This window comes from Caenorhabditis remanei, chromosome V (genome assembly GCF_010183535.1).
Source record: "Caenorhabditis remanei strain PX506 chromosome V, whole genome shotgun sequence".
Classification (NCBI taxonomy): Eukaryota; Metazoa; Nematoda; class Chromadorea; order Rhabditida; family Rhabditidae; genus Caenorhabditis; species Caenorhabditis remanei.
In genome coordinates this window covers 12941633-13425904 of record NC_071332.1, presented here as the reverse complement: position 1 = coordinate 13425904, position 484272 = coordinate 12941633, and the positions used below count along the sequence as shown (strand labels likewise).

At 36.7% G+C, this 484272-nt stretch overlaps 166 protein-coding genes and 1 pseudogene across 167 annotated transcripts; 89 read left to right on the top strand and 78 right to left on the bottom strand.

Annotated features, from left to right (window-relative positions):
• Nucleotides 1-8155: 8155 nt before the first annotated feature.
• On the bottom strand, nt 8156-9352 carry GCK72_019644 (uncharacterized protein; the record flags this gene model as incomplete). Its single annotated transcript, XM_003115840.2, has 5 exons — nt 8156-8448; nt 8519-8690; nt 8746-8931; nt 8980-9180; nt 9242-9352. 5 exons carry the CDS (start codon nt 9350-9352, stop codon nt 8156-8158), a joined length of 963 nt encoding a protein of 320 aa, XP_003115888.2.
• A 342-nt stretch (nt 9353-9694) lies between these two features.
• On the top strand, nt 9695-14906 carry GCK72_019643 (uncharacterized protein; the record flags this gene model as incomplete). Its single annotated transcript, XM_053733137.1, has 12 exons — nt 9695-9765; nt 9809-9988; nt 10052-10428; nt 10486-10597; nt 10649-10781; nt 10857-11339; nt 12259-12354; nt 12545-12658; nt 12703-12777; nt 13277-13399; nt 14473-14646; nt 14793-14906. 12 exons carry the CDS (start codon nt 9695-9697, stop codon nt 14904-14906), a joined length of 2052 nt encoding a protein of 683 aa, XP_053582050.1.
• Nucleotides 14907-19982: 5076 nt separating this feature from the next.
• On the top strand, nt 19983-22569 carry GCK72_019641 (uncharacterized protein; the record flags this gene model as incomplete). Its single annotated transcript, XM_053733135.1, has 3 exons — nt 19983-20399; nt 20560-20736; nt 22432-22569. 3 exons carry the CDS (start codon nt 19983-19985, stop codon nt 22567-22569), a joined length of 732 nt encoding a protein of 243 aa, XP_053582048.1.
• On the bottom strand, nt 20912-21478 carry GCK72_019642 (uncharacterized protein; the record flags this gene model as incomplete). The annotated part of the gene is made up of 2 exons (XM_053733136.1): nt 20912-21362; nt 21405-21478. The coding sequence occupies 2 exons, from the start codon at nt 21476-21478 to the stop codon at nt 20912-20914; spliced, it is 525 nt and encodes a 174-aa protein (XP_053582049.1).
• Nucleotides 22570-25622: 3053 nt separating the features above from the next.
• GCK72_019640 (uncharacterized protein) lies at nt 25623-28053 on the bottom strand (the record flags this gene model as incomplete). Its single annotated transcript, XM_053733134.1, has 7 exons — nt 25623-25644; nt 25689-25781; nt 25852-25922; nt 26299-26472; nt 27254-27394; nt 27663-27776; nt 27967-28053. The coding sequence occupies 7 exons, from the start codon at nt 28051-28053 to the stop codon at nt 25623-25625; spliced, it is 702 nt and encodes a 233-aa protein (XP_053582047.1).
• Nucleotides 28054-36079: 8026 nt separating this feature from the next.
• On the top strand, nt 36080-39395 carry GCK72_019639 (uncharacterized protein; the record flags this gene model as incomplete). Its single annotated transcript, XM_053733133.1, has 6 exons — nt 36080-36254; nt 36539-36705; nt 36832-37008; nt 38323-38421; nt 38530-38655; nt 38910-39395. The coding sequence occupies 6 exons, from the start codon at nt 36080-36082 to the stop codon at nt 39393-39395; spliced, it is 1230 nt and encodes a 409-aa protein (XP_053582046.1).
• Nucleotides 39396-39739: 344 nt separating this feature from the next.
• Nucleotides 39740-40758, top strand: GCK72_019638 (uncharacterized protein; the record flags this gene model as incomplete). Its single annotated transcript, XM_053733132.1, has 2 exons — nt 39740-39808; nt 40465-40758. 2 exons carry the CDS (start codon nt 39740-39742, stop codon nt 40756-40758), a joined length of 363 nt encoding a protein of 120 aa, XP_053582045.1.
• A 1231-nt stretch (nt 40759-41989) lies between these two features.
• GCK72_019637 (uncharacterized protein) lies at nt 41990-43101 on the bottom strand (the record flags this gene model as incomplete). Its single annotated transcript, XM_053733131.1, has 3 exons — nt 41990-42247; nt 42307-42979; nt 43028-43101. 3 exons carry the CDS (start codon nt 43099-43101, stop codon nt 41990-41992), a joined length of 1005 nt encoding a protein of 334 aa, XP_053582044.1.
• A 209-nt stretch (nt 43102-43310) lies between these two features.
• Nucleotides 43311-44414, top strand: GCK72_019636 (uncharacterized protein; the record flags this gene model as incomplete). Its single annotated transcript, XM_003115704.2, has 3 exons — nt 43311-43390; nt 43444-44101; nt 44154-44414. The coding sequence occupies 3 exons, from the start codon at nt 43311-43313 to the stop codon at nt 44412-44414; spliced, it is 999 nt and encodes a 332-aa protein (XP_003115752.2).
• An 88-nt stretch (nt 44415-44502) lies between these two features.
• GCK72_019635 (uncharacterized protein) lies at nt 44503-45639 on the bottom strand (the record flags this gene model as incomplete). The annotated part of the gene is made up of 3 exons (XM_003115159.2): nt 44503-44766; nt 44816-45512; nt 45560-45639. The coding sequence occupies 3 exons, from the start codon at nt 45637-45639 to the stop codon at nt 44503-44505; spliced, it is 1041 nt and encodes a 346-aa protein (XP_003115207.2).
• A 2389-nt stretch (nt 45640-48028) lies between these two features.
• Nucleotides 48029-49174, bottom strand: GCK72_019634 (uncharacterized protein; the record flags this gene model as incomplete). Its single annotated transcript, XM_053733130.1, has 3 exons — nt 48029-48283; nt 48333-49026; nt 49104-49174. The coding sequence occupies 3 exons, from the start codon at nt 49172-49174 to the stop codon at nt 48029-48031; spliced, it is 1020 nt and encodes a 339-aa protein (XP_053582043.1).
• A 305-nt stretch (nt 49175-49479) lies between these two features.
• On the top strand, nt 49480-50076 carry GCK72_019633 (uncharacterized protein; the record flags this gene model as incomplete). The annotated part of the gene is made up of 2 exons (XM_003115620.2): nt 49480-49532; nt 49614-50076. The coding sequence occupies 2 exons, from the start codon at nt 49480-49482 to the stop codon at nt 50074-50076; spliced, it is 516 nt and encodes a 171-aa protein (XP_003115668.2).
• Nucleotides 50077-50203: 127 nt separating this feature from the next.
• GCK72_019632 (uncharacterized protein) lies at nt 50204-53464 on the bottom strand (the record flags this gene model as incomplete). Its single annotated transcript, XM_053733129.1, has 6 exons — nt 50204-50482; nt 50734-51244; nt 51316-51387; nt 52713-52927; nt 52977-53301; nt 53394-53464. The coding sequence occupies 6 exons, from the start codon at nt 53462-53464 to the stop codon at nt 50204-50206; spliced, it is 1473 nt and encodes a 490-aa protein (XP_053582042.1).
• Nucleotides 53465-54547: 1083 nt separating this feature from the next.
• GCK72_019631 (uncharacterized protein) lies at nt 54548-55688 on the bottom strand (the record flags this gene model as incomplete). Its single annotated transcript, XM_003115364.2, has 3 exons — nt 54548-54763; nt 54815-55457; nt 55507-55688. The coding sequence occupies 3 exons, from the start codon at nt 55686-55688 to the stop codon at nt 54548-54550; spliced, it is 1041 nt and encodes a 346-aa protein (XP_003115412.2).
• Nucleotides 55689-56393: 705 nt separating this feature from the next.
• On the bottom strand, nt 56394-57815 carry GCK72_019630 (uncharacterized protein; the record flags this gene model as incomplete). The annotated part of the gene is made up of 5 exons (XM_003115300.2): nt 56394-56621; nt 56671-56990; nt 57046-57404; nt 57453-57536; nt 57619-57815. The coding sequence occupies 5 exons, from the start codon at nt 57813-57815 to the stop codon at nt 56394-56396; spliced, it is 1188 nt and encodes a 395-aa protein (XP_003115348.2).
• Nucleotides 57816-58101: 286 nt separating this feature from the next.
• GCK72_019629 (uncharacterized protein) lies at nt 58102-59186 on the bottom strand (the record flags this gene model as incomplete). The annotated part of the gene is made up of 3 exons (XM_053733128.1): nt 58102-58311; nt 58360-59020; nt 59101-59186. 3 exons carry the CDS (start codon nt 59184-59186, stop codon nt 58102-58104), a joined length of 957 nt encoding a protein of 318 aa, XP_053582041.1.
• Nucleotides 59187-59554: 368 nt separating this feature from the next.
• GCK72_019628 (uncharacterized protein) lies at nt 59555-61051 on the bottom strand (the record flags this gene model as incomplete). The annotated part of the gene is made up of 5 exons (XM_003115508.2): nt 59555-59800; nt 59845-60187; nt 60284-60646; nt 60728-60811; nt 60861-61051. 5 exons carry the CDS (start codon nt 61049-61051, stop codon nt 59555-59557), a joined length of 1227 nt encoding a protein of 408 aa, XP_003115556.2.
• A 4279-nt stretch (nt 61052-65330) lies between these two features.
• On the bottom strand, nt 65331-66803 carry GCK72_019627 (uncharacterized protein; the record flags this gene model as incomplete). The annotated part of the gene is made up of 5 exons (XM_003115481.2): nt 65331-65393; nt 65442-65657; nt 65706-65862; nt 65933-66418; nt 66523-66803. The coding sequence occupies 5 exons, from the start codon at nt 66801-66803 to the stop codon at nt 65331-65333; spliced, it is 1203 nt and encodes a 400-aa protein (XP_003115529.2).
• An 812-nt stretch (nt 66804-67615) lies between these two features.
• GCK72_019626 (uncharacterized protein) lies at nt 67616-70379 on the bottom strand (the record flags this gene model as incomplete). The annotated part of the gene is made up of 6 exons (XM_003115708.2): nt 67616-67723; nt 67767-67976; nt 68084-69764; nt 69911-70075; nt 70126-70215; nt 70285-70379. 6 exons carry the CDS (start codon nt 70377-70379, stop codon nt 67616-67618), a joined length of 2349 nt encoding a protein of 782 aa, XP_003115756.2.
• Nucleotides 70380-71051: 672 nt separating this feature from the next.
• GCK72_019625 (uncharacterized protein) lies at nt 71052-72437 on the bottom strand (the record flags this gene model as incomplete). The annotated part of the gene is made up of 7 exons (XM_053733127.1): nt 71052-71153; nt 71200-71345; nt 71392-71689; nt 71734-71949; nt 71998-72101; nt 72149-72214; nt 72275-72437. 7 exons carry the CDS (start codon nt 72435-72437, stop codon nt 71052-71054), a joined length of 1095 nt encoding a protein of 364 aa, XP_053582040.1.
• Nucleotides 72438-73153: 716 nt separating this feature from the next.
• GCK72_019624 (uncharacterized protein) lies at nt 73154-74405 on the bottom strand (the record flags this gene model as incomplete). Its single annotated transcript, XM_053733126.1, has 5 exons — nt 73154-73255; nt 73308-73453; nt 73503-74019; nt 74068-74153; nt 74198-74405. The coding sequence occupies 5 exons, from the start codon at nt 74403-74405 to the stop codon at nt 73154-73156; spliced, it is 1059 nt and encodes a 352-aa protein (XP_053582039.1).
• A 292-nt stretch (nt 74406-74697) lies between these two features.
• On the bottom strand, nt 74698-75858 carry GCK72_019623 (uncharacterized protein; the record flags this gene model as incomplete). The annotated part of the gene is made up of 6 exons (XM_053733125.1): nt 74698-74799; nt 74847-74998; nt 75046-75328; nt 75371-75592; nt 75669-75778; nt 75822-75858. The coding sequence occupies 6 exons, from the start codon at nt 75856-75858 to the stop codon at nt 74698-74700; spliced, it is 906 nt and encodes a 301-aa protein (XP_053582038.1).
• A 571-nt stretch (nt 75859-76429) lies between these two features.
• Nucleotides 76430-77823, bottom strand: GCK72_019622 (uncharacterized protein; the record flags this gene model as incomplete). Its single annotated transcript, XM_003115438.2, has 8 exons — nt 76430-76531; nt 76576-76721; nt 76766-76881; nt 76933-77120; nt 77168-77380; nt 77429-77517; nt 77562-77627; nt 77673-77823. 8 exons carry the CDS (start codon nt 77821-77823, stop codon nt 76430-76432), a joined length of 1071 nt encoding a protein of 356 aa, XP_003115486.2.
• Nucleotides 77824-83783: 5960 nt separating this feature from the next.
• GCK72_019621 (uncharacterized protein) lies at nt 83784-85221 on the top strand (the record flags this gene model as incomplete). The annotated part of the gene is made up of 4 exons (XM_053733124.1): nt 83784-84463; nt 84515-84862; nt 84961-85102; nt 85147-85221. The coding sequence occupies 4 exons, from the start codon at nt 83784-83786 to the stop codon at nt 85219-85221; spliced, it is 1245 nt and encodes a 414-aa protein (XP_053582037.1).
• Nucleotides 85222-85351: 130 nt separating this feature from the next.
• GCK72_019620 (uncharacterized protein) lies at nt 85352-85708 on the bottom strand (the record flags this gene model as incomplete). The annotated part of the gene is made up of 3 exons (XM_053733123.1): nt 85352-85495; nt 85560-85641; nt 85698-85708. The coding sequence occupies 3 exons, from the start codon at nt 85706-85708 to the stop codon at nt 85352-85354; spliced, it is 237 nt and encodes a 78-aa protein (XP_053582036.1).
• Nucleotides 85709-85773: 65 nt separating this feature from the next.
• Nucleotides 85774-86119, bottom strand: GCK72_019619 (uncharacterized protein; the record flags this gene model as incomplete). Its single annotated transcript, XM_053733122.1, has 2 exons — nt 85774-86028; nt 86072-86119. The coding sequence occupies 2 exons, from the start codon at nt 86117-86119 to the stop codon at nt 85774-85776; spliced, it is 303 nt and encodes a 100-aa protein (XP_053582035.1).
• A 1313-nt stretch (nt 86120-87432) lies between these two features.
• On the top strand, nt 87433-87833 carry GCK72_019618 (uncharacterized protein; the record flags this gene model as incomplete). The annotated part of the gene is made up of 2 exons (XM_003115308.2): nt 87433-87707; nt 87761-87833. The coding sequence occupies 2 exons, from the start codon at nt 87433-87435 to the stop codon at nt 87831-87833; spliced, it is 348 nt and encodes a 115-aa protein (XP_003115356.2).
• Nucleotides 87834-87893: 60 nt separating this feature from the next.
• On the bottom strand, nt 87894-89637 carry GCK72_019617 (uncharacterized protein; the record flags this gene model as incomplete). Its single annotated transcript, XM_053733121.1, has 8 exons — nt 87894-88085; nt 88175-88264; nt 88340-88537; nt 88582-88689; nt 88738-88852; nt 88903-89089; nt 89137-89250; nt 89361-89637. 8 exons carry the CDS (start codon nt 89635-89637, stop codon nt 87894-87896), a joined length of 1281 nt encoding a protein of 426 aa, XP_053582034.1.
• A 704-nt stretch (nt 89638-90341) lies between these two features.
• On the top strand, nt 90342-91263 carry GCK72_019616 (uncharacterized protein; the record flags this gene model as incomplete). The annotated part of the gene is made up of 4 exons (XM_003115207.2): nt 90342-90398; nt 90443-90673; nt 90754-90906; nt 90964-91263. 4 exons carry the CDS (start codon nt 90342-90344, stop codon nt 91261-91263), a joined length of 741 nt encoding a protein of 246 aa, XP_003115255.2.
• Nucleotides 91264-91703: 440 nt separating this feature from the next.
• GCK72_019615 (uncharacterized protein) lies at nt 91704-93493 on the top strand (the record flags this gene model as incomplete). Its single annotated transcript, XM_003115521.2, has 6 exons — nt 91704-91892; nt 91942-92319; nt 92421-92746; nt 92791-92914; nt 92982-93098; nt 93146-93493. 6 exons carry the CDS (start codon nt 91704-91706, stop codon nt 93491-93493), a joined length of 1482 nt encoding a protein of 493 aa, XP_003115569.2.
• A 363-nt stretch (nt 93494-93856) lies between these two features.
• Nucleotides 93857-95506, bottom strand: GCK72_019614 (uncharacterized protein; the record flags this gene model as incomplete). The annotated part of the gene is made up of 5 exons (XM_003115752.2): nt 93857-94000; nt 94082-94217; nt 94268-94357; nt 94404-94521; nt 95287-95506. The coding sequence occupies 5 exons, from the start codon at nt 95504-95506 to the stop codon at nt 93857-93859; spliced, it is 708 nt and encodes a 235-aa protein (XP_003115800.2).
• Nucleotides 95507-95629: 123 nt separating this feature from the next.
• On the top strand, nt 95630-96131 carry GCK72_019613 (uncharacterized protein; the record flags this gene model as incomplete). Its single annotated transcript, XM_053733120.1, has 2 exons — nt 95630-95660; nt 95860-96131. The coding sequence occupies 2 exons, from the start codon at nt 95630-95632 to the stop codon at nt 96129-96131; spliced, it is 303 nt and encodes a 100-aa protein (XP_053582033.1).
• Nucleotides 96132-99932: 3801 nt separating this feature from the next.
• Nucleotides 99933-105181, bottom strand: GCK72_019612 (uncharacterized protein; the record flags this gene model as incomplete). The annotated part of the gene is made up of 10 exons (XM_003115751.2): nt 99933-100108; nt 100555-100780; nt 103283-103399; nt 103449-103600; nt 103649-103779; nt 103966-104067; nt 104134-104258; nt 104310-104448; nt 104693-104979; nt 105101-105181. 10 exons carry the CDS (start codon nt 105179-105181, stop codon nt 99933-99935), a joined length of 1536 nt encoding a protein of 511 aa, XP_003115799.2.
• An 8420-nt stretch (nt 105182-113601) lies between these two features.
• Nucleotides 113602-115748, top strand: GCK72_019611 (uncharacterized protein; the record flags this gene model as incomplete). The annotated part of the gene is made up of 6 exons (XM_003115775.2): nt 113602-113886; nt 113939-114190; nt 114237-114898; nt 114951-115326; nt 115420-115536; nt 115584-115748. 6 exons carry the CDS (start codon nt 113602-113604, stop codon nt 115746-115748), a joined length of 1857 nt encoding a protein of 618 aa, XP_003115823.1.
• Nucleotides 115749-116453: 705 nt separating this feature from the next.
• GCK72_019610 (uncharacterized protein) lies at nt 116454-118383 on the top strand (the record flags this gene model as incomplete). Its single annotated transcript, XM_053733119.1, has 6 exons — nt 116454-116598; nt 116903-117033; nt 117108-117217; nt 117267-117561; nt 117703-117976; nt 118265-118383. The coding sequence occupies 6 exons, from the start codon at nt 116454-116456 to the stop codon at nt 118381-118383; spliced, it is 1074 nt and encodes a 357-aa protein (XP_053582032.1).
• Nucleotides 118384-119054: 671 nt separating this feature from the next.
• GCK72_019609 (uncharacterized protein) lies at nt 119055-119698 on the top strand (the record flags this gene model as incomplete). The annotated part of the gene is made up of 4 exons (XM_003115656.2): nt 119055-119204; nt 119252-119327; nt 119385-119506; nt 119561-119698. 4 exons carry the CDS (start codon nt 119055-119057, stop codon nt 119696-119698), a joined length of 486 nt encoding a protein of 161 aa, XP_003115704.2.
• An 840-nt stretch (nt 119699-120538) lies between these two features.
• GCK72_019608 (uncharacterized protein) lies at nt 120539-121675 on the top strand (the record flags this gene model as incomplete). The annotated part of the gene is made up of 4 exons (XM_003115313.2): nt 120539-120706; nt 120758-120903; nt 120949-121103; nt 121155-121675. The coding sequence occupies 4 exons, from the start codon at nt 120539-120541 to the stop codon at nt 121673-121675; spliced, it is 990 nt and encodes a 329-aa protein (XP_003115361.2).
• A 651-nt stretch (nt 121676-122326) lies between these two features.
• GCK72_019607 (uncharacterized protein) lies at nt 122327-122602 on the bottom strand (the record flags this gene model as incomplete). The annotated part of the gene is made up of 1 exon (XM_003115829.2): nt 122327-122602. One exon carries the CDS (start codon nt 122600-122602, stop codon nt 122327-122329), a length of 276 nt encoding a protein of 91 aa, XP_003115877.1.
• Nucleotides 122603-125443: 2841 nt separating this feature from the next.
• On the bottom strand, nt 125444-126191 carry GCK72_019606 (uncharacterized protein; the record flags this gene model as incomplete). Its single annotated transcript, XM_003115658.2, has 4 exons — nt 125444-125522; nt 125574-125764; nt 125809-126087; nt 126141-126191. The coding sequence occupies 4 exons, from the start codon at nt 126189-126191 to the stop codon at nt 125444-125446; spliced, it is 600 nt and encodes a 199-aa protein (XP_003115706.2).
• Nucleotides 126192-127062: 871 nt separating this feature from the next.
• Nucleotides 127063-128874, bottom strand: GCK72_019605 (uncharacterized protein; the record flags this gene model as incomplete). Its single annotated transcript, XM_053733118.1, has 6 exons — nt 127063-127242; nt 127790-127916; nt 127961-128157; nt 128218-128555; nt 128684-128755; nt 128814-128874. 6 exons carry the CDS (start codon nt 128872-128874, stop codon nt 127063-127065), a joined length of 975 nt encoding a protein of 324 aa, XP_053582031.1.
• Nucleotides 128875-131932: 3058 nt separating this feature from the next.
• On the bottom strand, nt 131933-133882 carry GCK72_019604 (uncharacterized protein; the record flags this gene model as incomplete). Its single annotated transcript, XM_003115645.2, has 7 exons — nt 131933-132174; nt 132468-132650; nt 132726-132882; nt 132974-133402; nt 133446-133592; nt 133672-133728; nt 133808-133882. The coding sequence occupies 7 exons, from the start codon at nt 133880-133882 to the stop codon at nt 131933-131935; spliced, it is 1290 nt and encodes a 429-aa protein (XP_003115693.2).
• Nucleotides 133883-134371: 489 nt separating this feature from the next.
• On the bottom strand, nt 134372-137434 carry GCK72_019603 (uncharacterized protein; the record flags this gene model as incomplete). The annotated part of the gene is made up of 5 exons (XM_003115200.2): nt 134372-134626; nt 134671-135080; nt 135658-135844; nt 136836-137245; nt 137335-137434. 5 exons carry the CDS (start codon nt 137432-137434, stop codon nt 134372-134374), a joined length of 1362 nt encoding a protein of 453 aa, XP_003115248.2.
• Nucleotides 137435-138140: 706 nt separating this feature from the next.
• GCK72_019602 (uncharacterized protein) lies at nt 138141-139417 on the bottom strand (the record flags this gene model as incomplete). Its single annotated transcript, XM_053733117.1, has 2 exons — nt 138141-138344; nt 139091-139417. The coding sequence occupies 2 exons, from the start codon at nt 139415-139417 to the stop codon at nt 138141-138143; spliced, it is 531 nt and encodes a 176-aa protein (XP_053582030.1).
• Nucleotides 139418-141403: 1986 nt separating this feature from the next.
• GCK72_019601 (uncharacterized protein) lies at nt 141404-143244 on the top strand (the record flags this gene model as incomplete). Its single annotated transcript, XM_053733116.1, has 6 exons — nt 141404-141457; nt 141508-141617; nt 142010-142132; nt 142200-142512; nt 142562-142842; nt 142971-143244. 6 exons carry the CDS (start codon nt 141404-141406, stop codon nt 143242-143244), a joined length of 1155 nt encoding a protein of 384 aa, XP_053582029.1.
• A 2228-nt stretch (nt 143245-145472) lies between these two features.
• On the bottom strand, nt 145473-148236 carry GCK72_019600 (uncharacterized protein; the record flags this gene model as incomplete). Its single annotated transcript, XM_053733115.1, has 4 exons — nt 145473-145676; nt 146428-147082; nt 147198-147269; nt 148205-148236. 4 exons carry the CDS (start codon nt 148234-148236, stop codon nt 145473-145475), a joined length of 963 nt encoding a protein of 320 aa, XP_053582028.1.
• A 90-nt stretch (nt 148237-148326) lies between these two features.
• On the top strand, nt 148327-148815 carry GCK72_019599 (uncharacterized protein; the record flags this gene model as incomplete). Its single annotated transcript, XM_003115737.2, has 2 exons — nt 148327-148470; nt 148747-148815. The coding sequence occupies 2 exons, from the start codon at nt 148327-148329 to the stop codon at nt 148813-148815; spliced, it is 213 nt and encodes a 70-aa protein (XP_003115785.1).
• A 209-nt stretch (nt 148816-149024) lies between these two features.
• Nucleotides 149025-152397, bottom strand: GCK72_019598 (uncharacterized protein; the record flags this gene model as incomplete). Its single annotated transcript, XM_053733114.1, has 10 exons — nt 149025-149130; nt 149209-149349; nt 149392-149540; nt 149643-149816; nt 150019-150064; nt 150209-150502; nt 150556-150640; nt 150689-150924; nt 151116-151253; nt 152219-152397. The coding sequence occupies 10 exons, from the start codon at nt 152395-152397 to the stop codon at nt 149025-149027; spliced, it is 1548 nt and encodes a 515-aa protein (XP_053582027.1).
• A 902-nt stretch (nt 152398-153299) lies between these two features.
• On the top strand, nt 153300-155121 carry GCK72_019597 (uncharacterized protein; the record flags this gene model as incomplete). Its single annotated transcript, XM_003115835.2, has 8 exons — nt 153300-153375; nt 153431-153550; nt 153990-154124; nt 154168-154252; nt 154299-154391; nt 154567-154718; nt 154800-154998; nt 155046-155121. The coding sequence occupies 8 exons, from the start codon at nt 153300-153302 to the stop codon at nt 155119-155121; spliced, it is 936 nt and encodes a 311-aa protein (XP_003115883.2).
• A 10-nt stretch (nt 155122-155131) lies between these two features.
• GCK72_019596 (uncharacterized protein) lies at nt 155132-156851 on the bottom strand (the record flags this gene model as incomplete). The annotated part of the gene is made up of 4 exons (XM_053733113.1): nt 155132-155188; nt 155283-155364; nt 156354-156648; nt 156695-156851. The coding sequence occupies 4 exons, from the start codon at nt 156849-156851 to the stop codon at nt 155132-155134; spliced, it is 591 nt and encodes a 196-aa protein (XP_053582026.1).
• Nucleotides 156852-162486: 5635 nt separating this feature from the next.
• Nucleotides 162487-173865, bottom strand: GCK72_019595 (uncharacterized protein; the record flags this gene model as incomplete). Its single annotated transcript, XM_053733112.1, has 29 exons — nt 162487-162607; nt 162657-163043; nt 163091-163234; nt 163302-163409; nt 163461-163981; nt 164037-164387; nt 164438-164761; nt 164812-164979; nt 165027-165223; nt 165275-165599; nt 165646-165929; nt 165977-166707; nt 166755-167215; nt 167517-167939; nt 167985-168421; nt 168469-168562; nt 168614-168792; nt 168838-169066; nt 169113-169244; nt 169293-169489; nt 169536-170445; nt 170518-170628; nt 170681-171453; nt 171505-171811; nt 171859-172199; nt 172249-172361; nt 172514-172906; nt 173069-173232; nt 173560-173865. 29 exons carry the CDS (start codon nt 173863-173865, stop codon nt 162487-162489), a joined length of 9231 nt encoding a protein of 3076 aa, XP_053582025.1.
• Nucleotides 173866-175680: 1815 nt separating this feature from the next.
• On the top strand, nt 175681-176835 carry GCK72_019594 (uncharacterized protein; the record flags this gene model as incomplete). The annotated part of the gene is made up of 4 exons (XM_003115174.2): nt 175681-176023; nt 176067-176254; nt 176307-176501; nt 176545-176835. The coding sequence occupies 4 exons, from the start codon at nt 175681-175683 to the stop codon at nt 176833-176835; spliced, it is 1017 nt and encodes a 338-aa protein (XP_003115222.2).
• Nucleotides 176836-177577: 742 nt separating this feature from the next.
• On the top strand, nt 177578-178663 carry GCK72_019593 (uncharacterized protein; the record flags this gene model as incomplete). Its single annotated transcript, XM_053733111.1, has 3 exons — nt 177578-178096; nt 178218-178495; nt 178624-178663. The coding sequence occupies 3 exons, from the start codon at nt 177578-177580 to the stop codon at nt 178661-178663; spliced, it is 837 nt and encodes a 278-aa protein (XP_053582024.1).
• A 4174-nt stretch (nt 178664-182837) lies between these two features.
• GCK72_019592 (uncharacterized protein) lies at nt 182838-184874 on the top strand (the record flags this gene model as incomplete). Its single annotated transcript, XM_003115277.2, has 5 exons — nt 182838-183383; nt 183443-183622; nt 183675-183766; nt 183843-184593; nt 184650-184874. 5 exons carry the CDS (start codon nt 182838-182840, stop codon nt 184872-184874), a joined length of 1794 nt encoding a protein of 597 aa, XP_003115325.2.
• A 1982-nt stretch (nt 184875-186856) lies between these two features.
• GCK72_019591 (uncharacterized protein) lies at nt 186857-187504 on the bottom strand (the record flags this gene model as incomplete). The annotated part of the gene is made up of 3 exons (XM_003115409.2): nt 186857-187051; nt 187134-187385; nt 187436-187504. 3 exons carry the CDS (start codon nt 187502-187504, stop codon nt 186857-186859), a joined length of 516 nt encoding a protein of 171 aa, XP_003115457.1.
• A 1424-nt stretch (nt 187505-188928) lies between these two features.
• GCK72_019590 (uncharacterized protein) lies at nt 188929-191180 on the top strand (the record flags this gene model as incomplete). Its single annotated transcript, XM_053733110.1, has 5 exons — nt 188929-188997; nt 189071-189322; nt 189481-189619; nt 190766-190985; nt 191054-191180. 5 exons carry the CDS (start codon nt 188929-188931, stop codon nt 191178-191180), a joined length of 807 nt encoding a protein of 268 aa, XP_053582023.1.
• Nucleotides 191181-191373: 193 nt separating this feature from the next.
• On the bottom strand, nt 191374-192278 carry GCK72_019589 (uncharacterized protein; the record flags this gene model as incomplete). The annotated part of the gene is made up of 3 exons (XM_053733109.1): nt 191374-191647; nt 191761-192041; nt 192090-192278. The coding sequence occupies 3 exons, from the start codon at nt 192276-192278 to the stop codon at nt 191374-191376; spliced, it is 744 nt and encodes a 247-aa protein (XP_053582022.1).
• A 923-nt stretch (nt 192279-193201) lies between these two features.
• Nucleotides 193202-196677, top strand: GCK72_019588 (uncharacterized protein; the record flags this gene model as incomplete). Its single annotated transcript, XM_053733108.1, has 17 exons — nt 193202-193261; nt 193309-193407; nt 193482-193664; nt 193711-193853; nt 193903-193981; nt 194040-194143; nt 194189-194337; nt 194394-194549; nt 194594-194811; nt 194856-195125; nt 195169-195453; nt 195497-195675; nt 195729-195825; nt 195873-196197; nt 196242-196346; nt 196393-196493; nt 196540-196677. 17 exons carry the CDS (start codon nt 193202-193204, stop codon nt 196675-196677), a joined length of 2691 nt encoding a protein of 896 aa, XP_053582021.1.
• On the bottom strand, nt 195157-197921 carry GCK72_019587 (uncharacterized protein; the record flags this gene model as incomplete). The annotated part of the gene is made up of 6 exons (XM_053733107.1): nt 195157-195187; nt 195231-195292; nt 195560-195700; nt 196909-197049; nt 197136-197554; nt 197609-197921. 6 exons carry the CDS (start codon nt 197919-197921, stop codon nt 195157-195159), a joined length of 1107 nt encoding a protein of 368 aa, XP_053582020.1.
• A 2615-nt stretch (nt 197922-200536) lies between these two features.
• GCK72_019586 (uncharacterized protein) lies at nt 200537-201183 on the top strand (the record flags this gene model as incomplete). The annotated part of the gene is made up of 3 exons (XM_003115421.2): nt 200537-200588; nt 200640-201011; nt 201062-201183. The coding sequence occupies 3 exons, from the start codon at nt 200537-200539 to the stop codon at nt 201181-201183; spliced, it is 546 nt and encodes a 181-aa protein (XP_003115469.2).
• A 124-nt stretch (nt 201184-201307) lies between these two features.
• GCK72_019585 (uncharacterized protein) lies at nt 201308-202236 on the bottom strand (the record flags this gene model as incomplete). Its single annotated transcript, XM_053733106.1, has 4 exons — nt 201308-201619; nt 201663-201896; nt 201962-202146; nt 202191-202236. The coding sequence occupies 4 exons, from the start codon at nt 202234-202236 to the stop codon at nt 201308-201310; spliced, it is 777 nt and encodes a 258-aa protein (XP_053582019.1).
• A 739-nt stretch (nt 202237-202975) lies between these two features.
• GCK72_019584 (uncharacterized protein) lies at nt 202976-204149 on the bottom strand (the record flags this gene model as incomplete). Its single annotated transcript, XM_003115479.2, has 4 exons — nt 202976-203287; nt 203336-203569; nt 203613-203797; nt 203840-204149. 4 exons carry the CDS (start codon nt 204147-204149, stop codon nt 202976-202978), a joined length of 1041 nt encoding a protein of 346 aa, XP_003115527.2.
• Nucleotides 204150-204501: 352 nt separating this feature from the next.
• Nucleotides 204502-204747, bottom strand: GCK72_019583 (uncharacterized protein; the record flags this gene model as incomplete). The annotated part of the gene is made up of 1 exon (XM_053733105.1): nt 204502-204747. One exon carries the CDS (start codon nt 204745-204747, stop codon nt 204502-204504), a length of 246 nt encoding a protein of 81 aa, XP_053582018.1.
• Nucleotides 204748-205746: 999 nt separating this feature from the next.
• On the top strand, nt 205747-206650 carry GCK72_019582 (uncharacterized protein; the record flags this gene model as incomplete). The annotated part of the gene is made up of 4 exons (XM_053733104.1): nt 205747-205810; nt 205856-206040; nt 206102-206332; nt 206375-206650. 4 exons carry the CDS (start codon nt 205747-205749, stop codon nt 206648-206650), a joined length of 756 nt encoding a protein of 251 aa, XP_053582017.1.
• A 683-nt stretch (nt 206651-207333) lies between these two features.
• Nucleotides 207334-211523, top strand: GCK72_019580 (uncharacterized protein; the record flags this gene model as incomplete). The annotated part of the gene is made up of 9 exons (XM_053733102.1): nt 207334-207652; nt 207700-207884; nt 207933-208163; nt 208213-208527; nt 209869-210079; nt 210412-210506; nt 210565-210816; nt 210864-211000; nt 211361-211523. The coding sequence occupies 9 exons, from the start codon at nt 207334-207336 to the stop codon at nt 211521-211523; spliced, it is 1908 nt and encodes a 635-aa protein (XP_053582015.1).
• GCK72_019581 (uncharacterized protein) lies at nt 207420-209621 on the bottom strand (the record flags this gene model as incomplete). Its single annotated transcript, XM_053733103.1, has 4 exons — nt 207420-207613; nt 207949-208072; nt 208428-208509; nt 209530-209621. The coding sequence occupies 4 exons, from the start codon at nt 209619-209621 to the stop codon at nt 207420-207422; spliced, it is 492 nt and encodes a 163-aa protein (XP_053582016.1).
• A 2372-nt stretch (nt 211524-213895) lies between the features above and the next one.
• GCK72_019579 (uncharacterized protein) lies at nt 213896-215457 on the top strand (the record flags this gene model as incomplete). Its single annotated transcript, XM_053733101.1, has 9 exons — nt 213896-213950; nt 213997-214221; nt 214271-214434; nt 214480-214712; nt 214756-214859; nt 214906-214980; nt 215025-215180; nt 215231-215322; nt 215365-215457. The coding sequence occupies 9 exons, from the start codon at nt 213896-213898 to the stop codon at nt 215455-215457; spliced, it is 1197 nt and encodes a 398-aa protein (XP_053582014.1).
• A 341-nt stretch (nt 215458-215798) lies between these two features.
• GCK72_019578 (uncharacterized protein) lies at nt 215799-217011 on the top strand (the record flags this gene model as incomplete). The annotated part of the gene is made up of 3 exons (XM_003115609.2): nt 215799-215859; nt 216265-216926; nt 216976-217011. The coding sequence occupies 3 exons, from the start codon at nt 215799-215801 to the stop codon at nt 217009-217011; spliced, it is 759 nt and encodes a 252-aa protein (XP_003115657.2).
• Nucleotides 216261-218242, bottom strand: GCK72_019577 (uncharacterized protein; the record flags this gene model as incomplete). The annotated part of the gene is made up of 5 exons (XM_003115689.2): nt 216261-216380; nt 217449-217550; nt 217598-217825; nt 217873-218057; nt 218107-218242. The coding sequence occupies 5 exons, from the start codon at nt 218240-218242 to the stop codon at nt 216261-216263; spliced, it is 771 nt and encodes a 256-aa protein (XP_003115737.2).
• A 1211-nt stretch (nt 218243-219453) lies between these two features.
• On the top strand, nt 219454-222740 carry GCK72_019576 (uncharacterized protein; the record flags this gene model as incomplete). The annotated part of the gene is made up of 10 exons (XM_053733100.1): nt 219454-219484; nt 219532-220254; nt 220304-220371; nt 220418-220463; nt 221333-221521; nt 221565-221863; nt 221910-222282; nt 222331-222398; nt 222443-222578; nt 222631-222740. The coding sequence occupies 10 exons, from the start codon at nt 219454-219456 to the stop codon at nt 222738-222740; spliced, it is 2043 nt and encodes a 680-aa protein (XP_053582013.1).
• A 1055-nt stretch (nt 222741-223795) lies between these two features.
• Nucleotides 223796-225024, top strand: GCK72_019575 (uncharacterized protein; the record flags this gene model as incomplete). The annotated part of the gene is made up of 5 exons (XM_053733099.1): nt 223796-223981; nt 224029-224401; nt 224456-224523; nt 224580-224718; nt 224771-225024. 5 exons carry the CDS (start codon nt 223796-223798, stop codon nt 225022-225024), a joined length of 1020 nt encoding a protein of 339 aa, XP_053582012.1.
• Nucleotides 225025-225289: 265 nt separating this feature from the next.
• On the top strand, nt 225290-228372 carry GCK72_019574 (uncharacterized protein; the record flags this gene model as incomplete). The annotated part of the gene is made up of 10 exons (XM_053733098.1): nt 225290-225382; nt 225459-225708; nt 225756-225892; nt 226088-226472; nt 226521-226588; nt 226633-226777; nt 227419-227658; nt 227703-227942; nt 227992-228128; nt 228184-228372. 10 exons carry the CDS (start codon nt 225290-225292, stop codon nt 228370-228372), a joined length of 1884 nt encoding a protein of 627 aa, XP_053582011.1.
• Nucleotides 228373-228399: 27 nt separating this feature from the next.
• On the top strand, nt 228400-229122 carry GCK72_019573 (uncharacterized protein; the record flags this gene model as incomplete). Its single annotated transcript, XM_003115789.2, has 4 exons — nt 228400-228574; nt 228626-228693; nt 228740-228884; nt 229007-229122. 4 exons carry the CDS (start codon nt 228400-228402, stop codon nt 229120-229122), a joined length of 504 nt encoding a protein of 167 aa, XP_003115837.2.
• Nucleotides 229123-230074: 952 nt separating this feature from the next.
• Nucleotides 230075-230687, top strand: GCK72_019572 (uncharacterized protein; the record flags this gene model as incomplete). Its single annotated transcript, XM_053733097.1, has 3 exons — nt 230075-230171; nt 230214-230453; nt 230500-230687. The coding sequence occupies 3 exons, from the start codon at nt 230075-230077 to the stop codon at nt 230685-230687; spliced, it is 525 nt and encodes a 174-aa protein (XP_053582010.1).
• A 33-nt stretch (nt 230688-230720) lies between these two features.
• On the top strand, nt 230721-231497 carry GCK72_019571 (uncharacterized protein; the record flags this gene model as incomplete). Its single annotated transcript, XM_003115257.2, has 4 exons — nt 230721-231030; nt 231076-231143; nt 231190-231334; nt 231382-231497. The coding sequence occupies 4 exons, from the start codon at nt 230721-230723 to the stop codon at nt 231495-231497; spliced, it is 639 nt and encodes a 212-aa protein (XP_003115305.2).
• A 568-nt stretch (nt 231498-232065) lies between these two features.
• Nucleotides 232066-233206, top strand: GCK72_019570 (uncharacterized protein; the record flags this gene model as incomplete). Its single annotated transcript, XM_053733096.1, has 4 exons — nt 232066-232147; nt 232196-232429; nt 232476-232612; nt 232688-233206. The coding sequence occupies 4 exons, from the start codon at nt 232066-232068 to the stop codon at nt 233204-233206; spliced, it is 972 nt and encodes a 323-aa protein (XP_053582009.1).
• A 1782-nt stretch (nt 233207-234988) lies between these two features.
• Nucleotides 234989-235319, bottom strand: GCK72_019569 (uncharacterized protein; the record flags this gene model as incomplete). The annotated part of the gene is made up of 2 exons (XM_003115790.2): nt 234989-235165; nt 235212-235319. The coding sequence occupies 2 exons, from the start codon at nt 235317-235319 to the stop codon at nt 234989-234991; spliced, it is 285 nt and encodes a 94-aa protein (XP_003115838.2).
• A 611-nt stretch (nt 235320-235930) lies between these two features.
• GCK72_019568 (uncharacterized protein) lies at nt 235931-236361 on the bottom strand (the record flags this gene model as incomplete). The annotated part of the gene is made up of 3 exons (XM_003115160.2): nt 235931-236047; nt 236103-236170; nt 236223-236361. The coding sequence occupies 3 exons, from the start codon at nt 236359-236361 to the stop codon at nt 235931-235933; spliced, it is 324 nt and encodes a 107-aa protein (XP_003115208.2).
• A 1076-nt stretch (nt 236362-237437) lies between these two features.
• On the bottom strand, nt 237438-240583 carry GCK72_019567 (uncharacterized protein; the record flags this gene model as incomplete). The annotated part of the gene is made up of 4 exons (XM_053733095.1): nt 237438-237550; nt 237596-237740; nt 240287-240459; nt 240505-240583. 4 exons carry the CDS (start codon nt 240581-240583, stop codon nt 237438-237440), a joined length of 510 nt encoding a protein of 169 aa, XP_053582008.1.
• A 509-nt stretch (nt 240584-241092) lies between these two features.
• Nucleotides 241093-242034, bottom strand: GCK72_019566 (uncharacterized protein; the record flags this gene model as incomplete). The annotated part of the gene is made up of 5 exons (XM_053733094.1): nt 241093-241210; nt 241253-241356; nt 241406-241529; nt 241576-241854; nt 241910-242034. 5 exons carry the CDS (start codon nt 242032-242034, stop codon nt 241093-241095), a joined length of 750 nt encoding a protein of 249 aa, XP_053582007.1.
• Nucleotides 242035-243090: 1056 nt separating this feature from the next.
• GCK72_019565 (uncharacterized protein) lies at nt 243091-244191 on the bottom strand (the record flags this gene model as incomplete). The annotated part of the gene is made up of 3 exons (XM_053733093.1): nt 243091-243312; nt 243367-243490; nt 243878-244191. 3 exons carry the CDS (start codon nt 244189-244191, stop codon nt 243091-243093), a joined length of 660 nt encoding a protein of 219 aa, XP_053582006.1.
• Nucleotides 244192-244733: 542 nt separating this feature from the next.
• Nucleotides 244734-249272, bottom strand: GCK72_019564 (annotated as a pseudogene). The gene is made up of 11 exons: nt 249190-249272; nt 247672-247770; nt 247409-247621; nt 247080-247364; nt 246801-247031; nt 246642-246755; nt 246527-246591; nt 245755-245968; nt 244987-245100; nt 244814-244943; nt 244734-244766 (listed from the first exon to the last, which is right to left on the bottom strand). Coding segments are annotated over exons 1-11 (1581 nt in total).
• Nucleotides 249273-251275: 2003 nt separating this feature from the next.
• On the bottom strand, nt 251276-251931 carry GCK72_019563 (uncharacterized protein; the record flags this gene model as incomplete). The annotated part of the gene is made up of 2 exons (XM_053733092.1): nt 251276-251699; nt 251750-251931. The coding sequence occupies 2 exons, from the start codon at nt 251929-251931 to the stop codon at nt 251276-251278; spliced, it is 606 nt and encodes a 201-aa protein (XP_053582005.1).
• Nucleotides 251932-253271: 1340 nt separating this feature from the next.
• On the bottom strand, nt 253272-256095 carry GCK72_019562 (uncharacterized protein; the record flags this gene model as incomplete). Its single annotated transcript, XM_003115168.2, has 6 exons — nt 253272-253774; nt 253836-254036; nt 254082-254279; nt 255354-255542; nt 255590-255832; nt 256020-256095. The coding sequence occupies 6 exons, from the start codon at nt 256093-256095 to the stop codon at nt 253272-253274; spliced, it is 1410 nt and encodes a 469-aa protein (XP_003115216.2).
• A 1325-nt stretch (nt 256096-257420) lies between these two features.
• GCK72_019561 (uncharacterized protein) lies at nt 257421-263168 on the bottom strand (the record flags this gene model as incomplete). Its single annotated transcript, XM_053733091.1, has 15 exons — nt 257421-257567; nt 257614-257753; nt 257808-258123; nt 258170-258495; nt 258544-258658; nt 258705-259069; nt 259129-259543; nt 259592-259712; nt 259758-261396; nt 261573-261636; nt 262017-262146; nt 262192-262305; nt 262377-262455; nt 262521-262924; nt 263080-263168. 15 exons carry the CDS (start codon nt 263166-263168, stop codon nt 257421-257423), a joined length of 4464 nt encoding a protein of 1487 aa, XP_053582004.1.
• A 1777-nt stretch (nt 263169-264945) lies between these two features.
• Nucleotides 264946-267489, top strand: GCK72_019560 (uncharacterized protein; the record flags this gene model as incomplete). Its single annotated transcript, XM_003115739.2, has 7 exons — nt 264946-265218; nt 265301-265534; nt 266292-266476; nt 266523-266862; nt 266909-267142; nt 267187-267265; nt 267308-267489. 7 exons carry the CDS (start codon nt 264946-264948, stop codon nt 267487-267489), a joined length of 1527 nt encoding a protein of 508 aa, XP_003115787.2.
• A 3784-nt stretch (nt 267490-271273) lies between these two features.
• On the top strand, nt 271274-272189 carry GCK72_019559 (uncharacterized protein; the record flags this gene model as incomplete). The annotated part of the gene is made up of 4 exons (XM_053733090.1): nt 271274-271389; nt 271436-271829; nt 271879-271988; nt 272036-272189. The coding sequence occupies 4 exons, from the start codon at nt 271274-271276 to the stop codon at nt 272187-272189; spliced, it is 774 nt and encodes a 257-aa protein (XP_053582003.1).
• Nucleotides 272190-273122: 933 nt separating this feature from the next.
• GCK72_019558 (uncharacterized protein) lies at nt 273123-274066 on the top strand (the record flags this gene model as incomplete). Its single annotated transcript, XM_003115841.2, has 4 exons — nt 273123-273497; nt 273541-273782; nt 273831-273978; nt 274028-274066. The coding sequence occupies 4 exons, from the start codon at nt 273123-273125 to the stop codon at nt 274064-274066; spliced, it is 804 nt and encodes a 267-aa protein (XP_003115889.2).
• Nucleotides 274067-274512: 446 nt separating this feature from the next.
• On the top strand, nt 274513-276171 carry GCK72_019557 (uncharacterized protein; the record flags this gene model as incomplete). The annotated part of the gene is made up of 6 exons (XM_003115616.2): nt 274513-274574; nt 274653-275009; nt 275056-275190; nt 275234-275357; nt 275690-275922; nt 275970-276171. The coding sequence occupies 6 exons, from the start codon at nt 274513-274515 to the stop codon at nt 276169-276171; spliced, it is 1113 nt and encodes a 370-aa protein (XP_003115664.2).
• Nucleotides 276172-276482: 311 nt separating this feature from the next.
• On the top strand, nt 276483-278075 carry GCK72_019556 (uncharacterized protein; the record flags this gene model as incomplete). Its single annotated transcript, XM_003115807.2, has 7 exons — nt 276483-276535; nt 276750-276962; nt 277014-277157; nt 277229-277363; nt 277406-277529; nt 277594-277829; nt 277874-278075. The coding sequence occupies 7 exons, from the start codon at nt 276483-276485 to the stop codon at nt 278073-278075; spliced, it is 1107 nt and encodes a 368-aa protein (XP_003115855.2).
• A 243-nt stretch (nt 278076-278318) lies between these two features.
• On the top strand, nt 278319-279446 carry GCK72_019555 (uncharacterized protein; the record flags this gene model as incomplete). Its single annotated transcript, XM_053733089.1, has 6 exons — nt 278319-278356; nt 278404-278616; nt 278663-278806; nt 278944-278985; nt 279037-279160; nt 279210-279446. 6 exons carry the CDS (start codon nt 278319-278321, stop codon nt 279444-279446), a joined length of 798 nt encoding a protein of 265 aa, XP_053582002.1.
• A 7995-nt stretch (nt 279447-287441) lies between these two features.
• GCK72_019554 (uncharacterized protein) lies at nt 287442-289722 on the top strand (the record flags this gene model as incomplete). Its single annotated transcript, XM_053733088.1, has 8 exons — nt 287442-287516; nt 288170-288320; nt 288372-288458; nt 288507-288829; nt 288882-289078; nt 289128-289253; nt 289310-289425; nt 289472-289722. The coding sequence occupies 8 exons, from the start codon at nt 287442-287444 to the stop codon at nt 289720-289722; spliced, it is 1326 nt and encodes a 441-aa protein (XP_053582001.1).
• Nucleotides 289723-292704: 2982 nt separating this feature from the next.
• Nucleotides 292705-293793, bottom strand: GCK72_019553 (uncharacterized protein; the record flags this gene model as incomplete). The annotated part of the gene is made up of 3 exons (XM_003115661.2): nt 292705-293181; nt 293235-293498; nt 293551-293793. 3 exons carry the CDS (start codon nt 293791-293793, stop codon nt 292705-292707), a joined length of 984 nt encoding a protein of 327 aa, XP_003115709.2.
• A 1464-nt stretch (nt 293794-295257) lies between these two features.
• Nucleotides 295258-295528, top strand: GCK72_019552 (uncharacterized protein; the record flags this gene model as incomplete). The annotated part of the gene is made up of 2 exons (XM_053733087.1): nt 295258-295302; nt 295349-295528. The coding sequence occupies 2 exons, from the start codon at nt 295258-295260 to the stop codon at nt 295526-295528; spliced, it is 225 nt and encodes a 74-aa protein (XP_053582000.1).
• A 396-nt stretch (nt 295529-295924) lies between these two features.
• On the top strand, nt 295925-297052 carry GCK72_019551 (uncharacterized protein; the record flags this gene model as incomplete). The annotated part of the gene is made up of 3 exons (XM_003115173.2): nt 295925-296182; nt 296235-296498; nt 296552-297052. The coding sequence occupies 3 exons, from the start codon at nt 295925-295927 to the stop codon at nt 297050-297052; spliced, it is 1023 nt and encodes a 340-aa protein (XP_003115221.2).
• A 1712-nt stretch (nt 297053-298764) lies between these two features.
• Nucleotides 298765-300010, top strand: GCK72_019550 (uncharacterized protein; the record flags this gene model as incomplete). The annotated part of the gene is made up of 5 exons (XM_053733086.1): nt 298765-298848; nt 299282-299431; nt 299508-299611; nt 299655-299757; nt 299825-300010. 5 exons carry the CDS (start codon nt 298765-298767, stop codon nt 300008-300010), a joined length of 627 nt encoding a protein of 208 aa, XP_053581999.1.
• Nucleotides 300011-301477: 1467 nt separating this feature from the next.
• Nucleotides 301478-302193, top strand: GCK72_019549 (uncharacterized protein; the record flags this gene model as incomplete). The annotated part of the gene is made up of 2 exons (XM_003115429.2): nt 301478-301933; nt 302014-302193. The coding sequence occupies 2 exons, from the start codon at nt 301478-301480 to the stop codon at nt 302191-302193; spliced, it is 636 nt and encodes a 211-aa protein (XP_003115477.2).
• A 1495-nt stretch (nt 302194-303688) lies between these two features.
• Nucleotides 303689-304822, top strand: GCK72_019548 (uncharacterized protein; the record flags this gene model as incomplete). The annotated part of the gene is made up of 4 exons (XM_003115287.2): nt 303689-304141; nt 304188-304337; nt 304391-304594; nt 304646-304822. The coding sequence occupies 4 exons, from the start codon at nt 303689-303691 to the stop codon at nt 304820-304822; spliced, it is 984 nt and encodes a 327-aa protein (XP_003115335.2).
• Nucleotides 304823-304943: 121 nt separating this feature from the next.
• On the bottom strand, nt 304944-306091 carry GCK72_019547 (uncharacterized protein; the record flags this gene model as incomplete). Its single annotated transcript, XM_053733085.1, has 4 exons — nt 304944-305097; nt 305147-305271; nt 305355-305952; nt 306006-306091. 4 exons carry the CDS (start codon nt 306089-306091, stop codon nt 304944-304946), a joined length of 963 nt encoding a protein of 320 aa, XP_053581998.1.
• An 804-nt stretch (nt 306092-306895) lies between these two features.
• On the bottom strand, nt 306896-307169 carry GCK72_019546 (uncharacterized protein; the record flags this gene model as incomplete). The annotated part of the gene is made up of 2 exons (XM_003115486.1): nt 306896-307108; nt 307155-307169. 2 exons carry the CDS (start codon nt 307167-307169, stop codon nt 306896-306898), a joined length of 228 nt encoding a protein of 75 aa, XP_003115534.1.
• Nucleotides 307170-307504: 335 nt separating this feature from the next.
• GCK72_019545 (uncharacterized protein) lies at nt 307505-308876 on the bottom strand (the record flags this gene model as incomplete). Its single annotated transcript, XM_053733084.1, has 6 exons — nt 307505-307609; nt 307654-307900; nt 307953-308350; nt 308399-308550; nt 308599-308744; nt 308791-308876. The coding sequence occupies 6 exons, from the start codon at nt 308874-308876 to the stop codon at nt 307505-307507; spliced, it is 1134 nt and encodes a 377-aa protein (XP_053581997.1).
• Nucleotides 308877-309178: 302 nt separating this feature from the next.
• Nucleotides 309179-311023, bottom strand: GCK72_019544 (uncharacterized protein; the record flags this gene model as incomplete). The annotated part of the gene is made up of 7 exons (XM_053733083.1): nt 309179-309280; nt 309326-309602; nt 309652-309842; nt 309891-310229; nt 310275-310369; nt 310413-310546; nt 310803-311023. The coding sequence occupies 7 exons, from the start codon at nt 311021-311023 to the stop codon at nt 309179-309181; spliced, it is 1359 nt and encodes a 452-aa protein (XP_053581996.1).
• Nucleotides 311024-312131: 1108 nt separating this feature from the next.
• GCK72_019543 (uncharacterized protein) lies at nt 312132-313702 on the bottom strand (the record flags this gene model as incomplete). Its single annotated transcript, XM_053733082.1, has 6 exons — nt 312132-312501; nt 312547-312737; nt 312856-313206; nt 313251-313339; nt 313392-313525; nt 313575-313702. 6 exons carry the CDS (start codon nt 313700-313702, stop codon nt 312132-312134), a joined length of 1263 nt encoding a protein of 420 aa, XP_053581995.1.
• A 655-nt stretch (nt 313703-314357) lies between these two features.
• On the top strand, nt 314358-315839 carry GCK72_019542 (uncharacterized protein; the record flags this gene model as incomplete). Its single annotated transcript, XM_003115613.2, has 7 exons — nt 314358-314461; nt 314505-314567; nt 314624-314682; nt 314729-315009; nt 315057-315173; nt 315220-315413; nt 315461-315839. 7 exons carry the CDS (start codon nt 314358-314360, stop codon nt 315837-315839), a joined length of 1197 nt encoding a protein of 398 aa, XP_003115661.2.
• A 60-nt stretch (nt 315840-315899) lies between these two features.
• On the bottom strand, nt 315900-317348 carry GCK72_019541 (uncharacterized protein; the record flags this gene model as incomplete). The annotated part of the gene is made up of 6 exons (XM_003115352.2): nt 315900-316001; nt 316053-316320; nt 316366-316556; nt 316604-317016; nt 317064-317122; nt 317167-317348. 6 exons carry the CDS (start codon nt 317346-317348, stop codon nt 315900-315902), a joined length of 1215 nt encoding a protein of 404 aa, XP_003115400.2.
• An 820-nt stretch (nt 317349-318168) lies between these two features.
• On the top strand, nt 318169-320957 carry GCK72_019540 (uncharacterized protein; the record flags this gene model as incomplete). Its single annotated transcript, XM_053733081.1, has 10 exons — nt 318169-318193; nt 318238-318593; nt 318638-318831; nt 318879-319158; nt 319490-319641; nt 319689-319825; nt 319896-320242; nt 320293-320472; nt 320592-320804; nt 320850-320957. 10 exons carry the CDS (start codon nt 318169-318171, stop codon nt 320955-320957), a joined length of 1992 nt encoding a protein of 663 aa, XP_053581994.1.
• A 911-nt stretch (nt 320958-321868) lies between these two features.
• On the top strand, nt 321869-323590 carry GCK72_019539 (uncharacterized protein; the record flags this gene model as incomplete). The annotated part of the gene is made up of 6 exons (XM_053733080.1): nt 321869-321975; nt 322021-322083; nt 322355-322413; nt 322525-322931; nt 322974-323167; nt 323212-323590. 6 exons carry the CDS (start codon nt 321869-321871, stop codon nt 323588-323590), a joined length of 1209 nt encoding a protein of 402 aa, XP_053581993.1.
• Nucleotides 323591-323890: 300 nt separating this feature from the next.
• On the bottom strand, nt 323891-324431 carry GCK72_019538 (uncharacterized protein; the record flags this gene model as incomplete). The annotated part of the gene is made up of 3 exons (XM_003115238.2): nt 323891-324053; nt 324102-324226; nt 324273-324431. 3 exons carry the CDS (start codon nt 324429-324431, stop codon nt 323891-323893), a joined length of 447 nt encoding a protein of 148 aa, XP_003115286.2.
• An 892-nt stretch (nt 324432-325323) lies between these two features.
• GCK72_019537 (uncharacterized protein) lies at nt 325324-327761 on the bottom strand (the record flags this gene model as incomplete). The annotated part of the gene is made up of 9 exons (XM_053733079.1): nt 325324-325693; nt 325741-325934; nt 325984-326396; nt 326453-326529; nt 326656-326734; nt 327088-327182; nt 327229-327350; nt 327399-327695; nt 327738-327761. 9 exons carry the CDS (start codon nt 327759-327761, stop codon nt 325324-325326), a joined length of 1671 nt encoding a protein of 556 aa, XP_053581992.1.
• Nucleotides 327762-328742: 981 nt separating this feature from the next.
• GCK72_019536 (uncharacterized protein) lies at nt 328743-332044 on the top strand (the record flags this gene model as incomplete). The annotated part of the gene is made up of 11 exons (XM_053733078.1): nt 328743-328846; nt 328897-329018; nt 329069-329442; nt 329490-329683; nt 329734-330004; nt 330050-330132; nt 330531-330640; nt 331083-331408; nt 331456-331649; nt 331697-331841; nt 331928-332044. 11 exons carry the CDS (start codon nt 328743-328745, stop codon nt 332042-332044), a joined length of 2040 nt encoding a protein of 679 aa, XP_053581991.1.
• A 408-nt stretch (nt 332045-332452) lies between these two features.
• Nucleotides 332453-333303, top strand: GCK72_019535 (uncharacterized protein; the record flags this gene model as incomplete). Its single annotated transcript, XM_003115489.2, has 3 exons — nt 332453-332959; nt 333013-333137; nt 333186-333303. 3 exons carry the CDS (start codon nt 332453-332455, stop codon nt 333301-333303), a joined length of 750 nt encoding a protein of 249 aa, XP_003115537.2.
• A 4202-nt stretch (nt 333304-337505) lies between these two features.
• GCK72_019534 (uncharacterized protein) lies at nt 337506-339053 on the top strand (the record flags this gene model as incomplete). Its single annotated transcript, XM_003115630.2, has 5 exons — nt 337506-337644; nt 337693-337819; nt 338017-338683; nt 338733-338860; nt 338912-339053. The coding sequence occupies 5 exons, from the start codon at nt 337506-337508 to the stop codon at nt 339051-339053; spliced, it is 1203 nt and encodes a 400-aa protein (XP_003115678.2).
• Nucleotides 339054-341674: 2621 nt separating this feature from the next.
• GCK72_019533 (uncharacterized protein) lies at nt 341675-342549 on the top strand (the record flags this gene model as incomplete). The annotated part of the gene is made up of 2 exons (XM_053733077.1): nt 341675-341884; nt 342181-342549. The coding sequence occupies 2 exons, from the start codon at nt 341675-341677 to the stop codon at nt 342547-342549; spliced, it is 579 nt and encodes a 192-aa protein (XP_053581990.1).
• Nucleotides 342550-343631: 1082 nt separating this feature from the next.
• Nucleotides 343632-344830, top strand: GCK72_019532 (uncharacterized protein; the record flags this gene model as incomplete). The annotated part of the gene is made up of 3 exons (XM_053733076.1): nt 343632-344005; nt 344055-344308; nt 344541-344830. The coding sequence occupies 3 exons, from the start codon at nt 343632-343634 to the stop codon at nt 344828-344830; spliced, it is 918 nt and encodes a 305-aa protein (XP_053581989.1).
• Nucleotides 344831-344971: 141 nt separating this feature from the next.
• Nucleotides 344972-346237, top strand: GCK72_019531 (uncharacterized protein; the record flags this gene model as incomplete). The annotated part of the gene is made up of 3 exons (XM_053733075.1): nt 344972-345140; nt 345871-346009; nt 346111-346237. The coding sequence occupies 3 exons, from the start codon at nt 344972-344974 to the stop codon at nt 346235-346237; spliced, it is 435 nt and encodes a 144-aa protein (XP_053581988.1).
• A 1195-nt stretch (nt 346238-347432) lies between these two features.
• GCK72_019530 (uncharacterized protein) lies at nt 347433-348324 on the bottom strand (the record flags this gene model as incomplete). Its single annotated transcript, XM_053733074.1, has 2 exons — nt 347433-348150; nt 348245-348324. The coding sequence occupies 2 exons, from the start codon at nt 348322-348324 to the stop codon at nt 347433-347435; spliced, it is 798 nt and encodes a 265-aa protein (XP_053581987.1).
• Nucleotides 348325-348955: 631 nt separating this feature from the next.
• On the bottom strand, nt 348956-350085 carry GCK72_019529 (uncharacterized protein; the record flags this gene model as incomplete). Its single annotated transcript, XM_053733073.1, has 3 exons — nt 348956-349142; nt 349711-349911; nt 350006-350085. 3 exons carry the CDS (start codon nt 350083-350085, stop codon nt 348956-348958), a joined length of 468 nt encoding a protein of 155 aa, XP_053581986.1.
• A 219-nt stretch (nt 350086-350304) lies between these two features.
• On the top strand, nt 350305-351395 carry GCK72_019528 (uncharacterized protein; the record flags this gene model as incomplete). The annotated part of the gene is made up of 4 exons (XM_003115717.2): nt 350305-350387; nt 350436-351027; nt 351073-351206; nt 351251-351395. 4 exons carry the CDS (start codon nt 350305-350307, stop codon nt 351393-351395), a joined length of 954 nt encoding a protein of 317 aa, XP_003115765.2.
• An 86-nt stretch (nt 351396-351481) lies between these two features.
• On the bottom strand, nt 351482-352017 carry GCK72_019527 (uncharacterized protein; the record flags this gene model as incomplete). The annotated part of the gene is made up of 2 exons (XM_003115629.2): nt 351482-351813; nt 351861-352017. The coding sequence occupies 2 exons, from the start codon at nt 352015-352017 to the stop codon at nt 351482-351484; spliced, it is 489 nt and encodes a 162-aa protein (XP_003115677.2).
• Nucleotides 352018-353208: 1191 nt separating this feature from the next.
• GCK72_019526 (uncharacterized protein) lies at nt 353209-354058 on the top strand (the record flags this gene model as incomplete). The annotated part of the gene is made up of 3 exons (XM_053733072.1): nt 353209-353304; nt 353354-353612; nt 353670-354058. 3 exons carry the CDS (start codon nt 353209-353211, stop codon nt 354056-354058), a joined length of 744 nt encoding a protein of 247 aa, XP_053581985.1.
• A 4214-nt stretch (nt 354059-358272) lies between these two features.
• Nucleotides 358273-359396, bottom strand: GCK72_019525 (uncharacterized protein; the record flags this gene model as incomplete). The annotated part of the gene is made up of 5 exons (XM_053733071.1): nt 358273-358447; nt 358522-358757; nt 358822-359026; nt 359076-359242; nt 359289-359396. The coding sequence occupies 5 exons, from the start codon at nt 359394-359396 to the stop codon at nt 358273-358275; spliced, it is 891 nt and encodes a 296-aa protein (XP_053581984.1).
• A 550-nt stretch (nt 359397-359946) lies between these two features.
• GCK72_019524 (uncharacterized protein) lies at nt 359947-361484 on the bottom strand (the record flags this gene model as incomplete). Its single annotated transcript, XM_003115723.2, has 9 exons — nt 359947-360045; nt 360094-360188; nt 360233-360314; nt 360359-360465; nt 360515-360615; nt 360727-360836; nt 360887-361003; nt 361056-361299; nt 361342-361484. 9 exons carry the CDS (start codon nt 361482-361484, stop codon nt 359947-359949), a joined length of 1098 nt encoding a protein of 365 aa, XP_003115771.2.
• A 1273-nt stretch (nt 361485-362757) lies between these two features.
• Nucleotides 362758-363853, bottom strand: GCK72_019523 (uncharacterized protein; the record flags this gene model as incomplete). Its single annotated transcript, XM_003115725.2, has 3 exons — nt 362758-363006; nt 363050-363468; nt 363532-363853. 3 exons carry the CDS (start codon nt 363851-363853, stop codon nt 362758-362760), a joined length of 990 nt encoding a protein of 329 aa, XP_003115773.2.
• A 347-nt stretch (nt 363854-364200) lies between these two features.
• Nucleotides 364201-365003, bottom strand: GCK72_019522 (uncharacterized protein; the record flags this gene model as incomplete). Its single annotated transcript, XM_053733070.1, has 4 exons — nt 364201-364392; nt 364444-364709; nt 364775-364948; nt 364991-365003. 4 exons carry the CDS (start codon nt 365001-365003, stop codon nt 364201-364203), a joined length of 645 nt encoding a protein of 214 aa, XP_053581983.1.
• A 280-nt stretch (nt 365004-365283) lies between these two features.
• On the top strand, nt 365284-366050 carry GCK72_019521 (uncharacterized protein; the record flags this gene model as incomplete). Its single annotated transcript, XM_053733069.1, has 4 exons — nt 365284-365296; nt 365339-365500; nt 365547-365803; nt 365847-366050. The coding sequence occupies 4 exons, from the start codon at nt 365284-365286 to the stop codon at nt 366048-366050; spliced, it is 636 nt and encodes a 211-aa protein (XP_053581982.1).
• A 404-nt stretch (nt 366051-366454) lies between these two features.
• On the top strand, nt 366455-367603 carry GCK72_019520 (uncharacterized protein; the record flags this gene model as incomplete). The annotated part of the gene is made up of 5 exons (XM_053733068.1): nt 366455-366493; nt 366541-366701; nt 366760-367353; nt 367435-367494; nt 367540-367603. The coding sequence occupies 5 exons, from the start codon at nt 366455-366457 to the stop codon at nt 367601-367603; spliced, it is 918 nt and encodes a 305-aa protein (XP_053581981.1).
• A 1126-nt stretch (nt 367604-368729) lies between these two features.
• GCK72_019519 (uncharacterized protein) lies at nt 368730-369692 on the top strand (the record flags this gene model as incomplete). Its single annotated transcript, XM_053733067.1, has 4 exons — nt 368730-368994; nt 369040-369107; nt 369153-369439; nt 369485-369692. The coding sequence occupies 4 exons, from the start codon at nt 368730-368732 to the stop codon at nt 369690-369692; spliced, it is 828 nt and encodes a 275-aa protein (XP_053581980.1).
• Nucleotides 369693-372672: 2980 nt separating this feature from the next.
• Nucleotides 372673-374379, top strand: GCK72_019518 (uncharacterized protein; the record flags this gene model as incomplete). The annotated part of the gene is made up of 5 exons (XM_003115551.2): nt 372673-372803; nt 373098-373245; nt 373505-373690; nt 373739-373902; nt 373950-374379. 5 exons carry the CDS (start codon nt 372673-372675, stop codon nt 374377-374379), a joined length of 1059 nt encoding a protein of 352 aa, XP_003115599.2.
• A 527-nt stretch (nt 374380-374906) lies between these two features.
• GCK72_019517 (uncharacterized protein) lies at nt 374907-375744 on the bottom strand (the record flags this gene model as incomplete). The annotated part of the gene is made up of 4 exons (XM_003115166.2): nt 374907-375103; nt 375208-375350; nt 375398-375520; nt 375569-375744. 4 exons carry the CDS (start codon nt 375742-375744, stop codon nt 374907-374909), a joined length of 639 nt encoding a protein of 212 aa, XP_003115214.2.
• A 444-nt stretch (nt 375745-376188) lies between these two features.
• GCK72_019516 (uncharacterized protein) lies at nt 376189-377128 on the bottom strand (the record flags this gene model as incomplete). The annotated part of the gene is made up of 4 exons (XM_003115274.2): nt 376189-376376; nt 376524-376666; nt 376761-376883; nt 376932-377128. The coding sequence occupies 4 exons, from the start codon at nt 377126-377128 to the stop codon at nt 376189-376191; spliced, it is 651 nt and encodes a 216-aa protein (XP_003115322.2).
• An 865-nt stretch (nt 377129-377993) lies between these two features.
• On the top strand, nt 377994-379828 carry GCK72_019515 (uncharacterized protein; the record flags this gene model as incomplete). Its single annotated transcript, XM_003115639.2, has 7 exons — nt 377994-378091; nt 378143-378273; nt 378318-378612; nt 378692-378959; nt 379006-379093; nt 379142-379379; nt 379435-379828. 7 exons carry the CDS (start codon nt 377994-377996, stop codon nt 379826-379828), a joined length of 1512 nt encoding a protein of 503 aa, XP_003115687.2.
• A 114-nt stretch (nt 379829-379942) lies between these two features.
• Nucleotides 379943-380254, top strand: GCK72_019514 (uncharacterized protein; the record flags this gene model as incomplete). The annotated part of the gene is made up of 1 exon (XM_053733066.1): nt 379943-380254. The coding sequence occupies one exon, from the start codon at nt 379943-379945 to the stop codon at nt 380252-380254; it is 312 nt and encodes a 103-aa protein (XP_053581979.1).
• On the bottom strand, nt 379973-380783 carry GCK72_019513 (uncharacterized protein; the record flags this gene model as incomplete). The annotated part of the gene is made up of 2 exons (XM_003115359.1): nt 379973-380485; nt 380541-380783. 2 exons carry the CDS (start codon nt 380781-380783, stop codon nt 379973-379975), a joined length of 756 nt encoding a protein of 251 aa, XP_003115407.1.
• A 516-nt stretch (nt 380784-381299) lies between these two features.
• Nucleotides 381300-382588, top strand: GCK72_019512 (uncharacterized protein; the record flags this gene model as incomplete). The annotated part of the gene is made up of 3 exons (XM_053733065.1): nt 381300-381473; nt 381634-382281; nt 382457-382588. The coding sequence occupies 3 exons, from the start codon at nt 381300-381302 to the stop codon at nt 382586-382588; spliced, it is 954 nt and encodes a 317-aa protein (XP_053581978.1).
• Nucleotides 382589-386033: 3445 nt separating this feature from the next.
• GCK72_019511 (uncharacterized protein) lies at nt 386034-386825 on the bottom strand (the record flags this gene model as incomplete). The annotated part of the gene is made up of 1 exon (XM_003115466.2): nt 386034-386825. The coding sequence occupies one exon, from the start codon at nt 386823-386825 to the stop codon at nt 386034-386036; it is 792 nt and encodes a 263-aa protein (XP_003115514.2).
• A 303-nt stretch (nt 386826-387128) lies between these two features.
• GCK72_019510 (uncharacterized protein) lies at nt 387129-388344 on the top strand (the record flags this gene model as incomplete). The annotated part of the gene is made up of 3 exons (XM_053733064.1): nt 387129-387430; nt 387484-387979; nt 388027-388344. The coding sequence occupies 3 exons, from the start codon at nt 387129-387131 to the stop codon at nt 388342-388344; spliced, it is 1116 nt and encodes a 371-aa protein (XP_053581977.1).
• Nucleotides 388345-388926: 582 nt separating this feature from the next.
• On the top strand, nt 388927-390240 carry GCK72_019509 (uncharacterized protein; the record flags this gene model as incomplete). Its single annotated transcript, XM_003115248.2, has 4 exons — nt 388927-389207; nt 389257-389749; nt 389793-389948; nt 389998-390240. 4 exons carry the CDS (start codon nt 388927-388929, stop codon nt 390238-390240), a joined length of 1173 nt encoding a protein of 390 aa, XP_003115296.2.
• Nucleotides 390241-391240: 1000 nt separating this feature from the next.
• Nucleotides 391241-392468, top strand: GCK72_019508 (uncharacterized protein; the record flags this gene model as incomplete). Its single annotated transcript, XM_003115356.2, has 4 exons — nt 391241-391515; nt 391565-392060; nt 392104-392259; nt 392307-392468. 4 exons carry the CDS (start codon nt 391241-391243, stop codon nt 392466-392468), a joined length of 1089 nt encoding a protein of 362 aa, XP_003115404.2.
• Nucleotides 392469-392542: 74 nt separating this feature from the next.
• Nucleotides 392543-394915, bottom strand: GCK72_019507 (uncharacterized protein; the record flags this gene model as incomplete). The annotated part of the gene is made up of 12 exons (XM_053733063.1): nt 392543-392659; nt 392727-393005; nt 393051-393195; nt 393239-393565; nt 393617-393687; nt 393735-393916; nt 393960-394182; nt 394228-394331; nt 394378-394493; nt 394545-394636; nt 394689-394795; nt 394852-394915. 12 exons carry the CDS (start codon nt 394913-394915, stop codon nt 392543-392545), a joined length of 1827 nt encoding a protein of 608 aa, XP_053581976.1.
• A 1075-nt stretch (nt 394916-395990) lies between these two features.
• GCK72_019506 (uncharacterized protein) lies at nt 395991-396529 on the top strand (the record flags this gene model as incomplete). The annotated part of the gene is made up of 4 exons (XM_053733062.1): nt 395991-396097; nt 396175-396244; nt 396289-396362; nt 396412-396529. 4 exons carry the CDS (start codon nt 395991-395993, stop codon nt 396527-396529), a joined length of 369 nt encoding a protein of 122 aa, XP_053581975.1.
• Nucleotides 396530-400902: 4373 nt separating this feature from the next.
• GCK72_019505 (uncharacterized protein) lies at nt 400903-402519 on the bottom strand (the record flags this gene model as incomplete). The annotated part of the gene is made up of 5 exons (XM_053733061.1): nt 400903-401004; nt 401049-401191; nt 401246-401733; nt 401778-402276; nt 402354-402519. The coding sequence occupies 5 exons, from the start codon at nt 402517-402519 to the stop codon at nt 400903-400905; spliced, it is 1398 nt and encodes a 465-aa protein (XP_053581974.1).
• Nucleotides 402520-402899: 380 nt separating this feature from the next.
• GCK72_019504 (uncharacterized protein) lies at nt 402900-403897 on the bottom strand (the record flags this gene model as incomplete). Its single annotated transcript, XM_003115803.2, has 4 exons — nt 402900-403172; nt 403215-403301; nt 403346-403552; nt 403859-403897. 4 exons carry the CDS (start codon nt 403895-403897, stop codon nt 402900-402902), a joined length of 606 nt encoding a protein of 201 aa, XP_003115851.2.
• Nucleotides 403898-405008: 1111 nt separating this feature from the next.
• GCK72_019503 (uncharacterized protein) lies at nt 405009-405353 on the bottom strand (the record flags this gene model as incomplete). Its single annotated transcript, XM_053733060.1, has 1 exon — nt 405009-405353. One exon carries the CDS (start codon nt 405351-405353, stop codon nt 405009-405011), a length of 345 nt encoding a protein of 114 aa, XP_053581973.1.
• A 22-nt stretch (nt 405354-405375) lies between these two features.
• On the bottom strand, nt 405376-405996 carry GCK72_019502 (uncharacterized protein; the record flags this gene model as incomplete). The annotated part of the gene is made up of 1 exon (XM_053733059.1): nt 405376-405996. The coding sequence occupies one exon, from the start codon at nt 405994-405996 to the stop codon at nt 405376-405378; it is 621 nt and encodes a 206-aa protein (XP_053581972.1).
• On the top strand, nt 405756-406882 carry GCK72_019501 (uncharacterized protein; the record flags this gene model as incomplete). Its single annotated transcript, XM_053733058.1, has 5 exons — nt 405756-405854; nt 406216-406388; nt 406436-406508; nt 406555-406674; nt 406718-406882. The coding sequence occupies 5 exons, from the start codon at nt 405756-405758 to the stop codon at nt 406880-406882; spliced, it is 630 nt and encodes a 209-aa protein (XP_053581971.1).
• Nucleotides 406883-407658: 776 nt separating this feature from the next.
• Nucleotides 407659-408898, bottom strand: GCK72_019500 (uncharacterized protein; the record flags this gene model as incomplete). The annotated part of the gene is made up of 5 exons (XM_053733057.1): nt 407659-407839; nt 407920-408191; nt 408237-408548; nt 408601-408660; nt 408710-408898. 5 exons carry the CDS (start codon nt 408896-408898, stop codon nt 407659-407661), a joined length of 1014 nt encoding a protein of 337 aa, XP_053581970.1.
• Nucleotides 408899-409522: 624 nt separating this feature from the next.
• Nucleotides 409523-409895, top strand: GCK72_019499 (uncharacterized protein; the record flags this gene model as incomplete). Its single annotated transcript, XM_053733056.1, has 2 exons — nt 409523-409540; nt 409587-409895. 2 exons carry the CDS (start codon nt 409523-409525, stop codon nt 409893-409895), a joined length of 327 nt encoding a protein of 108 aa, XP_053581969.1.
• GCK72_019498 (uncharacterized protein) lies at nt 409566-413381 on the bottom strand (the record flags this gene model as incomplete). The annotated part of the gene is made up of 6 exons (XM_003115691.2): nt 409566-409891; nt 409945-411193; nt 411251-412078; nt 412734-412847; nt 412897-413256; nt 413346-413381. The coding sequence occupies 6 exons, from the start codon at nt 413379-413381 to the stop codon at nt 409566-409568; spliced, it is 2913 nt and encodes a 970-aa protein (XP_003115739.2).
• A 3855-nt stretch (nt 413382-417236) lies between these two features.
• Nucleotides 417237-418465, top strand: GCK72_019497 (uncharacterized protein; the record flags this gene model as incomplete). Its single annotated transcript, XM_003115651.2, has 6 exons — nt 417237-417311; nt 417356-417451; nt 417497-417625; nt 417678-417914; nt 418117-418198; nt 418248-418465. 6 exons carry the CDS (start codon nt 417237-417239, stop codon nt 418463-418465), a joined length of 837 nt encoding a protein of 278 aa, XP_003115699.2.
• Nucleotides 418466-418763: 298 nt separating this feature from the next.
• On the top strand, nt 418764-420113 carry GCK72_019496 (uncharacterized protein; the record flags this gene model as incomplete). Its single annotated transcript, XM_003115597.2, has 5 exons — nt 418764-419059; nt 419111-419286; nt 419333-419499; nt 419545-419847; nt 419955-420113. 5 exons carry the CDS (start codon nt 418764-418766, stop codon nt 420111-420113), a joined length of 1101 nt encoding a protein of 366 aa, XP_003115645.2.
• Nucleotides 420114-421262: 1149 nt separating this feature from the next.
• On the top strand, nt 421263-422598 carry GCK72_019495 (uncharacterized protein; the record flags this gene model as incomplete). Its single annotated transcript, XM_053733055.1, has 5 exons — nt 421263-421522; nt 421627-421729; nt 421774-421938; nt 422003-422149; nt 422218-422598. 5 exons carry the CDS (start codon nt 421263-421265, stop codon nt 422596-422598), a joined length of 1056 nt encoding a protein of 351 aa, XP_053581968.1.
• A 558-nt stretch (nt 422599-423156) lies between these two features.
• On the top strand, nt 423157-424201 carry GCK72_019494 (uncharacterized protein; the record flags this gene model as incomplete). The annotated part of the gene is made up of 3 exons (XM_003115404.2): nt 423157-423223; nt 423462-423928; nt 423974-424201. The coding sequence occupies 3 exons, from the start codon at nt 423157-423159 to the stop codon at nt 424199-424201; spliced, it is 762 nt and encodes a 253-aa protein (XP_003115452.2).
• A 761-nt stretch (nt 424202-424962) lies between these two features.
• Nucleotides 424963-427348, top strand: GCK72_019493 (uncharacterized protein; the record flags this gene model as incomplete). Its single annotated transcript, XM_053733054.1, has 7 exons — nt 424963-425172; nt 425242-425476; nt 425528-425690; nt 425740-426026; nt 426143-426267; nt 426318-426895; nt 426946-427348. The coding sequence occupies 7 exons, from the start codon at nt 424963-424965 to the stop codon at nt 427346-427348; spliced, it is 2001 nt and encodes a 666-aa protein (XP_053581967.1).
• A 3675-nt stretch (nt 427349-431023) lies between these two features.
• GCK72_019492 (uncharacterized protein) lies at nt 431024-431401 on the top strand (the record flags this gene model as incomplete). Its single annotated transcript, XM_053733053.1, has 1 exon — nt 431024-431401. The coding sequence occupies one exon, from the start codon at nt 431024-431026 to the stop codon at nt 431399-431401; it is 378 nt and encodes a 125-aa protein (XP_053581966.1).
• A 1445-nt stretch (nt 431402-432846) lies between these two features.
• GCK72_019491 (uncharacterized protein) lies at nt 432847-433224 on the top strand (the record flags this gene model as incomplete). The annotated part of the gene is made up of 1 exon (XM_053733052.1): nt 432847-433224. The coding sequence occupies one exon, from the start codon at nt 432847-432849 to the stop codon at nt 433222-433224; it is 378 nt and encodes a 125-aa protein (XP_053581965.1).
• A 2268-nt stretch (nt 433225-435492) lies between these two features.
• On the top strand, nt 435493-436416 carry GCK72_019490 (uncharacterized protein; the record flags this gene model as incomplete). Its single annotated transcript, XM_053733051.1, has 5 exons — nt 435493-435636; nt 435683-435823; nt 435905-435994; nt 436046-436237; nt 436288-436416. 5 exons carry the CDS (start codon nt 435493-435495, stop codon nt 436414-436416), a joined length of 696 nt encoding a protein of 231 aa, XP_053581964.1.
• A 128-nt stretch (nt 436417-436544) lies between these two features.
• On the top strand, nt 436545-437719 carry GCK72_019489 (uncharacterized protein; the record flags this gene model as incomplete). Its single annotated transcript, XM_053733050.1, has 6 exons — nt 436545-436604; nt 436654-436758; nt 436953-437150; nt 437197-437318; nt 437363-437534; nt 437588-437719. 6 exons carry the CDS (start codon nt 436545-436547, stop codon nt 437717-437719), a joined length of 789 nt encoding a protein of 262 aa, XP_053581963.1.
• Nucleotides 437720-457415: 19696 nt separating this feature from the next.
• Nucleotides 457416-458208, top strand: GCK72_019488 (uncharacterized protein; the record flags this gene model as incomplete). Its single annotated transcript, XM_003115381.2, has 3 exons — nt 457416-457667; nt 457841-457942; nt 457990-458208. The coding sequence occupies 3 exons, from the start codon at nt 457416-457418 to the stop codon at nt 458206-458208; spliced, it is 573 nt and encodes a 190-aa protein (XP_003115429.2).
• Nucleotides 458209-459272: 1064 nt separating this feature from the next.
• Nucleotides 459273-459763, top strand: GCK72_019487 (uncharacterized protein; the record flags this gene model as incomplete). Its single annotated transcript, XM_053733049.1, has 3 exons — nt 459273-459314; nt 459359-459460; nt 459503-459763. 3 exons carry the CDS (start codon nt 459273-459275, stop codon nt 459761-459763), a joined length of 405 nt encoding a protein of 134 aa, XP_053581962.1.
• A 749-nt stretch (nt 459764-460512) lies between these two features.
• On the top strand, nt 460513-463530 carry GCK72_019486 (uncharacterized protein; the record flags this gene model as incomplete). Its single annotated transcript, XM_053733048.1, has 8 exons — nt 460513-460566; nt 460613-460714; nt 460758-461001; nt 461546-461901; nt 462019-462130; nt 462685-463040; nt 463090-463191; nt 463297-463530. The coding sequence occupies 8 exons, from the start codon at nt 460513-460515 to the stop codon at nt 463528-463530; spliced, it is 1560 nt and encodes a 519-aa protein (XP_053581961.1).
• A 1612-nt stretch (nt 463531-465142) lies between these two features.
• On the top strand, nt 465143-466061 carry GCK72_019485 (uncharacterized protein; the record flags this gene model as incomplete). Its single annotated transcript, XM_053733047.1, has 4 exons — nt 465143-465194; nt 465583-465632; nt 465681-465785; nt 465831-466061. The coding sequence occupies 4 exons, from the start codon at nt 465143-465145 to the stop codon at nt 466059-466061; spliced, it is 438 nt and encodes a 145-aa protein (XP_053581960.1).
• Nucleotides 466062-467305: 1244 nt separating this feature from the next.
• On the top strand, nt 467306-467778 carry GCK72_019484 (uncharacterized protein; the record flags this gene model as incomplete). Its single annotated transcript, XM_053733046.1, has 3 exons — nt 467306-467374; nt 467424-467531; nt 467575-467778. The coding sequence occupies 3 exons, from the start codon at nt 467306-467308 to the stop codon at nt 467776-467778; spliced, it is 381 nt and encodes a 126-aa protein (XP_053581959.1).
• A 2859-nt stretch (nt 467779-470637) lies between these two features.
• On the top strand, nt 470638-471738 carry GCK72_019483 (uncharacterized protein; the record flags this gene model as incomplete). Its single annotated transcript, XM_003115614.2, has 7 exons — nt 470638-470687; nt 470740-470817; nt 470861-471014; nt 471059-471235; nt 471282-471477; nt 471524-471588; nt 471640-471738. The coding sequence occupies 7 exons, from the start codon at nt 470638-470640 to the stop codon at nt 471736-471738; spliced, it is 819 nt and encodes a 272-aa protein (XP_003115662.2).
• Nucleotides 471739-472914: 1176 nt separating this feature from the next.
• Nucleotides 472915-474410, bottom strand: GCK72_019482 (uncharacterized protein; the record flags this gene model as incomplete). The annotated part of the gene is made up of 4 exons (XM_053733045.1): nt 472915-473171; nt 473217-473329; nt 473373-473862; nt 474191-474410. 4 exons carry the CDS (start codon nt 474408-474410, stop codon nt 472915-472917), a joined length of 1080 nt encoding a protein of 359 aa, XP_053581958.1.
• A 2427-nt stretch (nt 474411-476837) lies between these two features.
• Nucleotides 476838-477446, top strand: GCK72_019481 (uncharacterized protein; the record flags this gene model as incomplete). Its single annotated transcript, XM_003115638.1, has 2 exons — nt 476838-477039; nt 477124-477446. The coding sequence occupies 2 exons, from the start codon at nt 476838-476840 to the stop codon at nt 477444-477446; spliced, it is 525 nt and encodes a 174-aa protein (XP_003115686.1).
• Nucleotides 477447-477600: 154 nt separating this feature from the next.
• Nucleotides 477601-477963, bottom strand: GCK72_019480 (uncharacterized protein; the record flags this gene model as incomplete). Its single annotated transcript, XM_003115280.2, has 2 exons — nt 477601-477757; nt 477824-477963. 2 exons carry the CDS (start codon nt 477961-477963, stop codon nt 477601-477603), a joined length of 297 nt encoding a protein of 98 aa, XP_003115328.2.
• Nucleotides 477964-478454: 491 nt separating this feature from the next.
• Nucleotides 478455-479170, top strand: GCK72_019479 (uncharacterized protein; the record flags this gene model as incomplete). The annotated part of the gene is made up of 3 exons (XM_053733044.1): nt 478455-478462; nt 478565-478730; nt 479063-479170. The coding sequence occupies 3 exons, from the start codon at nt 478455-478457 to the stop codon at nt 479168-479170; spliced, it is 282 nt and encodes a 93-aa protein (XP_053581957.1).
• A 1018-nt stretch (nt 479171-480188) lies between these two features.
• Nucleotides 480189-481342, top strand: GCK72_019478 (uncharacterized protein; the record flags this gene model as incomplete). Its single annotated transcript, XM_003115529.1, has 5 exons — nt 480189-480313; nt 480372-480603; nt 480650-480850; nt 480900-481158; nt 481206-481342. The coding sequence occupies 5 exons, from the start codon at nt 480189-480191 to the stop codon at nt 481340-481342; spliced, it is 954 nt and encodes a 317-aa protein (XP_003115577.1).
• Between the last annotated feature and the right edge of the window lie 2930 nt (nt 481343-484272).

Genomic DNA, 484272 nt, shown 5'->3' with positions numbered 1-484272 from the left:
ATCTGTGTCGGAACCGGTTAGACACACTTCGACCAGAGGGTGAAGGAGTCTATAATAAACGGGCTGAGGTTTTCTTCAGTAGACGCGGGTTTGAATCCTCCCGGGTTAGAAATCAACGAAATTATAATCGAAATTCCTAAAAACAGGACTTTTTTAAACCTAGAAATCAACGAAATTATAATCGAAATTCCTAAAAACAGGACTTTTTTAAACCTAGAAATCATTAAAATTATGATTGAAATTATTAAAAACAGGGTACTTTTTATGAAATTAACTTCCCCCACCATTCTTATCTGTGTCGGAACCGGTTAGACACACTTCGACCAGAGGGTGAAGGAGTCTATAATAAACGGGCTGAGGTTTTCTTCAGTAGACGCGGGTTTGAATCCTCCCGGGTTAGAAATCAATAAAATTATGAATGAAATTCCTAAAAACAGGACTTTTTTAAACCTAGAAATCATTAAAATTATGATTGAAATTATTAAAAACAGGGTACTTTTTATGAAATTAACTTCCCCCACCATTCTAATCTGTGTCGGAACCGGTTAGACACACTTCGACCAGAGGGTGAAGGAGTCTATAATAAACGGGCTGAAGTTTTCTTCAGTAGACGCGGGTTTGAATCCTCCCGGGTTAGAAATCAACGAAATTATAATCGAAATTCCTAAAAACAGGACTTTTTTAAACCTAGAAATCATTAAAATTATGATTGAAATTATTAAAAACAGGGTACTTTTTATGAAATTAACTTCCCCCACCATTCTTATCTGTGTCGGAACCGGTTAGACACACTTCGACCAGAGGGTGAAGGAGTCTATAATAAACGGGCTGAGGTTTTCTTCAGTAGACGCGGGTTTGAATCCTCCCGGGTTAGAAATCAATAAAATTATGAATGAAATTCCTAAAAACAGGACTTTTTTAAACCTAGAAATCATTAAAATTATGATTGAAATTATTAAAAACAGGGTACTTTTTATGAAATTAACTTCCCCCACCATTCTTATCTGTGTCGGAACCGGTTAGACACACTTCGACCAGAGGGTGAAGGAGTCTATAATAAACGGGCTGAAGTTTTCTTCAGTAGACGCGGGTTTGAATCCTCCCGGGTTAGAAATCAACGAAATTATAATCGAAATTCCTAAAAACAGGACTTTTTTAAACCTAGAAATCATTAAAATTATGATTGAAATTATTAAAAACAGGGTACTTTTTATGAAATTAACTTCCCCCACCATTCTTATCTGTGTCGGAACCGGTTAGACACACTTCGACCAGAGGGTGAAGGAGTCTATAATAAACGGGCTGAGGTTTTCTTCAGTAGACGCGGGTTTGAATCCTCCCGGGTTAGAAATCAACGAAATTATAATCGAAATTCCTAAAAACAGGACTTTTTTAAACCTAGAAATCATTAAAATTATGATTGAAATTATTAAAAACAGGGTACTTTTTATGAAATTAACTTCCCCCACCATTCTTATCTGTGTCGGAACCGGTTAGACACACTTCGACCAGAGGGTGAAGGAGTCTATAATAAACGGGCTGAGGTTTTCTTCAGTAGACGCGGGTTTGAATCCTCCCGGGTTAGAAATCAACGAAATTATAATCGAAATTCCTAAAAACAGGACTTTTTTAAACCTAGAAATCATTAAAATTATGATTGAAATTATTAAAAACAGGGTACTTTTTATGAAATTAACTTCCCCCACCATTCTTATCTGTGTCGGAACCGGTTAGACACACTTCGACCAGAGGGTGAAGGAGTCTATAATAAATGGGCTGAAGTTTTCTTCAGTAGACGCGGGTTTGAATCCTCCCGGGTTAGAAATCAACGAAATTATAATCGAAATTCCTAAAAACAGGACTTTTTTAAACCTAGAAATCATTAAAATTATGATTGAAATTATTAAAAACAGGGTACTTTTTATGAAATTAACTTCCCCCACCATTCTTATCTGTGTCGGAACCGGTTAGACACACTTCGACCAGAGGGTGAAGGAGTCTATAATAAACGGGCTGAGGTTTTCTTCAGTAGACGCGGGTTTGAATCCTCCCGGGTTAGAAATCAATAAAATTATGAATGAAATTCCTAAAAACAGGACTTTTTTAAACCTAGAAATCATTAAAATTATGATTGAAATTATTAAAAACAGGGTACTTTTTATGAAATTAACTTCCCCCACCATTCTTATCTGTGTCGGAACCGGTTAGACACACTTCGACCAGAGGGTGAAGGAGTCTATAATAAACGGGCTGAGGTTTTCTTCAGTAGACGCGGGTTTGAATCCTCCCGGGTTAGAAATCAATAAAATTATGAATGAAATTCCTAAAAACAGGACTTTTTTAAACCTAGAAATCATTAAAATTATGATTGAAATTATTAAAAACAGGGTACTTTTTATGAAATTAACTTCCCCCACCATTCTTATCTGTGTCGGAACCGGTTAGACACACTTCGACCAGAGGGTGAAGGAGTCTATAATAAACGGGCTGAGGTTTTCTTCAGTAGACGCGGGTTTGAATCCTCCCGGGTTAGAAATCAATAAAATTATGAATGAAATTCCTAAAAACAGGACTTTTTTAAACCTAGAAATCATTAAAATTATGATTGAAATTATTAAAAACAGGGTACTTTTTATGAAATTAACTTCCCCCACCATTCTTATCTGTGTCGGAACCGGTTAGACACACTTCGACCAGAGGGTGAAGGAGTCTATAATAAACGGGCTGAAGTTTTCTTCAGTAGACGCGGGTTTGAATCCTCCCGGGTTAGAAATCAACGAAATTATAATCGAAATTCCTAAAAACAGGACTTTTTTAAACCTAGAAATCATTAAAATTATGATTGAAATTATTAAAAACAGGGTACTTTTTATGAAATTAACTTCCCCCACCATTCTTATCTGTGTCGGAACCGGTTAGACACATTTCGACCAGAGGGTGAAGGAGTCTATAATAAACGGGCTGAAGTTTTCTTCAGTAGACGCGGGTTTGAATCCTCCCGGGTTAGAAATCAACGAAATTATAATCGAAATTCCTAAAAACAGGACTTTTTTAAACCTAGAAATCATTAAAATTATGATTGAAATTATTAAAAACAGGGTACTTTTTATGAAATTAACTTCCCCCACCATTCTTATCTGTGTCGGAACCGGTTAGACACACTTCGACCAGAGGGTGAAGGAGTCTATAATAAACGGGCTGAGGTTTTCTTCAGTAGACGCGGGTTTGAATCCTCCCGGGTTAGAAATCAACGAAATTATAATCGAAATTCCTAAAAACAGGACTTTTTTAAACCTAGAAATCATTAAAATTATGATTGAAATTATTAAAAACAGGGTACTTTTTATGAAATTAACTTCCCCCACCATTCTTATCTGTGTCGGAACCGGTTAGACACATTTCGACCAGAGGGTGAAGGAGTCTATAATAAACGGGCTGAAGTTTTCTTCAGTAGACGCGGGTTTGAATCCTCCCGGGTTAGAAATCAACGAAATTATAATCGAAATTCCTAAAAACAGGACTTTTTTAAACCTAGAAATCATTAAAATTATGATTGAAATTATTAAAAACAGGGTACTTTTTATGAAATTAACTTCCCCCACCATTCTTATCTGTGTCGGAACCGGTTAGACACACTTCGACCAGAGGGTGAAGGAGTCTATAATAAACGGGCTGAGGTTTTCTTCAGTAGACGCGGGTTTGAATCCTCCCGGGTTAGAAATCAACGAAATTATAATCGAAATTCCTAAAAACAGGACTTTTTTAAACCTAGAAATCATTAAAATTATGATTGAAATTATTAAAAACAGGGTACTTTTTATGAAATTAACTTCCCCCACCATTCTTATCTGTGTCGGAACCGGTTAGACACATTTCGACCAGAGGGTGAAGGAGTCTATAATAAACGGGCTGAAGTTTTCTTCAGTAGACGCGGGTTTGAATCCTCCCGGGTTAGAAATCAATAAAATTATGAATGAAATTCCTAAAAACAGGACTTTTTTAAACCTAGAAATCATTAAAATTATGATTGAAATTATTAAAAACAGGGTACTTTTTATGAAATTAACTTCCCCCACCATTCTTATCTGTGTCGGAACCGGTTAGACACACTTCGACCAGAGGGTGAAGGAGTCTATAATAAACGGGCTGAGGTTTTCTTCAGTAGACGCGGGTTTGAATCCTCCCGGGTTAGAAATCAACGAAATTATAATCGAAATTCCTAAAAACAGGACTTTTTTAAACCTAGAAATCATTAAAATTATGATTGAAATTATTAAAAACAGGGTACTTTTTATGAAATTAACTTCCCCCACCATTCTTATCTGTGTCGGAACCGGTTAGACACATTTCGACCAGAGGGTGAAGGAGTCTATAATAAACGGGCTGAAGTTTTCTTCAGTAGACGCGGGTTTGAATCCTCCCGGGTTAGAAATCAATAAAATTATGAATGAAATTCCTAAAAACAGGACTTTTTTAAACCTAGAAATCATTAAAATTATGATTGAAATTATTAAAAACAGGGTACTTTTTATGAAATTAACTTCCCCCACCATTCTTATCTGTGTCGGAACCGGTTAGACACATTTCGACCAGAGGGTGAAGGAGTCTATAATAAACGGGCTGAAGTTTTCTTCAGTAGACGCGGGTTTGAATCCTCCCGGGTTAGAAATCAACGAAATTATAATCGAAATTCCTAAAAACAGGACTTTTTTAAACCTAGAAATCATTAAAATTATGATTGAAATTATTAAAAACAGGGTACTTTTTATGAAATTAACTTCCCCCACCATTCTTATCTGTGTCGGAACCGGTTAGACACACTTCGACCAGAGGGTGAAGGAGTCTATAATAAACGGGCTGAAGTTTTCTTCAGTAGACGCGGGTTTGAATCCTCCCGGGTTAGAAATCAATAAAATTATGAATGAAATTCCTAAAAACAGGACTTTTTTAAACCTAGAAATCATTAAAATTATGATTGAAATTATTAAAAACAGGGTACTTTTTATGAAATTAACTTCCCCCACCATTCTTATCTGTGTCGGAACCGGTTAGACACATTTCGACCAGAGGGTGAAGGAGTCTATAATAAACGGGCTGAAGTTTTCTTCAGTAGACGCGGGTTTGAATCCTCCCGGGTTAGAAATCAACGAAATTATAATCGAAATTCCTAAAAACAGGACTTTTTTAAACCTAGAAATCATTAAAATTATGATTGAAATTATTAAAAACAGGGTACTTTTTATGAAATTAACTTCCCCCACCATTCTTATCTGTGTCGGAACCGGTTAGACACACTTCGACCAGAGGGTGAAGGAGTCTATAATAAACGGGCTGAGGTTTTCTTCAGTAGACGCGGGTTTGAATCCTCCCGGGTTAGAAATCAATAAAATTATGAATGAAATTCCTAAAAACAGGACTTTTTTAAACCTAGAAATCATTAAAATTATGATTGAAATTATTAAAAACAGGGTACTTTTTATGAAATTAACTTCCCCCACCATTCTTATCTGTGTCGGAACCGGTTAGACACATTTCGACCAGAGGGTGAAGGAGTCTATAATAAACGGGCTGAAGTTTTCTTCAGTAGACGCGGGTTTGAATCCTCCCGGGTTAGAAATCAATAAAATTATGAATGAAATTCCTAAAAACAGGACTTTTTTAAACCTAGAAATCATTAAAATTATGATTGAAATTATTAAAAACAGGGTACTTTTTATGAAATTAACTTCCCCTACCATTCTTATCTGTGTCGGAACCGGTTAGACACATTTCGACCAGAGGGTGAAGGAGTCTATAATAAACGGGCTGAAGTTTTCTTCAGTAGACGCGGGTTTGAATCCTCCCGGGTTAGAAATCAACGAAATTATAATCGAAATTCCTAAAAACAGGACTTTTTTAAACCTAGAAATCATTAAAATTATGATTGAAATTATTAAAAACAGGGTACTTTTAATGAAATTAACTTCCCCCACCATTCTTATCTGTGTCGGAACCGGTTAGACACACTTCGACCAGAGGGTGAAGGAGTCTATAATAAACGGGCTGAGGTTTTCTTCAGTAGACGCGGGTTTGAATCCTCCCGGGTTAGAAATCAATAAAATTATGAATGAAATTCCTAAAAACAGGACTTTTTTAAACCTAGAAATCATTAAAATTATGATTGAAATTATTAAAAACAGGGTACTTTTAATGAAATTAACTTCCCCCACCATTCTTATCTGTGTCGGAACCGGTTAGACACACTTCGACCAGAGGGTGAAGGAGTCTATAATAAACGGGCTGAAGTTTTCTTCAGTAGACGCGGGTTTGAATCCTCCCGGGTTAGAAATCAATAAAATTATGAATGAAATTCCTAAAAACAGGACTTTTTTAAACCTAGAAATCATTAAAATTATGATTGAAATTATTAAAAACAGGGTACTTTTAATGAAATTAACTTCCCCCACCATTCTTATCTGTGTCGGAACCGGTTAGACACACTTCGACCAGAGGGTGAAGGAGTCTATAATAAACGGGCTGAGGTTTTCTTCAGTAGACGCGGGTTTGAATCCTCCCGGGTTAGAAATCAACGAAATTATAATCGAAATTCCTAAAAACAGGACTTTTCTAAACCTAGAAATCATTAAAATTATGATTGAAATTCCTAAAAACAGGACTTTTTTAAACCTAGAAATCAATAAAATTATGATTGAAATTATTAAAAACAGGGTACTTTTTATGGAATTAACTTCCCCCACCATTCTTATCTGAACTATTTAGGAAAAAAAAACTGCTTAACCACGTGATACGTCAAAAACATTGTTGTGTCATGTAAACATAGTGTGGTAAAAAGGTATTACCTACTTGTTTCATTAAAATTACAGTTTTTTCCAAAATTTCCGAAAAAAAGGACTGATTTTGTTATTGGTCAAAAATCATTTTCATGTTTTAAAATTTTGCAAAAAAAATACACTGACGTAATTCATTTCAAGCCAAAAATTACAGCGTTCTACGTTCAAAAACAATACAAATTTTTTTGCTCTTTGAGCACCTACAGTACTACAGTAACCCGGAGCCCAAGCGCAGAAATTTTTGTATTGGTTACTAATGACCAATAGTATCTGTTTTTTTTTAAATCTTGCCCTAGGGCACACGCTGATCGAGTCTTACTGAGAACGTATAACCGAATGGTGTGATGAATGGAAATTGGAAGTGGCACCTGAGAAATGGATAAGTGATAAGATTCCATTGCTCTAAAAGGAAGAGCCATATTGAACAAATATTTTGAAGTAATAGGTTTCGAATCATACTAATATTGTTTTAGGCCGTTTTAAGAAGGGGGAAGTACAAAGCTACGCTCAGACTGACTCTACCATTGTTCTTTATGGTTTATACACAATTTACTTTTCTACAATTGCGAAACATATCTTTGACGATCGATAACTCTAGTTTGTATTTGTAAAAAAACGTTGTCAACTACAAAAATACGGCTCTACTCGTGATCGATCCAGTAACAGCCGATATTGTGAGGCAATCAAGGGGCCGTCTCACAAAGTTGACCATTTTAACTAAAAACTGCAAGTGTCACATTCAATGGTGAATAGGATTTTGATAAGTTTTAAAAACTTGATAAATGTCCCAATTTCTGGTTGATTCTGGAACTTTCTCTGTTTCTACGCTTTCGTGTATCTCAACTATTATGCATTATTAACTGTCTTTGATAAATTGTAATAAGATTGGAATGGATACTCTCCCGGCACAACTAACAATGTGTGCAAATACTGTACGTGTTACTTCGACCATCGAAAAGTTCCATTTTTAAAGTTGTGAGCTCATGTGTGTCAATAGAAGTAATCCTTGTGAACTTCTTCTATCTATCGGTTGAACAATTTAAGTAGTTGTAGTATTAGATAGAAAGCGGAATAAAAAACTCTTCATGTAAGAGTTGTCCGTCATGAAAAAAATGGCGTTCACAGAAGAGAAGCGTCACGGGAAAAGTAGAATGCTATCAGAATTACAGAATTTTTACAACAGAGGGTGTTCGTAGTTGGTTTTGATGTTTGTCATTTGTCTGACAGCAAGAAGAAAAGCCATGGCCAAAAACTTTCTTGCCAATTTAGCTAGATATTGTTGGTGGGAAATGACAGAAATGAGCAAGTTACTTGGTCTAAGATCTTTATTCATTGAAATGATTTCCAATCGGAATACCATAAATTCCATAGACTATGCATTTAGAAGCAATGACAAGCCAGACATGAACATTTTCCGCCAAGATCTCGGCGTAGCTTCGTTCCTTTTCAATGTTTTTCATATTGTAGATATCCAATTGAAAGAAGCACCATAAAGAGAAAGTGTAAAGACCAGTGAGGATTTGATAAGGTCGGGAAGAGAGAGAACCCATCATAGCTCCAATTAAACAATGTGCAAGAAGGGAAATGCTGGTGCAGTAGAAAAGATTGACCCGATGATCTGAAAAATGTTAGATACATATGATTTACCGTGTTTACTTTGATAGGTTGACCCTCTCTAAATAACTCACGCGCATAAGCTAACATATAAAAAAGGGAGAGTGTGGTAACCAATGGAGTGAGACCCATAAAGGGCTCAGCTTCAATTTTCAAGTGAGCCAATCCTGCTCCAACGAACAACCCTTGAATCACGGAAGAACCGAAATAAGCTAGTAGAGAGATAAGTTCGCTTCTGAAGGGCGCCTTAAGAAGTTTGAAGGATTATATATCAAACTTAAAATCGAAAAAATTGAAATACCGGGTAGAAGTAGAAAAAGTAAGCTGGAACTCCAAATGCACCAATCAAAGCAAGAACATATGGAACGGCTAATGACGCTGCCAGATTTCTCAGAAAGTATCCACCAATATGAGAAATTAGAGAGATAGTTAAAATACGGATTGTGGTCAAGGGCAAGAAAATTGTTGATTTATGTATTGCTGGACTCTGAAATGAAATAGGGCTTATCGTCCGTCGTCTACATTACAAGCCTACCGAATCAAACAGCGCTCTCAAAATTTCTTCGAAAGTGTACCCCTCATGTGACTTGGCAGATCGACGACTTCTACTTGAAGTGGTAGTTTCGACTTCTAATTGATCGACAGATCGACGACTTCTACTTGAAGTGGTCGCTTCAGGAGTTGCCGAATTATGATTCATGAACATCTCCAATATGCTATAAGCTTTAGCCTTCCACTGAAAACGATGATTGTATCGAAAAACTTGAAACTTCTGGACCCTCGGAAAGAAAGCTCACAACTGCTTTTAGCTCTTCATTCGAAAAGTCCTTGGTCCAAACCGAAGACTCAACACTGGTCGAACCAGCAAGTGGACCATGTTGATTTGAAGTCAAAACTGGCTCTGACATTTTCGAGTATCGTCTGATTGGAATACAGAACTAATGATAGAGAGAAGATCTTGAGTGTTGATAAGATCATGCGTTTTTCTGCTGCTGCGATAACCATCTGAACTTTTTCCAATAAAAAAGAGGTTTAATAATAAAAAATAACTGGGCGTCGTAATTTTCAAAAAGACCGCGCGAAAAGATTTGTTTAATTCTTCAGTAAACGTGAGAAATAAAATAATTATCCTCGTGAACTGACCCTCTTCATTTGTTTTCATTTCTCTCAGATCCACGCCATCACCACGTGGATTTTGTTTACTCCTCATCCTTTTTCTTCATAAAATTCCAATTTTTCCTCGTTTCAAAATGGTCTCTTGGTCACAAATTCCACCGGAAATCAAACGACATGTCGTTCAGAAATTGGACTTTATGAGCAGGTATGATTTCTGAGAAATCATCAGAAATTACACTCGTTTTCAGAATCTCATTGAAAAATACTTCTCATTTGGATCGGCAGATTGTGGAGTCTACAAAATTATACATTCCACGAGCAAGATTTGGATACAAAGATGGAAAGAGTTTGGTTGTGATCTATACGGGAATCGAAAAGTTTCTGAGATTGGAAATGGAGAAATGCGGAAACGGAGTTGTGATTCAGAAGTGAGCAACGGCGAAAAATAATATAATTAATTTTAAAAACTTCTTCATATTTTTCCAATCCAGATCCGAAAACAGCTATGATCATTCTAAATTTGCGAGAAAGTTCATGCCATCAATTGACACTTTCTCATTGGGTCTCTTCGTTCTCAAGTCTCTTCTCATCGATATCAATATTGAAGTGATTGAATGGGATCTACCTGAAGAGTCAGAAGAAGGAATGGTCGAAAGAATAGTTAAGTTCTTGAGTCCAGCCCGGTTCCAAGTTAAAGAAATGGCATGTCTCTGGAATTCAACTGAATCTTTTCAATCATTTTGCTTTCAAATCGTTGTCTGGGAGCATCTGAAATCGATCCGTCGTATTGGAGTTTTCCCGACTTCTGGCTCTCTTGAGCCAATTTTTATTCATGAGGATGAGTCCGAGTTTAATGGAAGGCCGTATTGTGAGTGAAATAAATGAGATTTGTATGTTATTGAAATTCCATTAACATAAATTTTAGACAAAACGTCCATAACAATGTCATATTTGGCGGAATTGTTCGGTATGGCATTCGATTTCTCGTTCTATCATCAGAACCCAATATGCGCCAATTATAGATTGAAAAATGGAACGTGAGTTTAGAAGAAATGTTTATTTGTACAAAAAAAAATTGATTTTTTAAGAACACCGGAAAAAGAAAAATTCCGAAGGAAGGAGGAAGACGACACAGTCACTCGTTGTTACGCATCGGAATGTGGTACTTGGGAGCATAAAATGTTGAAGGAGAATGAGGATCGATTGAAACAGCGTCTTGATGTAAGTTTGGTTAATGAAAAACGTTCAGTCTTATTCTTTTCAATCGAATTCAAATACAAAGTTCAATGTTTTCAGTCTCAAAAATGTGGAACCAGTTGGTTGTGTGAAAATCATGCAGACCCATTCGACTATTGGTATCATCACAATTTCCCACTTCGTCTCGCTCAGGAACCTGATTGGAATGCTGTCATTTGTATCGGATCTGAGTTTTTGTTGGGATTAGATGATTTGTTTGATCCCATGATAAAGGCAGCTGAAGAAGCTGAGGAGAAACGATTGGAGAATGTGATTCTGGATACATCAACGTCGTCGTGGGGATTCAGAAGACTAGATGAAGGAGAGGTTCAGAGGATTCCTCATGTCATGGGACATAAGTCAGATAACGTAAAAAAGACTTGCGGTTCAAAAGCTGGAAAACCAAAAGGTGACCTTAATGGGTTGAATATGAGAGACATCATGAAATGCTTGGAAGAAGTTGGAATAGTTGAGGATATACAATGGAATTCTGAAGATTCAGAAGAAAATTCCGAAGAAGGGGAAGATCCAGATGTCCCCAAGGTTTCAAAAGATTCGGAAGACTCGAAAAATCCAGAAGAAATTATCGCCTACTCGGAAAGCAGCAAACAAAGTCTTCTTCAAAAATTCCAATTGTTCTCTTTTATTTTCCTCACTCCTATTGTTGTTTCTTTTGTATTCTACTTTGTGTCTCAACTGATCTCGTTTTGTCTGTGAAGTATTGATAGTAGAGTACATCTTCCAAATTATTTGAAGAATGGATAATAGTAACTTGTTAAAACTCAAGATTGAATCAAATAAAGTATATTTGAAATATAAATTATTGTCATTGAAAAACAACTCGTGATTCCACTGGTCGTTTCGACCTGAAACTTCCCACAGCTTCTTGCGGAGACATTCGAAGAAACGTTGGAAAAATCTGAATGAAGAAGTGCATTCCTGGAAAAAATTATAAAAATGTGAAGCACACAGAAATCTCTCACTGTTAATTTTTTGTTTGATCGTTACCAGTTAATTAACAAAGAAAAATACATTGTTCTTGCGCGAAATCAAATTTCAAGTCCAATTTCACTTTTTACTTCCACGTATACACACCGTTAACATTGGATAGGACCGTCTTCTTGAATTTTATCAGTGTTTCTATTTTGATGGAGTAAAATGTTTTTTAAAAAACTTAAAATACGCAACGAAACTCCGGTAAAGTCTCACGCGGCTACCGTAACCTCAGCGCGTCGCTTCACGTGGACTCGTATACACCACGTGGTAACAAGTTGTTTTACTGGAACCGGTTGGTTTTCAGAGTTAGTTCTGGTTTTAGCTTTTGTGCTTTTGATTTGTTTTGTGTTTTATCGCTTTTTTATACTTCTTTCTTGAAATAAATTGTATTTATTGTAAGAAGCTGTGTTATTGTCGTCTCATTTTATCAGAACCCGATCATCCCGAATTATTATTTATTATTTAGATATTTGCCATGGGAGGATACTTGTCGAGCCCGACTGAAACGAGCACAACGGAGGAGCAGAGAGCAAGAGCAGGGAAAGAAAAAGAATCTCAAGAAGTGAGTTAGACGCTAAAAACGTCACGACGTTCTTCTTTGATTGAACAATTTAAGTTTTTAGCTGAAAAAGAATTATAAAGCATGGTATAAAATAAGAAAATACTGTTATCAGTAATTCAGTTTTAAGGAATCACAGAAAAATGTCCCAAACTTGATTATTTGCCCAACAAAATAATTTTAATAATTACAGGAGAAAAAGAACACCGAGGGTTCTGACTGTGGAATCCACATGAATCCACATGGAACGTTCAACGGCTGCCACTTCACAATCAACAATGGTTCTGAAGACATTACAAATCAAGAGGTAATTTTTGAGTTAATGTGCTTAATTGTAAATAAATGGTTCAGAACGGTTCAAGAGGAGAAACCGTAAACCATCGAAAACGTCGGTGGAGGCAAAGAAGATTGATGCAAAATTCCACGGTAAGTAAGGTGGTTCTTTCGCTCTTTCGGATCTTCTATTCGCTATTCGTTTCAATGAGTTCGCGTGAGAACAATGATTTTTTTTGTTAAAGGAGGACTGAAGTAATACTTTTTTATATCAGATTCTGATACTTCAGAAAATTCTGAGCAACTTCCATCATTGGAGCATATGCTAAAAATCGCTCTAAACACTCTAAATTCACGTTTTCCCGGCTCAAAAGGAGCCTTCGTGGAAGAGTTTTCCCAGGCCGAGTTCTTCCTCCGTGTAGTCCTCTCGGACAAAATTATTTATTTTTATTTCTCGATTTTTCGTTTTCTTGCTTTTTAAAAAGCTTTTTACAACTAATTTTCGTGTTTTTTCTTCTTTTTTCACGATATAAATTTTAAAAAACAGGAAATTTTGTTGAAAAATGCAAGAAAACGAAAAATCGAGAAATAAAAAGAATCAAATAAAAATTTTAACTGAAATATTTTTTCACATTTTTATAATTGTTTCCAGGGATCACCCAATCGGCAAAGAACCCGATTGGACGTTCCAGTAAATCCCGACTTGGATTACGACTCGTTCAGAAATGTTAACGACTCGTCCAGAAATGAGATTCAAATAGAGGAAATTATTCAGGTATGTTTCTGAGATACCTCTCTTTTGCTTCAAGACCACTAGACCGAACTTTTTGCTGCCCAGATGGATACCCTTACTTTAACTTTTGATTTAACTGCTTTCTCCTATTAGAATATTAATTTTTTGTTGAATCTCAAAACATTTGATCAACCAAGATTTCTGATATCTTCCTGTTCCAAAATTTTTCTAACGAACCGAAAATGCTTTGCCCATATTGTAAGACATTGTGGAAGTTTCATTTGCATCTATCCCCTTTGGGAGTTTAATTTACGCTTTTGCATCCCCAACCCATCCGATCCTTTCTTTTCATAAAACTATATCTACATTTTTTCCAGCATGGGATAGTAAAACATGACTATCATAAACAAGTGGCCATAATATGAAAATTTTTGCTTTTTGTTCCTATGAATGGTCCATTTTCGTGCATCACTAGGTTTGACCTGTGACTTCTACGAAAGTTGATTTTACGAGACAACCAATAATATTGTTACACTCTCTGAGTTCATTATTTTCCACGAAAATAGCAGAAGTCTCTCAACTTTTGAGCGGTGGCAAATTATTACCTGTGCGCTCATCGACTTTTCTAAAGTTTAAAAAAGAATTATTTTGTTATACAGCAGTGACCATAAAGAATGCGGCGCTTGCAGTTTTTAGTTGAAAATGATCAACTTTGTGAGTGTGATACGGGCTCCCTAATGGTATCATTGTATCGATTGTTCATGTAGTGTATTGATCACAAGTAGAGCTTCATTTTTGTAGTTGACAACTTTTCTGTACGAACACATTCTCAGAAGTTATCAATCGTAGGAAAGATTTTTCACTTTGACGATTGATAACTTCTTGGGATGTGTCCGTACAGAAAAGTTGTCAACAGCAAAAATGAAGGTCTACTTGTGATCAATACACTCCGTAAACAATTAATGTTATTATACCATCAGGGAGCCATCAGCTGTATCACACTAACAAAAGCGACCATTTTCAACTAAAAACTGCAAGTGCCGCATTCTTTATGGCCAGTACTGTAATTATATGATTTTTTTCTATATATTTCCTACTCTTATTAAATGTTTCAGAATACTACAAGTAATCGTCCACTTGATGTAGATTTGGAATCTATGAGGATGGATTCAAGTTTGATTTTGGAAACGAATCATTTCGATGGAATTGAACAAGCGAGAGGACTGGAATCAAGAGCGAGCATCGTTCGAAATCCAACTGGTGATGGATTAGGACTGGAGATGGATGAGGTATTTTCTTTGATGTAATTATTGGTCTAGTTCAATATGGGGCTACATGTTTTTGTCATCTTTTGAAAAAAAAAAGTGAGATAGAAATTTCCACGTACTCAAAAAATAGACAGAAGTTGCGGAAAAAAGAATGCTGATATTTGCAGTTGACAAATGTAACAAATTCGGATTGCACATTCTATCAAGATGAAATGGCTCATGACTACGATTGCTGGACCATCATCGGAGTGGAGTCGCATGCGCCGATGAATCCTGGCTAAAACGGTTGTCAGGATCGATACGGTGAGTAATACGTTTTAGCAGACTGCCTCAATTTTCTAAACTTTATATAGACATAAAGTGATACTATTATAGAGTTTCAGTTACAGTCTTTACAGGGTTGGTAAAAATCACTTCACTCCGCTTCCACTACTCTCACTCCAGCGCGTGAAGATTGATTTCCACATCGAGAAGAAGAAAGACCCCAGAAAATCACAGCAGTATCTATCGAGACGCAATTGGATCACAGATTTTAATTTGAATAGCCAGGTAAACGTGAATTATGTAGGCTCAAATATAGTTTCATGGGGCTTTATTCACTTAACTGGTGTTTTTAATTGGAGAAATTCTTTTTACTTCCAGAATCTGGAAGGCTTCCTCGTTGAGCGAATGTCATTGGACCAGATTCCACTGTTGGTCATGTTGGCAACTCGGTGAGTTCATGTTCTTTTTTTGTAATCAGAGAGGGTATTCTGGAATTTCAGGAGCTTCTTTCACTATGAAGAAATATCCGACGTCATGGAAAGATGCTCTGCAAGACAAAGATCTGGTATGTGAAGCTAGCGAATGCGGAACCACTCGGAAAATTCTCAAAAAGGTAATATCCCAGTTTTTTTCCATTATACTCTTTCGTTTTTTTCAGAAACTTAACGCCGACGCCGTAAACCAATTGGATGAAATTGTTGCAAAAATGAGAAGTTCCCAGCGAAGTTGTTCCCCGCGGCCAACAACTCAACCAGTCGCTTCACTCATATGAAATTTTCTTTCATTCATATTAAATTTTATTGTCGTCTACAATAAAAATTCTAGTTCTGATAACACATGAAATAAACAACTGAATACTAAAGGGTATTGTTTGCAGCTAAATATAAGAACTGAAACTTCAGTGGGGCACTCACAATGACCAGCATGGTCTCAATTGTTTTTCGAAAAAGATCCCCTAAAACACTAAATAGCAAACTCTCTTTTAAGTTAAGAAGGAATAATAGAGATTTTTGGAGGTTTTTTTAAATTTAATGACAGTTGATTTACTTTGAAGCAGTTGATTTACTCATTATGCTTTCCTTCAACTCCAAGATTTCGATGAAACATGGATATGACTGTTCCATCAATGATACCATGCGTTTTAATGTCAATTTATTCGAGCTTGGTAATTTAATTGAAAAATATTCAACATTTTAATTCCAAAAGAGATTTTACCGAAAAGATATGTAGGTTTTCCAAAAACTGATTCTCAGATTTCGGTGTAGCAAAAAAAGTAATTTGTTAAATCTCTAGATTGAATCAATTAAATTACATATAAAATATAAATTGCTGTCATTGAAAAACAACTCGTGATTTCACTAATTGTTCCCAACGGAAAATTCACACAGCTTCTTGCGAAGACATTTGAAGAAATGCTGGAAAAAATCTGAAAGAAGAAGTGAGTAGTTATTACTTCTTTTTAATCAATAGAGCTCAACTGCTTACCAAAAATGGCTAATCGATATGTTTTGACAATAAAAATGGTTGGAAAGGGGTCCAATGCTGGAAATAGTGCAATCGTGGTGGCCACAGAAAATGGATTGAAAACTATGTTGAGTAGAGAAAAACTGTATAAAATAGTAACTGGAATATGCATGAGAACAAGAGGGACCAGAGCCTGAAACTTTATTTCGGATAAGCTATTCCACCTTCTATCAAAATCATTTTCCTGCCATACCTGAAATACCAATGCAAAAAATAGTTGTTTCTGAAGATTTTTCATTTTTATCGAAATTGAATCTTGAATATAAGCAAATTTCATTATATAAAAATAGCATTTGATTCCAAACAATAGAACCAAGATGAGAGATGAAACCTGAAAGATTTACAACTATTCTTACTGTCGGTATAAATGTAACCGCGCTCTAATGCAAACAAGAACTCACAACTAAAAACAGCTGTAGAAGACTAACAATCAGAGTATCATATCTGATAGAGTCATTCGCGGGATAATAGTATAATGGTCCCGTATAAGCAACTTCATCAAGAGTCATATTGAGTCGTTCAATTAGAGAAACGCTGAAAAAAAAGTTTCTGTAGCTACGCAACAATTTAACCTGATGAATTCATCCATTTCGGGCGAAGGAGAATATGGAAACCAAGCCACTGTTCCAAAAACTAACAGATAAAACATTGGATAACCAAACCACAAAAGTATTTTTGCACCTTGAAATTTTTTCAACAAGCTATTTTCAGTTGCTACAAGTAACCGATATGCAAAAATAACAACAAACATGCCCATTGAAAAACCAAAAAATCCACAATAAAGACCTGAAAGAACGAGGAAAGCAGTGAACAGATTTGGAGTGAATCGATACAGTTAAAAATTCTCGCCACTTCTTTCCCAAAAAATCTATCTTTATAAGGAACTATCACCACAAATGAGGGACCAATGGAAAGGACGGTCTGAAAAAAAGCTACTGTAGAATCTAGATGTTTCTTTTACCGCTTCCGTCACGATATCCAATGATCCATATAATATTTCAAATATGGATACTCCAATCAAAAGATATTTGTAGTTTCCCATTTGCGGCGGAGACTTGAAAATAATGAGAAAGATCAAAAATGTATTTGCAATCACTGAAATGGGTGCGGTGTAGTACGGAATGGCTGATTGGATTGAATCCATTTTTCAGGTTCTTTGATAACGGGAAAAGTATTTTTGTTCTCTGTTTGTTAGAACACAAGATAAAAAACTGGTAGTTTGATAATAGAGAAACAATACAAAAGACCCATGGGATCAGCTATTCGAAGAAGAATACAAATACCGAAAATAAAAACAAGTCTGGGACACCGAACGTAATCGAGAAAGCTCCAATTCGGAAGCACAAAAACCATGGTCACCTACGGTCAATTTGACTTTGAGGTAGATAGCAGAGACGCCGCAGGAATCAGATGTGAGGAGGGTCAAGTAAACAATGAGAAGTGTTTGATGATAATTGTGAAAATACGAATTTGTCATTACACATTACTTTATGTTCATTTTTATTATCACACCTTATTTAAAATTCAAGCCTTAGAATTGTGTGATTCATTCGGTAAAACCAGCCTTCAGTTCCAAGTTCGACAAAGGACGGAGCATTTTGATGAGATCCCGATAAGCCAGAAAGCTGGATGCAGTCATCGAAATCATAGAAATCCATGTTGAATTGAAAGTTGTGAAACATATGACATTTCATTTCTGTAAAACTCGAAATCAGACAACAAACGGAGTGTCTTCTTCCTCATTTTTTCTTATCAGTTCTGTTATCATACTTCACATTTTGGAATTCAATTCCTTTTCAGTTTTTCTCTATTTGTTGAAACATGCCTGCGCGCATTTCATTATGTGAAATACCAGAAGTAGCGATGAAGGAACTCATGAATAAAGTGGATTTTCGATCAATGTGAGTTTTTGAAGTATTTGAACTGCTTTTCTGAGAAACGTCTCAAGTTTGTAGTATTTCTGTTTTGTTTTCAATGACCCAGAAATCTTATTTTCTCGTTGGTATTTTTTATGTTTTTTTTTTTTTATTTCAATCATTCTCTTCGGAGAGTGTGTCGTTCAATCCGCTACTTCATCAATCAACACAAACCCACTATTGAAATTGCCAAATTATGCATCACACAGTACCCTGCACGAGGAACGAGCTCGCAAAAAACGCGAAACGCGCACAGCTTTCAAAATTCCTCCCTCTGTCTGCGTATCTCTCGTTCGCATACTCTCTCGCTTAGTGATTATAGAAATCAGGATAGTTTTGCGATTTTCTGACATTTTCAGTATTATTCGACATCAGAAAGTCTTTTTTTATTTTTTATTTTATTTTGAATACGCACGCAAGGTACGTGAAAATTAAGAGTTGAGAGTTCAATATGTCCGTGTCCGTTATCCTTAAAAACGTGAACTTCCTTCATTTACTGTATTTCCTTTTCTTGTTTCTTGCTTTAAAAGAAGTTTCGAAAGTAACAAGCAAGGACCTTACACGATTGATACCAGGTGAAACACACAAGATTGGCGGCCGCATTATTACTCGAGGACAAAACACGAACTTGTACTTCAATTCCCGAAACTTTAGCCAATGTCGATCTTTTGCTTTCTTCATCTTTCTTCTATATAACTTCCTGGTTTTTCTTTGACTTCTCATCTTACGTTTCCTAGCAATTTGAAGCTCCTCTTGCACCATCTCCCATTTTTTCTTCTGTGACCTAATACGACGTTTGATCTCCTGCCTTTCTTTCCTAACAGCTCTTCTAGCAGCTCTTCTGTCGGATTCCCGTTGTTCTCTTAACTCCGCTACCAGCTCACGGATACACCCACTTTCTTTTAAATGTTGAAAGATATCCTCCACATCCATGTTGACGATTCCTATTCTCTTTTTAACTTGATTCCCTCTTGCCAACCAATCATTGATGAAAAAAATTTGGGAAGTCATAAAAATCGAAAAACAATTCCTCTTGAGAATCGGCTATTAGCAAAAATCAGATTTTTAGAATTTTCGAAAAATTGAAAAATTTGCAAAATCAGAGGTTTTACACTATTTTTTCTTTATTTTATGGTTTGTTTCTGTTCAGAAACCAATTTTCGACTTCGAAAATTGAAAATCCAGCAGAAATAATACTGAAAAACTCGGTTTCTTCGGCGCCGCTGGAATTCTGATTTTGCATGAAACTGGGAATAGCACCACGAATACACAATATTAAAGTATGAAAATTCACAAAATTATACAAAAAAGTCTTACTTTACACGAAATGGATATGCATTCTGAGAACAAATTTCGGGAAATCGAGATATTCAAGCTTTTATGTGCCCGACTCAGTAAAATTTTGCCTTTTCTGTTGAGTATTACTGTAGACAATGCGAACGTGCCCTACGGCCAACTTTCGTTTTTTTGTTTGCGCGTTCCCCGTGCAGGGTGCTGTGCATCACCATTCACCCTGAACATATTTGTTTTTTCTATTCATCCGATGGCAAAAGGATGGAAACAGTGGACTACTGGAACACTAATTTCGGCTGTTTAGTGACGATAAACCGAAAACGAAAAAATATTCCAAATATGAATTGTTTTCAAACTTTTATGAATGATCTGGAATTGATAATACGTCATATGAGTTGTGTAACCGAAGAATTGAGAGTCAATGTCCATTCATCCAGTGATGATTTTTTCGATTTGTTCAAAAAGATCCTAAAATCCAAAAAATCTCAATTGAGAGTCAATCGATTTTCGATATTTGCGAAAGATCAAGATCAAATTGTGTCAATTCTGTCATCTTTATATCCGGTTTTTTTGAAAACCATCAGAATTTGTTATCATGTTGGAACACAGCTAGAAACTGAAAAATTGGAAACATTGGATCAGTGGAAAGGCGCCGAGGAACTGGATATCAACGATACTCATGCTATCACTGGGGACATCAATAATTTCACACATTTCTCATGCTCTAAATTTCGCATTCAAATCATTTCAGCATCAGATTTGAATGTTCTGAAAGAGGTAAGACGGGGGGCTCATTTGAAGATTTTTCAAGGTCTTTTTTGATGTTTTTAACATGATTTTTTCCATAAAACAATTGCATTATGAAAACGAAAAAACACATTTCTACATCAGTATTAAAGCATCAAAACATATACATATTTTACCAGTATTGTTTCAGGCATTCTTCAAATCTGCATCCTTCGAATACTGCTCCATTACTTATAAAGATTTTAACAATGCCCACGAAATACCAAATTTTTTTGGACACCCACATCACGTCGATCCAAACAACACCACTGTTCAACGTTGGTCATTCAAGTACCCGAATTCACGCAATGATAATCTGCTTATCGTGGTTCGGCCGAATTCTCAAAAATTCACTTTTCTCGAACTGAAGAAAAACAATCCTAATTTGGGGAATGAATAGTTTATTTTCACTAATAAATATTGTTTTAACTTCATACGTTTCTGTTGAAAATAAAATAAAACAATTTCCAAACTGGTGTTTTAGAGAATTTGCAATAGGTGTCTCAACAAACATTTAGTTTCATAACATCACATGCTAAAACTTTCTGATACGGCTCCAAAATCTTCTTCAGTTTCTCAATAAGATTTTGACATTTTTCCTTTTCCTCCTCCTCGTGAGACATCCATTTCAATTCAAAATTCTTCAAAACTGTTTTCTGTAACTTCAAAATCATCTCAAAGTCTCTCAGAAAAGTCTCAACGTAGTTTTCGTTATTGAGAATCTTCCCATCATTCGAATAGTCATAATTTATAAAAATAAGACCTTTTCCACGTGTCACAACGCGTTGATATGTACGGTTGAGGTACTCGATAGCATACATTCCTTGATCTGGTCTATAGATAACAGATATCTTATCCGGATGAATTGAAATAGAGATTGATTTTAATCGAATTTCTGGTTTCACTTCATCAACAAAATTCAAGAGTTTTCTGCATATTCTTCGGAGAAGGAGTCTGAAATTACTTGATGTGCCGTTGTCAGCGACAATCACTTACATCGTTTTGACATCTAAACTTTGCATAATTTGGATCAAGATATCATCAGGTAGATTCAGAATATTTATTGGCATTTTTTGAAGCCACTGCGAAGCGGAAATAAATTATTTCAGTCGAAACAAGTGAAAATAGTGGAGAGTTAGAAGAAATAGAGATACATCGGTCATGTGCAGTGTCACAAACAAACCAGTTTCCCTACGAAGAGAGACAACAAAAGAACGAGAATTAGACAGATGAACAAAACTTTTCGACAAACATCACAGATGCATTTTCTTAGTTTCAAAAGTCAGTTAGTCATGTACAGTCGCTTCCCACCAGACTCTTTCAGCTCGAATTTTCTTGAATCTGAATATATTTTTTCTTGAGAAATGGCTGATTTCCAACACATCCGAAGCATTTGGAACCCGTATAAACCATTTTAAACAGTCACCATACGGGTCTTGATCTCCAATCCATGGAGGACCGAATTCTATCAAAAATTGGCGTTTATCGTTGAACTGACAGTAGTGGAAGAATTGAAAATTCGTGTTTCATTGAGTAGTTACAGAGAGGAAGATGGGAAAAACGAGAAGGAATTGAGAGTTCAACACTTTCAGAGTATTGAAGGTAACTGGGAATGAAAGTCTAAAATTCGTTTAAATACTTTTATTCCATCTTTCAGATACTCTCTTCCCTCAACAAGCCGACAATTAACGTGTCAAAACTCGAAATGCACGTGAAAAATCATGAAGAAGTGCTCTCTGTTCTACCTTATCTGACACCTGGAATCCTATCAGAAATCGATTTTGTTGTGCAAATACGGCGAAAATCCGTCTGCAAATGGCTCAAATCATCAAATTAGATCAATAGAAACAGGCAGAAAAATTGAAAATCGACCGATTTTTCACACAATTTGATCTGAAAAACTTGGCACACTTCAAAAAGTTCGAAGTTTTGTTAGCGAAGATATCGATAAAGAGTTTGGCTGAACTGAAAGATGTTAGTGAGAATCTAAAATCATAACTAAAACGAAAAACGATTATTCCAGATCCTCATCCACTGTCCAGAGTTCGATCGATGCACTCTTGAAACATCGAAACCAATTAATGTTAAATCGATTGATTCGAATTTCGGACAAGAGATTCCACAAGATCCACCAACCGAAATGTATCATTATCTTTACTAATAATATTCAACAGATTCCGTCTGTGTATTTGTTTGTCGCCAGCCATAACTCCCTCCATATTGGGCCGATTTTTTTGAGACCTGGATGTATAGATAGGAAATTTGACTTAGTTGATGCCCGAACTTTTCTTTTTTCAAAAAAACCAAATTTGACGTCTTCTGGAGACAATACTGATTTCAACGGTAAACAGCATTGAGAATAGGTGTGTCCCGACAGGGTGGTGGAAAGCTCAAAATCAACCTAACCCTACTGACTCGGTGTTCCTTGAACACAGGTGAACCGCGATGGATCCTATATGTGAAAGTGTGCATATAGCGTCCTATATGTGTCCCTAAATGAAACGTGGACCGCGCGTGTGGCGTATATGTGCGGTCGTCTTTTCCTTGTACTGGCCGCGCGTGCATCCATATAGCATCCATATACGTTCCATATATGGTCCATATTTGAGCCTAGCGGCCGGCCGCCGCAACGACACTCCGGAATTACACGTGGGCGTGTTGTTTACCGTAAATCGACGCGACATTTTTTTCTATAAGTCCGGGCCCATTTTCTTCGTTTCTCGAAGTTTTTCAGCGAATTTCTTCATTCTTTTTGCTGAAAACAGATAATGGCAAACTTTAAAAGTAAAAATAAAGATATTTAAATTTGCGGAAATTTCTTTTTTCAATAGAAAACTTGTCGTTTTCTCAAGAAACTTTGGGATATACTTTTTGTTGAGAAGTTCGGTTCTTGTGTTTTTCTTTACTTCGGTATGATAAGAAATTATATTTTTCAGATGGAATTAAAGGTAAGAAAGTAAGTATTTGCCATACCGAAGTAAAGTCAAAATATCGGACTTCGAATGTCATCGACGGGTATAGCTTCTTTCAAAGTTCAAAAAAAGCTCGAAAATCGTTTTACAACCGTCAAACTAACATCATTTTTTATATAAATCGTGTGGAGTTTTAAATTTTTCACGAAGTATTGCCATTATCTGCTATAAAAAGAACGAACTTCGAGAAAAATGGAGAAAATGTACAAGTCCGAGAAATGGAAAGTGAACAAGTTGAAAAAGGAAAAGTAAAACAACATTATAGCATTATATAACAATCACAACAATGAATTAGGCCTTTCTAGTGTTTCATACACGATAATCAACCAAATACGGTTGGTAGAATTAATCCTGATATGCGATCCATATACGATCCATATGCGGCACACGTTTTCGGCCGACCGCGCGTGGATCCATATGGACACATATAGGACACAACGCTGATTCTTTCTAGCTGCATATACGCCACCGCGCGATCACATATAGGATCCACAGCGGTTCACCTGTGCATGGGGTGGCGAGTTCGTTCCCGTCAAATTGGAATTTTTTTGTTGCTTTTTTGTTATGGGAAAGTAATTTATTGAGGAGCTTTTGAATTTGAATGGAGGGAAAAGCAGTGACTATGATAAAAAATTTGTCAATAAGTCTGCTCCGCATCTTGCATTTGAGAGAAAATTGAATGAAAATTTGGTCAAGAGCCCGAAAACTCCCGTTGGCCATGGGTCAGAAAACTACAGTAATCTTAAAATTGATATTTCATCATGAACGCTCCAGACCGATAGCATTCGGTATTTTCGGATTCGAAAGTTCGATTTGAGATTTGAATACCGCTCATCAGAGCTGTAAAATTTTCGAAAAAGGAAGTCGGAAGAAGGAAAAATTAGTTAAAAGTTCAAAAGGGAAGCCGGAAGAAGGAAGAGGGGAGTAAATTTTGAAAAAGGAAGACGGAAGAAGGAAGTCAGTCGAAAATTCTAAAATGTTTGTAAACTTTTTTGAAAGTCGGGAGTGGCAAAAAATTTTCAACGGAAGACTGAAGCGGGAGTCGGAAGTAAATTTTCTAAAAAGGGAAGTCGGAAGAGAGAAGAAGGAAGTGAAAAAAAGCCCGGAAAAAGAAAGAAGGTAGTCGGAAGTCGGAATTCCGCACAACTCTGCCGCTCACATGCATAATGGGAATTAAAAGAACCGGGAGAGCATGTTTTCTGATAGCGAAGTCTAAAATAAATGGAAGACCACTACTCAAGAAGCTGATATGTGAATAAGAACCCGTCGTAGCTCGGTTGCCAACAAAAAATATGAATTCTTGGATGAGCATTTGTTAAAACACCGTCTTAGTCTGCCATATTCCGAGAAGGAAGGCGGCGTTGCCGCCGATCAGTCAAAAATATAAAATATATCGGCATGATCACTCGCCTATTGAGAAGGAAAGAAAGAAGAGTTATCAAGTTCACGTTCTTCTGTGAGATTGTTTTGAAAGGAGGAAAACATAGGAAGAAAGTTCAAATTGGTAAATTCTAAAATAGCTCATTCTAAATTCCATATTCTATCAGGATAGAAAAGTCATTGAGAAAGTTTGTAGAGTTTGAGTCTGAAAAGGAGAGATTTTACAATTGTGCTTTATCGGAACGAACTGCTCGGCTAAGAAGCGCCGCAGGCGCTGTAAAACTGAGAAGGGTGGTGTAGGGAAGGAGGTTTAGTCGCCGTTAGGCGACGTAAACCGACTGGTTATGCATATCCAGATTCTGAGGAAATTGTTTTGGAAATGTGTGTAGAGCCGAAACAAATTCAATTCAAGAAGACAACCAAGAAAAGTATGATACGATAAATATATTTTCTGTAGTTCTTTTAGACCGTGCCAAAATCGAAACTACTTTATCCGGGCCCGTTTTGTAAATAACATAAAAAATCTTTTTAATCTATTTTTGTTGGCTTTTTTTTGAAGAATCCTAGTTTTCAATTGAAGTTTTAGAATTCAAAGCTGATAATGTATTATTAATTTTGAGATCTGTGGAGAACCTGCTGGTCATTGTGAGTGCCCACTAAAGTTTCAGCTCTCATGTTTAGCTACAAACAGTAACCTTTCCTGTTCAGTTGTTTATTTCATGTGTTTTCAGAACTACAATATTTTATTTTCAACTACGTAATTTAAATGAAAAAATTCAATCTACGGAAGTAACTGGCTGTGTTGACTGTGGAGAACGGCTTCGCTGGGATCTTATTTTTGCTACAATTTCATCCAATTGGTTTACGGCGTCGGCGTTAAATTTCTGAAAAAAACGAAAGAGTATAATGGAAAAAAATGGGATATTACCTTTTTGAGAATTTTCCGAGTGGTTCCGCATTCGCTAGCTTCACATACCAGATCTTTGTCTTGCAGAGCATCTTTCCATTATGTCGGATATTTCTTCATAGTGAAAGAAGCACTAGAAATTCCAGAATACCCTCTCTGATTACAAAAAAGAACATGTACTCACCGAGTAGCTAACACCACCAGTAATAGAACCTCGTCCAACGTAATTCGCTCGACGACGAAACTTTGCAGATTCTGGAAGTTAAAAGTTTTTCTCCAATTAAATACACCTGTTAAGTGAATCAAGCCCCATGAAACTATATTCGAGCCTACATAATTCACGTTTACCTGGCTATTCGATCCTGACAACCGTTTTAGCCAAGATTCATCGGCGCATGCGACTCCACTCCGATGATGGTCCAAAAATCGTAGTCATGAGCCATTTCCTCTTGATAGAAAGTGCAATCCGAATTTTTTACATTTGTCAACTGCAAATATCAGCATTCTTTTTTCCGCAACTTCTGTCTATTTTTTGAGTACGTGGAAATTTCTATCTCACTTTTTTTCAAAAGATGACAAAAACATGTAGCCCCATATTGAACTAGACCAATAATTACATCAAAGAAAATACCTCATCCATCTCAAGTCCTAATCCATCACCAGTTGGATTTCGAACGATGCTCGCTCTTGATTCCAGTCCTCTCGCTTGTTCAATTCCATCGAAATGATTCGCTTCCAACATCATACTCGAATCCAACCTCATAGATTCCAAATCTACATCAAGCGGACGATTAATTAGAGTATTCTGAAAAATTTAATAAGAGTAGGAGCTATATAGAAAAAAATCATATAATTACAGTACTGGCCATAAAGTATACGGCACTTTCAGTCGCACTTGCAGTCAAAAAATCCCTCCTACGATTGATAACTTCTGAGAATGTGTTCGTACAGAAAAGTTGTCAACTACAAAAATGAAGCTCTGCTTGTGATCTACACACTCCATGAACAATCGATATAATGATACCATCAGGGAGCCCGTATCACACTCCCAAAGTTTACCATTTTCAGCTTAAAACTGCAAGTGCCGCATTCTTTATGGTCACTGCTGTATAACCAAATGATTATTTTTCAAATATTGGACAAGTCGATGAGCGCACAGGTAATAATTTGCCACCGCTCAAAAGTTGAGAGACTTCTGCTATTTTCGTGGAAAATAATGAACTCAGAGAGTGTAACAATATTATTGGTTGTCTCGTAAAATCAACTTTCGTAGAAGTCCTAGATCAAACCTAGTGATGCACGAAAATGGACGATTCATAGGAACAAAATACAAAATTTTTGAAATAATGGCCACTTGTCAATATGGGCAAAGCATTTTCGGTCCATTAGAAAAACTTTGGAACAGAAAGATATCAGAAATCTTGGCTGATCAAATGTTTGAGATTCAACAAAAAATTAATATTCTAATAGGAGAAAGCAGTTAAATCAAAAGTTAAAGTAAGGGTATCCATCTGGGAAGCAAAAAGTTCGGTCTAGTGGTCTTGAAGCAAAGGAGAGGTATCAGATTATGGTCCTCAGAAACATACCTGAATAATTTCATCTATGTTCTCTTGTGCCGTCATCATTTCTTCTCCTATTTGAATCTCATTTCTGAACGAGTCGTAATCCCAGTTGTTGACAGGATTTACTGGAACGTCAAATCGGTTTCTTCGCCGATTGGGTGATTCCTGGAAAACAATTATAAAAATGTGAAAAAATACTTCAGTTTAAATTTTTATTTGATCGTTAGCAGTTTATTAAAAAAGAAAAATTACGCTGTTCTCACGCGAACTCATTGAAACGCATAGCGAATAGAAGATCCGAAAGAGCGAAAGAACCGTTTTACTTACCGTAGCTAATCTATATGCCTGGCACGTTTTCGAGGTGGTCGGTTGTCATTTTTGATCTCGTTCTGAACCATTAATTTACAATTAAGCACAATTACTCAAAAATTACCTCCTGATTTGTAATGTCTTTAGAACCATTGTTGATTGTAAAATGGCAGCCGTTGAACGTTCCATGTGGATTCATGTGGAGTCCACAGTCAGAACCCTCGGTGTTCTTTTTCTCCTGTAATTACAAAAATTGTTTTGTTGGGCAAATAATCAAGTTTGGGACATTTTTCTGTGATTAATTAAAACTGAATTATTGATAACAGTATTTTGTTATTTTATATCATGCTATTGAATTTTTTTTCAGCCCAAAACTTTAATTGTCCAATCAAGGAAGAATGTCGTGACGTTTTTAGCGTTTAACTCACTTCTTGAGATACTTTTTCTTTTTTTGCGCTTTCTCTCTGCTCCGTTGAACTTGTATCCAATTCTTGTCTCGAATAAAAGCCTCCCATGTCTGTACTCAGAATAATAAATGGTGTTGTATTGTAATTGTCGTGGATATTGTTTTAATGTATTGTCGAAATAAAAAAAGTGATACCCGGGTGTTTGCGGACTCAATGCAAAATTATTAAAAATTAGCATTGAGTCCGCAAACACCGGGTATCACTTTTTTATTTCGACAATAGTAGATGTCACGTAAATTTCCACTTGCATTTCCAATAAACTTTTCAAAAAACATTCAAGTTTTTAAAACTATTTTCTCAATCAAAATAGAAAAGCGCGGTCAAAACAATTTTTACATGATTCCATATTTCACGCTGAATACTGTCTCCACGACCTCCAGCGAAGGCCCTCTCAAAAAAATAGCGAACCAACTGCGCCCCGTCGCACTTTGGCGCAAAGCAGAAGAATTTTTTTTTTAAATTTTCTGTATAAATCACGGTGATTTTTTCGCTACATTTCCCATTGACAATTTTTCGCCCCATGGTGCGCAGAAAAATGGGCGGGGCTAAGGATGTAACCCCGCGGCACAGAAAAATGAGGTTAATAAATTGCAGTGAAGTGCAGAGAAAGTTTAATGAAAAGTGTTCGTTTGGAAACAAAAACATGGTAGATAAGTCAAAAATTGCTCGAAAAACGTATTTATGTTATCAAACCAGAAAGTTTCAAGTGAAAAACATCTCAAATTTGACGTTTCAACTGTATTCATCCGTTTTTCGGCGAAGAGAAGCGTAAAAAGTGCAATCCAGTGATCAATCTCCCTCGTTTCTAACTTTTTCAAGGCATCTAGGAGAAAATCTGATAAATGAAATGTTGTAAACTCCTATTTGAAAGATTTACAATCGCACAAGAGACACCGTACAAATCGGAAAGAATGTTGGATCGGGAAGAAGCAAATTGGGAAGTGACGAATCGCGAATAACACTTTTTCGCAAGTTCCAGTGTTTGAAAGGAACAAAACGTTGATAATTTTTTGTGTAGTTTAGTTATATAGCTTACAAATGGTGTGTTTTCATGTTATTGAACTGATTTTATGAAAATTTGCTTCGCGACGATGATATTTCGAGTGAAGTTCAAAGTTGTCATCAAAGACAGGTAAAAACACGATTAAAAGTGACAATAAATACACAATACACTTTCAAATGACAGTTTTTTTCATTTCCGACACTGAAATTTAGAAAAAAAACGTTATTCTCGACTCGTCACTTCCCGATTTTCTTCTTCCAGATCTCGTTTCTTGCCGATTGAAAATCTCCTTAATTCTCTATAAAACGACTGGAAATGCTCACCGTCGTTTGAAACATACTATGGTTCATTTCAATATCGCTGAATCCACTCTCTGGACGACTTACATGACTTCAAAGTTTCCATTTTTAGTACTGAAATCTCACTAAAATCTGAATAACTTTTTTCACAGAATCGTTCTGCAAAATTCGAATAAAATTTTGAAATCAGTACGAAATTTCCATTCTTGTGATACATGTCTTGACCCATAACTCCATCTCGATTCGTGATATTTCCCTAATTAAATTAGAAGATGTGCTTCTTCGTGAGCTTTCTCAAATCTAGGCCATCATCATTTTAAAAACTAGGCCATCAGGAATTTTTAATTTTAACAAACTCCCGTTTTCTATAAGAAAACGAATCGGAAACTATCCCAATTTTTTTCTACAAAAACTAGATCGAAAAAAAAAATTTTCATGAAAGCGTTTTTTGCAATTTATGGATTCAGTTTTTTTTAAAACCTCGTCAAAGTTTGTGGAAGAGAAAATAACACTGACGAAAATCACTTCAACAAACTCCCGTTTTCTATACGAAGGAGGCCTTAAAACGGCAGGAATTTTTTTCTACAAAAACTAGATCGAAAAAAATTAATCTCATGAGGCCGTTTTTTTTTCAATTTCGATTTTGTGGTGTCTGACATCCGGAGAGAGTGGGATGATAAGGACAACAATGAATAATAGAAAAGTCTTTATTCAGTAAAGACTTGAATAAAAGGGGAAACTACAAACTAGAGGGAATGGATAGACGAGGGTGAATAATCAGCTAGAAACAATGGGAATGAATTAGAAACGGGAGTAGACTATCAGAACGGAAAAGAAGAGAGAAAGGAGCGCGCGGTGCCGCGCACCCTTTATAGATCAAAGAAGGGGGGACCCGGTAGATCAAATATATATAAAACACTAGATTGTACGCTGGAGGCAAGTTAATATGAATTATGTAATCTAGGGGATTACAACACCTCCCCTTGTAAGCTTAAACATATATAAAGGAAACAAACTAGCTACTTAACCTAAACGAAAGGGGGGCCTAATCATTTATACGACTTCTTCTTTGGGTTAACATCCAGATTCCGCGTTGGTTGACGAAGACGGGTAGATTTCCGCGCCGGTGGTGGCGACGGAGTATTCTTCGTAGATGATGGTGCGGGAGCAGGAGTTGGAGTAGATTTGTCCGAAGGTTGCTCGTAGAATGTGTCCATGTCCAGAAGTTCAGCGATTGATGTAATCTGGGGAACGGCTTCTCTGCTTCGGAGTTGGTTGGCGTGACGAATCCAACTGTTGTCGTTGACTTGCACCTTGTAGAGGGTGTGACCGATTCGTCGAGTTATGATACCTGCAATCCAGGTAGGACTTTGGGGATTACGGTAATTTCTAACGTAAACCTTGTCATGTTCCCGGAAAATCTTCTTCTTGGCACCGTGCTGATTTTTGAACTGTAACTCCATGGACTCATTTCGGGTGATTGGAGTGTCTTCAGACGGCAGTAGAAGGTCGAGTGTGGTACGAATCCTTCTTCCGATGAAGTTCTCAGCTGGTGACAGATGTTTTGGACTGGATGCACACGGTGTTGAGCGGTAGTTCTGGAGGAAAACTTGGATGGCAGAATCATTATTTCCCTCCCCCTTCAACTTGCATAGTGCCCTTTTCAGGGTGTCCACAAATCGCTCAGCTTGCCCATTTGACTGCGGATGGAATGGCGGTGACCGGATGTGTTGGATCCCGTTTTCCTTGCAGAAGTCCTTGAATGGAGCTGAGGTGAACTGAGTGCCATTGTCCGTGACCAAAACTTTCGGATTCCCGAATTGCGCAAAAACTTTGCGGAAGATGTTGATTGTAGATGACGAAGATATCGAAGTAGTGGCGATAACTTCCGGCCATTTTGAGAAAGCATCTACAATCACGAGATAGTATATACCTTGAATTGGTCCGGCGTAGTCTGCATGAACCCTTGTCCACGGTTCTGTAGGAGTGGACCAGGAACATAGGGTGTTCTTGATGGGGTTCTTTGCAGCGGAGGCGCATTGGTCGCAGCTTTTGACGATCGTTTCGATGTCCTTGTCTAGAGTGATCCAGTAGACAAAGCTGCGGGCAAGTTGTTTCATCCGAACGATTCCCGGGTGTGCTCGGTGGAGCATTTTGAGAACTCGCTGGCGCAGGGATGAAGGGATGACGACACGATCTCCGAGCATGAGGCAATCCTTGACAATTGAGAGTTGTTCATGTCGATTTGCGAATTTCCCGAGCTCTGAGAGTTTGTCTATTTGTTTTGGCCATGAATTAGATTTGACATGTTCCATGACTTGGGAAATGATCGGATCCTTTTGTGATGAGGAGATGATTGCTTCGACCGTGACGGGCAGGTTGTTACACGTGGAAATGAAATTTGCAAGCACATCAACTTCGACTTGGGCAATCACTTGATCCTCAACTTCTTTAGATTGGCTTTGCTCGGCTATGAGCCTGGAGAGAGCATCAGCTTGACCAAAGTCGTTGGTGTTTATGTATTCTATGGAGAAGTTGTAATTGAGCAGGATCGTGGCCCATCTCTGCAATCTATTAGCGCTATAAACTGGAATACCCTTTTTGTCTCCGAAAATGGAGAGCAGTGGCTTGTGGTCCGTTCGGAGAGTGAAGTGACGTCCGTGGATGAATCGGTGATATTTGGTGACGGCAGTGATCAACCCAAAAGCTTCTTTCTCAATTTGACTGTAGTTCCTTTGAGGTGCGGTGAGGGAATGGCTACTGTGGAAGATAGCCTTTTCGGAACCATCTGGAAATCGGTGTGAAATGACAGTACCAATTCCATATTGAGAAGCATCCGCAGCCACGATGATGGGTAACTTTGGATTAAAATGTGTGAGGAGAAGATCCGATTTGAGGATTTCCTTGACTCTTGTGAATGCGGCCTGACATTCTTTGGACCATATGAACTCTGTGTCCTTTTTGGTGAGCTCATTTAGTGGTGGACGCAGCTCGAAAAGTTCTTTGACGAAATTTCCATAGAATTGAATCATGCCCAGGAAGGAACGAAGCTGGGAAACGTTGGCAGGTGGAGGCATCTTGTCAATTGCTGCAATCTTTTCTGGATCTGGTCTTCTGCCGTGCTCATCGATAATGAAACCCAGGAAGACGATTTGATTCATGAGAAATTTACATTTCTCGATTCGGACCCGGAGACCATAATCAGCAATCCGAATCATCACGGCTTTGACTCGCTCGTTGTGCTCGTCGATGGTTGATCCCGTGATGATGATGTCGTCAAGATACGCCGCGGTACCTTCCAAACCAGTGATCATTGAGTCGATAACTTGTTGAAAGATGGCGGTTGCCGGCTTGACGCCAAATGGGAGTCGGTTGAATTGATATAGACCCCGGTGGGTGTTGATGCACAGTAGATTTTTGGAGTCTTCGTCGAGCTCAATCTGTAAGTAAGCTTCGGCAAGATCAATCTGACTGAAATACTTCCCACCGTTCAAGTTTGAAAAGATATCCTCGGCTGTTGGAAGAGGATGTTGGTGATCCTGGATTGCATCGTTTAAACCAGTGGAGAAATCAGCACACATGCGGAGGGAGCCATTTTTCTTCCGGACTGTAACGATTGGAGCAGCCCATTGAGCGTGATCAATGGGTGTGATGACGTCGGCGTGGATTAAACGGTTCAATTCTTCTGTGATAGTTGAGAGTGCAGCATACGGAACGGGTCTGGCTTTTCGGAATACGGGTTGAGCTCCTGGTTTGAGCAGGATGGAGGCTTTGGTTTTTGTGCATTTACCTAATCCGGGCTGGAAAATTTCGGAGCATTGGTTCATCAGGTCATCTTTCAACTTCGCACGCTTGTCGTCCAGGTAGTCGCATGCTGATCCGACAGTGGCGACAGTCGAGCTGACTTGACGAGATCCAAGTAGAAGTTTCCAGAGTTCTGGATCTTTTGAAATCCAATCGATTCCGAGGAGGGTCCCGGTTTCTGCGACGTGGGCGGAGCCAGATGCAGAGTTTCCGTTGATGATGAAGTCGCAGGTGAAAGATCCTTTGACTGTTATTGGTTGATGGTTCGCCGATTTTATTGTGATGGAAGGCTTGTCAAGTGCTGGTTTCCCGAGCTTCTTCCAGTCTTCGATGCTGATCAGGGTGACATCGGCGCCAGTGTCCAATTGCATTTTCACCATTTTGTCGTTGATCATGATGTTTCTATAGAGTCGGTTTGAGCCAGGAGTTGCTGCTGAACCGATGATAACTGATCTGACTTGCTTTTTATCAAAACCTCTGTGCTTCTCGTTCTGTTTAGTACGACAGTATTTCTGAATATGGGTGGTCTTACCGCATTTAGAACACTTTACGTCTTTGACTTTGCAGTCTTTTGCCCAGTGAGAACCTCCACATCTGTAGCATGCGGATGGTGGTGACTTCTCGTTTTTCGTGTCCCTTTTGTATTTGTTGTGAATGGCATTGATCTCGGTGGTTTTTGCTGGGGTGGAGCCAGCGGCACATTTTGAGTCTGCGCGGATGTCGAGAAGACGTTTGATCTCGATTTCCAATTGTAGCAGGGTGATGTCTGGTTTGGATTCCATGACTTGGAGAGCACGGGTCCTGATATCGCTGAATGAGGGATCTCGAAGACCGTTTATCCAGATCATACAACATAACTGATCATCTGTCATGGACTGGAACTGTGATGTTGCAAATCGACGAAGAACGATTCCAGTGTATTCTTCTAGATTTGATCCGGTGTACTCAGTCCTGAGGAACTCTTGACGACGCTGGTATATGGAAGAGGTGGCTTTGAAGGTGTCTTCTAGCTTCTAGATCGTCTCGTCGAACTTCAGATCACTCGGTGTCTTGGGTAGAAGACGGTTTGAGTAGTGTGTATACTCTTTTGAGCTTAGCTTAGAAAGAACTAACCTTGTGCGGACATCGTCCGAAAGTGTGGCACCATCTATGACGATTGTGTCCTTGTGCCTCGAATACCATTGCTCGAACGTCTGGTCGTTGTCGGGATCGTATGTGAACGTCGGGATCCGTGACGTAATGGAATCCGCCAACTTCGAGTCGATGTTGTTGGCTTCTTGGGACGATCCAGATACGATTGGTCCCTTTTGAGCAAGAGCTGAGAATGTAGAAATCAGCGTGGCCAGTTGTTTTGTGAGATCAGCCATGGCCTTTGCCTGATCGCCAGTTGTGGTGTCTGACATCCGGAGAGAGTGGGATGATAAGGACAACAATGAATAATAGAAAAGTCTTTATTCAGTAAAGACTTGAATAAAAGGGGAAACTACAAACTAGAGGGAATGGATAGACGAGGGTGAATAATCAGCTAGAAACAATGGGAATGAATTAGAAACGGGAGTAGACTTTCAGAACGGAAAAGAAGAGAGAAAGGAGCGCGCGGTGCCGCGCACCCTTTATAGATCAAAGAAGGGGGGACCCGGTAGATCAAAGATATATAAAACACTAGATTGTACGCTGGAGGCAAGTTAATATGAATTATGTAATCTAGGGGATTACAACAGATTTCTATTTTTTTATATAGCTGATTGAAAATTATGGCAGAGAAAATTACACTGCGTTGTCTGGCGGAGCGCACTTCCCTCACGGGGTCGTGACCTAGCGAGAAGCAGAAATATGGTAGAGAAACCCAAATTTAATGTACAGAAAAAATCACCGTGTATATAAACTTTTTTACTAAACTTGAAAAAATTTTTTTTTAATTAGATTTTGTACTTGAAAAAAAATGAAAAAAGTGATGAAAAAGTGAAATTATAATAACAATTTCGGCATTCATAAATTTAGGGAAATATTTTTTAGTAAAAAATCGAAAAAAAAATCTGGTTTTTGTTGAATTCGAGAAAGAAAACGATATTATCTGCTCAAAAAGAATGCTCACATGCAAATCTCAACCGATCCGCAGTTGGTCCACCAATGTTATGTTCTCTGGGAAAGGGAGAAGTGTACAACCACTGGAAACAAAGGAAAGTAAGGAAATTGAAGTTTTATTGCAGAAAAAAGGAAAAAGTAATTAAATTAGAGTTGAGGTATGTCTTCAACATTATGTCGTCGGTGTTTCTTCGAAGTCCTTGTGTCAGCTAGTCGATTTTGAAAGAGACGAGTTCCGATAATCGTTCCTGAAAGTGATCAATCTCAAGTACGATATTAAAAACAACGGAAAGACACATAAAGGAAAAATGGACCTCAAAAAAACCGAAGAGGGAGAGCAGAAGGAGAAGAATTCGACGACATCCAGAGGCTCGCAAGATGTTCCACATCGTTATCTGAAATAGAAAATTTGTATTGAATAAAATTGAAAACATATAGATTTCTTATTATTTGCACTAATCTGAAAGGGAACCTTGCTCCTTCACCCATCTTTAACCGATTAAATAGAAATGCAGGCAAAAAATACATCACTTGTAGCTCAATACATGGATATTGATAATATTGGGGATGATGATCCTGCTGAAACCATTCGCATTCTTCGTCAAAAATGCGATCTCCTAAAGCAAGAAAATAGGACAAAGTTGATTGCGAAAACTGATGAATTTCAGAAGGAGATGAAAACTTTGAATGAAAAGTTGCAAAAGGCAGAGAATGAGATAAAGGTGATTGTAAAGAGACAAATTTTTAACGGGATTAGAATTCAGAGACATTTCGAGAAAACCGAAATATTGACTAAACGAAATGAGGTTTTGCAGTTTTGGAGCAAGAGAAGAAAACACTGATTGAACAATGTGAAAGAACGAAAAGAGCACGGATCTTCTCAATGCAACAAAAGTTAGTGGGAGAAGGTCGGATTAATGAATTGATGGAGACAGTGGAACACCTGAAAGCTGAAAACAAAACGAAAGAATTGTTGATTCTTCAACAAAAAGAAGAAATTGTTCTTTTGAAACGAAAACCAAGAGAAGTCAAATTGATGGACTACGATGAGTTAAAAAGTAACATAGCAAGAAGGGAAAGAATCCAGAAGGCTTTTGACTACCTAAAAAACTTATCAGGTTAAAAAAAACTAGTCATTTTAAACTTGAATTTTCAAATATTAAGGTCTCGAATCAAAACTGTTCTATACTGACTTGCTCAATAAACTAGAGAGAGCTGGAGTTGCTAAACTAAAACTTTCGCCAGAAGAAGGATTGCAATTGTGATTTTGATCGGGGATTGTGGTTGACTATCATGGGTACGTCGACCTTATTCGAGGTTCTGAAAAACTATTTTGGTTTAGGAGATAAAGGTGGAAATGAGATGAAAATTTGTCTTGCAATTGGAAACGTGGAGTCAACAAACAGCTCCCACAATCTCATTCCGCTAGGCATCTTCAATGACGAAGAATCTTCACATGCGTTGCTGAAACACATTCCCACCGTCATCGACCAGCTCAACAATCTGAAGGTCTTTTCTGATGTTTTTAGCATGATTTTTTCCATAAAACAATTTCATTATGAAAACGAAAAAGCACATTTCTACATCTGTATTAAAACATCAAAACATATACATATTTTACCAGTATTGTTTCAGGCATTCCTCAAGTCTGCATCCTTCGAATACTGCTTCATTACTTATAAAGATTTTAACAATGCCCACGAAATACCGAATTTTTTTGGACACCCACATCACGTCGATCCAAATAACACTACTGTTCAACGTTGGTCATTCAAGTACCCGAATTCATGCAAAGATAATCTGCTTATCGTGGTTCGGCCGAGTTCTCAAAACATTCACTTTTTCCGAAATGAAGAAAAAATCAATCCTAATTTGGGGAATGAATAGTTTATTTTCATCAATAAATATTGTTTTAACTTCATTGGTTTCAGTTGTTGTATGTTGTATTACCAGTCGGTTAACGCAGCCTAACGGCTGCTCAACCTCCTTTTCTACACCACCCTTCTAGGTGTTGAAAATTTGAAGAAATGAATTTATTTGAAGAAAGAAAATGTTATATAATTATTTCCCCCGTGAACTCCTACTTCCCTATTTCGAACACGAAAGCCACTGTAAGGCTTGAAAACCACGTTTTTTCACCTAGTGACCTAGTCGAGACCTATTCTAACTAAAAAAAAATAGACGGGTATCATTAAGAGAAAATTTCTGATCTTTTGGTCCAAATTTGAAGATAATCGGTTCAGTACGAAGTGCGGTAGGATCGGCGACAGACACACAAACATACAGCCGTTTGCGTTTGTTAAAAGTAAAGATTTTGACTGAGAAAATATAAGGCAAATACTCATTTACTACCTGCTCATTTACTACCAATTCCTCATTTACTACCTTACTCATTTACTACCATTACTCTTTTACTACCATTTACTCATTTACTACCGTTTGCTCATTTACTACTATTACTCATTTACTACTTTTTACTCATTTACTACTTTAGAGCGATATGCTGGGATTCACTTCTAACCATTCTCTTAGGCTTAGGTTTCTTAGAAATTTGGAAAAAGTTGACGAAAACGGTTATTCATCGTATTTGTCAATTGTTTTCCGAATTTCTAAGAAACCTAAGCCTAAGAGAATGGTGAAAAGTGAAGTAGTAAATGAGCAGTACGGTAGTAAATGAGTAAAAGTAGTAAATGAGCAAACGGCAGTAAATGAGTAAATGGTAGTAAATGAGTTGAAGTAGTAAATGGGTAAGGTAGTAAATGAGGAATTGGTAGTAAATGAGTAGGTAGTAAATGAGTATTTGCCAAAATATAATAGTCTTTTACGCAACGAAACTTCGCTAAAGTCTCACGCGCCTACCGTAACCTCAGCGTGTCGATTCATGTGGACACGTGTAATCCATGTGGTAACAAGTAGTTTTTCTAAAGCCGGTCGGTTTTCAGAGTTAGTTCTGATTTTACCTTTTGTGATGTTGACTTGTTTTGTGTTTTATCGTTTTTTTCTTCTTTCTTGCAATGAGTTATATTTATTGTAAGAAGCTGTGTTATTGCAGTCTTGTTTTATCAGAACCAGATCACCCCGTATTTATACGTGGGCAGCTTCAAGACAAAATCATTTATTATTCAGATATTCGTCATGGGAGGCTACTTGTCGAGTCAACAAATCGAAACAAGCCCGACGGAAAATGGAGAATTGGCTGGAAAAGAAGAAAAAAAAGAAGCAAAAGTGAGTTAGACGCTAAATACGCCAGGGCTGTCTTCAGTTTCGAGGAATCACAGAATAATGTCCCAAACTTGATTATTTGCCCAACAAAACAATTTTTCCTAATTTCAGGAAATGACTAAGCAAAATGACGAATCAAATCTGATAACATTCAATCCGAGCGGCAATTTCACAAATTGCCAATTCGTTGTGAACATCAGACCGGAAGCATCAGTTCCGGCTCCGAGTTGTCAACAGGTAATTTTTGAGTAATAGTTATTTTCCTGTGAGGAAGAGAGAACCGGGTTTTTGAGAGAGACGCAGAGTGTGCGATTTAAAGGCGCTCACAATTATGGGCGAGGGTCTCGCCGCGAACGAATGTCAACAGGGCGGCAAACAGAGAAATTTGAATCATTCTACGTTGCGTTTCGTTACCCACCCTAGAGTCCCCACCCACGAAACGCACTTCGAAAAGAGACAGATAGGCGAGGAATAAGCAGAGTTATTTTCAGAAGGATCGAGACTCCAAGTTGCCGATTGTCTTCACGAGAAAATTCCATCAGAAGCCGATTTCAACGCTCAAGACGACAGTTCGACCGGCGAAGAACGAGCAACAAGCCTTGGGGAAGGACATCGTCGTAGATGATCAGCCAGGAAGTACTCCGAAACGGCTGATGTCAAGATGGAGAGGAAAACAACAAAAACGAGCTCGTCGTCTTCTAATCATCATCAAGCATGCCGATCACTCGTCAAGTCAATCTCTTCGTCAATCGCGAGGAGGTTGCCGCTACGTTTCAGGACAGCAAGGGACACACGATGACGTCAGGAGAGCAGCAGCGACAACGGATTCCAGAAGAAGTCAACACGAGAAGATGGAAGGTGGAGAAACAACCGAGACCCGGAACGATATCTCCACGAAACCCAAAGACTCAGGGAACAAGAGGAGAGCTGAGAAGACGTCCGCGATCCCCATCCTCATGAAGAATATAAATCCGTAGCTTAAGATCTCTTTCGTTTTTTTGTTCGATTTCCTCTCATCCCAATGATCCCAATTCTCAATCACTGTGTCATTCATACCCCCATCAACGTGTCATCACTCCCAAATGTGCCTTCAATTTACTTGCCCGTTTTTCGTTTTGCTGTTCACTAATCCCCCGCTGTATCATCTGTACGTGTGGTCCTCGCCTCCCTACCAAAAACAACGCCACTAAAGCCTAAAAACAAGTAATAAACCTGTAAAATTAATTGTTTTCTCCTCTGTTCTATTCGATCGATACCGAAACAGGAAAATGTATTATGCCGACCCGAATGGGGAGGAATAATTGGGCTTAATTGTAAATTAATGGTTCAGAACGGTGCAAGAGGAGTCCACCGAAACCCCCGTTCGTGGAGACACCGACCTCTAACCACAGTAAGATGGCTCAGATTTCTTCAACTCTTTAGATATATAATGTATTTTCAGTTCACACCAATTTGTTCTGGGTCGCCACCACACTTTTGTTTGAGTGAAGCCAGCACTATTGATGACAATCAGAACAGCAGAACGTATATTATTGATAGATGAATATATAATCTGAAAGAATAATGATAATTGAGTAAATGTTATTAATTTTAATTGTCTGAAAGTGACCATGTAAAACAATGGAAGTTTATTAGTACTCTAGGTTTTGCAGTGACAGGACTTTTTTCGAGAAACTGGATATCAACGATACTAAATCTATCACGTTGGACATCAATAATTTCACACATTTCTCATGCTCTATATTTCGCATTCAAATCATTTCAGCATCAGATTTGAATGTTCTGAAAGAGGTAAAACTATACGGGGGCTCATTTAAATATGTTTTAAGGTCTGTTTTTTTGAACTTCAAGGTATGCATTTCCGTAACTTCATTTTCATTTTGAAATGAATTTTTGATTGGAAACTTCTGGTGTCAAATAATTTGAACATTTTCAGCTTAAAGCCAATTTTTAGTGCTTTATTCCAAAAAAAAAACATTAGAAAAACGAGAAAGCTTACATCAGTATTACAACATAAAAATAAATTCTACCAGTCTATTGATTCAGGCATTCCTCAAATCTGCATTCTTCGAATACTGCTTCATTACTTATAAAGATTTTAACAATGCCCACGAAATACCAACATTTTTTGGACTCCCGTATTTCGTCGATCCAAATAACACAACTGTTCAACGTTGGTCATTCAAGTACCCGAATTCATGCAAAGATAATCTGCTTATCGTGGTTCGACCGAATTCTCAAAACATCCACTTCTGGTTTCACTTCATCAACCAAGTTCATGAGTTTTTTGCATATTCTTCGGAGAAGGAGTCTGAAATTACTTGGTGTGCCGCTGTGTAATCACTTACATTGTTTTGACATCTAAACTTTGCATAATTTGGATCAAGACATCATCAGGTAGATTCAGAATATTTATTGGCATTTTTTGAAGCCACTGCAAAGCGGAAATAAATAATTTCAGTCGAAACAAGAAAAGTGAAAATAGTGGAAAGTTAGAAAAAACTGCGACGGAAATCTACAAACCAAACTGCTCCTCGGAGGAGCGCACTTTCACACCACTCTGAAATTTGAAAATTTCAGCATTTTTTCCCAAGTTATTTTTTTAAGCATTTTTGGAATGATCTCAGAGGTTCAAAAAATATATTATACAAAAAAAGTTCGAAAAAAAACCCGACTTTTTTCGAAAAATTTTTTCACTTTTTTTTCTTTTTTTTTGAATAGCAAAAAAATTATGAGGTACATTCATTTGATTAAAAACGTAATTCAAAAGAGAATTTTCTAAATTTTTGCCAAGGTGTCTTCTGTAATCTTCACCGGCAGTTGTCAGTTTTTCGTCTGACATGACTTGTGAAGTAATTGTAGAATTTTGGCAAAATATGTGTTGGAAAAACTACTCAAACTTCTCAGCCGTTTGTCCAAGTCCACATTTCTTAAATTACTATACATACTCACATTTTAATTGAATTTTGCGTTTTTAACTAGACTTTTTCAAATTAAAAAAGCAAAAAACTGTTACTGTTTTACTGCTACCTCTCAACAGAAAGTATGTTTTTCAAGAGAAACCGTATTTCCGGCTTTTGATAACTTTTATTCGTAATATTAAGTGCCGCATCTTTCTGCATGCCCCCAGCCTTTCAAACATCTACTAATATATCACGACTCCAATTCATAAATCCCCGAATGAAATTTTCAGTTTTGTATCTCAAGTTTCGAAAAATTGTGAAAAAAATTTTCGAAAAAAGTCGGGTTTTTTTTCGAACTTTTTTTGTACAATATCTTTTATTGAACCTCTGAGATCATGCCAAAAATGCTTTAAAAAAAGAACTTGGGAAAAAATGCTGAAATTTTCAAATTTCAGAGTGGTGTGAAAGTGCGCTCCTCCGAGGAGCAGTTTGGTTTGTAGATTTCCGTCGCAGTTTAGAAAAAAGATATGTAGATACATCGGTCATGTGCAGTGTCACAAACAAACCAGTTTCCCTTCGAAGATAGACAACAAAAGAACGAGAATTAGACAAATGAACACAATTTTTCACAAATATCACCAATTCATATTCTTAGTTTCAAAAATTAGTTAGTCCTGTACAGTCGCTTCCCACCAGACTCTTTCAGCTCGAATTTTCTTGAATCTGAATATATTTTTTCTTGAGAAATGGCTGATTTCCAACACATCCAAAGCATTTGGAATCCGTATAAACCATTTTAAACAGTTTACATACGGGTCTTGATCTCCAATCCATGGAGGACCGAATTCTATCGAAAATTGACGCTGGTCGTTGAACTGACAGTAGTGGAAATTAAGGATTTCGAAGTTGGGAGAGGTTGATAATGTCTAAAAAAAAATGATTCGACAGATAAAATTATGTAAATCAAGTCGAAACACAGACTTACCTTTTTGACATTCATCAAATCCACAAATGTTATCAATTGGACATTCACAAAGACTCTAGAATAACCACTGAAATCTTGAATTGTTCTCTCTACCACGTATTTTCCAATTATGATTTCCTTTAAATTTTTCCAGTGCTCCAGTGTTTCCAACTTGTCGATTTTCAAGACTTCAGGGGGATCAGAAAATGGATCCGTAGCACAAATTTCAATTGTTTTCAACGATTCACAATCCGAAAGTAATAGAACTTTCAAAAGATTCGATTCATCGAATGAGTCGAAATTCAATTCTTGAATTTTCAGTTTGTTTTTCCGAGACTTCAACATTTCAGAAAGATTATTCACAACTTCCCCCTTGATTTCCTCTCCAATATCATCCAATCGCAGACAAAACTTCTTCAATTTAGTGCTTTGAAATTTTAAAATCAAAGTCAAATCATTCAAAAATACATCAATAAAACGTTCCTTTTCGAAGAATTTCTCCTTGTCATCCTGAATAACCCAACATCCTTTCTCATGTTTCTGATACTCAATAGTCTCAATATCTTTGCCGAATTCATAAAAAATGTAAATTTTCTCTGGCTGTCCATAGATTTCCAGAGTATTCAAATCGGCTTCTGGTATGATGTAATCAATGCAGTTTCGAAGATAATAACATACTTTTCGTAGGGAGTGACTGCAATAATCATACTTCAGTTTTGTCTTTTTGGGAATAAAAACTCACACAGATCGAAAATCAGAATCTCTAAGAATCACTCTGATGACGTCTTCAGGCATATCAGTCAGTGTTGAAAGCATTTTAGAATAATAATTTCACTTTTTTTGCAATTCAAAACTGATCAATTTTTTGTTTGGAAAAGAAAACACTATTTCGCAATGATCGTTTCAAAAGTTTGACTGATAAGAATACCGCGCGTGGAAGTCATTTTGTTGACATAGACCCTTCGTACAAAGAATATTATTGGCATTCACAAGTCCTTTCTCATCCAGAAATCATTTTCAGAAAAATGGTCTCTTCGTCATCTCTCGTTGAAATGCCGGATAATATACTGAATGAGATTCTGGCTTATTGTGATTTCAAAGACATGTGAGTTGCATTTATAAACAGTTTTTTCGAATTCTGAGGATGCCCTTTTACAGATTATCAATCCGGAAAGTCTGTCGATCTCTCCAACATTTTATCGATGACGTGTTTCCTGAATCCACACTGAAAGACTTGAATATATCAATTCATCCCAAGAAAGTCTGTCTAGACTATTTCTCTGTTCATAACACCCCGTACATCATTGAATACCACAAAACATTCGGAAATCATTGCATGGTGAAGTGCCAGACGACTATCAAAGTTATAGAGAATTCGAATTTTTTGGACGTTTTTCTAAGAGATCTGGAAATAGTTCTGATGCATCAGAAATCTCTAATAAGGCTAATACGAATTGTGAGATATGAAGATAACAGCTTCGAATATTTTCTGGAAAACTTCAAAAAACTGCTTCATCGTCCTCTGAAAATCGAGGAATTTCACATGTATGTGAAAGATAATCAGAATGAAATATTGGCAGTGTTACCACATCTGGATCCTCAATCTATCATTGGGATATCACTATATCAGTATGGAGAAGATCCGAAAAATCTGGAAATCGGAGAAATTGTGAAATTGGAACATTGGAAAAGGTCAGAGCAGTTGCATGTGGATAAATGTATTCTGAAAATGAATGTGAGACATTTGGCAAATTTCTCGTTGGTCGACATAAGCATGGCCAGTGTTTCTGCAGAAGAGATGATGGTTTTGAAAGAGGTAACTAATGTTTGGATCCCCTTCACCTAAAAATGTTGGAATTACTTTTCAGAAACTCTTGTATCATCCTTTACTAGCTGAAATCTATATAAGATGTACTCGATTTGACGACAAACAACAATTTTTGGAGTCTTTGGGAATCAAAGAGGTTTCGAGTGAACTCTACGGAATTGCGAGAAGAATTTGGCACCTCGAAATCCCGAACTCGGACGACGTTCTACGGATTTCCTATCGATCACAGAATAACTCATTCGCATTTAACAGAGTACAAAGAAGTGAGGTTACTGATCATGCGGAAGTGCTGAATTTATGATTTTTATTATTTGTGTGTCTGTATCTTATTCAACATCTCTATGCATTTATTAGAAACAAAAGTTTATGTTCGATTCTATGAAAACAGTTCATGACCTCTCCTGAGCCATTCTTTTCACTTTGTCTTCCAATGACTCGATATTCGTGATTTTGAATTGCCGATGGGTTTGGAAATGAGTAATTTCTACTTTCTGACAGTTCACTGGACTGTCGATGATCCATTTGAAGTCCTGACGCCCGAATATGTCAGTGGTTATTATTGGTTCTCCGAGAACGGATGAGATTTCTGATTCATCTTCTAATTGGGTGTACGTCAAAGAAAACTCCTTGAATATGGAAGACTGGAGAATGTTCTGAAAATTTGAGAGTAAAATAAAAATTAATTGAATCAACAGTACAAACCTCCTTTGAAACCATTAGATCTTTTGTAGAAATCGTTTTGAGGACTGCTCGAACGAATGAAAATTGAATTAAACATTCTACGGGAACATCCAATATGAAATCTTCTACCATTAAAAATTTAGCTTGTTTCCAGTGATCCATTTGTATTATCTCATTAATTTCTAGTTCTTCCTCTTCTTTCAAATTAGAGTAAATCGATAAATTCTTTAGAACCTTTGCATCAATAGACTTCAGAATCGATAAGACTTGTTCTTGATCTTCCACCGCCAGATGAATCTCATTTGTCTGTAGTGGGCGGGGCCTCTTCTTCAGAACATTTTCCAAGGCTTTCAGAATCCTGTTGAATAATGACAAGTTCACATCTTTCACCGTTTGAAAGGGATCAGCGTTGCCACGTGTCACACGAAATTGTCTCATTACGGAGTTTTGTAGGGAAATAAAGATCTCCAAGTCAAGAAGAAATGCGTCGACGAAATTCATATCTCGCAGAACTTTTTCTTTATTCTCATGAAGAAACACACAGTTGTTCTCTTGATTTCTCCCTCGATAGTGAACGACGTGTAACCCATTACGTGTATAGTACCATGCTTCAATTTCATTTGGTTTGATGTAGATATTCAGGTCAATCAGGTTTGGACCAGAATCGTGTGTGTCTACGAATGTACGCAAACTGTGACATACTTTTCGTAAGATCAATCTGGAAATTTTAGGAAATTCGTGTAAAGAAATAGTAAGGAAACTCACATTGATTTTAAATCAGATTCGTTCATAATCTTATTCAGCACCACTTCTGGCATTTTGATTAGAGTAATAGAAGAAGCCATCCTACTGAGTTCGAAAATTCGAAACTGATAATATCTCGAAATCAGTCAAGTTTCGTTGAGTTTCTGGAGAATTTATAAAAAGGAAAGAGAAATCGAGGCAACATAAACGTTATCATGTCGCCCAGTGAAACTTTACGTCATTGAATAAATATTAAGACGCACTCTCCGAGTCGATCGAGCATGGATCAACAGACCATAGGCACACGAAAAAAGTTGACCATCTCCGATTTGCCTATAATTTTGATCAAAGATAGTATCAAGTGTTCTCAGCAAATAAGGGTACTTTTTGGCCGGGTCCATCAACTGGGTACCTAGGAAAATCAAAAAATCGATATTTTTCGAAAATTTTTCCTGAAGAAGTTAGGAATGAAATCTCAACGGGAAATTATTGTAGACACTATTTTAAGCATTTTTTGTGTTCAGAAGAAAATTCCAGCTCAACACCTTCATTGTGAAAATTTTCAAAATATATGAAATTTTTGGGTTTTTTTCATGAAATCGTTTTTATCTCGTCAGTGACACGAGAAGACGGGATTTTTTATTTTAAATTCGAAATCTACATAAAATTTGGTATTGGAAACATGCTGTCCCTACTCGTAACTCTAGACCCAAAGAAAGATTTTTGGGGAAAAATGAGAAAAACTGCGATTTCAATTTTCAAGTCCTTCCAGTAATTTATTTTTGATGTTTCAAAATAATGGTTTTTTGAAGTTTTTCATTCAATCATGCCATTTTTATTCAGTTCCGGTACAATTTTCGATCATACCACAAAAAAATTTTCGAAAAAAATGAATTTTTTGATTTTTGAAAATTTTCTCCTGCATTGAACCATTCCGACTGAAATGTTAAGGATAGCATTATAAAATCAGGAGAATATAACTGGAATATTCTTAAGGTTTATAAAAAACTTGATTCCCACTGTCGGCTCACCTTCTACTTACGCGTTCATGATGAAATTCAGCGAAATTTTCAACTTGGGAAGTTGGTGCAACGGTACTTCATACTTGCAACGTTATTTGACAGGGAATTGCGATGAATATGACAGAAATAGTGAGAAAACTGCAAAAATTGATAGATTCAGCAAGATTTACAAAAAAAGCTTTAAAAAACTAGGACTCATAAATGTTCAATGGTCAGACCTTTTTATGGATATCAGGAAAAAACGTTTCAAGTTTTTTTTTCGTAAATCTTGCTGAATCTATCAATTTTTGCAGTTTTCTCACTATTTCTGTCATATTCATCGCAATTCCCTGTCAAATAACGTTGCAAGTATGAAGTACCGTTGCACCAACTTCCCAAGTTGAAAATTTCGCTGAATTTCATCATGAACGCGTAAGTAGAAGGTGAGCCGACAGTGGGAATCAAGTTTTTTATAAACCTTAAGAATATTCCAGTTATATTCTCCTGATTTTATAATGCTATCCTTAACATTTCAGTCGGAATGGTTCAATGCAGGAGAAAATTTTCAAAAATCAAAAAATTCATTTTTTTCGAAAATTTTTTTGTGGTATGATCGAAAATTGTACCGGAACTGAATAAAAATGGCATGATTGAATGAAAAACTTCAAAAAACCATTATTTTGAAACATCAAAAATAAATTACTGGAAGGACTTGAAAATTGAAATCGCAGTTTTTCTCATTTTTCCCCAAAAATCTTTCTTTGGGTCTAGAGTTACGAGTAGGGACAGCATGTTTCCAATACCAAATTTTATGTAGATTTCGAATTTAAAATAAAAAATCCCGTCTTCTCGTGTCACTGACGAGATAAAAACGATTTCATGAAAAAAACCCAAAAATTTCATATATTTTGAAAATTTTCACAATGAAGGTGTTGAGCTGGAATTTTGTTCTGAACACAAAAAATGATTAAAATAGTGTCTACAATAATTTCCCGTTGAGATTTCATACCTAACTTCTTCAGGAAAAATTTTCGAAAAATATCGATTTTTTGATTTTCCTAGGTACCCAGGTGACGGACCCGGCTAAAAAGTACCCCAGTTTGCTGAGAACACTTGATACTATCATTGATAAAAATTATAGGCAAATCGGAGATGGTCAACTTTTTTCGTGTGCCTATGGGTGATCGAACGAGTCAGAGAGTGCGTCTTAAGTTCTCACCCGTTTTCTCCACACTGACCATGTTTAGTCAATATGTGATATTTCCTTTTTTGTCAATGAAGAACACTGAATACCTCCTTTTCTTGGTTTTTTTTAAATTCCTGTGAAAATTTTAAATATCGAAACTTATATTCGTTTCAGAATTCCTACATTTGGAATATCTGAAGTATCGGTGGGTAACGTTGTCGTGTGTTCAGACTGTGAACATTGAGAAAAACGTTCAAAAAAACAGTTATAATCAAATACATTCTAAAAACAAGACGAAAGCAATCATTGAATAATAGCTTCACTCGGAATGCGTCGTTTATTAAAAATCACAAATTTGACATGCCACACTCCATCATTGTAATGATGAATTTGAAGAATTTGATCGGGATGCTCAGTTTTGAAGAACCACTGCTTGCTGTCTGGATTCTCTTGATATTCTAGATATGGGACTCCAAATGGTTCGAAAAATTGATCTTGTTCATCGAAACTGGCATATTCCATGTCGTATTCTCCGAGTGTTCTGGAGAGTAGGAACTGCTGAAAATGATGTACGGATGGATATAAGGACAGTTCGACAGAATCTCACCTCTTTCAATTCGATCAAATCTTCCAACTTAATTGAATCCAAAGTGACAAAAACACATCTAGCATTTTCCAAGTTCTTCATATCCGGTAGCTCAACTTGTCTTGCTATCAAAATCTCGTTAGCATCCTTCCATTGTTCTAATTCAACTACTTCATCTAACTTCAATGGATTATTTTTGTAAACGGAATAATCGGGAAGACATGCTTCCGAAATATCGATTTGATAGAGGGGTTTAGGATCTAAGTACGGTAGAATCGACATCACGTGACTTTGTTCGAATGCCTCGATGGTCACTTTCTTCACTTTCAGTTTATACGGTTTCAGAATCGATTCCATCTTTTTCGAAACTTCATCAAAAACCTCGTGGTGTGCGTATCGCCAATTCAAATCGAACTTTTCCAATTTCATTTTTGATTCAAAAACTGTCAAAACGACTTCCAAATCTTTAGCGAATGTGCTGATATAATTTTCATTTTCCAGAAGTTTCTCTCGTTTCTCGTAGACAACTGAACATCCCTTTGTGTCTTCTTTCTTGTATTTTATTTCATGGTTTATCAATTTTAAATGGTGAATTCTCATGATCAGAGTGATACTGGAGTACTTCACAGTAATCTCAATCTCAGTCAAATGAGGATCAGGTTTGCCGTCGTCAATGAAATTACGGAGGTCATGACATACTTTTCGAAGACTTAGTCTGAAAATATAAGTTGAACTGATTGTCAGAAAAAACCTCATTACAAAATCAGGAAATAATTGATAAAGCAAACTCACATTGATCTCAAATCCAATTTTTCCAGAATGTTGTTCATGACCAATTCTGGCATTTCCGTCAGAGAAACCATTTTCGGATGATTCTCCGATGAGAACGTATGAAAAACTTTTCCTGAAAATGGAGCAACTAAATAAAAAAGACAGAAACGGGAAAAACTGATAAAAACTGGACAGAGCAATTTCATTTTACTGCGGTTGAAGATCACTTTTTTCTTTGTTCAAACATCTTTTCTAGTCTGGCGTATCGTTGACGCTTCGATAAACGTAGAGTGTATTGGCGTACATTTTTATCAGCTGAACACTGACACTGTGACTGACTCGCTTTCTGAAACAAACGTTGACCTGATTTTGTATTAAAATGACGAATTTCGAAAATATGCCACAGTTGGTGATGAACAAGATTCTAGAGAAATTGGATCTTCCGTCAATGTAAGTATTTCTTTGTCAATTGGATTCCACCATCTTCAATTGAATTCATAACATCACCGCGTTTACTCTTAATGTTTTCAGATTGACCCTCCGGAACGTTTGTCATGACTTTCGAAATTTCATAGATTCAATCCATCTAGATTGTGATCTTACTCGTTTGGAAATATCCCTGGGACCTGATAAGATATACATCACATACAATACACCATACAAGCAGTGGGTAGTCAGTTACACTAATTTGTATTCAAAAGGATGTCTTGTGGCAAGAGAAGAAATAAGAAATCGTTCAGTGAAGAGATTCAAAGATAACAATTTTATTGAGATGTTCTCGAAAGATTTCGAAATAATTTTGAACATTTTCGGAACGAAATTGAATTTGAATCGGTTTGAGTTACGAAAGAAGTATGCTTATGAGGAAGATGGTAAGAGAGTTCTGGAACGATTGGAGACCATTTTGAAAACGTATAAGTTAAAAGTGAAAGATGAAACCATTGTTGTGACGTCATTTTTATCATGTCTTCATTCTGAATCGTCTCAGCAATAGAGTACGTATCTTCGCAATATGTTTTATTGTAATGGTCCCGTTTCTAAGTTTGAAGTATTCGTTCTGTAAATTACAACATTCATTCAAATAAAATCAAATAAAAATTATTAAATATTGTTATATTTGTTCATTGTTCAAGTTCAGCATTCTCATTCCTATCTCCTTCGACTACAACCACATCGTCTGGTATTATCCATTCACCGCGTATAAATTGAATTTGTCTGTACGGTTCAGTATAGGCGATAAGAATGACGTCACTTGAATTTGGGATTCCAAAGTACCACTTGCTTACAAATGAACCTTCTTCAAGAATCGGTTCTCCCAATGTTTGAATGAATTGGTGACCATCGGTGAAATGTTTGTAGTGAAGATCGAATTGGTTACACGTGGAAGTGGTCAAGAATGCCTGAAAATTTGTTTTTTTCAATAACTTAAACTCAAACGATAATTCACGGTAAGACTCACCTCTTTCAATAAATTCAAATCCCTCGCTGATATTGATTCAAACCGCACCACAACACTTTCGAAATGAAAAAAATCATCAATTTTGCCGAAATTACTTCGGATAGTGAAGACAGGGGATTCCCAAACTTTGGAATTTTTGAAATGATCCAACCCAATTATTCGATCTATTTCCAGAAACTTGTCCGTTCTTACATATGAATTAATAATTGTCTCAACGATCTGGATATTCGAAATATGACTTGGATCCAACAGTGGCAACATTTGCATTACTTCATCCTGTTCCAACGCGGACATTCGGAATGAAACAGCTCGTAATGGAGTATTTCTGGTCTCCAATATATTTTTGATGAATTCCAACAGTTGATTGTACTCCGGAATGTATCTCATATACTGCACTGTAATACTCAGAAATGATAAACTTGACTTCTGATGAGTCAGAATTCTTCCAACGTCTTCAAGGAACAGTTCCATCGGATTTTCGCTCTTGAGCAGATATTCATTCTCTACTGGTTCTCGTGGTGGACCCAAATAAATTAGTCGACTGTCCATATATCGAATTTTCAAGTGATTGAATGTATTGGATCCCATTTCACACGAAAATCCATTGGAAGTTACATGAAAACAAATTGAAGTGAGAGCAATATCCGGTTTCTTTGAATCAATATATTCACGGAATCCATGACAAACTCTTCGAAGAGTGAATCTGAAAAATTATGAATTTTGAAAATTTATACGAACTGCAGGTTTTGATTATTTTCAAGAAAAGAAACTCACATTGTTTTAATATCGGAAAAGTTTAAAATACGTTTCATAACAACATCCGGCATTTCGAGAAGAGTCATTATTCTGAAAAATTAAAATTTGTACAAATATTTTTCTAGTTTTTTGGAAAAAGGAACGAACAATTACGAAACAAAAAGTTATAATTTGAAAAAAGGTTAGCTTCGAGTCATTGGAGAAAGAAAATTTGTCAGAAAGTTAATAAAAAATTCGTGAAATGTTCTGATTTCTCATTTATAAAAACATGAAAACACAGTTGGGAAAAAAGTTCAGAGGTTTCGTCCAGCGAAGCGCGCTTGCAAGTTATAATACAATGCAAATTTCGAACGTTTGTCATGTATTCATTGGAATATTTCGAAAAAATGAAGTGAAAGGCGAAAAACAAAATAATTCGAAAAAGAAAGAATGAGGAAGGTCGGTGAAGAAACGCCATCGAAACATGGTGAGAGAAGAGACGAAAACTGTGAGACAGCTAAATTTATGTTTATGTTTGTGAGTGTAAATAGCAGACTAGAGTTTAAATAGTGTCAGAAAAAGTGTTTGGCAAGATAATGAATAAATGTTTAAATGTTTCAGGGAACAGTTATGAATACAATTCCATACACTTGTGCTGTCTTCGATTGGAGGATTAAGCAAACAGTTTAGTAGACTGCGTTTTGAAAAAAACAAAGTCAGAGATACGATCCCAAAACTCATTTTTTATTCAATCAAAACACTTTTAATAATAAGATTAAGAAATAAATAAATATGGGAAGAATATATTGGAGAGTGGACAATAAATATGGGAAATAAATAAATAAATAAGTCATTCTGTAGAAATTCAGATCTCAATTAATATTTCGAGTTCAAATATTTACCTGAACAAATAACTTACTGTTAAACTCAATCTTATCTATGTCTAATTTCCTTCATCAAAAACAGTCACTCATTCGTAAAAAAGAGGAAATCGAGCAAGTCGATTGGGCGGTCCCTTTATTCTCCGATTTAAAACAAAATAATTAGATTCAACACAATGGTTGATTGCTAAAATTTGTTGATCAGCATTCGGTAAATTGATAATCCAAATATCCTGTCGGTCATTACTTTCCGTTGGTTGACCCAATGATACAGTCAATTCATCAATGTCTTCGAATTCATGGTAACGTATCTCATAACGGAAATTTATTGAAAGATCTATCAGTTTCTGAAAATAATTTATAGAATAAAAATTCCAGAAATCAGTTTCTAAGCGCTCAAGTGTACGTGGATGTTATTTGTACAATAGAAATCAACAACCAACCTCTTTGGCATGTATAACCCCAGATGTTGAAAACGATTTGAGTGATACGGTTAAGTCATTGAAATGGGACATTTGAAAAATAGATGCATTTGTGTCGCATCCTAATATATACAACCCTTTGGCTTTCTGGTATTGTTCCGTTTGTACGATTTCATCAATCTCCATATCTCCTCCACGAGTATCGAATACCATTGAATTTTCAATTGAAATACTGACCAAGTCTTTTGGATCCAAGTATGGAAGGACTCGAAGAACTTGAGTTTGATTCATTGCATGCATTTTGAGATTTGATACTCGAAGTTGAGTCTCATTGGTGGATAGAATTGTCTGCAAACATATAATTGTTCTGAAGTATTCCTTCTTCATTTTCACTAACCATGAAAAACTCCAAAAACTTGTCATATCCATCCATGTTCTCTTCAAGACTGCACATCAATTTCAGAAACTTCAAACTAGATTTTTGATATCTCAAAATCATCGCCAAATCTTGCCACTGTTTCATGTCGGTATCAACCAAAACGAAGGAAGCGGTTCTTTGTTTGTCATACTTTTTATTTTTATAATCGTCCACATTCGTCCCCATATAGCAAGACATTCCATTTGTGATGGCTGACAATTGAATCCATTCGAGTTGGATATCTGGTTGAAGAGTGAGGTCGAGGAAGGTGCGAAGCGGACTACACACTTTTCGGAGACGGAAACTGAAAAATGCAGTTGTTTTATTTCGGATATGTTGTGTTGTTTCGGTAACTAAACTCCAGTTAAAATCCATTACACTTTATGACAAACTCACATTTGTTTGAAATCAGCGTCTTTCAAAATACGTCTCATAACCAAGTCCGGTATATCCAAGAGTGTTGGCATCTTCTGAATTATTAAGAATTAGAGACAAAAAATAAAAGACATTTCGATTTGAAACTGATAACCCGATTAGGCTGGAGTCAAGTAAATAATTCAACTTAGTGATGAGCCTATAACGGGATTAAACTTAAAATCTTTCGACTGATTAGAATGTAGTTCAACTTCCAACGATTCAACTTTTTCTTGTGAAATCAAAAGAAGAACTTCTCGAAAACTCATCTTTGACGATTTAAAAGAACAAAAGAGAACGGGGAGAAACATAACGTTCCCCTCGGAGAAAAAGAAGCCACAAATCGAAGTGTTGGAGAGATGGAAAGACGAAGAGACAGAAAAGAGAAAAAGAAAAGAGAAGTGAACAGAGAAAAGAAGAGAAGCAGAGAAGTTGGACCACGGAGGGAAGATGAATGAGAGGAAGAAGTGAAACCCATCGTTCTTTTTTGTACACCGCGTAAGGAAGAAATATTTCATTTTAATGGTAGAGTGATGTGTTCATGGGATTCATCACGTGTTGTAATGGGGGAAAAAAAGTTCCGTTCTGAACTATTATTCTCCGAGACTTCGCGGAATATCTTTGCAAACGGAATACTCATTTCAATCTAATGTGTGTGAAAAAAGACAAAGCGATTTTTGAAAGAAACGCAGCCACTCACTCATTCGAAAAGTTCAAAAATGCAGAGAGTTTTCTCTGTGGTAGAACTTGGTTCAGTGTTCTATTCCAACTCGTCCGTTTGTCGAGTCAACAACAGAAAGGTACATTTCTAACTGGCTAATTCTCTCTTGAATGAGAAGCGAAACTCTTTTTTTGGTACCCGTCTTTCCCAAATTCATTACTATGAAACTACTTTTCTTTCTTCAAGAAATGTCAGATGTGTCCCTTATGTTGTTGATATTAATTTCATCTACACAAACTACCGTATCTGTACTAAAAGAGAAGATCAGCCATCGTGTCGGATATTTGATGGGAGACTTACTATGAATAAACACGAAAATAATTCTTTTCGAGCTTTTCTTTGACCAAAATTTTAAAATTACTTTGCGATTACCTGAATATTAAGACTGCCCAGTAATAGTCTCTTTATTGGTGTTTCAGAATTCAATAATTTTATCTTTCGGAACTTCAGAAATTTTCAATCGATTGAAATTGATAATCTTGTTCGTTGGAATATGTCGAACATTCAGAACATCTGAATCTGAGTTCTTCATTCGAAAATATCGATTCTTCTTGTGAAGAAAGTTTTGATCATCGTGTAGATCAAGGTATGGGAAGAGGAATTGTTGGAGAGTCGACGAGTTGAGGAACATCTGAAAAAAAAACATTTTTGTGAACATCCGAATATAGACTCATGGGCAGACCTCTTTTAGTTCTATCAATTCTTCAGAATTGATCTTATACGTCGAGAGTAAAACCTCCTTCAAATGCCCAAAATCAACAAAATGTTTTCTATGAATCCATCTTTCGAGTGTCACTTTTTCAGCCATTTTCCACTGATCTAATTCTACGATTCTATTAATTTCCATCATTTCATTTCTCCCACTCGAAGCATAAATTCGAATATTTTTGAGCTTCTTGTACTCCAAATATGGCAAAACATCCATAACTTCCGATTGCTTTCCCACTTCTATTTGGAGAGTTTCTACTGAAAGTGGGCGGGGCATCGATTCTAGGAACGTCTTCCAAAATGGAAGGAACGGAGTTGATGGTTCCCTCAAGTAGATTCCCAACATCTTCAGCAGAGTTTTTTGAGCTCCCAAAATCAGATTTAAGTCTCCCAAAAGCATTTCAAAACATGTCTCCTTCCTGAATAATTTTGCTCTTCTCTGGTGCTCCACTAGACATCCAACTTCTTGTTTTCGGTAGATTACTTCATATTTTCCATCATAGACTACATTAATCGAGTTAGGATTCGAAATGAGTTTTATACTAGAGATTTCTCCATTTCTTCGCGTATCATCGATGAAAATTCGTAGACTGTGGCACACTTTCCTCAGGATTTGTCTGAAAATCTGATGTTTGAGGGAGGGATAGATACAAGTTTCAGACTCACACTGAACGGATATCCAACTTTCCTAAAATTTCACTCATCACGACATCTGGCATATTGGTCAGAGACAAAGGTGATACTGACTTTTCGAGATACAACTCATCGACTCTTTGCTCTAATTCGAAGTTTTTGATCTCAAAATTCATCTGTGGCTCAATGGATCCAATAGACAACGAGCTACCCATTGTAAGAAGGTTCGGACTGAAAATGAGAACTGTAGAGTGGGGAAATGTGCTAGAAAAGCTTCATTTTGTTTCAGGTCGAATAAAAAAGAAAACACTTTAAAAATCAATTTTGAAATTTCATTCAACTCAGTCAACTAGCCATCTGATAAGCAAAACGTGCTTGTTTGTTGATAAAATTGTTTGCACTGAAAGGCTCCAGTCGTCATTACACTTGTAATGAGTCACACTGAAATTTCATTCATTTGATTTCTAAGTGATACTTTTATTCTTCCAATTTTCTACAATCAATGGTATCAGAAAAGCACATTGTCTCTTTTTTGCCTTCTTCCAACTCTTTTTCTAGTGGGTTCAGTGAAACTATTGTAACAACAAGTTCATTTCGAAGAAGAACAACAAGAACAACAACAAAACAATGGACAAAGATAATGGAGAGTGGGCGGTAACGGGAAAGAACAGGCGACGGATGTTGTAGGTATAAGGAAATAGGAAATAGTGTGCAAAAAAGTGAAAATGGTAAACATATAGCAACAGTCAGAAACATAAGAAGTTGAGAACATTTCAGAAATAATAATCGGATGAGAATATTAGAGAAACTTGAACAAAATTGGGTGGAAACCTCAGATGAGTTGGGTGAAACAGGTTGATTGAGAAGGGAGAGAATGGATAAAAATGTTAACAAATATACCGTTTCGAATGAAAATATATTCATCGTGTCATACTTTTCCTGGTTGTCTTCTTGAATCGAATTCGTTTCGGCTCTACACACATTTCCAAAACAATCTCCTCAGAATCTGGAACTGCATAATAATGATACATTTCGGTTGGTGGATCTTGTGGAATCTCTTGTCCGAAATTCGAATCAATCGATTTAACATTAATTGGTTTCGATGTTTCAAGAGTGCATCGATCGAACTCTGGACAGTGGATGAGGGTCTGGAATAATCGTTTTTCGTTTTAGTTATGATTTTAGATTCTCACTCACATCTTTCAGTTCAGCCAAACTCTTTATCGATATCTTTGCTAACGAAACTTCGAACTTTTTGAAGTGTGCCAAGTGTTTCAGATCAAATTGTGTGAAAAATCGGTCGATTTTCAATTTTTCTGCCTGTTTCCATTGATCTAATTTGATGATTTGAGCCATTTGCAGACGGATTTTCGCCGTATTTGCACAATGAAAATCGATTTCTGATAGGATTCCAGGTGTCAAATAAGGTAGAACAGAGAGCACTTCTTCATGATTTTTCACGTGCATTTCGAGTTTTGACACGTTAATTGTCGGCTTGTTGAGGGAAGAGAGAGTATCTGAAAGATGGAATAAAAGTATTTGAACGAAATTAAGACTTCCATTCCCAGTTACCTTTAATACTCTGAAAGTGTTGAACTCTCAATTCCTTCTCGTTTTTCCCATCTTCCTCTCTGTAACTACTCAATAAAACACGAATTTTCAATTCTTCCAACATCATTTTCGGATGACTCAATGCATATTTCAAATCAATCATTGCTTGTTTAACTGGATCAATTCCAGGAAGGAATCGAGATCCTCTATATAAATATCTGACCCAGCATCCCTCTCGACTCCTGTTATATAAAACTTCATGCTGATCGAAATACAGCATTGCACCATAATCTTCGATGAACAGAGTGATTGATTTGTATGATGGAACTCGTTTTTCGACGATATGACGAAGGTCTGTCGATACTTTTCGAAGAACCAATCTGTAAATGAACTTGAAGTCGCGAGTGAAAAATAAGGAGAGTTCTCACTGTGTTCTGAAATCAAGTTCATCGACGATTTGTTCGATAATTTCTACCGGTATTTCAAACAATGTCGGTTTTTTCGACTCCAGACTGAAAAAATTTTGGATATTAAACAGAAACAAACTTAATAGTGTTTCATTCTTTGTTATAAAACAAGTTTCTCACGATTTACCTGGTGTCGTATGTCAGATCAGTTTCTCCATGATAAAATCGATAGAACCAGAACTCAAATTCACGATAATCAATCGAATTCGTATCAAGAGATCGTGAGAAGTGAAGAAACGACTGAAAAACCGGTCTTCCTTGAGTGAATTCGTAGAGAATGCATCCGCGGAGTACTTGCTCGTTATTTAGAATTTCTTCGGCCATTTTTTGTTAGATTTGCCTAAAATTATTAATAGAGAACTTAATAATCAGTTTAATGAGATGCTATTAGTAAAGAGACAACTAAATTCATTATTTCGGAGTAGAAACCAGAAAGACAATACGGCAAAAAATTGATTAATTTTAAAAAAGTAGTTTTGCAGATAAATAAACTAACTCCGAGAAAGGAATTCTCAACGCCCGCGATAAAATTCATTAGACAACTTAATTTGTTAGGTAAACAACAAAAACAACGATTAATTGCAGAAGGAACGTGCCGAGTAAAAGTAAATTATGCCTTTTCAATATAAACATAATGATTATCAACATAAATTTCTAGAATAGCATCCGAGTTGGGAATCGAATAAAGGAGCATCGATTGCGGTTTCTCACTGCTCGGTTGTTTGAGGCCTAAGATCTTCTGAACTTCGACGATGTCAAAGGCACTCCCAGAATAGGAACGAATTGAGCAACTTTCGAAAATTGGAGAGATAATGAGATTCTGAAATGAAAAACAATTATTCATATGTTCTCAAACTTCACCACTAACATCTCTCAATTTTAGCAAATCCTGCACTTCAATACTCTCAATCCATACATCGAATCTCCTCAAATGAACCAAACATTCAATCGGAATGGGCGTTTCAATCGCATACATTTCCACGTCTTGTGCTTTTTTCCATTGCTGCGAATCGATCAAAGAGTCTATGTTTTCGGCTAAATCAACGTTGTGTTCGATTTCGATTGACTTCAAAATTCCAGGTTGAAGGTGAGGAAGAATAGATAAAAGTTGTGGTCCTTCGACGACTCTTGCACAAAACCGTGTCACGTGTATCTTACGGTCACCCAACGGTTTCAGAATGTTCTCTAGTTTTTTATAGACTGTTTTTCCAGCATCATCATCAAAAGAGTGGATACGAATCATTTGGAATCGATTTTTCGGATTTTTCAAAGCCAACTCCAGATCAGCAAAAGCCGTCTGAATCCAATCTCCTCCAGGCGGCATTCTGATAATTGTTGTATACTTGTAAATACTGCTCATTTGGGAAATATCGATATCGAGCTTTTGATGATCCAAATATGCGACGAAATGTTCATTGAACTGAACAAAAATGTGATCGGGACGAGCATCCACAATGATTTGTTTATAGTCTAACTTCTGAGTATCGATGAGATCTCTCAATGAACGAGACACTTTCCGGAGAATTAATCTGCAAATATTATAAATTTAGTAGTAAAAACAGAAAATAGGGGCAAATAGGTTGTTTTGTAACGTTTTCCTACTACTTACTGTTCTTTCAACTCCGAATGTTCCACGATTACTTCGATAACATCAGTTGGCATATCGGAGAATGACTTGACGGAATTATCAGTCATATTTGAGAGTTTCTCTGGAAATATGACACGTCACATTGTTTTTGACTACTAAAGTTGCAAAATTTTTCTTTAGGTGCAACATTGCTCACCAAACTCACAACAAAACAGGAGCTAAAAAACAATGAGATAATATTTCCGGATACACTTCTTTCGAAGAGCGACCGCATATTTTCAAACCAATGTTTTGACAAATAATTCTGATTTCAATGAAATAAATTAATGAACTGGACAAATGACAACAGAAAAGGGAGAACAAAGCAATCTCCGCAAAAAATAAACATAAGAGCATCACAGTTGGGAGCAAAATTTCAGAAATGGAGAAATAAAAAGCAATTTAAGCAGTGACTGACAAATAAAATAAACTAAAATCAATGAACATTTTGTTGTCTGCGTTGAACTCTGTTAATTTCAAATGAGACATCTCGAAGAGTGACAGCCAATTGGAAAATTGTGAAAGGAATAGAACAACGATATGTATATGGACAATTATCAGCAGGATGTCTGTATCCGTTCAACAAGACTCCCATGTTTCGAAATGGAATTATCTCATCAAAATTAAATTCTGTTCGTGTCATTACTTTGCATCTTCTAAACCTCGGTCTCTCCAATAGTGTCTGAAAAATTAATTTTTTTTTAAAAATTTTCAGTTCAAACCAACATTTTTTAGCCGAATAATCTCTTCAATCGTGACCGATTCCACAGCGATTTCAAATTCAATGCAGTAGACGAAGTTATGCAAAGGAATATTGATGGGAGTGTGGATTATCTGTATATAACTCAAAGAGGTCCATTGTGGCGTTTCAACCATTTGTTCCATTATTTGTTCTGCATCTCCGATAACACCGAGTCTCCACGAGCCATAATTCACATCACTGATTTCAAATTTTCTGATTGTTTCAGGTGATAGATGCTGTAGAATAGCGAGAACTCTCGGAAGATTCGTATCTTGAATCGAGAAGTCCCTGACGGCGAATTGAAATGGTTGGTTGACAAGGAGTAACCTGAAAAAACACCGGTTTAGACGATACGGGTAGAAATTCGACTGGGAAGAAACATGCTTTCAAGACAGCCGTGCAAGTTTTCAAAGCCCTCATTACCTCACTCTCTCATAGAAAAACTCCACATTTTCAGCAGTTTGTTCTCTATTTGTCTGCTTTGCTCTCGGATGCCAACTCAATCGAAATGTTCTCAATATATTCTGCTGATTTCTCAATGCTACAGCGACAGCATCGAATGCTTTTGTCAAATAACCTTCTCCTTCAATGAACGTCTTATTCTCATCATGATATTTGTGTCCGTACTTGTATTCTCTTACTTCCTTATGTGAATAGAGACTTCTCATGTCGTTGAACTTCACGTAAACGTAATCATGACCAATAGCAACATGAATATCGGTGAAGGGCGTGTAATTTGAATCGATAACGTCGCGAAAACGTCGGCAAATCTGGCGAAGGGGGAGTCTAAAAATACAGACAGTAAGCAGTTTCATTATTGGACAAGCTGCAGAGCTTGCTAACATAGAAACTCTAGATTTAACTTACAGCTGTCTTAATTGATAATACGAAGAAAGCATTCTGATGAATAAATCATAATTTTGATTGATTTCTATGGCTTGCGGAGCTACTCTGAAATCGAGAAAATTAGTTGAAGGTAAGAGATAGAATTGAAACGAACTCTACATCCATTTCATCATTGTCATCAAGAAATCGACAATACCAGTAATCAAAATCGTTCTTGGTGATTGAATTTTCTCCATATAATCTCAAAACGTTTCCGTACGCTTGTAGTTCTGGAGTTCTCAATCCTACTTCGTGCAGAATGTGATCCCGAATGACGTCGGGAATGTCGGGCGGTTGAAAGTCCATTTTTATGATTTTTACTGGAAATATGACACCAGGATTAAAGTTTTTTCCGAAAATTTCAATCATTGATGAATTCGCAAAGAGAAACACATTATTACATCACAAAAAAGTTTTCAAAGCAGGAGCAAAGTGCTGAAGGGCGCCGTATAAAAACCTGTTCGGCAAATAAAATGCCGAGTACGCAACTACAGTAATCCCGACATGTTCAAATCATGATTTCCAGATTTATCTCAAATAATAGCTTCTCAGAGACATTCATAAATAGAACAAGCATATTTTAAAGTATCTAATAAGGTTTTTCTTTTATAAAGTTTTAAAAAATTGGTGAAAGCCTTACTTTTCTGCTTTGTCTTAAATTGCGTACTCGGCATTTTATTTTACGAGCATAGGTATGACCGCCAGTTTCAAAGTTGAAGTGCAAAGTTTCAAGGATTATTTGTTTAAATTTATTCGTCATTTATGATGCACAAGGCGATAATCTGTATTTCTTCTTGCAGGAGTCCTTTATTAAATACACAAGGAAGATGACTGAAATCCTCAAAACCAACCGCACCGCCCGTCGCGCATGCATTCTTTACGAATTTATGGGTGGGAAACCAGTGTTCGAAGCTTATCGGGATTTGTGTCATCGTATTGGAGATGACGTAATTGAGTATCGGGAGTTCGATTATTGCTTCTATCAATTTGCAAAAGGAAATAAAGTTTTGGATCAAGACATCAGGTTCGAGTTGTTCCAATGGGCATTTAGTCTTCAAAGTTTGTCTTTTACAGTTCAGAGCTCACTAATTCACCATCACTGTACGACATGCCTATGGAAGTTGCGGAGAGAATTGTCGAGAATTTGGATTCGATGGATAGGTTAGTCACACTAAAATAGTTAGACTTCTGTCACGTGACTTCATGTTGTCGAAAATTCTTGCCTTGTTTTGATTTCAAATCCATACTTTCCAATTACAGAATGGTTCTCCGCAAAGTATCCGAATCTCTTCGTTTCCACATCGATCAAACTGCTCCGTCCATCTCTGCAATTACAGTTGAATTTTTGATTAATTATGCATCAATCCTTTATGACCAAAATATTGTTCACTACAACAATCAAAAATGGTACAATAATGAAATGTCAGAAGGAGATTGTCTAGTGGAGTTCTGTGATTGGCAGAAGATAATCCACGACAAATTTCACTACCTAGCCGCTCTGGATGATCTATCAATTATAATGAGTAATCCAAAACTTCGATTGAAATATTTTCAAGTGTCAAATGTATCCAAGAAGTTCTTCGCCGCATTCGTTTCTTTTTTCGAGAGATTACCAGCGAAAATTCACGTGGAAAATCTGAAAATATTTTGCCAAGATGGTGAGGAAGAATTTCTGATTTTGCCTTATGTGGAGCGGGAAGGATTAGATCGAATTCATTTGGATATAGGAAATGATGAAACATTTATTGGTAAATTACAGTTTTGAATGCAAAAACCGTATGAATGTTATAATTTTCAGATGTTGAAATCGAAAAAATTAGTAAGCGAATCGAGAAAATTCTGAAATTGGAACAAACGAAAGGACTGGAGATGTTGAAGATCGGACTTTATTTTTCGAATTTGGAAGAGTTTCCATTGCAAACGTTTGTCGATGGACGATGTCAGAACTTTGCATTACATTTCAAGCATAAAAGGGTCCAGATGCAAGTTGTCTTGTTATACATTGAGGTGAGTTGTGACAAGTCCAAATGTATTCATAATATCTTTTCCAGATTCTTCTCAAATCTCCGGATCTCCAACTCTTCCATTTGTCCGCCGACTATGGCGTTGACACCATGAATATCGACTTCGAACTCCTCAACAACTTCAATTTCACTCGATTATCTCCTGATGAATACTCGAATATTTTCCATTTTTCCATTCCAAACTCGAAAGAATTCTTCTATGTCGATGTTGATAGGGAGGAGATTCATATGCAACGTGTCGAATTCTGAAGAAATCTATAATTTTTTGCATTCGATTCTTTTTATTCGTATATTCTCACATTTATACTCCACTGATGATTTGTTATTGTTTCCAGTTTTTCAATTCGAAAAAAGTTTTATCAGCCTTCTAAGAAATTTTGTTTGTTTTCATTTGTTTTTTCATTAAGAAATATCTGAAACAACTAATGTTCAAAAATAACATTCGTTCCAGATGAATTCTCAAATCTCGGAACTTCTAAAAGGTAATCCACAAGCTCTTCGATCGATTATTCTCTATGAGTATTCTCTATGAAGTCAGTATTCGAAGGATTCAAAAATCTATGTGATAACATTGGTGATGATGTTATCGAATTCAATGATTTCGATTTCTGGTATCACCAATTTGCCACTGGAAATTTGGATTTGAATTACGACAGAAGGTGAAATTTTTTACAGTTCTCTTCAGTTAAATCTCTATAATTTCAGCCTTGCTAGTCATGAAACAGAGAAGAAAGCTAAACAACTGTCTGATATTCCGGTTGATATTGTTGAGAAGATTATCAAAAAAGCTTCATGGAAGGATGTGTAAGTCACTGAACATCGTCTTTTTTTATTCAATAATCAATTGTTTTTCAGAATGTCTCTTCGTCAAGTTTCACGAGATCTTCGATCCACCGTTGACGGAATAAATTTCGTCTTCAAAAAAGTGTCGATTATCGTTGAGAAATTTAAAGCAACTATGACTATCGATGGACATTCTCAAGTATATGAACGACAATCAACGATTGATTGGGATCACGATTTGACTAGAAACTATCATTCCAACATCAAAAGAATGTTCACTGACTTAAAAGTGTTGTCTCATCTGCCGAAACTTCTCATCGATCATCTCCATATTACTAATAATCAACCAGGAATCTACGAATATTTTGAGAGTATTTATATTGATGATGGGAACGAGGATTGGCTTCATTTCGAACGTTTCTTCGACAATCTCAAACAATTTCTTCCTGTTAAAGGCGTTCACATCCACTTGTCAATCTTTCTTGACAACTACATTCTTCATAGTCTGAAACCGGAGATTCTTGAAGAAATAGAGCTCAGCGGTGATGGAAACGACAACTTCGATATCACTCCCTTTGAACAATACAAACAGGCTAAAGTCTACAAAAGCAGTGGAATCAATTATTTTTACCGAGAAAATAATTTGAACCATTTGGTCCAGTTCGATGTTCAAGCTATGTATCATCATCCGAAGGACATCATAAATCTCAAAAACGTAAGATCATAATACTCTTTGATCTCCCCACTTTAGCGCTCTAGTAGTGTTAAGCTTCGAAAATCAGAAAGCCCGTTTGGAACAGAAAATACTAATGAATCGAGAAATCTAATTTGGGGAACAATTTTTCATTTCTCTATTCAAATGAGCTTTCCTATCTTCGTGGTGCCTTGAAACCCACTGTACAGTTTTTTCTTTTTTCAGGAGATTCTGGAATCGGAAAAGTTCCAGTTGGGTCGCGTTTTCTGGAAAGCAAACACATGGTACAAAAACGGATTCGACAACTTGGAAAAGCAACTCGTTGAGTTTACTAGAAAAGAATCGAGTGAACCGAATTGCCGAATTTATGTTATTGAGGAAAGATCAAAGAAGCTCCAAATTAAAGTAACCTTTAATTCTATGGAGATTCAAAGATTACTCTAATAATCAATAGTTATGCAATCATGTCTCTTGAAACCAATCGTGTCTCTTGAAACCAATGTATCGCGATCCCGCTAAATGTTTTTACTGTATGTCAATTTGCACCTGTTTTATTCGCACATGTTTACTATTCAATTGTTTCTTCTTTCCAACAAAGTTTTATAAGGTTTTATATAATTGTTTCTTATTCAACGATCTATTCGAACCATTCAAAATGGCAAAAGTCTACAAGCCCTGTAGAATCAGCTATTATTATTATTGAAAAAGGAGTTGAATCATTTGGTTCAGTTCAACCCTTAACCTTGATTTCATTGTCAGATTAATGTGAATGATAACAATGTACATATCTCCGTTGTCTTATCTCCCTTTTCGTCGCTCAATTTCATCGACTGACTAATTTATCAAAGTTATTTATATAGATACAGAGATATGACACATCTCTACAACTTTTATCGTAAATATAAGACGAACCGCGTCGGCGTGTTTTCAAACTTCGAAGTTTACAGAACAGCGGCATCCTGAATGTAACAAATCACACTGTACTCGACTGTAAAGACGGTTTATTATTTAAAACAGGGAATGCGCAGAGAAGGGAAAAATCTAGTAAAAAAAAATACTTTAAAAGCTAAAAATACTTTAGTCGTTATGGAAGAATGTATTCGATGGCGAAATCTAATCCACTGTGCACTTTCTCCAACGAGATTCTCTGAAAAACCACAAAAATAAGCTGATCCCACAATCAAATCACTAGTACCTGTTCGGCTGGTACGATTCCAAAAGCAATTTCCAGATGTTTTTCGAAATTATCGAGTTCCGAAGAGTTCAAACTAATCGAAGCGGTTTGAATTGTATGTAGAAAATCTCGAAGGTTCGTGGAATTGCTCTCGATCGAATCCTCTTGAAAGTCGCGTTTTGTAACTATGCGAATTGTTAGTAACAGTGTGTGGAGAACTTCTTTTATTGGAATTCTCTGTAAACTAGAACAATTAAAATATGAAAATGAGTGCAAGGTACTCACTAATTCCTTCTCTTTGAACGCTTCTATGTAGACATTAATTTTATTGTAAAGTCGGGAGAATATTGATGAATTCATTTCTTCGACCACATATCTCATCATCATTAGGAATTCTTGAACACTTGTCGTGTTGGAGTTTGATTGTCCCGCCGCTTTAAAACTGGAAAAAATGGTTATTTCAATTTGATTATTTCAATTTTCCGCTTATTTCATGTTTTCAAGAAACTAACATTGAAGAATACGAAGCAGGCAACTGAGTTTCTTCAATTATATCTTCTAATGAATCTCCGAAGAACACATTTCTTGGTGCCCGTTCTTCATAAACCCTCTTTTTCGGTGGAGCTGAATCTTCTCTCTCCGGTGTCAATTTCCTTTTAATCGATTCAGAAGAACATGCAATATCTTTATCTTCTTCGATTTCTTCTTCAATCACATTCTCCTCCCTCTCCTCTTCTTCTTCCTCCTCATTCGGTGGTTCTTCTTTGATAACACCATTCTCATTAGTGACTCCACATAAGTTAACGAGATGTCCCAACATTTCTGACATCATACCTTTCGAAGGAGTCTCTTCTCCTCTTTTCCTTATTGCTTCTTTTCCTAATCTTATTTTCGCAGCTCTACTTTGATCTCCTTCGAATTCTAGTGTTCCAGTCAATGATTTATAATGTGTGATGCGACGTTGTTCATCGATTTCAACGGTTGCATCTTTTCGAAGTCTGAAATTTAAAAATAATTCTATAAGCTGGAAAATCGCTGGAAGCAGAAAAAACTTGTAATATAGAAAAGTGGTCAGAGAGAATCAAAACTTTATTTCACTCACTCATTCAAATAGTTTTCATCAATTTCTCCACTCAACACAAACATCATTTTCGCTTTCGTCTCTTTATCGAATGATTCTAACTTTGGGATTCTTGGGCGAAGACGTCCAATTTTAAATTTCATCGAATTCAGTGAGAGAGTTGTCGTATTTTTTGCTACAAATACTCGACTTAATTCGGAAATGCTCAAGGGATTATTCGATTGGATGGATTGTTCCGCGAGAAAATCCATTAATTCCTTGTTTCGTTCGTACCATTTCTGTATTGGCAGAGATGATTCCATTATCTGAGAAAAAAGAACTGGATTAGCGATGAATAATGACAAAAATGTTGATTTCAGATGTAATCAAAGTGAGTGAAACTGTTTCAAACATTAAAGCTTTAAACGCCGAAAACGAGATATTGCCAGCGTGTTTCTACATTTCCACGTTCTTCATGTATTAGCGTCACTCACTTTGTCAACAGAGCATGCATGTTTGGATGTGCTACTTACTTGAGAGATTTAAAAAGGAAATATTCTATCAGAATTGAAAACACTGAAAATTAGCTTGAATCAATCTACCTATGCGTTTACTTTTAACTTTAATTAAACAAATTTATTAACAACAACAACGAAACAACAAAACACAAGGCAACAAAAGTATTCAATCAAGCGACGGTATAACAAATCCAACAGTGACGTATTGAACCTGAAAGAAATTCGTGTTTAGCGAGCATTTCGTGAAAGTATTCAATTAGAATTTAAGCAGCCCCTCGTTTCGTTTTCAAGATGGCTTCGAGATTTCGATCGGCTTGAAGAACCAAGAAGCAATATGAAATTTCGCCGCGCTTATCATGTTTCACCAAAACATTCTGCAAGGATTACACGACGGTGAAAAGTATAACGAAGCAATGTAACTTTCGGTTCGCAAAACGGGAGAAAAGCAGTTACCAATTTATTTTCAACTTTAGAGCAAATTTAGAAGGAATGAAATAGAAAAACATGTTACAAGACACTTGAAGATACAGTAAAATGAAGCAGTGAATACAAAAATAACTTTTCGCATGATAATATGGGTTGCTGTGACAAGAAATACGACGAGTGGATTTGGCCAATTATGAAGATTGAATTGAGTTGAGATTCGGATTCTTGAGGGTGGAATGTCGAATGACGTAATTTAAGCATCTTCCAAATGCAATATGCATCTTCTCATATGAAAGTCTCTGAAAAATTTGAATAGAAGTAAATTCAAACTACAATTGACACCTTTTTCTTGTTCTCTTCATTCTCTATTGCTTTTTTCAACTCATTTTGAAAGCGGTCATAACGACTGAGATGTCTTGTTTCAGCTCGAAATACGATGAGAAAGTCATGAAGTCTCATTGAAACTCGTTCTCCAATTGTTTCTGATGAATCTCGAACTGCATTATCGACGAAGAAGGCAAGAGAAACATCACTCATGTCGAATGGAATTGTCTGAAAAAGATAATACGTTCTACGAAAACCCTGGGTAGTATCAAACGTCAAAATGATAACTTTTTATACTAAAGGTTCCCAACGTGTAACATTTCCCCCAAACTTACAATCGTCTTTGTCGCACAATCTCGAATATTATTATTGACCAATGCTAAAAATTTATCCAACACACGCGAAGCCAGAGCTTCAGCAAAGCTCCGAAGTGTATTCAAGAAAAGGTCAATCTTCTCTCTAGGAATGGGCTGGTCATTCCGAGGCATTGAAACAAAAGAAGTTGAACCAGGTGATGGATAGGTGTTAGTAGATGGCTGGTTGTTTCGGAGCACTGAGGCGTTCTGTATGTTTGATAGAGATCGGGATTCAACCGTAGTAGAGCTGGTTGATGCTGATGTATATGGCTGTTCCTTTGAAATGTTTATAGTCTGCTGCTGATTATTCACTTCTTCTCTGCCAGTCGAAATCTGTATACGATGTTTCCCCAAGAGTGCTTGATTACATAGGGCCAATAGATCTATCTGCATATTTTTCCCAGACTGAGGTACAATGATCCCTGGCTGCATTGTTGAGGTTCGTAAGTTTATTTTTTGAATTAGAGAAGAACCATTAATTGGAACTTTGGGAGGAGGACCTCTCTCGACAAGCATCGGAATATATCCTGATTCCGATAATCGCTGGATGGGTTTGCCAGTATTAGGTACAGAAGAGTGAGATTTTGATGTCGAAGGAGACTCGAACTTGATAGGTACTTTGATGTTTTGTTTCAATGGGTTCACTTGTTCACCAACTGAATTGGTTGAAGTTGATCGATGATGCCTCTCCGAAGACGTCTGATTGTCATGAGACGCTGAGACTTTCTGCATGTTCAATGCACTCCGGGATATATCTATTTTGGAGCCGTCCGAAGCAGAAGCTTGTGATATATTGAATTCCAGTTCACAAGATTTTCCTGATGGGCCATTAAAAGACACACGATTATGTTCATCCAATGGGAGTCTCTGCTGATTTTGCTGCGGGATGGATGAAGGAGGGTTTGAATTATACTTAATTGCTGTTGATGTAGATGGTTGCATTATTGAAACTGGATTCCCTTCTATGGCATTCATATCAGTCCGAATCTTCGGGTGCTGGCTCGCGAAATTCTCGAGCAGTTTCACAACTGCCGGAGAACTCATAACAGAAGCGAAATCAGGGACAATATTACAGAGATGGGTCAGAAATTCCTCGTTCGACATACTATTGAAAATCTGGTAGAACACCTTCGTATCAAATCCAGGTTGAGTGTGTAGAGCTTCCATAAACAATCGTCTATTATCCGGAACGCTGAGGTCGTGTTCTTTCAGTAGTAGGAAGAATTGAGCCATTACTTGAGCCTGACGTTTGTTAAGTGTTGGAATCTTTTGGAATAGCATGTTCACGGCTTCTATACTTATTCCAAGTGGAGACAGAATACTTTGAATCAATGGATATTTGGTACACAGGGGCGCAACGTCTTGAGCCGGCGGTTTCTTCGACAACCGTTTCTTTTTTGGTTTCGGAGCAGCAAGCGCAGATATCGAGAAATCAAATTCGTCAGTTTCATCAATACCTTCTTCATCAATTGTTTTCCGCTTTGACGGCGTTCCTCTGTTTTCTGGATGAATATATTTGACAGCCGGTGCATCTCTAATTCGAACTCTTTTGGGAAACATCGAGCTCGGAACCGAATTCGAAGATGACTGCGAGTACAAGTGATTGTTGGTAGTGGATGAATTCATCTTTTTCTCCAGTAATTGATCAAGCTTGAAGGAGCTGAAAATGTTTTCTTTTCAATGAACAAAAAAACAGTGGAAAAAGTCAACTAAAAACGGAGTTTCTCAGCCAGCTAAGACACACAAGCTTTTTCCACAGACTAATGATGCATACTGTTTGCTAGTATATCTTTCAAAGAGACAAACCTTTTTTTGTCTTGACCAACAGGAAATGTGACCATATCATTCGATATGGGTTTAGAGAGTTCCATTGAATTTGTACTGCTACTAGAAGGAACTGCAGTGCTTCGACCATTAAGGAGGGCACCATTAAGGATAGCCATTATTCGCTCGCTCTCACTCAAACTTGGTCTGAAAAATTGAACAAAATACATCTCTTGATGATCATTTTTTAAACCAACTCTGTATCATGTCGATCTTCAAGTTTTTCTTTCTCAACAGTGTCGCTAGTTTCAATGCCGGGGACGTTGTTCAATTCGAGTAATTTCAACCTTAATATTTAAAGCGTCATGTGTTTCAGTGAAAACATAATAAAAGGATAACTCCTTTACTAAACTTACAGCATATCTTCGCCATACAGCGGTTTCTGATTCTCATTCCCTTCTTCCTCTAGATTATTCGGATCATGTGCATTCATCATTCCTTTGTTCTTCATTTCCACCGCGCGACAAATGCTGAAAATGTGACATTTTCTTGTACATTGCGCATGAAACAAATTTAAAAATAACAAGAAACAAATACAATGGAAGGTTTATATTTTCGCTTCGAAACGAAAGTATCCGATCAGTCAAATGTGGTTTAATCAACTAAAGTTTAAATTTCAGCGTAAGGGAAAGCGGAAAAGTGAGTATGAGCAAAAACAAGACACATACTTTGCGAGGCAACAAAATGAGAAGCGGATAGTTTGTAGAAACAATCATCTGGTTTTTTGAAAACGAGCTGAAACAGGGAACAAAGTTCCGACAAACCGGCGCGCGGTAAAGACTACCGTAACTTTGAAGACGCACGGTGTGTTTTTCTACGATGGGTCTCGCCACGCCCGTTTTTATATCTGTAATTTTAAGAGAGAAACTCGCCAATTGATTTCAAAGAAATGGAAAATATTAATATTTTTCCTTGCTTTCAAATTAAAAGTTTAAACTTTTTAACGAGGGGATTATAATGCTGACAAAGTGTTGTGAATTCCAAAAACTTTTCATCAGAATGAACTGAATACAATTTTCATGTGTGATCTATCTACTGATGTTGTTATCTCTCAGCTTTATATATGATTAAATCAAAAAATATTTCATTTATTATGGAAATTACACTCGATACATTACAATTATTAGTATTTATCCCACATGACAATATTTCTCATATCCTCATCCACTTCGAAATTGTAAACTCCGCACAATTCAATCTCTTCTTGACACTTGTGCTCGGCTCTCTGAAAGAGTCAACATTATTTTTATTACACGTTTTGAAATACTAACCTCGATTAATCTCAATACATCTAAAGTCTCGAAAAATCTGAAAGCATCTGCCTGATTGTCTTCAAAGTAAACAGTCAATTCTCGCAAGATAATCTTCCGCATTGCTTGACATACTTCTGACAGTTCCTCGTTGATATTGGTATATGCTGAAGTCATTCTTTCAGTACAGAAATCATTTAAAATCAAACAAACCAGGGTCCCACAACATAATTCCAAACAATGCCATATTTTCCATCTCTCCAAACTTTAATGCCAACAACGGATTGGTAACATTTTGAATATAATAACTCCAAATCGGACCGAATATTTGTTTTATTCCATTTCCATCCAAAACCTCCTTCTCTTTCACAGTTGTTCCATAAAAATCAGTTATTGGTTTAGCAGATGAACCCAATGGAGTGTAGAAATTATAGGGGTCATTGAATTTGACCGCAAGCATTGCTATCTCCAGAACACTCCATTTCGTGTAAAAATTGTAGAATATTATTTTCTGAAATACTAATTAAATTTTCACCAGAAGACTTTTGTACTCACTTTATCTTGTGGACACAATCTATCGAATTCTGGGAAAGTAGTCTCACACAATTTCCAAATAAACTTTGTATCTGTTTTCAATTCTAATGAAAACTCATAAACATTCACTTCTCTTTTGACATCTCTGCTGAATATCGAGGCTCGAGTGTCTTCCAGATTACGGTAGTGTCTTGCGATCAAGTTGATTACGTCCATATTTCGAGACCTGATTCCGTACTGAAAAACAATGTATGAAGTTGGATTAAGCTTTCCAATATTATGTACCTCAATTCTAGAAAACGTTTCAGGTGAAGAGGAGGAGGTTGATTGTCTATCCTCGATCATTCTGTTATTGAACTGAAAGTTCGAATCTCGTGGGGCTTGAACTTCTAAAATAGCTATAACTGTATGTTATACAACTTGTAAAGATACCAACTTGATTTTTGCATTCCGGCAGCAATACATTTCTCAAGTCGACAAAGCCTGCAGGGATACCGACTATCTGGAAATTAACATGAATACTTTGAGTTAATTTTGTATTCAGCCTTTTCATATGACCTACCTTTCTCTTTATCACAACTACACACTACCATCATCTTCTTCCTGTTCACATATCTCCTGAAAAAGGCAGCACAAGCCCTGCAGACGATTGCACCAAAATGAAAGCTAGCTGATGGGCAGTTGCATACGGAACAGCTGACAGTCGACTTTGACATGACCTGCATACTTTGTATTATCAGTATAAATGACAACCATAAGAATATTATATCAAAAATGTGAAGCTATGGAAAGACAGGAAGGATTAAAGGAATTGCATCATGAGAACAAAAACAATGATTATCAATTTCAACCAGACCCACAATTTGAACGAATTGAAAAACACGAAGTTCGAGAGTTCAAAAAGAAAAAACATGAGAGAAAAGAGACCCAGACTGGTAAATAAATACGAAGAAATATGGCTTGTGACATGACCGACTGGTTGGTTTAATCATGTCTAACTCGTGTACTCACAAGTGAGAGAAAAAGAGAATTCGGAAAAGAGAATCAGAGAAAAAATAAGTGTTTTAATGGTCAAAAAATGACAAATTTTTTGATAAAAGTAGACAATAAAGTTTTAGTTTTTATTCAGATGATAACGTTTCTTGAGAGAATTTTATGGCTTCATAAGCTACAAAAAACGCTTATTGCGTTCCAGGAATGTATGAAGGATCTGTTTGATCTTTCAGATAATGTCTGAAAATTCAAGGAAATCGTGCATCGAGTTTATTTGATTAAAAAAAGTATTTGAGAAATAGGAAAGTCAATAAAATACAGTTCAAAAACACATGTTCTCTGAGTCCAAGTTGTCAAAAAATTGAGTTGATTGGCTGCAAACAATCGCCACTTTCCTTACTTTTCCCGTAAAATTTAACTAGTCGCCTGTTGTGTTATTTGAACTTTTTTAGTACTTCTCCCATAAGATCATATTCCGTCTCTCTTGGTCAATTTCAATGTTGTACACTCCGCACAGTTCAATCTCTCGACGACATCTTTCTTCGGATTTCTGGAAATATGAAAATTTAGAATCGCTGAATGTAATTGCGTCCGAAGCTTACTTCAATCAAATTCAAAGAATCCAATGTCTCAAAATATCTTCCTGGATTTGTATCATGCTCTTCATAATAGACTTTCAACTCTCTCAAAATCATCTTCCGCAGCGCATGGCATCTCTCGGCTAACTCAACACTCAGATTGGCGTAACCTAAAACATAACTGATCCCTAATATTCATGGCTCATTGAAACAACTTACCTGGATCCCAAAGCAACAATCCGAACAATGCCATATTCTCCACTTCGTCTAATTTCAATTCAACCAATGGACCTATCACTTTTTCAAAATGAAACCTCCAAATAGGACCGAAAACTTCTGTGATTTCTTCTCCACTCAACTTCACCCTCGGATCACTTTTATAAAATTCTCGAACTGGTTTAGTGACAGCACCGGAAGGAGAGTAAAACTGGGTAGTGTTGTTGTATTTAGTAGAGTATATTGACAGCTCGAATATATTCCATCGAATACAACAGTTATAAAATATGACTTTCTTATCTTGTGGAGTTAGATTGTGGAATTCTCGGAATGCAAGCTCACAGAATTTGTATTGTAATTTCACATCAAGCATAATTTCCGAAGCGAAATCGCGAAGGTCTAATTCAACATTGATTCTATTTTCACTTCTATTGAATATTGTATTTCTTGAAAGCTCCAGGTTACGGTAGTTGTTGCAGGCTCGGCTGATCAGTTCTAAATTCTTGAGCTTGATTCCGTGCTGAACGTTACAAAAGTCAACATTCAAAATTGAAATTTCAAAACCTACTTCTATCGAGAGGCCCTCACAGCTTAAGGGATTTTCCATCATCTTTCTTTTCAGCTGATTATTTGGATCCCGTGGTCCTTGTACTTCTAAAGGAATGATGTTCAAAAGAAGAAATTGTAAAACACCTTACGAGAAATCTGCATTCCAACTGCAATACACTTTTCCATCCGACAGAATCTACATGAGTATGTGTCTACTTTTCTCATGAAACAGTTGCAGTATATCAATGACTTTTTTGTGTTCACATATCTTCGAAAGAATGCGGCACATGCTCGACAAGTGATTGCTCCAAAGTGATAGCTGGCTGGTGGAGAGTTGCATACTTGACAGCTAGACATTCTCTGAAAGAAAAATGGATGGAAAATCTGGAGCATATTAGGCTGAAAAGGACAGAAGAAGAGGAGAAAACGAGACACAGACAAGAAAGAAAAATAACTGACTTACTTGCATCACTGAAATATTCGCCTGACCGGTTTGTTTAACTTTTGAAGATAGTAAGGAACAGATAGAGACGCAGCACGTGTAATAATTTAGTTGAGGGTGTACATAGATCAAGTTTGATTGATTTCCAATGAATTACAGAGAGATACTTTGAAATGTTTATGTACATCAATTAACAATTAAAAATAATTAGTTCTTGTCCCACAATATCATATTTTTCCTTTCTTGATCAAACTCAATCTTATGGACTCCGCACAGATGGATTTCCTCTCGACATTTCTGCTCGGCTCGCTGAAAAAATCTATTTCAAAGTGCCGTCCTTCTGAAAACTTACTCACCTCTATCAAACTCAATGAATCCAAAATGGTGAAGAAATTTCTGGAAGTTGTCTCATCTTCTGAACTTTCATAACAAGAATTCAACTCTCTGAATATTATTTTCCGCATTGCATGACACGTTTCAGCCAGACTCTCATTTATATTAGTGTATCCTGAAATAAATATAGAAATATAGGAATTCCACGATGTGATCACCAACCAGGATCCCATAACAATATCCCCAACAAAGCCATATTCTCAGTCTCATCAAACCCCATCGCAACCAATGGATTATTCACATTTTCATATCGATATGCCCAATATGGTCCGAATATTTGATTGATCTCGTTTTTACTCAATTTCCCATTCTCATAAAATCGATCAGCAGGTTTAGCAACTGCCCCAGAAGGAGAGTAGAATTTAGTAGGATCATTGTATTTTCTCGAATAAATCGATAGCTCCAGTATGTTCCATTTGATAATAAAGTTGTAAAATAACGTTTTCTGAAAGTCAAGTATTGGATCTTTTTGGCGTTTGAAACATACCTTATCCTGTTGACATAAAGCATTAAATTCCGGGAAAGTTGTCTCACAAAGTCTCCAAATCAATTTGATATCTGTCATGATTTCAATAGAGAACTCGTGCACATCGAGTTCCTTGGAGGCATTCGGATGTTTGTTGAATACAGAGAGTCTTGTGTTTTCCAGGTTACGGTAGTTTTCAGTGGTACAGTGGATACGATCGAGGTGGCGATAACAAATTCCTGGCTGAAACATTAAACTAGTGGAGCTACTTTTTGGATATCCGGACAAACAAGGTCACAGACAGAGCCGGGAGACTCACTTCAATTCTCAATTTATAACTGTTTTCAGAAGGCGCGAAAGACGAATTTCGCCCTCCTATCATTTTCATCTTCTTTGGATTCTCAATAACATCTCGAGGTCCTTGTATTTCTGAAATCTTCGAGGTTTAAAGAAAAACAATTAGAAAACTCACGATCTCTTTGCATTCCAACTGCTAGACACTTTTCCATCCGACAGCTTCTGCATTGATTCGGACCCTTTGAATACTCGAGTCAGTTTTTCTGTGTGTCTGTTTGTCTGTTACTCACCTCTCTCCAAAAAACAAGTACAGTATACGTTGACTCTTTTCCTATTCACAAACCGTCTGAAAAATATTGCACAAGCTCGACAAATGATTGCTCCAAAATGATAGCTGGCTGATGGGGAGTTACACACAGAGCAGTTTCGCATTGAATTACTCGAATATCTGGAAATTTCAGATGACAAAGAATCAAGCCAAAAATATTGACACGAGAAACGCAGACACGCAAATGTTTCAAAGAGTAGAAAACCTCTGACATTGATTCGAATCGACCAGTTTATTTGCTTTGGTCGCGAGGTAAGGTGCGCAGAGAAATAACATGAAATACCAAGAGACATTTGAGTTGATTGGTAACCAACGAAATTGAGATTGAGTAGATTGTCCTTTATGTTTTTTGACAGGTGGAATCGATGTTTTGAATAAAGAAAGAAGATCAGTAAATTTTTATAGAAACTAAAATAATTTAATCCACTGAACATGAGATCGAAATTAATTAAGAATCAATATTTCTCCGACATCGCCATATTCTTCATTTCCTCATCTACTGCTACATTATACATTCCACATAACTCTAACTCCTGTTGACACTTTTCTTCAGCACGCTGAAAATGCCCACTGTTGGCTGATTAGATTTTTAATAGCGAACCTCAAGTATCCTCAAAGCGTCCATTGTCTCAAAGAATCTGTTTTCGTCCGTTTCGTTCTCCTTAAAATAACAACTCAACTCATTCAAGATGATCTTTCGCATTGCGTAACATTTCTCTGCTAAATCATCAGAAACATTCGTGTAACCTGAAACATTAATCAGTGTATATGTATATTCACTGAAAGCTTACCCGGGTCCCAGAGCAATATTCCAAACAATGCCATATTTTCCATCGGTTCAAATTTCAAGGCTGCCAATGGACTCAACACATTTTGAGTTCGAAACCTCCAGATTGGCTCGAATAGCCTGGAAAAGGTGCACCTCAAAAAGATACTTTTGACGCGAAAAATTATTTACCACCTCTTCTTGTCATCATCACTTAATCGTTCTTTTTCATTCGTTTTTGTACTTGTATAAAAATCTTTGATTGGCTTAGCTCGGGCTCCAGAAGGAGAGTAATTATTATATGGATCCTTATTCTTGGCAGATTTCATACCCATCTCAAGCACATTCCATTTTGTGTGGAAGTTGGAAAATAAAGTTTTCTGAAATCATGTAGCGTGAGAATCATTGAATGTTTGCAAAATCTCACTTTGTCCTGCTTGTTCAACTTGTCAAATTCCAGAAAAGATGTCTCACATAGCTTCCACACTAGCTTCGATTCAATTTTGATTTCTAAAGAAAACTCGTGGAGAGTCACATTCTGTTTAGCATTGGAAAATATGATAGACCTAATGGTTTCCAGGTTACTGTAGTTTCTTGTAGTTTGGGTGATCAATTCCACGGATCGAAGTTTGATTCCACACTACAAACTTGAGATGTTGTGATTTTTGAGGTCTAAATAATATTTTACCTGGACTCGAGGTCCAACAAATTCGGTTGATTTTCCCTCTTTCATATCCTCATTGACTTGGTTATTGACATCCCGTGAACCACGTATCACTGAAAACCAATACCTCGTCCAGACACTGGAAGATTAAACTCACGAGATTCCTGCATCCCTGCAGCAACACATTTCTCCATCCGACACAGTCTACAGGGGTATTGAGTGTCTGAAATTAGGAAATTTAAATTATTTAATATAGTCAAAAGCATACCTCTTCTAGTCAAGCAGTTGCAGAAAATCAGAAACTTTTTAGTGGTCGCACATCTTCTGAAGAATGCGGCACACGCTCGGCAGGAAATAGCTCCGAAATGGTATTTGGCGTATGGGGAGTTACAGATAAGGCAACTTTTTCTATCAGGCATTCTGAAATTATTCTAAATTTATTGAAATGTAATTATACAATAGTTTCTTACTATATACATACAGAGCAATAGAAACTTGGCAATGAATCAAAAAGTGCAAAAAGTTAACGAATCGCCACAAGGCAAGTTGGGTTGTAAAGATGAAAAGAACAAGAGAAACAGACGACAAAAGATAAGACGCACTCTCCGAGTCGATCGAGCATGGATCAACTGACCATAGGCACACGAAAAAAGTTGACCATCTCCGATTTGCCTATAATTTTGATCAAAGATAGTATCAAGTGTTCTTAGCAAATTGGGGTACTTTTTGGCCAGGTCCGTCACCTGGGTACCTAGGAAAATCAAAAAATCGATATTTTTCGAAAATTTTTCCTGAAGGAGTTAGGAATGAAATCTAAACGGGAAATTAATGTAGACACTATTTTAAGCATTTTTTGTGTTCAAAACGAAATTCCAGCTCAACACCTTCATAGTGAAAATTTTGAAAATTTATGAAATTTTCGGGTTTTTTTCATGAAATCGTTTTTATCTCGGCAGGGACACGAGAAGACGGGCTTTTTTATTTTAAATTCGGAATCTACATAAAATTTGGTATTGGAAACATGCTGTCCCTACTCGTATCTCTAGACCTAAAAAAAGATTTTTTGGGAAGAATGAGAAAAACTGCCATTTCAATTTTCAAGTCCTTCCAGTAAATTATTTTTGATGTTTTAAAATAATGGTTTTTTGAAGTTTTTCATTTAATCATGCCATTTTTATTCAGTTCCGGTACAATTTTCGATCAAACTAACAAAAAAAATTTCGAAAAAATTGAATTTTTTGATTTCTGAAAATTTTCTCCCGAATTGAATCATTCCGACTGAAATGTTAAGGATAGCATTATAAAATCAGGAGAATATAACTGGAATATTCTTTAGGTTCATAAAAAACTAGATTCCCACTATCGGGTCACCTGCTACTTACGCGTTCATGGTGAAATTCAGCGAAATTTTCAACTTGGGAAGTTGGTGCAACGGTACTTCATACTTGCAACGTTATTTGACAGGGAATTGCGATGAATATAACAGGAATAGTGAAAAAACTGCAAAAATTGATAGATTCAGCAAGATTTACGAAAAAAAGCTTGAAAAGATTTTCCTGATATCCATAAAAAGGTCAGACCATTGAACATTTATGAGTCCTAATTTTTTAAAACTTTTTTTCGTAAATCTTGCTGAATCTATCAATTTTTGCAGTTTTTTCACTATTCCTGTTATATTCATCGCAATTCCCTGTCAAATAACGTTGCAAGTATGAAGTACCGTTGCACCAACTTCCCAAGATGAAAATTTCGCTGAATTTCACCATGAACGCGTAGGTAGCAGGTGACCCGACAGTGGGAATCAAGTTTTTTATGAACCTAAAGAATATTTCAGTTATATTCTCCTGATTTTATAATGCTATCCTTAACTTTTCAGTCGGAATGATTCAATTCGGGAGAAAATTTTCAGAAATCAAAAAATTCAATTTTTTTGAAATTTTTTTTGTTAGTTTGATCGAAAATTGTACCGGAACTGAATAAAAATGGCATGATTAAATGAAAAATTTTAAAAAACCATTATTTTAAAACATCAAAAATAATTTACTGGAAGGACTTGAAAATTGAAATGGCAGTTTTTCTCATTCTTCCCAAAAAATCTTTTTTTAGGTCTAGAGATACGAGTAGGGACAGCATGTTTCCAATACCAAATTTTATGTAGATTCCGAATTTAAAATAAAAAAGCCCGTCTTCTCGTGTCCCTGCCGAGATAAAAACGATTTCATGAAAAAAACCCGAAAATTTCATAAATTTTCAAAATTTTCACTATGAAGGCGTTGAGCTGGAATTTCGTTCTGAACACAAAAAGTGCTTAAAATAGTGTCTACATTAATTTCCCGTTTAGATTTCATTCCTAACTCCTTCAGGAAAAATTTTCGAAAAATATCGATTTTTTGATTTTTCTAGGTACCCAGGTGACGGACCTGGCCAAAAAGTACCCCAATTTGCTAAGAACACTTGATACTATCTTTGATCAAAATTATAGGCAAATCGGAGATGGTCAACTTTTTTCGTGTGCCTACGGGTGATCGAACGAGTCAGAGAGTGCGTCATAAAGTGTAACAAAGGAGGTGACACGGCCGACCGGTTGAAGTGAGAGTTTTGATCATTGCCGATAGGGAAATTGTACTATTTATACAAGTGCAAGAGGCAGGGGAAGAAAGAAAATAAATATTTATATTCAATTAGTGAAAGCAAGACATTTTTGGTATCCACAATGAACTATTATATATGTAAAGTGTATCCTTCAATGACAAGAACAAGTAATTTTTGAATTTTCAAAGTATTTTACAACAATATTTTATGAATACGATTAATATATTTCGAGAACTCAAGTTCGATAAAATTTGATTTATTTCTCAGATCATGTACTCCAAACACCTCTGACCACCTCATATTATCAATTGCGCAATAATGTCAACGTGTTGTGCAATCGTTTTCCTGCAGGGTTGGGAAATTCCGGGCCGGGCCGACTGAAGAATTTTCCTCGGCCCGGCCCGACCTGCCCAGGGTCGGCCCGATCGGCCAGGCTCTGTAGAAATTTGAAATATTTTCAAAAAAAATTGAATTTTTTTTCCAAAAAAGTCGAATTTTCGACTTTTTTTTGAACATCGATAAAAATTGAAGCGTACGAGAATATTGGAGAATTTGGATCATTTTTTGATGAAAATTTCAAAAAGTTTCAAAAAAATTGTGCACATTTTTGAATCCGGGCTGGCCCGGAATTTCCCAACCCTGTTTTCCTGTCTTTCTCTGGTCAAGTTTTTTTTTGAAATATGTCGGCTACTGAGGTTTTGAACACAATCGTATTAAAAATTCAGAAAGCCCTCCATCCTTTAAGAATCACGTAGACATCCCGGATCCACCTGCCAGTTTTTGCAACTTCAAACAACTATTCATTAACCTCAGTAATGTTTTCGATCCCTGAAAAATGTGAAAACCCTGTGAAAGTCAAGAAGAACGATGGAGAGTGTTGAACGAGGTTTTTCTGTTTGTGTATTCAAGGATCCAGATGTCATGATGTCCCGAACTTTCACAAATATCCCACTGCTTTATTTCAGCTTTACCCTCTCGACGCTTCACAATTTCGTCTCATCTACGGGTACAGTTTTAGGCAGACTTGCAAAATTCCGGGCCGGCCCGGTCGGCCCGGATTTGAATTTTTGAACTTTTTTCACTACAATTTTTTGTCCAAAAATTTATTTTCTGAAAATTTTTCATATTTTTCCTCAAGTATATTTTTCAAAAACCTTCGAAGCCTACAAAAAATTGTTTTTTAAAAAAAATTTCAAAAAAAATCGGGAAATTTTCGAAAAAAAAATTTGAATTTTTTTCAGTACTGAACTTCCGGGCCCACCGGGCCGGGCCCTAGAAATTTTCATTCCGGCCCGGCCCGTTGCAAGTCTGGTTTTAGGTCAATATCTTCGTCATGATAATTTTTTATATTTTTAACATTTTTAACATTTTTAATTAAGCTTAAGACGCACTCTCTGACTCGTTCGATCACCCATGTTCACCCGAAAAAAGTCGACCATCTCCGATTTGCTAATCCTTTTGATCAAAGATAGTACCAAGTGTTCTCAGCAAATTGGGGTACTTTTTGGCCAGGTCCGTCACCTGGGTATCTAGAAAAATCAAAAAATCGATATTTTTCGAAAATTTTTCCTGAAGGAGTTAGCAATGAAATCTCAACGGGAAATTAATGTAGACACTATTTTAAGCATTTTTTGTGTTCAGAAGAAAAATCCAGCTCAACACCTTCATAGTGAAAATTTTGAAAATTTATGAAATTTTCGGGTTTTTTTCATGAAATCGTTTTTATCTCGGCAGTGACACGAGAAGACGGGCTTTTTTATTTTAAATTCGAAATCTACATAAAATTTGGTATTGGAGACATGCTGTCCCTACTCGTATCTCTAGACCCAAAAAAAGATTTTTTGGAAAGAATGAGAAAAACTGCGATTTTAACTTTCAAGTCCTTCCAGTAAATTTATTTTGATGTTTCAAAATAATGGTTTTTTAAAGTTTTTCATTCAATCATGCTATTTTTATTCAGTTCCGGTACAATTTTCAATCATACCACAAAAAAAAATTTTCGAAAAAATTGAATTTTTTGATTTCTGAAAATGTTCTCCCGAATTGAATCATTCCGACTGAAATGTTAAGGATAGCATTATAAAATCAGGAGAATATAACTGGAATATTCTTTAGGTTCATAAAAAACTAGATTCCCACTATCGGGTCACCTGCTACTTACGCGTTCATGGTGAAATTCAGCGAAATTTTCAACTTGGGAAGTTGGTGCAACGGTACTTCATACTTGCAACGTTATTTGACAGGGAATTGCGATGAATATAACAGGAATAGTGAAAAAACGGCAAAAATTGATAGATTCTGCAAGATTTTCAAAGAAAACCTTAATAGTTTTTTCCTGATATCCATAAAAAGGTCAGACCATTGAACATTTATGAGTCCTAATTTTTTAAAGTTTTTTATGAACCTAAAGAATATTCCAGTTATATTCTTCTGATTTTATAATGCTATCCTTAACATTTCAGTCGGAATGATTCAATTCGGGAGAACATTTTCAGAAATCAAAAAATTCAATTTGTTCGAAATTTTAAATAACAAGCCACGTTTAAAAACTTCCTTTGTTTTTTTAAAGTTACACGTCATTTGTTTTGATGATTCGTTGTATTCCCATTGTTCTTGATTGGAAATTTGCAAGATGTGATATGAATTATAGCTCTACACATTGATATACGCCTATTCCCAAGAAAAGTATTGAATCCAGGTAAGGAATAAATAAAATTGCAGATTTTACATATAATTTTCAATTCCCAAGTTCTATTACTTGGTTTTTTTTAATGCTAATTGGACTACTCAATAGTGCTTAGGAGGTAACTTAACAATTACGGTTTCAAGAATAATCCTTTCAGATTTACAGATATATTATATTGTGTGTGGAGTCACTTTTTATTTTTATCAATCTATCGTTATTCTTGGTTTGTGTTGATATCTAAATGCGCTCTTTTTAGTCAGAATGAGGTTTGTTGTTTTTTTATATGTCAATAGGTTCAATTCGTTTAATTTCAGGTAGCTCTCTGAAACTCATACACATCGATTCGTGGATAATTCCCAGAGTTGTAACAGTCACGATTTTGAGAAGGCCCGAGTTCATCACGTGAAATCGGAATTTTTCTAATTTTCACGCGATTTTTTTTCTGTTTTTCACAAAAGTGTAACTGTAATGTTTCTGTTTTTGTCTTTTTCAATAAAAATGTTCGATTTTTTACGTAACTCTTTTTGAAATTGTTTCAAAAAACCAATTTGACAGCTGACTTGAATCAGTTTCTGCAACCAGTTGAGGAAAAGTTGTAATTTCCGTGAAATTTTCTTGAATTTCTCAGAAACTCTACAATTTTTCAGTTTTCTAACTATTTTGGGAGATTCATTCAGTTTCCACATCAATTCTTGAAATTTCGCACCTCTCAATTTTTTGTGTGAAAACTCACAGGAAAGTTGAAAATTTGCGGAAAAACTGTCGAGGAAAAAAAATTTTCAAATTTGGCCTGTCTTATATCTTTTCAGAAATCCCCAATTCGTTTAGAAAAGAATCACGATTTCCAGTCAAATTGCTGGAATTGAAACATAGCAATTACTTCTGTCTAGTCTGCTCCAATTATCGATGTTGGAGTTCGTACGTATTCATTAAATATTTCAGTTAACACGTGCATACACTCAGAAGTGGCGACAACCTATAATTAGGTTCAGGTTTCTGTCAAGACTAAAGTTTCGGTCGCGAGGGAAAACAAAAATTCAGTTGGAGAGCTGAAAACACTTCCTTCTCCATTTTTTAATATTACCTGGCTCGCAATTTCAAATGGTTGTTCCCCCAATTCCTGTCGATGACGATTATAATTATGATCTGACGTCAGCGGAATTAGACGATCTTTACAATTTCGATGACTCAAATTATGATCCATCAGATTACTCAATACTGGATGACTATCCAGAACTTGATTATAGTACTATAAATATACTTGAAGATTCGGTAACTGTCAATGTAAATCTTCAAGCTTTGGCACTTCTCTTCAATATTTTTCATTTCATAATTCTCACTCGGAAGCCACTACGTTCCAATGCAATCTTTATGTATATGATTGCTATTTGTTTATCTGATATTCTGAATTTCTCTCTTTGTAACTATGATCCGTATTTACCGTATACCTTAACCGCGATTCCCCGAAAGACAGTTATAGATGACGAAACATACTACTGTTTGAAAACTAAATGGGAAGCAATTAATGCGGAAGGACAGATTTTATCAACATTATTTGAGATCACAAAACGGTTATCCATTTGGCTTTCCATTATAATGTCATTTATCAGAACCATTGCCGTGATATTTCCAATGAGTGACCGGGTACAAAACGTGGCAACTGTCAAGTGGACCTTAATAATTATTCTGATAGTTATGGTGATTTGGATAATTTTTCACACGTGGTTTATATTTTGGTTTTTACGAATTCATTGGTTGCCGGATGTTATGCCAAAGAACGTGTGAGTTTCGAAAGCTATTAATTGTCCATAAAGCTTTAAATTTATTTCAAGGTGTCCACCTCAACCGAAAAATGAAATCGATCGATACGTTGTCGTTGCACCATTGGCATTGGATGAGAAACTTTCGAAATATCTCAACATTCCTGAAATAATTTTGAAATTCCTTCCTTTTATAATCTATCCCATTCTCACAATTGCTCTTCTCATTCAAATTCATTCTTATAAAAAGAAGAGACAAAAAAGTGTTTCAACGGAGAAAAAGTCAGATAACACAAGCAAATTGGTTTTATTCATGACAATTACTTTTATGTTATCCGAAGGACTTGGAGGAGTTGATGCCATCATTCAATATACTCTCCTTTTTTGGATGAAATTGAACATGAAAAATAATAATTTGTTGTGAGTTTTGCTCTCTTAAAATGTTTTCAAGTGCAAAGAGTAAAACTCGAAATGTTATGCACTCCCAAATAGTCGTCACCCTATTCGAATATTTTCAGGGCATATATTGAGATATGTCGAAATCAATATCCTCTCCTTCGAACTATAAATATATTATCTCATTGTATTGTTTGTCTTTTAATGTCTGCTCAGTATAGAGATGCTACCAAGTCTTTATTCTGTTGTTGCAAGAAAGAAGAAGTGAGTTTTCCAGTCGAGACCTAAACTAACTTTTAAGTTTTCAGCCCTGGAAATCTGCGGGTACTGTAGTCCGAAAGAGTACTTCTGTTTCGAAAACATCACTCGGTGCGGTTGGATAATTTCAGAAATCTTTATTCATTGGTCTTCAAATGTCTCAACTCTTCCTCAAGTTTTCAAAGCCGCCATCCGAATCTTCGTCTTCTGTATTACGTTCCATCTGAATCTCATCATAAACAGATCCTTGATATGTCATTGTGGCCTCACAGTGACCTCATACACATCCAACAATTGGATAAAGTGTTTTCCTTGAAATCCTTTGAAAGCAACACCCAAATATTCGGAATCGGCAGCAAATGATAGAGTTCCTTCGTCCATATCAAGAAGACAATAGATCTGAAAATGTTAGAACTTTTGAAGAATCTAGAGAACCTGAAAACTAATGGAACCCGATGCGTACTTTACTTGGAGCCAACCAGTCGTTGAAATCATTTGGATATTTCCAAGTTTCATAGTGATTTGAGTCATGATGGCAGAAGTTGCTTACTGTAAATATAATTGAATCTGTGATAAAACATTGAAATTAAATGAAACTTACCCATATCCCATCCGTAACTATTTTCATATTTTCCAATCAGTGAACGATATCCCCCATATGTAAATCAGCCTCCCAATCATTGCAGTTGTTCCCCTTTGGTTCCTTGGCCAATCGATTTGCCATACGTGGAATTCACTACTGATCCCTGTTTTCCACGTATTCCATGAGTACTTTCAGCAATTGGATTACGGTGAAAAGTGAGAGGATTATCTGTTTTGACTGATATATCTTTAGGACAGTCATTTGGATTCCAGGCATGTTTCAGCTGAACTTCCAACGAAGGCGCCCCATTTTGAAGAATTCTTGTGAGTTTATCAGGATAAACGGGCTCCTGGAACAAACAGTTTTCTGATATCGTCAATCCCACTACTTACCTTTTCTGATTGATAGGTGAAATGCAGGTGAAATTGGTTTCTCAGCATTCAATGGTAACATGCTGAAACTTCTGAAATTAGGTAAACTAGAAGGAAAAAAGAAAATTAGAACAGTCGAATAATAATAAATAAATGTGAAAGTTGTTTGAAAACTGAATTCTTTATCAGTTACACCTCTTTCCTTCATTTTTCTAAAATTATGAATTTTACATGTAAACACATTTGCGAATGTAGACTAACTCTAGCAACCAGGTTCCTGCTTACACTTACAGTTTTTTTCGTTTCAATTCCAAAACATTTTTAAAAGATCCAGTAAAGACAGACATCCGGATGCACAGACAGACATGGAGAGGCCAAAAATCGAAGCAAAATTGAAAAACAAGAAAAAAGATTTCACCTGTCTCTTTTAATATCAGCAATGTATGTAGTTCACTGATTCAGCTAGATTTCTGCCGGCTTTCTTCAAATTCACCCTTGTTTTACAACGTCACTAAATATATTTGACCAAATGGTTTCTATGAACTTTTCGGTGCCAACATGGCTGATCACTTACTACCATTTAATCGGTGTAACATCTGTATGTTTGAATTCCTTTGGTATATATTTACTGATATTTCAATGCAAAAAACTAGGAAGTTTTCGATTTTATCTTCTTTTCTATCAGTCTGTCTGTTTTTTGACTGATATCCATATGACTTTTTTGATGCAAGGGGTTCCGTTGGTTCCATATTTAGCAGGGTATTCTGTGGGTTTCCTGGCAAATTGGTTCGGTGTTCCCACACATTATTTATTGGTAAGTGGGAACAATAAGTAGTTGAACTGGTTAATTGTTTAGAAACTGATTTTGTAGAGATCTATAAGTAACTTATGGAATAGTATAAGTGAGCTGATCGACTTCTTTTTGTTTTACAGCTCATCGCCGGATGTCTTGGAGTGTTTCAGTTCGAATTATTGATAATTTGTTTTGTCAAAAAACATCAAGCAATTGCAGTCATTTTGAAAACTCATGTCATTCCCAAGTTTCTAGAATTTTCTGGATATTTTATATGTTTTATAAGTCTGCCAATTGGCGGAATAAGCTTCAATTCTGTTAGGATTACCGAGGAAGAAAAATGGGATTATGTGAGGAAGGTTCGGTTTGTAGGCCTGTCTATCCGGATGTCCTAGTTTATTTGTTTCTATCAGGCTGTTTATTGATTTTTTTTCAGAACCTCACTCAGTATTACAGGAACTTTGAAGAATTACACGAATTTGAAATTTATATCAGAACTGAAAAGTTTCAATACTTATTTCTGTGTACTGCTTTATGCGGAGTTGCAATTATCCTATCCATATCATTGATCGTATCTGATATATTCCATATGATGCGAAAACTGAAACTTCGTATATCTACAGTAACCTATCAAAAACATCAGGAAGCGATTCGTAGTCTACTCGTTCAAAGTCTCACTTCTGTGTTATGTATAGTTCCAGTTGGATTACTCGGAGTATTTGTTCGTATTGAAGTTACAAATAATGGCGAATTATTAGTTGGAATGTGCATTGTTTGGTTCTTGGCACACTCTTCAATCAATATGATTTTCTTGTTGATTTTCTTCCCGCCATTCCGAAATTTTGTTTCGAAAATTTATAAAATGTAAGTAATCGTTTACTCTTTGGAGTGTGCTCAGTCATATCATGATTTTCCAGGAAACCACAACGTCTAAAATTAATCGGAGGACCGCCGTCATCAAGAATGTTTCCATCGATTGTAAAGTTATAACAATTAAAAATGCTCAAATTTATTCAAATGTACATAAAAATGTCTCATGAAACAGAAAAATCATTCATCTCTTTTCTGGTGTCTTCGTGTTCTTTTCTTTCTTGTCTCATCACAATGTGATTTATGATGACAGTGATGTTTCGGTACGTGTGTTCCATAAGTCCGAAGCCTTTTCAAATCTCGGTGTTTGAATGGTCGATGATGTTTTGGAGACGATTTGATCACCCAGAAATCATCGTCTTCCGTTCCACCCTGGAATTGAAAATTTGGTGTTTTCATATCCACTAATTTACCTGTGCAACATTGATTTGTTTAAAATTCAAATGTGTCGAATTATATACTCTCATGACTCCGAAACCGTAATCCGTCGATCTGATAGCACTCCATGGCGGTGGATGCTCAATGAAGACATCTGTGTTTTCTCGGCATCCCTAAAACAAAAAATTCACATTCGACTGCAAAATTCAAATTGAATGATAAAAAAATTAATGTTTATGAAAACTCACCGCTGATCCCGTGATAATATGAACAGGAGCCGGTGGATCCACGTATGGTTGTTGTGTTCCATTGAATACTGTCCGGTTATACACTGGCCACAGTCTCTCATAACTATGTTCATGGGCCCATAGTTCAACATCAACACCATACTCATAGAAGAGTTTCTCCAAAGCGTATCCATGAGTCAATGGAAGTCCAGTACGGATCTAGAAACTTGATTAAGTTGAGTGAAAAAAGAGGCGCAACTTACAATGGATTCATACTTGGTACAATCGTCTCCATCGAAATCAGAACAATACATCGGTCGATGTCCTTGAGTGATAATCCAGGGCACTTCCTTTCGATTCGCGTTGGCTTTCTAGAGAAGATTGTAAAACTAAAATTAGTTTATACAAGCCATTCATACCTTCAAATCATTCGTCAACCAATTGAATTGATTCTCCATCTGATGGTATCCCAAGTGAAGATTGAAGTAGAATTCGGTTGAGAAGACAATAAAATGAACGGGACCAAGATCGTAACTGAAGATTAAAAAAAAAAATTTTCGATTATGATTAGGTCATTTGCTAACCTATAAAACAAATTATGCTCCGAGTTCGGCATGGTGAACCGATTGACATAATGAGTGAAGTTATTGTAGTATTCGTGATTTCCAACTGCCGCCATGTATGGAATATATCCAGCTATTGGCTCGATTTGCCGGAAGAACTCATCCCCAGTCTCGCCATTCGATTCGTCCATATTATAGGCAAAGTCTCCTACAAAGAGTATAATAATAAAACATCTTTATTAAGGTGATACTCACCAACATGCAATACCATATCCAGTTCTCCCTTTTGTGCCATTTTCTGAATTGTTCCCAGAGAACGCCCATTTTCCACACCCAAGTCTCCATAGACTGCATAAATGAACCCTCCGCCTTCACGTTCTTTGAGAGCAGTGAAGAAGAATATCGGACTCCAACCGTGTTCCGAGCCCACATGGTAATCTAAATTAATTCGTTATTTCAAAAAGAAGTTTCAGACTTACAGTATCTTGTCCCAGGCTCCAATCCAGTCAGATTGACTCTATGAATATATCTCCATACGCTATGCTTCTGTCCATCCAAAAATACAGCACATCTTCCTTCCACCGAGTTCTTCAAATCAGAAATGTCTTTTCCGTACTCCACAATTGATTTCAATGTGTCATCATAGGTTTGCCACGTCACAGAATACGTGGATTGGTCACCTCCATAGGCAAGACGAATTTGTTCCGGTTGTCCGAATGCTGGTCCAATGTTCGGGTCATTTTTAGATTTCCACATAGGAATACGGTCGATTGGAAGATATTTATGAGGAGATACAGAGGTGAAAAATAGAAGAAAAGTAAAGAAAATAGACATTTATATAGTGAATAAAATAGAGTGAATTTCGAAAAGGCGAAGTCAATCAAAAGTTGAAAATGGGTTGGTTTAGAAAAAGTTAGACAAGTTTAGACGGGAGAAAGAGGGGGTCAGCTGATAATAATAACTGATAAGATAATGGTTTTCATATGTGGTATTTATATACGTAGAAGGGGACAACGTGTTTTTAGGTAAATATTAGAAAAAATGAAATGTTTGGTGCTCTTTTTTTTTAGGAACATAAAATTCCGGTTATTGGACAATTAGATAAACTACTGTGGTTTCGATCGTTTCGTGATTAGAAAAGTAATAAATTTTTTCAGAACCAACATCACAAAACGGTCCAACCGACTACAAACACCACTTGATCGAAAAAAAACTACTGATTCTATAATAAAATCACAAAACACTAGAATATAGCGTTGTTTCAGCCAAATATTTTTCTTATCAAAATGTGAAAAATTCGAAGAAAATATTGAATTTTCCGCGTGACCTACCCTACTGGTTCGGTTACCTTTCACAGTACTGCCACGTCTCACCAACGTATCGGAAGTTTGAATAATGTTTTCCCAATTATTTATCAAAAAAGACTTGTTCGAATCGAACTAAAAAAGTTCAATCGATAAATGGATATCAAAGAAATTCGAGAAAAACTGACGATTGTCAATGTCACTTCGATAACGGTTTGAATCTCCCGAGTCTCAAAAGAAAAGCCTCTTGATTCCAGAGTGAATCGGTTGCAGAGTACGAGCACGACGTCGATGAATGTCTTCGTCTTTTGGAGATCAAAATGGAAGTGGAAATGGGGAAAAAAATAGAATTGAGTAATCGTATTGGCGTTGTTCAATCACAAGTCACTGAATTATGGGATCGAGTTGATAAGGCGAGACGCAGAGAATCTGAAATCTCGTATCGAGTCACAGCTTGGGCACAACATTTGTCCGAGTTGATGAATGAGGTATTTTGAACATTTTTAGCAGGAAAAATGGGAAAAAGTCTTCCTTAGAAGAGTACTGTATTGATAGTTTTGGCTTCCAGGTGAAACTAAAACGAGCTCAAATGGGAATGACAATGGATTCGTCTGCATCACTCAATGCTGAAATTCAACAAAGTCTTGATTTGTTGGCAGAAAAGAAAGATTTAGTGGAGAGAATGAGAAAGGAGATTGATCATAGACGTCATTTGCATAAGGTAGGCGCTCGAGAAACCGCTAAATTTAGGCCATCGTACTCATGGTCAAATTTTCAGTTGCAACTGAAAAGTCTGAAACTGGACTGTGATTATGAAGAAGAGAAATGTAACGAATGGAATCAGAAATCGGCTGAAATAGAAAAAGTGATTGAAGTGTTGAAAGAACAGAGAAAACTACTCGGTGAACGACTTGAAGAGGAGAAACGAATGGAGCAGGAACAGAAGAAAATGCTGGAAGACTTAGAGACATTGATGAAGAAATCTGGAGTGGCTGCAAGAAAACAGAGACAAATTCATAATGAAAACGCCAATTTGGTTGCTTCGTATTCTGCTCTCACTGGCGAGGAAAGCTCATAAAAGTCTATGTCATTGCATTTCCTTTATGTTTATAGATAAAAGTCGTACTTCTTGTGGCAATAATTTTCATAACAATTTTCAAAAGGTTAACAAAATTTGAACGCCCGCCCGAATATCGCCGGTTGCGTCAGTCGTGTCGCTTGCGTGCTATGCGGGAACTGGCGTGTTTCCCGTTTTTTGAAAAAGTTTTAATCAAAGTTTTTGTCGATTTTCTTCGAGGTTTTTATGATTTTCAGTGCGTTCAAGTTGTTTTCGGAACTTTTACAAACATTCATTCTGTTAACTACAAATAGTTTCAACTCTGAAAAGAGCTTCTTTATAGTTAAAAGTGTCGAGTTAGAGTAAAATTTGCTGTTTTCTCTTTATTTTCTTTATTTTTCTCAATTACAATTCATTCGGTATCTATTTCTTTCAATTTCCGTAATTTCAGCTTCTCAAAAATGAGCCGACAATATCGAAATCGTAAAGGACATGATCTGGAAAAAGTGGTTCATCGTTTCACTGATGATGATTTATCTGAATTAAAACCAAAAAAAGTTTTCGCCAAAAAATGGATCATTATCAAGAAGTTGGACAAGCGAGGAGCGGCGCATTGTTATCAAGTCTGCGATACAAGTTTCAAGATATTCGTACGTAATAAACGGGTAGATTTCATGTTATCAATGCTTTTGTTTTCAGGGTGTTCTGTATCTGGAAACGGGAAATGACAATGTGACATCGATTGCGAGCCAAGTCGAATTCTCACTTCAGCAGTTCTCGCTTGGATATTCTCATCGTTTTACAAATGTCATTGACTCGAATATTATTAATAATCATTTATTCTACATGGTTCAACGTACTCGCCCAGGTCCAACTCTTGAAACATTATTGAAATGTATTCGATCAGATGATGATCGTCTGAAAGTATCATCAATTACTGCATCATTCATTGCGATTGATATCATTTCAATTCTCGAATTGCTCAATTCATCTGGTCATGTTTTGAGAAATTTCGATACGAAACAATGGAAATTGGATGTGAAAACGAGAATGTTTTACTTGGATGATATAACTGATGTTAGTAATCGATAAACTCGAAAAAACAAGCCGTTTTACTCATCACTTATCAGAAAATCCGATTTTTACTATTTTCTAATCGAAAAACTTTAACTTTGCAGGTCCAAGTGTCATCAGACAAACGTCATCGTTCAATCGACGAAATTCATATAATCAATGCGGAGACATTGGATTTGGCATGGACTTCAAATGATATTTTATATGCACCAATTGAATTTATAGTGAACGGAGAAATGCATCGCATGTCCGAATTAGATCAACTAGAAATGCTGATTTATATTCTTTTTGATTGGACACGTGGCAAGTTACCATGGAAAAATTCGAAATGTCAACAGAGAACACTCGAAATGAAAAGAGATTTCTTGGAGAATTTTCCAGATCCGCTCGAAAAGTTCGAGGAACCTGTTGACCATTGGTTCAGTACTGCGTAAGTGTGCTAAAAGTTTTTCCAAAATATAGAATGATTTTCAGGCTCCATAATCTCGCCGATCATCTGAAAGTAGCTAAAATAGCTCAAGCGAAATTGGAGAAACAAGCGGTTCGAGGAGGAGCATGGTGTCCGAAAGGACCACGTGCTGGTGCGCTTTTGTCAATTGTAAGTCGAATTTTCGAAGGTTTTTTCTCGAAAAAGTGAAAAGAGTTTTAAATTAAACTTTTTTCAGATAAACTATCGTCGAATCGTTGAAGATTTTCAAAAGATAGTGTGCAGTGGCCGTCCCGAATGGAGCGTTTATTGGAGAGATATCAAGTTGGATTGGGATAAAGAAGTTGAATTGACTGTAGGTTGATACGCGCATTTTCTTCACATATAATCTTTATTTTTTAGCCAGAGCAGTCATCCTTCTTGCAAAAATACGAGAAACGCCAAAAGTGCCTTGAAGTTGTCGATGAGAGAGCACGTTTGGATGCGATACGCGTTCATTATAGTGTTATGGAGGAACATGGAAAATTCGAACGAGAAAAGAATCAAATTTCTATAGAACAATATTTGAGAGGAGGAGATCCGAATGATCCTGATGAGAAAGAAGAAATCGAACGACAAATTGCTGAGTTAAGGCAGAAGAGAATGCAGAAAATTCAAGATGAAATTATAGAAGAAGATGAAGAAATGGATATGAAGATTGATATTAAAGATGAAATCGATGATTATGATGACTATTATCAAGGTACGTGAATACCGAACAAATACCTTCCCCGCGCCAGAACTGATTGAAGTCACTATCAGTGATGTCGGGTTTCAGTTATATTTTTCATCAAAATGTCTGCGTCTCTCACTGTCGGCCGCGAGCAACATCCCATCTCGCTTCTCTGTTCTCGCCCGCCGTCGCATTAGGGAACGTTTTAGTCAATAGCTCCACAGTGATGCTTCTTCATTCCTGTCAATAAATAAACTACGAATCAAGAAATTTATTAATACGAAATTGAAAGAGTACACTTTCAAATGATCATACAAAAAAAACGCTGTAACAGCATACGGGTGTTGTCAGTTTTCATGGAAAACTTTTGAACAAAAAAACCAAAAAAAAATATCGACAAATTATTCATTCAACGCACGACACCGGAAGACTTCGATGAGATTTGCTATGACTTGATAAAGAACTGTCCATGCTTGACGAGTCTCTTCATCTAATTGATATCCATTGCATTCCTTGACAACTTCCAATACCGGCTCAATCATGTGCTGAAATTTTTTTTAATTGCAAAAATGCTTTTGTTAATTTTACACTTCTTCTAACTCTCACTAGGAATTCTGTTCACTCACAATGACATGATTTCTCTGAACATTCCATTTGATATGTGCCAATGCGATTCTTGACATTGATTTTCTCAATTCCTCTTCATCTCTCATCGATTCGATGATTCTTCCGAGACCTTTCAAATACACAGAAGCGTGTCTTCTGAAAATATTTTGAATGTCAAATGTCTGAACGTTCACACTGAAACGCACCTCAGTTCAACTGCATTCATCAAACTTGAGTCTGGAATTGCTCTGAATTGTGGCCATATCAATTTGTAGCGTGGGTATTCGGCAAAAAGTCTGAAAATGGGAACGTTAAAGCTGAAAATTACTGCTTATCACTTACCTGACAAAGATTTTGAGCCCATTTCTCACGCAGTCCTGCTCGATTGTTGTGAATGTCTTCTGGAGAATATCCCTCTGACGATCCGATAAACGAGATGTTTCATCGATGATTTTTTGAGCTGTAATTACCAAAAATATTTTTCTTGAATTATGAGAGAAATCGTGTTAGTCAATGAGCTGCTACGTTTGTTTTTGTTGACTTAAACACTTGCTTCAAACTGTTATTTGTTTCTGGGAGACCTCAGAAATCTGGAAATTTCTTGATTTGTGGTTTATTTTCTACCAGAATCTGCTGTGAAGTCTTATTGAACACGCGATTTTGAAAAACATATTCAACTCTTTTCTCGGTCGGAACCACTTTGAGTCATTTTAATCAGAAATCCAAAAGTGTACCTAAAAGATAATCCGGTACCGGTCCATTGTCTATCTCTGCAGATGAACTATTCGAGACAAAAAGACTTCTTCTCGGATCAAAGAATCTTCTGACCGGTGACGGCGAAGCGAAATCAATACGAATTTGGATAGAAGAAGAGCTCATTGTAGAGCTCTTTGTATTCAGAGAGTACACAAAAATAAGAAATTTATCAGATTTTTCTCACATTGGACTTCTCTTTTATACCAAAGGATTAGCAATGATCAGAGACTAACTGAGACACTCCTATGGAAAAGAAGCCTTTTTTGTAGTATATTTTGCTCAGAGTCGACAAATACTATTGAATGAAACTAATAGATTCAAAATTTGAACGTTTTGAAAATTATTTTTTAAAAAGGATGAAGCTAGTGATTTTTGGATTGTTGCTCAACTAAAGCGTTCTTCGAGGTTTACGATCGAAATTTGATCAGAATGGCTTCATTTTGTTTTATTTTGACCTTGAAAAACTAACCAATTGGATCTGAAGGCGACGCGTTTTCTTTTTCAGATGACGTACTCTTCTTATCAGAGATCTTCCCTGGCTTCTCGACGACTGTATGTTTCTCCATCTGCGCTTTTACTTGCTCTTTCTCGGATATGGGAACTGATTTTTCGGGTTCTTTCAACTCCTGAACTGCTGGTTCACGCTGAGCATTAACTTCGATGTGTTGTTCGAGTAATTGACGATACATTGTTGCTCTGAATTCTGGAGATTCTGAAAACGTCGAAATGAAAGAAAAATTCAATAATTTTCAGTCAAATGACCTACATAAGAAGACGTTGGTAGAATTCTCAGTAATTCTGAGACATAAAAAATGAGTTCTGGTAAAAGAAAAGAAGTGATAGGTACTGAGTAAGGAAAGAAGAGGATTAGTGGAGAATGAGGTAATGTTAAATGATTGAATGATAAGGAGATGAAGACACTGACTATGAGAATAAGCGACATGGCATAAACTGGGGCGTCGTTGGCGTATTATTTAGATTTATGAATGAAACATACTTTTTTGCAAAGCACCATACGATTTTTCACTAATATATTTTTCAGAAGGCCCCTCGCACACTTCTCCCATCGAAAAACTCGATTCCTTAGCAGCTTCTCCTACTTTCGGTGTTTCTTCTGTTCGTTCCACCCGTCTGGCGCGCCGCCGACGCATCCAGGAGGATCATGAAAGGAAAATGGAAGGAGAGCCGGATATAAAGAAAGAGGAACCAAGTGATACTTATTATGATGAAACAGAACTGAGAAGTGAAGAGCAGGTGGATTCATCAGAGTTCGAAGTGAAAACGGAGGAGCCAGATGATTATAATTTCGATTAGAAAGGTATGAAAGACCTAGATTTTCCAACTTATCTAATATTTTCAGAAGCATTCTGCTCACAGTTTCTACAGTCAACAACTTTCTCATCATCATCTCAAATTCAAATAAACTAGAAAATTGTTTTGTTTTAACCCCCATCATGTTCAATTTATCTTTTTAGATACATTCCTCTCATTGTTGTAGTTTTCCTAGCATCTTGTTGTTACTTATAGTTCTTTTAATTGTACGGTTGTTAAAATAATTAGAGCATGCTAAAAGATTCGAGTAAGGACTGAAACAAAGAAAATCGAATTAAAAAAATTAAAAACTAAGTATCTTCACGAAAAAAAAAAACTGAAAATGATCTCAAAAACTATGAATAATTAAGATAAAACTGACTCAAAAATTAAAAATTCCAATATATATTTTTTAGAGAATCTCTTTGAAAACCAAAACATCCTTTTAGCTTTTTTGACACGAAGTTTTCAGAATCAGTGATGAATCTAAGACATGGATCATTTACACAAATAGGAGGAGTCTAGGTGGGTTGGATGAATAATGAGTAATCTCTTCTCCTTTCTACTTTTTGATCAGATTGGTGGTAGAAAAATAATTTATTTTTTCAGAGATTATCCTTTTTCTATTCTGGATTTGGTGGACATGCATACATCATTCGATGGAGTCTGCATGCATACAAATGGATTAAAAATAGAAAAAAAACGAATGAATGAATAAAAGAAGTGATGTGATTTTATAACTTTTTGGAAAGAAGGTATTGTGCTGGAAATCTGAAAAATGGCACGTTTCGAGGAGAATAATATCAATGAAATGTTTGGAAAATCAAATAGAAATCAAAGATTTCTGGCAAAAAATCGGTCAGAACTGAACAATTGACTTTTTTAATAACCTGGAAAACTGATTCACCACGAGAAGAAATCTGCGTCAGAAAAGAGAAAACAGTGCGAACTTATTCCAAGGAAGCCAAGCGTTTTGTCATTATTCAATCTGTCTGGGAGGTTGGAAATGACAATGGAATACTTCAGAGAACTAGAAATATTCAGATCTTTGGCACAAAACTATTCAGTTTTTCAGGATATAGAGGAAATTTCAGAACTTTCTAGAAGAAAATCTCTGGGGAAAGAGCGATACTCTCAACTTTGCTCCCATTTTATAGGTGCTTTCTGAGAGAGAGACTCAACTTCCGAATATTTCTTGTTAATCGGGAAATGGGCGGAGTCTCTCACTCCACCAAGAGTACTTCCGGTCACAAAAAGAAGAAGTTTTCACTTTTATTATTTTGGAGAAGCACGTCTTCTGCTGAGAGTGGAGGAGTCGACTTCTGGAAAGAAAAGAAGAAAGGTTTCTGCAAAAAAAAAACTTCTGAAGGAGAAAAGAGTAAAAGTGCATGGTCCCTCCAAAGAATTCTCAGCAGGCGACTTCCGGATAAAGGACAAAACAATTGGGGAGAGAGTTCATCAGGTGGGTACTAGATGGATTCTGATGGCTAGGACGAGGGAAAATAATGTCAAGAGGGACAGAAAGGGTCCAGAAAATCAAGCAAAAAACTGTTCACAAATAAAAGTCAGATTGATAAATTTCATAGTTTTCCTGGACGCTCTCCTAGAAAGTACTCGCCGAAACGGCAAAAAAAGCAGGATGAATTTTCGAGCCCAAGATCTCACAGTAGCTCATTTTCAAGATAAGAGAATACCCATTGTATCAATATGACCTCTCCGAGAACCCAATCAATCTGAACATATCCAACGAATGACGAAATGAGTGAAAATGGTTCTCTGTTCCAAGCATCCAAATGAAATAGGATTACCAACTCCCACTTTCTTCCAGTTGTTAGTCATTTGCCCTTCTCGATGATACGTGTTGAAAATCGAATTCATAAGTCATGGGCCAGATAGATTGAGAGAGAATAAACTCGATAATGATATAAGTTCGAAATATGGTAAGTGCCTGATGGTAGGCATACATCTTCTCTCCTTCCGATATTCAAAATGTTCTTCGATCAGTTATAACTCTTACCAAGATCACTTCTAACACCTTCGTACTATCGCCGTTCAGGAACATGAACTTATTTGAGTAACTCGTTTTTCATCAAATCACTCAGCCTTGTCAATAAAAAGAAAAGTCCGTATTTTGACGAAATGACCAGAATCTTTCTGTGCCAAAATATCTTCACAGAAAACCTCTAGATCTAACATCATCTTCTTTTCAGTTTCCTTATGACCAAATTAATTCATAAACCTTTAGACATAGATTGCAGCGGAAACTATCCATTAGGCGAAGTTTCTAGACAAAAATGGCATGTGGCCCTCCCGGAATCAGATGAAAGTGTTAATGATCAAGAGTCTGGCGGGAGTGTTTTTGAGATGAAAAGATCAGATAAAAGCACAGTATCGGAATGGGGGGTTAGTAATAGGGCAACTGGAACTGTTGTTCCAGATGAGAAACTCTTTGGTTTTCAAAAACCATACGACAAACCCGTAAAAAAATAAATCTTGAAGTGATAGATAAACTATACGTGTCGATTATATGAGCCGTGAAAGGAGCTCTGACCAGAAATCGGAAAAGTGCAGTAATGAAGAAAAATCGCATTTGGAGGAGATATTTCTTCGCATTCCGGAATGAGATGGAATCATAGGACATTCTGTTATAAGGAAGCAAGGATCTCGATTATTGATATCAGAGCACATACCTCAACTTAGAATTGGAAAGGAGTCCCGCTGTCGAGCCGTTTTCAGAAAGAAGCGTTTTCAAAATTTTACCCAGCTTTGTCATCTAGAGAAAAAGTCTTTTTTTCAATTGTCGATTGTATATAGCTCGATGAGATCTTGTCATCATTCCTTCCTCCTGACTCCATCCTTCTTCCTCTTTCGTAAGATAAAGTGTCCTAACTCAGTAACATAACGCTTGTACTCCATTACATATCTTATCCTATTTCCCACTAAAACATCCTGATTTATTCTCAACTTTGCACACATTTTTCCATCCTATTCTAGTCGATTGCACGTTCTTCAGAGTGTCACTTCCTTTCCCCTTTCCATCTCCGTTTTCCTGTTCGACCTCTAACCGATTTGAAGCAAAGTGAAAGAGTATTTCCATTTACAAGACATATTTTTGCAATCCACATTTTTCCACGTGAATTCCCTTCTTCTCCAGAATCGCGCCTACACCGGATTCGATGGGCCGAGAAATTGCAAACTTTGACTCTGAGAAAAGGGATTTCCGGTGAAATTGAGTAGACGTGGATTCAGGGGAATTCTTGGAAATTCAGTTTTTGGGAGGAAGAGGAAGGGCATTCTGGAGAAGCAGAAGTTGGGGAGAGGTTGGTGGGTCCTAAAGTGACTTCAGGATTGATCAATCTACAGTAACCCGATTTCTCACCAATACCTGTTGTCATAAATAGATACATACATACACTTCTCTGAAAACGTGTATTTATTTATTTTCAGATATTTTTTCTGCATCATGAGACTCTCAATCCTATCATCAATTGCTTACACTCTAACCTACACTAATTCAGATTTCCGGGACATTTTTCTTGTCAGTTTTCGTCAGGATTCCGAAATCAAACATTCAAGTTTTACTACAAAGATTTTTGTCATAAAGGAAATGTGGAAGTGCAAAACTATCAGACTGAGGAAGTTCTGAAAGTGAAACATTTATTTGAAAATCGAAATGGACATGCAAACAGACAGACTCGAAAATATTCATTTATGTACAAATTGGTTAACCGGTAGTTTCTTTTAAACTGAGCAGTGAATTGTTTTCTCGAAATATTAAAAAAAGATCATTAGGGCGTACTTCCATCATGTACTTTTGACTGAATCCATAATAATATCATTCAATACGATCGGAGGTTCTCTCGATGCCAACATGACCAAAGCGAATGCAATTGTTATCAGAATATAGCCAAACATGATACATCGATCAATCAGACGAGTCACTTGTTGCCATTCAAATTTTATTCGTTTCAATTCTCGTTCTGAAATTCGGAAATGAATAGATTTCTGTTTAGTGTACGGTAGAAATGAAGATGAGCAGAGAAAAGTCTATCCTTCAAAATTAGTTCAGTAAAACCAGGGGTTTGTTACAAAAATATTTTTTGTTTTCAAGTATTTTTATTCGTAGATCACGATTTCCACTTCGTGATATTGGCTATAATTTTTTTTCAGTTTCCTGGTTCAAAGTGTTCTCCACTTCCTTAAATTCTCATTGGTCACTAATGGGAAGATCTTTGCTCAAACAACTCTTCATTTCTTTTCTCATAACTACAGTAATCCCGGAGAAACCGGAACTATAGTTTCAAAAAATGACAAATTTCAGCTATTTTCAGATATATCAAAAATCTGAAATATCCATATCAAATGTATTTCCTTCCTGAAGGTTTTTGATTCTCTAGTGCTTTTTTTTCTACTAAAAACCATTTACCAGCGTGAATCGAGGCTTTCATATCATCTAGAACCACTTTAATCTTCAGAAGAGATGACGTCAATAATGTAGACGTCGCCTGAGATTCAGCAGACATCACAAAACTTTTGACACTTCCTCCACCGGTTATTTCTTCCATTTTCACTATATGAGCTGGTGGGGTATGGGGTTGAAGTTCCCCTTTTGAATATCCATTCACATGGTTTCCATTTGCAAAGAAGAAGCTCTGGAAATTACAATTTTTGAGAAAAGATTCTCCCCGGCCGGGAATTGAACCCGGGTCTCGCATGTGACAGACGCGGATACTCACCACTATACTACACAGGTAAACCGCTAAGTCCCAAAAACGGGCCGGCGGCGGCGCGCAAGTTGCCCAACGGCGAACATACGGTGGTTGAAGTTGCGAGCCGCCGACGGACCAACGTTTAGCAGCCGACGGACCAACGTTTAGCCGCCACCGGACCAACTTTCAACCGGCGCACTTTCCCAATAGGCCCCTTTCCCCGGTAGTTTCGGAACACATGGTTGAATAATTATTATTTATTATAAGAAAAAACAAAAATACAATTAAAAAGGAAGAAAGAAGAAAAATAGAAATTAAAATATTCTTGGCTTTTGACTCCATTTGACTTGTTTCCTTTCATTTCTCGTTCCAAGTGTAAAATTGTGTGATCGGTGTTTTGATTTCCAATAGAGAGAGTCCTTTTTCGTTGAAGATTGTTCATTAAATCTGAAATAAAATAGATAAAATTTGGTCGAAGTCCGATAGTTACTCACATATATTTCTCCTTTAGCTTATTGAATTCCGCTGAGTAGTGTAACAAATCCTTTGAGACAGACGTTCGATCCCGATTTTGAGCTCGCTTTAATGGTGCTTTTGACGATGTTTTGTCCTAAATAACTACGCTTATTTTCTTTAATAGAGAATCAAAATAACCTTTCTTTCATGTGAAAAACGTCGTCGTTGTCTCTGAATTTCCCATTGACAACGTTTGGTGGTCCTGACGGGCTTCTGTTGCATTTCTCAGGCGCTAAGACGTCAGATTCTGTAAAAGAATAGTTAAACTACATAGAATTATAATCAGATTCATGCGATAACAAACTCTTTCTGTCCGCCGATAGCGGAGACATCCTCCATGTTGCGTTGAGACGCCCGACGCCATCACAAGTTGTATCGATTAGCCTAGAAACGAATAATGGAGTTATTATTCAACGGGTAGTAAGCTGATAGTAATTAAGATTGATCAATTAACTAAACGAAATGTAAAAAACTAATAAATTATCAAGAAATACATGAAAATCGAAGAAAAATGAAAGTTTTTACTGAAAAATAATTCGAGCGACGCCGGTGAAGATTTACTGCGAACACCGGAATAGCGGAGTGTCGTTGCGGCTTTTCGCTGAAAGCGGCGACTTGGATTGAAACTTGAATGTTGAAGGCATGTCGAAAAAGGGAAGATAGTTGAGAAAAGTAGTGAGCGTCAAAAAGTTTTAAATAGACTAAAACCGAGAGTTGCAAAAGAGACACATTTCAGTAACTTTGAACATGAATTTGAACTACCGTATACTCTGTGATAGAGACGCATCCAGATGTACAAGTTCAACGTAGCATAACTTGGTTCTAAGAAGAGATACTAAAAAGTTCCCAATTGACAAAATATAGCTTGATACAAATGAAATATTTCATCAGTTGAAAAAAAGTTCGTAACTGACATTCCATTCGAGATATGTATCTTGCTTCAAACTCTTCATAATAAGTGCTCCTTTATTACAGGTTTCACGGTTATAGCACCTTATTTGTATGATGAATTAGTCACTGGGGAACAATCTAGAAAGAAGAAAGTAAAGAAATTAGATTCAAAATTTATCCATCAGTGTGCTAGTTTCTTGAAATTCCAACTCAAACTCTTTCTCGGAACAGTGTCGTTCACCGGTCATTAAGCCGCCGTTTAGCCGTCAGCGGTTCACTCACCGGTTATTAGCCCGTTCCTGGCCAGTGATTTAGCCGCCAGCGGCTGTTCAGCCGCTATTAAGCCGTTTTTAAGCCGCCAAAAATAAAATCCATTTTTATGAAAAAAACGAAATAAAGAATGAATCATCTATCTAATAGGACCCACCTCCTAAAATATTTTCTCAAAATTCCATCTCTAACACAACTTCTGTAATGTTCCGCAACATTGTCACTCATCGGTTATTAAGCCGCCATTGGGACTTTGGCGGTCGCTCACCGGTTATTAGGCCGTTATTAAGCCGCTAGCGCGTTTTCAGCCGCCAACAACGCGCTTTTGGGACTTAGCGGTTTACCTGTGTACCGAGGACACGGAAAACTAAAGGAATGGAGGTCTTTCACAACAATAGGGGCCAGGGGCTAGAGAAGACAGAGAAAGAGTGTGTTATTTGTGAAATGGGGTGAGGGAGGTCTAGTTGTTATGAGGAGGAAAAAGAAACAAAAGTTGTGAAGAATTTCATAAAAAAATGTAGTTGCTTCTAGTTTGCAAACACATGTTTTACAAGCTACTTCACTAGTTTCTACCAAAAATTTCTAACCTGAGAACCCAAGTTCGATGGGATTTTTAAAGATCCAAATGTCTGAAATTCTCGGAAGATTTCAGAGAGTTTTTAGAAGTTTTCAATCAAATCTGACCGCCTCGAAGTGAGTTCAGTGCCGAATTGGTCCGATTTGAATAAATTTTTCAGAAATCACTTGTCATGATCCACTGAGTCTTACCTGTTTCCTATTATCCGATCGCAACAATTTTTTCGGAAGTTGGAATGAAAATGCCCATGAGATACAAGGATTTGCAGCAATTTGATAGAAGAAGAAGTCACGGATTCGAGGATCAACCTGAAAATAAATCATTATTTTTTATTTTTCTAATAATAAAAAGTCGAACCTCTTGTCCACTGTTTCCACGCATCTGATATGACAGAGTGAGAGTAGTTGTGAATGCAGCCATAAATATCAGAAAAATCAGTCCTATGTAGTATTTTCCGATGAGAGGGATCACTTCGGACGTGGCGGGGACTTCGTCAGATACCATCATCACTGCAAAACAATAATTATCAATAGAGCGCACTTTCATTTTCAACTCACTGATGATAGCCATAGAAAGCAATGCAGTAACTCCCAATGAAACTTTTTCCGTATTCTCTCCAGTCGTTGAATGAGGTGTAAAGAAACCAACAATAGTGACAACTGTGATGAACGCTGATGGTATTACCAAACTGAAAATTTTATAAGGGGATTACTGTAGTTATATAGGCTTCACACAGTTCTTACAACTGCGCTCCACCGAAATCCCCTTGAAAAATGTCTCTTTTTCTCGAAGTCTCTCAATTTCGCATTCAATTTTCTTGGATTTCGGTAGAGCGCGGTTGTAAGAAGCTTGCCGTGCTTATAGTATCAATTACCTGAATATATAATAACTCGGAGATCTTCTCAAAACCATGAAATACGTGACATCGGGAAACGGGTGTGGGCAGCAATCGTAGATTTTTTGATAGATTTTTACTCTGAAATAGTGAGAATTTATATATAGAAAGGAGGGAAAAATTTGTATTTCTTAAAACGAGACAAACCTGAAATCTGTCAATCCCCATTCAGTATTTCTGATATACAACTCCAAATTGTCTGTTTTTGGTGTAGCTGATAGATCTAGTTTACTGCCATCCATACTCCAAGAGGCAAATGTTACAAAGCAGATCTGTAAATACGATCTATTGAGAGTTTAAAATGTAGAAAATCTCTAAATAACCTGTTGATCGAAAGGAAACTGCTGAAGATTCAAATTACAACTGATATCTGTAATCATTGACCTAAAAAGCATCACTCTTCCAGTATAATCCACAATTGCATTCGTCTCCATTTCGTTCTCTTCTACATTCATATTTGCACTGAAAAATGAGCACAAGTTTACAGTTTTTGTAAGTTTCCCCAAAGATTCCTCCCTGCCACAGTCAAGACACCCGCTCCCTATCTCTTTCTCTGTGACCTCCGTCTTTGTAAACTCCTCTTGCATCCTACACTTTCGGCCTGCTTAGTATAGTGGTTAGTACTCCACGTTGTGGCCGTGGCGACGCTGGTTCGATTCCAGCAGCAGGCAACTCCTTTTGCAGTATTTCTAAGACAAAAACTCACTTATTGTAAACCAACACATCGGGCTTCCATATTTTATGAGCTGGCACGTGGATTCTTGTTAGATTTCCAAACTTTTTCGGGTCCCATGTGAGTGTTTCATCTTGCCAGTAGAGTTCCAGCCAACAATATATATTGACAATCTGGTCTCGCTCGTCCACTTTTAGAATTTGTTTCAGCCAAAATTTGATTTCAACTTTCAGAGTTTCTGATTCATTTCGAACTGGACGGATTTCTTTGACATAGTCCAGAAATAAGTGTTCATAGAGATTTCGCATAGGTGTTCGTGCCTGTAACTGATCAAATTTCTGCAAGAGAGAATATGCAAATGCGCTTTAATGCACATGACGATTCTCGTTTTCGCAAATACGCCCCACCGCAATTATTGTTGACTAGAGCGCAGTTACTTACCGGATGTGACGTGGCAGTGACGTGTGCTCGGTTAGGTGATAAAATATGCCATAAAATAAGGAAGCAGGGATAAAGAAGCATCTGAAAATTTGTGTTGAGTGAGTTGTTTTTTCAGAAAAAAAAATTAAAATCGGAAAACAAAAAAGAGGAAATAATTTTTGCGGAGGATAATGAAAGTGAGATGAGGGGGGTCATTAAAATTTAATAAAATGGAAGTGATGGTTCTTGGAACACTGAATTATTGGAAAACGTTAAAACTAGAAACTTTTTGAAAAATCAAACATTATAAATTGTCTGTCTGTGTGTCTGTACATCCAAATAAAGTTCCAGAATCAGATCCCAAAAGTACAAACGAAATGAACAAATTCGAATAAACTCGGCCCAAAAAATATTTGGTTGAACCAATTAAAAGTATAAAATGATCGAAAATCACACATTCGTTTTTCCGATTTCCAAAAAAGGAAGAATAGAAGGAAGGGGGGGATAGACGAGGGGGAGGAGAGGAGGGCAATTGTAAATTTAATTGGCTCACGGAGCACAGAAAAACGGATAGTAGTGGTCAGTTAGAAGGAGAGAAAACACGGAGAGAATGACTACGTGTAGATAAGGAATCAGGTTTTTGGTCTGGATAAGAATGAGGTGAAGAGAAGACACACACGTGGTTAGAAGAAACAACAACAACACAATATCAGAAATTACTGTAGTTCCTAAAAACCACTTTTTCGATAATTTAAAAAAAAAGCATTGAAACCAAAAAAATCTTTGAAACCGAACGGAGTAAATTTCTTTAAGCAAACTTTTTTTTGAATTTTTTTGCATGCTTGTCATTTTTTTGCTCTGAACCGCATTCATAACAATTCTCTTGGGATGTTCAATCAAGTGTCTGGAAGTTGTTCAAGATCACAAAGATAACACATTTTCTGAAAAATATTGGTTCTTTGGAAACAAAAAAACTTATGGATTCTTTCTGGATAATCTGGAAACCAAAAACTTTTCAGACTTTCGACCGTTTCTCTGTGGCTCTCTTCACTCAAGTTCAGTCTACTTTAGTTCTTTTTTTTTTGTTTTTCCTTTTCGCACCCAGACTAATATTGTTCACGAGAACACTGTAATTTATCAACTGAATACCTATTTTCGGTCTTCTTTTTCTATTTTCGATTCAAAACCTTTTTATTCTTTCGCATTCACACCTACTTCTTTTTCGAACGTCACTTCCCCCCCCCCCCACATAGTAAAAAACTAAATTAAGTGAAAAAATAAATTATTTTCAATTTAAAATAAGAGATAGTAAACAAACCAATTTCGAAAAGCCTCCATCCCTACATCATAAAAGTGCGGTGTCAGGAAAATTTGTTTTTTTTTCTCTTTGTTTTATTTTTATTTGGAAAGAATTAAAGCGAGAAAAAATGGAAAAAGGAGGCAATCTAATTACAGAAAACGGGAAAAGGTTAAATGGATATGGGATAAATGACGTGGCTATAGGGGTTCCCTCGTCAGAAGAATACAAAAAAAATAATTTATAGTTATCTGAAAAATGATTTTTTGAATGAATAGAATCTATGAACTCCGGAACCACAGTGTCGACAGACTCCAAATTCCAGACTTTAGTTTATTTTCAAAAGTCTTCACAGAAAAAAAAACCTAAAAATAAAAAAAGTCTACATCTTCCAACTTCAACCTTTACTCTTCCTTTTGTTCCTTCCTAACCCAGAAAATAAAAAAAATTAAAAATTCCAAAAAAGTCAAACTTTTATTCTACAAATTTTCTTTTTTCTTCAAAGTTCTTGAGCCGAAGAACAAGTCATGTGAGAAGAAATGAAGACAAAAAAAAACCAGAAATATTCAGAAAAAGACAAAAAACGGAATGAGGAGAAAATGTCCTGAAAGTGACACTTTGTCAAGTTTTGTCACGAACATTCCGGAGAAAAAAGTGGGAGTGACGAACGGAAAGTCTGAAGATTTCATTGAGACGGACACACAGACAGACATCGAGTCATTACTCGAGTTTTCAGAAGTTCAGACGGATTTCAAAAAATATGTTTTTTCCTTCTCATTTTCTCTCTCCCATTCTGCAAAAAGTAAGTGGTCCTAGACGAGAAATGATGATGAGTACTAAAAAACTTGGGGGGAAGTGAATAGTGAAAAAAAGAGAGAAGATAAATTGAGTGAAATTGAGATGAGTCGTTTAGTACTTCTTGGTTTAGAATGGAGGGATAGAGACAAAAAATGATGATGAGGAAATGAAAAAAATGGGCTAGATTTCTAGATTTGGGGAGAAGATATGTGTGGATATTCACATAGATCATATGGAAAGGAAATGAGCATTTTAGTCAGCAATCAGTCTTTTCTGCGATGGAGACTGAAGCAGTGATTATGGCTTATGGGGTAAGATGAATTTGATTTTTCATGGCTCGATTAACAAAATCAAGAAGGTTTTTGAACCACTTTAAAAGGGTTTTACTACGATTTCGGTTGAATGAAGAAACTGAAAAAGTCATGAGGAACCACACTTTCAAAAAACGGAACACCCTTTGACCATAAAACTTTTTCGGTGAGTTTTTGGTTTTTGAAGAAGTCTTTTTTTCTAGAATCTATAAAAAGTATATACTTGAATCAGAAGAAGCGCAGATGTCAACCACTAACCAACACATTTTGAATCTATAAAATATGGAAAGAGAAGAAGAAATTTGAATATCTTTTTTAGTATGCAGCTGTTTTCGAACAACATTCAAATACTTGGTCCTTCTTTTTTCTGTTGAGGGGCGATGTGATGAGATCAAATATTTCAGAGAAATGCTGAAGATAAGACTGAAAGATGTGGAATTGTTTGGGGCTGGGGAGTGTCGTTAATAAAAAATCATCCAAATTCTATAACGATTTTTGACGATTGGTTCTGACTTCCTGGTTGAATACCGTAGTTCCGAAAACTAAGCCGATCCTTGAAAGTCTCAAAAAACCGGAACATTTCCTATTTTCACAGCTTTGGACCTCAGACAAGACAAGAAAAAAATAGTGATGGAAGAGAATCATAATCCCTTCTTATGAATACTTCATATTCTTTTGTGTGTGAACGGACCACTCCTTCCGATTTTTGAAGTGTGTTTAGTTGGGATTCATTGATGGACGAGATGAACAAACTATACTAATGATCACTGTTTTCAGAAAACTTGAACATGGTAGTTTTCTTGATAAACGTAAGAGAAGAACCTATAAATTTTCAAGACTATGTGAACCAGTTCTAGCAGAAAAAGAGGATTTCAAACTTTTTCGAAGATGAAATATTCGAGCAAACCTCATCAAATTGGTTCACCTTACTCTTTGCTATAATCTGTTTGTCTGGATTCCTTTTCTATTTGCAAGTGGAAGAAAAAAAATTGGGTTAAGTTTTTTCAGATTCAGATGTATCAAAATTGCAAATATCATCTCTAATTGAGATCACCAAGAAAAATACGACTAAAAATCTGAGAAAACGGACAATCTGGACATCTGGTAATTCTACAACACAGACAGAGATCCAAAAAATAGACGACGAGATGTTTTGTTTAACTCCAAACGTTTCCAGACGCTTTCAGCCAAATATTTCTGCTCAGCAGCAGAAAAAAACGTTCCTATCCGTTTTTCTCTCGATTTTTCGTCACTTTTTCAAACAAAATTAGATTTTTTTTTTCTCTCTTCGAATGGAACAGAAAAAAAGAAAAGCTTAAAAAACGGGCGGTGCTGAAGAAGGAGAAAAGAGGATAAACTTCCGGAAAAATGGGAGAAATAAGGAGAAGAAAATGGATTGGAATGGAAGGTCCCTCACACTCCTACCCACTTGATTTGCATATAATTATTTTTAATTTATTTAAAGATTTGGAAACATTTTGAGACTTTCTGGCTAGTTTGGGAGACACATAGACAGACAGGGCTGAAAATAGAGAGGGGGTTTCAGCCACGCCTTCAGAAGGCTTTTTAGAAGACGTGAATAAGAGGGAACGAGGAAAGAAACTTCTTAAATAATTTATTTCTAGAGAATTGAGAAGTCGAAAATAGGAATGAATCTTTTAATCTTTAGTAACCTAGAATTGTGAAGAAAAACAAGTTTATTTATAGGATTTTTAAAGTCATTAAAATGAGATGACTGTGGAAAAGTTAGACTACTGATTGGCTCCAAACAACTCACAACAGACTACATACTTCCCTTCTGCTCCAGAAGAAATTCTGAATAGTATCTTCTGAATACGCGAAGTGATTCTATTTTTCGTCATGAGTCTCTCTCGAAGTCTCCGGGCGGAGACGTCAAAATTGAAACAATAGAATTTTGGTCGGGAGCGCTCTTCCTTTTTTGCTTCTTCAGTTTTTTCTCCGTCGGAGAAATCCGGAAATTGTGTTTTTTGAATGAAAAAGGACAAGCGATTTTTGAGATTTCGAAAAGAAAAAGTTGAGAAGTAAAAAGATAACTCAGGATTCCATCATTATCAGGGGCCAAGATCACCGAAATCGAGCGAAAACTGAAAACAGTCATAAGTTAATTCTAAAAATAGAATGAAAATCCAATGTTTTCTACTTCCTACCACTAATCCCATGTCAACTCGAAAATATTTCACAAATCGAAATTTAAGAGTCATGGGAAAAATTGAAGGAAGAGCATGGACACGTAGCGGCCAATTGGTTCCTGATTTCTTTGGTTTCGAATTTTTTCAAGGATTTTGGCTATTGATTTCCGTAAACCAAAAGTCTTTCAGTCTTATTTATGAATTTTTTCAGCCAGATGATCCTCGAAGAGAAGAATAATGTGACCATCCTCTTGTTGCATAAACAGAACTGAGCTTAGGGTTTTCCAGTTCAAAACATAATTTTTCATACGCAATCTCTGTAATTTTTCAGAAAAAGTTGATCCAACATGTCCTGTGATACCAAAAAGCATCCCACATATATCACTAATCACTGTTCATTCCGATTCTCCAATTATCAGAGTCCGTTTTCTCTCTTTTTCCCATCAAAGAACCCTCCAACACTTTCTGTTTGTCTCCCTTCAACATCTTGATTGTTCTCTGAAGTGATACGAATCAGTTTTCGATCAAAAAGACGAAAGGGGAGAAGAAAACAGCTGTTATCATTAGTAGTATTTTCGGATTGCAAACAATCGGAGCACGAGAAACGAATGGATGATAGGGAGAGACTCGGAGGGTACTCTGGTCATTCTCAGGAGTTCTGTTGGACTAGGAAACCAATTTTGGGATTCTAGGCCGTGAAAGTGAATGCCTAATTGTAAACAGGGCAATAAATTTCAGAGTTTCTGTGGTTCAAGAATAATAGAACAACAATATTCAAAAATGATTGATTACTTTTGAGAAACTATTGAGGAACCTCCTGGAACATTGAATTGAATTGAATTGATTTATTGAGATGAAGGGCCAAAAGCCACTAACACAATCACAGTAGAGAACAAACGAAAGCGATAAGGAAATTAGATTAGTAGGTAGACATGTTAAGAGTGAGATAATTAGAGAAGTCAAGAAGTTTAACATTATTTCTGAAACAACGGGAGGAAGTTTTAACCGGGAAAACATTAACAGGAAGGGAATTCCAACAGGATAATAAACGATTAGGTAAGTATTGAGCACCGAATTTAGAGTTGTTAGACAGGAGAGATCTAATATGGAAAGGGTGGCGTCTTAAAGAATTTTTTTATTAAACTGTCATGCATAACAAATATTGGCCATTCTTTGACATTCCGAGGAAATGATAAGAAGTTGTATTGTAGAGATACTAACAGGCTATAGAGATTTTTTCTGAATTTCACTTTGAAACATGCTGAATAATAGAATCACGTTGTAAAGTGCAAATATTTTTATAAATTTACAAAATATTCACTTTGCATTGACTAATGGGCCTATTCTGGAGGTAGCAAAAAAGCAAAAAAAGTAGAAAAATCTTTTTTTTGTTGCTTTTTTTGCTACCTCCAGAATAGGTCCATAATTCAAATCGAAAGAAAGCCCCTAAATGAACTCTGAAGTCTTATCAGCTGTTCTTCATTTAATGACCGACCATACCGATCGCTTTGTTTCCTTTTCCTATCATCTTCTTTTTTTGTAAAAGAATAGTAATTTCCAACGCCAATAACACGTGGTTCTGTGATCAGTACACGGAAAGGTAGTTGTCGGTGCAAAACCAGGTCAACTGTGTTGGAGTCAAAAAGCTTGAGAATATTAGAGGTTTCTTGCTCCCAGTTTTTCTCCGACTTTCCGACAGAGAAAATTTTGACCATAGCATTCTGATGAGGAGACTTTTTTCGAAATTTTCATTTTCAGTTTGTTGCTGATTTCAGTCTTTTGAATTCTCTAACTGAAAAACCCTCTCTTTTATTTCCCGTATTTTGAACACAAAGAAATCATATTGTGTTCTTGCTCTCTGCTCCTTATTGTCAATCGTTCAAAGTCATCGGTCCTCGATCTCCTGCTTCATTTGCATGTCTGTGAGAATTTTCTTTTGTATTGAGTCTATGATGGTTGTTGGTTAGGTATGAATGAAGAGTAAAGACTAGCTTTCCAACAGACAACACTTCGTATTCAGATATCATTATAATGATCTGCGATTTGTGATCGTTATCGAATCTCTGATTGAAGAGAAATGGAAGGATAGAATGTGCATGAGTATAGAGAATGAAGATCACAGAGCACAATTCATGGATCTGGAATCTTGAAAAGAGGCGCTAGCTTACGAGAAAAGCATCAAAGTCTCCAGATTTCTTTACAGAACACGAAAAATGTTTCTGATTTTTAGACTTTTATCTTTATCTGTTATTGTGAATGACGTATTTTTCATCATGTTTTATTTCAGTCTGAAACTTGAGACACAAAAAACAGAGACCTGATAACGGGTTGGAACACATGTGGCTCTAACGGGATTTCTGAAAATCTGGATGTCACAAATTGAGGAAAAAACAATAATAAGGAATCATGGATCACAAAGTTGAATGTTTTTCTTCACCATACAGTTTAAAGTTTGAATAAAAGGTATATTGTAGCGACAGGCTCTCGTGGAACAAGCCGGTTTACTAGATCTTCGTCAGGTTCGTGGTATTCTCAGTGAACTCAAAGCTTTGAAACCCGAAAAGATAGAAGATTTGAGCATCTTGACTATTTGAAATCCCATATAAAGCAGTTCTAGTCATACAATGTTTCTCAGTCTCTGATTCTAAAACATCGATGGGCTCCGACAGCAGCACTGTCACATGAGTTTTCAGATTAGTACATATTATAGAAAGCAAACTTCGAAAAGTAAAAGTTGTTTTAGAAATTTAGAATTACAGAATATCGAAAACAAAAAATACTAAAAACTCAAGTACCTTCAAGTTCAGAAAAATGAAACCTCTAACCTTCCAAATCCAGTGCACCCATACGGTCCGAATGAGTATGCCAATTCAAACTGAAACTACAAAGATTATCTATTTTGATGATTCCAAAGAATCACTGCAACATTTCTTGGCAAAAATCTATTTACTCATTTTATTATTTTCTTATCCGAATCACCTCCAAAGCACACTCAATCAAAAGCAACCTTCCAAACACATTTTCCTATTTCTACAAACATACAAACACACATGTGACATTGACCAGAGAGGAGAAGGGATCAAGGTGTTCTCTGCTCACTCTCCTTCTTCCAATCGCTTTGATTTCTCCCTCTTCCCCCATTCCATACTCACATGTTAAACGTTCTTTGAATCCTAGTTGTCCTTTGTTTTAGAATTCGAAAGAGAGACTTCTGCGAAATCATGAAGAGTTTTGGAACATCTAAACAACGCTTTCTCTAAAAAAACGAGTATCACGATATCGCTCTTATCTTACAGATAAAATTTCAGGTTTACTTGACGTCTTCTAAAATTGGGAATTCAGGAAACATTTAAAACATTCAGAATCTTCATATTCGAATTTCAAACTAGGCGATGTCTTCTCACCCAACTTCTGAAGCCCCTCTCAGTTGTCGTCGACGTCTTCTAAACATTCTGAATTCAACAATTTGGTCGTTCTTTGCTTCCATTCCCCCCCCCCCTTATTCCATCAGTTCAGTTGTTTGTCTCCGCCTCTGGGAGGAGGGGACACGTGAGTGAAAGAGAGAGAGAAAGAAGCATTGAACGATGAATTCAAACGGGGAGGAGAAGGGGGTGGAGCTTAGAGTTTTGGAAGGGATGAATAATGAGATGGAATCGGGTATAAAAGAGGTAACAATGGGTCAGTTAGAACTCTCAACAAACCGTTTTCAAAGGATTTCTGAGGGTTCCAGATGAGCTTGAAGAAGCTGCAGATTTTGGAACGTTTTTTGAGCTTCCTTAGTCTTCTGATGCTTTTTGTCAGTTACGAAAATTTTCTCCGATTATTTATGTCCGCTGAGTTTTCTCACCGTTCTCAAAAGTTCATATTTTCTGATGAGGTTACCAGTATCTTTTCCAATTTCTTTCCACTCCTTCTAATATTTTCTCTCATTTCCGTATTCCAGACACTACGTTCTCAACCTTAAAAATGCGTTCAATCACCATTTCCCGCCGTCTTGCACACGTGCTCACCAGCGCTCATCCAGCTCCATCCACATCATCGATTCCATCAACTGACTCTCATCATTTGACTCATCCATCGGTTCATCATCAACACAAGAATTCATATATTCATGGAACTTCGAACATCCCATTGAGAAACGAGACATTGGGACAGACACTTCGCAACACTACTGAACGAGTTCCAGACAAGGAATTCTGTGCTTTTTTGAAATATCCATTGAGAAAGACTTACGAGGAGTTCTATCATGATGTGAGTTAAATGGAAATTTCTATATTCGAACTTAATTTTTTTCCATCTTCAGGTCCGCCAAATGGCTGCCTCCCTCTACACCCTCGGACTGGAAAAGGGAGATCGTGTCGGAGTTTGGGGACCAAATTACTATGAATGGGTCGTCTTACAGTACGCTTGTGCATTCGCTGGAGTTATTCAAGTCAATGTGAATCCACATTATCTTCACGAAGAACTTCGTTTTGTTATGAGAAAGACTGGAATGAAGGTGTTGTTTGCCCCAAAGAGACATAAGCACAGCAACTATGTTCACACTCTAATTGAGGTTAGTTTGAAATGAGAAGACCAAATAAGTTTTAATATTATTCCAGGCAATGCCAGAAATGCGTCGTGGAAAGCCAGGAGTCGGTCACATCAAGTCTCATGACATCCCAGAACTCCGTCACATTGTTCTTTTCGGAGATGATGTTCCAGTTCATGGAGCATGGGTTTACTCGGATTTGATGAAAGCAGCTGGAACTGATGAGAGAGCAAAACTAGAGGATATGGATAGAAAGCTGAGGCCAGATGAGCCAGTGAACATGCAATTCACAAGTGGAACAACTGGACATCCAAAAGGAGCAACTCTTACTCATTTTGGATTGAATAACAATGCTTATTTCGCTGGAATCCGTCTTGGGTGGGATCGGGAGGATCATCGTATCTGTATCCCCAACCCACTCTATCATTGTTTCGGATGTGCTGTTGGTGTGATCAATGCAGTCAATCACGGACAAACAGTCATCTTCCCATCCAAATCATATCACGTTCCTGATATTTTCGAAGCAATTCAAAACGAGAGATGCACCACAATGTTTGGAACTCCAACAATGTTCATCGATGTACTGAAGAGTCCATTGATGAAACAATACGATACTTCATCACTTCGTGGAGGAGTTATCGGTGGAGCTCCATGTCCATTGGCTCTCTGTGAGAAAATGGTAAAGGAGATGAGAATGACTGATTTTGCAGTGATTTATGGATCTACTGAAACGTAAGTTCCTCTGAAATCAAGAGACAATTAACATAATCATTTTTAATTCCAGAAGTCCCTTGGTCACCATGTCCGAGCTCCACGTGGATCCATTCGAGAGAATCAAGTCTGTCGGATCTGTGATGCCACATCAAGAAATCGCCATTGTTGATGAGTACGGAGTTCCAGTTCCAACTGGAGCCAAAGGAGAACTCTGGTCGCGTGGATACTCGACAATGTTGGGATATTGGGCTGATCAAGACAAGACAAATCTGGCAATCACTAGGGATCGTTGGTATAAATCTGGAGATACAGCAGTGATGAATGAAGATGGAACCATCAATATTGTGGGAAGAACTCGTGATATGATTGTGAAGGGAGGAGAGAATGTCTATCCGACTGAAGTGGAACAGTTCTTGCACAAATTGGATTATGTTGCTGATGCACATGTAAGTGAGATCATAAATTAGGGAAATGTTGAGAACAAAATAAGGAAATATTGTTGGAATTCTTCTGACAGCCCCTCAAACATATTATTCCAGGTTGTCGGTGTCCCAGATGACCGCTACGGAGAGAATATCTGTGCCTGGGTACGTCTTCGTGTTGAGGATGAAGGAAAGATCACTCCGGAGAAGATTATCAAGGATTGCAAGATTGGAGTGAGTTGTCTCATTCACAGAGCATCAAAATCAATAAATAATTTCAGATGGCTCACTACAAAGTTCCAAAATATGTACTGATCAAGAAGGAGTCAGAATTCCCGTTGACAATTTCTGGAAAAGTGAAGAAATTCGAAATTCAGAAGATTTCAAAGGAGCTGTTGGGTCTCGGAACAGTCAAATCTCACTTCACAGAAGTCGTCGACAATTGAACTGGCGCGAGTTCAAATTCTCTTAAATTCTAACGGTTCAACCGTTTGTATGTATTGATTCATTTTTCTTGACTTTCAGAAATGTTCTGAGAAAAAAAAACATTGGGAAAAAACAAAAGTATTTTGTAGAAAACATTTAATTTCACTAGTTCGGGTTCCTGTATTATATTTGTTCTTGAATTGTACATAACATTGGATATTTTCTCTTAATAAATGGCTTTAAATTTCGCTCTCGTTTATTTTGATCACAGAGTCAAAAGTGCCAGTTTTCAATCATTTTCCAGCAAAATTCAGCAGTTTCGGAAGTAAATCCACAAAATATCATTCAACTTTACCCATTTTCTGAGATCTTTTAAGATTTCTTGTTGCTTGTTTACTTTTTACTCAACTTTCCTCAGTTCTTCCATACTGATCAGGTGTTTTTCGTATAAAAATCAATAAATATGCCAATCTATTTGTACTTTTCATTAAAAATCCAAATTCAAACTACCTCCAAAAGATTATGCAAACGCGCTGCACTACACATCGCGGGCGTCTGCGTCTCCTCAATTCCCGAACTCTCTCATCTTGGCGTTTCCCGGTCATTATTAGTATTTTGGAGCGTAATTCAAATCGATTTATGCTGTTTTTTCATTGTTTTTAACTAATTTATCATTATTTATAAATTGATTCAGATTATTTTTAATCTTCAACAAGTTTTCAGTCATGGACGACTACGACCAGATGGGTGACGATGATTATCAACAGTTGACCAGCTTGGAACTGGAAAAGGCGTTACAAATGACAAAAGAACATGTGATTAAACAAAATTTGATGCTCGGCATTGAAAATGATATGGATTTCGATTTTGGTAAGCAGTTGAGGAAGATTTGGTTAAGGGAAAAACATACAGTTCTGCCATGAAGGTTTTCAGTCGGAATGATTGATCGTTAAATAAAAACAATGAACATCAAGCGAGTAAGAGTAGAAAATTGATTCTTCTTAAGGCATAGTGAGCTCAGATAGCTTCAAAGCCTTTTCCAAAACACCACGTTCAGCTGGTTTTTATCAGTTAAAAAAACGGGGTTTCCGTTTGAAATCGTAGTACACAGAAGCAGAATCACGTTGAAAAACTACTCATAATCGTCCACCACTGATCCCATAACTAGTTGCAGATTTCGATGAAGATGAAGATTTGGATCAGCCACAAATGGGAACACGAGCTGATAAATCATTGGGTTTATTAGCAAAACGCTTCATCAAAATGATTCAATATTCACCGTACGGCAGGTGTGATTTGAATACGGTAAGTTTGGGACAGAGCAAGGAATCGTAGATTTATGCAGCAAGAAATCTCATTCGGAGAATTATCATTTTCAGGCTGCGGAAGCATTGAATGTGCGGCAAAAACGACGAATCTACGATATCACGAATGTATTGGAAGGAATTGGATTGATTGAGAAGCGAAGCAAAAATATGATTCAATGGAAGTAAGGAATTTCAGAGAAGTAGATGCATACTAAAATAAATTATTTGCAGAGGCGGTGATTTCATGATGAATGTGAAAGACGGTAAGCGAGCAACAGCAACAAGTGAAGAAGAAGAGCGCATGGAACAATTGAAAATGGAAATTGAACAATTGAATAAAGAAGAGGAAACATTAGAACAACATCAGAGATATTTACAGCAATCACTCAGAAATATGGTTGAATCTGTTGACAATAACAAACTGAGTTATGTTCCTCGTTCTGAGTTAGCTGAAATTTATGGAACTGATTTGACAATTGGAATTCAATCACGGATTGGTACACAAGTCAAAATGAGTGATCCAGAGGTAAGACAGACGTCTCTTGTGGTTATTCCGAATCACAAACTGTCAAAAAGAACTGTTTTGAACAGGGATGTGAATTCTGATTATTTTCTGATTCTCCCTTCCTACCTTCCGATGTTCAAATCTCAATTTTCATAATTTTAGGACATTGATATGAACGGTGGTCCATCGTGGTGTTATCTGAAAGACGCTAGTGGTCCGTTACGTGCTGCTATTGTTTCGAATCACGAATTACACGATTTTGTTCAACGAGAAAAGGCGAAACAGCCAGGAGAAGAACATGTTGATGAGGATGATTCAATGAGTGAAATGCAACAATCCACGTCATCTGGATCAGGACTGTTTCAACCGAAACGACGGACTCTTGCCGATGAAATTTATGATGATATGGGAATCATGGATGGTGATAGTCATAATAGTAAGGAATTTCCAGAAAATATTAAAAAGATATAAAGAATCTTTGTCAGTTAGACAGAAAGTAGAAAATTAGGCACATTTTGTTTTGAAACTGGGATATGAAAAGCTCAGAATACATGTACTGGCAATATTTACACACATACACACTGATTGTTAGAATAAGTTGACAGAAATGGTCTTCATTCTCAACTCTTTTGACGTGGACGGTTGAACATGATAGTCCTTTGTACAAATTACTCATAACTTCATAAAAGTTTGTATATTCTCACACTAAAAGTCCTTTTTGCAGGAACAAACATGCCATCATTGAAACATTTGAATCCACCACCATCAAGCGAAGACTATATTTATACATCAATCGGTGACGAATATCGAGGCGATTCGATTATCGACTTGTTCGGAGACTAATATACTTGAAAATTTTTTCCATGTTTTATGTTTTTACTCGTCTTCTGGTTTTCTGTTTTTCAAACTCACACACTTTTTCCGAATCTTTAGTATGATTCGACGGCCGTTTCTATGATCAAGAAAGTAATTTTAAAGTTAATATTCACAAAAAATTTTCAATAACAACAGAATATCCCAAAAAATTTTGAACCGTCCCGTATTCCTTCCTTCTACTGTTCTATCGCACACCTGGAACTGTCTTTTATTTCCATGTCTTCAATCATTTCATTTCATTCTAAAATTCTGTATCTTCGTGGTGTAATGTATTCCTGCTGAAAATTTAGTCATTTTCCCCCAAATTTCCCACTTTTTGAGTACTTTCACAAATGTTTTATATCTTTTCATCCATTGAATTTTGCACGTATTCGCAATTTACCATGCAAAATAAATCCTCATATGCCATTTGACCCTTCCCTCAAAAATTTTTATTTTCCCCTAAATTTTTATATACATGCTTTTTGATTTGTGCTATTTTTCAAGTATTCTGGCTCCTTTTTATATGAATTCGATACGTTTTACTGTCTTGTTGTGGCAATTTTGTATGGAAAGGAAGGTACGATACTCCCAAATCATCAGATTTTTCGATTCTGACTTGAGTGCAACAACTTTTCAATATTTCCCATAAAACAGAGATGTCCCGTGACCTTCTTAAATCCACAATGTATATTGAACAAATTGCATCGAAAAGCGAGGACACGTGGACATCAAATGAACAGGAGCAAGTAGAGAAACTGCTAAAAAATCCGAAAAATTCTCCAAAAGAAGAACCAAAAGCTAAAAAAGTATGATTTTCTCTTTAAAAGTTCAACTGTACAAACAATTTTTTCAGCAAAAGCTTGCCGATCGACTTGACGAAGAAATCGAAACGGGTATTCGATTGCTGCTGGAGTTTGTTGGATTTGAAGGTGAGAATAACAGAGATCGCTCACTCATTTTAATGCATATTCTATTTATACTTGCAGATATTTCTGAAACAACACTACTAAAACTGAAAAATGTGTACTACCAACGATTAATAACTTCATCGAGGCAACTGTCAGCAGCAGAAAGAAGGAAAAAAGATGGATTAGAGATACCTTATAAAGTGAGTGAGTCTTTTTCAATTAAAGCTGATCAGTAATTATAATTTGAATTACAGAGCCCTCTTGAATGGACACTGAAACTAAATGGAGTTCAAAGAGTGTTGGAAATCAAAGAATGGTATGATGTAATTTATTGGAGAAGATATCGAGAATTAAAAGAAACGTTTGGAGAAAAAGTGATCAAATCAGAATGATTTTACTAATTTAACTTTAAACTTATGTAACTAACAGTGTAATCTTGTGAATAAAACCATATGTACATACTGGGTTTTCCGAATGATTTCATTTTTTGTCGAATAATTTCATAATATATCTCTTCCAATGATCTTTTAGGGTACAAGTCATTATGAATGTAATATATTAATTAATGACGCTGCCTATCGGAAAAACTTGTACCAATTTAACGTCGTTGATGTTATTTTCTCATAGCCTTCTTACTTTTTGTCGATTTTCCACAGCGAGACCAGGTTTGAAGATCTGATGTTTGTAGAACTTCAGTTTAAAGACGACTCAAATTTGGTTGGAAGGAACTCCGAATTAACTAAAACATCTTTTTCTCGTAGTGAACAGTTTCTACTATCAAAAAAGGATGGCCCTCGCTCCGAAAAATAGTCAAACACGATTGAAACTTTTAACGTTAAACTTTTTCACAGTCAGTTTAAAACTGCAGTTTTCGCGGTTTTTGAGTTTTCCTAGTTTCCAACACGTAATAACTAGTTTTCTATATTAAAAGGTACGTGAAAGGTTTTTTTTTGTCTTATTTCAATACCAAAACATCTTGTTTTCTACATTTTTGATAGTAAAATCAGATGAAAACATGTGAATTCACATGAAAACTTCGAAGAAGATGCAACGCGGAATTTCGGAGCGTCGTTGTCATCAAATTAATTTTATTTTAATCTAATTTCGTCAAATCGGATTTGTTTTCAGGAGCGCAAACTCGTGAAAATCGTTCCTCTTTTCTATCCGATGCTTGTTGTTTTTTGCAAATTTCAATTTATTCTTCTTTTCAGCATATCTCATTCTCCAGAAAGATGTCGGGTGATGATCCAATCCGCTCCATTATTTTCGAACGTCAAGAAGCAGCTCTTTGTGCTCAGCACGCACTGAATATGCTAATCCAGGATCACGTTTTCAATTACGAGTCTTTGACAATGGTAGCTACACAAATGGATCTACTGGAACGTAGCCTTCTCGGAGAAGTAAGTCATTTTTGTGTTATTTAATCAAGATTTTCACTTATCAATTTCCAGAATGCAATTGCAGCAAGACCAAGTGAAAATATGAATGCCAGTGGATTCTTCTCAATTCAAGTAATCCAAAAAGCACTCGAAGCGTACTCTCTTCAGCTGGTTAACATCGAACATCCATCGATGGCAGAATATAAAGCGAATCCAATGTGAGATTTGGTTTTTTTAAATTAATAAACCTTTTTAAACTTCAGAATTGGCCGAGCCTACATTTGTAATCTCCGTGAACATTGGTTCGTCATTCGGAGATTCGGAAATCAATGGTTTGAATTGAATTCAGTGAAAACGGGACCACGGCTTCTGACCAATACGTATGTCCATGAATATCTTCACCAACTGTCTGCCGAAGGTAAAAATAGAAAAAATATATAGTGACGAATACCGATCAATTTCTCTCCAGGTTACTCGACTTTCGTTGTTCAAGGAGAACTCCCTGCTTCAGAAGCTGATCAATTTATCACTCTCTGCCCGGTTGTACTCAAACCATCTCCGAAAAAAGAGCTTGGACCGGTGGAAAAATTTGTGAAATCAGTCGGGAGACGACTTGGTGGCTCATCTGATTCTAGAGATTCACCGGAAGAACGAGAATTAGCTATTGCAATGGCAATGTCAATGGAAACAAATTCTGGATCAGTTGTAAATTCGGAAGAAAGTGAAGATGCAATGCTCAAGAAAGCCATTGAAATGAGTCTCGAAAAGGTTTCGGAAGCTCATACTGCTCCAGATGCTGCAAATGGTCAGGAACTCGCCACGTCATCTGAGGCTACTGAAATGATGGAAACTCCTATTCTCAGTGAACCGACACCATCCGACACCTCGTCATCTGAGAGCAGTACTCCAAGAGATCTCAATGAAGAAGTGAGAAGAAAGCGAGAAAAGTTGATGCAACAAGCCGAGAAGAAAAAAGAAGAAACGGAGTAGAAGTAAACTCGTTTTTCATTTTCAAAAGTCATATTTTTATTGTATATTTGATGGTTTTTCACCAATATCTCCCATATGTATTCCGGTATTCGCTTATTGCCGCTTGTCAGGTTTTTGTTTCTGGTGTTTGCAGCTTCATATTCGGTTTTTTCAGCAAAATTCATCGTCTCTTATTCGCATTTTGCCATATTTGATGTGTTTTTAATTATAAATTTTTATATCCAAATTACTTGAGAATTTTCCAATTTACTTCCGTTGTCGGCAGATTTGCATGAAATGATCGATGCTACCGAAAACGAAAAGGTGATTTTTATCAGCAAACATTGCCAAAATTCAACAAAATAAATACGAGAAAGTAAGGAAACAATATATTATAGAAATTATGGGGAAGTTTTGAGGAGTTTTGATCACAATTAACCGAAATCGTTCAGTTTGGAAAAACCCCCAAAAGGAACGAATCGATTAACAAGAGCATATAGGGGTAGAATCGGGGTAGAAGCATATGGGAAATTGGAGAATTTGAAAGAATTCAAGGGATTTTTAGAGAAAACAGAGAATTGATTGAGATTCAATGTAAACCTCAGGAGGGAATCCGTGAAAACGCAACAAAATCTGTGAACATACAACCGAATACGGACTGATTCAATCTGATTAGATTTCTGGTCCCTCTCCTCCCGGTACGAGCATTGTGATATGATTTCCATTGAGTAGAATAGTATCCAATTTCGTCATTCTCTTTCCTTCGGCTGTATTCTCGTATTCGACGACATCCTCCAATACCATATTCACGTAATCATCGAATCCAGTGAGTGTGCCAACGATTTCCTTATCATTCTTCATGATCACCCAGATCTTTGAACCGATGCACTTGTCGATTAATTCCAGTGGCAAGAGAGTGTTTGGGTTGGTCGAAGTTGATGTTGACATTTTTGTCTGCAATAAAAATGAGATGAAGAGTAAGGAACAATAGTAAAAGAAGCTGAAAATGGAGAGCAAGAAAACAAGAATCAATACATCAAACAAGCTGAATTTGATACAGAAAAACTAACTTTGGATGTTTCAGTTCTACCTCAGTAGACGACGGAATTTTCAGTAGTCCTCTGAACGTTTTAACAAAAAATGAACATGCAAATGAAGGAAAATCCCCGGAGAAACAATCATAAATGGATTCATATTCAAAAAATCAACGTCTTCGATTTCTGCTAAACAACAAGCGGAGGCGGAATACCGGAGTGTCGTTGCAGTGAGGATGGCGTTAAAGGGAGCATTCCATGACAAATTGAATAAGTCTCTGGGAGGAATACAGATATGAAACCAATTCAAGGCCATCGATTTTAATGAGTTAAATGAAACTCGGGGTTTGACAAACATTTCAAGAAAACTACAGTACCTCATGATTCGAAACATGTATCATTCTTAAATACAAAAAGACAGTAACAATATATTTCGTGAAAGAAACAAATTTATTTGTCACAAACTTCGGAATGAACATCAAACCAATACTTCATATTCTTGTTCACCGGGAAAGTATTTACATTTGAATTTATAGATTGGCTTTGAGACAAAAAGAAGAATAATCGAGAGAATGAGCAGAACGAACAGGAATAAAATACAGTAGATCAGAAACTGATTCATCTCGTGCGGACGCATCTGAAAATATAGAATATTATGAGTTGTTCATCCTTTCGTAGAGAATTCTATTTAGCAATTTTGAAAACTCACTTTTTGGGCTTTTCTGAATACTGTTTGGTAGAAAATTTTGGAAAAAGTAATGGTTTCTAATGCTCCAAGCTCTGAGCAGAAGTGAATTTCTCACAAAAATATAGAAAAATGAATAAAATTTTAATGCAAAATGAGTAGGAAAATATGTGGGAAATCTTACTAAAATCTGATCATCTAGATCAGATTTTTCCAGATTACATGTATAATTTTTATATCGCCTTATAAAGAGTTTTATCAGAAAAAGAGAAAAACTGATAAACACTATTAAAATCTGCAAAGGATTTTCAGATTACTCCTGACACAACAGCATCCGGCTAACTAGTTTCGTGGCAAGACCCTAATAGTTATCTCAGAAATGTTTCATTCTTCCAAATCAGAAGCTCTAGTACCTCGACACCGTCGTGTTTCTGTTCTTGTATTTGTTCTGAATCCAATCCAAGTAGCGACAGAATTTTGGTTGTGGAATGGGAAAAATAGTGAATAGTTGGAATTGGGGGAAGGACACGACGATGGTGTGGAGTGGTAATTCTGGAAATGATATTTGGAGAGGAGGTGGAATAGCGAGAGTGAGAAAGGAGATTGTCATGTAAAAATTAGATGGGATTCAAGGGGAAGAACTTCAAATAAAACTTGAAAAAAGATCAAATAATGTGAGACAATAAAATATAGTCTATGGTCCGTGTTTCCTAGAACTATAATCACACTTCTGACCTACCGAAACGAGGAATCACTGCAATTTTTTCAATTAAATTTTATGTAAATCCAACGGAAACTAGATCCAAAATCTTTTTTTTTCCAAATAATTTTAAATTTATTCACCGTTCGTTTACTCGAATACCTTTGTGTTTTTTACTAAAAATCTTGTCTGAACATTTCTTCGTCGTAATACACAAATGAGACTCTTTTTCTCTAAAACCTCCAGAAATTCTTTTGGCACCTGAGATTTGGTTGCCAGGGATTCAATAGAAAGAAGCCACAAATAGTAAATGAGTATGAGAGAGTTCTAGAGAAGTTGTAGTAAAAGGGAAAAGAGGAACGAAAAATTCGACGCCTTCAAACATTAAGAAGGAAGAGAAGAAGATGATGTTGGTTACTACATATTCAGAAGACGTAAGAGAAGAGAAGGAGGTGACTGAGATTTGATAATGTAAGGTGTCAGTTTTCTATTTCTCAGAGAGAGAGGGGGAGAGGAATTTATAGGAAAAGAGCAAATTAGAGAAAAGTAAGAAGAGGAAATGAACATGAAAATCAGGAAGTAAGTCTGTCAAGCCGAACCGATCGACTGGAAAGGGAACGCGGAACTCTGAAACCAAAAAATCTTAAAGGAAAACATCCGAAAGTTCAATTTTTTCTATTTGAGGAAACCTCGCACGTAAAGCTATGTCACTTTTTGACACGTACTTGCTCCTCTCCTTTCTCTTTTCAGTACGTGACATAGAAAAAGCATCAGATTTCATTCATTTCATATGTCATGTTTTCTCATTTTTGACTCGAAGCTATTAGTAAAGAAGAACCATAAATGAGCATAATGTTTGGTGCCAGTTCACACATTTGGCCTGAGAAATCGAAAACAAAAAGACTATGAGCCAGAAATTGATCAAACGGAATAAAGTAGCAAATGTAAAATGAGGATATACATATCCATTTCAATATGAATGAAGAGTAGAAAAGGGGAAAAGGAAGCAGACTGCTTAATGACGTGGCACTAATCCGGGATGACACACGATTTATTTGTGAAAAATGAGATGTATCGAAGAAGAAGTTCTAGGAAAAAAGCAGTTGATCCAACTGGAGGAATCGACCTCTAGAACTACAGTAATCTCTTGGGAGACATATTCTGGAAACGAATGGAGGACAGTTAGTTCCGTTGGCACCTATCATTGTTCCAGGAGTTTCTGATTCAATTCCTCCGCGAAAATGATTATACTTTTAGTTCTGAAAAGAAAAATAAGCCATTCATCAGAATCACTAAAGTCTAATCGAAAGAATGTATTCATCTCAAAATAGTGCTTATGGCAGTCTTACAAAAAATTAGTTTAATTAACATTAAATTCCAACAGATCTCGCAGTTGAGTAATATGCACTTGAATCAGAGTTCAATGTTCTTCGTTGCAGGTGAAAAAGTCTGGAAAATTGTTTTAGATCTGATACAGAACCCTCTGAAACTATGCCTCACTTCATACAAAATGTCCGATATGGGCGAATGAAGACCAAATAAGTGAATGGAGATAACATTGGCATTGTGCAAATTGAAGCAAAAATAAGGTATTCAATGAATGGATGAGTGACTAAACCGAGTTGAGATACGATATAACAGACGACTCCGATCATTAGAAGAGATGGAATGAATGCTTGGATTATTAGACACTGAAAGGAAATTAGTCAGAACTGAAATTATGGAAAAATGGTACCTTTAAAATCTGATTGTGACTAGCTTTCGCGTCATTCGACAACATTTCTGCCTTCTCCATCAACTTTTGCACTATTTTATATCTTAATACAAACATACAGACATAAATTGGAAATATTGGAACTGCCATGTGAATTATGACATAAATGGATGCAAACTCGTTGATAGTCGTGATGCCGCCAAGAGTTCCTTTCTCCTGGGATAAATTGTATTCTGGGAAAAACTTATTGGCAAGTGGGAGGATTTCCTCACGACCAACGACAGTGGGCCAGTAGATAATCTGAAAAAACATACTCAAGATACTGAAAAACTCAATTCAGGAATCAAAACTACCGCCTGGAAAAGCGAGGGTGTGTAAATGATGAAAATAATCAACAACAGCATCTTCCGAGACAATGGAGAACGGTGGAGAAGATAGTATCGATATGAGAAAGACAACAGAAGGGACCATGTTGTGTGAGGGAAACAATGGTAGAACAAGGAGATTCTGAAATTAAGAAGCGCGTCTTGAGCTTATGCAATTACCATAATTTTTTATTTTGATTTTTGAGAAATGCACTTTCCTCGGAATGTCAATCTTTTAAATTGTATTTCTAGACTGTCATTTATTAACAAAACTTACCCGATTTTACAAGAAAGTGGCCCCGTGTATTGGCACAGTCCATGGTAGACATAAATGAGGGTCACATTGAATGGAGTTATTACGAATCTGGAAAATGTTCTAATTAAACATCAAACTAGCCGATCACTCCACCTCAACATGATAAAAAGGTCCAAAAAGCATTCTGCGAAATCTGTCACAGCGAAATTGATAATCAATGTCGCATATGATCTTGTAGTCGGCGGAGTTTTGAAAAGCGCCACGTAGCAGAGGAGGAGGTTAGTAAAACAGCCAATACACCCGATGATAATATGCCAAGTGTGGAAGATTTCGAAGAGCATTTATCAGAAATGAAGAAAAGTGAGGCTGAACATAAAATACTGGTTTCAGTGTATACTGAAGATAGAATATCAACTTTTCTATCGAAATTGCACCTGGAGTTTCTATTGAAATTGCACCCGGTAAAACATCATTTTCTGCCTATTTCTGTTTAGATGAGAGATCAGAAGCAGTTGAGAGCCCACCCTCTTTTGTTGATGCCTAGAATCGGACAGACAATGTACGATTTTATTTCCAGGGGGATAATAAAAAACTTTGAAACTAATAACAAGAAATTATAAAAACATGAACGAAAAACAAGCAGACTGTTCACGATCATCGTTGTTTTCTCAGAATTTGCTCATATTTCTCCAAGTATTTACTACCATCCAACTTAGTATGCCATGCCAAAACAGGACCATGAGCCACGTCAGGGAACATGTGAAGGTTCGGAAGTTGAGTTCTCCTGACACCGACATCAGAAGCGAGGAGACCTGTGACAAGGACGTCTTCCGACTGAAAACTATAGAGGTTACTGGGTGTCAGTCTAGATATCGAGGGGTCGGTTTTGTGAGACGCCGGGTCAAAATGGAATACTTTATACTCAAAGTTTCAAAACGATGAACCTTTTTGGTTTATTCTTTACGACTGTTCACACAGCCATCAATTCCTTGAAACCATACAAGAAGAACACATTGCGCAATGGCCACCAACAACTTATCTAGATCTAGTGACTTTCAAAAAGTGAATTGGAGATTGAATTAGCTAGATAATTCGTTATGCAACATCGTTTTGGTCATGATCATTGGAGAACATCTGGATACACATACACCACCCCCGCATCTACAGAGAACTTAAGTGTAGGCTCCTAGGACACCTGTTCAAGAAATCAACACTTTTTGAAAAAGTAGTAATTTGTACTTGATGTTTCATACTTTTGAAAATATTACACCTGCTGTGAGAAACGGTAATCTCACCGGCCAAACTAGAAACCTTTTAGAAAACATATCCGCTAAAAAGCATTTTGCAAAATTCATCTTTTGATACTCGAAAGTCTACTCACAATCAGAAATCTTCTATGTTTCGACGCCTTCAGGACATTCTGAGCTGCCACGCTTGTGACCAAATAAAATGGTCCAGCCAAGTATTCTGGATACTTTGGACAACTATACGAAGTTCGAGGAGCTTTTCTGGAATCATACTCGTGGACATCTGGACACACAGACTGACTTACAGAACTGCACATTCCGATAGGACAGGTGCCCCCGCTTCTACTATGTAGCCATACATATTAGAACCCTTCATATCAATGAATCCATTATCTATCAGTTCAATCAATTGATCGGGAAAAAACATGATGTCTTCATCAATTTTCCCTATTAGTTGGGAGGAAGGGGACTTGGAAAAAGAGAAGAGAAGGAGGGAGAGCGTCTGGAAATTCGATTCTGAGTGTTGACCCTCTAGTAGAAGAATGTGTGAATAATAACCAACCTTATACGATAATCCCAAGTAGTTATCATCCATATCTGTAATCACAATATCCTCATATAATTCGGCTTCTTTTTTCACAATTGCATTGGTTTTCTGATCAATTTCTCCTCCTAAACCAATGAAAAACAAGTATTTCATTCGTTTATCCAAGTCTTTCCAACTGTTTCTCAGAATATTTCTTCTCGATAAATTATCAGGTCTCGATGTGACAATAATCAGAATTTCAGGTCCAGGAACAGGTAAAACTGGCAGATGAATCCATTTGAACAAGTGATGAGTATCAGCAAAAGAAATACGGAAATCGGCTCCGAAGTCTTGAGTTCCGTCGATTAGAGAACCTGAAAATGAGACCAAAGCTCTAAATATTGTCCGAGTTTCCTAAGCTTGATTTTGTGAAAATTACGAGTTTATTTAGAAAATTATAGTAAAACCACCGGAATAAAATGTACATGATGCGATTACTCACTTTTCTGCCACTCATTTCTTATACATTCTCGATCATCATCGCTGAAACTGACAGAGGTAAAAACTTGAAAATCTGAAAGAGAAAGTTTCAGAATCCTAGTATTCCATATGATTGCTTTTGTGAAACTCACAAATCAACAAAGCACTAGAAGCTATCGAGAACAGAAACAGCATACATTTGAGAATATGCATTCTAGAGGTGTCTATTTGAAAACCAATACAAGCCGCGATTTCCGGAATACGAAGCCTTCTCCTTTGTTCTCTTTAAATACTGTGGTTTGAACGTACTCATTGACTTTGATGTGGGGTGATTGGAGATTCCAGATTTCAGAACGTTTAGCCATTATGCAATTACTTAGAGGCGGTGACTTTTGTTGGAAAAGAGGAATATCTGGAACTTTCTTTTTTCTCTCGTCTTTCGAAGATTGCATCATGCAATCTTTGAGAAACGTTAAAAACGATCGGGAGAGAAGATCCCGAAGGAACACTAAGATTAGAATCTCGCCTGCTTCTGAAAGTGTTCATGCAGCATCGAGTTTGATGGGACCGAAATCGAGTGATTTTTTTCTTTAATTTATAAAGTTAATTCACTTTGAGTTCTTTCAACCTCTCTGAGAATTGACACAAAAATTGCTATTCATGTAGAGATAAAACTGGAAAAAGAGAGGTAACCTATTTTAAATCATACAAAAAACAGAATCGGACGTTGTGTGTAATACGAGAGCCGCTTCCCATCCTCTGTCTTACTGACCCCTACTATCCTATTCACTGTAGAATATTATTGATTCTTCATCTATTATCATGGACGATCATGTGATTATACCTAATTCTGTGGATACATTGAATACGAATACTGATAATACTATGAATCAAAACTTCCTTTTCGGTGGGCCTAGAAAATCTACTATAACAGAGCCGTCTTGCCAATTTATCAATAAATGATACGAATGTTATGTCTGTCTTGGAACTGAAGAATTTGATCATATCTATGTCCAATACTATCGATTCTATTCGTAACCAAAATCTCACACTCATTTCGCAAAACAAAATTCTTGTTGAAAATGTTGGAATCTCGCATAGATAACTTTCAAGTTACAACATCTAATTATATTTCTCATGATAAGAAAACATTTGCGGACATTGTGACCGAATCACTGAAATCTTCATCGACCAAAATTTCTATATTGCGTGCCAATGAGTACGCGCTTAAAGGAGATGAGCGTAAAAATTCAGTTATCTTGAAGAATTACCTGAGAACTCGGAAAGAAATTTGGAACTTTGTACTGAGCTATCTGGAAATTGCCGCCTTGAAGTCCCCGTGTCGGAAAAATGTTGAGATCTTTCGAAAGTGTGGAAGACACGGACTGCATTTTGCAAGGACTCTTCTATCAAACCACACTTGTCCAAACCGGAATTATTGAAATATCGGGATCCTTTTAAAGATGCAATCAAGAAAAACAAACAGAAAGAGGCGTGAATCTATAAGGTACGGAACTTGGAATGAGTGAAAATCGTTTACAAGGAGGGACAAAAGCTATGGCATCGAGCAATGAAAACAACAAACTCTTCCCACCATTCACAATAAGCTACTTATGCCAATTGCTTCTTTATCAAGAACAAATTACATAAACTCAATTTTCGATCCTCTTTCTACTACATTGATTCCGATTGCCTTACTGAAACCCAAATTGACGAATCCTTTACGGGTGTACTATTATCATGTGATAACTCTTACAATGCAACTAGAAAATACCGTAATCGTCATGGCGACGGAGTTCCAGTTTTACCGTCCAAAAAGTTTAATTTCAGTACTGTTGCAATTCCTGACAAATATTACTCTGTTGAAATGGGTGGAGTTGACATTTATTCACGTGTTGCTACCATTCGTCTTATTACCTGTTATCATCCAAATCACAACTGTTGCAATACGAATAATGCATTTTCTCTCCGGTTGCAAAAGCCCAAGTTCGAAGATTGAAGTCTATACAAAAATCGTTCTTTACAAATGTTTCAAGACTTTTTGTCTTTAACAGCAATTAGTGATGGAGTTATTCACAGGGTAGTAAAAGAAGCTAAAAACTATTTTTCGTATTTATATTCACACAGTACCCTGCACGAGGAATGCGCAACACTAAAACCTGTTCCTGTGGAAATGAAGGCGCATTTGGCGTGCGTGTCTGCGTCTCTCACTTTCGCGTTATCTCTCGCCTAGTTTTCAAGAACGCCCACTCATTTTGAGAATTTGAAAAGTTTGTGACTTTTTTCGACTCAGGGACATATCAGAAACTTAGAATACATCAATATGAACAAAAAAACTCATTTTTGCCAAAAAATTTTTTTCACCTTTTTTGACCGATTTCTCGAGTTTTGAAGAAAATATCTCATTTTTTCCATTATATATCTTGATAATCATGCTTGAAAAATAGTTTTTCAACGGAAAATCTGAAATTTCACTTCAGAAAACTAGTTTTTGTCGTTTCGAAAAAGGTACCTTCAGGAAAACGAGCTGATCTCACTAAATACGCAATGGTCGGCGATAAATGTTATCAATTTTCGTAGAGAAAGACTGTCTCTACAATCTGATGGTGTGCAAATCTTGCAAAAATCGCCTAATTTTGAGTAAAACGCTGCAAACGGCGACGTTTTTTGTCTCTCAGTTGTAAAATTTCCGTATGATGCAAACGCGCACCACGGCTAACTTCACTGAAAATAGTTTACGCATTCCTCGTGCAGGGTACTGTGTATTCAAAAATGGTTGTTGCTTTTCTTTTTTGCTACCTTGTCAATAGGCCCATAACTATCCTACCCCTCTCTTTCTGTTTTACCTTCCGTTGAATCTCATTCCAGGTTGCCGTACAAAAGGCTTTCCCTTCGCCAAATAAATAATTCACAATCCTATCGAGAAAAAATAAAAAACGGGAGCAATTTATTGAAAAAGAAACTGGTATAAAAGCTAGGGAGAAATTTTAAAAACATCAAGATTCTCAGAGAAAACAATTTTGAGGAGATTTCTGTTTGAGGCTTACGAGAGTACACCGAGAAAGACACTTCGAAAACTCTGTCAAAAATTGCGTTCTCGAGTACTTTCAAATCATTAAAGGGGGAAATGGAAGGAAACACGACAAAATTGAAGAAAAATGGCCAAACACATGGCTCAGATTTCAGCTCATTCTACTTCGATTTTATTAGAGGAAACATTGAAGAAATTTACGTAAACCCATCAGAAACCCGTGACAAAAATACTGAATATTTAGTGAATCTCATCCGAATATGGAATTCTGAAATAGTTTCCATATGCGGAAATGGCGAGACGTTGGAATGCACCGTCGGCGAATTTTTCCACATCTTTCACATCGACTTTCTGAATTTCCGAAATGAGATCATTCGATGAATCTGGTCCCTTGTAGAGAGCATTTGTTGCATGCTCATAAGCCGAAAGAACCGAATTTTCAGATGAGAAGAGGATTTCAGCGATTGCACGACGTTTGCATCCTGCAAAGAAACACGTTAAGTAAAGTGACCCAACACCGAATTTGAGTTATTGGAAAAACTAAGTTCCAGAACAAAACTGATTTTTATGTAGTTTTGTAATGAGTTTCAGCATATTCTCGTGGTGTTCTGATATATAACGGCTGATGACACTTTTGAGGCGCTTTTATGGCCACTCATCACCATATAAATTCTAATTCTGTGTGATATTTGAGTGTGTTGTATGATCCTCAGCGCTTTTATAGCCTTGTATCACAAAATTCGACTGCGCCTTTCAAATTCATGAAAATAAGTACCTTCGATGTCTTGAACTTTTGGCTTTCTCAATGCCCCAACTGCAGCACGTACAGCTGCATCGGAGTTAGCAGCAGGGGAGATGAGGTATACGCCAGCAAGTCCACTTCCATCATAAGCAGCTTGGAACGAGCTTCCGGTGACTCCTCCTGGGAGATTTGCAAGCCCCAATCCTGATTGCGTTCCTGAAAGTTATGGTTTCAGGCGAAAAGGGAAAGCACAACAAAATTTCATCCTTTCGATTGACTTCTGAAGTTTACCTGGGAGAGTGGCGAATTTAAGTGGAGAGCTTCGTCCGACATGAGCGAGGAAGACTGATTGAACGGCTCGTTGTTTGACGTCATTGATTGGGGCACCTGCGCCAGCAATCACGATGTGCACATTGTCTCCGCGAGCGAACCGACGATAATCGCCACCCTGCAAAAAAACAAGATTTTTTCAAGAACGTATTCAGTGACGATTTCAGAAACTTAAAATGAGATCTAGGTAATTACAATACAACACCTACTCTAAATGGTGCCATATGATTCATAACTATTGATCCCTCGGAAATTGTTCCAGACTCTTCTGCATAGTTTTTAAGAATGTTGTGATCAACATTGATTCCAACAAGAACTCCATTTCCGCTCACAAAATGCTTGGCAGCGAACTTCGACATTTCGTCACTTTTGAATGCTCCAATTTGATTTTTCGAAGAAAGAAGCGAGTATGAGAGTGAATCATTACGGAAAGCGGCGCGATGAAGATCTTCGAACACACGAGAATATGGTGTTTTTTGAGAGAGATCTGCACGAATCGTTGGGAGAACATCCTCAGTTTCCCATGGCTTGAAGGCTGGTTTCGATGCAACATGTCCAAGAATTGAGAGAGCATAGGCTGCGTCATCACGGGCAACACTGATTTGGACTCCGAAAATATCACGAGAAGCAAATGAATTCTGGAAATAACTTGATAATATTCGCAAATAATGTTTTCTGTACCATTTGAGCTCCCGATGCTGCGGATGACCAGACCAGTTGAAGTCCTGGGTAAGACTGAGCATCTCGTCCGACAAAATTCCGAATATGATGGACGAGCCCTTGTTGGGTGACCGATTGATAACGGGCTCCTGCACGGAATGCCAAAATCTGAAAAATTATTGAATGATCAGTAATATTTATGAACAAAACTGGTTCTCAAACACCAGTTATTTCAGTATTGGCCTACCAACTGACTGACAGCTCCATTGTTGTCTTGTGCGACGACGGTAAGTCCGTTTTTAAGCTGTAAATGAAAATGCAGTGAGTTTATGAAGCGGAAACCAGAGAAAAGGAACCCATTACATATTCTTAAAATTTCTTACCTTCTCTTTAATTGGAGCCGTTTGACTATTGGCTTTGAGAGCAGCGGCACTCTTCGACACAAGCGACGATCTCATCTTACCTGAAAACAGCAAATGTTGGGTGTTTAATATGAACAATTGTGAAGTTCAAGAAGAAGGTAATGGTTTTAATAGAACATTCGGTTGAATGGAAATGAACGTATTGAAAATGAAGGAAATATAGCTCAAAACCTAATGAAAATGCTTTTAAAAAACTGAAAAGAACATTTTAGTCATTACATATTTGCTGACCATCACAAAAATGCTACGAATTCACTCTGAAAACACTTTGAAAATGAAGAGAAATCGAGAAAAATCATTGAAAAAATCTGAAAAAATTATAGGCGGTATGCGTACAATGCGTTGCATTTGACGACAAAGTGCACAGAGAAAGTTGTATACCGTAGTCAGTTCTATTTTTTATTCTTCCCGATTGCTTTTTGATCGAATTTTGTTCTCTACTTATGAATAGAGTTTCGGTGGATTTTTTCCTCGACTAATCCCGTCTTAACTGTTTTAATTGCGATGTGATAATAATTCTTTTACTCAAAAATGCTTCATTTGAATAGATTTTGTGAAAATCGCCGTATCATCAACCAGAAATTTTTGAGGACAGAAGGAATAATGTATTGCTTCCCAATATGATTTGTGCAGATAAATCATAGAAATAGATGATACTAAGCCGTGTGTTGTCATAATACATATCGATATATTATTCAGTCCTTGATTATAATATGAGTTGTACGTGGCAATGGTGTTATAGATTTGAGGTAGGATTACGGTAACAACCGGTATTGTAACCTGAAACAATAGAAAGGTTTATCAGATTGGGTGAGAATTCCTACCTGTAAAACTAACGATCTCATGAATCTTCTATGCAAATCAACAGTTTTCTTTGACATTTTCAGTCCACTCATCGACTTTTTCATGTTCCAATAAATCAATAAAATAAATATAAGTGTCTGCTGAGGAGTTGTATTCAATAATGAGTTATAACCAACTCCAGTACTCCACGTAGTGAGAAGGAACACTTTATCTTCATATACTTCATTTGGTAGGCATGGGTATCGACCAAATTGATATTCTTTTCCGGTTTTTTGATCAGGAACTGCTAAATATGTGGGTACAAAGTACACTAAGCAGATAAGGTAGTTCAGTACAAGCCATGGACGACGGAGATGTTTCCAGAAGGTTTCACGGGCATACAGTATAAAGAAACGAGTCTCGAAAAGGATCGTGACAGCTACCATCACACCTGCAATTAGTTTTCTTTCCATTGACACAGTCCAGGAACTAACTTTTTGTTGAATGTCTCATTTAAATATACATCCAAATTTCTCTTATTTACTTCCTTCACTACGAAATACTACGAGGTTGAGTAACACCTCCCGGAACTAACGGTGACTCATTTTGAAAGTAAATTGAATTTCGTCAATATTATTAAAAATGCTTCTTTTATTCAACTTTGACCGAAATGCTATCTTTGAACTTGAATTCTGGGAAAATAGTTTTTGAAAAGAGTGAGCAGGTGAATCTTATTAACTTGAGAATATTTGACATCTGAGTTTTAGTATTTGGCCTTTGGATTCTGAATTCTAAATTCTGACTTCAATATCACAACATCTCGGTAATGAATTCTGACTTAGGCCTGACAAAAATCAGATCTTTGGGGTCAGTTAACATTAACAGAACAAGCGGTTCTTTAAAAGCCTGAATTTTCCAGAAAAAAAAAGTCATCTGGAGAAATGGACGTCAGAATATATCAAGGTTAGCTGTTGTATTATTATCAGAAAATTCTAAGAACATAGCGTTTTTCGAATGGAAAAACTCACCACCTATCTGAACCACAGCCAAATAGAACATGTCCTTCATTGGTACTCCGAATTCATTGAGTATTCCAAGAGAATATCCAGCCAACACAGGTTGATACATGAATGGAACAATCAAAACACCGAAGGAGAAATCTAACGAAGCACTCCATAAATGTAGGTTGAGCATTGGCCATTTCATTGAATTCATCTGACTTGGAGTCTTGAAAATTATACAAATTGCACCAATGACGTGGATTGGTAGACCAATTAGGCAGATAATGCACATTGTTATGGAGAGAAACTGTGGTGTATCCAGGAAATGAAAGAAGCTCACATTTTGACACATTTCAGTATTATTTTGAAATCTAAAAGAGGATGAAAATTATGAAAAATAAAAGCTAATTGAAGTTTTTTGTTCAGATGCAAAAAGAGTTTCATTACCTCAGAAACCTTATGACAATTCCAAACACTTATTTTCCTAATTAGATGAAAAGACTAGGCATCTGAAACATTTTGACATTTGTACGAATCTACACGACGCCTAGATTGACTCACATTCTGACTCATTTCCGAATATTTTGAGAAGAGAGGGTCAGAAATGAAATAAAAGAAGGCGAATAGAATCAGTTAGTCTAGGCACGAGTTGATTGAAAAGGTGACAGGTGATACATGGATGATGAAAGATTGAGGGAAGGGTGGCTTCTGATTAATAATTAATGAGATTATATTATTTTTGTGTTCAGTTCTTTCGAAATATATTCTGCAAAATGATCATTGAATAATCACAAAATAAGTCAACACCTTTAAAACATTTAATAGTTTTATCTTTGCTCCGAACAACAATGAAAGGAGAACTTTACATATTTGATCATGTGCTATGTGCTAATTTTCATGCCAATTACGTAAATTCATTATGCATATTAACCAGTGTAAATATTTTCCGTTCCTCTACAGTAAACCATTTCGGAAATAAAATTTGAAGAATGAAGACCCAATAAGATTTGTGAAGGTAGATCATTGCCAGCGAAGAAACCAGTCCATGAGTAGCCATCAGACAGATTGAGATATTGTTGGCTCCTTGGTTGTAATATGAGTTATAAATTAGGAATATGTTCATAATGAGAGGTCCCATGACAGTAATCAAAGGAATAGTGACCTAGACTGGTCTCGATTATCGAAGACTCCAAATTAGAACTCACCTGTAAAGTTAATGTTTTGAAAAACATCCGATGCATACTCATTGTCCTTTTCGACCATTTCGCTTCCCCCATTGACTTTTTCATATTCCAAAATATCAAACCAACAAAGAGTAAAGTCTGCTGTCCTGCAGTATTTACACACATGTTATAAGCAACTCCTGAACTCCACGTGGACAATAGAAACACTTTATCCTCATAAACTTCATTTGGTAGGCATGGATACCTTCCAAATTGATATTCTTTTCCTGTTTTCTGATCTGGAACTGCTAAATATGTGGGTATCATATAAGTGAATGCAATAATATAATTGATAAGGATCCATGGACGACGAAGATACTTCCAGAAGGTCTCCTGGGCATAGAGTATGAAGAACCGGGTCTCGAATAAATACGCGACGGAGACTATTACTCCTGGAAGGGCACACAGTTTTAAGTGATCATTCAAACAATTTCCGTCTAATCAAGGAATGACCAAACTTCTGAAATAAAACTCTTCTCACCTGCGATTTGCACAACAGCTAAATAATACATATCCTTTGCAGGAACCCCAATTTCATTGAGTATTCCAAGAGAATATCCAGCCAACACAGGTTGATACATGAATGGAACAATAAAAAAACTGAAAGAGAAATCTAATAAAGCACTCCATAAGTGTAGGTTGAGCATTGGCCATTTCATTGATTTCATCTGGTTGGGAGTCTTGAAAATGATACAAATTGCACCAATGACGTGGATTGGTAGACTAATTAGACAGATTATGTACATTGTTGTTGAGAGAAATTGTGGTGTATCCAGGAAATGAAAGAAGTTCACATTTTGACACATTTCTATTCAACTTTAATTTCTGGAAAAGGTGAAAACAAGAATGAAGAGATATCAATGTTCGATTCATATCAGTAACAAATCTCTTGACACGCAAATAAATTAACCATAACAAAACTATGATAGTTGTGATGTTCCAAAAAGGATGAACGATAAATGAGAAATGCGATAGATTGAATAAGGGATTAACTTGATAGTAAAAGAAAAATAAAAGAATGAACAGGTGAAATAATTTCTTCTTGTCTTTTTGATTTCCGGGCATTTCCCTCTATGAAGAAAAATAATAAACCAAAATGACTGGTCACAAGATATGGGAAAAAGATTCGTGGTGTCACATTTTTTTGAAAAAATTCTGTCATACCATCGTTGATAGTCCAGCTCTTCAACAATCCTTCCACAAATTCATTGGAAGAAGGAAATAATGTGATTTATTTTAATTTAATTTTCTGAAAGAAACATTTTATTTTTCAAATTACAACAAAAATCAAGATCTTGGCATTCTTCTTATAAAAATCTCCTTCTTGATAAAATGTAATTCGATGCATTCTTGCGGATTGGAGGAAGGATACTGATAGTAATACTCGGAAACGTTCTCATCGGGTGGCAAATACTTCAACAATTCATGATGGGACGTCTGACTGCTCATTTTCAAAGTGCAGGTTTCAGAAAAGGAATTCTTTGAGACCACCTGAAAACATGTTTTCAACTATAATATATGAAAGAAAATCGCCAAAATACAATTTGGGGAAAAGTTGAACAAGTTCCCCTTTGAATCCTGACACCGAGCCACATTTTTCGTCCGAAATGGAGAAAACACGCGTGTCCGGCACATTGAGGAATTGAAAACATTCGACAAAAATAAGGAATCTACATACACGCCTAAACACTGGAAGTTCACCACCAGAATCAGAAAAAACGTCAGTTTTCGAGCGATATAATTTTCATTCCAAAACGTCACCTTGAATTCAGAAGACTTCGTAGTAACTCTGTAACTAGTTGTTTTTGAACAAATTAGATCCCTTTTTGGGAATTAAACCAATTTTTAATGATTTAAATCAAATGTTCTATGACTGAATTCAAAAAGCCATATCGAAAAGAGAGAGGGTGAATATGCATCCGTGAATACAACCAGAAAATTGCCTAAATTTATTTGATGGCTAGAAATATAGATAAACATCTTCGAATTGCACCAAGTTACGACTACCTGCAATAAGCCGATCAATCTTTCGGTCAGAAGCACAAAAGTTATTTTTTGATATAAAACATTCTTGAGTGCGTCGCTGATATGTTAAAATAGTCACACTTGTTAGAGCGTCATTATTCCAAAATAACTTTGAAATCTTGAAGAAACACTTGAGAACATTCCCTTGTCAGTGCTGTGTATAAAAGCAACCAGAACTTTTGAAAACATCTTCTAGGTTGCTCCCAACTCACATCAAATAGGCCTTGAATCTCTTTTCCACTGAGCGAAGCCAAATTGACTAGAAATACTTTGAGATGATAAAACCATTTTAAGTCAGCTGCACGAATAGGTTGAAACGCAATAAGATTGATGTATGTAGCCAATTTCCATTGATCCGTATTAGATAAATGCTCAATTAATTTCGTAGACTGTGCAATGTATTCCGATCCGCTCCGAAGATAAAGAGAATGAAGAGTTCCTGATTCGAATCGAGAAACAACGTCTACTGATGTATCTAAATCACGGACGAGAAGCACCAAACGTTCGGCATGAATTTTGAATTCCGGAAAACTGTCCATTATTCGAAACATCAGATGTTCATCAATGATGCTCTCACGGCCACAATCGAAATAAAATTGTTCAAAAATAAGTTTCGGTTGGATGATGATTGATCGTAAGTCATTCGCCACAATATTGATCGGTTTCCCAGTTAAAGTTCGGATACATTTCCGATTTTGTAAATGAAATATCTTGCACTTGTTTCCAGCCTTCACGTATTGAAACTTGCAGTTATTAATACGCAATTCTAGAGAACTTTTAAAGAACTCTATTCCAATGAAGTGGCAACGAGACGTTTCATGATCAACGTTAGATCGTAGACATGATGACACTTTTCGGATAGACAATCTGAACAAACTTCAATTTATAACAAACAACTGAAATCATTCAGTAATGTTTATGAACCAATAAATTTTTCCAATGTTAAATCGGAAATTGTTTGAGTCACCCAAAACCTAATGTACCTATTGAATAGATTCAACTCTCCAATGACTTTGGTCAGTGTTTCAATTGGCAAATCAGAGAATGTTGCAGTTCTAAAAAGTTTCAAATTTCAATTGATACTGGTTGCTCTCTTAAAAACACTTGCCTTTTCACAATGTCTTCTGAATTTTCAATAGAGCTCATTTCAATTGAAAAAAATAGATATTCGAAATAAAACAGTAATATGAAAAGAAATGATGGTGCTTGTGGCAGTAATTAGGAGACAGATAGATCAGGGCGGATGCTTTTTGTTCAGTCCTTCGCCATCTGCTCGATTCTGATCCTTTAATTAGATAGTGTGCAAAAGAGCTTTCAGATATTATTATAATTGGAGAGCTTGCTTGTTGTATACCGGTTTCAAGTAAATAATCTGTATTGTACAGGAGACTCGAACACGTTTAAATTAAGATTTCTCTAGAAACCATACAATAAAAACTAATTAGGCAATGGCAACACAATTATCTCATCGATTAAACTATAATATTACCAGATAGTAGGTTTTTTCAACATTGGTCGGTTCAGATTAGACACATGGTCAGAGATAAACTTTTTCAGACAAGGACGATACGCTTCATCTTTTCACCTCATTTCTATTTTTACAGGTTCCTTTATCTATTTCGATTTTCCCGAACACCAATGTATTCAACAATCCTTCCACAAGTTCAAGGAAGAAGGAAGAATGCCGTTTCTCTTATTCAAATTTTCTGAAAACATCATTTTATTTTTCAAATTACAGCAAAAATCAAAGTCCTTTTCATTCCACTTATCTGAATCTTCTTCCTGATAAAATGGAATTGGATGCATTCTTGCGGATTGGAGGAAGGATACTGATAGTAATACTCGGAAACGTTCTCATCGGGTGGCAAATATTTCAACGATTCATGATGAAATGTCAGAAGACTGCTCATTTTCAAAAGGCAGGTTTTAAAAGATGAATTCATTGAGACCACTTGAAAGGATGTTTTTTTCATCTACATGCAAAACAAATCGCCAAAAATTCACATTTTGGGGAGAAATTGAATAAGTTCTCCTTCGATTCCTGACATCGAACCACATTTTTTGTTTGAAATGGGGTAAATACACGTGTCCGGCAGGAATTGAAAAACATTTAAGAAAAAAAAAATGAATCGACACTTTTTAACACCGGAAGTTTGCCACCAGAATCAGAAAGCTATCAGTTGTCCAGTCATATAATATTCCTAGTTCAGAATTTTCCCTAGTAAACTAGTTGCTTTTGAACTAATTCGTCCTGCTTTACTCCGTTTTTTTGAATAAAATCAATGTTGAATGATTTTCTTTTAAGTTGCTTCGCGTGTGCACGTTGCGTAAAATTCACTACACCCTAAACGGTACGAGAATGTAACGAAGGCAGTTTCCCAGAACAATGACGTCTACCTAGTACCCAAGATTAACAAATAGTCCAGTGTACAAGATCGATAACCGTTCTCCCCCTTATACCAAACCTTCTCATTCCAATCTCTTTAAAACCTCTTCTTCTTCTTTTCAGCCAATTATAGAATTCAATGTGTTTCTGGAACATCGGTACTCCCACTCCGAGTTATCCATGTACTCTCTGTGTAAGTTTGAATGTGCCAAAGACAATTATTGATTTTCCGCTACAATTTAGATCATCAAATCGGTATTGTTCCCTCCGAAAAAGAAGAAACCATTTCCGCTAATCTATCTTCCAACAGTCGCATTGCAGAATGTGATAAAAATGATGAATCCACATGAACTGTGAGTTTATCAAAATCTTTCTGAGCGGGAGTTTCTCAAAGCTCCGGAGCTCCGGTAGATAAATATTATATATATATATATATTAGAATACAAAAAAGTTTGGGTTGATACACAATACCTAGAAACCGTAGGTCAAGGTTAAACCTCAAAAAAGAAAGAAACTTTTGACTCGAATGTTTAATCGAGTGTTAGACCCGATAATTCAAATCAGGAAAGTTCGGAATCTGTGAAGATAACAGTTATAATAGCCAAAAATATGCAGATTTCATGCGTAACAAGTAATATTATCCAACACCTGTTTTCAGTGCAAAACTGTCAATGTGCTCATACCGACTGGAATTACACCTAAGAACTTTTAAACGAAAGATCGAACGTCTTCGTATTCATTTCAGTCCTAATGGTTATATACTTGAATTATTTGATGCTAATGATCGACAGTTCGTCGTCGACTTTGGGGATGAGCATATAGTTGAACCAATGGATACAGTAACAAAAATGAAACAGTTTAGTGGAAGGTAGGTTTTTGTGATGTTTGAAATTTCAAAAGTTAATTTTCTAACCACCTCAACGTTTTCTTTGCAGCTATAAAATAGAATACGACACATCAATTTTTTTATTTCAACCATTCCCGCTTTCTTGGTTTTTTGAAGTCTCCAATCTTCTTCTGTCTCTATATACAAGCCCTTCTATCGAATGGGTTTTTTACATGGATCAGCTGGAAATCGAAACTACCCGTCAGTTTCTGGATACAATTCTGTCAGGAAGATGTGAAATGTTAACATTTTACGGTATCGAGATCAGTTGTGAGTTTTTGACAGAGTTGATGGATAAAATACCATTGGCTAAGAGAATAATAATCGATGCTCATATTCCTTCGGATTTTAGACATCCTAATGTGAGTGTTTTATCTCTAATCTCCCATAACACTGTTCGAGTTTTTTCAGGCTCTCAAATTCTCTGGCTCACAATATAAAAACGGGCGGTGGATTACATTGGATGACCTGAAATCTGTTAGAAACGTCCACTATGTTTATTTAAATAGCACTATTTTCAACTGTAATGATATCAACCAATTCCTTCACTATTGGACGAACTGTGATGATAATATGTTTGAAGACATGGAATTACAGTTGGATGATAGTGTGGAAATTGATGTGGATGTTCTGAAGAATGAGTTGATTACATTGCAAATTGTTGATGAAACTGTTGAAACGTGTTTCTATTTGTAAGCTGCAGTTTTTCCCGTTCCACATGCACTCGTAACGTTTCTAGTCAATGAAATGACAAACAAATTTAATTGCATCCTAGGAGACCGTACCGTAGTCAAAAATATTAATTTTTCAATTATTTCAGAAAAGTCAAAAACCATCACAATCGCCGCTTTGTTTTATGTCGCTTGCAGATCTGTAAAAGCAAGAAAGCCAAATTCACAGTTCAAGAAGTGGATGATCAGCAAACAAATAAATTCGAAATACTGGAATTACTTGAGAAGAAGAAGAATCTCGAAGAGAAAAACGAAGATTCAGAGGTTTCGGAGGAGAGTAGAAGAAAGATTGCAATGGAAATCGAGGAATTGATGTGTCTTATAATCAAGAAAAACAAAAACAGATACATTTTCGAGTTTTGACTGTAACTTTGTTCATTTTGAAGGTTTTTCAATGAAATTTAATGTGTTACGTAAAGGCGAAGATGTGGGCTACAAAAAAGCTGACTGGAGCTTTTTACCAAAACTGAAACCTGGAAAGATACAAATTAAAACGTACAAATTGACAGTACTTATGAAATCAGATGTTGCCATTTTCGAAAAAAAGGTCTCGAAGGACCATCTTTACTCTTTACTAATAATATTCAACAGATTCCGTTTGTCTGTTTGTTTGTCGCCGATCATAACTCCGTCTGTACTGGACCGATTTTAATGAAACCTAGATAGATAGATAGGAAATTGCGCTTAATTGATGCCCGAACTTTTCTTTTTTCGAAAACACCCAATTTGACGTCTTCTGGAGATGATGACGTTTTTAGTGATAAATTGCTTTGAGAGAAGGAGAAAAGGTGTGTCCCGACAGGGTGGTAGAAATCCCAAAATATCAACCTAACACTACTGACTCGGTGTTTCTTTACTGCACTCTCGAGAGCGCCCGGGCCCGCATATTTGGTGTAGCGGTCTACGCAAATGACTCTTAAGCATGGGGCTGTGAGTTCGTTCCTCCCCGTGGTAAATGTTTTTTTTTTCCTTTTTGGCTATAGGAAAGTAATTTATTGAGGAACTTTTGGATTCAAATGGAATGAATGAAAAATTGGTCAATAATTTTGTTATCGTTGGAGATGTTGCAAAATTAACCTTTATTATAAGGTCGGCGGATATGCCATCGATTTGAAATTGTTTTTCGGAGGAGGACTCGAAAGTTCGATGTGAATTTTGAACCCATCTCAGATACATGATGGGAGAGAGGGAAACCGGGGAAATATGTTTTTTTTGTTAGCGAAGCCAACTAGGAAGCTAAATAAATGGAAGAACACTACTCAGGAAGAGATGGTGATTTGTGAATAAGGAACTTCGTCGTAGCTCGGTTAAACACTAAAAAAGAAATTAATTCTAGGATGCGGGTTTGTTAAAGCATGGTCTAAGTCTGCCATTCTGTTTTTTGGGAGAGGGAGGCGGCATCGCCGCCGATCAGTAAAAAACTTTCTAATAAAAATTTAAGTGAATTTTTTGTAGATGTGACATGGAAGTCTCCAGATTTCTAATTTTCAGTTTTGTGAAACGGTTTCTGATACAAACGTGAACGATTGAAATGGAAAAAAGACTGAATAACGGTTGTGTTTAACTTTCAAACCGAGAAATGTATAAACTATGTAGTTCTGAAGTAGCTCAGAGAAGAGAGGCTGCATCGCCGCCGAACAATCAAAAAAATAAGGAAGAAGGACTTTTTGGATCAAACCGGATTAAAAGATTTCCGTGTGTAAGATTTTGAGCTTGAACCTTGAAAGATTTTGAGGGAGGGAGGCGGCATCGCCGCCGATCAGTAAAAAACTTAAAAATAATACTCTAATCCTACCATGTGTATAATGAATAAAATAATGCTACTCACGCAGTGATGGTTATTTTTGAATAAGGAACTTTGCCGCAGCTCGATTGCCTTCAAAAAAGTAATAAATTCTAGCATGAGGATCTGTTAGAACATCGTCTTAATTTGCCATACTTATTTACCTTGAAGAGGGAGGGGCATCGCCGCCGATCAGTAGGGAAAAAAGAAAGAGTATAAGGAAAAACAAGAGTTATTATGCTCCAGTTCTTTGGCAAGATTATTTTTAAATAAGGAAAACATAGGAAAGTTCATATTTGTAAAAAGAAAAACCACTCATTCTAAAAGACATATTCCATCGGAATAGAAAAAATCATTGAGTGAATTCCTATCAAGCGCCGTAGGCGCTGTAAAACAGAGAAGGGTGGTGTAGAGAAGGAGGTTGAGCAGCCGTAGGCTGCGTCAACCGACTGGTGTCTATTCGATTTTTCGTGTTGAGTGAGGTACACATACATGTTCAAATATATGGCTCACCTTTAACTTTAGAGAGTTATTTTTAATTTTTCTAGTATTAATGTCATTTCCAAGTACCCTATACATTCGAGTTTTTTACTGAAAACTCAAAAACATTGATCCTGGCGGAATGTTGTTAAAACATGCGAAAACATAGTTTTTGAAAACCAATATAATATTTTGAAAACTCTATGATAGCTGATGAAACGAATGCGACAATAGATTTTTTAACGATTTTCAAGTATGTGGTTCCTCTTACTCTTGTTGATCAAATTTTCTGAAAACATCTTTTTTATTTTTCAAATTACTGCAAAAATCAAGATCTTGGCATTCTTCTTATAAAAATCTTCTTCTTGATAAAATGTAATTCGATGCATTCTTGTGGATTCGAGGAAGGATACTGATAGTAATACTCGGAAACGTTCTCATCGGGTGGCAAATACTTCAACAATTCATGTTGGGACGTCTGACTGCTCATTTTCAAAGTGCAGGTTTCAAAAGAGGAATTCTTTGAGACCACCTGAAAACATGTTTTCAACTATAATATATGAAAGAAAATCGCCAAAATACACAATTTGGGGAGAAATTGAACAAGTTCCTCTTCGATACCTGACATAGGACCACATTTTTCGTCCGAAATGGAGAAAATACCCGTTTCCGGCAGAAATTAAGGAATTGAGAAAACTTCGACAAAAATAAGGAATCTACACGTTAAACACTGGAAGTTCGCCACCAGAATCAGAAAAGAAGTCAGTTTTCCAGTGATAAAAGTTTTATTCCTAAACGCTACCTTGATTTCAGAAGGTTCCCTAGTAACTGTAACTAGTTGTTTTTGAACAAAGCAGCTCTGTTATTGCCATTTTTGGGAATAAAACCTGTTTTTATGATTAAAAAATGTTGGATTACTGATTTCAAAAAGCCACTTCGAAAAGACAGAGGGTAAATATGTATCCGTGAATACAACCAGAAATTCGTCAACATTGGTTTCCTGGTTAGAAATATAGATAAACATCTTCGGAATGGACCGAGTTAAGACTATCTGCGGTATAAGCCAATCAATATTTTGGTAAGAATCTCAAAAGTTATTTATTCATCTAAAAAATTCTTGAGTGCGTCGCTGATATGTTAAAATAGTCACACTTGTTAGAGCGTCATTATTCCAAAATAACTTTGAAATCTTGAAGAAACACTTGGGAACTTTCCCTTGTCAGTGCTGTGTATAAAAGCAACCAGAACTTTTGAAAACATCTTCTAGGTTGCTCCCAACTCACATCAAATAGGCCTTGAATCTCTTTTCCACTGAGCGAAGCCAAATTGACTAGAAATACTTTGAGATGATAAAACCATTTTAAGTCAGCTGCACGAATAGGTTGAAACGTAATAAGATTGATGTATGTAGCCAATTTCCATTGATCCGTATTAGATAAATGCTCAATTAATTTCGTAGACTGTGCAATGTATTCCGATCCGCTCTGAAGATAAAGAGAATGAAGAGTTCCTGATTCGAATCGAGAAACAACGTCTAATGATGTATCTAAATCACGGACGAGAAGCACCAAACGTTCGGCATGAATTTTGAATACCGGAAAACTGTCCATTATTCGAAACATCAGATGTTCATCAATGATGCTCTCACGGACACAATCGAAATAGAATTTTTCAAAAATAAGTTTCGGTTGGATGATGATTGATCGTAAGTCATTCGCCACGATATTGATCGGTTTCCCAGTTAAAGTTCGGATACATTTCCGATTTTGTAATTGAGATATCTTGCACTTGTTTCCAGCCTTCACGTATTGAAACTTGCAGTTATTAATACGCAATTCTAGAGAACTTTTAAAGAACTCTATTCCAATGAAGTGGCAACGAGACGTTTGATGATCAACGATAGATCGTAGACATGATGACACTTTTCGGATAGACAATCTGAACAAACTTCAATTTATAACAAACAACTGAAATCATCCAGTAAAGTTTGTGAACCAATAATTTTTTCCAATGTTAAATCGGAAATTGGTTGAGTCACCCAAACCTAACGTACCTATTGAATAGATTCAACTCTCCAATGACTTTGGTCAGTGTTTCAATTGGCAAATCAGAGAATGTTGCAGTTCTAAAAAGTTTCAAATTTCAATTGATACTGGTTTCTCTATTAAAAACACTTTCCTTTTCTCAATGTCATCTGAATTTTCAATGAAGCTCATTTCAATAAAAACGTATAGATATTCGAAAGAAAACAGTAATATGAATAGAAATGATGGTGCTTGTACGAGTAATTAGGAGACAGATAGACCAGGGCGGATGGTTTCTGCTCAGCCCTTCACCATCTGCTCGATTCTGATCCTTTAATTAGATAGTGTGCAAAAAAAGCCGCCAGATATTATTATAATTGGAGAGCTTGTTTGTTGTTTACCGGTTTCAAGTAATTAATCTCAATTGTACAGGAGGCCAACTCGAACACGTTTCAATTAAGATTTCTTTAGAAACCGTACAGACACACGTATATACGAAGTTTATTGCGGAGATACGAAGTTTATTGTAATTTATAAGTAGAATTTCCGCAGAAAGAATTTTTTGCAGAAATTTTATTTTCACACAAATTTTATTTAGATTTTTTAAAATTATTTCTTTGAACTTCTTTTCTTCACAAAACAGCGACTGCGATGTCTATTCATTGCCTCTAGGTTAAAGGCGCATGGACTTATGCCGATGGGTCTCGCGGCGACGACACAGAGGAAACGAGTTACACCGTAGGCAGTCCAACACTTGCCGTTGTAATTTTCTTTTTTTTCGGTTTTGGCTTGTATTTTCTCGTTTTTGGCCTAAATTTTAGATAATTTTGATTGAAAAAAATAGAAGAAGAGGATATTGTTCGGTTGGACCGAAATTTATCAATGACTGTTATGAAATTTCTGTTGATTTCCACCTCAGAACATTTTATTTTTTTATTTTTGGCCTAAACTCAACTTTTTTAATTTTCTCCCGAATTTTTCAAACGATTCTCACAAAATTAAAGTAACTAAATATGTTTTTTCTTTAAACTATTACGATAAAGTTTGGAGCTTCCCAAATTTTAGCATTAACATTTTTTGTCTTCTATTGCCTGCTTTCTGTTTCTTTTTCTGTGATAGAGTTTTTGAAATAATTTATTTTCAGGTAACACCATAACGATGCCAAAGGAAATCAAGGAGATCAAGGACTTCTTGGTCAAGGCCCGTAGAAAGGATGCCAAGTCCGTCAAGATAAAGAAGAACACCAACAACACCAAGTTCAAGGTCCGCTGCGCCAGCTACCTCTACACCCTCGTCGTCGCCGTAAGTTTTCTTATCTTATATTTATAAAATAAATAAATAGCTGATTTTTTCAACGTAAACAGATTTCTATGATAAAACTCGGACTAAAAATGAGTAACTTCTGTAAAACTTCATGAGTGGATTCGATCAGAGCTACAACTTTCTATAGTTTATGAAGAGCACTGAAATTTAATTTGGGTGTTTCTTCGAGCTCGATTCCTTTCAAAACATGGTTTTTGTAAAATTTGATTTAAAATAGTAATTTTAACGAAAATGTTAATGAAATTTTTCTTTCAGGACAAGGATAAGGCCGAGAAGCTGAAGCAATCCCTCCCACCAGGCATTCAAGTCAAGGAGCTCAAGTAGATAAATCCACTCTGTTCGATGCTCATTGTTGGTTTCTTTACATTATGAATGTTTACACGTTACATCTTCTGGTTTTGAATTTCCATTAACACAAAATATTGAGAGCGCAGATAATCAGAATTCTTTATGAGCAAATGGTGTGAAACATGGAGAGGAGAATGGAAACCAAGAAACCCGGGAAAATAGTTCAATGATAAATCAAGTGGTGACTAGTTATATGAGTTGTGCTCGCAATGTGGATCGTCAGGTGTGTGCGCCATCCAGGGGCATTTCAGATTTGATTGGCCGCATGGATTGTGACCGATAGCGCAGTACCTGTAAATGTTTTAAACATTTGTTTACTTGGAACTTGAGAATATGAGTGACTGTTGTTTCCAGTAAGGAATAGCTTACCAATCGTGATAGAAGAATAGATACATGGTTGTGAAGAGCACAGAGACATAGAAGACCAGCGAAAGCAGTTCCAACCTCCTGATGACCGCTTGCCATTTTGTATTAATATCCTCTTGTGGAATAAGAGTCATCATTTCTGACCTGGAAACAAAAAAGTTTCAAAATATCTTTAAAAGTGTTAACCTGATCTCCGCGATAGTTCTATCCATTCTGGTGACCCCGTTGGCGATATCTTCCAGTGCTTGTTCGTAGTACTGATAAATAAGCATATTGTCATATTGTGACATGCTCAAGCGTCTCCGAATCGATTCTCGAGCTGGTGTTGGATTGTCCTGGAAAACGTTCGATCATGTTGGTAAGACTTTCTAACGTAAGTGAATGCAAATTTGAAAACCAAAAAATTGGGTAAAATCAAAAATTTGTGTCATATGCACCTGGTGATAAGCGTGAATGTGTTGCATGTGGAACGGACTGTTCCCGTTATCCGGTCCACCATTTCCAGGTCCTCCACTACCAGGTCGTGGAAGCAAAGAAAGCAATGAGGCTGCAACACCTCGAGCTTTATCTCGTATTCCGGTCCGTACATGACCGTTCGATAGAAGGTGTTCCTGAAATAGAGTGTGGGTGAGAGTGAGGTGATCGGGATAGATCGAGGTTGATGAGACTGACATAACTTCAATTAGTGATGACCAGTTTGTCATTAATGTGAGAGAGAATCATGCTTAATAACCAAACATTTTGAAAATGAATGCTGCCAATGAGCATGCTGGCTGGGAGAATTGATGGGTATCCTCATTTTCTACAACTTACCGATGGTGGTTGACTCATTGTTTGCGGACGATAGCGGGAGAGTTTTCTGGAAAATATGATTCAGATTTAAATGACTTGTAGAGAGAAAGCTGCAAAAGACCGAATGAAGCTATATTTTTTCTAATAATTCACGTCCTTAACTGTATTCTCAGCCAATTGCACATCCCGCTACGCTTTATACTATACTCACCGAGCAATTTTCGACGGTGAAATATCGAAAGATAACCATTTCAGATACCAAGGAACATTATGTTTCACTCTTGATTCCCTTTCCAAATAAACAAACATTGAAGTGGTGACAGTTGACATTCCAATTATTGCCAAAAGTATAAAATAATATAAACCAATCAAAGGTATTCCTGAAAATGATCCCCGTCCTCTTCGATTTGTTCCCATTGAAAATTTGGGCATATCTTCGACAATTGCAAGCAGAATAACGGACATACTCATCAGAGTCATGATTCCGAGACGGAATTTCGCATCCCTGAAAGTTTTTTAAAAGTTGAAAACAAAGTGTATTCAATGAAAATCCCTGACCTCATTCTTCCACTTGTACTTGGTGTGTGAAATCCAATAACTGATACCAGTGTTATCATTGTACTAGGTATCACCAAGTTGAACACTGAAATTACAGATTTATCATCAAAACTCCTCTGAAAAAGTGACTGACCATAATAAAAACTTTGCCGTTTCATAACCAAGGTGATAATTATCATCTCCCAAAAAAGGGGTGGATCCAAATAGTCATACAGAAATCCATCAGAATGTACCGAGCTATTGTGGGTGTCCAACTCCCATTCTTGATTGTCATAGAAATCAATTAACGATAAATTCTGAGAATAAAGGGAGTATTTGATGGAGTCGTTGGAATGAGCCCATGAGCCGAAGAGTAGTGTGCATTGTTGACTGAAAATAATAATATTTTTTAATGGAAAATATAATGAAAAAGTTGAAAAGTAGGTCCTGGCCGGGTTCGAACCGGCGACCTTCTGCGTGTGAAGCAGACGTGATAACCTCTACACCACAGGACCGACGGGAGAAACTGTCTCCCGGTGGCATAGGGAAAACTGCGGGAAACAAAAGAAGATTCAACTCACACATCAAATGGGAAGAATTTGACATCCAATTTGCACAGAGATTCAGATGAAAATGGAATATAATAACGGACGTGACCAGTATAATTCACTCTGATATCATTATTTGATTGGAGTTTGACGGCGTCGTTGAAGTTCAGACTGAAAGATCAATCAATGGTCATGGTTAATCTCATGTTCAGGATGCACAAGTTTTCTAAAAAGAAATAAATCTCTTTGACATCTAACATCATCTCGATTCTTCTAACACCCCATTAAGGCTGTATAAACGAAAATGAAAGGATAGGGATAACCAAAAAAAAAGGAGATATGGTTTAAAAATATTGTAACCTAATCTATTCTCATTTAGAGGTTATGTTATTGCTACTGATTTAAGAGATTCAGAGAAGAAGAGATAAAAAAGAAAAACTGAAAGAGGCGACAAGAATTCAGAAGAAGGCGAAGAAGAAGAAGACGAAGAACACGTTCCAACAGACCTGTGAATAGAAGAAGAGATTCAGAGATGGACGGTTTATGACTACAAACACACTTATATCCCATTACGTGTTTTTTCTCTCTGATCCTCTGAATCATTTTCTGTTCATGACACTGCAACTACTACTACTGATACTTAGAATCAGAAACAAAACTGAAAACTGCTTAATTTTTGCATAATTAGCTTGCTCTTACCCAGTGGGACATCAGTAGTCTTACTGTATGTTATCTATCGAACAAATCATTGGGTACAGGTGACTACTGTAGTGGTTTCATAGAGGTTTTGGATTCAATCCTGCTTAGATTCAGTTAGTTTTTTTCTTTCATTATTGGTCTGAAGGAAAATCTAGGATCATTGTAGGAATTATGTAGATTTCAAAACTCTCGTAGAGCAAAAAATTCTTTAAAAAACGTTCCTGCAACCACTACAAGCAATAAGATAAGGCAATAAGTCACCATAAATTTTTTTATCCGAAAAAAGTTTTTAGAGATGTTCGATCATTATCTACCTACCGTTCCTCTCTTCATCCATTTTCACTTTTCTTTCACTTTCCATTTCCTCATTAAATAGTCTAAAAAGATCAATTTTGACACATTACCTTATCCAAACAGGGTCTTATCTATGGTCTTACCTGTAATACAACGAAAATTCTGGAATCCAAATATCGGAACTCGACAAGAATATCTCTTCGGCTCCCTCATAGCTCGGTGGGTTCCATTTCAGAAATTCGTCCTCCCAGTACTGAAAATTTTGAATTATGTTAGAAAGTTTACGATAGAGCGCATTTGCTCTTTCAGCCATGCAGCGCATTTGTATCTTCTCTCAATAGAAACCTTTTTTCTGTGGCTTGTGTGTTTGTGGTTCCACCCGTAACTTCTTCTCTGACTTTTTGCAGTTTTTTCTATGTGTAACATTACAAATTCCCTTCTAAGCTCCACCCACTTTTTCTCTATTCCCTTTAACTTCCTCGATATGTCTTCTTCTTATCAAGTACGTCTTCTAACTGGTCTTCTTGAAGGACGACCTTCAAAATTCTATTTCCTATTTTCTACCCATTCGGTTTTCCTCGTCTCATTTGTTTTGGTTCTGTTGCTTTCACTTCTTTCCCTTCCCAAAATTTGAATTCTCAATGCACGCGCTCTTTCTCTCTTCTTCCTTACTACGACGTCGTATAAGTCTTGGCTCCCAATGGGGCCGAGCGGTCCTGTGGTGTAGAGGTTATCACGTCTGCTTCACACGCAGAAGGTCGCCGGTTCGAACCCGGCCAGGACCTACTCCTTTTTCTATTTTCTGATTCGTTTTGATTTGAAAAAGAAGTTTATAGAAATATTTCATGATTATACTTTCCTGAATAGGGATGCTCAAGTTAAAACAATTTTCCAACTTCAAACAAATCTCCAAGTGTATACGACTGAGATAAATCAGTTTCAAATATATTTCGAATGAACTTTTTCTACTGAAAATACTTTCTTCTGTCAGGCTATATGCAAATGTTTTTAATTGTTCAGAAGGCGCTAAACTGGCCTTGGAGGGTAGAGAAAGAATTGTCCACTTCTTTTCCTATTTGCCCATTCGCACTTTCCCCCTTCTCTTTCTTTTTCTTATTACTATCCTGCGCCATTCGGAATCATCATATTGGCATTATAGAAGATTGGCATCTCCCTCTTTTTTCTTTTTTTTGAATAATTTTTTTCAGAACCAGATTTTCAGAAATGCTTCGGATACCCTTACTACTACTATTTTGTCTCTGGACAACTACAATCCATGCTCAAACTATGTCCAAAACTAGTAAGCCTCGATCAGTCTTTTTTTGCTTGAAAAATTAATTTTAACTATTCTACAGTAATCGATTTCTGCTCTCCCACCGATCCAAGTTCGTGTGGTGTCGGTGGAAAATGTGTGGAACTTTCATTGGGAAATCGTTGTGAATGTCCGAATGGATTTATGGGAAGACAGTGCCAGAGTAAGTACAAAACGAGCAGTATCTCGTTTGGTGGTCACTAAAAATTAACGGGATCATGATTTTCGGAATCAGCGGAGTGATTCGGTTCAGAAAAGTATAATCATGACCTGGTTTGGTTGACTTTAAAATTTTTGAAAATTTAGAAGAAATGAAATTCGAGGAAGTGAAAAGATGAATCAAAAAGAGTTTTTATTCAAGAAAAAAGAAAAACTACTGATTTTATTATTTTTATACTTAAAGTTAACTAGAAAAACGAAGAATTCGTAAAGTTACAACATACTGAAAGTTTATATTTTTCAGGATTTTTCAAAAACATTCGTGTTACAGTTAATACACGAATCTTGAAGTAAATAAATTTGAAATTAGCGGTTCTCTTGTTTCTAGTCATAATCAGGCTCAGAATTTCTTAAATGTTCAAAAAACATTCCCTTCTTTCCAGGGCCATGCCAAGATGTTTACAAAAGTTGTGCTCGATGGAAATCCGAGGAACGATGTCATTGGACTCGTCCCATTTCCCCATTCTTTGCAGACAACTGTGCACTTTCTTGTGGTCAATGCAGGAATAACGGGAAACGTGAGTGCAATTAGCTCTTTACTTTCCCAAGAAAGAGTTTCAGAACTGGCTCTGGCCTTACCACCAATTCTCGACAATATCGAGTGGTTTGTCGGTAGATGGGAGTCAAGAACAAGTGCTCCGTACAGGTTAGTTTCAATATTTTTTACTTGAACTAATTTCATCAATTTCCAGATTCCCTGAACCAATGTCCGGTCCTTACAAGGAGATTCTGGATGTCCAAATATCCGAAGTACCCGCTTTCGACAGGCCGCCCGTCAATATTTCGTGAGTTTTTAGAGTTTCAAAGATTATAAAAAAGAGAAATATGATATTCAGCCTTGTTTTGGATTTTTGAGTTTTGAATTGGTTATACATATAAAAAGAAGACGTCAGAGATTAGAAGAAGAGAGTGGCGGCCGAGTTGGGTTTCTAGGCCATCGCGAAACTGTGATCTTTACAGAATTCGTGCGGAAAGTCTCGATGGAACAGATGTTCACGTGGAATTCGGATTTCTGACGTCGAAGCCATTCCACGAGGATACTGGATTTGTTGAGTTGAACAAACCAGATACTGGGGATGATTTGGTTTCAATTGAGTTGGTTACTAACACTGGTGAGTTCTCAAACTATAAAAAAGTGTACAAAATGTTTGATGCTTTTTTCCAAGAATCTCAATATCCTGTTCTCTTTTCAGGTCTCATGTTAATCGAAGAAGGCACAGTCCGTGGAACCCAAATCCGTTTAGAGACCAAATACAAAAAAGCGATGCCAGGAGTATTCAGAAATGAAATTGTCAAATCGAAGAGAATGTTCAATTTGATAAACCCGAATTCTCTGGAGGAGAGAGTGGTTACTGTGGATTCAAGAGGTGTCACAAGCAAGTGGTTGAAGAGGTAACCGATCAATTATGAAACTGTATAGAATCTTTCCCTATTTCCAGATACAAGAAAGTGTTCAACTACATGACAGACCTGATACCGACCCCAATTGAGAAAAAGAAGAAGAAATCGTTTTAATTTATTTTTTTCAAAAACTCACCAATTCGAAACTGCCCGATAGACTGATGGTGTTCTTGACGGCGTCCTGAAACACGGGTTTTTTCGTTTTTAGACACATTTTTGTTCCAAATTTCTTTTCAAAACTTGTTTGAATATTAGAAAATAAAATGAAAACTTACCAATTTGACAATTTGATACAGAAATACACTCATGGAGACTGATATGACTTTTTTCGGATGCGTGACAGGGCGGGTGCCTTTTCTGAAAAATAAGGGACTATAAATTTTTGGATTCTCAGCTGAAACATTTCTGTCCCTCGCCTCTATTTTGTCACGTTTTTTCTGCAGAATTACTGTATGTATCTAATCGAATTCTTTCCAAAATTCATGCTCTACTGCTCCCTATCCATTACTCTTTTTTCAAGACGAACCCTTTCCTCAATTCACAAAAGCTTCTAAACAAGACAACCGGAACAATTTAATTTTGAAACCTTCTTCTCCTTCTTCCGACAGAATTCCAAAAGTGGAACTCGGATGAAACTTTTGAGTAATTTCATTTGAATGAAATTAGGTTAAACAAGAAAGATTTTCTAGTTGGAACTTTTTAGAGAAACGGTTTCTTAGAAGAAAAAAGGAGGTTAACGAAGGTTTTGATTTTGATCAATTTCAAAAAGTTTTTCTCCCAGAATCCCCGGATTTTTCTTTTTTCCCCTTCTTTTCCACTACTCATCCCGATTTTCCTACTTTTTCCTTCTTTCCCCTTTTCCCATCTGATTACATAATTGCCTTCATTTATTCTATTCTAGAAGACTCTCTCCCTTAACGTCTTCTAACTTTACTCCTTCATCTCCTTGCTCCAAAAAATAGAGAGTGAGAGACGCAGACATCGAGAAAAGTCTCAAAATCCAGAAAAGAAAAGTTTCATAAAATGCATAAAAAGAGTATACAACTTCAAGCCAAAGTGTCAGTCTTCTTGACCTGGAATATGTGGTCCCATGAGGGAAAAGACCCAAGAATATATGACGTCTTCTTTTTTCTTTTCATGTTTTTGTTTCGTCAAAATGTGAGAAAAAATCAGAAGAAAACTATGGGTCAAACATGATGTCATTTGGGTCGAGGAACTGAAACAAGGCAACAAATATTGTAAATGAGTCACATAGAAGTTTAACAAATGACCAGAAGATGCATCGAACTCCTGTTCAACTCTGCACTTTGCTGTCAGAACAAAACACTCTTGAAATCTCAACTAACCGATAATATCTCAACAAATCATCGTGTAATCGATAGGTGACTGGAATATCCGCCCGTCGAAGGGTTTTGAAATTCTCCGGTAATAAATAATCATTTCGTCCGAATGCTCTTTTGAGCCTTTCCATCGGAAGTAGTTCTTCTTCCTCTTCTTCGATTCCTTTCTTAGATTCGGTATGATGAAAGGGACTGGAAGACGTAGATATGACGTCTTCTGATTCTGGATCTTCTGAATAATGGGGCTGTTGTTCTTGAGGAGGTGTGGATAGATGGTGGGAGTGATAGGGAGTAAGGTCATCTGGAAAAAGGAAAATGCTTTATTGCAGAATGTCTATATAACATACCTTCCACCTGATGACTCTGACGTCTTCTGAGTTCATTCTGGAGAGTTGTTGATGACGTGTAGCCAACAAATATCAGAAATATAAAATTTAATCGAAAAAGTAGAAAGAATAATGAGTGCGGATTCAATATGACACTCGAATATCGACGTTTCTTCATCTCCACATAGTTCTGAAAATATCAAAGATGGAACAAAAGATTTGAAGGATACTCACAAAAAAAGAACGATTTACGGAAAATCAGTAAAAAAACACGAGACCTCCTAACAAGAGATACGATTCCCATAAAATTCAAATCCCAAAAAGAAGTCTAGTCAAGATTTCATCGAAATCTTGGTAAGAGAAAGAAGACGTCGGTGTGTATCGTCTGTCGTTGAGCTTCTGAAGAAGGTATTCCGGATGTTCCGGTGTACGTATTATGTACACATACTAGATGACTTCAGAAGACATAGAGAAGACGTTAGGGAAGAGGAGAAGGAGGAGGAGATTCGGAAATGTGGAGGACGGGAAGTCGTGGAGAAAAGGAGGACGAAAGCATATGAATTGTTTTAACCGAAAATTTTGGAAAAATGGGGGCAGGTAAGAGGTTTTTGGATAGGTAAGATAACGATGGGGGAATAGAAATCTTAGAATTTCAAAATTTTTCTACGACAAGTTATTAGAACCTTGTAATAGTTGAAAAATGACGGTTTCCAATACAAACCACCTGATTTCGGAGTTGATGGCTGAGAGTTTCAAAATAAATTTTCGAGGTCATCAATAGAGTTATTCTAATCACACTGATCGCAGTTTTGACCAACGCCTATCGCTTTTGTTTCGGATTCTGGACCAAAATTTTACAGTAAGGAAGTTAGTGTCTCAGTGGGTCATCACGTTTCTGAGCAAGCTTAGAGCTTTACAGAAACTTGAACAAACTTACAAAAACTATGCTGAAATTTCAAAGTAAAGCCACCAGAAATCTTAAAAATTCATAAATGAACCCAGTTGTCTAAACCGAAAAACAAAACCCATATACATATGACTAGAACAAAAAAGAATGTACACATACAAATTTCGTCTTTCTCTCTCTCTGTTTCTCTTATGACTCCCTTTTAAAAAAGAACATAACAGGCCATAACAAGACGTCTAAATCCCCCGGACCGCCCGTTTCTTCGGGGGTTTTTGGAATTTCCAAGGAACCCCGGGTTTTCTGAAGAAGAGAGAAAAGAAGAAGAAAGAAGAAGAAGACAAGAAAAAGTTTTTGCCCGAAAAACACAAAAATCTTTCTTTTTTTAGTTGGTAGCCCTGTCTTCCACTTTTTGACACCCCGAGAGACAATCAATCAAAAAAGGCGGGAAAAAAGAATGAGAAGGGGTCTTCTGCTTCTGGATTTTCAGGGCAGAAAATGAAAAGAGGCTTAGAGAAAAATGGAGAAGATTGGGGCAATTTGCATAGAAGACGGGGAGGATGTACTGAATAGGAAACAAGGATTAGAAACACATCTAAGAGCATCTAAGAATTTAGGGAACAATTGAAAAACAGAAAAAGAACAAAAATGAGAAATGAAAAGCTTCAAATATCAGAAACAGATCAAGAAAATTATCAATTGTTCGAAACTCGTTCAATTTTCTACAAAGAATCATAAGGCACAATCATCCGGAGTCTGTAAATCTAGACGGTTTTGTAATTAGAAAACTCTAGAATAATACAGTCGGGGAAGAAGAAACGGTTTTGTCAAATAAAAAACACTTTGAGTTTACTTATTTAACAGTTTTTTTTGCTACCATATTAACAGTAACAGTACAAAAAGAAAAAGTTTAGATCTAGATTTCTTGATTTCTGAAAAATTCACAAATTTGGTGTTTGAGAAAACTGAAACAAGAAAAGTTCTGACCAAATTTGAACAGTTTTGAAAATCAGTTCAAGAACAGGTTTCCACAAAAAAAAACAAAATTCAATAGAGTTGCAACGATAAAAAAAAAGAGAAAACTTCAACATTAATAGAAACAAGGGAAAACATAAGTTTGAAGATCCCAATAAATCCCAAAAAAAATCGATCAAAAGAAAGGTTTTTGGGGAAATCGTATAGTATAAAGTGAGAAAAACAGAGGATTGTCTATTCCAAGAACAATTGTCTGGAAGAAATCAGAAGTTTTTCATCTGACTCCTTTCTGACTCTAATAGAATACAAAACTTCCGGAAATTGGAGTTTCTTCCTGTATTCTCTTCTTCCTCATCAACTTCTTCTTCTTTTTCTTCTCATTCATTGTTTGTTGTTTGAAAAAGGGGAGTGTGTTCCTTCTGAAGAAGAGGAAAAAGAAGAGTTAGTCAGAAAAGAAGCCGTGATTACTTTTGAGTCACTATGATGAAAAAGAAAAAAGAAGATGAAGAAGAAACTCCTGTTTTTGGGGAATAAAAACTAAGAAAATGATAAATTAGGTCGTTATGTGAACAACTTCAGATGAATCACAAAATAGATCAATTTCCAAGAATTCTAGGGAAACCAAACTTCATAATTCATAATTACACTTTATAGGATCTTTGCAGCTGGCTTGGGAGGTTTAAAGATCCAAATATAAGACTATCAAATGTGGAGTAGTTTTTCTGATTCAGGTTACCACAAAGCTTTTAAATTACAACACGAAAAATAACAATATTAGCGGTTTAGGTTCTAATATCATGGAGAAAAAGAATTGACAGTTATCAAAAAATCATCAATGGAGAAGTAAAGTCCGGACTATTGTATCTCAAATGACGTTCAAAAACTGACTTCTAATCTTCAAACTTTTCTGTGGACTTTTGACCTGAATGCAAAAAATAAAAACCTTTACCTCTACATTCTCTTATTATATTATTCTGACCCATCCTCCTCCTTTTTCCATTTTCCAATTGTCAATTCAATTCCATTCCACTCTTTTTCACTTTTCACTTCTCTCGAGAAGAAGAAGACGAAGGCTCTCATGTCATTTCAGGTCATTGAAAACTTTTTCACTCCGTTTCCGAAGGGTCTCGAGACGATTTATGAGAGAGGATTCTCCATCGAGGCAGTTGAAATTCAGTAGAAAAAAGAGATTGATTTCTTACTACTTTCTTTGAGTCAAGTGCACTGCCCGAAAAAGTGAAAAAATAAAAAAGGTTTTTGATCAGATTGAGGTCATGACGTGGAATAGATCAAGTACTTCAGATAAGTAGAGCCACGGGGAAGAGAGGGGTCTACAATTAGGTGCACTCAAATAAGATTCAGATCTAGACAGGAATAGTAACAAAAGATGCTGAAATTCAGTGCGGTGTCAATGTTCGTCGCAACAGATGGCAGGAGATTTTTAGATTTCAAAGAGTCCTCAAACCCATGTTCTCTACTTTCTTTACGAATCAGTTTTCTGAAGAATGTCAAGACAGGAATACAAATAAAATATGTCTGCCCGGTTCCTATTAAAGAGATCAGTTAATAAAACTGTATTCATTTTTAAGTAAGCATTTTACAACCCGACGAGTAATTTAAATGTATTCGGTTCTATTGCTTCTACTACTTTTTTGAAGCGTTTTCCGGCAGATTTTTTAGATTCACTAACAAAAAAAACTCGAAACTGCGCTTATTCTGAACTTTCAGAATGAAACAACTTCTTAATGACAAGCAAAGCTATAAAAAAAGACCGTGGGACAATTTATATTTTATATTAGATCTTCCGGCTATAGAAAGTTTTCGCTTCTTTAGGCGGGCTCGTAGATTACCAGAAGATCAGTCGATTTTCAAAAATTCTGCCCATTTTATTGAACCGAGACCGGCCGTAAGACAGCCCTGATGACAAGTATAAAAATATAAAAAAAATTTCATCCAGGATTACGGTAGCTTGAGCTTCTTGACTATTATTGAGCTCCCCTACTTTTTATATGAAGAAAGGAGACATTCTGAAAAATACAATAAAAACATAACATACAAACATACTCAAAACGAAACGAAAAAGAAACGAAGAAACGGGTTTTGGGAAATCGTCGAAAAAAAGTGGGCGTGGCCTAATTGTGAGTGTGCACACTCTCAACACACACATCCCAAAATTCAGAAGAAAAAGAAAAGGAGAAGAAGAAGACACTGACCCTTTCCCCCCGAAAAGAAGAAACAAGAGGAACCAAATTCCTTTGGGAAGAAGAAGGGAAGCAATGGTAGAAGTCGTCGGGAAGACACAGAAGGAAGAAGAAGATGTTGGCAGATGATGGAAGAGTATTCTTGTGTCGGAAGAGATCTCATCCCCTCTTTCGACTAGTTTGTCGACACTTTTTGCATCGAGTTTAGTCTACGATTTTCCTGGATTCGTGATTGACCAAAAACCGTCTGAAAATAAGGTTTTAGACATAGGAGAAGTGTTCCACTATTTTAACATTCTGGAGAAATGTTGGATCTTTTTTAACATAAATCATATTGACATTTGTAATCTCAGATAATTTCTGTTTCGAGATGCCCGACGCGGATAAATCAGTTGTGCACTTCACTCTAGTATCATGGAGACCAGGAGCCGATTTTCATCAGTTGCTGAATCCAATTTCTTTCTAAATCATACCAGTCATCCAACAAGCTATCCAGCCTCTCAAAAATCATTTGGAAAATTTTGAGATCGTGTTTGTCTTCTGATTTTGTCGAAAACGTCTGTTGGCTGTTTTGCAAATATCATATTGTAGCTTTCTTGCATTTCGGTAGACAAAATATGATCTTTTGGTATCTCAAAATCCAATCCACTCAAAATCCAATCCACTACAAAATCTCTTAAAATCCAAAATCTGGAGTCGTAAAAAAAATGAACGAAAAACTCCTTCTTCTTTTCAAAGATGCAAAAATATAAAAAATACGAATAGAACAGAAAAAACTAAGAAGAAGCAGCAAAAGGAGGAAGGTTTATGGGGCCACATTGGTCTCCAGGGATCTATAAGGAATGTCAGGAATCCGGAGAAGAAGAATGCCACGTCATATACGTATCTGGAAAAGGAGAAGGTAGTCGAAGGATGAGTCAGTTTCAAATAGAATCGACAAACTCTGACGTAGAGCAAATCAATTTCTTCTAATGGCAAAGACTTTCCGGTATCATAGAATACTGTAACGACATCAAAATTCTTATTTTTCAATAATTGTTCTTCAGAAAGAAATCTTCAATTATTCCAGCTTCGGAATTTCGGAATTTATGAAATCGTCTCCCTCTTTTTGAGTAAAAAATAACCGAAACTTTGTGAAATCCTTGTCTTCCCTTCCCATCTCCTTTTTTCCTTTCGGAGTCTCTGCCCGATTTCGGTGTAAACCTAATGAGGCCAATGCATATAAATGCTGCTCCCTTAGTAGGGTGCATAGGCCCCGGCCGCTTATTCCAAGTCAAAAAGACATACATATGCATGTATAAGAAAAAGGGGAAGGAGGAGGAGGCACATCCATAATATCCTTGTTGTTTCTTGTCTCCACTGACCACTAGACACACAAAAAGATTTCGGGAGGGAAATTTTGAATAATTTTATGAGGGGGATACCCTTTTAGTAGTCATGGTTTTAAGTTTTAGCAAGAGATTTAATAGTGGAATTAGGGATTTGGAAAGAGTTTGAACTTCAGAACTCTGAAAGTGTCAAGCTGGTTGAGATGTGATAGAGTGTCCAACAGTTTCAAATAAAGAAAAATTCATAATTATGGCAGAAAGTGAAACAAAACTACAAACTTTTGAAAAATACACGTCATCAGGGATGGGATGTGGTGAAAGAGATTAGTAATAAACCCAAGTAAACCGGACAAGAATTTGATGAAAGCTTTTTTCTAAAAGTGGTTAGAATAGAAATTGAAATAATCACATAGAAGTTTCGATAACTGGTTTTTTGTGTTTTAGAGATCCTCCGGTACGTGGCGGAGCATGAAGTTCCACAAAACGGTTTAGAGATGATTGGGATTGGAGAGCGGGTGGTTGGGATCTGGAAATAGGATTGGTATCGGGGGAAGTGGATTTTCACAAATTATTACCTTGGCGGATCCGTTGGCAACGGTTGGAAGTTGTTAGTCATATTCAGGAATCCATTGGAATTTCCCTTTCTCAATGCTGGAATCGGACTTCTAGCTGGTGGAAGGGGGGATCTTCGATTATTGACTACAGTACTCTGAAGTGTACTTTCAGATGCTTCACTTGTATATGAAGATGAGATGTCAGTAGCTGTAGAAGTTCTTTCTGAATCCGATGGACATGTACTACACGATGTGGCATCTGATGTGTCACTTCTCAATTGATGAGGTCGCATTTTGACAGTGGTTGCAGTTGATGACGTGGCACCCGTGTAGGGTACTGTAGTGGTAGTGGGAGTGGTGATTTCCGAGTATCCATTTGGATTGGTCGATACGTAACGGTTGTTGCGTCTGGAAAATTAGATTTTCTTACATGTCCGCGGAGATGTTCAACTCACCTTGACTGGAATGTTCCTGTCGTTGTTGTTGGTCCACCATGAGGAGTATAAGCTGCGTATGAATAAGTGTGATCAGATGTGGCAGTGCTCAACGTGTCAGTCGGAGATCGGGCGATTTGTCGAGGTGGTTGACGACCGGCGCGCCTGAAAAGTTGAATTTTGGGATGTCATGCACTGGAATCTCAAACGACAGGTTCATCGAATTACTTACCAGTCATAAGCACTGATGGTCGAACCACCATCCAAACTGGCATGAGCCGATGTATGTGTGTGCTCGGATCCTGTCTGCATTTTCTTCTTCTGATGTTCTTGATGTCTCCTGAAAAGTTGTTCGGTTCACTATTGCTCTGTGAAATCATCAAAAACTCACTTTTGTAGTTTCAGACTAGCTCTCGCCGCTTGTTTTCTCTCTATCAAAACCTCATTTCGTTTTCTCGATTTACAGCACCAACATACAACCAGCAATACGAGAAGTGCCAACACGATACAGAAAATAACCAATGGAATAATGATTCCAGGCCTCCAAAGAATTGGTTCAGAATATGGATGAGTTCCCTTTTCACACACAAACGGAAGGAGAATATTACAATTGACATCTCCAATTCTTCGAGTTCTTGCACTCAACCATCCGCATTGAGTATTGGGAATATTCACTGAAGATATCCATAAATGAATATCATCTTCTACTCCGTATGCTTTCAATCTCTCTTGATCTGTTATCATATCGATTGAAAACTTCTCAATTCTTTGTGCCAATTGGGTTTGAAGGATGTCATCTATCCGGAGGTACGGTACGAATGCACCGAGTTCTTTACAGTATTCCACAGCTTTTGTGTATGTTACAGCAGATGGAACAAACAGGAAACAGGACTTGAACTCTTCGTGACCAGCCTGAAACAAAATGAAAAGCATTGTCTAATTCATAAAATCGGTATTTATTACTAACCTGGAACCATCCAGCAGGACAATCTCCCTCAATCAAACTAGTGTTAGATTCCATAACCGGAGTGTAATCCACTTTGACCAACTCTGGATAATCTTCATGATCTCGGATCTTTCCAGAAGCAACTCCAATTGTTCCTGGATATCCCCAATAGTTTTCTTTCGCATCAATCGATCCAATTTCATATTGTGATTGTCTTCCAGTCGTCAACTCGTAATCATTTAATGGATCGTTGAATGTATTGAATTTGAAGATTTCTTGAGAGCTTCCAGCAATAATTGTGGATCTGTAACGGGTCGTTTCGTTGTCAACGTGAGTCCACCAGTCGAATGAGACTCCTTGTTGAGTGAGAACCTGAAAAAACAATGGTTTGAGAAAGGAGGATTGACTTGAATTTTTCTTACCTGTCTTTTTTTCCTATCCATTTCAGATTTCCCAATTTCTCTTCTCGGTCGATTCAAAAATTCGTTATTCTCTTTTTGTGGTTGATATCCGAACTTCTCCATGTATTGATGTCCATGACCCAAGGCCAAATTATCATGGAAATGATTATAGAAGAACACGTTCTTATCGGCTGATATCTTTGAGTTGGCATGAATATCCAGAGTGTGAAGACCGGTATTCGAGAATAAAGTGTTACGTGTCATGTTGATTGCCACGTCATGAGCGACTACAGTGTCATGGTAGAGAGCAAAGTTGTGACTAATGACATTGTTGAGGAGAGAAATCTGGAAAAAGAAAAGATTCAGATGCGTGACTGTGCGTATATGATTCTTACTGATTGATAGTTATTTCCACTCAATGCTACAGTAGTTGAATTCGAATTATATACAAACATGCAATTTTTGACGAGTGCTCCCAAACGGACCACCGGACTACTTGAAGTAGCTGAAATGTAAAGGCCACCGCGATTATGAGCAATTGAATTGGACCGGAATAAGAAGAACTGGAAATATGAGTATTAGAGGCAAATCAAGGATTACTATAGCCTACCACAGTATTGTGCAAATGTAGCTGGATAGCTTGACTAGATGTTGAGATATTTCCGAATAAATGAATTCCATTGTAGGAGAACGAAGAACTTTCAATGACTAGATTTGGACTCATTTCTCCCAAATTCGAGTATTCAATGGCTCCACGATCATTGTTATCCATTCGAGACCCTCGGATGACAACTTCGCCGACGGTGTCTAAAAATAGAAATTTAAATTGTATCGTGGGACTTGAAAAAACAAACTTACGCTGCTCTGAATTACTTGGCAACGCTGAAACCTCTGCAATAAATCCATAAACTCCATCAGCCGCCGTCGCTCTCAAATGAACAGCAATCTCTTCAGAAGACACAGCAACAGATGGATCAACAGACTGATAGTCACTTCTGAAGTCAGCCAGAAGACTCATTGGAGTAAATGACTCGGAGCTATATAAACGGAGAGCATCCGATCGTCCTAAGTCAGTCGGAGAGGAGTATAGATGATATTGAACTATTCGGAAAGCCACACGTCTTCCATGAGAAGTGAAGACTTTTACACAATCGACAGGGAAGGAGTCATATTTGTAGTAGAGCTGAAAATAAAAAGAAGTTGCTTTTAGTTTTGAAATCTAGACCCACCAATATTCGATTCTTGACTTCGAACCGTTTGACAGCGGCACACATATCCATCATACCCTGACTGTAGTACGGTATACTCATTGGTTTCTTCATTGCATCTTGAGATGTACTGGGTGCTTGTACAAATGTTGTCATTATGTTGACACCTTGTCCTTGATTGAATGTGACATTCAGATTGAGCAAAGTGATACGATCATTCGGAGAGATGACTTGAACCCCATGAACTGAGCAGTTGGTTACATTCACATGGTCAAGAATGGGCGATCGGTGGAATATTTGGAGACCTGTGAACAAGAAATTGTGATTTGTCTAGTTTGGGAATACCGCTTACCTGCACTCTGCCACGAGTCATTATGTCCAGCTCCTCCACCAACAATCTCCACATTTTGAAGAATTGATTTCTCCTTTCTTGTGCCTCTCTTCTCTCCATATTCATGCTCCAAAGTGGGTTGAGCAAACGTGATTCCTCCCCAATTGCCAATATATTCTCTGGATAAACTCCGATTTGTTCCACAGTAAATGTAGTTGAAATTCTCTGAATCCATACACATCCACTGGGAATCATTTCCGGATAACCGCAAGTTACACCGATCCAGACTTGGTTCATCACCTCGACATTCACGTGGCTCCATATACGTTTTCAGAATTCTTAGCTGAGGATTATAGTCCCATCGAGGTGTCAACCAATGGTAAACGTTCTGAGTCTCCATTCCCAACTCCCTACATACAACTTGAGCATTTCGAATCGTGAATTGCCGATCACAACTTGGTATCGTTTCTCCTGTAGTTGCATTGTAGATTTGTAAGAATCCAGATCTACCGTAATCCGACCCATTAGCTGTCAGGGATACGGTAAATCTTTGATAGTAGGGATCATCACGATGGAGAGTTGGGAAATCACGGAAGACGAGATCAGGCTTCGACCGGTCCGAGGCACGTTTAGGCCGAGGCTTCTCAGAATTCGCTGGTTCACCATCAAACACAATTCCTCTCTTTTTCCGGTATTCAGTTGGAATTCTTCCTTTGATTTCATTGTATTCCGTGGTGTTGATTGGTTTGAATCTTAAAATTATTCAGATTACTAGGTCTACTTCATTCCCTCAACTAACCTTATAGGTTGCCAATAGGATCCCTCGGCCACAAGATTCCCCAATACCAAAATCCTGACATTCGGCCATATATGAACCTCAACATTTTCCTGAATGTACAACGTGGCTCCTGGCATAATTGTGACGTCACGTGTGATACGATACGGGCGGAACGGACGATAGTAATGAGGGAATTCATACCATCTCTCAGTGATCAATGTCAAGTTTTTATCCTCGTAAACCCTGCCGTGTAGATCATGTACAGTAGGTTCGATATAGGTGGCATTAGCCAATTGACCATCTCTATATGGATTCCACCAGAAATTGATCGATAAGTCATTGGAGACGTAGAAAGGAGACCATTGGGCACGCGTATAAGTATTCCAGTCATCGAAATCGAATACACGTTGTGAGATAACAGCTTCATTCCCTGTGCCCCACCAGTTATACGTGGCATTCATGGTATCATATATGTCGGTGTACTGAAAATGTAAGACGTTAGAGTGGTGGATCCTCATTCATATCCATTCTAATCCCACTTTTATTACTTGGTGATTCTCCGAATATGTTTTTGTCTATGTTCCCGTTCTCTACTAGTCACCATCCTCTCTTTTTCTCTACCCCTCTCTCGTATTATTCTTTTCACAATCGTTTTCAAATACTCTTTTTCCATCTGCTTTTCTCGGCGCATCGGTGGTTCAGTGGTAGAATGCTCGCCTGCCACGCGGGCGGCCCGGGTTCGATTCCCGGTCGATGCAATTGTTTTGAAATTTAAAAACTTACTTTTGATCCTGAAACCAGCTCAAAGTCCATAAGATCATTGAAAAATCTATTGAAATGAACATCGATTTTTTGTGATCCGAAAACTCCGAGTGCATATGATCGAGGCCACATATCCACATAATCTGCACGTTGCCTTATAAACGTATTCTTCTCAATGTAGTTGTATCGTACATAACTTGGCACATCCACTTGTTTTAGGTACTGTGATGTGGCATCTATTTTGATCATCCAGTGTCCCCAGTTGAAGAAGAATCGATTTCTCTCGCATATCAATTTCTTCTCCATTCCACGTAATTCCAACATTCCGAACTGTTTTGGAGCATAGTTTTGAGTGAAATTATTGGAAGAAATGTTAGCGAACGCGTAGTATCCGTCAACGAGAATTTTGAAATCATCGTTTCGTTCGAATCGGTTCTCGGTTAGCTGAAAAACCATGAACTTCTACATTTGAATATTTTAAAAACTAACCCAAAAACTGTGTGTCTGTTTGGCCAACAAATCATAGGTATCAGGAAGAGCCACCGCAATTCCACTTCTTGAATTGTTTGCGAAAGTGTTCGACCATAAAATCCAATGGAAAACATTAGCAGATGCATATAGATCTCGATGAGATTCAATGATTGGTCCAGTGTTATCAACAACACTACAATTATCGAAATGATAAGTGATCTCCGCAATCGGAGTTCCCGGTATAACAGCGTGTTGAGGAGAGTGTAACCAGACGACTGCTTCCGAATTCCGAGTGAAATTCACTTTTTGTAACCAGATCTTTTCGTTATTCCAACGATTGGAAAGTCTTCCATCCGAGAATGTCAAATTTGAATAGTGGACTGCAGAGAATCCGTATTGATTGTCTTCGACACGTGATTGATAGAGATGAATGAATCGGTCAACGTACTCTTGGGCTGAAAAACCCTGATTGGGAAGGAGAAACAAATAACAAAAAACTCACTGTCCAAGAACAATACTAAAATCACCAATTTCGGTTTTCCATATGATCTGGTGTATCTCATTCGCATCGCGTTTTCTGTAGAGACAACTGGGAACTGAAATTCACAAGAGATATTAATTAGCATGCTCTAACCAGAAACACTCACATAAATTTGATCTTTCCTTGCACTCCATGATTTGCCAGTCGAGACCTCCGTGAAAATGGCGTCTTCATCTGACACATTTGATGGAGCATTCACGATTTGAATTGCCATTTTGGAAGCAAGGCCGTATTGATAACCAACAGATCGGATCATCAGATTGTAGACACATTCTTGAAGGGGATCTGAAAATAGAGGGTTGACATTTTTAAGGAACAAATATTTCCTACCATCCGGACAATCATCAGTTTCAGCAGCCACCAAGAACTTCCTCTGGTTCAGATTACTCTCCATTACTTCAATCAAATCCAATTTTTGATCCGGAATTCGAAAAATGTTATTAGCCTCCAACTCTGGTTGCTCTTTCAAACTAAGCCATGAAACTATATCATCTTGTTCTAATGCAGATACTGATGGATTATATCTCATTCCCGACTGCCCACTGAATGATATTGTCACCTGAAATTTCAAAGAGTCGGTATCGTAACCCAACCCAAAAACTAACATTCTCTACAGTAATCCCAGCAGATCGGATATGAAAGCCGTTATTTCTGTTGTTAGAGATGATACTATTCCGGATTGCTGGTTTCTTGACCAAATCATTGTAGACAACATCCACGCCATCCCAAAAATTGTTCTACAGAAAATTTTATTGTTTTTGAATAAGTTGAAAATTAAAACTAACCTTAACTTCCAGTCGATGAAATGTGTGATAATTCCAATCAATTTTGAATGCGGCACAGAATTCGGAAGTTCTGAAATTGAAGAGGCCTCCTTTCTCAATTCTCCAATTATCCATTGTTGTCTGTCCAGTTACTGTAGGTGGGTTGGCAAGAAGAGAGTAACGGACACCGGCCCAACGGGGTTCCAGACATCGTAGGCCTGACGAAGAATAATTTCATTATGATTTTCAAAATAAAAACCTCACCAACAACCTCCGAACTTCGACACCCAGCAGCACAGTTCCTTTCAACTCCATCATGACGACATCTTGTCAAATCAACTTCATTCTCTTCACATCTAATATTATCCATAACCATCGGGAGATCTCCAGCCTCTGGGAATATTCTCCAGTTCTCAAAATACTGAATATCGGCGACTAGACCCAATTGATTGCATGCCAGAATTGTTAACTGAGGTGTCCAACTTCTGTTACATACAGTACCCCATTGGTCATCTACAAGAACTTCAAGTCTTCCTTCAGTCACTTCATCATTTCCATCCACATCGACTAATCGAATATTCTGTCTTTTTGCCAAAGTAAATGGTGATGAAGTGAAGATAACTTTCTCATCTTGATCGTATTCATTTCTTATCAAATCTCCCTGAACTATCATTCCTATTCCATGATTGAATTCGAGAACAGATCCCGAGGCGATTGTTAATTTAGCTCCAGGAACAACTTGCAAATCTTCGGTCACGGTATAGCGGCCCTTCAGTAAATCATGATTTTCATAAATGATTCCTCCTAACTTATTCGGTTCAGAAGCTTTTTTGAATTGTCGAAATGCTCCATTCAACAGACTGATATAAGGCATTCGTTGGTTGCATGCAGCCATATACGGGTCAATATCAATTGAAGCCAGAGAATATCTATTGAATTGATCGAAAAACTTATCGATGAATCGAGGAATTTCTTGAAATCCCCAGTTGTTCTCTCGTGCATCAATCCATTTCGCATGCCTTTCCAATTCAGTTGCAATCTCGTATTTTGCACGTTCATTGTTGAAACAATTACGGTGGATTTTGACGTTGGATGATGAGACGACAAGTGCCGCATATGGAGTACTTCTAGGGGGTAGAGATGGGAATGGATCGAAGACTGTGTTGGCACGGATCTAGAAGAACAGGTTGGATTTTGAACATGAAATTTTTTCCAGAACTTTTCTGAAATACTAATAAAAACGCACCTCGTTTTGCTGATTGAATGTCAAAAATTGTCGTGGACCATCTTCATTCATTCCAATTGAAATAATGTACTTGGCATGGTTGAACTTAAACACGTTTTTGGATATTGTAACCTGGAATTCAATATTAGGAAATCACTTGTAATGGTGATACAATAGAACAAACCTCCGCCGGTAAGTTGACCAACTCTGGCCACTGAGCATTCCTTACGTACAACGCCGTGTCATTATTATGCAAATACTGATTCGAATTGATCAAAGTATGCATGTTCACAGCAGGTGATATTCTCATTCCAAATCCCAAATTTCCATCCACTCGATTTCCAGTGATATCAACTATATTTGTGGTGACATGAGGGTCTCGACACGAGAATATTTCCATCGCCGGGTGATATTGGTTCTTCAGAAATTCTACCCATGAAATCAATATCTTCGATTCAAGTTTTGGATACAGTCCTTGTATTGGTGGGTTTCTAGAATTCCATCTCCACGAAGATTCATTACCGTAAGCACAGTAATTACCAACCAGAAGACCTCCCCACTCATTTTCAGATATGATAGTCGGGAGATAGAATTTGTTGTTTGACGGACGTCCCTTGAATATCACTTCGTTGTACAAAGGGAAGAATGGGATGGTCTGATTGTAGTGAATGGCTGCTCCTCTCCATCGATTCTTCTCAATTCGAGTTCCATTCACCATGATAGATCCTCCAGCATATGAGATATTCATTCCGTCACCCCAATTACGTAGGATTCTTGTCTCATTGAGCCAGATGTCTGCAGCACCGTCCCTGACCATGAACCCAGCATATCCCTGGTTCTCATCCAAAGTCACATTTGTCAATGCAGTCCTCTCTCGAATCTCATTCGCAAAAACTCCATTTCCAGTGTTTTTCTCGATTATACAGTTGGTAACGTTCAGACCGTAGTAAGCTTTGTCTAGAAATCAGAAATTTTAATTCTCCAGATCGTTTTCAAAAAAAAACTAACCCAAAACTGATGCATGAATATTGAAGAGAAGATAGACATCTCCTTGAACATATCCCGCTTGATCTCCATCCAAAACGTGTTCCAATGCTAAATACAATGGTTTTCCAGAACTTTTCAGAGATATACTTTGTGGATATATCTCATTTCTGATAGGAATTCTGAATCTTTGCGTCGAACATGAATTCTCATCTGGATTGTTCGAATCACAGATCAAAAGAGTTGTTCGAGACGTCACTGGGTTAAGGTCTCGAATGTGGAGCCATTGGATACTGTAAGTGTACGGTAGGCGTGGAGGGAGTGAGACAGTCTGAAAAAGCAGTTACAGCTATTCTGATATGAATGGTTGTGACCTACCATCCAACAACTGGGCGGTTGACTGGGATCCAGAAAAGTTCGATTTTTCAAATTAACCGAAATCAAATGAGGGAAAAAGTGATTGTCATCGATTCGATGTTCTGCACACATATCAATTCTCGGCTTCTCTTCATCCAATCGACCACTTCCAACTCCTCTCTTTTCTCTCATTCCGTAGTCGATCAGATTGACTCCTGTCCTCTGTTTATACCATATTCCATCACCCCAATTCCCTTCGATCCTAGTATTATTCACAAATATTCGAGCATCCGTCGTGTTGACCACGAATATTCCATGACCTCGATTAAAGGAGAATGTTGAGTTGGCTATGATGGCGGGCCCTAAAATTTCGAGAAATTAGCAACATTTCAATAATTAAAAACTGTTTACCATTTGTATCTAGCAACTGTAAACCATCCCTTGCACTGTGTTCTATTCGTAATCCGTTCATTATCGGCGGTACTCCTTCTATGTATAATGCTGATGTTGTGTTTTTATTCACTCTGGAAATAAGATTGGTGTTTTTTTGGGATCGAAAAAACAGGCGGTTCCCGTTTCAGAATGAATATTTCAGAAATGCTCGAAGAAACTTTTCTAGAAATTTTGATTCATACGTTCATTTTTCTTTAATTTTTTCAAATATTCGAAATCTTACCCATCATATCCAGCATATAGAATATCCACAAATTCCAATCTTGAATTCGATTCTCGATTCACCGCCACTAAATCTGGATCAGAATTCACATAATGAAACGGAGAGTTCAGAATCTGAATCCCTTTCCAATGCCTTGCCCATCCGGTGAAAGTGGGCGGTCCCCAGCAATAAATTCCAATATCGTCTTCTCCTTGACATAGATTTTCAGACAATCTGATTTTCTGGGGGTCAGAAAATGCAGGACAATCCCAAAGGTTTTTTGCAGATCCATGGCAGTCTGGTTTTGGCATGACAAATGGATAAGTGTCGTTATTCCTGCGATACCATTTCCAGAATCCTCCGTCAGAATAACCCATTGATCGGCAAGCAGTTCCAGTATCGATGGATGTCCAACTGGAGAAAATTTTAAAGATTTTTGTCAGGAAAAAACAATTAAAAATTAGGCGAAACTCAGTCCGGGAGTTTTTTCTAATCGGCAAATTTTGTGAAGAACAAACTTTTGGATTTTAAAGAAACAGCTTATTTTTTGTTTTATATAACTTGAAAAAAACTCACTTAGTAACCATAGTACACACAGATCTCCACCGATCCCTAAACTGTGCTTGCAGTCTTCCTTGTCTTACTGTAGGTCCATCGACAAGTCGGAACTTTGGCATCTCGGAGTCATAATTGATTTGTTGTTGATATGGAAGCATTTCGATATGTGCGAATTCATTGCCCTGGAAGTTTTCATGACTAATTTATTTTTCGAAATTTTTCTCATCATGTTTTCTGTTTCACTCGACATTCAACATGTCCCCTTGTCTCATCCTTTTTCCAATTCCAATTCCTACTTCAAACCTTCATTTATTTGCATAGTATTATATTATTCCGCTTGCGTACACACCTTCGCATCACCTATATATGTTCGTTTCTCATTTCGAAAATTCTAATTTCTTTATGTGTTTGCGTCTCTCACATGGGAAAGTACTATACTAGGAGTGACGTCATGAGAAGAAGCTTACAATTAAAATTATATTTTTCAGTTGTTCTAAAATAAAACTCACAATAGCTCTGAGTGTTCCTTTGACAATCAATCCAACTCCAGTGTCAAAATATATTCTTGTACCAGTTTCAATATCCATCGTTACCCCGTATTCGACCGTCAAATCACCCATAACTCGATATGGACTGTTTCGGAAGTACAGTGTCACATTGCTACCGTATGCTCCTTGTAGAATATTCTTGATTGGTTCGAGAGGTTGTTGGTATCCTGGATCCAGAGGAACTTGGCCGGGCGCCTGACCTGGTTGACCGATTTGACACCATGTTACCTCAGCGATTAGGATGAGTAAGAGGGTACGTAGGATCATTCATTCAACTGAAAAATAAGAATCTCATATTGGAGAAACAACAGGAAAAAGAGGTTGTGAAATAATCGGATAAGTTGGAAATTCAGACATCGGGTTACGGTAGTTTTATTGGAACATGATATATTACAAACCGTACGGATAACCTGTATTCATGTTATCTCAAAATTAGTAAATTAGTGTTATAATTGTACCGGTAGTTCAAGAACTCAACATTTTTCATTTGGCTGTTGACCGGATATTTACTAGTAGCATTACTTCTCATCGTGATAAAACATCACTTCCGTTCCAAATTAAAAAAAAACAGACGGTAAGGAATACACAAGAATACAAAAACTGTTATCTGTGTGGGGGTGCATGCTGATTCTATTTACTGATAAAAGGGGAACAAAAAATAAGAAGAGAGTTAAGAGGGATCAGAGACAAACAGATGGATGACTCACACAGAAACAAATAAAAATATGCAAATTTTCATTTATTGGGAAAAAAAAATAACGGAAAAATTTTCATGAGGTTTCAGAAAAAAATCTTTCCTGTGAGTTTCTAGGGTTTTGCGTTTTTCAGATATTCAGAAGCAGTTTTTCCTTAGAGTAATAGGATCTACTGTGTCAGTCTTACTTAATCACTAGTTGCTCTTCATTATCAAACTCTTTCTGTAGAATACCGATTTCAAAATTACTGTACAAAAATAGAGATTAGTCATTGAAAAGCGTATGATTCATAGTCTGAAGCCAAAAACAAAATCAATAAGAAAACATACAGAGACATAGTGCATACAGCTCTTCTATATGTTACCTGTCTGTGAGTGTGCTACGGAGAAAAGGAAAAGGGGACCAAATATGCATAAAGCAGAAGAGATAGTACACAAGATGGAGAGAGGACAGAGACAATTTAGATAGTATTCAATTGGACGAGAGCATCAAAGAATCAGAGAAGAAACTGTTAAAGGAGAGGGGTCATAATCGGAAAGAGAGGGGAAGAGGTAGGAGGCTTGGTGTCTTGAGTCAACATTGGTAAGACAGGGATGAGAGATAATGTACAGAAGAGAGACAAAGAGAAAGAAGAACAGGTGGTGGTTACTCTACTTGAAGCCGGCTGAGAAACGAACAGCATGTATGACCAAGGAGGAACGGGATGGTGTTGAGGCGTAGAGGTCTGGTGGAGGCACCTGTGTAGTCCCAGATAATGATAGGTTTCAAAAAATATAATATCTCAAGATGCCTTTCAGCTGTTCGTTAAAGTATAATCATCGTTTCTAAGGATTGAGTAACACGACACATGTAACTCGATGTAGTAGTCATTGGATTTCTCGGATGAGAAAGATTGTATTGCTCCATAGAGTTTTAGGTTGATGTTACTTTCAAGGATATTTTTTAATTGAGAGTTTTTTATGGCTTAAGAATTTTATGTACAATCATCACGGTAGTCGAGAAATATCCAATATACATTACATTATTGATAGAACCAATTTCAGTGTGTATTCTTGGTAAGATTTTTGAACAGTGATCATCATCACAATAGTTGAAACGAATCCAGGATTAGCCATAATCATGTACATTATTTTATTGACAGAAGTTGTGTTCTGACAGAAGTAAGTAGTTGAAATAGTTATGATACAGAAATAATCAACTGGAGATATAAACTACGAATATTGTTTTCTTCGTGCATTCTAGTTTTCAAAATCAAAAAATCACAGATTTCCGAGAAATACTTTCAATAGCTTTGTTTTTATAAAAGACAGGTGATATTTCAACTGACGATTTCAATGTGAGTATAAACTTCAATTACTCTCACTCAGAACAAGAATCTATTGTATTCATGAGCTCCCCAATCATACTTTGCTCCGCTGATTACACTTCAAACTTCTTCGATTCCCCGGAATTTTTCTTGACAGTACTCCGTCTCGTTGGATTTCTCGCACTACCAGTTCATATTTTCGGTGGATACTGTATTCTTTTCAAGACTCCAAAAGAAATGATTTCTGTTGAATGGACCCTGTTGAATCTACATTTGACCAGTTGTTTTTCGGATTGGTCATTGAGTTTTTTGGGCACTTTGTACTTTTTTGTTCCACTAATGGGTGCCAGTCCTTTAGGAATATTAACTCGAGTTGGGATGGGAATGCCTGAAATTTCATACCTTTTGGAAGTGGCTATCGCAAGTTTGTTCTCTTTTCTGAATTTTTGTATTTCTGTATGATTCAGGTGTGGCTGCATCTGTCGTCGTGATCTTGGAAAATCGGTTTTACATCCTCTCAAGTAAAAACTTGTGGTGGCATCGTTTTCGTTTTCCCTTTTTAGTGTTTACTTATTTAACGGTATTCACATTTTTCTATCCAATTTATATCGATATGCCAGCTGGATCGGATAACAAAAGGGACTTCATTCTACAGGTAACCAAGTGGACAACAACATATTGAGACATCTTAACTGATTCTTTTTCAGACTCTTCCCTGTTTATCCGATAGAATGAGGGAGTTGCCATTGTATTTGGTTGTAGAAGACAGATGGCAATTTATAAAATGGACAGGAAGTGAATCTATATTTCTTTGTACTTGCCTAATAATCCTATTCGTTTCTATCAAGTGGTCCTTAAAACAATACGGACGAAACCTTTCGAAAAAGACTTTAGATTTACAGGTGATTCTTCTCCTGACGCAATATCAAAAATATAATTTTCCAGAAAAAGTTGATCCGTGCAATTATTCTTCAACTAGCAATACCATTCAGTGTTATCATCATACCAACCTCTTACTATTCCCATTTCCCTTATTTCATTGGTTCTATGAATAACATCATGTTTATTATTATATCTAATCATGGATTTGTTTCAACAATTGTGATGCTTATCGTACAAAAACCCTATCGAGACTATTTATTGAAATTGTTAGGAGTTGGTGGACGAGGTCTAAAAAGGAGAATGGGACCACCGTCTGTTTCTCTAAATATCGTCCAGAATAATCGAATGCTTTGAATAAAACCACTGTGCTCTCATGCACAACACCGAATACGTCCGTCTCACCTCGTTGCGCATCTATATCTCTCTGATAAGTCGCTTCTTCCAAACATCCAAACAGCAGTATAAACCGTTCTCACTCCGTCAACAATTCACCATGAAAATTTCGAACTATCAATCTTTGGATTCTTTTCGATAACTGACGCGAACATTATTCTTTTCACTCGGTTTTAATACCACGGCTCGTTTCCTCTCAACTCACGATTTTCTTCCATTAACTGCTGCGACATAGCATTCAGCGACGTTAACTGCTGTATGATTCCTCCCAACACATCTTCCGTCTTCACTTCTTTACTTCCACTTGGTTTTCCCATATTGTCCACGGAATCTTGTTCTTTTGTTCTTGATTATAAATACTGTATAGCTACTTACCGGGACACGTGACCAGTGTTTAACATAGGCATTGCTACAAAACATGAAGGTTCTGTATTATTTCACGCTCTTCACCTCTTCTTTGTTGCTGTGCACACACTAAAACAAAAAATGTTCGGAATTCTCCTTTTCCGAATGCAAGGGAAATATTTCGAGAAACAACTCTACTTTATTTCAAAGTTTTAAAGACTACGACTAGTACTCTAGTTTCTTTTTTTCAAGTATCCTTTCTTGATTTCTGAAATGTTATGGACAGGTGAAGTCTTTCAGTGATCAATCGTGTCGCCCGTTTCCAGTAATCATTCATTTTTTTCCCAAAATCAGAATCATGGCTTATTGCTCTCCAACCGATCAATTATCTTATCTAGACACCCCAGAATTCTACTATATTGCCTTGCACTTTTTGGGATTTATCGCAATACCATTGCATTTATTTGGAGCCTACTGTATCATGTTCAAGACTCCTTCATCTATGAGTTCAGTGAAACCCAGCATGTTGAACTATCATTTTTGGACTTTCATCGTGGACCTGGTATTCAGTATCCTAGTCTGTCCATATTTCATATTTCCAGTCTTCGGAATCGTCCCGCTAGGAATACTTCAACAACTAGGAATCAGTGTACCCATTCAAATGTACATAACTTTGACTGCTGCCGTTTTCTTGTTTTTCTCTGGTGTTCTAATCTTAGAAAACCGATATGTGATAATTACAAATTCAAATAAAACATGGAGACGTCTCAGAGTTCCATGGCTTATCGGAATGGGTATTTACGCAGTTTTGGTGTTTTTACCGGTTTATTTGAACATTCCTGAGGATCAGAAATCAGCGAAACAGGTGGCTTATGAGGTATGTTTGAAAACTGAGACTTTGATGTATGTGGAATATCAAACTTTGAAAAAATCGTAGAGTGTTATCATTTTTAATACTTTGCACTACTAGAAAACAGAAAAATTGTCTTTTTATTCAGAAACTCCCATGTCTTCTGCCTGAAATCCGTTCAGCTGCTTTGTTTATTATCGCCGAGGATTTTCTAGTAACGTACTTTTCTGGAATGGCCATGCAACTCATTGTCTTGATGCACTCACTTATATTCACTGGATACACTCATTGGACACTGAAAAAGGAATCATCACGACTATCCAATAAGACACTGAAACTTCAGAAACAATTTCTTAGAGCGGTTTATATACAAATGGCTGTTCCAGTATTCACCCTACAAGCGCCATTAACTTTCATTGGCATCGAGTATGTTCTTAAATTTTATAGACAAACATGGAACAACCTGGGATTCATTGCGTTTTCATCTTATGGGTTCATGTCCACTCTATTTATGCTATTATTTCATTCTCCGTATCGAGAATTTATATTTGAAGCAATTTGTTCAAGAACAGGTGTGAAGAAGTCGTCGATTAGATGGGTGTCATCAAATATTGCTACAAGAAACAGTAACTTGGCAGTGTGTATATAACAAATAATTTATGATTTCAAAACTTGATTTTTCATAAGAAATGAGATGTTCTCAAATGAAATAAACTCTGTTCCACCACCGGAGTCTTCCGTTCTCTCGTTTTCAGACGAATTCCAACAAATCTCAGAGTAAAAACCACGTATCCAATTGCAGCTTCTCGATATGGAATTTGGGCATAAATCATAAAAATAGTTGAGAAAAAACCGTGTGTCGAAATCAAAATAAATGAGAAACAAGTGACCATTGGACTGTATAGTTTTAATAATGCCGACCATACCAGCCAACTCAATGGTATAACCAGAAACCCAGTTGGGATTAATAATTGAAGAATCATGGCTCTCAAAAACTTGTTTTGCAGTTTTACGGTATTCTGAGACAGCGAACCGTATTGTTTCAATGCTTTTTTGGCCAAAATACAGAATATAAGAGCTTCGGTGGAAATAATTGTACATAATGCCATTGCTATGATAAGCATTGGAAAGACATTTTGGTTAATAACGAATAATGGATAGGATTGAATTTCAGAAGAAAGGCAAGGAAGTTTCTGAAAAAAAATTAAAAGAAAGTGATGATTCAGATGCATTTTAGCGTTTGTTCATATCTATTACTAGTGTCCCCCTTTAAATCTCACATCCAATATCCATTGTCTTGCATTTTCTTGATCTGGTACCAGGAAATAAAGTGTTAGAAACGGTACAAATGCCATAGAATAATTGAGAATATACCATGGAATTCTGCCAACTTTCCAACACTTTTTATGTAGTGCCAAAATGAAAAATCTATTCTCATAAACACACATGATAGAGACGTACATTGCTGAAAACCGGAAAAAATTAAAAGTGTCAAAAAAAAGATCTCACCAGCCGTACTAGCCATTATCAAAACCACTTGATGCTCAACTCCCATTCCTAGTCTTCCAAATAAACCCATCGTGAATCCGGCGAATAATGGAGCCAATAAGAAAGGAGATATCAAGAAACTATATAAAATATCTACAAAACAAGTCCAGAAATGAAAATTCAAAACTGTCCACTTCACGGATTTCATGGATTTCGGAGTTTTAACTATTATCAGAAAGGCTCCGAGTATATAGACGGGAAAAACCAGAAATCCAACAACGTGTAATGTCAAAAAATAGAATTCTGGAGAGTCTAGATAAGTATGGTGATATGAATCAGGGCAGTAATTCGTCAGGTTATAGTCTAAAAATCGATTCCAGAGACTGGAAAGTATGGAAGTCATTCTCGTGAGTATTAAATTCGACCTAATCGAGGTAGACTAAAGGTCCAGAGTCGATAAACTCAACAAATAATAGCTAATTATCACCTGTTTCATTCAATGACATTCTGAAGTAAAGTAAAGTTTGATATGTTGCTATAAAATGAGATTGGACCCAAAATTAGTTCGAAAACAGTAATGAGCCTTCAAAGTGCCACGAAGTTTTCTGTACCCGACAAAGTTGATTGCAGAAAGAAGAGAGGCAACTGAAAATAAATAATTAGCTCTTCTTTGTCACTGAAAATGTCTCAACTTTACTTTTTCAAAGTTCAAAGATCTATTACGATTTTTAATATTCTAGTTTCTCACCGTAATATTTTTAAAACATCTTTTCTCTGTTTCTGAAATTACATTGACAGGTGAAGTCTTTCAGTGATAAATATTGTCGCTTGTTTCCATGGATCATTCGTATTTCCCATAATCAGAATCATGCCTTACTGCTCTGGAACGGATCAGTTCACATATCTCGACACCCCAGAGTTCTACACAAGAACTCTTCACATCCTATCTTCCATCTCTATTCCTTTCCATTTGTTCGGTGCATACTGTATTCTATTCAAGACTCCTCAGTTTATGAGTTCTGTTCAGATGCCCTTATTACATTTTCATTTTTGGACTTTTATGGTTGACTTGATGATTAGTGTCTTAGTATCCCCATATGTTCTTGTCCCAACTTTTACCATTTCTGTACATGGTATTTTCCAAGAAATCGGATTGAACCCAGGTATTCTGGCATGTCTAATCGTAATAACAATCGAAAGTATGCTCGTCAGTCTGTATGATCATATTTATCATGTTTTTTCAGCTATGTGTTTCTCTATTAATCAAATTCTGGAAAATCGATATATGATTCTGATAAATGGAAATCGAATTTGGAGAAAAATCAGAGTTCCATGGCTCGTTCTGAACTACTTGCTGATTCCATTTTTCAGTTTACCCATTTATCTAAATATTCCCGTAGATCAGGAAAAGGCAAAATTGAGTGTTTTCGAGGTGATTTCTTTCACATTAATTGGTTTGCATCTGGTGGAATATCGAAACTTCCATCGAAACCATCCTTGGTTGTTTCTGACTGGATACTATCGAAGTCCTTTTTAGTTATTCTCATAATATTGGATATTTCAGACTCTCCCGTGTCTGCCGTCAGAAATCCGAGAATCTAAATTATTTGTGTTGAATGAGAAGTTGATTACAATAGTTATCTCATCAATTTGCTTTCTCTTCTATTTTGTTTCTCAAGGATGAGCATTCTCAACACGTTTAAGATATTCACTCCGAAAAACGGGTTCACAGTTATCGGACAAAACTGCAAGATTACAGAAAAAGTTCCTGAAATCTTTACTCATTCAAATATACACACCTGCACTTGTTATCGGGGCCTCTTTGATTTTTCTTCTAATGGAATACGCATTAGGGTTCTATTCACAAAAAGCAAATAATATTGCATTTATTTATATTTCGTGTTACGGACTTGTATCTACAATTGCAATGCTTATTGTTCACAATCCTTATCGTGTTTTCATTGTAAACATTTTTCGTGGAATCATTAATTTCTTTGGATTTCGGTCGGCTATGAGAAATGAATCGATCGTTGTGGTATCTTCAGTTGTTCATAACAAGAACCGTATTTAAATGAAACAGCCTTTTATGAATAAATGATTGATTTCTGAAGACTGAATGGTTGGAATCTGAAAGTATCGATTTTAAGGGATGATTGAGTGTTTATTCTAGCTAAACAAGTTTCTAACTTCCCTTTCCCGATAAACCACGCCTCGCTGTCTCTAGTTTTGATCATGGAATCTGCCAATTATCAAGAACTTAATTATCAATTAAAAATGTTTTATTTAGATTTCTTTCAGGGATTGAAGACACAACATCTCGATCTCTCATTTCAATTAAGAGTACAGAAAACTCCTTACTTTGGTTTTATTTTAAGCCTTTGCTTCATGATTTCCGTACCTGAAACAATCTCGGCAACTCTCACCTTCAATATTTTCACTGAATCGACGTAGACGGCGTGTCCCTCGTGTCACCAACGTTGTGGTCATTTTCTGTTTGCTTACAATGTTTCTTCCTCACTCTTATTTTCATTTCTTTCTCATTCGGAATCGCTCACTTTTTCTTTTCCTTTTTTCATTTTGTTTCTTCCGATTCGTACGGTCTCAAATCTGAATTTTTATGCGATTACGGTACGCAATCCGCAAACACTCGAGGGAACACTGCGACGCAATTTTGCGGATCACTTTTCTAGGAATTCCTAGGAATGTCGACCGCGTATTTAACTCGTAGCAAAATTTTCTTGGCTACGAGTAGAAAAATCAGCTCCAGGACAATCCGCACCCAGTCAATTCGCACCAAGACATTTCGCAACCGGACATTTCGCAGCCAAGTGTTCCACAACCTCAATTTTTCCTTTTTTCAAAAAAACTGTTATTCTCGTAGAAGTATTTAGGGGTACTTGTCATTTTCTGAAACGTTAAATACACTTTTGTTGTACAACAGTTCTATGAGAATAACAGTTTTCAGCCTTCTAAAAAGAACAAGTTTGTTGGCCAACGGACAAAATTTCTTGTGGTCCCCTTATGAAAACCACAAAAATAATGATTTTTTGGCTTCTCAAGCAATTAATTATCTGAAAAAGTCAAGTTACCACTGAGAAAAACGGAAAAATTGAGGCTGTGGAACGCTTGGCAGCAAAACCTCCGGTTTCGAAATGACCGAATAATCCAGCTACTTTGTTTTTCTCTGTCCGTTCATTTGTTTAATTTTTGAAAATCTTATTATAATCTGGTTGCTTTGCAGAACATGTCCCAGAATTATCCAAGAATGAAATTGAATTTGATGCGTCCAATAACGTCAATTGGAATATTTTATAGTGAGAAAACACTGAAATGTGAATTGTACTACAATAAACCCTATGGAAAATTGAGCTTCGATTATAAAAAATCAAGGAAATCCAGATCACAAGATGATTTTTTGAAAAGCTTCATTGAAGACGTGGAAGAAATAATCAATAATCAAGCATGTCCCGTCTATTCTCTCAAAATCAAATACAGTGGACTTGAAGAAAACTACAAAAAGAATAAGTTGGATCCAGTCATAAACCAGATATTCAATTGTCTGAAGGAGTCAATCAAATCGAGAAATGATATTCTTCAAGTCAAACGAATATCAATTGATGCTGTTGATAAGAGTCAAGCAATGTCAGTCGTGAAGTTATTGGATCCATCGGTTTTGAAGAAAGTCGAATTTTGTTTTGAAAATAGAGATGACGATATCACTATAGATGATGCTCTGGCTTTGGTGGAATGGAATGAAGGACAACGGATGAAACTGGCTTTCAAGTTGCACACTATCTCATCAGAACACTTGGAATCTGTGAAAAAGGTTGGTTCGGAATAATTGGAAACTTTATACCAAGATCTATTGATTGATTACATTTCCAGTGTCTTCTACATGTATCAACTTTCACTGAGATCTTCGTTTATTATCAAAACTGTGCCCATGATAATGCGAGTTTGAGAGAAATGATTGATGTTCCACTGCAACACGAGACTCCCGGTTCAACGGAGAAATTCATCAAATTCAGACTATCGAATAGACTATTACAATCTGGTGGTTTAGCGGTAAGTTAGTGTGCATTTCTTCTTGAAAAGTCGAATTCTGATTGTCTTGTAGAAGTTGACACTCAGCAATGATGTATCTGCAAAGGTTCTAGAGAATCCATTGATTATGAAACGAGTCATTCAATCGTTTGGGTTTTGGGATATGTAAGTATTACTGTAGACTCATATGATTATTCAAATATAGGCATTCATCCCACTTCATTCATTTCTATAATTTCAGACAACGACTCCGTAAAACATCTCGTGGAATCAGAAACTGCGTGGATTTTCTTAAACCCGTAACTAATATCAAAGAGTATTCCGTTGATTTCTCTATTGATATTCATCCATGTGCACATATTAAAGATGGATCTTGCAATTCAAGAAAATGGAAATACGGGAAACATGAAACTTCTGACGACAGAGATGTATTATGTCAAAAAGCGCAAGATCAAGTTTTGAATGACTTCGAGGTCAATTTGGCTAATCAAAATACGTGCTTAGAAGAGTTGAATTTCATATTCTCATATTTGGACATTCTTCGAAAAAGGGAAAAAACGGAACCAAACATTAAAGAATTTGATCGTCTGAATCGACTTACCAATCAATTCTGTGGGAAACTAAAAGAAATTTTATCGAGAAGAAATCATATTCTAAAAGTGAAAAAGTTGAAATTAGAATGTGTTACGGACGATAATGTGATGCAAATCCTTCCTTACCTTGACCCGAATTGCTTGAAAGACATTCATCTGATTGATCCGGGATCAATATATAGAACTTGCAGGGTTAAATATCCTGAATCCTCGTTGAAACCGTTTGTATTAGACGAGATATGCCAGCTGGAACAGTGGAAGAATGCAAAGGAACTGGAGGTTCATTCACAGCCAATATCAACTTCAATTCAAGAAATGAATATCACTCATTTTTCAAATATTAGATGGAGAATAGATGTGGATACGATTAGTTCAGAAGATGTGTTATATCTCAAAGATGTGAGTTATCAGTATAAGGAGAACTTTATATATATATACTGATTTGATAATTTCAGCATTTTCTACTATCGACCACTTTCAAAAACATCGTGATTCGCTTCAAAAACCCGACGATTGACTACGAAACTCTTCATGGATTAATTGGGCCACCGTATCGAATCATCGGCGATGATTCTCGTGTCTGGTATTTCCAAATGGAAGTGGAACCGTATCAGCAATTTTTGAAAGTTTCATTGCATGGAATGTTCCTTGAGTTTTGTCTTGTTTACTACATAAGATAATATAGATAGTCTGTCGTGTAAATTCTATAATTATATTCTATAACACTTCATCGAAAGTAAGAATTCGTTTGACTCTCCAAAAACAAACAATAATGAAGTTTCGTTAACATTTTTTTTGACATTCTTGACTGGAATACAGTTTCTGAGAAGCATATACCGGAGAAATTTGTGAATTTCTGGTTGTAAATTGGAATCTTGCCATTAAACCTTCCGTTTCACCTGTTCAACGTGAGCGGTAATACTTTATATTGTTTTCCGATCCGAATTTCGAAACAGGTGATTAAAATGATCTATGAAACAATATTGGAAAGTTGAATACCAGGTCAAAGCCAAATAGTTTGATTTGAAAACATATTAAAAATTTCATTCAATCAGTACATCATTTCTAGAGCGTGTCGATACGATTGAAGGCATCACACTTGTTAATCTCTCACGTCTACACATTTTCAGCCCCATCAGATATCCAAAGTTTCTGATATTTTCACTTATAAATTCCCGATAAGGAGTATGGACCATCAACATGACTATCGTAGACAATAATCCATGAGATGCAAACAAAATAAAGGCTATGTTGTTGTATTTCTGGTAATAAAACTTGAGGTAATACTCAAAAAATACATATGCCAACGGAATCACCAAAGACAGAAATGGAATCGATAATTGGATGTTCATAGCTAAGAGAAACTGTTTTTGTAGTTTCAATGTTTTTTGAGATATTCGTGTTCCATATTTTGTCAGTGATCTCTTCGTAAGCCACGAAAAAAACAAAGTCTGATCAATTATGGCCGAGTTGAATATAAGTCCGCGAACCATGTAGAATAATATATCATCTGCAATCACGAATAACGAATCTGGAGTGACGATTGGTATGATGCACGGCAGCTTCTCAAAAACTACTAATTTTGATTTCTCCTGGTCTTTGGGTATTGCTAGATAAATGGGAATTCCAACAGAGAAAGCACACAAATAGTTCAAGGCTATCCATGGTTTCCGAGCTGCTTTCCAATACTTGTGGACATCGGCAATCACAAAATATCTATTTTCGAAGATGAGAATAATTGAGATGAACATAACTGAAACTTCTCATTATTTGTAGTTAATTTTATCTGAATACCTTCTATCGACCCTAGTTGTAGAAATGTCTGGAATGTTCTGCTCACTCCGTATCTATCCAAAACCCCAAATCCACCAGCTGCAAATAACGGAAACAAGAGAAATGGGCATACTATTAAAGTGAATACAATATCCACTAAAGCGACCCACAAATGAAAATTCAACATTGTGAATTTAACAGAATTCATTGATTTTGGAGTCTTGAATATGATACAGTATGCCCCGAATATGTGAATTGGTATAGATAAACTACCTAGAATGTGGAGAGATCTGGAATAGAAATCTGAAGTGTCCAGATAGGAAATGAGATAGGTTGGGGAGCATAATGCCATATGTTTCTGAATGTTTCTATAAAGTAACCAGAGAGTTGAGGACGCAACAAAGTCACGTGTTTTTGCTTTCTGTTTCACCTGCATCTGTCTAATAAGTAACTTCAGCAACAAAAGGATTTAAGAATCGAGATGAAATCAATTTCTTTTTGAAGTTATTTCTAAAATTTTCTTACGATACGACATCAAAATCTCACCCGATTTCCTATAGAAGCCCAAACGCTGTGAAATATGGTCCACAAAGCCAACTTATTCCGATTGAAATTGAATTGAAGCTGCAAATACAACACGATGAGACGCATATCTATTAAAACGATTACTTCTAACTGATGTTGAAAAACATCAGTAAAATTTACAGCGCGAGTTACTCGCGACCATTCGTGAGCATTTCCATAGAGAAAAGCAGAACTAATATCTTTCCGAGCAATTTATTGAAGATCAAAAAAGATTCAGAATGGAAAAGTGAAGCAATTATAATAGTGGGGAATACATAAAATCGTGAGGAAAGAAAAAACAAGATGAGTTCTCACGGAGAACATCTTAGAGCTGTCCACAATCAGCAATGACGATATCGGCCTTTGGTTTTCCGGAGTCAGTTCCGAAGGTCTCGATCTTCTGGACGACATCCATTCCTTGGGACACTTTTCCGAAGACGACGTGCTTTCCGTCGAGCCAGGCAGTTTTGACGGTGCAGAGGAAGAATTGGGATCCGTTGGTGTTTGGTCCGGCGTTGGCCTGAAAGTTAAAAGAAATGAGTGAAAGGAAAAATAGTACTGTAAAAACGCCTAAAAACAGCTGTCCCTATTCATATTCTTACCATGGAGAGGACTCCTGGTCCGGTGTGCTTCTCCTTGAAGTTCTCATCTGGGAACTTTTCTCCATAGATCGACTCTCCTCCGGTTCCGTTTCCACGAGTGAAATCTCCTCCTTGGATCATGAAGTCCGGGATGATGCGGTGGAACTTGGATCCCTTGAAGTGGAGTGGCTTTCCAGACTTTCCGACTCCCTTCTCTCCGGTGCACAGGGCACGGAAGTTCTCAGCGGTCTTTGGGACGATGTCGGCGTAGAGCTAAATTAAACATCAAAAATCGAAAGATTAGGAACGATAGGGTTGCTTACCTCCATGACGATGCGTCCGACGGCTTTTCCACCGATGGAGATGTCGAAGAAGACGTTTGGACGGCTCATGATTGAGGTAGGGTAATCACTGAAAAGCAATATATTTAAAAATGAGCACAGATGACACGCTATGCGGAAAACGAGTGGCTTGTAAATGAAAAATTAGTCTAGTGGGTAAGCGCGCTCTACCGTGAAGTACGCGGGGCGCTGAAGTATTTGAATATTACGAGTATCAAAAATTTGCTATCTGGATCGGATGAATTCATTGATAAGTTTCTGAAGTGGTTATTGAAAAAACAACTATTTTCTCCCAAAAATCTACGGAATACATCAAGTTTTCCCGAGGAAACTGCGGTGGGGACAGTTTAATAAATTATTGTCGGGTTAAAAATATCTCTTAAAGCTAAAATCACTATAAATCTAAACAAAAGTCACAAAATTTAGGCCAAAAGTAAAGAAATAAACCGTTCGCTTCGAGAACATTCTAAATTGTAAACAAGTCCGCAGCAGTGTTTGCGTACGCGACCCCCAACTTGACGACATGTATAGTATTTGACGACAAAAACGTCTACGGTAAACAAAAACAAAGGCGAAAAAGGGTGAATTGATACCGATTTTGGTGATGATAGTGTTGAAAAAAGATATCGAAATTTGAAAATGATGATAAGAACAGAAAAAGTAATCGGTCGCTGTTTGGTCAGCCAAAGTCAACGAAATGGGCGGTTTTTTTAAATAGAAACGAGTGAACTGTATGATTTTTGAGAAGAGATAAGTGTAAAAGGGAAAACTGACAATTTTGTTACTGTGATATTACTAAAAACTAGTTTTTGAGAGAAATTAGAAATTTATACTCTTGAATCTTTCAGTGAAAACCTGTATGGTTATCGCGAACAGTTCATATTGAAAATTAATACAAATAAGGAAATGAGGTGTGTCATTGATTGAAGAATAAGCTCACCTTATTGGCACTACGTCTGCTACATTTTATCTGGTAAAATGGGATGAAATACCTCAATAAAACATCCGTTTCCAGGCTAAAAACTCAAGATTAAACCACGCGCCTTTCGAAAGATTCAGTGGAGCACAATTGCTGGCCCCGCCCATGTCACGACGTCGGGCAAAATTTTGCCAAATAAGACGCGTTTTCGTTCAAATTATCGGGATTTCTTCGTTTTCCCCGAGACTTCTTTTTAAAAATTATTTTTTATTCAATTGGTGCTAATTTTGCACCGAAAATTGATTACTTCTCGCAGACAACAGAAGAAAATTCTGAAAAATCAATACAAAGCTAGTCTCTTTATACAATTATCTTGAATTCGTACTAGTAGTTAGAAAATTAATAGAATAAACAGAAAACTGTAGAAAGCTTATACGGCTAAATATAATTGACTGCTTTTTATCTGAATTATTCCGATTTTTATCCACCTCACTTTTTTATCCACGCTTTTTTTATGTCAGAATTTTGCAGTAATTACCCAGTTCCTGCGGAAGAAATGAGCCGCCCCAACGTCTTTTTCGACATCACCATTGGTGGAAAAGCTGCCGGACGTATTGTCATGGAGGTAAGTATGAAACTGAGCTTTTGGAAAGAAATATTCGGAATATATCTCGAAATGTATACGTTCTATATTCCAGCTCTACTCGGACATCGTCCCTGTCACCGCTGAGAATTTCCGTGCCCTCTGTACCGGAGAGAAGGGAATGGGACAGTCCGGAAAGCCACTCCACTTCAAGGGGACCAAATTCCATCGCATCATTCCAAACTTCATGATCCAGGGAGGAGATTTCACTCGTGGAAACGGAACCGGAGGAGAGTCAATCTACGGAGAGAAGTTCAAGGATGAGAACTTCAAGGAGAAGCACACCGGACCAGGAGTCCTCTCCATGGTATGGAATTATTTCAACATGTTTTCTGCATGTTTTTTGTTAATCTGACTTAAAACAATAACCGATTTTTCTAAAATGTAGCAAATTTCTATCAAAACTACACTTTTACAATTTCAGTATCAAAATAAGTAATTTTTTCTCTATCATCCGATTTTCAGGCCAACGCTGGACCAAACACCAATGGATCCCAATTCTTCCTTTGCACCGTCAAGACCGAATGGCTCGACGGAAAGCACGTCGTCTTCGGAAAAGTGAAGGAAGGACTCGAAGTTGTCAAGCAAGTCGAAGGCAACGGAAGTCAGTCCGGAAAGCCGGTAAAAGACTGCGTCATCGCTGATTGCGGACAACTTTAAGAAGATACACTTTACCATTTGAATAACTTGCACTCTCGCCGTCTCCACGTTATCTCAGTCTTTTTCGATTGAAATTTAATTCTTATTTATTTTATCCATATAAAGTTCGTAACAGATACATATAAACCAGTCGGTTCACCACCTCTTTCAGCGACGAAACCTCCTTTTCAACACCACCTTCCAGATGCTGCTCCAAATGGATCGTAGTTAATCCAAATCGGACGGCACGTTTGAAATCCTCTATTGTTTCGGAATCGGATGCTATCAACAAATCTTTCACGTCATCACTTTAGAATACCGCTAGCAACTTTTTATGGCGTTGATTAAACTAGAAACGGTCAACACGCTTGGAATGATCTTTTTTCTGAATCCGATGATATAAAAAAGCGAGCAGCCCGTTTCCTCTCTTCGATTTTGGCTTGAAATTCAGATGTTTGATTCAGAAGACGTAAATTTGAGAATTTAACAAATATTTTGAAAAAAGGAAAAGACAGGCATCATGAAGGCAAACATTCTGGAAACATACATCCGTTTGTTAATAGTAAAGACTTCAGTTTTCACTCATAATCAAGCCCAACATTTGATGCCCCGAAAACAGTTCGAAAATTACAAAAAAGCTCAGACATTGCGCAAATATCCATCTTCTGGCGAAAGTGAAACGTTGGGTTACGCCCTTATTCAGAGCACGATTCAAGAACAGACGCCTCGGCCACTGCACAAATTTTCAATCATCGCTGCGTGGACGTCGAGCGGGGAACCCGTGGACCGCCACCCCCGCTCACTACCACTTTACCACCCGGTTGCAACGAAGAGAGAGGGCGAGAGGTTTATAAGAACGGGGGGAGACATGCGAGTCGATTTGGAAAGGAGGAAAGGCGGGAAATACAGAAGATTCAGACCGGGTTCTGGACTTATCTAGGCCTGGAATCTGAAGCAGATTTTAATGAAAACAAGAATTCATTCTATTATGAAGTGCTTATGTTATTTATTCCTTTCTTTTATACTTCTGAAGATTTCAAATTCGCTGTTTTCATGGGGTAGTTTTTTGGTTGGGCTTCTGCTGAGAGGTTCGGAATACGGTATTTTTCAGAACCACGTACTCTTAAGTGTGAACAATTGAATTGTTATCTGTCGAAAACCGGATTCGGACCAGACGGATTGATTGGGACGAGCGATAAAGATTCTTTCAAACTCGCTCATTGTCAAACCGAACAGAATGGAACCATTTCGACGTGTGACATAGAATGTGATGGAGCTGAAAGAGATAGTGTTATATCGAAAAAGCCAACTGATTATAGATACTGTAATAGGTTAGTCCCCTTTTTGTTGGAGAATGAGGTCATGCCTTGTCGAAGTCAAGAAATCATATTTCTTTTAGATTCTTCACTTACAATGCTCAAAAAACTTCAGAGGGAAAATGGGCGATATGGAGGAAGGGAGCATGTGCCCTGGCTAATATCACTATGAACGTACATTGTGCTTTTCCAATTAGTGGCTTGAAATGAAGTATTTTTCTTTTTCTTTTTTGGAACTGGAAACAATTAATGATTTGTAGTTTTGATTTGAGAGTAAAAAACAAAAATGTAAATAAATATGAGTAATGAGGGATCTCATGAGATCCAGTCTACGAGGACAAGTGAGCATAAACAAATGTATTGAATGGTACACATTTTCTTTGTGAATAGGTCCACAAGAGTGTCAACATTCGAAAATGTATCTGTTTTTGTTTTTCTTGATTATAAGACACATCAATTCCTCGATGTCCATTGCAATCTTTCTTCTACTCGCCTCCGAAATCTCCGAACCTTCGTTCTTCTCTTCCAGATTCTTCGTCTTCTCAAGTAATTCGAGTATTTCGAATTTATTCGCTTGCTGATCATCCGCTTCTTGAACTGTGAATTTGGCTCTCTTGTTTTTACAGATTTTCAAGCGACATAAAACAAAACGGCGATTGTGATGGTTCTTGACTTTTCTGAAATAGATTAACAATTAAAATTTTTTTGAATACGGCACATTCTCCTAGAATGAAATTTAATGACTAGAAACGTTACGAGTGCATGTGGAACGGGGAAAACTGCAACTTACATATAGAAACACGCTTCAACAGTTTCATCAACAATTTGCAATGTAATCAACTCATTCTTCAGAACATCCACATCAATTTCCACACTATCATCCAACTGCAATTCCATGTTTTCAAACATATTCTCATCACAGTTCGTCCAATAGTGAAGGAATTGGTTGATATCATTACAGTTGAAAATAGTGCTAGCTAAATATACATAATGGACGTTTCTAACCGATTTCAGGTCATTCAATGTAATCCACCGTCCGTTTTTATATTGTGAGCCAGAGAATTTGAGAGCCTGAAAAACTCGAACAGTGTTAAGAGAGATTCGCGATAAAACACTCACATTAGGATGTCTAAAATCCGAAGGAATATGAGCATCGATTATTATTCTCTTATCCAATGATATTTTATCCATCAACTCTGTCAAAAACTCACAACTGATCTCGATACCGTAAAATGTTAACATTTCACATCTTCCTGACAGAATTGTATCCAGAAACTGACGGACAGTTTTAATTTCTACCCAATCCATGTAAACAATCCAATCGATAAAAGGGCTTGAATATAGAGACAGAAGAAGATGGGAGACTTCGAAACACAAAGAAAGCGGAAATGGTTGAAATAAAAAAAGAGCTGTGTCGTATTCAATTCTATAGCTGAAAATAAAATTTTGAAACGTTTAGAAAAATATCGTTTGATATTTCAAACATCACAAATCCGATACCTTTAACTAAACTGTTTCATTTTTTGTTACAGTATCCATTGGTTCAACTAAATGCTCATCCCCGAAGTCGACGACGAATCGGTTTTCAGAATCAAATAATTCAAGTATATAACAGTGAGGATTTAAATGAATACGAAGAAGTTCGATCTTTCGTTTAAAAGTTCTTAGGTCTTTCTTAGGAGCCAACTTAAATACTGTAATATGAGCAATTTGGAGAAAGGGAGCATGTGCCCTGACTATTATCACTTTGACCGTACATTGTGCTTTTCCAATCTTTGGCTAGAAATGAAGTATTTTTGTTTTTCTTTTTTGGAACAAAGAATTATCTGTAGTTTTGATTTGAAGGCATGATCATCCCACAAAGAAATGAAATTGCAGAGAAGTCTTAAAGAATTAAAAATATCGAAAGCCGGTAATTCTGCGTAGAAATTGATAAGATCTAGATAATTCTTCTCAAAGTTTACATACAATTCAAGTAATCAGGTCATCATCGTCTGAATCATTTTGACCCAATGACGTCAACAACCCGAAAATATGACATTTTGTGCTTCTTTCAATACAAATGCTATTCCGTATCAGTTATCAATCATATGCACACACAAACATTATAACACCTGCGTCTCTTCTACTCCTCTACTCTCTCTTTTTTGTCCATTTTCAGTCTGCTGACAAGAAAAGATTTGTTTGAAAAAAGAAAGAGACGAATTGTCACTTTCTTGTCCGAGGAGGACATGTCAAAAGTACCGGACGTGTTGAAGGATGCCAAACTTATTTTTTTCAAATACGAAGAGGTTAGTTTTGAATTTTCGGAAGAGATATAGTCTGAATTTCTTTTAAGAATTTCACGAGTCGAAATTCGGTACGTCTTCAAGTGGATCCAACCCCATATATCTTGTTTTGGAGGTACAAAGACTACAAGGTTTTCAACACGAAAGAGGTAAGTTTGGTGAAAAATTTTCACCATTTCAAAACAAAATCTATAGTTTTTTCCTAAACTTTAAGAAGTTTCAGTTAGCTCACGAAAAAAATTATATCTATTTGGAACGAATCTACGATGTTCGAGTTGGAAAACCGACCGATTTCGAGATGGGAGCTCATGAAAAAGGATTCGAACGAAACTTCTTGACCATTGTCAGCGGGACGAGCATTACCAATTTGAAGTTTACTCATTTCGTGTGTTTGGAGAAAGATGAGGTTAGGACTTCCGGATACGTGGACATAAATATATCACAATTTCCAGAAACGTCTCCACGAATTCGGATCATCTTTGTTCGATACGGTGCAGCGGGTGAGAAAAGAGGAACACGGGTTACTATATCATTTTCGAAAAAAGTTAGCACCGAAAATGTATGCAGCATTCACGCAGAGATGTCTAGAAGAGGAGTGAGTAGATATTTTTAATTGGCTACTTGAGGATATTCTCCGTTTTCAGTATAATGAGAGTATACGACAAACACAAGAAGAATTCCACAAAGACAGAATGGACTGCAGTTGGAAAACTTCTTTCAGTGGTAAATATATTCGATAGAGTAGACAAATATTAAATTCCTATTGCATCCTTTCTTTTAGAACTCCCGGAAAAATGTGGAAATCGACGATCAAAAACTGATAAGAATCATTATGATTTTGACAAAGTTTGAGGGATCTCGATTGGAAGCCATTTTTCGGAAAATGTAAATTTTCGAGTCGCACAGCATTCAATAAACGCTTTGTTTCAGATCAGAAGATGAGCCAGTAGCAACAAAGCTAGAATTTGGGGAATGGCTTCGAAAAAATCAACATGATCATAGACTAAATGATGCTAGATTTAATCAAGTTTCTGATAGGAAGATTAGTTCGATTCTGGAGGCGTGGCAGTATTCTGGAGGTAAGTGTCGAGAATCTTCACTATCCAGATAACTTAATCCAGAGTATTCTATTCAGACTCAGCTATAACTCCACAAATATTTACTCATTGGATGGCTTCTGATGAAGCAGGCGTGGCAATTTCAGCTCAGAGAATGAAATTGGATGTAGCTAGTATGAGAGAACCAATCAACCGATATTTTATAGATTCTTCACACAACACATATTGCTCTGGTATATTTTTTTAAAAGTCCACAAGTCTAATTACCAATTTCCAGGTAACCAACTAGTTTATGCCATTGGTCATTGCTCCGCTGACGTGGAAATGTATCGTCAAGCGCTGCTGTGCGGATGTAGATGTGTTGAGTTAGATGTTTGGGATAACAAAGATAAAGAAGGAGATCCAGTGATAACTCATGGACCAACAGCAGTGATGGGAATGAATGAAATTGGTCTGAAAGAAGTTTGCGAGGCTATCAAAGAATGCGCTTTCAAGGTTTGTGGACATCTGGACATTCAGACACACATATCTTTATTCAGACGACTCCATATCCTCTAATCCTCTCTATTGAAAACCATCTCGGACGTAAGCAGCAAGAAAAAATGGTACAAATATTTCATCACGTCTTCGGAGATCTTCTGCTGACGGGACCTCTTCCTGACTACCCATTGTATGCGAGAGAAGGTTCAGGAGACGTCAAGTACCCGTCTCCAGAATTATTAAAGTACAAAATATTGATAAAAGCCAAAAAGAAGAGATTCGATAAGCAGGAATCGAGAAGTCGAGAAGATTCAAGTATCGATTTACAGGTAAGTCAGACCGTCTGTCACTTCAAACATCTCACACTTTCAGGGTTCCTCGATTGACTTGACTGAAGATGAAGCAATTGAAAATGAACGATTCAATGAACTCACAGAAGAACAGAAAGCTGCTCAAATGCTTCAACTTCCAGAAGAATCTTCATGTTCTGAACTATCTGAAATCATCAATTACATGCAAGCCTTCGAATCATCAAGAGGTGTCTCAACTGCTATAAACTTGGAAAACGCTACAATTGATACTGTACCTTGTATTGTATCTGCTGATGAGAACACGGTCTGGAATTGTTTGAGAGGAAGTTCGGTGGAGAAAATTCAAGTGATTTTTCAGGAAAGAAGCGTTCAGATATTTTGTTTTTCAGAATTTAAACAAATCTAAAATCATGAGAATTTATCCAAAAGCATCTCGAATCTATTCCACCAACTACAATCCAATGATTCATTGGCTCACTGGAGCACAAATGGTCGCATTGAACATTCAAACAAACTGCTCCAACACTCAATTGAATTATGCAATGTTTGAAAGGAATGGAGCGTGTGGGTACGGTAGAAACAATCTGCAAATCCTGGAAATTAGCTGATGCAAGATTTTAGATACGTTCGGAAACCAGACTGGCTTCGAATGAGAGATGTTCAGTTGAAACCATTTTTATCAATCCCATTCACTATTGCATATACGGTGGAAGTGGAGGTGGGGTTACAGTATCCACTCATACCAAGAGAAATTTGTTGTTTCAGATAATCGCCGCGTATTTCCTCTCAGCAATGGACAGTGACAAATACCGTCGTCGGAGTACTGTATCTGTTCGCCTTTTCGATGTGCCTGATCAAATATCGAAAGAAGACATTTCCTCTCCTTCCATCTCAACATCTTCCAAGTTTGAGACATCTTGCCGTAGACGGACACGTGAAGAAACGTCATTCGTCACTAATTATGAGAGACATGTGTATAGTTTTGACAAAGTTATGCTCAATGATTTATCATTTCTTCAATTCAATGTGCACAATGAGTCGGGAAGTGTTTTTGCTCAGCGGATACTTCATATCGATACTATGAATAATGGTAAATGAGCTGAATATTTCCAAATCCAATCGTTTTAATTTCAGGTTATCGTTTCATAACTCTTCGCACTCCATCTAACCAATGTGCTGGTCCAGCATGCCTCCTAGTCAGATTTGATCTATTCATGCATTCAGATAGAAAAAATTTACGTAAGTGTCCTGAACCGTATTTTTTTTTCAAATATGGAGCTTCTAGATGATCATAAACAAATGTACAATCCGCATGCATTCGAGAAAGAGTCAGACAAGTGGGAGAGGAGATTCAGTAATCCGTTTGCCGACTTGGATGGGTTTGATGTTGGTTTTTGAACATTTAAAGCATTTCAATTAATTATTATTTTAGGGAAATGAGTTTTTGTTGGTAGAAGGAACGAGAAGAGGATCTGTAGAACACGCTCCAACTACCCCCACTACTCCGACCAAACCATTGTCATTTGGAAAAGAATTATTGGAGAAGATTTCGTTTTGGAAGAAAAAGTAACGTAGGATAGGCTATATCATTTTCATAAATCTCTTTGAATTTTTTTATTGTCTGAAAATAAATGTTAATAAAAACAATTGCACAAAAACACCCATTCTTTCTAAGCATCAATTTAATATTTCTCATTGTGTTGAGTTTCGAATCCGTAGTTATATCAGGAGTTTTCGATGTAACGAGACGGCAAGAAATTGATGAAAACGTGAAATCTCGATAAGGTTTATGCACTAATACCATCACGATGGTGGATCCAACTCCGTGAATTGACAGAGTTAAGCATACGAAATTATTGAGTTTTTGGTTGTGATACCAGGCGATGACTATGAAAATGAATACAAGAACTGGGGCGAGGACAATGATTATAGTAAAGGCAGTCTGAAAATGAGATGATTGGAAATTGGGATAGATGAAAATAGTGGTAGAATTGCAATCAAATAATAAAACCTTTGTGCGAGTCTAACCTGAATTGTTACTGCTATCAAGAAGTTCTTCTGAATAGCCAGTGTTCTGAATGAATGAATAGTTCCTTGCTGTTCAGATACCAAATGATAGACAGTTAGAAGAAAAAATGATATAATCGAAATAGCGAAAAAGACACAGCTGAACAGAATGCATAAAAATGGTATAGTCACATTTAAGGACAAAACGAATAGTTTCAAGTTCGAGTAAGTGAATTCAGGAAGGCATGGAAGAGTGCTCAGAACGATTCGTCTCGCACTATCTTGCTCCGGGAGGTTGAGATATGGGGAGATGAAAATAAATGGCACCGAAATGTAAGTGGCAGCAAGGAAAGGTTTTCTGACCAGACGCCAACTGTTGTGTCGACCGAATAGAGAGTAATAACGATTCTCGTAAATAGCAAGGATTGAAGCAGTGAGAGCTGAAAACTCAATTAGTGGAATTATATGTTTTCCCATAAATTTGCACAACTTACCTAAAATAAAAGTGACTCCACAATAAAATAATAATCCAGGCACATTGATAACTCCTAAACCATAACCAGACAAAGTGGGAAAACGAAGATACGGAACTCCGAAAAAACTGATTGTCATATCAGATAATGTGCTCCAAAAGTGCAAATTCAGCATTAACAACTTCACAGATTTCATTTTATTTGGAGTTTTGAATAAGATACAATACGCGCCAAAAGTCATTACAGGAATAGTTACAGAAGTGATGACATGGAAAGAGAATGTCACAAATTCTGGAGATGCAAGGTAACTGGAGTCAGGGTTACATTCGGTCATTGGAGAACGTCTTCTGCTTGAAAAGAAGAGAAGGGTGATGACAAAAAGGAATAGTTGCTAGGGTTTTGACTACTCTCCTAATTAGAGTTACTGACGCAAAACAAAATGAAACGAATAAGAAAATGGATTTCATGTAGCTTTGTAGGTTTTAATGTAACTACTATAAGACTTTGAGGTTTATGAAATAGAAGATGGAGTAACTGCATCAAAAGAACATCAAAAGAAAGAACAAATATAAATATTTTGTCTCATTGAAGTTGAAATCAATCTTTTGTTTTTCAAAATTATATCTTCTTTCTTTCATCCCTTACATGTTCCCCTGCTCAGTCACTATGAATCACATAAAAAACAAGGTCTGACTAGTACACTCTTCTTTCTCGTCTAGAAACTCCCTTCATTTTCATAAGAAATGGGGATGAGCTTTTAGAAAATGTACTATGAAATTAGAGACAAAAAAACTTAATTCAAAACTTTGAGTTTTTTCTCTAAACTTGTTTTTTCTCTAGAAAGAATACGAAAAGTATGTAGCAATAAAAAACACAAAAATCAAGAAATTGCACTCAATTTTGACCGCAACTCTGTCGCATTACTATGATCCTTATGTGAAATTTTGGGACAAAAGACACAATATACGGATAGAGTGAATGTCCGATATGGTTTGTGAACAGATAACATAATGATAGTGGATCCAACACCATTCAGTGATACGACGAGAAAAGCGAAATTGTTGATAATCTGATTATGATAACAAAAAATGATCATAGCCAGGAGTGTGACAACTGGGATTAACAGGATGAAAAATTCGTAGACGGTCTGAATCAATAATTACTATAGCTTGTTGATTTCAGTGATTGACTTACCTGAACAGTCACTCCTTTCGTGAATGATTTCTGCAGCACCTGAGTTTGTCTAGATGCCGTCCATGCACTATCTATCCAGATCTTCCAAAAAGTGAGATATAGAAAAATTATGAGAGAGACCCCCAACAACAGTGAAGCACATGTCACACAGGCTACAGGAACCACATAATCCAGAGACAAAATGTACATTTTTCGGTCACCAAAAGCGTATTTTGGTAGACAAGGGATCGATCGAAATACCTGAATTCGTGCAGTCTCTTGATCAGGAACATTGAAATATGGAGGGATGAACATGAAGGGAACCAGAATGTAAATTGAAATGAAATACGACTTCCGATAATGACGCCACCAAGTTTTTCGACCGAACAGTATAAAATATCGATTCTCGTAAATAGAAAGTAATGACACTCCAGAATCTAAACAAGGTTTTGCTTTCCCCGCCAATGAAAATCTTTAAAAAAAACTCACACGCTGTAACAGTAATTAATAAATATATAGCCAGACCAGGATTATTCATAACGCCTAACCCATATCCCGCTAAAGCAGGTATAAAGAGATAAGGAAGACCCAAAAAGCATATAATGAAATCTGAAAGGGAGCTCCAAAAATGGGTATTCAACAGAAGCCATTTTACACTAGCCATGCTATCAGGAGTCTGAAAATAGGCTCATTAGAAAACACTTCAAAATAACTCCACTAACTTTGAAAAGAATGCAATAACTTCCGAATAGAAACACTGGAATTTGTATTCCTGCTAAACAATGAGAAGCTAGAACCATAAACTCTGGACTTGCCAGATAATTCGTTTCTTGAGAGCAATCTGACATGATGATGCGAAAGAGAAAATCTGACAAAAATTTTTATTAGTTTTATGCTTGAATGAGAAATTGTGTAAATAATAATAACAAACCTTCAATTCAAACGTAATTACAATACTGAAGAAAGTGAGGATAGAAAACTTTAGTATTCAGCCTTGATAAATAAGTTAAGAAGAGAAACGAGAGCATTTGATTAAGTGGTTAATGGCAAATGAAGTCAGTTTCTTTCTATGTTTCACCTGCCGATCAAACAATTAATAGGCCACAAGGCATTGAGACTTGTTTCAATATCAGGCCACTGCAAGAATCAAACGTGTTGTCTAGCGAGTGTCAGGTGGACTGGTCAACCAAAGTCAAAAGTAAAAATCAGAAACGAAATTGATTGAATTTCTTATATTGATTAGGTGAAATTATGTAAAAGTTTCACTAGGTTGAAGATCGACATCTTCTGAGCATGCATCCCGTTTTTCCTTTCGTTATCTTCTGGAAAGATTGTTATCTCTCAGAATCACTTTGGTCTCGTACGTTCTCGGTATCTGACCTTGGTAGATAGACTAATAGACAGAAACAGAAACGGGCTCTTTGACGAATCAGAACATAATAAAACAGATGAAACCCGTATGGCTATTCTTATCACGTCTTTTGCATGTCTGTGAATGAAGTCAAACGTCTTCTATCAATGAAATGAAACGAGAGGGAAAACTGATTGATCTCGGCAAATTTCTAAAAACACTTTTAACGAAAAAGATTGGATTGGGAAACGAAAGGAACAAGAAGAAGAAGAGTGGAGGGTAATGTGAATTGGAAAATGCTTTACTCCTTGACCGAAATTCCGCAGCTTCGCGGCCATTCGCCAATCTCATGTTAACTTGAACAAGATATAAAAGAAGAAGAAGATTCGGGAAGCTAGACTATCTGCGGAAGACAACAAACCAAAATGAGAATATTCCCTTTCCTGATAGTTTTGATAGCTTTCATTGGTATTTTTGGTAAGTTTGTATGAAAATTCAAAATGTAAAAAAAAACCTATGTTTATTCAGTTATCTCTTGCGAAGCTCGGGGAGGAGGTCGGGGCGGAGGTCGGGGTGGAGGTGGTCGTGGAGGTGGTCACGGAGGTGGCGGTCGAGGTGGCGGTCGAGGAGGTGGTCGAGGAGGAGGCGGTCGGGGATGGGGACGTGGAGGCGGTGGAGGTGGCTGGCATCGTCCGAATCATTGGGGAGGAGGTTCTCGATACAATGGAGGAGGTGGAAACTCCCATTATCACACCACGAACTACTACGGAAATCGGTATTATGGTGGCACTGGAGGAGGATGGGGCCTCCGACGTCTCCTTTTTGGGGGACTATTCAGAAGACCATCTTATTACCCAAATTATTATAACTATGAAAACTATGACCAGGGATATTGTAGAGGTTAGTTTCCAGTATGAAGTAGTTTTTTTTTCAAATAAAAAGTTTTTCAGTGGCTCAATTCGTTGAGTATGTTGGAAGTACACCCCGATACTACTGTGACTGCCCACCGTATCCTCCAAATTATCAATGGGATCAATGTGTTCCAATGCCAGCTTACAGAAAGAAAAAATAGTACAATTTTTATGACATGACTATGTTTGGCTGAAGTTAATGTAACGATATTGTTTGTACAAGTAATAAATCTGGCTTGTTAAAAAAACAGTTGGACACGAAATCGTCAAAGTAATAAGAGTTATTCAGTAGGTGATTTGATGTGCCACAACAACCACGTCATCTCGAATCTTCGATCTTGGGACATATGATACAAAGCTGTTCCGCCTAGACTCGACTATTGGAGTAGTCTTATATTGCATTCGGAAACAAAATATGTCTATGCAGGCTTCTCGATAAGATTTATGGATGAGTACCATAACAATAGTTGATGCCAACCCGTGAAAAGAAATCATAATGAAACAAAGATTGTTTGCAGCCTGGTTATAATTTTTGGAAATGATAGAGTAGGCGATATAAATCAGAGGTATTATGAGAATAATTAGTGGAGTGTACATCTGTAGAATTCGAATGTCAAGGTAAGTGGAAAATAGTACTAACCTGAACATGGATTGCATTCAGAAACTTTCGTTGCATTCTGAGTGTTGTTTGCGAAAGATGCATTTTTCTGGCGAGACATTTTGTATTTACAGCAATAAAGAAAATACAGAGCAACGTTTCCGCTATGATGAAAATTGTGATTAAAAAAATAGATAAGAATGCGTAAGTAGCGTCTGTAGCGAGTACAAAGACAGGTCCGTTGATTATATACGAGGGTAGTTCGGGTGGGAGTATCTGAAAAATACATTTTTAAAGTCTTCGTTTGAACCGTGTTAATCTAACTTAGATTGATTATTCACCTTGAAAACTTCCTCCAATGCAATTTTCTGGTCCGGAATGTTCAGATACGGAGGAATGAAAAACAGAAGAGCCAGGGAGTAGTTCAGAGCGAAGAAAGGAATCCTCAAATACCTCCAAACGGTATTTTCAGCAAACAACACGAATAATCGGTTCTCAAAAACTCCGAGAACCGAGATGCCCACAACTGAAAACTTGGAAAATTAGAAAAGGAGTGACCGGCGAACCTACTTGCGAACATGGACACTACCAAATAAATCTGAGCAGATGTAGTCATCCCGAAACTATTCAAGATACCCAAAGGAAATCCCGCGATTGCCGGAAATAACACAAACGGTGACGTCATCAAACTGATGGATAAGTCAAGTGACACACTCCAAAAGTGTAGATTAAACATGCTCCATTTGACTGATTTCATTGATTCAGGAGTTTTACATAAAATTATATAGACACCGAATATGTGAACGGGTACTTCGAGACATGTCATGATGTGTAAATTAGAAGAAACAAATTTTGGAGTGTGGATATACGAAAGATTCATTCCAGCAGTATAAGATATCCAGAAATATATAAATATTCTGGACACACGAGTCACACTCTGGAAACTAGATTGCCTACATTGGCGCTAAATTCAATTTTTATATATGCTCAATCAGTGTGTCTTTACACCTTTTTGGTTTTTGGTGCTCGATAATAATTTGTTTTTTGTAGCCTAACTCTTCGAATAACAGATTATCACAACGTAGAAACTTGTTTGTCTGGTCGTTAATGAAGCGATTTCCCAAATTTGGAGACCAACACATTTGGTGGTTCGCAATAGTTTTGGTATCTGAAATTCAGATGTTTTTGATGTTATTTCAAACCGAAATACGAAAAAAATACGATTACCAGTTTCCATATTTCCTAACCTGATTATGGCTGGACATAGAAAGTCAACTACAACTTCACAATGTGTTGGATAAATAGGGGAAATCATAAGAACAAATTCCTTCATAACTTTCTCCACCCCATACTTATTAGTAGGTAATTTGATGTGATACCACTATTACATCATCTCGAATTTTTGATCTTGGCACATATGTGACAAAACTATTCCGCCTTGACTCTGGTATTGGATTTGTTTTATATTGAGTTTTGATACAAAATATGTCGATGCAAGCTTCTCGATAAGATTTATGAATGAGCACCATGACAGTAGTAGATGCCAATCCGTGAAATGAGATCATGATAAGACATAAGTTGTTAGATGCCTGATCATAAACGTTGAAGTATACGGAATAAGCGATGTAGACTAAAGGTACTATCAAAATAATTAATGGGGTGTACATCTGAAAAAGCAAAGGTTTGAAGAAAAAGCAAAAATAAATACAAGTAACCTGAACATGGAGGGCATTCAAAAACTTCCGTTGCATTTTTAAAGTAGTTCTCGATAGATGAATTCTTTTGGCAAGACATTTTGTGTTGAGCCAGATAAAGAAAATACACATTGCAATTTCTCCAATGATGAAGCATGTGATAAGAAATATTGATATCAAGGCATAAGTTGCATCAGTAGCAAGGACGAACACAGGTCCATTGGTTATTGAAGGTGGTAAGTCAGATGGAAGCTTCTGGAAATCATGCCGATTTTCGAATAACTGTAAATCATATTACCCTGTACACCTCCTCTAATGCAACTCTTTGTTCAGGAATGGTCAAATATGGAGGGATGAAAAATAGAAAACACAACGCATAATTTACAAAAAGCACTGGGATTCGTATGAACCTCCAGACAGTGTTTCCAGCAAATAATACATAAAAACGGTTTTCGAAAATGGCCAAAATAGAGACTCCGACCCCTGAAAATAACACATTTGTATAGGAGAATATTTGTCAGGAACCTGCGAAAATGGATACAACCAGAAATGCTTGCGCCGCTGCAGGAACACCGAACTCCTTCAGAAGTCCAAGAGGAAACCCAGCGATTGCCGGAAATAATACAAACGGTGATGTGAATAAGCTGACGGTCAAGTCAAGTGACATACTCCAGATGTGAAGGTTAAACATACTCCATTTCACTGATTTCATAGATTCAGGAGTTTTCCATAAAATGATATAAATACCGAATATGTGAACGGGTACTTCGAGACATGTCATGATGTGTAAACTAGTGGAAACGAACTTCGGAGTGTGAACGTAGGAGAGAGTCATTTTGATGACAAATGAAAAATTATGGGAAAATAAAAAGTTATGCACCAGGAAAACCAAGATTTGATTGCCTACGTTGGCGATAAATTCAATTTATTTCAGGACACTAGACACGTTTCGAACTTTACGTTATCAAAAATAAATTGTTTTACTTGTTAAAGAACACTTTTGAGATTGACCAACGTAATGTTAAAACTTGTTCGTTTGATCATATAAAGAGTAGTGTCTGTCTTCAGTAGACCACTTAATAACAGCCTTTCTGTATTCTTGGAGTTAGCGATTTCCCTGTCTGATCTAAAATTTCATATTTTATACGAAAGTCACGTATAAAATTGCTGAAATAATTAAAATAGGTTTATTTACAACACCCTGCAAAATATGGGCCTTGAATGCAAGTTGATCCCGTTGGACATAACAATTGTCCACAAAGTCTTCCAGAAACTAAAACGAGTTTTCCATCGTGTTCAACACGAACAAGTTCGTTTCCATCAGGACATTTCGGGTCGAAGTCTGTGATGTCGTCTTCAAGAATCCCATTGCAACATCCACTTCTATTCCAACAAATGTTGTTAGATCCGCAATCTTTCTGGAGGTAATTCATTTTATTTCTTCTGTTTTTTCTCTCGGGAAAACTTACGTCATTTTTGCAAGAAGTCGGGTTTTCAGCTTCAGAATAACCTTCTGGACATTTTAAAGTGAAAATAAAGCCCACAAGAGAGAAAAACAAGAATAGAAGTATCATTTTGCATCCAATTGAACAACACTGGACAGCAAATCCACTTATTTATATGTGTTTCGATGAGAAAGAATAACGATGATAGACAATCTTTTGATCTAAAATCACTTCCTCGTTTCCACTGATCAAAAAAAGACAAAGAAGAAGAAGGCATGAAACATTTCTCAACAAAAGTATATCCATATGAATTCAGTCAAGTGTGATGGAAGCATATTACTCTTTTCAGATGATTGAGTCCATGTGTGGGTGTTCAATCTTTCGTGGTTTTTTGTGATCATTTGAAACTAAAATTCGCTCTCATCAATATAGTATATTTTCTCTTTTCCAACTCTTCTTTCAACAGATCAGTCACAACTTAAATTGAAGGTAATTTGATTTCTCTCTTATTTTTAGGGCAGCTTTTTTCAGTGTGTCTTTGACCTCGATAAATATTCTCTAAGTTCTAAGCAATTCTAGACGGACTTTCTCATTTTTACCTCGACGTCCTACGGTTCCCCAAACAAATCAAATTTTCATCTGAATAGAACAAAGATTTCACTTCCTTCATTCCCTTCATCTATCATTAAAATCAAGAAAACGTCAACAATTTGGTTTTTCAAAGATCGACAAAACCCTGTTATGGAGATATCATTTATATCAACTCCAGAGTTTATTACCTTCTCCTTACACATAATTACTGCATTGGAAACTCCTCTTCACATATTTGGAACGTATTGCATCTTATTCAAAAGTCCTGATTCTATGAAATCAGTCAAATGGAGTATGTTGAATCTACATTTCTGGAGTGTTTGCCTAGACTGGACTGTTACATTTTTTATTATCCCTTTTGTGTTGTTTCCTACTGTCGCTGGATTTTCCCTGGGAATGTTCAATTATATGAATGTACCACTTCAACATCAGTGCTATCTTTTTGCCGCGTTGTTGTGCAGTAAGTTTCTGACATTTGAATAAAAGATTAAGTACCAATATTCAGCTGTAAATGTGGCGACTATGACAGTATTGGAAAATCGGTATTATATTTTGTTTGGGAAAGAAACGTCTTGGAGGAAGGTTCGAGTTCCAGTTCTAGCAATGAATTACATTTTGGCATTTATATATCCTCTTCCAGCGTTTCTGAATTTTCCAGATCAATCGATTGCGCTGCCACAAGTTCTACAGGTTAGTGAAGTAGGCTTCTCTGAAGCGGACTCCAATTAGATGACACTTAGAAAAAATTCAGAAACTTCCCCAACTTCCCGACTTTATTCTCCGCCACCAAATCATTGTCTATGCAACTGAACTTCGATTTTTTGTGATTCCAATAATTCTAATGTCTTTTCTACTGGCTACTGAAATACTTATCCTCGCCAAACGCATGTATTCTAAAATGAACTCGGTGACTTATAAGATCACAATGTCACAGAAAACGCTATCAATGCAAAGAGCTATACTCATCGCGTTTCTAATACAAGTAAGTTCTATCTGTTCGCATCTCACTATTTTGTTGTTACAGACATCAACGATGGCAGCGAACTTCTTGATTCCAATTACTTATATTTGTTATACAGTTGCATTCAATTATCACAACCAAGTAGCAAATAATATTTGTTTTGTCATATTCTCACTTCATGGATTATCATCTACAAGCATTATGCTATGGAGTCATAAACCGTACAGGGCTGTTTGCTACAAGTTTTTTCTTTTCAAGAAATCCGAAACGACGTCATCGAGAGCTGTCCCAGTTGTCAATATGCACTTGAATACGATGAACTTTCACAGCAGACATTGATAGACTGATGGACAAACCTAATTTGTTTTAATTTAACTCTTTATTTGTATGGAAACATTCAACTTAATCTACTTCTCTCAATGGATGCATTTTCAAAGATCGGAAAACTTTTCAAGGAAAGAATTGTTATTGTGAACTGCTGGGAAAATCTTTGCATTTTCTTCGAATACAAATTTGAAATAAACTGGTTTCAAGCTATAGAAATAATAAGAAGCATACGTTTATTACATTTATTTTTCTGTTCTCTTTCTGGTAAATGAAGAAAATATTTCCTGGAAGTTAATGGCCCTGGAGGATTTGATGAACAGTGTTATTTGGTTTTCTGACAGATTACTCGATGTTATTTTTGAATGTCGAAGAATTAGTTTCATCATGTTCTCAATTCCCTTCACCATTTCTGTTTTCACTAAACTGTTGATCTCATCAGTCGTTTAGAAATCAAGTTTTCTTCCAACTTGTCGACGAAGGCTTGTTTTCTCAAAAACTGCACAAGATACCTAGTGTTCTTTTTCCTAATTATATGCTGTGCTGTCTATTCGTTAAAAAATAATACCCCGCTTTTCGATCTTTGTCAAGAAAAACTTCCTCTTGACAAATCTCACTCTGTTACTCATTGGCATCACTTCATTCTGTCATTCATTTCTTCGAAGAGTGAAACTTGTTTTCAGAAACATACAATTTTGATGAATAACTCTATGCTATCCTACTTTTATACTCCTCGTTTTCTAAATGACGCTTTGAATTTGATGACATGTATCGAGATTCCGATTCACATCCTCGGAGTATACTGTATCTTATACAAGACTCCTGACTCGATGAAATCAGTGAAATGGAGCATGTTCAATCTGCTTTTTTGGAGTGTCATCCTAGATCTGGGAGTTAGTGTTCTCACTTCTCCCTTCTTACTGTTCCCAACTTTCTCCGGATATCCATTGGGAGTATTGAAGTATGTAGGAGTTTCTACTGAAGTTCAGACTTATATGATAGTGATGGTTTACGCAAGTGAGTATTCATTCCTCTGGATTCTAATCATAAAAGTTCAATTTCAGTGGTTGGTACTGCAATCCTAACATTATTTGAAAACCGCTTTTTCCTCATGTTTGCACGATATCATCCTTGGCGTCGATATCGTTCGATATTCCTGCTCATAAACTATATTCTTGCAGCATTTTTCTTTATTCCAGCATACTTCGCGATTCCAGAACAAACAGAAGCTCTTCAGAAAGTTTTCAATGTTGGTCTTTTCGAGAACATTCTGTCAGTTCCTCATTTGAAATTTCAGGTTCTACCAAAACTACCTGAAGTCATTCTCAATGCTCCATTATTCGTTTTGGCTACTGACTTGAGCCTAGTTTTACTCTCTGTCTTGTTCATGGCCATATTACTGGTCACCGAAAATGCGGCATTTGTTATCTTGCTGTACTGTAAAATGAAGATTCGGACAAGAAGAATGTCAACTTCGCAATATACGTTGAACTTGCAGAAGAAGTTTTTGAGAGCAATTTATATTCAGGTTGAGTCTAAATTTCGAACATAGAGTTTACTCATACTTTATTTTCCAGGTGTCCACTCCTTTTCTGATCCTCATCACTCCACTCACCTACACGTTCTTCTCTGTAGTATTCGGAGTTTACAACCAAGCGGCCAACAACATGTGTACTATTCTCTTCGCATTCCATGGACTGACATCTACTATCACTGTTTTATTATTCCACAAATCTTATCGAAAAGCTTGTTTTGGATTAATAACCTTCGACATGTTTCAAAAAGGAACTACCTCGAGTGTTGTGGTTCCGAGTAGATCAACGGGTGTGAAGAGCTCCGTCTGCCGGAGGATTCCATCGACACGAACTGAATCACTGAACTCAAAATCTAAAGTGAAAACATTAATTTTTGTGTTTAATCAGAAGATTCGAGTCTGAAATTAAGAATAAATTTGTCTAGAATGTCTCCGATCTTGAGAAAATGAACGAGTTTGCACACAATCTTTTGCAGACAATTTTTCCAGTCAGCTTATATATTAGTGATTCCATGCTTCCCTGAAACCCATTTCCTTACGACCCCCAGCTTTACAGCTTCAATTTTTAAAGTTCAAGCGTTTTGAATAGTTCAATAATGTCGTTTGGGGTTTGCTGTATTTTATTCAAAATTCCAAACTGCATGAGTTTTGTTAAAATGATCATGTTCAGTCTGCACATGTTGAGTAACATAAAACAGATAATTAAAATGTTTTGGTAATATTTTGGAAGTTTTTTTCTCAGAACTTCTCTCTGTTCGATGAATCATCTTCAAGCCTGCAGGAATCGCTTCTGCTCTCATTAAAATATTTGCGTAATGAATGATAACACATTTTTCTTTTTTGTTTCTTTTCAAAAGCTCTGTCTGGTTTCACATCTTCGTCATGCAACCGTGTACCCCAGAATCTAGTTATTTTGCAACTCCAAACTTCCTCGACTTTATATTTGATTTTCAATCGATTATAGACATTCCAATTATGGTTTTCGGAGCATACTGTATAATGTTTAAGACTCCGCAAAAAATGAACACTGTGAAACTTCTCATGCTGAATCTGCATGCCTGGAATGCAGCGTTTGTACTCTGTTTCAGTTTTCTTTTGACCCCATATATTCTTCTTCCGATGATGGCATGCTATAGTTTGGGAGCGATAGATGCGCCTATTATGACAGTTTATTTGAGCCTAACGTGTCTGGCAGGTATCATAAAGTTGAATCGAAATATTACTTAATTTATGATTTAGGATCTTCTGCTTCCCTACTATTAATTTATGAAAACCGATATTTCACACTCTTTGGGAAGAATTATTATTGGAGAAAACTGAGGAAAACTGTTTTATTTTTCATTTGTGCATTGGTACCTACTTTTCCCTTGCCTTTGTATCTTCATCTCCCAAATCAAGAAAATGCTCGTGTTCAAGTGAGCGAACAACTTGGAGACTCTTGTCTGCAGCCATTCCAATACACCGATCGAAAAATGTTTGTGCTATCTTTCGACAAGTCTGTTCTGTACAGTCTGGTCCCAGGAATGGGCATAGCTTTTACTGGTTTTGGTGCCTTTTCTTTCCTAACAATTGTCAATCTATGGTTCGGAAAAACATCTTCAGTGTCCTCCAAAACTATGAAACTACAGAAACAGTTTGCAATGGGGATTATTATCCAAGTTTGTAGCTTTTCCAATCTTTAATAATTATTTAATTTCAGTCTGTTTTTGTTACTATTATTGTAATGTTACCGTCTGTTGCATTTGCATGGACAATATTCGGCTGGTATCACAATCAAGCGCTCAACAACTTCATAATGATAGTTCTTGCTCAATATGGGATTGGATCTACTATTGTCATGATATCAGTTCACAAACCCTACCGAGACATTATTATCGATAAACTATGCAGATGCCCCTGTTTGCCAAAAAGTAATACTAATACGTGTCATAATTCTTTCATTGTTATGCTGCCTTAAAACTGTGTTTTGTGAATAAATTAACCAGAAGACATGTCTAATTTCCGTTCTGCCAACCTGTATGTATATTTTTTCAGGTGGATCTGTCTGAACAGAAGACCGAGAAACTTGTCACGCCTACTAATTTCCGTAATATCTCGCTTCTCTGAATAAAAAACACTTCATTCTACAGCTTTGACAGTTTCTTCGACATGCTCGACGTCTGGGTTTATCAATATATTCCGAAGATATTCTGTGCTTTGGCATTCCTCGTGAATCCAGTTTTCATATACTTGATCTTTACAGAGAAATCTTCGAAATTCAGAAACTATCGGTTTCTTTTATTATTCTTTGCTCTTTTCAACTTGACTTATTCTGTGGTCAATGTGATTGTTCCGTTGGTAAGTGATCATTCATAAACCATCCGTTTCAGAGAGTTTTATAAATGTTTGTTTTCAGGATATTCACAGCTATCGTTACTGTTTCTTCCTGATTCTCAAAGATGGCTGGTTTGTGGAATCGTCCGAATTCAATTTCCATTTGATGACTGGAAGATGTTCTTTGGTTGCAGCTAGTTACGCTATTCTTCTCATTCATTTCATTTATCGATATCTTGCAATCCATAATTCCAGTTTCACCAAACAAAACTTTCATCTATATATGACATTCGCAGTGTTTGTTTTTGCATTGTACTTTGGAGTCTGGCACGCGGTAACATGAATAGTACGATTAGCAGATTGCCCAATGGAAAATTTCAGATTTGTTACTTTCCCGGTCGTGCTAACATGGAAATCCGGCAGTACATTCGTGAGGAGTTTCGTGAGACTTATGGGAATGATTCCATGGATTTCAACATGTTGGGAGCGCTGTTTCACGAGGGTTCTGATGAAACCAGGTTTCGATCTTGGGCAGCTGTTATTTTGTGGACATCCGTTTCAACAATATCCATTATTATGTTTTTGATACTTGCAATGATGGTGATAAATGTTTTCAAGAGGAAAATAGCGGACTTTTACTTTCAGATTGTTAAAAAGCTCAATAAAATGACTGTGAAAGCTAGTCGAAAAACTTCCAAGTTTCAAGTTGAACTTCTTCGAGCTCTCATCGTTCAAACCGTTATCCCAATCTTCATAAGCTTCTCACCGTGTCTTTTGTGCTGGTACAGTCCAATGTTTGGGATTCAGTTAGCAAGGTTTTCTCCTTTTTTGGAACTCCCCATACGTTCAATTTCGCCATACGTTCAATTTCATTACAGAGGCTTCAACTACGTCGAGGTCAGTGCTCTCGGAGTATTCGCATTTGTGGATCCAGTGGCAATTATTCTATGTCTTCCTATTTTCCGTCTCAGAATATTCCACATTTGTCGTGGTGGTTCGATGTTTTCATCAGCGAAATCCAGCTCGGCACAATCTAATTGAACTTTTTTTTCTCTTTTTCTGCTTTCAAATTTCTTACACTTTCCAATAAACGCGATGATGTCAAGCAATGAAATACTTTCGTACGTAACTTTTACTTCATTAAAGTGTTCATCATCCTTAGCAAGTTATTGTCAATCATTAGAAACGGATGTCCTATTTGTTTTTGGTAAAGAGGGGAATTACTGATGCTTAGACAAGCCAATTCTCGAAAACACCTACGGGTATCATCTAGGGATTTCATATTCGGTAAATATGCTCATAGTTTATCTGAAAAACGTTTATGTACGGGGAACGTTCCATTCTCTCAATTTATTCCATTTCTTGTTCAGTTATTTGCCTGATAAAATGGACAAACACTGGGTTTACCAATATGTTCCCAAAGTATTTTGTATCCTTGCTTTCATTGTGAATCCGGCTTTCGTGTATTTGATATTTTCCGAAAAATCCTCAAGGTTCGGATACTACCGCTTTCTTCTCTTGTATTTTGCTATTTTCAATCTAATTTATTCAGTGATGAATGTGTTGGTACCGTTGGTGAGTGAACCATTCTTGAGAGGGTTTGACTTCTTTATTAAGGACATACACAGCTATGGTTATTGTTTTTATCTCATACTCAGTGACGGCTGGTTTGTGAAACTTTCCACTTTCAATACACACATTTTGACAGTTCGATGCTCTCTTGTTGCATGCAGTTACGCTGTGCTGATGAGTCATTTCATGTATAGATATCTTGTCATACACAACTCCACTTGGACCAGAGAAAATTTCCATTGGTTCTTGACTGCTTCATTCCTTCTTTTGGTTTTATACTTTGGATCTTGGTATTCGGTTTGTCAAAAATAATGACAAAGGAAATGAAAATTTTAAAGATCTGTTTCATCTTGGGTCGAGCTAATGTCGAAATTCGGAAGTATATTCGTGAAGAGTTTCAAGTAACTTACGGAAAAGATTCAATGGATTTCAATATGATAGGGGCATTGTTCCAGGTATTTCTTCGTTTACAAACAAGGTTTCTCATGTTTCTTTTACAGGAAGGTTCCGACAGCATCGTGATAAAATCTTGGATTGCGACGTCTTTATGGTCTTTTATCTCTATTTTGTCAATTATAATGTTTTTTGTTCTGGCCCGATTGGTACACCAAAATGTAGGCAAAAGAAACAGTACATTTTCAGATAATTCGAAAGTTGAACGAAGCGACTATGAATTCGAGCAGAAAGACTTCAAAATTTCAGTTTGAACTATTTAGAGCATTAATCATTCAAACGACTATTCCTATCATTATTAGTTTCTCCCCATGCGTCTTGTCATGGTACAGTCCTATGTTTGGGGTGCAGTTGGCAAGGTTGGTTTGCTCATTATTCATCTCTGAAATTTGTACCAACAAGACGTCATGTTATCTAGTTCAAATTCTTGCAGAAGTGTCAATTATTTCGAAGTCAGCGCTCTTGGTCTCTTTGCTTTTGTGGACCCAGTGGCAATAATTCTTTGCATTCCGATTTTCCGAACAAGAGTATTTTGCAATACTACCGCCAAATGAGTATAAACCAATTTTTCTCTTTCCAAATCGTATTTGTTATCAGTGCCGCCGCATGACTTCGCAAAGAGAAATCGCCTTTCTCTTCTTATCATCTCTTTTTTTGATTTACTACCGGAAAAGAATGCTCATAAAACAGCTTGTAATTTCGGCTACAGTACCGCTCAGAAGGTTATCAACTTTGGCTGTTTTCAATTGAAAATTACCAATCTTGAGAGGATGCCTCGATATCACTGATTGACCCACAAAGAAAATTGTGCTATACAGATAAAAAATAGGCCGTTATTTTTGTAATTGACCATTTTTTTGTAGGCGCACTCTTGATAGTTACCGGTTGTCAAAGTGAAAAACTCTAAAGTTTTGCTAATATAAATTGAAATTAGTCGGTTTCAGAAAGAAATTACATTGATGACCTGTAACTTTCATAGTAGTGTCCCTACAAAAAATGGTGAACTACAAAAATTATGTGCTCTATTTTCTCTGTCCAACCCATACAAAATAAAATTCGTCGGACAATCAGGTGACACCGAAGTACACTGTCAAAGTTGGTCATTTTCCACTGAAAACAACCAAAGTTGATAACCTTTTGAGCGGTACTGTAGATGACAGGGGTACTGAGTATTTGATACCTTTTATTACAAATATTTTCAAAAAATCTGTTCAGGGAAACTATTGTAGGATTGAAAAATAATCGTATTATAAATTTATAACCCAATAAAACACCCTAAACTTCCGCTGCCACCACTTCTGTATCTTATCAGCAATTTTAATTAACGTCAGTAAGTAAACAACAGTCAAGACCAGAAGTTCATAGTAGTTTCTCATTCATTTTGAAATATGTCAGCATCGAACTCAGCGCCAAGGAGAGTTATAATTTCATGTATTTTTCTGAGTGAGTTTATGGATAAGATTTGTGACAACTAATCATCCCTTTGCAGGTGTTTTCCTGAATTTCTATCTCTACCATGATCGATCTATTCTGGAAGTGAACTGCATTATAGACTCAGAAACTCTGATCAATTTCACTAAAAATCATGAGAACCGTTTGGAACACGCTTCTCGAATAAAGAAAAGTGTCGACCGAACAGTACCACAGTGTGTTAAAACTACCAATTTCCCTACAACTAAAACTCTTCAAATTCGACTCTACGCGTTTCCAATCGGTGGACTAGGTAGCTATTGCTCCTGAAAAGTAGCACCACTGTCTTACAGGTAACAAACTGTTTGAGCTGATCTCACTGCTTGGAATCGCATCAATTCTACAAAGGACTCCAACAATTGATGTTGTCAAACCTGAATATGTCACTACATTTGTGAAAAGTATTCAACCAATTTTTCCAAAGTTATTAGATCAATATGATCTGAGAATTTTACCTGTTAGTATCGAATTTCGGACCAAGATTGTATAGTTATATTTCCAGCCGAACTCCACAATTAGTATGAAAGCGAACGACAACGCATGTTGCAAATTTGATGATCCGAAAAAGTTGTTGAATGTCACTGTTGAACATCTCTACTTGCATGGAAACTATTTCCAAAGTTATAAATATTTTGATCACTTACGTTCTAAAATTCGAGAATGGCTTGCTCCCACAAACCTCGCGACGTCACTCGCCGGAATGTTGTTCCCACAAAATCTCCGAGGAAGTTTTGTGTGAGTGGATACCTCAAAAATCTGCAGTTTCAAAAACATTCAGAGTCTGTCCTCATGTGAGACGAGGCGATTTCAAAACAGATGGAGTTCACGAGCCGTCGGATGCAACATTCACTCGATCCGCGGTTGATTTTCTGGTGAACCAATGTGAGAGGATAATCAACTTTTTCCGGTAGTCAATTACATGTTCCAGATAAACAATCACATAAACAGATTACTGTAGCCGTTCTCGGTAATGATCAACAATTTGCTTACACTATTTTTCAAGGTATCTGATCATTTAGAACCGATTTATTTCCGTTCGGATTTCAGACAAGTTCGGAAACTCATCAAGCCCTATTCCTAATTCTTATAACTTCACAATTCCTACCAACTCTCCAACTTATCAGGTGCTAGTATCCCCAAGCTTCACACCGGAACTTGATCTTGCCTTCTCGAGATCATTCTGCGACGCCACTCTTATCACCGGTAACTGACAACATTTCATAATTAATAATCTGAAATAAACATGATTTCAGCACCATCTTCAACGTTTGGCTGGTGGCTTTCTTATCTTTCCAAACCGTCGAGTGTCACTTACTACAGAAATATTAGGGAAACCAATGACAAGGTTTTATTGAATCGGAAATTTGATTTGATAGGAAGCTTTCAGGTAGCAAACGAAATGATTGATGAGGACTTCTTCCTACCGAATTGGATAAAATTGCAAACTGGAGAAAACGGTGTCATTATTAAAGTTAAATAGATCCATGTTTAACAAAAGAAATAGTCTGGTTGCACCAGACCCAAACAATCAATCAATTAATTTTATGACGATATGAAAGCTTTTTGATCTACCCACCGTTGAATATATTGATTATAATATTAACTTTGTTTTCTAGACTCACAATTTAATCGTAATATCACTCTCGTCCCGGTGAGATCATTTCTTCCCAGAACCATGCCAAAAGCGCCCGCGAAACAGAGATTCAAAATAACGCGCGCACAGCTTTGCATACTACCCATCTGTCCATAACTCCCAAACCTCGTCAGTACACTCTTCCCCTCAACCTATTCGAATAGCCTCTAAATTCTCCTTGCCTCAATATGGATTTCCCGGTCACGAAGCAAAAGCGAGTGGAATTCTTGAAACGCCCGGATCTACAAGGTAACTGTTTCTCTTTCTGAATTTTAAAGTCAATTCTGAGTTCTCAAAATATTTAGAATCTAATATTAGATGTGAAATTTTGCTGACTCAAAAACAACCGAGAAAGCATTTTAATTTTTGATTAGTGCTATTTCAAATTCATCACCATTTAAAACTCATTGTTGCTTAGAATTACTAGTGGGTAGTTTGAACCAAGACTGTCGCACGGCCGGCCGCCGAGGCCGCGGATGAACCAAATGGGCTGAATTTTTGTACATCGACTAATCTTTTGGTCCTCTACAAGGCCGCCTGAAGAAGCGAAAATTTTCCATGGCTGGGAACTGAGATATAGAATCGGCCCACGGCCTTTTTGACAGCCTTGGTTTGAACCATTAAAAAGACTCCGTTCATACAACTCTATTTCAGGCACCTATGTTTGTGGATCGTGCTCCCACGTCTTCGTCCACGCCTCTTCTTTGAATCGACATCGCCGGAATCGCCACAGTGGGGAGCATAGTTGTCTTCTCTGCGATTACAAATTGCTGGAAAACGAGGATATCCATATCCACATGAAAACTCACCACAATCTTTTCGGCACCATCATGTGCACGTGTTGCAACTACACGTTCGAATCGAAAAGCCAGCTTCACGATCACATGACATCGATGGCGAGAACCGGATCACCTGGATCAACGATGCCAATCGCAAAGAGTGACAACGCACCCGGTTCACTGTCACAAGCCGTTGTACAATCGAAAACTCCACGAGTCATCAAAACTCCTGCTCGCCCGAAGAAGAAATCCGGGTCAGTGACACCATCTTCCGCTTCATCGTCATCTTCTGAGGCGCCGTCTCGGGCTTCATCACCGCCCCCACATCAGAAGATCTCACAAGTGACTACACAAACAGTCGATGATGATAAAGAAGTGGAATTTACGAAATTGCTTCATGACGCCGTTGCAAAGATTTTGGATGGAGGAGAGTATTTCGGAGATCTGCTCACTCTTCCTGAGACATGGGAGGAAATTGTGAAGAAAGCGACTGCAGTTGTCAATAATAATATCGAGGAGATGGAGGCTGGCAAGAAGGTTTGTTAGACATCTTATAGATTCTTGATTTTATAATTTGTATTTTCAGATCAAGCAACACCAGTCTAAGCGATTCAAATTATGATAAAACTATCGTAATCCAGAATGAGCAGTGATTTCTCAACGAAATCTTTCTATCTTAAATACGTGTCCTTTAGCCATGATTATTCACGTTTCCACTACTTTTATTATTGCAATTCTACATTTATTTCTATCCAAGAACTATTATATATTTTTTCAAGGCTCGAATTTAGCAAACTTTTTGAGATAAATTATTTTATTTTAGTGTCCACTATTAATAGATTCGTACAATGCTTTCCGTTTTGAATATTTCAGATGGTTGACTCTTACAATATTCATTTTTTGAAATCAATTGCAATTAATTCAGAAACGTAATACAGATAAATTCGACGTATTTGACATCTTGTTCTCACACCGAAACAAATCGAAACAAGCTTCTCTAAAGGGTTTATGAACCCACAACATTATAGTAGTCGATGCAATTCCATTTAGTGAAAGTACCAAAATACTCAAATTGTTGGCTGTCTGATTGTGCAGTTTCGAAACTGTAGAGAATATGAAGTAGGAAACTGGAATCACCAAGTTGAAAAACATCACAGCTGCCTTAAAATGTGATATTAGTTTTAAGAACTCCATAAATTTCAGGATACCTGAATATACATAGCCAGCAGAAATTTCTTTTGCAACTTCAAGGTTTTGAACGAATGTTGTGCAGATCGAGTAAGTTTGAAATTAGTCCAGAGCAAAACCACAAAAATTGCTGCCTCCGTGGATAAAAATGATTCCATGAAAACTGCAGAAATCAGAATATAACTAATGTCAGTACTCAGTACAAATATCAATTTTACATCCAGTGCTTCGGGAAGATCAGGAAGGATCTGAAATTGCCAAGTCGTCAATTTCTGATCCTTTAGAAGAATTGTACCTTTAAAACAGCTTTTCTAGCTTCTGTTTGCTCTGGAATCATTGTCAATAATGGCAAGAAGACACAGAAAACAGCACAGTAATTGATAATAATAAAAACTACACGGATGTATCGCCACAACGTGTTTCGAGCAAATATTAGAAAATACCGATTTTCGAAAATTAAAACAAAGGCCATTCCCTGGGCTGAATTAAAACGGGTAAGTTGATAAACATTTACTTTTCTGAAGCCTACCTGCTACTGAAGTGAGGGCAAAATAACACTGAAAATCTGTAGATATTCCAAGAACATTTGCGAATCCTAAGGGAACACCTGCAGCAACTGGACTCAATAAATACGGTATTGTAATGACAGTCAGAGACCAATCCATTAACGTGCACCAAAAATGAACATGAAACATTCCCCATTTCACTGATTTCATGGATTCAGGAGTTTTGAATAAAATACAATAAAAGCCAATAAGATGGATGGGAGTTGTGATGATACTAATGAGATGAAGAGAGTTGGAAACAAAGTTTGGAGTTTCAAAATACATTTTTTAGAGAGGAAATCAATAGACAACTTTGGAAAGGTGTGCAATAAAAAGGAAAATATCTGCTTCATTTTTTCAGCTGCTATGACTTTGATTTTAATTAACTGGCAATTCTGCGTTTTCCTAGAAGTATGCAATTTTGAACGTGGAGGCGGCCAAACGAAACTGAAGTTCTCAGCTTGGGATTGGGAGAAGGTCATGAAATTATTGTAAACAAGCTGGTCCTAGAAAAAGGATATCAAAGTTGAAGAAAATCAAAAGGGAAACCCATAACTCAAAAACGAAAACCTGAAACTCCTTTGAAATTTTTCAGATGTCTCTGCGAAAACTGAAAAGAACTGGAATAAAGTCTTACATTTATTCTTTTTCCTTATGCTAGAGAAAATCAAAAAAACAAAATAAAGAGAGAACAACCCTATTATTATTTCTCCATCTATTCCAATCTCCTGCTCTCAAGTTTTCAATTTTCTTACTTTCTCTTCTAACGTCATGTTTTTCCCGATAAATCAGATTTTCGTTTCACTTTTTATCATTTCAAAAGTAACTTCTGAAGATATTTGTGGTAAGAAATAGAACTAAAACTCTGGGATTGTGACACTAATTCAGATTTAAATTGTCATTTTGATGAGTTGACAATCAGTTCTAAAACTATAAGAAAGTGGCCGAAATCTTGCACGATGGTGTGTGGAAACATATATATTGACGGGAATACAGATGTGTCCGAATCAGAATTAGAGAAGAATTTCGAAAAACTTGAGATTTTGAATGGCAATTTGAAAATTGAGTACACAAGTTTTACCAGTCTCCGAATTTTCAAATCTCTTCGGAAATTTGAATGCAGCGGAGGTAAGTCTAAGTTTTCGAATTGTAAGTTTCGAAACAAGAAAACATTTTCAGGAGGGTTCTTTCTTTCCCATAATTCAAAATTATCTAGTCTGGACAATATGTATTGGAAAACTTATAACCCGTGTGTATATAATATTATTAACAATACACAGTTAGACTTGACCCCGTATTGTGATTATGGGTCAATAATTTACAACACCGACATGAATGCTTATGGAAACTTGAAAGATTGCGGTAAAGCTCTCCAATGAAATGTATATCTAATCTGATTTTCCTTTCAGAATGTTTCAATGTTCGTATCACTCCAGAATCTCTCCCATTCTATCAAAATTGTTCATACATCCATGGCGGTGAGAAGGGTGTGCTCAAAATCACGAAGGTTACAGAATATACTGATTTATCTCCGTTGTCTTTCTTGAAAAAAGTGAATGGAAACATTGAAATATTTGACACTGAACTGACGAACTTGTCGTTTTTGAGTAACCTGGAGACAATAATCGGGGAACGTTTTCAAGCATTCAACATCACTCAAATAAGCAACAATCCAAAATTGAAACGCCTCGGATGGGATTCCTTGAAAGTGAAGGATTCTATTACATCTAAACTAAATAATCTATTCTCGTTTCAGAAGATATACCCTGACCAAAACGGATTCTCACTCTCCATCACTAATAATCATCCAGAGTTCTGTTTCTCTACTAACGAATTACAGACTTTTGCAGAGGGTACAGCTGCATTTTATGACTATGGTGAAATTTCCCTTTGTCCCGAAACTGCCAGAAAAGATGGTCAGAAAGTGTGTAACTTTGACGATTTGAACACAATGGAATCGGATTGTGTGCATGTAATTGGTGATGTCGTGATTAATGCAGAGAATGAGAGCAATGCTTGGAAATTGCAAAACACAACACATATTTATGGATCATTGATGGTCGAGGAAACGAAGGAGCTGACTAACTTAAGTTTTTTATCCAACTTCCGTGTAGTTGCAACGTTGAAAGTTGGTATGCAAATCCAATAAATCCATAGAATTCCAATACTATTGTATTTCAGGTTCCCCTTCATTAATACAATTTCTAGACAACAAAAAACTTCAGAATGTGTCACTTCCCCAAATGAAGGTTTATTTTCAATCTTACTTATATACTATGAAAATCCATTTTCTAGACCCCTCCATTTCCAATAACCGAAGATTCCACCCTCCGAATTGATGGTAACTCTAAAGACATTTTTACAAACCGAAAAGAATGTCTATTGTTTCAAAAGTTAACACAAACACAAATAAAGTATAACGATAAGAGCTGCAGTGAGTTAAAATTACGCGTAGAGTAAAAATGGATTCCAATTTTCAGCGAAGTTACCGAATGCGAGTATCACAGGAACAGATAATGAAAAAAACGCAGTATCTTTGAAATTCACATTTTCTTTTATTCTTTTTTCTTTGATTTTTCCAATTGTTTGTTTTGACAACTGAGATATTTAAAATAAAGCTGAAATCATACAACATAGTCTTTATATAGTAGCCTTTAACTTCGAGATAGTTCAGTATTCTCTATGTCAACTGATCATAAACCATAATATAGAAAACACCACCACTCTCTAACTTGTAATTATTTTCCCTTATAACATATATACTATAGCCGAGACATTCATTTTACTCTTTCTCTCAAACATCATGCTGTCTATTCTTCTAATTTTTCTGATTTTCTTCCATTTGTTTCCTGAAAGGTCTTATTGTTTCTTCCATCCTTGTGGTGAGCCTTCGACCATATCGACACGAGACATTTTTGAATTCAGATTTGAACTGTCATTTCAATGAATCTTACATCACAACAGAGTCAATAAAAAAATGGCCGAGAACTTGTGAAATAGTATGCGGGAATATATTCATTAATGAGAATACTGATTTATCTGAAAAGGAGCTCAAGGAACTATTCAGAAAACTTGTCACTTTAAATGGAAACTTGAGAATTGAGAACTCCTCTATCACGTCTCTCAAATTCCTCTCTCGGCTGACTGATTTTTATTGCGGTAGTGGTAAGACGACAGATTCTGAATTTAATTACAAAACATTTACTCCAGATGGTTTTGTTATTGCAAACAATCCAGATCTCTCAGATATAAAACATTTGGATTATTGGTACACTGAGAGTGAGTGTGTCTGGCATATAATCAATAACACGAAGGCAGATTTATCAAAGTTTTGTGATTATGAAGACTCAAATATTTTCAACAGTAACCTAGATGCTTACGGAAATTTAAATGGGTGTGGTGAGTGTTTTGGGAAATATTAAATAGTTCTCACAGTTTTCAGCATGCAAAAACGCTCGAATAAGTCCAGAATCTCTACCGTATTACAAAAACTGCACATCGATTACTGGAGGTAGAAATGGCGGATTGAAAATCACAAAAGTGACCGATCATATGGATTTATCTCCTTTGCTATTCCTGAAAAAAGTGAATGGAAACGTTGAAATATTCGATACAGAACTAACTAACTTATCATTTCTCGGAAACTTGGAAACTATGATTGGCGAGTCCATTCAGATATATAACATAACAAATATACATGACAATCCAAATTTGAAAAGACTCGGATGGGATTCATTGAAGGTTTGCTTGTCTCTCTCCCTCTGCTGTTTGATGAAACTTGTTACAGAACATATACCCAAAAGAAGCAGAATACACATTCAATTTGGAGAGAAATCATCAAGAGTTCTGTTTGACTACCTACGAATTACAAGCCTTCGCGTCGTCCACAGTTCACTTCTATAATCTGAATGCGAAGATTTGTCCGGAATTGGAGAGAAAAGATGGACAAAAAGTCTGTATTTTTGAATTATTGAGTAACTTGGATCCAACTTGTCAACACGTTATCGGAGATGTTTTGGTTAACTCTGAGAATGAAAACGAAGTCTGGAGACTGAAAAATATGACAAACACTTACGGATCAATCACTGTCGAGAACACCATCGAGCTAACTGATTTGGATTTTCTATCCAACTTTCAGCAAGTGGCTACGTTGAATTTAGGTGAGAACTTTTAGAAGTTTCCAAATTGTCTACATTTTTATTTTTGAGGTGGTCCTGCTATGATACGAATTTTATTTAATAAAAACCTTCGAAACATTTCTCTGCCTAAAATGACGGTAATCAACATTGACGTAAACCTATTCACTTCGAATATTTCCAGACTCCTCCATTTCCTGATACCGAGAGTCATTTCGAAATAAACGGAAACTCGTTGGATATTTTCAAAAATCAAAAAGAGTGCCGTTTATTTCAAAAGCATACTCAATCGTATTTGAAATATAATGGAAAGAGTTGTGGTCTGTTTTTGACCAACAAGGTAGTGCTAAGAACACTTGATACAATTTTCAGCAAAGTTGGAAGCAGCAGATCCGGAAGAAAACGAAGTTGGAGGAAGCAAGAGTGAAACACTTTCAAGTGTTCAGTGGTTTTTAGTGCTAACCATATTCACAATTTATTGAATAAAGAAATTATAATTATCAAAACTCTTTTTCATTGAAATCCTGCCTCATTCAAATGTATTGGATTGACAAATACCACCCGTTTTGCGAAAAGTAATTCCACAACTTCCAGAAAAGAGTAATATCTGTTTTAATCTTTCTGTGACTGACTCTACTTTTGGCACGGCTACTTGATTCATGTTTTCCCTTGAAAAATGCACCAAAAATTCAAACAAGAAACACGAGTACTCAACCACCAATTATTTTATTTTTCTGCCGTCATTTTCTTCTTGTTTAAAACTTCAATTTTCATTCTATCCATACATTTTCACATGATTTTGTTCATACTTTTGTGTATTCTTCATCTCATTTCTTCACAGGATGAACCTTGGAAGATAGTAACAGTAGAAACATGTGGTTAGTTTAATTGTGTATGAAGAAAGTAGTTCCGAGTTAAGATGCCGGTTGCAACTTCACTGAAGGCTTCATTACTTCTGAGTCGATTAAAAAATGGCCGTCAATGTGTGAAAAAGTTTGCGGGGATCTGCGCATCAATTCGCAAACTGATTTGACTGAATCTCAGCTGAATTCTTCATTTCATAATTTGAAAACTTTATATGGAAAACTGACGATAGAGTACACCAATTACAAATCTCTGAACTTTCTACCATCTCTCAAAGCGATATATTGTGAGACCATTCTTCTCTGTCAAATTACAAAGTTCTTTTTTCAGTCATGATTATAATAGGTCATAACACAGAACTGACAAATATAACAACCTTTTGGAATTGGGAGGGCATAACAACGTTCACATGGCATATTGTTGGCAATTTGAAGTTGGACTTCGAGCCATTTTGCGACAGGCAAATATATTCAAATAATATCGATTATAATGTTTATTCCAACTTGAAAAACTGCGGTAATTTCGAATAACTCAATCTTTTTGTCGACACCTAGATCGTAAATTGCCTTCAGATTGTAAAAATGCAAGGATCGGTGCGAATTCTTTACCTCACTACCCAAATTGTACAAAAATAACAAGTGGTGGCTTGAAAATTTATAAAGTCAATGGATCTATGAACTTGAAACCATTATCTTTTCTAAAAAAGTTGAATGGATATCTGAGAGTTTATGAAACAGATCTTGAAGATCTATCGTTTTTAGAGAACTTGAAAACTATTGAATTTCAATATACTGGAGAGTACTATGTTGATATCTATGGAAATCCAAATTTGAAAAAACTTGGACTTGGTTCTCTGAAAGTATGATTTAATGAATTTCTTGTTATCCGAACTGTTGAATACTTCAGAAATCTCTTCCAGCGGATGGACTGCCCTGGGTGAACTTGACCAACAATCACCCAGATTTCTGTATTTCCACGAATGAACTCCAGGCATTTGCAGAAGCGAAAGCTCAGTTTTTAAATATACAAGCGAAGTTATGCCCTGATTTGATAAGGAAGGACAAGCAGAAAGTTTGTAATTTCGAAGATTTGAATACTATGGATTCAAATTGCCAGCATATTATCGGAAATGTTATTATTAACTCGGAAAATGAGGAACACCTATCAAAACTTGAAAAAGTGACACATATTTATGGTACTCTGACAATAGAGGACACTGAGAAGTTGACTGATTTAGGATTTCTGGCGAACTTCCGACAAGTTACAAATCTGAGAATGGGTAAGAATTAGGAATAAATATTTTGGTTCATTTATTTTCTTCAATTTAACTTAGACAAAATCCCAATGATCCGAATAAACTCGAACAAAAAACTGCAAAAAATTTGGCTTCCAAATATGAAGGTTAGTAGTGAGATAATTCGTTTTTTGAGCTAACAAAATATTGAAAACATTCTCAGACACCACCGTTTCCAAATGGGTTCGACCAAATAATTGAAATTGATGGTAATTCTCAAGACATCTTCAGAGATAGAAGAGAATGTCTACTTTTTCAAAAACTGACACAAACTACAACAAAGTATAACAAGAAGAGTTGTAGTGAGTTTTCGACTTGTCAAATATATTCTTTTACAAAAAACTACGTTTTCAGCAAAGCTTCCAACAGCTGTAACAACACAAAAGGAGCCAACTATATTGGCAACGACGCCAGTAGTCTTTGATTTGATTTCCACTAAATCATATGAGTCAGGATTGAATTTTACAACAATACCAGCTAGCTCAGATCTATCAGAATCAACCACACTATTCGCAGAATCAGAAACTACGATGAAATCTGGTTACTCTGCTGATTCCTGGATTTTCAGCTTTTCTCTCATTTTTATTGCATTGTTTCCTTTTCACTGAGTTTTATCTGATCTTTTTTCTGCTGTTTTTTGATGTAAGAGCTGAGTGAGAATCACCCAAAAAATGGCAAGCGTGAGAACTCAAAAATTGAATGGATTAGACAGCATTGTTTTCAATTTCCGGATTTCCCACAAAACGGGTTTGAATATATTTCCGCCCAGCTCTGTTTCTATTATTCTATCAGTCTACCCTTCACTCCGATCAACTCAATTTTTGGGTGCGTTGAGTTCTCATAATTATATTTTTTGAGCTTTTTTTCTTCCGGATGACGTCGTTCATCCTCATTCTAATCTTATTTTCTGAATACGCGAATGCTCAAATTTCTCCTATTCTGGATTTGACTAACCAAACAGACACAGTGGAAACAACGTCTCCAGAAGACATTGGCATGAAAACATGTGGTAATAATGAGCTCTAGATAAATCCTCTTTCAGCACTTGATTCCAGCCGCCAACTGCATATTTACGGAGTCTGTCATAGACTCTGCTAGCATGAACAAGTTCCCAAAGAACTGCGCAACTGTATGTGCATCCCCGTTGTATATCGGGAATGAGACAGATCTAACTGAGAAACAACTGACAAATGCCTTGAAGAATATGAAACATTTGATTGGAGAATTGATTGTGAGTGGATCAAAATTCAAGACCGGAAAGTTTCTGGCAGCTTTGGAGACTATTGATTGTGGTTGGTTTTTGAAAATGTTTTGGAGGATTCAGGATAATATTTTCCAGACAACACTGGTTATTTTCAATGGACCTCGAACGACAATTTGACAGAGATAGGACTGCTGAATCTGAAAACGATAGCTTGCAGAATTGAGATAAACTCCAACAAGATGTTGACAAAATTGAATTTGCCCAATATGGTGGTAGGTTTTCGAGTCTTAAGAGAATGACATCAACTATACAAAACATAAGAAGCTTAAAGTTGGCAGACAATAAGTAACAACCCTAAATTAGGTACTACCGAGTCTGAGTTTGTTGTTGTAAGATCACAACTATTATGTTTATCCCATACAATATTGTAGTCTTATCAAAAGGTTGAGGACAATTATTGTTTTCAGCCCACTCCATCGCTCACTGCCAATTATTCCCGAATAGACGTTGAAATTTCAAATAACTCCGCAACACTTTGTGTGACTGTCCAGGAAATGGCTAATCTAGTGTCTAACCAAAATGTGGACATTAGAATTATGCCACAATCTTACTGTTCTATGGGAATGAATAGCTCCACTGAGAAAACTTGTGGATTTGAAAACTCTTCCCTATCAACAATGGAGTCTGGATGTGTTCGAGTGTGTGGAGATGTTAAGATTGAGTTGAACGATGAAGAGCATACACATAAGTTGAAAACTGTCAAGAAAATATTTGGCTCGTTGACAATCGACGGAACTAATTTGACTAATATCGACTTTTTGGATGGATTAGAGAGTGTAGTTGCCTTGAAAGGTACTGACTAATATCGTCTAGATTGAGAGGGAACAGAAAATGTTTCAGATGACGAAGCAGCGATCCGAGTACAATACAACCCTAATTTATCCAATGTTTCTTTCCCAAGTCTGAAAGTAAAAGACTATGTCATTAACTTTCACAAAACCGTTTCTTCCAGCGTGTCTACGCAGACATTTCTGATTCAATTGTGTTTCAAAACAACAGTGAAGAGCTTCTAATGGATCCAAGCATCTGCTGGGGAATTCGAAAAGCTTTGAACACTACAGATGCGTCAATTCCCACTATTGACGGACAACAGTGTGGTCAGTTTCAACATGTTTGGATAATTAAAGAAATATGAGTTACAGAGAAAATCGACGAGGATGCGATAGTCCGAGACAAGTCAGGAAAACAATTATCTGCTATATTTTCCATCGTTTTCTTCTTTGTATTGCTTTTATCTTATAGTTGAATAATTATGTTACTTCACTTATCTCTTTTAAAAGATACTTATCTCCCAATGACGGAAATAAATAATTTGAAAAAAAAACCAGAAATAATCAAACAACACCTAACCTAAAATTAAAATGACTAATTTCATTGTTTGTCTTGGTTGTCCTATTTCAGCGGAACTTTTCAATTTCCGCTTCAAAAAGTTTCGGCCTCATCTCCCAGGCAACTATCTTTAAATTCACACATCATTCTAAAACATTATCAACAAGTCTCTAGTCTTGCGTTTGAATCAAGTCATAAAGGGTGCAGGGGCGTGTGAGAGAAAAGAAACAAACAGAGAAATAAGATTATTATTCTCACTTGGTTGGGTACTTACTCACTTCGTCTTTTCTCGGTACATTCAGTTTCTTTTTCAGATATTTTTTTCTGAAAATCTCTTTAATGATTCCAAGGCTTCTCAGTTTTGGAGTTTTACTAGCTGTCGGAGTATTCTCGCAAGATGCAACTACAGTAGGACCCATCATCGTCCATACTGAAACTAGTGTTGTTGTCAATACGGAAATCAATGTTATTGTTAATACGGATGTGAATGTTATTGTGAATACTGAAGTGAATACAGTATTGCCGACTGAAATCCCTTCTATGGCATCTACTGTATGGTCAACAATATTCCCTAGTGAAGGTTTAACAACACCAACTACGGTAGCGCCTACTGTAGAACCAACCGAACCGCCAGGAGATCCGAGATGCAGTAAGTATCATATTTTCCAAAACCATAAAAACACTTTTCTCCAGCTCCCGGATGCACGTTTGAGCCAACCATTCTGGACTCCGCCACTCTGAAATATTTCCCGAAAAATTGCAGTACAGTATGCTCTGCCTCGGCGTTATACATTGGATATGAAACTGACTTAACAGAAAAACAAATGATAGATACTCTCAAGAATATGAAGCATCTGGTTGGAGACTTGATAGTAACCAGGTCAAAATATAAAACTGCTAGATTCTTAGCAAGTTTGGAATCTGTCGATTGTTGTAGGCAACACGGTTGTAATTTCGCATATATCCAATGTCTCTATTCCAGATAACTATGGATTTTTCAAATTCACACTTAACGACAAAATGACAGAAATCGGTCTCCCAAATCTTACCAACGTGTCCTGTCGGATACATATAAGCTCTAACAACAACCTGACTAGATTGAACATGCCACATGTAATGGTGAGTTATACCTAGGTGCTCACTAGTAATACACAATGACCACGTATCCTTTCAGCCAATTCAATCTACATACGCCAACTACAGCACCATTGACGTGGAAATCTCTTATAGCGCTCCTTCTTTCTGCATTACCATTCAAGAAATGTCAAATCTAATGACTTACGAGTATATTAAATTTAGTCTGATAACCGGATCTTACTGCGCAGTTTCTTCGAACTCCACGTCATCAGAAAAGAAGACGTGAGATCTACAGAATTATACTTGGTCAAATATGAGTACAGAATGTGTTAATGTGCATGGTGATGTAATAATCAATTATGAAAACCAGGATCTTGCGTATATGTTTGAATCCGTTGAGAGCATTTTTGGAAGCTTGATTATTTATGGAACTAATTTGACAAGTATTGATTTCCTTGGAAAACTGGAACATATTATTTCATTGACAGGTATGTGTTCGGGCTCTGCAAACAATTAAAAAAAAAAGATTTCTTTTTCAGAAGAGCAGCCAGCTCTTATAGTTGAAATGAACTCCATCCTATCAAACGTATCGTTTCCAAGTCTACAGGTGAATTTTGTCTGCAAGAGGTCGAATACCAATGAAAATGTTTCAGAGAGTTCAATCCCGTGCGTATGTACCAGTTCTGTTTAATAATAACAGTGTATCGCTTGTGAAAGATCCTAGTTACTGTTATGATATTAGAAACAGTGTGACGACAAGTGATACGTGGATCGTCAAGTTTGATGATCAAGTTTGTGGTGAGTGACCAGAAAGAGATTTGAAATTTTAAAAAACCATGAGCTCCCCGTCGAAGCACATTTTGTCTCTTTTCTTATTTTATAGTGTTCTCCAATAGAAATTCTAACAGTAAATATTTCAGAAGACGTTGAAAAAGCTGCCGCTGCTTCAGTAGTCAAGGACAAGTCTACGAGAGGAGCTCACTTGCAACTATTTCTGATAACTATTGTTTCGATCGGTGTTCTTTTTAATTTTTAACTTTTAAAATCACTATTTTAGTTGATGAACCTTCGTTTTCTTTCTGAATATCTGAAAATTAATTCTGTTTTTTCTGTTACAAAAGTGATCTTGGTCACTCAGTACTTAAAATGTTCTGATACTCAAAAAATGTCAGATGCATTAACCGAATAGCCAGACAACATTCTGTGACCAACCTACATGTATCTTTTCCGCTCTGGGGTCACACATTTATAGATGACGTTTTACTTTCAGTTGCCACGACAAACATGTTTCAGATCTTTTCCTAGGTAACCCACAAGAAACATGTGATTAGATCAGTAAAAAACATTTTCAGCTCATGAATAAGATTGAAGGTCAGAAAGTGAAGAAAAATGCGCGTGATAAATAAGAATTAACCAAATTGAGTTGTCTTTTTTTCGTTTTTTTCGCTTTCTCTGACTAATGAATAGTCTGAAAAATGAGATAATTTACTTTTCCCGAGTGTGGGCTGACTTCTGGCTCGAGAATCTGGAAAAAACGAGAGTCAGAGGATGTTAGTGATCAAGGAAAGAATCTAATTGAAAACAATGCATGATACATATATTCGGATTTGGAATGTTCTCGTGAATATAGGCAATGCAAATAGCATAAAAGAACACGGTTTGTCATTAACCTATCCAGTATGCAACAGTTTTGTTTCTTCCAGTTCTTGTTCACACTCCTTTAAGAAATCCGCAAACGTGACATTTTTAACGATCTGAAAACATTTCAGAAAGTTTCAGATCATTTCCTTGGCAACCAAAAATGCAATTGACTCAACTCAAAGTTTTCAGGTCAACACAAAGACCAAGAGATTAGGTATAAAAAGGTGGCGTGCGTGAGAAACCAGAAATGGCAAACTAGATTGAGTGCGTTTTTTTTTCAAGTTTCACCTGGTTCAATATTTTCTCATTTCTTTATCAAATTGCGGATTGTTCACATTTCCATCCGAATGATTCTGCCATTTTTTCTCCTGTTTCTTGGAGTTTTTGCTCAAAATGAAACTACCACTGAAGCTCCTGACCCAATCTATTCGGATGCAAGATGCTGTGAGTTTTGGGAAAGGTGAAAACATTTATTGTAATTTTCAGTACCCGAGTGCATATTTGAGTCAAACATTATCGAAACTCGTTCGATCGAATATTTTCCTCAAAACTGCACTACAGTATGCGCTCCCCATGGTTTGCACATTAGCATATCAACGGACTATACTGAAAAGCAACTCATTGATATTCTGAAAAATATGAAGCATGTGATTGGGAATTTATATGTGTCACGCAGTAAATATAAATCATGCAAAATGTTGGAAAATTTGGAAACAGTTGATTGCTGTGAGTTTGTTTTGAAGTATTCCAATATAAGCCGTTTGTTTTGAAGATAATTATGGAAGTTTCTGGATTGAAATGAACAATCAAATGACGGAAGTTGGTATGCCAAAACTCACAAACGTTTCCTGCCGAGTTTGGATCAGTAACACCAACATGACAAGAATGAATCTTCCAAACATGATGCTTGTCAAGTCGCCAGTTGTGAACTATTCAACAATCGATGTTGAAATATACTAAAATTCTCCAGATTTTTGCATAACAATTCAAGAAATGCTGAATTTGATGAAACCTGATTACATTGCATTGAACAGATTCAATCGAATGTATGGGAGCTATTGCGAAATCCCAGACACGTCAGTGTTCTCTCAAAAGACATGTGACATTGAGAACTCCACTTTGGCTGGATTAGACTCGGGATGTGTGCAATTGCGTGGGGATGTGAAAATTGAAGAAGGAGATGAAGAGTATGTGAAAAAGCTGGAATCGGTTGAGACCATATTTGGAGCGCTGATTGTCAGGGGGACCAACTTGACGAATCTTCAGTTTCTGAGTAAACTGAAAAACATAATGTCCTTTGCTAGTAAGTTTATGGTATAGAGGTCAGTCCAGATCTGAAATTTTTCAGAAGAAGATCCTGCAGTGTTAGTTGAATTCAACCCTTTGCTTACCAACGTTTCGCTTCCAAGTTTCAAGGTACGCACTAGGAAGTTTATCTTATTCTAATAAAATCTGATTTCAGCGCTATCTATCAAATGCTCATAACCCAATACTATTCAATAACAACAGTGCAGAATTGTTGAAGAATCCCGATCACTGCTACAGTGTGAGAAATGGGGTCACGACAGAGATGACGTGGATTGCGAAGTTCGATGGAAAAGTTTGTGGTGAGTCCGGAAACAGATGGTTCGACCAAAAAAGATACGATTTTCAGAAGACATCGAGCGTGTTGCTGCTTCTCCTGCAGCTCAAGACAAGTCCGCAATAACTTGCGGATCGAAGTTTTTTTCATTGTTGCTGATGTTGATTTTGTTCATGTCAAAGTGCTGAATGTCTATTTTTTGGCTCAAATGAGAATGTAATAATAAAATGTTAACTTACCTATTACTGATTTTCGGAAGGTTGCTGGCTAAAAGTCAAAACAAAAACATCTGTTACAGTATTACCTCGAAATAATAAAAAAGAATAATCCTTATTCCACCTGTCACTTCTTCCCAATTTAAGCAAGAACTCATACAACGGCCTTCTATGATGAATGTTTGTACCTGTGGTTTGACATAGACCACCTGCAATTGGATATTGATTCAAAATCATACTTTTTCCCAAAGTTGCTTCCTAATAACATCTTCAATTTGACAAAACAGAACCGATGACATGAACCTGGAAATCAAAAAGTAGTGACACAGCTATTTAAAAAACTTTTCTGAAATTGCTCATTTTGTGTTGGAAAATTTTTCCGATTTACTCCACTGATATTTTTGATACTTCTCTCTCATTTTATGAAAGTCTTAACAAATGACATAAGTAGTCGCAGCTGATTTGTTAAATTACTTTTGACTCCTGATAAATTTTTCATATATAAGTTTTTTCTGTGCTCATTTCAATGTTTGACTGACGAATGTCGGAAATTATATTGATTTTCGTATTCATTTATTGTTTCTTTGTGATAGATGCCTCCGATTTTTTCTCAGAACGTTGTGGTATGTTTTTAACGTTGTATTCAATACTAGCAAGAATATTGTTTCCAGAAGATAATTGTATTTTTACTGAAGAATTCTTAAATTCCAAGACACTGAAGGCGTTTCCGTCGAGTTGTAGCACTGTGTGTGCTGATATCAAGATAGATCAAAACACAAACTTGTCGGCGGAACAGCTGACTGAAGCATTCAAGACTATGAAAATCATGTGTGGAACTTTGCATGTGTCTAATACAAATTATACAAGTGGGAAGTTTCTCAATAGCCTTGAAATAATGGAGTGTGGTAAGTGATATGATTCCACAATTTTCTGTATGCATCTGATTTTCAGAAGGAATTGGCGGATTCACTTGGGAGCATAACAACGAAATGACAGAAATGGGATTGACCAATTTGATAACATGTTTTTGTGACATTGAAATCTATTCAAACAGCAAAATGATAAGGTTGAACATGCCGAAATTGAAGGTAATAGAGATTTACGAATTTACGGACACACATTTTTACCTGGAAATGGGAAAGTTTTGAAACCCTTTCTTTCAGAATTTCTCTTCATCAAACTCTACCATAAGACAAGTTGAAATGACTATTCAATACGTGTCTCCTGAATTCTGTATAACCATTCAAGAAATGCAAATATTCATATCCAACAAGAATCTATATATGAGCAGAATGCCTGATAAGTACTGCAAGTTCACCACGTACTCTGATTCTGGAGGGAAGCATTGTTTGCTCGATGATACTACTGAAACTACTCTAGCACCTGGCGTAATTATGCCTATAAATCGTTCGACCAATTTCAAAGATTTGGAATCTGACTGTGACACGATTTGTGGAGTTGTGGAAATAGGGGCCGGCGATGAAGAAATGGTTCACAAGCTTGACAAGTTGAAGTTATTGTATGGAAGGTTAATAATCCGGGACACTGAGTTGACATCTGTTGATTTTCTGAGCAATTTGGAGTATGTAGCATCACTGGAAGGTTTGGCTCTATTCCAGTTTAGATGTCCTTTAAAAACTCAAACGTCCCTTGAAACACTTAAACGTCCTTTCAAACTCTAATTTTTTTTAAACGTCCTTTCAAAAGTTTAGACGTCCCAAAAAACGTTTAAACGTCCCATAAAATGTTTAGACGTCCTTTGAAGTCCCAAAATACAGTTCTGAAGATTTAGACGTCCCAAAAAACATTTAGACGTCCCACAAAACATTTAGACGTCCCAAAAAACATTTAAACGTCCCAAAAAATATTTAGACGTCCCTTGAACACGTTCAGTGACTTTTAGTGTTGAAGGGACGTCTAAACATTTTTTGGGACGTTTAAATGTTTTTTGGGACGTCTAAATGTTTTTTGGGACGTCTAAATGTTTTTTGGGACGTCTAAATGTTTTTTGGGACGTCTAATTATTTAAAACCAAATTTTCGGATTTCAAGGGACGTCTCAATATTTAATGGGACGTCTAAACGTTTTTTGGGACGTCTAAATGTTTTTTGGGACGTTTAAACATTTTTGAGCATATTTGGGATCCGAAAGGACGTTTAAATGTTTCAAAGGACGTCTAAGTGTTTCAAGGGACGTCTAAGTGTTTTAAGGGACGTCTAAGTGTTTTTTGGGACGTTAAAGTTTTTAAAGGACATCTAAACTGGAATAGAGCCGAAGGTTTTTATTTTAAAGTTTTTCAATATCCTAAAATTCTGAATTTAAGCATTCCAACCGGCTGTCGTTTTGAGTCTCAATGTGAAACTAAATCATATCGCTATTCCGCGACTAAAAGTAAAAACCCAATTTTCCGCGAAAATTGAAATCATAACTGTTATAGAATGTGCGAGCTGGCGATAAGGTATGGATACGGTTTTCAATGAACAGTGATAATCTCACTACTTCTATAATAAACGAGCCTACAATTTGCTCGTCATACAAAGATGTTCTGGCAGATGTAGAACTGTATTCGGCTGAAATTTCCCTGTCAACTTGTGGTTTGTGCACACAAAACAACCGTAAAATTCACAAAAATTTCAGATCAATTAAAAGCATATTACAAAGATGATCGCAATTCGCAAGATAACCCCAGTTCGCAAGAAAACTCCTCACAAAACTTATTAGGATGTAATATCTACTTTTTCTTGTGTTTCCTCCTCATTTTTTTCAGACAGCACTTTGTTATTCAGACAATTTGAAGTTTGAGAAATCGGAAATTTTTAAGAGCTTGATCACTTCTGCTTGGTATCACCCAATCCATATTTCCCTTGAATCCGAGTTTGAGTATTCATTCATCGCAAACCATTTCCATTCCCATTCCCACATTATAGTTTCCGTTTTCCTCTCCTCTCCCTCCGAAAAAAGTTTTTATTGCCCATTCTTTCTGCACACCGAATCATTTTCCTTATTCCATTCCTTTCATATTCCAACATGATTCGTATTTTTCTGTTCGTCCTTGTATTACTCTTTATTTTGACTCTACTGGCTCTTCCAAAACGTCCCCAATTGATTGGATATTCAATCTCTGTCAATGAGACGGTAAAGCGTAGTTACTACGATGGATACTCAGTTGGCGAGTTCTCTGTTACGAATGAATAATTTATGTTGTCTCTGACTTCTTTCTGAATATATAAAGCCGTTTCATAAAATGTCTACATGAAATTTGGCTTGATTAGAAGTTTAATTGAAATAACAATCACTGTCATAGAAAAGAGCACCGGAACCCGGCTCCAATCTCTGACTGGAAATAAAAAATAATTTTGAATTTTCATTGCGTCCTAAAGGAAAGGAATCTAGACTTATTAAATTTTGAATTGATTTATTTTTCTATACAGAATAAATTAGTATTTTCAAATAAAGGTAGAAAATCACCAAATTCCGAACCATCCTTTGCAGATTGAAATAGGACAATACGATCCTTGTTGAATCAACAACATCTTTGAACTGTCGTCTCCAACATAAACATTTCCAGCGTCGTCAGTTTTCCATCCATTTGCTTCCCAATATTGCTCATAGTATCCTTTGGTTGTCAGCTCTTCTGCTTCCTGTAATGAAGTATAACTGAATGGTAAAAATGCAAATCAAAATTACCTCAGTTTTTGTTGCTGTTGCTCCACCGGTGGCAGGTAATATAGGATGAGAGAAAACCATGTGAATCAGGATAGATACTAACACAAGAACCTGACAGATGTAGTTCATTCTGAAAGTATTCTGGATAATAACATTGACAATGTGGAGATCATCTTGAGAATGTGAAAACAATTTAAAAATATAATAATGATGTTGGTTGTTCATAATTCAAAAAAATAAAATGTCAAGCGTTCACAGATTTTCTTGGTTTATATAGGATAAAATAAAGTTAAACACCAAATAGGCGAAACATTAATAGGTGCAATATAATCACTATAAAAGTCTAGGAGAAAAAGAAAACATTTAGAGAAACACGAAAACGAAAGATATCGAAATTTTTGTTATCTTTTTTTCGGAACGAACTGGATTCTTATATAATCGCTATCATAATTTCCCTCCCTGCTAAACGTTTTTTCCTCTTTTATCTCTTCGAAAAGGTATGACGAATTCTTGAATGTTTCATGTTTTGAACTTCAGGAGAGTATATGTTTAGATAGTTTTGTCATTGGTTAAAAAATATAATCATTCAAAACGAATAAAGCCAAAAATGATCCGGTCACCATTAACCATACGAAGGGTTCTATCACACTAGATACATTTGCAATATCTTCTGAAAATTTGAATCAATTTATTTTTTTATGCGGGAAAATTACCGCATGTTCTGCCATCAATGTATGGAATCAATTTCTCTGTTGTCTGTTCCTAATGTTGAAACAAACTGCAGGATCGAAAGACAACTGAGCATTATTGTCTCGGAAAACAATCACTCTTGGGTTTTTATTAGTAGTTCTGACAAGCTGAAAATGAAAGTTAGGGACATTTTCTTTATAAGCTTAGAACTTGATGTCATACCCGCAAATTTGGATAAACTGCACTCGTCAGTCCAGTGTTGTTAATAATATAAATACTGTACTCATCGTCTGAAAATATTTTCGTTGAAAAGGTGTTCGAAACAGTCTAAAAGTTCCCAACCTTTGAAATAAGCAACATATTCCAGATGTTCAAAAAAGTCAATGACGCTCAAACTGGTCCCATTTATGACAATTCTCCCGTAAATCCATGTGACATTTTCCAGTTTTCTCACATGTTCCTCGTCGCCTGATTGTATCATCACATTTCCGAATATTCTTTTGCAAGACGAATCGAAACTTTTCAGAGAGAAGTGTTGCACTTCGCATATTTTTTCATCGAATTTGGACAAGTCAGAGCTCGAAAAATTACAATACGGATTATGAAAAGGGTGCATTTCCAAAACGTCACTGCTAACAAAGTTTGTAATCTCCTCAATTGTCAGACAAAGCTTGTTTGCAATATCAATTGACAATAACGGGGGGTTAAATAGTGTGTAGAAGTTCTGAGTGATTGGTATGGAGTTAAAAAAACGTTAACGTTGTCTAAAACCCACTTACCTTCAGATTTGGCAAATTCAACCTTTCCATTTTTTGTATATTATTTAGTGTGATGGCACAAGAAGTTGATTTAAAGTTAGTCATTCCAATTTCAGTCAACTCAGAGTTGGCTTCAAACAGAAGAGGAGAATCAGTATCTCAATTTTTTCTTAAATTTAAAATAGATTTTACATTTCCTACCACACTCAAAGAACTCCACGCCTGATAGAAACTTGATGTTTGTCAGATTTGTTTTGGAAACTTTCAGAGATCCATACAGTACTTTTACATTTTTAAATGCAGTGACTAATTGCTTTTCTGCCACATCAGATGTTTGATCTATCAACAGATATGCACATACTTCTCTGCATTTTGTTGGAAATAGTTTCAATGTTTCTGTGTCAACATGATACGGTTCGAATGTGCAATTGTAGTCTGTAAACATGAACAAAGTTAAGAACTTGATGGGGATGGTATTACCACATCTCGATTTGAAAAATTCAAATTCTGAAACTTTATTCTCTTGCGACGTATGTTTCATTAATAAGAGAATGAGAAGAAGTGACAAGGAATGCATTTTTTGGGTGAAGTAGAGGAGAGTGGCGATTTGATTGATGTTGAAATAAATGTAAGTTTTTAATCTTTTTTATTTGGGTATTAGCTCGAGTAATATTAATTTCAAAAGTAACTGCCAATTCACACACGTGAATGAAGTTAGGAAAACATTCATAAGGCAGGTGTTAGGGCCAAACTTTTCCAAAACATAAAAGGAATTCGCACGTCTTGTGTGGTAACATTTTCATATGACTTTAGGAGCATAGTAAAACAGAAACAAAGCAAGCATCTGTGCAATGAATCGTCCGTTTCCCTCTCCAGATGAATCTTTCTCAGCTGCAACCTCCTCGATTTCTTCTGAAAGGGAAACTAAAAGCGGATTACTTTATTGGAAAATCGTACCACAGCTTTTCCCATCGATCATTGGAATATGCCATGCCGTGGTGTTCAAACTCTGTTTAATTCTCAGACAAACACTCGGATTTGAAGTCAGATTCTCATGGTTATTTTTGAAAACAAATAGCTCATTGCTCGGTGTACTCACAATCTAGAAACTAATTAATGGAAGAAAACAAAAAAAAACGAACTCTTAGTTTAGGGAATGTAGCATTTATGAGGTTTGTATTATTATGAATTTCTATCAAACTCTCGAGCGCTGTAAGTGGAATTTGGACGAATCATGAAATCGAATAAACTGACCTAATTTGAAATACGTAACTCGACGCAGATTGTCGAAAAAGTCAATCTGAGATAAGTTGGTTCCATTTATCGATAGTTTTCCATAAATCCACGACACATTCTTCAATTTATTCACATTTACTTCATCGCCGGTTCTTATCACAACATTTCCGATAATTCTCTGGCATAATGGATCAAAGGATTGTAAGGAAAACTCGCTAATTTTGCATATTTTTTCATCAAAAAGAGAACTATTCTCATCAGAAAAATCGCAAAAAGCAGCATATGTGTTAATATTCATAACAAATTCACTGTCCAGAAAATTGGTGATTTCTTGAATAGATATACAACCCGATGGTGAATTTGTGAAAGTGATTTGAATAGACTCTTGATTGGTATTTAGTGAGTAGAAGTCCCGAAATAACAAACATTTCATGAAATCGATATGGACAACTAACCTTTAAGTTTGGAAGACCTACTCTTGTCATTTTCGCGTTGGAATATACGTTCACACTGCAAGATGTTGAGGAGAATTGGGTCATTCCAACTTCTACCATCAAATCGTTCGAATAGATTTTAATTTGATCATTTTCTGGAATCAATGTGTCCCCATCAGTTAGTTTTGAAGATGTTTACCACATTCAACAGTTTCTAGACCTGCTAGAAAATGTGCATTCGTGAAATTGGTTTTTGAGACTTTTATGGAACCATATAGGATTTTCATATTTTTGAAAGCAGAAGAAAGTTGAACTTCTGTGACATCCGAATTTTGGTCTATATGGAGATGAGCACAAATCGATTTACATTTGGTGGGGAACAATTTCAGAGTTTCAGAATCGATACGATCGTGTTCAAATGTACAGTTAGAATCTAAAAAAAGTAGTGATGTTCAAGCGTGTACATCAATAACCTACAACATCTAGTATTGAAAAACTCGAATTCTGAATTGTTTTGTTTGATAACCTCCGTTGATTCACTGTTTTCCACATTGATACATAGTAAAACAATTAAGCCACAATAGGGAGAAAGCATTTGAACTTGAAAACGAGACCAGATTAAAATCAGCTTTAAATACGAGAAGAAAGGAGTTTTTTCATTTTCCAAACGTCATTCTCCAGGTGTAAAATGTGAAAGTTTTCTAATTATTTTTCAGGTTTGTGAGTACGTGTCTCAATTGTTTAATAACGTTTTTTTGAGGTGTGCTGCAATAATCAACTACGAAAATTGAATTACATTTCAAACAGCAGAAGTTCAAAAATATAAATTTAATTATTTTTTGAAATTAATTGAATTCAAATTGAAGAGAAAACAGGAAAACAAATATCATGATTCCAGAAACCGAACCAGCTATATTACGAAGATCGTACTCTTCTTGGATTGTTTCTGTAAACAAGGTAAATCTTATTTCTTTAAAAATGAAATTCAAACCACAGTGTTTCCTGTCTATAATGGGTGCCTTAAAATCAAATTCGTTCAATTGATTTCTAATTTTCCAGCAAACACTCGGATCCGTGCTCAACGTTTGATTGTTACCGACAAAAATGATTGGATCAAATGGTCTATTTTTTAATCTCTGAAACTATATAGTTGTAGGGGTAGATGATAAAGATGATAACAGCTTTCAAACTTGGGAAAGTAGTGTTGCTCAGTTTAGTATTTCTTAGAACTTGAATTTCCCCTTCATCAAAACTATCTGAAAACTGGTGAGTAGGCAGAGTTTTCATTTTATTTCTGAATTACCTTTAAGATTGATAACATATTCTAGTTTATCAAGAAAATAATCGTGACCAAATTGGTTTCTTTGATTATAAATTTTCCAAAAATCCAAATTAAGTTATTCAAATTTTTTACATATTTTTCGTCTCCACCATTCACTATAATATCTCCCATGCTGTATTGGCAACTAGAATTGAAGGTTTCTATGCTGCTTTCATTTTGGCAGAAATTCCCAGAGATAGATGATGGAATAGTCCATTCACAGTAATTCAGACCTCTTTTTGGGATAGTTACATTTCTGTTTCTGAATAAATGAATAATTTCTTCCACTGAAACACAGAAATTTTCGGTCATATCAAAGATTGCAAAGTTCAGTACTCCCTCAGTTGAACGCGAGGAGTCGCAATTCTGAAATATAGAGTAGTATTATTAGAAACAAATAAATCTTAATTACTTCTAATTTGGGCAAATTGAGCCTCGTCATACGATAACAATTCTTAATTTCAAAACTACAAGACGTATTTCTCAAATTTAACATTCCAACTTCAGTCATAAGGGAATTGAATTTCAAAAGTAATGCTCCATCGTTTTCTGAAACTTGCCAAATTCAGTTTACGACATCTTTCCGAATTTTCTACCACACTCCAAAACTTCAAGATTTTCAAAAAAGCGTAAGCTAGTGAAATTAGTGTTTAAAACCTCCACAAGTCCATAAAACTTCTTCATATTTTTGAATACGGTTGTTAGTTGATCTTCAGTAACATTCGAGTCACTGCTTAACTGTAAATAACCACAAACTGTGCTGCAATTGATTGGAAACAACTTCAGAGTCTCAGTGTTAACACTGATTTCATTGAAAATGCATTGTTGATCTGAAAATTGGAAGTGACCAATCAATTAACTCATGGCTTACTTACCGCACGTAGCCTGGAAGGATTCATTGTCAGCATGAATATAATTCGAACAAATGATAAATATCAAACACGTAAGACACATAATGTTCTTCATTTTTCAATAAGCTCTTGTGGAAATCATAAATTTTCAGCAGAGCAATCAATATTGCAGCAGGTGAAAATGAACATTTTAAATTGGTTTGTGACGTTAAATTAAAAACGTCAAGAGATAGATAGATCAAGAGAAACTATTTTAACTATTTGAACCTTCAAGTTTGATTGATTAAATACAATGTGCAGTGGGAATTGAGAGGGATAGCAACAGAAAAATAGACGCAAAACATTTGATCGAGATTAAGAATTCACTGTATGTACGTCTTGATTTTGAATTTTGGATCTGAAATAGTTTTACAGACTTTGGAAACCACAACTCTTCAATTACTCTTTAATTCTCAGAATCTCCCTCACAATTTTTCTGTATTGAGCTGACATGAAAAGCAAATAATACAATGACTAATTATGTTCAAAGTCAGAATTCCATTGCAAATGTGATAAATGAAAGTGCCCCACCATCTGAAAAAAATGAATGAATCAAAAGATAGAGTACTTATTTTACATGAAACCCAAGTCAGTATGTTCGACCTGAACAATATATACGAATCCCATTGGAAGTTCCAAAACGAAAAAGCTGATAGCCATAAAAAGTACTAATCCAGTGGTTCTTTCGGTTCTAGAAAATTGAAACATTGTTTTTGTTTACCGCAATTCATACGTTGATCTTTTCGTAAAACTCAGATGTTTTCTAGATTTTTCTGCTTTTCTCAATTCCAAAACTAAAAGAAATGTCAGAACAGGTAGCATGATGCATGGTATTATCTGAAACTTGTTTGATGTTTTGTTCTCTTTGAGACATTAGTAAACAAACTTTGGTGACTGTCCCATTAGCGAACATGTAAGTTTTACCAAGTAATCCATCGAAAGACGTGAAAAGAGAAGATAATCTTTGATCAACAATTGGAAATGTGGAATCAAGATTGATGTTTTCACAGCTGAAAACTTGTGGCTAGAAATATGTTTCAGTAATATTTGTCTTACAACTCTTTAGGCTTCCATTCTCCTAACACCACAATATCATATCGGAAATAGAAAAATGTGGAAAACGGGCAACTCAACAAGAATGTTGCAATCACTGACTTAAACCCGAAACTCGGATTGGACATGCCCTGAATCATGTGATTTCCAGGAAACTTCAACACAAGAAGCCTTATCAAAGCCATCATAATTGCCAACCATACGGAAGACCGACGAACAAGATCACAGAGAACTAGTGTTTTCCACGAGAGGCTCAAAGCAAAATGAGTTACTGGAGGGGCGCTGAACATGATTACTATCAGATCTCAGTAATTTTGCTCAGAAGTTTAATCCATACCAATCTGTTCCTTCTCTTTCAAAAAACAAATTATCATTCGCTGATGTTATAATTGTTTCAACCAACACGACCAAATCAAAAACCGCGACTCCAATTAAAATCGAAAAGACAGATGAAGTCATCATCCCTTTCCTAGTCAATATGAGCAAGTGTAAACTTATTAAAAATGTCCCAAAAATGGCAGCATAAAACTGAAAATCAACACTGAAGCGGGAGAAATCGCTGAAATTTGTGTTGAATTGTTTTTTTAATCGAATTACGAGAAACCCAACTAAAAAAAATTGTAATACTTTTCAAGCAGAGTTCTGGTACTGTTATCATAACTAGGAAATAAAAATGAAGCATGTTGATAGGCGGAAGTGGTAGATTCCATTTTAGGTGAAAATTCAACAACTGAAAACAGCAGGAACTGAAAACAAAATATGGTAAGTCAACGAATTTCAGTAACAACTTGGACCCGAGATTATCAAACAAATAGGTCAAATAATTTCCGATCCGGAAAAACGGTTACTTCTTTTTCAATCAAATAGTTCCTTGAATTGAAATAAGGAAAATGAAAAAAAGAGCATTCATTATAAAATTTACAGCTTTCGAAAACTGAATCACTTTTAAACGCTATTTTTCTTCCTGCTTCTTCATCTTTGATATTTTTTCTCAAAGTCAAACATGTAATTTTTGAAATTTTCTGAGATCATTCAATAAATGACAAATCTTTTAAAGATTTATTGTGCAAACCGACAAATATCATTTGGAAATGACATGGCATGATTATTTTTCACATTTCGTAACTTTTGTGACTTTTCGTGCAAAAAATGAAACTAATTACAGTTCAAACTCAATAGAAACTTCGATTATTTTATTAAAGAAGGAAACTGAAAAAAAGAAATTTAGGAGGACTCATTTTCCAACTCTAGACATTTGATTACTGTTCACTGAAGTTGTTTGATCAGTCTGAAACAATTGAATATGAATTGAATATGAAAATCTCAAATTTTGACAAAATTTAGTACACTAAGCCTCAATATAGTTGCCACTGTAACACGATATTGAGTGGACATCAGAAAACAAATGACGCAATGACTTGTGGCATTGATGATAAAAAATGAATTGCACAAATGGTTGAGATAGGTTGCGAGATATCTTAAAACTTGAAAACGTGAGAACGAAACTTGGAATAATACTCACAGAAATCCAATGTCAGTGTATGAGACTTGGAAAACCCATGAGATTCCGATAGGAAGTTCAACAATGAAAAACAAGACAGCCATGAAAATAACAAGTCCTGTTGTCTTTTCAGAGCTTATCCGTTTCGTAAAGTTAGAAGTCTTTCGGATCGCTTCTGCTCTGCGTAGTTCCAACACCAGAATAAAAGTGAGAATAGGAAGAAAAACACATGGTATTAGCTGAAATTTATGTCAGGGTTCCTGGTGTTTAATATGAGAAACTAGGCACCACACCTTTGAAACAACTCCATTGACAAACATGTATGTCTTTCCGAAAAACTCATTGTTGGCTGTGTAAAGATCAGATCGTTTTTGGGTATAAATAGTGTATTTCGAAGTGAGAGAAATGGCTGTACAACTGAAAATCATAATTCTTCGAAAACAATTTAATTAATTGTTTTCTTACTATTCCTTTGGCTGCCACACTCCTTTCTCCACGATATCATATCGAAAATAATAAATAAAAGATAGTCCAAAACTCAAAATGAAACTTCCACAAATTACAAAAAACCCGAAAATAGGTTTTGAACATTTTTGAAATTTCATACTTGTTCCGAACTTTATAACTATAAACCGCACGAGAGCCATCATAACTCCCAACCAGGTCGATGACCGACGGACAAAATCTCGGACAACTACAAAGACCCAAAACATTTTATAAGAGAATAAAGAAACTGGCGGAGAGCTGAAATGTCGTATTCTCTTTGAGATCAATAGGAATGTTTAGGGGAATTAATATACTCACCAATCTGTTCCTTCTTCATCGAAAAACATTCCAACAGACTGGAGCGTTGCAACCATTGCAATCAAATCACATACCCCAATTCCAATCATAATTGTGATAATTGAAGACATCAACATAACTTTTCTCGTAAGAATCAAAAGATGGGATAAAGTTAAAACTATGCCAAATATCGACAAATAATACTGAAACTGGAGACAAGGTCGAGCGATTTTTTCCAGGTTGAGCATCAACTGATAGAACTTCACTCTTGAAAACTCATCTGCATTGGGAAACAGATACGTGGCATGATCATAGACAGAAGTCGTCGTCTCCATGGGAAATAGTTGCAAAGAAGTTAGAAGAGTGTGAGTGAAAATATTGGTTTAACTGCTTCATGCAGAGGGTGATAATTCAATTTGATCGGAGATTTGAGAGTTCCAAGAGATTTTTATGAGTCAAGAATTGTTATTCATTCTCATTTTTCTAAAAGCGTAGATCAGAAAGAGGGCAGAAAGCTGATACTGAGTTCTAAAGCGTGTTCCGAAAAGCATATGTAGCACCAATTCAATTTAAACGTGCAAATACTGAAAAAATGAATAGCAATGAGAATGGTTTTTTCACAGGGTGTGCTATAATTGAATCTTGCTCCAATACCCGATTTAATCTAACCCACACTCGCATCAAACTATTTACTATTCGTTGTATTTCAATAAACGGGTGCCTCGAAGTTTTATCCACAGATGAAACCAAACAATTTATTTCACTGTATCAAGACAAGCTAAATTCTTGCTGCGAATTAAAGTATAAATAAAACATTTTGCTAGATAACATTTTTTTATAAATGAAGGGACGTTATATTGTTTAGCAAGTTTGTTTTTCACTGACGAGAATTCACCACCGATATAATCTTCTGCAAATCATTTTGTTTCTTCAAATTTATAATATAAAAAATGTTACCTGTTTTTTGAAAATCTTTCCAAACGTCCTCCTATATTGACTTGACATCAAAAAACAAATTACACAATGCAGTGACGCCGAAATTGCAAAAACTGTATTGCAGAAGTGTTGAACATAAGTTGCGAGCCACCTAAAAATCAAAAAAGTTGATTTTCACTTCACAAGCTGCTTACCAATATCCCACATCCGTGTAAGACACCTGCAAAGCTACAGTAATCCCAATAGGAAGTTCCACAATGAAAAATAACACAGCCATGAAAATAACGAGTGCAGTCGTTCTTTCTGTTCTGAAAATCTGAAATTCTATGAAAACTGATTACGTCAGATGGGTACCCAGAAGCTGACGCTTTCGAAAAATTCTTGGCTTGACGGATTTTTTCAGTTCTTTTCAGTTCTACGATGAGCAGTAAAGTGAGAATAGGTAGGAAGATACATGGAAGGATTTTTGATAAAACACCATTCAGAAACATATAAACTTTGCCGACTATTCCGCTATTGTATGCAAACAAAAATGAATGTTTCTGACCGTAAACCGGAAGAGAAGTCGACAGATCAATTGATGTGCAACTGAAAATAACCAATTTTATTGTTTAAACTATTCTAGAATCTGTTCACTTTTTCCTAGGCATCCAAGTTCCTTCCTGATAAACTTCATAGCGAAAATAATAGAAAATCGAAAAACTACAACTCAACAGGAACGTTCCAATGACAGTGAAAAACCCAAATCTTGGTTCGGAGAGTGTTTGAAATCCAGAAGACGTCACAAATCTCAGAACCAAGTATCGGAAGAGTGCCATGAGAAGACCGAGCCACGTGGACACTCGTCGAAATAAATCTCGAACTATCAATGAGATCCAGTAAGTTTGCAGAGAAAACAAGGATAGTGGAGGTCTACTTTAAATTCTTAAACTTTTATTTTGTTTTTTAATCTCGTCACAAACCATGCGTCTCCTTTCGTATCTAAGAACTTGTGATTTGACTCTATCAACGTTATCATTGAAATCCAATCACTAATCGCTATCCCTATCATTATTGACATAACTGATGATGTGAGCATGGATCTTCTTGTTAAAATGAACAGATGAAATACTGTAATAACTACTCCGAAAATTGATACGTACAGTTGAATATCAAGTATCGGGTGAGCAGCAACATCTAAAAAGTTAACGAATTCATAGAATTTCATTCTAGTCGAATTCTCAAAATTAGGGAATAAAAAGGTGGCAGCATCGTACGAAGTAGTAGAAGTTTCCATTTATTTACAAATTGTGACTGAAAATAAGAAATTCGTATGAAGTTATAAGTAACCATATTGTTTTCAGTCTTTGTTCTGATACTAGGTAATTGACGTGTTTGGGCGGTAGACATGAATTATGAAAGTGGCTTTTTGGCTTATTTGGCTGGAACAAAACACCTGAAATGTCTGAGTGGTATTTATAGATTTGTATTCCTTTTCGTTTCATTTTAATAATGATTTTATGCTGTTTTTTCAAAAACTGTTTTTATTGAATGTTGATAACATCTTGTAGGAAAATAATTAAATTGATCGTTTTTTCGAAATGCTAAAAACCGTTGTTCTAGTTGTCTGAAAACTATTAAATTATGTGTACAGCAATAAAAGCTGAATTACCGTTTCCAACGTTTGTCTGGGTCTCCCAATAAACGTTTGAACAGTTATTCTATATTGTGATGACATTATAAAGAAGACGAGACAGTGTGTGATAGAGTTGATTGTGAATAATGCGTTACACATGTGGGTGACAAAAGTGGCCAAGAACCTGGAAGAAAGTCAAATGCAAAAATTATTCGAGCGATCAAGGTAGCTTACAAAAAACCAATATCCGTATAAGCAAATTGTAGAGCTAACGCTGTTCCAATTGGCAATTCAGCAATAAAAAATGAGAGTGTCATGAAAATAACTAGTATTGTAGTCCTCTCGGTGCTGGAATATTCCAGATTCGAGGATTTATTTTGAAATTGATCTTACTTGTTGTCCTTTACTGGCACGTTCAAACTTTTTCTCACTTTCTTTGCGTGTCGTAACTCAAAAGTTAACAGAATTGTAAGCAAAGGTAGTAGTAAGCACGGAATGATTTTTGAAATAGAACCATTTATAAGCATGAACACTTTTCCCACTACTCCATCATAATCTGTGAAAAGTTTCGATGGTTTTTGAGATACAATCGGTCGGATATCAGTTGGAGAGTAGTTGGGACATCTGAAAACTTAATCGGTTTCATTTACCAAACAATATTTTTCTCTCTACCCATTAGAAGGCTTCCAGGTGTCAGTGTCTGAATCTACAAAATCATATCTCAGCCAATAGAAAACAGAAAGAATAAAGCTGGGAACAATGCTGCATACGATAGCATAACAACCGAAAACAGGTCTTGCCAATCTTTGAAATATTGGTTGCGTCCCGAATTTCAGTCCCACAAATCGAATGAAAGCCATCAGAACTCCCAGCCACGTGGATGAACGGCGTACCAAATCTCGGTTAGCAATGAAGAACCAAAAGACTTTGAAGGAGAGAAGAGTGGCTGGAGAAGAACTGAAAAATGGATGTGTTGAAAGAAATCAGTTGGTTTGACCAACCATTCGGACCCTTCTGTCCCATATAACATGTTATTTGTTCCTATTGTTATCAGCATCGAAGTCATGTCAAAACAAGCAATTCCTAACATGATGGTGATCACTGATGACGTCATTATTGATTTTCTTGATAGAATAAAAATGTGAAAACTGGTGAGAAGAACTCCGAAGAAAGCAATGAAAAACTCGATTTTAACACTGTAGAAGCCGATTACTCTGAAAATGAAATGTATATGCAAACATCAAAATTTCACTGAATAACGTACTGAGCCCAGGAGAAGATTTTGAACAAAAAGTTTCTGGTAGACTCTCCAGAATTCGGGAACAAATATGTGGAATTATCATACGTTGTCATTGACATTTCTCTGAAATAGACCAAAAATGAAGGGGGATTGGGAAAAATAGAAAAATGAAGAAAACAGAGATAAATTTGATAGAGTTAGGTCCAGTCTCTTACATAAATAAATTGTTTTTATTCCATTTCTCTCGTAAAATCCCGACTTCCTGGATGATGTAGAAACTAGGTAAGGGGTGAGTAACCAATCAGCAATTCGTCATTATTCTTTTGAATAAGTAATTAGAAACGTCAGGTAACAATAAAGTATCATCTGAGATTATTTTATAAAAATGGAGAAAAAACAGTTTGAGTATTTAGAAAATTTGGCAAGAGATGAGACTACATAATTTTGGAACTAAAATTCCAAATAAAGGTTTTCAAAGTTTTTAATTTAAATTTTGAGCTCAAGTATCCTTGTTAACAGGAGCTCTGGTTTTCAATAAAAATAGACTGTTGGCATTTATTTCTTCTTCATTTATATTCCCAGGGCACGCCATCCACTCATTCAAGATTGCGTTCTGGGAAACATGGCAATTTAGAAGCAATTGCAGAGATTTCTATGAACCACCTACAATCAGAAAGCAACCAAACACATCTAGAAGATTTTGTGATTGAGAAGAAAACTCACTCTGACATTTTGATGAATCAGGCGACAGGGAAAAGTGTCGGTTTTCTGGGAGATTATTTATGCGAATCAGAGCCTATTTAATTAGTGGCCTGTATGGAAGGAAATTAGAGGAAAAAGTGTTCTTTATTCAAAAAATATGTGATTATGTTGGTAGCTTAGTTCTCGACTCAACGCGTTCTTTGAGAAAAATTATTTCCAAAAATAACAGATTTCTGTAAAACTTGTATTCAGTAATCCAAAACATACATTGATGAAAATAATATCGTTGACAGATATTTTGATCTTGGAGGAAGATGAGCGTGAATAATTTCAGATTAAAAACTTTTTATTAAGAACACAATCAACTCAAGCGGACGAGGTTATTGACGCGTTCATCCGTAAATTGTAGTGAACAATAATGAAGAAAACCAAGTAATAGATTGAGTTGCATGAAACAAGACAACTTTTACTTATCACAAAATACACAACAAAAGAGATTGAAATGGAAAACATTGAAAAGGATAACAATGCGCTTACGGAACCAATTAACATTGATGTTTTCAATTTGTTGTCCTCCGTAACGATACACCATTAGAATTCACCTGTATGGGTTCGGCGATCTTGAAGAAACAAATGCTAGTAACCCAACTCCAATTTTCAGAACTCACCCTCAACATCCTTTTTGCAGTTTTTCTATACTGTGATGACATTGCGAAGCAAATGAAACAATTAATGGAAGCCGTAGATAGAAGAAGTGCATTACATATTGTGTCAACGTAAATGAATATAAATCTAGAATATTATTCACACCGTAACGGCCGGCTCTTCATGACAACTCACAGAAATCCTAAATCTACGTAAGCCACTTGAAAAGCGGTGGCGATTCCAGTGGGTAGTGATGCCACGAATATCAAAAAGGTCATAATTATTACCAGAATTGTAGTTTTTTCGGTGCTGTAAAAACATTTTCAGATGGTTTTTTAAGAGGAGGGCCCACTTGTTCTTGTACAAAACACTCGTCGAGCTGCGGTTTTTCTCAGTTCGTCGTAGTTCCACTGCTAAAAATGTTGTCAGAAATGGTAATAGAATACATGGGATTATCTGATAGCTTGTGAAGTTTACTATTTCAGTAAATTTACTTTTTCAACTCACTTTTGCTCACATTAACCAATTGAAATATTCTGAGAGGTGTCCCATTGTCTATTGAAAACATATCTGACAATCTCTGCTCATATAATGGCATTTCCGTGTGGAGTGGAATATTTGTACAACTGATTATTTTCTACACTTTACAGTCTTAAAATGTTTCGCTTACTTTTGTGATGGCTTCCACTTTCCAACTTCAACAAACTTTACACACAAATAGAAGAACATGGAAAATAGCGAACTGATCAGAAAACTGACTAGTGATGCCAAGAATCCGAAATGAAAACCAGACATCACATGAAACTGGGTCTTCGAGAAATATTTAGACACTAAATATCTTATTAATGCCATGAGAACAGTGAGCCACGTGGAGCATCTTATGACGTCATCACGAACCGTCATGAGAATCCAGAAGACGTGGCTGATGAAGAGAGTGTTTGGCGGAGTGCTAAATGAGAATGTTTTCAAAATTCTTGATCTTACTCACCAAGTAGCGCCAAAAAAGTTTAATATCATATCTCGGGAAGCGATATTTACAATCATGGATAAAAGATCACATATGGCAACACCAATCATAATAGAGACAATTGACGATCCGGTGATTTTGGATAAAACAACAAGGTGAAATATTGTTAGAAAAACTCCAACGATGGAAATCCAAAACTCTACATAAATACTATCATTTGATAGTTTTCTGAAAGATTCAAAAGTTATTATGAGGGTCTGAATATAGGTGAACTAAACACAAGTGCTTACTCGAGAAAATCATAAAACTTGTAGATAGAAACGTCTTCATTAATACTTGGGAAAAGATCAACTTCCAGATAAGATAACGGCATCAAAACTGAAAAATGCTTGAATTTTAGAAAACAGGAAATTGATAATCAAGAAGAACGTGACGGATAATTATCATGTCTGTTAGCGACTTCTGAATTTGTGACTCATTGAGATCAAGTCATCATGGAAGAGGAAGTTGAAATCGATCCCTGAAGATTATGTAAACCACTTGAGAAAATAAAAAGCTTCATTGACAAAAACCACGACAAACAGCTTCTAATACGAAAAAAATGAAGAAAAGTTAAAGAAAATGAATGGAAAAATAGGAAAATAGTTGTGCTAGCAGTGCCAGCTCCAGTGATAATTATGTATTGAAATGCCTCTGATGACTGCCTCGTATCTGAAGGTTTTTGATAACAGAAAAACAAGAATAATTATAGGCACTTATTGAACTATTTATGAAGTTGTATTTTGATAAAGCACAGTTTGAAATTCCAATCTGTGATATGTACTATCTCCACGACAAGGTTTTTTTCACTGCCTTCTTCAAAAGATTGTTTGTCATTAGCATTGCTAACGTGGATACAGATCCATGTTGTTGAATCAGTATAATGATGAAATGGGACAGTTCTGAAAACATTTTTCACGCAGAAACTTTTCTCTATTACCTTTTGGTGAAAAAGTAGACAGATCAGAAAAAAGAGCAAGTGTGAAATAAGCAGTCAATGGAATAAAAAGCAGGCTGAGATGAATCATAATCTGAAATTCAGAATATCCTAAACTGCAAAGTAACTTTTCACTCACTGAAATAATTAAACTAACAAAAAAGTTCTTCTGAATAGCGGATATCGCTGGAGACAATCTTCGATGAGATACATTTAATGACTGATAAGTAACAGTAGCGGCACAAAGCCCAGTAATAATCGCAAGCGAGATACAAATATATGAAACAAGAAACCACAAGTTGAATAATCTAGAGTCTAGTCGAAGGAAGAAACAACTTTTACACCACATAAATGAAAGGAGTCCCCCAAATTCCTGAAAGAACTACCAATGAATGCATTGAATCCGATTTCAATAGAAAGTAAACCCTTTCCATCTTCACTTTGTATTCCTTCTGATCATCAAGCTCCGGGTATACAAGAATTGTCAAAACGGCAGTTGGGAGAAGCATGAAATAAAATAGATATTTCAGGAAATTTGTTGTCATGTGGAGTTTCGACCGTTCTGTATGTTTTGAAGCATTTTCCATTCGATAGAAAAACAAAAACAAGCAAGTGATTCCATTGAAAACCAGAAGAGCAACAAATACTTGGAAGCAATTTACAGCGTATTCAGATGCTAGACCATGAGAACAAACTGTTGCCCATGGAGGAGGGAGACTAACTTTCCAGATGACACCAACATGAAATTCTAGTACTATTCCGCTGCAATGTTTTATTTGGTTTTCGTATCATAAAATTTCCTAAAAACTCACGAGAAAATTTGAAGAACAATTAAATTTCGATAAGCTTTGAATCTTGGCGGACATTTGAATGTTAAAACCCAAAAAGCAAATCCATAGATTGGAATTGAGAAAGTTGTGAATATGAAATGCAAAACTACAATATAAGATGGATCTTCAAACTGGCAAGTGGTGTTTAACATTGCCTCAGCCATAGAATGATTTCACATAGGGAGAATTCTACGGAAAGTATATACAGGTGAAATAAAATCAGCTGAATTGTTGTTTGCAATTAATTTCAGAGTTTATGATATGGCTCTGTCTCACCCAGCAATAATCCCACTTCAGCTGAAATCGATTAATGAATATGAGATGTTCATACAGCTTCTCACCTAATATCTCTTTCTTATCGGTTGAGTTACCATGGCTTATTCGTAGCGTGTGCTGTATGGATGTTGATGTCCTTGACTTCTTCAGCATTTCGTTTTCATTTTTCAGAAGGAGCATTTTATCCTCCATACATGCACAAAAAACACATTTAACCCGTTCTTTATAGGCAGCTAATAAATCTACTTCATCACAACAAGTCTCATTGTTGAGGTGGGAGCGGCTGTCCATTTTTTACGCGGACTGAAGAAAAGTGAAAGTTGTGATCTGAGAACAAAGGTCCTACGAAAAGTGAGAGGATGAAAGAACATGCGTGAGATAACTGAACAAGAAGAGATATAAACGTAAAAGAGATAGGAAGAAAGCGAACTGACTCCAAGAGAGCCAATGTTTTTTAAATAAATATATTTAAATATAAATATAGTTGCGATCATATCAAATACTTTGCAACTGGGTGGTCTGATGTGGAGATTTGATATCTTTTGAAAATATAGAAGGTTCATAGCACACAGCTTTAGATTTTTGATGATCATCTCATAAAATTATTAAACAATTTGTACCTCTAGCTAGTCACCAGCTGGTACTACACACGGTACAGAAGGGTCGATTAAAAAAAGAAATGGGCGCTTGCGAGAAAAAGAAAAAGTAGGAAGAGAAGAAGAACAACGAATGTGAAGTGTGCATTGAGCAAAAAAGATAAAATGATCGGATCGTGAGTCGGAGAAATTATTTTCACACGTTTTTTTATTGCTTCTTTTTGACATTGAAACAGATAACTTTGAGTGGAATCAAGCAATTCAATGTAATTGAAAAAAGTAGTCAATTAAAATGAAGTAATATGAGAGTCTGAATGTGGAAGCGATTTAACATAAAACCAACCACCGGAGAACGATTTGTGCCGACTGGAGAACATTTTGTGGCGCCACGAAACGACAGTTGTCTTGGAAGAGAACTGATAAGAAACCTTAAAGACAACGGAAACAAAACAGGAGATAGTGAAATAACTGATTTATTATGTTTCAATTAACAATGGAAAAAAAAACAATTAAAAGTGCATATAAAATTTGGTAACATTTCAAAGAGAATCACTGGCAGTTGGAAAAAAGTGATAGAACCGTACATGAAAGATATAGTTTCAGCATTGTGGTTTTCTAGAACAAACTGTGAGTTAGAACAGAGTACTCAGAACATACAGACCGATCAAAAATAAAATGAAATAATAGTGAGCTGGGATAATTCTCTGGCTCTCAAGCTCCTTGATCCTCTTCCTAGCCGCTTCTAACTCAAAATTCTTTTTCTCCAGTTCCAAATTAGCAGTCGATTTAAAATTGTCAAAATCTTCGAAGTTCTGTTTGGCATAATTGAATATATTATCGTTTAACTCCATTTTGATGGGAGAATTTTTTTCGTCATCCTCTTCCATTCCTGAATCCTGCTGCTCACCTTCATCGACCACGTCCTTCCATTCTTCCAGTTTAACTTTAACCAAGATTTCCAGTTGTTTGATGTACTCTTTTTGTTTTTTCGAGACGTTTTCTTCGTAGTCCATCTGTCCCTGCAAGACACGATAGGCAACCCAGGAATACTCTCTTTGTTTCTCTGCCTTCTCCAACTTTTGTTCCCAATCAGCGAGCTTCTTATAAACATCATCCAGATAATTGTTGAAGTTAACTGAAAGATATAATAAATTTTCCAACATTAAACTGAAAATAATGAAGAATTGTCAACTCACCAACGTACTCTTCCAACTCTTTCTTGCCTTGCTCGGAAATCTTCAATTGATATTTCAGTGCATTTGATTTGTCTTTGTATTCGACGAACATCTTCGTAATTTTTTTCTCCTTCGCAGTCAACTCTTTTATTTGATCCCGAAGTTTTTGAACGCAAAAAACCTCCGCGCGAACACTTTCCAGTTTTTGTTCATTGCTGATATCTGAAAATGACATAATAAAAATGTCGCTTAGGTAAGGCTGATTACCTATGACATAAGATTCCTCGGAAGACATTGATATTGGTTCAAGAGAACTGACTGTCAACTGTTCTTCTTCTCCTTTTGCTCCGACCATTGGCAAGGCGTTTTCTTTATCCGCCTGATTGTTGCTTTCATTTTGTTTTACAATATCAGCAAAGTTTCGGATCATTGTAAAGTAGAAGTCTTCGAAGAGAATTGGGACAACTGAAAAGTTTGATATCGAGAAAAGTTCTTGTTTCGAAAGCAACGGTCTCTGGGGAACAAGAACATGTAAGAAGAGAGAATTAGACGTTGAAAAAGAGAAAAAGGAAGAAAGATGTGCTTTCGTCTTGTCAGTAGATAAGTTCTGTGTTCTGCAGGGATATTTGAGAATCCAATGAATAGATTTTTTTGATGGAACCAAAAAAGAAGAACGCCGAGTTTACTGACTAGGTGGTCTTCATTCATTTCTTTTGTTTTCTTTTCCATGACACGAAAGAAATGCTGGGAGGGATTCTTTGATATTACAAAGAAAGAGATAAGAAGAAAAAAGCAGAAATGGCACACACTGGTACAAAAGTTATGAACTCTGTCATGCAACGTCGGAGAAATTGAAACTGATCACATCGGATGATAGTTTTTTAATTAAACATAACAGAACAGAAAGCAGTCATGAGCGAGGTCGGGCATTAGAAAAGTGCATTAGCATCAAAAGAGAGAAAAATCTGATACTCTCTCGTTCTCATTGTCTTTTGTCTCAATCTGAATGTAGAAAGTGCAACGTTCATTAACATTAAAATTGGGTCGTTATGGGGAAAATGTGCAGAAAAAACGAAAAAGGACATACGGAGAGAGACAAAGTGAAAATGAGAGAGAGAATGGAATAATGTGGCAAAAAAAGAAAAAGGGAAAGGAATGAGAGAACAGATGTTCTGTTGTACTATTTGAGTTTTCAATCGAAGTTTTCATGAACATCTGTCTGTCAAATCAAAAATAATTATTTTGATAGTTTTATGAAGAAAAAAACACAAAGAAAAGTGAAAATTGAGGAAATGGGTTATTTAATAAAACTTGAAACGGAAATTTGAAAAGATATGCAAAATTCACAGATGAGATTTGTACGGTAGAAAGAAACATGTACTGCTGTACAGGAAAGTTCAAAAATGACGGGTTTGAGTATCAGATGAGTTTAGTAAGCAAGACGGAAAAGTAGGAAAGATAATATGAAGAGAAAAATAAGAATATTACAAGAAAAAACAGTTGAAACCAGAAACCAGTGGAAAGAAACTTTTGAACTACTGTTGAGTATTTTCTCTTCATCTGTTTTTGATGTTTCTCTGCTCCTGACTTCCATTTTATTCATTTGATCTTGGAGGATTTTGTATGAAACGTTCCGATACTTGAGTTGTTCCTTCAGTCTTTCACACTTTTCTTGAAGCTCTCTGATGACTTTATTCTCCGCTTTTTCTGACCTTCTCTTCAGTGTTTCTGAAATAAAGTCTTTAATAATGAAAAATAGTTGAAAAACAACCGACCGATGTCTAAAGACAAGTTAAACTGATCTTCTGACTCCTTCTCCAGGTCTTGAATTTTTAGTTTTGCACTTTTCAATTCGTCTCTTAATGAGTTGGCTTTCTCATTACAAACGACAACTTTCTGGCGGATGTCCACTTGTTTTCGTTTCAATCCCTCGTTTTCCACTTTCAAATAGTTTGATGTTTCTTTGAATCTTTCCAACTTATAATAGAGTTGTTTCAGCTTTTCATCCTTTTCGAAATCTAAATTCTCGTAAGTTTATTAGAACTGAATTAATTGTTTACTCGCCTTTCGGATTTTTTTCTTTTTCTATGTTCTGGAAGTTGAAATTTGATGGACTCGCTTTCAATATCTCGATATAAGCTGTCAATTGTCCATTTTTTGCCACTAAATATTCATTCTCAGCAATCCTAGTTGAGCAATTCATACATTCCTGTGCACACAAATCTTGAATAGGGGAGCACTGAACTTGTCTGTTTTCCTCTTGACTGGTAGAACTCAACATTTTGAATCACACAATCACCTCTGAAAACTATTTTGATTGATCGGCGATCGTTGTTCGAAGAATTTCTTTAATTAAAAAAAGAAGAGATAGACGAGTAGAAAAGCGAGAAGAACATGAACTTATACAACAGATAGAAACTTTTTCGAATGATGAAAAGAATCTCAGAGCAGCCATCGAACCTCACTCATTTTTCATTCGGATGAAGGTTCTTGAGGAGAAAGAGAAAGAGACGTATGCTCTGCTTAGATTTGATTTCAATGTCTATTTTACTGGGGAGAATCAGAATTGGGTGTTTAGCTAGGTGATCTTAGTGCTTGTCATTGAAAGAAAAAAGTCAATCAAATTTAATTTTCTAGACCTCAAAAATATATATCACAACAAAAGGTTACCTGATACGAGTTGGTACAAAAGTTGTGATAATGACACGCTTCTGTAATCAGGTAAAAGCGATGGTCGTAGAATTTCAAACTGATAACACTTGATTTTGATTTATTGATAACGAAAAGTTAAGAAGAAAAAGTGTGAGAACTCAGAGAGTCAATCAACATCTGGACAAATATTCGCTCTAGTTTAAAAAGTATAATGAGGGGAAGGTCTCATTTATTACTTTTACTGCTTTATTGGCTCATATTGAACGAGGAAATTTGAGAAAAAAGGACAATGGAGCGGGGAGAGAAGGGGAAAACGAAGCAACGAAAAATAACTGATGGGGCGAAAAACGGGAAGAAAAAGAAGAGAGAGGTGCGACCCACAACATGAGGGCCCACAATGAATCATCAGTTTTACTATATTTTCGTATTGATTTTTCAAAATAAATAATTCAAATAAAATGGTATTAAGTCTCTAGAAACACAATTGTGAAATTATGAATCTCTCAAGAATAAGGAATCAAAAGAGCAGTTGACCCACATAACAAAATGAAAAATGACCACTTTTCAGCTCGTCAAGGACTCTCTTTTTCCGCAGACAAAAAGAGAGCAAGGCTCAGTACCATCAAAATGAGAAACGGTGAGGTGGCCATCTGTCCGTTTGTCTACTATGAGAGCAATAGATCATTTGGTGAACAGCGTGAACTGGTTGATCAATGAAATATATCCAATTGCTTCGAAAAATGAAGAAGGATGAAATATACGCATGATAGGAGGAAGAATTTTTTAGTAATATACAATATGGAAAAAAGCTCTTATGAAATTGAATCATACTGTTCAGATACTGGAAAAACTAAAATTCAATAGCGAGGATTCCAGCGTTCATTGCCTCCTAGTTTTTGTGATATTCGTTGTATGATTATACAAACTAATAAGTGTCCTCACAACTAGGTTTATTCATGATTGAACAGCTTTCAAACAACTCATTGGGTTTTGATTCGTATCTCTTTTGATTTCTCGTTTCAGCATGAAAATGATGAATTCTTCCTCGGTGAACACAGTGTACATGTTGTCTGGATCATTCTTGTAAGGAGTCAGGTCCATCTGAAACAGTTACTTTTGAAAGAGCAGTGATTGAAAAAAAACATACAGAACCATCACCAATCAAAAAAATCGGTCCGAGATTTGCATGTAAATAAGGACGAGAGTTTATCGTGAACATTTCTTTCAGTGGGAAAACGTCCATCATTGTACCTCCTTGAGAATAGACAAGAGAAGAAATAGTCATTACTGAAACTCGTTTTTCTTAAATTTTTTCGAAGAATTTTTGAAAGTTTATCTTACAGTTCTCACACGAGTTCATTGCCACTGCAACATAGACACCAATCAAATAAGGAATAGTTGACTTGGCCATAGCTTCAGTCCATGAGAGAATAGATTCATAGATGACTCCCTTGTACTTCACTTTTTCAACCAAATACTTGTAATCCTGATCAATAAGATATTCATTCTCCAGACACGCCGTCATCCATTGCTCTTTCATGATAATCACTCCACTAAAAATCCATACAAGAAGATCAAGACTGTCCGTTTCCAGAACTCCAGTTGAATCTGTTTGCACAACACAGTGAGTGGTAGTTGAAAGTTTTTCATCTGACGTCTGAAATCCTTACTTTTGATTCAGCAATTCTATAGAAGAAACATACAATTGATGAAAATTGCTTCATAAACTTTTCAGTCAAAGCATCATCTGTCCTATCTTCAATATAAATGTGAAATGAAGGTGATGGGAATATCTGAGGAACACGGATACGGTAGTTCTTCTTTTTGTGTCTCTTGTAAACTGTTTGAATCTTTTCAAATTGTTCTATTTTGTCTTTATCTGTTTCTCGATAATTGGGAGGCACCATTTGTTCAGCAGTACGGTTCTTGATATTCAGCATTTTCCGATCGGCTCCATTTTTGATTAAAAGTTCCACTAATTCTGGATGTCCAAGTTTGGTTGCAGCATGGAGTGCAGTGTTTCCAAAAACTGAACGATTTTTCATAGAAAACTTCTTCTTTACATCCGCAAACTCACTATTATAAACGTTGATGTAAGCTCCATTTTTCAACGCTTTCAGCAAGTTTGTCTTATTTCCCTCTCGTATCGCATCCAGCACCAAGTTTTTATCATTGACATTATCCATGAATTTCTGAAATTGAAATGTTGGTTGTTATTACATACTCTTGAAAAAATACAGAGTATCTCCATCGTTTTTCAAAATCTGCTGGCTTTCCAAAGTAGTATAAATACAAGTTTTTGTATTTTGTCTTTCCGTTTTCAGTGAGTCCGTACAACGCTATCATTCCGATAAGTACCAAAAGAAGTAGTCCGAAACAAATACCCAAAATCGCAATCCACGAAATCCCCACATATTTCTCAACAACTTTTGTTGTTGAATGACCGAAAATTTCATCGTAGTATTCCATCAGAGATGTTACTGAGATATGACCACTCTTCAGATGAGCTTGGTATTTGGAAAAATCCAAATCGAGCGGTAGAACATCTTCAAAGTACTTCAATGCTACATCTCTGTCCAAAGCAATCGTATTATTTATGCTCCCTAAGAAATGATTTTGATAAGTAATCTTTCTGGACTATTCCAAAAGTAGCTAAACTTACGGTATAGTCGATACAATGTTTCCTGACTCCCGCGTATTCCTTCAACTTCAGATGCTCTTTCGAAGATCGTTGTCATTTTCAAAATACTTTCGTTTAGGACTTTTCTTGCAATCTTATTCACATCGTTCAATTGATTGAACATATGCAATAAAACATGCTGATGGTCTGCCCAATTTTTCAAGTCCAGATCCATAATAAGTCCATTGATATCATTTGAAAACGATTTGACACTCAGAAGTCTCTTCTTACTAAGACGTGCTTTCTCGAAATTTTCCAATGCTCGAGTACAAAGACCAATAGTTTCCGATACTGACTTTGAATTTTTCAATGACAAAATCAAATCAGATTCATCCAACTTTTGATTCAAATGCATTGCCATCACATGAGAATCTATAGATTCAAGAGTTTTTTGAACCTGAATTTTTTTGAAATATTAATGTCTAATATTCTAAGTATTTTCTACCTTTTCTAGACTTTTGAGGTACTCATGAATCCTCCCCACATCTTCTTTTCCAGGAATTTTTCCAACACTTCTGACACTTTCAACAGTTTTCAAAAGCGATTGAGTTTGAAATTCTTTTTCTCTGAAAACTTGATACACTTTAATGAATTTTCCTATATCTTTTTACCTCATACACTTTGCGATGACTGTCATGTTCGATTCTTTTAATATTTCTCCTATTGACACATTTGTCTTGACATTAAGACTTTTAGAATTAGTTCTTATTTCTTTCATAGTCTTCAAAAACTCCATAACACTGCCAAGAACTTTCGGAACATCTACTCCTCGTTGTCTTTTTATTATATTGAACGAATTTTCAAATCTGTTCCTTTCCCTAATTGCGTTTGCTTCGTTTGTGCTGTTGTCCATTTTCTTGTTTAAAAATTCCAAAAGTCGATCTTTTACTGTCTTGAAGTTTTTTTCATAAGACTTGGAACCCCGAAGCAATAATGAAATTAACTCAAAAATTTCCTCCTTCGCCTCAGAAATGCGATCGAGAAAGTCTACTATTTTGTGTTGTTGACTCTCAAATAAAATGAAGTTATTGAGGTTGACCGGCTTCGTTGATCCCAAACACATTTGCAGTATTAGTTTCGAATCATTCAGAATTTTGATATGATCTAGGTGGTTTGATGCAATGGCAGCGGTGTTTCTCAATTTTTCAGCGTGATATTCAACATTTGAATCGTCCAACAAAACATCTGTCTGATCAATGAACTGAATCCATTTGGACTCCAACGCGATAACTTCTTTTGATATATCTTGGAATGGCTTGAGAGCATCGGCGATTGCTTTGATGTCGGATCCTCTTGCAATATTTTTTTGAAACCATGGACTTTTCAAATCATTCAAAACTTTGATTAAATCTTTCGTATCTTGAAATCCAGCTGTGTTTGCGAATGGTTGCTCAGTTCTATCGTTCTTATGTTCTATTTTTTCAGAAACTGACATGTGCAATGTTCTAAAAACACTTTTCACGTTTTTATAGTATTGCGATTGTAGGTTGGAAGACTGTGGTCCACTCCAAATTGACTTTGTCGCTTTCATCTCATTTCTTATTTTGTCGATTCTTTCATCCGCGATGTCTCGCCAAAACTTAATCACTGTCGCGAATTTCATTACAATATTTTTCAACTCGTTCAATTCTTCGTATTTCTCGTTTGCTTTCCATATTGAAAGAGTTTGAAACTCTCTTCCAACATCCGGCAGAACTTCAATGCATTTTTGAATATCTCCTGTACTCACGAGTTTTATAAAGTTTTTGATTCTTTCAGCCATGTTTGCTGCTATTGGAGATTCCTTCCTTCTATCAAAAAGATCAAGGAATTCATCGACTGTTTTCTCGTTTATTTTGATGCAGCTGTTGTTGAAGACGTTCAGATTACTGACATTTTTAATTTCCTCTTTTACAAGTTTCACAATATCGCCTGGGTTTGATTCGACTTGTTCACTGAAGCTATTAAGGTGTTTCATCACTTCGTCTACGAATTTCACATCTCCCACAGTTTTCTTCATCATATCAATAGTTGTCTTGTTTCGTTTGTACTTTTCCGACTCTGCATACATTCTATCCAGCTCAAGTCTTGCTGATTTAACGTCAACATTCACAATCGATTCAAATCTTGTTGCATTAACATGTAAGAGCTCTGATAGAAACTCATGGACGGTAACTTCTTTTCGTATAACAGCAGCTTGAAAAGAGATTGCATTAGTGACACGCGACAAGATTCGGAAGTTTTCATTTATTAGTTGAAGGTCAGATGGAGCTGAAAATAAAGATTGATCATTGTTTAAGAAGTTCAACTCACTAGGTTTCAATGCATTGGAAAATCCCAAAAACAAAAAAATGCAGTTAAATGCAAATAACATTTTGATCACGGTTTTGATACTTCACTCTAAAAATATGACATGAAAACGGAACATTTAGATGTCTGGCACTTACCCAAATCGTTTGTATTATTGACCGTTAGTAAGAACAAATTCAAATAGATGTGAGAACTGATTGTCTTTCATAATGTTATTAGTAGATTGACTTGAGATAAGAAAGGTCACGTGTTCATTATTATCATTTGATCATAATTTTATCCAATGTTTTCTAGAGTTACAACGTGACATTCGGTACGTTACAGCTAAAACTGGCTGTGGTGAGGAAGCGGGAAAAAAGTGGGAGAGTGTAAAGTATACAATCGAGCACAACAGCCAACTTTCAAATGTGACTGCTATCTAAAAGGACATAATAGATTTCATCAAATACAAAATTCCAAAACTGAGTGGCTGTTAATCAAAAAGCCATCTAAAACAGTTTTTGTTTGAAGATTCGGGTTTTTTGCAGTATTTTCATTTGAAAAAAACATCAAAAAATAGAATTGGAATATTGCTTCTTCACTCGAATCCTCAATATTTCCAAAACCATTCTTCGATAATCAGATGACATTGTGAAGCAAATAACACAATGAATCGATGCGTTTGCTGTCAGTATTGCATTACAGAAATGATCGACGAAAGTTGAAAGATGTCTGGAAGCTCTTATTTGATTGGATTCACATGGTTTCAAGCCTTACAAAAAGCCAACATCTGTATACATGACTTGAAATAAAGTGAATATTCCAGCCGGTAAAGATGCTATAAAAAACGTCACAGCCATGAAGATAACCAGTGCAGTCGTTCTTTCCGTTCTAGAAATAATATCAATACTTTGCTTTTCTAGACTAGTAATTTTACTTCTTTCTGACTGCGAAACTAGTACTTGATATTGTCTGTCGTGTCCTCTTGATTTCTAAGATCAACAGAATTGTTAGAGTTGGTAATAATATGCATGGAATTATCTGAAGTATTATACATCATTTTTGATATGTAAAGATTTGATAAATTTGATTTCAAAAACAGTTACCTACCCTTGAAAATAATCCGTTAATGAACATTGTAATGCGACTAAGAATTCCATTGTTAGCTGCGAAAGCATCGGATGCACGTAGTTCATGAAGAATCCATGTTTCAGTGGATTTATCTGGACAACTAGGATCTGGTGTCCAAGGTCCAATATCCACAATTTTAGTTCTCATCGAGTTGATTGTGGACATCGCTGAACTGATCAAAAAAATTAAACCGGTTGCATAGAATCCGAATGATATGTTGGACACTTTTTTGAATCCTGGTCTCGATACGAATCTCAAAGCCATAAATCGAATACAAGCCATTAGGACTCCAAGCCACGTGGAACACCTTATGACGTCATCGCGGAAATGCATGAGTATCCAAAATAAACGATAAACGAACATAGTCAATGGCGGAGTGCTGTAAGTTTTGATTTTCCATGCTTTTTGAGATTTTCATCTAATAAGAACTTTCGAAGACCTGATGTCAATTTGAACTACCGCATGGTAGTTTATAAGAGCATTCTTTGTTTCCATTAGTTCATGTGTTAGCCATATTAATTCAATAAAACTCACCACTCATCGCGATAGAAGTTTGTGATAATATTCTTCACGCTTATTGCCATTATCATAGATATAAAATCACATAGCGCAATTCCAAGCATTACTGATATTATTGATGACTTCATTATAACTTTTCTTGTCAGAACGTACACATGGAAAACTGTCAAGAATATTCCGACTATTGCAATACAAAATTCAACTGCTAAACATTCTCTGGTATGCATTCTGAATAGAAATGATAGCTTGAAATGTATGGAAACAACAACTTACTCCAGAAATGTAAAGACTTTGAAAATTAATTCTAAATTTGGAAAAGTCGGAAATATCACAGCAGCATCTTCGATTGTGCGTATCCTAGGCATTTTTGGCATAAGCGAAGTTCAGAAAACCGAGAAATGAGTGAAAACGAGATGAGGTGTGACTTGACGAAGATAATTCCAGGTTTAATTATCATAGTCTAGTCAGATAAACGAAAACAAGAGCGACTAGAACTTCATGTTAGACGTAAGTAACAGAAATAAGGGAAATGAAATCAGATGTTTTGTTCTAATCAACAAGATTTGAGTAAGAATTAGTGACAATGAGTAATTCTCAGATTAGCAGTCAGTTGAGAAGGGTCCCTGTGGAATTCGTGACATCAACTACGTTGTATTAATTGAGAAAATCAAAGAACCGCACTTTAGAAGTTAGCTTGATGTCTTTCGGAAACTATAATCACAAATTTTTGAACTTCCGGTAGGCGAGTAACTTCTGATGGTCGATCGGTGGATGGCTAACTTCCGATACTAATTGATAGCAAATCAATAGTTCACATCGACAGTGACACGTAGTAACGGTCATCCAGATGTGTGTATGTCGCACGTGTCACTCGGTCAGTGGGTTCAACCTTTGAGGGTAACAATAAGTTCACCGTTGTATATTTTAATAATAACGTAAGACAGTCTACGAGTTATACGATACCAGTTGGGGAAATAATAAAGGAGTAGTATTTCGTCTACAAGCTCGATTAAAAAAAGTTTATTAAAAGTAAGTTTGAGCTAGAAACTGAAAAGGATAGTTGAGCATAGGGTCTTCTTCTCAAAAACTCTTTCAGAACATTTCGATAGTTAAAGGACATTATGAAACAAGGTATCTATAAAAAGGCTCTAAAAAAATTTACAATGATATGTTTCACATAAAATGGGATCTAGATTGACAGTGAATCGCAGATTCAAATTCCGATCATTATCGATATAATCCATGGCGTCATTATACTTTTCCTTGTCAAAATATACAAATGAAACAAAGTGAACATTAAGCATTCCCATTTCACCTCATAGAAATACTTAATCAAAGTTCGAAGACCAACAATTACTATTAACGTATGTAGGTTATCTGCAACGCGTAACTTCTCATTTCGTTTCACCTCTAATCTTGATCGAGTTATCATTACTTCTATAATAACCTTATAAATCAAACTAAATCTCGTGATTTATGGTTAATTATTCATATTTTTCTAGTTTTTCACCTGTCTGTTGTTCTGACACAATAAAGGGAGTATGTTATCTATAGACCTCCAATAGGCATACATGTTTATAACTTCTCCTTTTTGAAGATGTTGAATGAGACTTGTATGTTTGTAGAACCGTTTGGATACACTGTTGCTCATTATATATGTACCACTTTATCTGTTCCAATGTATGGATTATCATTCTACATTTTAATTTTCAAAAGTCCATCTCATTTCAATAATTATAGAAACTATTTGATTTCACACATCTTCTCGTGAGTTTCAAAATTCCCTCTGAATTTATTAAACTTTTATTCTTTAGTGGTCTCCTTCTTGAGTTTCATATGGGAACGATCTGGAAGGTTACTGTAGTATTGCCCATTCCCATCATGTGCTCCAATAACTTCATAGCAGAATACGCTCCAATCGTTTTCCAATTTCTACCGATATGTCTGATTTATACGGGAACCTCTATTCTTGCACTCTTTGTATATCGAATGGAGGCAGTCATTGTTCATAGATCAGAGAAATCTAGAATAAGGAAATGTATTGTTTATTTGAAATACTTGTTTATTGTCAGCATTGTCGTCGTCCTGGCTTTCACTGTACTGATTTATCCGGATTTGAAATATCAGAAAGATTACAAACTGAAAATGGAACAGGTGAGACACCAGACCTAACACACTATCAGTTTAACGTACTTCTGACAGAACAAACTTTTTTTGAAACGGACCCATTTTTCAGAGATTCGGAACATTCCAACCGTATATGTGGTGTGACAATTGTTTCTTTTTCAACTTCGATTCCATTCTGTTTCAATGGTTTTTCCGAGTTGCCGCTGTGGCAGTGGTTCTTGGAACAACCTCTGCAACTCTCGCACTATTTCAGACTATAAAATGCATTAATTCCGTGAATATTCAATTATCTGCAAAAACTAAAACAATTCATAGAAATTTTCTAGTCAGTTTGGTGATTGCGGTGAGACAGGAATTACTATAAACGTTTACCAGACATGGATTGATTTTCAGGCAGTTATTCATGGAGCCTGTATACTGATTCCACTTGCTGGTTTTCTATGGGCTATCACATTAGTCATCAGTTTGTCTCGTTAGTTTTCTAGTGGATTTTAAAATATCAGTCAGACTATTTTCAGAGTTTCCATACTTTCCGTACATTCTTGTTTTGATAATACAAGAACATGGTGCTGCTTCTACGATAACCATGTTCATGACAAATAATTTATTACGTAAAACTTTATTGAGAATGTTCTTGATACCTCAACTATCGAGTAGTTCTCAAAGTCAGAATCTGCAAAGTACTACTATGCCTTGAATAAAATTATAATTCAATGTTTTTAAATAAATTTTTTTTGAATGTTTCTTTAACTGTAGCTCACTAAATACAGACTATTGACATTCAACACGTTCAAATTGTGGCTTCATAGTGGTTTAATATAACAAACTCCGTTAAAATTATCGCCTGATTGGTGTTTTTCTCAAATATCTCCAATCGCGTCGGAGTTTATCAGTTGTGATTGAATTGAATTGTGGACAAAAATGAATTCGATCAAATTCGCAAGTAGCCCAAGTCATAAAACTTCGCATTTCAAATCTGACCAATTCCTCGGTCTTTGATGAATGAAAACCTCGTCACCACTGTGTCAGATTCTCATTTTTCACCTGGATTGAATTACTTCTCTAACGTCCACTAAAAATCTGATTTTTCGATTTTTCAGAATTCGACCGATAATATGCTCAACGACACATGTTACTTTGAGGAGCCATTTGATTTTATGATTATCCATTACATTGCTTTATCTCTATCAGCTATTGTATACGGAATTGCATTTTTTGTTCTGATTTTCAAAACACCAAAACACTTTAGTAAATATCGAAACTATTTAGCTGCTCATATTTTTTCGTGAGTGGACATTAAAATTAGTACTTTACAAACTTTTTCTTTTCAGTGGATTCCTTTTAGATTTTGTCATGGGTGTTCTCTGGAAAGTCACTATCGTCCTTCCAGTACCTATTATGTGTTCCAACACATTTGTATCTGAATATGCACCGAATGTATTCCAATTGCTGCCAGCATGTTTTGCATACACTGGAGCTTCTGCCATTTCCTTATTTGTATATCGAATGGAAGCTGTAATTGTTCACAGGTCTGAACAATCTGTGATACGAAAAGTCGTGAAATATGTGAAATATGCATTCTATGTGAACATAGTTATTGTCCTATTACTCACTATTTTGATTTATTCTGACTTGAAAAATCAAAAAGAATACAAAATGAAAATGGAAGTAGTAAGTTTTTTATTAATTGACATTTTTGGATTTCATGAATTTACAGCGTTTCGGAACTTTCAAGCCGTATATGTGGTGTGATAATTGTTTCTTTTGCAACTTTGATTCAAATACATTTCGAATATTTTTCTATGCGGCTGGTTGTGCAGTAGTTCTTGGAGGATTAACTGGTGGAATTGCATTTCATGTCACAGTTAAAGCATTGAAATCTGTCAGTTTGAGATTGACAGCCAAAACAAGAGCCATTCATAGAAACTATCTATTAAGCTTATCACTAGCGGTTAGTTATTGTTGTTAAAATATTGAAATCTAAAATCTCTCTAGGCTGCCGTTCACGTTATCTGTATTTTGGTTCCTCTTCTCGGTTTCTTATCAGCTATAAATGTCTTAATTAGCTTGAGCCGTAAGTGTCTCGCGATGATTTCCTAATTTTTCGAAATTTCAGAATTCAGATATTTCCCATTTATCCTTGCGCTGGTCATCCAAGAACATGGTGCAGCATCTACAGTAATCATGTTTCTAACCAACAACTTATTACGAAACGCTCTGAAAAAAATGTTCTTCTGTGAAGAATTGATTCCAACCGTAGAAAATAGTAATAATAATCGATCAACTTTCGTAACCTGACTTCATTTAGTTTGTGGTCATGGAATTGGGTACACTTCGGTTCTTGAACTTTTCCAGCTTGTAAAAGTTAATCTTGTTTGTGATGTCATAAGCTTTACAATGAGTTTTAGGAGATTACATTTGCCATTTGTTGTTTACTCATGGTTTTTGAGTTTTCTATATTCACCTGCCCGTTATGGTTGCCCCCAATCCGGATAACCATCTTTTCAAAGTTTGAAGCTATTATGCTGAATGAAACTTGTGATTTTGATCAACCTTTCGGTTTTACTGTAATCCACTATATTTGCACAGGTTTATCTATTCCCAGTTATGCACTTGCATTTTATATTCTAATTTTTAAAAGTCCTTCTCATTTCAACAAATATCGAAATTACCTTGTCGCGCACATTCTTTCGTAAGTTTTTCATTATGGAATTAGCAAAAATACTTTTTTTAAACTAGATATTTCAGGGGCCTCCTGCTTGAAATTCATATGGGTGTAATCTGGAAAGTCACTGTTGTTTTGCCCATTCCTATCATGTGCTCAAATAGTTTCACTGCGGAATATGCTCCAATTGTGTTTCAATTCTTACCAGCTTGTCTTGTTTACACTGGAGTTTCTATAGTTCTGCTATTTATCTACCGAATGGAAGCGGTAGCCGTTCATCGTGCAGATATGATTTACTACAGGCGAAAACTTGTTCATGTCTCGAAACGAGTATTTTATTTTATAGTCGTTCTACTTTTAGCTCTTTCAGTTTTGATTTATCCCGATTTAAAGTACCAAAAAGAGTATAAGGAGAAAATGGAAAAGGTGAGAATCAGAAATCGATCAATGAAATTTCGAGGAACAATTTTCAGCGTTTTGGAATATTTAAACCGTACATGTGGTGTGATAACTGTTTTTTCTTTAACTTTGATTCTATCCTGTTCAAGAGTTTTTATGTTACTGGAGCACTAACAGCTACTATCGGGTCATTTTCAGCTGGTCTTGCATTTCATGTGACAGTCAGAACATTAAAGTCTGTGAGGTCTTCACTATCTCCGAAAACAGCAGAAATACAGCAAAATTTTATGATTAGTTTGGTGGTTATGGTAAGATTTGAACTTTCAAAGATTCAGTTTAAATAACAGAAAAAGCTGATCGTAGGCGGCAATTCACGGAATTTGCATCTTGCTTCCATTGCTCGGATTACTTTGGGCAATTTCCATAGTTATTACATTATCACGTGAGTCAATAAACAATATTAACGGTAGATTGTAGTCTAGTGAGTGTTACTGAATCATTTTTCAAACTCTAGAAACTGGATAGATGTTTGGAATTGACTTATTTTCAAAATTAAAACATTTAATTTTGATACTTTCTCTACGTCTAGTTAAGTTTAGTTGTAAGTTCATTTTCAGAACTCCCGTACCTCCCATATCTTCTCGTTTTGATTATTCAAGAACATGGTGCATTATCAACAATCACAATGTTTCTAACAAATGACTTATTACGAAGAACGCTGATCAAAATGTTCTCGAAAAAACCGATGGAGAGTTTGAATCAAAGCGAAAACAACAGGAGTACTATTGCATAACTTTCCCACAATACTTCATTATTTTCATGAAGGTTGATAGTTTTTGAATTAATAAAAAAATACAATGTTTTTGTTCGGTTTAATTCAATTCATTTTGTATTACCAAGAAAAACTAGAACCACTTGATCTTGATCTCGAAGAGTCAAAGTCCACAAACAGACTACAATCAACGAGTTATCCGTAATTGAATAACTCTCTTTTTTAGCAGGTGATAATAAATTTATGTGGAAGTTCAGCCATAAGAAACTAACCGAGAAACAAACTCCTTAATTTTCACTACAATTTCTTAGGTTCACTTGGAGCAATTTCAACAACATCCCAAAAATGTTGAATGAAACATGTAGTTTTGAACAGCCGTCGGCGTTTTCCATAATTCATATTTTATCAAGTTCGATATCATTTCCCATTTATTTTATAGCTTTTTGGATTTTAATATTTAAAAGCCCATCTCATTTCAACAAGTACCGGAACTACCTTGCTGCGCATATTTTCTCGTAAGTTCTGTCTGTTCAGTTGCTGGATCATCTTTTTGATTTCAGTGGTCTCCTTCTCGAACTTCATGTGGGCTCCATCTGGAAGGTGACCGTGGTTCTCCCTATACCTATAATGTGTTCCAATGGCCCTTTCGCTGAATATTCTCCCAATATATTTCAACTACTTCCAATTTTTCTAATTTTCACAGGAGTTTCAGCTCTCTCACTTTTCATATATCGAATGGAAGCTGTGATTGTGCATAGGGCAGAGCCATCTAAAATGAGAAAATCGGTATATTATACTGAATATATTTTCTACGCTACCATACTTTTTATAATTTTGTTCGCTATTTTGATCTACCCGGATTTAAAAAACCAATACGGTTATAAATTGAAAATGGAAGAGGTAGCATTTCAATCAGTGATTTGTTTAACTAAAGTTTTAAGAGATTTGGAAAATTCTCCTCGTATATGTGGTGTGACAATTGTTTCTTTATGAATTTCGAATCCAAAATATTTTGTTTTTTCTATGTATTGTGTGCTGTTGCTACTGTGTTATGCCTCTATTCTGGAATATGCGCTTTGTTTGTAACAATCAAAGTTCTGAATTCTATTAATACACAACTATCGGAACGAACTGCATCTATACATAGAAACGTTCTTCAAAGTTTAGTACTAACCGTATGTTATTTACGATATAAATTCAATTCAGTTGAAATTTCAGGCCGTTGTTCATATAATCTGTATTTTCATCCCTCTTCTCGGCTTTCTTCTGGCCATCTCAATTCTTATTCAATTTTCTCGTGAGTGTCGAAATTCTGGAAATCAATTAGAACAATTAATTAAAAATTTCAGATTTTCCTTATTTTCCGTACATTCTTGTTTTGATAATACAAGAACATGGTGCTGCATCTACCGTAACCATGTTTTTGACAAATAATTTATTACGTAAAACGTTATTGAGAATGTTTTTGATACCTCAACTATCGAGTAGTTCTCAAAGTCTCAATATGTTGAGGAAAACAATGAGGAAAATTCTCCCGATCCAATTCGAAAATAGCACTCATAACACGACGTATAACAGTTATATTATCTAGTATTCACTTCCTTGAATGAAAAATAAAAGAACTTTCTCACATTTTTGTTTATTCTTGGAACTGATATGTTTTCATAAACGAAGTACAAGGAAGACAAGATCAAATTATATAATAAGGAAACAAAAACATCATATTCTGGTTGGTTCCAGTTTTCATGTTTTCCCACAGGCTCATTACTTTTTCTGTTCTGTTTTTTTTTCAATTATGAGAAATAATCAACCAGAAAGAACTAAGACCAGTTTCAAATTTCTGGGCTTTGTTGTAGTAGTTCCATGTTGAGATTTCAGCCAGTCAGTCACCTGGAAATTGGTTTTTTCCGTTGCATACATTTTTCTAGCTACTCCAAGCGAGCTAATTAGACTTCTCTCTTTGAGAACACTCTCAATTTTTAGGGGTATTTCCTACAGAAAGTTGATGTCATCACACGCTCATTCACATGATCATTCGAGTTATGGAATACAGTAAGTTATGCAAAGTATCTATTGTGCTCACTTCAATTTTATTCACAGTGTCACTTCAAACTGAAAATAAATTTTCGTGGTAGTTGGTGTTTTTCAGAACTTTCTCCAATAAGATTCAATGGTTTGAACAAATATTCTCAAAAATTGGAGTCATACTCAATCTGTTTCATCTTATAGTTCTTACTAGAAAATCTATGACGACGTCATCAGTGAACTCCATAATGATCGGAATAGCAATTTGTGATTTTTTGAGTATGGCCAACATAATTCGAGTGGAATTTGAAACTATCGACCCAATGGGAACTGAATGGTAGCAATGTTTTTTTTATTGAGTCGTCCAGATCTAATAACTTCAGTACTCCTCCACCTTCATTATCTCGAGTTAACTTCGACTGGTTCTTGACTTCTATTCACAATGGATTACGCAGATGTTCGTCTTGGCTTGGTGTTCTTATAGCGTTGGTGAGATATTTGGTTATCAAACACGTTCTGAACTATCGGATTGCACAACCTCGATTTGGTTTCATTTTGACATTTATCTCGTTTTTTCTCAGCTGCTTCTTCTCCGTTCTTTTTTATTCCCAATTTCATTTTGATCAAATTTCAACATGGCATCCAAACCCTTCATGCACTGAATATTCTAGTGAGTGGAGTGAACCAGTTTATGGTCAACTCTGCAACAAATTATATGAAATGCAAGAAGGATTGTTTCATAGAATTCAATTGGTTGTCGAAGCTGTAATTGGGAAGGTAAGAAGCAATCTAGAAACAAATGAACCATTCTTGAATTGAAATTCAGCTAATCCCGTGCGTACTTCTTCCCATTCTCACAGGACTTCTTATTTGTAATCTGAAAACGTTCAATAAAAATATTGGAACAGAAGTTTTTGCGGATGTGAGACATATAAGGTTCAACATGATCCATCCACCTTTTTTCAGTTTTTTACTTCTTTCAGAGCTCATCAAAATGAACGTATCACTTCTGTTGTTATTTTTATCGCCATAACATATATTATCACTGAATTACCACTTGGCATCGTATACATTGTCGATGCAATATGGCATAATGATTCGAATCTTCAGTGGATTTTTTTTTTGATTTATGAATAGACACCGATTTAGTAATTTCAGGAGTGGGATAAAAACAGTGGAATTCCTGTGCAACACGATATTCACTGCGAACGCATCTGTTCATTGCCTGATTTGTCTCTCAATGTCTACGGTGTATCGTAAAACAGTCATGGATATTTTGTCCATCTTTCCTTGTCTGAAGCGAAAACAGAAAATAACACCTTCTATTGTTTCGAAAGTAACCAAGTGACTCTTTAATTTGAAATAAATTTTTTAACCATCTTATGCTTTTTCAATTTCAGAAAATGTAACATCAGTTTTGGTTGTTCTAGTTTTTTGATCTTTCGCACGTATACTTGCAAGAAGGACTATCCCCGTATCTTTCTTGAGGAAGTGGAAGAAAACTTGAGTATTGATATCATCAACTCAGACAGAAAAAAGTTCAGTGAACCATGAACGTTTGGTTTTGGTCTTTTATTTTCCCAACTCCATTTCAGTTTTTTTTCATGAAAGTTATGATTTCCATGATTCCTACTTTGTTCAATCATCACGGATTTGTAAATATCGAGGAATTCACTCCACAGATTTTTCAGTAAGCACAAGTTTTCAAAATATTCGCTAATGTTCTTAAAGTTTTCAGACAGGTTGTTTTCTATAGTTTGTGGTATGAATTCATATTTTCAAAAATCGGAGGTGCCTTGAACATTGTTCATGTAATCATTTTGACTAGAAAATCAATGAGAACAAGTTCGATAAATTTGATAATGACAGGAATAGCCATATGTGATCTCGTTTGTATGATGATAATAGTGAGAAACGGTTTCATTGAGATGGATTTGATGGAAGTTTGGTAAGGTTTAAGTTTTGAAACTTTTCCATTTTCTCTTATTTTTGCTCATTCCAACTTATTCCTTTCTTCTCTCAACACTCATCAATTAAAGTTTCAGTACACGTCCCCGCTCATTGTCCGAAATGCGTCTAGACTTGTTTCTTACTTCCGTGCATAATGCGTTCCGTCGATGTTCTGCTTGGCTCGGAATGTTGATGGCTGTTGTCAGATATCTTGTCATTACTGATATCACCAGTAAAAACAACAAATTTTCCAGTCCCAGATACGGGGTGAAAGTTATTTTAACTGCATTTTTTATCAGTTTCTTGTTCACTTTACTCTTCTATCTACACATTGATATTGTTCAAATCGACACGTGGCATACACCACTGGACTGCCAAAAACAGGAAGAGGATGAGAGTTTCCCAATTTACAGTCAACAATTCAATGAATTTTTTGAAAGTAACAACGCTTTTTTGTCAAGATCAAGACTCATATTGGAAGGAATATTTGCAAAGGTATATAATCCTAAACGGCCAGCTCAACATTCCGAAATTCCAGTTGATACCATGCTTCACACTACCAATTCTCACTGGTCTACTTATTCATGGAATGAGAAAATCACTCACAATTTCTTCATCAACTGTTGAAATCTCATTCGCTAATAAAAACGTGAGGAAATCTAGAAAAGACCGAACCACATTTCTTACTATTTTTGTGGCTGCATCCTTTTTCATATCAGAATTTCCGTTGGGAATAGTTGATATGTACAAGGGAATCTGGAGAGGAGATATGAATTATGAGTGAGTTTTTAATAAACTTTGAAGCACATTTATTTTCAATCATTCCAGAACATTTTCTCAGAATGTTGTCCTTCTTTGCGATGCTCTGTTTACTATCAATGCCTCAATACACTGCTTGATATTTTTTGCAATGTCTTATCAGTATCGAAGAACTGTCAAAAATCTAATCAATTGTTTAAATTGTTTCAAGATAAAGGTATTGTTTTTAAGCAGAAATCTCAGAACTTTCAATTTTTTGATTTCAGAAGCAGGCCCGAGTTAATACGATTCTGAGCAGTTTTTGATTATAAACTTGTTGATTTATATGGTTACTTACCTCTCGAATATTTTTTTTAAGATTAGAAAATATCTAGTTAAAAAATAAGCTTGAAGTCAATAGGAAAGAACTTTGAGTATTTGAATAAATAATAAATAAAATCTCTGAAAACTCTGAAAAAACACTATCCTTGACTGAAACATGAGACAAATATATTTCGAGATGTATGATTTTTTTGTTTATGGGGAAGAAATTCGCAAATGCAGACTCAAGCTGAAATCAAATCAACAGATCGCACGAACAAAAACTTCCTGCCTTCGGAATCAAGTTAAAGTTTATTATGTTCCACCTTCCACATCTCTGTCTACTGGGTGATAATAAAAACACGCGAAAAATAATCAGTTTACGTCGTATCACTTGATTATCCCCCATAGGACTCGCTTCAAAAAATGTGTCATTCTATAATATCTGGCCATGTCGGCTGGTGACAGTGGAAGTGCGAACCAAACTTTACAGGAAGTGGCAACTGTAGTGAAGTGAGTTTTCAAATAGTTCATTTTCTTTGATTCAGTTTGATCTTGCTTACTAGTTAAATATCTCGTATCAATGTTCAGTGGCATCGGTTCCTATCTTCATCAGACCAACTTCATCCTCAGTTGTATTTCTCTCGTCATCAATTCATTCCATCTCCTCGTTCTATCTCGGAAATCAATGAAAACCTCATCCACTAATATTATTCTTATTGGTCTATCTATCAGTGACACAATTATCATGCTCACAACATTATACAAACATTATGTCATGGTTGATATGGAAAACTCTGACTGTGTCACTTCGGAGTATCGTATCAAAGTGTACATGGATTTAACCGTTTGGTCTATTTTGGTAGTGTTCAGAAGATGTGGATGTTGGCTTGGTGTGCTTATGGCAACAGTAAGATACTTCGTAGTAAAAAAAATTACTGTCAGCAGGTTGTTATAATTTTTTCTGTTTATTATATGAAATTCATTATTTTAGATATGGTAATTGGTCTGAACCTCGAGTTGGATGGGTTATGGTATTTTCGGTGTTTTGTATCAGTGGATTGCAGACCATTTTATATCAATCTAGATGGATGGTTGTCGAGAATCGAAGTGTGCCGCTACCAATAAAGTTTATTCGTAACTAGGAGACACCACCAAAAGAGATTTTTCAGCTGTGCGGAATATCAGAACATAAACCGTGCTCCACAGTTCTCGACCATGCTCACACCATTCTTCAGTTTTGACAATCAGATTGTGTTGAGAAGCTATGTGATGTTCGATTCGATCGTCACCAAGGTGAGAACGTGTGATTTCTGTTATAAAGTTAATCACCCAGAAAAACTAACTGAAAAAATTAGTGGCAACCTAAAATTGACACAGATGAATCAAAACAATTTTTATAATGATTAGTCGATTGAAATAAGTTGATATGACTCACCACACCTCTCGTCTACTTCCTTGTTCAGCTAGCAAAACCTTTTAAACTTACCAATCAAAATATGACAATTTCAAAGTGTAACTTCGTAGACGATAATTGTCTGGTCATCAAGAAAATGTTTGGAGTAAATCATGGAACATTTTCAAACAATAAGTTAAAATATAAAGTCAAACAACTTCTAGTTTTTCAGTTTATTCCATGCATTGCCTTTCCGGTTCTGACGATATCTCTTTTACGAGTTCTCCGAAAAATGAAGAAATCTGGAGGAAACAGTGGAAGAAAAATCAGTGTTTCAAGTGAAGAGAAAAAGGGATTAACAACGAAACTCATCGTCATTCTGACTATTTCTTTCTTCCTGACAGAAGCGCCACTGGGATTTATTTATCTTGTAAAAGTATTCTTCGATAGAAATGACCCTATTCTGTAAGTACTCGTACGAAATTTTTCAGCCAATTATGAATTTTGTTCAGCTTACTCTCCACGGACTTCGTCGTTTATTTCTCAATGCTCGTCACCATCAACTCGATTCTTCATCCAAGTTTTTGTGTGATGATGTCCAGCCAGTACAGGGATTCCATTCGGAAGATGCTTGGAGTGAAAAGAAATCCGAAGATGTCGTCGGCGAGAAACAAGACAAGCGTTATTTCAGTGCAAGGGATTCAAATGACCTAATTGATACTCTTTATCTGAATGAATATTGTAATTTTTTCGACTTAACAGTTGAGTATACCAGACAGAACGCAGTACATATCGAGTTCTCATGTTGTTATTCATGTCTGATGGATCTTCAAACCATCAATTTGTAAAATTACTGAAGAATAATCATACCTCAAATTAAAAAGGTGTTACGCAGTGAAAAGTGATGCGTGAAAAACCAAAACAAGATAATTGAGAATAGAGGGCGTCCCGTCTAGCTCGCTATTGACTATTACTTTCTCTGAATCTTTTTTTAAAATTAAAATTTATTCTGCGGGTTTGGAACAATGTCGCTGGTCACAGACGGCGACACACTGGAAGACGTGCAGGATGTATTAACGTGAGTTTGAAAAAAACATTTAACGTTAAAAACCTAAACATTTATGATTCTCCCTCAGAAGCTCAAGTATTTCTAAAATATCAGCGAGGTATACTTTTGTCAAAAACTAACATCATTTCACATGTACTCGCCCCTCTCTCTCTCTCTCGCTGTTTAAAAAATCAAAATTTATTTCTTCGGTTCACAAAATGCATTTTTAATAAGATTTTTTTAGAATCCTCGAATCGTACACTTTTCTAGTCAACACATGTCTCACATTTATCTCTATTTTCATCAACTCGTTCCATCTCATAATCATCACTCGGAAATCCATGCGAACTTCTTCAATCAATATTCTCATGATTGGAATTGCAGTCTGTGATCTTTTTACCATGTTCACTACAGTTTACAAATATTTTAACCTTGTGGACAGAGAGAATCCGGAGTGGTAAGAATATAACAGATTATATTACATATTTTGATCTGGTTCTTCTTTAAGTATCACCGGAGACTCATTGATGAAAGTGTACATGGACGTCACATCTTGGTCTTCTCAATATCATTTCAGACGATGCAGTTGTTGGTTAGGTATCTTGATGGCGAGTGTGAGATATATCATTATGAGAAAAATGTCTAACGTTAGGTGAGCATTTGTGAATTCATATCAGGAGATCAACTAATTTACACAATCTTTTGATCAATTATTATTTACAGACATACCAAAATAGGAGAGCCAAAGATGGGTTTTATTTTAGCTGCTATTGTGTTTTTTGCCAGCGGATTACTCACTGTAACGTGGCAGTTTGAGTGCAAAGTGATTGAAAATCGCAACTTTTCATTGCCTGTGAAGTGAGTGAACAGACATGATTTTAACTAAATAAACACTCTCAGTTGTGCGGAGCATCAAGACATCGATAGTCATCCAAAGTTTTCAATTATCTTAAGACCCCTTTCCAATATTGCAGCAGTGTTAATAACCAGAATTTATTTCATTTTGGATGCTACAATTTCTAATGTGAGTGTTTTCATTCTAGCAGCAAGTTTATATCACTTCGTATTAGTACTATAACTTGTTTCAGTTTATTCCATGTCTCGCCTTCCCTACTCTGACAGTTCTCCTCCTCCGACAAATCCACAAAATAAATGAAAGAAGATCAGAAATGCGAAGAACCAGTGTGACAGAAGAGAATGAAGAGAAGCACGGTCTAACCACCAAAGTTATCATTTTTATAACTATATCGTTCTTTATTGCTGAAGCTCCGCTTGGAGCAATCGCAACTCTCAAAACTTTCATTGAACGGAGCAATCCCTTATTGTGAGTTAACCACTTCAACATTTTGATTTTGAACTAGTTTTCAGTCGTCTGCTCACCGAATTCGTTGTTTATTTCACTACATTAGTAACCATCAACTCACTTCTTCATCCAATTTTTTGCATTGTGATGTCCAGTCAGTATCGAGAAACAATCAAATCATTGTTGAGAATCAAAAAGAAGACTAGTGTAATGTCAGCTCAGAAAAAAGTTAGTTTTGGATCAACTCAAGTGATTCACATGACATAAATCAAAACCCGTTTCTAAACTTTAAGTTTTTCATTTTAATAAAATCACCGTTTGGGAGTGGCTGACAGTGATTTTTTTTTCATAAATTTTCTCTCTGATCCCTTAACTATTCCTCTATTTGACAAAAATATCAGCCACAACAACAAAACTCGTGTTCTGTTACAAACAGAATTATACGGAACTTGATTATCAATATCTGACTAACACTTCCCTTGAGAATTGTTCTGTCATTCTTAGTGAGCAATGGATTCCGGATTCGACGGCTTCCAAAAGGTTTTAAAGTGAGTGCTGATGGATTACAACCAAAAAAGTAATCTAAAGTTTTCAGCAATATTGCTCATTATCTTCACCGAGCAAACTTCACTTTCAGCTTTGTCTCGGTTTTTATCAACATTTTTCACTTTATAATTCTCACTCGAAAATCTATGAGAACTTCTTCAACGAATGTTGTGATGATCGGAATTGCAATCAGTGATAGTTGCACTATGCTCACTACGATCTACAAACACTATCAACTGGTTGATGTGGAGAATCCAGAATGGTAGTAGCTCAACTACTCAGTGTTTTTTAACTTCTTCAGTTTTCAGTGTGACCTCTGCCTATAAATACAAAATCTATATGGATCTAGTTGCGTGGTCATTTCAAGATCATTTCCGAAGATGCAGCTCATGGATGGGAGTACTCATGGCAACCGTGCGGCTAGTTATAATGAAAAAAATGACTGATAACAAGTATGTCTGAAATTATTTACTTGAATTCAAAATATTAACATCAGATATCGAAACTGGTCTAAACCCCCCATTGGGTACTGTCTTATGTTTCTAGTTTTTTGCACCAGTGCGATTCTTTCTTCATTTTATTTGTCTAGAAACTTGATAGTCGAGAACAGAACCTTCTCATTGCCAATAAAGTGAGTTCATCTCAATTACTTTTTTATTCTTTAAGTTTTTGAGCTTTTCAGTTGCGCCGAGTACCAAGATGTCACCAGTCGGCCTCCATATTCTGTGATGTTGACTCCATTATTTTCATTTAATGACATGATCGTTTTGAGAGTGTATGTTATGTTCGATGCTATTGTGACAAAGGTAATCTGACTTGGTTTAGCAATTTCGTTCTCAAAATATCAAAGTTCAGTTCATTCCATGTATTTCATTCCCAATTCTCACTGTTTTTCTTCTTCGTCAATTACGGAAATTTCATAATCTTGGACCGTCGAATGGAAGAAAACAAAGTGTAGCAAATGAGGAAAGAAATGAGCTGACAACAAAACTGATCGTATTCATGACAATTGCATTTTTCATCGCTGAAGCTCCGTTGGGTATGATCTATATGGTGAAGGTGTTTTTCAATAGAAGCGATCAAATTTTGTAAGATCCTTTTAGTACATGAAGTAGAACCAAACGTGTTATTTTCAGCCTCTTCTCCATCGACATTGTGATCTACTTTACTTTTCTTCTAACACTCAACTCAATTTCCCATTCAATATTTTGTGTTTTCATGTCCAGCCAGTACAGGGATACAATCAGAAAAATGATAGGAATCCGTGGACGCACAAAATTGTCTTCAGCCAGGAACAAGACTAGTGTGGCTTCAGTGAATGGAATCAGAATAAATTGAATGAATTATTCGACAATGAGCATTATTGTTTTTGTTACGGGGGAAGTGAAAACCACGGAGACGCACTTTTTCAGCTACTCAGTAATGGCGTTTTAATGACAAGATTATCTGTCTGACTTTTTTATTTTCCAGATAAATCAGCATTTTTGTAAAGCAATTTCAAACTGAAATTTTAGTAATTGAGTCAGAAAAACGAAAAAAAAAACACGTGAGAAGCAAGAAAACAAAATGACGAAAGAAATCACTTTATACGAATAAAATACGTGAGTAAGTAACAAATACCAAACTGAAACAGGTGGAAACTTTCAAAAACTTGGTTACGGTGTTTTGACATTACATAGAATTTTTTTTTTCAAAATTAAAATTTATTTTCAGCTGGTTACGTTTAAAACCAGAAACACTATTTACCACATTATTTTAATACTTTCGAAATGAATAACACAAACGAGTATTCTACTCTGGTGGAACTTCCAAGACTATACTTGGAAAAACTAATTTTGACTGTTTATGTGATGGTGTCAACGTTTCTGTTTCTCTTCCGGTTGTCAGAGAAAAAGGTCATTGCATCTGGAACTTTAAAACTTACTGAAGTATTTCTTTTTTCAGAACTTGATTTGGAAAATCTTTCCTCAGTTTTGTCTCCTTATGACTTTTGTACCGGTAACTCATTTCTCGGTGCTCATCGTGATCACATTTCAAAACTTTTTATTTTCAAGTACTATGTCACCAAATGAAGTTATCCACCGATTGGTCCCAGTACTCATAAGTTGTTACCCCGTTTTGTATATACCACCAATTCCATTTTCTATAACAATGGTATATTCTATATATTTAAATATCAACACCGGTAAAAGTCATGTATTCGGGTTAAAAATTACAAAGTTAGTTTATAAAATCGGGAAAGCCTCACATTTAAAAAACTCAGGAACAAAGTGATACTTGCCGTTCTGGCAATTTTTTCATCTGTTTATTTTTTGAGAAACAAAAGAAAAGGTGAGGGAATAGAGTTGGCAACTGGGAAATATTATGCTGTGTTACAGAAAAATGCTTCGTCATCGCTTTGCATCTGAATGAAAATCATAATATAGTAAGATCAACAGAAAAAGAAACAACGGCAAATACTTTTTTGCAGGAATTCGATATGCTTAAGTACATTCCAGTATTTATAATTACCGTATTCTTTTTAAGACGGTTATATTATTTCAAAGAATCAAAGAAACTATTAAGCGTCAACCATGTGGAATATATTGGCATGGTTCATATTGCACTATTTCTATCAGTTTATTGGGTGAGCCAACATTGGTTTCATTCTATGACAACTAAATTGTTCAGTTCTTAACGATTCCACAAATCTTGCTATCAATTCTAACTTCTCACTTGAATGCCTATCCATACTCGACTCGACTTCTAGGATTCCAAGAATCGTGTGTATTACATTATCTTTTTGTCTATGCTATACCATTAGCGGAATCAAAATCAGTTGTTAGATGGTTCAACAATGTTAATATTTACCCGAACAGATTCTAGAATTTTTTATATAAAAAAATCAAAAACTCAAATAAGTACAAAATAAATAATGGATTTTATTCTTATTGAATTAAAAAAACCTTTATGTTTTGTTACATTAGATCTTTTCTATTTTTGGATAAGGTCTCACGAGTTTTTTGGAAACATCAAACGGCATTGGCATTCCAGTGGTACTACCAGCTGATTTTTTTCCAACCCAGCCGGATGTATTTCAGTGTCACAAGTTCTAATGCAAGAAGAAACGGAAAGGTTTTTGGAAAATCCTCAAGTTAACTTTTCCTTTCGCGTCCAAAGTGATGTATTCTTGCCACAAGAAACTCTCAGATTTTTGTTCATTTATGTTTTGATCACGGCGGGTTTGTTTCTGAATTTGATATTTAAAAAACGAAAATGGATATCACAATATTTCTCACACTTGTATTACTTCACTCTGGCTTCACTACCGATTGATATCCTTTTTCACATTTCAACACAACACCCATGGATACTGCATTGGATCAGTTTTAATGGGAAGTACGCTTATTTTTTTGTGTTTTCTCTCATGTACATATTTATATTGTTCTATACTGTTTCTTCAACTATCCCTCATTCTGTTCCAATGTGTTATTCTGTATTAATCAACTGTAGAATAACAGCAGAATCCCGGTTATGCGGATTCCAAATTACAAAGTGCGGTTTTCAAGTCACAACTTGTTTTGTCATCAAATGATGCGATTTTAGGTCCAGAATTACAACGTTTTTGATTACTTTTATATGCTTTATGAATTTGATGCGAAATCTCTCTGATGCTCTCAAACATCCGCGAATTCACTTGTCCAATCTACCGTATCAAGACAAATGTCTCTATCTTCATTATCACCTTCAAAATAGTAGAACAATACATTTCGATCTTTTGAGATTTATACCGGCTACTATAACCATCCTGGGATTGTTTAAGAAAACGCATTATTTGAAAACGAAATGTAATATTCTGAAGCGTTCAGAATACGCTCATATCGTGTATATCAGATGTTATTTATTGATATTTTTTGTGAGTTTTAAAATCTTTACGGGCCCCAAAATTGTTGACTTTCAGATTTCTACCATAGCCTATTATGTCATATTTCACTTGAATCAGCTACCTACAGATAGTAACAACTGCGTGTTGTCGTTACAAGATTCATTGTTACTCCGTTACATTTTTGTGTATGCCACTTACATCGCATCACGGAAGAAGAATCAAAAACCAGTAATAATGAATTCAAGTGTAACTCCGGTAGTTTAATAAAATTGATAAATGGTTCTTCTTTTTTCTATTTTTCTTTTTTTATTTCCAAAAACTGCAAAAACACTCAAACTTTAGAATTCAGATGAATACTAAAAATGTGTTAAGTGCACCTGATAGTGAGCAGGATCCAAAATAAACTGTCTCTGATATTGATTTATTCTTTCGGATGAGTCTAAACGTATTTCACAGGATGCAAGTCGATATTACTCATTTCTAACTTTTGAGGAAAATAAGCTGTCTCAAAGAAAATCTCAAAGTTCTGAACAGGTGAAACATTTTGAAAAGAAATTTCTCCGGCCAACGCTCTCAAACTACTTGCATTGAAGCCACACCTTAGTCACTTGGCAATTCCTGCTCAATGGGAAAAGAAACTATTTTAGAACGATTCAATATCTCCAGTTATACACATGATCCACTGGATTTTCTGCCACCAAGAAAATATATTTTCATATCTCTCATTTACATTCTCCTATCGGGTTGTCTATTCTTGAATCTGATTTGCAGAAAAGATGTGAGTTGACTCAGTATCAACTCTGAAGATTTCCTTTTTTCAGAAACTTGTACTCCACTATTTCTCTCAGTTTTGCTACTTTATGCCATTCATTTTCACTTCTCACGTAGTTCTTCATTTACTTCACGATCCGCAGATCTTACACTGGGCTCTTTACAGTGAAAATGATCTTGAAATTCAAATTCGATGCATGATAATTGTGATATTTGATATTCCTGCAGTGCTTTGTCCATCCGTTCCATTTACTTTCACACTGGTTCATTCTTTATTCTTGAACTGGAAACCCCAACCGACGGGGTTTTTTCTAAACTGCAAAGTAAGCAGGTAGAAAACTGGAGCGATTCCAAAAACAGGGCTTCTCAAACAATATTCAAGTTCAGATCACGAATAACATCTTTCTTGGTAACAGTTTTCATTATGATGAACACTTTCCGATATACATTTGGGAAAGGTGGGTTCTTCCAAAAAATACTTTAATTATGTCAACAAAACATATTTCAGGTCGTTTTTATATCAACATTTTCTTGAACAAAAACTTCTTGTTGGTAAATAATTCCCCAAAAAGTGTTATTTTTTATTTGAAAAATTGCAGAAACTTAACATAATCAAGTGGCTGCATGCCTTGGTAACAACACTTTTCTTATTTAGAAAGTTCCATACAATCTTTACCAAACCCAACCATGAAAAGCTATCTCGTTTTGATTATGCTCGAATTTGCCACGTATCGTTATTCATGTTCATTTATTGGGTATGTTCAGATTATATGTAGTAAGGAACATCAAATATCAATTTCAGTCACTCTTTATATTTTCCATCTACTCTGCTTACCTCACTCATCTGGAGAATCCAACCGAAATATTTGTGCTGACGTCGGGATTCCACGATACTTGCATAATGCAGTATCTGTTCATTTTTTCTACATATATCTCACAATTTCCACTTTTGAAAAACTATTTCGGCGCTCCGAAAATTCTCCCAATCATCTCCTGAGTAAATTTGAAAAGACCATATGAAATAAATAAATATACTTGTTGAACTATACAACCGGATATTGAAAACAGTGACTCCACTCGCGAAGGAGTGAACAGATGACTTTGTTAATTTAGTGGTTCAAAGTATATTCACCTTTACCAACTTCTAACTATAAACACGCTGTCTCATGGCTACATTCAAAACTACAGAATGAATCATTGTCATATTGTCATCACATACGGAATATTAGTTGCTCCAAAAAAGACGACAAGACTATAAAAAGATGACTGAATTTGAATTTGAATTTATTTATTTTTTCACGACAAAATGGCTATGAAAATTCACAGAAGACTTGAACATGTCCCTCACGAGACAGTTTCAAGTAAAAAAGAGGAAAAATCTATGTAATCAACAAATAAATAATGATGACATGGGGAAAGACAATTTGAAAGACTAAAACGGGGGCGAGCAATGTTATGGAGATGAGATCAATGGGAAATAAAGGAAGTAGGCAATTGGAGGCAGGGACAGAGAATAAATTAAGAAACTGTTCGTTTAAACAACAGGAAAGGAGGAAGAAATATTAGAACCGGGTTATAGAGGAATCAAGTAGAATAGCAAATTGAGAGGGGGAAAGAAAAGTATTTACATTGTAGGTTATGGCATTCCAATACGGAATGGTGAAAGAGAAAAAGTTATCAGATAGGGGGGAGAGATAGATAAGAGCCATGGGCCTTCTGGGAGAATCAGACAATCTGACAATGGTATTAAGGAAGGGGAAGTGAGATGCGCCAGCAATGAATTTGTAAAGTAGGAGTAATTGGGATTTGAGTCTGCGGTGTCTAATGGAGTGCATTGAGAGGAGTTCCAAGCGTTGCGAGTAAGAAGAGAAAGAGATGTTACAGCACTGGAGCGTTATTCTAGAGTATACTCTAAGGGTGGATTCAAGAAGTCTAGAGAGATGAGATGTGGGGGACAAACAGAAAATAACAGAACAATACTCAAGGATAGGAAGAACGTAAGTTTTAAAAAGGAATGAGTAGAAAGCTGGATGATTTGACTTGAAAGATTTTAAGATCTGAGAGGAACGAAGTCGGGCTAGAGCCACTGTACGATTAATATGAGCCCGGAACTTGAGATCAGGTTCAACAAGCAGGCCAAGATCACGAACGGAGTTGGAGTCAGGAATGGGAGAACCAGCAATAAAAAACTGATGATGAGGGTTGAGTAAGCCGAAGCGAAGCAAACCTGTTTTGGAATGGGCAAGAGGAAGGAAATTGGATTCGGCCCAGTTGGAGACTAAATCAATGCCGGCTTGAAGACTGGAAGGAAGATGAGAGTAAATTTTAATATCATCAGCATAGGCAGCAACAAAAAGGTAAGGAATATCATTCAAACTGAGTAACAAATCATTGATGAACAAGATAAAGAGTGAAGGGCCCGACACGGAACCTTGAGGAACTCCAGAGGAGATAAAAGAGGAAGAGGAATCAACGAAACTGTTAACCTTAACGGAAAAAGATCTAGAGGATAGAAAGTCCGAGAACCAGGCTACAATGGTAGAGGACAAGCCAAAAGAAGAAAGCTTTTTGAGAAGAAGACTATGGGGAACTTGATCAAAAGCTTTCTGGAAATCAAAGAAGACTACATCTAGAGATTTATGAGTTTTTAAGATGATTTTGTAATTGGTTATGACCTGAACTAAGGAGGAGGCACAAGACCTTTTAGCTAGGAAACCATGTTGATGGACAGAAAGTTTATGGGCAAAATCAAGCTTGATGCGGTTACAGATGATGCGCTCGAAAATTCTAGAAAATGGATCAGTGAGAGAAATTGGGCGGTAGTTGATAGGGTAACTAGCATTACCCTTTTTTAGAACAGGGGTTACTACAGCATTCTTCCAAGAGTGAGGGACTGAAGAAGAGCGGAACGAGTCATTGAAGATGATCGAGAGGGGAAGGGAAAGAGAGGTGGCGCAATTTTTGATGAGAAGAAAGTTAGCAAGATGGGGTGAGAAACCACAGCGAGACGGAAGTTTACGTAAAGAATTCTCAATTACCCACGGGGCAAACAGATCAGAATCATGAAGGTCAATAATATGAGATGCTGATAGGATGGGTGAGAAGGAAGAATCCGAAACATTCGGAGCTGCAGAGGGGTTTTTAAAATTAGATGTGAATGCAGTGGTGAAGATGGAGGCTTTCTCGGAGTCGATATTGACGATTCGTCCTTGATATGAAAGAGATGGTATTCCGGAAGTACTTTTTAATCTTTTCGTTATGAGGGAACGGGCTACAAGACTGTGAGGTGAGTTGAGAATACGTTTTTCTGTTCTGGCGTAGTTGCGACGAATAGTTTTGGTCAAATCCCTGATTCGAAGGTTGAGAGACTGGAAATCATTGAAGGAAGAACTAGGGGAGGCAAGAAGTTTAGAAAGACGACAACGAGCACGACGCAACTGGCGAATAGGGTTGGAAGGTGGCTTAGGCTTTGGTAAGGTCTTAGTAGGGGTGTGGGTTTTGATGAGATCATTTAAAATGCGAATAAACATATCGAATTTAGCAGATGGCGAGGGAAGGGTACTGAATAAGACATCCCAGTCAAGGGAAGCAAGATCAGAATTCAAGAGAGTATAATTACATTTTCTGTAGTCAAGTTGAGAGGAAAATGAAGCAGATGCTGGATCAGGAAGAGTGGAAGCCAATGAACGGGGGAAGACCGAGAAATTGACGCTGAAGTGGTCAGAATTCAAAAGTGGAGGGTGACAGACAGGAGGCGAGAGAACTAAATCATCAGAAGATATAACCAAATCTAAAATGTTGGAAGAAATATTGGTGGAGCGAGTAGGAAAATCAACAAGTTGAGAGAGACCTTTAGAAAGTAAAAAATCAGAAAAGGGATGCCGGGAAGAATTATCAAGCCAATCAATGGATGGGAGGTTAAAATCTCCAATAACTAGAGCAGAGGATAACTAGAGCAGAGGATAAACTAGAGCAGAGGATAACTAGAGCAGAGGATAACTAGAGCAGAGGATAAAAACTACAACAAAAAAAATAAAGATTCTATAAGCGGATTAGCTTTCGCTTAATACAAAACAACATCACAAAAACATAGTAAAAACTGAAAATGAAACAGAATCCATAGGAGGAAACGACCTTTGCCCTTTGTCCTCTGACCAATGCCCCTCTCTAAACAATACTGCGATCATAAAACCACATTTCTCTGCGTCCTGGAGATGGAAAAGAACAAAAAGAAGATAAGATGAGAGAGATGATGCCTGCTGTCCATTAGGTAGTGTATCTTTCTCTTTTTCTCTTTTATACTCTCATGTTCTTTTCTTCACCTTTTACTCTCTGTGTACTCTGTTTCTCCGTCAATGTTCTGCGTCTCTCATTGATTTTGTGTATTTTTTAATTTGAAGTGTTTTTATTTTTTGTGTCTTCTAGACGGATTGACTCGTTGGATTTGGAGTATGTCCCGTGGAAACTGCAAGGTATGCGACTCCCCGAACGCCACTAATTTCCATTTCGGAGCACACGCATGCAAGGTACGTCTGTTTGCTTTGAAATTGCCAATTTGAGAGAAACAGAGTGCACGATAATTCAAAGTGAACCTATGCCAACGCGCCCTTTTGAGAAAAATCGCTTACCTAAATTTTTTTGTTCAAGCTGAAGAACTTTGACAAGAAATAGTTTTAAGGACACAAATAACCGAGAAAGGCCAAATTTTTGAAAGAACAAAAAATATTTGAAAATTGCAATTTAGGCTTCAAATAATATTACCAAAAATGTAGTCTCAACAAAGCGCGTTTGCATAGGTTCACTTTGAATTAACGTGAGAGTGAGTTAGAAAATGTACTCGGCCGCTGAGCAGCAAAGAACACTCTTTTTCTCAACTTTTCCTGTTTCTGCATTGAAAGACGGATGTTATAGATTCTGAATAGAATCAATTTTTCAAGGATCTAACAGTTTCTCTCGGTCACTATTACATGCGGGGGGCATAGCTCAGCGGCAGAGCGCTCTCTTAGCATGGGAGAGGGCTGGGGTTCAATTCCCCATACCTCCAGAATTGTTCTTGCTCAAATTCCGAAACTCAATTTCATTAAAGCCCATTTGAATCCAGAAGTTCCATGTTTCGAACCTAAACGTTACAAATTACTATTTGAACCTTTGTCTTCTGAAATTTCTCCTAATTATTCAGGCTTGTGCTGCTTTCTTCCGAAGAACAGTGAAAACTGGTCAAATTTATACTTGTGCCGGTGATAACAGCTGTGAGATTAACCACGCCCTCCGACAAAATTGTAGACAGTGTCGTCTAGCGAAATGTCAAGAGGCGGGAATGAAAGAAGATTGTGAGTTATTTTTCTGTAGAGTACTCCTAAAACTACATTGAATGTTTTCAGTGGTTCAAGGTCAGAAAGTAGGTATATCAGAGAATGGAACTATGAAGAGGAGTAGTCCGATGGAGGAACAGCCGAGCACTTCATCGTGTAAGCATTAGTCATGATAAATTTATTAAAAGTTTGTTATTTTTCTAGACTATGATCATCCGACTCCTCCAGGACCGTCTGAATCCCAATGGGATAATCATTATCATCATCCACCAATAAAATCAATGAGACATGAACAAGAAGATCTAATGGAAATGGAAGAGTTCCAGCAATTCATTCAAATTCCAACTCATACAAGTTCTTCGATTTTAATTTTGCCTGTGACCCCGGTTGACAATTTAGAAGAGGAAGAGAGGCTGTACGGGTTGGCGTCATTATACATGGAGCAGTTGGTGAATTTAAATATGAGAAGAAGGTTGACATATGCAAAAGTTACACTCGCCGCAATGTTCGACGGGCCTTGTGTTTGTGTGAGTGAAAAAATCATGTTTGCAACCGTTCTCAATTGATTATATTTTTCAGCCCTTCGAGATTTCTGATCTTCGCCCATTCGACCACAGATCCTATCGATATAAAAATCGAAATGATTACACAATGATACTGGATTATGTCAACAGATTCCCCGAGTTTCATCTTCTTAACAAATCGGAGAAAACTGTAATTTTTCAAACAACAGCTGCAGTCGATGCTCTTGCTGATCCGGCGTACTACAGCCAAGTGTAAGTTTCGATAATTCGTTCATAGTTTTCCACAATGTTAACATTTCAGAATGTATCCAAATGATTCAGTTTTTGTGACGAGAGAGGGGAAGTTTATTAGAATGGATCCTTTGCCATCAACTGAATTAGATTTGGATTCAGGAGTTTATAGCTCAGAAGACATCAGCATGTACAAGTGAGTTACATAACATAATTAGTAGAAACATCTTAGTTTCTATAAAAATTATCCAGATCTATGGTATTGATGATTCGACGACAATGGAAGAATGTGAACTTACCTTTGAAGAAGCTGAAAATGTCACTTTCAGAGTTCTCACTTTTCAAAGCACTCACTATTTGGCATTACAGTATGTTTTGTGTTAATTGGAAGCACCTGAAGTTCTCAGTTTTAAGATTACTACAAACTACAAGATAAGGGACGTCAAATCTCTGCACGTCAACGTGACGACATTTTTCGAACACTTCTTCTAATATGCAAAGACGAAGGACATGATGACCCAGTACTTCGTGTTTCTGAAATCGTGTTGGCAGTTGGGATTGTGATGACAGAAGTACACGAGTTGGTGACTTCGTTGTTCGAGATTATCGTATTCGATGACGTAGATGACCCGATTTTGAAAGATATGCTCAAGTTTCAATATTAACTTCTCTTGCTGTTGAAATAAAGAATGTGGAAGTGTCGATAAATTGACATTTTGGAATTGAATTTCTTTCACAATAATCACATGTCTCAGAACTGCGCTTATTCTTCCAACAAGTCACACACCTAGCTGATGGATTTAATAATAATAATAGAAGCAAATTTATCTTCTCGTTTCAACAACTCTTCGACTACTTCTATAAACGTTTATACATTTCTCAGCACAACAAAATTAATGTTGGATGTTTTGAGTTGCTTATCTTTTTTATTCCTCATTCTCTACCGTCACTTCAAAAAACTTCAATGTGATGATCTCCATGCACCAATTTTCAATCAGTTATTCGGAGTATCTGCCGTATGTGTTCTTATCAATCTACTTGCGTTAACAGTAAGAATTCTGTGGGAAGCTGGTGTATTGGATGATAATACCGCATTATTTGTAGTTTGCGTTCCTGCCATGTTTCAGTTCTATTCGCATTCTGGAGTGTTTTGTTGTATTGTTTCATTCTCTTTTCTATCTGCAGTTCAAAGAATTATCATTTTGGATTTTCCAGATTTGAAGTTTCTTGTCACCGGGTAAGCTTTATTGAAATAGATCCAACTGTACATTGAACTATTAAAGAATATATCTAAAGTTCGTGATTGCGCTTATGTGGTTTCCTGTTGTCCATTACAATTACATCCTTTTTGGTAATATTCAATAAATATTATCTGAAAAGCTGTGTTGAATTGCAGATGAATGTGAAGATGAAACATTTGCAAGTTTGGCAATAAATTGTACAAATTCAAATGACGAAGTTTTGCTACTAACCTATCAATTTTCTTTCATTACAATGAACTTGTTGACAGTAATATTCTACATTCATATCAACCAAGTTTTATCAAAACTGGCATCAGTGAGTCCTTCTCACAAACCAATTGTTTTATATCATTTTGTACCTGTACTGGTTTTACAAATGGCAAGTTTCTTCAACCTTTTAAAAATGTTGGCGATGTTTTACCTTTAGATTTTCATTGCATTGAATGTTTTAGCAAAAATTGTTTTTACGTATTTTCATTCAAACACAGGGGAAATTGAAGAAATGTTAGTGTTGTTTACGAACCTCAACCGAATGATTTTTCTCCCGTTGGTTCCAATTGTTGTTTCGTTCTCGTATATATCGTCTAGAAGTAGTTTTGGAGCAGTTATCTGGGCCCTCGTATATCCGACGTGGAAAGAATTATCTTCATAGTGAATAAACGGGAGTTTTCGACAAGTTCTATTTACTTATACTAAAAACCCCCAAAATGGTCAGAAATCGAAAACTCCCGTTTATTCTCAAAACCCCCGTTTATTCTTAAAACCCCCGTCTATTCTTAAAACCCCCGTTAAATCATAAAGAGCCAATGTTTCTATCATCCAAATAAATTTTATTTATAAGATTTTCAGATTACTTTTCAGATGATGTGGATGATTGGAGCGAAAACACTCGATTTACAAACTTATTAGTTTATTCACCTGCTTGCCATTTTTCTTCAATCATCTAACCACATCGATTGCCTATGTAATAGCATGAATGCTCATATCTTTTACATCAAAAACTCAATTGAAAGAGATACGAATCATACGGAGAGACTTAACAGTGCAATTGAAAAATTTTATGAAGCTTATTTGATTAGTACCACAATTATTGGTAATTTATTATTTTTGTTTTTAGTTTTTTATCATCGACGAAAGACCTCCGAATCAGAGAAAAAAGAATTCGAGTATCATCATGCACCTATATTTTCCCAGCTCTATTACATCTCAGCTTTCTGTCTTTTCACAACTAACTTTTGTTTCGCATTGACAATTATTGGGAATTGGAGTGGAAATGGTACTATTTATAAACTTTCTGTTATTTTTTTAGTTTACATCGAAATTCTGTTTACAATTTTTTACAATGTTGTTCTCGGAAGTATCATTATGTTTTCGTTTCTAGCAGCATTTCAGAAAATTGTAATTCTCTACATACCCAGTTATAAATGGTCGGTTACTGGGTTAGTTTATCATTTATCATTGGATACTGTTCAGTTTTGATGAATTTTTTCAGAATTTCGATTAGATTAGAAATATTATCGATCTATATCTTTCTTGCTTTATATGGTTGGATGGACTGTAAGTTGGTTTCATGATTCCACCGTGTTCAATTTAATTTCAGATAAATGTATTAGTGAGAACTCTGATAGTTTGATGTGCCCTGATCAAAAGCTGCGAGTTATGAAGATCTTTTTCAACTGTATCATTTTCATTATGTCATTAGTAACCGGATATTTTTATTATCATGTCTACAAACTAGCTCGAAACCTTTCAAAAGAAAATCATGCGTCCCAAGTACATTTGCTCTATCAATTTCTTCCAATTTACACTGTTCAATTGGTACTGTTCACTTCTTTTCAAAATTGGCTATAAAAGAATTATTAAGGTTCACAGCTTTCTATTTCTAATATCTGAAGGTATATCGGAAATTTTTGAAACGAATATGGTGTATATTGTTTGCATGATGTCGGTCACTTTTGCTACACCAGCTGTTCCAGTTATCGTATCATTATCTTATATTGCTTCGAAAGAAAATATCAGACAAATTTTCATGATAATAGTGTATCCAATGTGGCAAGAACTCACTGCCTGATTCTTTTTAATAAAAATAAAATTGTGAAATAGAATAAAGTTTTTTGATTCAGACAGCAAAGAAATCCTGCTTCTTGTCAACAGTTTCGGTTTCTCATGTGTCGCACACTGTAGTTCAACTATTTCCGGTAAGTTCAATGTTAAAAATAGACCAAGGGAAACTGATCAGATAGAGAAGTTATCTATCACGGGCTTCGCCACTGAAAAACTATATACTGAGAACTTCATTGAAATATAAATATAGTATGTATAATCAATTCAAGTAACTTGTTGATTGAGAACGATGTAAATGAGATCGGCCGTTTCCAAAATGTCGATTCAACATTTCCCTCGCCTCTAAAAACATTCGACTGCATCCGAATCAGCTTTCAAATCGATCGATACTTCCTCCTCACGTTTCTTTTCTGTAAGCAGTTCCCAAGATATCGGCTGTTTTTTGACCCATGGATGGTTCATAATTTCTTCGAGAGAACATCTATCGAATGGATCGAATGAAAGACAATTGTCGATCAAATCTTTCACTTCTGTGGAAACCTTAGCATGGTACAGAAGTGGACCGAGAAGATGGGCGGTGCAAATTTCCGTCTCATTACGGAAAGGTAGACGACCATTGATTGAAGCATACAGTAGAACTCCCAATGACCATACTGCTGCTTCTTCTCCGAGGTAAAGAGATTTTCGGAGCCATTCTGGGGGACAACACAGGACTGTTCCATGAAAATGTGAATATGGACGTCGTTGAAATTCAGTAGCAGCACCAAAATCGATTAGTTTTGTTGTACCGGTAGCCAGGTCAATCACTACGTTTTCATCCTGAAACGACAAGATTGTAAAGCGAATCAAAAACAATAAAATTGTTCAATTACCTTCAAATCTCTGTGAAGAACTTGGTTTTGAGCGCATTCATAAACTGTTGATACGATTTGTCGAAACAAAAAGTGTGTTATCTCTTCGCTCAGTTTCCCATGTGTTCTCACAAAATCAAACATATCAATACTAGGATAAGGACGCTCCATGACGATTAAGAATCCTTCTGGGATACTGTACCAGTCGAGAATACGAATTACTCCATCGATTTCAGAACATTTCATCAACATACAGATTTCCATTGGTACCTTTTTCCCATTTATCTAGAAAAACAACTGTTTTAAGAATCTTTCAAAAACTAAAATTTAAACTTACTTCACCCCATTGCTTCACACGTTTTGCTTTGACAAATTTAACGGCCACAGTGGTATTGTCGGACATTCGGACTGCTCTGTAGACCACTCCGAATCCTCCTCTTCCTAATTCCGCTTTAATTTTATAATTCTTCTCAAACTTTGATGATCCAAGACTTGCCGCCAGAGTCAACAGAAATTTCATATTAGCAAACTGAAGAGCAACAAACTTTTTCATTTTCTTTGCAAGAACTGGGAGGGCCATCGATATTTCTTTATACCAAATACACTTTGTTCCCAGAACGAAAGAATACAATTGAAACACATTTCTCTATCATTTCATTTATATAGTAACCGAACACGGGGTTGGAAGACAAATGAGATAAGAATCAGCGGAAATTGCGTGGGAAGAAGAAAACGAGCAACTTGAATGTCTCTGTATGTATATATTTTTTGATTTTTCAACTCCACCCAAGTAAATGTGATCAAAGGTTTCGCATTTCTTATCTTCGAATTGTGAGGAGAATCAGGAAACTCGTGTGATACACGTGAATAGATTAATTTTCAGAACACATAACGATCATACTTGAGACAATAACTTTTTGATCTGAAAGTTTCAAGCTTTTACCAGCACATTCGTTTATTTCTTACTATGTGTTTCTCTTTCAGATTAACGACAAGCATTCCTTTGTTTTTCACCGAATTACCTTTCCAGATAAATTATTTTCTCCGAAAAATTAAATAAAGCTTTCTAACAGAGTGTTCAAAACGAAAAACAACATCAACCACTTCCTCATTGCAAGAATTGCCAATCATTCTTACAGTAGCTATGAACACCTCGAATTCCTCTATTATTGTTGCAAAACCAATTGTAGGGATTCCCGAATATATGCGCTTCCAATACAATTTCAATTGGGTGTCTATCTCAATTGCTATAAAATTGTTTTTTGACATTCTGTGCACAGTTCTGTTCATGAAACTGGTTTTCTTCTACATAAGGAACAAATCAATAATCAGGAAAATTGGTCTGAGAATCGAAATATTCCAGTCATTTCTACTGATGCAATTCTGGAGTATACTCTTGGTAATTGGAGAATATTTGATGTTTCGAATCCCATTGACAGGAGTTTTCACAAGTTACTGTGCCACTGAAAACCCACAGTTACTCTTGCAGTTCATTTTGTTTTTCTTCTATTTAACCCATTTTGGATCTCGATTATTCACAGTCTTGTTTTGTGGTTTAAGAGTTATTATATTGAATTCAAATTCGAAACAGCCTAAAGGAAAAGTAAGAGCATCACATTTAGAATCAATCTTGAACTGAAATTCACAGGTTTTATGCGTTTTCACCCCAATTTTCATTGTCATATCATGTCTTATTGGTTTACCAACTCTCCTATCCGGAGGAACTTGCATTCAAATGTACGAGCCCTACCCATTTGGATCAATTATTATTATTTCAATGTTTCATATTAACAATAAGGTTACTATTTTAAACGGATAATGAAGTAGTCTCTCTTCAACTTTCAGGAGGAATTAGCACTGGGAAATGTGATTTTCACTGCTACAGTCACATTTGTTATAACAGCTCTAAATTGTTCAATGATGTTCAAAATACGGAATAATAAAACAAGGTTTGAATTTGTAGCATAATTCGCAATATTCAACTGATATTTTACGATCTTCTTCCTTCCATAACGAAAAAGCAGAACGAGCACTAACTGGAACTATGATAGTTTTATTGATCCCATTGTTTGTCTGGCTATTTGTTTCGGTGTGTTGATATAACTTCGACTTAATCACATTGTATTTATTTCCAGATAATTGATGTTTTCACAGTTGGCTGGCTCCCTTATATTTTATCCATTAGTTCAATTGCTGTTGATCTCCGAGTGAATCTTGTCACCTGCTATTTCTACTATACACATCCAGTTTTCAAGAAACAAGAAATGGAACCAAAACAAGGGACACTTGCCAAAATTAGCTCTGCTAGCAGATAATAACGATTTCTTGGTTTTTAGAGAAATTATTGGGAAATATTTACAGTTTATCCAACAATAACTTGACTTTAGTTACCGATTATAAATGTCTTTTTGATGCTTCCTTGTCTACTTTTAATTCTATTCACATGAATTTATTGATCCTATTTTTGTATTCAAGATAAGAAATGAAGAAACCATAGATCACACCCACTATTCTGAGTTCCAAAATCAAAAATTTACAGACGCATTTAGGTTGCTCTTTTTCGTGTACTGCCTACGTAATTTCCGCCGGTCTTCTCATGTTTCGCTCTTATCACAATCAGTTTCCCACTCTGAATTCGGTTGCTGCATATAAAAGTGTACTGATAGAGAAATGTGTTTCAGTTGTCTAGTTATATTCAACAGTCATTCAAAATGGATAAAACGTCGATGGCACTTCCAGTTCTTGCTAAGAAAATGAAAAAGTTGGTTTCTCTTCGATTCACGAGTCTGAAAATCTTCTTCAATTTGAAGTCAAGCAATGGACTATTGAAGTTCGAGGAGAGTTATAAAATGAAAGCGGAATTAGGAAGAGGTGGATTTGGAGTGGTCTACAGAGCCGTAAGGATATGTGATAACAAGATGGTAGCAGTGAAGTTCATCGAAAAGAAAAACATCAAGGAGTGGGGAAAAGTAAGTTATTGAAGAAATTCTTTTTGAAAAAAAAACACACTTTTGTTTTCAGATAAATGGGAAAAAGGTACCAATGGAAATCTGCATGCTGACGAAATGTTCAGAAACTGAAGGAGTAATTCGTATTCTCGACTGGTACAGTATCCCAGAAGGATTCTTGATTGTCATGGAGCGTCCTTATCCTAGTATTGATATGTTCGATTTCGTGAGAGCACATGGAAAACTGAGCGAAGAGATAACACACGTCTTGTTTCGACAAATCGTATCAACAGTTTATGAATGCGCTCAAAACCAAGTTCTTCACAGAGATTTGAAGGTAATTGAACAATTTCAATGTTTTTGATTCGTAATACAATCGTGTCGTTTCAGGATGAAAACGTAGTGATTGACCTGGCTACTGGTAAAACAAAACTAATCGATTTCGGTGCGGCTACTGAATTTCAACGACGTCCATATACCAACTTCCACGGGACAATCCTATGTTCCCCTCCTGAATGGCTTCGAAAATCACTGTATCTTGGAGAAGAAGCTGCAGTCTGGTCATTGGGGGTATTACTGTACTCCTCTCTAAATGGACGTCTACCTTTCCGTAATGAGACGGAAATTTGCACCGCTCATCTTCTCGGTCCACTTCTGTACCATGCTAAGGTTTCACAAGAAGTGAGAGATTTAATCGACAGATGTCTCACTCTTGATCCTACTGAAAGGTGTACTCTTGAAGAAATTATGAACCATTCATGGATCAAGAAACAACCATTGTCTTGGGATCAATTGACAAAGAAAAATGTCGAACAAGAGTCAACAGAAGCGAGTAAGGAAAGACATTCATCTGAAGATTTCCATAGTCAACAAGTTGTTTCTGGATGTTGAAGTCACTGCCAATTTTAAATTTCCCCAGCATTGTCATAATAGTTTTCAATCTAAGTTGATCTCATTTCCGTTCATTTCGAAATAGTCATTCAACTGATTTTTCTTCATTGTTTTCCTCAAAATAAATGTGATTTTCTTCCTATCTATGCGTTTCGAACAGCAGTGTACAAATAATCTGAATCATTCTGAAATATGAATTTCTTCAAGAATCCGATAACACTCAAAAATACTATTTTGAAAACGGACAAGTATAGCCGTTCTCGATAATTCAGAATCATTCTGATTGCATTCCAACATTTATTATTCCATCATTCAACTGTACTTGTTCACCTGAAAGAAGAAAATTGGCAAAAAAGTGATTACTTTATAGTGTCTCATATGGTTCCAATCGTATGCCATTAGATAGGCAATAATTGCCACATGTTTTACACGAGACTAGTTACGCAATTTGATTTTTCGTGGTAGTGAAACAATTCGAGAGCACTCAGTGTAATAACTTTAGTTTCAATATGAATTTAGTTGTGCTTTTTACGCAATTTCCGTCGTCGTGTTTTCCTTATCTCACTAGTTTTTGAGTCAAAGTTCAGACAATTCAGTAAACACCGAAACACACAACATTTCGAAACATGGCGTAGACCGCGGGCATTATTATCTTGTGTTAAAAAATCACACATTTATCAAAGCAACACACCGATAAGACAGATGTTCAAAAAACACAACCCATCCTATTCTGGTCAAAGTAGAATTGTTGATAAGAAACCTAACAGGAGAATCAAATGCATTTTTGATCTATGGAACAGTCTAGCTTATCTGTAAAACTATTAATAGCAACTGATTGTTTCCGGTTATTTCTTGAAGTTTCTTATCAAACGTCTAGATATTTGAACTTCTTTGAATAAACGGTTACTTGAACAAAACTACACACTTTCCGGAAATAAAAATGATGTTCGCTTTTGACAAATTTAGGAAACACATTTCGCTTAACTTTGACAGTTTAGATTCTATTCTTGTTACCGAAAATCTGTCGATCTGTTAAAATCTGTGGTGAAAATTCTGAGCATAGATTTATCCAAGTTCCTTTATTTTTTGATTCATTATTTTTCATATCGTATGTATTTTCAAAGCCAGATAAATAAAAAGTTCAACCAGAACTCCAACGCAAAAAGCTTAATCAAATCTTTTCTTTTTCAGATAAAGTGCGACTTCGAATATGCGTGTTTTGTAGCTTTTCATGCCCAAATGAGTAAAATTTTCTTTTTGATCTGATCTTGTTGATCAGTCTAGTCTGATCTATTTTTTTGATGAGTGACATGCAAGTCAAAAGAGAAATATATTACCATTCTTCGCCACATTCCTTTTCAGAAAAGTAATTCTCTTGCAAATTGTGCCAACTTCATTTTTATTGAGCTAATAAAACATCTCTAGCTCACTATAGACACGTTTGTAAAATAGTGAAAACAGTACACATTCTGTCTATTGCTTTTCATTGCATCTAACTTGTGAACAGATGTTTGACATAACTGACACAACGCCATTCCGCGTTGTTCTGAATCAAATAATTTTCACATGGAAATCAGAATTTTCTGTATACCTCAGAATTTTTATTCGAAAAAAGTGCAATGTTCATGCAGACCAACTTGTACCTATCTGGGCTGTTTTTTCTACTTTGAGTTACTTATTCTTTTTTCATTAATTTGTTTTTCATACAGACGATGAGCGAGTTTTCGTTTTCTCCATACACCTATGCATACAAGTCGATTCTCGGAGTTCAAGAATACATCAATCACGAATACGAAGTCAATTGGGTGTCAATATTCACTTTGATAATGTTGTCATACTCTATTCCATGTTTTTTTATTTTTCTAAAAATCGTTCTTTACTATTACAAAAACCGAAAAAATATTAAAAAGATCGGTCTCCGGTTGGAAATATTCCAGCCATTTATGTTGATGCAACTCGTGAATATTCTTTTGATCATTGGAGAATTTGCTATGTTTAGAATACCCTACACCGGTATACTGTCAAGTTTCTGCGCATCTGAAAATCCACAAATTATGATGAAATTCATAGTATTTTTCTATTATTTTGCTAGCTATACTTCTCAAATGTTCACTGTTCTCTTTTGTGGCTTGAGGGTAGCAATACTGTATTCAATGAAAACAAAAACTACAAAGAAGGTACGAGTGAATGTTGTCTCAGTCAGTGTTTTACACTATGAGCTCATTTCAGATGATTCTAATGTTCCCATATCTGATTATCTCAGTTACTTTCTGTGCAGCTTTGCCACATTTCCTGTCTGATGGAATATGTATTCAAGTGTTTGAGCCCTATCCATTTGGATCTGTCTTGATAATTTCCCGTTTTCACTTGATTAATCTCGTAAGTTAATGCACTGAACATTTTCAATGTTTTCTATTTTCTAACACGATTTCCATACGTTATTGAAATTTTGCAGAACTATGTCGTTCCTGGGAATGTGATCTTCACAGGATCAGTCACTATCTCAATTATATTGTTGAACTATTTTGTGATGAGGAAAATTCAAGAGAGAAAGATGTTGTGAGTTCAGATGAAATGATAATTTTCTATCCAATTATTTCAGAAATGTTTCTCAATCGTCTTCAGCAACTTTGAAAATTGAAAAGACTCTGACTGGAACTATGATTATTTTACTCATTCCTCTGATGATCAATCTTTTTGTTTCGGTGAGTTTAACTTCTTTTCTCACGACTTTTATTTTTAGGTCAAGTCTGCAACACAATGTTTTTCCAGATCGGTGAACTCTTCCATTTTTCTTTTTTCTCCTACATTCTGCTATTCCGTCCACTGTTTTTGGATGCTCGAGTTCATGTCGTCACATGTTATTTTTACATCACACATCCAGTATTCAAAAAGCCACAGACGCAAGTCTCGGCTTCTACGAATTTCAGTCTTGTGGCCTTGAAAACTGTGGAATAAATTACTTACTGTATCGAAAACTACTCATTGAGAGGTGACAAACCAAGAACAGACGCAGCGGGCAATTGAAATCCTGAGAAACACTATCAAGACTTGTCCTTTACTTCCTCTTTTTCAGATCATTGCTTTTACTTTTGATCGGAACCAACTTCCAAATATTTCAAAGTTTCTGTTTTTCTCACAACAAGGTCTAGTTAATATTCCCACGGTCAAATGAATTATACTGACGTTTTTTGTCTCTGATCATGTTATGAGAAGAAAAGGACAAGACCCCCAATTGAGATCTTTGATGAGCATTGAAAGGACAAGAGCATCTAATCACTCGATTTGAACTCATTTAAAATTCTTTTCTAGCCTGACTACATCTGAAATAGTCATTGTTTTCCGTTTGATGCAATTTCAGGAATAAATTTGTTTTGAGGAAATGATGATGCGTGTTGCAGATGGTGTAATGTGTCTAGTGGTGTTGCTTCTTTTGGTTAATTGGCTGGAAGTAGTCTTGAATTTTCTATTCCGTACAAATGAAGCTATTTAAGGAATGGACATGCTGAAAATGATCCTAGATTTATCAGCATTCTTTTGATTTTTTTTATAATTTAGTTAGAACACTTCCTTGTCTGCGGAGAAGTTAAAAAAGACTACGCGTTTATTGTTATTATTTTGGAAGATGAAAATAGTGAACTTCAGTGTTGTGATAAATAAAAGTCTGCGAGTACAGTCTTTGAGCCCCGAAAGGTTTGGAAAACATACAGATCCCGTATCTTGAACTCGTGAGCTATAATAACTTTATGAAATTTCTAGACAACATTTGTAAAACTCGAAAAATTCTAACAACATCACGAGAGTTCTAAATTTATAAGTGAATAGTGCTCGTGAATCACAAAATGTGCTTCAAATGTTGCTACTTGACTACATCTGACTAGTTCTATCGATATGAGAATTCAGGAAAAAGGCAACTTTCTCTGAGGAATTAGTAATCTTTTCCATACCAAGAAGCTTGCAAAGGAGAAGAGTATTTAAAATTTAAACTTTCCGTTCAGTAAATTAAAGAACAATAAAGAAGAATTTCCCACGAGTATTTCCATTTCTATTCAAACTATTCAAACTGAATCCGCCATTGTTCAGTTAAAAGAAATCTTCAAATAAATTTTTGTTATAAAGAGTTGTTTCAATTTCCAAACCCAGACAAAACGGGTCATTTCATTTCAATCTCCCACCCTCAAATCAATCTCTTCGGAAAATTTGCAACGAAAGTATGTTTCTGACACTTTCTGTGTTTTCCCATATTCCCTCTGTCCACTCCCACATCAGTCTTCTCCTTTTCTGAACTAAACTGAACTAAAAGTTCCAATTGGAAGAAGCAGTCTCTCAAAACTCATAACGTCATTACCAGACTTACTTTCCGCTCTGATTCCCTTCGTGTTGCTCTTTTTGTACCTTTTCTAGTTTCAGTTAAGTCTTTGCAACATGTCGTCAAGCACAACACCTCTATCATACAAGAATATAATGGGAAATCCCGAATATCAGAACTTCGAATTCACTGTCAATTGGATTTTTCTCTGTGTCGTTGTAATGGTCTGTTACAGTATTCCTCCTATTGTGGTATTTGGAAGAATTGCATTTTTCTTTTTCACCAAAAAGAGTAAAATCAAGAAGAATGTGTTGCGAATTGAGATTTTCTATTCGTTTCTTCTGATGCAATTCTGGAATATTGTGTTGGTTTTTGCGGATTTTGCAATGTTTCGAATGCCCTATACAACCATTTTCACAAGGTATTGTGCAGCTGAAAACCCTCAAACTCTGCTGAAATGCATCGTCTTCGTATACTTCTGGGCAGCTTATGCATTTCAACTATTCACAGTTTTATTCTGTGCCCTGCGAGTGGCAATACTGTATTTGGTGTCAAAGAATACAACTGAAAGGGTGAGTATATTTTTAATCGACTATCGTTGAGGAATAGCATCATAAAAATGCATTCTTACAAACTATAAAAATGTTTTCAGATAATGCAAGTCCTTCCTCCAATCATTATAATCTTCGGGCTTGCAGCCGCTCTACCTCATTTTTCAACTGATGCATATTGTATGCAGTTGGTGGAACCATACATCTATGGATCCGTGCTCATTATCTCAAAATTCCACTCAATGAATTCAGTTAGTTTAGATTCTAACCGAAATTGGTAAAAGTTTTTATTTATAGTACGTCATTATATTCAATGCGTTCATCTATGTCTCCGTAACACTTACGATAATTGCATTGAACGGGTTAATGATGATAAAAGTGAGGAGGAAGAAATTGATAAATACTCTTCGATCTGCTACACAAAGTGTCAGAATAGAAAGAACGTTAACAGGAACCATGATTATTTTATTGTTTCCAATGATTGTTAGTTGCCTAATTTCAGTAAGTTAAATCTGTTTTGCGACTTTTTAAAAATCTCTTGTTTCAGATCGGCGAAATCTCCCGAATATCATATTTCTCATACATTCTTCTCATCCGCCCTCTGTTTATAGATGCTCGTGTTCACATTGTCACTTCATATTTCTATTTGACAAATCCTGTTTTTAGAAGCAAAAGCCCACACTCTTCTGTTTCCCATATGAGTCGAGTTACTTTGTAAAGTGCTATGAGGTGAAAACTATATTCAGTGATGAATTTTCAATTAAACTTTCCGTGGCTGGAATCTTCGATAACCGGCTCTTAAACCGTAATAATGGGTAGCAGAGCTGTGCGGAATTCCTTCCTTCTTCCTTCCTTCTTCCTTCTTCCGGGCCTTTATTCACTTCCTTCTTCCTTCTTCCTTCTTCCCTTTTCAAAAATTTTACATATGGGTAGTACCGTATCAGAATTGCATAATTTATTCGCAACCATTCTTTTGTTGATTTGTATATTTTGCTGTCTTATCTCAATAGAATTAACAAATGGAAATAAATGTTTCTTTCAAATTTTGCAAATACCTTCCAAGTTACATTCAAACCAATTCAGTTTTCTTTTGTTGTTCTACTGTTGATCATTTAAATGGCTGTTTTCTTATGCCTCCCTTCGAGATCATTAGGTAAGCAAAATGAAGAAGTTTTTGATCGTTTTTGAAGTTTTTGATCCGAGACAATTTTTTGAGTTCTCATAGTTCCTGGTTTTCAATCAGACTCTACGAAAACTCTAGTACATTTTCTCACGGTCAAGTTATTCACTTGTGAGTATATTCCATAGATCACTAGACGATACAAGAAAGTTTGAAGAAAAACAGAAGATATTATCACATTTTGTGCATTCAAATAAAACTTTCAACAGAAGATCAGAATTTTCTCAACATAGAAAAAATACAGTAGTAGGGAGGAAACTGAACAATTCATTAATGTATTTTATGGAGCTCTTGTTTAACGGGGAGAAAATGTTCTAGTTGCCGATGAGGTACAATCTTGTATGTATTTTATATGTTTTCACGATAATTCTGTGTTCTTCTCAAAATTATTCACACACAGAGTAATAGTTCCTTGTTGAGACAACTCGTCATATTTTCTTCCCGTAGACATCCTTCGTGATTTTTCCCACATTCTGTCTATTGTTCCCAGCTCGAGAATTTAGTTTCGACTTTTCTTGAACTGAAAGTCCAACCCAAAGATTTCAATCTCAGGAAAGATTATTAAGTTCGACTGACTTCTTTCATTCCTTGAAATAATGTCAAACGAGTTCGACTTATCTGATTTTTCAATTACTGAACAGTCTGAGTATCGAAGATTCAAATTTCAATTCAACTGGTTGTTTTTCTATGTCTTGGGAATGGCATGCTACAGTGTTCTCCCTATATTCATCTACTTCAAAATCTTATTCTTTATTCTAACCGAGAAGAAAACTGTGAAAAGAAGTATAATGCGAGCTGAAATATTCGATTCATTCCTATACATGCAATTTTGGAATATTGTGCTGATTATTGCTGATTTCTCAATGATTCGGATACCATATACCACATTTTTCACCAAGTATTTTGCCACTGAAAACCCACAAGTTTTGATGAAATTCATCGTATTCCTTTATTTCTGGGCAACTTACGCATCTCAACTATTCACACTTTTGTTTTGTGCGCTCAGAGTGTCAATCTTGTATGCGGTTCCAGAAACTACAACAGAGACGGTAAGTTCTCGCCACGGAAATAAAAGTATATCATAGCCTGTTTCAGATTAACAAGTATGTTCCTCCTATCATTGTCACTTCTACTCTTTTTGCTGCGTTACCTCATCTTTCCTCTGAAATCCTATGCCTACAACTTACAGAACCTTACTCTTACGGCTCATTTCTAATTATTTCAGTTCTTCATGCGACTAATAAGGTTAGTTAAACAACACAATTAATGTGCAGTATACATAGATTCCAGTTTTTCAGATTGTGTTAGTGTCAAATCTTTCATTTTACATAACAGTTGCTATGATTTTGATTGTTCTCAATATGCTAATGCTGTTGAAAATTCGTAGAAATAAATCAATGAACGCCTTCCAATCAACAACTAAAAGTGCTAAAGTTGAACGAACATTAACAGTGACTATGATTATTTTACTGTTTCCAATGATATTCGGTTATTTGGTTTCGGTAAATCAAATAGATTCAAGAAATTCATAGTTCATCTCTTTTATATTTCAGATTGGGGAAATCTTTCGTATCCCCCAATTTTCCTACGTTCTCCTCTTCCGTGCGCTTGTTCAAGATTTTCGAGTTCACATTGTCACCTGCTACTTCTACAGTACCAATCCGGTTTTTAAAGCTACGAGTCCACAGTCTTCTGTGATTCACGTCAGCCATGTCAGTCGCTTAACTTAGGAAAACTGTGATTTTTCAAATCCAAGTATTATTCTGATTTCCATGGTTTCTTTTTAATGTTTTTTTTTTACATAAACATGATTGAATAAAATCATTTATACATAATCAAAACCTTGAACACTCAATCTTCCTCATTGAAAACACGATTGAAATCTTCGTCGATTTGCTCTTCACGACAGACGCATCCTTTTACTCCGTAGTTGGAAAGCTCTACGACGAGTACACGTCCTCTCGTGCTCATTTCAAATCTTTGAGTGTGAGTTGTAGAACTTTCGCTGAAAATATTCTTAATTTTCATGCCAAATCTTGGAGCTTGATACTCACCTTGCTACTGAAACATTCGTAACGGGTACATCGAAGAGTAGGAGAACATCTTTCCATTCGAAATACTCTTGATCCACGTCCAACATGAAAAATGATGCAACATTTCGATCAGATTCGCGGTAGTTCTGGAAAATTGAGTCTTATTGAAATTTCGGACTAATAAAACCTTAATAAGCTGCCAGATTTCATCTCCTTTCATATTTCCCACTTTCATATGCACGTTTTCAGCATGTTGAATATATTCGGATTTCACTTTTACATCGTTGTCCAATTCACCAAAACTTGGACTGGTCGCTATATCGAATTTGCTTGTGTTTTTCCATTGATCGGTCTCGGAAAGAGCTTTTACCTTTTCTTCAGATATGATTCCATTCAAACTGATCTTTTTCAAGTTATGTGAGTCGAACTTTTCTAGAACTTGGAGCAAATATTGTTCACTTGCTTGGTGACATCTCCAATCAAAATGTTCCGATTGAATAATGCATTTTGGATGAGCATCAAGTTCTGTGAGAAGCTTTGAGAAGAATGGGCAGCTGTTTGAATCATCGGAGAAAAAGTCGAAGTAAACCCGCCTGACTAACGTATTTCTATTGTTGAAAATGCGCATGAAATCGGCTATTCTATCTTTATCATCTCCCTTATTATATGACCAATTTTCATCATTCACAGCATCATGTACCATGAGATACGGTTTGGAGTCTTCCGTGTGACGATATTCATCTTCAGCAAATCCAATCTCTATTTCAGAAATAGGAACTCTATCCACTAGAGATTTGTCTGATTTAGAGCATTTCCGAAGACGACATCTTAAAGAAAATGTTTTACAAACAACAAATAATTGTTTAATAATTCAACTAACCTTGTTAAGTAACTGCTTCTTTTGATAACTTCTAATTTCATATCATCATTTAGTTTGTGCCATTCAAATTCAGTCAGTTCTGACATAATGAAAAAGAAGCGGAGAATAATTAGAAACGGGGAAAACCGACTTTGAAATGTTTTTGAAGAGTCTAGAGAGAATAGGAGGGACGAGAGAAATAGACAACAATTGAAGTAAACAACAGGAACACCAAAACTCAAACATCAAATGGATGTTTATCTAGAAAGAAAAACATACAAACAAATAAGGAATACATGTTTTTTTTGGACTACGCTATAAAATACAGGAATTAAATTGAACCAAAACGTAAAAACGTTAACAAAAAATCTCAAACGATATAGTTCAACAAAACTTATTCTTGAAGACTTCGGGTGTGAAAACGGCAATTTCCACGCATTGAAGATTTCTCCAACCCCAACTGTCGATTGCTTCTCTCGGAAGTCGCTCTATTTCATTAACTGTGCAAGGCATCCAGAGTTTCTCACATTCTTCTGATCATTCACTGAATAGTAGTGGTGATCATTTTGCAATTCTTTTTGCAAGTGTTCATATATTTCCAGTATTTGGGATTGATATTTTTTACAGCGTAGTTCAGGAATACCTGAGATTTCATGAATGTCAGTTAAACGTTGTTAAAGGCGAGACCTCCGTCAGGTTGAATGAAAAACCGATCATTGTGTTGTAAGCTGTGCAACTTAATTTTTAATTTTTTTGCTGCAAATTATTCATTTTTTCAATCCGTGTTGCCGCTTTCGGAGAACGGAATTTTACAGAAAGTTACAGATTTTTATATAAATTATAGCATTCATGAAATATTTGAATGAAAATAATGTTTATTAAATCATGAAAACATTTTACATGTTTCTTCTTCAAGCGGTTAATGCCGCTTCTTGCACAACGGCTGATCCATATCCGTATTTAAAACCGATTGATCTCTTTTGAATGACACTGGCTTCCGTAGGCTTTCCAGTATCACGACAACGGCCCCAGATACAGACCTTGCCGTCTACGCAGGAGTCGATTGTTGTGCATTCCTGGCATTGAGCGAGCTGGATGGAAGTAGAGAAGACAACAAGAAGGATCTTAAAACCAAACTTTAAAAAAAGAAATACCGAGAAATCAACTAACCAGCACAACGTTCATTTCAATTGCAGAGGAAGAGAGAGCGAATGGAAGAATGAATGAGGTTTCTCTCCGGAGACACCTGTATTTATGTTGAATGATATCAAAAGAAGATGCCGGTCAGTTCCCATGAGAAACTAAAAGAAAATAGGGAAAACTCTTGAGAATTTGAATAGAAAAACCGTAGCGTCAGCAGATCACTCCGAGAATATTGAAACATCAAAAAATGATTCTGCAATTGACGGAACGGAAAACGGGAGATTCACTATGGTGAATTTAAATTCATTACGGTAAAACGGAGATTATTATGGTAAATTTGAAAAAAGTTGGAATAGTTTATTCAGTTTTCAACAGATTCAACTCAAATTATCTTTGAAAACTTCCGGATGAGAAAACTCCACCTTCCAGACATCAAACACTTCTCCAACTTCAACTTTTCTCTGCTTTTCCAGAATGTCATTCTGAATTTATAACCTATGTATAGACTTCAAAAGTTCGAACATACCTCCAAACTTTTAACAAACTTCATCAGTTGTGCAAGTCTTCCTGAATATCTCACAATGTTCTGCCCATTCATGTAGTAATCGTGTAAATTGTTTGCCAAGATTTCTTGAAAACTATCAGAGATTTCCACTATTGTTCCTTGAAATCGTTTTCCAACATAATTGAAACAGAACTGAGAGATCATGAATGTGAGTTCAAGCAATGGTTTTATGAAATTGATCATATTCCAGTCAATAGCTCTGATAAATCTGGAAATGATACATGGGTAGTTTACATGTTTGTCATTAAATTTTAACATACTTGTCCACATTTACTTCACGGTGATTGGAAAAATCAGCCATGTTAATTTCCAAATTGTTCAAATTAAATAATGTGTTGTATCCAGCAACCAATATATCTTTCGAACCGAACTTGTGTTTCCTCGCCATAAAATTCAGAGCAAGTTTGTCAAATAAGACCCATAAGTGCCACATTCCAGTCAATATTTTCATTCGTAATGAAATCGGAAGTTTTTGAAATTCGTCGAAGTATGTGAGCCAGTTGGCTACTGTTAGAAATGAAGTCTCCCAATCTTTCAGCTTTTCATTGACACCCCATTTCAAGACAAGTCGATAACGATGAAATGAGGGAAGATCTCGAACAGCCAGTATGCCATGAGAAAGTTTCAGAAGAGTTGATGACGTGGAAATACTACGATTCTGAAAAATATCAATTTTCAAAACAGAAGTAAAAAGTAAACAAAATACCCGGTTGAGTAAAATTTTTTCCCCTTCTTCCAGGAGAAACTTCAGCTCAACGAAGTTTTTGTTCTGATTCCTTTTCACAAAATGTAAATAGTTTGGACGAAAAGTTAAGGATGTCTTTGAGGGTCCGATGCAATCTCTACCGAACTGAAATCCTATAAACATTCATCACTTTAGGAGAAATTAAAAAGATATTAACTCACTTTTCACACTCATTCCTAATTTAAGACACATATCCATTCGGCACTTTTTGCATGGGTATTGTTGAGATATTGCATCGAATATTAAACATTCTTGTTCTAATTTCCTGTTTTTACATTTATATTCGAATTTTCGGAGTGCTCCTCTTCTGAAATTCTATTCAATTATGTTGAAAACAGTAGTAAGATATATACCTGAAAAAGGCAGCACATGCCCGGCAACTGAACACTCCGAAATGGTTTCCTGATCCAGGTAGTAAACATATTTCACACTTTCTCATTTTGAAATAAACTTTGTACAAGAAACATAAAAGAGAAAAAGTAGGGAAACAGACAGAAAATGCCGTCCGAATTGATTTCAAATGTTTAACTAGCGAAATAGAGAAATAGAGAAGAGACCGAGTGGGTTTTATCAACTTCCGACCCAGGAAACTGGTTTTTGGTCTGGAATAAGTGATTGGTATTTTCAATTTTCAAATGGAAATAAGGTTATTTCTTTTACCAGCGCTCAAAATTGAATACTTTTGAAAAATGTAATACTTTATCAAATAGGTCACAATGTACAGAAAACTATGATGTAAATTTAACAATTATCTTCAAACATTTCCGGGTGTGAAAATTCAATACAGAAAATATCGAAAATCTTCGCGATCTCTTGTTTTGCCCGTTTCTCCCAGATGTCTTGCTGAAAAGTTCAAAAATTTTACTTGAGCTTCAAACAGTTTCTAACCTGAATCATGTTGTTAATCTTCAACATTTGATTAAGTCGCCCAACATATCTCGGCATATGAAGTTCATTGACATAATAACTATGTAAATCATTGGCAAGACACTCTTGAAACTTTTCAGTCACTTCGAGAATCTCTCCTTGCCATTTCTTGCCGGCGTAGTGGAAACATAGTTGGCATAACATGTATGTCAATTCAATATCGGTAGGTTGAAGTTCCATCAATGGTTCCAATGCACTGCCAGCCATCCAATCTTCCATTTCATCAGGAAACCCAAAACTGAAATCCCAATAGTTATGAAAAGTACATTATAACTAATTGGACTCACAATGCTAACTGTTCTCTGGGATATTTCGTGAACCAAGATATATCCAAGTCGACTGTTTTGGGATCACATACAGAATTCCATCCCAGCATCATTTGTCGCTTCTCGCATAAATTTCGACGACGACTTGTTGCCGTCAAGGATAATTTATCTAGTCGGCCCCATACATGCCAAACAGATTTCAAGAGGAGAACCTGTAAAAACAAAATATGTTCGTGCTTGTTCAGAATTGAACGACTGACCTGTTGCGCTTGTGGCAGTTGTTGAAAGTCATCAAAATAAGTCAACCATCTGGCAACTGCAAGAAAATCAGTCTCCCACCATGTCATCGCTTCATCTTTTCCCAACTTAGTTAGGATATGGATATCTTGAGAGTTAGCAGGTATATCTCTAACCAAATTCAATCCAAGTGCCAGTTTTTGTAAATTATTTTTTGCAAAAAGCGGCTTCTCAGCTCCGAGAACTAGTAATTGCGTAGCTTTTTCCAATAGGTACTGGCAATCGATAAAGTTCTTATCTGTGTATGATGGTGGTTCTATGAACATTATAAAATGCGGTCGACCAAGGAAATGCTCAATTGTCTGAAATAAAAATAATAAAATAAACAATGTTGTAGAAATCAAAACCTCTGGAAGGCTATCCAAGAAAAACGGTTTTTTGGCTTGCTTCGTGTTAATAAACTGTTCGGTGGCAGATATTGGATCTCGATCAAATTGAAACCCTGGATAGACATCATCGTTAAGGGAAAACGACTCTGAACTCACTTCCTGGATCCATTCCAACTTCATTACACTTGTCTAATCGACACTTTTTGCACACGAATCTTCCATTCTCCCAGATTTGACAGTTGTTTTCTTTCTTGCATTTGTAGACTGTTTTTGCTCCGGTTGCGGCTCTTCTGAAAAACTAATCACGATGGAAAATTGAGTTTTGCTCACTAAATGTTTCATCGTTCACAGTGCAGCAATTTTTGTAAGAGTGGTGACATTTTCTATGACTTGTGCTGACTTGACTAACTTTGAATTTCAAATCAGTCAAAAGTTCGTACTGCATTTATGACCGGTCTTGCTATCAAAGTACATAAACCTAGAGTTTTGAAAAATTAGATTTACATTTGAAACTAAAATTACTGTCGCTTTTAAACACCCTCTCACCTGAAAAAAGCTGCACATGCTCTACAACTGATCGCTCCGAAATGATTTCCATGAGCAGGTTGACCACAAACTTGACATGGGAAGTAGTTCAATGTAACCAGTTGACCATCATCATTACATGGCATGTCTTCTTCCAAGGGAGATATGGAAGGCGAGTAGAAGATAGAGGAAGATGGTATAGAGGATACATCAAATTGCATCAAAGAGGAGTTTGTGTCCATTCTTGAATAGAAATATACTAGAAATGATTCTGAAAAGAGACCGGCCGACGAAAAAAAATTAAGTGTTGGAAGGGAGAACTGACTCGAAATAAGAAATGTCTTATCTCTCTTGTAAGGAAAAATGAGGGAAACGACGAGAACAATTTTATTCTTTAGTAGGTGATAAGCACTTGTTATGGATACTTAAAATGATAGGTTTGATGGTGATGATTTCTGATTTTGGATAGAGAGAAAATGGCTCAGAAGTTCGGAAAACTCACCTTGGGATAGTGAATTCACGAAATAATTAGAGACAAAATATGATGTAAACTAGATACTAGTCGACTCAGAGACTATCTTATCTGGAAGTTCTGAAAACACAGTCATTCGTCTGATCAGAATCAAGTGAGAAGGCACTGCACTAATTCAGCGCCACATAAAAAGAAGTTTAAGAAAATTCATGGAACTTTGAAAAAGTATCCATTCAGATCAGTAGAACAAGTCATAAAACATTTGTACGGACATGTAAAAGTTACTTTCAAAAACTATCCTGATAAATCGAACACAACGTATTTTCAGACAGAACAAACACAAAACTATAAACTTTGTCTACAATGGGAACCGGAAATATTAATCCAAAGAACCAAAACACCGTGTAGAAAAAAAAACAGAAGTCATTGAATGTTAAAATGTCAGACTGACAGAAGGCACGCAGACATCAAAAGATCATTCAAAATGGGAAAAAACAATAGACTTAGACTTATTGATTGGCAAGGTAAATATATAAACATTAGTAAAGAGGAAAGGACACGAGTAAAGATAGAAGAGACAATGTTTGAACTACATTCACGGGTTGAAGAGGTAGCCGGAAGAAAATTTGAAAGAGAGAGAAAGATACAAAATACGAAACAGCCAAAAATCGGAAGGAGAGCAAAATGTTTATGATAGAAGAAAAAGAGAAGAACCACACGAAACGGAAAAACTTAACAAATTTTATTTCAAACGCATTGGTAACAATAACAATTAGCCGTCAACTTTCCGTCATTTATAAAGTTATATCAAGTATTGGGAAAAAACTTTAATGAAACCAATTTTTCCACATAAAATTATTAAATTAATCAAATCAGAATCAAGTGTCTTTAAACATTTCTGGATGTGAAAATTCTGCACAATAAATTGAAAAAATATCGGCTAATTCTCGTTTGACACGTTTTGCTCGAATGTCTTCTTGAATTCTGTTATTTATTCTCATCATCTGATTCAGTCTTCCAGAGTATCGAGATATGCGTAATTCATTGACATAATACTCATGGAGGTCATTAGCAAGACGATCTTGAAACCGGTCCGTCACTTCTAGAATCTCTCCTTGATGTCGTTTTCCAGCGTAATGAAAAGAAAGTTGGCACATCATGTAGGACAGTTCTACATCCGTCGGCTGTAATTCCATCAATGGATCCAAAGTCGCTAAGTCTATCCAGTTTTGAGGCTCATCAAACAGGCTGAAACAAGATTTCTGATATTCGTAAATGAAGAAGTGAACGTACAATTTCAGTTTCTCTTTGGGAAATTTAGTGATCCATGAAATGTCCATTTCCACTTCTTTTTGGTTATAAGATGAGTTTTTATGTAACATCATTTCATTATTATGACAGAGGTTGTTGCGACGACTGACCGCAGTTAATGATAATTTTTCAAGACGAGTCCAAATATGCCAAATAGTTTTTAGTAGAGTTATCTGAAACACGTTTTTTTTCTAGTTGAATAGTGTCCCTAAAAGTAAGAATGAAAATAACATAACACAAAAGTTAAAAATAGAAAAAAAACTCTGTTCATTTTTAAGTTAATAATCTAACCTGCATCTCACGAGGTAGTTTTTGGAAATCATCAAAGTAAGTTAACCATCTTGCCACTGCCAGAAAATCCTTCTCCCAGAACGAAATCGCTTGTTCTTTTCCAATTTTATGCAATTTTTGAAATCCAACACTTTGATTTGTATAAGATTTATCTCTGACAGTTCTCAATCCAATAGCAAGCTTTTGCAGGCTATTTTTTGCAAAAAGTGGTGTCTCTGATCCCAACTCAAGAACTTTAGCTCCTTCATCAATTAAATACTGAAGATTAATGTAACTTTTTTCAGATTGATAAAATTGTTCCGCGTCCATGTAAATTACAAAAAGTGGTCGGCCTGATATGTGTTCGATAGTCTGAAATGATTTAGCTAGCGCGTGATTTTTGTCGATCTGGCTACCTCTGGTAAATCATCAGTGTAATTTAGTTTCTTAGCCCGACCTCGAAAACTCTCCATAGCTGATATGAGATCTCGTCCAAATACAAATCCTATAATGTTTTCATTCAAATTTCAAACTTAAAACTTTTAAAATCGTCTTACTGTTTGAGTCCATTCCAACCAACACACATTTCTTCAGTTTGCACTTTTTACAAGCAAACCGACCGTTTCGCAGAACTTCACATTTGTCATTCCTGTGACATTTATACACAGATTTCGATACTTTCGCTGATCTTCTGAAAAGAAAAACGATGGGGAATGTTTTTTTTTCAATTTTCTCGTTACCTGAAAAATGCTGCACAAGCCCTACAAGTGATAGCTCCAAAATGTTTTCCATGAGCCGCTTGACCACATACTTGGCATAAATCAAAATTCAGCGAAATAATTGACGTGGAACACATGTCAACTTCCATGGATGATTCGTACTGAAATCGTCCTATTTCTTCAAAAGAAAAAACAACTTAAATGAAAAATTAATTTTTTTTAATTCAAAAAATTTTTAAAAGTTTATTGTTCATCCTTGCAAGAAAAAAACAAAATTTAAAAGAAAAACGCCGGGTTTTGATTCTTTTTATTCGAAACGAAATGTACTATTTTCTCGCTCACAAAGATCGTTTTTCTTTCCTTTCTCCACCTGCGTGCCCCTGTTTCTATTTGTCTATTTGTATGCTCGCTTTCGCAATGTTTAGAGAAAACCTCGTCGTTATGGAAATACATAATTTTCATCTATGAAAACTTATAATTAAGAAAAAACCATAGAGAAGTTTTTTTAGAACGACAAACTTAAAGTGATTAGACATTTTAGAAGGGAATTTTTCAAAGTTCAAGAGTGTGTCCTTTTTAGCCAAAACTTATTATTTTAGATAATTATACTTTCCGCCAGACAAGAATCAAGTTAGACTATTGATAATCTTTCTATCGTTTCGCCTTCCTCCTACATAAGAGGAAACTTCACCCCTCTTTAACTCTTTCTTTCTATCTCTCACCTTTTTCTCTTATCATTTTTTTCTCATTCTCGTGATTTTTTTCTTGGCAAATACATCAAATAACTTATTGATCTATTTTATGATGGACACTAACACAGACTTTCTGACATGCCTAATATGTGGTCAGGTTGGTCAAGGAAAACATTTCGGAGTCTTCAGTTGTCGAGCATGTGCAGCGTTTTTCAGGTGAGTCTTTTTAGGGATTTTGTCAATTTTTGTCAATTTTTAGAAGAGCAGCTGATTCAAAATGGAGTAGAATGAAATGTTTGAGTAAACATTGCAATGGAAAATCGTATGTTACTCACTTGAATTTGAAAATTTCATTCGTTGAATTACCTAATTTTTCAGTTATCACTGTAAACCATGTCGTCTGAAACGTTGTTACGATATGGGAATGGATATCACAAGTAAGTATCATTTTAATCTCAGTTTTCAGTTTCTTTGTCTTTTTAGAATTCCAACATGACTGTGATGGCCGTCAACTGATTCCCAGCAATCGAAAACGAAAAATTCCTGATAGTATCGAAATTGTTCTAGGAAAACCTCACTTTCTCCTCATGAATCCAATGGGAGAAGAGCTCAAAGAGAAGAAACCATACGTGGATCTGAGTTTTCTTATTTCTCAAGCTAGCGATATTTTTAAAATGGGACCTCCAGCTCCTGTTCTGGCAACAAGTTATTTACAAAAGTTGAATTATGGGGAGAGTTGTATGAGAAGGACTGAAAATAGAAGGGTATGTTAAACTGGATGTTGGATAACGAACAAACATATTGATTCTAGAAGTTGGATATGATAACCAGAAAAGAAGTGGTAAGCTTTTGGGAGTACAATCTGATAACAACAGCCAAATGGTTGACTTATTTTGACAAGTTCCAGGAGTTAGACCACGATTTGAAAGTGAGAATGAAGTAACTGTCTTCGGTAATAATTTATTTTTCACCAGATGCAAGTTCTATTTGCTGTTTGGCATGTTTGGGGTCGACTAGACAAGTTAATGGGGACCGCCTTGTACAGAATTCGTAATAAAGAAGCGAATAAGGCGGATAGGTTGGCAGGAAACGGGATAATAACAGATATGGTTGATGTGAAGACAGATGCAGAGTGGATGAGCAGTTATCCGATTGAAAAGTTGAGATAGTGAGTGAAAATAAAACATCTTTGAAGTGCTGTTAATTGAATTTCAGTTTTCTCGACGGTGTCCGAATCAGTGACTTGTTCCCTCTCATTGATGAGTTACAAACTTTGGACATCACAGAAACTGAACTATCCTTCATGCTGGCTCACCTATGTTTCCAATACGCAGCTAATCGATTAGGAGGAAAACTGGCTGACATTTTGGAAGGATTCGTAGAAGTTTTATCGCAAGATATCCATAAATACTACGTCGAAGAAAAACTGATGCCCAGATACGCAGGCCGCTTATCGAAACTACTGAAGATTAATAAAGAGATACTGGAAAATGTGAGAGAGTATAGAAGTCGTGCTCAGGTTGCAAGAGTTTTTGGAGTATTCAAGTTGAAATTTTCTCATCCTGAAATCTTTCGAGATACTGGTTATGTTTGATGTTTTGCTAATAAAGTATATCTTTTTTCCAATGTTATTATTAAGTATATAAAAAAATTGTTAACAACAATCATAAAACATTTCCGGGTGCGAGAATTGTACATGAAATATGTCGAACTTCTGGGCCAATTCAGTTTTCCATCGCTTCTCCCAAATGACTTTCTGAAAGCTTATTCATTTTCTCAGACCCATCATCTAAATAATGTTCTTTACCTGAATCCTATTGTTTATTTTCATCATTTTGGATATTCTTTCCGAGTAGTTCTTTATGTTTTGTTCTTGATAATACTGATGCAAATCATCCGATATTAAATCCAAGTACTTTTCCATTTCTGCCAGAATGTATCCTTGAAGTCGTTTTCCAGCATAATGGAAACAGAATTGGCAAGTCATGAACGAGATTTCGATTTCAGAAGGATTCAGTTCTTCAAGTTGTTCTACAACTTCATTATGAACCCAATTGTCGAAACCTTCCAGAAAACTAAACACGAAGTTTTGCAAATTATCTTCAATGCACAGTACTCACAATTGTATTTGTTCATTTGGGTAGTCAGTGCACCATGAAACATCAAGTTTGCAATTTTTCAAATCAAAACAGGAATTTGAACCAATCATGAAATCATTTTCTCCGATTTTCATTTTTCTTCGAAGTTTCGCAGTTCGACATAAACGATCCATTCTTGCTCGAAGATGCCACGTAGTCATCAGAATTTGAATCTAAAAAAAGAAATCTCATCCAAATCTGAACTAAAATAAAATCTCACCTGTACTGTCCTCGGTAGTTTTTGGAAACCGTCTAGAAAACTCAGCCACTTTGCAGTTTTCAAAAAATCAACTTCCCAATAGTGCATGAAAAATTGTTTGTCGAAAACTGGAATCTGGGTCATCGAAGAACTTGGCTCTATTTTTGAAAGTTCAGAACTCTCGAATGATTCCAGAAAGTCATTCGCTATTCGCATTTTCTCCAAAATCTTCAATTGTTTGTTGAGAAGAGCAGGTCCGAAATCGAAGCAGTCATTTGCTTTATCAATGAGATAAGTCACATCGACAATTGATTTCTTGGAAGCGTTGGCTACGGGGGAGCAATGAATTATATAAGATGGACGGCCGATTAGAGTTGACATTGTCTGAGGAAGAGAAGGCGGAGTTTTTATTTTATCACGACCGTGTTGAATGACTAAAAGGAAAAGTTTTGTTACATTCGTACTTTAGAAATTTTCTCACGTTTCGAATCCATTCCGACCTCAAAACACTTCTTCAGGCGACACTTTTTACAGAAAAACCTGAAATTCCCAATTTCGACACTTCAATATTTTTAAATTCTCACTTTCCAGAAGACTTCAACAGACATTTATCATTTCCACGTAGACATTTGAAACTTTCTCCACTTTTATCGATTATGCTTCTTCGGAAGAATGCAGAACATGCCCGGCAACTAATAGCTCCAAAATGATTTCCATGAGCTGGCAGATCGCAAATTTGACAAGGAATTTCAGGAGTTTCGTGCATTTTTTGAGAAATGAATCGGTCTGAAAATGTGAAAGAAATAATGATGATGATGATGAAATGCAACTTTTGATCGAAAGGAAAGAGAAAATAGAGAGAATCAGGAGACGCAGGAAGTAATAGAATAGATAGGAAACGGCAGAACAAATACACATGATTGAAAAAATGTTTGACTGAGTGAATACTAGAATACAGATTTCAACCCGAAGATACAAAAATACTAGACCTCTAAACATAAGTAATTGTAATACTAAACTGTGGCTCGGCAATTGTATGAAAACTGTTTTGAAATGAGCTAAATATTTCCTTGCAAGCAATCATCAATTTCACTGAATTCGCTAAAACCTAGAAACTAACAGATTTGGTCTTCGAATTCAATTTTGAAGATGTAGCTTACTCATGAAATCCCGAACCACCCTGAACTGTTCTATTTTAAATTTCATAGACTCTGAGTACATTTATTTTGTGGTTTGTGACATGGGCACGGTTTTTTAATCACTTGCGTTTTCTAAACCAAATCAACTATTTTTCTCTTGATTCACTTTGAATCATCTCGAACCTTTTTTTTTCATTTTCTAGAATGCGAAAATTATGTCAAATCTGTAAGGCGCCAGCCCATGGTTTTCACTTTGGAGTTGCCTCTTGTCGGGCTTGTTCAGCGTTTTTCAGGCAAGTTCTATCTTCTCATCTCCTTCATTTTCTTTGATTAAGAAGGGCGTTGCTTACAAAGAATAATCGAAAACGTTGTGAACATGAGAACGCGTGCACTGACTTCAGTGGAGAAAAATTTCCAGCCTGCAAAAGTTGTCGTATGAAACTTTGTATGAAAGTCGGAATGAAATCTCAGAGTGAGTTTTTTGTACAGATATAAACCCAAATAAACGATATGCAGGTCTCCAAATTCAACAGAGATTCAATATCAACAAGTCGTTTGAAATATTTGTTGGCCGGCCAAATCTGATACTGTTTACAACAAATTCAATCAAAAAGCGGAATTATATCGATGTCAAAAATCTGGTCTCTGAAGCATACGGAATTCTGAAAATTGGCGCCCCGACTCCATTCAGCAAAAATTTATCTCAACTGGAGAAAATGGCACTGGAGATATCGTATTCAACTGGAAAGTGTACAAAACTCGAAGTGATATCTCAAAATAGTTTCTCCAAAGTTTGGCAGTTTTATTTTTTCTCAGCGGCCAAATGGTTAACACATTTGGAAGAATTTACAGTACTTCCTATAGCGGTACAAGTAAGTTTTCACGTTTTCATTTACACGTACTTATGAATTGTTAGCAGATGCAATTTCTTCAATCTATTTGGCATGTCTTTGGTCGTATATATAAAACTGGAAAGTCTGCAGAACTTCGTAAAAAACAAGCTAATGATTCGAAAATATTGAATATATCCGATCAGTATTATTTGGAAATGGAGAAAACAGAATTTGACATGTCATGGTTATCGCCGTACCCTTTTGATCAAGTTAAACTGTAAGTTCCCTCAAAAGTCACTTTTGTTCATAAAAAATGCATTCTAGATTTTTATTCGGAGGCGAAGTTGATTGCAATGCTGACGAATTAGTTGGTGCAATTCTGAAATTAGATTTATCTCAAATTGAGATTTGTTACATGACTGCTCCACTATGTTTCCAATATGCTGAAACAAGATTCGCAGGAACAAATTTTTCTGGAATAGGTGATCGGTTACTGGCTGTTTTGGACAATGACCTTCATCAGTATTATATGACAAGACCAGATCGAAACAGGAATTATGCATGGAGATTGGCACAAATGTTGAAAATGAATCAAAGTATACAGGTAAATTAAAATTTCAAAGAATGAAAACCTCGAACTATTCAGAGAATGATTCGGTTACAACGGGAAAAATCTGTAATTGCGCACACATTTGACATCTTCATTGCTGACTTTTCCCATCCGGAAATGTTCATTGATACCGGTTGCTAGTGAATAAAGTGTATATTTATATGCCCCTGAACATAAAATATCTTCTGTCTACTTTTTTTGATAGAAAATATTCTTTAGGCTACGATAAAAATATGAACACAGTTGTAAATAGTTTATTTCAATCAAACACATGTGGTTTATGCCTGATAGTTTTCTATTTCATTGTTCTATAGTTTTATTGAAGACGAAACATTGTACCCTTATCACTTATTTATTTCATTCACAAACCAAGATTGTCTATTGGAAGATGCAGAAGTTTTGTGAAGTCTGTGGTGCGTCGGCTCATGGATATCATTTTGGAGCAATTAGTTGCAGAGCATGTGCTGCATTTTTCAAGTAAGATTGCTCAATTCAAGAAACATTTTACTAGTATTTCCTTTCAGAAGAGCACTGCTAGCTAAACAACAGAGGAAATCATGTAAATATGGAGAAGGATGCACGGATTTCAGTGGTATTTCAAGCCCGTCGTGTAAAAGTTGTCGTCTCGAAAAGTGCCTGAAAGTTGGAATGAATGATAGCAGTGAGTTTCCAATGCAACAGCAAAAGACTATACTACTCGATAAGTACCTGGAAATCTCATTCATTTTAAGATCTGCAGTCTAACCGGAAACCAATCCAGGCAGTGGAATTATATGCTGGTCCTCGAAATCTCAGAACATCAGGAAGTCCTACAAAGCAGAGAACTTATATTGATGTCAAACACTTAATTTACCAAGGCTTGAAAATCCTGAATATGGGATCTCCGTGTACATTGAACCAAGAACTCACTCAGCTTCAGAAGTTATCGCTTTGCAGTCTGAAACCTCCCGAGAATCCTAAGCAACTGCATTTTATTGGAAAAAACACTACAGTTGGAATGTGGGAACTTGATTTTTTGTCAGCTGCCAAGTGGTTGACACACTTCGATGAACTGAAAAAGCTTCCACCAGGCATCCAGGTAAAGAGTGATTAACACTATAAATCTGCAATCAATAGTTTCATTTTTAGATGCAATTTCTACAAACGATATGGCATTTGTGGGCATTGATAAACAAACTTATTCGAACAGCTGGGCAATGGGAGAATGGATGGCAAGATTCCAAACGACTACAACTTTGTGACGATTCTTATATTGATATGGATAATGCTAAGGTCGATGTTTCATGGGCGACACATTTCTCATTCGACGTAATCAGATAGTAAGATTTACACGAGTTTAAATAATGTATCATCATTTCAGTTTCCTACATGGGCAGGATAGTGACTTGCGAATTGGACAAACTATTAATAAGATTTCAAAATTACAGTTTTCGGAAGTTGAACTTACTTTTATGGTTTCCCAGCTATGTTTTCAATATGCTGCAAGTCGTTTCACAGAAACAGAGTTCTCAGAAGTCTGTGAAAAGTTCCAAGAGATATTGGCAAATGATCTACACCAACATTATGCCAGCAACTCAATGAGTGACAAGAATTACGCAGGGAGACTGTCACAAATTCTCAAAATTAACCAAGAAATTCTGGTAGGTTTAAATAAAAAGTGAAATACTTGTTTTTATTAATTTCAGAAAGACATCAGAAGTCTCCGAGAGAAAACATTGATTGCAAACACGTTTGATCTTTTCAAAGTTGATTTTTCACATCCCGAAATGTTTGTTGATACTGGATACAAGTAGACATTCTCATTTTGTTTTTCGGGTACATAATCATTGAAATATTATCCGAGTTGAACTCAGCCTAACATATGACATTCCTCTTTTTCTGACTGTTTGTGTCACTATCTTTATCTTTATTATGTGATTTGTATCCTGTACATTTACTTGACAGTTTTCCTCTACCGCTCATACAAATATTCTACCGTGCTTCCTACACTATTCATTATATCTGTTCTTGGAAATATTATCATTTCATGAATAATGAACGGTAAATGTGGAATCTCAAAAGAAACATTTTGGAGGATCGACTTCTCGGGCATGTTCAGCGATTTTTAAGAGAGTTTTGGGTTTGGCGACATTAAAAATTATGCTGGCAGATTACATCAAATGCTGAAAATAAACCAAGGCACTCAGGTGAATTTTTCCGTTGTATTGTTCGGACTAAATATATTTTTTTGAAGGCATCGATCAGGGAACTCAGAGTGAAAATGATATTGCATCATGCATTTGACATTTTTGTTGCAGATTTTTTTCATCGCGAAATGTTTATTGATACTGACTCTTAAATGTATTAATTTGTTAGCCTATTTCATCACGTTTTTGATATTTATTTTGTTTAATTCATCTCGGATTCCAGACGCGCTGCCGACACTCCAATCTCTCAATTTGTCTTTAGTTCACACAGCTACCAACAAAACAAACAGAACCTTTCCGTTTCCCAATCTGAGTCTCTTCCGTCATCTCAATTCTTCTTGTCTCACCTACTGCGTTTTTTGTCCTTTTGTTGTATTTCCTATTCTCTTTTTCTGACATTTTTCTACTTGTCTTATCATCTTTTTTTCTCCTCTGTACGTCACGTCATTCACTTGTTTTCGATTCATCACTTTTCATTGATTTATTCGAATTCAAAATCCAGTTATATTGAAAGAAAAATGACAAACTCGGATTTCGAAGGGCCGCCATGCGAAATATGTGGACAAGCTGGGCAAGGAAACCATTTTGGAGTTATTAGCTGTCGAGCATGCGCCGCATTTTTCAGGTTTCTTTGTCTCTTTGGAAGAATTCATAATATTTTGTTTTTCAGGCGAGCGGCTGACTCCAAATGGAGTAAGATGCAGTGCCTGAGCAAACATTGTGATGGAAAAATGTAAGGCTTTTCTTTCGAAAAATCTTGAGAAATGCAAATTTTGTTGGAAATATGAAGACATGCAATTTCTCAATTTTCAACGAAAACCAGATTTTATTTTGAATTTTCTTTGAGTAAAATTGCATCACTTCTGCGATTCTCCGTTTTTTTTCGAACTCTTTTCAAATTATTATAGATATAACAGATTCTGCACTTTCTTTCGGGAAACATTAAAAATCCTCTAAAAGTTAGATTGAGACGATGAACAAAATCCAAGATGATCTAATTTCAGATATCACTGTAAACCATGTCGTCTTAAAAAGTGTCGATTAGTCGGAATGGATACTTCCAGTAAGTTATTTGTTTTCTAGTATTTTTCTAGTCGGTTTTGGATGAAAGCTTCTGAAATCACGCAACCGCTATTTTCCAAAATTTCGAAAAATAACTCATGTCATTTTCCAGAATTCCAACATGATCGTGACGCGCTTCAAATCGCTGTCAGCCGAAAACGAAAACTCCCACAGACAGTAGAAATAATATGTGGAAAACCTCACTTTGTTCTATTTTGTCCTTTCGGTCCGTCAGAATCGATAAAAAACAAAAAAGAGAACACTTTCGTAGATTTGAGTTTTCTGGTTTCCCAAGCAATGGATATTATGAAAGAAGGCGCTGAATCTCCGTTAATTGCAAAGAACGGATTACACAAATTGAATTACGGATACAATTGTATGAAGAGGACAGAGGAAATGAAAAGAATCACAATAGTTACCAGAAAAGAAGTTACTAGTTTTTGGGAATATCATTTCTTAACAACTGCAAAATGGTTGACTTATTTCGATAAATTTCAAGATTTGGATCAAAATTTGAAGGTGAGGGTTTATTTAAGTGATGGAAAAAATTTAAATTTTCAGATGGAAATCTTATTTGCAGTATGGCATGTATGGGGAAGATTGGATAAATTAATGGCAACTGCACTGTATAGAGAAAGAAATAAAGATGCTAAATGGACAGAAAGAGTAATTGGAAACGGTATGCTCACAGATACCATAAACGTATCAACGGACTCAATGTGGATGAGCAGTTATCCGACGGATCAATTGAGATAGTAAGTTCCAAACCAACCTGTTTTATTTTAACCTCATTTTTTAGCTTCCTTGATGGCATTCGTGGAGTGGACTTGTTCCATCTTATCGAAGAATTACAAAATCTTGATTTGACCGAAACCGAACTCACATTTATGCTGGCCCATCTTTCCTTTCAATATGTTTCAACGAGATTTGGCGGCAAAATTTCAGAAGTAATGGAAGGCTTTCTTGAAGAACTATCAAATGATTTACACAACTATTATACTCAAGAGAGGATGATGATTAGATACTCTGGAAGACTAATGAGATTGCTGAGAATCAACAAAGAAATTCTGGAAAATATCAGAGTGTATCGAGGTCGTGCTGAAGTTGCAAAAGTATTTGATGTGTTCAATTTACAATTTTCTCATCCAGAAATGTTCATAGATACTGGTTTTCATTGATTGATCTGTTAGTTTTAACATGTTAGCTTCATTCACTGTACAAATTTGTATAAAAAATCATATTCATGGAAAAGAATAGTCAAGTGTGATAAGAAGAATCAATAAATTTATTTATTTATTCTTGCACCACACAACTCCAAAAATGGAGAATCTATTGTCAGTTTGGCAACATTAACCACGGCACCTGAGAGTGTATATCGATACCAAGTGGGATTTTGGCTTTTCAGAAAAAGTTTATTCAGCTTTATTTAGAATAAACAAAAACAAATTATCTGTCAAATCTGTTTCAAATTGAATGTGTTATTCAATCCTAACTCCAAATAAGTACCATCGGAAATCCGGTTCAAGATGTGTGATCCTACTAACTGCCGCATATATTCCATGCTCTGAAATCTTCACCACACATATATGATTCGGATTCGGTAATTCAAACAGTTGAGTATGCTTGTAATACGTGGAATATCTGAAAATAATCAGAAATTTCTCTCAAAAATTATAACATTTGTATTACTCATGCTCGGTAGGTTCATTGTTTGGGGAAACTGAAAAGTTTTCCAAAATCCCATCAATGTCCAGCGCAAACATAGTTTGTACTTGAAAGCATGATCCCAGTGCTGGGTTTCTTCTCAAGAAGTTCTGAAACAGAATATATCATCCTTTTTTGGAATGTTTCAACACCAACCTCAATAAATTTCCATGCCTTCTCAGTACTTAATCTATTTATGTGTTGAACGTTCAACCGATCGAAATGCAACAATGACTCAATTGGAATATTGTAATTATAATATCCGAATGCTTTCAATTCAGTTGCGTTTTTCCATTGTTCAGTTTTGGATACCATTTCAAAATATTCTGGAGCAATTTGAGAAGATAAGTTTATTTTCTTCAGTTTTCAGGAGTCGAAAAACTGTAACAGCTCTAGAAATTCTCTTCCATTGACTGTTTTAGCATGATCATTAATATATAGGGATGCAGATTTTATTTTGAAGTCAGTTTTTGTTTTCATACTATCCAATAAAAGTATGAAGAATTGTTGAATATCTCCTGATTCATAAAATCGATCAAAATTGATTGAAACTTCTCGTGCGTATGATTTTGGATGTTGAAATACTTGCAGAAAAACCATGACTTGTTTGAATTCATCGATTTGATACGACTGTTCAGACAAGGCAAACCGTGTTGGAGGAAATAATTCTACCTTTCCTAAATAAACGGGACAACTTTTAACAAGGTCATAGTCGGATTTCGAGCAGCTGCGTAATAGACATCTAAGAAATAAATTTGAAAATTTATTGAGACTAAACGTACCTCGATTCGAAATCCAAATAAGAAACAACATCTGCTTTGCAGTGAGTTGGTAGTTCCTGCCAAATTGGTTGAGCCTTTTCCATCATTGTACTTTAGAAAAAAGTCGATAGATTTGAAACAAAATTGTGATATGTCGCTTGTCGTTGTTATCAGTCAATTTTTATTCTCTTGTTTGTCTATAATGTTGTGAAATTTTTCTCGTTTTAAAGCATTCTAAAAAACGGTTCTGAGAAAAAAGTGGATTTATTATCAACTCATCAGGAGGAGGATATCCACGACAATGTTTTTCAGTTACTCATTGTTGTTTAATGGAACCAACACATTTTTCAGTTAAATTCTGCCGCTCATTGCGGCTTAGAGAATGTATAATTCCTTTCTTTTTTCATTAAATACGTTTTATTTACAATGAGAACAACACTTTATGATCAATTGTACCCAGAATCTTTGAACATTTCCGGATGAGAAAAATCAAGTTTTATCAAATTAAAAATTTTAGCCAATTCCATTCGAGGTCGTGCTTCCCAGATCTTTTTTTGTATCGCATTGTTCACTTTCATCAGCTTCGACAATCTTCCAAAGTAGCTATGCATTCTTAGTTCTTTCGTATAATACTGATGAATGTCATCTGCCAGAAGGTCTTGAAAACGTTCTAAGATTTTTTGAACTTCTCCCTGGCATCTCTTCCCAGCATACTCAAATGACAACTGTGCTAGCATAAATGTCATTTCCACATCTGTTGGTTGCAGAGCTACAAGCGCTCCTGTCACATTATAACTGGATGGATTCCGTAGAAAGCTGGAAGAGCAGTTATTAAATAGCTGACAACAAAAGTTCTCTGTTACCCGCCGATTTGTCTTGAAGGATAATCACTAAGCCATGTGGAATCAAAGTGTACTTTCGTCTTATCCACCATCACACCTCGCCGTGTGACTGTTTGAGTTCTTGGGGCATTCGGATTGTTTCTTTGATGTACTGAGACTAGAGAATGGTGATCTAAAACTGACCAGATATGCCAGATGTATTGTAGGATTGTTAGCTGAATAAAAAATATATCATCCTTTTCAATGTTAACTGAGTTAACTAACCTTCACACTCATTTCCAATTCTTCGAACTCTGTGAAATGAGTCAGCCACTTGGCCACTGCCAGAAAGTAGAACTGCCACGTGTCGGACACTTCCTTTTGTGTCAACTCTGTCACAAATCGATAGTTTTTAACATTTCCTCTGACAACATTCAATCCAAGCGACAGTCGCTGTAGTCGATTTGATGCCAAATAAACTCTTTCTACCGGATTACCAAAAATCCTCGTCGCTTCATCAATCAAATAGTTCACATCAATATAAGTTTTGTGGGTGGGTTTCTGAGAATCCCAAAACAATATCATTTCAGGGCGACCCACAAAAGTTCCCATCGTTTGCGGAACCTTTGATTTGTATGGGATACGAGGAACCAACGAATTGTTCGAATCGTGAAGACTATCTCGGTGGTATTGGAAATCTAAAATGATGCAAATTCTTGTGTTTTCTTCTTGCTAAACCAAAAAAAAAACTTACTGGAAGTCTCCATTCCTGCTTCAAAACATTTTTGCAGTCTGCATGGTTTGCAGAAATAACTGTAATTTTGAATATATCTGAAAGTAATTTTTTGAATCCAAAACTCACATTTTTCGGTCACAATTTTTGCTACGGCAGTTCAAGTTCCTCCATTTAGAAAATGCGGCTCTTCGGAAAAAGGCGGCACAGGCGCGACAGCTTACCGCTCCAAAGTGAGCTCCATGTGGACCAACTGAACCACAAACTTGGCAAGGTTGCATCTTGTATCTTTGATATCGAGAACTAGAAATGATGGAAACTAATACAGAATAAGTTGAGACACAGAAAGATAAGGGGAAAAATGATCAGAAACAGATAGATAAGAGAAAAAAGTACAAAGATGTTTCGATGATGGAAAAATTGATGGAATACTTTTTCTGACCTGTTTGTGGTCTCTGCTGCAGTCACATGATTGATTTTTCAAAAAAGGAGAAAAACTGTTTTATTCTTGACTTGAAATAATCCAGTTACAAATATAAATTTCAGGTCTCCTTTTGCATTTCGATGCAAATCTTGAATAAGAATCGGAATTGACGTGAACCACATTCAAATTCTGAGCAACCATTTTTTATCTCTTTCTAGATTCTCCTTTTTACAAACCGCTCCTTGCACTCCGACCCCGAAAACTCGTGCCACAAAAACATAATCTGTGGAAGGCATTTCAAACATTACATCAGTATATTCATCTGTTCTGAAAACTTAAATTTTCGACCCAGACTAGTTCTAATTTCCAATACCTATCAAAACCCATCGCAATGGATCTGAGTTGCTGTAACGTGGCATCTTCATCAAATTGAGTCTCAGGTGTTGTCAAAACTTGAAAATAAGAACCATGGCGGCTGTTTCTGTTTATATACCTCTGAAATGTTGTTTTTTTTTTCAACAGAAAAAAAAGTGATAAACTGACTTGTACTAATCTCACAACATCATTTGGACTCAGAATCAAATCGTATCTATTCAAAGAAAACTGAATGACATTTGGTGGAAGAAGCTGAAGTATCGGAGTAGTGTTACGACCTTGCAGTGTTACATCATCAAGATTTTTCCATTGCTCTGTCACAATAATTGCTTCCAATATTTCATTCGAAACTTCTCCGGTGATCCTAATTTTTCTAAGAATGGCAGAATCAAAACAACCCGTTAATTTAATAAACGAATCTGGGATGGAAAGATCAGTTAGAATAACTAAGCGTCGCGTTTTCACCTGTAATACATTTTATAAGGAATGTTTTTTCTTACTCATTACCTGGTGCTTTCCAATTTCTCCCATTTTACTGGTTATTTTAGCAGTAAATTCTTGCATCGTATGGGAATAATGTTCCGTTGAATAGTTATAGCATATCGTCATTTCCTCTACACTCGATTTTTGATGGTAAAAAGTTTTCAAAAGAACATTGCTTGTTGCTTCCGCTCTATCCAATAGTAAAATGACCTTAGGAGATTTCTGGTGATCTTGGAATACCAAACAATAGTCAGATGCCTCCGGATCAGACGTGGGGAAGAGTATTGATAATGCATATAAATTAAAAGGACAACTCATAACAAGTTCTTGATCATCTTTCGAAGAAGCTGCGAGTTGGAATCTAAATGTAAGATATTTTAAAAGAAAACTGTTGTCATACAATTCACCGAGATTTGACATCCAAGAAGCTCACCAAATCTTTCTTAAAATGGAATGGTAAATCATTCCAAGTTGGAGGAATCTCTGACATTTTCAGAATGATAGGGTATGAAAATGAGATTGAACACTTTCTTTTTTGAGAGAAAAAACGTTGCGAAATATTCCGACATAACGCCATTTTATGATTTGCATTAAGTTTGGTGTTGGCATTACAACGTGCATTTTTCGTATCTCTAACGACAGGCCGGGTTGGAACAAAGATTAATGAAAACGTTGAGCTAAAGTTTGTTTCTAAAACAGTTTTTGTTTTTTTGAATACTAAAGTTTCTTTTTTCAATTTTACTCCAGTAATGTTTTACAGTTCTCAATTGTTTTTTGATAATTACAAACACAAACCAAACCCAACTGACAACTTCCCAAGTCTTTTACCGTTTTTCTTGAATTTCGGATCTAAGTCTTTGATAACATATTATCACTAGACATAAAATTGCATCAGAGAAACACTTGGACACGCGACCTGCCTGTTTTACTTCATATGTCTGCGTCTACTATCTATACTGCACTATTATTTAGTATTTCTTGTTTCTTTCAATCATTATTTGTTATCCAAATTATTCTCTCTCGAAAAGCATGACAAAGTCTCCAATTCGCAACTGTTTGGTCTGTGGAGCTGAGAACAATCATGGGAATCATTTTGACGTACAATGTTGCAGAGCGTGTGCGATATTTTTCAGGTGAGAAAATGTTTCTATAAAGTGACCATTATTGATTTTTGGGTTATCAGAAGACGGGCAGGCTCCAAGTATGCTGACTTGAAATGTCAAACTCGGCATTGTGATGAAAAATACAAACTTTGTAAGCCATGTAGACTAAGAAGGTGCTATGCCGTTGGAATGAATATTGAAAGTGAGTGTTTTCTTCAAATATATTTCATAGCTTCCAATTGTGAATTTCAGAATTTCAACATAATCGAGATTCACTGAAAACTCTAGAGAAACTTCCACAGTCATTTACCAATTTTATCGGTCGCCCAAGTCTTGTAATTTTCTGTATTCCTGAAGAGCCATACGAAAAAACATTTGTCGAACTCAAAGATCTTTTGAAAAAAGCATCTGAAATTCTTCATTTTGGAGCAGAAACCCCATATGTCGGACCCTCGCAACTTCGTAAGCTAACAATGGCGTCTTGTTTCTCAATCAGCAAAGACTGCCGAATGTATCGTACACTTTCATATGGAGACATGTCCTACTTTTGGGAATATTACTTATTGAGAACGGCAAAATGGTTGACCTACTTTGAAGAATTTCAGAGCATTCCACATAAGATGAAAGTAAGTTTTAATTTGAAAAAACTATATAAATCTTGTTTTTCTTATAGCTCCAACTCCTCACATCATTTTGGCACGTCTTCGGAAGGTTAGACAAAATGGTCACAACTGCAAGTGCTCGGAGGAAGAAAATATGTAACAACGAAAAAATGTGGGCTATGAGCAATGGAGTTATAATGGACCTTAATTATACAAAAGTGGATTTTTCGGCAATCAGCAAGTATCCATTGGAACAGATTCTCTAGTGAGCTTTATCAACTGAAAAGACATCTTGCACCCTCACACGTTTTTCAGTTTTCTTAACAGCATCACTATTTTCGATCTGTCCACTGAAATTGACAAGTTGGTGCAATTAAATGTGTCGGATGTGGAATTCAATTTCATGTTGGCTCAGCTAATGTTTTCATATGCTGGGAAGAGGTTTCAAGGAGATATCATGAAGATTTGTGATAGATTCCAAGAAGTTTTATCAAATGATCTTCACAATTATTATGTGAATGAAAAGAAGATGCCGAGGTATTCGACAAGATTGAGTCAGATAATGCAGATTAATAATGCAATACAGGTGAGGTCACATTGTTATCATTATTGTTTCTTCTCTCTCTTTCAGAACGATATCTGGAGAAACAGACCGCGAGGCGAGTTGGCTGCACTATTCAATGTCTTCACTGTAAAGTTCTCTCATCCTGAAATGTTTGTGGACACGGGTCTCGTCTGATATCATTCTAGCCTCTTAACATCAATCACGTATCTACTGAAATCATAAAAATAAATCAGTTTTCCTTCTGAAGCAAATTGGGTTATGATGTCTGAAAGCCAGAGAATCAAAAAGTCATAAATCGGCCATAAACTTTGTTCTTCATCATCTTTCTCCTTCGTTAATCAATTCTTTTTCACACCATTTATTATTCGTTTCCTCTTCCTCTGCCTATTGAAAATTACAATTTTGATCAATGAAACACTCTGCGTCTCGCTTTCTCTATTCTAGCTTTTTGAGCAGGTGCACTTCTTTTTTTCTAATTAGCTTTTCCTTGTATACTGATACTGCTGATCCCGTTTGAAATATCTGATCTACGAATATTCTCATTTAGTTTCAAATGGAACTGGTCCAAATTCAAGTTTGTCAAGTGTGTAGTGCCGAAGGAATACATGGAAATCACTTTGGTGCAATCAGTTGCAGAGCATGTGCGGCATTTTTCAGGTAGTTAGAGATTTTGGATAGACATGTATTATTATTTCAGAAGAACAGCATTATCAAAATGGAGTACGTCAAAGTGCCGAAGCGGAAATTGTACCAAGTCTAGGTAAGTTGCATGGTTATTGACATTTTAAGAGTTATTGTTTTATTCATTTAGTTTTAACTACTTAGGCTGAACTGTTTATTCCCTATCAGACTCTCATTTGAAATCCTAAGCCAACATAGCAAATTCTTTTTTACAGGTTTTTCTGTAAACCATGCCGAGTGAAACGATGTTTTGATATTGGAATGAAAACTTCAAGTAAAGTTGTCACAGTTTTAGTTTATATCTTCAATTATATACTTTAAGATTTTCAATACAATCGTGACGGATTAAATTCTCTGGTCTCTTCGAAAAAACAATTCTGCACAACGGTACCCAATTCAAACATACCACAAACTTTAGAATGTTTCGTTGGACGACCAGAAATGGTTTTGTTCTGGGATGCCGATAAACCAACTCACAAATCTTTTATTGATGTGAATTCTCTCGTTGAAGAGGCGTCGAGGATTTTCAGCAAACCGGCAGAGAGTGTCTACATTAGTAACAGTTGTCTTCATAGGTTATCAATAGGAATGAAAGAAGCGACAAAGAAAAATTATGAAGGATTCGAGTCAATTTGCAAAATCAACCAGAAAGTGGTATCTGAAACATGGCAGTATTATTTTCTAACTGTTGCAAAGTGGTTGATGCACTTCGAAGAATTTCAAAAGTTAGCCGATGAAGTGAAAGTGGGTTTATTCTTACAAGACTCAAATTTCAGAGAAGAGAATTTCAGTTAAAAATTCTGGAAAGCGCTTGGCACATCTGGGCGACATTGGACCGCCATTCTGCCACAGCAGCGTACCGAAGAAACAACCCAAATGCTCCTAAAAGTCAGATATTATCACGACGAGGAGTACTAGTAGACTTGAAGAAAGTGCACTTTGATTCCACGTGGCTAAGTGATTATCCAGCGAGAGAAATTTCATAGTGAGTTCTGAACCAATACAATACAATCAACTTATGTACACTTGCAGTTTCCTCCGACAAAGCTCTGGAGAGCACTTTGACATAATTGGTTCACTAATAGAATTACAACCAACAGACATGGAAATGACGTTTATGCTTGCACAGTTGTCATTTGAATATGCTGGAAAGAGATGTCAGGGAGAGATTTTAAAGGTGACAGAACATTTTCAACATTTACTTGCAAACGACCTTCACAACTATTACGTGAATGAGCTGAAAATGTGTAAATATTCCGAGAGGTTGACGAAATTGATGAAAATCAACAATGCAATACAGAAGAATTTATGGGAACACAGGCCGCGGATGGAGGTGGCGAAGATCTTCAATATTATAAAGATAGAGTTTTCACATCCTGAAATGTTCAAAGATTCTGGTTTTAATTAGTTCAATAAAGTTGAAACTACATACAGCACGGACATTGAAACAAGCAAAATAACGATTATTTGTTTGACTCTCTTCTCGCTTCGTTTTCTAACTGACCTCGAGTTATTGGCAATTCGTCATTCGACAAACAAAAACTGATTAAATCTTTTATTTCTTCACTTTTCCTTTTTCTTATTTTCCTAAATGTCTGCCACCTGGCAAAGTCTTCCTCTTTTGTTCAAAACATCAGTGGTTTCAAATTTGGATTTAAAGTCTAGGTATTATTATTATTTGTTTTTGAATCGCACATTTTTTTTAGACGTTCACTTCTATTTTGCTCAAAACAAGACAAGGAACTAGTCGACAAATGTCCGGTTGTACTGCAAGGCTTAGAAATTGGGATGACTCACGAGAATCGAGCAAGAATCATTATTAGGGAAACGAACGGTACCAGAATAGATGTGAAAAACCAGGATATGTTTAGTATTATTCAAATTCTACAACTCCCATATTTGAAAACGAAAGAGTTGATCATCTTGTGCCCCGGCAGCGAAATTCAACAAGTCAGAAATCTTATCACTGAAATATCCTCTCTGATCAATGCAAAGAAATTAGACAAACTTCGAACAAAACAGTTTTACTGGAGATGCGTTCCTGATGAGGCTGATGAATTTATTGAATTTTTGAAACTGTTGAATGAGAATGAGCTAGAAATGATTCACAATGATATGAACAATTTTTCGAGTGACCAAATGAAGGAGGTGGGAGGAATGAAACAATGGATGAACGCCAAGGAAATTTGGTTAGGAAATGGAGAAGTATCATCTGTTGACCAATTTTTGCATGTACATAACTGTAATGTTTATTTTTCAAAGTTGGAAGTAGAAGACATTTGGAAAATGATACTGGTTAGTTGTTTTCTGTATCTCAATTTCGAAAAATTACTTGTATTACTTTTTAGAGCTTCCAATCTCGAGACCTTCCAATTGGTTCTTCTTTCGATCTTTTCACAGAAAACCCTCCAAAACTCGACGACGTGTTCAAAATGTACAAAGTGGTGCCTAACCATCAACCTATAATCCCCGAGTAAACTAATAACTTATTCCAAATACATTTGTCAACATTGGTTTTCAGCGACATCGGAATAATTGGTAGACACACTCAACGTTTCAAAACTGGTTCCGATGACAAAATGTTGGTAGTACGAAACACTGAACTAGGCATCAGAGGAAATGTTTTGAAGAAGGATTGAATCAAGGAGCATGTTGAGATTCATCTGATGATGCGAAGAAATACAATCGTCTTCTCCTCATATGCTAATTTCTAAAACCTGTTATTTCTGACTTTGCTGATCCCGGAAATCAGTTTCTTTATTCGATTCGTCTAGACTTCTTTTGTTGCAATTTCTCATTTTCATCGACATTCGATTTCTGTTTTTTTTTTCATCAATTATGAAAATAATCGCATTCAATTAAAAACAGAAGTTTTGTGGATTTCAAATCTGAAACAAGTTTTAGCAGCAGACACTTACAAGAACAGTATTCATGGAAGTTTTCACGAAAAAACAGAACGATCATCTCTTGGATTTCTAAATGACTTCAAAATAAGTTTCATAAGTTAACCTGCTAAACGTGCTTCAGATTCAAAATTAATGCAACTTCAGTTTTTTTTTGAAAATAAGAGACTCCACTCTATTTTGTTTATTGCCAGATCTTCGTTTGTGTTTCAATGAACCCTTATCGTCCCATTCTCTTCTTTCAATTAACTGTGATCCCCGTGTTCCTCTCTTCTTTGTTTATCTGTTGTTTTTTTCTTGTAAATAAAATGGAATCACTTTCTAACCTCCATTGGTTCCCCCTTCGTTGCAAGTGATATCTAACAGACCATCAATCAAAAATGGGAGATTTCTGATTTAGTAAGCCCGCAAACCCGGAAGTTGTCCATTGTTTCTTTTTTCGTTGTTCAAACACCATAATTGTCGAAATACATATTTTAATCGGTGAAAGTGCAAATCGCTTCTAAGCTTTCTTTCAAATCCAATAAAGCTGGAAGTCACGAGTTAATTAGAGATACTGGAATTTTTGGATTTTCGAATCCCACTTTCACAGTTCTCTAAAATTCGTCAACCTTAGATGTCCCAAGATTCTCATTCAAAAATATAATGTGAATTTTAGATTTTCTTAAAAGGAGACATAGTCATTGTCTGCTCCGAAGCCGTCGTCAACAGGAAATGAATTTTTTGGCAACAGCTATATAATTTGTAATGAATGTCTGTCGACACCCATAAAAACAACAAGGAACTTCCTTGGACAATCCAGGAAGTTGAAACAATGAATTATGCCTTTTTTTAAGTTGGTAAATCATGATCAAATTTTTATAAACTTTCAATTTTTCTTCACGGCAGATTATAAAATTTAATTTCAAGATAAGGCTTGCAGTGACTTCTAGTAGCTTATATGAGTTTTCCTATTTCTGAAATCAGAAACACCAAATGACCTAGTTACTTCTGGTCAATCCAGGAAGTAGGAATACTTTGTTGTTTGTTATGCTGCTATGACCACATGTAAGCAAAACAAACGCTCTAGTCTGGTTAGACACAACATCACACTTCTCTCGCTGCTTCTACTCTTGTTGGTATTATATTTTCAGCGTCCCATTTATCTTTTTAAATTGAGAATTTGAAACACTTTCAGTAGTGAAACAGGAGTACCTTTCCTGTCGTATTTTTTTCTTTAAAAAGCTATCATTGTCCTGAATAAACTGGAACTAATATAGATTTAATCAGAATAGCTCAATTAACATGATTTAAAAAGAGGAACCTGTCTCACAGACGATTCAGGAAGTTCCGTATTCGCGCAGGGGATACATGAAATCTCGAAACATCTATTTTCTTCTGCCTCGGAACATTTTTGAATCACCTCGACATAAATCGAAACCGTTGCTAATACAGAATAATTTGGATGATGTGAGTGTGAAGCTATTGATTTTTGCAATTGTTAATAATATAACTTTTGTCTATTCAAAACTTTGGGAAAACACTTCATAAACCATTTTTTCAGTCTATCCTTCACTAACGTGACGCATTCTAAAACAACAGACCTGCAGGTCTGTCTTTTCTTTTTCATTACGTTCACTTAGTTTCTCATCTCTCTGATTTATCTATTTTTTGTTCGGGGAAATTGAATTAACAAGTCAATGAAATAATATATAGGTAACCTTCAATCATTGTTCGAGGTAATGATATCTAACAGGCCATCAATCAAAATGTGGGAGACGTTTTGATTTAAGATGTAGATTCGCAGACCCGGAAATCATTGTCTCGTCGTAGACTAGCGGCATGACACATTTCTTCTGACGTCTCTGTCTGGAGTCTCATACCGAAAAACATTCCTCTTAAATGTTCCTTTTTCTGTCTAATTCTCGTACGCACGCTCATCTCTGGTCGTCTAACTATTTACTTCCGCGTTTGCATTTTCCCTGTGTGCCCCGCTTTCCTCCCTCATTTTTCCTCTATTTTTCTCTGCCTTCTAGCTTCCGTATTACTCTTTTTCTGACTTAAAATCTCAAGTTAGTCTCTGTGTGCGTGTGACTATGCACGAGTTTCAGTTCCGGCTATGCAATCTTTTTATAGGAGATTAACGAAACAAGTCTCTCTCGAGATTGTGATTTCACTTTCTCGAAACTTCCTAGGCAAATTGAATGTGTTGAAATAGAAAGGAATACATTTTTTCAGTTCATCTTGGAAAAAAGCAAGAATCGTTTCCAATTTTTATTTAATACCTGAAGACCCTATATAGATTTATCTGTGATACATTTTCTTCCATTCTTGTTTTCTCAAAAAAGTTTTTTTTTTTCCAAATATGAAACTTTTTTTAACGCTGTTAGATTAATGCGATGTAGTGAAAAAAACGTTTTCTTCGGGATTTTACAGTAAGATAAAAAAAGAGGATTCTCTTCTGTTTCTTTGGAAATATTGATAATGTTTGAAAAAAGAACTGAAACAGACAACCGCGTCTCGTATTTCTATTTCAGTGTTGTCTACTCCGTCACCGTTTTTTTCTATTTTATAATGTGAAAACGATGTCATTTTAAAACTCGTACTACATTTTCGTCAGTTTTCTCTTTTAAAGTTAACCTGCGTCTTTGCTTTTAAGGTCATCAGTTTTTGTTTAAAATTTTTTTTATAGAATGATATTCAAAAACATTTTACCCTGTTTCCGGTACCATTTACAATGAGCATTAAGAGGCACTATCTGTAAGAGTGAGAATGTTTGTGTTGGGCCTTGGCACAGTTGCAAAAAGTTGTTTCAATCTGAACTCTTTTCACAGCCCTTATGGTAGTGGTTTACAAAAAATATGTCACCAGTCCTCTATGACGTCATCATAGGAAAATATGCCCAATAATCGACTTTTCACCCAAAAATTCATAAAATTTTCAATTTTCCAGATTACATTGGGAAACTTTTTAACATGTTAGAAATGTGTTTGGCTACCTACACACGAATTTTCAGCTAGAAATCCTCAAATTTCAAATCGTATACGTATTACCTGCAAAAAGTTCTATTGGGTCCAATTGAAAACATCAAAAATTAGGAGGTCCATTTTGAGATATTTCGATTTTATCAAAAATCACATAAGGGTCCCCCCTTATGAAAGAAAATATCTATTTAAAAAAAAAATCAACATTTTTTAAATGAAAAAAACGTTGTGATCATTGGCAAAATATCAAAAACATTTTTTAATAGTTTGAACGTTTTTTTCAGAAAATTAACAGAAAATTGTTTAGTGCATGTAGCTCTCCTTCCGCTATAACTTCACCTCATGTTATCTTTCCAAGCCTTTGCTATCATATTCTCTGATCGGCTAATTTCTACAAAAGTATAAATATCGTTAAAACAGTATTGGAACTGACTTTTTATAAACCTCTTTTAATTGGAGAGGTCTCCCTCAATGTTCAGAATTCGCTCGTTTTCATTTTTTCTCCCGTCATTATTTTTGCATCACGTAAAGAAATTTATTTTTTATCATTCAAATTTGTGCGTGAAAATGATTTATTTGCATAATGCGGCCACGCGAAACGGGGGCGGGGCCATCCCCGGGCGGGTAGCGCGTTCCCGAATTTTTCCTTGCCCGGATGGAAATCTTGTGATCAAGTTATAAAATGATTTCAAAATTGAAATTTTTAATATCGGGGTGGCTTTCTTTCTATTTTTTTCAAAACGAACTTCATTACTTTTCCAACCTCACTGTTTTTGAAGCAACTCACGTTCTTGCTTTTCTTGTTTCCTTTTCATCTAATCTTCGCAATCTTTTATTTTGGTCGTTCTGTATCTACTTCCTCCTTATTGGAACTAACTTCCTTTCCGATCTTGGAAGTTGTTTTCTGCAAGAGGAAAATTTCCACCCTCTTCTGGCGTTCTCAGTTTTGTTATTTCATATTCTTCAGTTACAGAAATGAAACCGATCTCACTATCTGATATCCCAACAACCTATGAGAGCACTGAATCAGGTCTTTCTTCAGAGTATTCATCAGAATTTTCATCAGGAGAAGTAATTTCAATTCCGTCTCTGGAAGCATCCTCTGATTTGCCAGGTACAGTAGAAAAGAAAGAGTTCAATTTTTAAATCTATTATTTTTCAGCAGCAGCACCTCAAGTTCCAGTAGTTCCAAAGCCAGTGGAGAAACCGCTGAAGCAGTTCAAGTTCTGGAAAGATCTTCCTCCCCAATTTCAGAAAGATGTTGTAAAAAAGTTAGATTATAAAGCAAGGTAAGTAGAACGTTCTGTTGATTGATAAGAATCTACGTCCTATTTGTCTTGATAACTGAACTGCAATTTACAACCAGAAAGTATAACAGAAGACAGGTGTAAACTTTGAACACTTCCCTTTTTGATATACTTGATTCCGAAATAATGTATTTTCAAGAGTATAACATCGACAAACACTGACTCATAAATATTTTCAGATGCTGTCTACGTAAAAGCTCAACAGCGAACCGTGATCTCGTTGACAACTGTCCACTTCCAATGTCTTATATCACAATCAAAACCGACCGCACATACAATCCGAAAACCAAACAATTAGATGAGCAAGTCGTTTTCTCGGTGTTTGCGGATAATTGGAAAAGTGTCAATTTACATGGAGTTGACGACTTTCTGTCACTTTTCAAGAACCGAAGATCTGTTGCTCAGAGTTGTTGGTTCGATTGCTTTGATGAGAACAAACCATGTGTCGCCAGCTTCATGACAGAGCTGGAGAAAGAAATAAAGATTCGAGGAGCCCAGAGCAAAATCAGAGCAAGAAAAATTCAATGGAATAATAATTACAAGATCTCACTACCAAAAGGAAACATATCGAACCAGAAGATCTCATCAAGTCCGGACCCCGGAATTCACTTCACAAATATACTCAACTGCTTCGATTCGAAATATCTCAAATCTTTGGATCTCGTGAAATCAAATTTCACATCTTCAACCATAAACATATTGGCTAAATCTTCACACTGGTGGCTCCTCAAAGAAATAAATTTGGAACTTCAACAGAAAACAATGATTGATTTGTTCCTGACAGCTGAGAGGTTACTGTATACCACTCAAACGTTCAATGGTCAAGATATTTGGAAAGTAATTCAGGTAGGATTTTAGAAAAAGTTTTTATAAAAGTTTAATTTTATATTTTCAGAGTTTTCAATCAAGAGATCTCCCTCGTGGAGCCCATTTCCAGCTCACAGCACACAAACCATGGGATGTAGACGAAGTTCTGAAGAGTTTCCAAGTTCCTGTGAAAGATGAACCCGTTGAGTCAAGAAGGTAGGTTGGAAACCTGCAAAGCAAAACTCAAACTCTTTTTTCAAATTTCAGGAGTCCATTCATAAAACATACACAACGGCTTACGACTAGGTCGGGAGAGTTGGTTTTGGTAGTGAAGCTGAACTCAGAAGTCGTTAGAGGCGTGATTTGTCGAGCGAATTGTATCAAAGAAGATTTCGGAAGCGACTCATAATTATACCGATTCCAAAGTCAACACTTGTTTTCAATTTCTGACGGGATTTTTCTTTCTTTGTGATGCAATAAGTTACTGGTTTCGAGCAAGTTCAATCTAATAAAATAATATTCTTAAAAACTGGTGTGTTTCTTTGGTTTCAGATTTCTTTATATTTAGGGATTTGAGATTTGAGAGTTAAAGTTCTCATGAACATTGGCAAACAACAATATAACTTCCTGGTTTGAGGATTAACATTTTGTAAACTAATCATGAAGTGCGTCTGGTTTTTGAATTTCATGTAGCCTTGTCAAACAAGGAACTAGGAACTATTTTGGGACACAAGATAACATTCGAGTGTTATAGTGATGAAAACAGTTCTGGTTTTAGCACATATGTATGCTTGAAACCTTGGAAAGGAAAAACACGCAAACATATTTTCATTATCACATCAAAAAATCCACTATTTAGATGTTACTGATTTTTATCGGGAACAATATACAATGAATCATCTGGACCAACATTAGAAGTTACTGTTGGGGTCTCTTCAAAAACATCATTTGTTGGATAAATCAAATTGAGGGGAACTATTGGAAACGGTCCGTATTCAAAGTAGTTCAAAATGATGGGAGGAGGAAGTGAAATAAGTTGTTCTGGAATTGGTTGTGGATAGCGTTCAGCAACAGTTGTGTCGCGAGCATCCTTCGGATACTCACAACCTTAGATGCCTACACATATCTTCACAGCCAAATCTCATCGCTAAAACTACGGCAAACCTACAATCTAGTATGATTTCTCTCAAACGAGAGAAACTCATATTCAAACTGCCGCCATAAAGTTTACAAGGAAGGATGCAAGTGCGCCCCGCCGGACGCAGGTCGCGCCGGCGCGCTAACTCTTCACTTCGCCTTCTAGAACCTTCCGAGAAATGGCGCGAAACCACCAACGCATCAACGGAACAAGCAACAACCTTCAGTCTTCAACTCAAGTCGACTCACGTTGACAACTTCTACATCAGCTGACGTCGGAGGACCAACTTCCATGTGTTCTCGCGGAGAAGCGTGAGCCCAGCCGTATTGGTGCACCGCTTCAAAGTGAGACACACACACTTCGACTACCAGCTCGCCGTCAACCGAGGACAACCAATACCAGCATGCACTAACCCATACCAGCTACCTTTTCCAATAAAGGGTTCATCGATCTATCTCTCTCTTTGCGTACCTCTTTCAGATCACAATACACACATAACAGTCAGTGAAACATCCTTAGGGTTGAGGGGCAGGTTTCCACCAAACCTCCAGAAATACCCCCTCGTCACATGGTGCAATCGACCGGGAACAGAAAATTTTTTTTCTGTGATGACCGACGAACAAAATTGGTGGCACTGATCTGTTTGTGTTGAGTGATTTGGTGAGAGCGCGCTAAGAAAAAATCGATAATTGGCGTGCAACCACCACTCATTGTCTCGCGTGGAAAGACTGCTCGTCTTGGAACACTCTGGAAAATCGACTCGATTCGACGGATTCAACGAAAAACGAGTAAGGCGGCGGAATCAAGCAATTGGTCAGCCACTAATGGACGATTACCCGCAACATCCTGTCGGAATTACCAGCCAAGCAGCAGTTTACCAGCATTCAATCGTTTCTCGGGGACAAAAGATGTTCGCAAGAAGGTAAGTTGCTAATAGTTTCTCAGAATTTCAGGTAACAAATCCATTGCGAAATTAGCTGAAATTTCGTGCAAAATTTGCATCATCATACCAGCTTGTGCACATCTCGGCTCAAGTCAACGACGCTCGTTACACCAACGAACAAAAAGATGCAATAGATGAGCGGAGCGCGTGCTCCAAGTGTAGCACATCCTTATGCCTGATCAAAGGCTTCGTCTACCAGCATCACCTCTCGTTTGTGCGGTTCCTTGGACGTGGAACATCGTGGCACCACAATCGGGAGTACCAGTCCGGCAGTATGGAGGAGTTGCCGTCGAATCCGCAGCTCCGGGTCTCGCTGATGGCCCAAATTATCAGCTCATTTCTCATATCCATTCTGTCACCCCTTGTGTAGTTTCTAGTCAAAAAATTCAAACATTTCGGTCATTTAACAATCCAAGTATTGATTTTTGACTGAAATCAAGAGTTTGCGACTGAAAATTACTTTCCTTTCCTCTTTTTCACTGAACCACCTCCTATTTCGCAATCTCTCCTTCTGTTTCCTTCCCGGGGAGCAGGAGATTCCTTATCTCTTTTCTCTTTCTCTCAAATTCTACCAGCCTTTAATATTCTAATTCATTTCAGGTATTTCAGGTTTAGTAGTGGCCTAAGTCTGACATTAGGTAACACTTGCTACTTGTAGCAAGTGTGGGTTTTAATTCTAGGTTACTCTAGCTTATTAAGGTATCAGTGGAGGCTAAGCACAGACCAGGAACGGTTTAAAACTGTTGCTTCTGCCTCAGGGTACCAAAAAATTCTAGTTTTAGTTTAGTATTTTACTCACGGAGAAAAAGGCACCGTTGAGTCATCCGGACCTTCTATCCCAAAAAACTAAAAATTTCCCGTGTGATCTAAAAACGCGCCTTAGGTTACTACCAGGTTGACTTAGCACGAATCGACGTGTATGGTCAAGAGTTGGGAACGCAGACGCACAATGGGAATTCCTGAGAGCGTCGAGGAGCTCAATCTAAGTTTTCCGAAGATCGGCCGGTCGAAGGAAGATGGAGTTATCCAGAGATGTGAAAGAGTCAGGCGTCGTGGTCATGGCTGCGAGCTCTTTCTCCATAAAGAATTGGGTCTCAGGCGTCCGAAGACGTTAAACGCATCAGAGCTGGTAACTCTGGATGCACCAGTACTACAGACAGTACTGTTCAGGGACGCAATCTCCCAGGGACGCAATCTCCCAAATCCTTTTTCCCCAAACAAATAGTGTTTATGTCTGTTACTCCACAAACCCTCTGGATTGGGGCGGTACCAGCATACTCATGTCACTGTCCCGTAACAATTCCTTCAGCCCATCTTTCCTTTTCTTATCTCTCTATTAACACGGAAGTTTCCAAACTATTGGGACTTTTCGTAAACTTTCTCGGTTCAAAAAATCTTTTCTCTCAACTTCTAGACCCACTCTAGTTTCCTTTCTTAGCATTAATTCCATTTCAGGTTAATCTACAGAAATTCAGGTTACTCTTGTGCAAACATAGCCAATCCATTTGGTTATTATCCTGTCTACCAGCTCATGGGAGCAACCGAGATTCGAGCAAACTCAGTGGTCGCCAGATACCAGCAAAGAGGACTGGAACTCATCTGGAGACGTCTACATTGGCAAACTCGTTCTCAAAACAGTCGCTGCAGCTGGTCAAGAATAGTTCGAACGGACTAGGAAGGACAATGCAGCAAAAAACGCCTTCAAATGTTGTCACAATTCGATGCTCCACTGGAAATCCACCAATACAATTTCGTATCGACACCAGGGAAGCAACCGACACAGTGGCCGACAACAAACAAGAAGAAAGAGCAAAGTTTTCGTAAAAATCGGATGCTCATCAGCTAGTGAGAAGTATTCCCGTGTCGGATATTTCTTACAATGCTGATTGTAGCTCTGATTCTAGCGATTACCAGCTCTTTCCTCACAACCGACTTCAAATTTGGCACCATCACTTTCTGGATGTTAAAACAACTTATCGTACCGTCGCCAACGTCTTTCAAAACTTTCATCGTGGTACCAGGAGACCGGATAACATTTATCGTCTTCTGGATGGAAGAAAGACCAAGAAAGAACCTCGACAACGACATCGGAAGTGAAATAACAACAAAAAGCAAGTAAGCTGATGCACCAGAAGCAACCCGGAAGCCTTCACAAGCCAACAAGAAGTCACCAACCCGTCCCGAAGAACATCAACATCATCTGAAACGACAAAAATCGTTAGGTTGCAAGCAACTACCAGCCGAAACGATTGTGTCAATTCAATTCCGTCTTGACAGCAAAAGGGACAACAAGTAGATGCGAGTGGAATGCCGCTACACGAACGGATGAGTCGTCAGCGGAAGTCGTCACTCAAGTCAAGAAGTACCAGTATCCATGGATTGATTGACGCATCGATTGCAGCAGAAACTATGTCATGAAGTACCAGCTTCATTTGTTTGGTCATCGCAATCGATCGAAGTACAAGCTGACAGTCAAGTCATTCGCTTGGAACAACTGGGAGGAAAACGACGAAAACTCGTTGCTTCGGCAACACGTCTACAATACCAGCTGACGCCTACATGCAAGGACAATCAGCTGGCTCAAAGCGATAGGAAATTTCTATCGAGCATGCGAAAAATCCGGTTGCTCCTAGTTGCGACACATGTGCACGTGTTGAAACGAAAGATGCACGGATTTCAGCATGAAAAGTCGTTGGAAACTACGCCAAAACAACACAGGAAAATGCCACAACCTCAAGACCGATTCGTTGGAACAATTCGTTGAAGAATGCATGGAAAGGAGAACTTACCGCCAACAATCTTCATTCTACCAGCACAACTGTTTCATCATCGTGAAGGGTCGACAGGATAAGTAGCACAAGTACAACCAGCTAATTTGTGCAAAATTCCCACGTGTCATCAATCCAATGACTCAAGAAAACAGAAGCCAAGAAGTCAGAAGAAATTTAGCAAACTTAAAGCTAAAGGACATCGTCAGAAGACTTCGCGGCGTCTGCATCAACAAGTTGCTTCGGCAACAAAACTACAAGACCAGCAATCGTCGGCGACAACATCAATCATCGACGAGAAGCTGGGAAAAAAGCAATAGAATAAACTCTATTGAAACTGGAGCAAGATTGTGGACGAAGAATCGTGTTGGAGGATCAATAAGGCAGTCAACGAGTCTCCGGTCCACCAGCGACTTCAATGTCAACGACAATCATCGACACAATCGCGCTCTCGAGCACACAATCAACAACAACTGCTCAAAACAACATGGGACAAGAATAAGCTGTCATCGGTGTCTCCAAGGGACGAATCGCTCGATAATTCGTAAAGTCTTCTACCAGCTCACTCCTTTGTGCTCAAGATGTTTCAAAGACGCTAAAAGAAGTCAATCAAAGAAGAAACTACATTGAAGTAAGCGAGAAGAAGATAAGAAGGTCGTTATCGACGTACAAGAACATCGCTCGTCCTTCGGAATTACTAGCTGCCATCCAGTCGTCTTCACAATCATTTGGGACATTGCACCCAGTAGATGTCAACAAGTCAATTGCTGCAACAACAAAGATTCAAGACGAAGAACAACTCTACGCCGTTCATCGTCAGAATACAAGCTAAGCAGTCAATTCCAGCTCATCTATTGGCGAATGCTCACAATCCGTGAAAGCTCTCCGTAAGAGTTCAACGGTTGTTTGTAGCTTTGCTCCAGATGATCTGAACACCAGCTGTATCGATACGAAGAAACCTGTCAACAAGTCACCAAGGAAGTCGACGCCTGATGACGCCAGGATTCTCCAATCAAACCAATTGCTGATGATTTCATCAGCATACAGCTAAACCAGAAGACCACAAAGAAGTCGTTCGCTCAGCGACTCCAGAAGTCAAGAGGGACAACTTCGTTCCTCAGAAAGCAGCAAGAACTAAAAACGATTGGAATCAACCAATGTCTTCAAAGAAGGAAAGCATGTCATCTTCAAGCTCAGAAGTTCAAAAGAAGAACAATCAGACTGGCTCGTCTCCAAGGATCGTTGCGTCAAGAAAACTTCGACAAATCACGTCATCAAGAAGTCTACCAGCAATTCCAGGAGAAACTCAACGACAACGCCTACAAGTCAAGCTGTAGAGAAGTCTCTTCACTCAGTCTACACAGAAGTCCACGCATCTATCGATACCAGCTCGAGCAAGAAGAGGAAGTCTGATCAACTTAATCTTCAATCGATCGAGCAAGTGCACATGCAACACCAATGTCACGAATCGGAAGAAGATGGACAAGGACTGGGTCAACGAGATGTCACCAAGAAGACACTTCACGTCTTCTGGATCGACTAATGTTCAAGTCAATCGATATTTGACACAACTCGGCAAGACAGTCGGATACCTGCAAGGACATCCCGATGGCTTCAGAAGATCTCGACGCGAGGACAGAATTCATCGTTCTGGCTCAACATAAACTTCCTACCAGCAAAAATTCTACTCCTTCTTTACGAATTTCCATTTGGAATCAATCAATTCCACACGACAAGAAGAAGGAATAGGAAACTATAGGGAAAGCTCAAGCCGAAGATCAAGAAGTCAGTCACACTGCTTAGGACAAGAGGCAGTTGGACACCACGGATGTCAAGCCGGGAATGAGAAATCTTCAGAAGTTAGACAACCTCTCTAGAAGTCAGACAACACCGTCCAGATGTCATTCAAGGACTAGAAGAAGACTACAATACCAGCTCAACAATCAAGAAGACGGAAATTTTTGAAAATTCACGAGAATCGTCAAACGGACACGTTCGTCACCGAAAAGTCAACAACGATAACTCTAAATTTAGATCATTTCTGTTTTAAGATATTGAAAGGTTAAAAGATCCAGAGTACCGAAAAGAGACTAAAAAGTCCAACTGCTAGTCAGTACGGGTCCAAAAGAGATAAGGGTTCTGAGGAAGTGGTGCAAAGTCTTACCAGCAAGTCATCAGCTGGTTGCCCATCTTCTTAGAATCTTATGTCCACTTGTAGCAAGAATGTTACAAGCAGGTCAAGTTCGGAGCCAGTAGGCAAAGAACTTGAAAACTCTGGCTTAAAAGTCAATAAGTATTTTCCTTTCTTTCTAGTCAATTCTTTAATAATTCTTCATCAAGTCTAATTAAAGTCCCACGTCTTCATCAATCTTCTCAGACACCAGAAGACAGCCCACGACAATCCAACTTCACATCTTTAACTCAAGGATTCAAGGATTCGTCGGACAACTGAAGAAAGCCAGGAAGAAGAAGTCTTCAACTTCCCCAGCTCGATCTTCAGTAATGTTAAGGATCAGGTAGTCAACGAGAGGAAGCCAGGAACATCAGTTCCCCAGCTCGACCTCATGGATAGTCAAAGGATTAACCGGATTCAACAACAATAAGTCAACGATTCCAGGATTCAGGAGCCAAGATGTGAACGTCAAGCCAACCTAATAGGAGGAAGTAGACAAACAATCCCTACTGAAGCTCCAAAGAATGCCAACTGCTTCACAACTCATCTTCTGGATATCAAACTCCTGTAATCATACCAGCCGCTTATTCCGACCAATATCAGAAGCTATGCCTCGCGACGAGGATAGCTAGAAGAAAAAACTTGGAATAACGAGGAAGTACAAGAAGAAGATGAAAACTTCAACTCAAGCAGTCATCTGTCATGGACTACCAGCAGTCTAACTCCACCTACCAAGGATCAAAAAAGAAGATCGAATAACACCTACCAGCAAGGAAGCTCGAGATTTGGGCATTCAGCTATGTGAGTATTAGCTGACAACCATCCATTTTCAATCAAGAAAATGTTCGGTTCCCTCCGCCCCCGGAGTGTCGCGAGCATCCTTCGGATACTCACAACCTTAGATGCCTACACATATCTTCACAGCCAAATCTCATCGCTAAAACTACGGCAAACCTACAATCTAGTATGATTTCTCTCAAACGAGAGAAACTCATATTCAAACTGCCGCCATAAAGTTTACAAGGAAGGATGCAAGTGCGCCCCGCCGGACGCAGGTCGCGCCGGCGCGCTAACTCTTCACTTCGCCTTCTAGAACCTTCCGAGAAATGGCGCGAAACCACCAACGCATCAACGGAACAAGCAACAACCTTCAGTCTTCAACTCAAGTCGACTCACGTTGACAACTTCTACATCAGCTGACGTCGGAGGACCAACTTCCATGTGTTCTCGCGGAGAAGCGTGAGCCCAGCCGTATTGGTGCACCGCTTCAAAGTGAGACACACACACTTCGACTACCAGCTCGCCGTCAACCGAGGACAACCAATACCAGCATGCACTAACCCATACCAGCTACCTTTTCCAATAAAGGGTTCATCGATCTATCTCTCTCTTTGCGTACCTCTTTCAGATCACAATACACACATAACAGTCAGTGAAACATCCTTAGGGTTGAGGGGCAGGTTTCCACCAAACCTCCAGAAATACCCCCTCGTCACAAGTTGGGCGATACGGGGGTAGATTAGGATACCTGAACGATTTCTTCACATGAAAACTATTGAGAAATTCAGACATAGGATAAGGATTTAAACTGATTCTTCTGAACGCAAAAATTTCATCTTCTTCACACGTGTACCCTTCGCATCTTCTTCGGTTGAATCTCACCACAAACACCAAACGTTTGACTTGAGTTGGAAAAATGTGAACACTTTCAGTTGCAGATCTCAATAAATATAAATAAAAGACCATAAAATGAAATAAAAAACTGTTTACCTTCGTTTTTCGATTGAAGACGCTTTGAATTCAGCTGGAAAGTGTGATGGATTCCATTCATTGCGAAAAATGAGACGGAATCCAAAATGACGGGACAATTTTTTTCTTGTTGTGAATGTTACTATCAGTTTCCACATGTCTTCAGGTGTGATAAGTAATGGGAAGAATCTCAATTTATTCACATGAAGAAGATGATCGACTTGAAGTTGTTGAGCTTTATTGAAACAAATTTCTTTTGCTTTTTTCCAAGATTCAGTTTTAGTTATTCTGGGTAAAAGTTCATCAGATATCTTGTGACCAAATGCAATTGATTCCAGTAAATTTGAATCGAACAGTTGAAACACTTGGAACAAATGTTGATCCGAAAGTCCAGTCGTTTTAAAATACAATCTTTTCGCTCTTATTTTGAAGTTCCCACCACATGATTTTGTTGTTTCCGTCATCTTTTCCATCAATGTAGTGTTCTCAGTGTCCGAATAGTGAACCACAATAGCAACATTTTCGACGAATGATCTTTTTAGTTTGAAGATGTGAAAAAAGTGAACAATGATGTTGTTTGTAATCTCAATCGAATTTCCGCCGTCTTTGATTTTTAGAACGTTAGAAGTCTCCTGGTTTTTTCCGGATGCAATATGAACTTCTATTCCATGAAGAAAAACTGAAGAGCTATCGATCAATGCTCTGTCGTTCTTAGAACAAGCTCTAAGACGAAATCTGAAATCGAAGGAATTCATTAAACCGAAAAATTGTTGGTATTTTGAAATAAATAACAAAAAATTGTTCTGCGTTCAGTTCTAAACCAACTTACCTAGATTTATAATCCAAACTTGTAACAATATCTTCTTTTATATGAGCTGGAACTCCTTGCCACGTCGCTTCCGCTTTCATTAGGTAAAGTATTAGTTTGAATTATTTTATTGAAAACTAAACTGCAAGTTCTTATCAGGTTTTCAAAATAGGCGTAGCCAGTGTGAATCATTTCTGTACGGAAACACAGTTTCTTTCTTCATTTTGGTCATGTGCATGGTTTTTCGAAATAGGAAGGAAGGAGAAGAATGGTGACGACATGTTGAGTTTATTTGATGATCCTTAGGTTAGAAAGAAGGTTTTGGCGGTAGGGAGGTGTTGGGTAGCGACCCGGAAGTATTGATGCCCAACCACCGCATTCTGATCTAGCAATTTGTTTCGGATGGTCTCTGTCTCTAGATCTGAAATAGAGCTCTGGCCGAAGAACACACGCGCGGACCGTGAGGTATACTCCCGCCGCTGTAGCAGGCTCGCCAAGCAATAAAAATTTTCTGCTATATGATAGTAATCTGGCAATGTTTGAAAATTCATACTTTATTACATTAAAGTTTGTCTATTTTGGAACAAACATAAACTACATTTTTGGCGATTAGAAGTTTCCGGATGGCATGTTTTCCGATTTACCGGCATTTATTTCGCATTTGATGATAAATGCCGAGTTACCGACTTTGCTCATCAAATGGGTCAGAATGGATCACTGAATATTCAGTAATCAATTTGATGGATTCGATCGAAGAAACGCAAAGGGCGCATTATCCCATTTGCTGAATTCCTCAAAGTCTTCATTGATAGTTCTTCTGTTACAAACGTATCCTTGTAATTTCTTGAATTCGAGGGTTACTACAAAAACCAGATCTGCGGCAAGTGTTGAGAACAGTTGTGATAATTCATACTGATTTCTGAAATTATGAAACTAACTTTCATAAATACAAGTGCAGGACACGTTACCCGTTCAAACTGATCGGCAGACTTTTGAACTGTTCACCGAGCCCCGACACAACTTCATTCTTTGTCAAATTATTGCCGCATGTTACAGTAAAACCGAATCCAGGTAAAAGATCGGCCCTCTTCAAAAATGTACAAACCAATTTCCATATATCCTCTGATGACAAGTTCGAAGAAAAATATTTTAATCTATTCATGTGAAGAAAACAGTCCAGAAGAACACTTTGTATACGACATATATCGATTTGTCTCAGAGATTTCCAGACTTCAAAACTAGAAATTTCCTTCAGTTGGTCTTGAGAATGTTTGTTCTCGAACTTAAAAGATTCCAATACTTTTGAATCAAATAGTTGAAAAAAGTTTGTAAAATCTTGGTTCGATAAACCGTGAACTATTAGAGATGCATGATTTGTTCTTATTTTGAGATCATGATCCGTCATTGATTGTATTCTTGCTATGAGAGGCTCCAAACGGATTTCATTCATATAAAGTAGAAACTGCACCCCAACATTCTTCACGAACGATCTTTTTACTTTGAAGACGTCGAAGAAAAGATTGATGAGTTTTTCAGTGGAGTTGTCGTGTATTTCTGATACTTTTCCATCTTTTTTGACAGCAAGAGCGAAACCTGATGGTCTCCATAATATTTTCAACCCTTCCAGGATTATTGGTGAATTATCCACTAAGTATTGGTCGCTTTTCAAACAAACTCGAAGACGGAATCTGAAAATGGAAACAATCAAACTTGAGAATCTTTTTTCAAAAAATCTCAAATGCTTGACGGAATTATTTAAAGTCGTTTTCAAAACCATCTTACCTTGACCTATAATCCAAACTAGTCACAATATCTTGTTTGATTCGGGACGGAATGCCCTGCCAAGTGGGTTCAGCATACATTTGACGAATACAATGAAAATGAATGAAGTAATTTCGAGTGAAAAAGGGAATCTCGTAAAAAGTATTTTTGCTTTTCAAAAAAAAGGTGCGTGTGCGATGAATCATTTATGGCTGAAGTGTCTGCGTCTATAGCGTTTGGTTTCATTTTTCTCAGTTTTTCTTTTTGTTTGCAATTCTCTTTCAGATGAAAAGTATTATTCTTGATTGATTTCTATAACAATGGTTCCTGGGGACACATTCTGGAAAAACCTTCCAACTATTTTTAAGCAAACTGTCATTGAACATCTGGATTATAAATCTAGGTTGGTAAACATGTTTTTTTGGTATTTCGCAATTCTCCACTTTTTCAGATGTTGTTTACGGAAATGCTCAAAGAGTGACAGAGAATTGGAGGAGCAGTGTCCAGTTTCTCTCGAGAAAATTATTTTGAAACTAGGATTCAATAAAACAGTCCGAATGATGTTTGAAGAATGCGATTCAGAACTAGACGTATTTTATCCAGCTTCTGATGTCATTCAAGACTTTTGTCAAATTTTTCGAAATCCGCGATCAAAATGTTCTATTTTAGAAATTAATGGATTTGCAAGAGGATCCGATCCACTTACAACTGATATCATTCAAGAGTTAGCTGAGATTCTACTGTTTTCCCAGAGAGTAAAAATAGAAAAACTCAAATTTTGGGTGAACGTCTTCCACGCAGAAGAAATTTTTGTGAATCTTATAAAGTCAATGGATCCCAAACACTTGAAAAGTATCATACTTTGTCACGAGATCTCGAAAAACGGAATGGAACTTTTGGCAGCTACGGAGCATTGGGCGAGACTCAAGAAAATAGGATTTGGCGAAATTGAAGACCCTGGTTTCGACTCGTTCACCCATCTTGAAAAGATTCGATTTGCAGTCAAATCGATAAATCCGCGAGATGTTTGGAAACTTGTTCAGGTATGTCTGACAAAGAGGTTTTTTCAGTCATTCGTCAAGTTTCAGAACTTTGTGACAGCGAATCGACCGAATGGATCATACTTTGACATCTCCATCACACATGATGCAAATGTTCCCAGTATGCTCAAGTATTTCCAAGAGCGAAATATAGAACTTAAGAATGAACCGATTCGATCAGGGTGATCCAGGATTTTAAGTTGTTCTCAGTAATTCAGTTTTTCAGAGATTTGCATAAATATATTCACACTCAACGATTCAAGTTCACGAAGGTTGATGAGGGAAATACAGTTGAAGAACTTATGCTCATTCTTAAGATGAACAATTGGAGTGTGTACGGATATATTTGTAAAACTGATAGATATTCATGATATATTGTTTTTTCATTAATACATATTAATTTCACAAACATTGAAAGACATTGGAAAAGGCATGCACAACATAATGTACGAGTCGGTTAACAATATCCACATGTTTTTGGACACTGATCCTTCATTAATCCTTTGTAACTTGGATCTGTACATAAATATTTCTTTTTCGGGCAATCACTGACCCCAGTATTTGGATTGATCTTGTCCGAGCAGGCAGGTGGAGTTGTGGTTGGTCCAGTTGTACAGAATCCACAAGTCTTTGGACACTGATCCCTCATGACTTTCTTATAGGTTGGATCCGTGCACAAATATTTTCTGTTTGGACAGTCACTAACACCAGTGGATGGATTGACTTTGTCTTTACATGGAGGTGCAGTGGTGATGGTTGTGGGAATAGCAGTTGTAGATGGAGTTACAACTGGAACGAAGAAGTATCAAATTTGAACTTGAACAAAAAACACATACTGAATACATCCGAATCTTTACAACAACCATCTTTAGTTGCAGTGTATCCAGGTTGACACCCTTTATCAGATATCGGCAGAGTACCACTGCTGCATCCTAGTTGAATTTCACCAATTGTTGCAACAATGATAGTGGAAAGAATAATAAATTTTAGCATTTTTGAGCTGTTTGAAAATTATTTATTTGCTTCCTTGAGGGTGTGTTTATATAGAAGGCACACTGATTAGAGATTATGTACTTAATGGGAGTTGGTTTCTTTGTTTCAGGGAGTTAGTTATCAGCTTATAACTTCATTGTACAACATTTTAATCATTTGGTCTTACTTTTTTCGATTTGTTAGTTTGAAAACGTGATAGATCTATAGAGAACTTCCGGTGGGCGGTATATTGTATGATGTTGTTGAAAGCAGAACTTGGAATCATTTTAAAATCAGAAACTACGATTACATTCGAAACCAATAAGTGTTTCACAACTGTGACTTGTATGTATTCTCATAACGACGATTTCATGATATACTTTTTCAAAATCCAAGTGTACAAAGTGTGTGATCTTTGCGCCTCCGCTATTTGTTCAGGCATGATTTGTATTACTGTAATTTGTTCTTTCAGTTCAAAGCTCGTGGGCGTATGTGCATCTTGTAGGGAGTTTTTACTTAAATCATGCACATAAACTGTGTAAATTTAAGCGAAAGTTTGAGATGACATCTCAAGACAGACAATATATCGAAAATCGAACTTCGAGTAAACATACTCCACAAATTTCGTGAAACAGCTTTGGTTTTTCTTATCTACAAAGGTTCTTCTATAATCCATTCATTTCTCTGAATATACCAATGTTTCTCGATAATCAGACAACATTTCTAAAGAAACAGGGAATGAAATAGTCGGTATCAGAGAATTAGTAATCAAAAGTATGAGAACAGGAAATAAAATTGCGTTCTGTACGGTCTCAATACCACACACAATCCGTTTCCTTTTTGGATGATCTCGATTACAAATCTGACACCACGAATCAAACAGCTATTTCCACAATAGACCCCATATACTGAAATGCACAGAAGTCCAATGACAAACTCTATATTCTCTCATCGGAAAAAGCATGAAACACCGTTTGGTACACAATTTCGTCTCTGTTCAAACTAACCATACGGATACTGTATCAGTGGTTATGAGCCTTTTTGTTTACTCTTTCATTTTTTGAAAACGTTTAGAGAAGCAACTGTGCAAATTCCAAAATTGAAAGAATATTGAGAGAATACTTCATACATGTATGGTGCAGAGTACAGTAACCTCAGTATAAAAAGAAAGTTATGGTACTGATTCTTCACTTTACTGGCTGCCCGCCCAAAATGATTGCTCTTCTCATCCTCCTTGTCTCCGGAGTCTCCGCTGAAATTAAAGTCGATTTCAACTGCACCAACTACGTTGGGGACGGTACAATCACTGTGAGTGACTTACAACGATTTTGTTTTTTCTTTAATCGATTGTTTTCAGTTCGGATATGCTCCAAGTGCTACCATCTGCAACAACGTCATTTCCGATGCTTCCTGTGATGCTCTCTATGCTCCAGTGACGGCTGGCGAGTACCCAGGTCCTGGACTTGACATCGAACGTCCATTCAATTGTTACACTGCCACTGCCACTTCTGGAGGAGCGTTCAGTGCTGATATGAAGAAGGCTGCCATTGATTCTTGCCCAAAATCCTGTGGATATTGTTGTCAAACCAGTGCTTATAACTGTAGAAATGTTCAATGTGAGTTTTTGAAAAAAGTGACAGAGACTGAGCAGTGTCAGACATTTCAATTTACAGTCCCGCGTCTCAACTGCAATACTATCACTGCTTCTCAATGTCGTGACGTTAACTGGAGAGTCATCATTGCTGCTGATTGTCCATCCGCGTGTGGATTCTGTAACGAAGGAGGATGTGTGGATGGAGTCCTTGACTGTGCCAATGATATGTCCATCTGTAACACCGTTGGATTGCAAGACTTTGTCAACACCTATTGTCAAAAGACTTGTGCCAGATGCTCTTCTACCACTGCAGCCTCCACTGGAACTGGAACCGGTACATGCACTTCATTCATTGCTGATTCCAGCACCTCTTGCCGTGCTTGGGCAGGAAATGGATTCTGTACCAACACATTCTACACATCTGCCCAGCGAAGAGCTTACTGTGCTACCACCTGCAGAATCTGCTAAATCAAGACAAACACTTTACAGACATACATAACGAGTTGACACGACGGGCATGCCAGACGATTGGCTTTAGAAATAGATTTTCACTTTTTCATGAATTTATCTTGTTATGTTTCTTGATTGACCACCTTGAAATGAAGATGATTTTTTGAGCTCTTGTTGGATATTTTCAAATTAACTGATTTTCAGGCTGATTTTCAGGCTTCAGCAAGGGATTTGGTTAGAAGTCTAATGGTGTTCTTATAATTATGAAAACATATTGAACCGACTGAAGGCTTTGACGTCAAGCTCTTTTTCAACTGACAATAACCTCAAACAAATGCAAAAAAAACAAGACTGGAGAGATAGACGGATTGACCAGAACTGATTCTTGATTGAGATAGCAACTTCGTTGTGAGTACGTAAGTGTCCTCATTGCAGAAATTGTGTTCTGAACAAAGTATGAATTTCAATATCTCCAAATAACACGTCGACAGTAGATGACCAGTGACAAATGAAAATATATGAGAAAAAGACGCAATTGATGATAAAAAATACGATTCTTGTTTTATGTAACTCCCGTAATTCTTTTTGGGTTCATACAGATTTGGCTGTCTCTATTTTCGAAAAGCATGAACTGCGTGAGTTTTTGAGCTATAAAAGTATTGGCACTGTTCTAGAACGCCGGAACGAAAAAAAATCCCGGAACGAAAAGAAAAAATCCCGGAACGAAAAAAAATCCCGGAACCAAAAAAAAATCCCGGGACCAAAAAAAAAAATCCCGGAACCAAAAAAAAAATCCCGGAACCAAAATTTTAATTCTATTTTTTGAATTTTTGCGGAGATATAATGTTTCAGAGCACCGAAAAGAGACTAAAAAGTCCAACTGCTTGTCAGTACGGGCCCAAAAGAGATACCAGTTCTGAGGAAGTGGTGCAAAGGCTTTAGTTGTGACGAGAAAGTTTTATGGAGGTTTGGTGGAAACCTGCCCCTCAACCATAAGGATGTTTCACTGACTGTTATCTGTGTATAGTGATCTCAAAGAGGCACACAAAAAGAGATCGATAAACCTTCACTTTCCCATAACCGTTCCAGAAGAGCTCCTTCACGGAAGGTCCATTCCAGTGTGGTAGGTCAGATGATTGTAATTTTCAGGAGTTTGATATCCAGAAAATGAGTTGTGAAACAGTGAAGTTGTTGAAATTCTTTGGAGTTTTAGCTGAAAGTACTTGTCCGCTTCCTCCTATTAGGTGGGCTTGACGTTGACATCTTGGCTCCTGAACCCTGGAATCGTTGACTTCTTGTTGATGAATACGGTTAATCCTTAGCTATCCATGAGGTCGAGCTGAGGGACTGATGTTCCTGTCTTCCTCTCGTTGACTAACTGATCCATAACCTTACTGAAGATGATATGGGAAGTAGATGACCTTTTCTTCCTGGCTTTCTTCCGTTGTTTGACGAATCCTTGAATCCTCGAGACAAAGATGTGAATCGTGAATTGTCGTTGGGCTGTCTTCTGGTGATTGAGATGATTGATGAAGACATGAGACTTTAAATAGACCTGTTAAAAAATTATTAAAGAATTGACTAGAAAAAGAAAGACTTGTTGACTTTTTAGCCAGAGTTTTCAAGTTCTTTGCCAACTGGATCTGAACTTGAACCTGATTGTAACAATTTTGCTAAAAGTGGACATAAGATTCTGACTTAACGGGCAACCAGCTGATTACTTGCTGGTAAGACTTTGCACCACTTCCTCAGAACTGGTATCTCTTTTGGGCCCGTACTGACAAGCAGTTGGACTTTTTAGTCTCTTTTCGGTGCTCTGAAACATTATATCTCCGCAAAAATTCAAAAAATAGAATTAAAATTTTGGTTCCGGGATTTTTTTTTGGTCCCGGGATTTTTTTTTCGTTCCGGAATTTTTTTTTCGTTCCGGGATTTTTTTTTCGTTCCGGGATTTTTTTTCGTTCCTGGATTTTTTCTTTTCGTTCCGGGATTTTTTTTCGTTCCTGGATTTTTTCTTTTCGTTCCGGGATTTTTTTTTCGTTCCGGCGTTCTAGAACAGTGCCAAAGTATTAGCTTAGAAAAGAAAACTAAACTATTATCAACTCGGAAACGAAGTCTGCGTGAAAATACTGGTGACTCTAAATGGAATTCCAATTTGTATGATAAATCCGGTAGCGTATTGTGTTGTAGAGGGGAAATAAATAACTGGTACATACAGTTGTTCCGAGAATATACATATTCATGGCAACACATTTTCCAGAACTTACATGTGGATGTAAAAGAACCGATTTGGCACTTTTCACGAACACAGATTTTGATTAACTCAATCGGCTTAATTAAATTAAGTCTACACATTTTGAAGAAATTAGTGCGTGCAGTTTCGATGTAAAAAAAACTAGTGAGAGCTACAGTTTGGAAAATTTGTTCTAAATATTGAAGCAAACATCTTCACAAAAAATAACGGAAATTTCTGAAACATAAAAATGCTTTCATTTTCCCTTAGCTGGTAAACGCATAGATCACCTTGTTTTTTCGTCACTGTGATGTATTGTGTTTTGTGCGTGGGATAGTTATCAGAAGCACAATATGAGAATTAATTTCCGGAACACTGAACGAAAACAAGAATGATTCAATTGTTCTGAAGACAATTATTGTACTTTTAGTATTGTAGTATTTTTTTTTGTGACTAATTTATACGTAAACCAAATACAAGAAATTAAAAAGACATACAAACTCCACCCAGCGCAGCAATACTGTCTATCAGTATAGAAACAATCAGAAGAATCCAGAGCTAAACCTAAAACAAAGATGACCGACTCAGCTCTGGTCTACAAACATATTCCTAAAGTGTTCGGCATTTTGGCTTTGCATCGTGAATCCCATTTTTGTTTATTTGATATTCACAGAGAAATCAACGAAATTTGGGAATTATCGGTATGTTTTGTTGTGCTTTGCAATGTTCAATCTGGTGTATTCCATCGTAAATGCGGTATCCCAATAGTGAGTTTAATCTACGTCTACAAAACACTTTATCTCTCTATCTCTCTTAGGATATTCACAGTTATCGTTACTGCTTCTTTCTCTTCATCAGCGATGGTCTTTTCGTTGAATCCACCGACTGGCATCTGTTTCTACTTTCCCTCAGATGTGTATTGGTAGCATATAGCTATGCAGTCCTTTTGAGTCATTTCATCTATAGATACTTAGCGATTCATGACAGCACCTTCACAAAAGAAAAATTCCATATCTACATTCTGATTTCCTTTGGTATATTCCTGGCTTACACATCTGTCTGGCATGCAGTAGGTCATCCAGTATCACACATGGTAAATGCAATTTCTACGTTCAGTCATGCTACTTTCTGGGAAGCGCCAATCAAGAGAGAGAAGATTTTGGTAAATTTTATGGGATTGATTCAATGGACAGAAACATGATAGCATGTTTATACAACGAGGGTGCAAACTTCACTGTTATACGATCTTGGTCTACTACAACTTTATGGACTACAATATCAGCCATTTCTATTTGCGTGTTTCTAAAGTTGGCTCATATGTATGGTAACACCATTTCAGACACTTTTTGTAAAAATTTTGAATTCCAGATCATGAGAAAACTAGAGAAAATGTCAGAAAGCATTAGCAAAAACTTCGAAACTTCAAATGGAACTGTTGAGAGCTCTGATTGTGCAAACTGTCAGTCCAATATTTGTGAGTTTCTTTTCATGTGTCATCAGCTTTATAATCCCCATTTTCAACATGGATTTGGGACGGTTAGTGAGTATACTTTTGAACGATAACATATCTCCAAATTCTTCAGACCTATCAACTACGTTGAAATGATTGCTCTCGGATCTTTTGCATTTGTTGATCCAGTTGCAGCAACACATAAATTAGGACATCAAAACTAATCTTGCTTAACCTTTCCTCATTATCAATTACTTTTTTTCAATCTAATATCTGTCTTGTGTGAAACGTTCGTTTTCACTTGTTTTTTTTCTATTTCTAAGAACTAGACAAGTTCTTTAAGACTCTACATCATCAAAACATTTATACATTGTTGAGAGTATCAAATCGAAGTTTTCAAATTGGGTTTTGGAAAATTTTTTAGAATGATGATCAGCGAGAAGATTGACTAAAATTATATAATTTCCAGTTTTCATTTTTCTAACAAGCAAGTACCACAAAAGAGAGAAAATGTTCACGATATTCAAAAAACGAATCTGGAAACTAAATTTAATAAGTGACGGGCGCAGAAACCATAGAGGTTGTGATTGTAACGACTTTCGGTTTCCGTAGTTTACACCACACAAGAAGAGTATTTTTGTAGTTGGGAATGAAGTAAATGACAACGATTGGATCAATCAAAGGGAACGCAGATAGAGCAATGTTGCACACATAGTTGTTCCACCTGAAGCAGATTTCCTTTGGAGTTTCAGAAATGTTTCCTACCATGTCAAGTTGATCAAAAATATTGGAGCATACCAAGCAATAATAGTTGGTAGGAAACTTGCAAACATCGGAATACAAGTTTGAGCAACAAGTGCTTTGAAAAGTTGACGGTTCAGATTGACACTCCGATTCGTCATCTTGCAACTTTCATTCATTTTTCTCATTATTTTGTAGCCCAACACGAAATATACCGTCATGCAATACATGGAAAAGAGTGTCAAAGCAGTTATTCCAAACCAACTTTTATAGACAACATAGTCGCTCGCATTCTGAAAACTGATCCGTTTAAATAAGCTCGATGTACTAACTGCATATTTTGGATAAAATACATACCCTATACTGCCCAGTAAGTAGAGAAATATGATCAGAATCAACATGATGAACTTCCAGAAACGCTGGTCTAATTATATCTCTGATCTCTTCATTTGGGGCTAGACAGTCTTCACAAATCCAAGTCCAAAATGCTCCGTGAGCTATCAGAAACAGAAACATCACAATGATTCCCAGAGGTTTCAACATTTTGTCTACGTGATGAGAACTGAAAAATAAGAATGAAATAAGGTTTTTCTTCGAAAGGCGCGACTTACTAAAACAATATGAGATAACGATAGACAAAATGAATAATCAAAACCGCATAGCTCATAGAAACAAAGCAACATCGGGATGAGATAGCGTGCAATCCATAGTCCAAGTTTTCGAAAAATGGTCCCTCTGTGATGAAAGTGACAAATCCGTACCCACTGTTTAAAACCGCCTGAAACCATGAAGTGAGATGGATACTCGACATTTTTATAACTCACGATTGGAGTCAGTAGCTCTGCTGTGGAGTAGACCATATCAAAAACTGCGAATCCGATCAGAAGGTATCTATAATTCCCCATTTGTGATCTGGACTTGGTCACGACCATATAAATAAATAGAGGGTTGATAATATAGCTGAGGATGCCAAATATCTTAGGCATGTTGTGATGATACCAGTTGACATAGATCATGTCTTAACGTAAGAGCAGAGAAAGGTGTCAAGAAATAGGAAATGATTGAATGTCTAGAAATTCCATTATTTATGAGAGCTGATAGTGAAGAGATTTGTAGCTACAATTGTTTTTGTTCAGTAAGAATGAAAAACAAGAATCAGTAGATGGAATGGAAAATAGTTCAATAGAAGATTTTTTTGCTGCTTTGGTGAGAATATAAGTTTACCGGTACTTTTCCAATTTATGTTTTCAAAGTTTGTTGATGTTTTCACATTCATAATGGTCAGTCTTCCCCGGCTCGATGTTTTTTATTGTTTTGACGAACATGAGTCACATACAGATGACTCAGTAACTCATCAGAATTTTGTACAATTTTTGTACTAAAGTGATCAGAGAGCTCGGTAAAAACAATGTGAGATGACTGAATATAACGATTGAATATCGAATATTGTTTTTAAAACAGGAAACTATCAGAAATGGTTTATTACAAACTCTCAACTACTGTTAAATTATCCGAATTCTGGAACTTCAATGCTTGCCAATGAGGAAGATAAAAGTCTTTAATATTTATTTCTCCCTTTTCCTGAAACCAATTCATAATTTGTTTCAATTATGTTTACAGTAAGCTTACGTAAACCCAATCATTTGTGAAGCGAATATCCATGTGATATACTTTTTGTCCTTTTGAGAAGTAACCCATCCACCAACCAAATGTTGAATGAGGAGCTACAACGTTGAGCATAATAAATTCAATAATTGATAACACTCACCACTAATCAAAACTACATCACAATGATATTTTGAGTATATGAAATCTGCCGTCGGTGTATTTTTCGAAACGTAGTGATTAGCCTGAAAATTATATGCATCTCTTCTTCTCAATATGGTATGCTTACTTCTTTCGCCCCATCTGTCGAATAAACTGATCCATCGAAAACTTTTTTCATAAACTTCGCGTCATCGCCGAAAATGACTATTTTCTTGTTGGGTTTTGTGTCTTTTTCTAAAAATGAATCAAATGGAAACTCAATTCCGCCCGGTTCAAAACACACCTCTATCGTCAATGAATTTCATGGCGTTCCGGATGAAAACTGGATCAGCCCCATAAAAACCAACTTCCAAAAAATCACCTCTCCGCGCGTGAATGCAGGTTCTTAAAAAGAAGATCGAAAAGAGTCCATCGGTTATCATATTTTTGATCGATCAAAAATGCCTCTAGTCTTGTGTCGGTTCAGTACCTGGCAAAAATTAAATAAAAACTCACACATGCGTATTCGCATCAGATCTCGGCAGGTTTCCAAAATTGGAATTTTCTGCTGAATTACTCAGAAAACTAAGAAACTCCTCCCGCATTCCTGGGAAGTACTTCCAACTCTGTAATATCGGAAATAATAAGATAAATCGATACACAATAAACAGCAAACCTGATAGAATATTCCAGTCAAATGAAGATACTCATCTGGTTTTGTCTCTAGCCTGATCGGATCGTCATAGGTACAACATGCTATATGGAATGACGTGTTTCTTATAGAATCAGGAACCTAGACATTATATTTTCATTAATTTGAACATTGGAATCGGCTTAAGACTCACACTTCCATTAATAATCAGAAACTTATCAACAAGTCCGGGCATTGTATTCATTGCCCTATCCAACATCTTCTTGTGATGCCCATTTTCAATGAAAAACGTGGGGATTCTGTTGAGTTTTTTGGCGATTCCGTAGAGACCAGCAAATTCAAAAATATGATTTCCAAGTTGGGCAATTGAAGCAAGGTTACTGGAGAGGTACTTTCTAGATGTGTTGAACTGTACCTTAGCTGGTGGATAAGGTATTCTGAGAAAGTGTTTCGTTTGAAAACAAAGACTACAAGCTTACATCAAAAGATCAACTTTCTTCCATGTTATATAATGATAAGTAAAAACGATAAGAACCGCCCATGTTCCTGGAAAGCTCAAAACCTTTTTAAAATAGTTAGTCTTTTTAGGATTTGAATAGTATGATGAGTGAGGAAACCTCATTTCACAGGAGAAATCAGAAATTCGTTGAACAAAGAAACCTCCTTCTCAATAGTACGAGACCACTCCTCATGACCTTATTCCTATTCCGATCCGAAATTCAGATAGCACGTTGCGAACGCAGAGAATGCTACATTTTTTCAGGAAACTGGAAAATTGAAAAGAGAAAATTGCATTGCATTTCCTAATTCGATGAAACGAATATTCAGAGAAATTCAAAAAAAAATTGAAAGGAAAACTACAAATCGTTGTATGATCTGAAAAGAAGTGAAAAGCTCACGTCAACAGCATCTGACTCAGTGCCTCAGTTAGGTTAGGTTACATCATGTCCTTATTAGATTAGAGCGTAACCAAGCCTAGTTAGTACGTAACCTAGCCAAATCAGTGCGATATATCAAGTGTTCATGTACCTTGACAGTCCAGAATTCCTCTCATTGTCTCTTCACGCCATCACGATTTTTGCGACTCCTCTTCACATACTCGGAATTTATTGTATTCTGTATCAAACTCCAAAATCAATGAATTCGGTGAAATGGGTCGTGTTTAATTTCCACTACTGGTGTATGATTTTGGACTGGTCATTGACTATTGTAATAGTTTCATTAATATTATTTCCCGCGTTGGCAAAGTTACTTTTGGAAAAACTAAAAAAGTTTAAAGTTGATACTGGTAAACAAGTTTAGCTGGTAGTAACATTTATAAGTGGTAGGTTGACTTCATCCTTAAAGGTTTCCTGTGATATTTTGTGATGAGTTTCAGAAGTTTTCGCATCTATAGTCAAAATATTTGAGAATATGTAGGTACTACATTATGTTTGCAAGAGATCTATAATGGAAGTACTTTCGAAAAGCATTCAATGCATTCAATTACACACTAACCTTTACGATTTTCATTTTCGCTTTTCTGGCGATACCCAATCAAGAGATTGCTTTGAAGCTTGTATTTCAAGCAAGTTTCACTAATTGACAATCCGTTGTAAAATTTGTTTAGATGCTTCACGAGCTAACTTCGCAGAAAAAGTTTCTAAAAGTTATTTACGTCCAAGCGGGAGTTTTTCTGATTAGTCTTCAAGTCCCACTTTTTATGTCGATAGTACCCTCAATTATTCCGATCAATGCTATGGGAGGTTCTAGACTAATATCAACGTTTTAAAGTTTCGATTTTAAAATCGCAATTCAATATTTTTTCAATAGAAAGTTTATATTATATGATTGTTTCACTTCATCATAATACCTAAAATGTGAGAACTGTTGCAGACTTGTCATTTATTTTTATTTCATAGAACCACACTAACGGTCACATTACTTTTATATGTTTCAACTTCTTTACAACACAGTGAAAATTTAGAAAATGTGAATTCTCGATATGGTCTGTGAACAAGAATCATTACAATTGTTGATCCAATTCCATGAAGAGATAAAGTTATGAATACAAAGTTATTCAATACTTGATTATGATACCATAGCTCAATTATCCATAAAACAGTGAGGACTGGAGCAAGGACTACAGATAACATGAACAGAGACTGAAATTGTATTCCATAATTGAATGAATTTTGGGTAAAATACCTGTATAACCAGAGCAATTGCAAACTTCCTCTGAATCATAAACGTTCTCGAAGAATAGACTGAACTGATTCGAACCTTCACCAAGTTTATTCCAATTAACACTCCGAATATTGTGATTGAAACCGCCAATATTAATGTTCCAAACGCTATAGAATACACTGGAATAGTATAGTCCAAAGCTATCACAAACATTTCTCTATTTTTATAAGTAAATGGTGGCTGACAAGGAATTTTACTGATAATAATTTGACGGGCGCTGGTTTGTTCAGGGATGTCAAAGTAGGGAGGGACAAAGATAATAGGAACCAAAGAAGTGATGAAAACGAAGAATGGTTTACGACATTTCTTCCAAAAAGTGTTTCTTCCGAATAGAGTGAAGTAGCGATTTTCATAAATGGCAAGGACCGACGCAGCAAGTGCTGAAATGGAGAAATATGGGACTCGCTGAAATCTGTACTCAATGAAAGTATGAAACGGATTACCTGCTATAAAAGTGACCATACAGTAAATGAGCAAACTTGGAGCATCGATTAGACCTAATCCATAACCAGCTGGAGCAGGCAACAATATATATGGGATTCCAATAAAACTTATCACAAAATCTGACAGTGAGCTCCAGAAATGTAGATTTAGCATTAACCATTTCACTGAATTCATTCGAGCTGGTGTTTTGAACAGAATACAATAAGCACCATAAGTCATGACTGGAAACTCAACTACAGTAACACAATGTAGAGCAAAAGCAATAAATTCTGGACTAGCGAGATATCTTGTATCGAGGTGAGAGTCACCTGATAAGCACATTATGAAGTTAGAGTAAACGAGAATTTGAAGAGAAACGAAGTGTCGTCTCTTTTGTAAGAAAACATGAGATGCTAATTTGTGTATGCTTCGATGAGCATCACTGATGATCGATGACATACTAGGAATTCTGAAAAGATGAGAAATTAAAACAGAGAGAAGAACATTACAGGGCAAAATACAATAAAGTTATTTTTGGTGGTGTTTAAGGTAACAAGAAATATTTCACTGAACAGGTTCTTTTCTTCAGTTTTTGTGAAAGTTCATAACAATTTTTTTGGTTTTCAATTATCTTTATCTCCGCATAAAGAAAAAATCAGTTCTCTATAGTTTGTCCAATTTGTCATTCTTTATATTTTCAGATTTGGTCTGTCGTAGAAGGCGACAGTAGAAAATCCTAAAGTCAATGCGACGAAAAGGAAACCAAGAATTCCGGCAATTGGCTTGTAAAAGTTCTCTCCACATACTTTAACTTGTAAAAGAGAATCCATGAGGAATTTGCTATTCGGATAACCAGCCAAATACCAGACATTGTATTGACTCTGAAATCAAGAGTGTTATATCAGAGGTTAATCGAATCTACAGTATCTTACAGTATCAAGAATTTGATTCGAGTTCAGAAGAACAGCGAACATGAGTTTCTCTTTGTTTTGAGTAACTGCCTTCTTGAAGTAATTTCCAACATGCATCATCACATTTTTGTTGCCCAAAATCGTGATAGCAGGAAGAAGAGATGCATTGACAACACGAAGAGATTGGAAAAAGATTGGAGGAACAATATTTGTGTTGTTCACAATAATTATTGATCCAAAAACCACGCGGATTCGTTTATAGATCTGCACTGGAAGCTCCACGTCCACTGAAATTTTAAAAAGAAAATGTTTTTTTCTCAATGTCTGTAGATAAAAATTTTAGCAAACTTACCCAAATTCTGAATAATGATATCTCCCACAATATGAGTGCAGTGTGGTTTCTTTGCCATCTCGGTCAAATTCTTTACATCTAACATATTAAATGCACTCAAGCTTTCTCCGGTGCACACATTTTTGGCATCCGAAATTATGAAGATGGAAAAGAAGAGAACGAGAATTTTGAGCACTGAAAAATGTTAGAATGAATGAAGTTTCTGAAAAAAGTTACCTCCGGAAAGCATTGAAAATCGCTTGATGAATGAATCCCAAAACTTGATCAAACGAGAGATGGAATCAAGAGAAATGATGAGAGAAGAAAACCAGAAACTGATGAAAAGAATTCCACGTTGTCAAACACGTAGGTTGGTTGAAAAACGTCAAGTGTTATAATTGCTCACGTGATCTCCACATAATCCACGAGTTTTATTTTTTTCACATTTTCCCGATTCCAGTTTTCCAAGAGTTTATTCTTGATTTGTACTCTCCGATTGGTCATCATTGTAAAGAATATAGCAAGCAACGATGCTATCAAAAGGTAAGAATTCCTCTTTTGCAAAACACACATCACCGTCTTCAGTACAAATCTCCTTGGCAATTCTTTCAATTCTTGTCATTTTCATTCATGCTGAAACTGTCTGTAACGGCACCGAATTGAGTGTTGAAAACGATGCGGAGGTTGGCTTGTTAACCGAAAAACCGTGCACCAAAGTATATGGAAACATTGTGATTCGAAATTTGCGTGAGTTTGTAAAAAACCTGATTTAAAAAATTGAAAACGTTTTAAGACAGTCCAAAACGTATGCCAAACTACTGGACTGTTGAAGAACTTTACGGATCTCTTATCATTGAGAATACAACTAACTTGGGGGATTCAGTGAATCTTCAGAATCTTAGAGCCATTCGTGCAGATGCCTTTCCGGCTATCGTCGTGAGAGGAAACCAGGGATTGAAGTTAGCAATTGGTGCAAGACTCGGTCTTGTTTCCACTAAACATAGTATTACTTACTACTTCGCTGATAACTGGCCAGCTTACATGACAGAGGTTAGTTTATGCTTTGAGATCTACCTCTGACATACTTTTTCAGAGTCAACACTACACTCTCTTCATGGCATCTGAAAAACGTCGTCCAATCTTTCTAACCGATAATCATTTCCTCACAAAACAGTGTGATGAATGGTATTACAGTCTCTGGACTTTCGTCTTTGCAATTCTCTGCTTTGTGGCAGCTGTTGCCTTGATTGGAATTTCAATTTATGGAAGAAGAGATGAAAAGAAAAAGATTCTTTGAAAACTTTTCAGTTGGTTCGGATGAATGCAATGTCTGTCAATAAAATATTAACTGTTTCACTCATACAAAGAACATATCATATTTCTCTAGACCCATTCTCGTCACACAAATAAATGATCTTCGAAATGTTACAAATTTCTAAAACTTCACAATTCCTGACCAATTTGTTCCATGGTGCGGAAATTTATGGTGATATTACCAACTATAAAGTAGGTGACGTTAAAAACCGAGCTCTATTTTTTTCTGTGGCTGACTAATTGTATTTCCAATTGTACTGCCTCTCTAATTTTAACTAGAAAATTATTATTGCGGAGGTTTTTTGGAGCGGATTCTTGTGACATCAGAAGCATTTGGAATTTTCAAAGATCTCATTTTAATCCGCCAAAAATAATTCCGATATTTCAATGTCTGAACAATTTATTGTGTCATTAATCACTTTTGTGGTGAGTGAATAGTTTAAGTTTTCTTTGAAACTTATAAGAATTTCCAGATCATGTCATTTGGTACATTGGCTAATCTCTTCGTGTTTCTGGCAGCTGGAAAAATGGGTTCAATGAACAGTTCATTCGGAATAATCACTAAAAATCAAGCAATCTGCAACATGGTTATGTGTCTTATATTCCTTTTGTATGTTTGCCCAATGCAATTGAGGTATGTGCAAGTGTCATGGGGTTAGAATGATTCTTGGTAACCTAGTACAAGTTTCCAGCAACTCTCAGCCCCTAGTCAATTATTCCCGTTTTCTGGGTCTTTCCGCTATGACAGTCTACGAAGTTTCTAATCAACTTCATCTTCTCCTTGCATTGAACCGTCTTTGTGCAGTGTTTTGGACATTTCATTATGATCAAATTTTCAACAAATTCAATACAAACCTCATGAAAAATGTTGCTTGTCTGATAGCTATTACGATGTGTATTGGATTTTATGAAGTCCTCGGTTGCCACTTTTCGTACAATGATATTTCATGGACTTTTGTTTTTCTGAATACTCAAAACTGCTCTACAATAACATGGTACTCTGACTTCATATTGAATATTTCCATGGTTGCACTGACTCTCATTATCAACTTATTAACTGCTTACAAAGCTGGAAAAGATAGTCGTAACTTGTTGAGTTCCGTTGGAGTTCAGATGTCAAAAGAACAAAAACAAAGAGAGAACAGTTTCATTCGTCAATCATTTTTCCAAGGAGCATCCATTTTCGCTGGACAAGTTACATATTATGTTACAGCTCCATTGGTCTCTAATTCTATATTATTGTTTTTGGATGCAAGTCTTTGGGCATTCATGCATGCAGTCGAAGGGTAAGATACTTTGTGTGTTGGTTCCTTATTAGTTTTCTGATGATTGAGACTTCTTTTCAATAACTGGAATCTTATTTTCAGAGGAATCATACTCGCTTCGAATAAGGAAATGATTTCGGTGGTGAAGAAAAAGCGGCGTAGGTTGCTAAACTATCTGATCTATAAATAAGATAATCTGATTTTCAGAATCAATTGCATCGGTGTTCGTGTTGATGTTCTAGAAACTGCCAACGATGTGGGTATCACTTGAAAAAGAGGAAAATATAATCTGACCAAATTGATAAATCCATATGTCATTTCACATTATAAAGTATTTGTTTTCTTTCGCCTCCTTTCTTCTCTTCCATCGCTCCCGTTATGTTTTGTGGACTTTTGATCATTCCTATGTTTCTTATCAGTTTGAATACTCCCTTCAGCAAACTGGAGAGCTCATAAAATCATACATTTCAGTTGAAGTGTATTCTCATTTCAATTATGAACACGAAATGCACATTACTAGAAAGTTGACAAGATGGAAATTCATTCTAATACTGTGTACTTGTATTTTTGTCTTCCTATTTTTCTGTGTTGACTTCTCAAAGCCGAGAGAGATTGCGATCGTAGTGGTTCTCAATAATGACACTAGTCCGGAAAATTACAGAGTTGCACTAGGCAAGTGTTTTACCTTTATTCACAATAATTCTCTTGAAACATTATATTACAGACAGTGTACGATGTTATGCTTCTATTCAAGAATACAATTTTTTACTGGTGAGAGATTCGGGACCAGCATACCCATGTTTGCAAACGGATGTGAGTCCATCATTATATAAATGACTAGTGGTCAACATAGTTGTCCGGAATCCGGATTCCGGGTTTTTTTTGACATTCCGGTTCCGGTTCCGGATTCCGGAAAATGAAAATTTTCATTCCGGTTCCGGTTCCGGATTCCGGAAAATGAAAATTTTCATTCCGGTTCCGGATTCCTGATTCCGGTATTTAAAAAACTTCATTCCGATTCCGGATTCCGGATTCCGGTTTTTTTGAATTTTTTTTCCGGAATTTTGAATTTTAAATTTTAAAATTTTTTTTGAGTTTTAAAGACAACTGCATTACTTCTCTTTCGGTTTTGAACCTCAAAAGTAGTTTTAAACTTTATATATCATTAAAAACACTCGAAAAAATGACTTGGCCTTGAAAATCCGAAATTCCGGAATTCCGGGTTTTTTCGTCATTCCGGTTCCGGATTCCGGATTCCGGAAAATTAAAATTTTGATTCCGGTTCCGGATTCCGGATTCCGGTATTTGAAAAACTTCATTCCGGTTCCGGATTCCGGATTCCGGAAAATGAAAAATTTGATTCCGGTTCCGGATTCCGGATTCCGGTTTTTCGGAAAATGGCATTCCGTACAACTATGGTGGTCAAGCATGCATTCCAGATTCTATTCCGACGACACTGTCTTGTTGCCAAAGTTCTCCAGAATTATGAAGCCGTCATGTTCATTGATGCAGACATTGGCGTCGTTAATCCAAATAGGCGAATTGAGAAGTTCATGGAAGATGACGTTGACATCACATTTTACGATAGAATTCAAAATTGGGAGATTGCAACGGGATCGTATATTGCGAAAAATACGAAATATGTCATAGATTTTTTGAATGGTGGCTAACCAAATTTCTTTTGAAAGCTTTATTTACCATGTTTAGATTTCGCAAACTACGAGACGGAACTTCCAAATGATAGCTTGCATGGATCTGATAATGGAGCTATTCATGTATTTCTCTGAACCTCCTCATCTGTTAATCTTCACCGTTTTCAGATGTTTCTCGCTGAAAAACTTCTCCCAGTGGGAGCTCTCTCCAAAAGCCAATGCCGTCAGATTTACGAGAATTCTAAAACATTTGATGACTTATTTAGTTTTGAAGCTTGTATTCGAAAGCTGATGAGATCTGAATCAAAGTTTGGAAAAGTGAGGATTCTAGAAAAAGGAAACGGATGGGTCAGAGATGGTTGGTTGACTAACAATCTATGGAATCCTCGTGTAGATTTTATGCTGCATGGTTGGAAATCTTCCCAGTTGAGAGAGATTCCAGTTTGGGAGTTGAGGTGGGCAGTTGGGGTAAACTCGAGAAAGAAATTAGACATTTTCAGACCCGTCGCAACTTCTCGGAATCAATGGTTCAATCCATTTATCGGAGAATTTGATTTGAAAAAGTGCTCACCTGGAAACAAAACGTGGAACTACGATTCTAGATTAATAGGGACAGTATATGGGATTCAGAAGAGTTTGAAGAAGATTGAAAATGAAGTGGAAGTGATGAAAAAGAAATCGTTACTGCGAGTTGATGACATTTTGTAAAATGTGGAAAATAAATAAAAATTTGATTACATTTGATTGAAACCGACAAAGTATAAAGAGCGGGAATGTACAATAAACGGAAGTTTCAAAATTTCAGACGAATTGATATTTGCGGAGAACAAAAATTAATAGACTCGTGGATTCTTTCTCGACGATTTTTCTCACTTGAATTCATTTATGATTCGATTGAGAATGTGACTTGTTAGTCTTGAGAGTTTCGATTGTAATGTACGGAGTTTTTGATGATATTAGTATTGTTCAATCTGTGTGGCACTTCTCAAGATGATTTGGGAGTCTGTATTGATCATCAACCCAAAGACACGTCAGTCGTAACGAGAATAAGAGTTCCAATTGGATACGGGAAGTGAGATAACATTGATGAAGGAGAAGATTTGGAAGGAGTTGGAAACTCCATTGTTGAACGAGGTTCCTCATAAAATTGAATGTGCTAATAGGGCGGAGTTGGATGTGAAAGGAAGAATGAGAGTGATTTATGAGTTGAAAAGGATTACATACAAAAGCAGTGATTGAGGACGTGGTTGCGAACAGTAAGGTTGAGGAAGCTGATGAAATAGAGCAATATGGCTGACTTGTCCACGACAAATTTATCGGTAAATTTAAAGGAGAATTAACCGGTAAATTACCGGAAATTTACCGAAAACTGCATTTATCGGTAGTTGTTCACCGAATACCTCACACTGCTTATGCGCTAAAATTTGTCTCAAAAATGAAGTTACGGAACTAAAAAATCAATTTAGATCATTGTGCGCAGCTATTACTCCAAACATAGTCAGTAAAACTTGGGAAAAATTGTTCTTTCCGCTTCGTTTCTTCCACTTTCGTTTCTTCCTGATTTGATCATCGGCAAAGACTACGGTAGGCATAGTCCGCAAACACGCATTGTCAATGTGTACTTTTTGACGTACAGTACTCTGAATTAAGTTTTAATATTGAGACCGTACAAATCGGGAAGAAACGAAATCGGGAAGAAACGAAAGCGGAAGAAACGAAACGGGAAGAAACGAATCGGGAAGAACAAGCTAAATTTCTGTGAACACCTTCACGTCAAATTGCGGAGTTGACCGTAATCCAAAATTGAGAAAAGATTTTTCTGGCTTATGCGCTAAAATTTGTGTCGAAAATAAAGTTACGGAACTAAAAAATCGATTTAGAGCATTGTGCGCAGCCATTACTATAGCTAAAGTCAGGAAAACTTGCGAAAAACTGTTCTTCCCGTTTCGCTTCTTCCCGATTCGTTTCTTCCCGTTTCGTTTCTTCCGCTTTCGTTTCTTCCCGATTTCGTTTCTTCCCGATTTGTATTAGCAGCCCATCCCTTCTTACAACTGCGCTCCACCTCAAACGAGAGAGTATCGGCGAGAGACGCAGAGTTTTGTTGTGGCGCGAAACATATTTTCTACATTTTTGATCTATTTTTCATAATTTTCTCTCGGAAATTGGCAAATTTTTAATTAAAACTTGTGAAAATAGATCGAAAATGGTGAAAATCGTTTTCGAGCCAGAAAATACTCTGCGTCTCTCGGCGATACTCTCTCGTTTGAGGTGGGGCGCGGTTGTAACTTAAATGCTCGGCTAATATTGTCGAAATAAAAAAAGTGATACCCGGTGTTTGCGGACTTAGTGGAAAAATTATTAAAATTAGCATTAAGTCCGCAAACACCGGGTATCACTTTTTTTATTTCGACAATAACTATTTATTTTCCGTTTCCGTTGTTTTTGGTTTTTAAAAATTTTTGTAACATCTAGCAAAGCAAATGCCAAACATTTTAAATTTAGATCGGATAGTGAGTAAATCATTGTTTTCCGCATATCTACAATGCGCTGAAAAGTCTTACCCCGAGTCTTCGCGGTTCTGTTCTGAATTTAATTTCTTCTGTCTTTCAAAATCTCTTTCTTAAAAATAAATAACAAATAGGATGCGCTCTCATTATATCCTCTCATAGGTGCGGCCAACTAGCACAAACAACAATATTATTCACATTTCTAGCACACACGCTCAAGTCAGTTTTGTTTTGTTTTTTTAGTGAGGGTTGGTTTGTTGTTTGATTCGTTGTCAAGAACACATGATCTTTTTTGTTTCATTCCAAACGATAAATTGTTTCGCCTAAAACGAAATGCATGCAACCAAGCGAATAGGAATATCAATGTGTTCGCTCTTTTGTTCAGTATACCATTCTTTCTCTCACTCCCTCCTAGTTATTATTTGAGTTACGAGCGTTGGTAATAATCGAGCTGAAGATGAGTTGTAGCTGCCTAGGATGACTAATTTCATTCTGTGCTGTGACTGAAATTGTGTAGAGGACAGTTAATGTTGTTTTCATTAAAAATGAGACCTTCAAGAAAGGAAATTAGACAGACATCTTGTAACACTGATATCGTAGGCATTAATCTCCGAATAATTTTCATTAGTAAACTCAAATCCGGAAGAATGGACTTCGTGCTCCCCAATTAACTAAATGCTACTGTAACCCACAACATAACCGTTTGTTCCTTTTCGAAGAACTGCCTCCCTAGGATCTTACTTATCCCAGCTACGACTTGGTCCGCTTACAGTCTTCCAGAAGTCGTCTCTCTTCTCAACACCCCCAGATGTTCAGACTTTTTCGGAGAAATTTTTAAATGAGGGAAATCGTATATATCGGATGAACATGAACACCCATCTATTCATCCCGTTTCCTTATTCCCCCATTTCTCTTCTTTCCATCCAACTAACGCGTTTCCCCTTCAGTTTTATGTTTCTCGGTCTGCGTCCCCGCGCCTTCGCACACTCTTCGTGCCCGCGGCGCTCTTTATTTTGTCGCCGGTTTTCCACAATTCACCATTTTTTCAAACTGACTCACTCGATACAATTCTACTGTTTCGTGCCCTTTTTCTCGAATTTCTTCTGCGCGTTCCTACTTATTACTGTTATCTAGACTTCCCTCCAATTTCGTATAATTTCAGCCTCAAAAAAATCAATACAATGACGAACGAAACGGAGGGCGCCGACAATGACGTGGCAGAGCCAACAGTAAGCGACATGAAGAGTCGATTCTTGAAGAGGAGATCGAAACAGAACTCAGAAAGCGAGTACCATCCAAGTCATAAGAAAAGGTGAGTGGTTATCTGTCTTCTAGTACTTACAGATAAATTTGTGGCAGTGTGACCTTGAAAACGCGAGATAAGCAGCAGCTGCGGAAAAGAGTAAACGGAGAAGAGATACAGACACGCGCGACGTCTGTGTCTCCTCGTTTTCCATGAATTTCTTTCGCTGCGTGCCTCCCTCTCGCTTTTTTTATCATTAGAGCGCGCTTCTCAAATTCTCGTCGCTTGTAGTAGCTGTATATTCACGATGTCTTCCGAAGAAACCAGTGCAGTTTTTCAATCTTGTGATATTTATCTTTTCAGATCTCTCGCAATAATTCCTGATCACGTAGAGGGAGTGTCTTCAGAAGATGATAGAGAATATCTAGTCATGGCTTCACCTACAGAACAATTAGACGAACGAGACCTCAGTCGACTGAAACAGGCGACTACTCATTTACCTGATGATGTGGTGAGTTTGTGAGAAGACAATTCATAAGTAGAAAACGAACAAAATCGAGTTACTCTTTTTTGTATTCGTGTAAATAGACGAAGACGTGTAGAAAGCACTTGCAATCTGCCTCCATATATCTTCGAAAGTTCCCTGCGCGGTTATTTTCTTGAGCGTTCGTTGTCCAATTCAGATATAGCTTGTGCAAGAGATCACAGATATATTCCTTGTTTTCAAGCTAGAACAGGAAAAGAATTATATCTCTATTTTATACTTGCAGGTGCTCCAAGTGCTGTCTTTCTATGAATACGACGTCGACACGACGATAAATGTTACTCAACAAATGCACAGTCCGGATATGATGCCACAACTTGTTAAGGACTTCGTCGTGGCGAATATTGCAATCGAAAGACACGAACGTCTGCGAAAAAACCACCAACTCAAAGAGTTGTACTTCAAAAAACAGGTAATTATCCTTTATTAATTTTAAATAATTCAATTATTCTCTTTTTAGCTGAAACAATCAGTCGATACGAAGACAATCATCGATTTTTATTACTCGGAAAAGAACAAACTGCATGGAAATTGGCGGCTAAACACAGTTGATGAAATAGAAACACCTGAAGAGAAGGAGCGGATGGAAGAAAGAATGAAGGCAACTGGGTTGAGATTTGTGACGTAAGGGATCCAGTAACTGAAGGCATTTTTAATATCTATGTTTTCAGAAGAGAACCATCTGTTCCAAAGCAGTCAATCAAATCAACTCGGTCATCAGCACGTGTCAAATATCAGGAACAAGAAGTGAATGGTTCAAATGGCACTCCGGAAACGAGCTCGTCCTCTAGTAGTGAACCATCAGAAGCTGGCACGTCTTTTGCTACACCATCCACGAGTCAGCCACGAATCAACTTGAGGATTCGATTCAATCCGGCGAAACTGAATTCTTCGAATCCTGGAATTACTATTTCTACTTCTCCACGGTCACCAGTATCCGAATCGCTACCATCAACTTTATCGGCGCCGCCTTCAGCTTCGGTTACTACTAGATCAGCATCATCGTCCCCAAAAAAGAAAAGAACGTATTCGAGACGGTCGCTTGAACAACAACGGAATGGTCCAAAAAAGACATATCCAACACGGAAATCACGGGATTAGGCGTTACTCGAATTTAATTTTTTTTTCGTATTATTTTTAAATATTTCAAGGGTCTCATTGATTCAGGTGTGTTGTTTAATATCGGAAAAATTGGTTATTGGTTTTTACGCGCATCAAGCTTTGTTTTCTCTGATTTTAGATATCAGTTTGATGTTGCTTAATTATTCAGTTTCTCTCTTTTCTTGTAATCAAATTTTCAATTTTAATTGTTTCTAGTCATTTATTTTTTCTTTTTCTCTCCGTAACGTATCATAAGTATTCAACAGTATCATTTAAATTTATTTTTATTCCAAGTTCACCTTTTCCCATTATTAACCATACTCACTTCACTCGCATGACACTTATCACTGCTATTAACACAAATATTAACCAAGTTTTAGTATTTTTGTGTCTTAAAGTTTATGTCATTATTTTATTTCAATTTGATTGTGATGAATACGGTATTTCTGTGAAAGAAAAGTTAATTTATTGTTGAATAATAAACTTGTTCGAAGTTCAGCATAACCTAATGGGGTCATTGTCACTTCTCAGGCGGCTCCAGATGCAAATTGCTCCAACAATTGACATCTTGTCTCGAGACTTTCCTTCTGAATCAATTCCCTCTCATTCTTGAATTCTTTTCTTTCCCATAATTCGTCTCGTACTCTATCCAAAATCTCTCCCAACCAATTCGTTCCTCTCCAAGTTCTCTCATCTTCACATCTTTTGTCATTCTTGTCAAGACCTGAAGAATGAAATATTGAGCACAAATAGCTTTCAGATGTTATAATTGAACATTCGAATGAAGTTATTCTGGTTCAACAGTGACGCATCAAGCATCTGACTCACCAATTCCCCATATTCTATCCCCTGGTGATGCCTCCACAAGTTTCATTCCATGAGTTCGGAACATTGTTTTCCGACAAGATGCATCTTTCGAAAACTTCGCAAGACATGCGCAGTACATAATCTCACGAGACATTTTCGACCATCTGAATCACCGTATTTTCAACTTCAACATAGTTCTGAAATAACTCACTGTTGCAAGTGTTGCTCACTCATTTCCAGTCGTCTTCCCCACACTTTCATCTTCTTCGGATCTGTTTCATTCATAATTTTCTCAGCTATCCCCTCGTCACCAACCAGAAGAGCCTTATGATACCTGTCAATGATACAGTAACCTTTGGGTCAGACACTAAGGTAAACCAACATGAAGTACTGCTCACTGCAGTTGAAAGTGAGAACTTTTTCAATTCTAGAGTTGTTTTCTTGAATTGGTGAGGCGGTGAATTCGACTGGATAGAAATTAGAGAACACACATTCCGATTTGTAGAATAAAACGAATTTTCTGTATTGATTTTTAGAAATGAACACTCGAATCAACATATTGATTAATTGAGAGAATCACTCAAAAAGTAGGAAAAGTTTTCAGAAGACTGGTCAGCTACTGAAACTGTATTTGCAATAATGAGACAAATCAAGAAATATATAATAGAGCTAGCAGATTTAGATGGTTTATTCACTGAAAAAAGAGGTCAGGTTGCCTCTTTAAAAGGAAAAATGACAATATACGCGTTTTTGTTTGTTTCGGTTGAAAAGAAGGACTTTCCCAATGTTTTGAAAAATTGCGAAAGAAAGAGACGATGTTTTTTGAGACAATAGAGTGTTCTTTTTTGTTGCACAGCTGGAAAAAGTGAACTGGAGAAAAAGAAGAAGTGAAAGGAATTAGGGTCATGTGTAGTATTAGATCATTTACTTCAACATAAGAACAATTAGAGAAAATCTTATTAGGAAACTCGAGAAACTAATTCATTCAAATTATTAGTAGTTTTAACACGGGAAATGCTCCAACAATTGACATCTTGTCTCGAGACTTTCCTTCTCAATCAGTTCTCTCTCATTCTTGAATTCGTTTCTCTCCCATAATTCGTCTCGTACTTTATCCAAAACCTCTCCCAACCAATTCGTTCCTCTCCAAGTTCTCTCATCTTCACATCTTTTGTCATTCTTGTCAAGACCTGAAGAAAGTGATTTTGAACTCAAAAGGCTTTCGGATGCTATGAATATTAGAACGACATGATTTTCTGTGAAAAACAAAAAGAAACTTTAAACTGGCTCAAATGGATTTTGGGAAGGTTTCACCTAGCTAGAGAGAGAGTACTCACCAACTCCCCATATCTTATCAGTTGGAGATGCTTCCACAAGTTTCATTCCGTGAGTTCGAAACAATGTTTTTCTGCATTTTTCATCATTTGAGAACTTTTGAAGACATGCGTTGTACATAACGTCTTTTGACAGTTTGGACCATCTGGAAAAATGAATTTATTTCAAACTACCGTAACCACATCATTAATACATATCTGCCTAACACCTTTAATTCAAAAATAGTTTTAAAAACTCACTGATACAATTGTTCCTTACTCATTGTCAGCTTTCTACCTAGCAATTTCATCTTCATTGGATTACTCTCATTTAGAATTTGTTCTGCAATCTCCTCATCTCCAACAAGAAGTGCTTTGTGATACCTGAATAGAAATAATTCTTTCGTGAATCCTGAGTTCTGTTCAACCTACATAAAATACTGTTCACTACACTTGAACGTTAATTTCTTCTTTTCTTCTTCCTTCTCATTTTCGAACTTCTTCACTAAATTAGGAAGTGCTGAAGCAGTGAATCCAGCTGGATAGAAATTAGAAAATACGCATGCTGCTTCGTAAAACAGAACCAGTATTTTGGACCGGTCTTCAGAAACATACACCTTTGTATGCATTTTTCGAGGTGCTGAAAATAGTCCAATTCAGAAACTTGGAATGTGATAGAAAAACTGAAAAGAAAAAACGAAAAGAAAATTGGAAGTGCACAACCTTCTCAATTCGAGAAAGAGCCCTCCTTTAAATATGAAGACCGAAAATGTCAACAATGCGTTGTAAAATTGCGAAATAATCTTCAGACTGTGAGGTGTGTTTTTCTTAACGCAATGTCCAAATGTTTGGAAATGAACCGAAAATTGAGGAGTGGGCCCCAAATCTGTGCATCATTTGTAACTAGATGTGAGGTTGTCCCTTACATCTTTCTATTTTCTACAAACAATCGATTATCTGGAATACAAAATCCAAAATTCTCTTTGAAGTTTTCTTTGAATTAGGATTCCATCTGATTCAAACTGTCGAAACGTTCAGTTTTTTAAAATTAATTTCCCTTGTAACACGGGTCATGTTGAAACAAAACATCGGACGAGTTTTCTACAGTTTCATCAAAAATTGAACTTTCTCCCTCCCTTTTTCTTATCAGTACCCAAAAATGTCAAAAAGTGTCTTCAATTCCAATCACTATCTCCGATCTGAAGAAACGCAGACAGTAAAATAACCCTTTTTCGACTACAACATACAATTATATTCTCTAGTTTCTCACCAGATTTGGAGAAAAGTGATTACGGGAGGTACCCATTATATAAGACGGACTGTTTTGATCTACCAAATTTTGCCGCCTTCATTAAGACATTGTTGTTCGAGTGTTTCTTCGTCTAAAAGAATTTTTCGTGATAGCTATTAGTATTTAACATTTTTAAAATAATATGTATATATACTCTTTCAAACTCTTAATTTTCAGGTTATAAACCTAACTTTCATCTGAAAATGACAAAACTCTCAACACTATGTATATTTACTTTTCTTGTGTCCTCAAATCTAGTTGACCCGGTCAAAGTCCTTCTCACTATCATGGATCAAGGGAGGTATGTTTTCATGTCAAAACTTCCAAATGATTAAAACTGATTCTAATACAGATCCCACGCCACTTCAATCACTCCTCTAATGCACCGATTACAAAAAGATGGTCACACAACTGCTCTGGAAATGGCCACTTATAAGAAAGATATGGATTTTGGAATGGAGGAAAGATTCATTGATATGTCGGGTAGTACAACTTTGAGTTTATTCAAAAACTTTGTTTCCTTTCAGCATTTGAGAATAATTTTATCTCAAAAGACTTTTTCAAAATCGCGTTCGAAGATGAATTCACATTTGTTCATCAGGCAGTTCCATTCATATTCGGATGTATTTCTTGTAATCGTATTCTGAAACATCAACGTGAAAGATATCTGGAAATTGCTAACGAAGACTGGGATCTATTTCTATCGGATTCTTTGTTTTCTCCGTGTGGATATGCAATGGCAGAGATAACTGGAAAGCCACATGTTATGATGCATTCGAGTGATGTAGAAAGTGCTCATGGAAGTTTCAAAGGGTTCAGTAGGTGAGGGAAGGTGGAATTATTACTATTCAGAATTAGACATCATTTTTGTAAAATATTTCCAATTCTTCTTTTTTTTCAGAAACTACGCTCTAATGGTTCCCAACTTCCTTCCATACTCAATGTCTGACTTCACAACTGACAAATGGTGGCATCGAGTGATTTCAACTGTTGATTGGTTTGGAAGTGCATTCATCACAGGCGGAGTGGCTGGATTTGCTCAAAAATGGGCTCTCCGATCGATCATCCCGTTCCCATTTTTCTCATTCTATGATTACAATAGACGCAGTGCATTCTCTTTCACAGATATGCCAGATCCATTGTATCCAGTCGGTGCCAGAACGAATGATGTAAGAAATATTTCAGAATTATAACACGAAATAACTTATTTTTCAGTATTTTTCATTTGGAACTTACTGTAACCCTCCGAAGAATGGATTGGATGAAGAATGGGGAAGATTTGTGAACGATCCGAAATCGAAAGGTTAACCTTAAAATGTTTCAGCACTCATTCACACATTCTAATTTTCAGGAACCATTCTCGTAGCATTTGGAACAATTATCGATTGGCGTTTCGCTCCTGAAGAGAAATTTGAGATTTTTCTGAATGTTCTCAACAAATTGACAGATTATCGAGTGATTTGGAGTATGAAAGGAGATCGGCCAGAGGGTCTCTTGGATCATGTGAAGGTCTCATCATGGGTACCGCAACAACAAATTCTGAATCATGAGAAGACAGTTCTATTTTTGAGTCATGGAGGATTAAAGAGGTACTTGTTTGAAATATTATACTGGAAAATGGAGTACATTCGTTTATTATTTCAGTGTTAAAGAAGCTGTCTGCTCCGCAACACCATCCATTTTCATGCCCATGTTCGCCGAACAAATGAGAAATGCTTGGCTAGCTAAAAGCAAAGGATTCGCCCGGATCCTGAACAAGTTCCATCTCTCCGAAACGTATCTGGAAAACCATATCCGAGAAGTGGTGGAGCACAAAGCTTATCAAGTCAATGCTGAACACTTTCTGTCAACTTTCGCAGATCTTCCGATGCCTGCATTAGATGAAGCGGCGTTCAAGTTCAAGAGACTTTTCAAGTATAATGGAAAGATGCCAAAGTATTTCTACCCGAAGGCTATTGATCTCTCTTATTTGACTGCCTTGAATTTAGATATTTGGATTCTTTTGCCTCTAGTTTTAGGGTTTGTTGTATCAAAGTAGATGGAAAGATGACCTCTTTGAATTGCTCTCTCACATAAAACGGGTATTTATAACATTTTTAAATGAATTCATGAAGTTCTCGGTAACATTAGAAAGTTTAAAGCACAATGTAAAATGGACAAAAACCATAGTTTAAGACAGAATTTAATCCAAAGGAATAGCACACTCCAATGGCAATCCAGTAGCCAACACGGCTTGTCCCTGATTCTTCACTGCGGCCGCGGTCTCTACAATCTTCTGAACAACCATAATCATCGTAGTGAACACTGTGAATCCAAGTCCTTCAGTCAACGACACTGCCTGCGGGAATTGAGTCTTCAAATCATCTCGGATCTCCGGTTTGACATCTCGGATACTCATCGCAAAGTCACGGAGAAGTTGAAGATTCTGAGCAGCAGTCTCTCCAGCTGGACGTTGATCTCCTAGAAGATCCACTGCTTTAGTACGCCATTCACGGAGAAGTGTCTGAGTTTCTGGTTTCAAATTGTTGAATTTGGTATAGAAAGTTGTATTCAAAGAGGTGATTTTGTCATAGACTGATGGAAGATTATCACGAAGAAGTTCGACGATTTCAGTTGTGGTGTTTGGACGATGAAGACGGTCTTGGAACCAATTAGAGAGGAAGTTTACAACTTCTCCTTTTTGAGTCACGTTGAGCTGAAAATGTCGATATTCGTAGTTTAGTAATTCTGACGCGTTTTAGATAACTTACATTGTCCATTGTAGTGACCAAATCCAATGGCAGCATGTCTTTGAACATTTTCAGAAGACCGATGTATCCATCCAATGTCTCCACAGTCAATGCCTGATGAGTTTGTTTGGCGATTGGTTCCTCGACATCTTTTAGAACTTTCTCGGCAGCAGTTTTCAATGTTTCTTTTGGTGATGAAGTCGGAGCTGGAGCCACAAGAATCCAGAGAGCAAGAAAGAAGGCCAACGCGGCAAAAACTTTCATGATGAGTATATTTGAGCTTCCGGCCACCTCATTTTTATAGCAAAACTCATGAAGGTATCAAATTTCAAATCTGAATAAACGATTTTTGTTTTTATTTACGGTCTATATCATTGATATAAACAAAAAGTTTGGTAGTTTTGATTCTTTGGTCGGAAAAAATAAACAGACATATTTTTCATAAAATTTATAATTTGAGTTTATTCAATTTTGTAAACTGTATATTGCAGGTATTGGAGTTATTTTCTTATTCTTTAAAACAAAACATCGTCACTCATGGCATTTGTTGAGGCAACCCCTAGACACGAAAGAAAATGTTAAACCTGACGAAAAAAGTAAGAACAAGTTGTCTGATTTTGAACTTTTGAACTTTTGTCTCTTCAGAGGCACTGTTCGGTATTTATCAAAAAACAAACAGAAATTATAATATTCATATATTTTCCACATTTCGAATTTTAATTAAGTCATATCCGTGGCCACCACCTCCCAAATCCCTTCATTCAGTGCATAATTTTTGAAATGAAAGGTGCAATCTTCCTATTCCTTGTACTTATTTCATTTTCTGACACTTGTCTTGTTGTTCGTTCACCTTCACCAGTGTGCAAATGTCCACCAATTGGCCTTTTTAATCAGTCTGACGTTGAAAGAAATGCCGGTGGATACTACCTTGGAAACCGTCCAACCTGGCACCCAGTAGTTCAGCATGACCCCGAATATCCGTGATATTTCGAGTTCACTTGCGTACCTCAAAATTCAGTTTCTTCATATTTGACTATTCTTTTCAGAAGTAATGGTAGTCCAGTCTATGTCAGTTCTCGTTGAAATTAAAATATCGAATTGATAAAGGTTTTAGGTGAATCGAGTTGTGAACAACGAGAATGTTTTCGGTACTCAACCGAGAAATATTGGAAATTTGAAGTGTGAATTACATACGGACGGGACATATCAATGGTATTTTCATGGCTATCCAATGTTTGATATGTCACTTGGTTGTCAAGAAGACACAGATAGTTGTAGTTGTCCAGAAATCAAAGGAAACAGTGAGAGTGGTGTGACGTTGACAGAAAGATTCCCGGATACACCTGATCAGTGCTATTTTTACGAAGGATCCTGTTCAAATGATTCAAAAGAGGCATTCGTCTACTCAAAAAATGAAATTATCAGCACAGGAACTGTAACAAGAGAAGTACGTTTTGAGGATTTATTGTGTGTAAAAGATTACGATAATAACTTCGATTGGTATTTTTTCAATGAGAAGTTAGAAAATGTGAGCATTGGATGCAGTACAATAAAAGATGCGTTTGGATCAGATGAAGTCTGTGCCTGTGGAGCGTTTCCAATCATCACTACGGTTGAACAACTGGAAAACTATGATAAAACAAATAAATACCGTGGAAGAATAATTGGAGCAAACTCATGGACTCCCAGTTGTGCATTTAATGTTACTTGCGATGATGGATATGTTGGAGTTGTGTTCAGTGACAGCAATGAACCGGTTGAGGTAAGATATGTCGGAACAGTCAGATTTTTAATTGTTAATTGTGAATTGTTTATTACGACTTCGTGAGTCGTGAGAACTTATCAGAACTAATACATAATACATAATTAACACGTAGTCAGTGAGAGTAACATAATATTGTGAGGATAATATTGAGTTTTCATTGATGTCTTTCCAGTTGACTATCAGTAGCTACATCACTTGCACCTACAATCCAATAACAAACTACTTGAGAATTTGGGTTGTCAACAGTGTCAGAGTTCTCAATCCGGCTGCAGCTTGTTTGAAGATTAACGGATCTTTTAATTGAATTTATAACTTCGCATAAAATAAATCAATCTTCATGCAAATATTCTTTCCATTTAATTTAACATGTTTTCATTTTCATCCGCACTGGAACAAGTCTAATTCAAAGTGACATTTCGTATTTCCGATCATTTGAACTGAACCGACAACAGAGTATAAAGAGAAAAATGGTTGTTCTCTCCATTTTTATTTATTTTTTATTTTTTTTATTTTTTCACGACAAAATGGCTATAAAAATTCACAGAAGACTTGAACATGTCCCTCACGAGACAGTTTCAAGTAAAAAAGAGGAAAAATCTATGTAATCAACAAATAAATAATGATGACATGGGGAAAGACAATTTGAAAGACTAAAACGGGGGCGAGCAATGTTATGGAGATGAGATCAATGGGAAATAAAGGAAGTAGGCAATTGGAGGCAGGGACAGAGAATAAATTAAGAAACTGTTCGTTTAAACAACAGGAAAGGAGGAAGAAATATTAGAACCGGGTTATAGAGGAATCAAGTAGAATAGCAAATTGAGAGGGGGAAAGAAAAGTATTTACATTGTAGGTTATGGCATTCCAATACGGAATGGTGAAAGAGAAAAAGTTATCAGATAGGGGGGAGAGATAGATAAGAGCCATGGGCCTTCTGGGAGAATCAGACAATCTGACAATGGTATTAAGGAAGGGGAAGTGAGATGCGCCAGCAATGAATTTGTAAAGTAGGAGTAATTGGGATTTGAGTCTGCGGTGTCTAATGGAGTGCATTGAGAGGAGTTCCAAGCGTTGCGAGTAAGAAGAGAAAGAGATGTTACAGCGCTGGAGCGTTATTCTAGAGTATACTCTAAGGGTGGATTCAAGAAGTCTAGAGAGATGAGATGTGGGGGGCAAACAGAAAATAACAGAACAATACTCAAGGATAGGAAGAACGTAAGTTTTAAAAAGGAATGAGTAGAAAGCTGGATTATTTGACTTGAAAGATTTTAAGATCTGAGAGGAACGAAGTCGGGCTAGAGCCACTGTACGATTAATATGAGCCCGGAACTTGAGATCAGGTTCAACAAGCAGGCCAAGATCACGAACGGAGTTGGAGTCAGGAATGGGAGAACCAGCAATAAAAAACTGATGATGAGGGTTGAGTAAGCCGAAGCGAAGCAAACCTGTTTTGGAATGGGCAAGAGGAAGGAAATTGGATTCGGCCCAGTTGGAGACTAAATCAATGCCGGCTTGAAGACTGGAAGGAAGATGAGAGTAAATTTTAATATCATCAGCATAGGCAGCAACAAAAAGGTAAGGAATATCATTCAGACTGAGTAACAAATCATTGATGAACAAGATAAAGAGTAAAGGGCCCGACACGGAACCTTGAGGAACTCCAGAGGAGATAAAAGAGGAAGAGGAATCAACGAAACTGTTAACCTTAACGGAAAAAGATCTAGAGGATAGAAAGTCCGAGAACCAGGCTACAATGGTAGAGGACAAGCCACAAGAAGAAAGCTTTTTGAGAAGAAGACTATGGGGAACTTGATCAAAAGCTTTCTGGAAATCAAAGAAGACTACATCTAGAGATTTATGAGTTTTTAAGATGATTTTGTAATTGGTTATGACCTGAACTAAGGAGGAGGCACAAGACCTTTTAGCTAGGAAACCATGTTGATGGACAGAAAGTTTATGGGCAAAATCAAGCTTGATGCGGTTACAGATGATGCGCTCGAAAATTCTAGAAAATGGATCAGTGAGAGAAATTGGGCGGTAGTTGATAGGGTAACTAGCATTACCCTTTTTTAGAACAGGGGTTACTACAGCATTCTTCCAAGAGTGAGGGACTGAAGAAGAGCGGAACGAGTCATTGAAGATGATCGAGAGGGGAAGGGAAAGAGAGGTGGCGCAATTTTTGATGAGAAGAAAGTTAGCAAGATGGGGTGAGAAACCACAGCGAGGCGGAAGTTTACGTAAAGAATTCTCAATTACCCACGGGGCAAACAGATCAGAATCATGAAGGTCAATAATATGAGATGCTGATAGGATGGGTGAGAAGGAAGAATCCGAAACATTCGGAGCTTCAGAGGGGTTTTTAAAATTAGATGTGAATGCAGTGGTGAAGATGGAGGCTTTCTCGGAGTCGATATTGACGATTCGTCCTTGATATGAAAGAGATGGTATTCCGGAAGTACTTTTTAATCTTTTCGTTATGAGGGAACGGGCTACAAGACTGTGAGGTGAGTTGAGAATACGTTTTTCTGTTCTGGCGTAGTTGCGACGAATAGTTTTGGTCAAATCCCTGATTCGAAGGTTGAGAGACTGGAAATCATTGAAGGAAGAACTAGGGGAGGCAAGAAGTTTAGAAAGACGACAACGAGCACGACGCAACTGGCGAATAGGGTTGGAAGGTGGCTTAGGCTTTGGTAAGGTCTTAGTAGGGGTGTGGGTTTTGATGAGATCATTTAAAATGCGAATAAACATATCGAATTTAGCAGATGGCGAGGGAAGGGTACTGAATAAGACATCCCAGTCAAGGGAAGCAAGATCAGAATTCAAGAGAGTATAATTACATTTTCTGTAGTCAAGTTGAGAGGAAAATGAAGCAGAGGCTGGATCAGGAAGAGTGGAAGCCAATGAACGGGGGAAGACCGAGAAATTGACGCTGAAGTGGTCAGAATTCAAAAGTGGAGGGTGACAGACAGGAGGCGAGAGAACTAAATCATCAGAAGATATAACCAAATCTAAAATGTTGGAAGAAATATTGGTGGAGCGAGTAGGAAAATCAACAAGTTGAGAGAGACCTTTAGAAAGTAAAAAATCAGAAAAGGGATGCCGGGAAGAATTATCAAGCCAATCAATGGATGGGAGGTTAAAATCTCCAATAACTAGAGCAGAGGATAGTGGAATGAGAGAGTTCAAATGTGTAATAAGGGAGGAGAGTTCGGAAGATTTGCAATCAGGAGGACGATAAACAAGTATTAAGGTAAATGGAGAGAATTTTTGCTGGTTCCAACTAGAGGATGAGGGGGAGACAAGACAAGCAGCAATTTCAGATTGATGCAAAGGGTAGTGGAAGTCTAGGTTAATGGGGATAGAAGTGAGGCAAACGGAACTTTTGACAATGAAAGCAACTCCCCCACCACTGGATTTGCGGTGAAGGGATCGCATACGATCGCAACGGAGAATAGAAATGTTTCGAGAAGTGAAAAGAGAGGAAGGAATGGAGTCATTAAGAAAAGTCTCAGTAAGCGCAATGATATCGTAAGAGGAAGCAATGAAGAGGTCAATAAGAAGAGAAATTTTGGTAAGGCTGGCGACACCTCGAATGTTAGAAAGGAGAATATTAATACCAAAGTCAGACTGAAACGAGGAAGAGGGAGGACGAAGGCTCTGACTAGAAGGGGGTGAAGATGGAAAAGCAGAGAAAGAAGAAAAATTATCAAAACGGTAGAGAGCTGGGGATGAAGGAGGAAAACAGGCAGTTAAATAAAAGGGCGGGGCTTAGAGTTGACTTTATAATTGATGTCCGACATAATGAATTTCGATTCTCCGGCAATCTTATTCTGATCATAGCAAAACTTCCGAGAAGCACGGAGAGTTTCAAGTTCCGGTTTGGTCAGATCCCGACGAGCTCGGGGCTTGGTGGCAATATCCAGGAGAGATTTGTCAGTTGAGCGAATTTTGTGATAGCCATGCAGAAAAATGTCCCGATCAGTAGAAGAGTCGAATTGAAGTTTCAGAGGACGAAATTTCGAGGAACACTGGTGGCGGTGAGCTTTCTTGGGAGACGGGAGACGATTGGCAATGGCTAACTTCTGAAAGAAATCCAGATCTTGCGAGTCCTGATTCGGGTTGTCATGGTTGTCCGGCATCTTCTCAATCACAACACGAGTAGCTTTATCGAGAAGCTTAGCAGCTTCCCGAGCGATGTCCAGAGAGTTGATAGTTGTGACAGGAGCAATAGGTGTGGGAACTTGTGGTAGCTTCGAGGAGGTACCCATGAAAACGTGAGAATCCGAAGCTGAGTGGTCATGGATAAGTGGGTCCGCAATTTGAGGCAAATCCGGAAGGAGTTCGCACGACTCAGCCACAGCGAGAGCCAATTTATTCTGTCCAGAATCGACGATTGCGCCACGAAGTTGATTCACCAAGGAGGTGAGGGTGACAACTCGATCATAGAGCACCTTATAAGCATCATAAGGTACGAATTGTTGCGGAGGATCCTCATCAGACGACGTCTGCTTCCGTTTAGGAGCAGGACGATTGAACACCATTGGAGAGAGAAAAATCGATAACCGCAGGCGGCAAGGAAAGAGAGGCCGAAAATTTCTATCAACATGTTTGTTTGTTTTCTCTAAGTATCTTTTCAATTGGTTTTCAATCGGTTTTTTATTTCTGTTCTCTTTTCTTCACTTTAGTAGTCCAACCTCTCTTTTCTCAGTTACACGATTCATTTGTTGTTGCGAATTTCGTTTTTATTGTGAATTCAATTTTTTAGATCTTTGCTTCCCTTGTTTTGGTACAGATGTTTATAATCGTGACTATATCCATCTGTTCATAATTGTAATATAGATTCAATGACTCAACAAGACATCAAAGAACAACTTCTTTTATCCGAAACAAAATTCGGTCTCGATTTTCTAAAGACATTGACTGCCAATCAAAGTGAGTCTCTAGTATTTTCACCACTTTCTGTTTCTCTGGCGTTGGCACTTGTCCATTCTGGAGCACGGAATCAATCGAGTGCTCAAATTGAGAAAGCACTTCTCGGCGGAACGGATTCCGAGCAGTTTATAAACTACTATTCGAGCCTGTCTGAGCGTTTGAAGTCGAATACAAATGGAACGGAAATCAGTATTGCTAATCGGGTTTATCTAAAGTGAGTATAAAGTTGACGTAGTCTCTTTGATATATATTTGTTTTTATTTTCAGACATACAGCTCAAATCAACAATGACTATTTATCTCATGTTGCTGAGAACTATGACGCTGGCGCCGAATCTCTTGATTTTCAAAATCCAGACTCAGCAGAAAAAATTAACGAGTTTATTCGAGTGTCAACTCAAGGAAAACTAGACAACCTGGTGTCATCTGATTCTATTTCTGACGCTATTGCTCTTCTCGTCAATGCTGTCTATTTCAAAGGAAAATGGGATGAAGAGTTCACCCTCGACTTCACATCTAACGAAGAATTCACAACGAAAATGGATGGCGTTAAGAAAATTCCATTTCTGAAGGAAATTATGACTGACCGCGGATACTCTTCTGATGACATCTTCCAAGTTTTGACCTTAAACTATGTAGATTCGAGTTTCAAATTTGTGGTCTTCCTTCCAAAAGAATCGAATGGTTTGAATTCTGCGCTGGAAAAACTAGACTCAGAGAGATTCCAGAAGTTGCTACAACAATCGAAACGGACTTATATGAACGTAAGTACTATCTTGTTGCATATAACAATACGTGGGATTTTTTATAGACTGAAATTCCAAAGTTCACAATTGAGAAAGAGTTGGCTCTCAAGAACACGCTTCAATCTCTTGGGATCACAGATATTTTCACGGATCAAGCCGATTTATCTGGGATTGCTGAAGGAATCAAGATATCCGATGGAACTCACAAATCACTCATCGAGGTGAATGAAGAAGGGACCACAGCGGCAGCAGTTACAGTAGTCAAAGCGGTGCCGATGTGTCTTCGAATGGATGATCCCGTCGAATTCAAGGCAAATCACCCATTTCTGTTCGCATTGGTTCGGGATGGTCACCCATTGTTTTTGGGGGTTTTTCATGGATAAGTAACGTCGTTTGTCCTGTTGAAAATTTTGATTTTGAGTTGATAAAATTTCACTTACACAGTTAAATATTCAGAGTACCTACCAGTAGGCTACAATAACAATTAATGGCTTCTGGATAATTAAAATTTGATACGAAGTTTGATAGTATTTCACAAAGAAGTTGATACGAAAATATACATAGAGCGGGCCTAGACGAACTAGAGTGCAGCAATTGCTCTCTAGACGTCACTAAACTAGCCTCTCCTAAGGGAGTGAGGAATCTGTAGAATCTTTCTCCACTCATGGTTTCTGTAGTCTGCTCCGTATCAGCGTGATCTTCTTATATAATATATTGACTTTCACTTATTCTTTGTCTCATTAAAACAAAGATACATTTCCGTTCTTCACCAGAAAGGTGTGGGCGATATGTGGGTGGTCAAGCTCTTTATTTTCCGCGAGCAAACCCAAAAACCCTCTAAAGTCTACAAGACCGCTTTTGGTGTTGTTTGTTGTTGACACTGTTTCTTCCTATAAAAGGTCTCGATAGTTTGTTCAAAAAACACACTTTGCTCTCAGTGCATTTTTTTGTGATCTTCTCCCAAAATGTACTACCAAGCCGAGTCGGAGCTCGGACTGAACTTCCTGAAAACTCTTCCAGCTCACAACGAGTCTCTAGTATTTTCGCCAGTGTCTATTGCTCTTGTGCTCGCTTTGGTGCACACTGGAGCCCTTGGAAACTCAAAGAAGCAAATCGAAAACTCGTTGTTGAACAAGGCAAACTGCAACAATTGCCAGTTTGTAAACCATTTCTCAAATGTCTACAGAAACTTGCGACAGGGAATCAATGGAGTTGAGGTCAACATGGCAAACAGACTTTATTTGAAGTAAGTCTATCTGGTCATCACTTTTAATGTATTTGCTTTTTCATTCTAGAAGTGGATCTACTGCTCAACGCAAATTCTTGTCTGCCATCGCTCAAAACTACGGATCCGAAGCGCGTGCACTAGACTTCAGAACTTCTGATGCTCTACAGAAAATTAATGGATATGTGAAGACAGCCACCAAAGGAAAAGTTGAGAGAATCATAACATGCCAGGACTCGATCAGAAGTGCCAATGGATTGTTGATCAACGCTATGTCATTCAAAGGAGGATGGGAGGATGGTTTCCCACAACTTCCAGGAAAACAACTTTTCCATAAGAATGAGAGAGAAGGAATTCTTATGGGAATGCTGGCTGATAGCTCTATCCGTGGATACTCTTCTGATGACTATTTCCAGGTTCTTGTCTTGAAGTATGTGGATCCACGTTTCCAACTCTCAATTTTATTGCCAAAGCAGAGAAATGGTCTGAATGATGCATTGAAGAAATTGGACAACAGAAGATTCGAGAATCTGTTGGACAATGTGAAACCAACTTTTGTTAATGTAAGTTATCTTTCAGCAACACACTTAGAAATGATAATTACAGACTGAAATTCCAAAGTTCTCGATCGACTACAGATTTTCTTTGAAGAAAAATCTCAAAGCAATCGGAATCACTGAAATTTTTTCCGATTTTGCCGATCTCTCTGGAATCACTGCAAATGCTAAAATATCTGAAGGAATCCACAAGTCTATCATTCAGGTTTATCAATTATCATAGAAGTAAAATATTCAATATTTCTACTCTTCAGGTCACAGAATCCGGAACAGGAACAGGATGCTCATTCGCTTCCCCAGCTGGTGGTATTGGATCAGGAGTTTCTCCAGCAGCTGCACCAATTGGATGTGGAGCTACAGTAGTCGGAGCTAGAACCATCAAAGTTCTTCCAATCGTCAGAACTGGGAACCCGATTCAATTCAAGGCAGATCATCCATTCTTGTTTGCGTTGACCTACTTGAACCATTCCGTTTATATGGGAGTTTACAGAGGCTAGACACGAAAACAACTAATTTATGCTTATCTATTTTTGCTTATTTCACTCTATCGTTATGCATATTTATCAACATTTATTCTTTGATTGTGATTCTTTTTTTAATTTTCTCCACGAATAAATATTAGGCTAGACGTTTTGGTTGAACAGTCTATTGAAATACACTTGATAAGTTAAAACTCGTATCAATTAAAATGTTTATGGAAAGATCGAAAGTTTGGAAAAGTTTTGTAATTTTAATAATGATGCGCATATGAAATAATAAACTGAAAACGATCACTGGCAACCTTGAAATTATCGTTGCTGAGTGTCACAACGTCTGTATGCTTGCGTGATTTTCTTAATTTATGGCTGATACGTAGGCGGTCGAGATATTTACTCTCCTTCAAAGAACGGGAATCCTAAAGTCTATGAGACCAGATCGTTCTTCGATTTGTTTGTATTCCCTCCAAAAAATTGTCTGTAGTCTGGTCAATGGAACACCTTGTCTTAATTTCTTCCAATATTTGATTTTCGTCTCAGATATTAAAAAGGAACTTTCGTTTGTTCTGATGCCGATTTGGTCTCCATTTTGATCTTATGAGCACGGAGATAGACTGATAAAGAAAAAAGAGACATTCAAACATAAAAAATAAAACTCAATTAAAAATTCTAAGAGGAACGTTTTCTCGCACATTTCTGACAATTGTTATGCATATTATTTCATTTCATAGACATATATCGTCCAGTGACCACAAATCTTTTTGTTAGATTGTAGACGAGCCTTTGTTCAATTTCAAAAAAAATTCGCTGCGAGTCGAACTACTTTCACGTCAAAACACAACAGCTAGCTGGTCATCAATCTTCTTCTTCTTCTTCTTCAGAGAAACAAACATTTGTTCTTCTTGTCAATCAGTGTAAACAAACAACATCACGGCTCATTTGCTCCTTTGAGCTTCTATGTTTTGGTTTTATATACACTTTTAAACTAACTTCATAACAACATAATTCTATATTCAGGAAGATGTTTCTTCAAGCTGAGACCCAATTCGGTCTCAATTTCTTGAAAACATTGCCTGCTTACAATGAATCACTGGTTTTCTCCCCAATATCCATTGCTCTCGTCCTCTCATTAGTACATACTGGAGCACGTGGAAAATCCAAAGAACAGATTGGAGATGTTTTGTTGACTGGAGCCAGTGATGATCAATATGTTAATCATTTTTCGTTCATCAATGAAAATATCAGGAAAGGAGAGAACGGTGTGGAAAGCTACATCGCGAATAGAGTTTACTTGAAGTGAGTTACAGTATTCAAATACTTTGTGCATTTCATGGAATATTTACAGAAAAGGTTTCACTGCGAACCCGTCTTTCCTCTCGGTCGCTCTCAAAAACTATGGAGCTGACGCCAAGACTTTAGACTTCACGACGCTCACGGCAGTTCGAGAGATCAATACTTTTGTGAAGGAAGCAACTAAAGGAAAAATCACGGAAGTCGCTACTAAGGACACAGTTAAAGATGCCTTGGCTCTTCTGATAAATGCGATTTATTTCAAAGGAGACTGGCAAGACAAGTTTGATGGATTTTCAGTTGGAGACTATGACTTCACAACATATTCGGGAGCGGTGAAGAGCATGAAGTTCATGAGAGAGTTCTCGAGTGACCGTCACTATTCTTCTGATGACATCTTTCAAGTTTTGCATTTGAAATATGCAGATGAACGTTTCCGCTTCTCAGTTTTCCTACCAAAAGAGAAAAATACACTGAAGCAGGCTTTGGGAAAATTAGATGCAAAGAGATTTCAGTATTTGATTCAAAACTACAAGAAGACATTTATGAATGTGAGTTTTCATTAATTCTTCCCTAAATAAAAATAAACTTCAGACCGATCTTCCAAAGTTCACCGTGGAGAAAGAGATTAGTCTGAAGAGAAGCTTAGAGATTCTGGGAATCACTGAAATCTTCTCAGACTCAGCAAACTTGTCAGGATTGGCAGAGAATATTAAGATTTCTGACGGAGTTCACAAAGCAATCATTGAGGTGACTCATAACTGAGAATACACATGTTAGTAACTGATAAAGTTCAGGTCAATGAAGACGGCACGACCGCAGCTGCAGTGACGTCGGTTAAGGCTGTTCCCATGTCAATGAGAATGGACACTCCAGTTGATTTCAAAGCGAATCACCCATTCTTATTCACTTTGACCTTCTTGGGTCATCCAATTTTTTTGGGACTTTTCAATGAATAAATTTTCTTGAATTTCATAGAAGAATGATATAAATCAAGTTTTGAAAATTTGCTTTTATTGTTAAACTTTTAAAGTCACAACCATAACAGAAGCGTCGACAAGAAAAGAATGAAGATTCTGGCTTGAAGCAAAGAGGAACATCCTTTGGTTGTTGTCTCTGGATGTGAAACTGTTGTTTGTGTAGAACCGCTCTGAAAATCAGATTATTTTTGCTCGGGAATTCCCTGGAAAACGCGTTTTTACAGGCATTGAACTGACTGTTGTGAGTGAAGAGGTCGGATGGTTGGTGGAGATCGAGGACATTAGTTTAGTGGTATCAGGAGTCTGTCTGGTGGTAATAGTGCTCGTGATGACTGGTGTAGTTGTGATGACTGGTTCAGTTGTGGTGAGAGGTGTAGTTGTGATGACTGGTTTAGTTGTAATGAGAGGTGTAGTTGTGACAACAATCGGTGAATTTTTGCTGGTAATTACAGTAGATTGAACAGAAACAGTACTTACTCGAGTGGCTCGAGTTGACACAGAAGTGATGTCAGAAGGCTTAAATGTGTCATTTTAATAATGATGGTTATAGAAATAACATACCAAACTAGTAGTTCCGGCTGGATTCAATGGGTCAATTGTTTCAAAGTTCAAAACCACTTTAGATGTATTTGTTCCTGAGTACTTCAGCTTCAGATAGTTTCCTAATCCAGATATGTTCTCGTTTTCGAGTTTAGTTTTGGTGTACCTGGAACAATTCTTGTTTTTCAAGATATTCTGTGTTAACCTACTTTTTATCCAATGTAGTCAGCCCGTTGACTGATCCAACTTCTACACTCAGAACGTCTAGATCGTTTTCTAATTGTATCGTTTGCAAATCAATAGAAAAGTTGCAGACTTTCGATGAATCAGAAAACGTGTAATCGAATGCTGGAGTGGCATCAGGATTCCATAATTGTGGAGAAGAAATGGATCTAGATGTTCCTGGAGCTGTTACGAAATCTTGTTGCTGAGCTCTTGATTGGAAAAAGAAATGAATTGAGGCATTGTGAAGATGGAAAGTCGCTATTGGAGAGGGAATGAGTTGAGGAAAACTGTCATTGTTGTTTGTAGAGTATCTGTAAGTATCATTGTTCTGAGAAATGGTCCACATAGAAAGCTGAACTGACTGATAGTGAAGCATTGGAGGGAGTTTTTGAGTTGGAGTCATTCCTTGAATTTCCACATATCCTTTTTCAGTCTGAAAATTTAGATTTAAAACGAAAAGGTTCACAGAAAGTTGATTACCGAGTAATCACACTGAGTATCAAACAGCATAGCCTCAATCGAAAAACTGGGACATCCATTACAGATAACTGTGTACCATGCGTCTGGCAAGATATTTATCTCTTGTTTCAATTCCATCCAACCATTAAAATCAGTATTTGCGTCCATCACGTAAACTCCATAAGTGTCCATATTTTCGACAACTTAATTTTGAAACTTTAAGAAGTGGGTCAATGTGAATCTCACCAGATGCATCGTTTCCCAAAAACAACGAATCAGAAGGACCACCGTACAAGTTGATGAGAGTAAGGGTATCAGAAGTTGAGTAATATTCATAACGACGTCCAAATGCTTGCGGTACCCTTCCGACGTAATTTGAGTTGAAAATATCGTTTCCGTCGAAAAGGAAAACTTCAAATGAGGTATATGAAATGGCTGAACCATGAAGAGTTCCGCATTGCAGATTGACCTGAAAGGATGATCGTTTTGATTTCGGACTAAAAACAACAAAAACCTGATCATTAGCATTACTTGCTTTCACAGTGTAATATTTGTTTGATTCCAAAGTTGCATTGAACGGAGTTCCAGTTGGTTTGATCACTTGTTGGTAATTTGACACTGAAATATTTTTGTAAATTCTCAATGTCAAACCGTGAAAACTCACAGTCCAAATATGTGTATTTCGCAATAAATGTCACATTTCCAGTAACAGAAATGATCTGATATGTGACATTCGAGTTCATTGCATAGTCAACCTTGTTTATAGCTGGTGGAGAAATGCTACAAAAAATTTAATGATACTTTAGTTGTGTTGAGACTTAAAGAGCTTACAAGAAGTTATCAAATAGTACCATATCTCCCGGAGAAATCATGTAATCTGTGGTAGTATCCACTTTCAGAGCGAAGCCTTTTGGAATTTCAAACTGAAATATTATGAAATGAGTTAGAAATGAGCTAAGAAAGAGTAAAACTAACGGAATATGTGCAATTCGTTTTAGCTGGAATTTTGACTTGAGATGTAGCCCCTGCTGGTATGACACCAGTCAAACCGGTATCTTTGGTGATGGGTGTTGTTGAGCATTCTGAAAATTTTGAAATCGAATAAACAGAAAGTAAACGTTCAGATCCTTGAACTCACTGAAACCTTCTGCTGTTGATAAACAAATAGAACCGGAGAAGAGTAAAATTAAAATTATGATCATTATCAAGAAAAGAGGAAAATTACTGTAAACTGGTGTGATAAGCTTTTCTAGACTGAATAATCAATCTATGGAAAGCACCTTTTATAGGCGACGCCCTTCAACTGTATTATCAAAAAATCAAAAGGGCGTTGTTCCTGAAACGGAAATCAGAGAAACAGTCATAAGATAAGTTCAAGAAATGACGTGAGATTTGAAGTTGAAATATCGAGAGGTTTGTAGCAAACTCATTGAACGTTATTGCCTATCTAGATTTATCTTCTACTACAGTTTCCGTAAAATCTCTTAAAAGTACGAGAAATATAGAAAAATATACCATAAAGTAAAGAAATTTCAGTTCTGATTCGACGAAACAGTTCCCCATATAACGTTGCGGAGAAACTGAAGAAAATAGGTTTCACTTTTTTTCACAATTCTTATACTCGAAGATAGCTGGAAGTATGCAAAATCTAAACTACATAGACACTAGAAGCATAGACTAAAGTTGAAAAAAGGGTGTCGTTTGTCTGTGAAAATGACACATTTTCTATGGTTACAAAATAAATGAATTTTCTGTTCTTCTTTTTTTGTTTGAAAACTTGATCTACTAACTTTGCTAAATGATTTTTGTATACTGGATTATATTTTTATGTGTACCCCTGGTGTCTTCAATTGATAAAATGTTAACTGCATATGGGAGAGTTGTTGGACTCGAAAGTTCCCAGATCATTTCCACATCTCTTGATTTGTGTCTTACAGTTTGTTATAGACAATCTAACTGTATTCTGGCATTCTTCAATTCAGTAGGACACTGTAGTTTCTTCTATAATAATACCACTAGAATCATTGATGTAGAAGAGACTTCTGAAGAGCAGAATCAAGTTGTGGGGTTCAAAGTAAGAGCTCTTACAAAACATAATGTAGTTCCATATTTCAGTGTTTTCTTCCTGATCAAAGTTGTCCTCGCGTTTTATCAAATGCTAATTTAGAACTACCAGTGTTTAATGTCTTTTGGCAAAAAGCGAGCAATGGATGGAAATTAATCAAATGTTTAGATGGCTGGAGATTATTCGATAGATCAAATAATTCATACGTTTGTATGAAGTTCTTCGAGCTGTCGTTTGGATCGAGTCGATTGGTCGCAGAGAATGTTTGCATCGAGAACAATTCTAAGCTCAGTGGTGTTGCGAACTCGAAGGAGACATTGTGGATTAGAGGCAAGCTAACCTTTCCTTTCGAATAGCAGTTGATAAACAGTTTTCAGAATTTGTAAAACCATTCAGAACTGGCGATTGGGATGGCGCATGGCTCGATGGAGAGAGAAAATGTGATACTTCTGAACCCAATTGTCATGTATGAGAAAATTATTGACTCTTATCTTGTCCTTATAATTTCAGAACTACACTTGGAGTGACGGTTATACAATTGGTAACGAAGCTCTCGCCAACAACTTGTACAGTCCCAATAATACGTAAGTGTGACTTTTCTCATTTCTTGATGTTAGCTAGTGCAGTTTTCAGGGCAACGAAGCAAAGCTGTTTAACAGTTTTTGCTGAGAAAGGTCCACATTTGAATGCAGTTTCTTGTACAAATTACAAAATGGCGGTTGGAGTTATGTGTGGATATCAGCTGATATGAAACAAACAAAAAAGATTTATAAGCATTGAATTTTAACTGACTTGATTTCTATTTGATGCCTGCAATATGATAGAAATTAACTAAAAAACTGAATTTTCTAAATAAAAAGTATCCATTTTCACTGCAACGGTTATTTTGATTGTTTTCTGGCATGCATGAATCCGTTTCCAGAAAAGTCAATTTTGTAAGATTCGGGTGTTGTCCAATATCTCTCCTGTCTCTTTTTCACAAAACAGACGTGTTCTCTTTTTTTTTAGGAATTGGGCTCTTTTCTTTTTCGCTTTTCCAAAAATTACGACAACACAAAAACTGTGTCTCCTGCTTCTCATTTTCTTTGATTAATCAACTTTTTTTTCTATTTTATCTTTCAGTAATCATAATCTCCAGTCGTACTACAGAAACTATATATCTCATGAAAAAATTTGACGTCTCTGTCATTACATTTTTTGAAAACTTGTTCTTTTTCATTTTGAAACATCAGGCCTTATTTATCCGTGAAGTCAACATTTTGTTTCAAGTTCTGATTTTTTACGCTTCAGAAGTTCAATGGTGTCTGAGTTCATCAAAACTAAAATCAAAAATTTTCGATCTGATTTCAGATAACGATCAGTCCTTTCAGAGCTTGATGTACGAGCCTTTGATCTGAATATTAATTACTTTCCTTTTCTGAACAGAATTTCGATAAAGTTCCCAGGTTTGGGTGTGTTGTGTTCTGAACATCTAGAATTCAGCTGAGTTCCATGGATCGTCATAATAAGAGTAATTGCTTTCTTGGGAAAATTCTAGCAGTTGAAGTTCTGTAATTTAATTTTGGCGCATTGTTCGAGTCCTATTCAGAATAAATTCGGCACGGGTCTTCTGGTCTTTATGAAGTTAATTTTATAAATTCTGACTAACCCGACTTTCATGGAAGTCGGAAAACGTAACTTATTTTTTGTTACTTTTAGTAATTCATCAAAAGTTCCACTATTGCTTTGTCCTACCTTTCCCTAGGCAACGTGAAAAAGAACTCAATTTTCTGAATATTCTCGTTCCGCAATCAAAGTCAATTGTGAAGATTTGAAGAGATTTTGTGAAGTGTAAGATTAAAGTTCTCAGATTTATTTATTTTTAACCAAATCCGATTGAACTTTTTGCTCATGAAACATGATTTGCTTGCAAATAATTGTCTCGAGTTTTGTCTCGTGGAAGAAGTTAATATAATTCATTCTGTGGTTTTTGTATGTTTCTGCAAAAACGTTGACTCATTCTTTTCTCTTGTCTATTGAATTCACTTATTCATGTTTTTTTAAGTTTCAGATATAAAATATGGATTCTGTGATCTTGATGGTTTGTTTATTAGGTATCATTTGTGCACTCAGCACCATTTTTTTGAACATCAATTTGGTTTTCAGAATAGTTTTGTAAGTTTCATATTCATGTCGCACAGTTCTGAAATTGAATTTCAGAAACAAATCGAAAAGAAATGTGGATATGCAGTTGTTTTATTATCGTTTTGTTCTAGATATCTTCTTCGGGACTTGCTGTGAGTTTATCTTCAAAGACATGAACAACGAGGACCTGTTTTCAGTACTCTTCTACATCGTATTCATTTTACTCTCAATAGAAGCACCAATGCTTATGGAAGAGTATCGAGACCTCATTGTGTATCTGGCAATACCTTGGTCTAATTTCGCTGCATGCCGTTCCATAATAGCTTTATCCATTTCCACGGAAAGAGTGATTGCTGCTTATTTTCCTATTTCATATCGAAATATTAAAAACAGTGTTCCAACTTGGTCTATTCTATTAGTAGCAATCTCTTTTGGACTTTCCGAAGAACTTGTTCTTTTTGAATTCTGTTCCTATAATATGGTCATCCCTCTGAGTTGTAGAGTATTTGGCTGTGCAGTCAACAAGTGTTTTTATAATTTTTGGACTATTCATAAAACAGTAAGTTGTGTTTTTCATAAAAATTACCCATTTGAAAGTTTATAGGTGATCTTTTGCATGATCGTCATCTTATCAGTTCTGTTATCCGTCAAAATCTTCATTTGGAATAATCTGAAGCACACGAAGACTAATAGTCAGCTTTCAAAAGTTGGTAAAATCTTTTTTTTTGCGTAATAATTTTCATAGTTTCAGGCGAATCGACTAGCTCTACTCGATACAATAACTGTGCTCATATTCGATTTTCTTCCTTCATTTTGTGGTAGTATGTGGCCAACAGCAAAGTTGTTTTCTTTTGATGTAAGCTTTTTTCTCGAAATGTATTGCGCCGTGATAATTTTTCGATTAGAATTCGTCATCAATCTTTCTCGTTTTCAGTATGTCGGCCCATATAATGCAGTGGGAAAAGTCACCGGATGTGCTATCGAAGCAATCGTAGTCTCAACTCTTCTTATTTTTCGAAAAACCAGAATATCGGAAAACATTTCAACAAGTATTCGAAGAGCTATACGTGTCAAAAACTCAAAATCTAGTAGACTCGCATAAAAATGTTTATTTTTGTATTAGCATCACTGAATTAAATAATTAAATACAACAATGATTAAGTGATCCAACAAATTTTTGGAGTTTTTATCACAATTTTCTTGAATCTCTTTGGAATAACACTCTTTCTCACATTCTCATCAAAAATGAGTAGTATATAAGGAAGAGACAGCGTCATCTGAAATTTGAAACATAAACTAACTTTTCACAAATCTTTCTCACCATATCTGTCGAAAAACCGAGATATAAGGATTGTAAGTCTACATCAGCTGCCCTTATTAATTGATAATGAGTGTTGATCGAACTAAAAATACTCCACAAGAGGATCCCAAGATAAACAAAACAATATGCAACGGTTATCCTGGTAAGCTTCTTTCCTACGCCTTTGTCAGAAGAAGTGACTTCTGAAAAACAGTTTTTCTCTAGAATAAAATGCACACATGAACAAACCCACCTAGAACTTTTTTGGAAATCAAAAATGCGATAATCAGACCAGCTAATAGCAAAATTATGAAATATGCCGCTGAGAAGAATGCGCTCAAATCTATAAACCATGACAGGTTTTCTCTATAGGCAGTGACCATAAGACAATTATCGAGAAGAAATATTTCAGATACTGGTCTGCGTATGAGAAGAAGCAGAAGAAAACTGACAACACACAGTAGGAGGCCATATATCACGTACCAATAGGTGACAATCTGCAAGAAAATGCGTGAATACGGATTTGAAGTTAGAATTCGAATAATGACCTTGTACTTTATCTTCCATTTCGATAGTCCCTCCGGATAGTATACGGATAACAATCTATTAAAGCTCATTGAGACCGCTGTTAAGAATTGCATATGGAGAAACCAAAAGTTAAAATATTTAGAAAATGTTAGAAATCCTGGTAATTTGTCTTCCACAAAATTGAGAATAGGAATTAAAGAAAGGGTGTTCTCCAACCGGAAGGAATACCACGTGTTTATATAGCAAAGAATGTTCTGGAAATGTTTTTTTCAGAAATCGGAAGCAATAAATAACACTTACAGTCAACAAGTCCAGCTGGAGGACTCTGTAGAATGAGTTAGTATACTTTTTGGATAACCCAAAAAGAAACAGGAAATAAATCATGAGAGTGAGAGTAAGGAACCCGTAAATCATTTGAATGAATATCCATTTCAATATCCGATCACTCTTATTTGTTTCCATAAAAACAGTCACGTTCAGAGACATTGTTCAGAATAATCAGAAAGAAATGAATAGAGAAGTGAATGCGGAAGTGAATGGCTCTATTGTGTGTCGTAGAGACCAGACTCAATCATCAATTAGCCGCATGATCATTAACGAGCATCTCTTGGGATGGAAATGCATTGAAAATAGTGAGTTCTTGACGCATAACAGCGTCAAACTGGCATTAACCAAGAAATCAAAACGTGATTCTTAGTTACATAGGAAAACCATGGTATTAGGAAATTGATGCTCTTGTAAAAGACTGAAAGCCTGGCTTATCGAACTTACGAAGTAGAATCAGTCTAGAATATATGCCAGCCAAGACAAACACTATAACAGAAAAGAAATATCTAATAAATAACAAGGTTGCGCAGTTCAAGCTTCAATTCATCTTAATTACAGGCTCAGTTAACGTTCTCGAAGTGAGTCATTGCTGTTTGTCGAGTGAATTAAGCAAAATCTAACTTTCAACTTGAATCCTTCATTTATCAAAAAAGAAACACTATATTATCGAAATAAAAAAGTCCCGACATTTTTTACCGACGCGTGTTTGCGGACTTAGTGGAAAATTTTTAAATTTATCACTAAGGCCGCAAACACGCGTCGGTAAAAAATGTCGGAACTTTTTTATTTCGATAATAACATAAGACCACAAAAAAGAATCTTCATTTGATTATTTTCCGGACTTCTCAAGCGTTTCTTCTCTTCAAAACAACACAAAATTTCCTCGGAAACACACCAACTCTTTCCTTTTTCACGAGCGACGGAGGTCCAGAAGAAGGCGAGGAAACCTGAAACTATCAAGTGATCTGAATACTGTGTCTTCAAAAGGTACCTGATAGCGATTGAAAAAGTTGGCAACAAAAAGAAATAGTTCCATTCGAGCGAGTCCTTCACCTAAACATTGCCTCTTCCCGATAGAGAATGGTATCAGTTCTTCAATCTTCCTCAGTTTCCCATTTTCATCAATAAATCTATCTGGATTGAAGGAATAAGGGTCTGGGAAAACAGACTCATCCAACATGACCGTACTAATCTGAGCAATCACTCCAGTTCCTTTCTTCACGTGATATCCATTGATTACAGTATCTTTGGTAGTTGCATGAAATAAGTTCAATGGAAGAAGATTCACACATCTTTGAGATTCATTTATAACCGCATTGATATAAGAAAGACTGTTTTTATCAGCCATGGTCACCAATCGATCACCTCCAATCACTCTATCCAACTCGTTGTGCATTTTCTCTTGAACGTCTGGATAATTCATAACGTAACAAATTGTCCAATTCAGTGTAGTATTTGTTGTAGTCAGTCCAGCAAACCACAAATCAAAGGACATATTCACTAATTGTTTATCTGAGAATAACTCTATTTCTCCTTTCAGTTCCTGTTTTTGCTGCTCTTTCAAGTAAGCTTCAGCGTAATCGAAAACTTCTTCTGATTCAAAATTAATCTTCCGGCGGTGCTCAGCAATTTGAGAGTTAAAAAAGCTGTAGTAGTCTTCTCGTTTCTCAGTGATTCTGAAATGGGGATGATTACAAGGTTCAGTCTTCTGAAAACTCACATATCATCTAGGGATTTTCCAGGAAGCCATTTACCAATACCTGGTGCGAAAGCTTGTACACATAACTTGAAAGACAGGAATGACTTTTCCTGGATATCAATCAAATCTTTCAGTTTTTGGAATTCCTCTTCCTTTCCTTCATCGAACCGATATCCGAAAATAATCTGGTTGATAACATTAGCCACTGCTCCATAAATCACTTTTGGAACATCTTGTTCCTCTCCAAGATCTTGATCGAGAACTCGGAAAGTTTCCTCAATTTCAATCAGAATTTTTTGTTGCATCAAATCCTTTCCAAGTCCGAAATCTCTGAAAGTGGAGATGGCAAAACGGCGATGCGTGTTCCAAAAATGTCCACTTGTCTCAATAATTCCAAACTTCCCACCTCGAAACTTTTCAGTGAATGGCTGTTGTAACTTGTCAGTGTATGTATCACCATCTCTCACAAACAATTCTTTCATTTTTTCTAAGGAACCAATCATGATATAGGGAACATCACCTGAAATAACTCTGATTTATTTTCGTTTTTTTTACCCAAACACCTTTTCATTGGAGCGTAGTTGTATCATGACTCACCCAGCCAGAATGTGTATACATCTCCATACATTTTTGTCCATTTTCTAAAGCATTCGTATCCTGGACTTTCCCAAATCATTGGGACAATATTTCCAACGAATGGAAGAGGAATCGGTCCAGGTGGAAGATGACGTCGTTTGCAGTATAACTCATGGACTAGCCACATGAGAAAGATTGTAAAAATCAGAATTATAATCATCTGGAACGAGCACAATTATTTTCAAAGAAGAAAAACCTGTAAAATAAGATTCAAGAAGTGTGAATGCAATGAAAAAGGAATAATTTTAAAATTGCAAAATCTTTCAAGCTCGAAGGGATTTTATTATAAAACATGTGATTTTGGGTGTTTACGAAATCGAGACATAGAGAAGGTGTTGTTTACGAGAGATTGCGGAGAAAAAGAGACTGCCAGTAACCTAAAATGCATGTCAACCAACAAATCTTGTTGACAAATTCAGTTTTTGGGGGTGATCTTAATATTTTGTGTATGTGGTCAAATTTGTTTAGCATTTATACCGATGGAAAGAACAATTTACAAATATTTGGTTATCTATTGTGTTCCGAAGAATGAGTGACGTGACTGAATCCCTTTACTGCCAACGTCGTTGCCATCACTTTCTGATCCACATGTTTCCTTCTCAGAAGTCTCCACATAAGAACAGATTCAATAGTGTTTCCGAACAGTTTGCCAACTAAATTGAACGGCCCAGCATACGAAAATTGAAACAATTCGAAATCTGGCCAAAGACTGACACAAAATGGAGGAATGAATTGGAATAAAAAGGTGGTAACAGCGTCGAGTATAGCCAAACGGTTCGCCTGAAACAGATATTATTCAAGTTCATCGATGCTTAACTATACCTGAGTCAAAGAACTTGCAGATTTACTCCAAAGAAACAACCGGATACAGAAAGCACAAGATAACAGAACAATGGTTGACAGAATTACCTAAAATTGTTTTGTTAGGAACTCGTATTGGAATAAAGACTAACCGTCTGATAAGTTGACCAAAAAGTTTTGAAACAGACATTCATGACACATCCCAGAGCCAAACAGTTCTTTGGAACATAAATCACAAAATCACAGCAGTAGAAGAAAACAAAATCCTGGAATAGCCCAGATGCAAGAGAAAATATAAAGAATGGCCAGACGGGAACCCGGGAGTGATAAATTCGGTACTCAATTGGAAAGAACGCAGCCTGAAATATTTTAATTCAAAAGCTATTGAATGATAATGTGATTTCAAGTCTGGCGGCTTAGTTAAAACCCCACTCCCTTTCCTTCTCTATTTGTTGGTGGTGAAACTTGGCCTTATTCTTCACGGTTTCAGTATATGTATGCACTTTGATCTACATCTGCCATCGTGAGATATTCTGAATCACCTAGACCAACGCATTCGCACGGACCAAAGCATTCACACGGAACATGATTTTCTTATTTTCTTGATACGAAGTACAACAACGGGTTTGGAACCCGAAAATAGTCTAGCTTTTCGAAAAACTCACCACGACTCGATCGCAACTGATGAATAATTGAAACATCATTCTGGCCATTTGCAAATTTGATGTCAACAGTCCAAACCATAAAACCAAAAGTCTCGTGGACTCGAAAAATTCGGGAAAAGAATAAAAAGATAAGACATGTCCCAAATATAAACACGTGGCGACTCCAATGACAATATCTAGATGAAAACGGTAATAAAACTGTGTCATATCGTGAGTTCGGTGATGCTTTTGACTGGAAATATATGATGGAAAGCTGATTGATTTTATGGTTAAAAATAATATTTTAGCTTACCTCCTAAACATGAATATCAAATAACAGTTAATCAAAGCTATGAAAACTCCACAAATAACTCCAACAGACGAAACAACGAAAGGCAGCAGCATCTGTCTTCGAATTCGAAGTGCTGCGTTGTGTCTGAATTATAAAAATTGAACTTTAAGCTTCAATGAATTTGACAAGAAGCAAGAGGTAAATGTGAGACGAATATGTTGAACTAGAACCTTCGGTACTTTATGGTTTAACGGGTGTTTATTTAATTAACGGGTGTTTATATAATAAACGGGTGTTTTGAGAATTAACGGGTGCAATACCAAAATCTAAGAATAAACGGGTGTTTATAAATCATTTTTTCAGCAGTTTTTATTTTTTCTATTCATTCACTGTTTTACCGTTTTTTTGTTATTTTCTATCGTTTTACATATATAATTTCAATTATTTCGTCCGCAATCACTGATAAGAGTCTCCTAGCATTGCACGCGTGGAACTGATAAGCACTATTCCAAAAACGGTTTTTCACTCGCTTTATTTTCTGTTAAAATCGTTTTGAAGACAGAACTTGTCACACTTTAAAGTAAAATAGACCGATGCTTTGATTTTTTCATTTCAATCGATGTATTGTTTCCAAAAAATTAGATACTACGTCTTGACAAATCAGTCAATGATAATGTAAAGGATTCTGGATCACAAAAATCTTTTTTTTTAAGCTCAAAACCCCATGACGCTTATGTAGTTCTTGTAAACCAACACCTGTATATTGTTATTTTATTTGTTTGAAGTATGTCTAAAGAAGCATGAAGAAAAGAATCAAATCAAATACAACCGAGTATAGTTCAGAATAATTGAGGTAGATGTGGTTTCATGGCAACGAGTTTACAATAGATGAATGCTAGTGTTGTAGTATTGGACCTTATAAAAATGAGATTTTTGATGCTTTTTTGGCTCCCAACCAAAAACTTCAGTTTTTTCTCCCTCTTCCAAAATGTCTTCTAGCTCCTCTTCCACCATTTGTTCTTCCTCCTCTTCCGCCACCTCCTCGTTGATTTGTCGTAGGAGCCTCAGTCGGTGGTCTTGCACGCAATTTGATTGGGCTCCTGCGTCCATCGACCACCTGTGTGCCACATGGTCCTCTTCTCTGCGAGCGGCCACATAGTCCTCTTTGATGTTTCCGATTTCTATCTCCTCGAAGCCCACGCGACAGCTGATGATTTTTTTCATTTTGTTGCTCATCTGACATTCCTTATGGCGAGAGACTTCTTTCCTCCGCGAACTCTGACTGCTCCAGTTCGTCTTCTTGTTGTTTCCTTTCCTTTTTGAGTACCATTCGTTGATTGATGAGTCTATCTCTAATTCTGCCGCCTCTGCTTCCTCTTCCTCTCACGGTTTCTTTCTGCTGCAGTCTATTTTTGTTATCAAGAAACCGCTGACGCATCTCCGCACTGAATTGCATTCCTTCTTTTCGTCCTCGTCCCCTCATTGTACGTCTAACTGTCGATTTTGAATTTCCACGCACAGACAATGCTTGAACAGGTGCAACAAGATTTGTTTTCTTTTGGCGGTCCATTTTCTCTGACTTGTCAGATCGTTGGCTCTCTTTGACACCATTGGAACGTTGCTTCGATGCAGAACGGCTGGGAGATCTTGATGTCGGATAATGAAGATTGCTGTTGGTTCCGATTAGTCCCGACCCAGATGGTTCTTGAGATGATTGTTGAGACCGTGAAGATTGTCGAAATTCTTTCTGAGATCTTCTAGATTGACCAAGTCGGGATAAACGTGGGAGTAGGTATTCACTTCCGGACGAACCAGAGCCAGATGAAGAGGATTCCGAACTATCAAGTGGTGATTGTGCTAGGCACATCGAACAAGAGCCGTTCCAGGTTCCGTACCATGCATATATCAATTATAATCACCACTATAAAACAAGATTCTATTGACGTTAAATCAACTAACAGATTGACCAGATGAAACTGCTGCTCGTTTTGATTTTTGTTTTGTTTTCGGTTTCTACTGTTGCAGTTTCTATTAATGCACTGGCGGTAAGAACTCAAAATTTTATTCTCTGAATAATCGTATTTAGACTGGTTTCACTGGTCTCGCATCTATATTGGATACGGCAGTGCGATCTTCTGAAAGTCGCTCTGTTCCGTCTTCAAGAATAGAATCAGTCCATGGAAAAGTAGTGCATTCAGTTGGTATCAAACCACTAGCGGTCGGAGATGTTTTAGAAATCGTTATTTATGCAAAACAATCGTAAGTAAAAATTGAGATTCATTTATGCACCTAAACAATAAGTTCAGATTCAAAATTTTCATTCATTCGGATAATGAGTTTTTTGTTCCAATTGCATTGATAGTAAATCACTGGAAAAAGGTGTTTTTTTTTTCATTTTTCATATGTTTAATAAATAGTTTTACAGGAACTGAGCATAACTTCCCGAAAATTTGAAGACTTTGATTACGACGAAAAAAGAAGAATCCCGTTTGTCCTTCCTAGTCAACTTTTGATCAATTTTGAAGTGTTAAAAATCGGCTGGAAGGTTTGAAAGTTTTACAAGGCATTGACTAGTGTTTTTATTTCAGGTTACAATCAATAATGACTGGGTAATGATCTATGAAAAACGAATGAGTTTGGCGTTTGCACACACTTTATCTATTTTCGGAGACGTAATGGTACAAACTGTGCAACTTTATCAATATTCTGGACTTGAGGAGAACGAAGCGGAATATGGAAGTTATGAAGAATGAAAAATATTTGTATTATATCCTTTTAAGTTATCTATGAATAAACATATATATATATATATATATATATATATATATATATATATATATATAAGACTTCTTAGAGAATATCAGACGATCATCTGTGTTTTCAAGTTTACAATACTACGAATTTAGTAACAATCTTTTATCAGTTCTATTCGGAGACTCTTATCAGCGATTGCGGACGAAATAATTGAAATTATATATGTAAAACGATAAAAAATAACAAAAAAACGGTAAAACAGTGAATGAATAGAAAAAATAAAAACTGCTGAAAAAATGATTTATAAACACCCGTTTATTCTTAGATTTTGGTATTGCACCCGTTAATTCTCAAAACACCCGTTTATTATATAAACACCCGTTAATTAAATAAACACCCGTTAAACCATAAAGTACCGAACCTTCTAAAATAAACAGAAAAGATCATTTTCAGTGAAAGATGAAAGAAAGAATTTCTTACGTGATTATTGTTATACAAAAAAACAGAAAGAAGTATCAGACATGCTTTGAACATAACTTTCGCTTTCCGATTCGTGGGAATATTCAGAAAATACTTCCTCGGTATCACTTCTTTAGGTAGAGACGAAGCTTTAATTTTTTGATTCTGACTTTTCTGGAATACATATTTTCTAACGACGGTAAGGGTTGCTCCAAGATCTCGTTTGATGCCGTGTTGCAAATCACGGATGCATTCAACCAGTACATGGTTGTGCGAATCTTCAAAACCAGGTATAAATCTTTTATTATACAAAAAGTCAAGCAGTTGATGGTACTGCGGAAATTCGAGAAGTTGACGTCTGGTATTTTTTACTGAATTTGAAAACCATGATTGTATCAATGAATCTGTTGCGAAGTGTTGGCACAAAGTATATTAGAGCAAGTGGATCGAGAGCTGGAAATGTTGAAACGGCAATGCCTGCTGCAAATTGGAGCCATCTGAAAGAAATAATTGAATATTTCTCAATAGGAGTAGAATGTTTAGATTGAGTTTTCTATTGAAAAACTCTTTTTCTCACCTCCCAAAATTCAATGCAAATATTGGTTGATACCAAGACAAGATACACGGAGCAAAACTGACACAAGTTGGAATCGCAGCTTGTACAATCAAAGCCTTCACCAATTGAGTTTGTAATTTTTTAGTTTTCTCACTCATATCTGAACTTTGTTTGCTCAATCTATACCAGATTTTGTAGCCAAAATAGAAAATTAGAGCAAGAGATATGAAGGAAAGAACTGACAAACAAATTATTCCGAAACGAGATTTGTACATAGCTTCCGGCGTTCCTTCCTTAAAAGTGAATATTCTAAAATCTTTCAAAAAATTGGATCTTACAAAGTACTGAACTATTATAATTGTCATATTGATAACATCTTTTCCGTGGTGCTCAAACATTGAGTCTCGTATATAAAGACGTCGAGAATAATCTCCACCACAGTAATAATAACAGTAAATTGTCCAGTAAATAATGTGAAAGTAGCAATACAAAATAGCAGTGAGTATCCCATAAGGCATGAAGTATCTAGTGAGAAATTGATTGTTGAATAAAACAAAGAATCGATAAAGAAAGTGGGCATGTAGAACTGCATAGGCTCCTGATATAAAACTGCATCGGAAAGCAATGAGGATTTGATTGAATTCAGAGAACTGAAATTTGAAACAAAATTATCAGGGCATGATTTCCAAACCTGAGACGTACCTGCTCGAAAAATCCATCTGATATGAAAACGGAAAACGCATAGCGATAATTAAAGACGCACTGAAAAATAATCAAATCGTACTTCGTTTCTCAAAATCCAGATACCTACCATGGGTACCAACATGTCCATTAACGATGTGCACATGTTGAAAATAGCAAAATAAAGCAAAAGATAACGGTAGTGTCCTAATTGAAGCTTCTTATCATTCCAAACAATGTAGACAGTGAATGGATTTATGAGGAATGAGCAGATAGAGGAGATCTTTGGGATCAGAAACTGAGCGAGATTGATATACATCTCTTTTATGCTCGAATCAGATTTAATGACTAATTAAGAGACGGATTGTTATGCTTTTATCTCTAGAATATTGTAGTCGTATTTTGATTGAATTATTCTCCTGAAGTGGAATTCTGGTAAAAATGACGCAAGAAAGTGGGGGTCTATGTAGAACAGAGCAGACTGATTTGTTTTTAGGTAGTCATCGTTCCTCGATAATAAAAATATCGTATTTTCATATTATTATTATTATCTGTTCCATTTCCAGCTTCTTTTATGCTTGAACCAGCCGGGTTTTGTTGAAAAATAACAATCAATTAGGGGAGATTAGTAAAAGATTTACAAACGGCTTAACTGAATGAGACCAAAGTTACTCGAAGTTGAAAGCAAATGAATCTTCTCGTGTGTGACCAACATATTTCTTATTTCGCATGTACAACGTCATGTTGGCATGTTAAGAGTTCATAGACCTATAGCAATGTTTAGTTACATGTTTTAAAATAAAACCTATTTATGTATTGATTTATCCTAGAATCCAGAAAATATTATTTATCCTCAGAGGTCTGAGTCAGAGCGAATTGAAAAAAATTCAGATTCATTATAATTAAACGGCAGAATGTACAAGAAAACCAGTGAGCAAAGAAAATGATCGAGAAGAAAAATGTATACAAATAAATCGAAATATATCCTAATATCCTTCTGAGACAAGTTTATCGTAAGCATCGGAAGTCAAGAAGTCGCTGAGCTTCTCCTCTGTGACGAACTTCTCAAGCAACTCGGCAGCTTCTGGGATACGGTTGACTACAGATCCGGCACGAATCAAACGACGTTCGGATTCAGCAGCGATGGTTTGCTTGACAAGTCCTGCGTCAATTGTGCGTCCGTCCTCAAGTTTAGCGTCGTGATGGAGCCATTGCCAGAGTTGAGCACGGGAGATTTCAGCAGTGGCTGCGTCCTCCATCAAGTTGTAGAGTGGGACACATCCAGTTCCACGAAGCCAGGAATCGAGATATCCTGAAAATGAATTAATATGGAATCTAATACTATAAATGTTATGTAAAACTTACCAAGAGTAACCGAAATATTGTGACGGAATCCAACTTCCGTACGAGTTCCTTCTGGAATGACAGTAAGATCTTCCTTTGTGCATGGAGAACGAGAAAGAAGTTTGTTGATTTGGTTTGGCTTTGGCATCATTTGATCAAAAACTCCCTTGGCCAATGGAACCAATCCTGGATGAGCAACCCAGGTTCCGTCGTGTCCGTCGGTTGCCTCACGTTCCTTATCAGCTCTTACCAAAGCGAAAGCTTTGTCGTTGGCAGCTGGATCATGCTTGATTGGAATCTGAGCAGCCATTCCTCCCATTGCATGAATTCCACGTTGATGGCAAGCCTTGATGACTTCCAACGAGTAGTTTCTCATAAATGGAGCAGTCATTCCAATTTGGAATCTGTCTGGCAACAAGAACTTGCGATGGGATTGGAAGGTCTTGATGTAAGAGAAGATGTAATCCCAACGTCCGCAGTTAAGTCCAACGATGTGGTCTTTGAGTGAGTGAATGATCTCGTGAAGTTGGAAACTGGCGAGCAAATGCTCAATCAGGACGGTACACTTGATGGTTCCACGAGCCAATCCCAATTTGTCTTCAGTGTATTTGAAGACATCAGCCCAGAGTTGAGCTTCCTCGGCGCTTTGGAGTTTTGGAAGGTAGAAGTATGGTCCGGAACCTTGAGCGATGAGAGCCTTGGCATTGTGGAAAACGAAGAGACCGAAATCGAAGAGAGAACCAGAAGTTGGTTGATTATGGATGAGAACGTGCTTCTCTGGAAGATGCCATCCACGTGGACGGACCTTGAGAACAGCGTGTTGCTTGTTCAAAGTGTACTCCTTCTTGGTAGTTGGGTGAGTGTAAGAAATGTTCTTTCTGACAGCGTCATACAAATTGATCTGTCCCTCAAGCTGATTTCTCCATGTTGGAGAGTTAGAGTCCTCGAAGTCAGCCATGAAGACGTTGGCTCCAGAGTTCATAGCGTTGATGACCATCTTACGATCAGTTGGTCCAGTGATTTCCACTCTACGGTCTTGCAAGTCGCGTGGAATTTCAGCTCCCTTCCATCCTTGATCACTACGAAGGACTTCGGTCTCTTTGTTGAAATCTGGGAACCAGATAGAGTTGTTGATATCATCCTGAACTTGACGACGTTTGGAGAGAAGTCTCAAACGACGTGGGTTGAATTCAGTGTTGAGGTCATGCAAGAAGCGAAGGGCGTCTGGAGTGAGAATCTTCTCGTCTCCAGCAACATTTTGGGCGGTGAGCTGAAATTAGATGATTATGAATAATTCATGCCATTAATTTATGAATTGAGAACTCACCGAAAGAATTTCCTCATCTTCAGAAGCAACGGCGGTTTGGAATTGAGCTTCTTCGGTCGATCCAGATAAGGCAGTTGTGGAAGAGAGTCCTCCAGTAATAGCACGACTGACGGCATCGAAATATCCAGTTCCGACTTCTCTTTGATGCTTGACGGCAGTGTATCCATGCTTCTCAGCTGCGAATTCTCCTTCTTGGAGAGCAGAATAAGCCAACATTCCATGTTCCTTGTAGTTACGAGCCAAATCGAACATGCTGTAACTGTTGGCGTGGAATCCGGCAAGAGTGATGAATTGATATTTGAATCCCATAGCTCCCAATTCCTTCTGGAACTTCTCCATCTGAGATGGAGACAGATGCTTCTTCCAGTTGAACGATGGAGAGCAGTTGTAAGCGAACATCTTGTCTGGGTACTGTTTGTGAACACCTTCAGCGAACTCACGGGCATCAGCGATTGTTGGATGAGATGTTTCCATCCAGATGAGGTCACAGTATGGAGCATATTGAATAGCACGGTCAACACAATATTGGATGGCAGTGGAATCCTTGAGTCTGTAGAATCCTTCGATAGTTCTTCCAGATTCATAATCAATGTATGGATGATCTCTTGGATCAATGTCAGATGTCAAAAGTCTGGAGGATTCAGCATCAGTTCTAGCGACAATGATAGTTGGAACTCCACAGACATCAGCAGCCAAACGGGATGCATTCAAATGGCGAATGTGTTGTGCAGTTGGAATCAAAACTTTTCCTCCCATATGCCCGCATTTTTTCTCTGATCCGAGTTGATCTTCGTAATGAACTCCAGCGGCTCCTGCTTCAATGTAGGCCTGAAAATTCAAATATTGTACCTAAGTTAGAATCAAAGATCATTATTGGTAAACAAGCCCTTGTTTTTGATGGTAAACCTTGTTCTTTCTCAACGTGTTATCTAATCATTGACAAAAAGAGAGAAAGATGATAGGTTTTGTGTTGACTGACCAAGAGAGAAAAAGAAGGAAACGAAACAGATGATAAACAAAAATAGACCAATAGTTCAGTCAGAGATAGAGAACGGTGAAGGAGATTTGGGTAAACGAAGAAAAGACTAAAGAATGAGATCGATATCATCCACCTATTGGAAAGTTACGTTTCAAACTTTGTACTTTTGATCCCTGGATAGCTGATCAATGTTCTCTAGACCCCTCTCTTCTCCCCAACCCGACAGAAGGACCTGTTGTACTTTATCCCTTACACTTCTCACTACACGCCTCTCTTCAATTCAATCACTTCCTTTAGCCGCTCGTCCGAATTTCCTCAAAATTTAACGAAACATTCGTAAAACTATACACATCTGCACACATTCTGCCAACAACTGTCCCCCACTCTCCTTCTTATCTCTACTCTGCCTGCCACTGCTCTTCCAAAAGTGTCCAGTGGTCAAGAGGTGACCCTTGAGCAACTGCCCTTCCCCTCCCTTTTTCTTTAGATGTCTTCTCGACTCACCTTCATCAATTCAAAACAATTGAGAGCTCCTCCGAATCCAGCTTCAGCATCAGCAACAATTGGAGCATACCAATCACGAGTGGCAAGATAGTCTTCGGCTTCACAGGCTTCGATCTGAAATTTATAGAAGTAAATAGCAGACTAGATTAGTTTCAAATCTTACTTGATCAGCTCTTCTCAAAGATCTGTTGATTCTTCTGGCGAGATCTGGTCCTGAGTTTGCTGGATACAACGATTGATCAGGATACATGTCTCCTGCAGAGTTGGCGTCTGCGGCAACTTGCCATCCTGATAAATAAATAGCCTTGAGTCCAGCTCTGACCATTTGAGTTGCTTGGTTTCCAGTCTGTGCTCCAAGTGCTGGCACGAATGGTTCTGTGTGAAGAAGTTGCCAGAGTTTGTTGGCTCCACGTGTGGCAAGTGTGTAGTCAATGTCAATAGATCCACGAAGTTTGAGAACATCTTCAACTGTGTAGTCACGTTTGATTCCCTTGAAACGGCCTTTTGGAGCCGATTTGACTACCTGAAATTCAAGATTATATAAAAGTGATGATGGATTTAAATTATGTTGTATAAAAATCTAAGCACTCGATGAACGCAGTGAATACATACCTGATAGAAGTTTTTGGCTGCAGCACCAGTACTCATTTTGTGTTGTATTTAGTTCTTTGCGTGTAGTAGGAACTAAAGTCGGCACACTACCAGAGGCCCTTCTTTTATACCGAGCTCTCTCAATTAGAGACGCAGAATGAGATGGGTCCGAAACTATAGAAATGGGCGGAGTCAAGAGAGGGTGATATCATTCGATGAGACGGAGAGAGACACAAGATACAACAATAAATGAGTGTGATAGTGGGAAGAGAAGCAAAGAAACAGAGAGAACATTCATTATTTTGTTTACAATTATTTTTCAAATGAAGACAGCTTGATATGGTGGTTGATGATCGGGGATGGAGGAGAAATTGGGGTGTTTGTGAAGGTCTTGTCAGAAAAGAAGGTGTTATTCTGTAACATTTTCAGATAGAGTCCGGGTACTTTTATTGTCTGAGTAGGCCGAAGAATGGGGTAGGCAAGTCTTTTTCAATTAATGCATGAAATCAAATAGTTTTTTGAAGTGCTTCAAAATGTTTCTTTTATTCTCAGGAAATGAGTTGAAAATTCAATAAGACCGTTTTCAAACTTGAGATTGAAAAAATTCATTTTTTTCAAACTGGAAAAAACTTTGTATAAGCATTCAATATTGTTCAATGTAACTGTAAAATCTTAATGTGGAAAATCAAGATGTTGGATCTTAAAAATTTGAACCTTTCACTTTTACTTTATGAGTTTTTTGTTTTATTAGGAGAACTACATATACTATCGGATATTTCTTAATATTTGGCCTGAATGGGCATATCTGAAACCTTCGGATATTGACTGAAAATAAGTGTTCTTTCCAATAAAGCCTTTGTATTTGAAATTCTCTCTGTTTCCTCTACACCCTCGTCTCTGGACTCCAAAGCACCCACACCCAGAATCCACGTTGTTGGTTTCTTCCGAGACCATCGTTTCTTTTTTTACACTTCTCCTTTCTCCACTTTGCAACGAAAACACCCGACCTGATCTATCGCGTGTTTGGTTCTTCGTTTCTCTGTTCTCTCCTCTAATCTCATTTTTTCTTCCCCTCTGATCTGTGAAGTGGTACGTCTGAAGCTTCTCTGATCCGTTTTATCACTGAAAAGAGTGCGATGGTGATGTGCGATCTATATGCACTAATCAGTTGTTTATCAAATATCAGAACACAAAAATGGTAATGTCGGTGAAAAATGGAAGTGAGAAGGAACTACCAGAAATACATTATTTTCAGAATTATTCAGAACAATCATAGTTTGAGTACAGTTTACCTAAGAGCATATTATAAGAATAGTAAGGTTTTGGTACAAATCGTAAATTCTTCGAAAACGGTATAGGAAAATGAGAGATAAGAGACACAAAGAAACAGCTGTCTCGTTCTTTCTTCTCAATGATCTTCGAAGATTGTTTGACCGGTTTAGTGTAAACGGTCTAGAGAATCAAAGAACATTTCAGAAGTTTGATCATTTGAGGAAACTAAAACTCTGAAAAGTTGAGAAGTCTAGCGGAATTTTTTTGTTTATTTATTTGTTTTATTTACTCAACCACTGACTTTATCATATAAATATTGAATGAGAAAATCGGAAAATAAAAATAGTAAACCAATAAACACAAAAAAATCACGTTTTTGAGTAGATTCCGAGAGGAAAAAGATTTTGAAGCTGGTGAAACTTCAAATTTTTCAGATTTGATAAATTTTGAATCAATTTTCCTTTTTTGTTCTCTACCGTAAACCAATTGAATGAAATTCAAAACTTTCTGATCGTTCTCTGTAGTTGATCCTCTCCTCCTTCTAATCTTTAAGCGTAATAAAACTCATTTGGGCGGGGCTTCAACACGGCACGTGGTGTAAAAATCGGAATTGAAAAACACGAACAAGCGGTGGAATAGTGAGGACAAAGTACAGAAGAACACGAGGAGGCCGTATCTATGGGAAGGCGTACTTTGGACCATCGATAGGGTACAAAGGACCTGTTTAGTTGGAAAGACGGTGAACAAAAGAGATGGATTGGGATTAGATTAGCGAAGAAGAAGTGAAGATGACGTCATACGAACAGCTGTTTTTCAGTTGACAAGTTTCGACGTGCTCTGATATGAAAACCATACCATTATTCATGTTTCGAAGAGTTCTGCCTAAGCTCACAGATCTGTAGTTTCTGATTGAAAACTCAATAAAAATCTGGAAGATATATGTAGCTGTTTGATATAATTCTCATGTCGCCTTTCTAAAATATTATCATACAGTTCAGCATTTGTACTCTACAGAATCCCCCCACTGACCGGCCAACGGTTGTCTTTTCTGGTTGCCAATATGCCTCTTTTATCAGTAATCTGTAAAAGTATCACATTTAAATTTCCAAATTCTCTCTTATTTTTCTAATACAATCATCAACAACACACTTTGTTCCCTCCAGATGACAACTGTTGGCCGACAGGCCCCAAGCAAACGATAAGAAAGTGAGAGATGTCAGGAAAAGAGGAGACGCAGTCGATTGGAGAGAAAGAGCGTGATAGGTATTCCCCCGAAAGAACGGTCAGCAACGAGGAGTCGGCAATTGAGAGGGCACGTTGTATCTTCTCTATTTTCGAATAGGTTGAGTGTACTATGGTCGCACGGGAAGAGAGCAATAACGTGATGTCTCCGTTTGCATTGTCTTCGGGATGAACTGTGATGTGATCGGGGAGCACTTGGTACTTTGATCTTGGCGGGTGAAATGAAAAGGACCATAAATCGCAAGGGTGAAGAGGAAAGAATTGGGAAGGGAATGTTAATCGGTTTACGAATTCGTGTCGGGGGAGTGTTGAAGGCGCATCTAATTTGCACGAAATGGTCTCGAAGTGGAAAACATGATTTGCAGTTATTTTCAGACCTGCAAAGCTCAAAAACACGACATTTGATCTTTTCCAACTACGAGACCATTCCGCGAAATTCCCAACAAATTAGATGCGCCTTGAACACCCCCTGGCACGAGTTCGTGAACCCATAATATCATTCATTTTTCTTTGTTTTTCTTCTATTTTGAAGTTTTGTTTCATAACAGGATCATACGAGATGCTCAATTAACCATTTTTGAAATTACAATAAGAATTGGTAAATACATTATTCACAGACACAACACAATCTTATGTCAGGAAATTCAAACAACCAAGTGATCAAGAAGAAAATGTCCAAAAAATGTCGTTTTCAAGCATTTTTCTAACTCTCTTTAATCAACAAAGTTCATCCCTAACAACACCAAACTTCAAAAATAAAAACCAAAAAGTTACCCGTAACCCTCAAATTATTCTTGTTAGATTTTCAGACAATTATCTGACGTTTCGTGTTCTGATGTTTGTCCCCCAAAAGTCTAATGATTCACTTTGTAATTATCTGTAATTTCCTAGTCACGTTACGAACTTTTTTTGAATGAAAATGGGAAAAGGTGGAAGAAAAATGAATTCTCTTCTAAATAATTATAGTTGTGAGCTCTTGTCAGATTTATTTCAACGTAAATTTCAAACAACATAGCCTTCATCGAAAAGGTCTCTCTTACTCCAAAGTTTCTAGTTTCATTTTTGGCAAATATTTTAAAAAACTCAAATAATTTTCTGTTGTTTGAGAAGAAAAATGATTCACGGATCCAATTTCTGTCCTCTAGAATGCCCAGTTTACTATGAACCTATTATTCATACAATAGGGTTTATTTCCACATTATGCAATCTTTTGGGCATTTATTTGACTTTGACGAAATCTAAGAAAACAACCAATTACAGATTTTGTCAGTTGTATGTACAGGTTGGTTAAGAATCTCACGATTGATCATCTTAGGTTTATATTTCCCTTTTCAGGTAACATCTCTTCTTACTGAATTCGATCTATCAATTATCAATCCTGCATATTTTTTCTTTCCAATGATCGGAGGAATGAATTGTGGATTCATGAGGGAATATCAAGTTAAATATGGCATAACATCTCATGTTTGCATTGTAGGTACAGATTTTAGTGAGTAGGGCAAAGTTCTCTGTTCCAGACATTTTTCGCTTTCATTTTTTGTATGCAAGTACCTGCATTGCTGACTTGTTTCATGTATCGCCATCAAGCTGCTGCAAAATGTAGTCCTGATAAAGTGAGCTCAAAAATATTAATGTCACACTGAAAACATGCTTTTCAGACATGGAGTTTATCGAAATTCCAATGTGCATCCGTCCTTTTTGTATACCACATGTTCCCCTTGCTTATTGCATTTTCCCTTTATCATTCTGGACTTTCCATGGACGAAAAGAAGATGTCACTTGAATTTGTTGGTCATTTTTGACAGTGATTCCGTTCACCTATTTGTCCGTTTTTTTCAGAATTATCCTGACTGTCTTCCATCTCTCCAAGATTTCACTTTTGATTTTTATGACTACAAACTGAATCCCACGTTTGTCGCATTCGGAATTCTTATATCGGTTTTTTATGTGATGGCTGGAGTCGTTGGTATTGGATTGGCATGGAGAACCGGACAAGTACTGAATCGTTACCGGTATATCATGTCAGCAAAAACATATCAATTGCACAAATCCTCCCTTATTACATTGACAGCGCAGGTTTGTTTTCACGTGGTAGAGGCGGAAATGAAGAAAATAAGAGATCAGGAAGACAAAATAAGAAAAAGTGATGTAGGAAATATAAGTGTACTTGTTTGTGATGTAACCTTGAAATTTAAAAAGTATGAGCCGCACAATCAAAACTGGCAAAAGTAGAGATATGACGTTTTCAAAAATAAAGACCTGAATGTTTTATTTCCAGGTGACCGGTCCAGTTCTTGTTCTTGGGGTTCCTGTGTTTGCAGTGTACGTAGTTGTGGCTAGTCAAATGGCAAAACTCCATGGTAAACTGTCCTTAAGCGAATCATTCAAATATTATCATGTCGTTTTCAGGTCTTGCCGCTACTGCCCCATTCTTCATTTGCATGCATTCTGCGGTGACGACCGGATGTCTGATTATTAACACACCCATCTATAAAACCTTCATCGTACAACAATATGAAGCAGTAAAAGAAAAGTTATTGTGTAAGAAAACGCCAGTGTCGACAGCAGCAACAAGTCCTGTGGGAATGATGAGACCGATTCCCAGTGCTGTTCACACATTTTTCTGATTTTCATAAATTCATATTTTGATTCTTTAGTTGTTGATTTTATTTGTTGAATCTGTGTTTGATTTAGTTTTCATCAATGAAAATATTTTGACCGAACTGTACTCTGCAAACGGTAGAATTGTTGGAAATGCTTCTTTTTCGGATGGAATCGGAAATGAAAGTGGTGAAAACATCCAGTTTGAAGTGAGAATAACAAATAACAAACATTCCGATTCACCTCTTTCTTTTCAGTGTGTAATAAACAGCTGCTCACTTCTTCGAACTTTACTTTCAACCCAATTGATTCTATTCAACAGCTATGAGCTTCTCGCTCGTCAATTCCACTTTTGTGGAAGCTCAATTCGGTTTGAAACTACTTTCAGACTTGACTGAAACTCAATTAGCTCCATGCGTATTTTCTCCAGTTTCTATTTTATTGTCGTTGGCTTTAGTGCATCTTGGAGCCAAAGGACATACTAGAAATGATATCAGAAACTCTATTGTCAATGGGAGCACTGACGACCAATTCATCGAACATTTCAGTTTCGTTAATAAGCTGTTAAATAATTCGGTTAACGATGTGGAGACTTTGATTGCCAATCGACTTTTTGTGGCGTGAGTTTTCCTTTTTTGAAGAGCATAATATCTTTATTCACGAATTTCTAGCCCAGAACAAGCCATCCGAAAAGACTTCATCGAACAGCTAAACGAACATTACAACGCTGGAACAGCTACTGTTGACTTTAAGAAAACACAAGAGACCGCACAACTCATCAATGACTTTATTTCTGAAAGTACTAAAGGAAAAATCACAGATATGGTTAAACCAGATAACTTGAAAGGTAGGTGATACTCAAAACTTCTAATTTCACCGTTTATTGATTTCAGATGTTGACGCAATGCTCATCAATGCGATTTTCTTCCAAGGAGACTGGCGAAAGAAGTTTTCAGACCCCACAGAGTCCAATTTCAGTACATCTGCCTCAGAAAATCGACTTGTGCCGATGCTTAGAGAGACTAGAGATTACTTCTACAACAAAGATGACGATTGGCAGGTATACACGAAGATTTTTAACTTTGAATCAGAATTAATATTTCAGGTGATCGGAATTCCATTCAAAGACAAATCCGCGTGGTTTGCTATTATTCTCCCCGTCCAGAGATATGGCTTGGCTGAAAATTTGAGAACTTTTAATGCCGCCAGATTTCATAATCTCGTCAACAATGTTTATCAGGAGTATATCTACTTAACGTTCCCAAAGTTCAAGCTGGATTATCAGATTAATCTAAATAAGGCACTCGGAAAGTTCGGGCTGTCTGATCTGTTCACAGAGAGAGCTGATCTGTCTGGAATTGGGCCGGGGCTTCAGTTGGCGTCTGCCACTCATAAGGCACTCATCGAGGTAATCGAGGAAAACACATCAAATTCAGAATAGAACAATGAAAACCTATTTCTCTGAGAGACGCATTGTTTCGTAGTACACACTTCATATCATATTGGATGTTGCAGGTGGACCAAGTCGGTACCAGAGCCGCTGCTGCAACCGAAGCCAAAATCTACTTCACATCTGCCAGAAGTGACCAACCCCTCAACATCCGTGCTGATCATCCGTTCCTTTTCTCAATCATCAAAGACAATTCGCCGCTTTTCATGGGTATTTACAATTGAAAAACTGATAAAACGCAATGATTTTATATCATCTTTTTCTTCTATTCTTCCGTTTTGAAATAAATAAATTGGCATTTCGGTATTGACATCTTACACAAAACAAAATGAATCAGGAGTTTGTTGAAGGCCAAAAACTAAACGATCAGTATAAAGAGGTGAACGTTGTTCATCATTTTTGGTAGCTTCGGTCAAAAGTCTTTCAACTATATTTTTCTTTTTTATTTATTTTTTCAAGTCTTCATACCTCTGTGTCTCTCACCTTTCTATCATATTCTTTTCTATTTTTTCCTCTCACGCACTTTAGTTTCTCTCTGCTTTTTTTTGGTCTCCTCCTTTCAGTTTCCATGTTTATTTCGGTTGTTTGTGCGGTTTTGTGTACGTGTGATTGAAGGAGACAGATGGGAAAAAGAAGAAGAAGAGGGGTGTTCTTTTTTGTTTCGAAACGTTTCGATTTCTCACTTTTCTCTGATTCATCACTTTGAAACTTTTAGTTTGATTCTATAATAGTTTTATGAACTTTCAACATTTCAGATTTCAAAGATTTCCTATTTGGTTTCCAAACTTGAGCAATCATGGAAGACAACAATATGTAAGTGCTTTCGGTTCCACAATTTCGATTTTCGTTTATATTTGTTCCCCCACTTCCGATTAAGCAAAATGATTTTTTCTCCTTACGAAGCCTACTTCTTGAATAAGCTACAGTAATACTTGAACGATACGGTACCACAGTTGATTGTGTAATCATATGAAGAACGTAACACTCTTCGTGACATCAGATTCCTTGCAAAATTCAACATTCTCAATTCTTCTTCAAAATAAGATATTTCAGATTACATGAGATTATCTCTCCGTTTTCTTGGACATAATCCCATCTCTAACCTTTTGATCCATATGACTTAAGATTGACTCCTTTCTATTTTTAGAAGTGCAATAAATCAAAAAGCACTCTCTTGCACCACTCCAATGAATTGGACCAAATGTCTCTATATTTATCTGCTTTCCTGTCAATTGAGTCTCTTTGGAGTGCTGTTGCTAGTATGAGATATATAAACTACAATTGCAATCGTTCAATTCTTTAGGTGTCTTACAAATAACTTCTCACCAAACAAACAGCGTTTTTACATGGTTTCATTCAGTTCCCAAAACGAAATGGACTTTGCTCTCCGTCTCCTCGCAACTCTTCCACATTCGGGGTCCGTCGTCCTTTCTCCACTTTCCATTTCACTTGGATTAGCATTGGTGCATGCAGGAACACGTGGCTCAACAAGAAAAGAGCTCGAGAAGGCACTGGTCGGCTCCAATGAATACGATGGGAGTGAGATTCAAGAGCACTTTTCAAATGTCATGGATACGGTAACCACGGCTGAGAATGGAGTCGAAACGAACATTGTGAATCGCGTTTTTGTGAAGTGAGTTGGGGAAAAAAATGTGGTGGAGCACAGGGATTTAAGTTTAAAAAATCTAGAGTTCAGCAGCCAAGAACTATAAAGTAGCTCAATTTTTTATCTTCCAGCCAAGACCACACTATCAAACAAGGATATATTGATGAGGCAAAAAAGTACTATAAAGCATCGGCGGAAAATTTAGACTTTTCGAAACATGAGCAAGCCGCTCAGGTAAAAAAACTATTCGGAAAGTATTTACACTATTGGAGTTTCAGATAATGAACTCATTTGTCGAGGAGAACACAGCTGGAAAAATCAAAGATCTGATAACAGCGGACAGTGTGAAAGACGCATTCGCCTTCTTGGTGAATGCTGTCTACTTTAAGGCTGATTGGCAAGGACAGTTTGAAAAAGAGATGACAGCAGACAGAGACTTTTATGTGACTAAAGGAGAATCTAGAAAGGTAAACCGCTCTGCAATCGGAAAACTCGTTGTGGTTTCAGATTCCATTCTTGAATGAGTTCTGCGAACACCGAGACTACACTGAGGACAGTTTGTTCCAAGTACTATCTCTGAAATATATGGATCGTAGATTCTCATTCGCCATTCTCCTTCCGAAGAAGAGATTTGGTTTGATCGATGCATTGGAGGTAAATTGGCGGTTTCTGATTAATCTTTTAAACTTTTTATAAAAATTATATGTCTGAAATCTTTTTAGAAGACAAACGGAGATTATCTTCAAAACTTGCTCAATGATGTCAAAAACTCGTACGTCAATGTTCACATTCCGAAGTTCAAAATTGAACAAGAACTTGAACTGAAAGAGACTCTCGAGGCTCTTGGAATCAAAGAAATATTCCAAGAAGGAGGAGCTGACTTATCCGGATTGGCGGATAAAAAAACATTCATTTCCTCTGGAATTCACAAAGCTATCATCGAAGTAGACGAGCAGGGAACAACAGCTGCTGCAGCATCTGCGTTCAAAGTGCAGTTGGAGATGATGATTATGGCTGAACCGACAACATTTTTGGCTGATCAGCCATTCTTGTTCGTTCTTCTATTCAAGAACCATCCACTTTTTATCGGAGTTCACGCTTGAATTACTGAATTTTCGATGTTGAATAAATCAATTTCCTGGGGAACATCTGTGCTCAACATTTATATTAATGGAGGATATCGAATATTTTTTGAATAAATGAAACAACTGTAAACCGAATACAATATTTAAGCAGTCTAGAAGTTTGTGGTTTGCTCCCGAGCACAATTTTCATTGGGAAAATTTCGATTTCTTTTCTTCGAGGTTACATCTGAAAAAAACATGTTTTTTTTCAAATGCTTGTCTTCATCACCAGCAACCCTTATCTCGAACAGTCGAAACCTTGAGAAAATCTACTTAATTTTCGGTTTTTTCCACTTGTTCCCACCAAAAAATGAAAACAAGACTTGATTAATTCCGTAAAACATAACTTCTGTGAGTTTTGTAATACAAAGAACTTGATATGCTTTTCGTTGCTGTCTCCGTGTCATTATGGACTATCGTTTGTTCGATTTACACTGTAATAATAAATTTGTCCATTCTTTATTGCACATTCATGTGAGAATTAAGAAAACATTTTAGAAAAAAGAGTCCGAATGAGTTTTTAGATCTAAATCATTGATGGACTCGCCTAATTTGGTGTTGTTCTATGTCGGGTTTGCTGTGGATTGTTTGGTCGGCGCAATGAGTAAGATAAATGGCTCATAACATGTTTTTTGTTTTAAGAGGCGTTGTCTGTAAGATGAAAAATCCAATAAATGCATAATTAATAAATAAATAAACAAAACAATGTAAATGTCTTATATAGATGTATCTATGGAAGAAAAAAGAAACAACTTTTTGCAACTGTGTCTATGCCCAACATAAAAATTCTTGATCTTACAGATAGTGCCTCTTAATCAGATTCAATTTTTATTCAATTTCAGGTTTCGTTCTTACTTTGTTCACCTTCCCAACGTTTTTCAATCTTGACAGCAATTTAGTTCACTATCAATTCATAATATTCTGTACTGGCTGGATAAATAACAATGTTATGAGTATTCGTGCAGTTTTAGTCATTATCATTACTTTCGACCGAACATTTGCAGTATTTCTCCCGATTACTTACCGCAAATCTCGACAAAACTACTCAAATTCAGTAATTGTGGTTCTAGTTTCATGTTATCCAATTGTGTGTAATATTGTTCTATGGATTATTTGTGATTACAGTTATGAGTTTATACCCGTATGTTTCACTGTTGGATGTGTATTAAATCAGTGTTATGTTAGGTATACACTGAGTTTTGAAGTGGTGACTCATTCGATTATTGCTTCGATATCTCTCCTTCTTGCTATTAAACTTTACGTCTGGAATCATTGTACGAAAAATTCAAAAAGTAAAGATATCGAAAGAGTTCGTTATCATGTTATTTGAATGTAATTTATTGAAATATTTCAGGCTAATTATATTGCTCTGATTGACACTTTCATCATCATAGTATTTGATATTATTCCATCTACAGCCGTTGCAATGATACCAAGAGAGGCATTGGAAGAGACTGGATCACTGTTCACTTGTTTCAAAATGACTGGATACGCAATCGAGGGATTTCTAGTTCAGAAAGCCTTGAAACGAAGAAAAGGGATGGTTTCAAATTTAAATAACTCAACGAGTCGTATAGTTTAGAATACGAATGAACGAACTGAGTCAAAACAAGCCATATAAGATGAATTCAGCATCCCATCGAATAAATAATTTTATGTCGAGTTTTGAAATAAAAAATAAGTATTGAAAACATTATTTTCAATTGCAATAAACCATACTTTCCGATTCAATCAATTATCACAGTTTTTATATTTCGATGCTATCAGGATGTGATTTCTTCCGCCTTTTCTTTCCGTCCTTATCACTTCCAAAAGTGTATTCAAAAGTGTGTCGACAGTGCATGGAGTGCTGTTTAAAACTAGACAATTTAAGTTTTAGAAGTTTCGAATTACAACACGTTTTCTCCAAAGTGCAACGTATTCCTTTTAATTCATAATGCATATCTGAACATTTTGGTCTCTCCTGTACCTTTTTTGTGAAAAAAAACAGGTTAGTGATAATAGTTATGTCATGTTTTAGGTATGCACATTCCTGTTGTTTTTCTCCTCTGTTTACTGTCTTTTTTGGTGACACTGTTTGTGTTCAGTAAGTGGTAGGAATTTAAATTCATTGTTTTCTGCCAACTTTGAGATTTTGATTACGTTACAAAAATTTTGCGTGAAAATTCCACTCTAAAATAAAATAAATTACGTATGCTAATTTATTAATGGGATGTACGCGTGTTCTACTTTTCATCCTCATGCCCTCTAGAGTGGAAATACAACCATCTCTACGTATACCACGTAGATAAAAAGAATCGTATTCTGTTATCGAAAAGTGTGCATTCAAGAAAACCGGACAAAATGGCTGTATTCATATATCGATGGAAACGAATTTTCACTGTTCTCTTCATCATTGTTTCATTCTTTGTTCTGTTTCAAATCAACCTGAAAACGAAAGGAAGGAAGAATAATCACAAAAGTTCAATCAATATCAACGTTCTTCACAGTGACAGAAATGGAGGAAAACTTGGAAGAAATAACGATAGGAAGCTTGACCTATTGAAAAATCAGGTATGTTCAAAATGAATTAGAAAATAGAAAAAGTTGTTGAAATAAGCAGAAAAATTGATTGTTTCCCAGAAATGCACAATTCCCAGACTGGATATCAATGGATCAGAAGTCATACATTTCTTCCACACGCCCAAACCATTGGCATGTCAAATTTCAGGAAATGTTGAAGAAGACTGGGTATTTTTGGATGATGAAGGAGTTATTCGATTTTCTGGAAACAGACAAAAGGCTAAATGTCAGATGCAGTACTTTTGGAGATCCAGTGATGATGATAATAATTACGGTGAAATGATTGATATAAAAGGTGAGAAGTATTGGATAGGTTGTAAAAATGATAACTTTTTATAAGATGGAGATAGATTCAATGGCTCCGATTTTGGGAGTGTTACTTGCTATCAAGGATTCACAAAATGGACAACTCTTCTCTGGACAATTACAGACAATGAAGAAGCACACAAAAGAGCGAGAAAACTGACGAAACTGGAGAAAAGAAAATCATACAATGTTTATTTCTTAGGGTGTCATTATTTCCTTTATTCTATGATTTGAAAACAACAATATTTTCAGATTCGACTCTCTCTCCCAGATGTCATTCCGTCGGAAACTGCCAAGAACTGTCAAATTCTTAGAAGAAACTCTCGGTAGTGTAGTTCTGAATGGATACAATATAGTGGGAGATGGTACTCCACAAGCATTCATTCCAATTCTAACTGGACAGACTGAAACGGAATTGCCACTTTCAAGAAAGCGATTTCCGGAATCAAAATATCTAGATGAAATCTATCCAATGGCATGGAAGAACTATTCGGATAAAGGATATGTTACTATGTTTGGAGAGGATATGCATCAAGTCGGTGAGTTTTATATATTGAAAGATACTGGATAGTTTTTAGGAAACCTTTTTTAATTCTGTTCAGGATATAACTACAATTTCCATCAGTAATCCTCTCTTTCAAAAATCAGATTTCAGCCACATTCACATACCGTCTCAAAGGATTTCATCACCAACCAACTGACCATTATCCGAGAACTTTCTTCAAAGATGTGGAATATAGAGGAGATAGCACATGTATCAATTCACAACCTGTTCATAAAGTAGTGAACAGTCTATGAGTTAATTACCCTCAAAAATTTAAACTTACCAGATATGGTTTCAAAACTGTGAAAAGTTCATGAAAGTTTATAAAGACGTCCCAAGATTCCTGTTGATGCATCAAGGCCTACTATCTCATGATGATATTAATTTAGTCGGTGTTGAAGATATTGATTTATCGGATCATTTGAATCACATGAACAACGAGGGAATTTTTGATGACTCTTTTGTAATTGTAATGGCTGATCATGGACATCGATTTGCGAAATTAAGGGAAACTCATCAAGGACAACTGGAAGAACGGATGCCATTCTTTTCGATTTCGATTCCAAAAGAATTGAGATCTACTGAAGAAGGACAATTAATGGAGAAGAATTTGAGAGAAAATGCAGAGAAACTGACGAGTCCCTTCGATATTCATGCTAGTTTGATGGATATTCTGAATCTTTCTTCTCATGAAAGCGGTTTTTATGAGATGCAAGATGCTTCGTCCGAACGATCTTTATCTGTGTTCCGGCCTATTCCAACTAACAGAACATGTGCTCAGGCGGGGATTGAACCTCATTGGTGTACGTGTCTTTCATGGAAAAGTGCCATGGATACTTCAGAAGATCGATTATTAACCAAAAGGTTTGCATTGTGATTCTTTTATTTCTACATTCTCTTATCAATATTTCCAGAATTGCTACTGCTGTTGTGGATCAATTCAACAAAGAAATTTCGGCAGAGAAAGATTTATGTGCTCCTCTATCACTGTCTACTATTCTTGATGCTAAAAAACTGATTCCTGACAAAGATTTACTTGCCTATACAAATGTGAAAGATCCAGATGGCTTTGTCCCAGATCTATCTGGAAATACAAAGACTGCATTTGCACATTATCAATTGAAAATCCAAACGACTCCTGGAAATGCAATATACGAAGTGACTCTATTTTATGATATGATCAACGAAGAGCTGAAAATGGATTTTGGAGCGATCAGTCATGTGAATAAGTATGGAGATAATCCACATTGTATCATCGGAAGAAACTTTTTCCTTGCCACGTTTTGTGTTTGTTTTGATAGAATATCTAGTCAATGAGAGACCGATGGAATTCGATACGGGTTGTATGATTTAATTTATTTGTTGTTGTGTTATTTACTTGTTGTGTGTTTGAATAAAATGCCTTAATTTCACTGTTCAAAATACCAACTGCTTTTTTCTTCATTCTCTGTCCAACGTCGTCACTAGTGTTTTCGAAATGCCAGTTAGACACAAAAAGTCCGTTTCACGCTTGCCTGAATCCCCCTGATCGTTACTCATATATTATATTTGAGACCTCGGTGTTACACATTACGTTTTTCTTCTTTTATTATCAGTCAAAACACAGATTGAAAATAAGAAAACTTTGAAAAGAAAACTAATGATGGATTCCATTGTTATTACTGTTTCGTCTACGGCAATTTTATTTTCAGCACTTGCTATCATCACGAATTCTTGGTTGTTATTTTCTATTTTTGTGTGAGATTTTGCATTTTTAAATAGTTTTAATCGGATTATTTTTAATTTTCAGATCTCAAAAGTTGAAAAAATCCTCAAGTTTGGCACTTTTCTATGCAAAGTTTGCAGTTGACATAGTCTTTGGTTTTGCAGGTTTGTTCACTGCACAAATTCATATGACTCATGCTAATATCTTAAAGATTTGGTTACTGTATTTTTGATGCTTTCAAAGTTACTCAGTACGTCCCCTGGTATTCTCGATTACTATCCCAACTTATATTTTTACGCAGTTTGGTCTGCTTTAACAATTTCGAATCTCCGAACTTTTTTTGTTCTCACTATCAATTTTGATCGAGTCTTTGCTGTATTTTTCCCATTATTTTATTTCAAATTTCGTGTTAAGATTGCGAATTCCGTTTTGATCCTAATCCCTTTCCTTCATATCATTGTGGACAATTCCGTTTTGTGGGGATTCTGTGAATTCGAACTGAATATTCCTTCTGGATGTATCACTTCAATATGTCTCGGGATGAGTTGTTATATTAAATACTTGTTGGCATTAGAGGTGGTGGCACATTCCCTTATTGTATCTACTTCACTTCTACTCGCGGGAAAACTATTCATCTGGAATAATTGTAAAACTGGTGTTAAGAGCAAGGAACTTGAAAGAGTGAGTACTTTGAACTTTTTGGTTCCTTTCTGAAAACCTGGAAATGTTTGAACAACACGTTGTCGGTTCAAGAGAAATCGAACTCATGATTTTTCTAGAACTACTGTCTGGAAACATAATGTGTTTTGATGATAAGTTATTCAGGCAAACCAACTAGCTCTTATCGACGCTCTCATTATCTTCGTTTTCGGTGTTGTTCCAGCTGTAGTGATGACAATATTTCCATCATTATTCGAAAGATTGGGTTCTATTTTGATAGTGGCCAAAATGAGCGGAAATGCTCTAGAATCATATTTGGTTTATCGAGCATTAAAGAGAGAGAAAGTGACGACTTCAACTGTGAAAGCCAGATCGTTTTTAGCTGCAGGGGCAACATCTACTAAACAAATATCTGATTAATCTCAATGTCGTCAAATGCTATTTCAAGATATAGTAAACTTTCTTATTTGTCATGCTAACCGTAAGGTTTAAAAATAAAGCCTTCTGGTTTGAAAAAAAAAGTAATGCTATTTGGTGTGCTGTTTTCGAATTTTTTCGTGACTGAAATTCCATTCCTATCATTTTGTAGTGCGTGAGACTTTAACGCTTTTTCTGAATTCTGTTTTGTTTTCTGTCGTGTTTTTGTGACGATTTTGAAAAAAGGAGCTAATTAATTGATGCATTCCTGTTATACGAATTTCGAAAAAAACAACTTCCTTGATAATACAACGTTGTTTTGTTCTTACTTTTTCTCAGTATGTGAAATTTGTTTTGCCCTCCGTTCCCCACCTCAAGTAGTTGTTCATTGTTTCCGCTGAGACTGAACTTTAAAATTGCAATAATGGGTTTCCTTACTGTCTCAATGACAATTCTCGCTGCTGTTCTTTCATTCATTACACTCATGATTAACATTCGACTTCTGTACAGTATTTTCATGTGAGTCATTTCAATAAATACTTGCCAAAAACTGATATTTGCAGATCGAAGAAATTGAAACGGTCAACCAGTTTAACACTTTTTTATTTTAGATTTATGATTGATGTATCTCTCGGTTTATCAGGTAGATTCTATCAGTTTTGATTATATTTCTAATTGTAATCTGATTTATGTTATCAGGTTTATTTGAAATGTCAATTACATTCTGTCATTATATCTTCCCGGAAAACCTTGTCAATGCCCCATCCGTGTTAATTTTTCTCATCTCCTGGTCTACTATCAACATAGTGAACATCCGCGTTTTCTTGAGTTTTATCATAACTCTTGATCGAATGTTTGCAGTGTTCTCACCCATTTTCTATTACAACTTTCGGCAGAAGGCTTCTAACTTCTTCCTGATTGCCCTCACTTTCAGCTGGTGTTTAGTAGATAATTATGTGATTTGGGTATCCTGTGCCTATGAGATATTTGTACCACCGGGTTGTGTGACCCTCGCATGTATTGTAAATACGTGTTTTGTGACATATGAATTGTATTATGAAATGGTCAGTTAACTACTAAGTTTTGGAAAAAAATAAAATAATTGTTAAGCTTTCCCATATGCTAATTGGCTCTATCTCGTTGGCTCTTGCAATCAGACTATTCATATGGAATAACTGTAAAAATAAGTCAAAAAAGAAAGACCTTTGTTGTGGAAACTACGTTCCACAAGTTGAACTCTTGAGAATAATAAGATTATAAGAATTACCCGCTACACTCTCAACATTATCTCTATAATACATTAAACCACAATCGATTAAGACAACTATTATAATAACTAATCATCATTACTTTCAGAATAATTCCCCTTTCAGATTTCCCAGTCATCGTGCGTCTTTCGTCACATTGCCCTTTCCGACTCCTCACTCTCCGTAAATCTACATCAGTCTGTCTGCGTCTCTCCAGTGGCGCGTCGTTCTCGTGCGGAATCGTGGCGAGACCAGCGAGGGTTGGCGAGGCAAGCGTTGGGCTCTCGCTCGAAGGCGGGGAATTCTTTTTTATGCAATTATTGTTTACTGTGTCTAATAATCAATCCCTGTGACTCTTTTCCTTTAACAAACTGTGCCAATTTATTGACCTCTTGAGCACAAAGTCAAGGCCCTTTATTCATTTTCCCTTTCGTGACTTCTTAGCCGGCAGCGATTCGACTACCCTTTCAGGCCCCTATTATCACTCGGTTCAGGAGTTAATATTCTCCTGTCTCCCTTACGATAATAAAATCTTTATCGTATAACTGTTCTTTCTTTCTCATTCAGGTTCTTCTCACTACGCTTTCAGGTGCACAGTCTCTCTTTACAACTTTAACAGACTATGATATGAATCTCGAGTCCTTGTCCACGATGTTCGTCTGAATCTTCGTCAGTCATCTGACATTATGTTCTCGCTCAACGGATCTGCATAAGCTTCTTGTTCTCTCCTCCATCCACTCGCTAGTTCGTCGTGGATAATCTACTCTATTATATCCACTTGCTAGTTCTGCGTGGATATTCTACTCAAATCAAGCTTATCAATCTTCATATTTCTTGTCGTTCCCTTCGTGATTGACAAAATGGTGCATCTGTCGTGGAATTAACTAGCCATTAATTCACGACCTTCAATAACCAGCCTAACAACTCTATGGCGTCTGTTAGATTCACAAATATCTAACCAAAATGGCTATAAGAAATGGTTTTGACAATGAATTCAATACGTGTTACGTGACCTTCCCGAGGAAATGCTCAACAACTATCGTCGACTACTTGCGTGCCCTGACCTCTGATTGTGCCGACCCCAAGATAACGATCGCCCTCGATTCGCTGCATATAAGGAAACGGAATCGTCAGTTCAACCACTCTTTCTTCGACTCTCGTGGGTCTACTCTTGGACTCTTGCTCTCTCGGACAGTCATTCAACTATCGGAAGCTCCACCAATCGGGATCTCTACCGTGGCTCCACCGACCGTCTCCAACAAGGACTCCACCGATGATCTGGCTCACCAAGAACTCAAGGAAACTAAAGTATCCTCACGTCCCATTCACCATATTGAATAAACCTGTCAACCTTTCCTCTATTGTTATTCTCGCATTCTAAGTCTGACGGGGTTCACCTTCCCTCTAACGTCAGCACATGGTGCATCGACCTGTGGACACAACCCATAGGTGGCGAGAATACTAGAGATGGAGGTTTACAATAATCAGGCACTAAAGGATACTCCCAACACAACACTTGTGAGAGCCACAATGAAAAGAGTCACACCAAACCCTAGCTCTGTTCTTATCAAGAAGAAGACGTGGCACTGAGCAGCTAAAGGGATCACAACTTTCTCAACCACTGAACCACTCACAATTCGCTATTCACCCAAACACCGAGTAGCTTCAACTCCACATTCTCGTATCACACTACGGAACATGTACGAGTTTGTAACTAGTGCTCATAATGCACACGACTAGTGCTCATAATGCACACGACTAGTGCTCATAATGCACACGACTAGTGCTGAAAATGCACACGACTAGTGCCAACAAGGCACACGACTAGTGCTGAAAATGCACACGACTAGTACCAATAAGGTACACGACTAGTACCAATAAGGTACACGACTAGTGCTCATAATGCACACGACTAGTGCTCATAATGCACACGATAAGTGCTGATAATACACGCACGCGATAATGTTATTTTTATTTTGTTTTGTTTTTTTTTGGTTTCTTAAAACCAACAAGTACCTACACAAATTCCATAAACGTACAGTATCGAGTCATCACAACTTCACTCGATCAATACCAATATCACTTGGTTCACACAAGAACCCCGATACAACATCGATCAAAGCTACACACACGCACGAGATCCTTCCACTAACGGACTGTCATTACAGTTCCATCTGCGGATTCTTCGTGCCACACCGGCACCACTTCAGAAGAACCACTTGTGGCTTTGAATCCACCCACCAGTGCTCAGAGCACCTCTTGCCGCCCTCCAGTGTCGCGGAATTAATAGGTCTTAATTCACGACCTAGCTAAATCACAAAGCCACACGGGCTCACAAGAATTGTCACAGTCCACACTAGACCACAATTTCGGATAACTATCACACGATAACATATCTATGCTGTCCTACAATCATAAAATCTATTGTAGACACTACTCACAGCAACAAGAAACCATGATTACTGAAGATAGCTCACCAAGCTCCCTCACAACTATTTCAGTTTCACAAACTTCCAAACCCACATACATTATCTCACTACAACTGAGGGATCAACTCAAATCACTCGAGCAATCAGTTACAAACTACGATCAACACTTGTACTTAGGATTCGTACACATTCACAGCAGCAACTGCTTTTACACGATCACAGCATTTTGGGAGCAGCCACAGAGTTCTTCTCGTGGCCCCCCAGTGTCGTGGAATTAACTAGCCATCAATTCACGACCTTCAATAACCAGCCTAACAACTCTATGGCGTCTGTTAGATTCACAAATATCTAACCAAAATGGCTATAAGAAATGGTTTTGACAATGAATTCAATACGTGTTACGTGACCTTCCCGAGGAAATGCTCAACAACTATCGTCGACTACTTGCGTGCCCTGACCTCTGATTGTGCCGACCCCAAGATAAATATCGCCCTCGATTCGCTGCATATAAGGAAACGGAATCGTCAGTTCAACCACTCTTTCTTCGACTCTCGTGGGTCTACTCTTGGACTCTTGCTCTCTCGGACAGTCATTCAACTATCGGAAGCTCCACCAATCGGGATCTCTACCGTGGCTCCACCGACCGTCTCCAACAAGGACTCCACCGATGATCTGGCTCACCAAGAACTCAAGGAAACTAAAGTATCCTCACGTCCCATTCACCATATTGAATAAACCTGTCAACCTTTCCTCTATTGTTATTCTCGCATTCTAAGTCTGACGGGGTTCACCTTCCCTCTAACGTCAGCACAGCATCGACCTAATTACTGATAATTATTACCACTGAACCCAAGTTCGATGTCTCCAAGACTATAGAGAATCAGCGGATATCTCGAAAGTCACGAAGCAAGTATCGCGAAAGGCGCGAATTGTTGAAAGTCCAGCAGGACAGACTAGAACAAAATGAACTAGACAAAGTGATGCGGAAAAGCAGCAACCAAAACTATTAATAAGCAATGAATTCCATAATAGAATATACTTATCCTCAAGATTCTCATATGTATATGATTAAGAAATCGAACAAAGATATTAGACTAGTCACTGTTATTCGATCTCTCATAATTGACAAGCTGAGTCCTAGTAATAAGCGCCCGTCCGTAATCGGTCTACATGATAAATAGATTTTAATTTCAGCTGCAACTCAAGACGAAAGTCAAGTGATTCAAGAGGAAATCGGATCAGACGACAAGCGCTCGCCGAGTCAGAAATTCGAAGACAAAGTCAAAGTAAGTGTAATATAAATAACCTTCAAATAGAAGTAGATAGCTAACCTAGGAAAATCAGAGTAATGAATGAATAGCAATAATAACTAGTCCTCCAAGTAACATATAGCTCTTGTTCATGGCTTCAGAATCCAATAATAATACGAAAACACTTGGAATTGTAGAAAGCTGCAACTGAAACTTAATTTGAAAATAATAGACCAGTTACCTTGGATATCGCATTAAGGAATAAGGACAACGTGTAAGAACTATCGTGAGAGTATGTCTTCTCGATTGATGGATAATCGAAATTGGTAAAAGAGTTAGCACCTGAAAAAGTATTGTGCGTAGCACATTCAATTTTTTTACCTTCACTTCGAGCGATTTGCACCGTTGTCAATGACATTATGACCCTAATTGAATCCGTTACAAATTTCGGTCGGTCCACGAGACGTGGCAATTTGGTATGCCGGTTGCTCATTCCATCAATCATAACAACTCGAACATCGCAATTCGGGTCTCTACTTTGAGCGCAAAGAGTTTGAATTATCACCCTTTGTCTACTGGAAAATACACGAACTACATTTTTTTCTTATCTTTGGTACCTTATGTAATCATAATGTTGATCCAACTTTCGTTTCGCCTCACGTCTTTCGATATCACTATGGCTTCTTTCCAAGATTTCTTTCAGGCCAAAACACGAATCGCAACGAACTAAGGTGTCATTCTGCAATTAAATCAGTTTTTAAAAACCTCTTTCTTTGTTAACTTTTCTTTGGCGTATTTGTAACTCCATTTTCCTACTGATTTCATGGACGGAGATGGACCGAGAGCCTTTTTGTGGTAGCCTAAAACTGCACATTCTCTTAAATTGATCATTGATGAACCAACTGGGAAGAAATCGATGGTGAAACCATCACTTGATTCAGAGAATTGAACTGAACATGCTCTGACATAACTTTCATTGCGTCCGAAACAATATCCACTGTTTTTTGATACCAAGGACGCCTTTTATATTTGGATAGCGACGGATCAGCAAAACTGTCCATCAAGCTGAATTGAAAAAACAACTTTCGAAAAATGACAAAGTTGTCCTTACATACTGAGGCTTATACCAAATGTTCTGGCAAAAAGAGTGGGACAAGTTGGCCACTCGTCGTTCAAAGACAGAATCGTTATCCGCCCGTTCTCAACCCGTTTTAACGTACTGAGAAAAATATACCTAGCCTGCAATGCAATGAATTTATGACAGCTGTTTGGATAACATACCTCTTTTTTATTTTCTGTTCCCAAAGACTCATAAAACTTAACGTATTGAAACCTGGCCTTCAGAATGTCGATTCTGAAAAGTTGACATTGAAAACATAATCGGATTGAAACAGAGACCTCCTTGTGAAAAGAACGCATTGTTGCGAGCAACAATCACTTCCGAGAACATCTTCTGATGGATGACTGTGAGAAGGCATGGCCAATCGAAGAAAAGACGTTTCACCGTCAAGAAGGATTTTGGTGCTCTTAAAAGATATGTGACTGTGAATCCGTTAAAATCACTCACTGACTGTTCTTCCATCCAGGTGTTGTTAAAAGCCGAAAAAATAAAAAATTTAAACAAATTAAATTCTACAAAAAAAAATTTCGGCAGTGTCAACGTGGAGACTTCTACGTGGAGAAAGAATATATTCTGGAATTTTCCATACGCGTGGAATTTTTTAATCTTCCAAGGTTTACCGGATTCATCATAATGTATCTCCAAATAACTAAAAACGAAACAAATGTTCTCCTTCGAACAACCGTCAAAAGATTCAGATGCCACCGTCGCATTTTGGAAGGAACCCATTTGATTATCTGTCACAAATTGATCAGTGGCTGTAACAAAAATAGAAAGGTACCGTTCATTGAAAAATTGGAGATTAAAATTTTCTGTCCTTCAGATCGATATAGATGAAGTATCTTCACCAATAAATTTCTATTACGACGATAATCAAGATTTGTTCCTGACTGACTTTGATGAGGAAGAGAAAGTTCTAGAACTCCCAATACATCTTATTGCAATTGGGGAAGAAGTCGTGAAAGTATGAAAGTTTCCATCAGTTTCCGTTTTGAATTTCATATTTTTTTCAATCTATTTCCAAGGATACCTATTGAATATTCAGAAATCATGCATGCACAAATCTGTTCTTAATGTTGATTTTTATTTGAAGCGGAGTTCTAGAATGCAGGAAGTAGAAGAACCTCGGAAGAAAGTGAGTTCATCAAATAAAAATACACTTTTATTAGTGTGAAAATTATTCCAGAAAGCTCGGTATGTAGAAAGCCAAAGGCCTACCGAATCTGAAATATCCGAAGAGCTCGGCATATATACAGACTCAGACTCTATGCTTTCCATTACTTCTGACATATCCCAGTCCTATTCAAACTCTCCAATCGAAACCGATACTCAACAATCTGATTTGAGTTTGGATAATCCTACTCCAATTCGTAAAGTGGTAAGTTATGGTTCAAAGATACAACTAATTTGAAATATTATTATTTTCAGATGCCAATTCCCAAAAGCAAGCTGGACTCCAAAACCCAACACGATCTTCTCAAGGACGATGTCAAAGATAAACTGAACCAACTATTTGCCAGATTCCGATTTCCAGGAAAAGAGCAATTGGTAGCATAAAGTTTCGAAGAGTCCAGTACAATACATTAGGATTAGGAGAAGAAAATCCGATAGTTGTCACTGAAATAAATGGGTAAAATATTAGTTTTCCTAATATAAAAATGTTTTTCTTCTTCAGCGGGCGGAATATGAAGGTCCTCTCCGGTCATCGAAGAGTACAAGCATACAAAACAGCTGGGTTGAACAATGTAAGATTCGACTTCGATTCGACTTATCATCGGAAACCATATTTTCCAGATACGAGTTACCGTTATCAATCCAGAAGAAGAAGCGGACTTTAGCCTTTATCATTTTTTCTCTAGCACTTTCAAAGGACGGGCTGAGCCTCATCATTACGACTATGTTAGTCATTATGTTGTAATTCAATTATTTTTTATTTTCAGATTCACTTTTTTAACCAGCTTTTTCTTCACTTGAAAATTCTAAAGTCCGACTTAAAAACCTGGACCGTCCAGGATATCAGGGAAGTTTTCTCGCAGTTCCTCGGTCAAAACGTAAGAAAAACGTTCTCTAATCAATTTTAATTCCAATTTTAGGACCGTGTAACCCTTTTTATTGAAATATGTCAATTTGATGAATTAGCTGATGCTCTTCTAGAGTTGAGATCATTTGTTAAACCACTATCAGTTGCATGCCTGATGAACATTTTGCGAAGATTTAAAATCAATCCGAGAAGTACATTAGAAGTGTTGAACTCCGCACAGCCTGACATGACCGAATCCGCATTAAGAAAGGTTGAATCAACAAACTATTAAAGCTTCGAAAATTGAAACTTTTCAGACTATTTCCGTTATTCAGCCGGATGCACGACATTTACTCTGTAAAAAAGGTTGTCCTTCGTCCGATGCGGAAGAATTGCTAACACTGTTTGGAAGAAATCCCAATTTCCCACATTTCGTTCGGTACTTATTCGTAACTGGACTTTGAATTTGCATTATTATTTCAGGGGAATGGATGTCCGAAGCAACAACAAAACCCTCGGTCTGGAATTCATCAAAATGAGATTTGAATCGTATCTTAAAAAATCCGCTCATAAATCAGCTGAAGCTTTACACAAACCCTATATATACATTTCTGAGGATAATTCGAATTGTGACTTGTTCATCACAGACCACGAGGTATGTCAGTTCTGATTAACATTTTACGATCCAATTCATAGGATTCCATCAAGCCGTACTTGGATTCCACCGAAGAGGGAGTAGCGCTATTAATAGGAAAACATTCAATTGGGGCTACGCATCACACAATCGTGTTAAACGATGAGTCCAGTTGGAAAGACGAAGAAGGAGGTCAGTTTGTGTGAGCTCTTTGAAAGCAATCGTCCATTTTCAGTTCTTCAAAATCATTATTCATTATCACTATGGTGCAAATCTAATGGGATGTTTAAAACTGGACGTTCTCTTTCTGATGTATTTATAAAAAACGGCTCTCAAAGAAAAACCATCATGAGCGCAAGAGATGTTCGAAGCATTATCAGAAAAGGATCGATTGGATTCCTGAATTCCACGAGTTCTACTACTACAAGTAAATACTATCACACTCGGTTTCATTTTAATGAATAACTTTCCAGATATTGCCAGCGAACTTCTGTGCACGTGTCAGCTTATACTTGTTCCGAATGAAGAAATTCGACATCTTTTACATGAGTCACTCTCTAAAAATCCCTCCATCTAAATACAATTAGTTATTTTTTTGTGATATACAGAAATTTCAGATTGAAATTTCTGTATATTTCTCCACGTGATCTTTTTTCTTTTGTGATATACAGAAATTTCAGATTGAAATTTCTGTATATTTCCCCACGTGATCTTTTTTCTTTTGTGATATACAGAAATTTCAGATTGAAATTTCTGTATATTTATTTTTTCATCACAGCTCCATTTTCTATGTCACATTATTTGTATTGGAAAAATAAACTGATAATAACAAAACCGAAATAATCAGAACAAATGAATCAAAACGAGAGCAAAGCCCGAAATCGCAGAGCTCGCGACAATATTCTAGGATCTTCAGATTATCGGTATATTTATACAGCAATCACACATGTTTCTTTTTTGATGAAAAAGCTGTAAGGGCTACATAAATTGATAGAAACTATGAGAAATGATGCGAAAACTTTTTTTTTTGAAATTTACAATCTCTTATATCATGGCAGAGTCCATCGACGCTCCAAATCAGGAGCCGGTGGTAACCTCTCCCATGAAATACCCACTGTATCATGAACTTCATATGGCCAATTCGGCTGGAACGATGGGGAACAATTCCGAGCTGTCGCCTGAGACACACCAGTTACCGGAAAGGATTCAGGATCTGAACCTTAACGGCACGTTAGAGAAGCAGACTACAGCCGCGGACACTCCCATCCTTAATAGTAATTGTCACATTAACCCCGAGCTCGGAGGTCTCCCAACAGGGAACATAGTTTACCAACCAGTTAACATGCGACAAAAAGGTCGACAGAATATTAATGAAAACAGTAACTACCCAGCAGCAGCTGGCTTTAACCAATCGAATATGAATAGTCAATCAGGACACGTAAGAGGACATACACGAAATAATCTCAACAATAGTATCGGTCAACCAAGATTCGAATACAGTGAAGAAAACCAGCAGAATGACTACCATGAGAGAAACTTCAACGAAAATGAGCACTCAGAACACTATCAGCAACAACAAAGATATAATAGAATGAGATACTCAGAATATCCGGATCACCTGATCAATCAGTCACAGTACCATTACCAACAAAATCAAACTCGTCAAGTTCAAGGCAACTGGAATAATCAACAGATACCAGGTAAAAGATGCGAAGTGTGCGAAGGAGATCATGAAATCACCCTTTGTAACCAGAACAATGAAGTAGTCGCTAGAGTATGCATAAAAATCGGAATTTGTCCGAAATGCAGAACAGGGGGTCATCCGGTCACTGGCTGCCCATTACTATACCTGGAAAAGGAACAAGCAAGAATGAATACAGAAAAGAACCATGAAGAATCGAGAAATCGAAGCCAATTTAACGATCAAGAATCGAATCAGGATAATCGGAATTCCACTCATCAAAACAGAGCTAATAATCAACCAAGATACGCTGAGCGAAAGAACGAGATCTTAGAGAGAGAATTGGCCAGACACGTAGCTACGATCAAACCATTCACCGGAGTAGTTTCAGAATACGCGTCGTTTCGTAACATCGTGACGGACTATCTTGACTCAGAAACTGTCTCATTAGCAGTAAGACGGGATACTCTTATGCAAAAAATCAGCGGAGAAGCCGCGGTACACAAGTCAATCTTGAATGATCCGGGAAAAGCCATCGAGGCAACAATGAAAAACCTCGACAGAACGTATAATAGAAAAGGATCCACTTCAGTCAGAAACCAGTTCGAGAAAGTTGTCGTTTCAGACGAAAGTATCGACACTTTCATCAAATCGTTAGCATTATCAAGAAGCCTCCATGATAAGGTCTTGGAGGAAGAGCCACACGGATTCGAGTATCATTCCACAAAAGCCCTGTTAGGCAGAATGCCGGATGCAGTACGCGCCATGTGTAATAAAATGCTTCGAAACGAGACTCTAACAACAGAAAAAATTTATGAAAAAGCGGAAGAACATCTAGAGAATCAGATTGAAGACGCGGAAATCACAGGCAGATCTGCAAGCCAATCTCTAAAAAAATGGAAAACTGAGCTGCACGTAACTCAGTCTGAAACCGACCATAAAGAAGAAGCAGATAAGGACTCTGAAGACGAAAGTACAGCCGAGTTGCTCGCATTTGGAGCAAAAAGAGAACAATCTAAATTTCACGTTTCAAAAGCGCTGAACAGCCAGCAAGGCAGAAGCAATCAGACAGTCAACAACGATGTTACTGCGCTAAAATCCAATCAGAAACAGTCGACTCAACAGCCAGCTCAATCTCAAAATCAGCCAAATATAGGAACACAAGCTCCATACCTATCAAACATGCTGCCTCAGAGCCAATTTCCGCAACCTCACCAAACCAATAACCAGCTCGGGTCATATCAACATCAATTCGCTCAGTACCCATATCAGATGAACTCGAATCATGCCCAATTCCAGGGTCACGTTCCAGCTCCGATGAGCTCAAGTCCCTGGAACCCACAACCCAGTCATATAAACTACTACCTTCACCCAACAGGGCAACACCAAAACTTCACGAATCAGCAGCATAACGGGCAAACCGGAAACTTGAATCAAAGCCAAGATCCAAGAAACCAATTAGGATACCACCCAGTTCCTCAACATAATAACAGCCCGGCATCGTTCGGTCAAAGCCAGCAAAGATCCAGCAGCAAACCATGGTTCAAGGAGAACGGGTCACCACCATCTGTGGGACACTCAACTGGCATACAGTTGTCGATCCAAGAAGAAGCAATGAAACCACTTACGGATTGCCGAGATCCGGACCGTTATAATCTGGGACCAGGCCCTAATATTGCACTCATTCGATACACGTTTCCTCGAGATTACGACGAGGAATCTTACTGTCAAGTCTGTGGAAAAGGACATAAGTTGGTAAGATGTCTGCTGAGCAGCTCGAACGTCCGTAAATGGATCGATGAAAAGAACGCGTGTAGCAATTGCGCCTCTCGAACTCACTCCGTCACTGCCTGCAACTCACAAGTCAGCTGCTTCTATTGCTGCGGAAAACATCATACCGGAGCATGCAAATTGAAAGAAGCGTATCGAGACTTCCGCAACTATCCGCCAACTGCAGTGAAACCAAGCGGAATCGATTTTTTTCGTGACCAACAGCACTAAAAATCAATCATCATCCAATCCTCTCGTAAATTCAATACTAATAGAGCCAAAAAGGGCGAGTGAATCATTAAAGTTAATAAAAGAAACACCAAAAATGGTGGATAAGTCATCAGCGGATGAGAATAAATCAGAATACCCACCTCAAACAGTACAAAATACATCAATTAATCTCCTTGTTAGTCCTTCGGAGATTAATAGCAAAGATAACATCTCAATAAAAAATCAGGAAAATACAAAGACATCCGTAACAGATAGCAAGCCACATATTATTCCCCTTGCTAGTTCTTCGGTGAATAATACCACAGATACCATAAAAGCTTTACACAAAAATACAACGCCTGATAAATCAGATGCACAGCAAAAGAATATTCTCCTCGTTAGTCCGTCGGAGAACATTTTATTCGACACCACTCGTCTATATGACGACGCTCCAATCGTAAACAAAGAAGCAAGAATACACCAAATCACTCATACACTACAAACGGAATCATTCGAACCAACTGAACTAAATGTCAATGAGGAGGACATCTCGCTCCCATTAACTACACTACAACTAGACAATAATGATCAAATCTTAACCCTCGTAGATACAGGAGCAAGCATAACATTAATCGCAGACCAAGCAGCTAAAGATCTCGGATTGAAAGTAGCACAAGAAATCAAATTGACAGTGAACGGCTACAAGGGCAAAAGTCGAAGCTCCAGTAACATCTACGAAATAATAATCAAAGGCGGAACCCTTGAATACAAAACATTTGTAGCTGGGGTACCAGATCTACCAGAAATCAGATACAAAACACCAGTCTTCAGTGAAGAAGATCACAAAGAACTAGAATTATACGGTCTGACCAACAGAGATGTAATACCCTGTGAAGAATTTGAAAGGAAACGTATCGGAATGATTCTTGGAAATGATGTCCTCCTACATTTCATCAGAGGATCACAAAGAATCTGCTTACCCTCGGGAAGATATATCGAACTGAGTCCGTTCGCAAAAATGACATTTCCAAGAGCCAGACATTGCCCAGTGATGGACACACCAACGAAAGACAACAAAGCGGAATTACAAAAAGAAAGAAAAGAACATTCCATCAATACACTTATGGCACAAAAATATGGAAGAGCAGGCGAAGACGACCTAACCGACTTAATCCTGCAGCTTTGGAAAAGCGAGAACTGTGGAGTAGAGTCAGCTACTCTGAGAGAGGAAGAATACCTCGATCAACGCAGATTACTAATATGGTTTGAAGATACTCTAGAGATCACAGAAGATGGACAAATTGCAGTTGCACTCCCTTGGAACGGAAAAGAAATCAGAATGGGAACTAACAAAAATCTAGCTTATAAAAGACTTATGTGTCTAATTGAAAAACTACGAAACGACTCGAATCTATTACGAGAGTACAATAAAATCATCAAGGAACAATTGAAAGCAGGAATCATCGAACGAGTAACACCAGAAATGCAAAAACAAGGAAAAAGCTACTATGCGCCACAGAATGCGATATTTAAAGCGAATTCTGCGAATACCAAAGTAAGAATCGTCGGAGACTCATCATCCCACCAGAAAGGGCAACTTTCACTCAATGATTGTCTCTTTGAGGGACCGAACATGCTACGTACAGCTCCAGGACTACATCTGAGACACAGAATTGATCAGTACCCAATTGTTGGAGACATTGCACGAGCTTTCCACCAAGTGAGATTACAAGAGAAAGACAGAAATGTGACAAAGTGGTTATGGGTAGAGGATATTGAGAAACCCCCGACAGGAGATAACCTGGTGGAGTATAGATTCACTAGGATTCCCTTTGGGATGAAATGCTCTCCCTTCCTGCTCGCGGCAACGATCCGCCACTACTTGTTGATGGCAGCGAGCATATTAAGCATCGAAATCGACAAAAACTTATACGTCGATAACATTATGGTATCAACAAACTATGCAGAAGAAGTACTCCCAAAAATTAAAGGAATTCAAGAAGAGTTCAAAGTGATGAGCATGCCAGTCAGAGAGTTCGGAACAAACTATCACCCAGCTCTATTAGAAATACCTGAAGCGGATAGAGCAGAGTCTCATATTTCAAAGTTCCTTGGATACAGTTGGAATACAACAGACGATACAATCACAGTACTGATCCCAGAACCATCAGTCAACAGACCAACAAAACGGGATATTGCATCGTTTTTTGCAAAGACATTCGACCCCATGGGATACAGTGCTCCCCTGCATGTAAAGATAAAGAAATTTGTACAGAAGATCTGGCAAAATGGACTGGAATGGAAAGCACCACTAACCGACAAACTGAACAAAGAATGGGAAATTATCAAACAACAATACAAAGACACAGCTCTAGTAATTCCCAGAAAACTGCGACAGAAGTATCATCCAGATGAGAAACCGGAAATTGTAGTATTCTGCGATGCATCACAGCATACGTACGCATGCGCCGTATACATAGTATACAGACACCCAGATGGTTCAGTTGAATCGAACCTGATAGGAGCTAAATCCAAAGTCAGACCAAGTAGTGGAGCTGGTTGGACTATTCCAAGACTTGAGTTGCTAGCAATGGAAATTGGAATGAGATACACTGAAAGCTTAATTCACGAACTACCCGAAAAGGACAAACCAGTGTCATTGGACATATTCAGCGACTCCATGATCGCACTATACTGGATTCTTACAGAAGAACAAAAGAAACAATGGGTCAACAATAGAGTGACCACAGTACATGAAGTAGACAAAGCCATTAAAGAGTCAGGAATGGAAGTATCGTACCACCATGTCACGACAGATAAAAACCCAGCTGATCTAGCAACAAGAGGAATAGACTCCACATCCCTACAAAACTGCACCTTCTGGCTGAATGGCCCAAGCTTCCTCTCCGAACCAAGAAAGAATTGGGAAACCAAGTTGGAAGGAGAGATCCAGTGCCCAATTGAAGACAAAGATGAGGTTAACCTAGAAATGAGAAACACGAGTAAACCCAAAAATACATCAATCAGACAAAAGAAAAGAGCTGAAGCGATGGCTAACCTAGTATTGGTAGAGACAAGTGTAAACGCTACAGTAAGTACATCTAAAAAACCAAAACAGACCACCGAGATCTACACATCCTTCGTACCATTTGAGTACACTAACTCACTATCATCATTGACGAGAATTACAAACATGGTCTTAAAGTTCATAAGTACAGTATCAAAAAATAAAACACTACAAAGCGAACCACTGAAAGAATATACAGAATGCAACAAAACTACAGATACAGTGGAGCGTGAAACAAGACAAAGAAAGCTAGCACGGCTCACAGTGTTCACAGAACACTACAAGGAAGCCGAAAGTAGAGATTGGAAATTTAAAGAAACTCTCTATCCTTTCCAGTCAAAAGACGGCTTATGGAGAACAAAAAAGCATTACCAGTCACCAAACATCCCACTAGAAACAAGCGAGCCAATCCTCGTCCATAGAGAACATAAACTGGCAGTAATGCTCATGGATGAAATAGATAAGGAAAATGTCCACCTTCCAGCTAACTATCTTGTGACCGCCTTGAGGTCAAAGTACTGGATCCAAACTGATGGAAGATTAGCTCGCTCTACCATCTCAAGATGCGTAGCGTGTCGCAAAGTCAAATCCTTCCCCTTTCTCTATCCATATCCCTCAAAGTATCCATATCCCTCAATACATCCCTCAAAGAAAACAGAACAGTCCCATCCACTCCATTCGCCAAAGTAGGGCTCGATTTTTTTGGCCCACTACAGTACAAGAACAAAAATGAGACCGAACTAGAAAAAGGATACGTGTTAATTTACACCTGTCTCACTACGAGATGCACACACTTGGAGATTTGTGCTGATAGTTCCACGACCAGTTATTTAAATGCTCTGAAAGCCATCTTTAATATTTGTATTTTATTCTTATAAAAAATTATCAATATATGGGGCGGGAGGCTGAGAATGAGTCCCTCACGAGACCATTCAAAGGGTGGGTTAAAGTGAGAGAAGTGGGGCAACAAAAAAAAAATAATGACCGGTATGAGGGGAATAAAAGAAGGCATTAAGAATTGAGCAATGTGGTAATGCGGGGAAAGGTGGTTTGGGAGTACAGAATAAGAATAAGCTCTAATAGCGTGTGATACTAGATGAGATTAGGGTATTGAACTCGGAAGGGGAGAGAAAATATGAGCTTTGGGAGGTAATGGCATTCCAGATGGGAATGGTGTGGGAAAAAAAGTCAGAGCACTTGGGTTTAATACAAATAAGATTCATAGGGCGACGGGTGGAGGAGGAAAACCGGATGTACGAATCTAGGTGTGGAAAGTATGAGGTACCGCTTAGAAATTTATATAGGAGGAGAAGCTGGGCTTTTAGTCTACGATGGCGCAATGAGAAGAGATTAAGTTGGGCTAGACGATCGGAATAGGAGGAATAAGTTATGTTACAGCGTTGAAAGATTTTCCTGGTGAAGAAACGGAGAGGAGTTTCTAGCGATAACGATAATTTAGAAGCAGGAGGGGGTGAGTATACTACAGAGCAATATTCAATAATGGGTAAAACATAGCAATTGAAAAGGAAAATGTAGAATTGTGGAGAGGTTGATTTGAAGGATTTCAGAAGTTGTTTAGTACGTAGGAGGGCGGAAGCGATAGTCTTGTTAATGTGGGATTTAAATTTCAAGGTTGAATCTGTGATGAGACCGAGATCCCGAACAGATTTGGAAGTTTCGATAGGTTGACCAGCAATGAAATAGGGGAACGAAATGTTTTTTGAACCGAGTCGCAGGAGAGATGTTTTGGTATGGGCAAGAGGAAGAGAGTTAGAAGATGCCCAGGTTTCAATAAGATCGATGCCTTTTTGGACCGCGACAGGGTTAGAGGAATAAATTTTTATGTCATCGGCAAATGCGGAGACCTGCAGGGAAGGGATGAGTGCGAGATCAAGAAGTAAATCGTTTATAAATATGAGGAAGAGGAGAGGGCCAGAGACTGAGCCTTGAGGAACTCCGGAAGGCATCTGAGTAATAGAGGTATCGGTGAAGTCTTCAATTTTTATGGAAAATGTACGGCCGGAAAGGAAATTAGAAAACCACTCAATAAAAAGGTGAGGAATGCCAAAAAGCGCTAGTTTTTGAAGTAGAAGTTTGTGATTGACTTTGTCGAAGGCTTTCTTGAAGTCAAAGAAGATGACGTCAAGAGAGTTATTACTGGAAAGAGACGATTTGTAGCAAGATATGGAATGGACTAATGAGCTTGTGCATGAACGGTAAGCGAGAAAACCATGCTGATTTTGACTGAATTTGTGTGCAAAATGTAATTTAATGTATTCGCAAATGACTCTTTCGAATAGGCGAGCGAAAGGGTCAGTCAATGATATGGGTCTGAAGTTTTCTGGAGAAGACAGCGAACCTTTTTTTGGTATTGGAATGACCGTCGCATGTTTCCATGAGTCGGGCACTTCTGAGGTTAGGAGCGAGTCAGAGAAGATGATGGAGAGGGGCAGGGCTAACGATGTGGCACAGTTCTTTAGGATGAAGTAGTTGGCAAGGTGGGACGTGTAGCCGCAGCGCGGGGGGAGATTTTTTGATGTTTTTTCAATCAACCATGGAGGAAAGATTTCTGAGATAGGAGGAGAGACTGGGTGGAGCAAAGGAAGAGAGGATAGGTGAGGGAGATAATTATTGGGAGAAAAGTTTTTGGCGAAGGTTTGAGCAAAGATGGTGGCTTTTTCGGAATTGGAGCTGACGAGGCGGTTATTGATGGATAAGGGAGGAACAGAGGACCTGACTCGGACTCTCTTTTTGATAAGCGAGCGGGCAGCACAAGAATGGGGAGCAGAAAGGATTAAAGATTCAGAGCGGAAGTTGCACTTTTTCAATTTTTGTTTGATAGTGGTAAGAAGGGACTTAAGCTTGGAAATTTGGGAAGCGTGAGAGGAGGCTGAATTCAGAAGAACGGCATATCGGTGGCGAGTTCGGCGGAGCTTGTTAATAAGATTGGAAGGGCGATAGGGTTTGTGGACTTGAGACAAAGGAGTGTGTCTCAGAATGAGCTGAGAGAGAAGTTCTATGAAAAATGAGTATTTGGAGGAGGTAGAGGAGTGGGTACTGAATGCTAGATCCCAATCGTAAGAGGCTAGGTAGGCGTTAAGGTCTTTGACATTGCATTGCTTGTAGTTGAGCCGAGGTTTCGAGGACTGTGGGATGATATTGTAGTTGGGTGGAAGCGTGATCGGATAGGGAAGAAGGTCGAATTCGACAGAAAAATGATCAGAGTTAAGGAGAGGAGGATGTTTGGATATCTTTGAGACTGGGAGATCTTTAGTAGTCATGACTAGATCGAGGATATTAGCCGTAGAAGAAGAGGAACGAGTGGGGAAAGTGACATGTTGGAAAAGATCTTTGGAGTTGACAAAGGAAAGAAATTCGTGACTAGTATGGGGAGAGTCCCATTTGAGAGATGGGTAGTTGAAATCCCCTGCAAGAAGGGAGCTGTTGAGAGGGAGAATTTGATCAAGATGGGAAATTAGGGCAGCGTTTTGGGATCTAGAGGTATCAGGCGGGCGATACACTAGGCAGAAAGTAAACGGAGAGAAAGGAGGCGAGGAGAAAGAATCACTAGGAGATATTCGACAGGCTATTATTTCAGATTGATGGATAGGATAATGGAACTTCATGTTAATGTCAATTGAGGAGAGTGCAAGAGATTTCTTGTAGATGATGGCTACTCCACCGCCGCATTTTTTACGGTGGATGGAAGGTGAACGGTCGAAACGGAGAATAGAGAGGCCATGTTGGATGAAGAGAGTGGATGGGACAGTTTCGTCAAGGAAGGTTTCAGTTAAAGCAAGAAGTTGAGTGTTGGAGGAGGCAAATAAGTCGATGAGAAGATTGATTTTTGATAAGGAAGCGATACCTCTGATATTTGACAGCAGGAAAGAGAGGCGGACATCCGGTTTGTTGGGGCAAGAGGCAAGAGAACTGTGTGAAGAAGACGGACACGATGGGGTGTATGGTAGAGAGGATAACTGAAGAGGCGGGCCGGCTAATGGGACAAAAAAGGAAGAGGTTTGGGATTTAGACGGTAGGAGATGTCGTTCATAATCAAGACAGTCTTTCCAGCTTTAACGTTTTCGTTGTACACGTGTTTTCGAGATTCGCGAAGCTTCAGAAGTTCCTCCGACGTAAGGTCGCGGCGAATTCGAGGTTTAGGGTCAATAGACTTGATGGTTGAGTCGGAATTCTTGATAGAGTTGTATCCACGGATGAAGGTGTCCCGGTCATCGGAGGAGATAAATTGGATTTTGAGAGGCCTAAACTTCGACTTACAGGGGTGGCGATGGATACGACTTGGTTTGGGGAGTCCGTGGGTTTCGGCAAGCTTGGTGAGGAAATTGAGCTGGGATTGGTCTTGATTAGGGTCGTTTGGGTCGTCAGGAAATCTTTCAAGGACGGCTCTTTTTGATTTTTCGAGAATAGTGGCGGCTTTCATTGCGATATCGAATGGGGTTGGAGGTGTTGGAGACAGACTTGATGCTTGAGTATTACTTGGAATAGGAATAGTAGTAGTAGTTAGGCTAGCAGTGCCTGGAACTGTCGATAAGGGAAGGGGAGGAAGGAATTGGGGTTCAGGGAGGACAGGGATAGTAGGGATGGCAGGAACGAGAGAGGATACTTTATCGATAACCGATTTGGCTGAAGAGGAAAGCAGTGAAGAGGAAAGCAGTGAAGAGGAAAGCATCTTTGCGCAAAGAGGAGTACCAAAATACATATATTCGGACAACGCACAAACGTTCCAGCTAGGAGAAAGAGTCCTGAGAGAAGACATCAAAAGCTACGAACCAGAGTCAAGACTTATCAATTTCCTAGCTCGAGAAGATATCAACTTCCGCCATATTACTCCCATGGCGCCGTGGCAAGGCGGCGTATATGAGCGTATCGTCGGAATCGCAAAAAAGCAATTCCGCAAAGAAATCGGAAAGCAGATATTCTCCTTCCCAGAACTTCATTCAATAATGAAAAGAGTAGAAGGAGCAATAAACTCGAGACCCCTGATCAGAAATCCAGTGCACATCAACGACGTGCCAGTCTTGAGACCGATAGATTTCCTGTTACCAGCTGTGCTTCTCGAAGTACCAAATGATACAGATAATCTAAAGGGAGACATACTGTATGACCCTACAGTAAGCACAACCGAGAAAGAAACTCGAGAACACTTAAAGAACATGGACAGAGTAATGGAAAAGCTCTGGAAAATCTGGTCGACATCTTACTTACTACTCTTACGGGAAAATGCAAAAAGAAACAATCGATTTAGCAAAGTATCACCGAGGGTCGGTCAAGTTGTACTGATTCAAGAAGAAATGCTACCACGACATACATGGCCGGTGGGCAGAATCACTAAACTGATAGGAACACCTCCCCTCGTACAATCGGTCGAAGTACTGTACAAAGGATCCATCAAAGAAAGAGCAGTAAACCAGCTGATCCCTCTCGAGATCGACGAAGAACAAGAGACGATACAAACTCCAGAACATGCCACAACTAGTAGAATACCACACAAAGTAAACCAGAATGAATCACGCACAGATAATTCGGACCACAAAATAACCTCCACAAGACTACAGCCACCGAGAAGAGCCAAAGAAGGAGTTCATTATTCTTTGGATTCCGACTCGGAATAACCTGGTTATCCCGAAGTCGAAACCCTCCGGGGGGGGGAGTGTTGTGGAAACTACGTTCCACAAGTTGAACTCTTGAGAATAATAAGATTATAAGAATTACCCGCTACACTCTCAACATTATCTCTATAATACATTAAACCACAATCGATTAAGACAACTATTATAATAACTAATCATCATTACTTTCAGAATAATTCCCCTTTCAGATTTCCCAGTCATCGTGCGTCTTTCGTCACATTGCCCTTTCCGACTCCTCACTCTCCGTAAATCTACATCAGTCTGTCTGCGTCTCTCCAGTGGCGCGTCGTTCTCGTGCGGAATCGTGGCGAGACCAGCGAGGGTTGGCGAGGCAAGCGTTGGGCTCTCGCTCGAAGGCGGGGAATTCTTTTTTATGCAATTATTGTTTACTGTGTCTAATAATCAATCCCTGTGACTCTTTTCCTTTAACAAACTGTGCCAATTTATTGACCTCTTGAGCACAAAGTCAAGGCCCTTTATTCATTTTCCCTTTCGTGACTTCTTAGCCGGCAGCGATTCGACTACCCTTTTAGGCCCCTATTATCACTCGGTTCAGGAGTTAATATTCTCCTGTCTCCCTTACGATAATAAAATCTTTATCGTATAACTGTTCTTTCTTTCTCATTCAGGTTCTTCTCACTACGCTTTCAGGTGCACAGTCTCTCTTTACAACTTTAACAGACTATGATATGAATCTCGAGTCCTTGTCCACGATGTTCGTCTGAATCTTCGTCAGTCATCTGACATTATGTTCTCGCTCAACGGATCTGCATAAGCTTCTTGTTCTCTCCTCCATCCACTCGCTAGTTCGTCGTGGATAATCTACTCTATTATATCCACTTGCTAGTTCTGCGTGGATATTCTACTCAAATCAAGCTTATCAATCTTCATATTTCTTGTCGTTCCCTTCGTGATTGACAAAAACCTTGATAGAGTACGTTAACACCATCAAGAGTTGAAAAATAAATCAATTTTACAGGCCAATCTTCTTGCTCTCATTGACACTATCATTATATTCGTTTTTGATGTTTTTCCAGCTTCACTCATTACAAGATTCCAGTTTTCAACTCTAGACGTCGGGATTGGGATGACATTGGCTAAAATGAGCGGATTGACTATTGAAGGGTTTTGTGTTTATCTGTCGTTGAATCGAAAAAAGTGAATATATTATAACTTCTGAAAAATTGTTTTATCTTTACTATTAACAAACACCAGATTCTGTATGTTTGTCTGTGGTTCGCCGATCCCACCGCCCTCCCTACTGAACCGATTTTCTTCAAAGTTGGACCAAAAAATCAGAAATTTTCACCACTCGATGCCCGTATTTTTCTTTTTTCAAAATTCTCAAAATGACGTCTTTTGACCCAAAAACACTGATAAAGCATAGGGGAATGAAAAACAGAAAAAGTGGCGTGAACCTGTCGGCCCAAGCGTCGTCAATTCTTTCCTTTCCTTGGCTTGCATTTTCCGTGGCCGCATGGTTAGGGTTGACGTGTCGGCGCGTCCGATCTGGCAAGTTATGCGGCGTTGACTACAGTTAGTCTTTAGTTCGATCCCTGGAGCGAAGAAAGATTTTTAAATTTTTTTGTTGAGAGAGTCGGAAAAAAAGAGGTTTCCGAACTTAATTTTTTTCCAGATTGATCAATACCATACAAATACGGGTAGTTTTCTGGAGACAGCTAAAAGGGTTTGTGGATATGGGTCCACATTTTCAAAAGTAATAATAGCCAATCTGGCTAGCATTTACCTTCTTCTTCTTACCACGATTTTAGCTCCGCCTACTTTTTCGTATAAAATACAGTGAAAAGCGAAAGTTGCGTGAAGTCTAGACATGGGGCCACGTAAATCCCATTCTTTTGAACTGCTGATAACTATCATTTTGCTTTTCCCTTAATGGCGTCACTGTCTCCAACAACTACTGTTCCTGCCGACAATTTAGTGGATGATTATGGTGATGTTTCTCCTGTTTCCGGTGAAGGCGTGCTCCATCGTTCAGAATCAGAAGGGAGATTGAAGCTCGAAGGAGTTGATGGGATACAGGACATTCAACGCATGACACAGAAGTCGGTGAAGAAAAACGACGAAAAGAAGACGTCGGGCACTGCTATCCGGACTTGAGATTGTCCAGAATCCATGGCAAATGTTGTTGACCTATCGGCAGAAAGAGACGAGATGGATATAGAACGGATATCAGCTCGGATCAAGGCTATCGTACGGCCGGCCGCGGCTTTCAGAACCGTCGAGGCCGCGGATTAACGAAATGGGCTGAATTTTTGCATATCGACAATAATCTTTTGGTTCTCTTCAAGGCCGACTGAAGAAGCGAACATTTTCCATGGCTGGGAACTGAGATATAAAATCGCCCAACGGCCTTTTTGACAGGCTTGGCTCGGATTCAGATATGAGCGTAAACCTTGGCGGAATGGATGAGATTAAGGACGAGATGATGACACAGGAGTCAGTGTGGAAACGAGATAAGGAAAACGCATAACGTCGCTTTAGAGATATAGAGAGATCAACTTTAAAAATAGAGCTGCTGATTCAAATCGCATGGTAGCAAAACGAAAAGCTGACAGTCAGGATGACACAAAATTGAGGTTAAAATCAATGGTAGATGATACAGCAGTCCGACGATCTCTACAGTCTGGCACTGAGAAGTCGAACAGCAACAGAGCCAACACCAAAAAATTGGAAACAGCAGTGAAAAAAGGGCGAAGAAAATCTAGAAAGACTTCAGTAGCTTCCCGGGCGGCTGCCAGACAATCAGAAAAACCCGATGATGTGAGAAGAAAGAAGCTCTTCTCGGAGTAGCTGCTACTGATGCACAACCAGATCTTCACTACACCCATAGTGCGGCCCCGGGCTCAAAAACCCGGAGATCCGGGTTTGACAAAAACCCGGGTACTCGGGTAATTCGGGTATCCGGGTAACCCGCCGGTACCCGACCCGGGTAGGACAACACCCGTGTTACCCGGGCGATACCCGACTCGGGTATTACCCAGGGCGGGTATTACCCGGGTCGGGTAATGCCGTTTTGATAGGGAAGCAGTTTTGTAGAAAGTGAGAACAGATTTCGTTTTCTCTTGCAAGAATATGGTTCAGGAGTTCTCCGTGGTTGTGTTTTTAGTACAAAATTTTTCAAAAAAGTAATTCAATTTTTTTTGAGAGTTTTTGATTTTTTTCGAAAGTTTAGAATTTTTTTCACTAAAGTACAGAATTGATTGCAAAAACATTAAAAAAAGGAAAGTTTGATGGTTTTTGAGAAGAAAACTTAAACTAAAGAAAAAATCACGAAAAAAATAAAGAAAAAAACATAATTTTCTTTTTCCTGCTGACGGAGTAAGAGCGGAGAAACAAGTTGTCATGTTTTAGAATTGAATAAAACGTTGAAAATAAAGCAAAACAATCAATTTTGGACACCTAGATACCCGGGTACCCGGTTACTCGGCCCGGGTATTACCCGATCCGGGTATACGCTTTTGTTTTCCGGGTACCCGAATCGAATACCCGGGTTACCCGAGCCCCAAAACCCGGGTTCGAGTAGAACTACCCGGGAAGACCCGGGTCTCGGAGACCCGGGGCCGCACTCTGACTACACTAGAAGGATGGATCAAATTTGTTCATATTGCGAGGGGCTATATTTCAAAGCTATGTTCGACTTTCAAATGGCAAAGGTCGGTGTGTTCAGGAACCCAATCTGTCAAATTTGGCAACGTTGACTGTAGTCAGTTGGATCAAAATCAAGTTGGGGCGTGAAATATTTTTTCTTATATTCAGATATAGAAAAAAGAGGATTCGAGACGTGTCGTCCGTTTCCAGATTGATTGACAGAGGCGATATGAAACATTATTTATCATCGTCAGAGTCAGAAAAAACAGGGAATTCCGAACGTGTCGTCCGTTTTCGGATTAATTACGATTTACTGTAACACCTAGAAGGGTGGTGTTAAGAAGGAGGTTTAGTCGCCGTTAGGCGACGTGAACCGACTGGTTCCATCAATTTATTTCATTTTCGAAAACAAAAATAAAACAAAAATATCGCCACCAGTGCTGTGCGGAAGCAAAATTATTTTTGACTGTAAAAAGACAAATTGTGTTGAAGATATAAATATCTTTCGAGCAAAAATCCCAACATTTTACTCATCTGGTACCAGCTGGCTAGTGGGCCTGAAAAATTTGTACCTTTTTGTGCTATAGCCGTAAATTTAATACTGTCAAAAAATCACTTCCGTCTTTAATTTACTTTGATCGCCACATTGTTAGCTTTGAAGCTTGAAAATTTGTGGCAGTTGTTTGATCATGACGTTCTGAGAATCATACCAACGACAACTTCCTCATCAAACTTCAATTTTGACAACCGGAAAAAAATTCGAGACAAAAATAGTTAATTACTTTCCTTTTCTTTTCTGTCATTCTGAAAAGAGGAAATACTCGCTTCAAAACAACGTGAATCATAAATTCCCAATATGTCCACTATACCTATTTTTGTATGTCTGATAACTGTTTTATTTGCATTCATAAATGTTGGAATAGATTTCGGACTGCTTTATTCTATTTTCATGTAAAAGTTTGAATATGAACTTTAACCGAAAACAATATTACAGATCTAAAAAATTACAAAAGTCGTCGAGTTTGACACTTTTTTATTTGAGATTTGGTGTCGATGGTTTTGTAGGAGTAGGAAGTAAGTATTATGAACGGATAGGAGCAATAAATTATCATTTCAGCACTAACCATAATGTTCATATCTTTTCTGAAGTTGTTCAATGTGTTTGAAATAACATCTTCCTATCAGACGTTCGTATTTTTCATTGAATGGACAACTGTAAATCTTGCAAGTATTCGTGTTTTCCTTGTCGTCATCATCACTTTCGATAGAACTTTTGCCATTTTTTCGCCTATTTCATATCACAATTCTCGGACGAAAATATCGAACACCTTGGTAATTTTCGCAGTGTTCTGTTATCCTATGTTGGATAACACAGTTCTTTGGTTGATCTGTCGTTTCGATCTGAAATTTCCTGCTGGATGTGTTTCCTTTGGATGCCTTGCAAACGAATGTTTCTTTCATTATTCAATGAGTCACGAAATCGTAAACGGGCATGTTGAATCCTTGACATTAATTGTATTATATTTCAGACAATTCACTCAATAATTGTGTTAACATCTTTAATTGTTGCAGTAAAGCTTTTTATCTGGAATAAGTGTAATAATAGATCTAAAAGTAAAGATCTAGAGAGAGTAATTTGAAAACTCCTCAATTGTAGTGCTTTACTATTTCTGTTCAGGCGAATCAACTTGTTCTTATTGATGCTTTCATTATATTTTCATTCGACGTAGTTCCAATCACTCTTGTCGCAATTTTCCCAGATTTCCTTGGAGATATTGGAGCTGTCTTGGCATTGAGTAAAGCAAGTGGTTATTCAATTGAAGGATGCCTAGTGTGGCGAACTTTGAAACGGAAGAATACTGTTTTATCCGTATCAAAAGGGAGAACATCAATGCAAAAAAGCAAGCAAGGGGAACTGATGGACTGAGTTTGAAAAAATATATATAGAAGCAGTTTCACGACTAATGAATCATTTTTATACTCTTTCCCTGTCCTGTCTCAACGAAACGGACTGTGAAGTTTCTCACCAGTGGAAAAAATTCCGTAACTTCAAAAAAAAGTATCACATATACTTGCTCCAAGGCGAATCCAGAATCAGAAGACGTCATTAGTGCAAAAGAAACACATGACGTCACACAAGTTTATCTCTCGTATTACTGTCTAAACTAACATCGAAACCTAATTTGTTATGGATTCAAAAATTAGAACCCAATCCCTAAGAACAAGGACAGGAAGGGAACGAATGAGTAGAAAATAATTTCAGAGATCGTAGTAATGTTACTGGGACGTTTGTAATCAGCTGGATGATACGGTCTACTTCATAGTGGGAAGAATATGTTGACTAGATCATAACTTACGCGACACTTTAAATGAATACAACCCAGTTCCAGTAAAGTCCGGAGTTGCCGGTGGCAAGGTACCCTCATAACCCTGTAGTCTCCGAGTCCTCACAATAAATACGCAACGACACTCCGCCAAAGGCTCACGCGCCTACCGTAACCTCAGCGCGTCAGTTCACGTGGACACGTGTACTCCACGTGGCAACAAGTAGTTTTCTGAAGTCGGTTGGCTTTCAGAGTTAGTTCTAGTTTTAGCGTTGGTTGTTTAACTTTGGTTTTGTAAGTTTACGCTCTCTTTATTCATTTTCTTGCAATAAAGTAAATTTATTGTAAGAAACTGTGTTCTTTGTCGTCATATTTTATCAGGACCCTATCACCCCGTATTCGTACGCGGGCAACTCCGGTAAATTGGATTGGAAAGAGGGAAAGATTAGATGAAAGTGTAGAGCTTGGAAGATGGAAGCTTTCCCGATTTTCAATGTGAAACTTATCGGATGAAATACGAGGTTGGAGGGGAAGGGGAGGAGAAAAAGATGAAGAGGAAGGTTCTTCGGAGGGCTCATGAAACCAAAAACTGATTGGTAAGAGTGTGGTCATCGCCACGTGGTTTCCCCGACAGACCTCGTCCTGGTTTATATTAATTGGGAACATGTCACAGAGGTCTCTCACGTTGAAATTTTTTAATATGAATTTTTCACATATATATAATTGATTTGAAAGAAAAGAAAAATAGTTCCCGTCCTTTTTACGTGTTAGTATATCTGTGAAGAAAACCTGCTTCGTTTTGTTTGTAGAATTCAAAAAATCATCGAGAAATAAGCTACCTCTCATTGTGTACTTCTTATATTGGTGTTGGCTAGATCGGTAAGTTTCAATGAATCTCCAGCTTTTTGTTACCCAGAAAACTTGATATTTTGCTTCTCAAAGCGTGAATTCTGGCGACAGAGTTCAAAGCATTCTGTTCGGCCGAATGATTCCATATTCGGAAAAATATGCCTACGCTCCTCTGAAATAGTTATCAAAACACATTAATTCTTCTTTCGAATGACTCAACTGTGACCGTTCTGGTTTTTTAAAATCTCATTACATTTGCTGACGCTTCCCGCATCGAAAATTCTAATTAGCCAGATTTCAAAAAAGGAACACCATACTTCAGTGACAGAGTATTCAAAGCATTCCACCAACTTCGGTTATGCCGCTCATTGCTGTCATCGTATCAGTTTTATCTGTTGTTTTTGCAATTCTTACAGTTTTTATCAATTTCGATCTAATTAATAAAATCTTCATGTGAGATTTTCAAGTTTTCTAAAAGATCGAAACTAGAAAACTACAGTTTCAGATCAAAACAACTGAACAAGTCATCCAGTTTGTCGCTTTTCTATGTTAGATTTGTTATAGATGGTCTTCTTGGAATTCAAAGTAAATTTCAGATATCTCATTGTTTATTCCATCATTTAAATTTCAGATGCAATCATTTCTATGTTTAGTCTTATCATGTTTCTCAACTTTGATATTTTCCTTGCTCCCGTTGTATTTCTATTTTATGTTTCTTGGTCCACGATGAATTTTTTTAACATGCGAGCCATTCTGGTTATCGTCATTTCATTCGATCGAACTCTTGCTGTTTATTTTCCAATCACTTATCACAACTTTCGACGGAGACTACCCAATTCCTATCTTAGTTTTATTCCGCTGAGTTGGCCGATAGTCAATAACATTGTTTTATGGATTATCTGTCAATTCGAAGTGAATATTCCAGCAGGTTGTGTTATATTCACATGTCAAATGAACAGATGTTACATTAATTATGCATTGAGTTTTGAAGTGGTAAGTTGAACTTTGTGCTTTGTAGATCGAGTCATCAAACTGAACTCCGGTGATCTAATTGGACTTGATGATCAAATAATTTATGTCAAAAAAGAAAACACCAAAGGATGATAGTTCCATGTTTTAGAACTTGGACGTATTACTAGACATGGAAGAATTAAATCAATTTTCAGGTTTCTCACGCCATCATCGCTATTTCTTCTTTATTTCTTGCAATCAAACTTTTCATCTGGAACCACTGTGTGAGCGGCTCGAAAAGCAAAGATCTTGAAAGAGTTAGTCAAAAGTTTTAATAAAATATCGGGCTATACATAGTTTTTAGGCAAATTATTTTGCTCTCATCGACACAATCATCATAATAATATTTGATATTCTGCCCGCGGGAGTTACTGTCAAGTTTGCCAACATCGCTGCAGAATTCGGGTCATTGATATTAGTGTGTAAAATGGGTGGATACGCTTTGGAAGGATATCTTGTCCGGGGAGCACTGAAAAGGTCGAATGATATTGTATCAGTGACAAATGGGAGTTCATGTTTTTAATTTATAACTGGTTTCCCAAAATTTGTCTTTCCACTTTTCCTGCAATCTTTTTTTCAATACAACACAGTTTTCACTGAAATTCGTCTGTTCCAAAGGTCGCGAAAGTTCCAACCTGAAAAAAAATGTGAAAAGTTTTTTCAGCACTCTGGTTAAGTTTTTTTTTCTTTTCCATAATACATTTAAATATCGTAGTAAGTGGTAGTGCGTGTTTTCTCAACTCGTGTCTACCTGGTGCCCATGTGGTGCCTATGGCCCTATTTGTGAGCACTGTGCCCAATTCATGGGCCACATGACTGAATTGAACGCTTCGTTGTTCCACCCTTGCCCAAAAATATCTGAGTAATAACTTCACCGAAATTTGTTTTCTCTGTGTTTTGTTCATCCTGCCTACAGAAACTGATCAGTTTAGTATTTTTCCCGGAAGCGAAAAATAACTTTGGAAAACAAACTCCAGACACTCAGAAAGCAAAAGAAATGGCGACGATAGCTGTGGTGATCGCAATAATTGCTGCTGTATTTGCATTTATTACTTCAATTATCAATTGGGTTCTTCTTTACAAAATCTTTATGTAAGACCTTTTCTTGTCCAAAAAAGTGAGTAATAATCAATTCAGATCGAAATATATCAAGAAATCAACCAGCTTAACATTATTCTACATAAGATTTGCACTCGATGGATTGCTAAGTTTCATAAGTACATTTCATCAGCTACAAGAAATAAACTTAACAACTCGTTTTCAGCTCTTATCGTACTTCTGTTCATGTTTTTTAACCTCTCACATTTCTCGACTTTTTTGGATTCTTATCCAGTCATCTCTTTTTACGTCACTTGGCCTTCAGCAAACCTCATCAGCATGAGAGCTCTTTTAGTTTTTATAATCACTGCTGACAGGACATTCGCAGTTTTTCTGCCAGTATTTCACCACAATAACCGGAACAAAATTCCCATTTTCATTATCTTTATTATTTTAATCGGATACACCGCTTTCGAAAACTATCTACTCTGGATAGTTTGCGAGTTTGAACTTATTGTACCGACGGGATGCATTAATTTTTGGTGTTATATGAATCCGTGCTTTATTCAGTACTTTCTGACCTATGAATTGGTTAGCTTTTAAAGAAAAAAATCACTAATTCGTTACTCTTTCAGATAAGCCACGTAGTTATAGCTTTGCTATCATTACTTCTTGCTGTAAAACTTCTTATTTGGAACAAATGTTCAAAGTCTGCAAAGAGTGAAAGCTTGACAAGAGTACATTAATTTTCAAAAAGCCAGAAAAGTTGTTTATTTCAGGCAAATCGTCTTGCTCTCCTTGATGCCTTGATAACATTACTTTTCGATATTGTTCCAGCTGTACTTATGACGAAACTACACACAGGAAAGTTGGAAGACACTGGTCCGGTGTTAGCGTTGAGTAAAATGAGTGGATATGCCTTGGAGGGGTGTTTAGTGATTCGTGCTTTGGGAAGAATCAACGGAACACAAGTGGGTGCCACTGGAAAATCGTTGTCAAGAGTGAAACCAAGTAATTCTGCAATAGCGATTGAAATTTAAGTAATAAATCTCTTCTTGATTCTTGGTATTTTGTTGTGTTCCTGATTACTCAAAAAAAGGTTCCTTGAAAAAATCCAAGAAGACGTTTTCTAATTAAGGATTTTTCGTTTTGAAAACAGAAAACAATAATTTTCTGGAAAACACAATTTCTTAGAATTCCTCTCTTTTTCTGAATGTACTGGGTGGTTATCAGTGTTTCTGTTATCTCAACTGTACTTGCATTCCTATCATTCTACATTTATTTCAAGCTTCTTTCTGACTTGTTCATGTAAGAGAACTTTTTTTGTTTCATAAAGAATAACTTATAATTCAGATCAAAGAAACTGAGAAAATCATCCAGTCTGACACTGTTCTATGTCAGGTTTTTCGTCGACTTGTTTTTGAGTTTTGGAAGTAAGAATCAAACGTTTCTGACTCATTTAGACAATAGTTTTTTAGATATTATTATGCTTTTTATAGCTTTTATCAAGTTTTCTAGATTTCATGTCTTTGTGGATTCCCATTCCTTTTTCATTTTCCATATCGTCTGGCCTTTGGTGAATCTATTGAGCATACGTGCTTTTCTTGTGACAATCATTACACTGGACCGTACATTTGCAGTTTTCTTTCCAGTATCATATCACAATAATCGACAAACAATATCAAACATTCCGATTATTGTCTTGGTGTTCAGTTATTCTGGAATTGAAAATCTGATTTTTTGGGTGATTTGTAGCAATAAACTTAATGTTCCACCCGGTTGTATCACTATGGACTGCTTGGGAAACATGTGTTATTTGAGTTATTTTTTGGGATACGAGATGGTAAGTAACAGGGTATATAACGCATGACTTCAACAGTGTGCTTCAGATTGTGCATGGTCTAATTGCATTGCTATCTCTTCTTCTCGTGATAAAATTATTCATTTGGAACAAGTGCTCAGATGTTGCAGAAAACAAAGATCTGACTAGAGTGAATCATGATGTCTCATCGTATCTGAAGTCACGTTTTTTAGGCTAATCGACTCGCTCTGATTGACGCATTCATTATTTTCTCATTCGACGTAGCACCGGTAGTGATTATGTCAAAGTTTGATACAGTACACTTTGAAGACGTCGGTCCGATATTAGCTTTTACAAAAATGGGTGGATACGCGTTGGAAGGATATCTCGTGATTCGAGCATTGAAATTGAAAAATGAACCGGACGCAAATAATGGAAAGTCACTGTCACTTGTCCAAGTGAAACCGAGCGGCGGGAGTTGAATTGTAACTTCTAATAATTTATCAGGATCTAAAATTGGGAACTTGCAATCTGATATTGGAACACTTTACAAACTCTAATTAATACCTCGTTTTCACCATTCTGATCATCTTAGAAAGACACGCCTCACAGGTTTTTCACGTGGGGGATTCTGATTAGTTTTGCCCTGAAAATGTATTGTAGTCTTCTCTCTATATGCCTCATAGTCTGCAGCAACGGAAATAAACTCATCAGAGTGTGAAAAGAATAACAAGGAAATCAGTCAGTGTCACATTTTTTGTTCTTTCTTTCGTCATTCATATCAAAATTTGAGAAGATGATAAATATTATCAACACCGTTGGTATTTCTGCGTTCATACTATCGCTATCAAATGTTTTACTGAACTTCTACTTGATTTTATCAATTTTCTGTTTGAAAAAAGTTCCGAAAAAAGCAGATTGGACATTGATTTATTGTCGATTCGTGGTGGATATGTTCTACTCACTCGATAGTTCGTTCAATCAGTTATTTCTCTAAACTGTTAACTTCTCGAATTTTCAGCCACAACTTACTTGGGTTACTTTTTGATTCGACTTGTTGATCCAACAATTGTCATTAAAAACCTTGCATTTTACATAGCTTGGCCTAACTTCAATTTGGGAACTATGCGTTGTTGGATTGTATTTTTTATTGGTTTGGATAGAGTTCTTGCGACGTGTGCACCTATTTCCTACCATAATAACCGATCGAAAATCCCTACTCTAGCATTTTTTCTTTTCATTTTGAGTTATACAGTTTTCGAGTATTATATTTTATTAGTTTTGTGCAGTTTTGAATTGGATGTTCCACTTGATTGTACCATATTCAGATGTGCCGTGGGCACATGCTATCACGATTACTGGAAATGGTATCAGCAGGTGATTCATTCCAAATAAAATCTTGGTAAGAATGCAGTCGGTTTTCAGATAATGTATTCTTTCGTCGGGTTCTTATCAATAATAATAATGTTCATTCATTAATTCAACTGTTTACAGGCCACTCGAATCTCCCTCCTCGACTCCTTCATTATATTTGCTTTCGACTTTTTCCCAGTATTTCTGACTGCTCAATGGCCCCAATATAACACAACCACAGTTGGACCCTTGGGTTCTCTATGCAAAAGTTTAGGTTTCGTCATTGAATCCACTATTATTTGCCACGTATTGATGGGAGGAAACAAAAAAGTGGCTCCAACCTCTATAAGCCGAACATCACCTACTAACTTGCCTGTTGTTATGTGACTTTTCCGAAATAAAATGTTCTTTGACTTTACTATGATGTCTTTCGTATTTCAGTTGTAGTCTAATATCTCATAGTTCGGACTTCAAGAAAAAGGAAATAAACTCATCGAAGTGTTAAGAACAAAACAACGGGCCCAGTGACTAACCCTTTTCTTTCTCGTTACTAGTCTGAATATTTTGTCTGAGAAGTTGTTATTCTAGAGATGATCAACATTGTGACAACAGTCTCTCTATCTGCTCTTATATTTGCTTTCTGCAATGTTCTACTCAATTTAAATCTTCTTTATATTGTATTCTGGAAGTCAAAAATTCCAAAAAACTCTGGTCTTCTTTTAATCTACTTCCGATTTGCTATTGATTTATTCTACTCGTTCGACAGTCAGTTTTAGTTTGAATTAATAGTTTCTAATCGATTTTTAGCATCTGTTCATCTCGCTTACTATCTGGTTCGCGTTGTCTCTCCAGACCTTGCCGTCAAAAACTTGGCATTTTATATCGCCTGGCCAAACTACATATTCGGAAGTTTCCGATCATGGGCTGTTCTTTTCATAACTACAGATAGAGTCTTGGCTACTTGCATTCCAATATTCTATCATCTCCACAGATCAAAAGTTCCATTTCTTGCTATTCCTATTTTCATTCTTGCGTATGTTCTTTTCGAGCAATACGTGCTTTTTGAAATTTGCAATTTTATCATAGATATACCAATTGAATGCAGCAATTTCAGTTGCACCGTCAATAAATGTTATCACGATTACTGGAAGTGGTATGAACAGGTTTGAGAGATTGAGAGGAACTTATTAAATAGGAGATCCAAACTTCCAGGTGATGCATGTATGTGTTGGAACTTTATCTATTGTCCTATGTTTTCGTTTGTTCGTCTGGAACAATTGCTCTCATACAACCAGTAATAAAGTTATATCAAGAGTGAGTTTCTAACTTTGTTCGGTGTTCGGTTGTTTGCATATTTACATTTGATCAGGATATATGTACTAAACGGACATCTGTCATCTTAATATTCAATGTTTTCAGGCCACTCGCATCTCCCTCCTCGACTCGTTCATTATCTTTGCATTTGATCTACTCCCAATTTTTCTGATGGCCAATTTCCCGGAAATCAACTTCCGATCTGTCGGACCTCTGAGCGCTCTTTGTAAAAGTCTTGGATTTGTTATTGAATCTATTATAACTTGTAGAGTTTTAGTAGGGAAAAACCAGGAAGTAGTACCTGCTTCCAACAGTAGAACGTCTCGCATTGTTTTGTAAATACTCAACTTCCAAGTGTTTCTTAATAAAAACCTAAATAATAATCTCGCGTTGTAATTATTGTACATGTCTCATAGTCTACAACAAAAAATGAGAAGGAAATTACTCGCTGATACAAGTTCGGTTCTTCGTATGATAACGAGACAAATAATGAAACGAGCGACTACCTCTCAAAGCAATTTGCATTTCGTCATTTGTCTGAATATTCAGATAGAACAATGATCAACTTTGCACTAACAGTTGCCTTGTCTGCTCTCATTTTTTCTTTCTGTACTGTTTTATTCAATTGTTATTTTCTTCTCATTGTATTTTGGAAATCTAAAATTTTCAAAAATTCTAGCCTTATACTGATCTACTTCAGGTTTGCAATCGACGTATTTTTCTCACTGGATAGTTAGTTCTTCCTCGGAACATTTAGGTATTCAAAGAAATTTTCAGCGTCGATTCATCTCGCATACTACTTAATTCGTATCATTTCTCCGGATCTCGTTTTTAAAAACTTGTCTTTTTACATCGGTTGGCCACATTTTGTACTCGGAAGTTTCCGTTCTTGGGTCGCCCTCTTTATAACTGTAGACAGAATTCTTGCTACTTTTGTTCCAATTTTTTATCATCTGCACAGATCAAAAGTTTCACTATTTGTCCTTTCTATTTTTATTTTTGTATATGTGCTTTTTGAGCAATACGTTCTTTTTGGAATATGCACTTTTGTCATAGATATTCCACTCGAGTGTAGAAGTTTCAATTGTATAGTTAACGAATGCTATCTTGATTATTGGAAATGGTATGAACAGGTTTGTAACGTATTGAGAACTATCACTAAAAATAAACAATTTGGATTTGCAGTTGATGAACTTTAGTGTTGGAACTCTCTCTATTATTTTATGTTTTCGATTGTTCATTTGGAATCATTGTTCTCAAACAGCAAGTAACGAACTGCTATCAAGAGTAAGTTTTGATACATCGTTCCAGTTTTTACATTCGTTACTTTAACTAATTATCTTTATTATTTATTTCCAGGCTACTCTAATATCTCTTCTCGACTCATTTATCTTTTTTGTCTTTTGCCTACTTCCAGTCTTCCTTATGACTCACTTTCCAGAAGTCACATTTCAATCCGTTGGCCCTCTAAATTCCCTTTGCAGAAGTATTGGATTTGTGATCGAATCCGTGATAACTTTCGGAGTTCTGAAGGATAGAAAAGAAGTGACTGTAGTAGTTCCCACTATTCATGTTTTATAATTACCATAATTCATTTTTCGCAATGAATGATGTTTTCTCTTCACTTTCTCAAAGATTTTTAGTCAGACTTACGTGAAAATTTTCTGAGTTTTCTTCGATTTTTTTACTTCTGTACTCGAGTACGTACTCCCACATTCTGTTAATATGTGAGCGCATGCGTACCTGATGAAGTGGAAACAAGAGAAAACTTTTACATCATTATCTAGTTTCCCATGATATACATTTTTGACATTCTCAGTATTTCATCATGTTGATATGGGGGATTATCACAGCATCGATTGCCTTGGTTTTATCGGAAATTACGTTTTTATTGAATGTATGCATACTCTCAGCAATATTTTTTCTAAAAAAAGTTCAGAAAAAGCCAGAAATGTCGTTGATATACTCCAGATTCGTTGTGGATGCCATGTATGCTTTTGCAAGTAAGTCATTGACTGAATAACTGGAAACTTTTAGTGAAAATCATCGATTTTCATTTCTATTGATTCATTCTTCTTATTTCAGATTCTCTCAACTTGACCTATTTGCTAATCCGAGTGATTTCTCCTGATATTGTCGTCAAAAACTTATCATTTTTCATCTCTTGGCCCACTTTCAATTTGGGATCGATTAGAGTTTTTCTAGTATTCTTTATCACTTTTGATAGAGTGTTGGCTACTTATTTTCCAATTCATTATCACAAACACCGTTCAAAAATTGCCACACATGCTATTCTACTATTCATATTCTTTTATACATTATTCGAGCAATTCATCCTACTGATTCTTTGTGATTTCGTATTGGATGTTCCGAACAGTTGTATTCATTTAGGATGTACAGTGAATAAGTGTTATCATAACTATTGGTTATGGTTTGAACAGGTAGAATATTTTCTTTTGAAGGAGTTATACATAAGTATTAAGTTTCAGATTGGCTACTTCTCAATCGGAACTGTTTCAGCATTCCTCTGTTTTCGATTGTACATTTGGAATTATTGTACTAAAGTTCAGCAACAAAACAAGAGAATTTCTAGGGTATAGACCAACAACTCATCAAAATAACTCGTTTTCTCTTTTCAGGCCACCAAAATATCACTTCTAGACACAGTTATCATCTTCACATTTGATCTACTTCCATCTTTTCTCTTTGCTCATTTCCCAGCAGTTAATTTTGAAACTGTTGGTCCATTGAGTGCTCTTTGCAAAAACTTTGGATTCGTTGTCGAAGCAATTATTATTTGTAAAGTTTTGATAGGAAAGAAGGGAGTTGCACCGCTTTCAACTAGCAAGTATACCCCCAACGCCACTTGATTTTTTAAATTTATTGATGATGTGAATCAATGAAAGCTGATATTAACGTTCAGTATTAATCCACCAAACAACAAAAAATAAATAATTAAACTGAACTTAGTTTATTGAGACTTCATCATATCTATCCAAATACTTTTTATGTGAAAAATAGTTCGATCAGAACAAAACTAGATTGTTTGTTCCTCCTCTAACTTTGAATAGAATTTGATTAATGTTTGTGTTCCTGTTCTCACCAAAATTCACCAAATATTTCTAAAACATTTATGATTTTTTGGTTTTTGTCTGTGAACTAAACTATCAAACATTCAAACTAATGCAAGACCACTGCAAAATGTGTAATTTCCTGAAATCAAACACTCATAGCCACAGCTCATAATCCCTGAAATTAAGTTTCAAAAACTCAAACAAATAACATGTATTGTTTGAAGAAAGCATCCGTCACAAGCACCTCAGACGTCAGAAAATGCTAATCCTTCAAGTTGTTCAGTATGAATAGATGTGATATTTTAGGTATTCTCACTTGATTATTCCCTTTTTCTTCTAGCTTTTGGGGATATTCGATAACAACCGAAGATTTTTTTCTCCTCTAAGCAGAATACAAAATTTGAAGTATCCTAAGAAATCTGAGTGGATAAGAAAGAAAATTTCAATTATTTTTCAGTTTCCTTTTTTGTTTTTCTACGACTCCTTCTTGACAAAAATGACATGTGACGAGGAATTAGTTGAGAAGATTTCGAATTCGAATGTTTTGAGAGTAGTAGAGATTTCAATGTTAATTTTATCCACTGTGTCAATTCCTGTACTGTTTCATATGTTTCAAAGATGCAAAAATTCTGAACTTTTTCATTTTAATATTCGATTAATATCTGCATTTCATTGCCTTTGTCTGATTATTCATTGTGTAGCTAGGTGGGTTTTCGAAAATAAATTTGGAGTGAATGTGACCTTATTCCAGAGTTTTCCAACATGGATCCGATTTATTTCTCTATTTTTCAAATATTCCTGTCTGCGAAAAAGTGCCCAGCATCAAAAGGTGATCTCAATTTTTCACATGTCTGTCTCACCCTATTTGACACGATTTCAGATGTCTCTTCACCCGAATTCCATACATTTTCGGATTATTTTGTGCTAGCTATTCTACAGTTTTTATGGTAATTGAACGAACAATCGCCACGAAAAGCTATAAGAAATACGAAAATCGACAAAAAATATTAGGATTTTCGTTGATACTCGGACAGATTTTCATGGGTGCCGCGACAACATTCGCAATTTTTTATAAATTCGATTTTGAAAATGCTCAAGAATTTTGCTCGGTAAGTATGACTGTTGAGAGAGTATTGGACATCACAAAAATGTTTTTAGGGCAGTCAATCTTCCGATCCTTATTATGTTATTGTACCTGAAACAGTGGCAATTTTATCGAACTTTCTGGCATTTTTCCAATTTGGAAGACTTTTCAAAATCAATAGAGTAAGTACTAGTATAAGTTCTAAAAACCAAATTTAAATCTCAGAAGATTCGAGTGGGTGATAGTGCAAACAATTTGAGTCAAAAGTATCAAATTGAAGAGAATCTGAACGTCGTAAGAATATTACGAGCATTTACAAAATGCGATTTTATATTTATTCTCATTTATTTCACGATGGGAATCCCATTTCATTTGATTGGAAAACATATGGATCACGCAGAATATTATGCTCTTTTCGAAGGTGAATGAGACCCAAGAAATCAACAAAAATTGTTTTTAGTGATTTATTTCGTTCCATTATATTCTCTGATAATGCCTGCTTACATCTACCGATTCTCAAAAAAAGTGAGTTATCTTCTATGTTTTGATCGTTGAATATCCCTAACTGGAACAATAATCATAATTCATTTCTATCAAATCAAGAGATATTGTGAATATTGAAAATCATAACTAAAATAAAATCAAAAAACTGAATTTCTTGTTTTTCCGTTTTCCAGCAACGAGTCGAGCGTCTGAACAGAGTGGAAAGGAAAATACAAGTGTCAGAAGACGCCTATTTCCAATTTATTCACAATCAATGGACCTAATTTTCTTGAGAAACGTTTTCATTCTTCGAATATTGGGTGTACGAATGTTATTCGCATTTTCTGTATAAAATTAAGACTCAGGAGGTTTTGGTGCAGAAAATAAGGAAAGTGTATTATAAATTTTCCGCGTTTTTCCTTTTCTATCAAGTTTTGAAGCTTACTATTTTCATCGGTATCAAATTAGTTGATTCATAGAGAATGTTTTTCTCGGAACAAAATCTATGAAGCTCTCAGTTTCCAGTTCTCAAGAGATAACAAATCCTCGTCGGATGGCACGTATTCTCTAGCCCTATTGTTTTCTAAAACTGAAAATGTCAAAGATATTATCTCGCACTTCACTTCACCTCGTTTTCTTAATACGCTTTGTGGAAGTGAATAATATTTGAAATTTTATACTTTTTTGCTTTCGTCGAATTTTAGAGAACAATTTTCTCATTGAAAATCGGTCTTCTAACTGCTGCGGTTTTCTGTATTCTTGAACATTAGAAACAGGAATCAATTTCGTCGGCGGATCTCGAATCTCTTTTCTTCGTCTCCTAGCAAATCGAGATCTTATCTGAACAGAAAATTAAAAGATCAATTTAAAAATTTCACAAGTGAAGAATGTTAAAATCTTTCTATATGTATTTATTCTCATACATTATATCATGGATCCCATTAGTGCTCGAATAAAACTTTTCAAGAAAAATGAATTTGTTTCAAATAAACATTTGCGCGTCGAGGTGTTGTTGATATTTGAAGATGTCGACTCCGAAAATCGTTTGAAAAAAACCGTTTCGTATGAAGAAATGGAATCAAGATTTAAAGTTCAGCGCCTGATACTCTCTGTCTATCTATTCTCTCAATGTGAAGGATACTAAACTTTGACGTTTCCAATGTACGGCCTCGAGTTTGTTTTTGTGTTGATGTGAAACGACTGAACATCATAGAAATATTGAAATCAGGAAAGAGATTGCCTTGAAGTAAGCAGAAACATGTTCATAAGTTTAATTTGGAATACACAAAATTGTTTTCCCCTTTTTGAAAAGTTCTACAGTCTCAATCTTAAAAATCTTGAGCTCTTTATAAAATGAGTATTTCTTTCTGTTTCCGAAGTCTGATTTCTGATTTTTTGAACACTTCAACTCGTCAAATCTTGATCCGCTTTGGATTACTTGAATGACCTCACAGTCACTAAAAAATTTCAAAATTAGATACCATCAAAATCAATAGTTGGAATTCTGATAGTCGTGGAATTGGACACCATGAGTAATCCAAGATGACTTATCAAATCATAACTGAAAGCCAGACAACAGTTCTCTGTTTTCCAACCAATTAGCGCACTGATCTGGAAAATCTCTTAGTCAGTCATGTATCTTTCTGATACTTCATGGTTACGTGAACCGACGAAACATAGTTCGGGTACAAAAGTTTTTGAAACACTGATGAGTTTTTTTTTCATTCTAAAATTGTTCATTTTTCGATGAATTGGTCTGCATTCTCAACCAAACATATAAAAATATGAGTACAGTGTATCCAGCCTTTAACACAAACTGCTGTCCTTCTGGAACAATATAATTTCCGTCGTCTTTCCAGGAACCAATTTTTTGTAGACTCGATTTATCTAATAAAAACGTGTCAGTCTGGTATTTATGTTATTGGTGTAATCACCGTTCTGTTTTGAGTATTTCACTCCAATTACTTATATTTTCTCACTTTTGATTGTATTTATGTCTATTAAGTCCACTTGTTCGATGCGGTGCATTTTAGAAGTTTTGATCGTTTGGTTGGACAGTTTTTATTTTCCAATTTTTGATGTTATTCACTTCAAAATATTTGTTAAAAAGTTATGATATTGTCATTGAGCTCCAATAATATGTTATAATCATAGACAACTGAAACAGCCAGTACCATACTGTTTTTGTGGTAATGACAGATAAACAGGAAATTGGAAATAACTCTGAATTACATTATATATATTCATTTATATTTATTTAATTGTCTATGAAGAAATTTCGTTTAACAGTTTCATCGATCAGGACGACTTCCACGTTTGTATTCTCTGATTCACAATTCCCTGAAACCCTGAATCATACTCTTTCATTTGGCTGGTTTTCCGTGATTCGCATCCCTCTTTTCTGACTTGTCTTCTCTAAATCACAAAATTCTCTGAAATACTAATCTCTTTTATTCGCTTTATTTTCACGCTCTACTCACTTTTTTCCTTCTATAAAAATCAATTCCATTGAACCCGAACTATCATATCTCGTACTCTTTGTTTACTCGTTTCCTGTTTTTTTTTCATAAATCAAAACTTCTTTAGAAATTCTCGTAGAACTGAAAATGTTCTTTTACAGACATTCTGATGTCAACCCCCAATTCCAGTGGATGCGATGAAAGATTAGTGTTGGATGTACAGAACTCGATCTTCCTTCATGCTTCAGAATTACTTATGTTGATTTTGTCTTGCATATCAGTTCCCATTTTAGTTATAACATTGCGAAAGGTTATAAAAGATTCATATTACCATATAAATATTAAAATGATAATTGCTGTCCACTGTTTCTCCATTTTATTGCATTGTATCGGAAGGTGAGTTGCTGTCAATAGTTGTCTTCTTTTCGAAAACAATTTTGAATTTCAGAATTATTCAACATTCGTCGGATTTATATTTGTGGTTGGCTCCGCTACCAGTTTGTGATAAACGACAATTCTTCGGGATGTAAGTTCTTCTGTATCAATTCAACCAGCAATCATATTTTCAGATGCGTCGTATCTCGTAGTTTATTCACTTTTGGAGTATATTGTTCTAGTTTCACAACTGTATTCATGGCAATCGAAAGGACCATTGCGACAAATTTATCTAGAAAATACGAAAATAGAAAGTCTAAATATGGAGTTTTTCTTGTTGGGTCACAGGTACTTTTGTGTTTATCTGAATTCTAAAATCTATAGTTTTTCAGATACTGCTCAGTTTGTTGATTTTTTTTTTCTTATTTTTCGGCGGTGACTTACCAGACCGCCCTGTGTACTGCATGTTTTATAGCCGGAAGAATTTCTCGACAATTGTTGAAATTGTGACTATAACGTCTAATATCTTTTCTTTCGCCCAGTGCTACAGATTGTATAATATCAACATGGTGAGCGTTCACATTTTTTGAGTTCTATTATTTGTGTTGAATCCAGACTCTTCGTACAACCAACGCAGTGACAAATTTAAGTCAGAAATATCAGATTGAAGAAAACAAAACTCTGATTCCAATCTTATTGAGTTTCACATCTCTGGATTTTGTTTTCATGGTTATCTATTTCATGAGCCTTTTAATTATGGATATGCTTCGTATCGTAAAAACAGATAGTACATATTTCGGATTATTCGAATGTGAGTTGTATTAATGGAATTGCAGAACATGATGTTTTTTTTTCAGTGATTCAATGTGTTCCAGTATATGCAATTGTAGTGATTTTTGTGATGTCGAGAGTGATAAAGAGAGTAAGAATTAATAGCTTTTTTTTAGAAAAGACCATCAGTTTGTTATTTCAGATTCATCACGAAAAAACAGTTAAACTAAATGCTGAAGTACAAATCAAGGACGAGGCTTATTTCACTTATCTGAAACAACAATGGTCTCATTCCAAATAGCTTTTGTTCGTTTTGTAGATTTCGATCATTTGAAAGAAATACTTCGGGAACAGATTGTTCGATAAAGATCAACTTTAAAGTTCGAATACATTCGATAATTGAGTTTTGATCTGAACCGAATGACATTAAAAGTGATGAACGGGTGAAAAACTTTTAAATATCTGTTTTGTAATGTAAATTATTTGCGGATATTTTTCTAAAGTTTACAAGTAGTCGTTAGAAGTTTTTCCAAACAAATTTATCTTTCAATAATAATCGTAAACTGTTTTTCTTCTCCAATATATTTCAGATGCATTCTCAAAACGTGGCTGATTACTTACCCAGAACCAATTCTACCAATTGTTTCGTTTTCATAGTTTCTATCCGTCGACTAATACGGTATGAAATCCGAGAATCTCCGAAAAATTTCTCTTTATATTCATTCGTCAACTATTTATTTTTCAAAGAACATCTGCATTTGAACTTTGTTGATTAAGAGAAAACATTTCCGAAAATTGGGTTTCCATCTTGTTTGACATGGTTTGATGACTTTTAATAGCGTAACAGATCTCATGAGCTCAAAAATCTGATAATGTTTCCAAAACCTACATGTATTGATAAACCAGAAAACAATTCGGAATTGTCGTTGAAAAAATGCATAAATAAATTCTAGCATAATAAAAATTTGTTATTTTTATCTGTTCTATTCTGGTTTTCAAATAAAAGCGAATCGAGAATATTTGAAACATAATTTATAAAAAATAGTTTTTATTTTAAATCTGATATTGTCCGTTTGCCAGAAAAAAACCAAGGCATTTACTCAGGATAACCATCAAAACAACTTGTTCAAAGACGTTCCCGTGTTACAACGGTTATGCCGTTCAAACATCTGCATACACTTTCCCGAAGTGAATCCGATCTGGTTCCGAATCTGATATGGATGTATGATAGGATGTACCATATCGCATAAACAAAAACCGAGATATTCATCGAAACAGTTTAGAATGGGAAGTGACGAAAACGTGGAAAAAAACATTTTTCTGGGAAATCAGAAACGAGACAAAGAAATTAAGATAATTCAAAACAAATTTATGCACAAAGCAATGACAAAAAACACCGACAGATACAGGTTACGCAATACTTCATTGGTGGCATCAAAAAAAATGTAACTCGTAGAATTTAAGATAAACATGAAAATCAAGACAAGAAGAAACTTCGAACGAACATATCAAACTTTGATGTATCAAACAGATCTGAGACTTTCGTTTGATTGTAAACCACCTTTATTGCTGCTCGGATGTCGCCTATGAACAAAATCAGTTTTCCGAATCGTGTCTCATGGCTCGTTGGATACTTTTCCATCAAATAAGTCATCAACTCTTCCAAGCATTTATTTTTGAAATTCTCAACTTTGTCTTGGCATTCCGAGAATATGTTTCTCTTTGGGAAGGTACCTGAAATTACGCTCTTTCCACTTTGAAGTTTTTTGATTAACTCACTTGAAAACAGTAGTAATGTTTTTAAAGCTGCAATTTCGAACTCATCAATTTGCAATATTTGAATTTGTCTTTTAATCGATGTTTCCAGATATGCAACAAACTCGGAATGAAATCTGAATCATGTATTTTTCCACATCTTTATGGTTTATCACCTACCTGATTTTGTCTTCATTTATTACGCATGATATATTCTCTAGACCTTGAAAGTAATCTACATGAAGAAAAGTTGCATTTTGAAGTATCCAGTACCCAGACCTCCAATCTTTAGCACTTTTCACGCCTTGATCAATAATGAAAAACGCGAATCCGTATTCAGAAATTACACACTTCTGTTCCTCATTGGTCAGCCTCAAGAAGGGTTCAAACTGTGAAGCCCATTCGACGGCATCGTTGAAACTCCATTTAAACATTCGATTCACATCGGATACTGTAGCTCTTCTCGTTGGTTCTTCAGTCTGTTCTTGATGTTCTTCCATTATTTTCTGTTGGAGATAAGTCAAGGGACCCATCAGATTTTTAGGTACATCGGAGTGTATTTGAGTAGGACTTCGAGGTCCCAACTTATCACGTGTCACAACTGCAGAGGATTTCATACCAGACAAGAAGCATTTTTGGAATCGGCAATATCGACACGAGGAGCGGTATTCTGAAAATCGAAGTCACAAACGTTTCTCGAGCTATATATTTCCAGATTGTATCACTATTCAACTGTCGACAATTTCTTTATGCTCCCGACTTTCAGAAGCGCTGTCGACTTTCTGGAAACCTTCTGCCGACTTTTTGCGGAAATTTCAGAAACTTTCTGTAGAAGGTTCACATACTCTAGGAAGAAATGTAGTAGAAAGTGGCCAGCGTTAGCCTAATCGTCCTGAAAAACTTGAACCGAAGTGTTTTTCGTTATGATTAATTTCAAAGATGTCAAGATATTACGTATCATCGTAAGCGTTTTTCTTTGATAACAATGTAAAACAAACCATGAAAAATAGGGCAATCCTTATTACTTGGGCATTTATATTCTGCATTCTTTATAACTGATCTTCGAAAGAATATCATACAACTGAGGCAAGCCGGACATCCGAGCCTGCTACTTTTTACTTGATCTCCACAAACTGCACAGTTCTCTTCCGATAATTTTGGCATGTAACTGGGATGGAATACTGTATTTGAAGTGGACGGATTCATCACCGCAAGCATTTGAATCAAGAAAAAATTATGAAAACGAATCAGGAAATGGAAGAAGAATGAGCCGAAATTGAGAAATCGTTTGCCTTTTTTAAAGATAAGAATCTCCGAACGAACTTACGGTGCGGTTCTTTGTAGGTGGAGACTTCCTTTCAAGCAATAGATGGTCGATAAGAGTACTGTAGACTTGAGAAATGAATTGACTTTGGTCGAACGGATATGCCTCGGAGAAATTATGATGACCAATAAAACTCAGAAACATATTGTAAGTCACGTTATTAGTGTTTTAGTGTTGATGAATATCATTTTTGAAAACACGCAAAATCATGAAAATCATGAAAAATAAATTCTAGTAAATAACTACTTGAAACAAATCATGATCATAATAAATTTAAAAATAAGCTATATATTTGTCAATTTTTTTAAAATTTAATTTTCGTTGTTCCGTCAGACATTTAAAAAAGTCAATGAGATTTTATCTGAAAGTAGTTTTCAAAGAAGAAACAAATCTAAGGAACCATCAAACAATTTATTATATCTGAGTACCAAGTTTGTTGTTTTGTTGGTTGAGGTCAGCTAAATGACACACCGAAATTTTATAAACGTGGCGTGTGCAGATTACCAGACAGACATACTAAATTGGCAACAAAGGTTACAATAGCTATTAAAAATTGTTTTCTGTTCTTTTCGTTTTCAGAACATTTTGACAGTTTCTTATCGGTGATGAGTCAAGAAAAGGGTGATTTTTGGTTTAAATTTAATTTGACAGGGAAGTCCTTTCCGATTTCAGAAGACTACAATGTAGAATGTGACCAAAAGTTCGTATAAAAGGAAACCAGGGCTGGGCATTGTTTGAGTGGTCAAATAAATTGTTTCACCAAATAATGTTTGAAATTTTTTTCCAAACAATTTATTTGATCAAATAATATTTGAATTTGTTTTTCAAATAATTTATTTTATCAAACATTATTTGAAATTTTTTCTCAAATAATCAAGCAATTTCAAATAATTTCAAACAACTCCAAAAAAACTTTTTTCGTCAACGAGAGCAGTAAAAACAACAAAAAACAGTTAATTAATTTTTAAAAACGTGGAAATCAATGAAAACCCCTATTTTTGCAAAATTTTCCGTTCTGAAAGTCTTATTTTCAAATAATTTGGTCAAACAATTTTGTTTGATTTGAATTTGTCAAACATTATTTGGTCAAACAATTTATTTGAAAAATAAGTTCAAATTATTGTTTGAAGCAATTTATTTGACTTTTACCCCAAATTTCAAATAATTCAAATAATCAAACAAATAATTTGCCCAGCCCTGAAGGGAACGACTTGACGAAATTTTGACTTTTTCAAGTTTTCGAAATTTTGACTTTCGATTTATTTTTGGTTGATCTGTGGTGTTAAAAGGTATGAAGTAACAGGAAATATCAAAAGTATGAATAGGCAAGTTGATGTGTGCATTACCTGAAAAAAAAATGAACGGGTTTGTTTATTTGTTTACTTTTTCTGGAGGAGATATATAAATGTTATGATTCATAAATTATTATATACAAGGCTATTGAATTGCAAATGAGTCTATTCTTTTTCAGAATCACCCCTGCCAAAAACCCAACCTTGACACGTGTTGTTCAAAAGTTTTTATTATAAATCAAAAGGCATCGGTTTGAAGATTTCTTCATTGTCATATTTTTCAGAGGAGTCGAAAACTTGGAGAGTTCAAGTTTAATTTGAAACACCGGTGAGGGTTTTATGGAGATCAAGACCACTACTTTATAGTCGTGTAGTTCGTGTTTGGTTATATATTTTGTAGTTATTACTGAGACAGTAGTTTGAACTTTTCGTTTCTTTGACTCCGTTAGACAGAGAACTCTGTCATATTTGCTTTGGATCCCTGCTCATTTCATCTCGATTTCTCTCGTTCAAACAACCATAACTCTTTTTTCATCCGTTCAAAGTGTCCATTGAACCCAAATGAACTCTTGCACTTTTCGTTTACAACGGAAATCAAATTTCCTCTTTCTCTGCATTGAACCAACCTAAAGAACCCGAAACACACTAGCTAATTCTCCATCTTTATTTCTTTTCTCCTCTCTTTCTGTCTAAATCTCTCAATTCAGCTCCGAAATATATGTGCTCTTTCCGTTTTGTCTCATCCATCCGCCCTCTTTTTCTCATTTTCTCGGTGAAGTCTGGCAGAGACTCCAAAATATAAATACAACATCTGCTCGCTTTTTTGGTGTGTCGTTTTCACTTTTTCCTCACACGCACATGCTCAAAGAGCCCTTGTTGCTCTCACAGAAAGTTATGAATCACTCAGTTAGTGAGAAATTTTTCAATTTCTTTTCTTTTCATTTTCACTTTCATCGTTTTTTATATTAAAACCTCCACAATAATACAGAATAAGATTTTATTTTTCATTTCAGTAGTCTCTGCAACAAAATGACAGAAGAAACCTACGAATTCATCACACTCACCAATGAAAATGCCTCCGAACTCTCAGAATTTCTAATGAGTCATTTCTTACTCGAGGAGCCATTGAACAGAGCAAGTGGTATGACTCGGCAGAATTTTCAGCCATTCGTGGATAAACTATTCGAGAGAACTCTGAACATCCCATTCTCATTTGCGTTGGTCGAGAAAGGTAAGATAATTTATTTTTAAATTTTAATGAAATTATGATAAAGCTAACAAAAAACCATAGTTTCTTCTTACCTTTGTTTTGCAGAATCAAGAAAAATCGCCGCGTGCGCAATGTCTTCATTGTGGAAAAACGAAAAAAATGATCACGAAGGTGCTGGGGACTCTGGAAACCACGGAGACGAATTCACGTTCGGCAATGAAGAGAAAAAAGAAATTGGAGCAATCGGAAAAATTTTGACGGAACTTCACGCAAAGTTTTTCCAACTTCGACCAGACATCGTTCAAGTTTTACATCTGTACGTTTCAAACTCATCTCGATTTGCAATTTCAGTTATTAAATTTGAGTTTGTGATAAAACATAGGAGTTCCAATCTTGTCAAATATAAGATCACGGAGTATTGTTCATAACAGATTCTTTTTATGGAAAAGATATTCCAAATTCAATTTTAAAAAATGTTGCAATTATTATTTACAAAAACCACGATTAAAATTCGAATCAAGAGATTATTAGCAGTCGTATTGAGCAGTTTCCAATCGTCATAGTTGTCTGATGTCGAGTCGTTTAACGTCCCCATCCCCATCCTCCCATTCCACGTCCACCCCATCCTCCGTATCCACGTCCTCCCCATCCACCGTATCCTCCATATGGGCGTCCCCAACCTCCTCCATACATACCACGTCCGCCCCATCCTCCCCATTGACGTTTCACACGAACTCCACTGAAAATAGAAATAGATTAATGATTACCAATTAGGATTCGAATACATTCCAAAGTGCTAACTTACACTGTATCCATATCATCTTGTGCTGCTCCAAGCATAGCACAGCAGATTATAAGAATAGCAAAGATAGCCAAGAATTTCAGAGATGCCATGTTTTTGAATCCAACTGAAATTGTTGTTGTTTGATTTGAAATCTTCTCCATATTTATACTTTTTTGCTGAAACTTGTTTTTCTCGCCTCCCACTTTTTTTCAAATTGAAATTGAAATTGAACATCGGACTCTTCGCCCAAGCAACTCTGACACATTTTGAAGTTTGCCAAACATCAAAAAGTCATGACCCACATAGCAGATCTGTTCTTTTAGAGAACTTTGAGTCAAGTTGGAAGAGATCTTAATTCACTCGTCATCAGTTTCATTCTCCACCCAAGATGACGTCACATCTCCAGATGACCATTCTGAAGAAGACGCGTGAATTGGGGAATGGGAGACAAAACAAGAATATTAGTCATGTGTGGTGATAGTGTACTTTTGTTCATCAAAATGATAGTAGATTTGAAAAAAAAACACAATAACAAATGTCAGGATGAAATCGAATCGACGAGAAAAAATAATTGGGAATGGATCAGAAGTCAGAATAAATATGATAGTAGACAGTTGGTCAAAATATTAGAAATTTTTCGGAAAATTGTCTGATGGCACTGTGAGAGTTTGTGAATGAAACAACATTTCCAGAAAAAAGAAACTTCCTAGCGTTTAAGGAAAATAAAAGAGCAGACTTCATTCCAGTAAAAACTAATTTCAGAGAAATCTTGAGTGTCGCCAAGGAACATCAACGACGCGGACTTGCATCAAAGTTGATGGCCAAAATGGAGGATGCAAAGAAAATGAAAGAGTTCAATTGCTCTGGAATCGCTTCGGAAATTTCGTCGCTGGCTAATCAGTGTCTCATGAAGAAGAGAGGATACACTGTAAGTTTGTGGGATGAGGTCACCCACTGGGCTGATATTTTAGGATCTCATTGGAAATTTGGAGTACTTCACCTTCATCAGACCATAAAGTAATGTTTTCGCTCGAAAATTAGAAAACTTTCATCAAAAATCAATTACAAAAGGATGGAATCGAACAACTTCCGTTCGAAAACATCACTTTATGGTCTGATGAAGGAGTAGCACTCCTAATTTCCAATGAATTTATCAAAGATACGGACAAATCAAGGATTCCAACCTAGAAGAATTTTAGAAACAGCTATGGTTTCAGTAGTTTAAAGAATCATCACACTATTGAAACGTTTCATTTCCAGATCATCACTGAAACCCTCCTCGCTTCTGAATGCGATGCATCTGGAAATCCACTGATTGTCACCGACGATGGAACTGATCGAGTACTTCTTGTCGAAAAAGATTTCTGAATTCATTCTTTATTTATTTCTGCAAAAATGTTCAAAAAATCAACTACTGTATTTTTAATAAATTTTGTTTTCCACCCACTCGAATTCTGACTAGTCGTGTGAATAAAATAAATCTTTTAAATAATGAAAAGGTAACCAAATAATGAGTGGACGAGACGAATGATTTCCGGGTGTCCTGAGAAAGCGAACATCTAATCATCAGAAATGAAAACAAAATACGATGGAAAACACGGAACACACTAATTTCTCACAGGTTTTGAATTGTTTTTTGGATTAAGAAAATATATTCTTTCGCTTTTCGTAATTGAAATCATTCTGTTTGGAGCGAATTTGTTCCATTTCGGTGCGCCTTGTCTTTTTGTTGAAGAAGGTTGCTCATTCTCCGTCAGAAGTAGAAGAAGACGTAAGAGGTCAGATGTTCTCTGTTTTAAAATTTCTAGACTGCACTTAAAGAATCAAAATGTCTTTTTTGATTTATTGATCTTCTAGTTATACTCAAAACTGTCATTTCTTTTTTTCAGATTGTGAGCATGTTTCCAGATTCGTCATAAGTTTTGAAGTTCCCGTTGTTATCGGTCGCGCTAATTCATTATCATTACGAAGGGGGATAACTTCCTGCCGAAAGCTTGTGATTATATTTTTTAGATTAAAAACACCCACGTTTTATTCATTGTTCCATAGATGGTTCTACTGTTTTCTATAGTAGCCTCGTGAGAGTTAAGATTGTTACGATTATAAAATTGAAACTGAAAGATCTTCTTAAAACTGGAAGATATTTCTAAAGTTACCGTTTTCGGTCTCAAATGTTGAAATTGTTTCGTTTACCATTTGATTCCATCCGCTCAAGTAGATTATCAGAACGCAATTCTTTTGAACCAGCGAGCCAATTAGAAAACATCCCACTTTTCACCTGATTTCTATCAGGTTCTTGTTCTTTCTGCTGTTCTCGGAAACATAATTCGTTTATACGTTTATGATTGATAAACCTCCAGTCGTCTGGTTTCAGCCTTTTATCAGAATGGCCCCTCCAAAACAACTCGGTGCTTTGTCAAATGACATCACTCTCGGAGTTTATATCTTCATTTTGACTTTTCAAGGTCTATGTGCGACTATTAATGGGTACATACTGTACCTTTTCGCAGTGTGAGTGCACATCTATTTTTTTTTCAAAAATTAAAACAATTTACCATAAGTTGTTCAGAAGAAGAGATCTACGAAAAAACATGCACATGAGACTCGTAATTTTCCTATCTCTCGGAGACTTCCTTCTGGCTATTGGAGAACTTCCGTATATCATCTATATGACTATAAACTGGAGCCATAAAGAAATAGACTACGATCCATTGTATATAATGATTACTGCGCAACCATTGCCACTACAATTGAAAGTTTCAGCAACGATTACTGTAGGAATAGCGTTGGGAAGGAACATTGTAAGTGTCTGAAAGATTCTTAAAGTGTCAAAATGATTTAATCTAGGCACTTTTCTTCCCTTCAATATACCGAAAAATGGATCAAGGAGACTTCTCGAATGGTGTTATTCTCATGGCTGTCTTTTTGGCTCTTTTCGATGATTTTCTCTATTGGTATACTACAAAACTAGAGCATCATTTGAATTGTGGAACTATTGGGTGTTTTGTAAGCGACGAATTCCGATATTATTGGGGAATCTCAAATATGGTTGGTAACTTCACCAAAAGTTCGCTCTAAAAATAATTGATGATTTCAGATTCTTGGTTTAATGGCAGTGGTACTATCTATCACAATATTCTTGAAACTTCGCCTAGTATCAAAAGCAAAGGACTCAGTGAGCACTCAGCAAGGGACTAATAGATACGCAAAGGCTAACAGAACGTCGACTGGAATTCTAATGTCATCTTTATTGTTTCTGACAGTCCCGAGTGTTTGTGTTGGAGTGGTTGAGCTGACCGGTTTCTCGATTTTCAAGTTAATCGGACCATTTTATTCTGCCTGCCTGTTGGTTAGTGGTAAGTTGTCTTTGACAATTTCCGTTTTAATTTCTAAATTAATTCAGGTTGTTGCAATGGTATCATTTTCATTGCAAGCAACTGGGATAACGTAAAACCGAAAAAGAAGCAATCTTCTTCGATTTTAGTGCACAAACCATCTACAGGACTCTCGGTGGCAAACTCGGGTGGAGGATGGCAGTAATAATTGGTTGCATTCTCTATTCCTTTCTTTGTGAACATTTAAACTTTTTTACTATTCGATATCGAAAAAAACACGATTATGTCATGACAGTAACATTGAAATTTGTCATTATAATACTATTTCTGCTTGTTATTCCAGTCGTCAGGGCACTTTTTCTAAAAGATCGAAAACAGAGTAGAGATATGAGATGGTGTCGGTAACAATCGTAGAATAAGAGAACACACGTGGCAGAAATCAATCCATGGGTGGAGATTATCAGAACGCACAAATCGTTGGCAACTGAAATGTTGACATTGTCTTTTTACTGATTTCTGTTCACTGATGGGTATTATTCAGCCACGAATCTAAATTAAAGAAAAAAAACACAACTCACACTGCCAATAATGATCTATCAATGTTGTGATTGCATAGTAAAAAATAGGACAATAACAGAGTGTCGTTGGTATGGCAATCTGAAGCGTTTGAAAATCAAAAAATCAAAGTTTGAAAGTGAATACTTAGAATCGAAATGAATGAAAACCCACCTGCGCCAGCAAGGCGAATAGAAATTTCACTTGCATTCTTCGAGTTCTTTTTGAAAGTTTCCGGGTTAAGGTGGAAAAGAAAAGAATCCATGAACAGTGAAGAGCCATTAGACCGCATTGAGCACCAACGAAGATAACAAGAAAACAAAAATATGGGAACAGAAGAGTGATTGATTTTTGAAGTACGAAGGAATCCGCATGAAGAATGTCTTTCGGAGGACAACGTTCCGTCTGAAGTGCTTGGTGTTTTTGGCAAATTTGATGTTTTAATATTCAGAAACTTACTCTCATTATGTCTATTTTTGTAGCAACCTGACTTTCAGGGGAAGTGAATAATGCCGGAAGTGTTGTATTTATATAAATCAAATAGTTCAAAACCATAACTGCTATTTGAAATGGTCTATTAAAATTGAACAGACTATCTGGGTTGACAGTAACTTGGTGCCGATATAAAAATAAAAAAGTCACACTCGCAACCATGACTCCAAAGCAACCGAATCCGAAATAGATTTGTAGAGGGACACTCATTCCTAAATTAATCAATATTCCCAATGGACGACCTCCAATAATAGGAAAAAAGAATCGTGGAGCTGTGAGAGAACTCAATGTAAAATCAGTGATGTATGTCCATGATTGTAAGTTCAAAAGGCACCATTTAAACTGTCCCATACTATGAGAACTATGAAAAATAATGCAATAAACTGCAAAAAGTGTGAAAATAGTAGATATAAAAGTGATTAGATGCAAATATAACAAAAACTCATTTTCGGTAATTCTTGGAATATGAATATGTTGACAAGATGATCCAATTAAAGAATATTGATCATATGTGAAGTTAGTTGGTTCAGCCAAAAGAATATCAATTTCTTGCTGTGTTGCCATTCAGAGCTTGAACTTGAAACTGAAGAAGTTGTAGGATGTTTGTAATTTACACCTGTCCAGGACGGCTTATGTATTGATGCATGTTGTAACGGTGCGTGTTCACCAATCAAGTTTTCGTGATATGAGATCCGGAAGATGATGTGATGAGAACATTAAAGAGTTCGTTATCGATTCGAAGATTTTAGATAAATCTAGACATGATATTGTAAGTCCACATTTAAATAATCATCCGCAAGTATTATTTCAACGTGATACTGTTGGAAATATCCCCAACTTTATGACGCAGACTTTTAATGTATTCTAATATGTAGTAATGTATTCTGCTTTTTTATTTATTTATCATGATATCACGTATCGAATTCACCTGTTATGTCTATCCGGGACTGACGGTTAGAAACCGTGGTAATAAATCGTACATTTTAGTTAGTTGATCTAATTTTTTTTTAATGTTTTCTACCCTCAGGATATTCACTGAAATTTTATGATTAATCTTGAGACTAGTTGCTTTTCAATTTGAATAACTTCATGATTTGTACTTCCTTCTTTCGAACTTTTCAGAAATCAGCTTGTTTCACATAGATCTGAAATCATTTCGTAGTTCCCATTCCCAAGAAATTATCGAAAAATCAAATTAAAAACCAACTTCAGACTTAGACTAAAAACATTCTGTTCAATATTTGTCTACGACTTTTTTTCGAACTTACTGTGTTTTTGCTTTTTGCCATGGGAAAAGTTTTGTAAGTTGATTTTTTGATAAGTATCCCCTCACGGTAAGAAAATCTAGATACCATCACTTCTCTCACTGTCATTTGTTTCAACGTTCCAAGGTCTCCTGACATCCATCATCGTTAATACTCTGTTGTTTTAATGGAATAGGCGTGGGACACAAATCATGGAAACCTGCAATCGAGATCTCTGAAATTTCAGGCAATTTTGCTTCCGTCTAGTAACTGAAGAGAGCAATTATGACATTCAGAACAATTATTTCACCTGTTTATAGTTTCCTCATAGTCTCTTATTGTTACCTGCAACTACATTAGTTCAACAGAATCACTAGTTAAATTTTCTGTCCAGTTCTTGTTCTTTGTCTGTAAAGTTCTCCATCCATCTGTATATTCCGGTTGACTTCTGAACAATAATATTCCATTATGAGACGTTCGATAATCCAGACGTATGTTTTTCTATACCCGATACCTTTTTTGAAATAAAGAAAAATAGCTGAAAATAAGCTCTCGAGTTCAAGTTGTTGTGCTCATTATTGTTTTCCGTGTTCTAACCAATTTGTCTACCCCAATCAAGTATTTCTTCCTGTTCTTGAAATTTGATCTATTCCTCTGTCAGAAATTGTTTGGTACTGGCACGTAACAGTCGTGTATCCAGTAAGTTCATGACGTGAAAAATAGTTAGCGAACTAGATAAACTTCTTCTGGGTTAGTCTTTGAAGTATATCGTTTTGCTCATAGTCTGCTAGTTCTGCAACCTAATCTAGTTCAGAGAAAACATTTAATAAAGTCCAATTTTCCC